The following is a 446,675-nucleotide window of genomic DNA, read 5'->3' on the forward strand; positions in this document are numbered from 1 at the left end:
AGCCTGTGATGTATGACAGACCACACAGATTGCCAGTGGAGTGAGCACAGGTGGCCCCTAGAAGTGCTTGCAAGTACAGCTTGTGTCATTAACCCTGGGAAGTGTTGCACTGATGTCTGTGCTGCTGAGAACCAACCTGCTGGTCTCAGAAGTCTTTAAAACCTCAGGACAATGGGTGCAAACCAGTTTTTGCCAAGATTTCCTCCAGTTTCATTACAGAATACTGCTTCTGTGCTAGGTAGCAAAGGGTCATTCACACCACCTCCCTGAGGCTGCCTTGGGCATCTCAGCAAAATGCTACTTACGAGCCCCCAAATTTGGAAGCCCAATCTTCCTCCGTAGTTATTGAAAAATGTTAAGGTCTTCTAGTTCATTGATGACAATGAAGTTAGAGACCCAAAGCTGACTGGGTTAAAAAACTCTTAAATCCCTAAATGACCTTCTGTGATGAGAAAGGTTGCCTTCTCTCACGTGGTCTGTGAAGGTGTGAAATATATAAAATGAAAGTTCAAAATTTTTCTTTTTTTCACTCTTTTTTAGGTGTTAGCATTTTAAATGGCAAGAAAACTTACTTCAGGGTAGTCACATAGCAGTGATTTTGGGGTCATGTAAGTAGACTATAATATTGTGCTGTTTTGGCTGGCTTGTACATATGATACTTTCAGAGGTTCTCAGTGAGCAAGAAGCGACAATGTGTGCTAGGAACTCAGACCAACATTTTGGCAGGCATGATTTAACATAGAGTTACAATAGAGAGAAATTTTTAACAGGAAATCTTTAACCTTTGAAAAAGCAGTCTTGGAACATTAGCTAATTTAGAAATGAAGGGGCAGAATCTTCCCTTAGTTTATTTTGAAAGCTTCAGTCTACATATATTTGCCAGTTTCTTCTGAAAAATACTTCTCAGGTGTAATAGCTGCCGAAGAATGGTGAGGTGGTGCACTGCTCTGGTGGTGATTCATTCATTGACAAACTGCCTGCTTTTGCCACTAGATTTATGTGGCCATTTAAAGAGAGAAAATTCAGGACCTGTAGACTAGACAAGAGCATCATAATGTGCTGTTTCTCCATCTAATGAAAATGTCACCTTCCCTGGTCACTGTTCCTTCTGCCCAAGAAATTCTGTGCTTTTGAAGGGCAGGTGTGTTTTATATAGGACAAAGCTAATGAAAAGGGCTCTGGTTTTTTTCCTCCTAATGGCGTATTTTTTGAGGTCTTATATTATCTGTCTACACGAGGTTCAACCCCACTCTGAAGACCAGACTTGTCCATCATCATTGATGGCCACACTAAGTGTCCATGTGTGGAACTCCCTTGAGAGGGACAGACCTGGAGGGGATCTGAGCATTCGTTCGCTCCCATGGTCTGGCTGTAAGGAGCACCAGTGAACTCAAGTCCAGTCCTCTTCAGATTTCAAATCCGATATCTTCCTGAGATGAACACAGACATCTTCAACTTAACTGTGTCAGAAGGCATAACGATACCATGGATGAGTCTGCACAAATCCTTGCAGCACAGGCACAATAGAATCACCTGAAGGTGGTTATTCAGGAACCAGGGACTGCAGTCTTAGAAAGGCTGCATCTCTGGACCCGAGGTCAGCAGTCCTTTTAATGGGGCCAATAATATCAGCTTAAAAAAGCAGCTAGAGCAATATAGATAAGCTATTTAGTAGAAACTATTATTAATAGACTTCTTCTGACAGCCAAACGGGGATGACACTTTTCACTGCTATATATTAAATGAGAGTTTTTCCCTTTTTCATGATGAGTTGGAATAGCGTTAGCAACCATGGCAAACGCATTTCCTGATTGCTTTTTCCTTTCTTTCTAACTTCAGAATACATCACTTCAGGGACTGAGTATCATTTACTGAATTGCTTCTCTTTGCCTCCCCCAGCCGCTGCCTGCTTTGTCAGCAGTCTGGGATCCAGCCGGTGACATTTTTCACTCCTTGTCTCAGAGGCACGCAGTGCTAAGTCCTGCCCAGATGCTCTTGCATGCCTTTCTGTAAAGTCTAATGATAGAGCTGTTCAACTGAGCGATATTCATAGCAAGAGGGGCAGGTCTTGAGAAAGAAAATCATACAAAAAGGAGGCTTGCCTCAGATGTTGAAAACGGTTGGGGAAGAACTTGATTTCAATTTAAAGGGCAGTTCTGCTTTGCCAGTTCTGAAGTGCAACGTGCGGTAATAAGAGATCATTATGCCACACAATAGCCTGAATATAGTCACTGAAACAGGGTGAAATTAAAAAAGGATTCTTCTTATAAGGTGTGATGTAATGATTTCTGTCATGCTTACAGCCATAAATGAAAATAGCAATTCATTACACACCAAAACTAAACAAATAGTTGAGGCTGCAGGTAGTACATAAGTAATAAAACCAAAGCCAATCTAAGGACCCAGAGGCTGAGTGCATTTTCTACTTTATTTATTAGTTTTGATCTAGACCAGAATAGACCAGACTAGAAATAACCATCCACCTGCTCTGAGCACCCTGCCAATTATTTCAATCTACAAAACCAAAATGCAGTATGAACAGCTTGCTGCTTCTAGCAAAGTGCACTCAGATATTCCTACTCCTCTTTTTCCACCAGTACTTCAATTCATTTCTCTCTCTCCCAGTGCCAGGTCACATAGATGAATATTGCAAGCACTGCTGAGAGATGCAATAGCGAAGTATTCTTTTCTTTTCCTCGTTTTTCAATGAAAAGTAGGGAACGTTGCCTAAAGTGCAATGAAAACACTTTGCAGTGTCTGGTTTTAGAAGCAGGCTTGTAAATTATTAGGCTTTTGTTCCTTGTTCTGACTTTTCTTAAGAGACAGCTTTTTCTCTTTCCTGTGCTTGCCTACTTTATGTAATATTTTGACCTATCAGCTTCCTCTCTTTGCTCCATTCTACCTTTTAACTTACTAAAACTTGAGAGGATGAGTAGAAATGTTTCTTTTACTAGGAGAAAGGTATATGAAAATCTGCCAGTGTTCTAGCTATTTAACCATCACGTCTTTATTTCTTTTAATCTCACTAGAGGTTAAATTCAAGACTAAATCATGTATTATTCTAAAATGATTAACACCTTAGCAGTCAACATTCTTAACAATAAATTTAACAGGTGTTGCTATTATTTAGATATAGACCAAGAAAACAGGTTGGTTTTCGCACACGCAAGAGCGATTCTGTGTTACAATAGTTGTGAAGCCATAGATGAAATCTTAGCACCCTGGCAATAAATGGCAGAACTTTCTAGAGTGCCAGTAACCTAGATTTTCAAACAAATTAAATGCCCAAATCCCTTCAAAAAACTCAAATCACTCACAGGCAATGTCATCTCATATACAGATGATTTTGGGTCTGTAAATCTGTTTACAAACTGCAAGGTAACCCCATGGCAGTGAGTGCAGAATTTAGCAAAGGACTGCCGAAAGAATTTAAGAGACTCAGATGCCTGTATCCAAGATTACTCCTTCCACTCATGCTACAAATATTATTGGTTCATGCCTCATCTGACTTCCCACAACTGGGTGTAAGGCTGCAGACACACATTCTTTTCTGGAGCATCTGTGCTGCTTAAGGAGGTTATGCCCCCATCCCACACCCATCTGTCTCCTCTCCCTCTTGCTCTCTCTTCAGTTTTCATGAGTCAGCTGGTATCCTCCAAGTCTTCCAGCTGTCTGTCCAAATCTCACTGCCATTAGCAATAGCTACTGGAGGCTGGGTCACAAAATAAGAAATGAGGAATTCTTTCACTGAAAGGGACAAACAAGATTTTCCTTTTTCTAATCAAAGAAAAAAAGTGGGAAGGATGAGATGTGTTTTTTTCAGCCCAAAGTCCAAGACGAAGGGTGGCTTTCTTGTTGGCTTCACCTTGTTGTTTCCTTCGTTTTCTGTATAACAGAAAAACCAGCATGGTGAATGTATGTTGCATTTGAGATCTGCTCCGAGTTCTGCTGCAGGGGAACCCACCCCTTCTCCAGTGGATGCACAGGATCCCCAGGGATTAGAGTCTCTGCATACCTTCCCTCTCCCTCCCACTCCAGTATGTATCCCTTAGGCTTTGGTACAATATACGTCATATAAGCTCTGAGCTGAAACTTGATGTACATATTTTTTTGCTGTTTCGTTTCAGGAGACATGTTAGCTTGGTGCATAAATAAATCTGAAGGTGACTACACCAGATGAAATATTAATAAAAACTCCTCCCTCCCAATTCTACCATATCTTTTGAGAGTCTTTGCATCTAGGCAAACCAGCTAAGTGACTTTCTGAGCTGCAGCAGATGCTGCCTCTTCCCTTCTGGTCCCTCCTAAGCCCCTGCTGTAACTCCCGAGGCCCAGCTGGCTGCTCCCAACCATCTTGGTCTCTGTGCGTGCTGCAGGCTCCTGGTGCCCTGCTGTGCACAGTTCCTTCCTGCTCGCCACGTGCTCTATTCCCTAAAACTTCTTTCTGGCCAGGTTTAGTTGCTCCCTCGGTTGGGAACAATGTTGCCCTTCCCAAAATGGCCACCTGACAATGGCAATCCCCTTTCAAAGGATCTTACTGCACAGACTGCACTGGGAATAAACAGGTGATAATCACTCGCAGGAAAACTGAAAACCTTTGCTTATTCAAAAGGTGTTGTAGAGCCTATTTAATATTAAAAAAAAAATATTTTAAAGCATAATTCAGATAGGGCTTTGATACACAACTTGCTTTATGTGTTTTATAAAAAGGCTGAAAAGTGCTTCTGCATTTCTAGACTGTTTCCTTCCATTGTTTTAGTAGCAGCAAACAGTGATGTGTTGCTCCCAAGTACCTTTGTTTGGATGCAAAACCATATTTGAAATGGCATCAAAACCTCCTTTAAATACCCTGGCAAATAAAAGTAGATAAAATCCAATTTATGAATGCAGATTCTAAAATTCCATATTCAGTGCCCTTTAAGTATTGCAATCCTATGCTCTTGAGATTCCTTACAGATATATTATCAGGCTTAGAACTGAGTAAAGGTGAACTTTATTAAATAAGTTCATTATAATGGTATTTCATAGATTTGGGCTTGCGATTAATGGATTGTAAATTTATATTTTAAGACTAGAAGAACATGATCATATAAATAGTCTTATTGAAGTTAACAGGGCTGTTCTTTGAAGAAAAATGCCATTCAGCAGAACACTTAAATGTATGCATAGCTCTAAGCATATGTTTAAGTTCAAATGAAGTCAATCTATTTGGTTGTAAGAGGGCTTGACTGTGCTTAGGTTCCTTGAAACATTTATATTAATGTATAGGGTGGCTGCTGCAGTAACCTTGGGATATCATTAATGTTTTAAAAACAATAGTCTTTCTCAGCACTGGTGACCACTAGGTAAAAGAACTACTATTAGCTGGCAGCCAGGTTAAGGCCTTAAAAACTCTGCCATCTGATATGTTTATTAAACTTCCGTATGTATTGTACAGATACAAAGAAGAGAATTTAACTGCATACTGGTTGCTGAAGACTAGTCCCTACTGCTAAGTTTGTAGATAAGAAAGTTGCCAGAGTGCAGTTCAAGAATGGTGGTAAGAAAGAGATTTGCTATTTCTAATGTTTCTGCCTAAATATTTGGAAAAAAAAAAAAGTGGATTTGCTCTGGAAGTCATTTGCCTTGGGTTATTTCAGACTCTCCCTTCCCTCTTAGACTGTAATACTACCTTATGGAAGAATGGGGAAGAAATCTCTGTGGTCATACTTCTCTGTAGTGAGCCCAGCACAGGATGATGAAGGAGCATTGCTGACACAGCAGCCACTTCACTGCATCTCCCTTACAGCAAAAAGCTGCACTGTATAAGGGCAGTTTGAAGGCAGAAGTTCATTTATTATATTTCTGTAACAAAGATGCCCAATGTCTTAATTACAAGAAACTGATACAGAAATAAGAGCAACATTCTACATTATTAAGCAAGGGTATAGAGGTTAAACATATTTTTTGCTCTATACACATAGGACACTGTATATACAAAGGAAACTTTTAAGTAAGCATTCCAAATCTAAATCTCAAGGTCCTTATCATAGGTAATCTATCAAGAAATGCAAAACAAACAGCACGCTTAATCCTCCTGCTTCTTAAGCGTATCTGTAGGTAACTTGTCAGCATAAAGCAATCACATGCTCCGCAGAGCATCATTTCGCTGATTGAGAGGAAATCATCCCATAATTTTTTTCTCCTTGATTTCCAAAATAATATTTACAAGACACTCAAACTCTTTATGTATCTGCAGCCACCACTCTCTCCAAAACTGAAGGATACTGCTACTGTCCCATTGGTGTCCATAGTTCAGTTCATACCTTAAATTGGCCCCAAACCTCCTGACTTTCCTGTAGTAAGGAGTTTCACTGACATCAAAGAGGTGTTATAGCTCCTTTGACTTTAGGATCCTTTTATCTAAAGTGAGAATAATGAATGAAAGAACAGGAGCAATGATGATTGTTCAAATCTGGCCCCTTTATATTTGAGCAAACCTTCCTGGACACCTGTCATGGTTTAACCCCAACCAGCAACTAAGCACCACGCAGCCACTCGCTCCCCAACCCCCAATGGGGTCGGGGAGAGAATTGGGGGAAAAAAAAGTGAAACTTGAGGGTTGAGATAAGAACAGTTTAATAGGACAGAAAGGAAGAAAATATTAATAACAACAATAAAATGACAATAATAATAATGAAAGGATTGGAAAATACAAAACAAGTGATGCACAATGCAATTGTTCACCACTCACTGACCGATGCCCAGTTAGTCCTCGAGCAGCAATCCACCCCCAGGCCAACTGCCCCCAGTTTTTATACTGGGCATGACGTGACATGGTATAGAGTACCCCTTTGGCCAGTTTAGGTCAGCTGTCCTGGCTGTGTCCCCTCCCAACTTCTTGTGCCCCTCCAGCCTTCTTGCTGGCTGGGCGTGAGAAGCTGAAAAATCCTTGACTTGGTACAAACATGACTGAGCAACAACTGAAAAGATCAGCGTGTTATCAACATCATTCTCATACTAAATCCAAAACGTAACGTTATACCAGCTACTAGAAAGAAAATTAACTCTATCCCAGCCAAACCCAAGGCAACATCCTTTCACATGGCTGAGATTTATCATACTTTTGGCAATGACTGGGTCTATTCATAAAACTAGAGAGAGGGAGGGAGTGTAAGCATATAATACAGGAGTCCTTCCTTGCCTTTTCTCATCTGTAGTCTGAACTCTGCTATATAACACTTGGTTGCTGTTGTCTTGAATAACAACATTCTCTTTTGCATAAATGGGCTGATAATCTGACATATTTTTAAGTTCTCTTCCACATAAATGCACAAAAGTAGCAGATTCATATCACCATGCTTCATGCTGGACATGAAACAGTGCAATTCAGAAGAAACTCAGTAGTGCCTCTTTTTTAAAGCTATGCATAGATATGCATGAATTGAAAATAGCAAAAGTCCCTATCTTCCTGTTGGTACTGAGATCCAGTACAATGGGTAAATGTTGATTAAATGTCAGATACACTACACTGGGCAGGGCTTTAATCAGTTGTTTCTATATATTCCAAAAAGAGAAGCATACTTTGAATTAAAAGCTCTGGGAAAAAATAAAAAAAGGCAGTAGTGCTCTCATCAATAGAATGTGGAGAAATACCAGAAGTCGCATTCAAACATTTTCAAGCTTTCGTATGGCAAAGCTATGCAGGGCTTACAAAAACTTAATATCAGAAATGTAAGCTTTTAACATTGCTATTCTGCTCCAGTGAATAGCCATAAATATGATATTTATGAAGTTTTGTGTTTGTCACTCAAGGATCCAATATAAAACCTATTAGGTTTATAGTTAGAGATATATTCTGTTCCCTTTTCCAAATTCCAGCCTGTACTCTGGAAATCAACGTGCAAACTTTGTCATGGGCTTTGACAATAAAGATGAAGGCTCTATACCAAATTAGGCCCAAATTAACACCTCCATAACTTCAGTTTCTTTAATGAATCTATACAAGACTAAAATTATTCAACAGCTTATATGATGATGGTGTAAAGGAGGTAACTTCCATTCCACTCTTACTTCTGATCTGGTTCTCAGGACCTGAGAACAAGCAAAATAATTTTAGTCATAATGGTCAGCAGAATAAGGCGACCAGTGTGAGAAAAGGACATAGGGCACAGAAAAAGGTGGTGCTCTTATATGTTCTTTTCCAGCTGGGATCACAGTTTGACTTGTAGTGGATACCCTTTTTTTCCCATACAGAAAATTCTCACTGAGCTGTAATAAGGGAGCTGGGAGCAAGTTATCATCTGGATATTAATGTTTGGTTGTACCTAGAAAAACAGAAAGTAGCTGTAGTCCACTAGCGGCTGACGAGTGAACCGAGCTGGCTGGTATTAATCCTTAAGATACACTGTGGTATGCAAAAATTAGACAAGTGTGACTTCCTTTCCTTTGATCAACAATATTGCATATACATCCTCACTACCGTCATAGTTCAGAGTTATTGTAGTGTAAATACTTTTCCAACAAAAAGATGTAGATACTTCTTTTGGAAGATCACCTAGCTTAATGTTTGTCGGTTCTCACCAGATCATTTGAACAACATTTTGGAATCAATCTATTGTTTTTTTTTAAATTAAAGTTTACAGAAATAATGTAAGGTTGGCCCTTGAGTCTTCTGAAAATTCTTACAAATTTCTTTTGTTTTCAGTTCTTCCTTGAATTAAAAATAAAGTTCCCATGAATAGAAATTTCCTCTGACAGTTGGTGTTGCGAGAAGCATTTCTCTAGTTGCAGCTTAGTGTGGATGTTAAGGAATAACAGAAACTTTTTAAATTATAGAACTAATTATCTACATGCAGCTGATCAAACACTTTGCACTTCTAGCTGTGAGCACAACTCACCACATCTGTTGGCCTCTCCCTGGGTAAGTCTACACTGCAGTTGCTGCTGTGAATGTTATGGAGTGGAGACACACCAAAGGCAGCATTAAACTAACAAGCCTTGGATTTGTTAGCATGACAGCACAAAGCTTGGTGGTGGCTTTTTGCCTGGAGTCTTACCCAGTCACTTGCTGGGTCTTGGAGCCAACGGAGAGTTTGGGGTTGCTGCAGAGCTGGGCAGCTGCATCTGCGCAACTGCTCTGGGCTGTAAAGGGCAGTACCGCTCTGTCCTTCACAATCTCTTTTTTTTTTTTTAAAGTTACTTTAGTTATACAGAAAGCTCACTGGAGCTACAGATTGCAGTGAATGTTCTTAGAGGACAAAGGGATGAGAGTGAATTGGCACAACATCAAATAGGGAAAGAGTCCAAGCAGGCTATGACGTAGTTTATCCCTCCATGAAAAAGTTGACCATCTCTGAGTTGTAGCTAAATGAATGAAGAAATTTGTTGAGTACATTGTATTGTGTCTATTATTTAATATTCAACATATCCTTTTCTCACTTAGATCATGAGGACTCATAGAGTTGCAGAATATAAGCACTATTAATGTACAATGCACTCATCCTTGCCTATCACATGGATGGACTGTATGAACAGTCTTTCTAAAAGACTGTATGAATATTCTTTCTGCAAACACAGAGATTTCCACATGCAGGAGTGGAAACACTGTCATCCACATGCCTTGGAAAACCCTCCACTCATATCTTCTGTACAGTCACTAACTTGTGCTGTATGTCCAGCTTTAACTATGCATAATAATAGTAATAGAAAGGCACATGATGTTCCGTTTCATGTTTATGTATAACAGTGCTAGAAAGCAGTATGATGCTCCATATTCTCTTCGCAAGCAGAAGTGAAGAAGCAGTTTGAATCCTTTTTGTTCAGACTCATGCCATTTTTCACCTTTCAGGATCAGCAATTGTCAGCCCATTGTTTAAAAATCCCTTGTACTGGTTCTGTTCATGGTGCCTAAAGAGCTTGCTTTCTCTGACTAACAAAAACCTTCTTTTTATTATTATTTTTTCCTCTACTGAATGAGAGAGTAAGGGCAAGCAATTTTTGATTTAACCTCCTGCTGCTAAGTTTTCAAATTTTAAAGTGTTAACAAAAGGGACTGCATGTTTCCACTGCTGAAAGCTCTGATTATACTATGGCGCAAGTTTATAAAAATCAAACACAGGCAGGGGATAGCAGGCTAGAGATATGTGACTCTCTTTAACTGCTTGCCTCCTGTAATAGGAATTGAACTTTTCTTGAGAAAGAGAGCTGTAAAAAGAGACTGTTTTACCAAGTCTTAGTCTGTATCCATTTTTGATAGATTTAGTTAACCTGCAAGGGAACAACAGTATTGACATATATCACTTTGAAAAATGCCAGCCGAATGAGATATTTTTGTTTCCTGGGTTACATGCTGAAGCCATGTCATTTGTTCTGATTTTTTTCTGTCCCTGTATTTTATGATTATATGTTCACTCTCTGAACTACCCCAGAGATATCGATTACATTTTTTTGGTGAGTGAACAGTATTTCAAACAGCCTACTTGAAACTCTCACTTCTGTTCCTATTTATGTAATTGTTTGGACTAGAAATATAATTAGATGAGTAAAATTATTATCCTAAAGAACCTCTGAACCTAGTAAATAATTTTTGGTGGGAAGACTTCTGGTTCCATAGTTTTCCTCAGATGACAGCACACATGAGAAAGAGTTGCCCCCAAAGGAGAAAACTAATGAGATAAGTTATAGTTGGGTGTTGCCTCAGTGGGTTTTTCCTACGAATTAATCACTGCCAGGTCCTGTGCCGTTTGAGTCTCCCTCCTGGAAGGATAATGAATATTAAGGAAAGGAACCTTTAGTTTTTCTGAGTCTTCAGTAAAACTATGGATACAGCTGCCTGCTGAGGCACCTCACGATGCAGACCCAGGTCTGGGATTTTAAGATTCAGATCTGTTAAGATTCAGAGCATGACCAGAAAATTAAAACGGTATGGACAATGTCACCACTGCTTTTACTTACAGCTTGTTTGGCAAGAAGAGTTTGGCTCAGGCTTGTCAAAGAAGTTTGATGTGAACAAAGCTTTTACAGCAGAATTGATCTCTTTTTCTTTCATTCTCTGTTCTATTTCTTACATGTATAGAGAGCGGACATCTGTGTCGGCAAAATCTGCTCTCATTGGGGTTTGCTGACACCTCATCAAATTTGTGTGCACGAGGCACAAGCACTTGCATGATTCATACTGGTTGTGGTTCAGGATGCTGATTTGAGCTTACTGCTCGATGCTCCCTTCCTGGGAAAGCCATCGCTTGTTATTTCGGAAGGGAGTTGATAGTGTTGATAGCAGCTTGGAGCAGCTTTGCTCCCAGGCCAGTGCCAGAAAACAGATGTGTGACGTGCCATATCCTTAACAGATGGACATACCATATGCCATTAAAAGTGGTTATCCAACTTTCTCTCACATTGTGGGTGAACAGCTCTTCTCTTTTGCATCAAAGCCTTAACAGGCAAAAAAAGTGTTAGTTCCTAGGGGAGGTAAGTAACTCAGAGGATTTCCCAGGTGTCTTCCAGAGTTTCTCAGTGCTGAACAGTTGTATGCCTTTCAAGGGGCTGTCTACCTGAGAGTTTGCTGTGCCCATATTCCCGGCTGTGGGAGGTATCTTCTCTGACTCACAGTCCTGGGATTACACTAATTCATGTCCAAGTCTGAACTAATTTACTTTGCTTTTCCTAAGGCAGGCTTGGAGCCTGGCTAACACGGTCACGGGGCATCTGAAATGACTTGGCATACGTGAGGAACAAGCTCCCATCTCCACAGAGCAGAGGCAGGGCTTATAGAAATAAACTTGGATGTATACCTGAACTCCAGCTTCATAAGGAAGGAGTAGAAAGTTGCACAATGGCCTAAGAACAGCTACACACAAAATTTATGTGCTGGTTAGATACCTAGGTTAGGTGGGGCACTTCCAGGCCATGCTCCATGAGTATATATCACTGTGTATAACTGCTATATATAACTGCTCCTGTGTTTTAGGCTCACACTTGGTTGTGGACCCATGACTGATGCTATGGCATTGTGTGGTTAAGTGGTTTGATGGACTACTGTATAGGTTGTTTTTGATATTCAGGAGGAAAAAATATTTTCATACCACTAGTCATTTGCGGCCTTAACAAGAAAGCTGAGATGATCCAGGTGTTATCAATTTAGGGTATGACTGTATCACATAAGCAGCTAAAACCACGTTGGTGAATAGCTGGTAAAAAGTATGCAATTATACTGAGAAACATAGCTTTTATAAAATAATTTGTGCTTGGAAGACTAGCCTCCTATGAGGAACATAGAGTTTTGCTGGAAATGTGCCAAAGCAAGACTGTTTCAAAGCTGACTAACCTATTGGTTTGGTTTCCCTCTCACTATAAATTTGGTTCATTCAGATAAATGACTGGGCTTTGGGCTGTTTGGTATTTTAGGTGGAGATGATACAAAATGGGAGTTGACAGGAAAAGATTTAGGGAAAGTCTTCATAGGGAAAGTCTTCTTAGACGCAAGCCAGCTCCTGAGGGTGGTTGTTTTTCTGTCCCAAGTTATTCGGAGTCCTGAAATGCAGAGGAGGATTACAATGAATAGTTCTGATTTGGAGAGTCTACAGCATAATGTGAGACAAAGGCCACAATAAAGCCTAAATAGATTGAATAATGCAGAATCAATACATGAATGGAAGTGTGTGACTGGGGTTGCTATGGCATCTCCCTTATTTAATAAAGGAATAAATAAAGGAATGGAAATCTCCATAAATGGTCTCAGCACAAATTAGAGCTGTTCCTAACAGCTCTAATAGATGCAATAGCATTTTTGAAAAATTTATTATCTTCGTCCATAAACAAGATTTTTTTTTTTTTTATCATGCTTAAAATGACTTTAATTTGTCTAAATTTATGCTGATTCCAGTTGAACTGTCCCTGAAGCTTCACTTGGGAGTAGGGAAGTTATGAATAGAGAGATCTGTACAAGTATTTTGTTCAAATGCCTTCTGCTGTTTTGTGCTGGAAGTGTAAGAGGCCAGGCATAAATACACCCCAAAATGCAGTTCCTTGGAGAATATGGAACCTAAATCTGCAAGAACTGCAAGAGTCCTTGATTTTATTACTTAACGTAGAAGGGACAGTAACAGGATTTACTCAGTGTGGCGGAACCGGGCTGAAGGCTGTTCTGGCAGCCTACCTGTGAATCCCAAACTGGCTCCCAGGCCAGGATGCCCCTGAGCTAGAAAACACACACTTAGATTCCAGATGGAGCTGCCAGACCACATCCTCACCTGTTTAAAATCAGGGTGTCCAAGGAATTAACAGGATTACACAATTTGGGTGTGGAGAGATGAAAGGGCAGGCAAGTTATATGCAATGAATAATTAATCTATGAAGTTAAGATCTGGTTTTGCTTGTCAAACATTGATTTTCTCATTTAGCCTTACTAGGATTTGATAATATCACACACATTTGAGTAGTTTTGCCTGATTTGTAATTTTCAGGGTAACTTGTTTAATTATGTGTCCTCAATAATATGGTATAGTTCTTCATCTTGAATAAGACAGTGCTGAAGCTGTGCATCACATCTTGTAGGTGTTCCGATATGTAATTTATTGACAACAAATATTTTCTCAGTAACATTTCTTATTGGTAAAATCCCAATTGTTCTAGCAAACATTTTCATGCAAATGAATACCAAAGGGGCATATTACGGCAAAAGTTAATATAAAGAAAATTTGGATGAAACTTCTTACAACGTTTTTTCTTCCATTTAAAGGTTGAGTGGAGGTTTCTTTGTGCTTGAGAATTAGTTACCCCTCAAGTGTATCACACCCCCCACATCTCCTACTGTTCCTGGAGAGCATGTCAACCTTTAAATGAATAGTTTAAAGCTAACTTAACTTTCCTGAGAAGCAGTCTAATGAATAGATGTAACTGATGCCCACTAGTTATCACATTCCAGAGTACTTGGTGAATAAATTATCTTTTTTCCTCCCAGCATGAAACAGTCCTAATTTGTGGAAATGCATTTGCTAGTCACAAATATCCCTCAAAAAAATGTATGCAAACAAACTAGTATTTATTATGTGCAAAAGGCCTTCACTCAAGTGAGTCACAGGCAAGTTTGTACTTCAACAACAAAAAGTAAATACCAAATGGCAAGTGATTAATGTTTGCTTAGGAGAAAATATCATTGTTTTCTTGCAAATCCAGGCATTTTTATGGGCCTACCAGTAACTTGAAAGTCTCCCACCTCATGCAGGTCAGGCAGCTGAAGAACATGTCTTTCCCCAGATTTTTGTGAAAAGAGAAAACAGCTTACAGGAATATTTAATAGTAGTTGAAAGTAACAGGTACAGACAAGCAAAATAAAAATCATTCAAATACCTCCATATCTCTTGCTGTTTGTCTCAGTTACAACACAGGATAATAGGGCAAATGCAAAAGAAAACGCCTGTGGGCTGTGGGCCCGTGTAGCATCCTGGTTACGAAGGGGACTGCACTTTCAGTAACTTAGAGTCAGTGAATTGCTGAAGTTAATTAAAAGTATAGATAATTTGCAACAAGAGGACGAATGGGGCTAGGAAAATTATTTGTCCACGTATTGATTGCAAGTGCATTTTTCAGATTCCTCATGATGTGATAAATCCCACAGGTGGTAAAAAAATTTGGGCGAGATCATTAGCTGAAAGCTCAGCACGATTTGCATTGAATTCAGAAGTGCTGAACGGTTTTGCTTACCACAGCTCTGCTCTCTATATCAGCAAAGAAAATTTGGCAGCTGAGTATTTTATTCTCAATAATAAACTATACTTGAAAATGTTTGTACTTACTCTATTCTGCGGATTTGCACAGATACACTTTTCTTTGGCATCATGTCACTTTTCAGCCAAAACGTATTTTGAAATTTAATGAGAAGCTAAAGGATGCTTATTACGTTATTAATTACTTTTCACTTATACATTAGGCTGCATTTTTGTCTTTTTACAAGATGATATTTAGACACCTTTTGGCCAAAAATATACAGTAGAAAAGGTTATAGCCACCCTGATTCACAATGGGATTTTACATGTGCCTCAGGTAGGAACAAATAAACAACTTTATTCACTATAATATCACTTCATGCAACTTTCTCTTGCTACTAGTTAGGCCTTAATATACTTAGAAGGTTGCTCTTCTAATTTGAACTGTGTGAGACTTTGGCTGGAGGCTACTTCTGTGTCCCAGTGATAAAAGAAGACATAAAACAACCCAGTGCCTGATCATTCTCCCTGGCTGTCAGTGAATCATGTTTAATAGCATCTCCATTGCAGTTTTGGCCAATTTGCTTGCAATGGCATCCTTTTCCATGGGCTTACTGCTCAGCAGGCCCTGAAGCAATCTATGAATAACTTCCCAACAGATGCTGTTTATGAATTGAAGCAAATGGCTTCCCTGTTTCTCTTTTTTCTCACTTCAATAATTTTCAGTTACATTACGATGAATATTTATAGTCCTATAGCAGTGCATAAAAATGGGAACAAGCAGACCTGTGCATTGTTTCATACGTGAGTGCTGTTCTAATGGGTTTTGGCTCAATGGTTTTAATAATGTTCTGTTGATGGACTGAAAAGAGAATGCAAATTATAGATCAGTCACTTCCATTCACTGTTTTAGCAGACTGGGCATTGATGGAAGACTATATTAGGAGCACGTATAGTGCACCTTATCTTCTGGAAATAATACACCCCCTAATACAAGCCTACAATACCTTTCTACTCAACTTTATTTCCTATGAGTAATCCCAACTAACTGCACCATTAAATGCAGGGTCTTACACTACTGCAGCTGGTCCTTACTGGGTGTATTGGGTTTGTATGGCAAGGTTTTGGTAGTGGGGGGGCTACAGGGGCGGCTTCTGTGAGAAGACGCCAGAAGCTTCCCCAATGTCCGACAGAGCCGATGCCAGCCGGCTTCAGGATGGACCCGCCGCTGGCCAAGGCTGAGCCCATCAGAGATGGTGGTAGCACCTCTGAGATAACGTATTTAAGAGAGGGGAAAAGAAACCCAGGGCAACACCAGCAGCTGTCAGAAGAGAGGATTGAGAATATGTGAGAGAAACAACCCTGCAGACCCCCAGGTCAGTGAAGAAGGAGGGAGAGGAGATGCTCCAGGTGCCAGAGCGAAGATTCCCCTGCAGCCCGTGGGGAAGACCACGGTGAGGCAGGCTGTCCCCCTGCAGCCCGGGGAGTCTGTTCCTGAAGGACTGCAGCCCGGGGAAGGGACCCACGCTGGAGCAGTTGTGACGGTCTGACAAATCATAGTCAATGTCTCAAACATTCGTTAAAGAACTTTGGTGGAGAAAACGGCCTCTGTAAAAACACTGGAGTTTTGTGAACAGGATGATGTGGCTGGAGGAGAGGGCCCCACAGAGGGTGGGACCACACTTCTCCAAAGCCACAATTCCTTATCTTAAGTGACCAGGAGAAGGAGCACAGCATACGCACCTGGAGGAGGAGGCTCCACGGAAGATGGGACTGTGCTTCTATCTTAAGCGGTCATGCCAGCAGGGAAAAAGAGGCAGGTCCGCAATGAACCGCCCCCAAAGCTCACCAACAGATTCCAGAGAACCCTGGGAATGGGACTACGCATGTCGAGACCATCGACTTACACACTATAGAAGAAGGGAGAACGAGTTCTCAGTGCACACCCTCCAGAACTGGATCTCTGCGCTGACTGGACCAACGCTGGACCCAGGACTGGTGAAACCCTTTTCTTCTCTCTTTCTTTCTTTCTTTCTTTCCTTCTTTCTTTCTTTCTTTCCGTCTTTCCTTCTTTCCTTCTTTCTTGCTCTCTTGCTCTCTTGCTCTCTCTCCCTCTTTTCCTTCTCCCTTTTCCACAGTCCCTACACCTCATCCATTTAAAGATAAACCGTTGACTAAGTCCGAGACTAGGAGTGGATCTAGCTGTCCCTGGGCTCCTCTTTGAGGAGTCCAGAAAGCAAGGGGGTCTGCTCTGAGCCTTGTGACTCAACGGGAGGGCTCTCCTTCTGATACATTTCGTGTTCCTTTTTCCATTTCTTTTTCTACACCTCCCTTCTCTTTTCAAACAGCAGCTTAATGACATTTTGCAAGGTTCATATTAATAAGTTCACTTGTACTTGGGCAAGGTTAGCTAGGTTGAATAAAAGTTGATTGTTGTTTGAACTCCCCTGGTGTCGTTTCACCTTAATTCTGACAAAGGAAATCCATGAACCTGAGTCGCTCCAAATTTGGGACACAACAGCAGTTCATGAAGAACTGCAGCCTGTGGGAAAGACTCACCGCTGGAGAATTTCATGGAGGACTGTCTCCCATGGGAGGGACCCCACGCTGGAGCAGGGGAGGAGTGAGGAGTCCTCCTCCCCTGAGGAGGAAGGAGCGGCAGAGACAACGTGTGATGAACTGACCCCAACCCCCATTCCCCATCCCCCTGTGCTGCCCGTGGGGAGCAGGGAGAGAATTTGGGAGTGAAGCTGTGCCCGGGAAGAAGGGAGGGGTTGGGGGAAGGTGTTTTAAGATTTGGTGTTATTTTCTCGTTATCCTACTCTGGTTTGATTAATAATAAATTAAACTAATTTCTCCAAATCAAGTCTGTTTTGCCCATGATGGTAATTGGTGAGCGATCTCTCCCTGTCCTTATCTCGACCCATGAGCTTTTCATTATATTTTCTCTCCCCTGTCCGGTTGAGGAGGGGGAGTGATAGAACGGCTTTGGTGGGCATGTGGTGTCCAGCCAGGGACAATGCCCCACACTGGGTTTATCAGACTCTGGCTAAAATGTCATGTGATTTACAATAAAATTAATGTTTAGTGGTAGAAGTAGCCAGTGTTACAAGTATGTCATTTCTATGAATTAAGTTGGAAAGTGCAAAGGAGAAACTGATTTGTGATCAGCCATCATTCTTTAAAAGAACAGCGCAAAATTCTTGTTCAATCCTAAAAAGGCCACTTTACAACATTTTATAATTCTGTAACAGTTCTTCAGTGTTGTTTTGCCAAGAAAAGTGGTTAGATTTACAACTTTAGATGTTTATTGAGTTTTTTTCCAAGGGAACTGTTCTTGGTGCTGCTTCATTCATCTCCAAATGTCTGATCTACTTGTCATTTCTATTAAACAATAGAGAGGCTAAAGAAATAATGCTTTTACTATCACAGTAATTCCAAGATTAATAAACCTCTCTGACTTACTAGATACACTTGTACAAACATATTGTCTATAAATATATACTAGATACAAAGCATGCATATTTAAACACAGAATGTCAAATTACTGCATTTTCCATTGCTCTATAATAAATTAATTTGTATGATAAAAACAATTAGAAATATGAATGACCACACACATTATTCACACTACACATCTTTAAAACAGCATTTTATTCCCCAGTACAGAAGTTGGAAACAGGAAACAATCTGAACAGTTTCTTGTATCCTAATATAATGGCACTCATGTGGATTACAGCTTTTAAAAATCCATTGTAAATAGGGCACTCTAAATAAATATGACTTGTGCCTGTGAAACTCAGATTGTGTGGTTTCATCACTTTTGGCTTCCCATAAATGAATAAAAAGCATATACCATGTTAACTTGTATTATCAATTGCTGTTTCAGGAAAGTAAACTGAGACATGCACTGTGTCCCAAGTTCTAGGCCATTAAGTAGCAAAATAATTCAATTACAGCTGTACCAACCTACACTTCTAGAAGCATTTCTTTAACATTCTGAAGTCTTTTCTAAAAGGCATGTATTGCAGAAGGTCAGCATTTCTAATTGACAGGATAATTTGAGATTTGAAAATGTGTATTTGTTCCATTTTCCATCAAATGAGAAACTTGATGAGTTGTCATGTTGGATTATTAAGGTGGCCAGAGTTGGACATGAGGGTTGGGTCTGGCTCCACACCCTGGGAGCCTCTGGGTGGTGGGTTGGGTGCAGACCTGTGGCTGTTCACAGAATTTGGCTCCAGCCTTTTCTCAACATCTCTTGACCCACTCTTCTTCTCTAGCCTGTGCCATCTGCTACAGTTTTTTGATATGTTCTTGGCACTTTTTTCCACTTCTTTTGCACCAGTAGAGTGCAATATACCGGTGTCTTTCTCACATCTTTGCTGATGGTTTTTCTGGTCTTCTCTAAGCAGTCCTGCGTACAGTATAGAATCATAAACAACTCCTTCCCTTGAGACCGGATTTAATCAAGAAAAGTACCAAAATGACAGTAATGGAAAGGCCTAATTTGAATTTTTTAGTATCTTTTAAGAATGAAAAATATGCATTAAAATGTTGACTAGATATTCACAAAAATGTCTTCTTCCTGTCAATCACACACAGTGCTTTTTTATTTAATTATTCCATATAATTTATCTTCACAGTTCCCTCTATAACTCATTTCCACAGCTCCTTGCTTCCTGGACAGGTTATTGATCTAATGTGTACAGAGAAGGTTTTTTTGAAGACAGTCTTTTAATAATAATCACCTATGCACAAAATCAAGGAGCTCTTTAATGTAAGCAGTAGTAGAAATTTGATCAATGTGAGCATTACAGCATTAGGCCTTAAATTAATTGTTTCAGCTTATACTTTAGGTAACTTTGACATCACTTCAGTATCTGGTCTTTTCAGAATTTTATCATGTAGGAAACGTTATCTTCATAAATCACTGTCAGCTAAGAAATTTGCTGCAAACATAAAATAAAGTAAGTAAGTGGTCTGAACAATTTTCCAGTGGACATTGGGGACTAAACTAGATGCTGGCCCTAGTTTCAGCCCCCATGATAATGATTTAATATCTCAAAAATACCCAGGGAAAGCAGTGAAAAAGCTCCACCCAAAAGAGTTGACAAAAAATTTATAATATGTTACAGAAGCTTCACTCATAAACAACCATTGGGATGCAGAGATTAACTATGCTTAATAGGAAGTTTGGGTCTATAGCTAAGAACTTTTTTCTTTAATTCACCATACAAATTCCTTCTGAGGAATATTGCTATCAGTTAAAAGGTTGGGGTTTTTTTAACCACTGGACTAAGATCAAAAGTGTAGACCCAATACTCCCTCCTTGTTAACCTCCATTAGGGATAAATAGATACTTTCTCAGATTACTCATAAAGAGTTGATTTTTTAAAAGAAACATCTGAAGTAACATCTAGACAGTGAACTGTAGGGGTGAAGCATGAACACATTTCGAATCACACTCTGGTCAGCTTCCTGGGAAATGGATATGCTTTCCAGGAGGAAAGGATACGTATATACACGTACATATATTCCTTCAAATGGGTTTAATGATTTGCATGTAGTTGTGAACAGTTTTCTGTACATTTAAACTATTCTAATGCTTTGTGTTTCTAATGAGTCGTTTGTTACTGTGGACCTTCAATTTACCACGTGCTGAGCAGGCTATAAATGCTTCTCCTATATAAATTATTAATAAAATCAACATCTTTTATCATTTTCTTGCCTGACACAAACTATGATGAGCTGAAAGTCCTACAAACGCTTTTAAGCGGTTGTCGTCGTCTTCCCCCCCCGCCCCAGTACACACAAAGAAAATATTTGCTTTTATACACCAGAGGAAGTGCTTTTTCTGTGGCTAGAGTGAATTTCCTCAGTCTTTCTATAGTGGATACTAATAAACAAAGTGGCTTTGTTATTACCTAACAAAAGGCTAACATGTTTTAGCTTTAAGAAACCATATCTTTTGTATTGTCCTTTTCATCTCAGACTTGTCTTCTGCTATAGTTAATTATTTTTCTCATGGACAAAATAAACCCCATTAGTACTAACAAGGGAGATTCAGATTAAGGGCTCACAGAGGCTTGGATCTTAATGTTAACGTTATTGTGTGAGCAGGAATTTATCAATTTGGGATTGAAAATTAATCAACAAAAATGTTTTAGGAGCATGATTCATAGTCAAACCAAAATACCAGAATGTTTATTTGATTCCATAGAAAAGACAGATGTCTTTATCTTAATTCTATGGGAATTGCACTGGAAAATGAAAAGGAGTGTGTCTTTAGCAAAGCTAAATTTGAACCATCACATGTGATAATTTCATTTCTTTTTTTTTTTTTCTTCTTTCTTTGCCTTTCTCAGTGTGACATGACACAGACAAAAATAGCAGGATAATATCACAGATGTTCCTTTACACCAATCACCGGTTATTGCTTATCCAAATGATGTTTTAATACAAACACACAACTGCTCCTTCTGTTTTATTGCTGTCAAAATTTTGTTTCAAATTTAATAAATGGAGAAGTGTGAGCAGATGTGTCATTGACTGTTTGCTTTCTTCACTGGGCTGCATGGCAAGCTAGAGGATGTTAGTCACATCTGCATTTTTAGAATATTTAATTCTGTGCCTTTTTCACCCAGCCTGGCACTCCTCAGTTGGCTGTTGGGGCCAGTGCAAATGGGCTGTGGCTGTGCAGCAGATCTGGAAATCTAGTGCAAGCTCAGAGCTATACAAACAGTCAGCACCCAGCGCTAGATCCTGGAACCTCAGGTACCTCTCTGGCTTCTTGGAGAGCATTGGGTAAGCTCACTTTCCCAGCCACAGATGGTCCCTGAAAACCTTATCGATGACTGCATTTATCCCAGGTTTTTCCCAGTCTTTGACATAGTTCCATAGCATCGCTAATTGCTGCACCGCTTTGGTTTCGGTCCCAGCTGTGGTCTGGTAGAGTCCGTGACAAGACCGGCTGCCAAAAACGAGTCAATGGGAGTCTGCAGCCTCTGGAATGTCTGGGTCATCAGAGAAAGGGCATTTCTTGTCAGGTGGAGGTGTTTCAGGGCACATTGCTGTATGGTGGGATTTGGACAGGAAAGTCAGCTAGATCCTAGCTAGCAAGGATCCCCTAATCTCTTGAAATGGATAGCTTATGATTCTGGGAACCAGGCAGAGAGAAATCCCAAGGAAGAAACTAAGTATCACAACAGCTGAGGCCATAAAACACTGTGAGATAAACATACTTTAAAAACATAAAGTGAAAAAATAGTCTCTCACTTACAGTTTTTATGTGATTTATGTCTTTAATTTATTTAAATCAGTGACCCATCAAATGCAGACACAAAATTAGAAATTCAGCAAAAATTTCAACTGCCATAAGGAAATACTGAGTTTTTATTTGCTTTCCTCCTGCAGCTGCCTCTCCATGTTACATGAATTTATCTCAAAAGGAAGCACAATGAGGAATCATCTTGCCAGAATATTATTGATCTGTGATTTGGGTACCAGGCTCAATATACTGTAGACACAGATGTGAAAGAGACAATTTATTCCCTCTCAACCCCAAATTTTTCAGAGAGTACTTCATTTCAGATACATAAATCTGTAAGCTTTTCATAGCGGTTTTCTGACCAAATATATGCCACTTATATTACTTATGGGATTTTTCAGTAAACCAAGAATGAGTCAGTATCCTTGTATTAATCAGATGGTCATGGTTTGAAAGCTGCTGATATCCGTGTCACATGGCCCAAAGGGATCCACACACAGCAAGTCTGGTCTGTAAGGCACTGAAGTGAAAGGTTTTCTTTTTTTTTTTTTTTTTTCCCCTTTCTTTTTTTTCCCCATTGGTTACAGTGGGATTTGGTTCAAGCTCAATAAGTTCAACAACAAGTACCGGATCTTCAGCTGGTGTAAATTTCACACATTTGCTTCAAAAGCAGACGCTGCCTTTCACGGTGGGAATTTTCCTGCTATCTTGGGTATACACAATTTGCAAGTGCTCAAGTTGGAGTGTCCGGCTCTATAACTGAAAAAGATACTGAGATTTTCCATGCTTTTCTGGTGGCCACCCTCTGAACAGTACTTTTCTCCTCCTTTTTATTGTCTTTGTTGTCGAGCAGTAAAGTGATTATTTGTACAGACATTTTCCAGAAATATGTGACCAAATTATGCCTGCAGTGTTTGAAAAAAACTTGGTCCATGTATCAGGAGAAGGCCAAAAATTCACAACCTGAGATTTTCTTTAGCCAGCTGTGCTTGATTTTCTTATAGGAAATCATAGTGTTTGTAACAATCTGGCCTTCCCTAGCAAGATAATCCATCTCTCTTTCAATATTTGCCAGGAAAGCTACACCAATATATCAATCATTAATTATAGAAAACCATGTCTGAGCACAGGAAAAAGGGAGAGTTTTAATTATCTCCAAGATACCAATTTCCTTTGTAGCCTCTGAGAAGTCAATCAACCTGCTTGCCCCTGCAGTAGCCACTTATTCAGAATACAGGTGCTGCAGGAAGGAAGGGCTGATGGGGCAGGGTGTGCGCATGGGCGCATGGCTTGAAGTAAGCACCTCTAATAAATGACTGCTCCAATAAAGAAGCAGTTCACTTTTGCAGGCTTGGAACTGTACAAGCACTACCTGGAAAAGCTCTTTTATCTTCCATAGAATGGAATTAGTTCAACTCACGAGCATATTTATTCCTTAGGAAGATATCTTTAGGATTAGGCTCTTTGAAGTGCAACAAAGACAAGTTGCACTTTCTAAAGGCTATGACATTATATGTAAAAGCTCTTTCTGAAGTTTGGCCATTTAAAATATTTTAAAAGTATTTTTTGTTAATAGATTGAGCCATAAAGATGAAATAATGGCATTCAAATATTTGTTCTTGTTCCACAATGATTACCTTATTACATTATCTATGTCAAGGAAAAGGTCTCACATTCGTGAAGGAAATTTTCTCCAAGCGATTCTTTGTAGCTCTGCTCAGCTCTGTGCAGAGATAGAGGCTTCTCGAAGGCCCAGCGAACTCTGCTCTGTGGCATTCTGTGATGGTCACAGAAATGTCTTCCTGAGCATGATAGGACAAGATAATAGAATGAAACTGTGATGATTTCTGCAAGATAAGGACCAGTAACTGCTATCTGTTGAACCCTACCATACTGTCCATCACGCGAGTGGTACCCTACTCTCCTGGCTGTATCTGTGCAATCTTGGTCTAGAGGTGTGTGCTATAGCTGCTAAGCATGGACCTTGGCAGGCCCACAATATTTCTCATAGGGAACCCATGCTGATAGCAATTGGAGACAGGAAGGGCATGCTGCTTTGTCAGTTATGCCAAAAGAGAACCCAGAAATATTTAACCTAGGTTCTAGCATGAGTTCGAGAATCTTTATGGGTGTAAGGTGGGATACTGGAAAACACTCTCTACCCTATCCTTATTCAGAGGGTGATCAAGCAGTGGCTTGCAAGTCCATTGCCCTGACCATAGTTTTTTTCTTTATTGTCTCAGAAGTTTTCGGAGTTTCCCCTCTGAACATGCACTATTCCCAAGCTTTCTGACCGCATGCTTCTGCTCCATTGCCTGGTGTCATGCTGCTGTGCTGACAGCTCCTTCTAGAGCTCTGATAGTGATGGATGACAAGCATGGCATGCAGCTGTGGTTCTGCAATTATAATAGCCAAGGTTAGATGCAGATTTAATCTGTACCAGGCATGGACACTCCCTGAATTTGTGTCTCATTAACAGGATCCCCTGATAGACAGCATATGCCAGTTTTTTCTGAGTCCTGGGAAGATAGATGATACCAGTATGACATCAGATCCATCATAATGCGAGAGGGATCCATGATATGTGATCTACTCTTGGTAAAATCAATCCTCACTCAAACTTTCTAAACCAATATAAACTAGTAGAATGATTTTATACTAGAACAGCTCTTTACATTTTCACTTGTGATGCTTTTGACTTAATACTAGGGCTTCAGAAGCTGAATTTACAGTACCATCAAACCACGGCTCCAAGAGGAGTCTATAATTCTCTTTCCAGTGTCATCTCTATTGACCTCAAAATGAGACTCGCTTTTGCCATACTCCGTGGATTATGGAGCCCTCTAATGTCAAGAAGCTGCACTGGGTGAAATGTGTCCTCCACAGCTCAGCTCCTCACCTTTGAGCAAGTTGTGGATCCTGGCAGGTTCATTCTACTGTGTTGAAACACAGGATAATATACTTTATGAACGGAAGACATGTATTATGTACTCTAACTCCACATACAGACCTCTAAATTGTGCTCCTGTTTGTACTCTGATAACTGCTGACTCCAGTGGTACTTAATCAGGCCAGAACTCAGCATTGTATCTTTAAGAAATTGATATTTTTCTTACTATAGATGTTTTTACAGCAGTGGTGACATACACCATTCCATTAAGTACTGATTGGAAAATGAGGTAAATAAGCACTCTGTGTTGCACAACAATTTTCTTCGCAGAATAGATACAAAGCAAATTTCTGGAAGAAGCCAGTAAGTTAAAGTTAGAAATTAAATCCTGCCAAACCCTTAAAGTTTGGAAAATAATGTGGTTATCAAAGAAACAAAAAAATATGAAGAGAGCCATGCCATTGAACCTCAAACATTGTCCAATTGCCAAAAGCAAAAGTAAGTTATATTAATAGTAGAGAGTAGAGCATGTAACAATGAGAAAATCTGTAATAATGGCTTTAAAATCCAGTCTAATTTTCCATGACCCTACATAAGCCTAGTAATACTCATTAGTGTCTACATTAATTTGTTAAACCTTCTCAGCATTGAGAAAACATGACTTCTTTCAATTTGGATTTGCTTGCATCTAAAACTTTCATATGCTGTAGCTTCCATGGGAGTGACAATAACTTATATTTGAGGATTAAGGAAACGTATTATATATTCCACATCTCAATAAGAGTAGCTAAATAGTGTAATCTACCACATTTCTAAAAGCAATCAAATAGACAGATCCCTGCCCTTTTAAGTAAGCAAGCTTGCCTGTAAGAGAAGCATTCTGAATTTCATAATTAAATGAAAAATTAGATGAACGCAAGTGAGGGTATGAGTTGATGCAGCTTGATTGTAACATGAATAGTTATTAATGATAACTGGGATAAACTGTCAGATATCATCCGTGTGTAAGCAGGTAGGCACGAACAAATGATTAATAAATGTGTCTTAAAGAAAAAGAATCCTTGGCCGAGACTTCGGTGAACTTGCAAGCTAGGAGAGTAGATACAGTAAAATACAGAAACGGGGCATTTGTTTTAATTTTGGGTATACTGTATTTGAATAAGGAACCCAGCATCACACAATGGCCTGTCCTGGAAACAGCGATGTTACGGATCTTAGAACTAAGTTGCAATGAAATGCCCCTTTTGGCTCAGAAGCCTATATTCACCCCTGACTAATTTCATTATGCTGCTCAAGCTGACATACCGATTAAAAGAAAGTCATTCCATTTACTGCTCCTTTTAATCATTAGGTAAACATAATACAGAGTGCTTGGTATGTTTGGTAAATATGAAGTAGATCAGTTATTACTCCTCAGGTGCTGATAGCGCTATCGTACCGGATTATCTCCTGTGTTATCAGCACCCCATTCTGCCATATAGCGACTGCTTGAAATCGCAACACTGTAAACAAGAGGCCTTTGGGTATTTGCTCTTCTCTCTTTCAAATATACATAATCACTCAGCAATACCAGGATGGTTAAATTACCCTTAGAGCCAAATGACTTTGAATTAGATTTCTCAACTACCTCAATCCCCCGTGTGCGACTGATACCTGTGGAACCGATACACAGGCATGTCTTCTCTGCTGGGGCCACGGTTTGCCACCCACTTACAGGCTAAGGTGGACGTACCACCCAAAGCCTCCTCAATAGCTCACGCTACTACGCACAGACTGCATACATACTTCTCCAAACGAAGGGGTGGCTGAGTCTGCCCACGCTGATGTTCATCTGATGGCTGTCGAAGAATCTGCTCCTGTGGCAATGCTGTCACCCCTTACTGAAGAGGCGCCTTTTCAACTTAGGTGTTTGCCTCTGTTTTCAAGCCAGATGAAGGCATTGCAACAGCAGGGTGGGATTTTGCAGAGCACTGATATAGATCTATCTCTTCTAAAGCAACGGGAGCTTTACTATTGCTTTCCACGGCAGTAGAATTAGAGTACAGCTTTCCAAACCTCTTCTGTGCAAAAAATGCAGAATGTATTTTAAAATTTAAGGAGGATGTAATGAGCTAAGCCGAGTTGAAGCAGTGGTGGGCCTCCTTCCTATTACCTCACTTTTGGCCACGGAGAACCACTCCTTTCCTTGCTTTTGCACTGGCACCATCCGACCTGAAAACCCAGGGAAAGCAGTGGACAGGGTGCACAGAGATGGAGGGGAAGGCACTATGGCACAGACAGTGGTTTTCCTCGGATGCAGCCGACCCTTTCCCTCAGATCCATAGAAGTATGGAGCCTTGCTATGCTGCCTTGCAGGGATACCACACAGGAGGATGTCTATATCCTACTAAAAAGGATGTTCTGTCATTCTGCAAGAAACAGCCTCCAAAAATCCCTTGGGAAGGAGTTTTGAAAAGCTCTAACTTTGCAAATTAATATTTTTTTCAGGCAGTTCCTGTCATATTTATTATTACAATTACTATTACTACTATTGGCATTTTTGCCCGTAGTTGCTCGTGCGTTTTCACAGAGCAAGGATAAAATTGGAACCCAATTAATTTTTCCAATCCTACTCTCACACCTCTGAAAACCAAAAAATTCTGAAGTTGTCACCAGTCTGCCTATTATTTTGTTTGCTGCTTCCCTTCTGAGCAGTGGCATCAAGATGAGCTTATATTTGATACCTTGTTGTCATTTCTCTTTGTTTTCTCTTTGCAAGACGCTGATAGCTCATTGCAAATTGGGGAAGGCTCCTGGCATGTCAGCTGTCTGGACAAACTGCAGGAGCAGGTTAGCTGGGAATAAAACCTCCCCGAGACGCAGGTTTAATACTGTTTGCATGGCTTTCCCTCTTCAGTTTGCAATCACACTGACTTCAAAGAAGTGTTTTACAAGTTCCTACATTCAGAGCATTGTAGAGAAAAGTATTTGTTCATTCTTCTCAGGAGCTACTCCCAGAAGCAGCCTTACAACAGTTGGTAAAGGGGAGGGAGGCATTTTATTGTTCCGATCCCCTTAAAGCAGCAACGCCTTGCAAGACTGCAGGACAGTTAGAGGTGCCGAGATTTTTTTTGCTGTCATCCTACCTGGCTTGTTTATTCCAGTTTCATACATCCTCACAACTGTGATTTTCCGTGAGCATAATTAACATTTTGCCTTCTGAATGCAATAAGATGCATTTGCTGTTCTGTCTAGAGGCTGAGCCAGGAAGCATTGTTTCTCACTTGATAACATTTTAATGTTTTGGGGAAAGACCAGTCTATTTGTTAAAATTTTGTCCAAATAACACTTCAGCCAAAACTGCTATAAGTCTTGTCACATGAATCTTTCCAACGGCCTTGGTTTAAGCATGAATTTTCTTCAGGGCCTGTTGTATTTACTTATTAGTTTGTTATTAAGGATGTTGCAGATTGAGAAAAATAAAGGCAAATAGGCAAACCTGCAGACTGCTGAGCTGAAAGACTCATGTCCTAATAACAACATGCAATGAGGATGAAAGTCTGGCCATGAACAATGACAAATCTCTCATTGTCTTCAGGAAGATCAGCATTTCTCCAGTGTCTCTCTTGTAAGAGCAGAGGTTCTCTTTCTTTGACTGAACCTTGTTTCTAATTAAGTCACTATCAACACTCCCCCTAATTTCAACTTCATTACAAACTTCATCTATTTTTTCCCTTCCACTAAAAAATTAGACTTCTCTAAAACAAACTGTGAATTCTACAGAAATATTCTGGTTTATACAAAATTGCCATTGAGTAACTAGGCACTTTTTGTCAAAACGACAGTAAGATTGTGGCACTGATTTTACACTGGTGCTGAGAAAATTTACCCTTCAGGCCTGTGTCTGAGTCCCCTGTTTGCTTGATTCATTGCAGATTTTTCTCTTATCAGGTGAGTAGTTTGACCATTTGATTTTATTGTTGGTTTCTTTCCAGATGCCAGGAGGACTGAGTATTTAAATATATATCTGAAGTTCAGCAGGAAATTGAAAATTGATTCTCTCCAGCAGTTATCTGAGATATGGTTCAAGTTCTTGCTTCAAGTTAGCCAGAGCAAAGAGCTAAAGCAGTCTCAGGGGGATGCCAGCTAGACAGATATTCTGGAGCGATTTCTGTGGCATCTTGGAAGAGAAATTCAGAAATTATGCATTTGTTTAAACAAGTCTCCTGTTTACTCTCTGCTCTACTAAATAAGCATGGAGGGTAAGAAGAGAACAAAAAGGATTTTTAATTACTTGCATAATATGCAGACACCTTTTGATGGAGACATAGGTGATGAATTGCCAAATATGTTGATGATCAGATTACGACTCCTTACGATTTTCTTTAGCTGTGCTGTGGGACGGCCAGAGGCTCTAGTCACAGCTCAGCCTACTGGCGCTTGATCTCATACATGTAGATATAAAGGAGGTGGCTCCTGCCCAAAGTATTAACCCGCAGACTGCAACAGGAGCCAACGGGTTGGACGGGAAAAAAAGACAGGAGGACACAAGATGACGGGTCATTGCTGGAGCTTGGCTATCCACAGAGACAGACATTTGGTGTGTGGATTGCTGTCCCTACATGCCCACATCCACTGCTCCCAACTGGTGTTGAAGACTCGTGGCCCGAGCTCTGCCATGGAACTGAATTTTCCCTCCTTTAGTTTTCCAAACAGTTCCCAAGGCTGCTGAGTACAGCTGAAGCAGAGGACTACACTCCAGTAGAGCTAAGTGCTTACTGTAAAAGTAAGTGGCATGACATAAAGTCATATTTTTACTAATGCGTCTATGAATTTGATATACTAACAGAGATATACTGGCTCAAAATGGTAACCTTTGTCATTCTGAGTCATATATAAATGAATGGTTAAACCAGCACTTGGGTGCAGAGTTCAGCGATGTTTTTCTCAGCAAAATCAATGAAACTAATCTTGGGTAAAATATTTGCAAGAATATAAACGTCACTTAGACACTTCTCTGCCTAAGCTTAAGCTTGCTTCAGCAGCACCTCCAGTGGTAGCCTATTAAATGTTACGTGGGCTCCAGAAGCTGTGATACGCAAGAGAGCTCAAACTCCCTTTTATGCTCTGGCAGGAGAGTAAGTGCAATAATGATTCACTATTATAGGCCAGTGTTAGTTCAATACGGATTGATTTGGTTCTGTATCTTTTTGTTTAAAATGCATTTCCACACAAATGGGTCTGGTATGTTCAAACTTCCTAAATAATAATTCCACCAAAATTCTGTAATAAATAAGTTACCCTCAAAAATCTACTGGAATTAAAAATAAATCAGCAGATTCTCTGTTCAGCAACAGCAATAAATCCTTCCTCTATCACAGCATACACTGTTTACATTTGCCTAGGGGCTCTAAAACATTATGAGATGAAATGATTTTCCTGTTCCTTGGTGTCTGGCTGCCATAGAATTTAAGTGTTTCATGAATTTAATTGTGAAGAGAACAGTTAAACATTTTTCAGCCCCCTGTGGGGAAATGGAAGGAGGAGCCAACTGGATATTATGCTGCTTGGAAAATGATTTGTATTTAAAATTTAGCTATGACTGTATCAGGTGAGATTCAGAAGGCCAGCAAATGACCCCAGGGCCGTTAAAGACCCATGCAAACTGTCAGAAGAAGGATTTGATATCATAAGTAGGGCCTAGCCCTCTGCTTGTGGTAGAATTTCATTCCAGGTTGCATAAATATCTTTATGCAACATTAAGCCAATTTTCAGCATTTTCCTGAAAATCTATTAGTTGCTTTCAGGCTCTCTGAAAGGTATCATATTTCATTGCATGACAATTCATCTGTCATACTTTGAAGAGAGAGTTTATATCTCTAGCAACTAAAAGCTTGTAAAAAGGCAGTTGCAATCTTTTGCTGAAGCATAGGTAGAAGAAACAAAAACTACTACTGTTGCTTAGATGTAAAAAGAAATCTTTTTTCAATGGAAAAGGTTGTTCTGGCTTACCTTGATTACTGAAATCAAAGAAAACATATAAGTTAAGTCTACCAAACCATTTTCGTACAGCTGAGGGAATGAGAGAGAGGATTGCTGTAGAGGCTGGAAAAAAAAGCAAAACTACTAGTTGCGTCTCCTTTAAACACACACCCCTTTATATTTTCATTTTCCAATCTCTGTTTTCTTTTCTTGGTCCTCTTTTATTCACTTTCATGCTTTCCAAGCAATATGGGAAGGATTTCTGTGCCATTGTGCATGCTTACTTATTCTGACTTCTCTGCTTGGTGCACAGCAGTCAGGGTGTGACATGAACAACAATTTGATGTACAGAGCCTACAATGCCTACAATGCCAGAAGAATCCAGTATTCTATTCAGAAGCAAATGAAAACAAAATCTTTGAAAACCTGAGAAGAAGGTGGGGTAGTAAAAGGGATATGTGGGAGAAGAGGAATATAAAAAAAGGATCAAAGCAGATAAATTTCAGCTGGCATGTGATAACATACTCCTCAGTTTCCTAGAGTTAAATTTGTAGCTTCCAATATATTTTAGTGATGGATCCCACATAGCAAACTTAACCTAAATTATCCCTTATAAATTTGTTTTCTAACCAAAAAAATAGAACTAAATATCATGTTATAAATTTTGCTAATGTGCTTGGTAGTGAAGCAAAATCAGCAGTAAGAAAGAGTACTGCTGACAATTTCAGTGAAGAACAAAATCAGTCAAGTATAATGTTCATCATTCCTTATTTACTATGATAATTAGATCCCAACATTCTCCACTGTGATGTGCATGGCTTGCTTTGTTCAAGATGTTACCCACATCATTTCTTTGGGAGTTTTTTCTTCTCTTGCCACCAACTTAATACACATTCTTTTATTATACGTGTGGTGGAAATGAGTGCTTCAAAAGTTCCTGACCGTCCCAGCACCTCTCTACGTGCATACCAGATGACACGGAGACAAATGAATCTGCTTCCAGAGACGCTACTGCACAAAGTATTGTTTTGGTTCATTAAAGCAAAAGACTGGATACGTGTTCAATAAATGTTCTTTATCACTGCAAGTTAGCAGTGGTGTGAACGGGTCTCCTGAACTTTGTAACTGCCGTCAGGGTTAAGACTGACAGAATCTGAGTGTTGGGACTTGGAAGAAATAAAAGAGTAAATCTGAAAACAGAACAGACTGGATACTGGAGCACTCCTGCATCTCTCTTAGGGTGGAACTGTGCATTAGCAGATGGCAGCCTAAAAACAATATGTGCTGAGAGAGCTCGAGATGTATGGCAAGATTTTCAACACCTACGCAAATGTTCAAAAGAGTATTGTCTGTCAGGGGTGGTGTAGGAATTTACAAGTTGCCTTTGTGTGGATTTCTGAAGCTATTATCTACATACGATCAGCTATGAGATGTTGGAGGCAAATTCGAGGCAAATTTTTACAAAATGGAATACGAGAACTAGTCACAATATTAATCCATATGTTTTGATGTGAGCATTATAAAACATATATAAACCAGCCCAGACCCTTCTTATTGGTAGAACATGTAGCTAGGTTGTTTGTGAGAGGCAGCAGAAAATTGCAACTGAAGAGCAAATCGTGATCTTGCCATCTGCCTGGAAGAAATTATTATATAGGGTTTGCTGTCAATCAACCAACCTGTTTTGAAGCAAAGGCAGAACAGTATATGATTTTTTTCCATGTTCGTTTCATGCACTAATTCCTTCCTCAGAAACTAACCATTTCCAGCACTAGTACAGCTGCAGCTCTCTGCCCAGCCCTGCAAACAAGTAGATGAGGTGTGGAAGAGACTGCGTAGAGCGTTTTTCTTAAACAATGACAAAGCCCATAGCTGTGAGGAGGAATTAAATCTTAAGGTATTGTGTTTGTTAAAGTGATGGCATCAGGGAAACGTTGACTGCTGTATATCACACATTCATGCTGAATCTCACTTTTTTTTTCGTTCCAGTGTGCCAACTTTCCCCAATCTCTCACTTCCACCCTTTAAGGGTGTCTTTTGTGTTGCTTCCTAATTTTGTTGGTTGTTTGGGTTTTTTTCATGAACATAACTGAAGTCAGAAATTGTCCCTGTCTGCCCGCTTTATCTTTTCAAGAATTCTGCTACAAACTCTAGGCTATAGTAGTGCACACTAGTGTATTTCATCCATAGTCAAATTTCCTCAGGTAGCACCTCTAATCTGAGGATCTCCAAGAATGCTAAAATAGGTGTGTGGAAGCCACATTGTGCCCTTGCAGAATCCAGGGCATTTTAGAAGTAATAAACTGAAGTATAATTTAAGATCATATAGTGAATCCATTATAAGATTTCATGCTGCAGGGGGCAAGTAGCAAAGAAACCTCTCAATTTGTTAATATTTCTTCCACGGCTGGCTTTCTTTGTGATAAAGTAGAAGCAAATACACGGGTTTGCAAATAAGCTATTTGGTCAATCCCCTAATGTAATATAAGAGCTGAGATTTCCTCTGTAGCCGGGGCCAATGCAGAGTTAGTAGACTTTAATGTGCTATTTTCAGGGTAGCACTTGGAGTTACTAAGACCAGAAGTGCAACGCTGCAGAGATGAATTAGCTCCTTGCATTTTCCTTTTGCAGAGGTACCAGCCAAAATTTTCTTTCCAAAATAAGATGTTTCTGAGCACAGGTGCTGGGTTGTGCCGTACCTGGGTGCCTGGAGACATTTCACAGCCAGGAGAGGCATTAAGCTCATAGCAGAGCTCCACGCAGTGTTTCCTAGCACACAGCACAACCATCCTGGCGTATTTCCCAAATCAGCCTCGTTGTACCTTGTCGCTGGGATTCACTCTAACCAAAAAATATTTTGCACCTGGTAGTTTTTTTGAGCCTTCAAACCAGCTCATCCCTGTACTAGGTTGTGGACCCTTTAAAGGCTCAGGTGGTTTGAGTTTATAAAAATTCCCAGCTGGGGGAAGGAGGTGAGAAGTGTGGGGTGGGGTGGTGGTGGTGGTGTCTGCTTTAGAAGGGGAGGAAGCAGCAGCCAGAAATCTATGGAAAGAAGTTTTTGAGTTAGAGGGAGAGAGAAACAAGAGTTAAACCTGCCTGGGAGCTCAGACCTGGTTTTTTGAAAGGTTGGTGCTTGGGAACTAGACTTTTGGGGCTGGTGGAGGGGGTTCCTGGTTGTGTTTGTGGTTTGGGCTTTGGGCTTTCCTGGTGTGTCGGGGAAGTTCTTTCTCCTCGCACTGATGGGAGGGGTTGGGGGTGGCCAGGAAAGGGTTGATGTATTTTTGAGCTTTGGTCTGTGTGGTAAGCTGTTTGCCATGGCTCCTGGCTGCTTTTTGTACTAGTTTCCCTATGCAGGGAGGAGGTGGGAGGCTGGCTGGGCCAGGGGGAGGCTCTGCCCAGTGCAGCTGGGAAGGAGGTGGGGTATCAAGCTAGGGGTGACTTGCTCCAATTTTATAGGGAGAAATTTGTTTCCTAGATTCCCTAGATTCCTCTATTTCTATGTCTGAAATATGTGAACTTTGGTAGAAAAGGCTTACTTCAGCTACTGTTGAAGCCTCTTTTACTTTTTTTTTTTTATTACCTGGAAATAATGGAGACCTGGTGTTTGTTAAGTTTAACTGAAAGTTTGGAATATAGCAAACCCAGAGGGAGTGAAGACAGCCCAGTGACCATGTCTGAACTCACCGTAGTGAATTTGCTTTCCAGAGTGTCTCAATTGCTTTGCTTCTATTTTATTTATGTTGTGAATGTTGAAAATGCTTGTACCTTCATGTAAAAATTGACTTTTCAGCGGCAAAAGTAAACACTAAACCTGTGCTTGAGGGCTGATATTTGACATACTGAAGCTGATAAATCAAATACTAAGTGTCCTCTCTGACTATAGATACACTAATTTTCAGTTCATGCATTCTGGCCTGTGATTCGTCTTCTCTAGATGAGTCTTGCATGTAGTGTGGTTTTAGCTGGCCCGGAAAGGCAACTGCAGACTGACAATAGTAATAGTTCATTATGAAACTAGGAATATTTTAGTAGTATTTCACGTAATGGGTTCAACTAGGCTAATACAAGAATGTCTGAGCTGAAGGCTCTTGAGTTTGTGTTATGCAGAACTTGACAATCAATGAGAGGAGGGGATTCTGGGTTTTCAGATCAGGATGATCTCTCCAGCTAATGCACGGCTGATAAAGGGTAACACTATCACTACTTGACAAGAGCACCGTGACCAGCATCACTCTAGGGCTGTTTTAAATTAGATTTCTTTGGTTTTTGGTATCTCTGAAGTGAAATTAAATAAACAGCTTGTCTCCATTATATGAAGGTTATGTTTACCTGCCATGATATCTGGAGCATAGTTATGTTTTTATGGTTATATTTTGAATATATTGAGTACTATTAAAACTTTGTTCCATGATGATGATATACTACACAGATAATTTATCTTGTTAATCCTTTGCAAGTACTGATCTTGTTGGCTAATGGCAAGTTATAGATAAGGGTTGAGAATTTTTTGTGCATTGTCCTACATGCTTTAAAAATAACTAGGACATAAACTTTTTGATATAAACTTCCTTGACAAATATAGGTGTTCGGGTTTTTTTCTTTCTTTCCTCACTTAGCCATGGAAAAAATGTAAGAAGCAGAGTCATTGCCAAACACAGTAATTGTGAAGAATAGACATCCCGTTAACAAGGAATAGCAGCACCTTTAAGGTAGGCTGGGAAAAATAACTGTGAAAAATCTTTCCTTTTGTGCTCTGCTCTCACTTCTCCCTGGTTTTGTCAATATTCAGACTTATTATTTATTTCCTCATTGTTTTCCAGTACAAGCTACTTATGGTGCTCTTGTGGTTTGGTGTGTTGTTTGTTTGATTGTTTGGTTTTTTCTTTCCTAATGGCTTTGGCTATGCCATCTTGCTGGTTGAATCTTCCCTGGACATTTGGGGGCGGGGGATGCCTGACAAAACTGCTGCTTCTGCCAAGCAAGGTTGGTGTGGCTGAGGTAGCAAGGAGAGAGGTATTGCAGTGATGTGGCATGAAATAAGTGGTTGGGAAGGAGCCACCAGGTTTCTGGGTAGCAAGAGGAGCTTCCCCATTGAGCGTGTTGTGCTGTTCCCTGGTTTTGCTGTGTCTTTGGCCGGTCCTCTGTACCGGCGTCGCTGCACCTGTGCTGGAAATGGAGCAAATTTCCTGGCACACTGTTCTTGAGGTGGGACGATAACTGTCTAAACCAGCCCTCAGGCTCCTAGGGGAAATGGTTTCCCTGCACATGTTGTCGTTCAGCTGTGCTTCTTCAGGCTTTTGGTGTGTATAGTCTTTGTGTTTGGCCAGCAGCGGCTGTGGTCACAGCCAGGCAAATCACCACATCTTTCTTTGATGCTTTTCCTTCATGAAAAATTGTGTGGGTTTCTAGCTGAGTGTTTCATGGTCAGCAGGGTTGCCTCTAGGAAAACCAGTGCGTCTTCTCTTCCCACTGGAAAAGCTAAAGGAGAAGAAATCTTGACAATATAGACTAAAGGATTTGGCACTGTTGTAAAAGACGTAGGAAGGAAAGGAAATGGGTTTGGTTCAGTCACTGAGGTTGGACCAGATGTCCTTCAAGAGAGGAAGAAAAGTGGTGGGGACTGAGAAAGGGAAGTCTCGGGGCAGGGAAGGTTTTTCTGGGAATATATTGTAAGGGCTAGAGAGGAAGTGGAGCACCACTGCGAGCAGCTGGCTGAGCACAGGCAACGTGCAGGTAGCCTTCTAGGAAGCCCGTAGACCTTGTGCTCTCCCTATACCAAAAGAATCTGCTTTAGTGTTTGTTCTCCCTGTTCCACGGGGGAAAGAAACCAAGAGCTAGAAACACACAGAGAGGCTTAGGGCCCTTCATGAGAATTGCTGCTTGACTTGTTTTAGTCTGGGCTTCATGGCTGCTGTTCAGGCTAGCGCATGTAGGCAGATCAATCTTCACACGCTCAGCTGCTTGTTTTCCATGTGGGCTGGTTTTCAATGGAAGACAAGCTGCGTGGAGAGGTCAGGGGGCCAAGCAAAACTTCTGCTCTGTTGGATTTAAAAATAAAAAAAACCCAACCAAAACCCAAAAAAGCCCAAAAAACAACTTCCATAAATGTTGCGGACATAAGAGAGACAGTAATTTGGCTTTCGGTAGAGGTAAGGTAAAACTTGCTCTTTGACTACACTTGGCTCACCTGGGGTGAGAACATGTGGGTACTGAAGAGCTGCAATGTGCACTGCCTGTTGCCCAGGCAGCAGCAAAGGCTGAGTTTGGGTCTAAACGAAAGAGCTTTGTAGGGTGGGTGGAAGCAGCTGGGAGAGGTGGAGAACAAAATCGGTGAAAAGCAAAGCTTCATTGTCCCAGGAGCACTAGTAGAACTAAAGAGCTTTGCATTGCAAAGGTGGTAAGCCTTCTTCAGACCCTGTAAAATACATGCCTGGGATTTGTTGTGTTAAATTTCTATGTGCAAAAAACGGGGCGGGGGGGGAGGAGGAGGAGAGAGAGAGGCAGAGGAGGCAGCATGCAGAAAGTAGAGGCCAGAGGCCCTTATTTGGGTGCAAGTACCAATCTGCTGTCTGCATGAGTCTGCCCAAGTTGCATATGTTCTCCTTTTCTATGTGCACAGAAAATTGTGATAAATAGAGGTTCAGGCAGTGAAGAGCATTTATTTTTATTTGCCTATTTTTGTCATTCACTTGGCATATCTAGATGAATGGTGGAACCAGGAGGAAAAGGCTATTGTCCTTGTGAATACATTCCTCGTGTGCGTGAGGCAGCCTGCCTCAAAGACAGTTTGCCTGCTGACCCCTTGCAACCTACCTTCGCTTTGGAAATATCATGCCGGTGTAATGGTCTGCTTTTGGCAGCCCTGCCAGGAACCCCATGGAGTCTTTCCGTCAGAGCTGTGGATAGGCGGTTTTCCATGCCCTCTGACCGGGATAGCTCAGGTCCTGGCCTCTGTCCTTTCTTCTGTTTGCTGTCAGGTATCGGAGGGGAGGTGGAAGGACCTCTTTTTGACATCTCGCTTCCTGGCAGCCAGGCACAGACCACATAACCCAAAGGCTGTTCTGCCCCTCTGCAGGGCCTGGATCCATCCCGCACCCGCGCTGGCGGGAGCTGCCAGGACGGTTGACATAATGTTTTGTCCCATCCCCCCTCTTTCTAGAGCTAAACTACTCTTTTGGAATTCCCTTTTCATGAGAAAGTATTTTGAAGTGTGCAGACTGTTCACTAGTGTCTTGTTTTTCCTTCCTATTTTCTCTTTCCAACGTGTCGGTGTTAGTAGCCCCACATTCAACACGTGGGCCCATGGGCACTTGTAAAGCATCATCCCCTTCTGTCAAAGCTAGTGACTCCTGAAGTGAGGAGGCTAAAGTAAAGCCCCAAAGCATCAGATGAAGATGACACTGTGCCTCGCTTAAAGCAGGGTGAGAGGAGCTGTTTCGTGTCTTGTTGGTCCACTGAAAGTTAAAATTGGCAGCAAAGACATCAAAGCAGGTGTGAGATTGTTTCTGCAAGATTTGCCAAGGACTCCTCTGTTCCTGTCTGATGCTGGGAGCCAGGGCAGGGAAGAGACTGCAAGCACAGGCTGTTTAATATTCTCTTCTGTCCCTCTGATCTGCCCCCTACCCTGCAGAAGCAACATGTCCCATGTTTCTGCAGAGCTTGTCCTGAGCAATAGCAGCATCTGTCAGGGGTTATGGTGGCATTAGCCTCATGGAGCTGGGAGTTAGCAGCGCTTGGCAGAGTGACAGTTCTGCTGTACCTTACATAAATCTGTATCTTGCATAAATCTGTCTCTGCCTACTCTGCCAAGGTGTGTGGTCACAATTTGTCTGATTCCTCCTGCTGTCCACAAGGCTTTTCAGTTTCCTAGAAGATTTTATTTGCTACTTGAGGCCCCTCTGCCTCCTTTCTTCACACCTCCCCTCTCCATACCCTTTCCCTCCTAGTTTCCTCACAAGTCCTGGAGGGAGCGTATCTTCTTAAGCAGGTGTTATTTTAAAATAAATTCCTATCACCTGCCCCTCTCAGGTGCTGAAAAAGCTCCCCATATTCCCATGGAAAGAGGGAAGGTCTTGAGTTTTCCTGTGGCTTTGGCAGCAAACTGCAGCAGTCCTTCACCCACTGTCTTCTGCCAGGGCTGCACCTGATCCCAGGTCATGGTTCCCTGCTCATCAGTACTTTGTGGTGCTTGGTGTGCCTTGGTTGCCTCTCATCAGCTTTCTTGGACACTTCTACACCCTTCTGAGGCCAGAAAGTAGCAGCAACTGCCCCAGTACTTGGCCGCCTTCCAGCGTCTAAGGAAATTCTTGGGGAAAACAAGAAAATCTTTATTAAACAGAACATTACATCCCCAAACCATACTTGTGCCATGTGTTCTCATACCAAACGCCTGAAAAAAGCGTTGACCTCTTGAAAGCATCTCTGATCATCACAAGGCTTGTCCTGAGCCGTCCTCTCCTCCCCGGCACTGCTCAGGGACCCGATGGGAGCCATGCTGCAATGGTGGCTGTGGTGTGGGGAGGGATCCGCTGCCAATGCTCTCCTGTGTCACTTTGTCATCCCCACACCCCCCGGTTGCTTTATTCTTTTGAGGTTGTAATGAAGAGCTCCTCTGAGCAGAGACCAGCATAATGTTCCTGTTGGTCTGCAGGGCCAATCTCTTAATATGTATTACCCACCAAAATACGGGGGCTCCACAGGAGCGGGTGGCCTGTCGAGTAAGCTCATCGTGCCTCTCGGTGAGAGTCTCCACTGAGATGTATGTCCTTGGGTGCTGAGAAGGAGGTACTTGAGAATAAGGGTACTTATTACTGGTTTTATTTACTATTGTTTGGTGTCTGGAGCTGGTAAGCGGTGAAGGTAGTACACTCCTCTACCACACGTTATCAAGGTGTGGGGGGGAAATCCCGTGTTGTGTTATAGCATGCACCCTGAGCTCTTAAAATGGAAGTTTCTCTTTTGTCTCCAAGCCTTCTTTCTTTTGTAGGCAGAAGTGAGAGCTGTAATGCTAAGTGAATGGTATGTATTAAATCTATACAATGGCTCTTTAAAAAAATAATTACATATGGTACAAGAGGGAGAGGAAACCACTCCATTCCTGTAAATGGCCACTTAAGATGTGGACAATAAATAAATAACTGTAATAAATAATCTGGTGTATCTGAGCTTCAGCATTTAGGAGGAATAAATCAGAGCTCTCTCGCTATTGTCTGCTGAGATGCATCGGAAATGGAGTTGGAAGGAAAGATTTCACTCAGAGTTGTGGCAAGGTGTTGGAAAGCCCATGGGAGTGTGTAGGAGTCTCCTGCTCTCCCGTGTGTTTTGTTACACTTTCCCTGCACCACTCCTCCCCGTTCACATGCATGTGCTGCTCTCCCGTGAAATGGAAGAGGCTCCCTTAAGTCTCACTTGCCTCTTGCAAGTAAGTGCAAGAACAACGCCTGGGGAATAAAGCCTCTGCCGGCAGAATTAACGCATCTCCCAGATTGCTCATTGGGTATTTAATCCTTCGTCTCTCCAACGGCTTTGCCTTTCCACCGGCGCTCTTCCACCCTCCTCTGCCCATTCATACCTGCTCCTCGCAGACGAAACCAGCTGCTCTTCTGCTCTCTGCAAAGTCCGAGTGCCGGTATTTAAATGCGGCTCTAGTTGCTAAGCCCCAGCAACTAGCAGAGTGCCTGGCTGGGGCTTGCAACCGAGAGCTGTGTCGCTTTAAGGCATGTGATACTTGCCCGAGCAGGGATGTATTGAAATAGGCTACGGTACTTACAGCATCGTATAGCAGTGTACGTACAGCTGCCTTACTCTGCACTGCCTGCGCTGGAGTGAGGCTGCTCTGTCGTTAAACATAAACTGCTCCTCGTCCTTAAGTATCCTGGAAGCTGCACATTATCTCAAGATCACTTCAAAGGTCTCATCAAGCAGAAGGTGATGCTAGGAGATGATTTAAAGGTGAAAATGAGAAGGTTTCCACCCCTCAAACCTTGGCCACTTTTCTGACGGCAGAGTCTGAGAGCTCAGATGTCTTCTTTACTCTGGGAACAGGATTTGTAACGAAAGAGATTTTTTTTTTTTTTCCTTTTAATCCTGATAAAGAAGATTATTGGGAAGCCATTAAAAATCCCTTATTGTGATACAGATGGATTTAAAAAAGTGTTAGATCTTTCCAATGAACACTAATAGAGTGCTCTGCTCTTGGTTGGATTACTCAGGTAAGGAGCTTCTTTAGGATTTAAGATTCAGAAACCAGCTCTGGAACTCATCAGATAATAACCGGAGGAATACTCACTGCTGTGTTTCTTTACTAATGATAAGATGATCTCTATGTAAAAGTGTGTGTGTGACAGCAGTTTGCTGAGAAACAAGTGCGTGAAGAAATCTTTGTAAGAGATGCTGGGTTTTGAGCAAAGGTACCTTGAAATAGTGTAGTCTGAGGCAGGCTTTTATAAAAAAAAAAAGAAAGACAGAAAAAGCAGGGAGCTAATAATAAAGCCTGAGGGGGTTAAGTAAGTCTGCTGTCCATGTGGCTCAGAATATGGTGTCGGAGGAAAGACACGGGAGCATTTAGCAGGCTGTAGAAGTTTAGCTTTGCTTTGCTGTTTGGCTAGGATTTTTAAAGTTCAGGCTAAATAACCTGAATACCTGAAATATCCCTATGTGAGAGTCACCTTTCCCTCTTACCTTGTTGTATAAAAAGCATGGGAGCACCAAATATGACAAGGAGGCATTAATTCCTGAAGACACAGGAAGCCTACTGGGAGCTCCCTGATCTGAGGGGATTGAATCTATTTTGCAAGATAAATAGGTCTAAAGAGAGGAGAAAAAGTACACTGTATGCTGCAGAGTAAACAGTCGGAAATGAAATTAATTATATGCTAAGCAGTGCATCAAACACTCTACAGAGAAAGGAAGAGCCTCATGCTGATCAAAATAATGTTTTGGTATTTTCTATTAATTATACTTGTCAGTTTATGTGGTTCTTTTCAACCAATTAGACTTAAAAAGCTTCCCAAAGACTGTGTGCTGCTTTAAAATCAGGGGAAAAAAAATTTATATGCTTATATTTTATTACCACTGTATTTTACTATTTTAATGTTGGTAATTTTCTTACTACAGAAATCCCCCTGACACAGACAGACTTTTTATTTTTTAATTTTTGTGTAAAGACATGATTATTCTATGTGAGTTTTAATTTTTCAAAGTCTTTCTTGCTCTGTGAAAATGATGTTCAGCTGATTGGATTATTAGATAGAAAACGGCATCATGTCATTGGCTGAATAAGGAGAGTGCCTGAAGTTTGATTAATTTGGCAATATGAAATGCAGCAGAAGGTGTTGTTAAGGGATCTGGACGATGTGTAGCGTAGCTGAGCCTTGCAAACCTCCCGATCCTCGCAGGCATTGAGAAAGAGCTGTTGAAGTTAAAAAGTCAGAGGAAAATTTCGCCAGTTAGTTACAATAATGAGTACAAGTATGAAAAACCACAGTTGTCTATGTTGGATGGCCAAGTATGCCAGCACTGGCAGACAAAGAAATTGCTCTTTTCCTTTACCATAGCAATCTTTTTAATATTTTGATACAATCTGCTTTGTGAAAAGATCAAATCTTCTATAAAATACGTCTGCAATTCAGTCTGGCCATACTTCAGTCCCTTTACGTGGACAGGTCAAACAAAAGGAAGCTGATTTCATCTGGGGATTAGAACATAATTCTGAGAACCAATTACTTTGTTTAGCAGACAGCATCGTGATTAAAAATTGATGCTCGCAAAAGTAAAAAACAATAAACTGTTACCTTCCGGGTCACTATTAGCCTTTCAGTCTTGGGGATAGAGTATTGTTGAAATGCATCTCGGTTATCTGAGGATGCTGTATGCTTATCTGTGATGTGTTTAAAGTAGTTTTGATTCTGTCTGGACATCATGTTTTTCTAGCTGGCCGTGTGATTTTCTCATTTTTATTTTTTTAACACCCTTGTAAATTTGGCTATGGACCAGTGTGGCAATATTTTCCAGACTTCTATTTACGTTGGTGGGTTTTTTTTGTCCTCAGATTATTAGAGTTTCATTTTTACCAGTGAATTATTAAAGTTATCCAGGCTCCTGTGTTGACATCCTGTTACCTCAGCTGTCCTTTTTGAACATGACCTTTGTTGTATGACCATTGTATCCTGCAGGGGGGAATAATAACCAAGAAACAAAAGACATTTAGCAAAAGGAGTAAAAAAGGGGGGGGGGGAAAGAAATTTTAAAAAATGTTGTAATGGAAGCTGACTGTTCTGTGTGCTGTAAGGCAATGGATAATAATGCCTGTCTAATATTTTGTTTAGAGAATGGCAGTGGTCTCTGCAATGTCCTGGGTCCTGTATTTGTGGATAAGTGCCTGTGCAATGCTGCTCTGTCAGGGGTCCCTCCATCACACTTTCCAGCAGCATCACCTGCACAGACCAGGTAGGACCGAGTTCAGCTGTGGGATGCTGTAAGATTGCAGGCGCTCTGCCTGTGCTCGTGTCTGTCTTGATAAATGAATGAATAATCATAAAATCCTTTTTATCATTTAACTTTTATGAGTTGCTTGCCTTTATATTGCACAGCAACTTTTTTGCTCGGTCTAAGACGTGTTGTGCTTTGCTAATCTGATGTTGGAATATTTATCCTCTAATGTCATCTTCTAACAACGTCCCAACACAGGAATTCCATTTCAGACAACCTCTCGGTTTCTCTGTCTCTTTCTCTTTCCTTATTTCTATCTCCTCCCCATTTTGTGCAGTTCTTGAGTGGGTGCATAACTCGGAAGGACACTTTCACAGCACAAGTTTGGATAACTTTGCAGTTATCTGACCCAAACTGGACACGGGTTTGTTACTTAAAATATTGGCACCAAATCTCACTCATAGTCACTAGAGTTTACTGGAGGTCAGGTGTTTGCCTTGGCATAAATGAGAGACACAGTTATTCTCAGGTTCTCGAGTTTACCTCTGAAAATTGATGGGGTTGCAAAAGTGCAGACCAGAGGAGAATTTGAGACTGTCTTTCAATGGGGTAAAATGCCTATAAACTCAGAATAAATCCCACAGGTTAGCAGCGGAGAATGCAGCTCACTTAGACTGTTGTGATCTACAGAGACTGCACATTGGTAGTTTTATCGCGTTTTTATTAATAGAAAGGGACCATGTAACTCTTTCAACTGTTAATTGCACTTTGAAGAGTGTGTCGTGTTAAAAATTGAGGAGTTGGCATATTCTAGCACGGTATTATCATCTGGTTAAAATTAGATGGGCCAAGAAAGTCGCTTGACAAATTTGGATCCAAAGAAAGGTGGGAGAGGTTTTAAGAGCTTTAGAAATGAAAGATGGATAATGTTAACTCGCAGTGATGAATCATTTAACAATGTGGCAGCTAGTACTTCAATGTTTTTGATCTAATGGCATACCTTCAAAGATGGACAGTCTTGAAGCGCAGGTCTTTAGCAACCTTAACGACTCCAAGTTTTCCCAACTACTTTTGTTGTCCAAAAGTCATAAGTATTGGCATTGTCTCGCTTTCTTGTAATAAAATATGCGTAGTATAGAGGAATAGACCAGCTCTTGGTAGCTATGTTAGAGCATCAGATTAACTAATGGTGTTAACTTTGCTAGGTGGCACTGGAAGTTTGAGAGTATTTGAAGTTTGAGTGGTGAGGTTCTTATTTGGGACTTGCAGAGAAATGAACAAAATATTTATTACAATGCAATTGTAAGTAATGCTGCAGGTTGGGTCTGTCCCCCAGTGAAGGAAATAAGAAAAAACAGCCCAGCTAAACAGATAGGTAAAAGGAAAATGTAATCTCATTTTGTAAAATCAGTTGAAACAAGTGACATTATGAGAAAAAATGAGAGCTGGGCAGATTCAGAGCTCTGCAACATTTGCCTAAGCTTGAAAAATCACCTTTTTTATGAAGCAAGAACAGCAAGACACTGAATGCATACCAAGTGTTGGGGAAATGTGAAAAATGACAAAATCTTTCACTCAGAGATGTGATACAGATAGAGTGAAGGTTTTACAGCTGCCTCATCACCTACTTAGAAACAGCCAAGCTTTCCCTCCTGTGAGCCTTTCTCAGGCAGCTTCTCCGCACCCTACGTGAATAAGATTGATGGTGTTCTGATCCCAGGCAGCCAATTTCAGTCTCTCAAGAAATAATCCACTACATTGACAGATGAGTGGAATTTGACATGATGTTCACCTCAGATTCAGATTGTGCTGCACCTGGGAAGTACCAGCTAGTGAACGTCCTTTAGGGAAACTGTTGGGGATTTTGGACAATTTCTGCTGTCACAACAGAAAATCAAGACTGTTTTTTATAAGGCCATGAATTTGCAGTCTGCCAACTGAATGTGAAAGGTTGTACATAAAAGGGATGGAAATATGTTAACTAGCAAACTGAGTGATTTTAATGTATTCAACTGCAGTCCCTGAGCACACCCTATTTTTCATATTTATAATATTAGGAATGCGTCATTTACTTTTAGTTAGTCACTGTGTAAGTAAGATTAAAATGTTCAGCCAAATAAAAGTGAATAAAAAAAATGGATGCAGATGAGGCAGTGCATAATTTCAGTAATTTAATATTTGGTATATGAAATTCAACTTATTGAATCATGGCAAATATAGCTGTAATCAATAGCATGCTCAGCATACCTTTTCCTTCAGTTCGTGATCTCCCATAGATAATGAGGTGCTCTAAAATAAAGAGACTTTTTGCCGCTCAACTCCATTGTGGGGCTACTTCTGGTACAAGATAATTAAAAAGGCAGGTTCCACCCCTCCTTGTGCTTCTCATACTTCATGAATAGAGTCCCACTGAGCACAGGAAGGTGGAGGTAAAAGATTAAATCCTCAGGGAGTGTATTTAAAATAATAAACTTGAACTGAACTCAGTGGATTAGCACAGTGAATATCCCCACCTGTATTACTGCGGTTAATCCAGTTTTGAAACACTGGAAACCAAGGACAATATATGAAACTTTCTTAAGCAACCGAATGGATTGAAATAGATTTCTACACACTATGTGCAATCACAAAAGTTTAAACCTTTCTTTCAGTGTGGTATAATTTTTCAGTTTTATAATTCAGGTACTGAATTATATTCAGTTAGATGACTTAGCAGAAGGTACGAACCTGAAAACAAATGTGATAAACCTCTTTATGTGACAGTACTTGGAATTGACTGTAGCTTTATTTTCTCTGAAATGTTGGCAGGCAGGCGGGCACAGATAGTAAGGGCAAAGTAAATACTGCTTGAATAGAAGATGGATAATGCCGTATTACTTGTACCTGTTCATGAATTCTTTATTGCCTCATTAACACAATGAAAAGTTTGAATGCTGCTGTTAAGCACCCTTAAGTATTGGTGGCTGTTCCTTTTGACTCTGATAGGTGAGGTGGGCAGGGTAGATTTTTTTCAGGCTGCTTTGCTGGGATCCGGAGGAGACCTTTGGAGTAAGCTAGCTGAACACCATTGCAGTCTATTTCCCCTTGGGTAATACACATGGCTTTCTGCAGTTTTTCTATGACTATATTTCATTTTCATGAAAATTACGTTAGGCAAAGGATGTATGAAAGCATTCACAGGAAATAACTTTATGTGGAAACAAATCTCCATTTTAAAATTTTTTTTTCAAGCATGCCATTTCTGTGTGATTTAATAAGAAACAGTGGTAATGAGAAGAATTCCACATTGGCTGTTTTAGGCTCTAAGATACACACAGTTGTAGAGCTGTTGAATTGGCCTGAGGATGAGAATGGACAGGTTGTGATTTGCAGTTAGCTGAGTGCCTGTGATAGTCCATTGATCATCTGATTGACAGGATTGACCCTGCCCAGAGGTAGGAAGTAGATGCTGGCATTTGGTAAGACAAGATGATATTAATGAAGTAAAGGGTCCAAGTTTAAAAAATAATCACCACCCTTTCAATCATGCAATTCTTAGCAAATTTGGCTTTGTTCCATAAATGAGGGATGTTTTGTGCCCAGTGAGGACCATTGGCTAGTTCTGAATCACAGTGGACAACACCGGCCACGTGTTGCTTAAAAATACAGGAAAGCACATTGGATTCACCTGTAAGTTTGTGTAAAATAATTAGGTTAGGGTTCTAGGTTAGGTTTGGATACGGTGTAAAGGTGCAAGGCAGACCCAAGCAGAAACATGTACCTGCTGTAGCAATGCTGACATCTGCAAATACGTTAATTAAAAATAAGCCTATTCAGAGGAAGAAATCATGGACTGAATTGAGGCTGGAATGGTATGTCTACTAAACATGAAGTACCTTTTATTGTGACAGTAGTTAATGATGTGCCCATTAAAAATCATCTGAAGAAGTGATTCTCTATACCTCATATTACGAGGAGGAAAATCAGTCTCAAAGCAATTCTATACAAACTAACAAGCAACATCAACCTAAGGATGCTCTCAGCATGTTTCTCAGTAGACAGCATTTTGCAGAAACTTGAGTCTGTGTCTCTGAGCAAAAAACTTCTTAGTTCTGATCTTGGCCTTCCTACTGATTTTTTTTTTTTATAGCCTTGGGGGAAACTGCATATTTTCACATTTCAAAAGGTCTGCTATTTTCATATGCCCCATATATGTGGCTATTCAGTTACAAAACAGACTGGGAAGCAGGTTGGTCTGAATCTTAACTCCTCAGGAAAGTGTAAATAAAATATGTCTTTACTTTGTAGAACAATTGAGATTTGGAAGATGAATTCAAGTGGATTTTTGCTCTTGGTATTGATAGAAGCAAGCGTAGGACTAGGTAGTTAATGTATAAATGTATACAGTTTCTACGATTAGCAAGAATTGTGTTTCATTAATCATACAGTGTGAATGCAAACAGTTGCCTTCAGTATACAACGTCCAGACTGCCATGTAACAACTTAGCTAGTATCCAGCAGATCATGTCATGGGCGTGAAAGCTGACAACTGGTGTCTCTTGCTGTGTTAATTAAAATGAACAAATTTATAAGCTCTAAGGCCTGATTCAGATACCATTTACACCAATAAATGCACAGGAAGCACCATATGAATCCTTGTTGTTCACAATCAGAAAAACCTGCTCATGACGAGCTATTCTAGTCACTCACTGGAAATCCTCTCTCGCAATACCTTTCTGTTATATATCCCTGGCCTTTGCAGTCTGTTCCTGAAAATGTGAAACTACCAACTGCTAAGCAAAAAAAATCCAGGTCGGAGGTACCTACTGTGTTCCTGGTCACATACAAAATATATTTGGATGTATGTGGATAAACATATATTAATATGTATTTTGTGTAGGCAGAGAACTGATGTAATGAAATCAACAGTTAAGGATGAGGTAAGATTACTAGCAGCATGATAGTGATGAATTGTCTACTGTGCTCGTGTGATGCACTTGTTTACAGCAGCAGACTATATCAGAAGTATTGCACCCTGTGATGTTTCTTTTTTTCCCCTGAAAAATCGAACCACCAAAAGAGAAACAATATGGCTACAGGGTGCGTTTGCAGCCAGAGAGTTAGCTATGGGTTTTTTTCTGGGGTCTGTAAGCTGTTACTTTAATGGACTCCTGCCTCCCAGGGAAAGGGAAAAGGTAGGTAGGTATTGCCAAGGAACAACCAGTACTCCGTGGAGGGTCAAAGGCAAGAGGATGCTCCTCTTTGCTGGAGAAGGGTGCGTAGCGGTGAGGCTCTCAGCTCGGTTGCAGGTGGAGGAAAGCTGTCACCAGTCATGCTGCTGAACGTGACGCCTTGTTACTCCTGATCCAGGGAGACGAAGCAACCTGAGGGGGAGCAGGTGTTGCAGCTTGATGGACTGTGAAGAACAGCGCGGCCAAGGTATGCGGTGGGGCACCGAGCAGACCGCGGTCCCTGGCGCAGCTCTGCGGGAGCCGCTGGAAATGCCGCTACGTTCCCTGCGATCTCCCCCGCCGCACACCTTGTGCGAAAGAGCCACGGCGAGGTGCTAACAGGGGTATTTGGAGAGAAAGGACGCGTACCTCTTGCCCGTGCCCTTTGCATCGGCAGCGTCTGTGCTCTGGTTTGGTCCCGGCCGCGCTCCTATCACCAGCCCGTGCCGCTTTGGCAATTGCTCGGGTCCTTCTGCAGGCAGCCACACAGGCAGGTGAAAAGCACGTCCCTTTTCTCGTGGAAGAAGCTGCTCTGGGGAAACGAGGACCAAAAAACTGCTGTTGCTGCGATGGCCCTGGCAGGCACCTTCTCCTCCCACGCCCATGTGCTGAGCCTCTGTCTCCAAGAGCAGCCTTGGGGCCTCGGTGAGTCACGAAGGGACCTTTTGGTGCGCTGCACTATTTGTAGCTTGCTGTCACGGTATTAAAGACTGTGAGAATTCATGCTATGGTGGTTAAGTCCCAAGGAAAATTTGGCACCTACAAATATAACCCCCAAAGGCGAACTACATTGCTCTGCGCTGAAGTATTTCTGCTGATAACATCAGAAACCTGCCTTTAATGATTAGCCTGCTTTAGTCCAAGGCTCATTTATATTTTAAAAGGCAATATCCAAGTGCATTTCCTCATAAGATAGATGTGTTTTCTCCCATTAAGTTTCATATTGTTTTATCCTATCCCACCTATAATCTTTGTATTTCCTTCTAAATGTTTTCTTTTCCACTCTGCTGTGAAATCAGCCTTTGCTGTGAGCAAGATTTATTTTCCTGATGGGATTCAGCATTTTTTTGCTCTTTTCAGTTGCTCTGTACAGGGCCGTTCTCTCCAGCTGAACTTATTTTTTTGCATGGGAGTGGTGCTGGAGGTTTCTTTTCATTGTGCTCCAGGCAGGGACCACGAGGACTGCAGCACAGTTGGACTCTAAATTTATGAGACTCAGTCAATGATGCACAATGGGGAATTGGGGGTGTAAATTAAGCTGAATGAAGCTCCAAAGCCCCATGTATGTCCCTGTGACTCATATTTCTGTGCTCTATTTAGAAGATCGTTATCTGACATCCCTCTCTCGCCTTCTGTATTCCTTTCAGAACAACGGTTTTCCCCTTTTCCTTCGCAGTGGGTGAAGAAACCAGTCCTGCCCTTCTTGAAAGGTCACTTCAATGACTGCAGGTGCAGGATCGCTGTTGCTATCGTACAATAATCAGTAATTATATCACAGTATTCCACTGTAATCCTTATTTCACTTTGAGAGAACAGCTTTGGGAACTGAATTGGTGGCAGGAACGGAGGACCTTGCTGGTTTTTGGATGATGTGAAAGTGATTCCTTGAGAATCACCAAGTGGAACACACGGACAGTCTGTTGTTACCTGCGACAGCTGAATTTCCTTCTGCCAGGGTGCTCTCGTTGTGGCGCCTTGTCCTTGAGCTACAAATAATCTGGGAGTAGTCCGCTCCATGCTAGCGGCTCTCACTGACAGTCACGTGTGCCGGGTGCTTTTTAAAATTGTTCATAAATATTTCTTCTATGAGCTGTGAAGTTTTATTTGTATATCATGCACCTTGCCTCTCGCTAAATGAATAGGCAATTAAAAAGCAGCTTAAATGGTGATCCTTGTCTCTTGATTATTAGGAGAGCTGCTGGTTCAAATCAAAATATGCATTTAATCCGTCCTCATGTGTGATACAAAACTCCTATTAGATTAATTTTGTTTTCTGTAGATGGCAAATCTGCATCGAGAGCCTTCATTGTGAATCTGCTAAATGCACTGAGCAAATATCCCTTCTGTAGTTAACTTGTGTGCAAGTGGAAGTTATATTGACAGAGAACTTGATTGGAAAACTCCTATGAACATACATGTTGGTTTATTGGAAAATGGGGAACTTGAAATTGTGACTTCCTATGATGTAAATAACAGCAGCAGCCAACAGGCTCTATAGATCAGCCCGAGTGCAGGCGAGAACCTCGGGATCCTAACTGCACACACTCTGATAAAACTTTATTATCTTTTTTTAGTGTCCTCATTAATGCTCTTCAATAATGCTGTTAAATATTTCTGGCAAGCAAAGCTTCAGTGTAATTTTACTGTATTGTTAAGGATTTATTAATTATAATCTTTTCTTGCAGAGTCTATTTATATTTGATCATGACATTAATTGGTTGCCAAAACAAACTAGAGTTAATTGTGTTTAATTAAGTGGTTGGGAGCAAGCAAGGATAGTTTATTTGGAAAATCTGTTTCATTGATTTATATGTTTATTTTTTAAAAGAACATTAATAAATGAAGGGAATCTATTGCTTAGCACCTTTTCCCCTATGTACTGTCCAATAATCATCAATAATACAGTTTTGACTTTGAACAGATTAAAGAGTGGAAAATCATCTGTATTATATATATATACGCCTATACAAAACTATTGGGAAGTAAATGTTCACATTCTGAATTTAAATAAAGCCTAAAACCAAGCAGAAATGAGGTCAAGTAACACCGAAACCAACAGTAAAGTACTGTTCAGGAAAATGCATTTCAGAGAAAAACTTAGCTTCACTTCAGATTTGGCTAAAGGTGCTTTGGATAAGGAAGGTATGGTAAAATATAGTAAAATATGACTAGATAAATATTTTATATAATAATTATAGTAATACAATATATAGTTATATTTCTATGATATAGTAATTTCTACATTTTCTATCATGCATTTCAAAATCAGCTAATTTTACAGTTCAGAAGCTTTTGAACACCCATGTATTTTATGTTTTAATGCTAAAACCAGAACTGAGTGGAGAGTTCTAAAGTCTTAATGTTTTTTTAAATCAGTTTCCTGAGTTGAAACTGTAATTTAAAAAAAAAAAAAAAAAAAACAAACCAAAAACCACAAACCAATCAAAAACAACCACATAGTTTGATATCTTTGTGCATTCCTTGTTTCTGCATTGATATTCCTTGTTGGGAAAAAAAAAAAACCCAAACAAAAACCCCTGCATAAGGTTTCTGTTATCCCAGCAGCTACTTAAAATAAGTCATCATCCTGATAAATGAATAAATCCTGCCTGCAAGCATATATTGAGATATGCCAGCAGCTGCCTCTTTCCCAAAAGAAAACAAGACCTCACAGACTTCAAATCCAATACCAGTGCAAACAGGAGAAAGGTCGTGTGTGTCCTTCTAGGTGGTATCAGCTCTTGTTTTGGTTTGCAGCAGCACTGAACTTAAAGGAGGTCTAATGTTTCCAGAAGCTGCCTTTTTCCCCCCCTCAAATCAACCTTCTTTGCTGTTTTAATAAAAGATATTTCCTTTAGCTTATGGATTTAAGAAAGATTTTTAGATATCAGCGCTACACTAATGCTGTTTGCTGTGAATATCATTAACTCATGAAGTTCCTCCTCTTGGTTACTTGCATGGGACGCTTTCAGATTTGGGTGGTCAGTCAGCCAGAAGTCTCTATTGTGTGTTAAAACAAAAATTCAAGGGATGAGTTGACGATAACAGAGGGGTTTTGAGTTTGTAATTGGTTTCAGTGTGCCAGGGCAGGATCTGACAGAGAATGATTGTTTCTAAGCCAGCTCCCACATCCATAGTATAATTATTTCTGTAGTAATATCATATTTTAGTGAAGCTTTAAAATGCAGCTTTTTTTTTTTCCCCTCCCAGGTAATTAGAAACTGTCTTTCCATGGCTGAAACCTCAGCACTTTCCTCATTAAGTCAGCTGCCTGGGTGGTGTTTATCTTAACCCTGTTTTGAGTTTCTCCAACAAATAGATGACTCCTTTAGTTCTAATTTAGTTTCTCTTCGTATTTCTATTATCTCTTTCTAGTTGGCAGGCAAGGAAATCAGATGTGAATCAAATGAAACCATTTGTCATGGATTAGTGCATGCAAATGCCTTGATGACAGCAATAGACAAAAGCCAGCAAGTGTCTGAATGCTAACTTTGGAAGAGAAAATTAGCGAGGCCAAACCACCAGGAACAGCAGTCCCTAAATGAGATTATTGAATGCCCAAGAGCAAGGCGGCACCCTTCCGTCCCCTCCTTTACCATTTTTTCTCTTGCTGAAATCTTAAGACTTTAGGGTAATACACAATGACCCTTGCAAGTGAAGTGTCCATGGGAGCTCCTGGCTTTCCCAGAGCTACTCAATGGCAGGACCCTTCCTCTGCCTATTAAAACCCATCTGCACCAAGAGCAGAGCAGAGGGATGGGACTCGTAGGTAGGCAAAAGTAGAGAAGACCATTAGTGATATTCCAGCGTGCATACCCTAGTTTGTCAGAGCACGCTGGGAATCAGAAGGGCTGCCAGGCAGGATATTAAGTGAGTCATGTCGAGGTGGAATATATCTTTCTCACTCTCTTGGTTGGAAATGTTTTGCATTTCCCTCTACCCCGAGGACAGAATTGGTAATTGTTTAATGCTGATCTCCTACTGTTGATAACACACCAAATTGAACAAGTTGACAGCAGTTACTAGATATTTATCTCATGCTTGTGATTGTTACTCCAGTTTCTTTATGAGCCTGGTTGGACGCTTCTGCATCCTAAAAGGTGTGAGCTCTGCTGAGTTCCCCACCCAAAGGATGCTGTGAGGGAGAGCTGACATACAGTTGTGGAAAGAGAATTTTGAGGTGCCCTGACTGGGAGCAGGCTGTAGACCCCAAGCATCCTGCACACATTTGCACATTTTATTTCCATCCCTCCCAAACCACCCTTAAGAGAGTGCTAGACACAGAGGTTGTAGTTTAGTGAAAGGACCACAATGTAGCCAGATTGCCTGCTGTCTTCTTTAGGTTTTCACTCCATTTCAGTCTCCCCCCTGCTTACTCTATTTCTAAATCTGTCTCCTTTCCTTTAAATCAGTTTCCTTTATTTTCTTTTAAATCTTTCTTTATGTAAGCTCTTATGGCTCTCACTTTTAAAAAAGGCTCTCTGAACCTTTTCCTCTTAAAAGTCAATGCACCTTGATGTGGTGTTTGAGCAACAAAATGCCACTTGATTTCATCCTAATTAGAACACCACCCATGTTTTTATGAAACAAACAGTTTCAACCATCACTAATTGGAAAGAATCAAAATGGAGCTCTTGAGCAAAAGATTTGAAATGCTAAAATACATTTTTCACTTTCTGATATTGACACCATATTTTAAGTGTTTTCTAATAAAAACTGGGGAAAATATAAATTATAACCATTTTTATCCATAGGAAAAATTATTTCTGTTGATCAGAATTTTCTGACGGGAAAAATTTCACAGGTACTTTGTGTCTGTCTCTGCAGCAGACTGTATGCAGGGCAATAAACTATCACTGTGGTTTCTAGGGTTTTTTTGTTTCCTCCCTCTGCCCTTATGCTTTTCTTTTATGTATTTGTACTGGAACCAGACCTTCATTCTTTATACTCCCAAAGTTGCTCCCTGCTTTGATGCTGTAGTGTAGCCAAGACACCTTTGTCGCAGTCGTCATGTTACCACAGTCGTTATGTTCCCACAGACACAAGCGTGTTGGGCAGACCAGGTGATGCAGGCCCCGGAGAGAAACCTTTTGACTGAGCAGGACCAGTTCTGAAAAATCACAGATTGGTTTGGGTTGGAAGGGACCTTATAGATTACCTAGTTCCAACCTGGCCTTGAACACTGCCAGGGATGGGGCAACCTATTCCAGTGTCTCACCACGCAGTGAAGAATTTCTTCCTGAACAAATGCTGGTGATAAAAACAAGTGCAAATTAAAGGGAAAGGGATTTCTGCTTTCAGTGTGAATCATTCAATGGTTTCCCCTAGTAAAAGAGTTCCTTGACTTTTTAGATTGTATTTGAGTTGGCTTTGAGCTGCCTGTTGCTGCACAGTGTTTTGTGACCATGTACCTTCCGCGAGCAGTGTGGTATCAAGCGGTTCTTTTGTACCAGTCGTACTCCTCTGAGGTTCAGGCTATGCAACTCCCTCCTAAACCCTGTTCTTATGTAAATTGAATTATTTGCTTATGGTCTTTTTTTGTTGTTGTTATTTTCTAGCCTATCAAAGGAAAAGGTGTAATCTATAGTGTCTAGAGGTGGAAACAAAATACGAAGCAGTATCGCATTTGTACTGAAGTCCTTCTGATGAGGAGTGTATGTCTTTAGTATTCTGCTCCGAGCATCTGAGGGGCTGCGCTCTTTAACAGTTGAGAAGAGATTATCCCTTAGTCATGACAGAATCTATGAATCAGTCTGTTAGGAGAAATTCATACAGAGGTTAAAACGCAAACCTGCTTTAAAATGTAACTATAGCAAAATAATTTTCTCTGTATAATACATGTGCATTGTATGAATTAGTACTTAAATTTTCAGAGGTCCTACTATAAGCTGCATCCTGTCTGCTTTTAAAGAAGTGTTTTAATGTCCACATTTCACATGGGAACCAGGCAAAGATATGAACAAAATTCAAATATGCCTTTGTCGGGAGGCATTATTCCATATTCTGATAGCACATACAGATCTGAGACCATCAATATTTGCTATGAAGAGAGTATAGTTTTATAGGACACCCAACCACCACCTGCCTCTCTGTCTGGTTCTTTTCTTTCTCTTTATGCCCAGCCAAGGGACAGTCGATACCCCTGTGCCGTCTGTCCACAGCATCCAGCGGTGGAATAGATCATCTGAGGAAACAGAGAGCTCTATCGTGACCACGTTTAGGGCAGCTGAGATGCAAATAAGTGAGGTTTCGTTATTCTGTTCCTCACATAGCCTCTTTAAGTGAGGCTGGTGGCTGCCAGACACTGTCCTCCCAGCTGATGCGCAGAGCAGACGTCCCGTCCCCGGTGCTCCGGCCTCGGCGTGGCTCGGCGTGCAAGTACAAGCGTTTCTGCGAGCCGGGTGATGGATCGTGGAGGCTCTTAGCTCCCTCTTTTCATGAAATAAGTGCTTTACTGTAAGCCAACTTCACGCCGGCTTAAACTTTCATGGTGGTTAAGCTATAATCTATCAGACTGCCCCAGCTGTGAGGTGTAAAGAGCCTTCACTTTCACTTACTGTTACTCAATTGACAAACAAGTTGTACCGTTGTAGTGAATTTTTCCCCTGCGTCCTTGCTCTCAGCTGAAACACAGGCTCAGCGCATGCAGACAGGCAGTGTGGTGTTTACTTCAAGTGTAGAACTTCCCACTTTTTACTTAATTGCTTCCTTTAAGAGATGAGAAGGTTGGGTTTGTCTTTGGACAAAAAGGCTTCCACTTTAAGCATATTTCTCACTTGAAGGCTATGCTTCTCACCAGAGCTTTGTGCCATGCTTCCAATCTTTCACAGGCAGCGTAACACTGATTCAACATAACTCAAAGAACATTTTTTGTTGTTTTTCTCATTTGTTTTTTTTTTTTTGGTAACATGTCTGACTTGCAAATCTTGTTAACTGCACGCTGTTATCTCAATACACTTGCAGGCCAGCTACAGCAGCATAAAAACTTGTGGCAAGATAAATCGTGTCTCAATTTTTTTTTTTATTAGGGAAGAAAAATTTAGACTATTTCATCTGCTATAATTGGAAAAAAACCCTTAATCTCTTGATTGCTTCTGAAGACACAGCTTGCTGTGGGGAAAGACTTACAAGATCAGTCCCAAAAGATGACTCTGGGGGCTCCTAGATGGAAACTCACCTGTGAACAATGTCTTGTTTGGTCCAGCCAAAGGCGTGGGGGGGATTCAGTAGGGCTAGGATGCTGTTAGGGTCCTGCATGTCCTGCCCCGATACCGGTCCATTTTTGGCTGCTGCTTTTAAGTTTTGAGCCAACTGCAGGAATTTTGCTGCTCACTCGCTGGAATCTAGAAGACCTCCAAGATGGGGAAAGATCTTCTCTGTTATTTACCTCTGTTCTGGCAACACAGAAGCTCAGAGGTTATACAGCTATTTACCAATATTGTTGTGCTTCCTGGCAGGACTTCATGGTGTCACAGAGGTATGGCAGGAATCCTGTATCCCAGTTCATATCAGGGCCACCTGGTTGGACTGGGGGGTTCTGGCAAGGGATCTTCTTCCACTGGCTCCTTTTCCACTCATGCAATGAAAAGGTGACTGAGCTTCAGCTGATGCCCACTGCCCAGCCCGCAGAGCGCAGCTAGAGGCTCTTCTTAGGCCTTGAGAATCAAACTAGGACTTGATTCCACCTGTATTGCTGAATTAATGTAAAAAATACTCATTTTAACCTCTTGTGGTTATAAGCTTTTACATGCTTGAGGAATTGTAGCAAGTTTTCTTTTCTGTTGTGACAATTGTTTGTTTATTTTTGTAGGTTGAAGGAATACAGGGTAACACTCTACATTTTGCAAAGCAGTGTTTCTTTTGTTGTGTGACTAAAGCAGTGTAAATAATTGAATTTTTTTCTTTGACAGCCAAAGCAAGATATGAAGTGTTGGTTTGGTGCAGTATTTATATTTTGAAATTAGTTTAGAACAATTTGATTGCTTTTCTTACTAACTGGAAAAGGAAAAAAAAAACCCAACAACAAAACCTGAACCAATTTGTTGTATTTCTAAACACTAAAAGAAAAAGGCCAGATTAAATTAATAAAAAACAAGTCTAGAGAAGGTACTGCTTCCTTCCTTACACAGATTTAAATCAGAGTATCTCTAATCAGAAGCTATGTTCTGCTGTAGGGTTTGACCCTTCATCTTTCTCCCAAAAGTACAGCTGTGTTGTTAAAATATTGCTGTGTCCTGGTTTTGACTGGGATAGAGTTAATTTTCTTTCTAGTAGCTGGTATAGTGTTATGTTTCGGATTTAGTATGAGAAGAATGTTAACGCACTGATGCCTTCAGTTGTTGCCAAGTAGTGTTTATACCAAGTCAAGGATTTTTCAGTTTCTCCTGCCCAGCCAGCAAGAAGGCTGGAGGGGCACAAGTAGTTGGGAGGGGACACAGCCAGGACAGCTGACCCCAACTGGCCAAAGGGGTATTCCATACTGTGTGACGTCATGCCCAGTATATAAACTGGGGGGAGCTGGCTGGAGGGGGGGGCACAGATCGCTGCTCAGGGACTAACTGGGCATCGGTTGGCAAGTGGTGAGCAATTGCATTGTGCATCACTTGTTTTGTATATTCTAATTCTTTTATTATTATTGCCATTTTATTATTATCATTATTAGTTTCTTTGTTTCTGTCCTATTAAACTGTCTTTACCTCAACCCGTGAGTCTATCCCACTTGCGTGGGGGAAAGGGAGCGAGCACCTGCGCGGTGCTTAGTTGCTGGCTGGGGTTAAGCCACGATATGCTGGTAGGGCAAGTAACTTCCAATACCTCTGGAGTTTCCAATTTTGAATAAATAATTAGGTAATCAGGAGAGCAGAGATGGGACATCAGGATTTTTCTCTCACTTGCTATGGGAGGGCAAAAAAAGGCAGTCCATTGCTCACAGTCTCCATGGCTAATGTAGTGGTTTACGTAAGGTTGGATGGGCTTTGAGACAGTCCCTACCCCTGCCAAAAAGTGAAGAGATGGAAGAGGCACTGCTAAAAAGCGAGGGCACAGCCCTGCTCTGAGCTGGTGGGGGCTCTCCTATGCTGGCAGCAGGCGCTAGTCATTGAGAACTAAATGCATGTGAAAAGGTTTTAACAAACAAATGATAAGTATTTTAAAAATAACTTGTTGCAAAGTTTAACCTCTGGGAAGGACATACTTTGGATGGTTTTCCTTTTCTTTCTTTCAGAAGAAAGCTGAATTGCTGCCTGCAAACTCTTGCTGTGGTGCAATAGGTGTAGATTTTCTGCCATTCTGCTGCTGTATTTGAACATAAGGCTTGAACTGTGGCTTCTCTCTCTCTCTCTCCTTGCATTTTGGAGGAGGCCAAGGCTGCACTCCAGCCACAGCAGAGCGCTTCTTGTTGGCCTCTGTTCATCCGTTCAGTAAGAAGCAGGAGCCCACAGGGAGGGAAGGCAAAGCTTTGACAAACTAATATTTGTCTGCAGTGCTATTGAAGTGTTTTGCTGACTTCAGTCTTCTCAAGATCTTTGCTAATTTAATGAGCCAATTTCACTCATCAAGGTGACAGTTACCCATGTCAGAGACTAATGCCCCTTCTCCTTTAATATATGTCTGTAGTAGTTATTTTGCTGTCCTTGAAGAAACGCAGACTGGAATATCACTTTATTTTGAGAGATGCTCCTAGGTTTTTTTAACTGAGGCTTAGTATTAGAAATGTGTTTCTTTATCTAAGTGATAGCATCTGCTTTTGTCATTTTTATGTAAACTCAGCTCTGCTTTGCAAAGCACCACTGTTCTGTTCCGGAGAAAATGTGATCATCTATCAGCAGCGAAGCTCTGTCTGTGTGCTCTAATATTAATCATTGAATCTGGCAGTTATTTAAACTGTATCTACTTGTGCCTTTTTCATGACAAGTTCTTGGGAGGGCGGGGTGGATTGTGGTGGGATTCATAAGTGGCCGTATTGGATTTTAAGTAAGACTATTTACAGTAAATGAATTAGGGTTTATGGGCCAGAGGAGAACTTTAGTGAAATATATGGACTCATCAAAAAAATAATTAAAAAAAAAAATAATCTGGTAGGAACATACCAGTTTTAGGAGGATCCAAATTTTGGTAAAACAGAATGAAAGAGGGGTTGAGATCTTATCAGTGTTGTGGTGATTTGGGCATTTCCCTGGAATCTGATTCAGATGAAGGACTTGAATCTCAATCTTTTACAGGGCTGCTGAGTTTGTCCGAATTTTCTCTTTCCTGGGAGAAAGTCTGATTCAACCTGTGAGCCACTAGTCCAGCACACAGGGAGCTGATGGCACAGCCTGGCAGCAGCATGGCATAAAGACTAAGTGTATTGGGTTTGCATGGCAAGGTTTTGGTAGCGGGAAGGCTATGCAGTTGGTTTCTGTGAGAAGCTGCTAGAAGCTTCCCAAGGGACCCACGTTGGAGCAGTCTGTTCCTGAAGGACTGCAGCCCATGGGAGGGACCCACGCTGGAGCAGTTCGTGAAGAACTGCAGCCCGTGGGAAGGGCTCACATTGGAGAATTTCGTGGAGGACTGTCTTCCGTGGGAGGGACCCCACGCTGGAGCAGGGGAGGAGTGAGGAGTCCTCCTCCCCTGAGGAGGAAGGAGCGGCAGAGACAACGTGTGATGAACTGACCCCAACCCCCATTCCCCATCCCCCTGTGCTGCCCGTGGGGAGCAGGGAGAGAATTTGGGAGTGAAGCTGTGCCCGGGAAGAAGGGAGGGGTGAGGGGAAGGTGTTTTAAGATTTGGTGTTATTTTCTCGTTATCCTACTCTGGTTTGATTAATAATAAATTAAACTAATTTCTCCAAATCAAGTCTGTTTTGCCCATGATGGTAATTGGTGAGCGATCTCTACCTGTCCTTATCTCGACCCATGAGCTTTTCATTATATTTTCTCTCCCTTGTCCATCTGACGATGGGAAGCGATAGAGCAGCTTAGGTGGGCACCTGGTGTCCAGCAAGGGTCAATCCACCACAGCAAGGACTGTTTTTCAGCAGCACAAAGCACAAATCTCTTTCCAAAGCCTTGTGACTTTTGTAAAAGTACCAGCCTCGTTCTGCATGATAACTTTTCATGTTGCTACCCAGCTCAGTGGACAATCTGTAGCTGTCAAATCTTGCAGAGCCCCAACTTTCTGCCAGCAGAAATAGAATGGGGTGTTAAAACACTTAGGATTGGTTTTGACGGCCCTTCATGTGGAATAGAAAATGTAGATTCATTTCATAGCTGACAAAGAGCTGGTTATTTATGTTTCTTAGAAAACAACTAAGAATGTCTAAGAATCTTTTTTTTTTTTACCATTATGGATGACATTCCTTGTATTTTCACATCGTTCTTTTTGAGTCATGACAAACTGAGATTAAACAACAAACAGCCCCTGGGATCTGTCATTTTTTTTTATTCCAATGATTTACATAGGATGGTACCCATAAATTATGGAGGCAGCTACTGGATACTGTGAATGAACAAGTATTTTATTTGTGATGTAGTTTTGAGAAACATCCTGTGAGTTGTATCTGCAGAAATTAATGGTGCCATCCCATAAAAAAAGCTGCTTAACATCTTCAGGACACTAAGCCGTGAGGTAAAGCTGCTAATTTTTTATTTATTTTTTACATAAACTCGTGAGTTCTAATGCTGGATTATACTGCTGTCTGCCCATCTCTTTTCTCATTGCTTTTACCATGTCATCTAAATGTACAAAGAACAAAAATCCACCTCTTGTAACAGGAAAAGGATGAAGATATACTATCTTTCTCTAGTGCTCTGACTACTTTGACATCTGTAATGTAACTACTTCTTAGTAAATAATTCACCCAGTTTTGGACACCCTCTTTTGTCTGAAACATCTTCCTCTTCTGTAATGGGAAGTTTTGGAAAGACTCTATAAGAAAAGGAGGCTTAATTTTGTTCTGCTGCAAAACCTCCTTATTTATGGCTGCTATTATTTTATGTATTTCCTTTCATTACTCCTTGAGGAGGATGGAGGAAGGTGGCAATGTATCATCTCCCAAAATGAGAATGTGTGGATACACATATGGCCAGACGTGTCTAACCTTTTTGTTCTCAGTGGTGCAGGCATATTTGCATACAAGCTTCTATATGTTACCTCACCTTGTAGTGCAGAGACCCATTTTTAGTGTACAGAGCTGGATTCTGCACTCACTTTCTTCACATGAACATTGTCCTTTACTCTTCCCTTATTTCTTGTCTTCTCAAAATAGTCCATAATGGGAATGTTCAAAGCAGCAAGGTCCTAGTCACTCTCATGGATAGCTAAATGCTAAATGTTTCCCATTAGTTGACCAGGTCTTGCAGTCAGTTATTCAAATAGTCAGGAGGGTTTGGGGTTTGGCTGTATTTCTGCTGGGTCTCGATGAAAACAGAAATGTTTTGAGTTTTGCTAATGCCGAGAGCATCTTTCCTCATTGTGCAAGTACCATCCTGGAATGAGATGCTTCCCCCAGGACCGTGGCTTGTCACAGGCCAAAGCAGCAGCAGAAATACCATTGTAAGGGGCAGCAGAAAATTCCTGCATTGCATTGCTTGGGGGAAATGAATGTTGCTGCCTTCTTCGGGCTTTGTTTCTGGTTTGTTTGTTGTTTTTTTTTTTTTCTCCCCATAGAGGGAGTTTCTGCAGCTTCCCTAATAGCAGTAAAGACATCTGTTTGCAGCTGCAGAAGCAAGATGTGTCAATAGCTGCCCTGGCCAGGGCAGCGGCAGCAGCAACGTCGCTGCAACGCAGGAAGCTCAGCACACGCTAATTTTCCGTGTTTCTTGTCCGTGCACCCCCCCCCAGGCCGGTCTGGCTTTGCCAGTCCTCAGGGCACAGCACTGTCAGGTTGACGTGGTGCTGGCGAGCTGTGGGCCAGGTGGAACCGACGTTGGTTGGACGTTGTCTTCTGCCATCGCAAGGCAAAGCCCCAGCTGACCTGGGGGAAGAAAAAGTGCCATCGCAGGTATAAGGCTTCGGTCGTTCTCTTTAGTTTCCATGTACTTGTGACCTGGGTTTTTCCATCATGTCAGAGAAAACCTTCAGAAATACCACTCCATAGACTGGAAATACTTATCAAATTCCCTGTTTTTCATCATTTGTGTAGTTAGATGCTTACCCCCGCACCCCCAAAAAGAAGATGCACCCTGCTAATTTTTTTTTCCCACTATTTCCCTTCTTTTCCCTTCCCACAGTTAGGCAGACCTCAGTACTTGCAAGGATTGTGTTTTCTAAATGAAGTACTTAAAATCATAAAGGATAAATGTATGAAACCTGGGAACAGTATCAATTTTCCTGCCTTTCTTCTTCTCTAGAAACATTTTTCTTATGGTTCCTGTAACAAATTCTAAACTAGATATATTGACTCAAGTGCAGAAAACGCCCAAAGTGTCATTAAGGTTGCCATGATTGTTCCTGTCAATATTTAATATTCAGGTAAGTGCAATTCATGCTGTAAACAAAGCGATGGGAAATTGGTGGAAGGTAGTGCTTGTATGTATACGCACCCATACCCTACTGTAAGCCAACTCGTTCCTGTTTTACATTCCCCACGTTCATAGGGATTTCTTTCATGAGGGTTTCAGGCACTATATGCTTCTGTATGTGTGGTGAGATTGAGAAGCTTCAAATCCATAAAATCAATCCACTTGGTGATCTTCTGGTAAATAACACCTGCGAGTTTATCGTTTGTTCAGCTTTGAGATAGATCATAATTTGGATTTACAGCCGTTTGCCAGCCTGACGGGCAGAGGGGTAAATATTCTCCCCTGCGGGAGCCTCCAGCCTGGCATTACCTGTGTTTTATGCTGGGAGCCCAGCAGCGAGGGGATGCTTATCATCTCCCTGGGGAGGGACCGGTACCCGGCTGCTCCGGCAGCTCCCGTGGCTGCCTGGCTGCCCTGTGTCACAGCTGCCTTTTGAGATGGGGTGTAAAGATCTGGTAGATAGTGGTGAGTAGGGATTTGAGGTAGTAACAGGTTTTCTTTACAATCAGCTTGCCAAACATTTTGGTTTCATCACATTTCTTCTGGCAGTGATAGATATATTAATTAGCTTTTTTATCGCATAATAGTCTATAGCCTTAAAATGTCAAATTGTGAGCACATTTGTACATTAGGTTTAACTATTAGTGCTTTTCCAGGAATTATATATAGATATGTATTATTTCTTTATTGGCAATATTAAATCATTGTAGTTGGAGAGCTATACATCTGTTCTTTATTCATTTTTCCCCTGCTGCCAGAAACATGCAGACATCCCAGCATCTCACCCAGCTGTCAGTATTTGAAGATGTTTTCTCTTTTTAAGTCTCTTATATAGTTATATAATATAGAGGAGTGGAGGATATAAAGGTTTCATCAGTATGCTTTTCTGTAACTTAATTTATATTTATTATTTTTTCAAGGAGGGAAACTTCCACGCCTATGAGGAGAAAAAGAGGTAGACTATGAAACATTGTTCTTAATGGCAGCAATGAAAGTGTCCCGTGATTTGGGATGTTAGAGCAAGTCTGCTGGGAAATGGATTAGTAGGCCAGAAGAGGGTATTGTGATCAAAGTGCATAGTAAATTAATTTACCTCACATTCCTGCAATTTATCACATAGATATCACCTCTACACATGAAAAGATACATGAGTATGGATACAATATTGCTCTAGTGCTTATATCTTATTCCAGAACTTAAATAATTTAACACTCCTGCTTTAACCTTATTGAAATATTAAAACCCTGCAATCCCTTAGATTTGCTTTTGTTAGAACTGTAACATTACATTTTCGTGTCATTATGACACTGGTTCGTAATTGCAGCACAGACAGGCCTTTGGCCATTTGAATAGAAAGCAAAACTGGGTTTGACTGGTAAATGCTAAGCAATTTCATCATTAACAAGGACACGCATTATAAAGAAGGAGGAATTACAGATTCACTGACATCAGGAGCCCTTTTTAAAAGAACTTTTTCATTTGCTCACCCTCGCAACTTTTGGCTTGCAGTCATTTCCCACCTATATAGCAGTTCTGAGTGATTTTTCAAGTTGTAGTAGTTATGCTTTACAATTAGACTTAGCTGGTAAACAGTTCATTAAAAATATCTACTTCAAAGCAAGATGAAACAAGTCTTTCAGAGGTTTTGATGAAGAATGGAACAAAGTAAAGATCCATCTATTTCTGAAAGGCCTCTAGGTTGGCTGCTGGTGCAGTGAAGTTGAGCGTGGGAAAATGCACAGTTCTGCCCTGGCCTGAATTACGGGGTTTAAGAGTTCTCGTTTGCTACTCATGGTCCAGGAGAGTGTCTTGACAAGGCTGCTCTGGTCCGTCCGTGCCTTTGACCAAAACCCCACCTTGTCCCTGAGCAATCTTTCCCATCAAAATCACTGCCAAGTGGCTGTCCTCCTCAAAAAGTTTGCACTGTACAGAATATCCTCTATCAGATTGCAAAAAGATTTCCTCAGAAAGAACTCCCAGTTAGCTGTAGTCACTGTGCCTAATTCAATGGAGCCGAGCTGATCCCTGCTGCTCGTGGAGCTGGCAAGCAGAGTGTTGCGGAGGAGAGGGCCTGCTCCTCTCCTGCCATCCCAAATCCTCTTTCAAAGGATTGCTTGGCTCCTGTCTGCAGAGCCACCAACTTCTTTAGCTGAAATCCCTTTATTGCCCAGGTTCTTCTAATTAATTACTTATCTCCGGGTCTTTTAAAAATTTGGTAATTGGTGTATGTAGCTGTCTGTTTCCCCTAAAGTCTGAAACCATTTTCTGTACATCTTATCTAAGTGTACGATCAGTTCAATTAATACTAATGACAATTTCTGAGACTCCCATGAATTGTTCATTTTCTGAAGAGAGGAAAGTTTTCTTCATGGTTATTTATGAGTAGAGGTCATGAATATCACTGTATTAATCTTTTTTGATTACTAACACCTGATAACTCAGATTGCTTCTTCCACAAGTATTTTTTGTTCAATTAATTTGCTTTTACTGCTGGATCTAACAAACATTCTGCTGTAGTAAATCAGCTGCTAATGAAACTACGTATTTTTAAATCAGTTCAGACTTCCTTGTGACTATGTTTCTTCTTGTTAGACTTCCATTTGAGGAAAAATATGTACCTGTAAACACTTCTGGAAAATTCAAGTAAAAAAATCCAATTACTCGGATATTTCAGTTTACTTGAAATTTCTGAAGTGAAATACTGTCACCTTTACATTTCTTGAGATTTTCACACCAACATGAATGGGTTTGACCATCCTTTGCATATTTTTTTTCTGTATTTTTTTAGCATAGCATTATTAGTGTTTCTTGGAGTTTTTTTCTGTGGGTTTTTTTTTTATTTTAATTAAGTTATAGGGCTCGGAGCCTTTACCTTCAGTATGAAAATACAACACGCACCAGACATCGGGGCGGATATGCTAAGGGTGCCCTTTGCATCTGGCAGTGATGCCAGATCAGCCCAGGCTCTAGCAGAATGGCCCCACAGAACAAGGCAGATTCGATCAGCTGAGATCAGCTGCAGGGAAGCGTGCGGGAGAACGATCTAAACCATGAGGGTGGCAATGTTTCCGAAAGCTCATTGAACGATGAGGTGGTGCAAACATTGGAACTCAGTCTCCAAAACTGGCAAGAAAAAGGTGATGGAAGAAGTTGCTACTTTCATACAGAGGGAGGAAATCTTTCCAAAACAGGCAGTTGGCTCTCAGTTGAGTTTTCATGATAGTGTTACTCCATCAGCAGAACGTACGCACCAAGTAAGACCACGCTGATTCAATGGCATTTTACAAAGCATTGCCCAAAAGATTTGGGGTAGGAGATAACTGTGTTCTACGGTTATATAAAAGTACCTTTAGACCCTCTTACAAAATGAGATTCGCTGATGGCTCATGTGAGGGATTTCAGGTGAGCTAAGTGATCCATCAGAGAAAGGAGTTAATGGTTAATCAACACACTTGATCTTAACAAGGACAAAATTAATCTCTTCCACTGAGGTAGAAGATTTGTCATGACAACTCTTGTTCAGGTCCACAACAGTGAGTGGTACGTAACTAGGTCTGCAGGTGACAAAAAAGTGTTTGGGTAGTCAAAAGAGAAGAAAGGTGTAGCAATCTTAAACAAGAGGAGGCCAAAGCTACAGAACCACTTTGCAATGTGTTATTCTAATCACAAATCAACAATATGCTGGGATTCAAAAAACAGATTAGACACATAGATGATTAATAAAAACATCTGTAGATATTCAGTTATGTTTTTTTAGGTTATAATCCTCATTTTAACAGTTATAAGCTCACTATTCACCTCTTGACTTCATGTCTCCAGTGCAAATCGTGGTTATGCCTGCACTAAAATCTGTGCCTGTCCATGACATCTGGCTCTTAAGTCTGATGCAATACAGCTAGAACAAATTTTTTCTCTTATCATGGCTAAAGCAGGACTCATCATTGTGTCGAATCTCAGTTTTCACTGTTGTCCACTGTGAATAATTCCATTCTGTCAGGAACACGAGTGTCATCTTCAGCTCCTCAGCTTGTGTCATCCTGGCCACCTCTGAATCACGCTGCATGAGCCATCTAAGATGCAATCATTCAAGATTATATGTGCAGCCAGAAGTCTTGTTAAGGCTCTTGTCTCGTGCTCTGATTTTTTTTTTTCCACTTTCATTTGTCTGTTCTTCATAAGTTTTATTATACTGTGCTAGTGTCTATTTGAAATGATGAGGCAAAGACTATCCTTAGCCTCTACCTTGTTTTCCCTCTGTCCTAGTATCCCCTTCGCTATTGTATCAAAGCTACTTGTTTTGATTCTTTTTAAATAGCCTTTTTGGTCTATTCCCAGGAGACTTATTTCCTGTTTATTGTGTTGTACGTGCTTTCATGTGTATCTCGCATTGTGCAGGTCTTCCTGTTGTTCATTCACATAGTGCTTTATGTACTCTTTCAAACTACGAAGACACTTTAGTGTTAGCTGCTGTTGGGTTACTGGATTAGATGTAGCAATTGGCCTGATATTATAGAATAACTTCTCTGTAACTGCAGAAAGAAAGACTTTCTTTAGCTAATAGATCTTCAAAGATCTGTACTTAGGATAACAGATAAATCATCATTCTTAGACTCGGGCAACCATGTCTGATCTACAAAGGCACCTCCTGGGACGTACCGGTTTAGGTACCCTAATGCAGGTTTGTACTTACTGTGATTTTCAGCCATGAGTTTTCAGGCGTCTAGTTGAAAAGATCCAGTTGCATAAGGATTTCATTTCAACAGGTCTTGGTCCTCTGAATATCCCCCTCTCATAAAAAGAAGATTCTAGACGTATCCACACAATGCAAAGAAAACAGAGATGTCCTAGTTGGAGCCTGTACTAGCTCCAGAGCCAACATAGCTGCAACAGGCCGTATTAGCTCGAACTGATTGCTGTGGTCATTTGGTAACCTGCTTCCCCAGCTGGGCTAGTTTCTGTGTTGCTCCAGCATCACACGTGTTGATTGCAAATCTACCTTCTGCACTCAGGTGTGCAGCGTAGACTAGTTTAAAGCTATTATATCAGTTTAGGTGCTTAGAAGACCGAAATTCAATATTTAAGAGTTTATCAAAGATTATCTTAATTACATGCATGCATTTTTGTGCTGTGTTTCTCAGATCTTGATAATAAACTAACAATTATCAACAACAATTATTTAAAGGTGTAGCTAAAATTTAATATCGATTAAATCACTTATGCATGTGAGTATGCATAATATGGAGTGCCCCGGTTTATTAATCTGAACCAAACTGTGCTGCTCTGAAAGAAGGAAGACGTTATTAAAGTGAAGTATATGCGTATAGCCAGGCTATTGCCTTACAAACTGTGGTGATAAACCTGAGGCTTAGGTTCTCTTGAAAATATCCCCTATAGAGAAGTGCATGCATTTGTTTATAATAAGTCAGAGACTTAGAACAGGATTTCTGCTGGCGTTTGTAGCCCGTACCCTGGCAGCAGTCAGCAAACACTTAATTAGCATCTAAACCCAATGTTAGGGCCTCAAGGGTGACCTTCAGTAGAGGGGAGCAATCAGACACTTTTAATTTCCTAATTACTGAGTGGGGCTAATGGATGCATGGCGACATCAATTCCACAAAAACTATTCTTGTTCCTCTTGGATTCCTCAGACTCCTTTGCTTTTATCGATTGCATCTCTGCCCTGAAAAATGTATAGGCAGCGTGAAAGAAAGCTATTTTGGCTTGAGGTGCTGCAAGATCAACACTGTCATGGTATACATAGTGATTTAAATGTGATATTCCAAAAAGAGGGCAAGATACTGTACCTCATCTCCACTGAAATAATAGTTATTAATAACTGTGTTCTGGTTTTAGGGAAATAAATGTGGAACAGGGAATTCCCTCAGAGTTGAGGGGTTTAAATTCCCCCAGTCAATAGTACACATAATACCATCAGTAATACTTATTGAACACAACTCTCCAAAAAGAAGCTAACATTTTTAAATGTCCACGGGTGCCCGCTACCTCGTAGCTCAGCGACTAGTTTACGCAGAGAGCGCGCTCACAAAGTGTCCCTTATTCACTGAGGACTGCCTACTAAACAAAGTGACTTAGGTCTGGTGTAGAGCAGGCAGGTCCTGGGTTTCAGACCTTGCTGCCAGCCGGTGCTACGGGTCAGTGACCTGGTGCTGGATTCAGAGGCCACACAACAAATTATTTCCTTTGCAGCACCGAGATACGGGGTCCTGCTTTCCCCTCTCTAGTTTTTCTGCACCTCTTGGTAGCATGGCTCCAGCTTGTGTAGTGACCTAGAACTAAGTAATTACTGTGGATAACAGTGTCATAGATTTACTGAAGTAAAATACTAGTAAGTGTGCTGTATAGTAACTATACCCCTTTAAAAAGTACTTGTCTAAATCAATTTGATATGTGATGTCTTTTAAGGTTTTTCACTAGTTTTGCATTATGAAGAATGGTAAATAACTGTTTTGTCTTTCCATGTCATCTGCTATTTTATATGCCTTCCTGTGTCTCTCCTCTTTATTTGTTCTTGCTGGAAATGAAGTGTTTAAATCTGTTCAGTGCCCTTGATTCCCTTTGGTCCTTTTGCTGGTATCTCTCTCTCCTGTTTTTCCCACTTTGCCTTTTTTAGGGTGGGTGTCTGAAGTTTTACCCTTTTATTTAGTTTGATTTAACTATATTCTTCCTCTACTGATTTTTTTCTAAGCTATTATTTTTCTAGCTTCCAAATTGTCTGACATTATGGCTGAACTATCTTTTTTTTCTTTTCCAACCTGACACTGTTTACTTTAGAAATATCTTGGAGAAGGTATAGCTGACTGTTATGACTTGAAGTGGAATTGCATCTGTTTCATTAACTCTTGTATAATTTAATGACCTTTCCCCCCTTTAAACAAAAAAATAAATCAATTGAAATGCAGTTCAGCAAATCAAAATAACAATTAATGTTGGCCTTCAAAGTGAAGCAGGGGGAGTTAATGCCGGTATTCCCTCCAGAGCCCCAATGCTATTTTTCTTCCTTTGATAATACCAACAAAGTGGAAGCAGCTTGGGCAGATTTGTGTGGGGAGGTGTAAAAATTGTGGGAGTGTGGAAATAGCAAAATAAATTTATCTTCATCCCACTACAGTGTGTCATTGCAGCTGTTTATTTCAGTAGTCGTTCCACATAAAATACCGAAGCAGAGCCAGCTTCTCCGCTGCCTCAAACTGGCTGCAGTATATGGGTATTTTCAGGTGATGGGCCAGTAAGCAAGAACAGGTCTGAATGCCGCCAGTATTGCTACGTGTGCCTTGGGCTAGATGCGGGTCCTGCTTCTGCATCAGTTGACAAAAAACCACTGCCAGGAACTGTGCCTGCGAACAGCAAAAACCGTGAAGCCCTCTGAGGAGCTTGAGGTTGCAGGATGATCTTGCCTCCCAGATTTGGAAACCAGCATCCCGCAATCTTTTTTTTCTTCCCTGTCCCCATTCCTCAGGGGAGCAGTGGGACAAATCCTGAAGAGGATTCCCCGGTTTCTCCGCTACCTTCTCCTGCTCCCCAGGAAAGTGTCGTAGCGAGTCGCTTATTTGAAAAACAAGGGGTGACCCTAGGAGTGTTGCTGCTGCTCTTGACTGTAGGTGGGGTGAGCTCCACCTCCCCCCAGTAAGCCAGCATTCCCTGCCTTTGCAGGGCTGTGTATTTTGGCTCCAATATAAATTAAAGGCATTATCTCTTCCACAAGCGTCCTATGGCACCCGTGAGTTGTTGCATTGGAAAGCGACCTCACCATCTGCTCCCACCTTCTCATCAGACCTGGCCAGAGACAAACTTTTCGCTGAGGTGTGACTCTGGGTAGAAAGGGGAAAAGAGACTTTGGACAATTAAATACAGATTCTTTGGTATTTATTAAAATATAGTAACTATCAAATTTAAATAGGAAAAATAGCTGTTGCAAATGCAAATTTTTTCTAAAGTTCAGCTACTGCTAAATGAGATTCTGGTGCTCCTATACTTAGAAATGCTTAACATAAATTATGACCTAATTAACATTTGCATGGTAATCTAGACTTCCTACAGCTTATTCTGCTAATTAACACATGACAAATGATCAAGAATTAATATTTCATTGAAACATAACTTGTCCAAGAAAGCCCATTAATGCTGTAGAGAACATTTCATTCCCTTACAGTTTTATACTTGAAAAGTGTTCTGTTACAGTTAAGACTATTATATAATTTTTGTCATTAAAATTACTTGTTATTAGAAAAATTACCGTAATAAGGATGACTGCAGGTCTTTCAATTTTTTCTCAGGTCTGCTTAAAAACAAACAAATACATGTCCTGACATGATCGATGGGGCTAATTAGGGTTTGGGGTAGTTTGGATTCTTCTGTAATACCCCACTGGACTTCAGTCGGCTTCAGACAGGTTGAAACAAGTGCAAAACCCATGTGCTGTTCTTCTGCTCTTGTTTATTTGTAACGTGGTAGTACCAAAGGGTAATACCCATTCTGTGTAATGCAGCGTTACGAACAGATCTGCAGGTTAGCTCCAAGCGGGCCAATATCAGCACAAGGCACAGCACAGTAGCATGCAGAGATACCAGCTTGGGTCCTTAGCTGCTGTTGCCGCATTCGCTCTACGTTTCACATTTTCCCCTTTTTAATGCTGCAAAATGTCCTTGTGCTTATCGCTGCCGCAGCGGGGCCAGCCTTCCAGCACCCTCAGCAGGACCCAGCTCCTTGTCCTCGCTTCTGCTGGGGAGACGGGCCACCTCTTTGCAGGATATGGAGTTCTGAGCACCCACTTAGAGTTTCTCATCTTAAATGGATGGCGAAATATGGCTAAACCAGAGAGCTTACTCTTCAGAAAAAATACTTTCTTTAGATCCACAGGAAAAGAGCCTGAAGATTTCAGTAAATGTGTATAGGCTAAGGATAATTAACACTTAAATAATAATTAACTGCTAACTCATATAACTGAGAAGCTGAAGTTTTAAATCAAGGTTGTAATTAGGGTTAGATGATCAATGCACCACAAAAATCCACTGAGCTAGTTCCTTGAGTTTAAAGTGATTGAGTGCTGGGCATTCTTACCATGTTTTTTCAAGCATTTCTACTTCTGAGCATTGCTTACCCAAAATTTGAATGCAGCTGTGTCTCCTTGGGCTGAAACAGTAAGTTTGATTACCCTTAAACCACCCAAAATTAAAAATAAGCAAATGAAAACAGGTTATTTTCTTCTGCCTGTATTCTTATGCAAATAATACCACTTAAGGCAATAGGTATCCTTTTGCAGGAATGTAAGCCCATCTTCATTGTTTGGTCATCAGACACATCTCTACAGACACCACTTGCTCCATTTATTTTAGTTAATATATCATCATTTGTTCACTAAGCAATAAATCCTTAGTGATTAATCAGTCAAAATGCCTATTGGTTTCAGAAGGAATCTCAACTGCTTGCACAATACAGGTTCTGCTCTCTAAGGAAAGAGCAGAAAACATGCACATATTAGACTAACATTTGCTTTGTTTTAAAGTCAAATTAATTTTGTCTTGCCTGGAGCTGAGAAGGAACTTAATCATATATAGAGAGTCTGTAATAAATCCTGCTTGACATATGGTATTTCCCTATGAGCTTCCAAAAAGGAGGGGGACGCAGCAGATACGTTGTTCAGGGACAAAGGCCTGGTATTTCTTGAGCACCAGTAGAACTCCGACATTTTGTATTTGCTTTTGTACTCTAGTTGTGTGTGCTTTTCTTGGAAAGAGCTCAGAACTCAATTTTGTTGCACATGGCTGCTTGGCAGTAGTCTCAGACGCAGGCGCAATGCAGAAACACGTATCTGAAAAATCTGCTTCATAGGCTGTCCAAGAGCTCTTCTCCAACGGATAATGTCAATGTCTAAGGTTTGAGCTTTACGGCTATCATTTTAGAATAAACTGAATAGTAATCTAATTCTAAATTCCCCATAACATTTTTAATTCAGCCCAGAGTGGTAAAGATATTTGGGTCCGTATGTTACCAGTTCTGAGATTGTGAGTATCTATCTTAACAGTTCAACATGCCTAAGTTTCTTCAAATTAAGAGCATGTTTCTCAGAAGTACGATCATGAGGAATCCTGACTGTTCAGGCTGGGGTGCCTGTTTTCTCCCCCACCAAATGAAAAACACAGTGCAAGAATATGGGGGGGGGGGGGGGGGGTTGGACAAAAGAATGACTAGGTTTGAATGGTGGCATTACATAGCATATCATCTCAACCATCAAGGACTGAAATACTGAGAAACTTTGTGCTGTCATTCTCCCGTTGCCTTCTTGGGAGAGGTGTTAGTGAGTACTGGGTGTAACCCGTTGTGTAATTAACCATTATTGCCTTAACATTGTAATGATCTGAGTGTTAGCAGAGTTGTATCTTTGAATTTCTTGTAAGGGTAACAGAAGAGTTTCTTTTGTCCAGAGGTGGGAGTGCAGATAGAAATTGTTAATATTGATCTGCCAACAGTGATATATTTTACAGCTGAGTCTGAAGCATATCATCCCTTTGAAGCTCTCTTTCTTGTTTAACTATTTTTCCTTTGTTCTAGTTATTTTTTATGTTCTGGCATTGATGCCCACAATGCTAAGAGAACGGAATGAAAAGCCCTTCAGAAATCTAGCAGTTTGTGCCTGTTTACATTCTTCTGTTCTACAGTAGATACTCAAACACACTTGACCCTGAAAAAAGGGTTCCTTTAAGGCTTTTGATTCACTGTGACACGTTACGTGTGTCCGTGTTAGGCAGGTGGCATCATGGTATTTGCCCTTTACCATAGAGCTGGAGAAAAGTAATAACACAAAATTTCATGTCGATTGCTTCAACTGTAGGCGGCCTTTCAGTGCTCCCCAAACCCTGATGTGCATAATTTCTGTCCCCTCCCCCAACTTCATGGGAAAAACTAGAAGGTTTCTACTACAGGACTTGTTTTTAATTCAAAAATATAGTACTGTGCTGTACATTTTCTTCAACTTACAAAGGAACTGACTCTTGAGTTCAGAGAAGCTTTGAGTCTGCTCTAAAACTGCAGATTTGCTACTGTTCCTGCAGGAGAATCCTGACTCCTTGAAATCCCGAGGTCTTCCTGGGATGTTGAATTCGCAACAGTCTCTGAACCTTCATGATTTGCAGATTTAAATGTTTTAGTGTTTCTCAAGAGGGAGTGTCACCTGCAACAGGACACACCTGGGATGGGCTGTCCTTCTGAGTTCCAGGCTGCCCTGGATGCAGGAACATGTCGATGTTGCTGGTATTCCAAAGGACCATAACATTCCCTATTTGGATGCTATGTTTTGGATAAATCCACATTTATCTAGGCTTGTGTTACATCATTTAATTGAAGCAATCTGATTCATGCAGCAGAGTGATACTGAAAGCCAGTCGCTCACTTTATAAAAAAGTAGTTTCATTTGAATTCAAAAGAAAACATCTTGAATGTCTTTGATCTATGACAAAAGGTCAAAAGTTTGAGATGGAGGAGATATTGCACGTCACCCATGGATCTGGGAATGGCAGAAATGTCAGTCAGGCTCCCGACTGTTTTGCAGTAAGAGCAATTTTATGTCTCCGGTGGTCCTACACCCTCCAAATGTAGAGTGCTCTCACACTTGTGTCCTTCAGCTTCTTTACTTCAGACTTCTGAAGGGTGACTGTAACTTGGCCTACTGACTGAAATGAATTGTGAATAATTAACTCTTGGCTTATATGGTTATTTTGACTGAAGCAGTCTCTGATCCATATAGGTTACTCAGATTTTTATTCCAGAGTTTGGGGATCGAGAATGTTGACACAATTTTATTTCTTTTACATAACAAACAACAATCTCTTGTCTCTGTGTTTTGTTATACCCTAGCTCCATTAGATCTGCAGGTAAAACCACAGCCCTAACTGCTTCAGAAAAGGCTTTACTTTTTTCCAGTTGTTTGAAGCAAATAACAGTTTGCAGATAAACAACAAGTCATTAACTGTGTTCTCTAAGAAACGCTGGTCAGTGCAGTAAGGAAGGAGCTGCTCTTCTAATTTGGCTGTCTCAATGCAATTAAATGCTGCTAGATTTGCCATAACAAACTGCTAAATTGTCACTGTCATCTACTGAGAGAGACACCTCAAGTTATTGAGGGCACTGTTCATTTCCTCCTCGCAGATAAGGGATCTGTCCGGCTGTCAAGTGTCAGTCGTCGTCAGGCGATGCTGCTATGTGCCCGGACTTCAGAGCGTGCAGGGCGGTTAGTGCTTGGATGGCATTTTTACTTATTCTTCTGCTTGGCTTTGCTGCTTTGGGGGTGCATTTGCGTTTTCAGCTTCCCAAAGAATGACTCCAGGTTGTAATGGGCGGGGGTAATTGCTCAGGGAAAGAGCAGAATGGGAGCAGCATTTAAATGGGTAAAAATCTGGGATATTTTTGAGAAAGGGCACAGCTCAGTTCCCTGGTCGTGGTGGATTTATTGGTTTGGGTCTGGCTGCATGAACTGGCAATCGCAAGGTGGTTTTGTTTTCTCCGCTCAAACTTGTGCTTTGTTCTGAATATCTCCATCTACACAGCCCATCGCAGTCACAGCAAAGGTTAAACTGAAAGAGAGAAAAAAGTGTCTTTTTTGTTGAGTTAGCAGCAAATTCATCATGGGATAGGCTTTTTTTCTGAGAATAGGAGCTGTACTACTTGAATTTAGTCTGTTGCTAGCATTGAACTCTATTACTCTAAGTCGTTTTACCTTTTTGCTTCTAGTTTTCCTTTTGAAATGGGAAAAGCCCACCAGAGGGTGTTTTCAGCATTAATTAGTTGGCATAATTTGAGATGCTGAAGAAACTCTTGACAGTTCAGACACTTTATTTTGGGCTACTGCCTCTCTTATTGATTGATGTTGCTTTTTCCTCACATACTAATTCAGTGTGGAAAAAACCCACCCCTTTTCCAGTTCGACGTTAGACTGACTCTTCTTTCTGTCTCCTTCCATCCAAAGCATCTGGAGCTCATGGAAGCAGCTGCCTGCATGCCAGGCCACTATCCAGTGAAAGTGGCTATGCACTGATGCACACATACATTTCTTTCTGATGTGTTTAGCTATATTGATGTTGGAAGGCAATATTTTGGCCACTGGAGCTGGTATTTACATTTAGAACTGAACTGTCAGTTTGCTGCTTGGTTTGGAGACGTGAAGTTGTCCGACCACAGACCCAGCGCGAGTGTCGGAAAGCCCTTCAGCTCGTAATGAACGCGAAGGGATTGCTTCCCAGTGAGTCATCCAGTCATATAATCAAAATGTTTATAGCGTCTGCAGCTTGGCAAGGCTGTCTGTGGTGCCCCAAACACAAATTCCATCAAACAGATTGTTGCAGAGCAGCGACGTGTATTAACTCTATTTATCAGATAATTAATTTTGGTAGCATAGAGAAGGGATGACCGTAATTTACAATGCAATTCAGGGCCACGTGGAAGAAAGAACAGTGCTGTAGTATTGTGGGCTGTAAACAGGAATATTAAGTATGTCTTAATATCTCAGTAAATATACTAAACACATTAGGTAACCTTCTAACCAGAAGGTCATCCTTATGGTAACAGGGGAGTCTGGTCCATGTTCTGCTTCTGGAGGAGGGGTGTAGCCTCTTTGCTAAAGAGTAGGGTTTGGTAGTTTTGGGTTTTTTTGTTTGGTTTGTTGGGGTGGGGTTTTTTTGGGGGGTGGGGTGGATTTTTTGGCATTTTAGTATAGCATAATCCTCAAGAAGAGCTATTACTGGTTCTCTGGCAGCAGTCATATTTTAATGTCTTTAAACAAGATGATGTTGATGGTCAGCAAAAATTTGAAAATTATTTTAAGCCACAAATACTGATTAGACTAGGAGATGTGGAATTAAATTGTCCCAGACAGGGCCTGAACCCTATAAATGTATAATCAGCCTCACTATTATTTCCTGGATGCATTTTGTTGTCAAGTGCCCTACCAGGGCCTGGCTAGATGACTTTACCTTTGTTTCCCTCTCTCCTTGCCAGGAGAGAAGGAGCAGACATCATCTGTGTCTCCTCCGGAGCGTATGGAGTGCTTCTGCCTTCTACCCCTTAGCAGCAGCGTGGATCCAAGGCGTGCAGTCAGGAAGCACATTTATCCCAGCTCTTTCTTTATTCCATTAGTATTGTCAGACCGAGTACTCCCATTTGACAAAATTTGTACAACATGCAAAGCTTCATCTAATTTTTTTCATTGCTGGGTGACTTGTATTTATCAATAGCTCAACAATTCTTGATATTACATTTTCTGCAGAGCAGGTAACATCTTTTTAAATTTATTCTTCCTTCTTACAGTTTTCCTCCATTTTCTAGCTAGAGGGGAGAGAACCAAAATGAGCATTCAGTTTTTTCAGTTCAGGATCCTTTTCGCTCCTGCAAGCAAAGCGCAGGTTGCACTGCAAGCACTAGATAAATGTCTCCTTTTACCTCATCACCAAGTGAACCGTTCTTGCTCACTTTTTTTCGCTGTTACAATGTGTTTGGTGTTGTTCCATTTGCAGCATTTGTAACAAGTTCCAGTCTGATGACCTCCCGCGATCCTCTCAGCAATGCTTGCAAGTGGTGCATTATTATAGCAGAAGAGAGAACGGGCAAAATTTCCTTTACTGCTGCAGGTCTCTTTTCAGAATAGCCAGTACCCTTGGAATATGCTGCATTGTTAGTTTGCCTTTTATTTTATCTTGGGTAGCTACGATCGGTTGCACTGACTGTTGCAAACAGCCGAGAGGAGGCAAGGCTTACGCTGGTGGGTGTTTTAGCACAGAGAAGCTGCCTGTGCTTTAAGACATGACCTGGGAAGGAGCAGCCGAGTGGGATGCTCCGGGCTGGGAAGGGCTGTGGCTCAGGTTCCCGCAGAGTCCCAGCTGGCTCTTGCCTCTTTTCCCCCGTGGATGCTGTGTGAGTGTCCACAGTCACTCTCTTCCAACAGGCTATCAGGACTTGAGCTGGTTAAAATGTGGGATTTTCATTTTTTATTTGAAAGTGCTTTTGTTTTCCTGGTGTTTTTTTTTGTTTGTTTGGTTTTTTTTTTAATATCCTATTTATTAATTTTGCAGGACTTTTTTACAAGGGAGTAGTGGTTCAATATTTCAACTCATCTTTCATGTTGTATCTTCTTTCATGTTGTTTTGAAAATAATTATTGCCTTGCATTGATCAAACCACAGTACCCTTTGTCTAGAGCAAAGTGTCTGCTTTGAGATGCAATGAAGGGTAAGTTTGACACTTGTACAAAAAATCATACATTAAGGAATGCCAATAGTAAAGTAGTGCAGGATGTTACTACTATCATGCTGGAGAATGTTTGAATAGTAAGAACCATGTAAAAAACCATCAAATTATTTGAATACTCCGCTTAACCCAAAATTTCATTTTAAAAAATACCTAATTGGAATACATTATAGTCCACAATATCTTTATTGAAGTCAATAGAATTTGTAGATTTTTTTTTTTTTTTTTTTTTTTTTTTTTTTTTGACAAAGATGGGCACTTGGATCTAAGACCCTACAATATTTCATAAGGGGGAAAAGGTCCTTCATGACACTCAGGTCTTTACTGGAAAATCCAAAAGATTGGTGCTAAACACACTTTTTATTCTTGCTACCTCTTTCTCAATCAGCCTCTATTGTGGGAGTAGAGGGAAGGAAGAGCTATTCTTTCCTAAAGCCCTTTCATGATGATCTGAAATCCAAGACACAATCAAGTCTTTACATACTAGAGTAGTGGGTGGTAGATGTCAACCTAAATAGATTAGATGAATTATTAATGTGCATATTTTTAAGATTGACAGTAGTCAGTTGAAGACAAGTCTATTTTGATCAGTAGCGTGCCTCCAGACACAGCACCAAATGGAGGGTCTGGGCTGGGCCCCCTCAGTTTAGAGAGAAGATGATTGAGGGGGCACAAGGACATGCCTGGCCAGATCACAACGGCAGGAGAAACAGCTAATGTGGAGCTGTTCACCACGGCCTTCAAAATTAGAGCTCTGGGCAGCCAGTGAATGAGCAGGAAACTGATTTTCAAAGGACATTTGTCCCCTTGACTCTCCCCAGTGCGGGGCTGTAGGTGCTGGGGAAGGACAAGATGGCACAACGTGGCGGAGGCTCCCACGCTCCCCCGAACAGCACCTAATTGCTGCTGTGGGAAAGGGAGTGCTGACCTGCAGGGCAATTCCTAAGCTAATATGTGGTCTTGAAAAAGTCCTCGATCTTTCCTTATTTCCCTGCCTTTTTTTGTGTATTCTGGGAAGGGAGAGGACCATATGAATTTGAGCTGAGAAAGTGTGCTTCGGCTGTTTTCTCAAGTCCTAGAAAAGTACCGATGTAATGACAAAGTGGAGGAGAAAAAATCCCATCCCAGCTTTCCAACTCTTCGTGTTTCATCTCTTGCTAACAACCACACAGACTCAGCTCTGGTCCAGACTGTTGCTTTTGAAGAACTGAATGAAATTTCAATGATATGGACAAATACTTCTGCAATTAGTTTGCAGTGTGCTTAGCTTGTTTCCAGGGTCACTTAATCTCAGATTATCCAATATAAAAGATTAATCTGTTTAGCTTTCAGTTCCTCTTGGTATCCTATGTCCAAGCTTTCTGCAAGGTATGCAGCTTTTTAGGGCGTAATACTATCATGGCAAATGCATGCATAATGTATTAAACCTATTCATAAGCAAATACTGGATGGTATTTACTAACATTTGCTTTGTATCTAAGCCAGTCTTTTCAACTCAATTTGTATTGATCTTTCAGCCTGATTTCTGCCTTTTCCATTAGGTTTTTTTGAACCACTGACCTTAATTTTGTCCTTCAGAGCTGTAAGAATGACCAAAGTGATACTATTAGATTGCTCTTTGGAAAGCCGATGGTGACAGTGGCAGCTTTCATTTCAGGTCCCCAGGAATCTTCAAGTGTGTGACTGATATTCCCATATTATTTTCATCTCTCAGGTGAATTAGAAAAAAAAAGAAAAAAAGAGCAGTTAATCCAAAAACTCTATCACCCCCAAAATGAGAAGTGTGTACAATGGAGTCATGTTAGTAGAGCAGACACCTCTGCTGCCTTTTAGAGCTTCTGATTTAAAATGATGTGGAAACAACAGCTTTACACTCTGATCAGAAACACAGAGGTTAAAATTTAATGTGATTGAACACTATCCCACTTGTAGGGTTGTCAGGAATTTTGCCTGCAGAATGAGAAGGGTCTCCTTGACAAGATCCCCCCCCCCCTAAATCCCAAGGCTGCATTTACTGTCTTAGAGGTGGGATTTTCCAACATTTGCATATGTTTTCCAGTTTGGCACTTGTGGCTTTGAGAACCATATGAAGTATTTCTGTGTGTGCAAAGGGTGCTGCTTAGCTACTATTAGATACCTTGCTGTGGTACAAGGCTTGAGTCAGAATTCCACGAAGTCTGAGTCACAAGAGGCAAAACGAACCCCTGAAAACAACCCCATTTTGGTCAAAGCAGCCAATCCTTTAGTTTGAAGCTGAAGGAAGTTCCTAGTTCTGTCCATCTCCAGCGGGATTGTGCTTTTGTCTGGATTTGCTGTATCAGGAGAGAGATGAATGCTTGGCAACATGTTTTGTGAGAACAGTAAAAACGCATCTTGGCTGGCGTATTGTATAATCTTAGATCTGCTCCGCAGGGAAGAGCAGGTCGAAAGGACCATCCTGGCAGCTTTTAGCTGAGTCTCTTACAATGTGGTTATCAGTTAACTGATGAAGAACCACACTTTGCAAGATGCAAGATATTTTTTATGAAGGGGTGATTACCTTCATTTTCCCCCGGGAGCCGAAAATGCTGAGCATCTCGTATGTTATGTTCAGTGCTTTACAGGACTGGCTCTGAAGGTGACATAAGTATATTAAGGTTAATTTTAGGGGTAAAGACCCACAGACAGGGCTAAAAAACCTGACACTGAGATGATAATCTCAGACCTGCAGCTGTCCTATGGCACCTGCTTGACTCCTTGGTCTTCTGTGGGAATTGGAAACAGGGCCACAGCTACAGACATGTATGTAGGTACTTAAAGATGCAGAGAGATGCTACCAAAAATCTCTCTGAATGACTGTCATGGCTTAACCCCAGCTGGTGACTAAGCACCACACAGGTGCTTGCTCGCTCCTCCCCACCTGGCAGGATGGGGGAGAGAATTGGGGGGGGGGGGGGGGAGGGGAGTAAAACTCATAGGTTGAGATAAAGACCATTTAATAAGGAAGGACAGAAAGGAAGAAGACAATAATGATAATAATAATAATAAAAGAATTGGAATATATAAACCAAGTGATGCACAATGCAATTGCTCACCACTGACTGACCGATGGCCCCCCCAGGCCAACTGCCCCTAGTTTATATACTGGATGTGACATCACACGGTATGGAATACCCCTTTGGCCAGTCTGGGTCAGCTGCCCTGGCTGTGTCCCCTCCCAAATTCTTGTGCCCCTCCGGCCTTCTTGCTGGCTGGGCATGAGAAGCTGAAAAATCCTTGACTTGGTATAAACACTACTTGGCAACAACTGAAAACAGCAGTGTGTTATCCACATACTTCTCATACTGAACCCAAAACATAGCACTGTACCAGCTACTAGAAAGAAAATTAACTCTATTCCAGCTGAAACCAGGACAATGTGTCTCGCTGTTAGTAAATGTTTTACTGTAGCAAATCTGACCTTTGAGTTGTGGCTCTTTTTTAAGCCTTTCCAAGCCTTGCCTAAAATAATTTGGTTTTGTGGTAGTGTTTTGAGTTAAATTTCTGAATTATGTTTTCTCTCTGTGGAAGGTTTTTGATATCTTTTTTTTAGATATTTTTTTTTTTTTTTAAATACACTGAATTATTTCCTGCCATTCTTGAGGTGTTATTTTCTTTGGAGCCTTGCAAGATCGACAGGCTTGTTGTCATTTGATAGATATGTGCAACTGTCAGTGCCGCTTGCTCATTCAGGGATGAAGAGACCTTTAATAACGATAAATGGTTAATAACATCAGCTTTTAATGTCTACTACCTGGAATTAAAAATCTCATGAAAGCTTTTACATACTTTCAAATTGTGGTCGTTTAGCGCCTTTGTACTTTTACATGTTAGAAATCTAGCAACTATCCCCTTCGTGCCTGTTAGACACAGAACCACATTTGTCTGATTTTGAAGTTATTAGTCAGAATGAAACCGCAAAGGTTGCTAGAGCTCTCCTAAGTATTTGCTCGAAGATTTATTTTCATTTATATTACTTGATGATTCTAATCTTTGTTTCAATTACAGTAACGTGTTGATAATATGATACCGGGGTATGGATATAAATCAAAACTTACGTATATGTAAATTTAATAGGTAGATCTACCTCTTTATCTGATGCAGAAATATTTCCGTGGGTATTAGTTGCATATACAGTCATACTCCTGGATAATTTGCAAAACCAATTAATGCATGGTATTACAATGCACATCTTTGGTCATCGTCTCTACAGTTTGTTCACGAACTTGTTTGTTGTGGAATAATGCCGGATAGTCTCAGCCTCTTATATTTGAGTTGCCATATTTAAATCAAGCTACCCTGAAAAGCTCTCTGGTATCTCTGTCAGCGTGGAACAGCGGGTGGAATCGGTCTGACCAGAGGTGTGAGATCGGTTGCTTCTGGATTCACTCTTGGATCTGTCGGAGGGCTGAGGTGCAGCATTCCATGGCCCTGCTGGATTAGCCGATGGGAACAGGCTTCCTCTTTCCCAGAATGAGAAGTCATTCCATCAGGCCCCAAAGAGTCATGTGTTACCTGCCCTAAAATAAACCACTAGTGTACGGGAAGTTTAGTGCAAAATTGTTTTCTGAAGTCTTTCGCATGGTGTCAGTGTAACTCTGGTGCTAATTAGACCCGGTATTTAGTTGAAGCAAAAGAGAAAATTACCACAGTCACCTTTGAACACTCAAAATGTTTTTCATGTTCAAGTATATTGCTTGTAGTAGTATGGATTAAGGTACTCTAAGGAGTTTGCAGACTTTTCTTTAGGATGACCTTCATAAGTTCCTTGGGAGTTTACTATCTGCAATGGAGACATGCCCAGTGAGTGCCAATTAAATATTTATACCACAACATAATATTGCATAGATACAGTGGTCACCATTAACATTTTAGAATTTGTTTACAGATGCTGCATTCTCACCACAGTTATTTGCTAATTCGGTCTTATGCAAAAACAAATGGTATCTCAGATAACTCTAACTGTTGGAGGAGATACTAAATTTTTAATTGTGAGCACTGTATATACATGTGGTGTGTATTGTTATTCTGAAATAATTAGGACCAAAAGCCCCAGCTGAGAATAGCAATCCATCATACAAACTCACATAGGAGTCTGGCCAAGTATCATTGCAATAGAAGAGAGCTGCCATTCAGAAGACCTTCGAAGATTGTTGGGTTAATGAAGGTATCTGCTAATTGAAGGTATACTGAGGGCATTCATTCACAGATTGCATCAGAGCATAGGACGTGAATTTAGGTAACAGCAGCGTTCCAGTCACGTTAAAACAGAAATAATGCAAGGTGGAAAAAGTTACTTTAAAGCTAGTAAGTAATGTGTCCTTACATAGTTTCTTCTTACTTTGGATTTGGAGTTAAATGCAATTTACAGTCCAGTGCTTGTAGTGGAAATGATGTTTCTTTTAAGTTGCAGTGATTTCTGTGCTTAAAGGGTACAGCTTTATAAAACACAACTTCTCTTTGAAATCTCTCTTGTCAAAACTAAACACTTCAGAAATTTTCGAACAAACATCAGATGAACTGGCTGTAATTGGCAGTAGCGTACTGAATATAAAGTACATTACTCTTGTAGGATTTGTTTCACTCTACATTAATTTCAAGATATTGGGTTATTCTGCACGTTGAAAACATTTGGTGGCAAGAAAAATAGGTGATGAATGAACGTGACAAGTGGCAAAAATTAAAATGTGCTAGTAAGCGTGTGTGTTCATCATACTACTGTGTAAACTTTATTTGGCTTGGATAGACTCAATTTGCACATATTTTGCTGAGCACTGAACAGATTCAAGATTTTGGCTATTTCCTGTCATGTATTCTGCCCAATGGAGAGATCATATCCAGCCTAGTGGTGTGTAACTTGTGGATATACAGGTCTCATCTATTTTGACTGTGTTTTAGTTCTCCCCCCAGCCACGAGCATGGGATCACTCACGGTATCTCCTCTTGAGTTTCTCCTTTGCCGATGGGAGTGCCTCCATCTCTTACAGTTGTGAGATGCTGTAAAGGTAAATGCCTGAAATGTTTTGATGTGCTCTCATACATGGGAACAAGAAACTTTGCGTATATCCTGCCCATATGTCTACCTGCAAAGGTACATGCCAGTTCAGTGTTAAGACTAAATTGCGTTTGGTTTAATAATTCGTATAGTGGCTGCTATTACCTCTGGCTATATGGCTTCCAGGTGATAGCTGGGCCACAGTGGAAGAGCTCAGGTCCATCTACGCTGCCCAGACAGGTATGTCCTTAGGTGGGCATAGGATATGGCAAGACTGGCAAAGGGAGATAGGATGTGGCTGACAAAGGGCTAAAAAAATCATAGTGGAGAGAAAAGCAAAATAAATCAAACCAACACACAGAGAAGCAAAAAGATGACATAGCACCCTAAAGGCAGGGAAATAAGAACTGAAATTAAATTAAATTGCTGTAAAATATTACACCTGGAATATTGCTACTATCTAGTCAAAGAAAGAAGCAGGGCTTCGAGGAAGGCCAGAACTGATATTGAAAATGAGAAACAAAAGGAAAAAAACCCACCACCTGCCTCCTGAAATGGAAAGCCATGGCATGAACACCTTCAAATATTTCCCTTGTAGTAATGAAGGGTGAGACAATCTGTCACCTCAAAATATAATTGAGAATATTTTTTTAATTTTTTTTTTTTTCTCTGAGAGGGGAAGGGGGGAAGTACCTGGGAGCAGTGTGGCGAATAAAATTAGTGCTCTGTACTGAAAAGCAAAATAGTTAGGGTTGTCTCTTGATTTCTCCTTCAGCTTGAAGTTAAATTAAACTTCAGATGCATTCATGTTTGGTGTGCATATGCATATGGGGTGGTTTGGGGTTGGTTGGTTGGTTTGTTTGTTTTGGGGTTTTGGGGTTTTTTTTTTAAGAGCTTACTAGCCAGGCTGTGCAATGTATTTCTACAAAGAGGGTGGCCCAGTAGAAATCACTGGTTAAAAAGCCTTTGTTGGCTGCATAGCAATCAGATTTGACTTGACAAACACATCAAGAATTGGAAAATAAACTTGGTGGTTCATCTTGGTGGCTGTTGGTTTTCTGCACCACAGCAACAACAAGCATGGAAGCTGCATTGACATGGGCACTGTACATCAGCCAGTGATGCACTGCATTGCAGTGGTTTTCTCTTTGGTGTCTGACAAATCCCAATTCACATCATAGGTTATGCAATGGGAGTGAAAATTTCCCCTCTTGTGCAAAGGACTGGTGTTGTGGTTTTGGTTTGGGGTTTTTTTGGTTTTGTTTTGTTTTTCTTACAGATCATTTTAGTTGAAAATAAGCATAGTATCTGTGTCCTAACTCCACTCCAAATAGTGAATGGTTGTAGCATTAACCCATATAAATATTGCTGGATAAGCAGTGGTCTTTCACAAATGATGCTTGTGTTCTCTTTTCACGAAGAAGTTCGCTCTCTGCGCCCTCACCCTTAGCTGCTCTTTTCCTCTGTTTGCAGCTCTCGGTGCCAGTCTTGCTTCAAAGAGCCCTTGAGGACAGGTACCTTCATGGAAGCACGCAGCCTCTAGTGAGGGCAGGCAGAGACCAGGGGTAGCGGGAGGATTCTTTCCAAATTGAAGGTGCTTTGTACATGATAGATGCAATTAAACTTTTTTTGAATATAGACCCTTTCTAACAGGACTGCAGGCCAGGTTCTAGATCCCTTCTCAGCCTTGCCACTGCTCTGCTCCCCAAGCAAGACCTGTTTTTCCCCCTCTTTCCTCCTGGATATGCAGTGCAAACAGAGCATGCATAAGCCACAAGCACTCTCTTTCCCAGCAGTATCTCTCCTTAGGGACAGACAAACATACCAGTGTGAAGAAACGCTACCCGTGTCACTGAAGGAACGTCCCAGGCCCCAAGGAAAGATGCAAACCTGGTAGCTGTGCATTTGCTGGCTTTAGTCTAGCTGACATGGGGAAGGAGTAGCATAAATTTCAGTGCTGTCTCCTCTGCTCCTGGTTATGCATTTTTGTTGCTGACCTGCATTACCATAGTGCCAGGGTGAAAGCTGTGCTCTGCCCCGGGTGTGGAAAGGCACCTTGGGAGAACAGGGCTCTCCGTAAGAGCCAGACTCGCTAAAGCTGAATGAATTTCCCTCCTGTGCAATTAATCGCTCCGCTCTCTGAGAATAATACAAATTATGTTCAGTTACGTTAAAACCCCTCCTCCTGACAGTGCTGTTTAGAAATAAGTCAGCTTCTGAAATCAATGTTTGAAGTCTTTGGTTGGGAAACCTGCCTTTTCTGAGTTCTTTTCTTGCTAGAAAACAATATCAAAAGCTGGCATCTTAACCTCCTAATTTGCTTCTAGTCAGCCAGATGATGAGTTTAGCTAAATTCTTTTTCCTCATAACTGGGAGCATAAGTTAACATCTACCTTTTCTCCCTACACAAAGCCAACACCACAGAAATACCTTCTGACTAGGTGTATGTACCTTAACAGTACAGCTTCTTAAATAATCTGTTATCTAAAAAGCAGAAAAGTCTGTTGCTTGTAGAGTTTCAGAATATTTAGTTTTAAAATGTTGAGCAGTAAGTATCTGGGGTTACAAGCTTCTGGAAGTTTTGTTTCAATAAAAGGAGTAGTTTTTGGAAAAATTGCAATGGAAAAGTGACACTTTTTTCAGCAGTTCTACTCTTGGGATGTATTTGGGATTGCCTTTGCTGTAGATGGTCACAAAATAAGTTTATACAGCTCAAAGTCAGACATGTCCTTCCCTGTACATCTGTCAGGAATGGGGCAGAAATGCTTCTCACAGTCAAATCACTCCAAACAAGCATGCCTGGAGCGGACAGGATTACAGGGATATTAGGAAGGGCAATCGGTTTAATACTGGTGCTATAAGAGAAGCCCAGCACTCGGGATCCCTTTCAGCTCAGAAGCTGAGTTTGTGGGGTTTGAATTTGGAAGGTTTCTCAGACTGCTCCTGCCTGGAAATCACTGACTGGTGACATGGAAGCCCAAAACAAGAGTAACTTTCATTTGTCAGAGCTCTGAAATGAGTTTATTTGTCCTCTCTTTACATTTCTGCGTGTTTTAGAGGGTTAGGGAGAGGCAGATACACAGCAGAATAATTAGTTTGCAGTGCATAAAGCATTCACATGGGGAAAGGAGGCAAATGAGCGCCTCAGGGAGGATGTGGGATGCACCTGAATTAGCCTGGGTGCCCGACGCGAGTGATAAAGCTGACCCCGGCCTGGCATAAGGGTATTAAACACTCATCGTCGCAGAGAGATCAGGTAGTCACACGGCAATTTGCTACAGTAAATCACCCGGTAAACGAGAAGCAAGCAGGTGAGCAGGATTTACACAGCGCTGGTATGTCATCCTTTTACACGAATAGGCACTTAAGACGTTTGGTGCGGTTATGTCTTGTTCCCCTGGGAGGCTGGAGTCATTTTTTTGTGGGGGTAGTTTAGTTCAGCTCTGAGGATGTTTGTCTGTACTCTTTATTTTATGGCAAAGCGAAAGCTGCCTGATCTACATTAGCCTGTCTTTGCTCGCTAGTGCTTGCTGTCGAGCTGCATGATACCTCTGTTTCCCCAGCAACTCCATTAATTCATTTAAATCTCTCTTAAAAAGTAACTTTTGCTGTCTACCTTAGGATAGGGAATTGTAGGGGAATTACAAAATCAATATACAAAACAAACCCAGCCTAAATTGAGAGAGATCGCTGCCAAAACAATGCGTGTTTGTGTTCCTTATCTAAGAGAGATTTACTTTTTGCATTGTTCGCTTTGTTCTTCCTACATCTATTTCTTTATCTATCACATCAAACATATGAAAAAATGCCGAAGCTACTGTGGTGTGAATTTATGCATGTATCTTGGTGTGTAATGGATCCCTGTTATTTTCTTCATCTAGCTATTTCTTAAAAGTAGATCCCAGTTGTTGTAATATATAAACTGTATGGTACTTTTACATGGATACTTAGGAAGTACAGAGAATACCTCGAAGAGGTGAATTCTTTATGGCTGGAGCCAGTGCTGGATGGAAGTACAATCCCAAAGTCCAGCCAGGATGATTTACCTAGTTAGAACCATTACATCAGAAATAGGGATGTCTGAATCTATTTTGTTAGTGATTAACTAGAGGATAACAATTGGAATTCAGGGAAACTGTGATATTTGATGGATGCACAGCTAAGTGCTCTGCCTTTGGCTCTAGTTTAGAAAACATTGGCATTGAGACGAGAAGAGTTTCCCTCATAGTGCTGAACTCCTACAGTCTGCCCAGTTTGATTCCTCAGCAGTCTAAATAAAACCCCCAGGACTCTGGCAGAGTCTTGAAATTTCTTTGGAACTCAGGAAAATATGAAAAATCATGGGCATTAGCCTTTAATCAATTGGCACAAACCCTTAATAATCAGATCCTTTCCAGACGGTGTGACAAAGCCTTTTGGGTTCCAAGAGCTCTTCCAGTCCAGACCTTCACGGTGGTTCAACCAGAACCAGGCTTTGAAGATGGGCGAGATGCCTTCTCCTGCTGAGCAGATCCCAGGCCTTGTGTTGTCCGTATTTGCTTCCCAGACACTGGAGAGCGGTGGCCAGGACAGTCCTCTCTGCCTCACACCCTGCCCCAGGACAAGTGCCATTTGCAAACTTTTCTAATGTCAGCCACCGCTGCTCTGCCTTTTACAGGTGCTTCCAAGGAAAGCAGTGCGGGATGGGCTGAACTGGCGGCCCTGACAGGGAAAGCTGGGCCATGTTGTCTCTGCATCCCCTGTCTGCTTCTAGGAGATGAAAATTAAACTCGCAGTAGTGTGTCAACCCTGAGAAAGTTGTGCACAAGCCTGTTGCCTATAGTCTGCATGGGGGCCAACTTCACCCTGCGTTTCTTCATAGCCCAAGGCTGTCAACTCTGCGATTTCCCTGAGCCTTGAGGATTCAAAGGAAAAATGAGATAAAGAAAACAGCTTTGATTTTTATATTTTTGCTACCACCACCGAACAGTACATAATTAGCCTTTCTTTTACATATTAAAGCTAGTGTGATGATGCAATATCCATTATAACTCTAAAAGCTTAATCTTAAACAGAGCAAAAAAAAAAAAAAAACAAAAAAAAAACCACCAAAAACCCAGAGGAGGATCATATGCCTGGAAATTAGCATAGGGTTTTTTCCTCTTTAGAGGAATGCCTGAGTGCATGGATGCTGGGAGGATGTGACTCATGCAGAATGAGAACGAGTTGTTCTTCAGCCTCTTGATATAGTGCCTGGGATATCAAATCAAGTCCAAGTCCTGATTTGAAACTCCCTTGGAGGACCAATTTTTAATTGGATATGAACTACTTTTAATGATGGAAGGATACCTCTTTTGGTGTTATATTTATGGGAAAAAATGAAAAAGCAATTTTATACAAGCAGTAACATACTCCAGGGCATGCAGTCATAATCAAGTAGACACATTTCCTGACTACTGGATTCACAGCTGAAGCGTAGCATATAGAGTATATAGGTTATGTCACATTTCACACAGGGCTCAGTCCTGTTTATGCTGCTATTGGTGTTTTATACAGACAGCTTTCCACCTCAGGACAAGAGTATTTTGCCATGTTTATCCTAAGGAAAGACTAGCTCTGCCTTGAATTTCCTTTGTTCTGTGCGTGTGAAGAATGGATAAGTAACTGGCCCTCAATTCTTTTCCCTGTTCATCAGACCCAAATTTTTAACATATAGGTTGCGATGCGCATTTCACTTCTGCATATGCTCATTACCTCCCTCGTTAGTACAGTGTGGAGGTCTTGGCACCACCCCATGATGTCATGTGTTCGTGACTTATTCCTTTGCAGCTCCTCTACTTAGTGGTCTTAACTACATAACGTTTTGGGTTAGTTTGTCTTCAGTGCCAAGGTGCAAGCTTTTAGAAGACGCCACCTTCCATCCTGTACTGCTTTAGAGTGCAGGCAAAGCAATCTTCCCACCCACCTCTTGTAATCAACATATAGAGTTTGTCAAATAACTCCTGGGTAACTGTTACTCTTTCTTAGAAATCAGATTGTGCTGTTGGGGTTTTTTCCCCCCCTCATATTAACCAGCTGAATAATGGCTTATACAAAACCAATATTTAGAAACCCCCCTTTTTCATTGGTCATGACAAGCATCAATTTGAATTGCGGAGCACTGCTTTTGAAAGGAAAAAAAGAACACTTGGCCTTTACCGTGTACTTTTTCCTTTTATTCAGAAATAATCAACAAACAACTACCTGGCTATTTAAATAACCTTTCATTCTAATAACTTCATTATTTATCTACCACAACCTCATTATTTAACATTAACAGAAGTGTTTTGCTTTGCAAAATCTCAGCGCTCTTTCTACCCGTTGCTGCTGTTCTATCTGACAACCCTCACACCAGCTGATTCTCTGTCTTTGTTTTTATGGTTTAAGAGAGTTTAATATTCTGCCCTATGCTTTCTGTGCCCTGGATGTCCTCACAGAGTTGTTACGGAGTAGCTAGGGCAGGCTACATTTATAATTTGCTTCTCGGTAATTTTCCTGTGAGGACAAGCCCTAAAACAATTATTTTTGAGCTAAAGGTCTCGGAAACTTCATTTGACTATCCAACAAGCAAAGACCCGATCTCAGGGTTGACTGCATCTGCGTCGTTCTTCTATTTTCTACAGGTTTTTGTAGCCACACATCCACAGCTGCACCTGAACACCTTTCAGTGTATATTATGCAAGATGGTTAATATCTGGTATGTATTTTTCTTCTCACCTGCTCCTTGGGAAGGGAAGTGTGAGCCGTAGCGTGCCCCGGTGTTTTTGTTCGGTTGCTTTATGCAATATGCACATTTCTCTGTATTTATTCAACTCAAGTGAATGTTCTTGAAAAGGAGATGGTTGAAGGGTCTGTAATTCCTGTTTCAAACTGGGAAAGCTCAGCATCCTGCACACATGAGCCTAATCCTCCTTACAGTGTTTTAGGTGGGGTTTTTTTCCACACAATGAATTCCTGAAACATGAGTTTCAATTGACACACACCATGTGCTGGTACGCGCTGCAGGAACAGCGAAGCTCAGTTGTGTCAGGAGAGAGCAGTGCTCTGCCTGCCAGTGCCTACTGGGTGGGCTCTCCAAAGCACAGTGGCCAGGTCAGAGAAGCATTCCATTGTTTATCCTGGTTATTTTGAGAAACTAGTTATAGTACCTTGCTGATACAGGTATTTCGCTTCTAGTCTAATTAGTTTGGTGGGCACTGGGTGCAATGGCTTCAGACCCTAATGTAGGTGGTCAGCTGGGATTTGGACAATCCAAGAAGGACTTTGAACCTTTCTGGGGATATTGCTGTAGGACAACGACGACTAACCTGATTTACTTAGAATGAAAGTTATTTTTGCAGCTTTCTGTCCTGGATGGGATTTCTCTGATCGGATCTTTATGTCCAGGACCCTTGTCCCACATGCAGACCTGACTAGGTAGGACCAGGCTGGGACTGGCGCCCTTATGTGCACCTTTGAGGGGGAAAGGGAGCAACCTTTGTGTATGCAGACACCTGGAGCCTTGGGTTTCATCAGTCTTATAACCACCGTGAAACTCTTCTGTAGAGAGTAGGACCCTCGAATCCTATTTCATCTTGGCCACAAAGGAAAATTTCTAACAAATTTCATTATTTCCTCACTGAGAGTTGAATAGACCTTGTGTTAATTGCAACAGTGCTTCAAATTTTCCATTAGTATATGCTGTATCATTCTTTCCTGTCAGTAATTCTTTATTCAGTCTGCCTCACTGCAGGAATATATTAAGAATCCTTATAGCCCAGATTTAGACATGCTTAGGCATGATGATTTTTCATTTATTGTTGTAGAATGAACATTGCGGAGCAAGCAGGAGGCTAACCGTTTAACACCAAGTGTCTTATTAATCAGCTTTTGTTTATTTAATTTAATAAGCAGCTTTTGATAGCTGTGAGAGTCTGCTTGTATATTTAATTTAAGCAGCACTTACTGCTTGGGTCTTTGGAACTTCAGCCTTCCTGATACTTTGCTACGGTATGGTGGCCTTTGGATCTCAGAAAGTTTGTTTCATCTTTTCTTCTTTTGAAAATACAGTAGGTGTTTTCTCATTAGGATGCCAGGGGGTCCACTTTCTTGGGCTGAAGATTTTATACTGCTTTCTCCTTAATTTTGGGAGGTATGCATATGCACACAAAAAGCCAGGCAACTGCTTGCCTTTGGGCATCAAAACCCAGAGAAACAAGTGCTAGAAACTCCTGGCATTGAATCCTGTCTGGTCCTTTGGGAAGTGATGGAACTTTCTTACCATCCTCTTTTCCTTCCTGACAAAAATGAGCATTATCGCATCTCTGCCTTGAATAAGTCCCAAACTATTTCAAAAACACTACTATATGAGGTGAGGACCAGAATCCACCTCTAAGACCACTCCCTTATAGTCCTCTAGTTGCATCAGTCCATGGGTTTTCTCATACATTTGTTCTTAGAACCATTTTAAATGCTTCCCAACATGCAGCATGCTGCATTCCTGTGCCTGGCACTGCAAGCCTTGTCTTCTTTGGGATTTAGGGTCCAAGAGGTGATTGTCACTCTGATCCCACTCCTCAAAATTCCCTGCGACAGAAATTAGAGACCTGTAGGGTAACAGGGCTCTGGGAAGCCCTTCTCTAGTTTTATTTGCATTTCAGGTAATCATTGCTTATTTATTAAGTAATTAATCTGATTTTATTTTTATGAACTAGAAGAATGCTGTGTGTTATGTATTTTCCATCAGTTCAATCATGTCATATTAACAGGATGGGTTTGCATGTACAGCCTGTAGTTCCAAGTGGCCTTGGGCAATTTTTTCATGGATCCAGTAGCTGAAGCTGGACCTTGCTGCATCTAGTGAAAACTCAAGAATTCTCCTTAATATCCAGTGCAAAGTGATTCAATAAGATCTTGATAAATTGAGGACAAAATATTACTGAAATAAATTCACATACATGTGAGTTCCACGATATTCTTTTTCAAGCCACAAAAGGGTATAAACCCCCTTCTGTTACCCATGATAGTCATACTTGTGCATTTTTGCAGCACTAGATTGACATGGAAACCATGTATTAAATTGACTGTATATATACCTAATTCTGTTCACAGTGCTGTGGGCTACGATACTGTGATTTGAAAGACTATTCAGGATTAAGTCTCTAACTTCACAACTCCTTGCATAAATTATTTACATACTGCGGGGGTGGGGTGGGAAAGGGAGTTTCAGAGAAATGGATAATTGTAGTTGTCTTAGTGAAACAGATATTCACAATATTAACGCTTAACTATTTGATAAACCCTTTGAAAAAAGGTACTGCCTGGTGCAAATGGCAGGTCCTAAGGCAATCTGAGAAACACAGAGATTGATACGCTACTGCAGAGTGCTACGTGTCCTTGGCTGCAGCCCCCGTTACGCCATTCTGATACCTAAACAGGAAGATAAGTGAGAGACAGTTATTCAGTGCTGAAAAGCTAAAAAAGCCACCTCAAACCAACACCACCCCCACCCCCACAAACTGTTACACAATTTGTTATATTGGCTACTAAAAAACCCCTACCACCCAAAATTCCATGCTTGGCAGAAAGCCAAGCGCATGGTCCAATTTGATTTTCAAAAGCATGGGTATAAAAGTAATTAACAAAGCAAGCTTTTAAACCCAATTTAAAAGGAAAGAGGGGAGAACAGTTCTGAAGCATATAAATCCATTTCTCTTTCAGTTTGTTCCCATGCTTTCATTGATTTTTAGGGGCTGTTGAGTAGTTCAGTTGTAGTCATTAGGGTCCTAATTCTCTTAGGTACTTATTAAGCAGTAAATTGCTTGCTTCTGCCAGTTCTTAGTAATTCATTGTCCTGAAATAAAAAGAGAAAGAGCAAAGATTGACATCTGAGTTGCTATTTTTCCTATTGTGTTATCTGGCAGAACAGTAAAATCAGCTTTTTATAACATTTTCCTTTCTCTGCCCTATAATTGGAATGTAAGACATCTCTAGTAATGATGGAAATGTCTCATCTAAATGGGAATAGTCAAGTGTTTGTTCCCATGATTTTTTTATCCTTCCAGGAACAGACGTTCATATAGGATTCTTGGTACCCAGCTCCCTCTATTTCCAGATTTCCAGGGAAAAAGACCACTGTGTTCAGGAGCAATGTAATGTTCCTTTATCCAGTAACAGTGGGACTTCGACACATGTTTCCAAATAGGATCTGAAACAAAGACCTTAAATGCTAATGTGGGAGACTCAGCTCTTCACTGTAAGTGGAAAGGGCTGTTACATGGAAGCAGTCATGGAAAGTTATTTTCATATGTCCATCAGCTACAAGAATGGGCCATCTCTTGCCTATTATGCTCGTAGGGCCTACATGGACACCTAAAACATATTTCTGCTGCAAATAATGTCAAAAGGTCCATAGGTTAATTAGAGCATTACAGTTCCTTGGGGAGGCATAAGCACGAAACCAAATGCTGCTGTGTGCATTAGACAGTAGCAGTAATGTTTTCGGCACAGATAATGCTGAAGTGGGAAGCTAGCCCACTGCCAAGCCTTGGGCACCTTGGCTTTCCTCCCCCAAAAATGGCCATCTGCAAATTAACCTGAGATGGCCCTGCACTCTAATGGAAGAGCTGATATGCAGGAGTATCAACAAGTGCTCTTTGACAGAAGAAATTCTTGATAAAAGATGTCAAAAATAGTCCCTGGAGAGGGGGGAGAAATCAAAAGCCCAGGCTGGAGGAGAAGTCAGCTTTGTTCAGTTGCAGGCGACACCAAGCTCTCCGCATGGGATAAAGGGCAAGAATTGATCTAGAAAAGAACTAGAGCCCGTTATCCTTTAGTGCCCTGAAGTGATGTTGGCATGAAGGAGCTATTAAAGGGCAGTGGAAGCAGAGGAAAAATGCTCCTTTTAAGTGAGAAATGAGTCATTTAAGGAATGAGTTGCTTTTATTTTTTTATTTAATTGCTTTTCTCGCTGTGTCTATTAGCTAGATATCAGCTCTGAGAAATGTGCTATTTGGGCTTCTGGGAATTTGTCGGCAGTATTTCAAGTTTGTTTGTCTATTGGTTTTATAGACTTGTCAGCAGAAAATCATGGAAGAATGCAAATCAGGAAATCTTTAATTGTGTGTAACTTATCAGTTCATTTCCATGCGTATTTCTCAATAATCTTATTTCCACAACACTAAATGCATGTATGCATTTTATTTTCATTGTGTTTATTCATTGAAAAGCTACGTTATAAACAGAAAAGTACTTTCCTAAATGCCATCGTGCTAGCATTCTAATGTCATGTCTCTGGCACTCTCAGTTATGCTAGTGAGAGCATTTACTACTGCCAGTTCGAAAAAATCAGTCGTAGGCTGCTGCTCCCTGCCTATTTCCTGCATTTGGGCTTTTTTTACACCTGATCTGTATAGGACTCCCATGAAAGCTTCACCCATTCTCTGTGCCTTTTGAGCCCATCCCTGCCATTGCTGAACACCTGCCGTGCAAAACTGCCATGTGGATCAAATTGTCTTATCTCCTCCGGTGATACCTCCAAAGTCACTCCCCAGTAGGACACCAAGTGCTGCTCCAGGCTTGGTCCTTCCCTCTTTGCTTTTCTTCTCATCCATCCTTTGCCTCTTTTATTTCTCTTACTCTTTAAATTGTTTTTCTCTGTCTCTTCTTTCAGACATCTCACTGCTGTTTCTTTCTCTTGTTTCCATCCCTTACCGTTCTCTTAAAGGCAAACCCTTGTGTTTCACCTACTCTGGCGCTCCCTCTCCCCTGATGGTTGCTCTCCCAGTGATAACCATCCTCTTTTCCTCACCCTCCTCCTCTCCTCCTTTTTTCTGGCACTCTAGTTTCTTTCCAGGGTGGTGGCTGACAAACAGGTTTACACCACTTTACCCAAACTAGACAAAATGAATGTGCAGCTATTTCTGTCCATAGCAGCTTATTTCAGTTTACATCAAAACTGCTCTTACACTTTACCAGGGGGGAAGCAGCACAGAAGAGACCTTTTCTTAATGCTGAAGAAGCCACCCAAGGTGTTTTGCTGGCTGATCCCTGGTGGCTCTTGGGTAACCACATGTGGGAGCACGTGGACAGGCTCCGAGGGCCGTGCTTCAGTTCACAGCCCCTCCGTTATCTGCTGCTTCTTCCACCGGTTTGTTTTCAGTTGAAAGAGGTACTTCCCTTCTGACTCAACCATCTGCCTTGCTCTCGCCACACTTTTTCTCTCCTGTCGGTAAACGGAGTTTGCACCATCTGGACGTTCCCCCTCTTAGTGGACAGAATTTGTAAATACTGTGAATGGGTTTTCTTGTTGGTTTCCTTATGATTTCCTTCTTTTAGGAAGAGCGTGGAATCGGCAGAGCAGCTGCCTCATGGATGTTAACTCAGTCACCCTCCTCAGTACCTCTCCTGCCCCAACTTTTCCACCTCGATTTGTGTGCTTGAGCTGGGATTGCTTCCCTGGTGTCTGTGCAAACATTACATTTTATAAAAATAGTAGTGAATAATGCTGTTAGTTCCTCCTCACTGTGGTTTGATTTCCTTTATCTTAAGCGTAGCTCATTAAGACTGTGGTTCATTTTTTTAATCTCTTATTAGCTATTAATATCCAGCTTAGATACCATCCTACCGCTGATTTTCTTTAACCTCAATGGCCCACTGCAGCTCCAATAGTGTCTTACTGAGTTTCTGGGTACTGCTGAGGGCTCATCTCCAACAGCAGCCAGGCCTTTAACACTCTACCATCATACAAATCAGCCTGATTTACCTGATTTTTATTGCTGTCGATGGAATGCAATGTCTTCGTTTGTAATGATAAAATACACATTTGTACCTCCACCCTCAGCTTTGCCTTGTCTAGCTCAAGCCAACGATGGTTATTTCTCACATCGCTCAGTTTGACATAGAGGGCAAGTGTTGCTTTGGCTATAACTGGTTGCGAAGAGAATATAGAAAACATCTATAGGACGTTTGCTCATTTGCAGAGGGATGGATTACCCCAGCCAGCCGACCACTTGCAGAGTCCAATGAATGAGCTTGATGCCTCCTTCAGCACTAAGTGTTTCTTGCTTCACTGAGCTGGTCTCCTAATCTAACTACACTGAGGGTTTTAAAATAAGTATCATTGCCTTCAGCTTAATTAATTAAAATTTTCTAATTGTGCTCTCTCTTTACTGTTGTACGAGGTAATAACTGGTGCTTTAATTGGGGTAATTCAAGAAAAAATAATCTGGTTCTTATTACTGGGTTGCGGGGTATTTTTGTTTATTTAAGGTTTCCCTCAATACAATACCCATAACGCTAGATTGCTTAAGACTGTGGGAAAGCATCTGCCACGTACAACCCAGGAAAGATGCTGAGAATCCCGGGTGATATGGCTGCTGGGTCAGGCCTGACTTCCTAACGGCCCTACAGCTGGTAATGTTGGATTTCACACCACTGCTGGGAACCCGTATACCCCACACTCCTTTAAGGATCACACTGCAGGATGAGGACCACGGGTGATTTAAGCCTGATCCCAATTTGTAATGACTTTATTGTTCCTCTGAAATAGCTATTGGAGAAGAGGAATAGGCCCATCGGGTGTGTTATGATCAGAGAGTGTATACCACAACCCAGTCCTTGCGTAGCCTCTTTAATAGAAGAAAACACAGCAGAAAGATCCATTTGAATGGTTTTAAGATCATCGTCTCTCTAAGTGTTGTCCTTATTTTCCAGAGGTGTTTCATAAATAGTAATTGCTGCTTTGGGAATAGGCCATTGAGAGTTTGCAGATATTTGGCAGCAGCTGGAGTCAAGGGGCTTAAGTCCTTTTCTATGTGGGGAAATTTACTGGTGTAATTACACCAGTATAATTATACAGCTCTAATTGTACCAGCATAAATACCCCATGTTTTCCAGTGTGAGGGTTACTTCCTTCTTGTTTATCGTGCTTCCGTCGGTTTGGGTAAAAGGGAGCCAACTTTGGCAGGTATGTTCACCCCTACCAGACCGCTGGAGCTCAGGCTGTGCCAGCCCCAGCCATCTGTCCACAGAGGTGACCCGTCACCTGCCATACCCACAGCCACGCAGATTTGTGTCCCAGCACCATCATACAATTAGGAAGGTTGCATTGCGTGGCCCAGTGGGTTTATTTTGTCCGTGGGCTGTGCTTCAGCCAGCTGTGCGGTAGCTGTTATCCCACTACTCTGCAGACTAATAGAAAGGAGCTATCTAGCAGGGACGTGTCTCTTTTGGTACCACAGATTCTGAAAAGGGATGGAGTGACATGTGATTTCAGTGAGATGGTATTACAGTGTACTATTGAACAACCAAGGCATGGGGGTCTTTTGAGAAATGTAAAAGCAGCGTGCTTAGTAAGTATTGCCTTCAGGGCTGGGAGGAGAATACTCCCAGAGTCAGAGCTTTGCCTTGAGGCTGGGTAAGTTAAAGACTAGAGGGAGTAATGCAGGTGAGAGGCAAATTAATTTGCTGGAATTTCTGTGCAAGGTGCAGTTAAAAGCATTAGGAGTCTTTCTGTGACCACTATTATTTGAAGAGAAAAAACCTCTAGTTTTGGAGTTACCTGTGTTCAGGACAAAGAAATGTTGCTTCTTTCTGCAAGTCAGCATCAATAGCCAGCTGGAACCTGCCTAAAAATGTTTCTCTTTGGATTTGCAATTATTATTTTTGATTAAATAAAAAAGAGGGACCTCATTTTGTTTTAAGTACACATTCTGCAATATTCCTGATAGTATGGGAAAGAGCATACTCTGCACTTAAAAATTACTGCTCATTAATTAGCTGCTTTGATCCTAAGACTGAAAACATCCCACCTGTGCTACAAAGTGGCTTGCAGAGTCTTCTTTAGAAAAAAGACTTTTGCTGAAAAAGCCTATCCTCTTTGCTGTGTTACGCAAACAAATCTTTTTTTTTCTTTCTTTTAGTAGGAGTGAAGTATGAGTTCTTTTTCTTTTCCCAGCTTGCTAAAAATGTGTGATAACTAGTTGACTTCAGTGGGAGTTTTGCATGGGTAAAAGCTGAAGGATCGATCCCCATATTGTATATGATTTTGCCCTAGTAATTATTCCTCAGTTGAACAGCTTCTCCATGGCAACTGCTTCAAATAAGTCTTGTATCTTCACCTATTTTTAAAAAAGGACTTACTAGGATGTATTTTTTAATTTTCTTTCACCCTAAAAAGCAAGACAGGAAAAGAATCAGACACAAGCAGAAACGTACAGGATTTGGCCAAAGACGTCCTTCTTCCACTTGTATCCCACCTTTTCTCTGTCCTAGCAGGGGAAAAAGAAAAAAAACATACACAGTTAGAAATAAATTCACTACCTTGTCTTTCCACATCCCCTTCCTGAGCCTCTGAGACATTATGATGCTGACTTGATCAATCATCCTGTATCCACCCTGACAGTTCCTTAACACAAACTTTCTTCTTCCCTCTCTTTTTCAGCCACAGTCTGCTTTCAATCTGGCAATTAATTGTCCTACTTCTCCCATCTTCACAATTGCATTCTTGTCAGATGGCTCAGATGAAGGTCAGGGCCTGTTAGCTGCTTGCTTTGTTTTGCACCCTCTTACTAAAAAGTAAATGGAGCAAAATATTCTGTGGCTGGATATTCTCTTTCATGTTGGACTCATCTCATGGATCATTGGTGATGCCTCCACATGCAGTTCTACTCCTAAAAAAAGGGACTTCTCTAATTTTTTGCCAGAGACTAGAAAACACATCTTTAGCCAGCAATACAATAGTCAGGAAAAACACCCAATTGCTTTAGACTTCATTTTCTATTTTTATTTTATTATGGCAACTGTGCTTTCTAACAAAACTCCAAAAGCAAAGGTTTCATAAGAAATTGTCTTCTCTTTAAAGTTTTCTGCTGTTGGAGGTCACTGTCTTTTTAAATAATACATTGTCCTGGTTTCAGCTGGAATAGAGTTAATTTTCTTTCTAGTAGCTGGTATAGTATTACGTTTTGGATTGAGTATGAGAATGATGTTGATAACACGCTGATGTTTTCAGTTGTTGCTCAGTCATGTTTGTACCAAGTCAAGGATTTTTCAGCTTCTCACGCCCAGCCAGTAAGAAGGCTGGAGGGGCACAAGAAGTTGGGAGGGGACACAGCCAGGACAGCTGACCCAGACTGGCCAAAGGGGTATTCCATACCATGGGACATCATGCCCAGTATATAAACCTGAAGGAGTTGGCCAGGAGGGGCAGATTGCTGCTCGGGGACTGGCTGAGCAGCGGTCAGTGGGTGGTGAGCAATTGCACTGTGCATCGCTTGTTTTGTATATTACAATTCTTTTGTTATTACTATTGTCATTTTATTATTGTTATCATTATTATTTTCTTCCTTTCTGTCCTTTTAAAGTGTTCTTATTTCAACCCACGAGTTTTACTTTTTTTTTCCCCTCAGTTCTCTCCCCCATCCCACTGGGTGCAGGGGGAGTGAGTGAATTGCTGTGTGGTGCTTAGTTGCTGGCTGGGGTTAAACCACGATACACATCCTTTTGGAAAGCCTTTTTTTCTTCATTCATTTCCAAATGTGGGGTTATTGTTGTAGGCTGGACATGCTATTTTGTGTTCAGTTCTTTATGCTATGCCACATTTTAATGGCTAATCGGGTAAAATGGGGCCCTCTCCTTTCTGGTGAACACATGAATATGGAAACTCTGGCAGAGAAGTTCACCTGTCCCGATGACATGATTTTTGAAACACTGCTGACTGCGTTTTGCTGGCAGGTTTTCACACATGGCTTTTTTAAACTGATATATAAGGCCATGTGACATTTGTTTCACCTGAAAACCAAAGCAATATGGCATACAAAAAATGTTATCTAATTGGTTTCAGCAGGACTACATCCCATGTGACAGCTATTTTGTCATTTTTAAGGTTGCCTCTGAAAGTTTTTGCAGGTTATGTCCAATTTTAAAAACACTGCTTGCTTTTGTGAAGATTGTCAAGTGCTGATGATTTTTAGCTCTTTTTTAGTAGATCCAGGATGACTGACACTGACCCTGAGTTTTGCCTTCTGTAGCTGCTCCCCCCTCTAGTTTTATGCTACTCTCATCCTTCCTGCGACGCACATTGCTTTTAGAGATCCAGTCTATATTATGACCCAATAAAGAGTTTTATCTGCAGAACTGAGATGGCAACAAACCGTGGCAGAAGGTGGGAAGAGTTTGCTGGAGGATGAGAACATAATAAACCAGATTTCTCATTTAACCTGATTTATCACTGTACCCTGAGCCACAATACTCATGCATGTCAGCAGGTGTTTCTCAGTTTTCTTCTTTTCTTTGCAACTCTCGGTCTCAAAAAGAGGGCTCATCACAAAGAGGGCTCATCAAGCAGCATCCGTAAGTTTGCTGGTACAGTATAAAGCATTGCCTTTTGCTGTTTTCTGACAGAGTGGTTAATAAAGCTAAACCAGCATTTTTTTCAGTCAAAATGTTGACAGCCATTTTGCAAATGCCGTCTTAGCTCTGACATCTTGGGAAACAGCTTAATAATTAATGTTACAGTGGAGATTTTAACTGTCTGCCAGTTCTGAGTATCACCAAAACAACACACAAACTCAGTAGATGTAGCAGCGATACCTCAGGTGGGCTGGACATCAGGCACTGAAGAGCAGCTGTCATGTTTGATACGGTGCCATCAGATGGAAGAATCTCTAACTGAATCTTAAGCAGGATGCCTCTATTAAGTTTTCATTACATGTATTTGGCTTGAACAGTTACAACACCAATTTGCTTGTCTTTTGTTGGCATTAAAAAATTAAGCCAGCAATTAAAAAATGAAATAAATATAACTAGCAGTGAAAAATCTAGGATTTTTTTTTTTTTTTTAATACGTCTTGGCTGTAATAGTGATTAAATGGTATACTGTCAGTCAGGTTGGGAGAATAATTTGACTCTAAAAAGCTGTGAGACAAAATTTCCTGTTGCCCTCGGTTCTGCACTACCTGTTTTGTCACTTAGTCTAATACCAGAGTAATTAATTCCAAAGAGCTATCTTTAGAAAACAAATAGTGCCAGCCTCCTGTTGAAAATTATAGGTATCACTTTACAGGAAGAATAAAAAATAAACAATCGTTTATATTTATCACAGAAATCTGGCCCTTTTTATTTAATTGAGAAATATCCAAATTCTCCAAGTACTCTTCAATTAGTGAATTCATACGTGTACTTAATGGGTAAAACTGGGTGTGATTTGGTACCATTCATCACTGATTGTACCAGTCTTTTGGCCAAGCAACCACAAATGACAGAAGGTTCTCTGCAACGTTAGCCTTATTATTAGACTTTTAGTAATAACAAAACAAAAACCCAGACCCTAACCTCTACAGCTTAACGTGCTTCTATGGACCAAAGTGAAATGCTTACGGGTGTCCTGGGGACCCCCAGAGAAAGGTGGGACAGCAGGCGGGATCCTCACCGCAGCCCGTGGAATGCCATTGCTGAGAGCGCAGGATTTCCACGGGCGATGCGTTTCAGCCAGGATCACTTTCCCCGCATGGCAAAGAAAAAAACCTTTTTTGCAGCAGCTATAAAATGATTGATGCTGTTGGGTTTTTATTACAGCTAGGTCTTAAAACATCCATTTATTCCATTCGTCCATCCCATGCAGATTTTAGACAAAGTGACATCTTCTCCATGAGTCTCCTGAGCTTGCTTCTCTCCCTGAGGCAGGGCTCCTTCAGTGCTTGTATTTTCCTCAGGACACCCATCTCTTTGCTTGTGTAAGTAGGATAGTGAATGAAGTATTCTTTGGTGGGGAATTCAGCAAGTTTATTGTTTCATTTATTGCTGGATTTGGATTTTGAGCAAAGAGTGAAGCAGAGGGACCGCATATTGAATGCTGAAGGGAAGAATAAATGTTGCACGGTCTGCATTGCTGGCTGAACTACGTACTGATTTGGGCAGGGTCCTGAGGAGCAGGGGGCATGGAGTTATGTACAACTCGTGCACAGGATTAATGCTGTAGGATTAGACCTGACAACAGATTGGATCCTGCTTTCTAAGGACTTGACTTTGCAACTTTAGCATTCTTCTCAGTCATTTTGTGTCATTATTGCTTATGAAAGAATATCTTTAGAGACCTTCCAGCAACTTTCCTTACATAAATCCTTGTAGTCAAAACCTTTTCTACCTAAACTAGGTCTTGTGCCCCACTGTATTACGGGAATTATATTTCCTGACCTCAGCTGACCCCAGGATGTGGCTATCCAAATGATGAAGAAATGATTGTGTGTCAAATCAAGAGGCAGGACACAAAGGAGAAGGAAAACAGGGCATAATTTCCACGGTTGGAGGCCGAAGGAGGAAAGGTTGTCACCCCTACCTTGCGCTCAGATAATAATATACACCACGTGTTCTGTAGGTTTCTGTAGGTTAGTTTTCCTTTTTTTCCCCTTAAAGCTGTTAATAATTGAAACATACAGCTTCTTGGAAGGTGGTATTATTTAAGATAACATGGCAAGTGCGTCTCTGTCAGTTGTTCAACTAGCAAGAGTTATCATAAACAAGGTGGCTAAAATAATTTTTGTACCATACCATGTCATCTGGCTGTCACAACATCTAGCAAACCAGGTCTCAGGTCTTTCCTCAGATCAGAGCATCCTAGCTCTTACTACAAATTAATGACATCAGGGCACCAGACTAGATGGGAAAAACGAATTTATCAGGAGTTCAGCTTACAATTTTGAGTCTTTAAAAAAAAAAAAAGTTAGAGCAGGGCTTTGTATGTGTTAATATCCTCTAAAGTTAAAAATGCCTGTTAAATGTGGTAAACCTAATACATGCTTCTGTCAAATTACATTTATGGCTAGGGAAGGTATATGAGTAGATTACAGCTTAATGGTTTTCTTAAGGTATGTTTGTTTACTCTCCATCACAATGTAACTGCAAAGTCTCTACTGTCTACATATGTTTTGTTATACTTGTATCCTATGCCCAGACTTAGGTAGCACATAAGTGAAATTCTGTCATTTATTAAGCAGTTAAAACTGATCCAAAACTGATCCTCATTTTCAAGTGTCTATTAGAATGCAAAAAAAGTCACGACATTTATCTTGCAGAATCATACTTTTGAGATATAAATGTACATGTAATATCCAGTAAGGAAATTTTAGTTGCTGGCTGGAGTTCCAGGTCATGCTGAATTTATGCTTGTGCAATCTTTTCTGAGGGAAAGAGCCTTTGCTTATATCTTTGAAGGGATGTGAGATAATGGACTTTTACAGTGAGACATTTGTACTTCCAGAAAAGCTTTTACTGACCAAGAGCAATGCCCAGGCACTCCCGTGGCTTGGATAAAATTAATTGGTGAAGAGGCATTCCACTTTTAGTGAAAATGAAAAAACAATGTTTTGATAACTTTCAGGACATCCTCCCTTCCTCAAAATGACCGTTTGAGCATGCTGAGGAAGGCATGCCATTATGTTGGTATGTTGAAATAAATCTCAGAGAAATATATTAGCAGGCAATGTAGTTGTGGCCGTGATTATAGATATGGAGGAGAAATCCATGAGGGGAATTCCACATGTATCTGTGCGTGCAAGTTAAACCTTTACAAAATAATAGCAAAAGGAATAGTGTATGCTGTGAAGTCAGAGTTGAAAAATAGTCCCGCAAGCTGCCTCCTTTTTAGTTAATGAAGACAGAGGAATCTTTGTAACATATAGAAAATCAGGACTCTGTAATGTGTTGATTATCCTCCCATTAAACATTATCCTGGACATAGAAATGGAATATAAGTTACCTTTATAGGGGAAATATTGACTAGACAGGCTGCTAACACAGAGATTGATTTTATTATTTAGGAAGGCAGAATATTAGGATACGTGAGTGTTTCTTTTTTTAACCAAGATGCTATGCTGTCAGTGGTGAAATATTACTGCAGGAGAGTTTTCTTTTTATACACAGTGGTAAGAAGTATGGCTTCCTTTCTCGGCACTTCAGCCACAGATGCTATCAGCTAGACCATCTGTGGTGACAGATTTGTGTTATATCACTTAGAAACTAAGCGAAGCTGGTAAAGCCTCCTACTACAGGATATAAGTAGCTCCTGCTAAGGCTGGGATGTATTACGGTTCTGTCTTTCTTCGGGGGGCAGAGGAGTGGGAGGATTGTGTGGATAGAGGCTCACAATAGCTTTCAATCACGTCCTCACCAAGTCTTGAAATGCTGGTGTGGATCTTCTGGGGCAATGTCCACACAAACCCCTTCCTCTCTGTCCCCACAGGGGATAGATCTGCACTCTTCTTGCTCACTGTGAGTCGCTAGCAAACTAACCGATCTGTGAAGGGGGACGCTAAATCTAACCTCAGAGCAAGTCTGTGTGGGTGGTACGTCCCAGGCTCTCGTGTGGCCCGTATCTCCTCTAGGGGAATGACTCTGCAGAAAGGACAATGTCTCCTCGAGGTTACATTGTCTTAAAGATGGTGACATTTTGGGTCATGGTGGGCTTCTTCCTGCCCAGTTGTAATTTTTTTCCTCCCCTAATCTCCAAAATGTTCTTAACTGGTGTTCTGGGATTTCCCAGAGGATGACAAGCTTTGATGAACATTGCTGTTAGCAAGTGACCATTGTGACCAAGAGCACCATTTGAGCACTGCTAGGACTGAAACCATTACACCACACAGGGAAAGCTGGCCACACCAGGAACAATTTTTCAGCTGTGAGTATGCAAGAAAGGGATGTCGATGGCACGTAGTGTTACACAGCATTTCTGTGCAGTGAGATGCGGTACAAATAGGTGTTTTGGTAAAAACATTGCAGAAAGCTTTGCTGAGCCAAGGATGGAAACCTTCAGTGTTCACATCTGTAACTGTCCAGTTGAAGATACTTGGAGATGTATTAGACTGGAAAGAGATTCTTTTCCTGTCTCTGTAAGCATAAAAGAAATGTGGTTTTAGACTGAGAAAGAATCTTTGCTGCTAAGATCACTGCAATATCCTTGTCCTACATTCAGAATCCGTGGGGCGTACTCAGATCCTAAATGAGCACAATAGGATTTAACAGTATGAAAGCTCTCCGAGTATCTTGTGCTGAGAATTAGAGGTTCCTGAGCCTATAGCGTTTTCCACTCATTCCTCATCTCAAATTCTAACAACAACAGAACTAACGGAGTTGAGCACCTTTATGGGAGTTGGCATTTCATGATCTTAAGTTCCCCACCTACAAAACAGAAGAGATCATCCATTTGGTTATGCAGAGAAGTGGCCATGACTTCTTTCAGTAATAGAACCCATAAAACAACCAAAAATAAAACTATGGCATTTTACAAAATCTAAGTGATAACAAACACCTACTTGTCAGTATAAATTTGCAAAATTGTCCTTCCGTTCTTTTAAAATAAATTCCTACTGATAATTTATACTTTAAATCCAGCAAAGAGACTTTCAAATGGATTATCTCAGGAAATTGTTTTTTATCTTTGTCTTTGGAAATTTAGGCTTGCTACATCTCACCCACAATAATTTTGCAGAGGGAAATCATAGCAGTGGTTTTCTGGGTATTGTTCCTGCACACAGCGCAGCCAGCTAAGATTTTCCAGTTGGTAAGACAAATACTGAAAGAGTCATAAAATGAACAGCTCTCTTTTGTGAAGTCAAGTATTTCCTGAAGGATAAATCAGTAATCAGTTAAGTCCCTAGTTGGAAGACACAGCTTACAGGCGGTAGCTTATTGGCATCTCAGGTGTTACTAGCCCTTTTCTTAATTTGTCTCCTTTTTATTCCTTCCTTTATCCTTCCTCCCTTCTTTCATCCCTCTGAGCATTTGGACCCTAGCTTTATGAAGACTTAGAATAATGCACCCAGAGTAGCTGCACTGATTGCAGTGGTTACTGCACATATGGCATCTGCGGTTGCCATACTGCCTCTGAGCAAAATTTCCACTCCAGTTTTCTTCTCCCTTCTTCAAAAGGTCCCAAGACACTACTGCAGGGTAGAGGGCATAAGAAGAGGTTGCTGAGCCTGTTTTTTAGACATAGTCACACAAAGGACATGCAAAGCAGGAGTCGTGCTCTGATTTCCCCATCTGGCTTGCCAGCTGGACCCCTGCAGAGCTGGCCCGGGCACGTGCCGTCAGGAAGGTAGGCAGGGAGCAAGTTTGCTGTCGAGCATGGCCCAACACTACCCCTAAGGAGACGGGTCTGGGTGTGAAGTTACGCAGCCTTCACACTGCTCCTCTGTGAGGCTCTACCACCAGCGCCCCGCAATCCCTACCTAAAGCACTCCTGTGTTACTCCTTCATGAACCCAGTCATCGCTGCGTGGAGTAGGAAACAACCTTGCCCTTGACCCAACACCCTGAAAACTGCCTCTGGATAACACTGGAAGAAGACAGACCTGGAAGCCTCAGATCCTGTCACCAACCTCTAGTCTATTTTAGGCACCAGCATCTCTCCAAAATCTGTTGGGACTTGGTGCTGAAATACTTTGGAGGATTTGAGTAAAACTGCTCAGTATAATAAAAAGATAAGATCAGCCAGTGCACCATCGAGAAATATTTGAAATTAATTCTTTTCCCTTTTTGATTTCCAGAAAATATTTTTTTGCTTTTAAAAGTGTGAACTGGCTATCATGCATTTTAAAGCAAAATGAAACCAGCAACGAAGACTGCTGCACTTAATTATTTTTTTTACATATCAAAAGTATTGCCTACAATGGATGTGTATTATTAAAAAAAGACAAGAAACTGTGATTGGTTTTACTTCAGGATCAGTGGTGTCCCTTTAACTAGGCTTTTTTCTTTATCAGGCATTTGTCAGGAGGGTTTGCCCTATGTGTATACGCATGGTAGGATTAAGCTAGGCTGAGACACAGCAGATTTAGTCATTTAACAGGTTTTCTTGTTTATCGGGGTTTTTTTTGCAGTCTTCAATATAATTAACTTGTTGCTTGCTGGCTTTCTGCCTTTCTGCCCCCCATGTGAAGCGAGGGATCTTTGTGGTGTCTTTGCAATACCTTGAAGCTCTAGAAACACACAACCATGAGAGAAAGTCAGGCTTCCTGGTCTATCCTTTTGGGGAGTCTTTCTATGAATACCTTCAGGTCCTGAGCACTTTCTTGACACCATCATCCCAAACCCTGCCTTCGCAGAGGTGCCCTGGTGTCTGTGTTTGGTTCTCTGGCCGTTAGAGGTGTGCAGCGTTGGGGGGGGGGGGGGGCGGGGGGAGTTGCAGGAGGTCTGATTTGTCTCCAAAACGCTGTTCTGTACTGAACACTTGACTGCCAGCATGCACACAAAGATATTTTCTCCCCAGTAATGCTTCATACAGCTGAAGTGATCGATACTTGAATCTAGCTGTCCCTGATCCCCATATCCAGCATGCTGTTGACTGGACAACGTATAGCCCTGGTAATATATTGCTATAGGGGGTGTTACAAACAATTAGAGAACCAGGGAGTCGAACCATGGGCTCTTGTCAATTGGAAGGCATCATCCAGTCTAGATGATGCCTGGGCATCGTCTAGTCCGAGCTCCTGCTCACAGCAGGGCAGGTAGAGCCGGCTTCTCAGGAGCTTCTCCAGTCAAGGTCTGAATAACACATGCTGTGTGAGGTCCTAATGAGGTCTGCGGGTGAAATTAAAATTAAATGTAGACAGGAGTTACTGTAATAGAAAAGGTCCTGCAAAAAAAGGAGATCATCACTATGCTGCGTGTAAAAGGGGAGACAGAAGAAAAGTAAAATCTTTGGCACAAGTTCTGCTCTCTGTTACGTCCTTGTCATGTCCTTGAAGCCAGAAAATCCACCCACTGGATAACTCGGGTCAGAACCTGGTTCTGCAGCAGAGACATGAAGATTCTTCTGTAAAGAAGAATACTTTATTAACAATATGTTTAAGTTATGTCAACTATCAACCATTCATGAACTTTTATTGACAGTTAAATAGAACCTGAATGATTTGGGTTTTTGGCTGTCATTCAGGGGTGCTTTTGCTTTCAGGTCTGTCTTAACCTGAAAGCATGTAATTTGTTTCATTTGTGGTGCTGCATAGGAAATGAACCTAGGTCTCTAGTGCTCAAAGGCAAATGCAGTAATCATCTGCATGACTTGATTCCTTATTCCGGTAATATGAAAATTGTCAATTATGGATGAATTATGGGCACTACTGATACCTGTAATTTGGTTCTGCAGTTTTGTAAACATATGCAGCTGCATTTAATTGTATTTTACTAGTCATGTAATTCATTAAGGTGCACCTGCAGTCACCTAAGATACAGATATTAATGAACTGAAAAGCCGTATTTCATTGTCTACTCTTTATATTGACATTTCTTACAAGTGTTTGTTTTTAATCACATATCTGTGTATCTGAGATGCTAATATTAAAAAAAAATTTAAATGATTGTGAAATAGACAGCATAACTAGCTGCTGTATTTTAACTTCCTGAAAATATTTGCTAAATAATTAATTTAAATAATTGTTTTTCCATGCAAAGCCCAAGACTGGAGGAAAGCTGTAGAATTGATTTTTGCAACAGTTATTGTGGCAAAGATGAATCATTAGATAACTGATTCCAGGGATGTGAGCTGCTGAAGCCCTTACTCTGTATTTCCACGCTTGAGTGGTGATGGATGTTGTTCAGCTCTGCCTGAATACAGTACCTTTACCTTTCATCTTCCAGTCCAATCTCTTGGTGAAGTTATCTTCCGATTTGGGAACACAATTTTAAAATATGCATTATATTTTGCACAAATATGTGTTTAATATGCACAGCCTGTTCCTCCTCTTCTGCTTCTAGATATTTCTATCATTTGGATTAAAACAAAAACCAAGTAGTTTTATTAGCCATATAACCAGTCCTTGGTTCAGTGCAATTTGCAGAATGTACAGGCAGAGCACTGAGAATCAGATCATAGAGTTCATACCCTGGATTTCTTGTTTTCCCTTCTTTCAGCATGTCTCATTTCGCCTATTAATTTGGGGGGGGGGGGGGAAGGTGTTATGGCAGAAGCCTATGGCTTCAGCAGATCTGGGGTAACCTCTGGCTTCATAGGTAATCATTGTAACTTTGCTGCACAGGATAAAGATGGAAAAGAAGGTGACACAGAGAGCTTCAGTTACTGTCTGCGTCCCTGGGAACATTGCTCCGTGGCTGCTGTCTGTACGGGAGTGCACGGAGAAGAGTGATGAGCCCATTATCTGCAAGCTGCTTAGGGGAAACTTAAACCTTTCTATCAGCACAGGAGACATACTATGATCTCCTCTCGGTGTTGGTCTCTGCCTGTTCCTGCTCTCTGTATTAGCTACCTCTTGTCTCTGATGAAGTAAAACAGTCAGGTGCCTTCTTCCCGTTGTTACTTTCGCCTTGAACAGAGCTTCAGTTTTGCTTTTTCCCTCTACCCTACTTCAAAGAATTGGCCCCAGTCAATCACACTGTTACACATATGAAAGAAGCTACATCGCTGAACTTAAATAGCATAGTAGCTAAACAGAATAAAACTACTGAGTCTGAGAAAGATGTACAGTTGCTTACCATAGGTTACAAATCTTGTAGTTCCCATCCCTGAATCAAAGGGTTTGTATTTCTTGAGAAAATACCTCTTTTCCTTGAAGAACCTGTTGGTTGGTTGAGATTCTTTCCTGGAAACAACATTAACTTGTTGTATATTACATTTTCAGTGAAATACTTTTTTGTCAGGAAAGTTTTCCCAGCTCTAGCTATTAGAATACACTTGCTGTCTCACATAAAGTTGGTCCTCTGCCCCGTAATGTAGGTCCTGGGACAAAAATAGAGCAAATCCCTTCCATACATCTCGACATTTTCAAGGATGTGTCAAATTTTTGTTGCAGGTTTAAGGGGAGGGGTGTTAATTCAGTATTCTAGAAGCTTCTGTGATCTGAGTGAGTATGATGACATTATGCTAAGAAATGTTTTCTGGCCTTGTCATGAGATTCTGTGATAGATGCTTTTGCAGGTGCAGTATTTGTCACAAAATGGACTAATCCCATCGCTCAGATGATGTACTTTGTGGCTTGGCACTATTTAACTGCACAGTGATGGTTATTGTAAGAGCAAGCTAAATATTCTTCAGCCTGTCTAGGATATTAAGTACTACCAAGAATCACACCTCCATTTCTGGAGGTGCTTTACAGATACAGTTTCTAGCTAGGAAAATGTCAAGCAAGAAGATGAATTGGAATCTGAATAGCAAGACTTGCATAAGGGGACACAGGCTTCTCAGAGGGAAGAAGCAGATACAAGGACAGATGCCTTCAATTAGAAGGAATTAAGGATTAATGTTGCAAATAACGTCCAAAAAAACATAGGAGTTGCTGGAATGAATAATCTGATTATGTCTGTCCTGACATCTGTGCAAGTGTTGGAGTGCCCAACAGTAGGAACATTTGCACGGGAACAATCAACGTACTCATGTTCTTCTTATGCTAGAGTCTGAAAACAGATTAAAAAGTTAATTGCACGTTTCTTCTGTTTCTTTGTTATGCTCATTAAGAACACTGCAGACAACTGAAGGAGAAAGTAAAGAAAGAAGAAAAAAGGAAGAGCCATTGTTGGGTTGAGGACTGGGAGATGAGGAAAGGAGGATGGGAATTTATTGTACATCAGATTAGGGATGGTATTATTCATTTGGCTAATACTGTTCAGAAAGCTGAGTTAATATGGCAACTTGGCTGTTTTATGATTGTGTTCTACTGACTGTATTGAAATGAGGTATTAAAGAACAACTGAAATGCAGAAAAAAATGTTAACAGTAGGCTACATTTTGAAATCACTCTATTCGAGCTGTTCTTTCCAAAGAAGTATAGAACAGATGAAGCATAATTCCATTAAATTAATGTGTCGTTTGAGTCGTTTTGAAGTCCTCTTTCTATGTAATAACAGGATTCGTAAGGATAATCAGGTACACAAATCCCACGGGTTGGTTCATCTACCAGGCCTTGCACTTTAGCCAGTGCCGGTTAGGGACATTTTCTTCCCTAGACTCAGATGAAATCTCCTCCAAAGCTCGGCTTCCACTGGCCTTTGGAGAAGTTCTTGGCACTACCGACATCTTATTCAGTTCACTGTGCGAGGGAACAAGATTTAGCCCTTGTCTCTGCCTATACACATCATTTGAAGTTTTCTTTAAATGAGATGCTCTTCTAAGCCACATAGGTACCTAAATTAGAGGTAAAATATCTCAGTCATTAAATGATTCCTTGTCTTGCTGCAAGTCATGCAGTGTCGGGGAATGGCTCAATTAGTTCTGAGTTTGCAAACCTATTGATTTTCCGCCTCTTTCCCCTCTGTCAAGCAATGGACACTAGTTATGACAGCACCTATCTCTTTTTATGAGAAAGTTCCATACACAGCAACAAACTTCAGAAATTAATGGCTTTATGGCAAACTCACAAACTTGTATGATTGCATTTACTTTGATCATTGATTTGTACACAGTCTGAAGTGTTAGAAGAGAGGAGAGGTGTATCCAACTCTCAGCTGACCAGTATGTGCCATATCTAATTGATTCTTTTGTGCCAAGTGGAAATCGAGTTTTCTTGGCTCAGAAAAAGGTACCTATTTCTGGAGTTTGCTACTATTTAAAACACTTCTCTTTATGCTCATAATTGCCACTGCTACATAGCATTGTCATTTGCTTTTTGCTGTTGGTTTCTAAGCACACTGAACTAATGAACTTTAGTTTATAACCTTAATGCCTGTTTGTATAATTGGTTCTTGCTACATTGAACGTTTACTCTTATATCTCAGGTCTTTTATTGCTGAACTCCACTCAAACACTTCAGTGATGTAGGCTTATCCAGGCAACAGAATTGCTTGATACACAATACGGGCAATTCAGTGTTTGGTTTCCTGCAACACATATCCAGGATAGTTACCCTAAACTCAGTTTGTCTTAAAACAAGGACAGAACTATGATTATTTTTGGCATCAATAGAAGGCCAAGGGGTACAAAAATAGAATATTTTTCTTTTTTTTTAACAATATTGGCATTTTCAGGATGCTACAAGCCATGCCTTTTGCTAACTTTTAGCTTCCTGCTCTCCGTTGATGATTTCTGAAAGGCTCTCAGACCAGAACTCACAGTATGAAGCCCACGACGGCTGTGTATTAAACATAGCTTTCATTTGAAAATAAGCATGGGATGGTTTGCAGTTTACTCGGTTTGTGGCTTCATCTGTCTAGAGAAGGTAGGAAGAGGGTATACAAACCATCCTCCATCCAGCAGCTTGCTTAAACCTCCACTCCCAGTGAGTAGACCAGGAGATGGTGGGTAACTCCAAGGGCTGGGTAACACCTTGGCTCAGCCCTCCTACTCAATGGGTCAAAATAGCTGAGGCAGCACCTGTGTGTGGGGAGGTAATAATTTAGTCCTGTTATAAGCTAGCGGTAAATCACTACCCTTTCCTTCCCACGGGGAGTAGGTGATCGTGATTCAGAGATGCGTCTCTGAGTCAGGTGGCCTCCCGGGGCTCATCGTGGGATGTCTGCTCCCAGTTTAGCGTGCTTCAATGCACAAGAGTCAACGCTCACCAAAACATTGCTGGAGGGGGCTAATCGCATCCAGTTTGAGAAGGTATCAGGAACTGCTTTCCCTTTTGGTTTCTTCTAACCAGTGTCCCATCAGCCCTTCGGTGATAAAGAAAGGTTTAACATCCTGAAGTTGAAATCTACATCGCCTTTTTCCAACTGTTTCTTTTCTGAAGAATGTATTATAACGTATAGGAATGTAATCATAGTAAAGACTGTACGCCTGCAGAGAACTTGTCTTCTCATGCCCGCATTTCAAAAGGCAGCACTACCAAAGATAAAGGAGGAATCTGAAATAATTGAGGTAACAGGAATTTTCTGACAAATGACTTTCCAAAGGAAAATATCTTTCTTCCCAAATCTGAAAATGCCCCTTGTGAAAAATGTCAGCTTAATGGAAATTAATGTGGAAAAGAAAATTGGAATTTTTCTCTGGTGTATCCCTGAAGGCTCTCCTGAAGGGCCATAATGTTACTGTCATTGCCTGTCTGCTGGAGGGAAGGGAATGTGCAAGAATTTTTCCCCAGGGCAAAAATTTCAGCCATGCTTAAATGGAGTTTTTATCTTTTTTTTTTTTGAAAACTCTTACTGGGGAGCACAGGGAATTATGTTTCTTTATAGTTTAGGGTGATTTTTTTTTTAATTATTATTATTATTTTTTTAATTTTTTTTTTAAGTAAGAGGAATCGCTACTTTCGGGGCAACTAAGCACCCCGGCCAAAACAGGAAAGTCTGGTCAACAGCTTTGTTCTGATTGTGTCAGGGGTTATTCTATTGTAACTCGCAGGTTTCCAAATTCTTTTTCCTGCTATAGGAGCGAATGTTCAAGCACGAGCAGAAATGCCATGGTTGCAGTACTGCAGTAGGAGCCTGCTGTGGGTGAAGAACTGTTTCCTCTGCACGTTGCTTTCTGATTAGGGTTGTTTCTTGACACAATCTATTTCTGAAGTATTTAAAAAAAGGTAATGACATACTCTTGTGTCTCACCAGTTCTGCTCCAAGACTAGCAAACAATCAGGAATAAGATGACACATTCAGAATCCACCCAAATATCCAAGAAATTTCTTCTTTCTCCTTTACTGGGTCCAGTTATTCACTGTTCCTAGACACTCAGCACCTGTCTCGCTCAAACGGGACAACAATACTGTTTCTTGTAAATACATTACTAGTGAACACTTTATTAGCTAAAATGAAAGTGTACTCACTTAGGCAGGAGTGAAAGTAAATGAAAGAATAGGAGACTCATGTTTTTGATATGCCTTAACACTAAGTGACTCAGACTCATATAAGGTACCTTTTAGTCCATTCTTTTGTGCACTCATGTCATGACAGATACTCATGTCTTGTTCTCTCTGTAAAGCAGCTGTAGTACTTGTGAAAGGCTGTCATCAGTGCCAGAGAGAGAGAAATGCTGCATGAAAAGTGGCAGTGGAAGTTTTCCTCCTCCACAAGTGTCCTTGCCTTGATTTTTTAGGAGCCGTCTAGTAGAATAAAAGTAGTACCTCAGCTATTAGGGCCATTCGCACAAAACTGACTATAAATATCTCTGCCAGCTCCAGGTATAGTGTAGTTTTTCACTGGAAGTGTTTGTTCAACCAGTATCTCCTGATCTTCCCCAAGAATTGTTGAGTAACGTCTCTGCAGAGGAAGGGCTGTTCTGCAGAGAAACACTTGCCCACAGAGCTGGAAATCTAGTGTCTCTTCCCATCACTCTTAAAGACTCTTGGTGAGAATTATGGTCACCCTCAACTCCTAGTGTCTCAAAAAGGATGGTTTGCACCTCCGGAATGAACTGATCGTTGATGGAGTAACTACTGTTGGCTATTGCTGGTGTCGATGTGGGGAACCGGTGGTGGTCCCACAGCTGTGCTGTTGCAAGACCGCTGATTTCCCAAGTGATTATGCAGGGGATCCATGCAACCCCCTTGCAGATGATTTGTCGGATGTTTCCAACTTTTCTTACCCAAGGAAATTATTTTTACACTCATCTTCGGTTACCTGTGAATGAATCCTGTAGTTCTAATCTTAGAATTCAGGTTGAACATTAGACTACCATTTCATGGTAATATAATTGTTTCATATGAGATCATTCCACTTCATAAAAGGTGCCTTCTGGTGGTCTGGAAATAATGTTATAAACCAGAAAGACCCCGGAAACACTAATGCATCACCATCTCTAGAATTGTGTTATCTAAAAAATACTCGAAGTGCCTTTCTGCTGTGCACTGTGCCCAGAATCAAAATGAGGAAAGACAAATTTTTAAGATAAATTGGTTTGTGAAAAATTTATGTGCACTTTACTAGTGCAGGCAGGATGTAATCTGTTTTGTATTGAATCTGCTTGAAAAAAAAACCACAATGATAATGAGATTTTTTAAAGGCACTTTTAAATTCATGCTGGCAAAAGACAAATAGTCATGACTTTTAATTTCTATAAACTTAACAGCTGGGGACAAAATAAAGCGTTATTAACTTAAGGGGTGTAAGGAAGTTGCTTTTGTTTCAAGGACGAAATAAGTTATTCTATTCTCAGTGTTATTCATCTAAGCTGTCTGTCTGATCTTTCTGCTGGTACAACCAGGCCAGTGAGTGGTTTTATTTATGCTGCTTTTACTGTTAGTAGTTGAGAGAAGAGGGGCCGCAAACAACTCCTGTGATGTCTGTGTTCCCCATCCTTGGTAATGCCTGTAAAAACACTGGTTATGAAGGAACGATGCTTCAGGGACAAGTTTCTCTGCTACTACATGGGATATTCCTTGTATTCAAAACATAAAATGTATTGCCAAATAGTGAGGAGCTTCTTAACCTCGTTTTATTGTTTGGAAAAATATTATTTGTCTCTTCTATCATGACTGCCATTAACGATAAAGATGTTTGTCCTTGTCAAACTGAGTTCTTGCACTAATTTTAATTGTGTAAAGTGCAATCTACTGTTATCAGAAGATAAATAACAGTTATTTTTCTTTATCACTCTATGTCTTATATTACAACTAAGAAGTAATCTGGTTGGGGTTTTTTCATTTTGATTATAAATTCAATGGTAATTAAAGGCCAGCCACAGTCTCTTGGTATTCTTATGTGCCTGCTGTTTCTTTTGCCTGTTGAATTCAATTCCATTTATATTAGTGATTTATTTTTTACTGTGAATATCTTTCTTTGCCACCTGCAGACTCCCGTATGTTCCCAGACTTCACCGTAGAAGTTGTAGAGTATATTGTGTTAATAGTAAACCACAAGTTCATGTTTACATACTGAAGGGTTTCCCTTGAGTCCCAAGTCTTTACTAACTGATTTGTCATAGAGGTGAAGGGCACAACCTCTGTGTTTAGGAAATCAATAGCAGTTGCCATTTCCATTAAGGAGCCTTGGCTGAAGTTGTTCTATCTTGCATATTACACTGCTGTCAGTATATGCTTTCGTTTGCTCATGGCCAGAAGCTAAAAATGGGGACGGACCAAAAAAGGTGGAGTTTTTTTTCTCAAATAAGCATATCCTTTCTGTACAATTGGGAAGGACTGATCTGAAGATGGCTTGAGCAAAGAGAGAATACAGAAAAACTAGTGTGAATAAATGTTATGAAAGGGTGTACTTACACATGCTCAGCTAAACCAAAACAGTGGCACAAAGTATAGTTTGACCTAGCATAGAAAGAATGAGCAGAAGTGCCCCTCCCAAAGAAAGACAGATCCCTCTGCGGGGAAGATTTCTTCGTACCTTACAGGGGGAGCAGACTAATACCTGTGTTCCGTAGTTGTGAAGTAGCATCTCATGGTATTCCTAGGCATCCTGAAGAATGACCAGTGTTTGAAATAACTGTAGATGGAGTAGCAGCAAAGAGCCACGTGCCAGTTTGGGAGCAAATGTATTGCTGCCATTGTTTAGCTACCAAATTATGGCTTCCCCCAAGGGCTGGCTTGAGCTACAGCCATTTATTGGTACCTGCGCTGCTATCCCTTTTCATTACCTCTGGTCATCAAGACACATTTTGTTGCTGCTTACCTTTGAAGTGCAGGAACGCACACGAGTGCACCAAGGGTGATGGTGTCATTACAAAATGAACTTACATTACCGTAAATTCTGGGGCAAAAGAGGACTGAAACCATAAACACTCCTGAAGTCAGCACGTGAAATTACAAAACACATCTTTCATGATTTCGGATTGGCACATCCCAGCTGGCACTAACCATTTCCTCTAGGCAAGAGTGTCATTTAAAAGAGATTAAACTGTGCGTGACAAGGATAAACTCCCCTTCTCGTCCCAGGGTGCTACTCAAAGCTTACCTGCCTAATACCAGTGTTCGTATCCTCTTCTCTCACTGTAACATCAACTCGATTAGACCCTGAGGTCTCCATGGTAGGACTAGAGAGATGCTCACTGGGTGGGGAGCACGGAGACTGCGGGATCCCAGTCCATGCTTGTCTAGAGCATCCAACACCCAGTTAATGACAGGAAAAGATTCGTCCCCCAAGGCAGCGCTAAATTCGCAACAACCGCAGGGGCGTGGAATTGGGCTAGGGGAAAATTAGCTAGCCCTGCTTGTGTTTTATCATATTTCCACCTGCAGGAGAGCCACCGTGCTATCGTTGGGTCTTATGCACTCTCCAGTGTATTTCGGATGCTCTACCTTTAAATACTGACCACCGGCAGAATGATGCCAGTGCTGAATGCTGTACTCACAGATAGGATAATGTGAGGGAAGATACATTTCTATTGAAATTATTAAAGGGGCATCTGATACCAGTGTTTCAGTTAAGGCTTATTAAACACTCTCCATTTTATCCTCCATTTTCGGGGATTTATAATTTTGCTATAAATATTCACTCAACCTTGAAACTTGGCATCCACAGTTTCATTCCAGAAGATATTTTTAAAGGTACAAAAGCAGAAATATCCCTATTCTGGCAATGGCTTAAATGGATATTAACTTTCAATCCTGCTGCACAGCACATTGGAAAGTAGAAAAAACTGCTAAAAATTACTGCTAAAAAAAAAAAAAAAAAAAAAAAGCCTTTGCAGAAATATAGCTTGGATTATACACTGAAATCTTGATCTCTTGAGTGTGATCTGGTACATTTTTTTGAGGGTTGTTGTCCAGTTTCAGAGCAAGCTGCTACAATGCAGATACCTCTGCACTGTGCTTCTTGCAGGGGCTGGAGCCACGTGCTCCTCCTGAGAAAGGCTCGTGCCCCGTGAAGGGAAAGTCTTTATAGATAGGGAGGATGCTCAAGCACAGGCAGTCCTGAAAGCAATATGAACTAACAATTTTAGCAAGTGAGCTTTAGCTTTGAGGCGTGGGAGGTCCCGTGCTACATGCGTGTCTGGGAGTTTTGTAAGATTGGCAACGGGCAGAGTTGCACTGAGTTTGAGTGCTCTGGAGAATTACTGGAAAAACTTTCTAATTGTCTAGTCTCGGAACAAATTGCTTAGGGACGTTGTAGGGTCTCCATCATCAGACCTCAAACTGGACTAGGTAGGCTAGGCATGTGTCTGTAACATCTCAGGTACAGTTAATTCTGCCTTAGGGCAGAGGGAGAGATGGACTCTCTCATGTGCCCTCTGGCCCATTTTTCACTCATTTTTCATCATAAAATTTGCTATATACTTCATCACTGGTACTGCTTATCCCTCTCTGCATTTCACCAGGGGAGTGCTTTACACTTGTCTTAAGTGGGTCCTTATTTCTTAGTGCAGAGCAAAGTTTTTTGTTCTCAGTAGAGGTCTCCATTTTTCTGTCCTTTTTACCTAACATGTCTGAGCCCGGTGTCTTCTTGATTTCATTGGCATTTAAACTGCTTGACATCTTTAGCCCTCAGGGATGCTCTGAGCTGTAAAGACTCCTTGCTGAAACTGCTTTTCTGGAGTTATAGGTGATGCACGATTGGTTGGCTGTTTCATGCGCTAAAGAAATCAAGCAGCGTGTAGCTTCTCCCATTAAAAATTAACGCTCTGCAGTAGGCAGTAAAGACCTTAAATGTTTTGTTGTTAAGGAGCAAATAATAGAAAGCCACCACCTTTTTGGTAGAGAATGAAGGATTCTTCAAGTTAGGAGCTTTCTCTTGTTATGTGGCTATCACTGCCTTGAATCTGAGGACTGGAGAACGATGTCCGGGAACGCGTGACCATGCATGTGGGTTGCTCGGATGTTATTCCACCGTTCATAATCACACTGCTTTTACCTGGAATGGCCAATGCGTGTATGCAGTATGTTAAGAGATGGATAAGTACCTATGTGATTTGATAGTACTTTGGGTATCCTTTCACATACTTTGTGTGCCTGTAAAACTTCACACAGCTGCAGATGGCTAATTTGAAAAGAGGCCTGTGGGAAATTTGGCATAGAGTGTGTTCACTAATGCAAATAACAATAATTCATGTGGGAAAGAGTGAAAGGATCATTTAAAATGCAACAGTGATTCCAAAACTTCCCAGACATCCGTGAACATCCCGGGTTAAGAGGCTAAGCTTGTGGTGGGGGAACTGGGGATTTGGTAATCGTCTGGGGTTATGTGAAGATGAATTGTGGGATGTCAATGTTCATGTCTATTTTACAGACTTAGTCTGCAACGGGAGATTTGCCTGGTGCATGGGGCTCTGTTGCCCTGTTGTAGCTGTCTCAAGCTGTTCTTCACTCTGCCAGAGAGCGATGACTTGAAGCCTGAGAAATGTCTGTAGAGTGGGATGCAGTGATTGGAGCAGACCTGTGGAAAGCAGGCACGTTTCTTCTGCCTGAAAGGGCATAATGTTTTTGGCAAGGACCACAGTGAAAGAAATGAAAAGGGGCATTCCATCCAGCCAACTGTCGCTGCTCACGTCCACCTCCCCTCCACCTATCCCGTACATCGGCCCTCTTTCTGTCGCAGCATCTAAATGCTAAATAGCAGAGCTGTTACATTTCTGTAACTATGCAGCACTCTTTTGTTACACTCCATGCTGTTGTTAGATGGGAAAGAAAAATAGTTACTTAGTAATTGAAGATTTAGGACATCTGTGAAGCAGGGCCCCGCAAATAAGAGGGAAAAAAAAAAGTTATAAGAATGAAGTGTTTGTCTGGAGAAGCTCTCTAGAGTAATATAAAATGAAGTCTATCTATTTAACAAGGTTGCAGCAGAGGGGTCCTTCAACTCATCTGGGATGTGACAGGGGCTTTACTGGGTATAAAAGCTGGTGCTCACAGTCTCTGTCTAATTGGGAGTAATTGCAGTAAACTAGTGGTATAATAAAGACTAGTTAGAGTAAATGCTACTGACAGTAACACATGTTAACAGTGACATAATGATTGTTGGGTATTGGCGAGTAATTGCTAGTTTTATTTTTAATTTTACAAAAGAAATTATCTATTGTCAACCACCCACTTGTCTGGCAAAATGCAAAGAGACATAGCTAAGAAAGACACCTGTATTCAGACTCCCCTGGTTGCTTTACCCATGTTGCACCGTGCACCTCTTCAAAGTATGTCCACAGCCTCCAACGCACATCCTTTATGGAAAGAAAAGAGCAATGTCACTTTGAGACAGATCCACAGGGTTTAGACCAACTTTCCATTTCCTCAGTTAATTACCAACATAATCTCTAGATAATCTCTTCTAAAGTCTATGAAGATTGGCTGCCTTTGAATTCAGAGGACACTTGGTCTTTTTGGATCGTAGCCATAGATTAAGCTTCTTCAAAGTGGAGATAGATGTACTTTCCTGCTGTTGATTGAAACATGCCACTGAACACTTCTGAAGCTGGATAACCCCTCCAGAAAAGCAAACAATTGCTGGCCTCCCTATGTCCTCCCAGCTCAGAGGTGCCAAATCCCATTATAACTCATTTCTGTGCAGCCAGTCAATCACGGCCTTGTTGTTCGGTTTGTAAGAGGATTTTCCAGTTATGCTAGCAATGTTTTGTCAATAGGAAATCACACATTATGAAAGAGCTACTTCCACCAAATTTGCAAATTTGAGACCATAATTGCATTTTTAGGCATTGTTATTGCATAACCCTAAAGAGGGGGATTTTCTAACTATGTTTTCTTAACTATCCTCATCATGACTAAGTTCTTACACCTCCCTTGAGGTGTAAGAAGGTCTCTCCCATCTGCAGGAGATGTACCACCATCATTTGTACACCTCTGCTATCCTCAGTCCCAGGCATTTTGGCATGTTCTGCAGAGAGCATCTGCCTACAAAAATGCTCACAAGGTTTGTCTGATGTCACCTCTGGGAGCTTTGAAGAAGATCAGAGAACTGTCAGAGGAAAATCAAACGTTTTCCTGGGAGAGGAGGCAAATTTATTCAAGTGAACAAATTTACCCTGTCCTGCATGCTTTCCTTCCGTATAACCCACACCACCTCTTCAATTCTGTGCAGGTATAGATTATCTACGGAGCCATTTGCCCACTGCATGCGTATGGCTGGGAGTGAAGACTCTCAGAAACCAACTTGGTTCCTTGTGAACCCCATAAAACGTTCATGCTTGTACTAGGCTATCCCTCAGTAGCCTCTAAGACCATTCCTGGCCCTGCCCTTCTGGCTATGTGCTTCTGATCTAATGGGCCCACTTAAAAATACTGGCATCTGGCAGCATAAATCCATTTTGTGTCACTGTTAGAGAATAAAAATACTAATTTTTAAAAAAACATTTAGTAATTTATGAGAATGCAAGAGAATCAAATGCTTAATATATGCTTTCCTGTAGGGCATAATTTTAAATTAAATTTTGCTTTTGAACAGGCTTTACGTTTCCAAACTATTTCACATTTAAAAAATGCAGATACCTGCATAGTCATGTTGGTGGGCTTTGTCTCTGGTTTAAGATCGGGTCTCTAGCAGCAAGTCTGTCATTTAATTTGCTGGTTTTTATTTACAAACTAAACCCTACCCTTATCTGAATGTAACTCAGTAAATGTCTGTGTGGTTTCAAAACAAGATATGACCCGTCGTTCAGATATCCATACACTCATTTCCCATGAGCTCAGAGGAAATCATTCCATCTCCCAGTGGACATCCAGCACCATTTTCTCTTGTACTTGAAATTTCTTCACTTATAAGTCTTGCATTTCTTCCCCGCCCCAGACACACAGTCGTTCCAGTTTCTGGTAACAAGTTTTTGATCAGGTTTTCTTTGTACTCAGCTTTTGAAAGCTCACCATTGGGGTAAATTTCCCTTTCATCTTCATGTAGCCTTCTCCTCCCCTTTTTCTCTGAAAACATCTTAAATAGGTAAGGAAGAAAGTTGCAGTGCAAACATAATTTGCTTGTTTAGTTTGAAATTGTAAATCCTCTTTTTTTTTTTCTTTTTAAATTCTGCCTACAGTGAAAGAAAAAAAAAATCCCCACAGGTTTTTTTTTATCTCATGACATTAAAATCTGGAAATTCTACTTATGAAGAATAAGACAGCTCTTTCGTTCACCAGCTGTATGTGTTTTTACAAATGTCAGTCTTAGTTTTGAATGAATGAATGCCTGAAAATACAACTGCATACTTAAATATGGTGCCATAAAAGCATCTGAAAAGACAGAGCTGGGGTTGACACTCTCTGGGTGGAGGGAAACCATTCACTTCTGAATGGTGGAGGGCAAGATTCACTTCTGCCCCATCTAGGCCTGATATTTTGAATGGTATCTGCAGAATACAACAGCTGAAGAGTTTGCTAATCAAATCCTGCTCTCTATCAAAATACTAAAGATGTTACTATGGCTAAAATGTTTATGGCTATGTGAAATGTAGAGATGTGGGTGAGAAATAGCTTTTAGAGAATGACAGTGATTTTGATTTAAGGCATAGGAAACTCAGACTTGGCTTTCTACTGTGAAATAAATAGAAAATGAAGTCAAATGCAATCTCTGAAGCCACTAACCTAACAGCCAGCAATTTGTGTGTTATGAAGGGTTGGAGAGGTTGACTCTGCATGCTGCCATGGGATGGAGCTGCGATCCCTCGGCCATGTCCAGCCAGCACAGCCCTGCCTGTGCACCCCAGCTCACTCCTGCAGTGCAGCTCTGGTTTCAGCTTGGCCAGTGCCTCGTCCAGCCCCACGGTGGAGACTGCTCCAGCATAACCTTCCTCTCCAAAATCCTTAGAAAAACTATAAACAGTCAGGTTACCCTGTGCTCGTGTCCCCTCTTCCCCGCCACTGCCATGGAGCACCAATTATCTGCAGGTTGGAAGAGTCTATATGAAACACTCTTTCAGTACCTTGCTGCCGGTAGTACCGTATTTGCTCTCTTCTTCTGCCGTGCTTTTTATTTTCCTAAGGTTTACGAACAGCATCCAAAAATCCTGTGAGCTGGACCTATTCTATTAAGGACTAGTCTTTCTGAGTCCAGAAAGAATAAAGGCTGTAGCAAGGGAAAGGGCTTTCAACTCAGCTCAGGCAGATGAGCTCTACTGGCACTGGTGCAGTCACGTAAAATGCCACTGGATAAAACCCTAATCCAGAGTAAGGTGTAAAGCCAGATGTTTCAGACAGGGATGTCAGCAGCCTTTTTGTTTTCTGAAATAAGGACTGTGAATAATCTTGAGGTTACCATCTCATGAGAATGTCATGAGTGGATTTACTAAGATTTTGGAAAGCAGTGAGTGTGGACAGAGGTATAAAAATAAATTTATTGTTTCTTTTGTTGAGCTTGTTAAATGTAAAACCTCCCTGCTCCTACCGGATTTGCTACACAAATCACAGTTTAAAATAGAGTGTATGATTTACATCTACATATGCATGCACGTGCGTGTGTATACTGAACACTTTAAAATATATGAATTACCTCCATTTGGGGGTTAATAAATTCTTAAGGGAGAAAGGACCCTCCTGAATTTCCAGATCAAACATGATCATTTCCTGTAACATTAAGAGGTGAGCCAGATCCCAGCTGGTGTAAACTGATATAGTCTCAGTGAAATGAAGAACGCAGCTCAGATCAGAATCAACTGAGAATTCAGCCTGTTTAATAAGCAAGTGTCAGAAATAAACTGTTTATCCATTTTACTGTTAGAGTATTTACTGTGGCAGGATATTTTCAGGCAGCAAAAATAAGCAGCTCCCAAACTTGCTAAAAATATAGAGAAGACTTGAGCACTGCTAAAAGGTATTATTTTTGCTGAATGCTGTTTATTACTTGTATAATTGGCATAAAACAGAAAGCAGTTCACGATAATGGTATTGTTCATACTTCTGTAATTAAGATTGTATCAGTATTTCAAGGGCATAATACCCAGTTAGAAAAATGCATGCAATTATAACATTAATTCCTTGGGAAGTAGATCTTTAGCCAGTTTTTATGGGGAAAACACTGCTTTGGTCAGTGACCAGGTAGAGGAGTCCAAAGAAAATGCTTCTGGGTTCCAGCGTGGCATCAGGTGTTTTGCATTCCTCACATAATTAAAGCCTAATGTGGAAGTGATGCCTTAACGGACTTAACTAGCAGAAATGCAAATATTAGACCGACTTAGTATGTTCCACTTTTACAATGTATTAATTGCTGTAAATATGCAAAGGTATGCAATTAAAAGAGCAAATGAGTATTTCTAATTAGGATGGAATGGTAGCACATTTCATCAAAGTAGGACACAGTGTGCTACTTAGCTGTGTATATGTTTTTGCCAATTAGTCAACAAGGAATTCTCGTATGAACAATTGAGCCTTATATAATTGGAAAACGACCACTGAAGCACCAAAGTCCAAAACCAACATTTACATTATCCTGTAACGCGATGGGGTACTTTTGGCCTTCTTTGCGTCTGGGGAAAGGGATAATTCGTTGACAAAACCTGCGCCCGCACGTGGGAAGGAGGCTTCATCCTCGGTGTCTGCGCGGCAGCGTGCGGATGGGGCCGCCCGGCAGAGATGTGGGGAGAGTCCTACTTATCGTCAGGCAGCGCAATGCACGTGGGACTGGGAAACCGGGACCCCCAGCAGCCCAGGTCCAGAGCTGCTTTCTAACCCCTTTGCATTTGTTCATTCAGATGCGTCTTTCAGCATGCCAAGTACCGTGGCAAGTGTCCACGGTACCCTGCAGTGTAACACTGAGGATTGCAGCCTGGCTTTCCTGGCAGTCCCAGCAGCGTGTTACAACTAGTTTATTCTCAGTGGCAGGATACCACACCAACACGTTACCAGCGCTTTCCTAGAAAGCATTTAGAAACAGGTCTGAGCTGGAAACAGAATGGAAATAGAACTTTTGGCTAAAATAATTTTGGTCTGATCTCCGTGGAGCTGTGTCTTTGTGGATGCACGTGTGGAAGGGGGACAATTCCATGGGATGGCCGTGCGTGGGATGTGCCAGGGCTGCACGGCTGCTTTCACAGCGGCAAGTGACCTGCTGGAAGGCTGAGTGAAATGAGCACCATGCCAGGGGTACAGCCGTCAGACACAGGTATCAAATCCATATGCTGAACCTCACGCAGCAGGGAAGCAAACCAATTTTGTGCGCAGTGAAGAATATCCCAGTGGACAGTCCACATTTTGAACGAGGGGACACCCAGAGCAGGTGGAGTTTCTCTCCGTTGATGCTATGCGATGCACGCTCTCCAATGGGAAGATTTGTGTTTGGTGATGAAAGTGAGCAAATGAAGTATTTGAAAACCTTAAGACTAGATCCCTTGTTTTTTTCTCAGGTATGGGAGTAGGATTCTGTTCTTGACTAACATCTTTGGGGGAAGCTATATGGAAAAGGATGCTAGTTTTGAAAGCCACGAATGTGTTGGTCAAGAGAAGAGTTTAGTCTGCCTGCCATGGGGTGCTAAAAATCTGAAACTGCTTTGAAAAGCCCTTGAAGGGGGAATGGAGCATGAGAAGGATGAGCAGAGGAGTGGTGGAGCACGCAGCAAAGACTCCAACCCAAGCGCTCGCTGGAGCTGCTCGGAACAAAAATGTGTCTCTAGTCTTTGTAATGCTTTGCAGGGTTTGGGGCTGCTCTTCCCTTGCTTTTGGATAAAATTTCCTTGTGTTTGTGAGAGTTTAGAATGTGTGTTGAGGATTCAGTAAGTTTAGGGGTTTCGTTCAGGGGAAGGAAAAGCCATTTCTCCTTTGTATAATAATACACATGCACTTAGAGACAGGCTGTACTTAAAGAACTGACTGACAGCCTCTGAGGCAGATGAAATAGAACATTCTGGGGTTGCAGAATAAAATAATATAATCCATACTGTACTGGGCAGCCTCCTGCCCTGAGCCCTGACCCCTCAACAGATATTCTTCCCATAACCTCCTGAAATATTCCCAGAGCCTCTTTCATGGTGGAAGGTAGCTTGCTTAGTGCTTCTCCTATGCTCTGAAGGCACTGGCCTGTAGCTATAAATAATTACTGACTACTCACACTGCCTAGCACAAAGTTCGGAATTGAACTTTCATTCAGATACCTCTGTGCCTGTTCGTGCTTGCTGTACGTGGTAAAAGTTGCATTTTCTACATCCAACCCCTTTGCTGCAAGTTAAAGTCATTCTGTCATCTAGTTGAGATGCTCAGACAGGGAATTAAGTTGGGGGCTTTTTTGGTGGTGTTTTTTTTTTTTTTCTTTCTTTCTTTCTTTCTTTCTTCTTTTCCTGAGGAAAGTTCCTAAAACCTTGTTCTTTCCTAAAGAAAGGAGGGACTTAGTTACCTAACTCCAGGTCATCGGCATGTGAGTGTTCAACTCCCTCGTGCTGCGTTGTGAACCACAACCAGAAGACTGAGGTCTGCCCTGGAGCTGCCTTTCGCACCTTTCCTCAGGAATTAGGGATGTCCCTTGGTACCCAGGTGAGGCAGCAGCGGGGATGAGCAGATGAAGGTGGGGAACATCTGCAGGTCTCTCTGTCCCGAAAGCCTCCAAGTCACGGCAGCTGCCCCAAAGTAGGACACTGCTCTTCATGCCATCTTTGCAGGAGATCAAGCCTGGGGTGGCCCAGCCATGAGGGATCCTCTCTGCTGGGCTTCGCTGGAAGCAGGGTCCCTCCAGGCTGGCCTCCACCAAGGGTGCACTAACTGATAGCACTTCTCTAAAAGCTTTTACATATGCCTATGGGACAGCACCTCTGTTTCCTCGTCAAAGACCAATTATGTACGGTAACGGCAACAAATGCCTCTTGCGTTGTTGGCTGAGTCTGATGTGTCGATAGCTGCGCTCACAGATGATGCTTCAGTGGAGCGAACCATCTTCTCCAGCTTTCAAGAGACCTCAAGGAATTTTGCATCTGGTTATTTGCATGCTGTTATTTTGACAGACCTCCTACCCAAAATGCTTTGCATCACTCAAGCTTGCCAGATATTGAGCTTCGTGTTTTGAGTGAGGGTAACTTTCCTGATGTATTGAAGGTGTTTAGTACTTTCATTTGACCTTAGCTTTAGCTTGCTCATATTTGTCACTGGAAAGAAAGGTGATTAGGAAGATATATGGCACTCTATACTGATTGTAGACAGCTGATATGCAGCACTGTCAGAGTGGGCAATTGCTGATAGAACTGTTTCAAGTTTAGTATAGTTTGGATCTCAGGCTCACATTTCTGTCAGCTCTATTTGAATATCTCCTAGCACAGTTTCAATATTTACTTCATGCAGAATAGAGAACATCTGGGATTTATGCGGCTGCTCACAGGAGTAAAAAAAAAAAAAAAAAAAAAAAGTAGTGATTCTGGGGCTTTGCCTACAAAAGCTTCAACATTCTGAGCAAAGTTAAATGGTGTTTGGCAGTGCTATAGTAGAAAATTAGAATGAAAATGGTATAAAGGCTCCTGTTAGTACCAAAAGAACTTGTATTTCTGCAGAATTTGGCATAGCAACATCATGCATTCCCAGAACTCTCCCTATGTATTCAAAAATAATGAAGTGAAAACAAATTGGGTTTGTGGAGTACATTATATGTGCCAGCAGGCTTGTTTGTGTGTGTCTGAGATAAATGTGTGTGTGCCTATGTGTATGTGGGGTAATTGTTATCTGCTAAGTGGTGTGTGATGCCTCTCCCTCCCCAAATTCACATCACCACTGTATGCTGCGAATAACAAAGAAATACTGGGTACTACCCCATATATGTGTCTACGCTCAGTTTCCATGTAAAGAGGGTAATACTAGCTAAGAATTAAGTGGTCTTCTCTTCCTGCTACTTTTGAGACATTTGGGAATATTTTTAATCCCTTTTGCTTTTAATTGCCGTTGTCCCTGCTTCATCCTCTCCCTTGTTGCCACTTAGTCCTTGCTGAATTGAAGAAATAGCTTTTACACAATGTTCTGTAACTATTGAGATCTTTGATTATAAAAGGTACATGCTGTTTCTGCTGCCTTCTGTAACTGTAATTTGCACAGGGAAGTAATGGTGAGGGTTGCGTTGAGGGGGTGGCCGGAGCCTTAGGAAACCCACTGACATGAAAGTGCTGTTCCACTTTGCACTGGGTGAGGATCTATGTCTCTTCTGTCCCCTCAAAGGTGGTTATTTTTGACAACAAAATAGGGCTTCCCTACAGCGTCAGGGCTTTGTTATCCCAGAGAAAGCCAGAATTTGAGGACAGCACAGTATCTTCCCAGATGTTTGGTGCTGTGATAATATACGCTCTATTGACAGCCTGCATTAGAGCTGAAGCTTTGCACTCAGTATATTAAGAGCCTAATGCGCTGCAGTAATTGCACAACAATTCCACTCTTGCACTGCTTTTCTTTATTTCATGAATGTGGATTCCTTACCTAGCTCAGAAAAAAAATTTAGCATTGGGCTATGCCTGAGCCAGCTAATCTGTGTCAGGTAAAGTTGATCAACGCAAGAGTTCTTGCAGAAAGTCACAGCACCTTGCTGCTAATTTGGAACCATTGATATTATGAATTTCCAAATTCTGCTATCTACACTGTCGCCCGTATATCTCATGAGTCAAAATTCAAGGTTCCACACATATGAAGTTTTCTCTACTTGTTTTACTATTCAATCCTATAAATTTTTCTAAGTAAATTTTGGCTTGTATACTAAATGTTTTTACAGCTACATAGTTGTCTTTTTATCCAGAATTCCTGTGTGTGTTACTGGCATGTGTCAAGGTCAGGGGCACTGCAGGTATGCAGCAACCCTTTAAATGTTGACAGTACAGTGTATGCACTGTCTATTTATCACTAACCCATAAAGCAAGTCCTGGACTTCACGAAATATCTGGAAAGCCAGTCATGTAGGAAAGTGCTAGATCTACCGCACGTGCACAGAGCATCTTGTTGTACATACACATTAGTATCGCTGTTTCCCAGGGGTGTCTCTGCATATGCCAGACATGCGTAGGGGAACGGTTGCAGAGCAAGATACTTGGTCCTCCAGGAAAGCTTGCTTGGAGCATGTGGCTTGTGGCTTTGTAGTGTGGGGAACCCCCATGCTGGGCCCTCTTTCAGAGTGGGCTTTCCTGAAGAAAGACCAGCCACATCTGAAAATGGACCGATCACCAGGAGGTGAGAAAGTGTTTATTGCTGTGTGGGGGGGAAAAACCCAAAAGTATGTAACTTACTAAGAAAAAAAATGTATAATCACAAAGGAAAATTACCTCTGCTCTGGAGCTTTCTATAAATGCATCATTATACTTGGGAGCTATCTAACATTTCTGTAATTGCTACGCCACTGTGTCTCGTATTGCAGTGGAGTAATTCTGCATGTGTAGGTGCATATAATATAAAGCGATAGTTTTATTAATCTCAAAGGAACATCAATTGTCTAAACTACATCTAAGCACTGGCATGTATCAGTTGAGTGTTGTCCCCTCCGCATAGTCCTCCCTCCTGCTTCCCTAATAACTGACACATACTTTTTTTTTTTTTGACATATTTCTGCATAAGCATAGTGGTAAGATGTACCTCCCTACATGAATCTTGGTTTGTACCAACTTCCATACTTGGATTTCAACATTAATTTTACCTCAAGATAGTTACAAGTTGTCACTGTAGGTATATTATTTCCATATCATTTTTGTGTGGATGTGGTGGTATTTATTCATACACAAATAAAGCCAATAAAGCACATATCTAGTGCATATTTTATTACTAATGTAACTTTTACAGCACTTTATTGTTAACATAAAATAATGGTACGCATATAATAAGCAAATGTTTCAGCATAATTCACTCTAAATGTTCAGCCAGCATGACCATCTCATATAATGTTTCCATTTATCAATCAATACGTTAACATGCGTTGATGCATCAGATGTAAATTATCATCTGAGGTATCTTTAACTCCTCAAAATGTCATCCATTGAACTGAGCTCATTCAAGTTCACCTTTTAACTTTTTCCCTGAGATGCTCACTGTCCATCAAATATGTCCAGGAGGTCAGAGGTTAATGAATCTTAATTGGACTTCATTATGTAGTAATATAGCACCTCGAGTACCTAATTATGCCCTGGTACTGAACAGCAATGCCATAATGTAAGGATGTAATGAACTAGAAGCCATGCATTACCATGCACTGTAGCACTTCATGACTTGTTATGGTTCTCTGCATTGCGTCCAGTGAGGTATAAAGCTTGGTGCATACTAATACAGTCGTATTTCAGTTTTGAGAAGTATTTAAAACACATTTGTAAGTATGAAGACTTCTGATTGATTGAATTATGCTGTAAGGCAAGCCCAGTGCTGTATAACTTCTATCATAACTATAATCTGTTGTTCTTCATTGCCTGTGATGCTAGAAGAGAAATTGTATTCCTTTGCTGCAGGTAGGGAAAAGCAAACTGGAAAAAAAAAATTAAAAAAAAATCCTTCACTCCCAAATTTTATGGTGTTAATTTGCCATGTATTAATTTTCACATATCATTTGAGAGCAAACAAAGAATTAAAGTAGTTTATCCAGTAATAAAATTGTTTTATTCAGAGTTGTAATTAGGCTATATTATTTTCAGATTCCCTTTGGAGGATTGGCCATGAGCAGAAAATGATTGCACCACTGTTTTGTATGTCAAAAAGTCTGCTTATATACTAGGTTTTAGCAAAAATGCATGTAAGGTACTAGTGAAGTTAGGAGGGCATTGCAGGATCAAAATACATGGAAACAGTAACATATTTTTGGTACGTTGCAACTACCAGTGTTTATATTTCTGTTTCCCAAAGTTTTATGTTCTGCATCAGCTGCATTTTGCCAACTCTTTAGCAGTTGTCATTTATACAATCACTTTGTGCTCTTATTGAAAACAGGAGCCAGGTATGATGTCTGGTTGCTAGCAACCATATTCTATGAATAAAAGTTGTAATAGAGAGCGTGCAAACAGCTCTTCACAGAGCTGTGTAAATAATTGATAGGTCTGTTTGCTAGCTTGGGTTTGGTGCTTGCTTTGGTTTTTGGCTTTTGGTTTAGGGTGGTGATTTTTTTAGTTTAGTCATTCTGGAGCAAAATATTTTTTTCTTAGCAAAAAAAATTAAGTGTGAATTTAGGTTACCCAAAATATTTTGTTTTAATAAAATGATGTTTTATATTTCTAAGGATTTTAAGCTTTTTAATCTATTTTTTTAATATTCTGACATTTTCTAGAATGATTAAACCAGATTTTAATTTGAACAACAACAACAAAAAAATCGAAATGTTTCATTTGGAAAATATTAAATGAGCACTTCACCTTTTAAAAAATAAACACCTCTTTTGCCCAAAGTCTTTATGGACTTCAACATAGAAAGGGAATTTTCTGTGCGTAAACTATTCACTTTTCAATTTTTCATTTCTTGGGTCATTTATTTTTCACAATTTTTTTCTTTTCACCTTCAGAGATACTTTTTTCAGGGGAAAACCCAACCATCTTCACTTCTAACATTATCTGTTTGGGCTAAATCTTGCTTAACAGTGTGTGTTGTCATTTGCAAAACCCAAACAAATTCAACCCAGAAGATGACAAACGGTACAGCCACTCTAAACATACATCACTGCAGAGAGAGATAACTCTAGTTTGGCTTCAGAAATGTGCTGATTTTTCCTGGTATTGCAAATGGCAGCTAATTTAAAATTGTTTCATAAATAAATGATTTTCAGTCAGCAAAAGAGCACCTTCATTTCTAAGCCGAAACTGGTAATTTTCTTGTGGACTTTCAGTTGTTAGGAAAGGAAACCTAGTTATACACTGCTGTCTGTACCATCAGGTATCCTGCTTTGAATCCAATAACCGAGTTCAACAGCCTCAAAAGGGTATTAAACATCAATATCCTTTCCTCAGCGAGAGCTAATCAGTTCCATCTCTCTAGCTTTTGGGATAAAATGAGACTGCCTGGTTGCTGCGAGGTTTATAATATTTATAGCTGCGTTTTATATTCTCCGTTTCCGTCTGCCTTTGTTTCCATCTCTCTCGTTTGCTTTATTTACATAGGATACGTGTAAGCTGGATATAACGCTACGAATTGCTTCAGGAAACCGACCTGTAGGATGTGTCTGCCTTAGGAAAGGCTTTGGCGGTTTCACTCAAGAACAGAGTGATGTATCTATTTTTATTCCTTATTTTCAGTTTATAAGAGCAGCCTGGGGCTAAATGACCACTGGGGGAGACTCTTTGGACACAGCAATGACCAAGTAGCGTTCATCTCTCTGGAAGTGCCCTGATCCCCTGGGATCGGGGGCTGCAGTGGGGGCAAAACTCTCCGGTATTCACAGGATTTGACACCCTCAGATGCTCATCGATGGTGGGCAATGCAGATGTCTGCTATCGCTACCCGTAAGCCGTGTCTACTTTTCTTCTTCCCGGGGTCTGTTCTGAATTCCATCCAGCAGTGAGCATTGCCGGGTAGCAAGCCTGCTTTTTGCTATGTTCTTACAGCCCGTAACGCAGCGGGACCCTGGTGCTGATTAGGCCGTCACAGCGCTCTTGTAATGACGTGTCTATTTTTCATTGCATCAGCCGATAACTTGATTCAGATAAACGATTACACGAAGAAAACAAAAACAAAACCAGAAGAAAAAACAGGCATATGTGGTGTATGAAAGCAAATTTCAGCCCCTGTTAATTTTCAGGCTGTTAAAAAACACTTTCCTAGAGCGTACCATCTTTGTCCGTAAAATGTGAAATATAATACAAATAACCAGTGGCAGTGAGGGATGTATTTGCTGTATGTTCAGGTAGGGTTCACCCGGTGGAGTTCTATCAATTCTGATAGATTTATGACAGTTCAATCAGAAGTACAACACTCATGTGCGTGTGCTCCATACCCGCAGGGACAATACAGATTTCAGGAAACACAATGAGCATTCCAGCAACAATCACAATTCAGGACAACAGTGTCTTCACTCTGGATATCAGTGGCAACATCTAATTATAAAGAAGAAAATGTCAATGCTTTCCCTTTATTACTAGCATTGTGGCTGCATTAAATCTAACTTTATTTGACAGGGACTACTCAAAATTATCTCCTACAGAAATGTGCTATCAGACAGCAAGAGTATATCTTTGTCAAAACAGCAAGTAGTAGCTGCTGTTAAGCAATTTTGCAAATATGGTACCTCCAGGCACATATACTATATTTCATTCTGCATTTACTGATATGACAATTAGCCTTCAGTGTCAAGATAGAAAAGATTATGGATGCAAATATGGCTATTTCTTTCCTTTCAGTTGATTGTAGCTGATCACAGCCAGATACTACTTCTCAGAGTGATAAGTTTAAATATGTTTTACTCTTTTCTTAAGGAAAAAAATGGAAATTGACAGCAGAGTACTTAACTGCTGAGATTCATGTGCTTACTTTATGTATATATGAAATGTAATTCAAGTGGCTGCAAACATTGACTAATCCAAGAATTCAAGCTTATTTGAGTTTTCTGTAGAGAAGCTTAGATTAGATCAAGTTGATGAGTTCTTTTGAGTTGCATATTACAATGTCATAAAAGACTATCTGAATTCACACCAAATGCAAGCTGGGCTCCTGTTCTCAGCACCGCCAAAGAATAGAATCGGGATTTGCATCTTCTCTTCACAGACAGCAAACCTTGGGCAGATTGTCTCACTCAGCAGCAAAATAACGTGAAAAGTCTTATTATGGAGTCAGTCCTTATACATGGATTTTATTAATGTCATTTTCTAAATATGAGCTATTCTTCAGTTTTACAGCCTGGAGGTGGCTTAAAAACTTGTCAGGGAAATTCAGTGACAAATTTGTCATAACAATATTCTGGAAAACTAGCTAGAATTATAAAAACATATAGTTAAAATCAGTCACTTCAGACTCATCGGCGATGCAGTTTGGCCCTGAAGTGCTCTGCCAAAGGATCGGCGCATTCTGAGCTTGACCTGGTGCTTCGGTTAAACCCAGTGGGCTTATTTCCAAGTGTGCCAGGGAAGGACAGAGCTCCATCTCTCTCTGCCCTCCTGCTTGTGATAATGGAGACAGCAGAAACTGTTGTGGAAAACAGGCAGTCTTCAGCACAGTCATTGTAATCAGAGACCTTTTCCTTTGTATCTACACCAAAGACCTAATTGCATTATTTTTTGCAGCTTATTACCTGAAAAAAAGGCGTAACAATGGAAGGAGCACATCTGATAGAGATGGAGTCAGGAGCTAAGTAAAGAGAACAATAAATGTTGCTGAGATTATGCTGTTGGCAAAAGAGCTGGATGCAGTTAAAAATCCAGCAGATCGGTTCAGTAAGATGAAATTCATTCAAGGATGCTAGGCAGTAATCAGAAAAATGTGTTCCAACCACAACAAAAACTGAAAAGAAAACACCGAGACGGCCACAGCAGGTGTACTGTATACTGCTGGCACCCGTGAGACCTGCCAGAGAACATTATAGACATGTGGCAGCAGAGCATTTGAGTATAAAAGGAGCATAAAGTTGCCTTGGCATTCACATCCAATTTAAAAGAAAAAGCACTGCTTGGATATCTAGAAAATATGTATCTTCCAAATATTTCATATGGAGATTGTGGTGCTTATGCTGTTCTAATCAAGAGGACATTCATGGAAGAAACCAGTAAACAGCAGGCTTGAACAAATGCTTTCCCAGCTCCCAAGTAGGAATTATTTTTAATCATAGGACATAAAGCATCCATTGGAGTAAACCCCTGATCAGTATCTTGCTGTCATGTGAGTTGTTTCATTGATTTCAGTGGAGCTATTAAAGATAAGCATGTGCTTAAGTGCTTGGCTGGGTTAAATGATAAAGAAGGTACGTTATTTTTGCAAAGATATCTGACAAAAACTGCACTCATTTGCAACTCCCATTTCATAGTTCCGTCCTTTAAGAAAACATTAATTCACTGAGAATAAGAAAGGAGTCATAGACCCAAAATGCACCAAAATAGAGTAAGACTGTTTTCCCTGCAGAGATTTCAACAATGTGCAATGACCTCCAACAACTTTAATTAAAGAGAAAATGCATACAGAAGAAAACACTACAAAGATATAGCTAGGGCTAATAATTTAGTTCAGCATCAAAAGTCAGTAAATCAGTGTGCTTCATGAAAAGCAACTGTCAGTCCTTGGCCAACAACTACAAAACATGCTGTGATGCACTGAAATATTAGGGGGAAAAAAAGAAACTTTTCCTGACTTCTTAAAACTGGGCACACAGTTCGTATTCCTTTTAACTACCTGAGGGAATTAATTAATGAGGAAAAAAAAAAAACACCACAAAACCAAAGTCCCCTGGGAAGTTAATTGCAGGTATCTGCTTTCCAGATCACCTGCTGCTTTGCCTGTTTTTATCCAGGACTGCCATCGTTAGCTGCTGCTGACCTCAGCCTGTTGAGACGGTTGTACAGACTCACACAAAATTCAAGATGCTGTAACCCTCCGTGGCATTCACCTGAGCTGGCTTTCCAGTGATTAATCCAGTGTAGCCGATTATCAGAGAGCAGCCACCTTTGCTTTCGCGTTAGCTGCAAACCTACAGAATTTCCACGTCCATTAACGGACACGGGGCTAACGGACTTAGAATCATAGAATGGTTTGGGTTAGAAGGGACCTTAAAGATCATCTAGTCCCAACCCCCCTGCCATGGGCAGGGACACCTTCCACCGGACCAGGCTGCTCAAAGCCCCATCCAACCTGGCCTTGAACCCTTCCAGGGATGGGGCAACCACAATCTCTCTGGACAACCTGTTCCAGTGTCTCACCACCTCTGCTACCGGGTTTCATTGTGTCTCTGCCCCTCCAGTTGCTTCTTTCATTGATTGCACATCAGTCGTCTTTAAAGGTACCTTCGGGGACTTCTTGCTTCCCCCGCAGAGGGATGGAAAGGCTCGAGCTGGGCGAGGGACACTGTGGGTGTTTAATCTTGACCTCTGCTTATCAGATCTTCTCAGGTGTTAGCCACAAAAAGCCACAGCAGCAGTACATCTTTCTTGACTTCATCTGCAGATGTTGTCTTCTGTTGTTGAGGTTTCTCATGGTGAGCAAACGTGTCATTCAAGAAAGCAGTAAGGCACGCAAATGTAGATTGCTTTGTAGGCTTTTCTCCAATTTTCAGGAAAAATCTATGGATTTTTTACCCTGAACTCTACTCTGTCTTTACATATTGATTGTTGGAAACTTCTCTGATGTCTAGTGATGATCAGGACATAGGACTCTGCCTGAGATGTCGAAAAGTCACACGAGTTCAAAGAAGTAAAGAAACAGCAGTCAGCAGCTCATGCGCCAGCATCTTTCCTGCCTTGGTCCTGTGCAAAGACTCCTGCAAGTGGAGAGAGAAATGTTTGTTTGAATAGAAGGGGATGAGTACTGCCAAATTAAGGAATTAAATTGTAAGTAACCAGGTTGGCCAAATTATCTATACTTAGTGCCTGAAAGTTACAGCTGAATTCAAGGCATGTTTGCTTGTCGGCAGCTCTCAGTTGGAGATACCCTTTTTAGGCATCGATGTAACAGATAGCATTGCTTGAGTGGTGTCAGCTGAAGTGATATTTCTCTTTCCTTCACGTAATAGAGACTGAAAGGGCCCTGAATTCCTGGATTTAGCTGTGTGAAAGTGTCAGGTATTAAGGAAGGAAAGGGACGATAGATGTAGGAACCAAAAGCACTACTAAATCAGCACGGTGTAATTTAAAGATCAGTTCATGCAGGATTGGAGCCTGCCCGTAGCAGACCTGTCTAGTCCAGGCTAAGCCAGGACACAAGTTTGAAGAAATACTATAAAAAACCATGGCTGAAGCTTGGGCTTTTACCTCTACGATGGCATTGCTTAGCTACAGACATACATGACTAAAAATGTTCTAGTATGAATTGGACTTGATCGGTTTTTTACAAGGACACTTAAAGTATGTAATTTTGGAAATATAGATGGCTTGATTACAGAAAAGTAGATGAAGAGACCTGTTAAGAACTAAAGCAGGTAACAGCACCAGCAAGACTTGCTGTACTCTTTGTTTTATTTGCAATGCAAGGTAAATTTATTTTGTTTTAATGTCTCCCTCCCATACAAAGCATTACTGCAAATACCATGGCTGAAATCGAATAACCAATTAAGTCCTTGAAGTATTTATTTGACCTTTTAACCTATGTGGGTAGATTAGAGTTTACAAAATACAACATCAAAGAAATACTTTTATTTCTTCTGAATAAACCACCAAATTGTGTTTTAATGTCAAATTTCAGTTCTAGTTCCAAGTGATTTAGTAGAAGTTTTACCAGTCTAAGGATTCAAAATTGAGCTCACTGATTGCAGACTCACTTCTCTGGTAGGCACAGTGATCTCAGAGAAAGTCTTCTGGCTGTTAGTGTGACATCTGTAATAGTACAACCATATTTCTTGTTGAAGCGTGTTTCATCTAAACTGTATCGTTTAGCAAATACAAAACGGTTTAGTAAGATACAGTAGATGGATGCTGAAATTGGCCTATTAAAGATGCTTTAACAAATGGTATAATGAAATTCTCTGCAGCTGAGACACCAAGCTTAATATGACTCAGAACAGATAAACTAAATAGTGACTAAGAGTAAAAGCACTTTATAGAAGATAATTATCATTTAAGTAAGGTACTTTGCAGTTGTGAGGAAATTCTGCAATACACTTCTCTTTCTGCTAGCATTAAAGGTAGTTTCCTGTCAGTAGTGACTCAATGTGGAGCAATTTGTTTCATAACTTGAGAGTTTAAAACGTAGTTTGGAGGTTTGCTAAAATGTCTCAGACTCTTCATTTTGTGATGCTTTGGAATAGGCTGTGTATTTATGAATGATTTTCCCATGAGCCTTTATTAACTAACAACCACAAGTCCCCCACATCTTCCAACACAAACTCCTGTGAGTAGTAGATCTTCTTGTTGTCTGCGTAATATTTTCATATGCTGCAAGAAGCTATGCTTTACAAACAGATACTCTGGTAAAATCCTGGCTGACTAATCAGCCGTATGATTTAAGGTCAGATTTCAAGTGCAGGTTGGAGCAATCCCTTTTTTTGAGTATGTATAATAGTTGGGTGAGTGTACTGGGTCTGTCTGGGTTATAAATATGTGTATGTGTTATAAATATGTATCTGTTCCCACTGTGTTGTAAGTATGATCTCAGTAGCCTTGTAGCCTCACCTTGATAGCTCTTTCAGAAACACGGAGACCATTGTCAATTCTGTATGAGCAAGGTTTAGATTTCCAGAATTAAATTTCTTCTAATTTTGCCAATTTTTCCTCTCTGATGTGTGTTCATATCAAGGAATCTGAAGTTATCCTCATGTATTAGCAACTCCTTAAGTTCACGTGTAGGTAATAGTCAACTAAAGGTTAAGGGAAAGGCTGTGTCTGGATCATACGTGATCAAGACCCAAAGCCCAGCCTAATCCCAAGCCAAATGAAGTGAGAGAGATGCCTCATGAGCTGTTCTTCACAGTCCTTTGAAGTCATTGTTTCCTCCTGGACAGGGCTTCTGGTAGGACAAGTTTCCCCAGATGAGGTGGAAGAGGTTGACACACATAAATGATTTTACCTGCTTAAGATGTGTTCTGAGATACATGAGTTCTGAATCACTTTTTAAGTAGGTGACTGACTTGATTAATTAGTTTTCTGTGATACGTGTTATTCATGAGCAGTTAGGAAGCCTTTCCACTCTATCACAGAGCACTTTTATTTTGCCAGACATTATTTCTGTTTAATATGCAATCTATTCAGCAACTGATTGTAATGCCCCATACAAGATTTTTATAAGTGTTGCTGTATGTTTTAGTAGTCAGTATAGTTATTGTAAGGTTTAATGTTCGAGGCACTTCTGAAACAAATGGCTTTTCAGTGTCCATATTATTTTATCATATCAGTAATAAGCTATTACATGAATATGGAACAAGTTTTATGTGACACAGCCGAGAAACAGGATTAATTTACCATACCATTACATTCTCGTTTTGTATTAGCAAGGGTGTGACTGAGAACCACTTCTAAAAAAACATTGTGCCATATATTGCTGTATGAGGAATGTCCTGATACGGAATTGCTGCAGTTATAAAGAGGATAAATGGAAATTTCCTTTTAGATTAAAATCCTTTCTTTACATATCTTTCTCTGTCTGTGATGCTGCAGAGGAGAGAGTGACCATGCTGCTTAGATATTGGCCAGGTGCCCCACAGAAGCCCTGCAGTAGCCCCTTGCACAGTTGATTTAATTTCTCTTGGGCCGAATCCCGTAGCAAGGTCACTCAGAGATCTCCTCTTACCCGCTGCTTTCCCATGCAACTGGTAGTTTTGTACCGCCTCCTGTAACGTCTTGCCTGTGGCTTTCCACCTCGAAAGGGCTCCACAGCTTGTGCAGTGAGTGTTTCAGGTTAGGATTAGATTTAGGGTTAGGCAAATGTTTTTCAGGGATTAAGTTATTCACACACAGAGGTCGGAGCTATCCCAAAACCTCCTCGCTGGGAGGTTAAACTCAAATCTGCTGAATAAAATATTTCAGGCTAAATCTTGCCCTCACCCAGGTGTCCACAAAACCTGCCCCAGCCTTCCCCCGTTTTCAGTTTGCATCGCGCCGTACCTCCAGAGCCAGCTGGGTCCCGGTTCGTGTTGGCACATCTGATCCGCCTGCCACACCGTAGTACTTTGCAGTTGTCTTCAGTGAATTTCATTTTCTCGATTTCACTTCGTTTCTCCAATTTATCAAGATCGTTTTTCTAAGCCTGCCCCTGAGAGACTTCCCCGCCTCTCCCAGGCTCTTGTCAAGTGCCTGTTTCAGCACTTTTCTAATTACTCACAGTGTAAAAAGCAGTACCGTCGCCACTGATAAAGAGCGGTAATCGTTACTTTGCAGCCTGTAGAATTTAACGAGTGTTGCACTTCTGCTCTAGAAAGCTATAAACGGGCTTAAAAATCTCGAGAAGGTGTTATAATTATTTATTTAAATGTAGCAGGTTTATCGATTCCTGTGGAATCCAATTGATTTCATCCCTGTTAAAACCCAGGTGACTAAAGAATGTAGACTCTTTGATAAATTAATAATTGAATGTAATAAATTATTAATCATGGCTCTTGTTCTGCCTTTGGTGACACAAGGTGCAAAGACCTCAATTTCCCCCCGCACCCTCATTTCATTCAATGAGCAGTTTCCACACCAAATTCAGGTCTATTATAAATCTAGCAGAGGAATAATATTAGATATGCTGTTGGTCCGTTTAGTTTGTAGAATGAACTAAGTATTTGCAGTGTTTAAGGCTTACTGAAGTTATTTCAGGGTTTTTTTAGCGTACATACCTTCTGGTTTTCAGCAGAAACTCTTGTATTCTGCAAGTCTGAGTTTCACTACATGCGCGCTACCATTGGGTGTGAAGATGTGCATTCATTCACCTCCAAATTACGCATAAAACTTACAAGCGTTCCAAAACAATCATTAAAATTATAGATCAGATATTTATGTGGCACAAATAGCTGTGTGAAAAAAAAAAAAAAAAAAAAAAGAGCCTGAAAATCAGGTCTTGAACATTGTGTAGGGCAGTAAGTGGAAGTCATCTGTGGTACAAGAAAAATTGGTTTAAGAAAGCCTTTCTTGTGTTACAGGAGAAATCGGCCAAATGCAGCGCACTCTGCTTTCATTTCAACATCAGCGTTTTCTCTGAAGACCCCATTTACTGCAGCTGCACGCATCACTTTTTCTCATGATCTTGACTTTTCTTCTTGTTGACCTAATGGGGAGAACTCAATATATTTTCCAGAAGATGAGATTACAGACAGCACTGAACAAATGATCGCTCCTTCTCTTACCCTGGCCTCAGGTGCCTGGTCCCTCACTGGCCCAGTGACCAGCAAAAGCTGCTGCTCGGTGTCATCTCCTTGCCTTAGGAAGTGGCAGCTCTCCTAAGTGTCCTTGATCTTGCCAAAGGATTTTTAAGTAGAACTAGCTCATTACTAAGGCTAGGGGTTTTAGGTTTGGGTTGGTTTGGTTTTTTCCCCCTGAATTATTTTAAACCAAGAAATTCTTTAAAAGGATTTATAACTTACCTTTAGAAATCCTCTTCATCGCTTTTTAGCCCTTTAGGATTTCATCAGGATTACTAACGGGATTTTTATCACTAGGGAAATATGGCTCCAGACATGGTATCTTAAAAAAATAAATCTGAAGCATAGACTGTCAATGAAGCAGCCAACACATTTATATTCTTCTCCAGAATACCTTGTCTTGTAAACCAGAGGATTCTTTAGCAAGGTGTTTTAATTTTTTATGTGTCAGAATAAAGCAAATTTCTGGCTGAGGAAAACCACCTGTATAGATGACAGCCTGACCATCATGGTTTACTATTTTGCTAACATGTATCTCCCTTATAGGTTTAACCATGTTTTCACTGTGTTTTGCTACAGCTGCATTCCTACTGATTCTGGTCTCATACTTAAACATATTCTTAAATCTAGCTCTGCTCAGCTATTCCCTTGGGATTACAGGCATGTACCTAAGTAAATCAAACAGCCTCTCAAGTGTTTTACTGCATCAAGGCCTCTCTTCTTGTGTATAGAGGATGAGTAAAGAAGGAATTAGGGACATTGGTTCTTGCTGTGTTAGATCCAAGAGGCACTGTAGGGTAAAAAACATTCTAATTTTCCCCTACGTTTATCTCTGGGCATACAGATCATGCAGTACTCAAGGGGTAAAAACTTGGGTGGGCTTGAATACAAAAGGGAACTGTACATATGACTTCAATGGCTTTTCTACACAGACTTCTTTGTCTTGACTTAAAAGTTGTTGTAATCAAACTACCTAGGAGGAGGATGATCAGCAGGTTTTTACGGTCACGCTTACTGCATATCCATTGTGAACTCCCTGAGCGAGCAATGGGGGCAGTTCACCAGCGGTATTTGTGTAGAAACCTGTCCGTGACCTTGTTATGTCTCCATGTTTTACCTAGTTTATCAATAGCTGGGGAATGGGAGCCAAATTAGGAAGAAAATGGGCCTGGGGAAATGTTGCATTGCAGAAGAAAGTGTGTTAACCTTCGATATGGTCTTCAGGGATGCAAGAGCTGAAACCCATGCAAAAGCAGATTTTACATCAAAAAATGCTTCCTGATGACCAGATTCCTTTCATTGTTTGTCAAATGAAGCAAGAAAGAAACACGTTTCCTTTCTTCTCCCCCTAAAACTGCCCTCACAGGGTATGAAGAAGAGCCCCATGTCTTCGGTAGGCTCTTTCTGCCTCCGTTCCCCCCAATGCCGACTGTTGATCTGGAGTAAAACTGAACTTCTGTCGTAGCAGAGCAGTTCCAGGTTGGAGCTGGAGCAGGCTCTTAAAACAGGAGGTAGCAGCTCTGTTTCTCAAAGTGTTTTTCCAAGTCTTGGTTTTGCCCAAGAGGTAGGCTCCTATGGTGGGCATCTGTGCTCCAGTTTCACTGAAGCCTGGCATGTTCTTCTTGTAAATTTGTCAAAACCATTTTCTAAATAGTTGCTTCATTGAGAAAAATCCTGTGGGTGTTTTTCTGTTTTTCTGTTTGTTTGTTTGTTTTGGGGGTTATTTTTTTCTGATCAATAAAGAGCATAGCTAATTGGTTAAAAAGTATGACACTGCAGAGGTTAGTGGGTCACATAAATCTTTTAGAGCTCATAACTCTGGTTTTTTATTTGAAAAAAAAAAAATATTTAAAATTGTGTGTCTGGGGATGTACTGTCAAGGTCATTTTAATTTCATGTCAACTATAATTATTTAAATGACCTCTAATCTGTTATATCCTAGAAAGTCTAAAATGCAATAATAGGAATGAAATCCTGTGAGTACAACCTTTCTAGCCACTTACAGGATTACCCTTACCAATTTTCCAGTGCTTTGAGAGGTGGGGACGGACAGACTTTCTGAGATATTTTCCTTTTTGGTTTCTAATAACTTTCTGGATCACTTAACAACAATTTTGGATTAATTAACAACAAATGCAAAATACAGAGATTCCTGGGAATGACAGAAAATCCAAGCAGTAAGAAACGTGATCCATCCAGAGCCAAGTGCCGAGGTCTTTGTCAAACTGTGACCATACGATGTCTGTGAGCTGCGTGCATGCTCATCTTCTGTTTACAGCAGTATTCAGGATGTTCACCAGCTCATCTTTATTTTTCTGAAGAGTATGAAGAGGTTTTGCAAAAAAAAAAAGTGCTCACAATAAAATACTATTAATTTTTAAACTGATGAGCACAATCCTCACAGCTGGTAGCTATTTACAGCAGAACTGATCTGTCTGCTTATATGTTTATAACAGGTCAGGTTGTGATTAATATCTGGGGGGCCAGGGAGGGCAGCTTGTCGCAGCAGGCACTTGCACCACAGAGTCCCTCGCGCAGAGTCCCTTCTCCCCCTGCTTCGCCCAGCCCAGGTCACCTTTCTCCCTCCATGAACTACACGTTCTGCTTCTGCACTGCTATATTATGTAAGTCAAAAATCATGCAATAGGATTAAATGTGTGTCATCTTTAAAGAGAAGTCTGTGTCAGGTAACTTTTATTTCCATCCTTGGCTTTGACCCTTCAGGCTTTAATCAGCTTTCATTTTCAAGCTCATCTTTGAACCCACAAAGGCTCTCTTGTCAAAGGCGAGATACTGTATCTAATCACTCGATTTGAAGAGCTGGGCTTTAAAATTAAAATACCAGATATTCAAGTTCACAATAAGGACAGGAAAAGTCACCCTTAAAACAGAATTTAGCAGGACTTCTTTCTTCCTCTCCCGCGCCGACCCTGAACCCGTGGTGCAGCCCGGCAGCCGCAGCCAGCTCCCGGCATCGCACCCGTCAGGGGTGGGCGCGTGGCAGCTCCTTTCCCACATCAAATTTCACAAATACCAAACTTGGCAGCCCGCCTCGCGCACGTGGTTCATTTTATCAGGGGAGCAAACAGTTTAATTGCTCAGATTCCAGGCCCCGACCTCAACTAACCTTAATTATTTAATTAGATATCAGCACAAGTCATCAAGCCTGTAGGTGAGGAGCGGAAAAAGCTTCTATTTTGAGGCCTGCTCTAGGACCTTCTCGTGTGCCTTTGCCAGAGGAGGGGAACGGGGAAAGTGCTTTCTATCGCTGTTAAAACAAGACCTGGCGTGGCTCAGGTGAGCAGCAGCAGCAGCGGGGCATGACTTTGGACTCTCCTCCAGTGCCCATCATACAGGAATTTGTGTGGCTCCCGCCACCTCGGGGAGGCTAATGCCCATGCCCAGGCTTATCTGCTGATCAGCTGAATTGATTTTTTAGAAGCTAAACACACATCAAGGCAGAAGGGCTGCAGCTGGCATGAGTGTCAGATACTATCTCTTGCAGCGGTCGGTGGTAGGCTGTCCAACAGAGCCTGGGTTGTTACAGGGCAGACTTAACCCCAGGTAGAAGATTGTAACTCCCTCTAGGCTCTCTGGAAAGTGAGGAGAGAAAGGTCCATCCAGAGGGCAATTCGAGATGGGGCTTAACTGGACAGAAGCCCTGCCTCTTGCTTACAAGTCCCTGAGCTGCCATCCTAGGAGCAGCAGCCTCTGCAAACGTTTAGACAGATGCCAAGAGGGAGGTGGAGCAGTTGCAGCAATTGTTCTCGTACAGCTTGGGGTGGCTGTAACTCAGCAGGACACAAGCTTGTTTGTCTGCAGGCTCAGATTTGGGAAACAGCAGCTTCCTTTGGGAAGGGAAACACAGCTCTCCTGAATAATTCATGTTTTTTCCTTAATTATTCAATAATTGTGTCCATTCTTTGGTATTGAGATCCCAGATAAAATGCCAACAGTATATTATGTCTCTAAATCTCATTTTCAGGAGTAGTTTAAGGCCAAATTTTCAAGGTTATAAAAGCATCTTAAGATAGAGATAGCAATTTTCAAGCCCAGTAATTAAGTCAGGCATCCAATTCCCTAGGAGCACAACCTCTGTAGGCATTTTGTAAATGTATCTTTTGGTGCCTAATGACCTTGGCATTTTTCTCAAGAACAGAGAACGGAGGGAGTTTGGATGACTTCCTATGGCTAAATTGCAGTGGAGGCTTTTGTTAAGTAGGAAATGCAAAAAAGGTCTTTTAGCATGTTTATTTTTGCTAGCTGCTCTCTTATGATACAGCAGAAAAGGCAGGTCCTGTAAAAAGCTGAAGTGACAACTGATCTTGTTATTTTGAGGGTGAAAAAATAAGTCATGCCATGTTTTTCTTCTAGTTCATTTAAAATTTTATGTCTGAGACTGTGGTACCAACTTTATGTGGCATCATTAGAATACATTTGCTTAAAATAACTTTACACTATTCATTTCTTAGAAAGTCTGAAATGCAACTAACAAATGCTAAATCTTTTAAGCCTAGTCTTCCCAGCTGCACAACACTACTACTTGTTTTGGCAGATCCCCAGCACGGCTGGGAGTCCTCTCTCTGCTTTCTGTCCTCAAAATGTTTTCTGGATCAGAGCTTTTGACAAGTGGAGAGTGTGGGAGTGTCATGTTTGACAGCTCCAAATCATTAGGAAGAAGCTGAACTGGAGTAAATCAGCATTCCTGCACTGACCGTGGTAGCGTTATCTTTGTTTTGGTTGTTGAGAGCCTGCTCAATTTAAGAAAAGATTAAATTTAGATGAATGCTTTAAAGTGTTAACTGAGGGGGGGGGGGGGGAAGGTTACATGAACAATATCTTTTGTAATGAAATATTGCTTTAGTTTACAGACTTATGCATGTGCATCTTTTATTTACTTTATAGTCAATTAAATTTATAACAAACTATAACAACTTAATAGAATGATTTAATAAATAATAGAAAGTAGTGGAATTTGTGATGCTTTGATTTCCATTTGACCGGAGTCTGAGCACCCCACTGCTACGCTCCAGCCTGATACCTGCCTTGTGCAGGAGGAAATCCTGTCCCCTCTCTGTCTTTTGGGGACAGGCAGGGAGCAGGGGAGCTTTTTGGGTTCCCCGGTCCAGCGTGGTGAGCTGCCTCAGTCCCAGGAGCAGCATGGCCATGTCAGTAGGCACTGCAAGCAGAGTTAATTCTGCTGGTTGGCCTCAGCTTGGGGATCAATGCGTTGGGTATTATCGATAATACAGACTTGCCCTAAGGCTCAAATCTTTAAATGTATTTAGGAAGCTAAATACGCAAGTGATTTCCTGATGGACTTGACGAAGATCACAGATGAGGACTGTGACCAAATGCTGTAACCATTTCTAGTCCCCAGAAAGAGAGCGAGCACTTTTGGAAATGGAAAAGTGTGTTGGACTATGTTAGGATTCTGGGAAGAGAAAAATATTTAATTTGCAGAACAAGAATTCACGTAACCGTGACATGAAGATTATCTAGCCCCTGCTGAGCATATGCTAACCGTACCCCACTCCAACTTCTGATACTGTAAACTTGTAGCTGATTACTTACAATTAAACTAAAGAACACTAATTATTTACAGAAATCATATGGTAAATAACTGTGCACGGCAAATATACTTGCTTGAATGATAATCTCCTTGTGGATAATTCACAAAGAGGAAAAATCTGATGCTTTATTTATGGCAATTTATTCAGTAGTGTGAAGTGATTTGCTAGTGAAATGCTGATTCTTGCCAGATATTTATAGAGCTGTGTCCAAACTTCTTAAATGCTTCAAGAAAGAGTCACGAAAACGTTCCATAGCATAGTTAGTGTTTGCGTGTAAAACTCTGGTAATGACTGCTTAGCAAGAAGGTTTGGCTCAAGGAAATCAGCCAATAGTCTACACTGGTATTAGATTTTCTTTACATAATTTTCAGAAGAGAACAGAACTGACTTGCTAACTTTAACTTGTATGTAGAAACTAGGGGAAAGCAAGTGAAATGACAAAAATAATTGCTTGCTAGGCTTTTACTCCAGAAGACCCTTTCACAAACATCAACTTTTGCAATAGGTTTTTATGGTGCCCAGATAAACAGCAGCAATTCCTGGTAGTTGAATTGCCCTGCATGTTGCTTGACAGCTGTCAGTCAATCACTGCTGAAATGTACTTCTTTGTTATATGTGTTTTATGAAAAAAATAGGAGACCATTCACACAACGTAAGTGGACTTCATTAGCATAATGACAATAATGTAGCACTTCTAGAGAAAAAAAAACAGTTTAAGGGAAGTTTAACCTGCCTTCCAGCCCAGCGTCTGCATGGAATGGAGTTTTCTAACCAAGGAATTGAATCTAATTTCCTAAATCTCTAGAGTGATAGTGGAAATAGTATATGAAATAGAGAAGCGATTACTTCATGTGGCTGGTTATTGCCATTTGAGTCTCAGCAGGACACCTGTGAGATGCATGCCAACAGGGGCTGGCTTCTGAGTTTGAGCACTTCACCTACTGTCTGACTTAGTCTTGATTAAGACGGTTATGGCTTTTGTGTCTGCCTTACTGCATACTCCTGGGAAGTTTGCTGAGGAGGCTTACTGTGACTCAGCATTTGTAATATACTTGCATGATTCAGTTAGTATTATCAGGATGTTCAGAATTAGTATTACAGCATGTGTGTTTTATAAGTTTTTTGTCACTAGCTAAGTCAGCAGTACTAAGGCAATAACAATACTGGTGATACCAAAACCATGGTCACTATGGTCAGTAACCATATAGTCTTCAACTTTAGAGATCCCTGAATTTCAGGTTGCGTGAATTAGTGTGTGATAAAGCTAGTTTTTTAAGGCTTTGAATACATTGACCGAACTGTTTGTGACTTTTTATATTGTAGTGAATACAGAGCTATGCTGATTTTTCCCAGCTAAAGACTGAAAACCTAGTCCCAGTGTTTTGAAATTGCTTTTCTGACTTTTTACAAGACTCCAAGGGGAAAAAAAGCCTGTGATGAGAAGCCCAGCTTTGAAAACGTAGCAGGATTCCTTTTCTGCGGTAGCTAGGGAACAGGCTTGCAAGTCAAGTTTACCCATATATGTGCATATATATGTGCACATTTGAAAGATGTGTATTTTGAAGATTTTAAATATATTTATATAATCACAAATACAAATTTGTGTGTATGTTATACATATAACTATATATATATAAAAAAATCAATTCATGCTAAACCATTTATAATTCTTAAATGAAGAACCAAAGTTTTCTTTCTTGCACGAGACATAACCTATACAGTGTGCCAAGCAAAACACCACAGTTTGTGTGCCAAGGTACTGGAATTTTTGCTGTTTTAAGGAAGTTAAATATAACTGATTTCATAAGATGTTGTTTAATGAAAATGCTTGCTTTCTTTCACACTGGTGCTGTTTATTTTTGTCAAACCCTGGCTGGTTTGTTAAATATCACTAAATGATATTTACAAGTTTGCAGTGCTCCCACGGACCAGGTGCAAAGATTTTTATGTATCTATCTATCTATCTACATATTACATATCTATATTCTTCATTATACATAATCAAAAGGAGAAATTAATGACAAATTTCCACTTACCCATCATCAGGCACATCACTGCAGTGCACAAATGTAATCTCATTTTATCTCTATTCAGTTTAATGCTCAGGGAAATGGGTTAGACATTACAGTCCAGAAGACTGAATATCAAGTAGTTGTCTATGAAAATGTCCAGCAGATTAAGGTTTACATACCTCTGTCACGAACTCATCCCTTTATTTTACCAGAAACTTCATCTCAATTCCCATACAAACGCACAGCTGCTGGTGTTTGAATTTCCTCCTCTTTGCAGCCCCAGCCATCTGGAAAAACCTGTGTGTGTATCTCTACTGCAATAACTCTCCATCTATTTTCAAATATCAGCCATAAAGATCTTCCTCCCCTTGCCCATAACCCTTCATTTCTCACCCCACCTGCAGCCACATTTTAAGTGTCAATTTTGCAATTGGACTTTCTAATTGCGGATTGCGCTTTGAGACGCGAGTTGCCGTCCCAGGCGTGGGAGTGGAGTACATGTTTGGGTGCCTGCCCGGGAAGCACCCAAGGGAAGGACCGCAGCCACCAAGGGAAGAGTCCCTTTGACTTGTTCATGATCTCGTTAACTTCAGCTGCTGTTGGTGGGACACTCAGCACTGTGGGTCCCATCAGTATCGCTGCAAACTTTGTGTCACAGATGGCTTTTGCAATTATTTGGGTGCTTCCTTTAAGTACATTTGAAGAAAACTGCATTTTCGGCCAATTCCTTTCCTTGTCCTGAATTATAGATAGCGAATCTAATTGTTCCCAAATTGCCAAGTAAACCTGTTTCTGAATTTTCTTGTAAACCCGATGATGACAGTTTAATTAATTACAGCATGGCATCAATCAAACACTAGTCTTGTACTATTTGGCATCTGAAAATATTTTGACTCTACCTGCATTTATTTCTTAGCAAGGTTACCATACATTATGGGATGTATACGGTGGCCACCTCAGAACACCTTAGAGCACATCAGTAACCAGTCTGCAAAGTCAGAGTCAATTTTTTCTGCTGAATTCTAAGGCATTTTGCATGATCCAAACAACAAGGTATCACATTCACCACATCAGTGGAAAAGTCTTAATTGTTGTGTGAAAGCGTAGTTGATATATCAAACACTGAAAATAAATTTATGACAGCAATTCTAATTTGAGCCATGTTCTTGAGTTCAGTCCACCTGAGCACAAAGACTGTTTGATTGATAGAAAAAAATGTGTGATCTATCTGTCTCTAGGGTGCCATCTTTTCCCATTGTCCCTTTGCGCTCTCAGTTCTGACACAATTGAAAACAAAGGGTCAGGCTACCACTCAAAACGGAATGATTTTATGCCACTTGCTAACGCTATTTCCTTGTAGGCTAGCCAAAATAGATGGAAGAGTTTGACATGCTTTCATGCCTCTAGAAATGTGGTATTGAAGACCATATTAGCATACACATATTTGCTCTGTCACTTTCTTCTAATGTACAGCTAACGTGTTCTAAAATTAGTCTGAAGCAGGTTTCTCACGGAGTAGGAATATGCTTATTTGGAAGATTTCTTACCTTGATTTCTGACATAGAATATCCGAGCTGTATTTTAGATTTAGTTATGAATAGATACAGCTTATTGATAGATAAATGATACCCCTGATGCTTTGCCTTCCTGTTATTTTGACATTTTGCTTGTAACTGGTGATTGTGAAACTTGAAAATTAGCAAGATGGAATTATCTGATACAAAGAGAATACATTGAATTTTGTGCTACTGAAGTGGAACAGAAATATATCTACAACCATTTTCCTATATTTTTTCCATAATCATTTCAGGTGGGTGTTTGTGTTTCAGAAACTGCAATTTATTCTGCATAGCTCCTTTCATCCAGAAGAAATGGACTACAAGGTGTTTTATAGACTGTGGTAATTTAACTTACAGCGGTAATATAGGCACAACATGGCAAACAGACCTTCTAACTGGCAGAGCAATTAATTCATGCTGAACATTAAGCACCTCAGTAGTCCCATGATGAAATCCACTTTGAGACTGCTGACAGGCCATTTTAATGTTAATCACATGCTTACAACCTTTGCCGTATCAAGGACTTAATTTACCAACACTTGGACGGGATGCAGCAAAAGAAGGAGAAAATGGGGAAGACGGTAAGAAATCATTTCCAGATGCACTACACTTCAAAAGTTACTGAAATGGTCACACTTTCAGAAATCTTATTGACACTTGACTATGCCAAGATGTTGTTATTTCCCACAAAACCAAAAAAAGATAGAAGAGTTCAACTAGGGAAAGGCAAAAGCTTACACATTCCATCCAGAAACTGTTCAGTGCAAAATTTGGCTCTATTTGACCTCGTTAAAAGCACTGATAAGAACAAGAACTTGCTCACTCTTCCCTTTATGGTAAGCAGTCACTCTTGTGGCATTAGTATGTTGAATCCTAATATTCTTGAGCTCATTCAGAATAGTCACATCCCAGCTGTTTCCCTGTAGCTCCACAGACAAATAAAATAAAAATGCAACCTGCTGTCAACACAGTGGAAAGGGTAAGAGTCAGCCTTTGCAGGGATGGGATTGTCACCAGTCAAGGGGAATGGAGGAATTCCCTAAAATATCTTTCATTTATCATAGGTAGGTAAGAAAATGTGTCCTTCAGTAAGTGTGATTGCTTACTGATGATGTTAAAACTGTAGCATGTTGAGTTCAGGACTTTGGTGAGCGAATGGAAAGAAATATGGTAAATCAGGATCAGATCTGATCCTCCTAGAATCACATGATGGGAAGATTTCAGGCAATGCGTGAGATTTGTGTATGATCAGTTGCTGCTGAGAGATTTCTGAATCCTTAAGAGATTTCAGTGATAGAAACAGCTTGGGATCTGTTTTGCATCCAATTGTATGTCTAAAGGGTGTTTCATAGATTTTTCCTATCTGGGCTGTAGATGACAGATTGTCTGCAATTTCAGAAAGACAAATTCAGTGGTCTTGGCAGTTTCTTACTCATTTCCTTTTTAATATAAATATATACATTTTAAAGATACATAAATTAATCTGTTAAAAAAACCACCTAACAATTCTTCTCTTATCTATATGAATACAAGTGCAATCTAAAAGAAATATCACACAAAATGAGGGATGGAGAGAAGATGTGTGCTGACTCTATTCTGACGGCAGTAAAACTTTTGCACAACACATCGAAACTTCTGTCACTAGAACTATTTTATTGCAGCTGGGAATAACAAGAACTGTAAGAACTAATCATTAGAGACAATAAAAACAATGTTTTTTCTCCGGATAGGTAAATCACATTTTGAGAGGTAATTGATAAACTAATGCTACACAGCCAGCTGTAAATAAACCATCCATCCCAAGGATGAAATATATACTTTCTTCAGTCACAATCCTAAACCTCCATCAGAGATCTAATTTCCTCCCTTTAGCAGGGGAAAATACAAGCCTTTATCAAACAGTAATCCTTTTAACAGAAATGCCAATTAAAGCTACCCTTTTCTTTATACTATATGGGTTCTTACCATCTGTCTTGCAACTCTGTGCTGTAAATAAGAAGGAAAATAAAGGATTCTCAGTTTATTATAGCTTTAACTGTAGGAAACAAAATTCAAGCATTCCCTTGATGTCAACAAATATCTCTCTTGGCACCCAGTGGAAACATGATTGTACTCTTGCACTTCTGCTTGAATTAATGAGTTTGAGCTTAGTGCTCAGGGTGCAGGGCTGAGAGCCGGAGGCTTGTAACCTATAAGCCAGGGCTGGAGAGACTTTTCTTTGCCGAGGGCAAACAGGCCTTTTAAACGTCTTTGGCAGACTGCACAGTAACACCTACCTGGAGTGGCAGCAGCTCTGAGAACACACAATAAAATTGTGGAACTGGGGGCTGCAAATTGTAATGTTGCACGGAAGTGCACCATGCTGTTATTAACAGCACTTTGCACCAGTGATTAGAGCTTCCTTGGAACAAATCAGTAATTTCTCATGAGCTACGTAAACACCATGACTTCTAACTTGAAAATGGGATGTCTTCTGTGCTTTTCTACGGAGTTGTACGTTGAGTCAGAGCAAGGTCCCGGCTCATTTCTCAGAGTATTACCTCTGTCTGTCTCTCCTTTCTCTATTGTGCCTAGATAAATGCCTATCCCACTGCTCAAAACCAGGAGATAGGATGACCAAGGCCATCCAAACTAATAGCAGTTTAAAAATTAAATGAGAGTCTTTACTTCTCAAAGCTGCAGCGTATTTTCAGAACAGTACCATGAAAATAATGCAATACTTTGTTAAGATGCTCAAGTCTTCTTTTCTTTAATGTGTAAGCCTATTTTAAGTATTCCGTGACCCCTTTTCTTTGATTTTTAGCAAAGATTTCGTAAGTTTATTTCCATATCCTGTGGGACTAGTGTCCTCACAAGCTTTTTCTGTTCTGGCAACAACCTGATCAATTGGCCAAGAGCAATTGTGTGCAGAAAAGCTGTAAGCCTCCAAATTTCCATGAACCATAAACTGTGATTAAAAATGGCATTAAATGATATTAAAACTGGGGTCTGGAGAGTTGGTTTTCTTTCTCACCATGTTAGTTCTGTTTCCCAGAAGTGCCCCTGTTGCCTGGCAGTGGCACACCGTAGTTAGTGGTGGTCCACGGTACGGTGTGGGAGTGAATGTGGTGGAAAGGACTTAATGGGTGACCCTTGTCTAGGCTGTGATATTAATATCATTTTTGATAGATGTATCCTATGGACTCACTGCAGTATGATGAATTCCGCAGCTTATTTTGGCACAGTTCCTATGAAATCGTTATAAATTTGCAAACATAGGGGCAGGGAGAGGAGGTTGCATTTGATTGTGTGATCAGGTGGAAAACTAAACATATAAAATTCCTCATTTCAAGTAAGACAAAATATCTTTTTTACCCCCAAATATCTTTTTTTTTAACCCTCTTTTAGATCCAGGAGAACAGAAAATAGGTGTTGCAACAGGCATTAGCCTGAATGACAAGGAAAAAAATATTTTTCCCTACCTACATATAACAGGAGAGACCCCAATGTGTTTATTCAGGATTTAATTAATAATATGTTTATCATTGTTATAAATCTTTAAAAAAATTCCTTTTTTTTTTGGCCTGATTTTTCCTGTTCTTTTAGCTTTGTCTCTGCTGGTCTCAGAGTTCTGCAGATTATTAATTCTGTTTCAGATACAACTTGTGTAGACCTAATCGTATGTTTCTACAAATTCTTTGTAAGTCAGCAGCTTCTCCTCTGGGCCTGGAGTGGCAATACCTTAATTCCCCTTTGTGTTCAGGAAGTACACCAAAAGGCTTGCTGGCAAACTACTTCCTATCCTTTTAATAACTCCTTTAACTCTCCCATCTCCAGTTTGATGGCTTGTGTTTTATTACAAAGTGAGCTTTCCTCTTAAAGATAATGATACCCTTTGGTTTCTAAGTACCTTGTAAATTGGTCCCAAGGTGTCTTACGACTTTGACTTGTTGAAACATCCGCCCTGTTCCTTGTACGGCTTCTCTCTTATGAAAGTATCCTTACCAAGTTTGTGGCAGTGATGGAGTTTCCATGTTATGCTCGTGACCGTGTCATTGCTTAATAATCTGCACATCTGCAACATCGAGACGTGTTTGCTGATATGTGTACACATGCAGAACTCCAATCAACATGTATAGCTAACACAGAGAAAAGTCTTATTAATGGAAAAGACATTATATGCAACATAGAAATTACTGCTGGAATTATTTGTTAGATGTTTCTCATTAAAAAATTCTAAGAAATGGGAGAAAAATAAGATATGCTATCCAACACGAGAAGCAATGTACTGAAATAAATGAGTCCTAGCTATCAGATCATAGTTGCTTTTCCAGAACAGCAGCCCAAATCTTGCAATAAGCCTGAGGAATATTGTATGTTTTTCAGACAAAACCAGCCTGAAATATCAGATCCACATTCTGGTATAATTGTGCTGCCTTGGAAGCCGGATGGTGTGTAAGGATCAGTGTCATATGTGATTCTAGGTGGTAATAAATGTTAGGATGTTCCCAAGCCAGAATCCATTAATATGTGTATCTAAAGAGAACGAAAACTGTGTTATATTTGTCTCAGGAGAATATATAAAGTCCTTCAGTTCCCTTTCCAGTAATATGTACTAATGCACTAATCATTCATGTAAAATGTGAACCAGAATTTCTCCATGACGAAATATTGTAGAATGCCTAAAAAGTGTGTCTTCCTATAGAAAATTTAAACCAACTCAGAAAAATTTCGAAAGAGCAGATATCTCCTTCTAAATGCTCTAACTTCTGCACAGGACACATAGGTTTTAATTCCATAAGAATTTCATAACAGTTGCTAGAGGTGTCAATTCAGACAAATGTAAACAGAAATTGGAAATCTTCTGGCAGAGTACCTGTTCTGGTGAGGCATGCTAGTCTTTTGGGCAAATTTCACCATACCTATTGGCACTCATAAATAGTAATTAATTAGAATAATTTACTATTTAACGAGGAAAGTGGTTTGCTTGTGAACACTTGCGTAATGAATATTAATAATACCATCCTGACATTTTGTCAGGTTTCCTCAGTACCCATTTCTGAATACTTTTCTCTCAATGATCCACTTGGCCTGTCATTCATGTGGTTTTTGAAATAAAACAATCCTCCTTATGCAAATACTCAGCGTACTTACTAAGGCCACTGCTTAAATAACTCTGCTGGAGTCACTCCATCTGTGAACTGCATGAGCCTATGTAAAATAATTCACTACACATGTAAAAAGAAAGGGAGAGACATACAGGAAAATTGCAGATAACCTCGGGGCTTAGCAGTAGGTCTACTACAATTAAATAAAAGATTTTCTGAAGGTGACCTTGCGGATGTTCATTTCTTACTCTTGTCAACAGTGGACCGTGATGACAAGGCGGGCAGAAGGTAGTAATGAGACAGTTTGATTGATCAGTGAATGTCAAATTAATTCAGCTGGAAGCTTGCCAGAGAAAAACACAAAACTGCATGGTGGAATAAATAGAAGAGTGGATTTGATACTTTGGCTAGAACAATGCCCTGAAACCATTGAAAAGATGGCTCAGGCATGGAAAGGTAAAAAATGAATTCTGTAATGAATTATTTGTCATTCAAAACAAACTTGGTTTTACAACAGGAGATAAAAACTATACACAAATCTTAGCAGCTTTGCTAAAAGGAGAAGCAATATATTAGAAAAATGTTAGCGGGACAGCTGACGAATATTCATTTCTCTTTAGGCAATCGGCAGATTCAGCCTCTTAGATTAAAATCAAAGGAACCAGTCTGGAGAATTCAGTAATTTAAATCATGAAGGAAGAAAAGCCTTTTTTTACTTTATTTTATATGTACAAGCACGTATCATTTTATAGAGCTTCTTGAGAATCAATCCTGAGAAGATTGGTCTATTAAATATATTTATTTGGATTTGATTGCAATCATTTATGAAATGTTTATGGTCTGCTGTATACACAGAGGGAAACCCTGGCCTATTGAGTCAATGGCAAAGCCTCCCTGACTTCACTAAGTGCCGGGTATTAGTGCTACACGTACAAGGAAAAATCGTCCCTACTGAAATCAGATTTTTATCTGATAATCAAATATAGTGGCTATTTTAAAACTTACTTAATTCAACCCATTTCACTCCTATTAGCAGGAAAACTAACATTCACTCCCTTTAACAATACTCTTCCTTGTGATAAACTATCCACGTAACTTATGCCTCCAAATAGTATGTTGCTACTGTTGGGCAGCTCCCTTTCCAACGTGGCTTGTGCATCCAGAAAACCTTCTTGCTCCTAACTGTACTGGTTTTGATGTAGCAGAGTTGGGAGGAAGAAAAGTGGTGGGATTATGGAGAGATCAGGGCAAGAGGTGGGAAAACCTCCAGCATAGCCCTGTCAGCTCTATCCTCCCACCCTGCTTTTCCCCACAGATGTTTTCTGTGGATGCCCATGCTGTTGTCAGGTGCTGTCTTTACAACCATCTTTCTTTAAAATCTGGCACAGTAGAGGTGAAGTCTATACCATAGAAATGCCAGCACACGAGTTATATTAGCTGCTGGTAGCCCGTAAGTACATCGCTGTGCATTGATAAATGTTCTTTTTCACAAATTAAGTAGCATTGTCCTATTTAGACTGTAAAGGTACTTATATCAGCTTTGTGATGTGAACATACGTCCTAGAGTGGGAATTTGCTACAGTTTCACACAGGATCGGTATTTATGCTGCGACTGCAAGACATACCTTTACCAGTGTAGAAAGGTATCTAACTGGGCTTCGTTATCAGCCCTTTATGCAGCTGCTCTTCTGCTGGAGGTAGAAGAATTTTTCTTCCAAGCGTAATGCTGGTGTTGAAAACTTGGAGAGTGCTATTATAACTAGGGTTAGTTCAATTGCTTAGTGTCTCTTGGGAATATTTGTGCCATCACACTTGGAAATTAATTTCTTTTGGCTATTCTGTGTTCCACTTGTGTTAATTTTCTATGAACATTACTACAGTATCAACAAAAATATTCATAGAATGACTGTTTCTAAACCAAAGCATATTTGCAAGGGCTACTCCTGGTGCTTGCTCATGTACTCATTCTGAAATCACAGAGTGATCTTGTATTGTTTGTAAGAAATTCTTGGTTTTTAAAATGCCTACTGAAAAGAGTAGCAGCTTAGATGAGCAATTTGCTCCAGTGTTAACAGAGTTTTAGGGCTGCAAATGTATTTGTTGAACACAAGGAAAGGCTGACGGTAGGCTTTTTTGTGCAGTCACAACTCCATCACCTTCGGTGTATGCACTATAAATCAGGCTTTGTATCTGGAGGGATAGAAGCAAATTCCTCAAGGTGAGCTGCTCGTGCTCCTGGCCATTTGCACCACGGGACTGGGCAAACCTGGAAGTTTGACATTGCAAAGGCTCAAACACCAGGCACTCATTCTGCACAGTCCAGAGGGACCGAAGGGAGAGTCCGCAGTGGTGGGACATGGGTTCTGTGGACTTCCCCCACAGGCCCCGCTCGGCAAATGCGCTGGTGCCAGCACACTTATTCTATCACAACAAGAGGACTGCTGTGAGCACATCTGGGCCTCACAGCACAGATTGGAGGGTGAATAGGAACAAGACATGGGAATTTTCTCACCAGCTTCAGTGGGAAACAAATTGAGGTGTTGTCTGTTTATGCATTTATCTGCAGTGATTAATTTTTGGGAGAGTCAGGGACAGCCAGCTGCCACTGAGCTACCTGTTCCTAGGCTCCAACTGTTCGATAACTTCCCAGCCGGAGAAGCCTTTGTCCTCACCTCATCTCTTTTTCGGTCATTCACATTATCACTCGATAAATATCTCATGACCTGATGCTCTGTTTTACCCAGACCTGCACCTCGGAGACCTCCCTGCAACTTCTGCCATCCCAACCCCAGGAATGTAATGCATCAATAAGAAAAAATAATGACTTGATGTGACATGAAGCGAGACCTGAAATACCCTTGATATTGTGTGTTAGGTACATTTCAAAACTTCACAAGCTATGGGTTTTAATGGGTTACTGCAGTTTATTGAAAAACTTTACTTTTTTCATCTGAGTAGAAATTTGTCACATTCAGAGGAACAATTAGTCAATCCGATAGACAACAGAGTCTCTTGATCTGATCTGCATAATTATACGATGCCTATTACATTCTTAGCTTATTCTTTTTCTGCAGCTATAAGTGTATCAAAATACTTGTTTGAGCATTACCTGCCCTTGATGAAAACTCCTATGTTTTTTTTAATACAGGTCAGCACACCCTGTTAGCCCAGTAAAATACCCTATGGATGAGAAACATCAATGCAAAACTTTAGGCACCCAGTTTGAACGCTGTGAGTTAGGACCCTGACCTCTGATGAGCAGAACCACCTTCAGCAGGTGCCAATTTCAACCATGAGGCAAAGCTCCCGAGTCATTTGGGTGCCTGAGCAAAGTGCTTAAACTGTGTATTCTCGACAAAGGGCCACAATTTTGAAGTGGTCTCTAAAACAGCACAGCCCACCTTTCCTCCGGGACCAGACATTTGCACATTGGTGAATCGCAACTTGTCTTAATTTTGGCACAGAAATGGTCTCTTGGTTTTAGTGATGCAGTTTCCTTACGTGTGCAGGGGAAAGCACTATCTTGCAGTTGTGCTTTCAAGGATTTTGCAGCAAAGTGATCCCTCGGAGCTTCTGATCTTTTAACTCTCAAGGCAGGTAACCTGCTGCTTTTCGAAGCAATCATATTGTTGGTCTGAATTTGCTCCTCCTGAAGTCTGTCATTGAATTCAATGGCAAGGACCTCAGCCCACCCACTGCCTTGAAATTCCACCTACTCTTTCCTGGAATAGTAATAACTGACTTGTTCTCCACTGTGATAATGCTATTTAACTCTCCAGTTCATTTACAATAATATTCTCCCCTAATATTTATTGTACATGTTGAAAACTTTTACTTGATCTTCATTTCCCGATAATGTCCATATGTCTATATGATAACATTTTGATTTTCCAGCTGATGTACATTTCTCAGTAATGCAGCACTTGAACGCGTAGCCACTGCTCTGAAATTTGAAGAGGTATCATAGGCCTGGAATGAACCTAAAAGTTTCTTTAAAAGCCTCTTTCATCTTTAAACAATTCACACAAAAAAAATCAAATCATTCCATTGATTAAAGATTATTTAGCGTGTTTGAATAGCTTTCCAAAAAAGCCACATTTCTGAAACTTAGTCACATTTCTGTAAGTCTGTGCTGGTGTTTCTGACGTGATTTTTATTAATGTTAAAGGAAGGGAAATGGTTTTGATTTTTCCCAAAGGAAATACCAGGTTTTAATGTGATGAAAGGACAACCATCGTTTGCCGAGATTTCCGTTGCTGTGACTCATTTGCTTGTCCTACTCTTTCAGTAATTAGCCTAGATGAGCTCTCTTTCTGCCAGTTGGCATTCCCAGAGCGTCTGAGGGGAATCCTGGTGCTTTCTGTTTGCATCAGTTGAAATGAGAAAGGTCCCGGGTCACTCCTGAACACAGACTTTGGCATCGTACCCCACTGTGCAATCAGCCCCGCTCGCAGGGCTTGCTGCCGTCGCTGCTCTGCGCTCTTCCCTCCCCTCCCGGCTAATTAAAGTGTCGAGCCCGAGCAGCTGGGGTTGGTAGCGGTGTGCTCATGCCAGGGATGTGGCATCTCAGAAGGGTCATCTTTGGGGAGGGAACATTTAAAACCATATGGGAGGAAAGCGCTACTTGGGAGATTTTTGACACCTTGGGTATCTAAATTGGCTCTTGGATAGGAGGGGAGATTGCTGCAGTGAGGTTTCCCCCTTCTTCCTATAATCCTTTGCCACAACATTTTGCAGTACAAAGCACTTTTTAAGTGCAGGGAGGGGGAAGGGAGGGAAGCGTTAAAGATAAGGATTATATTAAGGGAAGTGGCCAACTTTGGAGCCGAGCAGCGTGACAAGATTGAGGTAGAGGAGCAGAGACTGATTTTTGATGTGGGATAATTTAACTTAAGACCATGACTATCACTCACAGTTTTACACATTGTAATGAATGTAGGCATTCGGCAAGAACAGTTGGGGAGCATCTCATACATGAAAGCATGAATACGATATTAGGCTCTTCTAATTGCTGAATTTTTGGTGTCTCAGGCTCTTTTTTAATAATTTTAATTGTTGTTATTCTTTCTTAAGAAGCTATAAGGGTGCTTCTTAGCCCTACAGAGTGTGTTGGACATGGAAATATAGAAAACACTTTAATTGTTTCTATACTTCATGCTAGTAAATGATTTCTTGTGTATGAGAACAGCTTTTGTAGTGCATCTCCCTAATTAAGCTACTTCAAGCACCCTCCTAAGCACAGTGTATATGGGCCCAGAGTCAAAATCTGCTCAGAGCAGAGGAGGGATACCAGGGAGCAGATGACGGGTCTCAGACTCACAAACCCCATCTGCTCCAGCCTGGATTTCAATTCGAGCACTGAGAAAATGGTGATTTCTACCCATTATACACATTGTGACAGCTGAGTGTTTCCCTAGCTGGGGCCGTACTCTGTCTGGATGTGCTTGTTAGTGGTTGGGATGAGTGGGAAGAAATTGTGGTCCTTTTAGTATAATCCTACTTCACCGTCATATCTGTCTTCTCTTGGCAATGTCCGTTAGTCCCCAACAGCCTTTATGTGAGATGAGCGGATACTGCTCTCCCCAGACTTCCATGCTGACAATGAATTACAAGTGGTATGAAAATTTAGTCACAATACTGCAGGATTGTGGATATGTTTCTAAAGGAATTCTTTCATTAAAAGCAGAGAAAAAAGTGATAGCTTCACTGAATTCAAATGGAGATCTTTGATGTGTTGATATTCTTGGTAGGTTTCCGTCAAAAGCATAAGTTCAGCTGTAACTATTTTTGCCAAAAAAATATTTGAGCTGCAGTGTTGGGGAGACAGATACCAATCTTGGGACTGGGGGAAGATGCATTTATTGAGCAAATGTTCATAAAAAATTCAGTTCTAAATACAGTTGATATCTGGAAATACCGTGTTAACTGAAAAATGAAAAAAATAGAGAATCTGTTGTCCTTGCTTAAGTGAAATCAGGTGGCTGGTAGGATGCCCTTTTGTAGCTCGTTTGCTGACACTTGATACATTTTAACTCACCTGCAAAGGATTCTTGCCAAAAGAGGGGTTGTATTTGAGCAGCTCTGAAAGCAGTGCTGGTGATTTGAAATTGTAAAATTACTAAAAGAAAATCTTCCTGCTGGAAGAGTCAAGGACAAACCTGAAGTTAAAGGGAATCGAATCAGAATTTTTTTGTAAATTATATTCCCAAGCTACTTAAGAAGAAAGTTTTATGGATGTAAGGAAAAATAACTCCTTGAGGTTGATATCTACCTTTTCCGAGATAGCTGGTGAGTGCTTTTATTATGAATGTGTTTATGTTTTTATGACTTGTGAGGAGATTCAAAACTTTGATGTAGTTTAACAAAATAAAATCATAGCAGGAATGCTTGAGAAAGGTGCAGGGAGGCCACTGGGGAACTTTGTCAGCAGTGGTGGGGCTGCTGGAGAGCATCCCTGCACAGCTTGCACAAAGAGCAGCTTTGCTAGCAGTGAGACTTCCAAACGAACAACTCTTTCTGATCTCCAGAAGTCTTCTTTTGGATAGGGCTCCCAAGTGTTTCTTGGTAGAATTCCCCAACACATTGAAGCAGAAACATCTAGGTTTCTGATGGAGTTTATTCTGTCTCTAACTACTGACAGATTACTCTTGCCAGAGACACCTTACACCTGAGCTTGGAAAAAAAGCATACATCAAAATGTTCTTTTTATCTCTTTTTTTTTTTTCGTTTTATTTTTCATGCTTCAATAAAGTAAATGAAGGGTATTTACAGTAAAATAAATCACCAGGAGAAAATGCTTTCAGTGCCACAGTACCCAGTTCTCTACCATCAATATCCACAGGATGATATCCAGCTCTAAAATAAAAACATTAATGAAAAAGAGGATCTTAATAAAGGCAGCTTTTTCATATTTGGGGGGGGGGGGGCGGGGGGTCCAAGTTGCAGAGTTATTGCTTTGCAAAAGCCATTAGAAGGCTCCCGTAACTGCACTCTGTTGGAGAAGGATGTCATGTCTAAAAATGTTGTCACCTTCAGAATGCTGTGAAAGTCAGGGGCAAGTTATTTTAATAAGGCAGTGCTAAAAGATGTGGGTAGAATCACAATGGAAAAGCAACATTTTCCTTCATATGACTGATGCAGTAATCTCAGCTTCTCTGGGGAGATGCTAGGAATTCTGTGGATGGTGAGATTAGTGTATTACTAAAGCATTTAATAGCAAGAACAGCTACTGTGTTACCTCTAATACATTAATAATACTTAACATTTCTGAGTTGTATAGCCCCTTTCTTTACAGGTTTGTTGTACTATGCTTTCTTCACTGCAGTCGGCTCTCGCTGCCTTGAGAGATGGAGAAATAGGAAGGCTTTTTTAGGAAAGTGATTGGGGTGAGATTGGGGCTCCTGTGGGAAACGATGGAAGCTGCCAGGCTCATGCCTCAGAAAATGCCACTGAACAACAGTACAATTTTCATGAAGGAAGAGACTTTCTTGTTCGGGAGAGATGTTGCATAGTACGGGAAAAACCTGGTGGTGATTCCTGGAAGAAGGGTTAATAAGAGTTGTTTTGTAGCCAACATAAAATTCAGCTTGCATTGATGGCTTCTTCACTTGGAAGGCTCTTTCTTTCTGCAGGGGAAATCACAATAGGTGAGAGTGGGTATAAAGGAGATTTCTTACCTATTCCGCTCCGACTGACCCCTGGCCTCACAATTTATGCATTGTGCTCTTTTCCCTCCCTTGCTCCATTAGCTGCCCCTGCCAACTCTGAGGCCAGTAGTTAAACTGCTTCCAGGTTGGGTTTTTCACAGGCTTTGCTTTGAATTTTCATCTCACTCGTGGGGACTTCAATCCCAGATTCCCCGCGCTTACTTATTTATGCATAAAAGCCGCTTCTCAGCAAAAGCACAGACCTGGGCAGGAGGCACAGTGACATGTCTAATGTTTCCACTGTCTAATAGCAGGATTGCTGGAGGGGTCAAGCCAGCACAGCAGAAGCAACACGCTTCATACGGGGCCCGGGCGATGCAGAGGAGAGCTCTGCTCGGGCTTGGGTTTATTTGCAGTCTCCGATTAACGGCATCACCATCCCAAGCCTCCTGCTGTGTCGCGTCTTGCTTGCCTGTCTGCTCTCAGCCGAGACCCAAAGAGCGTCATGTACTCGCGCAACCTTGGTAATTATTGCGGCTACCTTGGCTCCTACCTCCCCAGCCAAGGCTGCCAATCTCTTTTCTACTACTGACCAGCCAGACTCGCCTTCTAAGTCCTCCTAATTGGCTTTTGGGGATAACTGAAGTTTACCTATTCTTCCCGGCCAATTTGCTAACAAGGCTCAGCTGCCTTTTCTGGGCCTTGACAGGCTGGAGAAGGATTTTCAGGACTTGGCTGAGCTCAGAGGCTTTCGAACAGCTGCCAGTAGTACCTGAGGGTTGCTGTTAGTGGCTTCATCTCTCCTGTGAGAGGCTTCTTGTGCTCTGCCCAAAATGGGGATTTTTCTCATTGCAAAAAGATGGGTGACTGCTCCTTCACCATCCCTTAAACATCCTCTTGCCCTTTCTTTCCCTTCTCACAAAACTATACAAGTGGTGTGTGCCAAAGAAAATAATGAACTTGTATGTGGTATTTTACTGCTACTTTCTATCCGTGTATACTATGTCAGATATATTGAAAGTAGTGGGATTTATAACACTATTATGGTTCTGATAGTTGGCCATATCTATGGCTAATCTTATTTTTTCTATGAGCTCCCATGTCCTTTGCTGCACTCTGATTTGATTTTTTTTTTTTAATGTAGTGATATTGGTCTCTAGGAGGCAATGTTCTGTCACAATTAGAGTTATTAGATGGCACTGTATATAAAAAGAGGCCAAAGTGACTTGATAGTTATTTCCTTTTTTTTTTTTAGCTATAGACTCATTAGAAGAGCCTCATCCACTTGTGGCAGGCAGGCTGGCCAGAGCATACCTCATTAGTGTTTAGTATGAGAAAAACCTGGCATGCAGCACCAAAGGTTAGTTACAGACGTATTTCATGACAGATCTAAAGCTCTCTATTTTAACACTTGCTCTAAAGTAAAGCTACTGAAGCATGGCTCTGTATTGCAGTACATTAAAATGCAATGATAATTACCCTCATTATGGAAACATCTCCTCACAGCTCTTGCAATAGTTGCTTCAGAAATGTATTAAGGGGGAGTACACTTGGGATGCAATCCACAAAAGTGGGGGGTGAAGGCTGGGAAAGCAAAAGTACATTTATGGACAGGAGAGGTGGTGAAGAGGTGTCCCTCCCTGACTGAATCCTACTGCAAACCGCTATCCCTCAGAAAAGCTCTAATTCAGCACTCGCCGGTCAGAGGTTTCCTGTAGTCCTCCCTGGAAACAGCACTCAGTGAGTGCCAGTGGTCCCAGTTTGTCTTATGCAGGTCTGGTACAGGATTGACCAATTCAATAGGTTTTGTATAGGCGTGTGCTTATCTGGTACTCCTTCACACAGAAGTTCTGCTTTTGCTAGTTTTGAGGGGACAAAGTGAAAGGTGTTTTAGCTGAAAACAGAACTCATTAAAAATTAGGTTTGTATTTCCAGACTGTCCAGGTACACAGGGTTAAAAATACTTCTTGTGTGTAACACGTTACCCACAGGATTTGGTTTGAAGAGCTGTATTAGCCTGGAGACAAAAGAGGGAAGCCTTAACTAGAAATAAAACAAGCAGGCTTTCAACCACCCTGAACTTGGTGGGATAGAGAAGAGGCCTTGCATAAGAAAACTCCTTGATCTACTAAGTTTCCACAACTACCACTGTCTGGAAAAGCCGTTGCGTTGAGTAAGAGAACAAAAATAGAATACATCTCGCCAGCCCAAGCAGTGGTAAGATTTTCTGCAATGTGTTTCTTAGCAGGGAACAGCAGTTTGATAAGGATCAACATCTGATCCTTACAATTCTGTGGAAAACTTTGCTGACGTATGTACGTCTTACAGTTTGTTGCTCGTTTGTAGCCTCCAGGAGGCATATAAGCAGAAAACCAGTCAGTTGGGTAATCGTGGTAATTAAAAGAGATGTAAACTTTCAAAGTAGCTGACACTTAGTCATTACGCCAAGCTGTCATGCTTGACTGAGCTAACGTTAATTCCGATATCCCATTATATCTAGCTGATATCAGTGTAAAAGATAGCTGCTGTGTTTCTTTAGCAACTTGCAGCTACAGTCATAAAAGTATTGATTGCAATGCACATTTGACAGATGTGAGATGTATTTAAGAGAAATTGTGCCATAGATATTCTTTTACTTAAACTGCTCAATGCCGTATGGATTCCAGATATATCCTCCTGGATTTCACTGGTAAAGTCCTGGGGAATCTGCCTGAGAGGTGTAAGATTGAGGAAACACCTTCTTTTGGCCTGTATTTTTAGTTTCTTAGCAGGGATCTCTTTGTTTTTTGTACCTGACTACAAAGGTGATGGAGAATGGGAGAAAAAGCCAACTTCACCATTTTCTTTGAGCCTTCACCACATGCTAACTTATAGTTATAGAAGTGAAGTCTTCTAATTGACTTCAGCAGGCTTTGATGGAGGGGCTGAGCACTGAACTTTTCTATTCTTTGGGAATTATCTACTGGCCTGGTTTTGGCTGGAATAAAGTTAATTTTCTTCATAGTAGCTAGTATGGGGCTACGTTCTGAATTTGTGCTGAAAACAGTGTTGATAATTCAGGGATGTTTTAGCTATTGCTGAGCGGTTCTTACCCAGAGCAAAGGGCTTTTCTGCTGCTCCCCCCACCCCACCAGCGAGGAGGCTGGGGGGGCACAAGGAGTTGGAGGGGACACAGCCGGGACAGCTGACCCCAACTGACCCGAGGGATATTCCAGACCATAGGGTGTCATGCTCAGCAGATAAACCTGGGGGACGAAGAAGGAAGGGGGAATACTGGGAGCGATGGCGTTTGTCTTCCCAAGTCCCCGTTAGGCGTGCTGGAGCCCTGCTGTCCTGGAGACGGCTGAACTCCTGCCTGCCCGTGGGGAGCGGGGAATGAATTCCTTGTTCTGCTTTGCTTGTGTGCACAGCTTTTGCTTTACCTATCAAACCGTCCTTACCTCAGCCCACCAGTTTTCTCACTTTTAGCCTTCTGATTTTCTCCCCCATCCCACTGCGAGGGAAGTGAGTGAGCGGCTGTGTGGTGCTTAGTTGCTGGTTGGGGTTAAACCACGACATCTACATATTTAAGAGTTATTTTATCTTGTCTTGCTTGCTGGCACCAAATTGATATCCCAGTAGTGAATTATTATTTTTAAGACCTTGTTAGATTTCATTAGATACTAAAACCCCAGCTAGTGGAAGCTGCTGGGAGCCATAAGGGAGTTGTGGAGAAGTTCTTGCTTGCAGGACATAAACTCTATGGAAGTGGCAAGTGGGGTGCTCACAACAGACTTTGATCTTACAGGTGGCTAGAGGACATGAAGCTTCCTTGTTCAAGTGTTAAATTATTTTTGTTTTCTTTTCCTCAGTATCCCACCCTTTCCTATCTTGTAAGTTAAAATAAGCTTTTATTAGACAATACATTCTCCCTTGCTTCATTTTTCCATGCAGTTTTGAATCACTCCATGTGCCCACACTGAAGCATGAGGAAAATGCTGGCATTTGTCTTAGGATAAGAAAATAGAAGAAAAGAAAAAGAAAAAAAGATTTTCATTTCCTTTAAAAAAATTAAAAATCCAGCAACTTGAAAAACCCACTAAGCCCAATTACTTTTATCTCTTTCTTTATAAATTATGTGTTAGCTTATAGCACGGCAGGAAAAAAATCAGGAGCAGGCCCACAAACTTGCATGAGAAGTGGGAATAGTGAAATGAAATGGCAAAAGAATTATTCATAGATTTATCTTTCTGTGTTTGGCAAAAAAATTGTGACTCTGAGGGCTTTCATAGAGACAGGCACGCTGGCATTATGAAAAAAAGGCCAAAGTTCAACTCTATCTAAAGATTCAAAAGCTGTCATCAGATCAATGTATGCCTTACAGTGTAGCTTGCAAAAATTGTTTCTCAGCTAATATCCTCAAGGACAAGATATAGTTTGATTTGGCTCTTCCAGGAGGTATTCTTGATTGCTTTGGAAAGCAATATTTTAAGATGGGGGTGAGGGAGGCTGGTGTGGAGTTTTATTTTTAAAGCTTTGCAGAGCACAACATCAATCAGCTATGAGGATGGAGACTCACTTTCTTTCTTTATAATATGAATCTTGAACCTTCTATTTTATGCCTAATTGGGAATTGTTTTAATGAGTTTATGAAAAGCAGTCTGCCTTCCAAAATATTTCAGGAGTTGTTTTCTTTTGGGTTAGTGCCTTTTTCTGTTTGTTGGTTTCTACACTGCAGTATAGAAGGATTTTGGACTTTTTTTTTCCTTTTTTTTGTCAACCTTTGCATTTGATTCATATGCAGATGGACCCTTAACACTGTGTAAATAAATTAGCTAACAAATCTTATCAAAAACCGTGTAGAAAGATGCTGGAGACAACAATCTAGTAGTTCAGTGTTCCTGTACTGAGGCATTGTGGAGACCAACAATTTACCTCTTTTTTTTTTTTTTTTTTTTTTTTTCTTCCCCCAAAGCTGATTGACACAGAAAATGAAAATGGTAAATAAACGTTCATGCTAGTTTATGTAAAGAGGTGCGCGGGCTTTTGGCGTGCATCCCACAGGTTACTTAATAAGATTTGTGCACAAGGCTCCCACGCAGTGCTTACCCCCTGATGGGCAAATATGCATGCTACATGGCTACTTTGAAATGCGGGAGCCTAAGAGGCCTAATACCTATTTCTTTATTCAGTCAGCAGTACAGCTATTACTACGGAAGAAAGGGCTCTTACATTTTGAGAAGCCCCAGTCTTTCTCCCCCAGCACTACCCTGGCAGCGATAGCTCCAATGAATCACATGCGAAGAATTACTGATGGAGAAGTACCTGCTTTAAAACTTCTCAGGAAAATGCTTACAGAGATGCTTTTGCACAGGAGACCCTACAAAGATCACTAAAGTAACAGGCAGGTGTTGCAGGTCGGAGTTTTCTTTATTTTGCTCTTGGTCTGGTGGCGGGGTTTGTCAGAAGGCAAATTCACGATGTGCTGGTAGTTGACTTCATTCATGAAGCGAAGTATTACAAGGGTCAGGGTCCTGGCTGACCTGTGCTTGGCTCAAAAAGGAAAGATCCTGTGAATTTAGTTTAAAGTGTTTTACAGCATAGTCTTGCAGGTGAAACTTAACCAGGGACAGGATTTGAGCACACGTAGCAATGGCTGCTGATAGCGGGGAGCTGTTTTCAGGGGCAGTGGCACACATTTTATTTCTAGATTTATCACCTTGAGTGCTTCTGCCAGTCCCTTCACTTGGTTTGCTCCCATAGCTGATGATTTTTATGTTTTTAAAAAAATAAATAAAGAATGATTTGGTTGTTCTGTATCAACTAGAGAAAGCCATTTTTTCTCCAATTGTTCTGGCTCGAAAGACATAATGGAAAATGTATCTCACAACCGGAGCGTCTGGAAGATCCATCCAGCGTACACAGCTGAACATCAGCACAGGGAATCGGAAAGAATAGGTCCTGTACAGCAATCCTGTTAACCAGTTAAGAACTGGTGGAGTGTTTCATCAGGACTCGGCAAGTCAAATTTGCAGACCTATCTTTTTTAATGTGAAAAGTAGAAATAGCATGCAACTTGAAGGAAATGGCAGGAGAAAATTCCTTTCTCTTCTCTTCATATGTGTTGGTATATAGCCTACATTGGCACAAACCGACATTGTTTTTCCCATCTCTATACTGAAGTGGATTTCACCTGCCTTTTGCTAAGATGTGGAAATTCCTAAATGTTCAAGGGTCTAAATTAGCACGGAAAACATGTCTGTGAGAAAATGAAGTGCATGTTTTTAGTGGCTCTGTTTCCTATAGGTACTTGAAATTGTATTTGTTTCACTTAGAAAAATTTTGAAATGTGTGCTCTATTCTGGCAGTGTTGCATATGAAGGGCACCCATGGAAGTGAGCTGGTTTCACTTCCAGTCCTGTCTTTGTCAAATTAACTCAGGCCGTAGTTTCCCCAGTCCCTGGAGCTGAGTTTCTGTCCCTCTATCACCAGGTTTGCCCCAGGCGTGAGCTCTCAGGAGTGTCAAGCCCATGGTGCTATTGGTAAAAGGAAAAACCAACTCGTTGTCTAGCTCAAAGATGATGAAAGTTACTGAGAAGAAGAAAATTTGCAACTTGGCGAGGTGGTTTTTTACAGCCAGTTCTCTGAGTACAGCTTTACCTTCTTGGTTTAAAGGATGTTTGTCCTCCAATACTTTTATCATTTAGGGAAAATAAAAAACCAGATTTTATAAAACTTAATAATTTGATATAATCGGCTACAAAAAAATGCAGCCTTAAAGACGTGAGAATCTTCTGTTTAGTGTCCTGTGCAATGATATTGGCCTGATATTGTTGTAATTGTTTATCACTCTTTAACATGATCGATACGGTAGCTAACCACAGCTCTCTCTTTCAATACCATTGATTGCAACAGCTCCGAGTGACCATCGCTTCATGTACATTACAGCTGTAGGAGCATATTAACATGACTTCTGAATGGCTGAGGAGATTTAGACTCAAAGGATGCTGTTCTTCGCTGATTTACAGCCCTTACAGTATTCCTGAGGCTACGCGGAATGTAAATCAATGGAGAAGTTGGCCTGGGTGATCAGCTATTCCATTACAGAGAAAAATTTCCATTTTGGTGTATTTACAGTATAATGCACTTAGCTCCTCTGGTGTTACCTCTAAAGTGAAGTAGGGGTGCAGTATTAGGTTTGAAAATTAAAAAGACCTATTTGTTCTTTGAACACTTTCACTTACAAAGTTATTACTTGCCTTTTTCGTAGTGATTCAGTCAGCACAAATACACAAACATCAGAAGGGAAGACCTGGCAAACTCCCTTTCATCTGACACCAGTTCACTGCGTGTACCTTACCTGTATACTCTGTGCTTTGCTTACTTGCACTTGGAGGATTATTCGCATGGGTGAGCTGTGAACCCTCCTGCCTAGATTGCTGTCCTTCAGCAGGAAGGTCCTGAGACAGACCAAGGACCCGTTAAGTTTGCATTCAGGAATTTCAATCTGCAGCTGGGCAAAGTGCTCTCAATGGATCTGTCTAGCGGCAGGGCCTTGCAAACAGCTGGTTTTATGGCAGTGCCCAGCCTGCGATACAGGCACTAGGGCAGGAGTTTGATGGTTGAAGATGACCGAAGTTACTTCATCTGCTCTGATCTGGGAGCAGATTCAACCTTTGCTTCCCCCAGGATCACAGAGCAGAGTTGTGTTCTTGCAGCTTAAAAGTTTATTCTGTGATTATATTCTTTTTATTTCTCAATGAGTATGAACAGTGGTAGTTAATCCCCTATCAAGATGAAGCTACCATTATGCTCTCTGTCAAGCCCTGACCGTTAACTGATGGTAGTTCTTCAGTTGTTTATTGACGACTGTTAGATTTCTCCTTAGCCTGTACACGATGCTTGTCTGGATTAGTGTGGGGGTCTATTAAATAATCTATTAACACTTCAGGTTATGGAAAGACCACCTTGAAACACTTTTAAATTATGTTTGTGGGAGTCAGTCCAGAAAAAAATGACTGTGAGAGTTTAGGAAAAAATGCTCCCCTCTCACTCTATCCAATATAATTGGTTTCTTTGCACCGGACAAACCAAAATAATCTGAATAATGTTGTGATGCCACCGGCTGACAGGCTGGTTGTGAAACAGGTTTGTGCACGCATGGCACTGCCGAGGCCTTCATTCGTACAGCCCACGTACCCTTCCCATTGGTATGACGCCATTCTTCCCCACGTGGCGATATAGCGTTCAACAAGTCTGCAGGTTTGTCCCTGCCAAACGTTACAGCACGTCCCCTCCCTGAGTGCTGGGAGATGCAGGTCTTCCACCACGCGCAGGTGATGGAAGCAGTAGCAGGGGGGAAGTGGTTTAGATTTTGTTGGTGCTGTTGGCACCAGTCTTCACTGATAATAAATAATGAAAAGTGGATTGACTTCTTTTTACTGCATGCCTTTTCAAAGCTAGGTCCATGTCAAAGTCAGAGCCATGGTACAGAGTGGCCCAGAGCATGAAAAAGCAGCTGTCCTACATAAAATAAGTTTTGTTTCTGTTTTTCTTTTCTTCACTCTTCTTACCTTCTGAAATCACTAATCACGGGCACAGAGACGAAAACTGCCCTTGGCCGTATCTATAGACTCCCACTGACTTGTAGTGAGAGATCGTACAGTGGGACCTGAGGCTAGAGCTTTTGCCTTAGTTTTATTTTTCATTCTGCAAAAAAACAAAGCAAGGGACTAGTTGGAGCTCAGAATTGGAAATTAAAGACAGCAAATAAATTATTTCTGTGCACCTACAACTTGAAAACAAGTTGTTTTCCTAATTCTTTGTGTTGGAGTCTCACATGCTGATTGCCTTATTAACAAGCTGACACAATCTCCACTGCTGAATAACTGAGAAAATTAGGATAGTGCTACATGTGTGTTGCTTGAAGGACATGCTTCAGTTGGGATTTCCTTCAGCATCTCATAATCGTGAAAACCAAATGGAACTGCTTTATATTTAGTGCTTTTGACAGTGTTTCTGACCTTTTGCACTTCCTCTCCCTTCTTGGATAAGGCACCTGCATTCTGGACTGATTTGCCATGCATGTAAATCACTCTAAGTGGTGAAATGACTTTTTCTTGATTTGACAGAGAGCACTAAGTATTGTGCTTTTGTTCCCTACCCTACTGAATATGAGTTGGGTAACTATACATACTGTGAGAGCTATTGTATCATGCTGTTAAAACCTAAGGAGCTTTTTATTGGACTTTCATGCTAAATAACTTTAAAGGTACTGCATAGTGTTTTTATATAAATTATAAATGCTTTAAAAATACCTCAGAAAAAATATTTTAATAGCAGAGTTTCCCACTGCGGAGTCTCATGCTTTCGATTATGACTATTTATCCCTTCCCCCACCAAAGATGGCCTGTTTCACGGGATTCAATTATAGCTATTTATTCAGCTTGAATAAAAGATTTCTTTAGATATTTGGTCCTGGAGCATTTATTTTTATTTTATGGGTTTGGTAGGAAACACCCACAGATACGATTTTTGCTGCAGTCCCCCAGATAATGGTTGTTTGAAACTTGGCATAAAGACCATCATAAAATAAAATCAGTGCAGTTTCAGAGAGGAACATGGAGTTTTCTGTGAGTTCGATCTTGCTCAGTTTTACTGGGAGCTGTGAAACTAATAGCTCGGGTATTCAGAATTGCATGAATGTCAGGTGCGCAGACCTGCAGCAGATCTGGAGGGTCAGGTTCTGCAGGTGATGTGTGGTTTTCCCACTGAAACTGAAATCCGGTGGCTGATGCATCTATTGAAGGCTCCCCTGTAAATTAGTAAGCTGTAGTAACAACATGCCCAACCAGTTGAACCCCTGTAAATTGTCTACAGTCTTTGTGGTGAACACAAGGTAACAAAATTTCTCCTAAATGCCCTCAGGTGTAAGAGAAGCTGCATTAGCTTGCACTTGCTGCAGGCAAAGAGCATGCACCTAGATAGTTAGTGCACTTCTGCTGGCCTGGTGTGACTTGTTAAGCCGCAGTAACTTGACCGTAAGTCTAAAATGCAAGTCACTGGTGCTCCTCAATGATAAAAGAAACGTCCCAGGGTCATGGAGCGTTTCCTATTTCCCTTTTACGTGGGGGATTTGCTTGCTACCCTTCTGCTAAGGATTGTTTCAAAACCGTCTCTGATAACTCCGAGGACAAGAGAAGCTGAAAACCTTCCTGCTCCAGGCAAAGGTGGCGACCGAGCCCTTCGCGGCGCGCGGCTCTGCGTGCAGATGAGGGCGAGCAGCGTTGCTTCTCACCGCGCTTGCAGGCACAAGGGGGGGCTTTGCAAGTAAGTTTCTGTATTGAGCTGCGCTGCCCGGGAGTGAACGTTTGTGTTGGCACTTCTGAAAATGGCAGGGAGAAAACCAGGTTGACAATGTGCACTTGGTGTACTTGTAGGTGATATATAACAGGCTGTGCTGTTAGGGGTAGCGCAGGGATGATGCTCTCCTGTAAGAGAGGCTACATGGGGCCAATGTTCAGTGTTGTCCCTCCTACACAGGTCTAAAGTACTGCCCATAGGGCAAAAGATACTTGTCTTTTTAACTTGATTATTTTACCTAGGCAATCTTTCTTCCTCTACTTTTCTGCTTTCCTAACTAACGCTGACTTCAAGATAATCCCTTGTACCCCTTCTAATGAATATATGGTCTTTCTTACAAAAGTCAATTTGTGTGCTGGAGTTGGGTATATTCAGTCAACTGTTGTCAGTAAGGGAGCATCAGCAAGGAAGGAGGATACTTTGATCCATCATTTCCAGTGTGGTCCACAGCCTCCAGGTGGAATTCAGCTGGTGGTGAAGCCAGATCGTTTCTATACTGCTGAGTTTCGTGGTGAGGCCAGTGGTGACTGGTGGTAAAACTGGAAGGCAGAGAAAGGCCTGCTCCCAAATATTTGCACATCACTGGCCTAGGTGGTCTTGTGAATTCAGCAATAAAGGAGACTTGTAAGGTATCTGGGCGTTTGATTCCAAATAAGGGTTTTCCTAGAATAGGTAGTTATCTTCTGTACATAACTCTTGTGACCATCAGCTGTGCGTGGCCTTACAATACACTGCAGATCAAAGTATTATTTTTGATGGCCTTGAAACTGCTGCCTGGAGTGAGATAATATTTGCAGATGATGCATTGTAACTGTTGACACGGGAAAATGTTTCCCAATCTAGTACAGCAAAAATAAATTAAAAAAGCAACCGCAGAACTTGCAAATGTAACAATCCGGCAAATATTATTTCTCTTTGCCTTCCTATTTATTCATACATTTGTAAATGCCAAAATGTCTTTTATCTGCCCTTTCTCAAGGGCAGTTCCCTAGTGTCATAGTAATTGAAAATTAAGAATTTACAGTATCGTAATTAAATTCTACCCTTTGAACTCTTGTAGACTGTAGCTGCATATTAACAACATCCCACTCAGATCATGAGTGGCAAGAAGTATTTTGAACACCAACTGCTGCAAGATAACATAACAAGCTCTGACAGCTCCCTAATTACCAGACTACCCACTAGTTAAAAAACTCTTTAATACTGTAGCAATTCTCTTCTTTGCAGATAAGTCAAAAGGTATAACTAATTTGTCCTTTAATTGATATCTATATTGCTATTTAAATAAAGGGCACATACTCCCCCAATATGCTTAAGCATTAATTTGTCACCTGTGAACTGAATTTGGAAAATAATTGGAATGACTGTAAGGGCTTCTTCTGTTGATTTTTATTGCTTTCACCAGGAATCTTTTACCTCCAATTTGATCACTAGTCATGTTAAATGATTGGCAAATCACGTAAAGTGATCCTAAGCAAAGCTGAAGTTCAACTGCTTCTGTACACGTAAAAGATTCCCACCATGCCGTGTCCCAGCGCTCGCGGCAGAGTTGCAAAATAATAAATAATTAGGCCTAAAACAAAAGTTGCAAAGCCATGATGCGGGCAGGCCTATCACCTGAGCAACAGCAGAGGGAAAAAAGTCCTGCCTGCAGTACGACACCCCCTTTTCTAGCCCAGCAAAATTATAGCGGTGGCTCCTTAGCAGCTTGCTCCCCGCACGAAGGAATGGGCCACGGCACTGCCGAGCTCAACTGCCCCAAACCCCACCGAAACTGGCCCAACATCTATTGCCAACTCTCTGCTTTTCCTGTTGGTGGCTGTAATTTGGGAAAAAAAAAAAAAAAAAAAAAAAAGAAAAGAGGTTCTGGTGGTTTGCCAGTTTGGAAGGAAGAGTGGGAAGGTGATGTGGAAGCTGCTGTAACTAGATTTTCAGCACAGATGCAGAAAGTGATTTGTGGAGGGCTCTGAAGGTGGAAGGGGGTATAAACAGGATGTCTTCCTCTTAGAGGCGTAGTTATTTCCAGAAGAGAGGAGGAAATCTGGAAGATGGGACCAGGACTGCTGTGCAGCCTCTCTGAAGGAGGCAGCTTGCAGAGATCAATACACGCGTCTGCCCGAAGAGCTGCTGGAGGAATGCGCATCTCTCCCAGGGCTATTAATGAATGTGCTGTGGGTTTCTGAACAACTTCTGGCTTTGTATTCTTCGTCACTTTGTGATCATGTCATGATTGAAGTCTTTCCTTAAATTGCAGCCAGAGGAGGTGGGAGACCACTAATGAGGCTATTTTTTGGGACATTCCTCATGCTGGGTAAATACCCCTCAGAGAATGTACTATAGGCAAAGAGTAAATGCTGGTTTCATTTCTGCTTTTCTCTTTTGTTCAATACCTGGCATGAATTGAATAGAAGTGTTGCCTTCAGTGCATGTAAATACAATGTGATATTTTGATGATGATGTCTAAGATTACCTACATTATTTAGGTAGCTAAAGACGCAGGCAAGCACTTCCGAGAGCATCCCTCTGTGCCTCGCTCCCATCAAAGCTCCGGCGAGAGCAGAGGTTTAAATGAACTCACAAGTCCCAGGTGCACCTTAGGTTGCCTCTGACTTTAAAGACACTCCATCCTTCTCCTTTGCTTTCATGATACAGAAAACAGACTCGACTGCTTCTATGAATCTTCTCCCTTCAACAATACTATATCCTTTGCATGCATTCTTTTAATGTATCACCACTGAATCCAAACTGCTTGCATTCAGTGGGTGAATGGCACAACAGAACTATGCTCTTACAGTACACATAGAGATCTGAGTTCTCTGAAGCACAGAAAAGGACTCAAAATGTTTCTCAAAACTTTTTTTTTTTTCATGCTTCAGTTTCTCAAAATGGCAGGGCAGAATGTTATCGATCTAGCTAAGAAAAGCTTTCCTATAGCATAAAAATAACAGGTTACCCAGAAGAAGAATATGGTGACCTGCTGTCCTGGTGAGTGAGCGAGAGGCTGCATGGTGCTTAGTTGCTGGCTGGGGTTAAACCATGACACCTGTATAAGAGTTATTCAAACGAATCATTACTTAAAACTTTAAATTATTTTGGCAATCATTTTTTCTTTGTAAGGAATTTCTGGGTCATGTTTTTAATTCTGGCCAAAACAGACTCTGAGCTGACTGCAACTCAGGACTGTAGCAGTGAGGAAAAATGTAATTGATAAGAAGAATGCCTGATGAGATAAAAAAAAAAAAAAAATAAAAATTAACAAGCTGCATTGCTAGTAAGAAATACTTTTGTATGCTTACTTTTCCACTGGAAAGAGATAGAAAATATCAGCACAATATAACAGGAGAAGAATGGTTGGCAATCTTTGAGATTTTGGTAGACACTCACTCCTGCTGAACAGCGAAAAGTCCCCAAAATTTGTTCATGAGTGAACCAAAAGCTGCAATATAGACCTGACGTAGATGACACATGGGGAGGAAGAGTGGACGCTCACTGAAGTAACAGACTTATGCGCATATTCTGGGATGAACGTTATCCCAAAGTGGCACTGAACATGTACAGTATATTGTATACAATGTATGCATGGGGCCAGTCCACTGGTCTGGTTACAGAAAATCTAATGAAAGTCAACTCCACGTCTCCTAAAAGAAGGAATATTTCTATATATTCCATGGCAGAAAGTTTATATTCATGTGGTTTTCCCACTATTTCTGTGTTTGCTTTGGACCCTTTCAAAGTCCCTTTCCTTCTATATGCCACTGTGGGTCATGCGAAATTCCTTATGTGAAAGATATGTTGTCTTAATGCTTTTTTGGGGTGACAAGTTGGTCATGGCCCATCAAAATAACTCTCATCAAAATAAAACCAGTAGAACCAGAGGGAGGGAGGGAAGTGAGGAGATACCACTGGTTTAATGAAAAACCCAATTCTCTCCGCTTTCATGGATACGACAACCTGGCTTTTTGTATCGACTGCTGAAATGTGCTGTAATTGTGTAAAAGGGACCTCTAGACAGAAATCTATTTTTTGTTCCTCTTCTCCTTTGTATTAAGTGAGCTCTTTTGTAATGTTACTTTTTATAGCCTATAATCATGGTAATTATGTTTTGTTGAATCTTTCACAGTAGTCTAACATTTAGTAACATTTATCTCACTGTGCTGGGACTTGAAATCTTCCCTGCCATCAGACGCTAATACAGTTAAATTATTGTGGCAATACGGGAGTTAGGCCTAAGTACAGTTGTTACTTGTTACCATTGTTACCTTTGGCAAATTACTTCTGGTTATTATGAGTAGCTGAAATCAGAAGGTCAGTGTTAAGCAAACCGTGAAGAAGATATGAGCAATAGATATGTTTAATATCCACGCAAAGCACATAGTTGTTGGGATCGCTAATGCATTGGTCAGCATCCAGCAATCAACAGGGCTTGCTTTCAGCATTGTGCTCATTGCAATGATTGTTTCTTGTTGAAGATCCCCTCGTGTGTTTTTTCAACAGAATGCACATGTGTCCAAAGCTAACTCAACCAGATAAATTCTCCTAAATGCTAATATTAGTATAGTCCTGCCAGCTTATTTCTATAAATGCTGGACTAGATAGCATCCTAGTACCATCAGATCAATATAAGGAGGTATCTCAAAGGAAAGAAGGCTGGAGAATTAATACAGTAGTTTCAGTAACATACTCTGGGAAAGGGAAATGCATATCCCTTTCTCTCCCTGTCATCTGCTCACTTGCTCTCCCACTTCATGACTGGTATTGCACTCTGTGCTGTAAACAATCACCATTAAACTCAATTGAGGTACTTCAAGACAACAGCAGAACTTATACCAACTGTTTATTTCTTGTTACGTTCCTCCAGCCTGGCCTGCTGTCGTCATTCCAAGGCAAGATCCTCAGCTGGCAAAAATCAGCTGAGTAAATTTGTGTCAGTTAGGATGCACCCCGTAATAAATGTACTTTTATAAAATGTCTATCAGGTTGTCAGGTGTTTGAGCTTGTTGTTCAAAAGTCACAGGTCCTGGATTGTCAGTGGGAGAGGCATGATCCACCGCAGATCATGTCTGCTACTCACAGCTCAGTAAGTTACAGCATGGACCTTAATGTTTTTATGTTCACATCAAACTGGAATAAGATCGATCAAATGACTGATATTTAACTAAAAGCGTTGCTGCTACTTCTTTTTCTCTTCCTTTTACAACCTTTTCTCAGCTGCTCATTAGCGAGGAAATGTAGTCGCTACAGTCTCTGCCCTAAGGCGAATCCTGTGATATACCCTGCGCACTTAACAGAGAGATATTGCTTCGGCAAGAGAGCAAAGCGAGAGATAATACTTCTGCCTTACACAGGATGACACAACAGTAGGTCAGAACGGGATAATTTTGAGCTTTTGTGGGGTTGGTGTAACGCAACTGAAAGCCCTTTGAAGTCATCTATCTGTATTTCCACGTGGACCCAAGAAGTCCATGGGGCACCCACGAGGGGTGGCCGAGGGGCAGCTCTTCTTCACCTCACCGAATAGTGCCGACTTGCACTCACAGCAGCACAAAAATTCACAGAAGGCTGACACGACATCTTGTGTAATTGTAAATGATATTTAAAGTACTGTAAAGGCAAACGGATTTCGGTGAAGGCAGGTTGCCATGGGTGGCATATACCGGGTCGTGAGTGTTTGAGAGTGAGAACCGGAGAGAAGGAGTGTCTCATCGCCTTTTGCAGCTCCTTCCAGGCATCGATTGGCATCTCTTTACCATGAGGTTCTTCCTCCTCCAGGTTTTTGTGAACTTGTCATCCTTTCTGTCTGGGGGTACCACCTCTTCTCCCCGAAGTTTTGGTTTCGACTTAGTGAGGAGAGGGAAGGGAAACTTCACCTTCCCTGAAGCTACCGTGGGGAGCCCAGGTATTTGTGACATGCTGGCAGCAAGATGATCTTTGCAGTGGAACCCTAAGTAAACGCAGCAGAGTGAGCCCTGAAATACAGTGTAACCATGGTAGATTTTTTTATTTTATTTTTTTTTGTAAGGACATTGTTCAGATGGCCTTGTTGCTGCTGCTTTCAAGAAGAGCCTGGTGGTGCCCTTGGGAAATACATCTTTCTTTCCCATAGAATAGCTACCTTGGCACAAAATCTCGCAGTGCTCTGTTCACCAATAGAGTCCCCATGCCTCCAAATTTTAAAAAAGAACAATGATATGTGCAGCATCTGATTGCAGAGCTTTGTGCTGCAACAAACTTGTAATATAAGAAAAGTCCTTATTGATTTGTAGTGCTATTAGAGTTTCTCTGCCCTCCCACCACTCTGCTTCAGTGCTTCTGACAAGCAATTGGCTCTCAGGTCCTGGAGTAGGAACGAGCAAGACAAATCCAATACAGGATTTGAGCATCAATGTAAGGCTTGGGCAAAATTCAGGTTCCTGCGTCTGAAATTGCAACTCTGAAAGCTTATCCAGCTCTCCACTTCTGGGAATACCTAAATGCTTTGCTTTAACAGCATGACTCAAGTGACTGGATAAAATGTGCCAGTAGTTCTGGAAGCAGTGTCCAGAATCCAGGGCTTCTACCTTCCCAGAGGTAGTGATCAGCTCTCTTGTTACCTCCATGTCATGGTTTAACCCCAGCCGGCAGCTCAGCCCCACGCAGCCGCTCGCTGACTCCCCACCGGTGGGATGGGGGAGAGAATCGAAAGGGTAAAAGTGAGAAAACTCATGGGTTGAGATAAAGACAGTTTAATAGGTAAAGCAAAAGACACACACACACAAGCAAAGCAAACCAAGACGTTCATTCCCCACTCCCCACGGGCAGGCAGGAGTTCAGCCATCTCCAGGACAGCAGGGCTCCAGCACACATAACAGGGACTTGGGAAGACAAATGCATCGCTCCAAACGTCCCCCCTTCCTTCTTCTTCCCCAGCTTTACATGCTGAGCGTGACCCCATATGGTCTGGAATATCCCTCGGGTCAGTTGGGGTCAGCTGTCCCGGCTGTGTCCCCTCCAACTCCTTGTGCCCCCCAGCCTCCTCGCCGGTGGGGTAGGGGGAGAAGCAGAACAGCCCTTGACTCTGGGTAAGCCCTGCTCAGCAATAACTGAAACATCCCTAAATTATCAACACTGTTTTCAGCACAAATCCAGAACGTAGCCCCATACTAGCTACTGTGAAGAAAATTAACTCTACCCCAGCCCAAACCAGCACGCTCCACTACCCAACAGCATGGGGTTGCTCTGACTATCATTTAATGACCAGGGTGCTCAGCAGAGGTGGATGATGAGGGCATCTGTGCCTCTGCTTTGCTGGTTGAATACTTTAGCTACAAAACTTCTGTGCAATAAAAAGGAAAGCTCCAGCACCATCAACTACATTTTAAAAGCTCAGGGACAGCTCAGAGCCCATGTTTTGAAAGAAAGGCTGTGGATGCATGTATTCAGAGAGTGTCCTGGGTGGGACCTTTCCACAAAAATGAGCTGGGAGTAGGGCATTTGGTGATTGGGGTTTAAGTCCCACATCTCACCCACTTCAGCTGATGGCTAGCTAGAGGAGGGTGCTGATTTCAGATGCTCTGTGCTCCAAGCATGGGATATTTCGTGCTCATTTCAAGGCACTGTGCAAGCGTAGGAGTTGTAGCACCAAAGTCCTTTACTAGACCTGCTCAGAAAATTAAAATATTCTTCTTGCAATTTATCTGTCCAAGAAATTCTGCTTCCTTTCCTGCTTTCTGGCTGTACTTTAAAAAAAAATCTGAAAAATGTTAACTATGTATGTATCTGTGAAGGACAAATGCAAGTTGTAGCATCAGCCATAATTATTTGTTTTGCTTGAAATGCCATTTTTAGCCAGTTTTGCACATTTTACAAATGTCTTCCATGCCAAATCATCCATGGAACGTACAAATCCTCTCAATTGTTAAATTCATTAACCTAACAAACTGTGGACTAAAAGCCACATTTAAAGCATGCGTCCTAAATAGTATTCTCATTATGTGGAATCAGATTAGTCCCTAATCAAATTTGACTTGGAGCTTGGAGCAAAAGGTAATGGAGTATGACCCCTGATGTAAAACAAGGATAGGTGAAGTAAGTATCTAGCACCATGATATTTCCATTTTGTGCTGTGCCAACTAATTCCATCCTTCCTGGGCATTTTCATCATTTTGTAAACAGATTTGTACTTGTTTAGCTCCTTACCTCAGCTTCTCACACACACATGACATCTGCTAAGATATTTACAGATATTCTTCTAGCAGCTTGATGGTTTTGCACATTCATGTCACTGATGTAACTTTAATAGCATGGACCAATAATAATTATCAAGTCTATTATTGTTGTGCCAACAGACCGAGCATTGATGGGACACCGTGGTTTGAGACACAGTAGAGACAGAATAGAAGAAAGGCTCTGCTTCAAAAAGTTTGCAGTATAAATAGAAAAGGCAGGAGGGGATAGAAGATGCAAAGAGAAGGGGGGGATGGATGGGAAGCCTAAATGGAGATAAATGTCACAGTCAATTGCTTCCATCCCAGAAAACTGTGGAGAGACTGGAAGAGACTCACAATAGAAAGGAGAGAAAGGACTGAGAAAGTCTGACCATAGTCCTATGGATAGTGGATTTTCTGATTTTCTCCAGGGATTTCTAAGCGTGTCTTTAAGACATTTCTTCAGGAAGATTTAGGAAAGCATATTTCCCCCATGAGTAATACTTCACCAGCCTGAGTTAGCCGGTATGAGCCCTTTTTGCCATTTGCCGAGCAGTTGGGACTCCAACGTGGGTTGTTCACACCTACCTGGTTTAAGGGGACTCCACAACAGTAGGAGAGGTGTGTTTTCCTCACCAGTCCCAGCCTGGGCTCATTAAGGTGACTCTGGCGTGTGGGGTGGCCATACGTACCTGCCCATTTTCCTTCCAGTTGAAACAAGAGCATTCAAGGGGCCGGCAAACAGCATCTACCATGAAGGGGTGTACACCAAACCCAGGAGGTGGGATGATGCAGTCTTAGGTCCCCTGGTTAACCCACTGGGATGTCCTATTTATTTCATGCAGGAATATTCAGTGTGTATTAAAAAAATCAACATCTGCCCTATGGCTATTTTAAAGTACCTATGTACAAAAGACTGGTTGTGTCGAGGTTTTCTACAGTTTTTTAAATATTTCCTTTTTGAAAACCTGTTTTTTTTCTTTTTCAAAAGATGCTTTCTTACAGCATCTTTTGAAACTGTCCCATTTCATGCACTGCCATAGGTAATTCTGTCGTTTGCCAAGTACCTGTTTGGTAATTAAAGCTGTAGCTGCTCATGTGATAAACGAATACCATATTCCAAAGTTGGTTTAGCTCTTTAGTTGTTTATCAGTAGTAAGAAGGAGGAATGGACTGGATCTACAAAGAAAAAAACCAAGAATAGTTAATAAATTTAAAAAACCCCCATCCTTCTGATATTCAGAAGCCCCAAAGAAGGAGTGTCAGCTTTTTGGAAAGCAAGAGACAAATACTTTTAGAAGTGTGGTCAAGGACATGAAGTGAGGTTACCGCAAAGCAATTTAGCAGATAAGAGTGTGTGCGAAGGTGCTGAGGTCATTGCAAGCCTGCTTGTGTGCTGTTACCGGGCTGATTTGTGATAGAGTTTTAGATACCTAGTATTTGTTGCTGTCCGTTTGCAGCATTTAATGCTCTGTCAAGGTCCTGCGTGCATTGTCCTGCAGTCGGGTAATATGCAGTTCCCTATTCTAGCTACTGACAGCAATCAACTTGACTGACAGTGTAAATGTCTGTTTATGAATTTGCAAGTGCTCGTGCTTTTTCTCTTTTTTTTAGTTTTTGTTATTTCATATAACGCTGATGACTTCAGTATAAATAAATGCCTCGAAAAACTCTTTGTTCTGGAGGCCGCTTCCCTTATTTAATCAGATCCGCAGCTGCAGCACAAGGTAATAGCTGCATCGTGTGATTCTAAAAACAATCTCAGTGTGACGTTTGGTGGGGTTGGGTGTGCCGCAGCCATCACAAAGCCATCGTTAGTAATCTGGTGCAGACAGCAGTTTTTGCTAATGAAAGGGTAAGGACTGAGTTAGTACAAATCACAGTGATTTTTCATAACTTGCACCTAACACTTTTTCTTTTTTCCCCACTGAATTAAAAAAGTAATCTATTTGCTCTTCCTCCTTACAGGTCTTTTCTTTTCTTCAATGTTCTGAAAAAAATTGGAGGTTAAAAAAAGCTCCTCAGACCAGACTCTTCAGAGAGATCCAGCAAATGAATGGGATAGCTGGCTCTCTTCTGATTCTCGTTTTTAAGCTACAGAAGTTTTAGGTTTTTAACTTCTTGGCCCTTTTAAGTAAATGGGAGTTTTGATTTTGACTTCAATAAGGTCTGTCTTTCTTCTTCTGGAAGAACATGTGGTTATATATTTTGAACTATATCAAAACCCTTCTGCTTGCTAAAATAAAAGAACTTGTTTCTGCCAGTTTAGCAATTACCCGTAACTAGTCTTTGTGGGAACTTCTGGAGTGCTATTTGGTGTCAGCATCTGGGCAAGAATTTGGCTCCAATAAATTGTTTCAAACTGAAAACCAGAACACAACATGAGTATGGAAAAATGGTAGGGATAGAAAATAGTAAAAAAACCTGAGCGAGCATACCTCAGTATCTACTCTGCAGCTCCTAACACAGCTCCTGAGCAAAATCCAGATCGCAGCTGGAATATCTAGTTCAGTTAACATATCTGCTTTGAGAAAACTCAATGGCTTTCATATCCCAAACCCCTGCGTCATTGGCCATAGAAATATGGTCTTTCCCACCCAAGTCCTCACCCAGCGCACAAGTTGTTGTTTAAATGCACGGAAATTCATGGGAATTAGTTATGTGCATTGCAAAGAAGGACACACAGCTCCAAATCCCGGCATCAGGGCCTGGAGGATGGCAGAGCAGGAGTGCTAATGTGATTTCATAACAAATACTTGGGTTTCAGCATATGCATAAGGCAGAAAAAACATCCCTGCAGGCTGACACGGGGTAAGGAACATGTCGTCAAAAAAGACAAGCTGCATTTTAAATACAGTTGGTCTATTATGAAGGCGCCTTCTCAGGAAATCTTTTGAACAAGAAAAGTAGAGTAAAGAAAGGCTTCTCTTCCCATTGTTATCCCTGTCTGAGGTGTTCAGCATCTTTTTTTACTGCTTTCTTTAGATAACTAAACTGATGCTACCTTTAGATCTGGGCACTACTTTATTGGACAACTAATAAATTAGTTGAAAAATAAGAGCTAGCTGGGGAGAAAAGAATTTGGGTCAAATCCTATAAATAGCTCCTGATGAAAAATATAGGAACAAGAGAGAATTCAAAACCATTTCATGGGAAATGCCAAAATGCTTTATTTCAGCGCTTTAATGATCCAACTTCTTAGCTTTTTGCTTCACATCAGCATTTTTTAGTTTAAATAAAAGGTCTTCATACTAAAAAAGGAAACAATCCTTTGTTCAGGAGTTAAATAAACCAAAAACATAATAAAATATTTTAGGTTAAATGAAGCATTTCAGATTGTGCCTATGCTAAATGCGGAGGTTTTGTTATTGTTGAAAGAACATATATATTTTGACCTAAACCAATTTCCTCCTCAATCTCGGGATTGGCTGGGAACCTGAAGAAGCTATTTTTTCTCTCTCCTTCTCCCTGTTCCTACATTCCTGAAGCACTACATTTCCCTAGCAGCTTTTCTGGAAGCCAATCTATCTATCTGTGACTAGCAAGAGAACTTCTTCTGCTGAGGTATTTTGCATACATGTTCTTTCTGAGGCAGACTGTTGCTGCAAAATACTTTGCAGAGCACTTTCCTTGGACATGCACTTAATGAGCAGTTATTCCATGTGTATTTTTGTTAAAGCTTTGATTATTACAGCAAATATAGGACTTAAATTCCTGTAAAGTTCTGTGAGCATTGGAAACATCTCCGTTGCCTTTGGACTGCAGACTTGGGAGTCAACCGATGTGCGTTTGCTAACCACCAAAGATCATGTTAGCACCGGTTAATCGGGATTACTGCAGAACCCCTGCAATCACATCCATATCTTTTCCAGCTAAGTTGGCTCCTGGCTGGAAAATACACCTTTAAAAGTTGCACTGACTCTTTCAATGATGTCCAAATGCTATAAAAGTTCAGTGCCACACTATAGTATCCTTATCTCTTGCAATAATGTTGAAAAATACTTCAGGACTGTGAAGGGCAAGGGGTTGCATAGGGAGAGAAGGCAAAAATTGAATGTTTTTGCTCAGGACGCAGCTGTTCAAGTGGGTGTCACATCTATTGCTTCATCTGCAATAGAGTGAGAAGCCAGGCAGCGCCTGTCCTCTCTTCTGCTCTATGTAACTTGCACTCTCTGCAAATGAAGAAGAAACAGTGCGTATCTAGAATCCTTCTTAAAGTCCTCTTCTTATGATGGCTGAGAGCAAGAGGAGGTAGCAAGGTGGTGGAAAGGAAGGCTAAATAACCAAAAAGAGGGCAGCTGCTATTGTCCTAGTTACTCACAATATTTGCCTTTTAAATTTCCCATACAACCTGGGACTTGAGCGTACTGGGGGATGTGATGCTGGGAAGCCGAAGTCACCTGGGGTCCAGCACCAAGCTCACAGCCAGCCCCACCAGGCTCAGGCTCACACCCAGAGGGTCCTGCGTAAAGATGAATTAGCCCCTAAACTCTAAGTGATGTCAATGACGCTCTCTCTGTTGTTCTTCTCTGGCATAGCTGAACAAGAAAGTGCAGCCCTAATCATACAGACGAGTGCTGGGGCTCTTCGGTGAGTCTTGCCTGTGTGTTCACATGCCTTCACAGCACAGGATTCCTTTTAGGTCAGTCTTTGCACCGTCTTACCATTTTTCTGTTTGGGAAGAGACGGCTCCATAGCTGAAACCAAATTTCTGCCTGCTCTTTGCTGCTCTGCTGTGATTGTGTGTGTAAGGAGGAAAAGAGAGGAGAGAAAATCTGAGTCTTGTGATGCTGTGGGGGAAGGAAATAGAGAAAGTGTTCGTGAGGAAAAAAAATTATTTGTGCGGATTTACTGTAAGTTAGAGTAAAACATTTCCTTAGATGTATGAATGTTATTATCTAGATCAAGAGTATTATATGGAAATATCATTTAAGTTTCATGCCCAAGTCCCAGTTTAACTTCCGCTAAGTCAATAGAAAAGATTGCAATGTGTTGAATGGAAGGGAGATGTAGGTCTATAAAAGAGGTTTTCTTTTCACAGGGGACATTGCTTTGCTATTTGTACTCTTTGTTTCTTAGGAACGTCTCTCAGAGGTACTCCCTCTTTCATTTCTCTCGTCAGAAACATGTGATTAATGATCTCTTTGTAAGCTTTATTATTCAATTCAGCTCACTAATCCAGTACACATGTGCATAGTTCTGAAAACCTGAATTGTCACCACATTCATCCAGGCTGGTATACGTAGACTTGCAACTATCCTGGAATCTGACAAATCAAATCGTTTTAATGAACCACAGCAAACAGTTCATGTTGAAACAGCTGTAAGCACAATATGCAAATCATGTTTACTGGTAGCTTATGCTCCAGAGAAATAATCTTTATATGACTGCTTTATTATTTACAGTAGTTCCAAAATTTAATTTTAGTCAACATTGACAGATGCCATCCATGTTAATACTTGGACTGCTATATATGGAAAATGCTAAACATATGCAGAGATCTCATGTTTGTGAGTTGATAATGTGGTTGACAAATGGGTTTAACAATATCCACTCATTTCTGAGCAGTTGGCTAAAATTCACCTGAGGTCTGTGGTAACAGAGTGAAGAGGAAGGTCAGAGGAATATGAATGAAGAAGAAATAAAGGAATGACTCCAGAGAGCAGTGGGTATAATAAAAGCATGACAGAGGATGATTAATTATATTTTAGAGTCAGATAATTCCCAGAGAATATGTGTGCATGATAAAACTTTCTAACCTTTCGAGTTGTAATTAAATGAGAGATACACTAATCTGACCAAGTAGAGACTATTCTGTTCCTAAAACAGCACTAATGCATATATTAAAAATGTGTTATTTTAAATAAGCAATCCTACCTGGTATGAATAAAGTCAGAGGCATTAAATGCAAAAGACAGAACTGAGAGTAAAAGAGCTAAATTAAAAGAAAATTAAAGGAGATTTTGAGGTAGGAATTACAATGTGTAAGATGCAAGGAACAGAAATAGTAGGAACAGCTATTGCTGGAAGATAAGGGTGAAACCCTGCAAAATTCTTCGCTACTTCTTATCCCGCATCCCTTGCTTTGAAGATGCCCATTTAAGTCTTACATACTTGCTGTCAATGAGTTTGGTGGCTCTATCAGAAGCAACACGGGTTTCAGTTCAGGTCTTGAGTGGCTGGCAGGTTGATTTAGACAAAAATTCTGAGAAGACTTGAGAGTGTAAACTAGTTCATACATATTCAGCAAAATCAAGCATGGATCATAAAGAGCACGGTTTCTTCTCTTCCACTGGTTATTCCAGTTCAAAAAGTATCTTAAACTATTTGTGGATCTTCACACTAGCAGAGCTACTCCTTTAGCTGAAATCTTAGAGCAGGTAAGTAGGAGCTGTTCTGGGTTGCATGGGGATGGACCTTCAGCTTGCAGTTATTTTCCATTTAACTCTATTCCTTAATAATAATTACTGAGGTGCTGGCATCTCAGGTACAAAACGCCAGTGCTTCAATTCTTAATTAACCCAAACGGAAGTGCTTAAGGACAACGAGCCTTGTCCCCCTATTTAGTAAACTTCACTTTGGAAGGAGTCAATATGTTCATTTATAGTTAATGCTACAAGAGATATTACAACCCTCGCTATCCTACCTTGCTTTTAATACAGGGGCTTTGTAAACCACATTTGCAGTGGGCTGGACTGGTCACTAAGAAGGTCTGTCTGGTTCCTGAAACACTCAGCTTGTTCCCAAGGGAAAGCTGGCTTCAACTTTCATGCTCTCTACTGCACTTCATGCTGAGTTTTGAAAGGGAAGACTACCAAATCGGGATCATGTTATTTCGAGAGGGATGTGCTGGTGATAGACTGGTCTTGGTCTGCCTTCATAAGAAACTGTTTATTGCCTTTCTCTCTCTCTGTTGGCTGAAAATGTGCAGGGAAAAGTGGCCATAGCAAATGACTCTGGGATTTCTGTTGTTGCTTTGCTCTGATCTGTTAGGAGTCCTTGAAAGAGCAGCACCCGAAGGAGCTCAGTAATCACACCCTTGTCCTCCAGCTCATCTTGGAGCCATCCGTTTCCCAGGCTGTTGGTTTCCTCTCTGCCCCCTCGCTCTTCCCTGTGTGTCTTGCTGCACGAGACACCAGCTGGGGACAACGATGGTCTTTATCTTCCTCTTTTTCAAGTTGTCTTGCTCATCTCCTGTACAGTGTTTTCCAGAAGCTCAAAGCTGTTCCACACGTGCTTTGTGGTTACGGCTGCAGGTCAGATAAATTAGAGATACTCCTAAGATATTTGTAAGAAGTGCAGAATGTTATTTTGGGGGTTTCTGCTTATCAGATGCTTGGATTACTTCATTAAGAAATCAAGGTGACTTCTGGTAGTAAATTTGCATAATGAATTAGGGACTCTTACCAAAAGAAGTAGTTGAAGAGTTACATTGGGTCTTCCATTGGTCTTCGAATTTAATATTAAAATACTATTTTGCTATTGACACTTTTTATAGCATATTAACATAGGAAGCATTTTATTGAGGTGATCGGTCACACCATAAAAAAAAACAACCACAAAACAAAAAACGAAAAACCCTGAACAGTTGGATTTGAGCAGGAAGATTTCCTTTTTAATAGATTTGGATGTATCACAGAAGCACTAGCATACAGCAAGCCTTTATATTCATGGTCTGCTTAACAGAAGCCTATCATTTGGCATTAAAATCTGAATCTGTGAAATGGTTAAGCACATGTTTAATCATAATGGATTGTGGACCCACTCATGTATAGCATACTAACATTTTTTCAGCTTTCTGAAGCACATTTTTCCTTAAGTTTTAAAATAATAATGCAGTGAATTATGCGGATTTCACCCTGATCTCACATTTTTAATGTTGCAGGCTTGATCAGCAAATTTTAAATCAAAGCATTTCCTGTGGCTTCTTAGATTAAAGTAAAAAAATGCAGCTCAGCTGTTTATATACAAACATGCAGCAGTTATAATGAAAGAATTACCCACAGTGCCAGTGTAACTATAGTAACCTGCATTCATAAAGATCTACATTTAGTGGTGGTTAAAGCCTAATACATATTTGTTTCACATAGACAATATCATTCTTGTAATAGAACGCAACAGCAAAAAAGGACCTATGGATGCAAACGTTAGTTAGGTGTGGAGTTTCCTATAAAGTAAACTCTGCCTTTGCTAATGGTGTGCACGTTCCCAGGCTGCTCCAAGCGTGTCAGAAGACAGTCATTCAAAGTGTTATTTCAGCACAAAGTCAGCCGAAAACCCAGTTCTCTAAGCCCTCATGCACAATCGTATCCATGGGCGGAGGTCCCGTTCCACACAGAGCACCACTGACTTCAGCAGGATGGTGTGGGACTGATGCTCGCGAAACTGTGGCAACTCCTGCATCTTCATACTGCTATAAATATGAAAAATCAGGTGTTTGACTGTGACAGAGCTGTTATTGATTCTAAGCGATGAAAAAGAAAATAGTAAAAAACAAACAGAAGGCAGATAGAGGAAATAAAATAACGAGTGCATATACACTGTAATCAAAAAGTGCTCTCTAGTTTTGATAGACTTTGTGATGATGCTCTGTTAAAGAGAGGTGGGGTTTTTTCAAGTCTATGGCTGATTGCAAGCAAAAATAACTACTGATCAATAGAAACCTCCATTGGGAGTGGAACATTAACTGGAAATGATCTTAGCAACACTATGTGGCTTATTGCCTTGCAAGTTTATGCAACTACTTCTTCATAGTTGTTTCAATTCTTCTTGTATGCAGGAAAGTCAGCACTGGCCTATATCTAGCTTTGTAGCTTGATAATTTCAGGGAATGTGAGGGTACAAAAGATGACTGTTTTCTCTATTTTGACTGCTCAAAAGCACTGTGGGTTTAGTTTTGCCCAAATATCCCTCACTGAGACTGCAAAGCATTCAGGACACTAACAGCCCGTGGTGGGCAGAGGACAGGAGAGAGGTGGGAGTCCAGGCACCTTATGAAGTGGGAGATACCTGGATGATCCCAGCAAGAAAGCCTCACCTCTGCTAAGGAGAAAGGCCCAACCATCCTGCAAGCCCTGCAGATCTGACACAAAGAAAAAAAAAATTATTCCCAGCCCCAAAGCTGGTAAGTGAGAAAAGCACAACAGGCAGAATCTATGAATGTATGTTCTCTGTGCCACCTCCTTCATTAGTCTATGGCTGCCCCTCTTCAGCAGCTGTGGCCCTCCACTGATCCTTCAGAGCACGATAGCAGAAACCCCTCAGATTTTATCTAGGCAGTTGTTTGCTTTACAGAAAGAAAGCAAAATAAGTACGACCAGGTTTATCTGAGATGAGTGGTTTCAAGCCTGGAAGTATCAAAGATTCTGACCAAAGATTCTCAGGGCTCGGAATTATTCTGAACCAGTGTTTGTTCCAGCCAAACTTAAAGCACACCGTGTTTTTTGCAAGACCCAGTCGTTATAATATTACATCATTAACGACTGCTGTCAGATTCATGTGTGCGTATCCCGTTGTCCCCAAAGGTTGGGTTCCTATTCACTAGTATGCGGAGGAAACGTTAGGGTATAAAATACGTAGATGAAAGGTTAAAATCAAGCACCTGTATTGTGGGTTAGCGCAGATTTTTAGCACTTTGTTGTCAACCTGTATGGTTAAAACAGTTTCTGTAGTGGGCTAGCATCTAAGTTCGTGGTTGCTGGTACCTTACCCACCCGCCTGGTCTGGCTGTTGTGGTACCCATTTACTGCTGCCTTGGCTGCCGACATCCCCTGATGCAAGGCGGCATTATCTGCGCCAAGAAGCTGTGTCCACGTTGTCTCTGTGACTTTGAAATAAAAAGCAATATAAAGCAGCTTGAAATTAGCTGCATTTTGTTATAGCTGAAAACAAGAACATAATTTCAAATGAACAGCACAGAGCTGTCAGATGCTATGTTCTTTACATCTAAAAGTTTAATGCGATTCATTGTACGTGGATGAAGAGAAAGGAGAGAAAGAAAGCGTGGGTACGTGGAGGGAAAGCTAAGGGCTGACAGGTGGAAGGGCCCAGTTCATTAGTGTATTTCCATCAGATCTGAAGTAAAACTGAGACAGTGAGTGAAGATGTAAATGGCTTATATAAATAGAAAGAGAATTGAAAATAGAAAAGTAGGCAACAGTACAGCTGGGATATAATATTCATAATGACATGTTCACAACATAGGACAAAAGTTTAAAATCTTGTTCCTAAATCAATAAAGAATAAAAAATGGGACTTTACTCCAGTCAAATAGCTCTTTGAATTTCAATTTCAAATGAAGTGAAAGCAGGTTGCCATGACTACTGAGTGTTATTGAATGTCTTCATATCTGTATAATTGCTGAGTATTTGTAGACAAACAGTTAAAATGCATCTTTTGCTTTCACTTGAAAACTTGGAAGCTAACTAGTTGTTAATGTGAGTCCCCTGGTGTCTTCGTGAATATTTGGCTCAACATTCAGCTACAATTATCTCTATCCAGACAAAAAGATAGCTATTCAAAGAGCCATCGTACATATATCAGACCTAAATGTCATTACGTGTTAACATACAGTATATCTTCATTTTACAGAGCTTTCCCCATCTAGATATATCAAGGGCTGCTAACATGGTTGACATGATTTTATGAATCTTGCCTTTGGGCTGTTTGATCTTTGTTTCCAAAACTTGATAGCTTTTCACAGAGAGGTAGATCTCTTCAGCACAGCTGCAGAGGTCCTGTGCATGGAGAGCTGACGGCTTTCTTGGGCTTGTCAGGGACCCAGCATGGGGCTATTTTATACTGTGTTTGCCAACAGCATCTCCCTTTATCTGGTAGGTGGGAGATCAGATCTAACAGGCATAGCTCATGATTATTTATTTTTTTTTGCATTTGTACTGAAGATTTCGATTAAACTGTTCACATGCCAAATGAGATGTGGAATTTCCACTGTCTTCATATATTATGCATATATACTCTACTCCATTTGCCTGCTAAATGCAGCACTTCCTACTGTCATAGAACTAATTGAAGTTTGGTGCCTGCATAAGTAAGAATTGGCCTCAGTGAGGCTAATTCAGATACCCAAACCTTTCAACAACATTACAAATCTCAATTTCTTATTAATTTGTAATCATCTGTAAGTCACCTGCACAGTTTGTACTTAGGCAAAGCATCCAACCTTGTCGTGGTTTAACCCCAGCCAGCAACTAAGCACCACGCAGCCGCTCGCACGCTTCTCCCCCACCCAGTGGGATGGGGGAGAGAATCGGAAGGAAAAAGGTAAAACTCATGGGTTGAGATAAGAACAGTTTAATAGGACAGAAAGGAAGAAAATAATAATGATAATTAACAAGAATAAAATGACAATAACAATAATCAAAGAATCGGAACGTACAAAACAGGTGATGCACAATGCAATTGCTCACCACTTGCCGACTGACGCCCAGTTAGTTCCCAAGCAGCGATCTGCGCCCCCTCCCAGGCGAGCTCCCCCCAGTTTACATACTGGTCATGATGTCACACGGTATGGAATATCCCTTTGGCCGGTTTGGGTCAGCTGTCCTGGCTGTGTCCTCTCCCAACCTCTTGTGCCCCTCCAGCCTTCTTGCTGGCTGGGCTTGAGAAGCTGAAAAATCCTTGACCTGCTATAAATACTACTTAGCAACAACTGAAAACATCGATGTGTTATCAACATTCTTCTCATACTAAATCCAAAACATAACACTGTACCCGCTACTGGAATGAAAATTAACTCTATGCCAGATGAAAACAGGACAAACCTTTTTTTTTCTTTTTTTTTTCTTTTCCTTTTTTTTTTTTTTTTCCTGTGGCATGCCTTTGAGAAGATCTGATCCTAAAACTGGAAGGAAAACATCTGGGGAAATATTCACTGGCTTTTCATCCAGTTTAGAAATAAAATTAAATGTTGAGAAAACCAAAAGCGCTGCTACTCCTGCCTCCCTTTTCTTTTAACTGCATCTAGAGTAGCACATACATGGGAGTATATAGGAGGAAGGTGGTCCAGAAAAACAGACTTCATGTTGTATTGAACAATTGGCTCTGTCACACAGGACCTCTACAAGAATCAAGAAAACACAGGGTAATAAGGGACAGTTCTGTAAGGTAGCAGGAGCTTTCAGCTCAAAGTTGTGCAAGTAAATCCATAAGTAATAAATGTATATGGAAAGCTAACTCAGAAGGAATGAGGAAAAAGCTGAAATATTCCACCAGTACTTGTCCTGTTCTAGAAACTTCTCATATGAAGTTTTTGAACCTGTACCTATGCGTTGCTCGCCAGCAGTAAACACAGTATAGTTCTTGGTAATTAGCTTTTATTAGCAAAATGGCAGAACTCCAAATCAGAGATCTCTTAAAAGTCCTGGCAGCACCTAACAGTACAGATTTGGAGCAAATTTTGCGGCTACTCCCTTGGTACACAACTAATTACCCTATCCCTAACATAGACTGTGCCCCAGTTCTGGGAAATAATTTAACCATATGCTGAAACCTAGAAGTGGTAAAATTGTTACCTACAGCTTGCTTTCTCTTAAATGAATAAATAAATAAATAAATGCTCAACTTAAAGCCAGAAAGCTTCTTTTATTTCCACTAGCTGCACTAGGATTGGTCCAGTTTATTTATTTATTCAGGACTTGAGGTCTATATATAAGTCAAGTTTACATTTTACGCTATTTACATATTTCAAATAGACTAATAGTAGAGAAGAAGTGCTGTATGAAGGTCTTCGGCCTTCCCACCAAAGATCATTATGCCTCTAAAGAGCACTTGGTTAGTCCTCTAATCACTTAGAAGTTTTCTGTCAAGCCATATTGGTCTCTGTTCAGGTTCCACTAGAGTTAAGGTTCTCTTTCTTGGAGTTTGCTTAATTGTATGAATGGGATTTCTTTTCCCTTGCACAGCCTTTGGAGAAAACTCCACACCTTCAGCCTCAGCATCAAATAGCTCAGTTGTCCTCAGCTGATACATATTTTATTGCTTCTTTGACTGTAATTCTCTGCTCTTCCTATTTTGCAACCTTTCATCTTTCATTGTTGAGCCCGCCCATACCTCTGGTGTGAGGCAAACAGTTCTTTTGAAGAAGAATAATTTATACAAATAATGTTCATGTTCATTTTTCCGTAGTTTCTTCACAGTCATGGATTTTCCCTCGCGACCCTGAAGAAAGCAGCTTGGGTAGCTCCATGTACAGCGTGCCTTTCACCTCACAAGCCCATGTCGCCCCCTTCTAGCTCTGAAGGCCACTGGAGTATTTTTGTTGGCCTGTTTTAGGCCAAGAGAAACTCAGTCCATTGTACTTGGAGCTGAGCTATGAAACTGTCTCCCTTCGGCACCAATATGTGCCAACACCAACATTTCATACGTGCAACTCAGGCATGACTGTGGAAAAGGAGTTTTTTCCCAATTACTGCCAAAAATTTCATAATACACCTTTCCCTTTTTCATAATAAATGCCCACTGCTTTATCATTTTAATGAGTACAATTTATGATATTTTGAAGGGGGGGTTGTATTATATATTGACCCCAGTGAATTAGGCAGAGATATAATTATATCAGATTCTAGACTTTATCTCCTATATATATGAATGCCTTTAACATCTGAACAATGGAAAAAAGGAAATAAGCTAAAAAAAGGAATACATGGAATTAATCCTTTCAAGGTTCATGGACTCAGCATTTCAAAGATATATGAAACTTCTCCTTTTTTTTACAGTTATTCCATTGACTCAAAGATTTTTAAGGTCAGAAAGTGTCACTAGAATTATCTATTCCATTCTCTTGTGTAATATAGGTCACAGGATTTCATCCAGCTGTTTCAGTGCTGAGCTTTGTAAACTCTGTTGAATAAGCATATTTACTGAGGCAGAAGTCAATGAACTGGAGAAATGAACTGAGTTCTCCCCTCTCAACCTGGCAAATCCCCTCCATCCTATTCCATTTTTACTCAAAATGACAATCATTTTATAAAAAAAATTATTTACATGCATAGAGATCATGTCACTTCTTTAGAACTGTTCTTTATAGTGAAGAAAATACATATGTTGCACTCCTCTGAATACACATGCACGTACACACACTACTCTCACGCTACTTTATCTATTTGGTAAAGCGTCTCTGAGAATAAATAGCATTAGTTTTGCAAACATTTGTAATCCCTCTGTCATGATCATTTCTACATCTATAATCCATTTGGTTTAGACAACGGAAACTCTTCAGAAACTTCATAAAAGCTTTATAGATCAAATTTACAAGGTGGAGAAAATTCTAACTTACAGGAGTAACACTGCTAGAACAAAGAAAAAATGTATGTGGACTGTGCTTATTTGTATAATTTTCTGGGAACAAGCCTTTGGTAAACTGTTTAGGACATCTGCAGCTCATCTGCCTGCTAGCCTGAAACACTGCTATAAAATACAAAGAGAAAGATTTTACTCTCTAATTATGTTGAGCTTCCAACACGGCAGAAAAAAACGTGTCCCTGTCGTGGTTTAACCCCAGCCAGCAGCTAAGCATCACCAGCCGCTCGCTCACTCTCCTCCCTGCCGCTGGTGGGATGGGGAGGAGAATCAGAAAAAAAGTAAAACTTGTGGGTTGAGATAAGAACAGTTTAATAATTGAAATAAAATAATAATAATAATAATGGAGATAACAAAAAGGGAGAGCAATAAAACCCAAGAAAACAAGTGATGCACAATGCAGTTGCTCACCACTCGCTGAGCGATGTCCATCCAGTCCCCGAGCAGCGATCGGCACCTCCCGGACAACTCCCCCCAGTTTATACACCGAGCATGATGTTCTGTGGTATGGAATATCCCTTGGGCCAGTTCGGGTCAGCTGTCCTGGCCATGCTCCCTCCCAGCTTCTTGTACACCTCCTCGCTGGCAGAGCATGGGAAACTGAAAAATCCTTGACCTGGGATAAGCACTACTTGGCAACAACTAAAACATCAGTGTGTTATCAATGTTACTCTATACCAAATCCAAAATACGGCACTGTACCAGTTACTAGGAAGAAAATTAACTCTATCCCAGCTGAAACTTTACCAAAAGTGCTCTGCTTATTACTAATCCTGTGCCCTGAGAGCTCCTACACACTTCTGAAAGCCTCACCGTGGTTCCCCAGGTGCCACGGATGGACACACATCCCCTGCGTGCCTGCTGGCTCCGAGAGCTGCCCAGGACGCCAATGGCCAACCTGATGCTTTACAAGAGGGCAAGGAAAACTTTGGAACCCAGGTGGAGTCCTTCCCAGCCCATCCTGGCTAGTCTGGGGGTTGAATGGTGTCAGGTGAGGAGCCTTTTCTGTAAGCAAACAGAGCAGAAACTCAAATGTGACCGTCCTGTGACCAGTACCATGCACACATGCTGCTACAGAAAAACATGCGAAGGAGCTTTGTTTAGTTCTGATGCAGAAAGGATCATAGGTAACTTGAAAAAATGCAATGTATCAGCCACACTGCCGAATGTATCAGTTGTGTATGGAGAAACTTGGGGGGGGGGGGGGGGGTGGGGGAAGAGAGAAAAGAGGAAATTTAGGCCCTGAACCTACGGCTATAGAAACTACTGGTAAAACTCTCATTTTCAGTCAGTCTAATACTCAGGAAAATGTCCGTACAGGTTCAAGTACCTGAAAAGCTTGAAAGCTTGTAAACGAGTTTGACCATAAATAAATAGGTACCGTACATTTCTCAAGCATATTATTACACCGTATTACGCTATAGCCCTATATGTACATTTGGGAGATGCGTTGTCCCTCCGATGCGCTCCAAAGGTTGAAACCGCCTCCCTGCTACGCGTCTGCTGCGGCGGCTCCTCCTGGAAATAGGGCTGGTTGCCACAGCGAGCAGGTGCGGTGTCAGTTTAAAGGAGCGATATTTGTGCCGCTGAACTGCAAGCGCGTTGCAAAGGCTGGCGGCATGCTCTGCATAGCGATCCAGAGCAGGCGGGAGCAGGTTTCTCGAACGGCTTTCCAATGTAATGGTGCGGTTCTCTATTTAACTGGCTGCAGTGGGCGAGGGGGGAACCAGATCGTTCCTTGGACACGCAGGCTGAAGTTTAGCTAATGCTGGGAAAGCTGACGTCAAGGCTAAGCACTATTTAAAAAAAATTTCTTCTCTTGTGTTAAGCATAAAATCTTGTTGAAAATAAGATTTTCCATGTCTTAATTGTAATACAGAAAGTGTCTTTTATTTTTCCTATGCTTGAGATAGCAAGGTAATTTCAGAACTGAAACTGATTGTCTCAGACATTCACGACTCAAATATTTAATCTAAAGGGTAAAATTCCCAGAGTACTTCTCTCATCATTCCTTAGTTCTATAGAGAATAAAAGCTTCAGCTTTATATGATCTGATATTATTTCCATTATTGGTATTATGCTGGAGGCAAATATCCTTCAAAAAGCAAAATCCACTTCCCCAGTGCTCAGTAAGTTGCACACCACAAAGGCCCAGTCTTTCCTGTGCACTGTGTTCTGGAGATGCCTTGTAATCTGCTGAGAATTTAATAACAATTATTTTACTTCTTGTAGTCAAAAGCCTTTAAGATGTAATATAAAATATTCATCTGAAATCTGATGTATCCAAATTTCAGGGGCTATTTAGGACTGCAGGATGAATTTTCCTGCTAAGTGAAGAGTTTAAGTGGTAGTATGCCTCTATGTATGTGTTCTTTGTACCTCTCCACATGGGTGTGCATGGACTTTCTTCGGCACCGTTCTGATTTTACTGGTCCAACATATGCAAAGGCCATGATAAGTAATAGCTTACTCTTAAGTAGTTCATACACTTTTGGAGCTCTGCCTCTGGAAACAGGAACAAAAGTAAGCATTTGCCAATGTGGTAAGCAGAGATGTCAGATTCATTTTTTCCAATAACCCCTCAAATTCTTTATCTCCTTAACAGACCTCAAAGATTTTCACATGATCTGAGTCCAATTGCTTCTATCCGAAAGTGGTAAGAGCTGCTAAATAAGAACTTCTAAACAGCATGCAGTGTAATATGACAAACTGTAAAATATTCTGCGATTGAAAACAGCGGGTAATATAATGCACCTTACTTGTAATACAGAAAGGACCTCTTAATGATATCAGACAAATTCCTCATGTCTTTCTTCAGTTCTTACTGAGTAGAAATCCCATTGACTTTATGACCTTCGTGGGGCTGCAGGATTATATCCACCCTGCCTGATACCATAACAACATGAATATGGATTGCTTTCTATATTTATTATAATACAAGGGAATATGCTTTGTAATTATGCGTAATGAGGTCTGTACGGCTATGAGATGTGTATGTCTGTGCATTAGCCACAGACATGCAGGCAGGAGATGGATACAATTTCTCTACTATCGATCATTTCTGAACATAAAATGAGATGGTATGGAAGATTGCTTACCGCGGTTACACAAAGCAGTTACTGCATCTACAAAAGGAACCTGTGCAAATAAGTGTTTGCATGAGTGAAGGAGTGAGGACTAGAATAAATACATGAGAATTCAGGGACACATGGGTGATAACTGTATAATGGTATGTACATGGAACAGCAAGATCAAAGATTAGACTGAAACACTGAAGTAGACAAAGTCTTTGCATCACTAAATCTTGTTGCTCTCTGTATCCAAAATACCTTTGAAAAACTTTATTTGCTGCATATAATTGTCAACAGTAATTTGTAGATGGCACAGTTGGGCTTTGATCAAACAAAGAAACAAGGGAATTGAAGACCACGGGTAAAGAATCATGACTCAGGACTGTGCAACAGACTGAGAAAAGAGAAATCACAACCTGTGCCAAAGAATGAGAGCACTAATGTGTGCTGAATCTGAATTTTCCATAGCAGTCCAAACCAGGAAAATGAGAAGAATTCAGGCCAGATGCTAAACAGTTGCACAAAAAAAAAAAAAAAAAAAAAAAAGTTCCCTTCTCTGTTATGGCACAGAAAGAGGGATTCATTTCATAATGGTTTGAATGATTACAATACAAATGTTTACACCTGAGCTCCAAGATCCCCTTGCAGTCAAAAGCTTTGCATGATCTAATGCGCAAAATGCTACTGCCAGGCAGCAGATGCCTGACAATGTTGATAATGTCATGTAGATAATACATGACAACCAAATAAGCTGCGTAAGTTTTATATATATTGACGTGCTAGAATGAAGACCTAAAAGACACTAATAAAGAAAAGAAACACCAAACTGTGTTAGAAAAGGGAATAATTTTGCAGGAGATGCTACAACTAGTTCATGGTGATGTTAACTTTGTGGACCAGATTTTAAATCATTGAAGCTGTATCAAGTAGACATATCAAGCAACATTAGCTGAGGTGATCCACATTAGTTATGGACCCATTTCAGGATTCTGATCCGGGTGTTTTCATATGGTAGAGAACAGAAAAATAATCCAATGAGTTATTAACCCTTATAAAGTTAATTAATATATTAGATCACCATTTCTACTATCTGGACGTATGTGAAATTGTATTCATTGGGTGAACCAGGATTATCATTTTATTGTAGAAAATGATCTATATATTCAATTTTTTACCTAACTTGCAAATAGCTAGTGAATGTCAGAATATACCAGATGATGTTAAGAAAGTTATTCAAGCAAAGATGGTTTAAAACACTTACTCGTGCCTGTGGTGTTTTTAGATGGAGTGTAGAAAACATCACTCAGTTTCCTCTTGTTTTCTGATAACAACAGCAGGTAAAGGCAGAGCAGTTGTTCGAATGTACCTCGAGCTATCTGCTAACTGCACGTATCTTTCAAGATAGTCAGGGACTCCTGAGGAAAATACAATTGAATTTTAAATTCTAAGCTAGCTGAACCTTTATGCATATATAGGTTTAAAAATTGGTATGCGTTTATACACATGTACACAGATTTTAGAGATATATTCACTCTGAGTATGTGCAAATACATCCTTAAATGTCATTATAATCTCCACTTAAGTACAGAATATGCCCCGCTTCAAAGTCAACATGTAACGTATCTCTCATTCTCCTTTATTTGTTTTTTTCAAAGAAGACTGTAGGAGTGAAGTTACACTCAGTCTCTGATTTTATAGGTGAAAATAGATAATATCATTTAGCATTAATTGATGACCCTTTCATTATCTTCTATTGCTCGGTCTTTTGAACAAACATAATAGAGCCTACTGTTGCATGAAAGTCATAATAATAATTGCTATTTGGTGACTTGAAATGAGTTTCCTCAGCTTTAGCAGAGCTGGTATTTCTCAAATGGTTATGTAGTTAAGTATTTTATTTTGCATTTATAGCAGCTACTTGCTGTATTATCTGGTTTTTCAAGGGACAAGGACTCTAGGAGACATCAGTATTCAGGAACAATTGTAGGATAGTGCAAAGATTAAAAAAGAATTAGAGGAACAGCAAGAAAGCAGCAGATAAATAATAAGAGGCATAGTCACTAAGAAAATGGGATTGCCACCTGTGATGGGAAGAATGATGACTAAACGTGCTCCATCTGCAAAAAAGACCCAACCCCACAAACAAAAGGGCTCATTCTGATTTTATTTGATGAATAGACTCTACAGTGGCTGACACCATGAAAATTATGTTGATGAATCTAAAATATCTAATTAGCGAAATTACAGAATAATCTCAAGAAGTTCCTGGGTATGGGATTGTATTAGTTGTGTGCATGTTGCCATTAAACACCTTCATATTTTGGGGAAGAGGCAACATCTCTTGACCCCCTGGACCATTTCAGAAGCTACTCATAAGGGAGTTTATGGGGCTAGAGAAGCAGCTCGCCCATGCTGGGAAACACTAAGGGCTAAAGAGGGTCCCAGCCCAGGCAGGAGGAGGTCTTGCAGGGAGATTTGAAGTTTGTAGGAAACCTTCCAGGCGATGCAGGGCATCAGTCACCTTTAGTGAGACAAGGCTCTTTATCGGGACTTAAAAAAATTGATGGAGTGAGCCCTATAGAAGCTATTATCAAGGTTCTTGTTTCTCTTAGTTAAGATATAATTATTATTTTATTATAAAAAAGACTATTTTTTGGATATGTTCTTGATGAGCTTTAATAGTCGTTTGCTTGAGCTGGAAAGCAGTGAGACTAACTGAAAAAGCATTCACCTTTTTAACGTTTTGCATTTTTGCCCAATGCTTGTAGTAAAAAAGGGAAAATTTCAGCCATACAAGCTAAGCGTGGGAATCCAAGAACCAAGTCCTTTCTGAAACTCTGTTTTCTTTCCAAAATAAAACAAGCTGCCAAATAACTTCCAGTCAATCTTGCTGTGGCAATAACCTTTCTCAAATAAATCGATGCACTGTTACTTTATTAACTCATCCAGGTAGAAAACTGTCTCCAGCCAGCCAAACAACTGCTCCTTTAAGAAAATACAATAAACGTAAGCATATAGCAGGGAGTTACTTGGCACTATGATGGCCACAGTAGATCACTAGGAAGAGGTGATACAGTTGTTCATAAAGCAGTTAGTGCTGGGTTAGCGTGGGATAGGCACTGCTAAAAATGCTTTTCCCTAGCAGTGGTCACCACTTGTAGTCGTTAGAGATGTGATGGAGCTCTTCAGGTAGGGATGAGTATGAGTGTACAATGTCAAAATGGGACGATTACCTAACATTATTCCTGATGAAAATTAGATGTTAGGGGTCAAATGAGAAAGTTTCCTGGTTGTTCATGATGTGTTAGTCAAAAAGCTTTGGGAATTATGGTTGTGTAATTTTGTCCAAATATGTAAATACATCATGCACGAGCAAGTGGTTTCAACATTTTATACCTGAGGCCTATACATTTTCTTAGGAAAACCATGTTCCTTTTGGAAGTATTTCAATTTTCTGCAATATTTTCAGCAGAGTCAAAAAAGCAAATGTTGTGATATACAGATAGTGTTCACTATTTTCACTCATGCTTTCAGTATTTTCGTAAGGGCTGTTGAAGGAAGTTGTGAAGGAGTTTGGATGCTGTATGGATGGACTTAGGACACTCTTTGACCGTGTTTTGTACATAATTGTCTGTAATGTTTAAGCTATTCCATAGTAAAGCTGGAGGACTGGAAAGAAAACATCCAAGTATATGAAGTGGTCACCTGAACACCTAAAATGCCTTTTCTGAGAACATGTACCTCATCAGGGACTGAACAGATTGCTGCCTGGTTAACTCCTGATTTTTACTTTGTTCCAGCTGTAAGTGATATGACTCATTAGTTATTGGATCTCAGTGGTATTATTGTCATGACCAATTCAAAACTTCCTTCGATAACAAGATGCCAACTTGCATAGTCACCTGATAAATATGGAGAGACAAAAGGGTCTGTGGATGGAAGAAATAGGGCAAAATTTTCTCCATTAGTTACTTGGTAGATTTGTCCTGTGATACAATGGCTTACTCAGCAGCTTGAGTGTTTGCTAAATTTTTACTACTAATATTGTTCTAGTTAGTTACTTTAAATACATTCTGTACAAATAAATACGACATAGGCAACTATTTAAATTCACAGTTTGGCATCATACTAAGAGACAAAGATGTTTAAAAGACTGATTTATGTGGAAATCTTACTGGTTTGTGATGAAAACCAAACCACTCTACTACACATTGGTATGTGGACAATATAATGAAAGAGGGAGAAAAAAGTTTTATCATACTTCAATGAAAATAATGTATTTACTTCCATAATCATTTCCATAGATTTAGACAATACTTTATACTTTTGAAATCAAATTATTAGAGGTTCATAAATCAACCGTGGTGCTGTTTCCGTTGTTCCTGTGGAACATTTTACTGATGGAGAGTAGAAATCCATCATGTAAAAGGAATCCACAAGTTGTGGGAGGAGGCATACCTTAATAGCAATATAGCAGTGATTTATTCATTTTACTCTTGCTTATAGTTAGAGTACGCACCAAATTTACTCCAGATTAAATATTAACGTAACTAAGAGTAAAACCTCATTGTCTGTTTTACTCAAGAAAAACTATCAGGGCATAATTCAATTGACATTTTATATTGCACTTAACGCTTCATATTAAAACGGAAGCTTCTGCAAAGGTCATAAGAATACTGTGGGTTTACTGAAGTTTTCAGGAAGCACTAATTCACACCATTTTGGGGGGTGCTTTAGAAGCAGTGAAGGGATGTAACGCTGCTTTTATTAGAGTAGTTTTTTGGGCTAGATGTCTTCAGCTTCAACAGCCAGACACAGTGATCTGGTGTTGCATGTTCTTTTGAACGTTTTATTTCACCCTTCTTTTCTCTTCCTTGAACTATTTTGCTAGAAAATGAAAACAATAAACCCATCCAATCTTGGAGGTTTAACACATATGGAAAGATACTTCTGTATGACAAAATTAACTAAGGAAAGACCTGGATTCCTGGGAGTGTGGTGGTTAAACTTCAGGGAACTTTTGATGATGTCCTAGTAATGGAATCATTTACAGCCCAGAACAGGGAAGAAAGGAACAATTCCACAAAATGAACTTTCAAATTCCACTTACCGTCTTGCATTTAGAGGTTGGAGTCCTTCACCAGTGTCCGGAAAAAGGCTGCACAGATAAGATGAAGGCAGATTAATTTCATGTAGTCCACACTCCATAAATAAGACAGTTTTCAGTTTAAATAATTGAGCAGATAGAGTGAGTCCTGTCCACATTTGCCAGTTTCTTCAGTGGGACCAGGATTTCACCTTGAGATTTTGTGTGGCACACAGGGACCAAATCTCCTGTCACCTTTACCACTATGAGCTGTCTTAATGAGTTAGGTTTCTTTTCAGCTACATTAATTCCTGAGAAACATCTTAGAAAGGTACTTTAGTGGATTTTGCTACATGTGCTCAGAATAGCTGGGGAAATTCAGAGTGAGTGAGAGCTGAGTCAGAGGTGGAAACGTCTATTTTCTTCAAGTTCCTGATGCTGCTCAATCTGAACTTCAGCTTTTTTTCTTTCTCCAGTCCTATTCTTCTGTATGTTATTGCCGTCTGATTAGTTAATTATTGCTATTGATTCTACTGTATTATCAGAGACAGCTTTTCCCTTCTCTTTTACCTGTGAATTATGTTTAGACGCCCAATAATTACTTTCGTAGCTAGGTATAGGAATGAAGAAATACCTCCTCAGTCCATACGCAACACCTAGCTTGAGACTGAGAAGTTGGAGGTGAGTTGAGTGCTACAGATATTTATTGGTTGTTGCTGTTCAGTCAAACTGATACGCATGTGACCTGCTGCAATCAAAGGAAAAATCAAAGTGGACAGGAGCTAGTTTGTGAAAAGGCCCAAGCATAAGGACATTAACCTGTTACCATATTTGAGAAAGGGAATCAACATCTGTCCACAGTCTTAAAGTATGTTTTAAATACCATATGCAAGGGTGATAGCGTTTTGCCTTTTCTTCGATCGCTCTTTGATGATTGGTATCAAGAACCAAGCAGTGTGGTAGAAAGACCTTGACATATCCCTTAGTGACATATAATACCTTGTAGGCATGGATGATATTCAGCAGAATTGGCTTTACTTTAATAAAATTCTAAAACTTCCACACAACCCCCCCCCCCCCCCCATCAAATATCTGCCCTCCACCACTTCGGATATAATACATAGCCTTCCAAAAACCGCCTCAATTCACAACTCTGCCTGAAATATTGTCACTCTGGCAGTTAAGTTTGTGAAGCTCATGGCAGTAACATTAAACCCAAAATATGCAGTACAGAGTGTTTAATATTGCTTAGCAAAACTGTAAGCGTAGCCTAGTGGAATTATAGATATGTGAGCATGTTTGTGCATGTATTTAATGAAGTGAGCTAAAAATATATTACGGAACATATTTTAATACTCTGAAAAAATATAGAAAAATGTACTGCTCATCACTAATGAACACAGATTTTCCGTAATAGACCCTATGAGAAAAACATGGAAAACCCTTTATATCCACACACAGAACACAGTCAGATGTGCTCAGCACTGACGGTTGCAGACCTGGATGGATGCTGATGTGCACAATTGCCCACCCGTGCATGCAGATCCAGAGTTTTTACAGGCTGACATGCACAATCACCACTAAAAAGTGTGTGTAGTTTGTGGTCCCTGCTGTAGTATGAAATTCCTTCACATTGCGTGCAGACCAGTCTTAAAACTAAGGCCACCTTATCTTCGTGTAGCCAACACAAAGTAAAGTGAAATAATGCTCATATAATTCCGTGCAAATTACGGAATTATCTTCAGTAATGCCTTTAATGTACTAACCCTACTTTCAAGTATTTCCAGAGGTACAGAGAAATATTTGTTACAGTTAGATATTATTTTTAATACTAATTAGCACTAAAAGATGTATTTACCATAAATTAAATTTACTAAAGGTTTGGGCAATGATCTGTCAAATCTGGAAAAGCATGGCATAAAAAAAATAATGTTATGAAGCACATGGAGAGACTTGACTTAGAAAGACTGGTACAGTTGACAGTCTTGGGTGATGGAGAACTTGACAAAGAGTTTCACAGGGACTAAGAAAACTAGAGGAATGGGTAGTATAAGGGCAGATGACTTTCAGTGTTGATAAAAGCAGGAAAAATAAAACAAAAACTCTGCACACAGAAGGAAAATCACAAAGGCTAATTTTAACCTTGGGGCATATTCTGCCTTTATAATCAATGGAGGGAGATGAGCATTTAAAATACCACTTAAACGATCATCTTTGGGCTAAAGCTAGTCCTTGTGGATGTCCCTCACAGCACCAGGCTCTAATTAAATCCTAACTACCCAATTCAAAGACCTGATTCGTCTCCTGAGCAGAACATCTGCTCACTGTGCACTATAGGTAACACGATCCAATGTGTGATCTGGTTAGCAACATTGTGCTCTGAAAATGAATAATGGATCCGTGAAGGATCATATAAGTGAAGAACTAGGGAAGGTGATGTTGTCAAGATGTAAACTGCACAGAGACAAGAGCACCCAGGGGAACGTGTGGTGAATTTTTTCTAGGGGTTAGCAGACACTGCAGGATAGCATAACAAGAGTTCAAGCCCAAGAGGATAGGAAGAAAATAGGGGAAAAAGGCCAAGAATTATTAGAAAGCAGAGCTAGAGTAGTCCCAGGGGTGAGTCACCGGGGGCCACCTACTGCTCTTGTAGTGCTGAGGGAAATATCACCTATCTGGTGAAATTGCAGAGGCTAATTCATTACGAAAGCATCGATTATTGGGAAAAACAGTGTCAAAGTGAAATAGGTGTGCCCAAACTGGTGACTACTAAAATGCTTGCTCCGGCACACTAAGCTAAAAATGAGGTGGGAAATACTGGATTGAATACTGAGTTCTTGAATGTCGTTATGAGAATTTAAGGTGCGTGGATTGACATCCCTCCTATCATCAAATCCAAAGCACCAGTGAAAACCAGAAGAGGAGCCACATAATAGGTTTGAGAGACAAGGAAATAACTTTATATTGGCAAAAATTGACGTGTTGGTGACCGCATACAGTAGAGAAAAACTCATGAAGATGCGTGAAATGGAACACAGAATAAGAGTTATATTTGCAGCTCTCTTAATGGATGGGTGCAGGTTCTCAAGTGATTTATGAAACTGATGTAGGGAACCAGGTCTAAAATATTTATTAATACCGTGTGTAAAGTATGTGAAATGCACGGTGTACCGGTAGTACAAGGGACATAAAATAACATGGATATTTTGCTAGATCATCTGTGCATCATGAATTTGCCTAGGATTAAAAATGCTTCTGAAGAAGTAGGAGCTCTTATTCCCCAGAATATAAGTATGTAAGCAGGCTGTATCATAATTGTCCCATTTATGGGCTTCTTTAATGTTCCTTTGAAGCCCTTTGTGTTTCATCTGTCAGAACGAGTGCAGAACAGGTGATAGACAATTGTTCTGATCTAGTTTGGCAGTACTTAAGTTCCCGGTTTGTATACATTTAAGGGCCATTTAGCAGTGAACCTGGGGCACTCTGAGGATTTCTCAGATGCATGGGAGATTCATCTTTAGCTTGAAGCCTAAGCACAAAGAAGTTTTGGAGGAGGCATGGCTAGTAACAGAAATCAAAGAATTGGGGAATGTGCATGACAACTTTGACATTTTCTTCCTTGTTCTGTCCTGTAGCAGTGACTCTGGACAAGGCTCTGCAAGGCAGGCTGTCAGATGATGAATGAAATAAATAAAACTTTGAGTGTGTACTTCTGATGTCATTTCATAGCACGAGTCTTCTTTTGAGAGAGCATGTCAAAACTGATGCGGTTTGAGTAGAAGGAGAATACAGGAGATGGAAGCATGAAGGAGTTTGTCTCTGGATAAGAACAAAAACAATGGAAATGCAAGCCTTGCAGAGGGATATGAAATTCCCAATATATGCTTTATGTTAGGAATACGTGTCCTAAATAACTTGGTGATACTTTGCAGTGGGTTATTATTTTCAGATGACTAGGAGAATGACCTGTGGGGCATTGGGACCATCTCTGGGAATCTAAAACCAACCATAGTGGGTCAGGCAAGAAATCCAGTATCTTGTCTCCAGTAGCAGTCATAGCACATGCTAAGGCAGAGTACGGGAGAGATAAATAAATACAGAGAGTTTCCCCCTAGACCTTCCTAGGTTTTTGTAGTTTGTGACTCAGGGATTGTATTTAGTAACCCTTGAAAGAGTTTTCTCCCAATTGCTTGTCCAACCACTTTGTGAACTCATGGAAAACTTCCAGTTCATGTGCCTTGTGTGAGAAAGTCTCTGTTATTTGTTTGAACCTTCAACTGCATAGTCTGTCATAACTCCTGGGTTTGCTACTGGAAGACACAGTGAAAATTCATATTTCCCTGACACTTAGGAGTATCCTGATTACTTGTCATTTCAAAGTGCACCTCCTGTTCAGAACACCTAGTAATAGTCTTTTCCAGAAATTCACTCCTATTTTGGTCAGAAACATTCAGATTTTGTACTTTAATATTAGCCACCGCCAGTTTAGTATTTACTTTTTACAGTTGGGCAAACTTAATCTCATATGGGGCTTTGGGGGTTGCTTCAAAGAGTTGGGGTTGGCTTTTTTTGCCCTCTTCTATTCACTTTATATTGCTATTTTACTGAGTTTTGTTAACAAATGTTTATTGGCTTCATTATGAATAAAGCAAGCACCTTCAAGAATAGCAAGTGATTTTGGAGGACTCATTTTGGGGCCAAAATTGAAGTTTCTGAAAGGTGCCTGGTTTTCAGCATATTTATCTTTAAGCTTTTCTAGCACTCAGATCTCTTAGCACATCTCCAACTAGACACTCAAAATCAGCAGCTACTGTGGAAAAACTGGATTCAGTTATTCTTTTAGCTAGCAGGGTCAGTGGAGAACTGTCTTGTTCATAGGAGTTAAGTGCTAACATTCTGTGCAGGCTGGGAGCTGCAGAATTGCTGTTATATGTCAGATCAGCTGTTCAGAGGACTGTCATGTGTACCAGATGTCCTTATATTTGTCATTTACTGTTCCTGAGGGACTAAATGTATGTTCCAAAGTTTTTTAAACACAGAATTATGAACATTCCCTTGAAGATATATGTGTAGTTTCTTTCAGCTTTTTTTTTTTTTTGTGTGAATTTTGAATGAAGCGTAAGCCCTTATTTTTACACTTCTCTAGCAGTAGCTTCCATACGAAAAATCTCAGATGTCTACAAATAAGAGAGAAGGCATTTTCTTTATTTAACTGCACTAATTTAAGAGAAATCACACCAGGATATGTTAGGTCCTTTTGCCAGTTAGCTTCATAAAAGCTGTTCCACCTCATGCAAAGGAGTAAGAAATGCACAACGCTATTGTGAATCGCACTACAGTGCGGTCTTCTCTGGGGTGGGACATGGTGACACACAGCCAACATGCGTGCAGTTCCAGGAGCGAAGAGATGAGTATATTCATCTGCAGTAAGAATTTAGGTGCAATGCGATTATCCAAGTCAGAATCCTGTCCCTTTTCTAATGGCTTATATTGGCATTCACCATCATAGTTGAGCATCTTCCATGAGGGAGCATTCCATAATGCTCCATGAGGAACATTAATACTGCTGTCTTCTTTGCCTCGTGGAAACAGGCTACTTGTATTGTGGTTTTCTTCATTTCAATTCTTATAGTATACAGAAGAGTGTGAGTGGTATCTGGTTTGGTTTAATGTTGGGGAACTGGGTAGAGAGGCTGACTCTTTTGTAACTGTGAATGTTCCTAAATCATCTGGCAATGAATTTTACGGTCTGATTAAGCTCTTCAAAGTTCGTGTTTGCTGTTGCACACACACCAAAGCCACCTATCAGGACGCAATGAGTGAAGCTATAATGGATGTCATGGCTTGATAAGCAGGTTAGCGAAGCCTAGTTCTGTGGAGGGCTTTCAAAAATCTGCAGGGTGGCAGCCAGTAACTAGACCTTGTGATCTTATGGGACTGGTACAAAGAGCAATGGATGATACTTCTCAGAAAATAATCTCGATGAGGTGGTGTCTGCTAGTTGTGAAGTACCTGGGGTTTTCTTAGGACACTGTTTCATTCTTATCCAAGGGAATTTGGCCGAAGCAGGAGATTTTATTTCATCTCTTGCTATTGACTTTTGCAATCTTGCATCTTTTGCAAAGATCATTGCCATCATCGTCTTTTGCCAAAATGACTTTTTTCTCTCTCTTTTTTTTTTTTTTTTTTTAAAAATCAACAGCAGAAAGTATCTGGGGAGTTTAGCTTAAACATTCACTTTAACTAAACCTGTATTTCTTCAAGAAGTTTCAGGGAAGTTTTACACTTTTCTTTTTTGCTTTGTTCCGGTGCCCAAGTGCTTGCTTACTCTCTCTCTCAAGGATCAGAAACAAAGCCATAAAGCCAAGAGCAGTTGACTGGAAAGCCCATATGTTAGATAACTGGCCAGAAGGGAGCAGAGCTATCATCAGGCCATCACGCTGATGACCATCTGATGAAATTCACAGCATGATAAAAAGAATTTCTCACTGAGTGAGGGTCAGTGAGTGAGCATCAACAGCTAAGAGTTTGTTTGTCTAGGGCATTGACCAGTGCATATTTTCAATCATCTTAAATATCATCCCTTTTGAAGCAGTTACAGTTAGTAATTTATTTAGGACACAAAACCTCTAACATAAACAAGGATTAATCTTGGAAGAAAACTAACAGAGACAACAGCTATGTGCCATTTCTTTTGTTTGTATAATTAATGTTCAACATTAAGTGTTCACTCGGCTGATACATGCATAGTACCAGCAAAGTAAATTCATTCAAATGCAAACAGTTTCTCTTGTATTGTTTTTGGAACTATACGGTACATTTGTTCAGCTCCCTGGTAATACTTTAAAAGCTAATTACTTTGAAAAGTAAACAAGTATGCAAATATACATCAAGAAGTGCCAATTGGTTGTTTTTGAGGTTTTGGGTTGAAAGAACCCAAGAAGAGAGAACCATGAGTTCGCCGAATTACTGACAGTGCTGTATTTTCTATTTTCCGTTGTAGCTCTCTGCAGTAGTTTTTTCTATTGTCAGTCTCTACAATACTTTCTTTATCCAACCTAGTTTAAAAGGAATTAGAATCAATGCTTCAAGATCGGGCAAATTTTCAGCTGAAACAAGTCCACAAAATAGTCATAGTGGGGAGGAGACCACAAATGCCCGGGAGACTTGGTCTGTTTGGAAAGCGACAAGCAGTGGAATATTTATGCACAAATTGAATAGACCTCACAGATAGCTTACATACATTGGCTGGGGATGATAGGTTTTTGATTGCTGCACTGAAAACACGAACGAACAAAGCAGGAAAGGAGAATGGGAAATTTGGGGCAGCTGTGTCCCATTGTGCCTCTTTCCAGCCCAGCTTTCTCTTCTGCTGCGCACTGAGCTGAAAAGCCTTGGGGTTAACGATTCCCTCCCTGACTCTGTCTCTGCTGCAGCTCAGGACCAGGAGCTCAAGTGTTACAAGCCAATGTGCTTTCTGCTCTATGGCCTCTGCACTGACACCATTATCTTAGATGTAAACGGGAAGGTACAGAAATTTGCACTTCAGTAGCTGCTAGTTACCCCAAACTTCTTAGTATTCAACTGTGCCAGTGAAACTTCTGTGCTCAAGTGCTCTCACCAGCCTTGCCTGGGTGGAAGAGACCATGAGCTCATCTTTGCTCCTTGCAGGTCATCGTCAGGAGGATGGGAACCCCAGTTGTTTCTGGGTGCCACACTGGTGGTACTCCGTGAGGCTGTTCCTTGAGCACAACCAGTGAGCAGGAGGACAAAATTTAAGCCTTCCAGATCTAGCCAGAGCCTTAGATTTTCAATGATAAAACTATACATGTAACACTTAAATATGGAATGGACAATGTCCAGTAACTTTTCAAAGGCTGATGGTGGTGGTGGTGGTAGTAGTAGTAGTAATAATAATAATAATAATAATAATTCATGACCTTGATGTAAGGAAGCTAGTGGTTCATGTTTTCAAGAGAGCAGTCAGATTATTAAATCCCTCACTCAAAACTTGTGCCTAGCAGCCCCAGCATCTTCTGACATGACAATTACTTAGGACCTAGTGCTATCTCACTGAGCTAGAACATTTCTCACAAGACCATCTCCTGGTCTGAGAAAGTTCTGCCATTAGATTTCTGTTCCAGTACCATTAATTCACTAGTCTGCCTCTCAGTATGATCCTGTGCTTTCATATCAACCCCTCACAATGGTCTTTAAGTCTAAAATTCAGGTGCCAGTATGGCTGAATAGTGTTTAATGTTGTGAAAAGAAGTAGCTGCTCCTGAAAGTCTTAACACACATATTTAGATATTGAAGAGGTGATTTGTCCCACAGAGAGAACTATGCTTTCTAAATAAGAGAAGGGCTATGATGCATGAGACTCTGAGAAGGTGATTGCAATATCAAAGGAGGAAATGGAGTAAATGAACTCTCCAATTATTGCAGTAACTTACCTGCTTGATAGAGTGTGTAAATTATTCTAATCTATTTAGATGAAATTTGTGTAAGCAAAAGTATTTCTCTAGATACACTAATTTATCAGAAAAAGATTTTTTTTAGATTTTTCTGTGGATTTCTTTTTGTGATGATTGAAGTAAGACCCACGTCCTAAAGCTATTATTGTAGCAACATGGATTTTCTGGCTGCATTACTTGTTCACAGATGGTTAGCCTTTGACATGGCAATGAGATTGTTCACTTCTGCAAGATGTTAGCACAGATCAATAAGAAAACTGTCTTACAGAGAGAACACCTGTTTGTCAACCAAGCCTGCCTTAAAGGTATTTCTGATATCACATTTTTGTTTGTTCAGTGGAAAGTCAGTAGTTTCCCTGGCTGCAGGGTTAAATTCCCTCTTTGTTAGTGTGCAGTTTGATAGCGGGAAGGAGAAGAGTCCCTTTGGAAAAAGAGGGAAACCCACATCTTTGCAGTGCTGGATATCTTAGCAGGTTGGGCTTAAAACTCTGTTCCCCTTACTCCATTTTGGGCCACAGAGGTCTTGCAAGTGCTAGTTTAGTTTTCTGCCAACCAAGAAATCACTTTCATCTTTCAAGTTTTAAAATAAATATTTGGAGACTGCTCTATCCAGGTTGTGGCTTATAGGAAACAGGGACTCTGCCCATTTACCAGTGATATTAAAATATGTGTTATGACAGATGTCACCAAAGTCCAAGACTCATAATAAAAAGGATCAGAAAAAATTGAAGGCCCAGGAAATAATGTGACTGGAACTAGAAAAATGTGAACTAATATATCTGGGGAAAAGAAGTATTCAAGTATTAATGCTGGAAAATTGCTAGCTGCTACAGTGGGGATGAAAAAAAAATAGGAAAGTGATGGCATTTTCTCAAAGAGCAGGAGGTAATAGTCTCTTTCCTTGTTGAGAACACTGCTGGAAAGCACAGAGCGCCATTTCAATTAGATATGGCATTCCTCTTCCACTCTCAGACTGTTGGCTAGATTTTCTATTACATAGCATCTGTCTCTGTTTCTATCTATCCCTTGTTTTTCATTCCTTGTCTATCTCCATAGTGCCTACGTGCCTAAGCAGTAATAGATAAATGCCTGTGTATCTGGTAGTTTATACACTGATGCTCAAATATTCTTGAAACTTGATTAACTTGTGTTGGTTGTTTATGTTTTAGTTAACAGTACTGAAGAGCAGACTAGAGATAAATGCTGGGTTGGGAAAATAGGGCAGATTTCCTCTCCGAAATGGATATAATAATACTCAGCAACTTAAGAGCACAAAATTTTTATCACTGTTAATAATAATGTTATTGTTATATAGTGGAATTTTGGAAACATCAGTACTAGTGATGCCAATGATGCAGAGAAGAGCTGTAGACATGATTAAGGTGATGGAGGCAAGCTTATGAAGAAAGATGAAGAGAAGCAGCAAATGCACAGCTTGTCTAAGTGGTGATAATGATGATGGGGGATGTGATGACCATCTAAAACATATCTGACATCTGTAGACATAGAACAGGGAATAGTTGTGTTCAGTTGGTCATAGCATTACAATTAGGGTTAATGAGGAAAACTGAGCAAAAGAAAACACAGAACATTTTTTTGCTGTTCAGCCCAATGGTAGATCACATTAAACGCTAGAATGGTATCTTCAAAGGATCCCCTGTTGCACCAGCAGAAGCCCAATTGCTTAAATAATGTGAAAATAAATTGAGCAAGATGCTCATGAGTGTGTGGAGGGAAACATTTTGATACTGGGAAAGGACTGGGCAAGATGACCTCTTCTGCTTCTAATTTCTAACACTCTATTAGAAAGACTTGGCAGAGATGCCCTATTTCTAGTTTGCAGGCATTTCTCATTTTTTTTATTTGTAATGAGAGCCCAGTTTATATTCAACATTTTCCAAAACTTTCAAGATTGGAAATTCAAGTAGCTGAACTAAGGGTTCAGAGTATTAGGGTGGTTTCTCTGGTGGGGCTGACCTGGAGCTGCATACCCTACATGCACATGAACCCCATGGGATGGCAGTTAAGCCTGAGCTATCTGAAGCAAAACATTTGGGGTTGAATGTAACGGGGTTTTTCCAACTAGCTCAGAAGTGGGCAAAGCTGGACGTGCATCAGGACAAGTCTAAGAAGAATCGCAGGCAAGAGAACCATTTGTGTGCAGTGCTGCAATTAGCACGGCGTCTGCAGCACAGCAGACTAGCTGCTTTTCCTTAGGAAGCTGCAGTACATGCATAAGGACACGTGCATATATCTTTTTTTCGTTTTGCGTGATTGCCTTGAAATACGTTGCTTGGTTTATTTTGGACTAAAAGTTAAGTTTTGGGGGTTTTTTAATGTAAAATGGCTCCTTTGTGGCCATAAGAGACATACTTCAAATAATTTCCTATTTCTTTCTCTGACTGGACTTCAGCTTTCAAAATACTTTCCCCTTTATGATAAGGATGTGAATACGACATAAATTTTCTTGGCTGTAGTACTGTGTGGGAAAGAAACTGGAAATCATTAGCTAAAAGTAGTTGAGTTATATGAATTATAACTCCCCCGACTCATAGGAATTTTATCTTGAATTGAAATGTATTGATGTTTGCCAATGAAATGTCAATGTTTTTCACCAAAAAAGGTTTTAGTTTAAAAAAAAAAAAAAAAATGTTTAAAAAGCAATTTTTAATTAAAAAAAAGACAATTCCAAATTCTCAGATATAGTATTTGGATGAATACTGATCATTACCAAGGGTAAACAAGAGAGAGAAAAATGCATTTTCTGCCTGGTCTTTTTGCTTCTCCTAACTGCAGAACTCCCTGCACACTGCTACTGTTTAACTAATAAAAAATAAATTAATATGAATTTCAAGCCAATGCTGTAATGTATCACACATTGCTTTCAAAGTAGGAAATTATTTGCTCACTAGGCTTCATGTATTTCCACTCAAGTATGCAGCCCTTTTTATTCATATTATAAGGGAACAGAGCGAACTGAATTGCACACGTATTCAAAGAAGTAGTACAAATCTGAACAGGAGCCAGATGATCAATTATTAGGAGGTAGTACTGCATTGTGTTGTTCACCAGGAGCTTCAAGAGAGAAAAGAAAGAAATTGTCAAAGACAGAAACATTCAATGCAGTTACAAAAAGGTAAAATAGAGAGAAAAGGCGGGGGGGGAACTAGAATATATCAGGCTTAGAATTGTATGATGAGAGCTGGAGCGGAAAGACGGAGCAAATCAAGGTGACAGGAAATAAAATATTGCTCATCAACAGAAACAGGGAGGAGAGAGACATCAAAACATGGAGACTCATGCAAAAAAAAGGCAGCTCAGTATAGTGACTGTAGGAAAATGGTTTAAAATAGTTTGGAAAAAGAGAAAATCAGTCAGACTTGTTTTGTGTGACATGAATGTTACTGAAACAAAACAAAAAGAAGAAAATAAGAGGAACCAAAAGTTAGCATGAAATAAATTCTTGCCACTGTCCTCTTCCTTGAAATTTTGATGAGGAGGAGGCAACCACCTCCCACTAAGGCTTCCCGTAGAAGTGGCCACAGTGAAGAGTTACATTTTGAGAACAGTAGGGTCTGAATCCCATGGCATCCTCTGCTTCCCTCCCTCTTCCTCAGATGTAGTTTGGTCCTGACCAGTAGTAAAGCAGCTTAATCCTGCTTAGGTCTGGATGAAATAGGTTATTCCGAGAGAGAATTTTAACTCGTTGATTTATAACAATACAGTTATAGTAGTCTGCAAATTAAAATATTGCTGTTCACATACCCAGTCTGTAACATTTACTGAAGTGTTTGACTGTGCTTGAAGCTAAATAAGGTTCAGTAATGTGTGTGCTATAAATTCCTTAGGCTGGAGACTACCAGGTTCTTCTGCTATGGATAATGTATGCGGTGTAAAACGCTTTCCATGCAAAAACCAACTGATTGCTTCTGTTCCTTTGGTTCCATCCTCTTTCTGTGCCATTGTACAGTCAGTTCCTGGCAAAGGCATCGTTTTCTACTCAAATATAGGACCAGCTGCTGGTGGTCACCGTGTGAATGACTCGAGGAATATATGGGGTGGGATAATGTGCACACTTGTCCACTGAAAAATGACTGAGAAATGATTGCTTGACATTGCTTAGCTGCAGTAGAGTATAGAATTTACTGCTGCTGCTCATGGCACACAGCACCTATACAGTGACATTTTCATCACATATGCTGTAACTTATGGTCTTTTGTTTTCCTTTTCATGGATTTTGTAACACGTGGTTGACTCCATTGGCGAAAACGTTACTGCCACTATAGCAAGACAACCCATCTGTAAGAGGTCCCATTTAAAACATCTACACTTTGATCCCACCCTCACATCTCAGTTTTATACATTGGCCAAATTCTTTTAGTCCCATTCCTCCTTGTTATTTTATTTATTGCTATTCTTTGGAAGATTAATGCAGCTTCTCCACTGGTTATAATTCTCTATATCAGTCTGTCTATAGTATCTCTGCAATCCTAGCTCTTCATCACTGTGCATTTTTTATGGATCACATTACTTTCACCGCCCCTTATCTAACTACTTCATAAAAACCACCTCACACATTTATAAAGCATGACAAGAGCATTACCATAAACTACGTTACTCTGTTCAATAAACACATCATAGACTCTCCATAGACTAATCACCTTAGTGGATAAAATTATCTGGGGATGAATTTATCTGCAGTGATCATATCAAAAGACAAACTGTATAGAACAGCATTGTTCTGCTTTTCCACAAGAGTTTAAGATCCCTGCATCATTTTGTCTTGACTGAAAGACGGGATTTTGAAGTTGGTTATTGCTGATCTTCTTTGTAATCAGTAGATTTATTTATGAATATTTAACAGAAATCCTAAAAGTGTCAGATTTTTGTGTATAACATGAAGCAATAAAGGTTATGTTATGAGTTTAATAAGCCATTTTGGGTCTCTTTTGAGGTTGATGGGAAAAGTGTAATATAGTTTCCCAATCTGGAGAGTAGGCTGAAGATAAAGTCATGTAATAAAAGAATTAGGCAGTTTTAGAGATCTGGGAACATCAAGGTGCTGAGGGAAAGCCTGTTGGGCGAGAGCGAGACTCTGGCAGGACCAAACAGTGCTCACATGGTTGACATAGAATAATTTCGAAATCCTTTCTTAGCAATGACTTCTCATGCACACTTCTATATTCATTTCTCATCAGCAGCTGTGCCTAAATCACATATTTCTTATCAGCCTAATTATCCCATCTGAAAAGAGACTTATCCTATCTTTCTTGCATTGTGTGTCTTTTCTAAGACTCATTTAACTTAATATCCATTCTCTGGATGCCTTGTGCTGGCAGCGTTTAGAAGAATAACATTTTGAGGCCCCAAGAACAATATTCTGTCGTTAGGTATTTTCAAGCCTAATTCCACTTTGAATTTTCACTGTGCTCTGGCAAGGAACTGGAGATGCCAGTATTGGAAATGTTCGTTTCTGTTCAGCAGCAGAAATGTTCATTTCTCCACAGCTGTGTTACCTAGAAAATTTGTTCTGGGTAAGAATTGTGCAGCTGCAAAGCAATGATCAGAATAGCACAGTGGGTCTTTTTAATCTCTAGTTTTATACTGCTGCCTGCAGTTTAAGTTATAGGAGGAGCACTGCTTGAATGCAGGCATATTAAATCTATTTTGCCCAAACTGTGGGTTTTTTTATACTCTCTGATATATCAAATATTAAATTTTCCAAGCCACCCAAGTGACTAAGGGCAAGATTTTTTAAAGATACTTCCAGATTTTATGCCTAACCTTACTAGGCCTGCATCATTTAGACCAAGAAATCCCATTTACAAGTGATATAGACCTTTAGGAGTGTCATATCTCACTGAAAGTCAATGAAATTTAGAGTCATAATGTCTATTACTTTTTGATATGGAACTTAAGCTACCTCTCAAAAATTACATTCTTCTCTTTCTGAATTTTCAAAGACCTGCCTCTTCATATACATCTCTTAATGGCATTCCAGAGCTGTAAATCCCACTAAAACATCTCATTTCTAACCACCATTTCTCAAAGTTTCTGTAAGTTGATCTCCCTTTGAAGTAAAAAAAAATCTCATTAAAAGACTGAAGAACCCCGCTAAGAGAACATTGGATTCTTGGCTGCCTCATGGGTTACATATCTGCTTTTTGTAGTTCATCAATACAAGAATGCTAATAGTACCTATTACAATTCACTTTCAATACTCCCTGTGACAAAAAAGCAATCAAACATACGGGGTATGCGTATGGTCCTCTGCAGGCAGCTCTGCCCGATTGCTTTCACTCTGCTGTCTGTCAGGGACAACATATACACCCAAAAGATGGGATTTTCTCATAAACTCTGAGACTTTTGTGTATGCGTATACTGTACACGTGCATGCCAAATCGTAATTAAAACTACCCATAACTCTGCTTCGATAGCAGCTACAAGGAAATTCCTCATCAGCATTCCTCTCCAGCCACTCTTGCCCTGTTGTCCTCTTGAATACTTCAGCCGACGCTGGTTATTGCACTGCCGTTTGAGATGCAATGTGCCAGAGGCAGTAACTGATACAAGACTGCCTTGCCTTGCTTTTCTGGATACCATTTTTCCTTTGATTCATCTTTAAGAGGTTTTTTTTTTTTTTTTTTTTTTTTAAATATGCATAAGAATAAGGTCCTGTGCAAATTTCTCAGGAGATCAATTTGCAAGGCTCTTTAGTAGAAAGACCTATTCTCTAGTGTGTATATTGGTTTGATATGGAAATCCATAAGCCTGCCCTAGATCCACCCACATCTCATACACTGATATTCTCTGAGTTTTCTTTGTGAATTCAAGAGTAGAATCCGTACCATTTCTCCTTTACAAAAAATACTTATTTTTAATTTCTGCGAATAAACCAGTTCTCGAGGATCAGAGTCTATTCCGGGCGAAAGTATAAGAATCTGTAAATCTCTTAGATAAAAAGCCTCCTGTGGCTGATGGCAGAGAGCATTAGTAGAAAATTGTAAAAGACTACAAATCCAGGTGCTAATTAGAGCTTTGCATATGCCTGTTTCCCCTATTATATTGAATGGAAAATAAAATAGAAAGGGGGGGGGGGGGGAAGAGTTAGTATTCAAATGAAATATTAACAATCTGCTGAACAAAATATTTTAAAGATATTATTTTCCTCTAAAAACTCTTTTGTTATGGATTTTTGTAGAAAAGTTTGATTTCGTGAAAATGGCCTTTTCTGTCAAAACTACTCTTAGAAAATGAGCTCATAGCACCGTAAATAACCAGAGATGCCTGTGCTGAATGCACATAGCTCCTCTTAGCTTATGATTTCTGACTCCAGAATCTATCAAAACTTTGCTTAGTATGAAATTAATTTCCAGGTGTAGCTGACCTGTTTTGTCCAGCAGTTCTTCTCCAGACTCTAACCATGTGTGCAATGGGTCAACACGAACCAAGACAATAATATTATTGGTCTTACTCAGAATAGGGTCGTTGTATATGGTGGTACAGGAATCGGGGCCTGAACCAAACAGGAATGCTGCACGACCCACCAGGACAGAGTCCCGTGGGCTCTCAGCTGAGCTGTGACCTCAATGAGTCCTCTTTTAATTGACCTAGACATCGGAAGAAGCTCAGTAGGAGTTTGAAATGAACCACAAGGTGCAAATCCACGGGAAACCAAATTTTGCTAGCCACACTCCTAGTGGAACTACTTGTTCTGGTCTTTTGTAAACAAATAGCGTTTTCTTCAGAGGAGGTACCCTGTGTCTCCAGAACCCTTTCATAGCAACAGCATTCGAGAAAATAATATCCCAACCTAAAACTTAACGACCCACAGCGGGAATCACTTACGTTGCTGCTGTTGCATAGAGTCTTCCCAAACTGAAAATAATATATATCCCACGTAATGAACAATGAAAATACTCAATATTAATGAAAATAGAAATATAAATTTAGGAAACAGACCACTGCAGTCTATTCTGATCCACTGGGCAAAAAAAAATCCAGTATATAACCAGGAGGCTTGCAGAGCATGTGCAGTGCGTTACAAATTCCCATGGTTACTGTAACTCCATATATAATGAGTAGCCCATTAATCCATTTGTATCAGTCATCATAATGGGAAAGAATTAAGTAGGGCTTAATTCTATCTTTTTATACTCGGGTCCATTTTTTGATGGTACCTTTGTGTTACTTAAAGTCCATGGGCCAGATTCAGCATTTTTGTAACTTCATCGGAACTGATGGCACTCTGGCAGCTGAGGTGCAGTTAGCCTTGACCTTATAAAACTCAGTAAAAACCCTAAGCCTTGTCTGATTGCTCTGCAGCCATTGTCTCTCTCTGTGCGCAGAAACGCATCCTGAAAACTTGATCCTTTTCCTTCTGAAGCAGATACAGAATGTCAGCTGATTATATGTAAAACAAAAATTGGAGTGTAATTGCACTGTGGCTATGAGGAGTGTTTTATTTGTTCACTTATGAAGTGGCTCATGGAGTAGCATGGGACTTTGTTTTTCCATCTGTTACATGTTCCCATCAGAAGCAAAAATGTTATTTTGCGAGTAACATAGTAGTGGTTTATTATTTCTTAAAGTAATGTAAAGTATAGTATTTTCCCCTGAGTGCAGTGTAGTCTGTAGTTCTGGCACATTAGCTGGCATAAACATTTTGATTAAAGCTTATGAATGTATTAATTACACCTGGGAAGTTTCCAAAGCTTATTGAAACTGCAAACTCTTCAAACTGCAGCCCCCAAACCTGAATTCTTTTCAGCAAATGTAAAAATGGCTATCACAGAGTTGTCTTTTCTTTCTGTGGGATTTATGTATAAAGACATGAGGTGGCAAGGGTGTAATTTTTTTTACCCGTTAGTTTCTGTAAGCACTTTTTCAGAAGGTGTTCAAGTGTCTGAAGAATTTTTACTGTCATGTTGTTAAACATTTGGTGGAAGTCTAAAGAACCTTAATTCTGTCTGAAGTTTTCTCTGATCTCCTAGGTCTAGCAACATCTGCATATACTTAAGCATTTATCAGAATAACGTATGGCTATATGACCCCAGACAGGATCATAACACTGGAACATAGACTGTCTAGCTGAAGCTGTATAAATAGAACTATCAAACCCAGTAACAGTCCTAATGAACTGTCTGGAAATGTCGATAAAACTGGTCCATGTGATTTCCTTTGCTCGTATTCCCATGGTGGATTGCTTATGGTGTGACACAGGGCAGAATTTGACCAGCAAAGCCTATGAAGTTGTTTGGGCATCACTAATTTTTTTGCAAGTAACACGAACAAGTTCTTACAACAACCTTCAACTGGATTAGGTTGCGCGGTGCATTGACGATGAGATAGAAGCAAATGTAACAGAGGATCTGAATTCTAAAATCACTGGGCGTATGACCCCAAAAAGAAAGGCATATCTTATCTATCAACCGTCTGTGCCTCCGCCAAACAACCCAAGAAGTCTCACCTAAGCGGTGCTTTGCTCATGCATTCATGCACACATGCATTCATTATGACTGACCTGCCCTAGGAAGGTCCATTAAGTGGAACTCATTTCAAGCACAGATGGTCCTGAATAGCTTAATGTCTGCCTGGTGGCCAGAATAAGTGAATTCTTGATGGCCTTAGACTTCTGATCACATACATGCAGCCAAGGAGGAAATGAAAACATGTTTATCATTTTGATAAACAACCTCTCTCATTGCTGCAGGATGCTCCATGTAACTCAGCGGAGTCAAATACTATTAAATTGTCATCACTGTCAAAGAGAGAACGTATAAGTTTTGCTACCTGACTCATAGTTAATGACTTCCACAATGTATAACACAAATCAGTACTGCTGTTTGCCTTTTTTATGTTTGTTTACTGATAAGTTCAGGCTTTGCTAGAATACAGAGGCAAGTTATAATTTTGAAGTGCAAAATATGCTTTTATTATTACCTCTCAGCTAGAGATATAAAACCAGAGAAGACTAGAAGATGGTTTTTTGGCTTCTGCCAGGCATGCACTCAGACCCTATAGGTGATTAGATATTTTAAATCACAGCCACACACAGGAAGCTCATGCTTACGATAAAATATTTAACTCTGCGGTGTGTAAACTCAAGGTGGCTTTACAACAGGGACAAAAATGAATATGATTTGAGCAGTTTAGTGTCCTCCAATTAGAATGAAACCATTTGCAGGAGTGACAAACAGTTGCCCCTCTTTTACAGTAAGAATGATGTGTAATTTCTACAATATTGTATTTTAAGCCTATGCAGAACAAAGTCTTCCAGGAGGCTGGGAAATATGAGCAGAGCCGTAATGCCACAGATAGTTGCCATCTTCAACAGCCCAGAACCCTTCCTGGCAGCCAATTCTGTCTCTCTTGCTTTGGTAGGCATCACACTGCCTTCGTGCAAAGTTGAGCGCATCCTGTGAACTGAGCGTTCGGAAAGGATCAGCCGTTTTTACTATCAAATCTTGCTAATGTTTGGTGTGAAGAGGGTGTAAGTCATGTTAGGACATTTTCATTCCCCACTGAAGCTTTCCTGATTTGCGAGTTTCCGTTCCTATTCCTATTTCTAATCTTTTTCTGTTTTTCTTGGGGCAGGAGGGAATTCAAAAAGCATAAGCTGTTTCTCTTACCAGGTGGATAAAGCAGCCACTTCATGAAATGTAACTGTCAACAAAACATTCAGAAGACACTTACTTAGAGGATTTTAGGGCCCTTTCCTCTCCTTTTAAGATCAATGGCAAATCCCCTATTGACTTGAATGACTTAGATGAGGCTGTTATTGTGGAAAAAAAAGCCAGAAGCTACCTTAGCTCAATAGACCATAAACTTCCAAAAAAAGACATTTCTGTTCTTCTTGACAAGGATTCAAAATTTTGCTGCACTCACAGCCTATCGTGTTAATAATTCACATTTTTTTAGGACTCCCAGCACTGTAACATCTTGCCAGGTTTTTCCATAATCTAGAAGAACCACTGAGAAAAAAAATCACTGGCTCAGTGATCAAGAATCCTCAGATATTGGTATTACAGCTTTTCTTAGCGCTCTCCCTCCGCCCCCCCCCTAAAAAAATGAAAGTTGGAAATAAAAAATAACAATCACAGAATAAAAAGTTACTTTACATATACATCTGATCATGTTAAATTTTTTTCAGTGGAAACCGCAGACTGATTCATCTTCCTCTCCCCACTCCAGCTTGTTTCCTCATTTGTACAGCTGAAACAGAGATTTAAGTTGAACCTCTGCCCTCCCCCCTCTAGTATATTTGTGGTTTATATATTTCTGTGAACAACATAATGAAGAGTCTGCTTTTTCAATGAGTTTTTTTCATAGCCTCACTGTGTCCATTTGTATTTGTCTGGGTACCTCTATCTATTCCTGTTTTGTATATGGCTTTTAAAAAGTCTAACATGTACATGCATGGTTGGTAAAATATATACCAGCAAAACACATTGCGTGCAATGCTATCCAGTAGTCATTCATAGGCTAGTCATGCTTTAATGGAAAAATCTAATCCCACATAACAAATTTTCCAGGAAAAAAGGGTGTGTAACATGCAGAACTTTCTCCATGTAAGATGGATTTTTTCTTCTGTGTCAGCACTAAGAAGGGTCTTTTTATTACTGTTGCTATTATTATTATTTGCATGACAGTTATAGACCATGAAGATAAAAGTTCCAATTAATGTACTTAACTGTCTAGTGGTAAAAAAAAGTGGTTTTTCATGGCTTTTATAGTTTCATTATATTTTGCCACTCCTAAACAGCTATACACTTTGAGTTAAATTCTTTATTGCTGCAGCAACTTGAGCTTCCACATAACAATTAAAGGTGTTATAAAGCTCATCCACCACAACCCATTATTTCAAATAGATAACCAAATAAGCAAGACTAGCTCATGTGGTTATTAGTAGTCATACAGCAAATTAATAGAGAAAATTAAGCATTTAGCTTATTCACAGATATTTACCACACAGTCTATGTAGTCTAAAATTAGAAATGCTTATTACTGCGTACATTATCTTTATTGTTGAGGTTGCAATCAATAAAATCACAAATCTTTCTTCTCTTAGGGCATGACCATAAGATGAATTAAACCAGTGAGAATCTTTTCATTGCTTTCAATACGATTTGGATGAGGGAACAGGGAGTTTATCTGAAGAATTACTTCATAGAAAAATACAAGCATTTGGGGCTGAGTTGATTGTCACAATTCCTCTTACTCCTAAGAGACACTTAAAAGACCATTTGTCAGATGATGGCTTTCTGAATTGTTGGGATCTCTCTTCTGTGGCACCTATTGGCTTTCAAAAAGCTTGTGTCAGCAGGCCAAATGTACCTAATAACTAATACATGAAACAGCATTTCTCTCCAGATGAGTTAAATATTTACTGCAGAGTTAGTCTTGTCTCATCCCTGCAAACTCATCAGTGCTTAACCCTATGACCACACAACCTGAATTCATTTACCCTAATGGACGTTCACAGGCTTTCGTCCACTGACTCAGCCTAGAAAGGCAGTGGTTTGAAAATTTAATATTATAGAACAATTCCACACTTTGTGGAGTCCCTGTTCATTGATAGCTGACGTACCACTTAAAACTGCAGGTACACCTTATGGCACACCACCACACGACCATAACGACATATAGTCAAGGAAGATTCCTCCCTGCCCACCTACCCCAGCGCTTCACTGCAGAAATGTCACGTATGTAGAATCACCAGGTAAGAGGGAGATGCCACTGGACCCCCAGACCTCTTCCAAAATCCCTTGTTCACAGCCAGACGTGGATCAGCATCTCCACACTGCTTATTCTCCAACCTGGCTGCAGGGTTACCGTAGTGTTCAAAAGCTCTCAAAAGTTGTTTCAAAACGAGTGAAAGGCAAAGACAGGAATAATGCTTTTTATGCTATAGTAAAAGCAATGTACAGTTAGCATTTCACAGTGGCATAAAGTAATAATGCTTTTCTAGAAAACCTTCTTACTCATCCTGCTCTTTAGTAGTCTGTGCATGATGTTTCATACTAAGTTTAAACAAATCCTGCCAAATTTATGCCGCAATTTCATAAAGAAGCCAAATATCTGTAGGGAGCAGACTGGCACTGTTAAATACTTGGTGATTATGAGCTAAATACAATCTGAACTGAGGAATCAAGAAATTACTTGGGCAGTACATTAGCCCACTGTGGTGTCTCATCTCCTCGCACTGCACTGCTAAGGTGAATGGGAATAACACACTTGACACTTTCTTTCTGGGCATAGCATATGCCGCAAACACCAAGTATTCATAAACCCTGAGCCACCATCTCTCTGTCTATCACTCCTTTGCATTCTCCACCTAATCAAACTATTGCAAATGTTCGTAAGGAACAGTTAGGGAGAAGACAAATTAAGGCTGGTGATCTTGCACACAACCGGAATGTTTCCTGCCTTAAAACTGCCAATTTAGTGAGTGGGGTAGCAAAGGGAAGTGCTGTTGGACCGTCCTGTAATTTGGAGAGGCCGATTGTCATTCCCTAAGGGCTGAGTGCTGTCATAGAATCAAATATTTGGAGAAAAAGGTTATTTCTAGATGGATTTCCTTAGCCCCTGTCCTTGCACGAGAGAGTATTTGGGGAAAGAAGCCTCCAATATGACTAGCATAACATGAGCCAACAGTTGTTGCACATTTACTGTAGCGTGTAACCTACGTTTCTTCAGGCCCGGACCCTGACGCACTCATTTTTAGGCCAAAAATTCTGCTGATGTCAGAGAAGCTTCTAATATAAGACAGGCAAGCTATATGTACTGTAAAGGGGCATTTATCTACATTTCCTATTAAAACTGAAGTATAGCAGCACCCGGCTTATTCAGGAACACGCATAATGGGAGAAATAGCGTTGTCATCCCACCTGTATAGAAGCCGTGCAGAGACGCAGACAGAAGCACGCCTGGGTGCTTTGATTAGCCACTGCTGCTCTTCCTAATCAGAGTGTCAATATTCTCTTTTTCTTTTTTTCTTTTTTTTTTCTTTTTTCTTTTTTGCCAGAAGGAGGAACGTGTGAAGTTATAGCAGCACACAGATGCTGTAATAAGAATCGAATTGAGGAAAGATCACAAACAGTAAAATGCTCCTGTCTACCTGGGAAAGTGGCTGGGACTACAAGAAACAGACCTTCCTGTGTTGATGGCAAGTAGCTCCTCCTGTATATATGTCTCTGTTTGTGTACCATCCAGTAAATAGCTTTAAATCTATAGATTATGCATAGGAACTTTGCTGTGTTCTCTATTTAACAAAAAGGAAAAATCTATAAGCATAAGCATACATTTACAGCACCTTGCCTGCTACTTTAGTGCATGGTTCTGTGCACTTGTGTCAAGTTAAGATTTATTCACAAAAATAAGAGTATAGCATTTGGTACAGGCTCTTAGATAAGAACAACAGATTCTGTGGCAGGATCAAGCCCTTAATAAATAACTGGACAAAATTATCCCTTGCGTCACTTCACAGGTCCCCTCGGTGCCACATTAGCTTTGATTCATAAATATTTCAAAGGACAACAGCCATTCATTTTGATTTAATTAGCCATTTGAAAAGTCAGTGGCAAAAAAGATAAATAAATGAATCGTGTAGCCTTGTCCTGTAACAAACATTACAGAGAGCTAGGAAAAAACCTTCTCTTTTGAAATCACTGGTGGTGTTTCTTGTCATGGGGATTTTTTTTGCTGAAGGAAAAACACCATGTTATTTGTGTGGGTTTCATATCAGGTCTAGATCCGTAGCGTGTATTTCTCTCTGGGCTCCCCTGCCACGGTTGCAAGGTGAAACCATGCAGTAACTGGGGAGAGAACTGTGGCTTGCAAGTGCTTAGCAAGACATAAATCGCCTAAGAAGACAGGGAGTAAGTGCTACTAATCCCATTAGTTACCCTTCCCAAACAAGCCGCTCCATGTTGCAGAATCCCTCTGTGCAGCAGCTTTGTGAAACGGAGTATCTCATAAAAATTCCTGGCTATTCTTCATGGCAAACATCTGGTGCCGTTGTTTATACCACCCCACAGCCCAAAGGTGTTTCAAAGACCCAGGGGTTGTTTTGGCTAGAGTCAAGGCGGGCTCTGCCCTGGGGTCTCCTCATCCTTCCCATGGCCGGACTTCCAGGGCTGACGGAGTAGCTGCAGGTTTTGGAAGCACCCAACGTTTTCTCTTTGGGTCTGTCGTTTGGCATTCAGCTTCCCCCCAGGGGAGTGAGAGGAGGGAGTTATACAAGCAAACGTTGCAAAAAAATGGTTTCTTCTGGGTACTTTTCCTCAATCACATGTTGCAAAGGCACTAGCAAGGGAGCAGGGGCTGGTTCAGTTGCAGCCCAAAGTTAGAGTGGAGTATCGGTGGGTGTTGCGGACCGGAGGATTGTGTAGACAAAGCTCTGAGATTTGCACATTCAACACCAAAAAGATGAGAGATGGGGGATGCCTTGGAGGGGTGAGAACCTCATGTTTTCTCAGCAAGTATTTGCGGTGTGTATATACCCGGGTTATATCTTAAAGATAGAAAGAAAATGTTTTATTATTTCAAAAACACTTTCAAATTTTTAAATTATGAGGCAGTATTTCATAGCTTGTTGGACTGGGAATGCAATTCAGCTTCTGAACTCGTGACTCAAAACACATTATGAATGCAGCTGTGAATGATTACATTTTAATCCACATTCTGTCATTCTGTTATTGCTTAATCACCTTGATAAAAAGAATCTTTTCTTTTTCTGTTAAGCACAATCATAAAACTGTAGGTGAAACCTACAGCTGGTCTTAACCAAAGATCAGCTGTACAAGCCTTGAAGAATTTCATGTTCTTCAGCAGGCTGTGAAAAACAGAGGCACTGGATAGAGCAGAGAGACACCATTAATTCAGATCTCATAATTCTGTTCACAGAAGAGGAGCTCAAAGAATGCTGTGTTAAGAAAAAAGTTGGGTGCAGGTGTGGACTGAAGCCTAATTGCTCTGTCAGGATTACAATAAAAAGAAATGTTATTGTCTGGAATTTTGAAAGGAGTAAGGATAAAACAATGGCTAATATAAAAGTGTAAAGCTAGTCCCATTGAAGTCACTGGTAAGACTCACAGTGACTTCAAAGTCAGCAAACGCGAACTACAAAGGAATGTCTTCCCCTTTCAAGTTTAGTTGTTGTAGTCAGCCCATAGCTTCTTTTGTAGATGGCTGGTGAACGGTTCAAAAGCCCAATATGCTGCTCGTAAAAAATAATAAAAGGGGCATTTTCTTTGGCCTTTGTTTTATCCCAGACTTTGCTTTGTGACTTTTGACATACTGACCTGTTTTAAGTCAAAACTTTGACCCATTTAGTGGTTCTGTTCTTGCTAAGGCAAACTCCCCAAACTTCCCATGGGAGTCCCATTGACGTCAATACTTTAACTCACACAAAGCTTTGGGATTTGCTGTTTCTTTTGTACATGAGGACATTTCAGAAGGTCATGTGTAACTTTTTACCTTCTTTACCTACCATATTGAAGGGATGAAGACCATTTAATCTCACACTGTATACGATTTCAAGCTTGCTTGGGTCCATTAGTTAAAAATCCATGGGTGTTCAGGTACAGCAGTACATTCACACCCGAACAGACTGATCACCTTTGAGAGGTGACAAGGACTGGGACATCCCACGTAAGCAGTTTGACTCCCATCTGTGGCTGGTTACTGCCTCGACCCATCTCCACCCGATGGCTATTTAGTAGCGTGTATAAAACAAACTGAACGTCAGCATTGCTCTGTTGATAGCATTGGCCAAACTGTGACTTAATGGGATCAGAATCGAGCTTTTGGTGTTTCTCAGTCCAAATTCATCAGAAAACACCTCATCATGGATGACGCTTTGCCAGTTTGAGTTCACGTTACAGAGAGGAGATTGCATTGCCTTCTACCAGCCATTGCTCCACGACACAACTGGGCTGCATGGGTAGGACTGTGTGGAGAGCTAGCTTTGTTTTCTGTCTAAGAGAGAATACAATTATACATAGCAGTCAGCTTAACCTTTTAAATAAGTATCAGGGGTGATAAATGGTCCTTTTGTCCTCTTGTTGTGAGAGCTCACCATGGGTAGCAGCCAACATAATACATAGGACTCACATATGCAGTCCTTGTCCTGAATGAGCTGAAATTCAGGCTGAGTATGTGTTATCTGTTCTATGAGGGGCAGGAGGTTGCCATGTATTCCCAAGCATCACTTTCTGCCACGTCCAGCAAACTTTTTCTTTGGGGCCTCATCTTAAAGAAGTATACTGAGGCCAGGCTGTGACAGCCTCAGAAGTTATAAATTATTCCTTGCCATTCATTCAGTAGACACTGTCCTAAAACCTGCCTCAGTCACCAATGAATTATGTAGTAGCAACAGTGAGAGCAAAACAAAAGCCAAATCTTGTCATGAAACAGAGATGCCAGTTTCTGTTTCTTTGCCTCTTCTGTTGCACATTTACTTCCATGACTCCCTTCACTACTTTGAGGTCTTTTTTTCTTTTTTTTTTTTTTTTTTTTTGAAGGATGGTTTCAAATGCTCCTTTCCCTCTCTACAATTTATCTTACATGCCACTTGGCAGTAGCACATACCATGGGCATCAGTCTGTTCAGCTCTCTGTCACAGCTGTTATTATTTTCTCCATTTGCCCAAATACCTCTCCACAGCAAGTCCCGAATGGATTTATTTCATTTGTGCTACAGCAGCTTGAGAGGGTCCCTTTTTCTGGGGAAAGCAGTGTCGAGCACGTCCAGGGCGTCCCCAGCCCCCTGTCTCCAGAGCAGAGGGGACCTGTGCAGCTTCGGGAGTCGCTGACCTACTCCCCAGCAAAGCCGTCGGACGCAGCGTGTGCCTTGGCTGGCTGAACGTACCCAGCAACTCCTCATCTACCGTCCTGCCCGCACACTTCAGGGGTGCCCAGGACCAGCAAAAGGCTTGAATTTGCAGCTCAGACTAGCACGCAGACCCCTCTAGCTCCACACTTTGATGGACCTGCTCTCTCTCCTTTTCCCGTTACTGCAGGCGCTTTTTGTGTGATGTGCAGGCTATTTCGGCAAGAGTTTCTTAGCCGTGCTTTTGAATTTGCACCTTCCCTCTCCAATATGCTTGCAAACAGCTTGTCTTCCCCATTTCAGAAGCCCACGAACTTTCCTCCCCCTGCAGTAGGCTCTGTGGGCCTGCGAGGTGTCAGCACAAATAGCTGGGATTTGTCCCCTTGCTAGCTGTCGCGTGGCTAGTACGATTTCTCCTGTGGGTTGAGGTTTTATTCCTTTGTCAACTGGTTTCTACTTTTGGTACTGTGGTTATCTAAGAGAGATGTTCCCAGTAACGTCCTCTGCTTCCTTACAGCAATGCCTCTTGCGTCCTCCTGGCAGGGTCAGTGGGCACACGATGGTTGTCCTTTCAGGTGTCAAGCCCAAATCCTTTGGAAAATCTGTTCACCTCTGTAAATAAAGATCAGTCAGTGGCTCCAAAATTTTAGTTGTTTTTTTTCTTAAGTTAATTTTCTGTTATTCCACATAAAACTAAAAGAATCCACTAAAAAAAACCCCACACCCACCATATATTTCTCTTTTTTTAAATAGATATTTGGTTTTTTAGAATTTTTTCACCATTCTCAGTGCATCTTTTACATTAAATGGGACCAAGATTTCTTCTATTGTTCATGCATAATGTGGAGGTATTCTTAATCTTGTTCATCACTTCGTCAGAGCTTTTTTCTACTGCCCCATCTTCCTTCTCAGTATGGAATACACTGAGCATAGTGAAACCCTAATGAAAAAATGTGACTTTTAAATACCTTTAAAATTGCTATTTGAACCTTTTCTAGATGTACGCAGCATATTCTCGAAATATTTAAATATTATTGAGGGATTTGCATTCACACTCCCCCCTGAAAAGCCATATAGCTTTTGCTTTTGCTTTCTTACAACCCGAGCTACTTTCTTCAAATAAATGGCTGTAGACTGCTCCAGGTTTGGTGGGTTTACCACACCTTGGCATCATAAGGGATTTCATAACTTCAAAATTATTGTGACAGTATCAAATGTAAAGGTTGTACCAACACTGTCATATTTGGGTCAGGGCTGTAATGTCCACCTCTCATTCTTCATTGACCTGATCTTCCTGCAAAATTGATGTCACCTTTCTGAATAGGCTAAGATTTTCTTCTGTGGCATGAATAAAGTTGGCTGTGTGAGCTAGAGAGCAAAAATCAGCAAGTGGCAGCAGTGAATTGATTAATACACTTATGTCTTCTATTTTGGTTGTTTATGGATTGTCTACAGATGACTTGCAGTTTTCTTCGGTTGCTTCCATTAGCAAAACAGTCTTGTGGTCACTTCATTTATTTTTTCTTTGTTTTGCTTTGTTGTTTGGGGTTTTTTTTAAGCAGTTCATTTTAGTACTCAGTATAAAAAACATGTCTGAGTGGATGTGAGAGTCTCCACCTTTTCTGCACTCTAGTTGAAAGCGTGTGAAAATTCTCGTATTTGGAAGTTTCCCATTCCCTGTAAGGATACACACTTTTACTTTCTGCTGCACTTTGCAGTGGCTGCTCACATTCCTTCCAGGATATCAGTAAACAGGACTGGTCACAAATAGTTAGCATGAAGAAGGTGGGAAGAGAGGCCAGTGAGTCTACAGGGTTACTGAGTAAATATTAACAGAAAAGCTCTGATAATATCCTAATACTTCATATGATTGCTATAAAAACATAATAGGAATACAACATATTTATAATTTTAATACTGTCACTTTTATACTGTGAATAATGTGCTTTGTACCATATCATTTATAGTGGTATTGAACGGTTCTGTACAGTCAGTAGGTGGTTACGTCTGTGTGTTCTTTTGAGGCCTTTGAATAATACATAATTTGTTCATCTATACTGAAGTTTACTGTGTTACAGTCAATGATGCTCTCAGACATGCGGGTTTTTTTAATGCTTGAATTTTTCTGTTCCCTTTTCTTCAGTCTTCTTCCAGTCTTTTTTAAACTCTTTCAGAAGCAACCTCAATATTTCTTGCACTGTTATCTGTGAAATTTTTTGGACCACAGAGTATGGAATAACAGAAAAGCACCTGCACTGGCTTTTGAAGTCAAAATGAACTTTCATGCAGGTTGCGCATGATGCCAGTGGTTTTAGGAAATGAGGTGATTTAACACTGGTCAAAACCAATGAGGAAAAAGGAAGGTGCTACTAAAATGCTATGCAGTATCTCTCCCTCTAAATTATTCCTGTGAGAAAGGTCTCTGCAAAGATCTGAGATGATGTGATTCCATGTTGTCTGCAACACAGGATTAGATGCATTGGATCTCAGGCAGCAGGACTAGTGTTCTAACTCTCCATGGTCTGCTGTTGTCCTATTTTACGCCAGTCATGCATCAGGGGAAAGGGAAATCACTTACTGATACAGAACAATAAAATGAAATTAATCCAGTATTTCCCTTTCTCCCAGGCTGGCTTCGGATCCCATCAAGTTTCAAATAATTCTGCAATACATGAAATACTAACATGCACGTACATACTTCAGATTTCTGTTAATTTGAGGATTATCCGTCACTAGCCACCATGTGGCCCCCTGTATTTACATCAGACTTTGTCAGGACAGCATTAACAAACTACACACAAGTCTCAATGTCCATTGGGAGCTCCGTGACTTTTAATGCCTCTCTGGGCCAGCACCGCACAACTCTCCAGTCATGCTACTGGATGGTTGGTACTGCATATCCTTATTTTTCCATGTGCAAGAGGGGAGCAGAGAGAGGACAGCTTTCATCACCACATGTCCCCTTTGCTGGCCTTTGCCCTCCCTCCTCTCACCCAGGACCTGCAAAGGAAAAGTTCATACCTGGTATGCCCACTCCTGGGGCAGACAGTAATTGCAGCCACGCTGTTGACATAAGCTAATTTATTTTATTTTTTTAAATTATGGATAAGATGCCTACAGAACAGAGGTGTAGCATATCCCCTCGCGGGTCCCTGAGCTGGTGCTCAGCCCACGCGTCCTCCCACAGCACCCGTGCTACCCCAGCTCGCATCGCCTAAGAGATGGGCGTGGGAAATACAGAAACTGCCTGGCTCTCCCTGGAGGCAGTGCAGGATTCGAGCCCTGTAGAGTCAAATGAAAGACTCCTATTGACTTTGGGTCAGGTCCTTAGTAAATGCTTTGTTAGATATAATCCTGTATCTATCAGCACTTACATCAAGTGAGAACGGTTCACAGTCACAAAGCCAATAGTTTTCTATTTATCTAATGCGTACTTTAGGTGGTATCACCAGAAAGCCTTTTTTTCCCCTACTCTGTGAAAATACTTTCAATCAATTCTTATTTCTTGAAGAAAGGGGGGAAAAAATGCTTTTTGAAATCCAAGGAGTCAGCTTCTCATCCCTCTAGCTGTGCTTCGGCCTAGATAAGAAGAGATCTCAGGGTCCCATATTATTAATGCACTGTCTATATGAATAACGAGCAGGCTTGGTGAATTATTCCACACTCCTGGGAAAATCTATAGCCCTGTCCTTCTGCAGCACCACTGGAACTGAGCAGGAGACTCGCATTTTTTTGATTTGGTGAATTCAGATGACTTCATTTGTAAAGAGGAAAAAAATGTATCTGTTCCCCACTGACACCCATTTAGTAAGCTAAAAAAAAAAGTTCACAGTATATCAAATACACTATTAAAAAAGGAGAGAGAAAGAGAGAAGCCTAACTGTGTACTGGCATATTCTAAGACTTTGCTTTTGTCCAGAAACACGTCTTCTTGAAACGCCCTTGCAGCCACCCTGAAATTGCAGCCAGATTCCGAGAGGTACTGACTTCAGGCGGAGCAAAAGCAAAACTGGCAGTGATGACGCAGAGCAATTAGTTCATTTACCAAGGCACAGCAGCTCTCATTACCAGTTTGCCTTCTCATCTGCAGGGCAGAGGCTGAACGGAGCGGAGGGGAGGTATACGCCTGACCCTCCTGATGGTGGGTGAGCTTTTGTGTCAGAGCACAGCAGCAGCTCCTGAACGCAGACCATGGGTGAGCAACCTGGGGAGAGCAGAACGGCCATGCTTCTCCCTGAAGAAATACATGTACAAACACGTATACATGTGTGTATACAGATAGATATAGATATATGTGCACATGCTGTAGAGTCATCCTGCCATGGGTGGTACATGAAAGCAGCCAGTGCTCTTCAGACACGTCTGCACGATGCCAGTGCTTAAGAGGGAGGATATTCAAGGGTCAAATTTGCAGCCAACCTGAGCCAAAGTCCGCAGCGAGGGCTGCCGAGCTAGGCGCTTCCCCATCTCTCAGCGAGGGCTGCATTGTTTGTGCCGCATGCAAACGTCCGCCAGGCATTAGGGAGAAGGAGACGGATGATCATGTCTTTCTGGTGTGAAGATGGTGCAGCTAATGAGATCGTCTGACTGTGGGTTTATGTGAGTACATCTTCATCTCAGCTATAATTCATCTCCCTACCTATGTCTTATATTTCTTTCTTTTCCAATTGACATTGCGGTTTCCTGCGTAGCAAAGCAACCACCCTTTTTAATATCAAGCCCATAGAACAGCTGACTAATCCACCCCTGATGAAGTACGGAGAGCTCACTTAAATCCCAATTTCCACAGGAAAAACATTTTCTTGTTCTACTTAAGAGGGGAAAAAAGCCATAAGTCATGGCACTATCTCCATCTGCGTGAGGGGTGGTCATTTTTCCAGGCTCCAGCTGACAGGTTTCAGGGCCGACACAGAGGGAGCAGAGCCCTCGCAGCCAACCAAGGTGCACAAGCAGCAGCCTTATGGTGAAATTAGAGAACAGCACGGCCACCTAGCAGTGTGAAGACACACAGGAACATATAATTACTTCACCTCCATACAGAGGAAAGTAACCTTTCTCTAAAATCGTTGCAATGAGCCCGCTAGAGGCTAAATGGAAAAACAGTAGGAGTTTTCTCCTCTTATAGATAGCATTAAGTGTTAATCACAGCACTGGAAAGAGACTGGTAAGGGGGTTTGGAGGCAGGGAACGCAGGCACGGAGGGCAGCCGGCCACGCTGGTGTGCCAGGCACCGCAGGGGAAGAGAAACACAAGCTGGGTGGGAAAAGCGAGCCTAGAGAAAATTCCCTTGCAGGGGTGAAGCCACAGGCAGGACCATGCAGGTGAGCCCCGGCAGGTCAGGTAGCATAAGGATTGGGCACGCTGCCTGGCAAGCACAGAGAAAAACCAAGAGAAGGGTTTTTTGCAGCTTTTGCATACACAGATCTACCTCGGTGAGCCCAGAGAAGCCCAGAAGAGGGGCAGCAGCCCCCTGCGACTTATCTGCAAATCTACAGATGGTAGATGTAGGGGCAAAACAAGCTTCAGCCATGCAAAGGGTGGCTCCTCTCACAACAAGCCAGCATCCAGCAGTGCTGAGGGAGAGATTTCCAAATGTCAGGAACTAGATGGAAAAAAACCTGTCTGAGAAGAGATCACAAGGCAGGGGTGAGCAGCGGTGTGTCAGAGACAAAAAGCTTTGCTTGGGGGGTAACACAGAAGTAGCTCAGAAGAGCAAGATCTGGGTATCGAGGAGGGACTTGTGTGCAAGACACTTGATGTATTTGTATCCGTCACAGCCACCGCAAGGTCTGTGGCTGCAGCAAGGCGGAGAGAGAAAGAGCTTTGCTACCATTCACCACATCTGTGTGGAGTGATGTTGCCAGCTGATACAGGACGTGTGGTGTCTCAGGAGTAAAAGGTTTAAACCTTTAAGCCGTGCCTTTAGACAAACACTGCGTTTATCTGTGCCTTGTGCGACGAAGCACACGTGCGTGATCCAGGCACAGCGTTCAAAATGCATTCGGAAAGCTGTTTGACACCCAGAGACAGATTTTCAGCTGGTGTAAACTGGCTCTTGAAATCCAGAGAGACCTGCTAGTTTGTGCCAAATGAGGACACGGTTTGTTGAGTTTAGGCAAATGAACAGAGTGGTGACTGGCTATTAATCCTTGCTCACAGTCTTCAGGGAATATATGGGACCAGCGTTCAGCTAATCAGTGGCCAAGAGGAGCTTAGAGAAGCGTTAAGGTCGGGTTAGCATCAGTGCTGAATCCCCTTACACAAAATCTTTGCGGTAATTCAGATGATAATCCGTCTCTGCCAGGAAAGACCATATTCCTATATGGCTAATTCTGCATAAACTCACGTCATATATCGTTACTGCATTGGATACTGTGTTTTCAGTGCAGCAGGGCTGTGCAATGCTGCTTGTCTACAGGTGTCTAATACAGTATAGAAAATACGTGATCTGAGTATTGCAGAGCATTAAGTCTTTTTTTCTTTTCTTTCAAAGCTACCTTCTATCTATAAACATGGAGCTAGTTCACAAGGCTTGAATGTGGTTTGTAGGATTAGGATTTGAACACAAAAGAAGTGGATGATTAAATAAAAATGGAAAATGCTGCTACATAGTGTGGTCTCTTTAAATTAAGAGAAGAAAACCTGGAGTTATCACACACTGAAATTTTAAAGAGACAATGAACAAACCTTTGTAAGAAGAATACACATTGTTAATCCTTTTACTGATGCAGTGAGTTCAAATAAGAGTCACTAATTTAGCACTGGAGTTGTCTGTTGTGTTGAACTACATGAATTAATCTGGCAACTGCAACTAGAGGCAGACAGGTCAACAAGTGTTTAATTGATTTCAGAGAATTGATTATCCAGAAAATTGATCACAGACACATTTCCAGTTCCTCCTCTCAGAATACAACCAGGTAGCTGTAGGACCAAACCCCTCAGCAGTTTGTCAGCCTGTAGTCTGTTTTGGGTGATTTTCATGCATTAACATTGCAGAATTGCCTTACATTTGGGAATCAAATAAGTACATTGCAAGGGAGGGATTTATTTCGAATCTTAGGCTTTGTGCTGAGGAAGTGTGCTATTCAGCACCTACATAGCCTGCAGATTTTGGAACAGGTCTCTATACGTAGGTGTCAGAAAGCAGTTTGCTAATCCAATATCTCAAAGAAAGCATTATTCCTTTTTGGGAGTTAAGTGTTTCCATAGACCATTCAGTTTACCACAATAACTGCTCAAGGTTAAGCAAGCACAAGCACTGATGTAGTATGGCAGAATTCAATAATATTTAAAAGTGCTGCCTCCCCCTTTTGAAACTATCATGCAAAAGACAGCAGTGTGGAAAGGAGCTGTGCTCTACAATTTAAGCATTCTGCCCTGTGTTGTCAGTATATAAAACCTATTCTGCAGGCAGATGGATTGCTTTTAATATGTGGTCTTGTGTAATCATTTCTTTTTGATTACAATTCCTAGGCAGCAAGCATACAGCCGAGTTTTCAAGAGGCATGTGCATGGTCAGTACATTTTTTATAATCCTCCTAATGTGCCCAGAACTCACAAACAGCAAGGTGAGACATCAGTACAAACCATCACTCAGGAAAGAAATTGAGAAGCAAATGACACTGTCCTAACTGAGGACAATGGCAAATTTCCCATTAACTCAAATGAGAGTAGAAAACATACCTTTGTATTGGTTTTATTACAGCAAAATGCCCTCTCTTTCCTTCAGACCCCTGCACGAAATACCATCAAATGCAGTTGTATGTAATATAGTTATGCAAATATCAAATGAACTCTATTTCCTTTGGAAATTTCCTTTCCTCCTCTTGAAAACTGCTAACTGGATGAACACATTTTAAAACAAGAGCACCTCTAGTCCCTGTTAAATAAAAAAACCAAAGCTCATTAGTGTAATGAACACTTGTATCACAGTAGTGAGATCGTTATCTGGGGACACAGACACCTATTGCTCTGGGCAGGACGGGGGAAAGGAGGGTGACCACTGCTTTGAACCACAGAGCACAGGAACGAAGCAGTAAAGGAGAAAATCCGTATAGTTTTTGACAGGTTGTATTTCCTCTGGGATTCAGCTCAGTAGCAAAGGCCCGGCCTCATTATTGCACTGATGCTATTCGTTTCTCTTGTTTGTCTGTGTATTGTGATGAATTTGGTTCATCAGAATGTCAGGCGGGGAATCGGGCGAGGAATTTGTGGCAGGGCTGGAGAAGCATAATGCTTCTCTCTAGCACAGTGACGGGTCCTTTCCTGGGATGGATGTGCAGTTCTGGCCACTCAGCTTCAAAAAAGGAGGTGAATTAACTTGCTGGCCCAGGTGTGGAGAAAGGCTTTGGCTGCTCAGGAGAATGGGCAGCCTCTTTTGAGAGGGAAAAGTTGTAGGGCAGCAAAGCAAAGCATGAAAGAGTGTGAATCTGCTGTCAGATCAATGCAGGGGCACCAGGAACAGAGAAAGGCTGAGAAAGGAGTGGAGGATTTAACAGATATAAACTCCCCATCATTAAATGGGGGTTGGAAATTGGAAGAAGAGTCCTAACTCTTAGAGGAGGTTGGCAACAGCTTCCCAGTAGGGATGCCAGCTAGTTTGGAAGACTTCTAGTGTCTTTTGCCATACCCACAAAAAGCAAAGAAATTAGTATTATTCGATAAAATAACGCTGCAGCTTACTGGTGAACAGTGGATGGACCACAGACTGATATAAGTCAAAAAAACCAGCTGTAGAGCAGACTCATAAGAATGCCTACGTGTGTTAGAGACACAACAAACTGCATATATGCTTTGTCTTTAATATAGCAAGAATTGATTCAATCTGGAAAAAAACCCAACCAACCAAACAAAACAACCAAACAAATCACTCAGGCAGCTGCACTTCATACCAACTAAAGGGTGAAGTCTGGGCTGTTGTGTGATTGCTTTTGAAATGCAATTTTTGAAAACAAAAATGTTTTGTCAATGTTGTGAATTTATTAATAAAAGAAGGGGGGTAAAATTGCCAAGCAGATATATGGAAAAGTTTCATCCCGTTTTGGAGTCTTTAGTTACAGTTTTACTTTATTTGATACGGTAATTTTTTTATTGTTTGGTTCACCAACATTGATATCTTTTTTTTATCCATTCATTTGCAATAACGTGTTGATAAATCAGTTTTAGTGGTGGAACCAATTAATTCTCCATTGTAAGTATTGACTTAGATTTTTTTAATCTGTACTATTTGTCGGAAATGGCAGTGCTGGACTTCCCTGGATGAGCGATAATGAGGCAATATTGCAGAACCCATTTCTATTACTCCTCTGAAATCGTGCTTGTAAGTTCTGTGTGGTCATTGCAAAAACCCCAGCATTTGCAAACATGAATTAAGTAAATTATAGCCTTGCTACCTGGCTTGCATTCTTCAAATGACCCTGGTGCCCACAAGTGGGGATTCTACCAAAATGTATCAGTTTGAGTTTGCAGATTTCCCAGCTGAGTTTGCTCATTAGCACACGGCAGGATGGAAACTAGGATCAGAAATGATCTGTGATTACAACGGATGTGGTCTAAGGCATCGTGTGTAGTCAGGTTTGGTAAATAAAATGAATGGGGCCGGTTTTGAAATTCCCCAAATTCAAATGTAATTACGTACCACCTAGATCTGTGTTTTACCGTTTACTGCCACTGAAAACCTTTTGAAAGCTGATACAATTTCCTAATAAAAGGAATAAATTGACAAACCGGGTTAGAAGCTTGTGCTCTGAACGTAGCAACCCTTATGCAAAGGCCTTTAGTGAAAACTCCAGCAAGTGTGCGCTGTATTGAATCAGTGTATTTCTGAAATAATCACGAACACTCATTTGTAACAAGCTCGGGTGAGACCCTTTCCATGTGAACCACTTTCGTTTTAAACTCATTATTTATGGTAAGCATAGCCACACTCTTCATGTATTTTGCATGTTCAATTTTCAAGCCAAAATATAGGAGCTGCATCAGCTTCAGTGCTCCCAGCAGGTAATCAGCCTCCTGCAATATCAAACCTTATGTCACCAACAGTAATAGGCTGAAATAGTCAGATCCTCATAAGGACTGTGCCTGCCCAGTTCCTATTAAAATTAATGGAGACTGGGCATCCATTCCCTCTAGGCAGCTTTGAAAATATCAGCCAAAATGTAGTTGTAAGTATTAACCTTTAGGAAGTTAGTGTTGGCAGCCTCCCACCGCTCTGTGCTAGTTTCCAAAATCAGGAGCTCTGATTAGGAGGAGCCCTGCACGAGAGCCTCCAGCTCCGGTTTGATGGGACCGTGTCCTCAGATGCTGCTGGTGGGGAGCAGCTGTGGGCAATTCACACCTTCAGGCTGTTTTGGCTGAGCAGATCCTGGGGAGTCAGAAGGCAAATGGTGAGGCTGCTCTGCCACTTGAACCAGGAGCAGCCTGAACCGAGCGGGATGGGTTTTTTTTTTTTTCTTGGTCTTCAGAGGTGATGAAGCCAGTCCCATAAAGGCCAGTATAGGCGGTATGAAAAGGCTACTCTGACGCTGAATACGAGGCAATATGGAAGTCTGGGGCAGAAACACCAAAAATATGACAGCCTAACTGTTAAAATAAACATGTTTGGTAGAGAAAAAAACCTGCCTGTGAATGCTTTTATATATTACAAGCTGTAAGGAACTTCTGCCCTGCTGATTTAACCTTCTTTAATTAGGGGGGTTTTCCCCTTTCCTATCTATGTTTGTAAAGAAATATAGTCTGGCATTTGAAAAGAAAAAGGGGATTAGAATTATTTATTATCGGATTACTATGAAACCAACAGAAATAGCAATAGAAGTTCATGTTTTTAAACAATCTCCAGGTCTCAGGTCTAACCCATACAGATGATGACCTGTGACAAAGTAGTGTTACAGGAATAAATTGGCTGTGGTTTAGACTGAAGGATTTCAACCCAGCTAATAAAATCTCCGTAGTGCCTACCTGAAATGTTACCACAGTAGCTGGAAAGCAAACTGTCCCCTTTTTAAATTTTTTCACCAAATAATTCTAAAATAACCAAAGTGTAATCAACACACTCGGTTAGCAGATTGTTCGTGGACACAAAATACATTCCTAAATCAAGTAAATTGCTAACTGTGAAGCATTTGCTAGTCTCTGCTTTACATGTATGAGATAAGAAGCAAATATAACGCACTGGTCTCTATTACTGACTGCAACTCAAAATGCAGAGCGATAAATGTGCTCTTTCAATTTCAATAGTACATCATTAGTAGAAATCCTGTAAGGACCACCTGGATCTTAATGACCTGTTACCCTGCATCTTCACCACCGCTGTGAGTGCCAGCTCTGGTTTTTTGGTGGCTACCTATGCCATTTTAGAAAGCACTAATTGCATTTTGCTGAATTTTGCTGCATTCTGGTGTTCTTGCTTTTTTAGTTTCCCTTCCTAAATATGACTGTCTAATAGTCACGGACCTGGAGGAAATGTGTAGCCAGGAACATTAGCAGAGCTGGCAGATCTCAGAAGAAGGAAAAGGACCAGCGAGAGCCCTTCCTGGCTCTGCTGAGTCCACAGGTTATGAGTGGAATTATGGGCAAGGTTTACTGCAGCATCCATGTGCTCAGGGTATGGATGGTGTGCTTGTTCTGCTAGCTTTTCCTGAAATATTAGGTCTTGCTAAATGTAGCTTTCTGTAGAATACAGATCAGCTACGTTAGTGTAGCGTCCCGCTTGTACAACATATTTTGGTTGTATCTACCCTTGTATTTGCTCATTTCGTGGCATACTACAATATGTCAAAAAATGTAGATGCTGCTGCTTCCTACCACATTTTTCAGCTAAAAATGACAGGTGCCTGGAATTATTACAGTATTATTTTTGTTTGGTTTTTTCACTAAGAAAACAACACCACAGATGCTGAGAGGTTCTTGCCAGGAGTGTTGCAGAGACCAAGGGGGCTATACTTGCACTCCGAAGTCTAACAAGGAACTGCAGTCTCCTAGTTTGTGCTGCAAAACAAAACAGGCAACCAGCAAGGGCAGGAGCGCAGGCTTCGTGTAGTGAAAAAAAGAAAAATTAGGCTGCGGGCGACACAGGAGTGAGGAGAGGTTACACTGCAAAGCGGGAGTAGACTTGCTGTGTTAGTTAATACTGGATACAGTAAATAACCTCAAACATTTGGAATTTTTTTTCTTTCTTAGAAACCTGAAACAGCGTGCAGTAACTAAATAAAGACGTACGCAGTTCAGATCACTGTTACTGTACCTGTGAAGGATGATATAAAACCATATAGCGTGGGGGGCGGAGAGGGGGCAGACCCACAGGGTCCTGTTTGACACTCAGTCTGAGGAAACCCTAAGGTCAAAGGAGATATTCCTACAGCCTACTTTCCATTCTCATCCAAAAATACTCTTCCTTCCAATTTCTCTTTGGTGTCAAAATAAATGAAAATGTTTCATAGTGATTAATGGTGTGCTGGCTACACAGTGAATGCCGGTAGGGATACAGCCAATCAGTGAAGAGGATATTTTCAGAAAACCTCATCATATTTTGTTTTGACTTTATGCTGACATGTTGAATTTTGGCAAAAAAGTGATGAAATTCAGCCAGTTAGATAGGCATGCATGTGTGCACGTAGACACACACGGGGAGAGAGAATCACTTGATGATTCTGCTCCTGGAAGGAGATACCTCTCCGGAGAAACGCTCTATTGCTTGACACATGCTGGACTGCTGGTCGCTATTTGCACCCGGATTGTGCTCTTCAAGGATTATGTCTGCAGGAGAGGACTGCGGGAGCATCCCTGGGGTCCCCAAGACCACCCAGTGTTGCGTGACACTGTGGGAACCAGCAGGTTGATGGGAGGTGGAGGCTTCCCTGCCCCCCACCCTCCCTCTGTGCTCCTCCTCGTGCGCCACCTTCGAGAATGAAAGGAGGCGACAAATGCCACCGCATCCCTGATTTCTTTAGGAAATCGGCTTAGTTATTCAAAAAATGCTTACAAGGTTTTGGAGAGAGGTCCAAAAAAACCTGCACCCTAATGCAAATCAACTCAGAACTTCTAGGTTATGATAGAGCTTGTTATACATAAAGTCTATACTGTATTTATTCACCTAGAGACCTTAACTATTATGTACAAAAAAGAATGACTGCAGCACAATATTGTTTCTTTCACCACCATTGATCTTTAGTTTCCCACTTCAGTTTTGCCCTCTATATTAAGGGTGGTTTATTTGTACTGCTGTGTATGTGAGATGTTTAAAACTTGCTTAAGATTTCGATTTCCAGAGGGTTCTGTGAGGCTGAGGTTGTAGCTTATCTAATATTTTGACAAAGTCCGAGGTCTGTGTTGTAAAAGTCAATTTAGTTTTAAGCTGTTGTTCTCACCACTACAGTGAATAATCCAATTTTTAATTATTTTATACGTTATTTATTATTTTTATGTATTATATGCTTAAAATTTAGTTGTTTGTCATGATTATAATTTTAGTGGAAGGGACACTGGAGGAACCAAGGCTTGCTGGAATAGATTGTTATCCAGTGTAATGTATTGATCAGGTCAGGCAGTAAATTAACAGGAGCAGAACACCATTAAATTTTGAACTTAATTGCCTTCTACTCTTAATTTCTATTGGATATAATCAATAGGTGCCAGAGGAAAGTTAAAAGAGTTATTTAGCAAGCCGCTATTTCCTGAAGCATAATGGAAAACTAGTGTTTCATCCTCTAGTTGATGCAAATAATTTGCAGTTCAAGTGTGGCCACTTAAGCATTTTATCAAAGACTCACTTTCAGTTCTGTCTTGATTAATCTTCATCCCTTCCAGGAAGAAATGTGATTTAGTGACGCGGTCTGTTTTGGTTTAGCCGCCCCTTTGGTCTTTGCACTTACGCTGGTGTTGCAGCAACGCCGTTTCCCTCCAGGATCTCTCCAGCCTGTATTCCTGTCTCTAGCCATGCGCACGCAGAGGGAGATATTCTCAGGCGAGTATCTTTTAATATCATTTCCTTTTTCAAGGAAATGCAGTGTTACAGCCAGTGGAAATGAAGACCATAGCCTTGGTCTTGACTTTTCTTCTTGGTTCCTCCACTAGCTTGTTTGGGCAAGTTACTCATCTCTCTTATTTTCCCTGCCAGCAAAACACTAACGTAATCAATCGCCTTCACCAAGGTCTAGTGTCAAGCTGATGTGTTGCACTCTCTTCTAGGACTCTCCGTGCTGATGAGACACCTTGTTCTGTTCTCCAGCCTACTTTTCAATTTGTTACTCCTTGTGTCTCACATTTCCCTCTACAGTAATATTTTAGATACTATTTTTTTACATGCTGTCGAATTTAAGTATTGCTTATCCTGCTGTAATCTAAAACCAGTTCCTTATAAATCAATATCTCAGCGCTATTATTATTTTTACACCTCTTTGAACACTCTTTCCATTACCTGGTCTTTTGCTAATAAAATGCTGCAAAGGAAACACCATATTTCAGGTGGCCCCCTGCCAAAGCTATATGCCCAGTATCACTGCCCTGTGGAATCACAGGGACATTAAAAAGCCATTGAATGGAGGATAGACATCTGATGCAAATTAGGGGATTATTGCAAACTTTGGTGGGCCTTGGAAGCTGTATTACTGAAGCAGCACACAGAATAAAACAGGCCAAGGTAATCACACCTCATATTTTACAATAGTGTCAGTTCTGTGCCAGTGGTGCTATTCCATATTTATAACTTTATATTGGCATAAGGCAATTCACATTCAAGCTAATGGGAGTTCTCCAGGAGTGTTGATTCAGGTTCTTGATGAGAAATGAGTATAGCCCCTTTTGCACATCTCTACAGCAGAAATGGCAGTTAGAGCAGAGAAGAGTCTACTTGAGATTTTATGAAGTGGTGCATAATGATGCACCAAATGGACAGACCTTCATAGAAGTCTCATTTTCTAAGAGAGCTGACCTGTACTCCTTCTGAAAACCAAGTATCTTCAGGGAGTGGCAAGTTACCCACCTCAAAATAGAGTCAACACATTCAGTGAGCCTTCCTCTGAAATCTTGACCTACCTCTGTCCGCAATTCTCTCCATTAAGAAATGCGGATAACGGGTATTTTACTGTGAGCACATTTGATTTTATTCAAGTCCAGTATATTTTAAAAAACAGTGCTTGCTGTCTATGCAAATTCAAAAACTGCCAAATCATCAAAAGAGCTGAGTATGAATTTACCTCTTTAACAATTATTCCTTGTCACATTATTATGTTTAACAGGGAATTCATCACAGGGGAGAAGAAAAAAATACAGCCTCTTGACAGTTACAAGGAATTAACTGTGCTTACAATAATATATTTTCCCAGGGAAGGCTGGCGGGCAGAGTTTGACAGTGCTGAAGCCGTACCACATACAGTGACGTCCTGTGACCGTCATTGGCCTGGACTTAACCTTTGCAGAGGGAAGGCTTGTTCGTCTGGGTTACAGACTAGCACGAATTGTGCAAGGCTCGCGGTCCCAGCTCCCAGGAGAGGCTGAAATTCTCCTGTTGTGGTCATTCCACAGCATCACCGGTCTTCATATTATGAGGAGACAGAAGGGTTGGTGTTGTGCCTATGGTATATTTAGGGAAGGGAATCACAAAGCCCAGGTGCCCACGGAAGCCTATGGTCAAGAAGGGAATTGGACGTGGGGCTGCTTGAACATCTCTGGCCAGGGTGGTGTCAGCAATTATAATAGCATTCCCCATGTTGCATGAAGAGCTTCTCCTTGTCTTTCACATTTCTGCCAAGAAAAGGATAAAAGGAGATTTTTCTCTGTGTCGCTGAGGAGAATCCCCTTTTCATTCAAATGAATTATGCTGTCTTCAAGGCGCCAGATTAATCTGTCTGTGATATCCCTTGTGTATTGTTTCTAGACTAACACATATCTGTTTCTTCTTTCATGATCAACTGGTAAAAATGAAAGCTAACTCACATGGTAGTCTTTCGCTGCTACCCACTGCCGTGAAAAACTACACAGGAATGATTCAGCCCCACTGAAGAAGAGGTACAAACAGACTGCTCGCTAAGCAAGCAAAGATTTGCTGCGCATTGGGGTAAAGTTTCACCCTTGAGTTGCCTTGTAAGAAGCCTCTGGAGGAGGTGCTTCAAGCATCTGACACGGTTCCCTGGAAGAGCAGCAAAGAGAGGCAGCTGAGACGGTATTTTGATGCTGTGCCTGATCCTCTCTTGAGCCTTCCCTGGCTGCTTCTGAGCCTCTTGAAAGGGAAGTAGCTGCCTATGCTACGCAGCAGCCTAGGTCCAATCCAAACTTCTACGTGAGAGAGACATTTGCAATGATCCCCGACTGTTTTGGAATGAGATGTGGATAATAAGTCAACATTTATGTTAAGGTTGATGACGAGTACCGTTTGGCTCAGTTAAAGGTCCTTCTCTGGCTTGCTGTCATCTTAAAAAAACCTTGTGAACTATAGATTATTGCATTATAGGTATACACAGCAGGAAAGGCAGACAAGGTAGGAAGTCCCAGAGACACACATGAATTAGGATTAAATGGAGCAAACTAATTCTCAATCAGATCTAGTCACCACTAAAACGAAGAAGATAGAAGGAGACAGAATCAAAATTAGCGAGATAACAGATTGCATTTCTGGTTAGGAAGAAGTTCTCCATTATGAAATGCTGGTGGATTTGATGTTCAATTCTACCCTTATTTGTCATGCACATTGTAAAGCATATTTGCAGTCATCACCTTCTAGTTGAATTAGGGCAGTGAGTTTTTGTTTTTCTTGGAGTACTTTGTTTTATAGCTTAGAGCCTTGGCAGAAGTCCATCTACGGTAATATATGAGTCACATCGTTGTCAGACTGGGGACTGCAATTGTTGCTGTTCTGTCTGTACTCTGCTGTGTTTGTGAAAGGATCAGGATCGGAGCTGTGAGGTTTTTCTCGTGATCCCTAAATCCAGAAGCGTATTTGCACCATTTTTATCCCTAGAAAGTTATCCACTCCTTACAACTTGCTTTCCTGAGAAAGAGTCAGATAAGACATATTGGAAAGCAGGCTTATTTTGTGTATGCCAGTAGATAAGAAGTTATACCAGACAGTAACTCTAGTTATGACTCCCAAAACCCACCACACAACAACAACAACAACAACAACAACAAACCCCCCAAATCCGAAAAAAATGAAAGAAAGAAAGAAACCCGCCAAAAAACCCCAGCTCTTTGGAGGCTTCGCAAGATAGTTCTGAGAGTTCCAGGTAAAGACAAAATATTCTTTGTGTAACCGTTCAAACTGAATGTGTTGACTCTATGCATAAAGTGTTTTCAGCTCCATCTTGTCATTCAGTCTAAAGAGTGTTTCAGTGGCGCATGGGTGGAGTTTCCCAAAACATCGGTACCGGCAGATATAAGATGGCTTCAGCTGAAGGGAAGCTTCAGCTTCTGGGGGAAGCTTTACCAAGTTTCACAGCCAGCAGAACTAACAAATTATGGCTGCAGGAAAACTGTGTACCACGCTGCAAGTGGAAAGTTCTTTATGCGTCACTGGAAATACAATACAGGTGTGAAACCCCGCCACTTATATGCACACATCTTCCAACAGTTTCAGAAAAATCAGGAGCTTTCCAGATCTTTGTCCTGAATGATAAGCAAGTGCATTTTATAAAGATATGCTCAACATCCCTACAAATAACAATTTCTCTTTTTGCCTTTGCAAGCAATCATCAGAAGGTGAACACTTCTTCACTTCCTCATTCCTATCCTTCATCTACCCACATAGCCAGAACAGCATGCATGTAAAAATGCATAAAAATTTCAGCCTTGCAATTTAAATGTCAAGCCTTCAATCTTAATCCAGTACATTTAGGCCCTCTTTTGCATACAGTATGGCTGACTTCTTACAAACCTAGTTTTCTTAAAAATGGCAGAAGATACATCCGTGGCTTTTTCTGATAGTCCCATTTGTTACTTTGCCCTTGCAGAACAAAAACTTAATGCAGCACGATATGCTGAGAGATCGGCCACAGACAATCCCTTTGGGATATTAAATAGTTATATTGGTTTTGTGGAGCTGATCTGACTCCCCTTTGCTTCACTAGAGTCTCATTGAAATGCTGCTGGGATTTAGCTTCACTGCGATGTAACCAGGCATCTCTGCATGGGGAGATGATGTTGCAAAGGTGTGTCCCTATTGTCCGTCTCTTTCAGTGCCCTGAAAAAAAAGAAAAGATGTCACAGAAGTATATAGGTGTATATATATGTAATCCATTTCACAGCTCTCTGGTTGTCTAGATATTTTTTTTCTCCCATCCCTCAGGTATGTATTGAGAGAAGCTGTTTGCAGTCATGCTGAGTGATGATTTAGGGGGGTGTTGCAGACTGCTGAAGAAAGACCCAGAACCCACGACACGCTAGGCTGCACTAAAGAAGTTGCAGACATAGCCTGCTCCTCTCTCTTCAGCGCAAACCAGTATTTAGGACCTCACTTTCAAAGACTGAGGGCTTCCTGTGAGTCATTTAAATTCTATATTTGGGCACCTAAATTACTTGCCCTCAGTGGTTTTCAAAATTGAAAATTACAATTTAAAACAAAAAGCACTAACAACTGTACAATTTGCTTTCTCAGACTTGTTCCATTTGAAAGTAATAACAAATACAATGACTTAAAAAAATAAGTTTACATAAGTTGCTAGCTTTTCAAAAAATTCCTTCCAAGCAGTAGTAATAAACGTACATGTGTACATTGAAAGCTCTCTCTTGGGTACGGGTTTTTTAGCATTAGGAAAAACTTATTTTTATTGCTATATAAAATGTTACAGCCATTCCTAAAGTATTCACGAGTGCCTTTTTATTCCACTGCCCACAGAAAGTGGAAGGAAACTTGCCACTAACCTCTCTCACCAGCAAAGAGGACACAAACATAACCCAGTATTTCCACTGGAGGATAGTGGATATTTTTACCACTTCTGCCCATGTCCTTCAGAGCAGCTTGTACAATTCATAGTGATCCAGGGAAAGGAATATACTTTCCCTTCCACTTTGGCAGGGCTTTACTGTGTTAAGGCAGAGCTTGGAAACTGCTTTGAGATCCCTGCAGTGGAGGTGCTAAAAAGACAGAGGAAACTACTATGGCATGATGATGCACTGACTTTGCTGAAGCAAGAGCCTCCCCGTTACTACAAAAGCCTTTGGAGGTCAAAAGCTGCCCTAGTTTGACTATTTCTACTTGCTTTTTAATGAACAAATGCTGACACGGTGTGAATAATTCATTTATATTAAGATACAAAATCTTGAAGCGCATCAGCCACTACAGACGCTTCTTTGCAGAAGTCGTTCTGCATTTCTCTGGCCGGGATTGGTGTTCCCTGCGAGGCAGAGCTGGAAAGTCTCCCCATGGGCTCCCAACGCCGAATTGAAGTCTTGAATGCTCCCTGGCCACGAGTCGAGCCCCTGAATGCACAGCGACTGAATATTCATTTTGCCCATTCTTCAAAAAAATACTTACAATTTAAGGTACAAGAATAGCTCCATTCATAAGCCGCTATGTGAGACAAGCGTCTGTCACCAGCGCCATAACTACATTTCTTAATAAGAAGCGAACAAAGCTGATGTATTACCACGTGTAAAGAATAATGAAAAAAAAGATACCCAGAGAGAGAAATTACCTTTTTGTCACAAAGTGATGTGGGTTGATTATAAGCATACGTATTATTTCTCTTTGTTGTTCACTTCATTGTGCAGTCCGGGAGAGTAAGGAAGCGGTGCGCACCTGCTGCATGGCTGGATGATATTAGGGTTTCAACATTCGGAACAGCAGATACTTAGGGTAAAACTTTCCCCTGATTTGAGCTGAACTATTCATCACACACATAGCTGTCATTAATCTTACATGCAGAGCCAAGCTTCTCATATTTCAAAATCTTTGGAGAGGCAGCTTTTTAATCTATATTTGGTTCTTCTTTTTTCCCCCTCTGAGATTGATTTCTCTTTGCATATAATGCTGTAGTAGTTTCAATTTAAACAGAACCCTGAAATAAAAGAGTTGAATATGAAACCTTAGGAGAGAGAAAGGAAACGATTATCTTGAAATTCCTTTTTTGGGGGAAGGTAAAAAACTTCAATGACAGCACCGCTGACTGACAAAATTGACATGAATTTTAACTTCTGTTTCAAGCAATGCATTATCTTAGTGACAACAAGAGGGCACATACTCCTGGATGGGGCCATAAATTCAATTAATCTCAATAGTAATTCTCAAAGCAATTCACTTTAATGGAATGCAGCACCTTGAAGTACCTAAATTCCAGCAGCTGAAGCTGGTTAAAGATGAGAGGCAGGCGCAGAAGCTGCCCAGCAGCCCCTGGTAGGTCGTTCTGCCTCCTTCTATCTCCTCTCTGCCACACCAGTTTGGGCAAAAGGCAGATCTGCTGGAGCTGCTCCTGCGAGACCAGACAGGCGACTGGAGGAAAAGGACAAGGAAAGGAAAATGTCAGGGGAAACGGGGAAAAAAGGCAGAATGGATGTGAGGGCAGCAAATGGCAGGGGGTAAGGTTTAAACTTATTCTCAAAAATGTATGAACTATGACAGCTGCGGGTTATAAAGTATCTCTATCAAAAGTTTCTGGTGACCAAGAGCAAAATTTCTAAACGGTTTGCACATCTCTCTGGGCTCTTGAGATAATAATATAGCTGTCTGTTCCTTATTTTGTAGGTCATTTATACAGCTCATAATCTAAACCCTTCTCGCTGATAATACTCAAAAAGAATGTTACTGGAATCCCAAACTCCTTGTCATTTTGCAGAGCTGAATCTGGACACGTAACATTATAAATTCAGCAATGTGTGTCACTATGGGAACTGTTTCTCCTGCCAGGCAGCATTGGGAATGAACTGGGAACTGGCTGTTTAGCCACTTGTGTGTATGTGTGTGAGCGTGTCTGCTAGGCACACACGTACGTAAACATTCAAATGCAGATATGTAAATTTTACCATTAAGTGTTTGCATGTCTTTGCTGCACCATTTCTTCTTATTTTGCTTCATTTAGCATAGATTATCTCTGTAAGTCTGGCAACTAGTCAATTACTGAATTCCTTTTCAAAGGAAGGTAAAGGGAGATTACAAAATTCATCAAACTAGCATAAATCACCATATCTTCCCCACCTGAGGATCTGACCCTCTAACGGTAGTTTCTTTCTTCTTTATAAGGTAATTATTCTATTAAAATTAATGGTAAAATGAATACTGCTGTGACTGAATTACATGGGATAAGCGTGAAATACTGTGATCTGTTCTGCTATGAATTAGTAATTATAGTGTGCCCGGTGAAATTTGCATACTTTCCTCTCCTTCCCTGCTATCCACCTTGGTTTAGTTGCTAAAGCTCTCTCCAGGGTTGGAGCTGGAGGTTGCTAGTGGTTTACACCAGCACGGCAAAGAGGAGGTGTTTGCAAAACGTAGTACCCCTGAGTTTTAGGATAGCAGAAGTTGTTACAGGATAAGCATGGATTTGTTTGGTGTTTGAAATATCTGTGATCGCCTTTCTAAATGCGGTGGAGAAGGGCGTTTGTTCTTATATAGATGAGGTGAGAATAAAAGAGGGGAAAAAAAATATCTGTTTCCTCTCCACCTGCTATTTCTGCATGAAAAGTTTGGCTTCGTGATATGACTTTAAGTTCACGCTGCCTGGAGCAGTGAAAGCAGTTGGTATCTCAAAGGGACGGCTCTCAGAATAAGGGAGATCCAGTACTCATACCCAGGACCTGCAATAGCTTCTGTTTCGGAAAGAGCCGCGTGCACCTGCTCGTGCTTAGGCGGGTCATGGAAAGTTTAAAGTTAACCTCGAAGAGGATAAACGATACCGGGGTGAAAGGCAAACTTTCCCACACGCATATTGAGAGACATGCCTTGAGCCAGCAATAGCAATTACTTATTAACTAGAGGACGGCAGGAAATAATAGTTTTTTCAGTGCTATATGGACGTAGGGCAGAAGTCAAACATCAGGTCCAGGCTAGTTTCGGAGGAGGAGAGCAAGCCTGCCCAGCACCAGCAGGGAAGTTTTGCCCTGCAGCCTGTACAGCCCTGCTACGCCAGGGTACGTGCTCAGCTCAGCACGGCCAGCTTTTCACCTCGGCGTAAGCTAAATGCGCCACAACCTGATAGAAAGGGATGGACGGGAGAAAACTGAGATAGAGCGAGCTGCTCCCCTTTGGCCCGCGGTAGCCTGAATCTGACATCCTTGCAAGTGTCCTACGAGAGCCATGTGCTCAGCTTGGCTTCGGAGGCAGAGGGAGGAAATCACTGCTGCCCAGGCAGCCTGGGAAAGCCCCAGCTGGCTGGATTCCTGTGAAATAATTGCTTTTGTTAATAGGATTTTATTTTTATTAACCATACTAGGAGGGTCGCAGGTTGGTTTAGATAGCTTATGCTTGATTGAATAATGACCTGCTGTAGTGATAAATGCAAACTTGTCCCAGTGAACAAAACACTGGTTTTGCTTTCCTGAGAATAGTGTAGCATGCAGCTACAATTGCTCAAAAAAAAAAAAAAAAAAGGAGACTTATGTTGACATAGTTAATTAAGATAATATATTTTCTTTCTTTGGATAAACCTTGATCTTGACAATCCCCAAGCTAATGGAAGGTCATTCTTTTTTCCTTTCTAAAATAGTCTGTGCAGTGCATAGCTTAACCAGCTCAATAGAAACACTTTTTCACTCCAAGAAAGCAACCTTAGACAACTTGCATCTAAAGTTTATATGACCTTTTTACAAGCCATTATTTTTAATTCATGTGGTCTATCTGTGTTTCCTAGCATCTGAACAGTCCTTCCTGCAAATTACATTCTTTTTGTGAATATAAACAGTTTATTAAAACTCTTGTATTAATTATTTAAATGAGTTTATAAATATTTGAGGAAGCCCATGCAAAAGGCACTCACAATAAATTCTCATATTCTACCTTCATTGAAAGTTAAATTACAAAACTCTGAAGACTGCCTGCTGTAATAAAGCCATTTCTGCTGCCTGTCATCACAAGGTCTAGGGTAAGAGCATTATATCTAGGTAGCAGCAAAAAAAAAAAAAAAAAAATCTGGCACCTAAAGTTTAAAGAGAAATAACATTTCTGTCTTAGAGCATTTGTACTAAACATGACACACAATCAAGTATGTGACCATTTAATTACTGATGCTCAATGTCTTCTGGGAGGGGCCATCGGTTTCCAGCCTTGACTTTGCGATCACAGGTGTGGAGATTGAATTAATGAGCAGAAGGGCAGAGAGAGGTACTAAGGAGAAGCCTGGAGCAAGTGAAACAAGAAATCACTCACACAGATCAATTGATTGAATGAGAAGTCAGCTACTGTAAGTAGTGCTGGAAAGAATATCAATCCTACAACTCTATGGCAGATCAACCTGAACAGTGCAAGGGGATCTCATATACGAGAGGACAGCCAAAAAACAAAATTAAATAAAAAATGGCAGCAGCAGGATAGCAAAAATATCTCTGGATAAAATTCTCTGGAAATTCTGTCCTGTGTTCAAGGACCGTCTTGAGGTGGACACGTGGATTTCTTGAGAACTTGGTAGTCAGTTTGTGGTTGTGAGAGAGAGACCAGGAGATGCTCCTGCTGTAAAGCCTCAGACTGTGAACTCATGACGGTTGATAAAACCGAAGCACTTGTGAAGATAGACTTGCATCTATGAGGAATGACAGTTCAGATTAGCTCCACGTATCCAGCCTTTACAGTTTTCCCAACATCTGCCCACTCACCTGCTTCGCTGCTTCATCCATCTTCTCTTCCATTGGCGATCGCTGCTAAAGCAGAAAATCAGAAATCTTACTAGCCTGAGGACTGCAACATAATGCCCAGAATTGGGGGATTCGGTAGCCAATTATCATTCTTATTTGATTAACTTTCCACTTCCAAGTATTTGTGGAGGTGACGATTTAGAAAGAAACCCCAGCTATTTCAACCTTGTGCTGTTTTAAAGTGCTTTAAAAAGATGAACAAGGAGTATTATAAAATTTCATCTAAACCAACTTTCTGTTCAGTTTGCTAGTAACTATAGCAATTCGCAGTATCTTTGTTTAGCTATTCATCTTTGGAGGGCTTCTGCTTGCATACATTTTGCAACTGGCAGAGTTGAACATATTCTGCAAAGCGTTTTACGCTAATTCATGATTGGATTTGTAAAAGAGCTTGCGCTGGGCATGCTCAGGCTCCCTTTACATTCATTTTGTATGAACGTTAATGAGATCAAGTAGAACAAGGACAGATGTTTGTGAAAAATAAGATGTTAAACTCCTATCGGTAGCGATGATTGTGGTTGCCCCATCCCTGGCAGTGTTGAAGGCCAGGTTGGATGGGGCTTTGAGCAACGCGGTCTGGTGGAAGGTGTCCCTGCCCACGGCAGGGGGGTTGGAACTAGGTGGTCTTTAAGGTCCCTTCCAACCCAAACCCTTCTGTGATTCTATGAGAATGGAGCTTATGGCTTCATAGCTAAGAATCATCTGCCCAGAGTGTGAATGAGATTTCTGGAGTATCTGGAGTCTAAGACTCCCAGCTCCTTCCATCTGGTTATTTTTTCAAGAGCACATCTTGTGCATTACATAGGAAATAATGATCCTTGTATAAATTCAGGATTATTCCCTCTAAGGACAGCAGACTAAGGTCATCATATAAATTATTTGTAGAAACAACTTACCTAGAATTGCAATCCAGGGACTATTCCAAGGTAAAAAAGAGGGAAAACACCACTGTAAATGGTAGTGAATTTTCATCTTTTAAAATAATACAACTCGGAGTTAAATTGAATGAAGGTAAAAAGACATGAGCTGTGCCAATACCAACATGGCCATGAAATTTCAAGTGCCCATTAACAGACTTCTCAGCTCTGTAAAATGTTTCAGAGTAAATAAGCATTATGAGCACTGAAGGAAAACATCATTTCAAAGAAAAGCTTGTCAGTTAAGGTCAGTTTAATATCCACTCATGAATTTCACTCTTTTTAAGTCTTGCTGATAAGCTTTTATAATTGAGTTACTTCTCTTATTCCATGCATATTGAAGCAGTAATTAAGCTATGATATGAGATACAAAGTATCGTGTGCTCAATTCATCAATTTTTGTTCAGTCTCGCAGTTCTTGTTCTGATTGCACTGGCATTGTTGCACTGAAATATCTCCAAATCTATCATGTCAAGATTATGCATGATGTAATTTGTAATAGTAGCTAGGGATTTGTTTACAAAAAACAAATGTTCCTTTAATCTTTAAAACAAAATTAGACTTGTCTTACATCACAGAACAAAGAGATTTGAATGAATACAACACTTTTAATAAATCAGTAATTATCTTGTGGAGTGGCAGTTGGCTCATTTAACTTAACCTTTGAAAACAGCTTCCTCTACACAGATTTTAAACTGTGCCCTTCCGAGATAAATTTTGAGAGCTGGACTGTGGAGATTTAAGTGCTCTATAGGTGTACTATTTATACCACAGCATTCCCCCATTCATGGGAGAGAATTTGGGCCATATTGTCTTTTCACAGCAGAGGTAATTGCAAGTTAACCAAACTACCTCCTAAAGAAACTTGCCTTTTGGTACCGCTGTGCGTGAAGTGGCAAACCACGTGCAAGTTCATAGTACCATTGTTAGGACGGTAAAATCTCCCTTAGTTTATAATTTTAGATTGAATCATCCCTCTGATGAGAGCACAGGGCACCTGACCCTAGTTTGCAGCGTGAGTTGGTTGGTTGGTGGGGCTTTAAATAACACTCCACCAGGTGTAAATCAGTCTGCCATAAACATATTTCTGTAGTTACTATGGTCTGAAAATAGCTGGTGGATATAGACAAGAGCAAAGGGCTGCTCCCATCCTTTCCCAGAGCACCCTGGGTCATCCATGGGTCACACTCAGAGGGCTTTGACCCACATCCCTTTACTCTGAAAATCAGCCGGCCACGTCCCAACAGGCAACTGATGAACGCTGTTGTTCTTCTGCATACGTGTCCATTGGATAATAGATGTGTGCCTATTTTGTTAGGCTGCAGGACCCAATAGGCAGAACATTTCGGTGGGGAAGAGAACGTACCAAGAGTGTATTATGGTACATTAGGCCAAGCACAGGTGAACTTCAACTACTTGAAAAGTGTTTTAATCGCCAACCATGGACCAGTTAGGCAACATTACTGCTACTAGACAAGACAAAGACATGTGATGGTGGATGTTTTGGTCGTAAGTATGACCACACCAGCAAGTGCTTACACTGGTGGGACTGGGGAGAACAAGAAGGTCCCTCCAGAGCCACGTCCTGCCACCGTGGCAATGCCAGCAAACAGCTGCTCGCACCCAACCCCATCCTCACGTGGTGCGGTCAGCTTGTCTGAAAGGATGATACCTCAAGCAAAGGTTCTCCTATAAAATTGCAAACCTGAGTCGCTAAAGTGACGGCCAAAATCTGTATTTAATCACACATCTCGGTGTATTGCTGAATCTGCCAATACTACTCAACCCAGCAAGAGTCTCAGACCAGTGGTGATATTCAGACCCTTTTAGGACATTAGATTCTTATAATAAGCTCAAAATTTAGGAGTGTTTCAATTCAGGAACTTTCCAGCTCTGATTATTATCCTGTCTCCATCCTTCTCAATAGAAGAATAGCAGATGGCTTCATGTACTTCACACCTCTTAGCAGTCTCTTTTTCCAAAAATTCCTTGATATACAGATTTTATGAGAAACATCACCCTTTTACTGCTCGCGCTAATCTCTGATCACTGTGCTTTCAGTTCTTTTGTCACTTCTTTTGTCCTCACATGCTTTCTTCAGCAGCAAGTACCCACCTGACAGCCCTCACTATTACAGAGAGATGCTTGGAACCCCAGTTGTATCTCTCATCATTTTCCAAGCTTAGAGATTCAGCCTTAGGTCTTCAACACAGAGAACTTAATACTTTTCACAGAGAAAAACAGTGACAATATAATAGTTTGCATTTGAAAAAAAAAAAAAAAAAACACCCAAACCCAAACCAAAAAACATTTTCCTCTGGAAAAACATATCCAAAGCTAAAAAAAGGGTGGTTTTCATTGACTAATAACACATAATTACATTATGTGTTATTAATTTCTGTAGAGTCAATGGAAGGATTTTCCATATTTATTTATTTACAGGAATCTTCTCTGAGGACTGGGAACAAGAGACAAATACTACACAATTTATACCCAAGCAGTACACCAGAATTTAATTTCATAACTGATAACTATCCAATATATTATGCATGCTTTGTTATGCCTTATAAATGCATTACGGTTATATAATTTATTCATTTTCAGTGTTCTTTCATAGAGTGCCTTGCTGCTAAGCTATGTTTCTGGCACTTCATTCAGTCAAAATTTCATAATAGACTTTCACCCTTCAGAGCCCATCTTGCAGCTTTTCCCTTCCACCTCACTAAACCCAGCCCCCTGCAGCACAGGGGATTCACATTTGAGCAAACCGCAACTTTTACAGCCACCAGATTTGGTCTGAAGCTTGCAAAAACTAAGGAGGATATTTTTTTTTTTTTTTCCTGTTTCTTCAGTAACTGTTGGATCAGATCCTAAACACAGATCATTGGTTTCTAATGTGAAAACAGGCAATAATTTTTCCTCTTGGGTGCTCACTTCCACCGTCACGAGGGACAAAGTCATAGCAGTTATATCTTTGGTTCAACGCAGTCATTTCCCAGCAATGCTGGTTGTGTGAGCAAACATCTCTACAGCAGCATCAGATAGATAATGATATAGATATATAGATACGACTTAGGGTCCCTGCAGCCACCGGAGGACTAGGATTGCGAGGCCACCCTCAAACCTCTGTGTCCCTCCTTTAGCCTCATCTCACAGCCTGGCACTTCTCTCTCTGCATGTCAACTCATTCATTTACTTTATTAATGAATTATTATTAATGAAAAATTAACATTGCACGGAGACATTTTTCTTGTTTGATGGCACACCAGTCCTCAACCCTGGTCTGAAACATGTGTGTGAATATTTATAAGCAGCTTCCTATTGTCTTTCCAAAAAAGTATAATTATGCTGCAGTTTGTTGGCATTTCATTAAATATATAACAATAAGATTAAGCTTTCACTAGGCTATCTAGAAGTAGTTCAAACAGGGTGTAAATAACAATGCTACACTGCACAAATATTTTATCAGCCTGCTCTCAGCTTCGTTCTGCAGTGAGGGATGGATTCAGTTCTGAACTTCAGTTATAAATAGCAGCAGTGGGTCTCCCTAACCTACAAAAGATCAATTTTCCCCATACAGGTTGGGAGGGGTTCCTTGGTCACCTGCATTCATTTCAGCTCCCTCCCTGCATGTAAGCATTTCATGTTTTCATTAGTCTCATTAGCACTCATTAGTGTCAGCAGGTTGCTTCCAAATGACCCACTGTCTTTGCAGTGAGGTTATGTCAAACACCAATACACTCACACGCATAAAACTATAAATAAAGGTGGGCAGCTTGACACTTGCCTTAGATGTATGTTGCTGTGCATGAACTCAAGAATTTCCAAGAAAAATTGTAAGGCTGTGTCCCAGCGCTCCAGAAGGTCATAGAATACACTATGCACTTTTGGGGAGACAAGTTTATCATACTTGGTTTATTTTATCATTTCATGTCCTCTCTCTATACTACAGGTATCTGCAAAAACCTGTTTTGTTGAGGCTTGCTCTGCCTTTCTTTGTAGAAATCAAGTTTCCAGATAGATAATGCAGTGAAGGTTCAGCTATAATATCAACTATGATCCACAACTGTCAGAGAAAAAATGTCAAGCATTGGTCATGCCTGAGCTCAGTGGAATGTAGAATAATTAAAAAAAAGCCAACGACGCCTTTTGAGTACGGTGTTAGCAAATGACAACAGGGGTTGAGAGCCAGCTGCCAAGCACAATTCAGCTGACCTGGGACCTGCTGAGCTCTCTGGGAAGGAGAGCTACAACCCACTGCCCTCCAAGCCTGACAGCTTCTGGTGGCTTCATTTTTTTATTGCCTTGAAATCTGAGACTTTGAAAAGATCTCACAAGTTGAACTGTAGGGCCCCCCAAAAATTTTGATTGCTTTTCATTAGCCTGTACTCAGTGCTGCTGAGATTGCGGAGATCTACCTGACTCAGAAGATAATGATGCAAATTCTACAGTTCTCCTTAAAATCTGGATGTTTTAATCTGTGTAGCTAGCTAACGAAACAGAGGTTTTTAGCCCTGAACAGCTGTGCACACTTTTTTACGTACTCAGAGGACTTGAGTACTGTCATTTTTAATGCACTCATGGAAGTGAAGATGCACGTTCATTCACCATGAAGGTGCCACCCATGAGAAATCATGGTCCTACTTCAGTTAGGGATGCCCCTCAGCCATATGTCTAAGCAACATTTGTTTCCAAAGGTGCAAAGAGAGGGACATGGAAAAATGACAAAGCTGCAGCGTTTGACCCTCCCAGGCCGAACAGCATTGAGGGCTAGAAATTCCTTTGCAAGATCTAACTTATTTGGTATGAAATCTGCTCTTTAGCAGACCATCTCTATTCAGCTGAAAGTCAGGCATGTGCTTAAAAACCTTCTGGCAGCACACAGACTTCATATAATTTTAATGTTATTATTTATTATCGTAGTACCTAGGAAACCCAGGCTCAATCCAAGACACTATTCTTCTAGTTGTACAAATGCAGGAGAAGGTCACTCCCAAATTGCCGCAATACAGCGTTGAAGCTCAACAGGTCAGTAAAGACAGAGGGGAACGTACAAGGAAACGAGGCAAAAAGAACTCATCCTCTTAAGTAAATAAAATTACAGATGGAAAATTGGTATGGCAAGAAGATGATTTACCTGTAGTAATAAAGTCAGAAGCAGAGCTGGGATTAAACAAGCCTCGAGAGTTTTGGATTCTCAGGACATTAGCCAACACCATCTCTATTAGTCATATTGTTATGAGGGAAGTATGCAACATGCTTATGTAATTTTTCCCCATTTACTTAACAGTATGCAAACTGTTAGAAAATGGCAATGTAAGTGGGTTTTTTCACTAGTGAGTCTTCTCATGCTGTCGAATTAGCACCCTTTTTGCTGGTTTATGCAGATCTTAAATGGAAATTGTTCGTGGATTCTTTGCGTCTAATCTGCCCTTTCATATTTTATGGGTATATTTTAGTGCAGCCTACAGGGTTGTTCAGACACGTATTACACTCTTAAAAATATCCAACTCTGGCTGCTGAATATATTGCAAAGAAAAATCAAGAATTCTGTATGGAAAAAAATATAAACCCCTTCAGTTCTTTCTAAAGCTTCTGCCAGTGAATTAATAAAACATTGTTCAAAAACCAGGAGAATATTACAAGAATCAGAAAGTTCTAAAAGAAAAAAATTTAATATGATGATCTTTTTTTAATGTTTACTACAATTAAAAAATATTAAATTAACTCAGCAAGACTGGATCTGAGGCAATTAGGAGATATGAGACATCACTTGCCAGGCTGATTGCACTGTGCTTGTATTTTAAACTGGAGAAATGTCAGTTTTCCCAGACTTATGAGAGGTCTGTTATCAAAATCTGCAAAGTATTACTCTGCGTGAGCATTAGATTGATGCTTCTAAAATTGAGTAAGATTGAATTAAAGGAGATAGTTTGACAGACTCCCTGTAGGAAACATCCTGTATTTCTCCTAGACAGCATTATTCAACCTGAAATCTTTTGTTTCAGATTTGTATTCTTTAACTTATCAGACTACTGCTTTACAACTCCCAGAGTAAATGGTATCTCAGTCTGTTTATGAAATATATAACCCTTCATATGACACTTTCTTTCACTCCAGTTTTCTCACCCTTCTAGAAAGTGTGTTCCAACTCCTGTAATTCATTCTGTACCCCACGACATCCCAATAAAGTAAGAGAAACTACATTTCCCATTCAATTCTCTGAGATTATTTTTTTTTAATAAGGAATAGGTGAGCACAGGGTTACAGACTCTCCTATTCTAGTTTATAAAAAACCAACCAAACAAAACACAACAAAACAACCTGAAAAATTTTACCTACCTCTGTGCTATTGCCATTGCCAAAAGTCTTCATCAGTGCAAGAGTCTCTCACGGGGAGTTTGAACTTTCCTTTAATCTAATCCATTTAGAAAACGACTCACAATTTATTGAATAAAGTGGAGAAAATTGATATCTTTTCATTAAGCTGACAAAGTCTTTTTCACTACTGGCATCTGTGAAATGTGTTCTCTATTTAAATTTTATTTATATCAATCTTCTCGGGTGGAAACTAGATTAAAATGGAATGCTTTATACTTACAGTAAAAACTTTCCCATCCTGCAACCAGTGTCATACCGGTTTTGAAAACAAACTCTGTTTCTTATTCCTTGGAGTAACGTGATACTTATGATCAGGAGAAAGTGCAATCTAATATCTCTATTTCTTTGTATTCTATTTCTATATAAACAAAATGTGTACACTTTATCACAGGCAAAAAGAGATAGCTGCTGTGGCTTTATAATGGCGAATGCAGAAGTAATCTTGGAACATTTTAATACATAGCATGTTCCCTATAAACTGTTGAAAAATGCATGATGATGCTTTGCTCTGTTTTCATATTTCAGGGTCTTCCATAAACATGAATTAAAGTTATATATTACTCTGTGAGTATTGTCATATTGTTACATTGTTAAATATAATGTCTTTATACTTACTGTCATATATAGTTTGTCATATTGTTAAAGCAATTTCCTAAATACAAATGCAGAAAAGTTAAAGAATTCTATCTGCAAAAACAAGTCCATGCATTTTTTATATGCACTGGAGTAGCAAACATGACACAAGCAAGTGCCTGCGAGTCCCTGGGCCGCGCGTGCACATTTTCTCCCAGTCCCCCCTCTGCCTGTGTCCTGTTCAGCACCTGTAAAGGGCAGTTAGTCGCCCCTTGGAACAAGTGAGTAGCTTCAGTTTAATGCAAGAACTTGAAGACTGAGAAATGTGAAACACAACAAGTGCAGGAGTTTCAACAAGGAAGTTTTAATCAAATGGATTGTGTATTTTTTTCCAAATATTGCTTGGTTCAAGAGGAAGATGATGGAATGGTTAGTGTTTCCATGCTAATTTGATCTCAGTTTAGGTGTAGATATTTGAAAGTGTTTAGTGCATTTTTACTGTCCCATAATAGAATAACTTGTTACTGCAATTCAAGGGGAAAACATCCCCAGCCAGCTCTCTTCATGCGTCAAACCGTTGTGCTCCAGACGATGCACAAGAACAAGTCAAAAAGCAGTCGCTGCCCTTATGCAACCTACAAAGGCTCTTAGGAACTTTGCAGGCTGAAGCCCGCTGAATTCAAAGCTGGAAGCTCCCTGCAGCCACCTAAGGCTTTGGGCATTACGGTTGGGAACGAATGCATTTTAAAACGCAATAGAATTGTGTAAACACTAGCAAATAGAAGCTATTCTATTGCTCTTTCCCTGTATTCAATCTGATGCCCAGATCTCTTATCTGTAGTTTATTTCTCTGTTTGGTACACGTGATCAGCAAATGCCATTTCAACCAAATGCTTTTTTGTCTGTTAATCCATGCAGACAAAATACATCAAATACATAAATATTTTGATCAAAAAATTTCTGTGGCTTCGCAAACAAAGATTTTAAAAAACAGTGTGAATTGGACTGGAAAAAAAAAAAAAAACTCAAGAATTTTCTGAAGAAAGTTGCTTTCCTACCCAGCTGCATTACTTACATGCTTGGAGTTTAATGTTGTCATAAAAGAGGCATTTTCTTGAAAAGAGCTTAGATATAAGTAATCCCTTATTTACACTAGCAGGAGCTGGGGAACAAAAAAACCCCAAAACAAAACATAAACAAAGCAGGAGTAGTCAAGGCTCTTTTATATCATATCCTTTTTCTTTCCCCATGGCTGAGGGTATCTGTCTCAGTCAGATCAGCCTTGCATGAGAAAAACTCCATGCTTCATGTATTCCCCAGACAGTGAGAAGAACACAAAGAAAACCACTCCAAAACATTACAGGCATCTAATTCAGCATGATGTGAGCACTCGCAGCCTGTGATGCGTGGTGACTAACGGCAGTCTGTAATTCTTATCCAGAATTAGCAGTTCGGGTCACTGAGAAGCTCAGGTTCCTTGGGATCTGGGAGATCTTGAATGCAAACCACCCCGAGGGGAAGCATCTTAACTTTAACAATTCTCTCTCTCGCACGATGGCTTCGGCACGTCTCAGGCAACATAACCTAAAGGTAAAGAAGCTGCATTGTATTCCCCAGGGAAGTTTTTCCCCTCCTTCCCCATACAGGTGTGCCTAATCTCAAACGCAGCAAACTCTGATTCATTTTAAAGCTCTTTTCCTGCCTCTTTGAACAGAGCTGGAGGTGTAAAACTTTGAAATCAAGTAGACCTCAAAGGATCAGCAGTGCCCAAGAAGGACAACTGGTCCTAAAGATTAAAAGGCTCTTAATAGAAGAGAAAAACCTATAAACACAAGACTCAAAGCAAATAATTTTCATTGGTCTCTGGACACCCCTGCCACAGCGTGGTGCTGAGGACTAGACCACAGCCAGCTTTGTAGTGCTTCAGACTTACAAAGGAATTTTTGCCCACTTACCTATTAGAGACAAATAGGAGCTTTTTGTCTGCAAATGGCTTTAGTTTGCCCCTTTATAAAAGGAGCCTTGTTTCCAGCCTAGCTACAGTGGGTAAGGACAGGTGAGGGTACTCACTGGTGGACCCTCGTGGGCTACCTTATGATTGTAACTGCACCGTGATCACAAATCTATATATATATGTACGAAAACCTGCACGCTATTACATGAATCAGTTGACATTAAGGTTCAGCACTGACTTTGCATTTGATTATTTTTCAGGCTCAATATCCAAACACTTGGGCTGTATTTAACAGCATCAATAAGTAGTTAGATCATTTTAATCGCTACGAACAGCATTGCTTCTCCGTGCTGCCTCTCAGTCTGTATTCATCTCCTATCTCTGTTTTACATTGTAAACTCCCTCGGCCAGGGTGTTCAGTTTTGTGGCTTTTAGTACCTAGCACCATAGGATCCTTCTCCGTGGTTACTAAATGCTACGGCGCTGCTAATAGTAAATAATTATGATCATCGCTTTTGATTCCATACCATGGGATTCTTCTCACGTATTCTGAAGATGCTCTGCTCTGATGATTGCTGTGAAGGCCAGTATTTAGCAGGATATGGTTTTTCAGTTTGCCCATTGCACAATCTATTATTAGAGCGCGGATTCAGCCCCGGTGCCTTTTCATGCATAGCAAAGAGAGAGATCTCTTTTCTCCACTGTTAGCAACATTAATGATACCCTTCTGAAAATGATGTGCGAATAGCATCATTAAACTGCTTTGCAAGTGCAGGTGTAAAGGGTTTTTTTCTGTGTTGTACGTATGGAGAAATGATACATTACATGATAAAAATTAAGTATAAGCTGTGAGAAGAAGCAGGAAAGACAACACAGAGAGCTAGATGATCATTCTAGGGCCCGTCCAACTGAACTATTCTCTTCTATTCTACCCTACTCTATTCTAAGCTTGGCTCACTCGCTCCAACTTATGCAACTCTTCTTCCAGACCAAAGGAGCTTTCAAACCCAAGGCGTTTCTCCCTGCATTTCAAGTAAACTTAGCAGATGAAAACCACATCCCAGTGGGACGCTTATTCAGCAAGTCTGCTGGTATAATCACACACCAAGTGAAGGCCTGTTTTAGAGATGCTAACATGGGCTCCTGAATTGCAGTAGCTTCCCGTTAGAGTTAATTACCTGGCCCAGAAATACTGCTTCTCATTCTGGTTTATTTTGCACTAAAGTGGGCTATACTTGGATGCACTCCAGCACGGCCCACCGAATATCTTGACCATATGCCGCTCAGATCAACCATGTACCTCAACAAATGGCAGGACCTGGTTTGTCCAGCTTTTCTGAGGATCAAAGATCTCACCTTTCTAAAGGAAGTCTTAATTGCACTTTAAAGTAAGTGAAAAAGAAATTTAATGAATGTATACTTGACCTTCTTTACAGGATTTCCCACTCTATATGAACCATTTTTATTTCCCAGAGTTTACTACCAGCTTTACGTAAAAAACCAGCTTCCTTTCTGGGCACGTGACATACCTTTGTGTTCTTTTAACCAATCTACATTATTTCTCCCTGTTACATTCTTATCTAAACAATACGGTATTCGGCTTAGTTTGGGTGCAAGTGTGTGTACCTAAGTCTCCCATTTGTAAATGTACATTTATAGTATTACCCGTGTGTGTGTTGTTTGTTAGTCTGCGGCAAAGGAAGCTGCATCAGAAAGTCAGGGGAATCATTAAGGAGAAGAGGTAATTACGTGAGGCTGCCAGGAGAGTTCAAAGTGGCTGAGGGTTGACCATGTTGGCAGTGGTTCATTTTTCATGGACCACACCGGAAAACAAAATGCTAAATTGGAACAGTCCTATGAGAAGTTAGTTTTCCTCTCAGAACTAGATCAAAAGGGGAACTCTTCCTAGTAAATTAGGATTGGAGCAATAAAGTCAGCTGCTTAGGTGGGACAACAACAGGTCCGGTAAGAGAGCGTGATGGGTATAACTCTGTGTAGATAATGCTGATGATACACAACTCTAAAGCCGTGGTCACCTCGTGCCCACCTCTCCTAACCTGAAAACAAGAACGCAGTTCAGGTGTTATTGAAAATGCTGGAGTCCCTCTTTTGCCCCTTGCTGACTCTCTCTTCTACAGTCTCCTGCCCTCTGTGCCACACAGAGCCTCCTCTTGCGTGATGAAATGGAATAGCGATACCCAGATTTTAGTCTAGGAGTATCTATGGGATTGGCGCGTTTATTTTTCAGTTTGGTTTGGTCACACGTTAGAGACTAGAGACAAAGGAGCTTCATCTGTGTAGCTGTGAATTAAGGGGATGGACATTAGTAGCAGCTGCAGATATGTCTTTGGGTGTTAGGATTTTGTGAGCATAAACAGATTACAACTAGATAAAAAGTATATCAAGACTTTAATTATAAACTCTGAAATGTCCTTAAATCAATGCAGGCACAACAGGGCATTTTCCAGAGCTGAATGTTGTGATACAAGGTGGTCTGCTGCTTCAAAGGCCTTTTATGGGCTTGAAGCAGCTGTGGGGGGGGGATATGAATGGGTTAAGCACCTCTATTTGAGTGAGTGTGCGAGAAGCTTTGGCGGTTAGGCTTCATGAGTGCAACCATTAAATTAATTCTTGCGAGGGAAAACAAACGACAGACAGAGCTGCTCATGCACCCACTAGTCGCAATTTGCAAGGTTAGCTAAAGTTTATCAAAATCCCCAGGCAAAAAATGTCATTAAGATACAGTTAAGGTTATAGACAGATACCAATTCCCAGGCAAGAAACTTCATTAAGGTACACTCAAGGTTGTAAATAGATGTGCCAATTAAATTCAAACAACAAGATCCAAACACTATCATTATTTACAACATTAAATATTTGGAAATTAAAAGTTACTGCTAGAGATAATATAGTTTCTATGAAATTTATAATCATGTTTCAACAAACTGAACTTCTGCTGCTGTTCAGTATTACCTTACCTTCTATTTCTAGTCGTGATGCTCCCTGCCATGGGATACTGGGAAAGCTAAAAGTCTACATGGGCTCAAAAAATTCTGCACAGCTTTGTGGAAGAAAAAGCCAGCTGTAGCTATTGAAAGCAAAGCAGACACTGTTTATTCTGGGCTACCCTGAGCCACAAGTCCTGAAGACCTGGAGAACATTCTGAGGAAAATCTCCTTCGACTTGCCTTGGTCTTACGTATGTCCGTAAAGATCAGATTGGCCACTCACGAGGACAGGCTGTTAGGGTGGATGGTCCATGGTCTGAAGCAGTATGGCTGCCATCACAGCATTCCCCGCAGTCACAGCACGGTAGTAGATCTCGTGTATGAGGAAGCCACGGCAAATAACTCCCTGTCTTAGAGAATATAGGTTGCAAAACAAGTAATTAAATGCGAAATCCTTGCAACTAAATTTCAACTGGAGGGTTTAGAAGGGACACTCTGCCTCTTAAATGCAGTGTTAGACCTTTGAGATATTATTTAATTAGATTTTTCATTATAACATAGTTGTGAACATTGTCTTTTCTCTTTTAGCTTCAATAGTGATTGGGAAATGGTGGTGTGAGATGGAGCCCTGCCTAGAAGGAGAGGAATGTAAGACGTTGCCTGATAATTCTGGATGGATGTGTGCGACTGGCAATAAAATCAAGACCACCAGAGTAAGTCATCTTTCTGTCTATACCCAGGAGGTCTTAACAGGAAAGGGAGTCGCTAATGATTGCTCACCCATATCTTTTCCGTCATCATGTCTGCTGTAAAAGTCTTAAAAGAACACCGCATACCTCCCCAGCCACCCAGTGCTTCTGGCCGTAATTCAGTGAAAATTCAGATGGATTCAGGCCGGTCAGCTGGGTCCAGGCTTGATAACCGGCAGGTTGGAGCTGCTGAATGGCCACATCACTTTCTTACAGACATTGTCACCTCAGAAAAAAAACTAGTGCACATCACCGAGTCCCTTTCTGGTGGCTAAAGGGAAGAATATTAGACCAAAGAGATCTTCTGGATCCTACGGCCATTCTTTGGCTGTTCCAGGTCACATCTGTATTAGCAGCCTGTACAGGTGCTTTGTAGCATGAAACGGTGCCGAGGACTCAACTCACTACCTGCATTTCAGATCTTACTTCAGAGCAGCTCCAGCCCCATGCACCAATTGCTGACATACCCTTGCACCAGTTACTGACATGTTCTTGAGATGCTGAAGATTCAGGTAACACAGGCCAACAGGTGACAACTTTCAGCACGCATAGCTAGGAAAATGCAGAGATACGGCTGCAAAGAGAAAGAGTGTGAATGAACTGGCTAAACTTCTCCCACTATGAGATTACCTTTGGGGAAAAAAGTGTTTTTCAAAAATAGATTCTAGCTTTTGTTTTGCGTTGTGCAATTGTCTCACAACCATTTTCTTCAAACTGCCACCTATACCAGTATTCAACAATTTTAACTAAATTATTTTCATACCAAGATTGAATTTTTTTCCAAGAAAATTACATGGTTGTCAACTCAAATTATTTTTTATAAATGAATAAATTTTGGGTTTTAGTGAAGTGGAAAATAACTTTTCAAACCTGCTAAATGAAAAAAAAGCAAATTTTCAAGAATTTTTTCCCTGTTCATTAAGAAGTTCTACGTACTCATAGCCAGCTACTAATTTGCAGGAACATGAAGCTTAGTGTCATGATTTCCTGATTTCTTCCTTTTTCTACAGTCCTAACTCTAGTCATTTTTCATATCTTCTAGGCCTTTTGTCAAAGGAAGAGATTTTACCCCAACTGATCCCCATGCCATCTGAATTCTTTCCCTCCATATGATTTACCCCAGGATGAATGATTTGTATGGCAATCCTAGTTTCTCGAACGGTGCCTTCTGGCATGGCTAATCTCACCACCGCATTAAATTACTAGGATACCTACTAATTTAGGAGGTTTTTTTTCAGAAGGCAGTAAGTGGCCCCTGAAAACAGGACACATATTATCTCTCTGGCATCTCCCAGAGCAAAGGAGAAAGCATGGAGGGAACTGTGATTCATTGACTCAATTTCTTCCTGCAGTGTTGTTGCTGCAAACCACTCTATGCTCACAATTGATCTCTCCTCACTGAAACACCACTGGAAGTTTGTGCCCTAATGTATGTGCCTTGCAGTGCAATTAAAAAAAAAAAAAAAAAAAGAAACAACAAACTTACTACGTGTCCTTTTCGGTGAGGCAACATTCTTCTCACTGAAATGGGGAATTAAAATGGAAGAAAGTGATATTAAAGAAGTAATAAGCAACTTGAAGAAGTTATACTTTTGTTAAATTACAATAATTCAGTACTTCTGCAGTCTGTCTGCAAATTGTATAATTTAGGAATTGCATTTGCTTTTCTTTGTGAAATTGTCCTGCTCTTAACTCCCCCAACCCTCATCACATAAACTAGTTTTAGGCGATAGCCTGCATCTAGAAGTGATTGCTAGAAATTTAGCAGCTTCATTAATATGCAGATGTATGGTCCAATCTACTCAGTATGCATTATTGTATTTCATTTAAATTAAATACTTACAGAGTGAGTGCTCATAACTGAAAAAATATTTCTTCATTTACCCACAGGAGTTATTTTAATTAGCTTGTGAGGGTAGTACCTTATGGTGCTGCTTCCAGTAGAATTTTGCTTTGTGGCTTTAAAGTATCATTATAGAACCAAAGTGACAAAGGCAACATGACATGATGTGCTTAGCAACTGTCTCTTGCATTTTCTAAGCAAAAATTCTACTTCGTAATCCCTGAAACTTTGCTTGAATCCGTACTGCTGTGTTAAGTCTAGCAGCATAAATATAAAGTAATAGAAGCAATCAGATCCTGAAACAGGCATTTTTTTCTTTGTTTTGTCATTTCAGATAGCATCAGAGAAAGAGATTACACTATAATCCGTACTGACCCCAATCCAGGCTGCAAGATTGGGCCACGTGTGTCTAATTTATGTAGTTAAGGAAGTTAAGAAAGCAGAAGAAACGAGAGAAATCAGTCAACACACTTGATATATCTGTGGTGATTAGCCAAAAAGCTAGAGCAAGTCACCATAGGCTGTAAACTGTAAACTGTTTTAATGAAGGCTTTTCCTTACACTAAATACATTTACGTTAGGCAGCTGCTGTCCTGACAAGGCAAACGTTCTCATTTATGACTCACAGGATTAAAATACCTATTAGTGTATTCTTCAAGGCCCACAGTAAATCACATATAAGCATGTGTGTATGTGTGTATACGTATATATGCAAATACATATATATGTAGTTTTACAGTGTAGTGTATTACTTCATGGTTGGTTCTTAGATGTGATTAATACTGATTAGTGTCAGAAGAAGGTGGACAACAGATCCAGTGAAGGCTTTGCCAGCACATCCTCCGTTCCTTCCTTTTCACGCATTTATTCCTGCGTTTAGTCCTTTAGCGTAGCTCACTAATTATTTTGCTAAAGCCAAAGATATAAAGCTCACAGCCTCCGTAAATCGATTTGTTTTCTATTTATGATCAGAGCAAGTGACAAACACTGGACAGAAATCATTTTGTAATTCAATTTTTTAAGCAGTTTCAATGCTTTTTTAAAACCCTATTCACTCTTTTTTTTAAGAACATAAATTTCAATGCTTTCCTTAAAAATGTGGGGGCTCTTGGAGCTGTACCAGGACCTGGCTGGAGATCACATCACCACATCTTCGTAGAGCAGCCGGCACCAGGGGAAATGCAAGAGCCCGGTCCCAGTCTGGATGCTGGGAGATGGTGCACATAAATGCCTGTGAGAACCAGGGCTGCTGAAAAAACATTCATCCCATGTTTTATCACCTCCCATCCGAGTGAGGGAGTCACTCACAAGCTCTTGGCATCGGGTTGGTGTCTACGCACCACTTGCTGTGCACCGTTCGCAGGGCCCCGAGGAGCGCAGCGCCCTTCTCCAGGGCTTTCTGCCCAGGCTTATGTGCACACTGCATTGCAAAATGCCCATTTTTTTGTAATCCACGCTAATAACACCCGGCTTTCACGTGCAAGCCCTCTGAATACTTCAACAAGCTGGTTTTCTGCTGATACTGTGGAGGATGGAAATTAAAGCACTGAGCACCTGGGGACTGGCAGAACAGCTCAGCTCGAAGCATCTCTGCAGCTTCACAGCCTGAGTCCTCCACTTCAGCCCACCCACCCCCCAGTTTCCAAAGTAACTCTTGGTTTACCACACATTTTGCCGTCAGAGAAATGCAGGCCATTTTACGGTGCCCCAAGTGACCCGAGCATCACGTTTCTTAGCAGCCGCTGCTCATCTCACGCTGCAGCAAGTAGCACCTGAGGTGCCCACAGTCCCTTGTCGTTCCCTGCTCCTCCACCAACCTCACAAATTCTTGAGGCGGTATACAAATGAGAAAGGAGTGTATTCATCCCCAAGAGAGAAAAACCCAGCAGGGTCACTTGTCAGTGGCAAACCAGGAGAGGAGAGAATAGGAACTGGGAGAAGGAAGAAAATGATAAATGAACGCAGAGTTTTATTTTCTTTTTTTTAAGCTGTCCAACTAGGTTAATATGTCAGATGATTTCCTGATTAAGTTTTTCTTTAGAGCAGTGAAGAAACCCCTCTATTTTTGTGATAACAGTCGCTGTAATTAAGAGGTCAGTTCAGAGCAGTAGAGCACAAGATAGTAAATATCTCTTGCTATAAGACTTACTGCTGCATTTCATCATATCACCTAGTGCTTAGCTAATAATTTGTAGCCCTGATTTAATGCCCAAGCCTGCTCGTATTCAAGTCAATTTGAGTTTCATTGCTGACCTAGTCGTCTAGCAAAGGGTTGGACCCCTTGTGCCATTCATCTGTGTGTATCAGTGAGGGAAAGAAACAAAAGCCTCACCTCGAGAGAGCTATTTTTGCTTCTGGTCGGTCGTTCTTATTTCAGCATCCTAAAAAAACCTCTGGGCGGTGGTGTTTCCTCTTCAAGCCATTAGTGCACTCACTCAGATCAATTGCGGTGTTAGTCGTAAAGAACGACGGGTTTATGGTCTGTTGCAGGCTGTGTTATCTCACCCGGGGTGAGTAGATGAAGTCGGTCAGACTTCCCGGTCTGTTATATAGCTGGTGGCTCCTATCCTGCCCCTCTTTGGGTAAGTGGGGGTCCAAATGAACCTGAAAGATGGATCCATCTGCATATCCTTGTCCGGCAGAAGCTCCTAGCATCGCTCTGGGAAGGGGAGGGTGGAAGGCTGGGGTGAGCATGGCCCCATGCCCAAAGCTGTCCTGGCATCTCCTGCACCACCACCCAGGTGATGGATGCACGTCCAGCATCTCCCAAGGCACAGGCAGGAGCTCGCTCGGGGTCTGCCTCTTGCCCATCCTTAAATCCCTGCAAAGAGACAGGAATCCCCCCCCCAAAAAAAAATGCAATTTAAACTCAGCTATATCATGAGCAGGGGCAAAGTGCCATGAAGCCTGGGTCTTTCCTTCCTCCCATAACATATTTTATATAGCTGACTTTCGCACTTTCTTACTGCAGATCCACCCGAGGACCTAACAGAGCGCCGTCTGCATGGAGACAGTGAAAGCCCTGCTGATTTATGAGGACAAAGTATTGAAAGTTTAAAACCATCTCAGCATTTACAAGCCAAATGGATTTCTTATTTGCACTTTGACTGTTTACCAGAAAACAACGCTGGCTTTACTGTGTGAAAGAAAATATTCAGTGGAAATAATGCCCCTGCTTTTTGACAGCTGAAAATAAAAATGAAGAAAATGGTTCCTTTGGTAAAGTTTCCGAGATTGCGAAGTACAAACAACAGTATAAGTTTGGATCTACAATTTACTTTATATCAGTAAAGTATATATATATATATATATAGAAATATATATATATTAATATATGATATTTTGAAATAAAAGCCTCACTCTTCAAGAAATTGATTAGTACCACACTTTGCTGCAGCTGCTGTGATTTTTTTTTTTTTCTTTTTTGTAATGGTCTGGAAGATCCCTACCTGTTTCAGAGAGAAATGTGGCAGTGAAGAGGCAAAGCAAACCTGCTTCGGTACAAGGACGCCTAAGAGCTACACGAATCCTACTGACGCGGCGTCCAGAGCTTCCTGTTCCCTTCGGCAGAATTTCGAGGGCATTTGTTGTTCCACTTTGTGTTCTGGAGGCTTTTCCCCTTGTGCAATACTAGCATGCTGGCTTTGCTTCATTAACCATACTTGATTGATATATAACAATGATAATTCTATCCTCTTCCAAGAAAATATTTTTAGAGCTGTTAGATATTCCATGAAGAAAAGATGGACAACTACTGAGTGAAGTACAGTATGTATTAAAAGTTTATTTGGCAGAGTTTGGTAGACTGTGAGCTCCCTTCTTATTAAAGATGTACTGTACGTACAATGTCTTCAGACTTTGTATAGCTCGTAGAAACTGCAGTAAAAACCCAGTAACCAACTCCAAAGCTTTGCGTTGTTGGCTCGCTAATTCTTTGAAACAACAACAAAGCTATTTCTTTCCAGCCTAACATGCCAGCGGGCTTTCACATACGGTTTGGTTTTTTCACAAGCCCATTTGCAATTGGTGAACAAGCATTTCAGCTTAAACGAATGCCTCTGTGGACACCTCGCACGCTCAGGCACACCCACACGCAAGGGGCTGCTTGGCTGTGTGCTCTTATCCCACAGCACACGCGGGAAAACAACCTAAATTTAAGCTTCCCTCGTTGCAGGCCAGGCTAATTCTCACTGAGAGCATTTGTCACCAGCTAAAAGCATCCATGTGTGCAATTGCATGGCACAGCAAGCGCACAACAGTTTGTGGTAAGCAAACCGCGCCTGAGCCCTGCTCTCGTTTCAGGAATAGTTTCTTTCAGTTTAATTTTAATCGGTTTCTTACTAAGGTGAACTCAGCTGAGATGAGATGCTCTTCAGCAAGAATGCGTCCACAGAGACATTGATCTACTCACTGCGAGCGGTTTGAATTCACATTTCTAGCTAAGCTGTTGCTGTTCACCATGCAGCCTGGCCCTTGCATTGCTGAAGATCAAATCTGAGGGCTGAAATGTGCAAGCCTAGTTCACATTCCCAGGCACTTTTGTGAGCAGTCCAATTAATTTCAGGGGGTTTATTCATGTGGAAAAGTATCTTGCTGTCACGCATAAGTCTGCGCAATCTACCCTTCAGTATGCCTAATGCTACCGAATCAAAGAGGAATAGGGAATTGTAGAACTTGTTCTATCCAGTCCAGCTTTGTTTCTTTAATATTTCCAATTTCCTTTCAGCCTGCTTACCTGTCTCTCGCAGGACCCCTTTGGCCATGCTGATCACTTTTAATCCAATGCAGAGGAAGTGCTGCACTTCCCGACCTAGAGTTGGTCAAAATTCTCCCACTAATTTTCTTTCTCCTTCAGGGCAACCACTTCAATCCCTGATGCTTCAAGAGGCAGAAATTTGTCACTGTAATTACACCGTATATTAAAGCAGCTACATGACGTGTCACGCCATACTCCACGCCGGCTTTCCGTGCTGGGCCTTGCCTGATGCTCACAGTGGAAATGAGTACGTTGGTTCCAAGCACTTTTATTATTTCCCCTCACAAAAGAGATGAGAGTGAAAAGCATCCAGGCAAGAAGCTTGTTTTTCTTCTGTGCGCGCACGGAAAGACTAAACAGAAGCATGAGCCTCACCACCAGTTGTAGGTCCTAGCAAATGGAGACCAGCCTCACTGGTGGCCCAACTGGACAGACCACGTATTTTCTGGCCACAGCCACCTGCCTAAACCACAGAAGATACCTGGACCCATGTCTATGTTTTAGTTATGGTCTGCCATGGCCATGTATCTCTAGTCCCATCATCTCAGTTCGGAGAGGACCACTGCCTGTCCAGTTACCCACGGATAGGTGTGCTCCCAAAATGCGGTCATCAGACCAGCTGCAGGCTCACCCGGCACGAGTAAAGAGAATATATAAATAAATAAATTTTTAAAAAATCATAGTAAATCAAAATAAATCCTTAGCTTTTCTTAATGTTCCTAGAACACCATTTTAAAAACCCCGGGACCCTTTAGAGCTAGGAAGCCCTTTGTGGACTAGGAGACAGACCCTGCCACCAGGAGATAAGCTGATTAAAAGCCAGGATACGTTATCATCCCTTTACCAGTAGGAACTGAGGCATACCAAGCTAAATGGCCACTCAAAATCACATTGGAGGGCTATGGAAAATCGAGCAGAAATTGAACTTCAGTTTCCTTATTCCCAGTCTACTGATACTGTGTAAGATGACCCAAACACAGCAAACTAATCCATGGCTTCTTGTATCCTTTGCCAAAGTCTGAGGTATCACCACTGAGAGGTATTTACTCCATAGCGGTGTATCTGACATGGCTCAGACTGTGAGTAGATAACAACGCTTATGTCTGTGTCTATGAAATATGCCTGCCGAGATTGGGAAATATTAGACTTGCTAAAATATAAGAAGGAAATGTTGTCATTACCACAGCAAAGTTTCTTAGAGATGTTTATGAATTTTTCTTTGCCAGTAGGCAGCCTCAAATATCACCACACCAAATTCAGTAAACATCTGCGTCTCTTTGAAGTTGCTGCAAAATCTGCTCACGAAGTGCAACACTGAGAAATTGCTGTTTTAATTAAAATGTTTTAGAGGGGAATTAAGGCCTTTGCAAAAATAATGACTAATAAAACGTGAAGTCAAACTAAGAGCCGGGTGCAGCTAACCTTCATTGTTCCAGTGAACCAAATTGAAAACAGTAATAAAAAAATTCAACTAGCCTGGAGTCACAATGATCATGTATTTCAGTGATATGCACAGCAACAGAGTTTATAGCGGGAAAATGTCAGAGCTGCTTACCTTGGCCAATGGGAACCCAATGCGTTTCAGTGCTGGAGTGAATGGGTCCAATATCCTCATGAGAAAGTGAGGACTCATGCCATTCTCTGCACAAGGTTAAAAGGTATTTGCATCAACAGAAAAGAAAGTTAAAGTTCCTGCTTTCTGGCAGAAGTCTAGACAGAGACATGTCAGGGAAAAAAGAAAAATATTTGTAAATGCATCGAAGATAGATTTATGTCAGTGTTTCTTCTTCAGATGTGTGAAACCAAGTTATGTAAATCTAAAATGTACAAGTTGGAAAAAAATACTGAAAAAAAAAAAGGGGGGGGCTACCATCTGCCTGTTGATTCAGAAAATCTAGAATATGTGCTTCTGTCCAAAAATCTCTGGTAATAAAGAGCTCAGTGTGGTATGACTTGATATTGGTTTGAATATGCTACATGCTGTATTTGAAGAAAAAAAGACCCATGGAGAAAGTCCACTCCTATGGCCAACAATTACGAACAGCATGATGTGCACCCCAACTTGGCATTACGCAGAGAAAGGACCATGACAAATTACAGAAGGTGATAGAGTTTATGATGAGCGATGCTCTTATCAAACCTATTGATTGACAATTAACAGAATTTGCAGATACTTTCAGTGGTGTGTTGCTTGTCTGTTTTCCTATTATGATTAGTTACATTCCTAATTCTCCTCATTTGCCACTTTTCTGTTTCACTGTATGGTCCAAATATAATTACAGCTCATAGAGAAGTTGTGGTTTAGATAAACATACCTTGGCTTGGAAAGCACATCCATTTCATCTGAAGGTGGCAGTCTTTGTTTCTTCTTCAGCAGCAGGATGAATATTGTGGCCTAAAATGAGCTTCTCTTTTATCAGTACCTCAGCCACATCCCAGTAAGCAGGGTTTAGAGCTTGCCTGACAAAAAAAAATGGGTCATGCTTCTTTGCTTGGTATTCTAGTTTTTGTCAGAGAAAAATAGAAACACATTCCACAAATAAGCTTTCAGGTAGACAGAAGAAGATGTGTGTACAGGGCAGCTGGTTTAAGGCTGTCAACACTTTTTCTAGTTCACCGGTTTGAATTCAGATCATAGGCCTGACACATATTTATGGTTTCTTCTCTGAAATGGTCACACAGTCAAAACACTTAACTTCACAAATATTTATACTTTATAAAACTATGCTGCTCTGAGGAAAAGAAACTGAATCCTCTGCTTTGCAGGTAGGAAACTGAGACTCATAAGACTTGAGACCTGCCCAAGGTTATGTTAAAAAAACTGCAGCAGAGCCAGCAGTAGAACTGAGGACTCCTGGATTTTAAGGCATCATTGCAGATGGTTCATCTACATTTCGCACCAGTGAAATGTCACTGACAGCAGACCCCGGCTTTTAGCTCGGGTCACGGAGAGCAAAATTAGGGTGCCTGCAGTCAAGTGTGGACAATCTTCTGCAAGCACCAACTGCTCAGATCTTGTTTACCTCCCTTCAGCTGGGCTTTTCAAACCACTGATGCATGGAAGACCATCACTAGACCTACTCCAGCGTCTTCTGCTCCCACAGGGACACAGTCCTGCCCCAGTTTGGTTGCATGGTTCCTTAGCAGAAGTTGCTTTGAGCCTCTCAGATCAGAGCAGAGATGGAAAAAGGCACAGAAATGGAAACAGGTGTAGCCAACAGTCCTTTTGGAGGTCACGATTTCTCAGATATGCCCAGCTGATAGAATGATTTTCATGTAAAAGGTGACTTTGAGCAGAAAAACACACATTCCATCACACCAGAAAGTGCCTGAACCAGCCAACAAGAAGCATTTGCTCTCACCTGAAAAACATGAGCACCACTACCGGGGAGAGGATGCTACACAGGGTAACTAAGTCATGTGGGGAAAAAAAAAGAATCACTTTATTTTTGACAAATACTCACCTGTGGGCACACTTGGCAGATCTTTGATAAAACCTTTTGCTGTTTTTTGACAACTACCTCTCAATCCTGAGTGCAGCTCAGAAATGTACAGAGGTCTTTCCCACGACAGGCCTGGATATGACATCTTTTCATCCAACATTCATTGTCGGATTATTTTTGTTTTCCCACCATGCGGCAATATGGTCAAATTTGTATGACATATGACCAGAAACAATATACATGTTTGAGCATTGGGTTACTGACCCACTTCCCATTATTTCTCATCTGTTTTCCTTGTCAGATGGCTGTCCTTGATTCAGTTAGAAATGAGGGCTAGAGGCCCACCTAGATTTGAAGCACACTACCCATAACCTAAAATATTGCTCAGGGGAATATGCAATTTCTTCCTCCCACCTACCATTCCTCTTGATTTCCTCTTTAATTTCATTTTCATTTCATCTCATCCCCTCTCTTTCATACCACTTAATTATTTTCATCCATCTCTGTTAGTCTTTTATCACCACTACTGCCCCATAGACTAAAGGAAAGCAGCTGTGCTGTCAAGACCCAATTCAGGGAGCTGTTCACCCCAACAGCAGTGATTTATGTGATCTTCTTTCTTTTCCTTTTTCCTGCATACTTTGGAAGGCGAGATCTCAACCTCACTGCAGCTGCTCTGCCAGCAGCTCCCCATATTTCACAACCCACCCCAGCAATCCCCATCTCAGGGCCACAGGGTCCATCAGCTCAGGTGTGCCCTAGCATACAAAGCAGATGCTACTGGTACTTGATTTGCAGCAGAGGAGTTAATTGCCAGCTCCTCACCTTCACTGAACCCGTCTTGTTTGTTGCTTCTCCTACAGCCTCGTCCACCTTGACCAGAACCGACAACCCGGCACACCGACTGTTGTGGGCTTGCCATTAGTCTATGCCTCTGCAAGGGGAAAATTTATCACTATCGATTTGATCAGCCTTTTCTTGGACCTGAAATAGAGAGTGAAAAACAGGCCAGGTTGCTGTTAAATGCACAATATGGGATCCAAGCACAAACATGTTAGGTTTTTTCTGGGCTATTTTTTTCCTGATGCTCTTTCAGTTATGTTTTCTTCCTGAAAGACTCTGCTATCTAGTCTTGTAGAGTCTACACGGTATCTCATGTCAAGCAGTCCAGAGTTTTTACAAATCTGGCACCAAGTCCCTAAAGCCCTACTAGTATCTCACAGACACTGATGTAAAGCAGAGCAACATTTAGGAAACGTTACAGGCTGAAGACAATGGTCTCTTTGTCCTTCCTCTGCTTCAAAAAAAATCTTTCCTGAAAGTATTTTTGAAACTAAACATCCACCTTCAAAGCATTCTGCAACATGAAGAACCTCAGTACTGAATGAATGCTGAAGATAGATAGCTAAAAATCCTAAAAGACAAAATGCACTTGGCTCTTGAATTCAAGCCCTTAGTCAAATATTCGACTAGCTTTGCTTCTGGAACAGTAACCGATGGGTCACCTTGAGACCCACTTAAGTCTTAGTAATGAACGTAGGCAGGGAAGGAGGCCTATCATAAAAGCATCACTCCCTCTCAGCGCTACCTCTAGGCAGTCTCCTGCTTTTCTTTAATTCTGCCAATAGCAAGTTTAGCATTTACCACTGAGTGCCTACCGCCGGAGGGGCTGCACTGGGTCCACTGTAAGGAGATTTGCATCTCCACCCATTTCCACTGATCTAAGGCTAGCCTGAATTTGTCTGATGGGTACGTGTGATAATGGCACTTATGACTTTGCAACATAGTGCAACAGTCCAAATAAAGCTTTCCTACTCAGGAAGGCACACAACCTCATTATAATTACCTGCTCTTTTAGCAGAGTTTGGTGGCATAGATGTTCAAAGCTGCTCAAGAGGAATGATTAGGCTATGATGCTTTTCCTTAAGCAGCTTGGCTATTTTCCCCATTCTGTTTGGCCACCAGCCTCTCAAAGACACAGAAGCTAAGTAGCAACTGCTAGTGAAACATAGAAGTGTCACAGTCTGGCTGTGCACCTTCAAGGGGCAGCTTCAATGAATCCTTCATTCACTTGCCTTCATTTTCTTCTGACCTTGACTTCCAAGAGCTGATGGGCTCAAAAAAGCACAAACAATGACCAGATGGAAAAAAAAAAAGGTGGAAAATCACAGTATCCCTAGTTGGAATGCCCTTGTACTGCTTTCTCCTGAGCTGACAGAGGAGAACGGGAAGACTCAGAAAGGCAAGGGCAGGGGGGAATTCTGGCACCCAAAGCCCTAAAACTGTTACAAGCCTACAGTGGCCTTTTCTGCCCAGCTGTGCTGAAATGTGATTATTATAAGAATATCATGTTCTCTGTTAGCTTTTCTACTCTCTCAGCGCCTGATTTCTAAATATTATTACAGTCTGTCTCCTTTTCAGCCCATCTCCACCCTGCCTTTGTCCTAGGCAGAGAAAATGATATTCTGCTTACACAAAAGCCTATTCTTTTACTTGACATACAAAACAAGACAGATGATAAGAGCCCATTGGTCTTATTCAGCAAAAATAATCTCATCCCTTGCTTCACTGTGGGATTATAAACAGTATTGCGACCTACCTCCAGAACTGAAACACCTTTTTTATATCCCATCTTTTTCTTTTTAATGTCAGACAACTTTGATTTGTTTACAGCTCTAGCTCCTGTAACTCATTTCTAATTCTCTGATTTGAGCAGAATTGAATGGAGATTTCAAAATGGTGGGCCCAATCCTACCATTTTTCGTGACAGATGTTGCGTCCATATAGCCTGCAACTTCCACCTTGCAATGCTTTTTCCAGCAGCATCTTGTTAGAGTCAACAGCATCCCTGAACAACAGAAAATGAAACAGCCAATTCTGAATTGATAGTCCAGGCATTCACATATATCTTACAAATTAAAATACATGTTAGATGGTTTAATATTTAATGCTAGTCTTTATCCTCTAGTCACTGACCTCAACGGAGGATACAGCAAAATTTCACCAACACCCAGCAGGGTTAGGAGAAAGATAGGGACAGGAGCAAAATGGGAAAGTTACCTGCATATATAGATTTACCTGCTGCGTAGAAAGGTTCTCCAGACTGAAGTTACTGAATTCACCCCGGAGGACTGAACAGTAAGGGTTGACAGGTATTTTCTGCCCAAGTGCATAAGTTTCCTTCATAAGTGGATTTGACCCACAGTATTTGCTGCTTAATGTTGCCTTGCAGCCCCACTGTTGAGTTAAAAATGTCTTTTTTTCCCCCACATAATTATTTGTATTGTGGCTTTTGGGATTGCTCATTACATATGATCTATGAGACCGTGGAGTTAAAGACAGTCCTTAAATGCTCTCAGATCTGCCACAGTGGCTTTTCTCAACAATAACATCTCGACTGTGCATCTAGCAGCAACCTACAAAATCTACTTATGATGGGATCACAATACATCCCTTTCTCCACCACAGAATAAAGCTGCGATGGAAAATAAGGACGACAAGATTTTTTTACAGTCACTGTTGTTCAAGATCTTGGGGGCAAAATAAGGAAGAGCAGCCCAAAACTTTAAAAATGGTTTAGGACATCATAGTTGTCATTGATTTCTAGTCCATATGGTCCTCCCTTAATACTGCACACATCTACCTGGGCACTACAGTAACTCTACCTTGCAGCTATACTATTTGAAGCCCTGACACTTGCAAAGGAGACCCAAAAGCCAACCACACCACATGAAGTGAGTGTAGACCGGGGCAGCGTGCTGCTGTCTTCAGTTACCTTTTCCTTATGCTCCCGACAGAATTTGACCAGAACAGCTATGGGAGAGTTGTTTTCCACAAATTGCTGTGAGACATGAAAGTCATCTTATCCCTGAATAATTGAGGCACTCGCCTCTACCAACAGCCAGTTGCTTTCTGTAGTCCTCATTAACCCACAGCAGCCCTATTTAAACTGATCTAATTAGTCCCTTGCAATCAAAGGCAGTGGCTTGGGTAGAAGGATTTAAAAATGGGAGTTCACAACAGGAAAAGTTCTTGATCAGGTTATTATCATTTTTTCAAATCAAACCCAAAGTTTGCATAATGACGGTTTCTGGGAAGATATGGTCTATTACATAGGAAAACCAGTTGTTCATCACTAATTGACTCCATTCTTCTCAGACACTTTTCACAGACACCTAGAATCAAGATTTCTGAGCACATACAAGCCTAGCATTAAGTTAAATGAAAATTGAAGAACTGACCTGAAAGCAAAGATTACTAACCTTAACTTTCAATTTATCGGAACCTTGCCATGATTTAAACACAGGCTGCTCTGCTGAAATACGGACAGTTTCTACCTGTGGCTCTCTATTTTCTTCACTGCTCCACAATGCACAGGGTAAACTGAGTGTACAACAGTACCCATGCAAAATACCCCACATGCCTCAGTGGTAACTTTCCTTCCCAATTAGCACTAAGATGCCCTGAGACACAGGTGAGCCCATCAAACGTAACCCAGCATCCACCAGTATGAACGATATTGGATATTCAGTTTCAGGTTTATGCAGCATAGAGGCAAAACAGACTCATAACAGGAGCAAATTGATATTAAAACTAGTGTCTGGACAGCAGAAGATCCACATCTCACAGATGACTTACATATAAAGAGATTATATACAATGGCTATGCTGATCATTTCCTTAGGTTTTAGAGAAACGAGCAACTTTAGCTTTACAGACTTCATGGTTGCTTGATCTCACTACAGTAAACAGCTCCATATTTTTCCTTTTCATGTTTTATCCTGAAGCAACAGAGCATTACATTAATTGACTTGTCTTATTAATTCAATAAGCTGCTTCCAAGATGAAATGCTTAGCTATGCTTGCTTGTTTTTGGCACTTTTTGGTTGTTGGAAGAAAAGCTTTAAGGCTAGAATTGCTCTGATGTTTTCCACAGTTCACTGAATAATTTTATGCACTACTGAAGATTTGCCACATTTGGAATTACTGCAAACTGCTACTTTTTCATCATATTATAATTTAATTCACACTTTTAGTATGATAAGAAAACATTTAACAGTTTGCATATTAGAGAAGTGTATTTGTTCTGCCATAAAGTTGTGGTTAAGAATTCATTATAGGTCACTCCTTTCTAGGATTTATAATTTGGACATAAGATGCATTTAGAAGATTAAAGATGACATAGAAGCCACCCCATTCAAATGAATTATATGCAAGAAAATTCAGGGAGAAAAAATTGACCTTGCTGTAAATATGTAGCAAAAATAATTTACTGCAAACTTGAATAAGATTGAGAATTTTTTACTACTTCAGCAAGTTATTGGTGAGGAGGTGAACATATTTTAAACTTTAAGAAACTTGAAATCCAATAAAGATATCCAACATTCTTTAAGGGGAAAAATACTCATGTAACTATGTGGGTTCTTAGATTTCAACTTCTTTAGGAAACGTGAACTCTGGGCTTGCCTTTTAACTGGTAAAAAAGCTGATTTCTTTGCCTGTGAACTGGGTGAGAATGAAATTTCTTTTTTTTTCACTGAGCTTGTTCTTTTTCGAGAAGGCTGGCCAGGGCTTGTCAATGCTCTTACCTTTGAAAACTCACCTTCTATCCATTGCCCGACTCTAGTCTGTGCCCCTACGGTCTGTTTTGAAGCAAGGTAGAGCATGGTCGTGCCTGCTCAGCACGTGCCACGCACCTTGGAGCGACACAGGCATCGTTCAGCTTGTTGCTACCTCCCTTCAGCAGCCATTGCCAGTGTCCCTCGACCTCTCCGTGTCCCTTGGAGCGTTCTGTCACACCGTAAGCTATTGCCCTAGGGGTAAAAACTCTTCCCATTTTATTTCTTGGCTTTGTAGCAGAAGCTCACGGTGAAGCCTCTAAGGTGAGGTCTCTGCAGGGTAACCGTGAATATTCTCCCTCTGCCTTCAGGCTGCAAGGGGCTGTGAGCACCTCCAGCCTCTCTGATGAGGAAAGGGGGTGAGCGAGCCCTCGTCAGCGATTGCTTCTCAACCTGTAGGTAGTACAACCGCCTAAATCCCTGCTCCGCTGCGTGGCATTCACCAGAGCCGCTTACAGAGCTCCTGGTGATAGTGCTGCATTTAGCTGCTTCAGGGGTGATGCCTGGGCTGGGCTGCTGCAGGGAGCAAGGGCTGGACACAAACAGAGTGAAAACCAGAATGCTGCAAAAAGGAGTCAGTCCCTGGAGAACCAGGTTAGTTGTTCCTGCACCTAGGGGTAGGGAGGCATGTCTGCAAAAACTATTCTTCACGCTCTCCCTCATCTGCAGCAAGCAAAATTTTCAGTCCCCTAGCAATAAGTCTGGCAGATTTGTGCTCAGAGGTAATGCCAGCGGCCGGAGCAGTGACTCCCGCCAGCCCTGGCATGGGTTGGTGCCATGGGCGACAAACCTGCTTCTCACCACAGGGCCAGTTGCGATGGCTGCTGCAGCAAACCCAATCTAGTAATCGCAAGGCTTTGAGTCAAAGTAAAGACTTTGCCTGCAGTGAGGTCCTGTTTTTAAAGGAAGGTAATTGATCAGGTTTCTGGCCTTAAGAAAAGAAATCAAAACGTAGTTTATGCTCAGAATGACCTGTAGGTGTTTGCACAACAATTAATACCCACAGTTATGGTAATGCAGCTGGACACATGGCAATAGATCTTTTCCTTGAAACATTTTACCCTTACAGCCACTACCTCTGACTCTTCATTATGTGTCCCCATACTCTTTGCATTTCAAAATTATCATACTAAGCAAAGCTCAATGCACTGTTTAAATGAGTAAGGAACATCTGGTAAGCTGAGACTGCTGGGACTCCACGGACAGATAAAGTTGTAGCACTTTTCCTCTGTATATGGAAATGCATCGTAAATTAAATCTACAAATCGTCTGAAAAGGCACAGGTCAGAAAGGAGGTAGAGAAACGCCATCATTTGTGCCAAGGTCAAATTCCATGCAGCTTCGCTTGAAGTCAGTGCATTTCCATACATTCAGTCACAAAGCACTGTAGTGTTTACTCATTATTTTGCTTTTTAATGGTTTTCTAAAGGTGTTTGTGACATCATATTTTGGCCTTCACAAAATATGTGCCAAATATACTATAAAACTGACAAATCTTGTGAGTATGAAAATATTTCCTTCCCAAGCCCTTTTTTTTTTTTTCTTTCGTTTGCTTTAAAGAACTGTAGGATAATACTGAAATCTCAACCTGGAGCTGCCCAAGACTGAACCACTGCCTGCTGATCCACCTTAGTTTAAAAAAAAAAAAAAAAAAAGAACAAGTTGTGCAGTAGGCCATCTGCCATGAAACATAAATGTCTTGTAACAGCAATGAGCCAAGAGCCATGAACCACTTAGCCTGAGGGAGAAGATGTTTCAGCAGGGTAAGCAGCAAGGAAAGCCTCAAAGAGACGGGCGACGCTCCCTTTCAGCTCCAGCTGCCGCAGCGTTGAAGGCCAGCTCTCCACAGCCCGCTCAATTCCTGCACAGCCTGATGGCTCCTGCTGCGTCACCTCTTCACCTTTGCTTTCATGCAGAGAGATTGAACCCTTGGGAAGACAAGAGTCGCTTTTGTCAGTGTTACTCTGCGGTCAAACATCCTCCATATCCCACTGTGCCAGGGGATGATGTTACCGTACCTGGAGGTTGTCACCACCTCCCCGCCAAAGATGATCTGCGTCCCTGACGTGCTGGCGTTCCTCTGGCACAATTTGTCTGACGGATTAGGGGGTACTCTTATGTTAGTAGACCTGAGGTCTTTGCAGGAGGAGGAGAGGGCGTTACAAGTTGGTGGGACTATAATATTTTGCAGACCAGAGCTGCATCTGGAAAGCAGAGATGCCATAAACGTGCCAGTCAGCACTGATACCTATCCTACTGCTGTTATTCCCATCGCACATGAGACCATGTGTTTACAGAACATTCGCGCACATTTTGGCTTTTGCCTTTGTATCGCGAAGGGGCAAAAGGCATCTGGGAGAGCGCAGCCTACATCTCTGCAAGAGGTTTTACCACCGTTTTCTGCCAAACCCCCAAAACAGCCTTTATTCCATCTACATCTGTACGTCAGGAATCGCTCTAGCACACCTTACAACCACAACGCAAATGTCAAATGGGATTAATATGAACCAGTAGGACATTTCAAACTGTTTACTCTGGAACTGAGCTAATAACAAAAGACAAGCAGCTTTCAACACAAGGTAGGGTTATCTCAGGTCACAACAGCTAATTAAGAACATTTTAAAATCCCAAAGGGAAAATTTAAGAAAATGCCTTCCAGAAAAATCCCTGCTCTTGTTCCATTTCAGGAACAAGCAGGAGGAACATGACACCTTTGTCTTGTTAGTGTAATAATGGTACTAAGTATACGGGAAGATTGAGTGCTAATTGTTTATTGGGTGATCAGTGTTATTCCCAGGTGGATGCAAAGGAAGAGGTTGAAAGGGGATAAACGATCCTTTGACTTTCTCCTTTCAAGAAATGGTTTAAAGAGAGGCATGAATAAAAGGAGTGGCAGGACTGAATCTGCAGATGGCTCCGGTGTCAGGGACCATTTATCTGAAAGCCAATAAAAATGTGACAGTCTACTGTATTCCCAGGCCATTTAACTTCATCTTGATGACTGTTTTGAGATAAGACAATAATCAATTTAGAAGGGCACACATCCTTTTAGCACAGCAGTGGGCACCAGGAGAGCAGCACTGCCATTCTGGCACACGTTTTCGGGCAGCTGCCTGCCCGGTGCTCCTGCTCCTCCTCTACCTGCCAGGCATTTCCCCAGGTAATAACACCCAGCGGTTCTGCTGTGTCCTCTCTCCTCCTGCCCCAGCCTCTTCCCCCCGCACTGTCCCCACATGAGGCGAGTCAATCTGGCCCATCCCTTTCTGGACCTGCCGGTGCCATCCGTCTCTGCACCAGCACCTCACTGCCCACTGTGCAAAGAAATTCCCTTGAAAAATCAGTCTCCTGCTCATTCTCTGGGTGCCCCTAGCCCTAATTTTGAATGACATGATGAACAGCTCCGTACTGGCCGGATCTCCCACTCTCATGATTCCGTAGCCCAGGGCCATGTCTCCCTCAGTCGTCTTCTCTCCAAAGTGAGGGCTGCCAGCCCAGCCCCTCAATTTGCTGCTGTGTCTGGGGACATATTCGTTTTAAGCCACCAGCCTAAAATTCACCTAAGGATAATCCTCAGCTTTGTGCCTGCAGATTTCGCAGCTCCTACCCTGTCTCAGGAGACCCTTTACCTCTCTGAAGAAGATGCAGCCCTGGAGCCTCTTCTTTACCTACCCAACATGCAGATCTGTCATATGGATCAACAAAGTTTCCATCCCTTTGAGCAGGGCTCCATGCAGCCGAGGAGAAAGGAGGGCAAAGATGCACCGTATCGGGACAAAACACATCTTCTAGCTCAGGAAGGTCTGACACTCATTTTGTACCAGCTGAGGGCTGCAAAGGATGGTAGAGAATCACTCTGGCAGTTCCCTTATATGAGATTATCAGACATACATAGCTGCTATTAATGGATGCCCAAGGGCAAAGTGACTGGTATTAACCTACCTACCCTCTCAATGCCATGGAAAGAAGTCCATCCTTTGTATATTCCTAGGACAAGGAAATGAAGCTAGAAACAAAGTGCTTAAAAACCTGCATTTGTCAGACTGATCCTGTTTAATTAAACAGGAAATTGCAGGGCAACTAAATCAATCTTTACAAAGAAAAGCTGTTTGTCTGTTTACAGAAGAGAAACTTGTGGTGATTTATCTTAAAGAATGTAATTGCCTAATGATTAATAGTGAGCAGGGATAGGCAGAGGGAGGAAATGAGCAACAGGAGTAACTTCTCTCGGTGTGCATTTGAAGCATGGCAGAGCTATATGGCCCTGCCACAGTAAGTATTAAACAACCAAGAATTTCCTGGTTTATACCAGGATACTGCTGTTCTTCTAGTTTATTCTGTTGATACGGAAGTTATCACCATTGGAGAAATCCAGATATGCTGGTAGATCTTTGGGTATTTGGGTCCAGATATACATTTGGTTTTTTCCTTCTTCTCATGATAATACAAAAAAGTCAGATTTTTCACCTTCACAGTTCCGATCTGGGCCCACGGCCTTTTTACTGCAGTAAAAAAAAATAGGTGTTGCCTGCCTGGGCTTAAGACTTATTTTGCTTTGCCAGAGTTCAGGGCAGATTTGGAGCTGCTGCAACACATGGTGAGTAGATAAGGCTCTCAAAGACAGAACAGATCTAATGTGCTGGTCTGCAGGCAGCCTTTGTCTGTCCGCAGGCTACCTATGGCTGTCTATAGGCAACCTACAGCTGTTTGCAGGCTACCTATAGCTGCCTATGCTATGGCAGTGTACCAGGGACTGGAACATGCAGGTGTATGTATACACACATCTCTGCATATGCATAATGGCGCTGGATAGCCTTAACTCTGGATATATTTTCCTTATCAGAGAGACACTATGAAGAAGCCAGAAACAGCACTTATTTTTCCTAAAAATAGATAGGAATTAATACTTGAGGGACACTTGGCCTTCAGATAAATCTATCATCTTGCTTAAAAGGACAGCCTGTGCTTTCCATAACACGATCAGGGTCTTCTTGCAGCCATTCATCTCAGGATATCCTCAAAAATATAGATCACTGGTGACAAGATAGACAAATGAGCATGTCAGGGTTATTTTTTCATTATATTTATTTACTTGTGCACTGAAGTATTCCAGCCTGACAAAAGCAGTGTGAGTAGACAGTGGGGTGATTTGATTGTCCAGAGAACAGCTAGTTCATGGATAGTTTCTAATAAAGCTGCCTTATTATGCCACTAATACAGCACAACTTTCCATTTTAGGAATCTTCACTATCTCACAAGGTCTCTTCATAAATTGCCATTCAGTTCTGTCATTGTCTATCAATCAATCAGGTTTGTGGTTTCCAGGAATGGAGTGTTGAATGATATGACAGCTTCCATTAAAAATAAGGGTTATTTTCACAGTCCGAGTCACAGACTCGGGGCCCTTCCCTCTCTAAAACATGTCTAGACCATGTCAACACAAGTCAATATTTAACCTGAGTTGGGGAGTTTCAGCATCACCATGTTTCAGAGGTGCCCAAGACTCAGCACACCTCAGGAGCGCAGTGGTTTGAGGTGAGCTGCTGGCACTTACCTGCCCAGCCGGAGGAACAGGAGATGGATCTGCCTTGTCCCGTAGCTCTGACATGGTTAGGTCTCCCCTAGGGAGCATGTCCCAGGGCTGACCCACCGCGACAGGTTGAACGTATGGCCCGTTTCCTTAGGCGTTGCTGTCGTCCTCCATCCTCCTGCTGAAGCTGAGCTGTGGTGCAATGAGGAACACAGGCAAAAAAGCGTAACCACGCAAGATGCTGACTTTGTAAGCTGAAGTGCCTTTACAGGAAGTCTTGAAATTTCCATGTATATTTTCAGGAAAAACGTAAATTTCCCATGAGCTGAGAAAAGAGCCTGGTGGCCCCTTCCTCCCTAGGTTGAAAAGTCAGGCTTCGTCTTGCGTACTTCCTTTTCCTGACCCCATTGATTTTCTGTCTTAACTCCACAGTGTCCCAGCAGGCCAGTGAGCTGGTGGCCTCCCAACCCCTTTTCTGCAACCTGAAATGGAAAACAGTGTGCTTTATGGCTATATGGTACCTAAATGAGCACCGTAGTGGAGTGAAGTCTCCTAAGTATCTCTTCAGTCCCATCCTTGGGGGTTGCATCCTGGTCCTGAATCCTGCCCTGGCTGCAGGACACTTGTGATAGAGGGAGGAATTGAACCCAGATTAACTGCATTTCAGTGCAGGACCTCAACCGCTAAATACCGCTTTCCATTCCAAAGCATATCCGCGCACAGCTTTCCAAGAGATAAATTAGATTTGCTGTTCACTACTGATGGCTGGCAGGGCTGAGAAATGTGGATTTCTCACACAGACCATAACAGATACCATGACTGCAGAGTCCTGGTAGGACAATAAGACATCCCCCCCACCTCCAGGATTGCATTCGATCATCTATCAAAGTAATACCCTTGAATTTAAATAGGAAACAGATGTTGCCAGTACCTTCTGCAGGGAAGGCCAAAGGAGGGACTGCTGACTTGTCAGAGGAGCAGCATGCCCTTGGCTGCTGAGCACATAGCAGGGCTTCGCGAACAGCGCTGGGAAGAGGGCTCTGCTCAATTGTATGCACATAATTCAGACTAAAACCACGCAACCGCTCTTTTGTGGGACTGACCGAACGACTTGAGAGTTTGACGAGTCGTGATTCAGTTCAAGGGCATCTGACAAGGTCAGTAACAGCGTCCTCTGCGGCCACATACAGAAATCCCATCGCAGCCAAACACAGAAGTGCCATCCATGCTATCCCTCTCTCCTCACCAAGCGGATTAACAGATGGAAAAGATTTCTATTTACTTGGAACCAGTAGAGATGAGAATAAGACAGTAACCTTTTAATGACCCATAGCTTTTTGATTGCTTATGATGAAATGCAGGCAGAGGTCTCACAAACCAGTTAGCCCTGATTAGTGAAACCTCATGGTTTAAATAAATGAGGAATATTTATTATTACTCTCAGGTGGCTTGCACTGAGATGGAAGTTTGAAAGACTAGTAATGCCTCTGAAAGAGTTGTCTGAAATTTGGCCAGCATGTAAGATGGCTAGTATTACAAGTGTTTCACTATTTTGCTGTTGTAGCTGAACCAAAGCAACCTACTGATCGTTTTTTCAGCTCAGTTGTGTTTCATCTGCACCTCCAGCAGGACAACTCTGATCCTGAGAGTTAATGCTCTTTCCCTAGGAAAGTGCTTTGCTAGCATTTCAGTCCCCTACATTAAAGCACACGTTATTCTCTCAGCTACAGCTTTTTTCCCCATTTCCTTTAAATGACTCAAGGAAAATCTGCTCTCAGTCTGTTGCAGAAAGGAACCCATCTGGTTTTAACCCATAACCTTTTTGTGCTTTACTGACCTAAAAGGCTGTTGCCTATAAGGTAGACTCACATTTTAGATCATCTATCTCCATAATTTAGGGAGGGTCATAAAACATTGTCCAAGCATATCCACTCTCTTTTCCCATAGATCATTTACTGATTATTTATAGGCAGCATCCTAGCTACCTGTTTGATGAGTGCTTTCATTTCTATGCCTCTGTATGAAGTTACGCAGCTATCCACAGATTGCGGTATAATTTCCCTACTAAATCCTAACCCTTGTAATTACTCAATCCTAAATACTTGCATTTCTTCCTCTGTAGGTTCCAAAAATATCTAGCACATGAGGATCTCACAGCCACCCTCACTGATCCCCTGCTACCACTTAATTGAATTATAACACCATAAATAATCTGGAGGCTATCTCAGAGGCACCCCATACAATTTTCAAGGATGCTGCCTGGTGGGTGACCTATTTGGAGAGGTGCAGACAGGTTTCTCAGGATTTTCTTCAAGCTGATTATCTCCATATTCCCTGATGGGCCTTTGCTGCAAAAGCATTACACACAAAAAAAAAAAGTGCTAAACTATTTAATTTATTAACAGCTAGTCCCAAACCAAATTCCCAGGGTGGAGTAATACTGAGCAGATAAACCTAAACTTCTGGAATTGAGAATGCCAGGACAGCAAAGTGTTTTAAGATGGGGATCTGAATTTTGCAGCTAAAGACCGTCTTCAGGCAGCGAGTGGATTATGGAGACCAAATGCAGAAGGCGCTTATTGCCAAGTACCTTCTGGCATCCACAGACATAATCTCCCAAAAAAGAAGATTTCCACCACAAAGAGATGCTTCACAAATACATCCAGAAACACTGTTGCTCATCTGAATTAAAACTTCCAAGGGCAATAAGGCTAATCTACTGGCAGCGGTGAGTCTACACTTCAGGTAGATGGAGTGTGCTTGTGCTATATGGTAGCCCCACATCCACTCAGCAGAAGGCATTCAGAAAATTGCTCTTCTCTTTGTTTGCCCAGCTGCTGTACGGATGCCTCCCACACTTGTAAGACAATAGATGCGATAACAGAGCAGTCCACCATCCCTGCAGCGTACCCACAAGTGCTATTCTATTAAGGAGAGCTCTGCAGAGTGGATCTACACAATATGTATCTCCTTTTGTTATCAGCCTGTGCAAATGAGTGTCTTCTGCTGTCCCAGAAAGACCCGGCCCGTGGTCCTGAAGAAACCTTTTCCCCTGTGTTTGATCCCCAAGAAGCACACGCTGCTCTCCTGCCAGGCGGGCCAGTGCGGCAAGCCCACTGGCACGGAGCGTGACCGTGTGTCGTTCAGAAGCAGAAGGCCGTGCACTTTGAAGCACGACAACCATTTCATAGTCTGACTGCCTTACCCTGACTGCCTTACCCTTCTCCTTTCCTTTGTTCTCCCCCAGGTTCAGACAACTCGGTATATTCTGAGCCCGCTTTTGTTAAAATAAACCATGTACCTATTTTTCCTACGCTGGTTTCTGGAGGAATGCGCTCAGTCATAGGAGCCCAGCACTTGCCGGAGTGCCGTGGCCGATCCTTTCTGTGCCAGCATCTCTGGTCAACTGATGCCTCTCAACCCCTTGCAGCTCCAGCCCCAACTTCTGCTCCCTCCCTCTGCATTTTTCAGTACTTTTGGTATTGTTAAAATTGAAAGAGGAATGGCAAACAGTATTGCAGCTGTTGTCTTCATTAAACTGGAAAGTCTGGCAGCTTCATCAGTGTTTGTAGAACTGAAAGGCTGGAGACCTGACACCACAGTGGGTAAACAAATCCCATAGTAGGGAAGTGGGAACTTAAAAAAAACCACCAGCACCACCAAACAGCACCAAACCTTTGGTCAGTCACTCCTGCGTTCTTGGCAGCGGCGTCTACCGAAAGCTTTCACAGGAAGGCAAGCTATCTGCTGCAAGAGATTCCTGCTCTCACCCGCTACGCGTCAGCCCTGATACATTCAGCACAGGATGAACATGCCCCCCCAGCTAGTTTACTCACCCGTAATAATTGGGAGTATTGGTGGTCAAGGTCTGATGCTTGGGTGTTCAAAGATATCAACAATTCTGTGCCACAGCTGAGAACTGGCACTAATCTGGAGTAGCAAGCAATGAAAGAGTAGGCAGACAGATGGGCAGGGTCAGCATTCCCATGGGAACTTGCCTGGGCAGATGTGTGAGCATCACAAGGCACCTCTGAAAGAGAAGAGGTGGTCTCGTAAGCCAAGAACAGGGCTGAGTGTTTCCAACCTTTGCTAAAGATTTCCTCCAGCACATCACTTAACTTCCTTTTTAACATTGTCCTGGTTTTGGCTGGGGTAGAGTTAATTTTCCTTCTAGTAGCTGGTACAGTGCTATGTTTTGGATTTAGGATGAGAAGAATGTTGATAACACACTGATGTTTTCAGTTGTTGCCAAGTAGTGTTTAGTCTAAAGTCAAGGATTTTCCAGCTTCTCGCGCCCAGCCAGCAAGAAGGCTGGAGGGGCACAAGAGGTTGGGAGGGGACACAGCCAGGGCAGCTGACCCAGACTGGCCAACAGGGTATTCCATACCATGGGATGTCATGCCCAGTATATAAACTGGGAGGGGAGTTGGCCTTCCCTGGGATCGCTGCTCAGGAACTAACTGGGCATCAGTCAGCAAGTGGTGAGCAATTGCATTGTGCATCACTTGTTTTGTATATTCCAATCCTTTTATTATTATTGTCATTTTATTATTGTTATTATTATCATTATTAGTTTCTTTCTTTCCATTCTATTAAACTGTCTTACCTCAGCCCATGAGTTTTACCTTTTTCCTTCTGATTCTCTCCCTCATCCCACTGGGGGAGGGGGGATGTGAGCAAGTGGCCGCGTGGTGCTTAGTTGCTGGCTGCAGTTAAACCTCGACAAACATTAACAGTCTTTTTAGTCTCCTCTTTCCCCGTGATTAGTATGTAAACGCTTCCCACCTGCCTTTCGGTGAGGCTGGGGAGGGGGATCCCCGGAGCACGGGGCACACACCGGGCTGCGGCTCACCGGGGCTGCAGCCAACGTGAGGCTGGGGGTGGCGTGGCCCCTGTGTGGGAGCCACATGCCATGTCCACTACCAGAAACTCTCCCCAAACGGTAAAAATTAGGAGAAAAGTGGGCTAGTGAAGCTGCATTAAAACCTCTGTGTGAGCACACAGCGAGCACTGAAATTGGCCCAATAGTGTAAACATTAGCGTGCATGCTCTTAGTCTGTAAATAAACTTAACCTGGCCAGTGAAGGCTAAATAAAATCAAATTACATTTCTTTGCCTCTGCTTGAAAGCATTCATATAATCACCAGCTATCCGTTAGCCTGCAATAACTTGTCTCACTTCCAATGGGACCAAACCAAACCAAATAAGACAACCTGTATCCTGAGTGCATTCATACTGGGCGCTAATTCAGTTTAACACATCTACTGAGATTTTACACATTTGATAATAGACGAGAACAGCTTGTGAATGGTTACAGAGCGGGTTAGAAAGCTTTCTGGCTTAGTGCTGTTTCTCAGGGAGACTGTCCAACACGATTGCAGTGCTTTGACTACTTGACCATACAACCTGGTGGGACAGGTCCGCGTGCTCCACCTGCCACCACGTTCCTCCAGCCGCTTCCACTTGCATTGCTCCAACCTGTCCTCCACGTACATGGCACCGCACTTTGCAGCGGGAAGGGATGCTCCTCGGCTTGCGGAGACGTGGTGGCTCTTGCTGCCGTAACACGTAGCTGAGGGTTTAGGTTTCTTTTTCTTCTTTCTCCCTGGCCCCACGGCTGCTCCTCTTGCGTGTGCAAGTGGCAACACGTGTGTGTGCTGCCAGAGGATCACAGAGGTGTTGAGACCCGATGTTTCCCCAGCCTCTCTGTTGCTCTGCGCATGTGTTTTTGTGTATCCAGAAGCTGTTGCAGCCTGATGTATTAATATATGATCCCTACACTGGGAAGCAGCTAGGTCTCCCCTCCCGCTGCTCGTAGAGCACCTTTACATCTTCCCTGCTTCCCAAGGAGGGGTTGGGGAAAAAAAGCCAAACCCCAGGCAGGGTTCTGCTCTTTTTTGCCTTTTTTATCATGCACAGCTCTCTGCACGTGAGGTCTCACAAGGGGTGTGAGCCAAGCCTCATCCTCACCCCAACCTTCAATTAAGGGAAAACCGAGCAGGGAGCCTCGGCAAGCACCAGCACCGCACCAAAGCCCGGAGCTGTCAGTGCGGCTGTCTGCAGCAAGCTCCCAGGAGCTAGCTACTAATGCTAAGAAAACAAGGGCAAAGAAACCCAAAACAACCCCCTGAGCCCGGATTTCTGATTAAATAACACTAAAGTGGCTAAACTGCTGCATGCAAAGGCACCCGGAAGGTGGGCAGAGAGTCTGCGCCGGGAAGCCCCAGCTGGAGCGTGGCTGCGAGAGCATCCTTCACTCTCGGCCAGGAGAAGAGGAGCTCCCGCAGGAACAACTATTTGGGGGCAGAGAAGGCAACCAAGTACAGAACAACTCAGAAGGAGACAGGGCCTGGAGCAACAATACCCAACGCTCATCCTCACCAGCAGCTAATGGGCTCCTGCTCGTCTGTTTGACCAACTTTCTGCTAACTCCCCCCAGAAGTTTTACCCTGCCCACGGGGAGAGCCTGAGCCTCTGTCCACCGAGCACGAGACGGCCGTGGGCAGCTAAACCCAGACCTGAGCTACGTCCTTCAGAGCCAACGGCAGGTGCAGCCTGGCATTTTCAGTTCCAAACATATTTTTTTTTTGTAAGAAAGGACCAAGTAAGCAGCAATTTAGGCTACTTTATCTACTCCAGTGTTACCGTGTCGGGTATCTAGTTAACCTCAATACCATAGCAGGGTTTACAACAGACCAAAATCTTCTTTCCAAAGTTTCAGGGACTCCTGGGGTGCAGCTGAGGCTCAATATAGGGCTGACCTACACAGAGAGGAGAAGACATTCTCAAGTGCAGATTCCACCTATTTAATTATCACCTACCCCAGTGTGGAGCCCTGCGATGGAAGGGAGGGACAGGAGGATTCACGGTGCTCTGGGTACCTGGCTGGCTTTACCTCCTTGGGGCAGTGAAATTCCAGCGCTGCCTCTGTGCTCTGCATCAGCGAATTCCCAATGGCAACGGGGTCAGACCCGTCTGTCCCGTAAAGGAGAATTAAAACCAGGTTACCAATAAAAAAAGCAGTCACCCTGTTAAAGAAAGTAAGTAAACACCCTCCACTGAGTGATTGATGCGTTGGAAAGTTACAGAGCTTAATGAAGAGCGCTATGAGCTGCTGGCATTATTACATTTGCTGTGACCTTAAAGAAGAATAGTTCCAGTTGTCTCCAGAGTACAGCGTTGTATGTTCTTGGATTTCTAATACTAGCGGGAGCACAAAATCCAGCACTGATTAAAATCATAGAAGCTTTTGCTTCTACACCAAGAAAAGAGTGAGAATGGATTGTATTACAGACATTTTGACAGAAAAAATATTTGCTTTCTCGGGGGGAGATATAACGTGTCAGTCATCTAGTCAAATAGCAGACAGGCTCGCTTCCACTCAAACACAGTTTCAGTGAAGTCTGGTTTTACTCTATTACACGTTTCACAGTGCGTGAGCCCAGGCTCTGTGCAAACACCTCCAAGAACTCCCTTTGCAGATCCTCCCGGTGCAAATGGAATCGGCTGGCCAGGGGAGGGCGGGCAGGATTGCAATTAAAAAAGAGGCCGCGGAGGCAGAGGTGGTCCAGGAAGAGTACGTCCACGATGACGAGTTGATGAACATGCGATGAGGCTGCCGCGTTGTGGCCGTGGTGCCTGCGGAGCTGTGGACCAGCAGGGGCTGCAGAGGATGCCCTCGATGGGTTTTCCTTTCCACCTTGGTACCATGTCCACACCGTCCCACAGGGAAGAAAGGGGATTGCTAAGAGCCTCCCGTAGCCCCAGCCCTTCAAGCACCCCCAGCCCAGTTCCCTGACACATATCTCATTTCATAACTACCAAAAGGTGTTGGTTTGTGGCTCAAAATACCAGAAAAACTGTCTGTGCAGCCATGCCTAAGTGAACGTGGGTTACGCTTACATCAGGTTACTTAACCTCCCTGGTCTAAGAACATTTAGCAATGGGATTGCTGTGAAAATAAAACAAATTCAACAAAACCAGCTTCAGAGACAGCAGCGAATTTCAACCGCATTTTCGTTTCTGTAGAGAGGCTGATGGTGGGTATTGTGCCATCTAATGTCAGTATTCAACAATACATGACTAATTATACCAGAAATGAAACAAAGTCAATACATTTCCGACTTCATTGGCTTCCAGTTGGGGCTTTATTAAACAAACAAAAAAAACCAAAAAAAATGAGGTCTGTCTGTTTGAGATTGAACTAGAAGATTTAAATGCACATTTTCAGACTTTATACCATTCTTTCATATTTAATCTTTCTTTTTTTCAAGTGTGGTTATAAGCCTTCAAGTGATCTGAATGTCTTGCTCTTAAGATACTCATTTATTTTGGAAGGTATATGGGAAGATTTCAGGAAAGAAAGTTAGGTACACCTGCTTTCTCTAAAGTGCATGAGAAGACAAATACAACGTTTTAATTAAAGGCATTTATAGAACAACATCTGACAAAGCAGATTTCTCCTGTTGTTGAGAAAACAATGGTGGTTTTCCCTCTTTTGTTATATTACCTAGAAAATGAATAATTTCCATTATCCATTGTTTTTAATAAAATGTTTGTGTTTTTATCAATATGAAATGTCAGATTGAACCACATAGCTGTTTGCTTTGGAGCAACCATAATACTACCCACGGCTCTATTGAAAGGACCAAAGAACATAATAACAGTGTTAACTATAATTAGATTATTTTCCAGAGAGTTCAAAAGAGTCATAGTAGAGCAAGAATTTTCATAAGGAAACAGAAAGAGTTACTTTGCTGAAACCCTCAAATACCTCTGCACAAAATAGTTTTGGAGAATTAACTCCCCTTTGTGTCTGGGCTTTAATTACTGTCTTTTTTTTCCTTGGTAATGCATGGATTCCAATTATCACATTTTAACAATGGCATAGATGACTCAGTAGGCAAATGTGGTTTCCGACTGTGGTATTAGCTTATCCCACTACTACTCTGAACCTCCTGGGGCCGCACGTAGTACAACTACTCTTGAGGACCACCCATTACCTTCTGCATGGCCCAGCAGCACCAGATGCCGATTTCCTCCGGAGAAAAATTTCCTTTCTGTGCCACGCATGGCATCCTTCCCAGCACCATTCAGGAGTCAGCATTTCACTCCTACCCTGAAAACGGATGGCATAACACTCTTGCTAAAACAGTTCTCTGTTAGCACAATGCTACAGGGTTAAAAACATTTAATCAGACATTGCAAGGCTGCATCTTCCTGACACAAAACAGGCAGGCCATCACATGAAATCATATCACCGATTTTACCAGTTATTTCTGAGCAAGCAGGTGATCATGGCTTAAATTACTTTTACTCCAGAAAGCCTCTGTAATTGTTTGCTGTCTTTTTCCACACCTGAGGTCTGTGTCCTAATGGATGTTTCATGGACGACTCATCTGGCATCTGAATCAGAGACTGAAGCCTTTATTGAACTGTTTGGTAGGAAGTCAGTTCTGATCATCATTGTATCTGACAAGTTTTAAGAAATTCCAGATAAACAGAAGTTGATAAACTACTTGCTGTTATACACCTGGCACTTTTGGATTTACGGGATTTATAGTGGCTGTTTCATCTCCAGTTTCCTGGAAAATAAAAGAAACTTAAGGAAATCTTGAAAAGCAAGCAACTTCAACAATAACTTAAAGGACACTACACAGCTCAATGGCCATTTTGCTATGGAAGTGATACCCTTTCTTGTGAATTATATTGATTTCCAGTCAGAAAGACCTTTTCATTTCCAAGGATCCCTAAAGTACACCAAGTGCTGCCTATGGGAAAGCCCATCACTGTGGTTCTGCACAGCTGGTCTGGAAAGCAAGAAATGAACACTGGTGTACTCCATCTCACAGCTACCTGGACATTGTAGCTGAATCAAACAACTCTTCAATATTAGCCTGGGTCTCTAAATAAATTTCTTTTAAGTTCTGCTGAGTCCCCACGTCTTTCCATTCTCCATGAACACTGAAGGGATCAAGCTCACACTTTAGATGCTTGCAGGAAGAGAATTTTAAGTGAGAAAGCACTAGCTATTGAGCCACGGAGTTGTGCATCCAGCTGGGTGGCTCCAGAGGTTAATTGCAGTCAAAAGAAGGAAGAGGAAATTTCAAATGCTTTCAGTCAAACCAGAAGATAAAACTATGTCTAAACCAGGAATTAATTTGAGAAACTCATCAACATATCATACACTCTTGGCCTCCAGCATAGGTAAGTGTAGTCTTGTCAGGTCTCTGGGGAAAAGGCTGCACCTGCCCATGGGTTGGTACAATATCCCTACTAGGCTGTTAAGTACTGCACACCATCAACTACTAAAAGACCTCTCAGTTCTCTCTGTTCAAAGAACTGGGGAAATTGATAACAAACCTGGTTAGTAAGGGCCCTTGTTTTGGAAAATGTGTTCAATAGTTTCTACTGACTTATTTTCATATATCAGCCTAGAGATGACACCCCTCAAAGCAGAGGAACCCGCTCTGAGCCATTGGACCAGCCCTGAGCTGAAGAATGCCACTTTATTGAATTATTATGGTCGATTTTACCCATATCCCAGGCTGTTCTTGAAGGTCTTCCATTCACAGTGGACAAGGCCCAAATTAGCTTACTTTGCAAGACTTGCGTCCAAGTTTCTGTGGCTGCAGATATGTGAATATATTTGCTTCAGAGAGAGCTGAGACCAGCAGGAACTGTAATGATGCTACCACTGGCAGCAAGCTAGATTTCATGTATCAGCACTGGGACTTCACAGACAGTAGCACTGGCTGTGGAAATTGGATTAGTAGCTCCTACTAAACAGAGCTTAAGCCATTATAAAGTCAGTGGGAGGTTCTGATTGATCTTGGTGGGCTTTGGATCAAATCCCACAAAGGATATGACTGAACTAGACAGTGTTACTGCAACATGTTGTTCCTAGAAGATTCCTTTGCCCATGACAAGCGGGTTGTTAGTGAACAGCTTTCTAACGTAGAGCCTGGGCTACTGGGGGGATTGGTTGGCTGGTTTTTGAAAGCAGTTTCTTGAGTCATTGGCTGTTGAAGAAAGTGCCGGACAGGGAGCAGACAGTCTGGTCTAGTCCAATTTTCTTTTTGCTGTGATCTAGTCAAGGCTGGGTGTTATTAATCACATTTGCTTACAGTTGTTCCCCCTGCCCCCCTTAAAGTCTCTGGGTGAGAGAGCTGGAGGGCTTTTCTGAGCACTTCCTAGGCAAGTTCTCCTCTCTGCTCCTTCTGCCCTCCCTGTAAAAAGCAGAGCGTGATGCCACTTGAGATGCACGAATGGAACCTGCCACCTAAACCTTGGGACAGCTACTTCTTTTTGGAAAAAGGAATAAATACAGTGAATACATAAACTTGAACCTTGACTTTCCTTTTCCAAACCTGTAATTAAAGTGGGGGAAAAAAATGGCTTAGGGGCACCAGAAACCCTCACTCCCAGCACTATGCAGGAAAAGAAAGAAAGACATGGTCCAAAGCCTGCCATTAAACGTTTCTCATGATTACTTGTTGTTAGGAGGGAGCTGCAGCTATGCTAATACAGTGTGCTCACCACAAAAAAACCTGTAATTGGGACAAGGCAGCCGCAAAGCTTCCCGCAGCTGGCAGGAATTGCGACTGTTCTCTTTGGTTTTAATCATGGCTTTTACAGCAGATCAGTAACAGCAACAATTAGCCTTTTAGATTGGTCTCAGAAATTACCATTTTTAAAATATGGTGACTCTGCAGGCACAAACCCAAAAGCTCTGAGCTCTGCATAAAATGAGCAGCCGTACGCTCTGGCTTGTTTGTCACCCGTTTGGTTCCTCCTTTGTTTCTGCTGAATTGTGGTTCTGAAAAGCAGACAGGAACTTGCACAGATACTCAAAAGGAAATATCCTTAGTCACCTCCTTTTCCTCAAGAAACCTACCCTGCAAGACAGCTTCTGCTCTGAACGACTGTCTGGCACTCCAGCTGTGCAAGGAGAAAAAGGAGGCACAACCACGTGGTTACACAGACTAATGCCCAACAAGATTACTGGTTCTTAGTCAGCAGAATGACTTTGAATCTTACCTAGCAGGGAAGGATGGAAGCACGGCCTTTTGGCATAGAGACACGAAAGAACAAAGAAGAGAAAGAAACAGGAAAATTTTCGATCCAACAAAGGACCCAGAAGATTCACATCCCTGGGGAGAATATAAAAAGCAGTATAGGAATAAGAACAAGCGCCTCATCAGAGCAGATGGTGTTGTGCCATGGGTTGCTTTTGAGAGGGTGCTTCGGTGCATCTCTGGAAATGGCAGCGAGGTCTCAGCCCGGCTTCCGAGGCTGGCAGGAGCTCCTTTTGCTCATACCTGCCTCTGCTAAGCCACTCGGAAATTTTTGCCTGCGCAGCAAGGTTACTCAGTGACCCTAACGTCCTTTGTGAACCCTCTGTATTATCCCCACAAGTCCTGGCACACAAAGCTGGGTATACCCATATAAAAACTTTTCCTACTCTGTGTGGCACGATGTATGCTTCTGGGAGGGTTTTTTGAAAAAGAGCCTTTTCAAGTAGAGATCTGGCCTTTGTGCCTCGGGGCTTAATTCTCTGATGCTAGGACTTCTTTGTACCACTCTGGCTTACAGAGTCTTTAAAGTACAAGTGTAAGTGCACTTCGGTGTATCTACGTGTCAGGTGGTAACAGAATGTTTCTTGCCTACCTCAAAGAGCAACGGAGTGGTGCTATCAACCAACATTTCCACCGGGCTTTGATATCTCTCAGAAAAGCACTTTAACGTTGACACTCATTGCTCAGTCGCGTTGAAGTCTGCTGCAAATCCCACGTGAGCTTCACAGCATTGCGTCCCTGCCAGACTGTTGTGCCAGCTGCTGTCCGACTTCTTTAGTCCCAAAACTTATTGACCTGTCTCAAAGCTGCACATGCCCCAGGCAGCAAAGGGTTTAGAAACAAAACGTAGCAACGGAGTCTCTCTGGCAGAGGTGAGTAGACCATAGACTGCTGTATGATGTCCTATTTCTATGAAAACAACAGAAGGACCGTGTACGCTGTACCAAGTTTTCCAACCAATGCAATTATAAAATGGCCAAATAATAAATTCTGTATATACTGGAAATGATGAAAGACACCGCTCCATATCTAGCTGATTTAACCAAAATGATTATGACATTTCATTGCTTTATTTCTGTCACAAAATTGTTGGGAAATTTAGAAAGTCATCATTTTTCAATATCATAATTTGTCTTTCTCTATATGCACTATAGACCTAGGAAGAAAAGAATAGAAGCTGCAATTACAGGAGGCTTTCAAAGAAGCAAAGGAAAATCAGCTTTATGGAGCAATCCTGCATGATTAATAATATGTGGAGCTTAGGCTGAGCCTTTCATCCCAATGGGCTCCATGTACATGTGGACAGAAGTGCAAAGTACCCGTTTTTTACTTCAAGCCTGTCATTCACGATGTACGTTCAATCAAACGGCATTGAAAGGTGGAAGTGCTGATTTTGTCCATGATGACTGATAATGGGTTTAACACCTCCCTGGGAAAGTGCAATAGGAATTGGCAGGAATATAAACCTTACATTTTCTGAGGTCATATTTTGCTTTTAAAATGGGATTTTTTGCTGCTGTAAATACGGTGAATGCTGAGCCAGAGCCATCATTAAGACTTGCATGTTCCACATTTTACATTACTACACATGCCTACATCAAAGTCTGCACATAACAGACACAGCAGGAGTCTGATAAACCAAATGCTTTTGAATGCGGTTACTAGTTTAATGCTGGGCTTTCATTTATTCCTACCTTATGAAGTTATTCATTGAGGCAACGCACATTAACAGTAAACCAAAAGGTACCTTAGCCAATCAGGATGTGGCAAGGAGAAATGCTATTGTAATAACTATGAATGATTCCTATTGTAAATAGCCGTGACTCCACATAGGAAAGCAAAGGCGAATGTGTTTATTTCGCACGCCAAAATGGGCAGTATTTCCATTCCATAACTTTCAGGGGCCAGGAAGCATATTCTTTTTTATGTACCTACAGTAATTGACACTAGGATGGAGCACAAGCAAATGACTTAGTGCTTATGTTTGCCTCGTACAGCTGACCCACCTCCTCCGTACTCACTGTTTTCTAAATGTCACATTTGAGGCAAGCATCCTCTTCATTGCTTAATCTTTCACTCTGTGTCTTTCTGCTTGTCCAGTGGTATCTCCTAGTAATGCAAGCACCGAGCATTAATGGAAGTGTTTTAATAGCAAATTCAGGAAAACTTGCCTATAACAAGAGCAGAGCCTTATTCAAAGCTGGATGATTCTGATGGATTTGCGGTAAATGTGCTCACAATGTATCAAGTGGTTGTAACCTTGATTTTCTCTTTCTATAACATTCAGTAAAATGCAATTACATTAATTCAAAATCTCTGTCCTTGGGAAAATAGCAAGCTTTTTCCCCTCTTTCCCATCCCAAAATGGGATGGAAGACATCTTGAAAAACTGAATTTTTGAACATATAGTTTCAATCTCTTGTCAGGAACAAAATACTGTAGGTTGGTGCAACAGCTACCCTCGTTGCCTCACAGGAGGTAAAGTTTCGTGTCTCCTGTAAAGGCCAGCATGCCCAGCCAGGTTATGTTTCTCTGTGTTGCACAGAGGACGTGGCTCTCACCACACACAGACTGCAGTGTTTTGTGGGAAATGATCTCGGTTTTATTGGGGGTCTCTAACACCCGCATCGTAATTCCCCATGACTCACCCAGGAAGTCCTCCGGGCTGGAGGCTGATCTGCCACAAACCCAACTGTTTCACCTGGAATTCTCCATCCCCTAAAGAAATCACCTGGGTTGGGATGCGGGTTGTTTCTTTCAAGAAATGGTTCTCTGGAAACCACATGTACCTAAAGATGAAACAGGCATCAAAGCATTTAATTAGCAGTTTATACTAAACCAAAAACTCTTTACCCTTCAGGAAAATAAAAATGGAGATAGAAATGTTCTAGAGTGTTTCACACACTGTGAAGAATGCTAGCACAAAGACGTGTAACTTTGTGGCTGTCCTTTAGCTCATAAAGATCTCATAAGCATGTTTTCTTTATCACAATTTGGGTTTTACACACACTTGTTGTCTAAACTTTTCAAAGTTATTTTCCAAAAAAGCCTTTTTTTTCCCCAGAAATAACTGATTAAAAATTGAACATCTTGTGAAAAATTCAAGAAAAACTGTCCCTTATAATGAAAACTTTAATTGATATCTGCTTGAATATGTTATCAGATTCATTATTGAAATTCTATTTTTGCTAAGCATCTTTATTAAAAAAATTCAGGGTTTCATTAAAAGAAATGTGACAGGTCTGAATGCCTTGAGATGAAAACTATTTTGCTTAATGAATTGTGTGGCATTCAAGCCAATCTCATTGTCTGCCACTCTATCTAATAATGCTGTGTGATATAGATAGTTACTCACATCTACACTAACGTAACATTTGACACCACTATTCTTGCAATCACTATATTAGCAAGCAATGCAACTGAATTTCCCTAGATCTCAGGATGAGGTTTATGGATTTGCCCAAGGGGTTAGTACAGATGATAGAACCAAATCAACCAACCTACTCATAAGTTTAACTTTTTACAGGGAGCAATACTTGATTACACTATATCAACTCTGAAGAAAAATCTAGCAAAGTTGTCCTAGCCTGAATGCAGAACCTGCTTTATTAATGGAGTGTATTTAACTTACTGGTTGAATGAAAGGAAATGTTTCAGAAAAATAACTTGAAAAAAAAGACAATTCTCTATTTCTGCCCGAGATGCTCTATAACTTCTAGAAGGTGTCCTGCTAATTGCAAAAACCATGATGCATTCAAGTCATAAATCAGCATTTCCTGAGACGGCCAAAATAGCCTTTAAAATTCCTTGCGGTAAGACTGCTTTATTACAGCACTGAAACCACAGTTTCTCAAGAGCAGCTCCCTATTCAATGCAAATATCTCTGCCAAGATTTGATAAGACAAACAGGGAGGCCGGGGCAGGAAAGAGGGAAATGATGAAAGAAAACTTTGCTGCAAATTAGTTACAAAATGGTTTTAAGCTATCTTGTTTCAAGTGTCTTTCGCCTCCGCAGCATTTTGCAGTAAGTCTTCCAGGAGGGCTGGATTATGCTAACGAATGATCAGCCTTGACTCATTCCTTATTCAGGCGATCTCTCAATGGCAGCTTTCCCCAGCAAGAGACAGGGAGGGACCTTTAGGATTTCACAAAACGCTGCTTGAAACAGCAAGCAGGACCTGACCGCTGAGCAATTTGCAGACGATAGCTCTCTTTCCAGGGATCTGTCTTCGTCCCTGCTATGTTTCGCCTCATTCTTTCTGTCCTGTCCCAGATTTATGTCCCTTTTTCTTTCCTATCTTAGTCAGCCTCTCCCTCCTGCATATCATCTCCCTGCAACGTCTTCCCAATTGGGAGGAAAAAGTCATTACTCTGTAGCTCTCACTGATGCTCACACTGACATGCTCCATCACTTGAAGGGTTTTTTCAGGATGATGATTTCCAGCCCTACTGAAATTGAGTAAAAATTAACATGTAAAAACCCCAGAATCTGTGGTCTGTTGATCTGACCCCAGGCAAAACATGGCTCTAGCTGTGGCTGTTTTACATCTAATCACAGCAGAAGAACAGCTTCCAACCGGTCTTATTTGTAGTTTTTTATCTCACTGTCCAGCTAAGTCAATCAATTGCTACAAACTGTGTTGTGCTGCAGGGTAAAGAATAATAGAGAGATAGTCAGCCAAACTGTACAAAAATTCTTCCTACTGCTGTGTATATATGTTGAAACAGCAGCTTGGCCCCTGCTTGCCAGGTAATGCCACTGGTCCTTGATATGAGTGTTACAGCTCTTCCGCTTTCAGGAAAAAATAAAAAGAGTCATCATTCAACCTCAGGAAGCATCCATGGAATAATTACTCCCTTCAAAACAATTATATCTGCAAAAAGCTCCTTTTCCTCAGAGGGAAAATCCTTGTGGAGACTGTTCCCAATTAAGGTTTAATATATGCCTCTATTTCTTCAGGAAAAGGGTTGTTCTGGTTCCCATTGGAACTACTTGGAAACTTTAATGGTCTTTGAACCAAGCCCAGTGACGATGCATCTTCATTAGCGATAGGAGTGCTCCCTTGTTTCAGGTTTTTCTGCGGTTTGGATGCTTATCCATCACACTGCGGTGTGCTGGGGATGAGAAATTGGACACAAACTTGCACAAAGAACTGAGATTTCCTACCGACCTGGCCACTCCTCGTGCCTTCTTCAAGGACTGCACGAAGGATGGTATTTTTGGTAACATTTGCTCTGGTGACGTTGCTGGGACGAGTCCCTGCCTCCAGCTTCAGCACGGCTGGGAAACGGGGTTGGGCAGCTCAGCACTGGTGCTGGACATACCCCAAGGTCCCCAGCTGCCAACTGACACCCTCTGGGCCATCCGTGGAGGAGCAGGACATATTCTCTTGAGTTGTTATGCCCACTCCTGCCCTGCAGTGGCCCTCAATTTGGGGGGCTGGAAGCTAGCAAGGCAGGGGAAGGAAATGAATAATTATGCAACCATCTTTCTTGCTTTGTACCTCTGCAAAACAGCTTCAGAGTGACTTCCATTTCAGCTGCCCCACAGCGACTACATCTAAGGTTCCTGGGAGGAGCAGGGTTCTGGGGTTTTTTTAATGGAATAATTGTTTAATTTCTGTGCCATATTAAGCAAACAAACTGCCAGACTGCTAGCCCAGGGGCTCTCTGCAGGGTCCCTCTTACCAAATGCCTGGCAAGGGAGAGGAGGGATTCCCTCTGATTCCTATGGGCTCTTTAATCAAGTCTTCCATGCTTCCATCACCCTGCTTATGTTTTCCTGTATATCCCATTACTTTTCTCAACAAACTGGGTGCAGTTCCTAATATCGATTGCCATTCTTCTTTCTCTCACACACAGACACACTTCTCTCCCTCTCTCTTTCATCACACAGTCTTCAATCTTTTCTCTTACCCTGTTTTAGGTATTGTACCAGCTTTTCTTTATATTATCCCATTGCTGTTCAGTAAATGACTCTTCTCAATCGAATCTGTGCTACAAAATCTTTGCAATGTGCTGCTTACCTGAAGCTCCCTCTAATTCTTCCAGTGTTGTGCTTTCCAAAGCTTTGCTTTCTCATTACGGCTGCCTGTGCAGCATTTCATGCTGTTCCCTTACAGGATTTCTCTTCTTAGCTCCTCCAGCAGTGTAGGGTTTCATTCTAAAATATCCATGGTTCTTGGTATTCAGGTGCCTGTAGCACTTTGGAACAATGAGGGAAACAAAGACAGTTGCCAGTTGCAGACAGCGACCCAGGACAAGGTGGTTGTGCCAGCCTGTGAATTACCAGGGCATCTAAATGTTGTTAAAAACAATAATAAATGCTCTCTCATCGAATGTAGTACTCAAAAAACTATTAGATTTGAATCAAACGCAGTACGCAATGGCTCCCATTCATCTTAAGGCGTGTTAATTCTGGTTCCTGATATTGGTAAAACTGAGATGAATGGGAACTAGGGCACTACTGGCAGAGTTAGCTCTTGACTACTGATCATTCTTAGAGAAGCTCAGACTCTAATGCCTACCAACCAAGTGTTTTTTAAAGGAAAGCCTGTGCCTTGGTGTAATAGAGGTGTTAACTTTTTTATTATAAATATGTAGAATTAAGCCCCCATTTTCCTACAGTCTTAAAACCTGTTTTGACAGGTGCTTCTATCCAATATTCTATACTACTTACCTGGCAGGGGGGACACCATGATCAGTCAGGTGGTTTTCGCAGGGCAAGGCTCATCCCCTGCTCTCCGTTTATGCCGGTTTTTATATTGGATTTTTTTGCAGTTGGACTAGATGATATTTGTAGGTCCAACTGAACCACTTCTATTCTATTCTATTCTATCCTATCCTATTCTAATGCTAATAGATGAGGAGATACACCCATCTCAACACAAAACATTGCATCTGACCCCAAACGCCCAACCCAGACTTGTCACGCACCTTCAGGGACTCTCTTACCTCCACATAGCCCCCCGGCTGATTTCATCCCTAGCGGCTTTGGGCTTTGGGTCTGTAGCCTGTTCTGAAAAACATGTTGGAGGAGGAGGCATGGTGGAACATTTACTCTTTGGGATCCAGGTGAAATAAACTGAAGAGCAACCTGGCAAAAATAACGCTGAGGCTGCTTGGACCATGGTGTGCAGAAGCACAAGAGGCTCGGGCGGAGGGGTACGATCCCACCCTGGATCCCACATGACATCCCACCCAGCTCTACCGGGGTGGAATCCCACCCAGCTCTACCAGCTTACACCCCTGGGGCAGTGGAGCTTACACAAAAGTGTGCAGCACTCTGAGGAGTCATTTCCAGAGCCGCCGAGTTTCTCTTTGCTCAAAGGAAGCAATACTGTGGACCGCAAACCAGTAGTTGGGTTTTACGATATTTATATTGCTTATCAAATTTCTGAACTCTGTGAGAAATACGAGAAACGCATGTGAGATTTCCTTGTGAATATACGATGAGGTTGTTCCATTCAGGGCAGCTGAGCTGCTTATCAAATAAATGAATAAAACAAAGTATTCCTTCTTAATGTGAAACTTACATCTTTAATAAACATCAGCTTCATGTTCTCATGAGAATCCTATTATACAACTTCCTTCATTGATTCATGTATTAATATCATTTTGTATTATGCTACTACATAATTGATGATACGGAAGTGTTTTCATATAACAGCTCCTTCACTGCATAATATAACCCACTTATCATATTTTCAGCTCAAAATTCAGAAAGTTCATGGATGCATTATACGCTGGAATGAACAAATTAACTGTATAAAAGTACAGTATATCATTTGTAAATTGCATGCAAACCAGAGTAAATATACAATGGTAAATGCTGACTTTGATATAGCTCAGGTTGAAAGGCATAAATCAGCTAATAGAAAAAAAAAAAATTTAAGAGCTCAGAGAAATGGAAAAATCCCCCGCAGAAAACAAGACCCAATCTAGTGATTTGGGTGTAACGTGTAGCCTACATGGCTATGATTAGCACATAGATTAGCCATTCAGGGACAAGACTCTCCTACAGAAAAACAGTCCTGTCTCACAGTACCACTCACTATAAGCAGAAGCAGCAGGTGAAATCCCTGAAGGGATTTAATTTTCTTTTGGTTTTAGGGTGGTTTTTTTGTTTGTTTTATTTTGCCTGCAGTTGCATAAGAGGATTCAGCAATACTTCAATATCTGATATGGTGAGATTACAAAAGGCTCAGGTGCCTGCTCTATTTTATAAAATCTGTTTAAAACTAAGCTCAGAAAGACAGACGAGGAAACCTTCCTGCCGAACACCGTACCGGGGCAGATCATACTCTGGAGCCTTGTGACTAGTGATTCCCTGTGTTGACTTACAAGGTTTTCATCCTGTGGAGCCAATTTTACAGATGCTCAGGCAAAACCATTAATACTGGAGAGCTCTTATGAATATATTCACCAATGGAAAAAATGATGGTTTGCAGGAGGAACACACATGCAACTTCAGTCTTATGCAAACGCAGCGGGGTTTCATTTTTGTGCTGCTGCTGTAGCACCAGCCATTTGCCCCAGCCTAGCAATGGGACCGTGTGAGATCCCACTACCTACCGTGGACTTGTGTCAGCACAGAACTGGCTCCAAGTTTTCAGACGCTGTTCAATTACCTGTTACATCCACCATGCTGCTACACAGCTAAATAACTCTAAGCTTTAATTGAACTTCAGAAAATAAGCGAGGAAAACCATTTTCTTAAAGATACCGACTAGCTGTGACCATTCCATTCAAATTCATGGTTTCTGCATCATCACACTTCAATGTTCCTTGAATGTCAAAGCGTTGTACCAGTGTTATACCGTGAAGTTAGAGCTATTGATACTACAAATGTACACTGTGCTCTCAAGCTTGCTTTTGGCCAGAGTCAGTCTTTGCTTCTGTTACCTATTCTGGCTCTGCTTCTCAAGGTTATGTCAGTGCCCAACACCAACTGCTCCAAAGATGCTGTCTGTGAGACTCAGAGCCTGTCTTCTTCTCTGGGAAGGACCTCGTTGATACTCTTACAACCACTGCCATACAGCCAAGGAGTTCAACTGTGTCATAAAGCACTACGTACAATTCATCCTCTCTCTCCTTGCATTGCACCATCATACAATTTCCTACCCACTAATAATGTCCATCCTGTACTCAGAAAAGTGATTATTAAATATTCATGTCTGAGGAATAGATGCTTCATCCACAGATCTGCCCACACATACCATCAAGTACAGTAGTTCCACTAATCTTCTTTATTCTTTCTCCCTTGTACAGTATAATTTAAAGCAGACTCAAAATATGAGTTAACGCTTCTTGTTTCATTACCTTCTCCCCAGCTTGAAAATTTATTATGTATTCCAGCTGGTTTGATGAGGGTCAGATGCATATGGGATGCTTCAGCTTCATAGGCTGCATTTCATTTCAAATAAGGCACAGTCATAAGGCACAAGTCTTAGATGTCTCGAATAGAGTGTAGCCGCCCCTGCCCAGCAACGACAGTGACAAAAGTCACATTGGCCTCAATAATACAAGATAAGAGCCCAAACAGTGCCCTATTTCCTATTACTCATAAATGTTCCTACACCTATATTCATTGAACTGCAAATACTGAAAATGCATCTATTGTTCATTTGGCTGTTTTCTTACAGTACTTCAATCTCAGGTGCATTTATGACAACAACCTATGACTGTGGGAGATTCTTTTGTCATCTGACTTGATCAAAGTCACAAAGATCTTTCAACCAAGGAGAATAGCTAGTATTTCTGCTTGTCCTTTTTGATGAGCAGATTACTAACAGAAAACACATTTCTTCCAGACACCATCACCTTTTGCCTAACTAGCATTGCATGTGTTAATTTACCTGTGAAAGCTTGAAAACCTACACGTTAGCAGGAAGAAATGCAAATACTTTCCATATGTTGAACCATTAAAAAAATATTGCTGTTGAATCTCCTGGCTCTTCCCCCTCCACCACAATACTGGCTCATCACTTCCCTACTGCTAGAAATGGGCCTCAAGACCCTGGGCTACCTTCCAGCTCCCTTGGGCAAGTGACAAGCCACGCTACTTGACCTTTTATCTCCCTCTCCTCAAAATGACCTGTCACTTCCCGACCCTCTGGTTCCTCTGGGCAGTAAACAAGTCTTGCTCCAGGAGCAGTGTGATCCATTATTAATCCTGCATCACTATGTCTGGGACTTTCAGTCCAAGACAGAAATAAAAAGACTGCAGCACAAGCAGACTAGGACTGCAATCAGAGCAGGGTTTGTAATTTAATAGAGCTACCTGGAGTAATGCTATAATCTCAAACAGCCGTCATAAGTTGTTCAGAGAGAGATTCCCTAAATCCTCAAATCAGCTACAAATATATAGTTGCATTACTAGCATGGATTTAAATGCCTTTGAAGTCAATAGAGAGATTCTTATGGATTTTTTACAGGCTCATGTGTTTTTATATATATATGTGTGTATATATATATATATATAAAACCCACATATAAATATATATCAATCTCCCTAGGGTTTAATCTGGCTTGAGAGTCACTGAAGAACTCACAGCTGAGACCCTAAGGAAAGGCACAGTCTGGAAGCTCTCTGTCTGTAGGACTTTGTTATAATGTCTTTTGAACAGAGGTTTTATTCTATTAACCACCATTTTTCTTCTATTCTCCTTTTTGGCAAGGCAAGAGTTGTCTCTATTCTGTAATGTAGACATCACCGTCTCAGAGCATGTTCCCAAGGAGGCCAATTTAAAGACTGACAAGAAAATCACCCGTTCTATTTGGACAGAGAGAAAATTATATTTTTCCAGCTGGAAAGAAAAAAAAAAAAAAAAAGAAAAAAACCTAAATCCTGCTGTGTAATCTCGATGCCGTTTGCTGGACAAATCGAGGAAAGCTTGAGGTTTTGCCAACCTGAGGATCACAATTATGGGAAAAGCTTACTGAACTTTATTTGCTTGTACCATTGCACTAATTTTCCCCAAACTCTATTTTTTCCTTCCTTCAACCAAGGCCAGTTGGATGCTCATAGTGACCTGCACAGGTCCGCCCGCATCCCCACCGCTACCAGTGCCACTGAAGCTGGGCTGGGTCACCCATTTATTTTTCATTCCCGTTCTTATCTCGCCCATCTTGCTTCCTTCCCATCTTCCTTCTCACAGTCTCCCATTACCATAGTCACCTCCTCTTCCACCTTATGTTGAGCAATGTTCCTCCTCCTGCCTTTTCTCAGCCTCTGCTGCAGGGGCCCAAGGGATGACGCTGGGTCAGTGCATTTCAGCATCACCGGTAGCTTTAAACAGGTGAGTTCGGAGGTAACGACAGCAACAATCCTGACAGTCAAAAACACCATCGAGTGAGATCAGGTAAGAGACCGAAAGACAGAGTTTTTCAACCCGTTTCCACCGGAGGGCTCGACAGAGCAGCTCCAAGAAGACAAAGGGAAATGAGGCGAGAGACAGGTTAAAAATAAATGCAGGTATCCTTCAGAGGGCACAGATCAGATCAAAAGCCTCTGACATTTTAACTTAACCGATGGCTGCAAAGGCAATGGCAAATCAGAGAGCAACTTGCTGCTGTAGGAGGGGAAAGTGCTTTGGTGAGGAAAAATCCATATTTTTTTGATTCAGGAAAAAGGAAGGTATTTTTATATAATTTTGTCTGATATTGATTTGGGGATGGGGGATAAAAAATAAATAAAAAGCCCATTTTGCAGGCTAAGGGCTGTCACTCACCTCAGCGGTCCTGTCAGTACCTGGTAGCAAACCTTTTCATAGGGATCCAGTACGGGCTCAGCACATCAAGTCTTGCTGCCGATGCTCAGTGATGGCCAAACCTGCCCTCCAATATCTCATGGAAAGCCACAGCATCAGCCTGGGCTCAGCCTGCCATGGCTGCAGGCTCTAAATGAGCTCTTCCTGGGGATCACACAAGGCTTAACACCTAGAACCAAGTGCCATTGCCATCTGAACATAGAGAGAAGTTAATATAAAAATATAGCTGAAAACCCAAGTGCATTTCTTTTTACAATTTTGCTCTACATGTCTTTGTTTCAAAGCAGGAGGGGAAAAAAAACCTAACAGAAACTGCAAATGTAGACCAAGAATGAAAGGCTAAGTGAGGTGCATGTAGTGGATGAGTAAAGCATGGGTAAGGAGTAAGAAGCCTCCAGCCTCTCTAAATGTCTTTCTATTGCTAATTAAAACACCGTGCAGAATTTCCCATGGGAGGAATCATGGAAATTCAGCCTTGTGGTGTGAGCCTGAGAGAGAGGCGGGATGCAACCACTTCCCTCTGAGATGAAATTCTCTCCTACGCTTCTTTCCACCGTCCTGTCTCACCTCAGCTTCCCACACCGCCTCACCACACTGCTGCCCATCCCAGAGCCAAAAACCAAACAAGCTGAGCAGAGAACTGCCCCTGTACCCCTAGACTTCACCAACCAGGGCTATAAGCATGTGAAGGCCGTTAATTCAGGATAAGGCAATTTGGGGACACATGATGGGAAAACTGTGGGTGATTTACTCCTCTCCATGGTAAATTTACCTCGAATGTACCGAGGCTCAGTTTGGGCTACAATTAAGTGCCTGCCAGTGGCCACAGGGCAATTTGTCCCAGGGGTATATCATGTGCTTGGTTTCTGCAGCCCAGGTCCGGAGCAGAGGGCACCTTTGCAGCCCTCTCCCCAAAATCCTGGCCCATTGCAGAGCCCCCCTGCCACAGCCCCTCTTCCAGCTGGCCTCCACCGCCCTGCTCACCACCCAATTGCAATACGAAAATCTCAACCTCCGCACTTGCTGGAATAATCTTGTGTCATGTTCACAGAGATCAGACAGGATTTATTTCTAGATGAAACTCGGCTGATAATATAAAGCAAGTTATTAATCCACTCAGGCTGGCCATCTAACACCCAAAGCCTGTTACTTTTGCTGGCTGGAAGGAGGTATTTGATTGAATCAAGAGGGATTTGTTTAGCTCTGTCTTCTTGTTTAAGTTAGAAGCTGCTTAAAATTTGTAGCTGGGGTTTCTGCCCCTGCATCTACCACCCGACTGTTGGCTCTTCATTACCGCCGACTGAACCTGCGAACTGAGGCTTTGTAGTAAAAATAGGAACAAAAGTCAGGATTCATGTTCTCTCTGCTACATTTTCCTTTAGTATCAAGATGCCAGGACTAGAAATAAGACCAACTCTGATTATTCATGGCATTTTTTTTTTGTCTTGAATATTCATTAAATATCTCTTCCTTTCAGGCTATGAACTCAGCTTCCCTGGCCCTCCCGTGGTTATGGCTCACCAGCTCTCCATCTCCCTCTCTCCCACCCTAAGACTCAAGCCGATACCCCAGTACCTCTCTTGGTTGCCCCATCTTTCAGCCTCCCCCCACCAGAGCCCCGTTCCCAGCCGTGGCACGTCCCCACGTCCCCTCCACGGTCCCTGAGGGAGAGCTCTGTGCCCACGGCACCCTGCCATGGGCCGGGTGAGACGCAAAGCAACCCCCCCTTCAGCTTTTACCACTGCTCCTGGTCATGAAAAAGCTGCGTGTTGGGAAATTTAGGGTGCACAGGATGCTTTGAAGATCGGGGGAGTTTTGAGCAGTTGTGTTTATGTACCTCTGTGCTGAAAAACTCTGATTTCTCCATAGCCGTGGTTTAGATCTGTCAAAACTCTGTGTTTAGCTGCTGTTTTAACCAGCAGGGACTGGATTTTCTCTCTTTTTCTGTCAGAGGGTTTGATGAGAGAACTGGTATCAAGAGGATCAGCCAGAGAGTGATGATAATGCTTTTAGCATCTGAGCCAAAGCCCACTGCCTTTAGTGAAAGCCTTTCCATTGCCTTCCGTGGGGTTTGATCAGCCCTACACGTTGCCACAGGACAGGCTTTGCTTTGAACACGTCTTCAGAGTTAGACACCAAAGTTTCCAAAGGCCACCGTGTGATCCGGTCACAGAAGTCTCCAAACGAGCAGGGGGATGAGAGAGAAGAGAATAAGATTATTATTTTTTTCCCTACACTTCCACTTCCTTAAACACCTTTCTTATTGTCCCTCCCATTACATTTCTTTTTCAAGTATTCCCTAACATCTCATAAGAATCCGAAAAGAAAAAGGTATCGACTCATTTTTAAGGGAGAGCTGTAAACCCCAAACATCTTATACTAATAAACAAATAAAAATGAGGGGAGTGAAGAAAGTAAACACAAAAAGATGATTAAATATTTTGAGATGTTGACAGAAAGGCATTAGTTTAACTCCTCTCTCACATAGTCTGAAATCAGCTAAATGTAAGTAATGCAATTCTCCCCGTCTCTATTTATTGCATTATGCATAAACTCTGCTATCCTGGGAGATGAGCAGATCTTGACATGCTGTGACAAGCTGCCAAAGTTTCTGCAAACAGGAGGTTCCTGAGCAGCCACAATAAATGAGGACAGCCCACACGTGCTCCTAATGAAGCGAGCGTGGTGCCGTGCAGAGCGCCCGCAATCTGCCTCCCTTGTCACCCGCGCGAGGCGCTCCAGAAATAAATGAACAAATGGCGTACGGAAATGCCTGGCAATGGGAGCAGCGCTCGGGCTCCTGCACTGGTAACTAATGGGAACTTCTACATCTCGTAACAGTCATTGTTGCTGCTTTAAATCAGAAATTAAATGAGCAGTCACAGATCTGAGCCTGTGACCATCCAAGGGTTTAAACAAACATACTCGTTCAGATGCTGTTTGACACCATGTATTTGGGGGGAGGTGAGACCACAGTCTCTCATTTCCTTCCTAGGCTCTCTGCCTCGTTACGCACTAAAAGCTGGAAGTTAATTAGCTGCTTGCACAAAATGGAGGAGGGATGAGGGAAGGTGTGACGGAGCCAGGTGGCTGTCATGGGGAACCATCTCTTTGCGTAAATACTGGTATCCATTCACAGGCTCCAGAAAACCTTGTCCCTGAGAAAATATATGCCAGATGCAAAGCACGTGGTACGTGCTCTGCTCCTCTGCAGCGGTTTCCCCTCTGCAACCCCTGGTTAATTATAACTTTGAGGAATAGCAGCCTATAATCACGTACATGGAAACTCATTTCTCTTTAAATGAAACCTGGCTAACAGTTGCTTTTTACTGGAACAATTTTCAAATAAACAAGCTCTGAAACTTAAAAGGAATCTTAAACTCCATTAAATAATACAGTTCCTTCACAGGAATTTCTCCTGGGAAGGGATGTCTTCTATTCAAGTGCCATGTTATGACAAGCATGACAGACTTGATAGCGATCTGTTCCAACTCATGACATTGCTTAAATTAGGTTAGATAGAATCTGTACAGGCTTTCTAAGGAAAGCTCCTCTGGGCGAAAGCACTATTATTTTTGTTAATGGCTGTGAATTATGATTTTCTTCTCCTAGGAGTCATAAACTATGTTGCTACACAGTAGTACATCATGTAATGTATGTAATACATGATTCCTTAGTAGGGGAGGAAACTATTACATTTGCATACATTAGAGCCAGAGTTGTAATCAGAATGTGTTTTCCCACTTCCTTCATTGAATATTTATGGATTTCTTTCCCACTTTCCCTTCTGCTGCACATGTCTCCTGCTTGACCTGGTGTCTTGCTCTATCTTATTCAAACTTTGGAAGGCTACATGTTTATGGCACGTTCCTGTTGCTTTGCAAACACCAAGTGACTGGGCTTTCTTTCAGATTGCTTCCTAAGCCTCACACACGCTCCCATGCATATGCAGCCGCAGCCTCAGCCATGTGAAAAGACAGATGGAGGCAGAAAGCAACTGAACTCCATCGCTGTGGGCTCACGAGCACATCAGGGCACTAGACAGCAGCTGATGACACCAAGGACACTTGCAGGTAAACAAGGGGATTTTTAAGGTTGCAGCAACACCTGAGCAAGCTCGAAAATGCCACAGCCAGCGAGTGACACTTCATACCTTCCAGGGCGGCCAGACCAGGGCTACGAGAGGACAAACCAGCCCATTCTCCTGTTTCAGTCCTCTCATAGCATAACATGTCAGCACCGCCATTAGCAGCAGGGTAGAAAGGCACAGGGCGATGCTTTCAGCGTCGTGCCGCTGTCTTCAGTGCATTCCATACAGTTGTTTCTGAGGGCTCAGATCTTCAAAGGTGCTCTTGGGCTCCTAAGTCACTAAGGCTTTATGCAGAAAAGCTACTCAGCAGTCTGCCAGGTAAATGTATTCTTCCGCACCTTTGCTCATATCTTGAATTTAAAAAAAGCCAGTCAAGAGCAAACCCAGACCATTAAGAGATAGGCTTAAAGGGTTTGTTCTGAGCTTACGTGAACGCACCTATTGCCCCATCAATAAAAAGCAAGCTGAGCAAAGACTGACACCCATTCGTAACTTGCGAAGAGGAGCTGGAGGCAACTTGGGCAACTTGGACAAAGAGAAGCAGCAAGTACACTGGTTTTGATGCCACACATGAGCACAGAAACAAAGGAGCGAAGCTGGAAGACTCTCAGAAGGCAATATAACGCCAGGGCAAATTAACACTCTTGACTTCAGAAGAAATTCCTTTTGAATGCTATAAAGCAGGAAAAAGTATTTATAGTTTCAAGAAATGCTCTTGGATCTCAAGTACACAAACCCACACCTAGCCCATTTTGCTAATTACAGTATCCTCAACCTGTGTTACAGCACGTCTCCAGTCTCCTCTCCTGATAACGTTTGTACAAGTCTCTGGAGTTAAAGACAAAATGAGCGGTCAAGCGAGACATCTCCCACTGGTTCCTGAAGCCTTGCTGAAGAACTCAGACGCTGACAAAAGCAACCAGTTATGGATATGCTCCCACGTACGCTGATGCTGATCAAAATAAAGCAGACCTGCTCAATGTCCATCAGACTGGCAAAGGCTCAGCCAGGTTAAGAGGAGGTTTCGCATTCGTGTGTCAAAGGCTTACAGTAATAACAGGCTGCACATTCAGAACTGAGTTATTGTTGGTGCAGGGACATTAGAGAGAAACCAAGAGCATTTCTTACTGACTCAAACCAATTTAAACTCAGGTTTCCAGAGTGACACGCTGTTATTTGTTAGCTGAGAGATCATTCAAGGCAAACTTCAACCTTGCAGGCAGCCTATGGGTAGCACAGCATGCAGCAACGGGCAGGGGCTTGCGTTTGCAGACAGCGGGAGCTGAGAGCACTGCACGGTTGTAGGCCACTGTCACCGAAGGGACACATAAAGATCTGTGTTTTGCTATATAGAAATATTCTCTATCGCAGAGCAGATTTATTGCTAGGCTGCCAGGAAAGAGCTGCCTTTGCTCCTTTCCATTAGAGAGAGGGTGGTTACAATGTGAGATTTCTGAGTGCGCGCGGAGGAGAAGGAGATGGCATTACATGGTACTCCAAGGGTTTTAACGCATGACCAATGATGTTCTTAGAGCTAAAAGAGGTTTAGGTGCCTAAAAATGCAGAGAAGCACATGGGCCCAGATCCTTCAGGAAGAAAGATTTTCCTGGATAGGGCTAAGTGGGATGTCCATGTCCTCCCAGTCAAGGGAAATGCAATGACAGGAGCACAGCACCTCTCTGCTTTGGTGCTTTCTGCATCTTAAAGATGCAGAAATGCCTTTGCAGAACTGGTCTTTGTGCTAAAGAACAGTTACAAAACTAAAAGGGGGGGGCGGGAAGGATAAATAGGACCATCGGGACAGGCACAAAACAAACAGTAGCAGGTGGTTTTACTTTCTACATTTGAATTTGTGACAAGTTGACATTAAAAAAAGGAAAACAATATGAAAAGCATCTTGAAATAACTTTGGCACCTCTCCTTCCATCCTTCCACATGGGACACTAGCCACAATGATCTAGTAACTACATTATAGTCATTTACTATCCTGGGATGGACAGACACCATCACTCTGCTCCTACCTTCAACCTGGAAAGATCATTAATGTAAAGCAAACAAGGATGTAACATACTTTAAACCACTGTTCAAACTCACAGTCCCTAAAGGAGGAGGTGTAACATACCATTGCACAGACATGTGTCCTGAATACCCACTCGGTTCAGGACACGTCATTACAATTGCAACGTGTGGGGAAGTTTGTGATTGTATTGTATCAAGATTTTTCAGCTGATAAACAGCAGACTTCAGCCTGCAGTGCTGTTAATCTAGCATCTTTATGAAAACAACATTTATTTTCAAAGAGAACTGGATATTTATGGCTGATAAGTGTTATTTGATCATTTTCACGAAATTAAATTTAAGTTCGTACTGCATGCTCTCCAAACTACTCTATAAAATCACACTTAAAGCAAAAATGATATAAATCATAGATAAACTGATACAATCCTCGCTCCTTAAAAGTACTGCATGGGTATTATTTAACCATGATGTATGCAAATCAAATGCAAATTAAATAGCAGTGGGTGTGGTGTATATGCAAATTTCACACCCTACCCAGTCCCAATTTCCCCTTCATGAACTGCCTACAGCTATAACTCTCAGAATTTATGAGCTGCTCAGCTACTAATACAATCTTTGTCATTGTAATAAGGCAAAAAGGATGGAAAGTGATACAAAGTCAACCTACTGCCATAGTCCCCGTTCCTCTTCAGGGCTTTGCCCACCCAAAAAAGCGCTATCTTGAAGATGGACAGGCAAGGTATAGCAAGGTGTGGGTACTTGTGAAAAAGAAAAAAAAAAAAAAAAATATATATACACAGATGACCTGAAGCTTTCTGTGTTATCTGGCAGAGAGCTGAGACACTGAGGGCTGGGGTTCTACATGGAAGATGGCATGAAATAACAGCTGCCCCGCTGCTCCTTCTGGCAGCTCATGGGTACAGACCTCCAGCTGCTGTATGTCTCAGACCCGCTGCTCCAACCTACATCTCTCTCATTTCCATCAGATGTAGCCCACTTTTCTGCAGCAAAACCCGCTTTCATCAGCATCTCCCCACGGTTTCAATGCAATCTCTTTGTTTTCTGTCAATAATGATGTGAAATGACAAATTCCGCAAAGAATTCTGTCACACCTCTACGCAGAGGGGATAGTTTTTATGTTGCCAAGATGTAAATGTCTGGATTTAATGTTTATAAAAGCAGATCCCAGTTATTTGGACAGAAAGTATTCCCCGTTTCAAACCAAGTTAAAGTTTTGGGAAGTCTTCGTGCCTAAGGTGTGACGTGGCTGTAGAAACTACCTGTGCTTGGGGCACACTCATTATGCAGGGGTCAAGTTTTTTCTGGAGGAAACATCATAGTCATCCTCCTGGCTGACCTGCCTGTCACTGACACAGGACATCCAGCACTGAAGGAGACGTGCCCACAGCTTGAGCTGAGCCCTATAGATGGGTGTACTTCAAGCCCAAGCCTCTCCAACACTGGTCCCAGTGGGAAATTTTCTATACGCTAGTCTGACAAAGCATTACAAGCATTCTCCTCCATCTTCTCCTGACAGTTGAAGGCCCCCTCCCGCCTTTGATTTCCTTTGAAATTTTCCTTTGAATCATTTATTTGAGCATTCCCGCAAAGGCTGTGAGGACTTCCACCCCATGACAGTCTCACTGCCTTTTCCTTGAGATTTTGCAAAAAGCCTTCCAGGGGCTTCATTTCCCTCCAGGGCCCTCACCAGGGAACCAAGACATCAGATTTTTTTGCAAGAGACCTGATAACACAGGAGCTGCCTCCCAGACCTGGCAGAGTCAGATTTAACAGAGTTGTTCCTCCATCCTGGCATGTAAAGGGGTTTCCTTCACAGTTTCAAGAGCAATAGGATAAAGCAGCCCCAGAGACTCTCCTTCACTTTCCTCTTTTCTATCTCTCATAACATAAAAGGAATTTGACTAGTTTTCACTCCTGTATTGGACTCATTGCATTTGTCATCAGGACCTTTCCCTGAGGACATACCTATAGACACACTTTTTTTCTGAAAACAGTACCCCATCCCCACCCACAGCAAATCTGAAGAGCAAACACTGGTATTTATTAAAAGAAGGGGGGCACCATCCAGCCCCTCTCAGCACAAACACAAAACTCACTTCAGCAATAGCCTTTGGAGTTCAGCCCCCCCACAAAGAGCAGTGACCACTCCAGACAGAGCAGGAGGAGGGGAAAAAAAGAGAAACGGAGGTTTTCCTAACCCCACTGAGTGAGGACTTGGGGAAAGGGTGGACAAAAACACCCAAGACAGATCACTAAGCCTGTCTGGTCCAGAGGTCCACGAGGATGCCCAGCTGTAGCCCACCATTGACAGTTATGGTAACTGAGCGTATTTGCTAAGTGCAATTAAATTTTCTATTTTTATTAAACATTTGCTAGCCACACAGCCTGTCGTAGCCATGTAGAAGGGACATTTACTATGGAGAACAGAGGCAGGCTTTGGCAAACAGAGGGGTAAATAATTAATTTTGGTTCTGAGTAAGCAGCTTCATAAGGCACAAAGGAGAGCCTGCTTTTTACTTCAAACTCAGGAAAGGCAAATCTTGTGTTCCTGGAGACTGGGAAAGCTGCCTTTTCCTCTGTGAACTCCTTTTGGAGATAGCACAGTTTCTCTGAGTCCAGAGTAGCCTGGAAATCTCTGCACCAGAAAATGTATTTGAAGAGGAAATCACAATGTGCGTGAAGCCCCATCTACTGCAAATAGAACATTCTAATTTGTGACTGCAGACCTCGGAGTAACACGATCAAAGGCAGTGTCTGATAGCACAGTATTTGTGACTTGTTCCTGTCTGTTCTGTTCCCAGCTAATTATCCCTTCCTTAAGCGAATGGAAAATAGTTTAATCTGTTTTTTGCAAAGCTCATTCCATCAAATTAGTCAGCAAGGTACACGGCACTTTCACTGCTGGTAAAACTTATAGCTGGGGACTACTGAAGACAGTAAAGCCATCTCTCAGTGTAATATTTTCTATTTGACAAACAGTTCCTCCGAGGGGGGAGGAACAAAATGTGCAGGAAAACGCCCAGCATACACCACCTTCATCTGGCACACGAATCACTTGGCTTCCTCCCATCCACCTTCAGGTGCAAAGGATGGTGGCGAGCATTCAGCATACCCACAAGAAAAAACCCAAAAACCCACTGCACCTTTTCTTCTCCCCAGTCCGCTTTCTGCCCGCAGGAGCATGGGATTTCCCAGCATTGATGGTTACAGCTCGCCAAGACTGCTGTCATACGGGATGTTATCCTCAGCCTTTCCAACACTTTGTAACTATGCTCGCTCATACTAGGGATTGTGTAGCTCCGGTGAAAATCAGACAGGTTCGCAAAGATAGAGAGAGCACGCAGCTTTTGGATTAGCAGGGTTATCCACCATTTAGGAGTGGTTTAGCCTATTCTTATCCTTGGAAGATACCAAGAAGGAGCGGCTCCTACCCAAGGAGTGGTCTCCTTGGAGTATTAGCAGTTCTGCACTTTGGGAACCCTCATTAGCAGTCAGCGCTTTTTTTATCGGCTGCTGTTAGGCTGCACCTGTGCTTTGGTCTCATGAGTCCAGCAAAGTAATAATCCACCTGACATCTCCTCAGTCTGCTGTACATTTTATGGTTTTATAGCTTATTCCTCTCTAACGTCAATATATACATGCACTTCATGTGGGCTGACCTTGAGAGGCAAAAGCTACTGTTAGATAACTATACCCACAAATCCAGCTCAGTCTTCGTGGTCCATTGATCCCTCTCCGTATCGAGCCTAACCCAGGTCCTGCTGAAATTTGTGGGAAACCTCTGGCCCTAGATGTATTTCTCTTTATCCTGTTCTTCATGTTTCTCTGACCAAGTAAACTGTAGTGTTACTAAGCTTTTCTTATAAAAACAATCTTTCCTTATTTGGAAATAAATTTAAAGCAGTGAATTACAGAAGACAGATCCACAGAGGGGCTGAAAAATGTTACCTAGCCTATTGCCTCAACCCCAACAGAGGACCATATCTACACTTAAACTACTCATAAAAGGTCTTGTTTAAGCTATTCTGAGAATTTCCTGGAGTGAATCCTGACAGACTTGTATTTAGACATGATTTTTTTATTATTTGCAAGGTTTGGTCCTTGCACAGGTTTTTATACAAATTTTGGCTCCATGGAGTGAATCAAATTAAAGATCATTATTATTGGGAGGGTCAGGGGGTGGTGTATGCATTAAGCCAGGGTGTAAAATACGTAAGACACTGTCAAAACAAATTTGGAGTCTCTTTGTCTGCACTTTCCAGTCTGAAAAAATTCCAAACTATACAATGTAAAACACACAAAGTTGGAAAGTATCCTATGGGGAGAAATAATGAATAAAACAATTTGATGCCTTTCCAATCTGACAAAACAAAGAAACATTCTGAGCAGCGGTTCTTGGGGATAAAAATCATTCAGCTTTTCATTATATGTGTTAATTTATGCTTTACATATTTTAAAAACCAGTAAATTTGTAACTTGAAAACCTGCTATTACATCTTACTGAGTGTCACTCATGCAATACGCAGAGAAGCACTGGTAGATCTAAGCACCAAGGACGGTGCATTTGCAGTTACTACCAGCATTTGCTAGTTTAGCGTAGGATGGTGCTTTGCTGAATAATTTTTCTTCCTAACCACATGTTGTGGTTTAACCCCAGCCAGCAATTAAGCACCATGCAGCCACTCGCTCACTCCCCCCCTGCAGTGGGATGGGGGAGAGAATCGGGGTGGGGGGGGGGGGAAGGTAAAACTCATGGGTTGAGATAAAGACACTTTAACAGGACAGAAAAGGAAGGAATAATAATAATAATTAATAATAATAGAATATACAAAACAAGTGATGCACGATGTAATTGCTCACCAACCCCTGACCAATGCCCAGCCAACCCCTGAGCTGTGGTGCCCCCCAGCCACCTCCCCCCAGTTTATATACTGGGCATGATGTCACATGGTATGGAATATCCTTTTGGCTCGTTTGGGTCAGCTGTCCTGGCTGTGTCGCCTCCCAACTTCTTTTGCACTCCCAGCCTCCACCAGCAGGGCAGTATGAAAAGCTGAAAACTCCTTGAATTAGTATAAACACCACTTCGCAACAACTAAAACATCACTGTGTTATCAACATTATTCTCACCCTAAATCCAAAACGTAGCATTATAACAACTACTAAGAAGAAAATTAACTTCATTCCGGCTGAAACCAGGACACACAGATGGCCATCTCCTTCCCAACCACAGCTCTGGCCTTGGTGACATCAGTGGGAGGAAGGTCTTGGGGCATTTGGCTGTCACCTCACAAGAACATCCAATCCTTTGAGGTATATTTTAGTTGGTTAAACCAGTTGCACCCAGCTAAGGAACAAATGCAAACCTCCTTATATAGACTCCAGTAGAGCAGAGACAAGCCAGCCCCTCCAGGGCTCAGGAACGGAAAGCCATCAGGATGAAGTTTCTGGAATACCATTGCCCTAAACCTTCTCAATCTGCAAAAAATATTTCTTCCAACCACGCCATATGCTGAATCAGTTCTGAAGCCAGTTGCTCATTCTGCGACTCCATTAAACAAAAGAGAAGAAGGGGAGGGATGGGGGGTGGGTCGGGGAAGCCTAATGCTCTAGCAGCTGACTGCACAACCAGATGCCAATAAAACCAGTCAGACTAGACAGGATTTCAGTTTGGTTGTTGCATTTCGTCGTGATTGCATCACTGAGACATGAGTCAATGATGGTTTTGACTCTTGAAAAGCTAGCTCTTTCACCTTTACTCCTTCTCATCAAAAAGTCTGAATTCACACTCCAGGATATATTTTAGTATGTATCAGGCAAATGAAGAGGAGAGGTTAGCTGGTTTTCAGTTTCAGACACAGAAAACATTCCTTCATTGAACAAGCAGAATTAAAAATAAAAATAAAAATAAATTTAAAAAAAAAAACACCAAAAAACCAGACAACAAGCTGGAAAATAAGATGATCAACAGCATATACTCCTCTAAATAGAAAGCCTTCTGACTATGTCAAAGAAATTACAGATCAGTTGCCTATCACCATGTGGAAACTTCCTATAGAGACATTCAGCTATAGAAAAATGCATAAACTCATTCCTGTTTTGAAAAGCATGTTATTATCTGGATTTTCTTATAAGGCAGTCATATTTTGCATCACATTTTCAATACAAAATCAGAAATCTTATATTCCGGAAGCACTACTAATATAGCACACCATTGTAATAATTACCAACTAATGTGAACAAAGATCAGAGGTTAAACTATACACCAGCAGGGTTGAGAACATCTGAAACTGGTTTGCCTTGCAAAGAAGCCTCAACCTGTCCTAGGCAAGCAAACTAGCCAGAGAGAAATTAATTACATATTATCTGCTACTGTTTAGGTAGACTCACCCCATCTATTCCCTTCATACCTACCAAGAAGGTCACTCTATGAATCTGTAAGCTGGCAAAACAAATAGTTGTGGAGAAGTGTCAGCTTATTAATCATGTACATATGGCTCTTCCTGGAAAAGAAACTTTCACCTACAAGCAAACTGATGTTTATGTTTCTCTGCTCCAGCTAAGTTCAGCCCACCACACATGCCAGATCATCACAAGTTCTGGGGGGAAAAAAAAAAATAAAAAATTACAGTCATTATGTGTGAAAGAGATTGATGACTTTCCTGCCTGATAAAAGTCACTGAAGAATAAAAATGCCTTTCTATAAACAGAAGTAAACAATACCTTTTTCAAAAAAAAGCCAGGATTCAAAATAAATATTCAAAAAAGCAAGTCTTCAAAGCACTTCATTCAACAATAGTTTCTCTGAGCTTTTCAAAAGCTGATCTTTGACCTTGAAGATTCTTACACACGTTCTTCTGTTACCACCCCCCTCCTACCTGCCAACAGTATCGTGTTGGCCAACATCCTGTATATCGCACAGAGGGATATAGCCCATGAAACAACACAGACAGCTCTGGCGACACCCAAAGATGTTCTTGTGGTCACCACCACCCTCACCCTTCTGAATTAGTCTGCAGCCTTCGATACAAAGATTGAAGGAACTATTAACAACAATCTGTACCAGAAGCAGGCAGTTCATCCTCAACATAGTTGCTGTCACTGGTGTCCAGCAAACCTAAAAGTGGAGACAGGTTCTGTTCTCCCTTCCTGGGACAGCCCATAGGCATCCACATAATCCTTCCTTCCCTCCATTAATTATGCAAGATGATTGGGAGAGATGGAGAGGTGCTGCAGGCTCGGTTACCAGCAGTCTTTGGATGACAGGCAGTGTCCTCATTCTCCATAGATACAACCATTGGCACCAACAGCACACCAGAACACCTCCAGGAAAATAGCTCTTGGAGAGGAGCAGATGGCTTGAACTGAATCCAAGCAAGGCTGAAGTGAATGAATCCAAGCACAGCCAAAATGCAAGATGAGAAGGATTTCTTTAAACAGCTCATGGAAACCTCTCCCCCTCTGTGGAAAAGCACGCTGCCCACATTTGTCAAAGCTGTGCCTTGGGTCTGACACCTTGCAAAGTCTGGCTGCTTAGGTGGCATCAGTAATCCATGAATTTGTCACCTCTGGGCTGGATTATAACAACTCAACGTGTTTTGAAGTACAGTGTGGGAACTGTACACCAGCTCCAGCTGGTTGGGAATGGGGACCAACTGCTTTTTCTATGGCTTATGTTGCCAAAGGCGTATCTGGTTTGTGCTCAAGTCTTTCCCATAGCTCCCAGTCAGCATCTAATACCAATTTAAGGCCCTGGTCCCATTTTTCAAAGCAATTACTGTCTCAAGACCCAACAACATCAAAATCTGAATTTTCATCCATGAACCCCCCATGGCAACCGTGCTCCTTTGAGAGGTCTTAAAGCTCAGAACAAAGCATTTAGGAGATCTGTGAATAAAACAGGCCCTTTTTATTAATAGCTATGGAGTATTTTTCTAGTGGAGATCAGGCAGATCCACATGCTGGTACACTACATGCATAATTTCTCTAAGTTGGATTTACTTCTTAACTTGAATGCACAACTCGCATAACGGTTTTATTCCAAAATTCTTCCCAACTTCCTCTCCATCTAAACTGTCATGAGTTCCTACCGCCTTTGTGAAGAACTGAAAGGGGCTCTACGAAGTCGATTAGAGACTTAATGCTCCCACTGAACTTGCCCACAACGTACAGATGCTCCAGCAGCTTAATGCCCTTAGAGAAAGTAAGGAAAAGCAAAAGCTTGAAGCATGTGCTGAACACTATTTAGGCTGTGCTTCAATCCATCCTTGACAATTTTTTTTGATCCTACACCGTATCAGAGAGGAAGTTAAAAAGGATTTTCGTTTGGTATACACCTACCTTCTCGCATTCAGAGGTTTTGCAGCTTTCTCATGTGAATTCTTTTGTTCATTCCTCTTATGAATTACAAGTACATTTGGGAAGTTCGTTATTTGCTCGTCCTCCAGCTCAGCCACCTTGACGAGCATTCAGGGCGATGTTATCCTGCCTGGTGTATCGGCACGCAGGAAGACTGATTCACCTCCAGTATTGACTAGTGGAAGTACTAGGTTTATTTGCATTGAAATAAGTTCGGGTTTCCAGCTCCCCATATTTTTAAGAATTACAAAGGGACAGTCTTTTTCAGATGGACATGATCATAGACATGGCATGTGTGTTAAGCTGACTTCAAAATGCAGTTTCTTCAGGAACTGCATTTTTTCACAAGGCTGCTTTCACTAGCCTCAACCATTCTCCTCTTATTTTGTTCTCCTTCCCAGAACATCCCTCTCCCACTGAACTTTCTCAGCATCGAGCCTTGCTAGTGGTAGATGCAATTATCTTGCTGTTCCCACCAACATCCACAGCATCGGTTGTTAAAAATGCACTTGGAGTAGCACAGGCAACCCTTCACATTCATCATATTCTGCCCTTACACAGACAAGATTAAAGACCTTTCAGTAATTAAAGACGGAAGGATGTCATTGAAAGGTGCAGGGTAGCTTGGGAAGGTGAGTTATCCAAGTGACACATCTATGATTCTCTTGTCTCTTCTGACCCCTTCTTCTGAAGGCTACTGTTTGTAAATCAAGATTAATGAGAATAACAGCACTTAAATGCACCTGATCATAAATCTGGGAGAGTTAGTACACTCTCTGACAAGATTAATTTATTTTATATCTGACACTGTCTGCGTAATGCTCTGTGCTCAATTTATTACCATCTCAGACCTGAAAGTGGAACATGGATTTACTTGCAGTGGAACTTTCACTTTTTGCAGTGTTTCGTTTACAACTCTACATCCATTTTTATCCCTCTTGAGGTTATTTTCATTATGAAAAAAACTTTTTTCTTTTCATGTAATTCCAATATAATTATATGTAAAACAACATATTAGCAAAAAGCTGCTGAAGAGTGCTGTTAGTTAGATCATGGGGACAACAGGCTGGGAATTTTTTGAGGAAACATATCAGAAAATGCCATTTCACCCAAATCAAAACATTCTGTAGATAAAGGATTGTTCAAAAATTTGTTATTTAGGAAAAAAAAAATTATCTAACCTACTTTTTTAATATACTTTTTTACTTCAGACTCCATTTCATATAGATCCGCTTTCTTCCTTTGAAATTTATGAAGATCAGCAACTACTTCTTTTAAATTTAAAAAAGTCTGAACTCAAACTGCAGTAATTGCAATTCACTGAAATGTATTTTTTCAACTGAAGCAGTTCCACCTACTGAAATTCCCCCAGCTGATGATCCCCACCTGGGATCAGCATCAGACACTGCAGAGAAAATTCTTTTGTGCAATGGCTGCACCAGTGACAATGACAATATGGTGTAAATACATAACAACAGTAATACAATCCAAGGAATCCCACGTAGCTGAAGCAGCATGGAGCAAGGAGAAATGGGATTCAGTCCTGTTGAAGGAACTCCTCACTGGTTGCTTCCTCCCCATTCGCTTCTCCTGGAGCCATTCCTGTCTCACTCCTGTGGCCCCAGTGAGCTCCCCCAGCATGATGGGGAAAGAAAGGGCTAGTGGTACCTCTCCTCCCGTGGCCTGTCCCTCATTCCAGGACTGTAATTTCACAATCATGTGTGCCAGACAAAGAGCTCCCATCCCCTCCTGAATCAAAATCGGGGCTAGAGAGTAATCGGCAGAGGCCCCCAGTTTTATTCCTCTGGAGAGCAACATACGGGCATAGATTGTCCATCTTTCAAAATGCTCCTCTAATTCACATCATAATTCCATCGGCCTCTGGGCTGACATATGCCATGAGAAGTACACGCATGATAGAAGCTAATTTCTCTCCCAAGACTCACCCCTGTTCACAGTTCCCATCTTTACATGATTTGATTCTCCTTTGCACACAGCCATCCTCTCACCAGTTCCTGCCCTCTGCCACAGCATTTCCTAAAGTCAGCACCCTACCAAAAGTTTACTTCTCATTATCTTTCTTGCTCTTCAGTACCACTGTCACCTCCTCCCACCACACCATATGTTCCTCATCTCTTCCCTGCTGAGCAGTCTCTGGTCTCCGAAATCTGACAGCTGAAATGACCTCCCCCTCCTCGGCCCCCAGTTCTGTCTCAGCAGAAGTCAGTGACTGCGGTTGGTGTGCTCTGCTCTCCTCGGGAACCGGATCCACACCTGCGAATGAGAGTAAAAGCATGTCCTCACTCCCAGCCTTGATCTACCCCATCTCCTGATCCTGTGGGCTTTGGGGGACACGGAGGCCTCGTTATTTGGCTATGGAGCACTTAGGCAGTGCCTCGCATCTGACTGAGATCGCTGCGTGCTTTCGGAACAGAGATAGTTAAACCTGCTCCCCATTTTACTCGTGATCAGCCGTTTCTAAAGCCTTTTTGTCACCAAAGGCTTCTAACACAGCAAGAACTCTCAAAGAGATTCTCAAGACACAAGGTCAGAACCTTGCCCATAAACAAACTGGTTACTCCCTGTTCGTGCTCCAGCTCTGCAGCCAGGACTAATATAAAGCAAAGTCAAATTTTCTAATCTTCCATGGTATAAAACACCCAGCAATCAGAGGCTTATTAGCAGATAATGATTTACTTTCTAACCACCAGCTATTTGCAAAGATCATCCACTCTCCCTGTCTGAAGTACCGTCAGGGTTTCTCCATAAGTCTACTCCATTTATCATTAGGGGGATTTACACTGTAAACAGGACAGCTGCATTACTAAGTCTAATTATACCCTGAGAAGACAAAGCACCGTGTGCCTACACATTGCACTGGAATTAGAAGTCCAGGTAGAACTGAAGAGAGGCTTTTAATTAAACAATGTCAGTTACCTTTCACAGAAAGCCTACGATTTAATTTAAGCGCACACACAAGAACAGTAGGTCAAGCACCTTCCCCATCTTGTGAACTTCAGGCCTAGTGATTGCCAAACACAACACAATCATTTCTGCCCACCTGCCTCACATTTCTGTTTAGAAGCACTTCATCCTTTTTTTGGCTTTCTTTCCTTTAATTAGGAGTAAGGAAAAGGTTGTAGTGACTTCATAGCATGTCAGATTTAATCTGCATAAGACCCCACCACATGTTGGGGGAGGGTGTGGCAGGAGTTTTTAATAAAGGATTACAGAATGCACCTGCTGTGGCTGAAATATTGTGAGCTTTTTCTAAGCTCTGGGAGGCCTGCATTAGGTCAGGTTTGACTTGAACATTTATTACTTATCAACCTTTGGTGTTGGGATGGAGTCTGAGGCACGGGGATGATGCCAGCTGATTTAAATTGCCAAAAAAAGTGATCAGGTTGTTTGCACAAAACCAGATAAGTGTTTGTCTTAATGGCTGTTTCAAAGATGGGCAGAATTCCTTTGCCCCAGACAACACATTTTTTTTGTTCCCAGATGTCATCAGATAATGACTTTTACGCCAACAAGTTAATTGCAAAAGCAAAGCAATGCAAACACATACTGAACTATAGTCAAGTATTTTCTACAATTGCTTTAAATTTAATATAATGAACAGAGCTTTTTGCGAAGGAAGATTGCAGATGCCATGGAAAATAAATGTTGTTTCTGAGTGTACTCATCACCCCGCCAAATGATTTGCCAATTCTCCCCTTCACTTGCACCACTTTTACAGTTCATTGCTTTCAAATTTCACAGGATGTGGGACATGAGGGTCAATCATTTTCTCCATCTGAAGGATTTCAACCCAAAACTCACCAGAATACACCTTTGCCATTCGGTGTAGGTATAGGATGAACAGCCTCACTCCAACCAGCTGAAGCAGCTCCACATTGCATAGGCAGATCCTGGATTACTGAGGCAGATGGAGACAGCACCTGCACACTCTCCTACGGTTTGAGAAGTCTCCCGCTCACACTACTGTTCCATTTTCTGGTTTTGAGGTCATTTTAACTAAGAAAAGCTCACCGTAGACCAATATTGGCATGTGCAGCTATACAGCCCGGTTCAGCAGCTCTTAGAAACACCAAGCAGCAGCCAGCAGAAGAGCAGTTAAACAGACCACTTCACCTGAGTGTTCTCAGCAGCAGGGCTGCAGAGCTGGACCTTGCATCAGTCCAAGTATGTCTCGGAAACAACCACCTTTGGACTGTTAGACGTCTCCTTTTGAATAAATCACTTGTCAGTTCATTGCTCACAGCTGCCAGCGTGTACTAGACTATTTACTGCATCCAAGCCATTTCCATTCTAATGGTACACAATAGAAGAGAAAGACATACTGAAAATACACAGAGCAGTGACAAGTGTTAATAGGGCTGCTATCCTGCTTTAAAGCAATTCTATTAACACATTATACTGCAGCTGAGGGTAATTATTTCCAAGGGAAATGTTTTTTGTGACCATGACCCATGGTAGGCTCTCATAATGGTGATTAAATTCACATGTGACTAATATACATAAGACATTAAATGAAGTTCGAGGATTTATTAAGATTTGCAGAGACATCTGCAGGGCCAAAGACGACAGTCTCCTTGGGTTGCAGAAACAAAAAACAAAGTAAGAAAAGTTTGTGTTGCCCTATAAAGCTAAATAAATTTCAGATTTTCAGTAATATGTCTTAAAGTAACACCTCTGCAAATCTAACATTTTATTTAGCAAAGAAATGAAAATAAAAGCGTTGTTGCTCATAATATGTAATAAAATACTACGTTTTGCCTTCAGTTAACACAACTTCAACCTACCACTGAATATGAAGGTAATTTAGAAACACGGGGGAGGAGGGTAAAAGAAATAAGGAGCATTTAGATTCACTGCTGCTCATCTGGCATGGGCTGTCTCTTCCTTACTGCAACCTGATGTCAGCACAACGTTGTACATTCAGTACTTCCCCGCCATGCAAATAAGCAAAGTACTGGTGAATACGGGATAGTCCTTGTCCCTTTGCAGCATCCAACCGGCTAAGCCAGTGCTGGAGACTGATTAAAGCCAGCAGCTGATCACTCTGCCATTGGAAAATCTCCACCTCCGTCTCCCTCCTGACACTGGGCTCACTGTTATACGCCAGTCTGCCTGCCTTCAGCATGCATTTACCACTGATCCAAATCAGTCCCAACAGGGACTATAAACCGCGCAAACAGCAAACGTGATAAGGCAAGTTATGCTGTGCCATGCACACTGCAGCATTAAAACATAAAACCTTTCCAGCTTCATAAAAGGAAATAAGGAAATCCTTTTATGGATTTCCACAGTGGCTTGATGTGATCTCTACAGTCACAGATAAATGAGAGCAGGATCAGCAAGCTAACAGCTTCACATACGCTCTTAGGATGGCTGTGTTTTGTCAGTATGGCATCTGGTTGCAGCTGTGGAGCAGTTGGCAAACCTTAAGCCCATCCTTTATGGAAAACCATGCTGCAGCACCTGGTTTGGTAAGAACCAAATGCTGTTATGAAGAGCTTCCCCCAGTGCACAATACCAGAAATGTTCCTGAAAAACAAAATATGCTATATTGAAAGGAAACAGCTCTCATCTAATTCTGTCTATGCAACAGTAGTGCAGGAGGCTTTAAGGAATATCTCTCCGTTGCCTTTTGAATGTGTGTTTATACACATTTGGATATAAGAAAGGGAAAGGAAAGGAAATCAGAAGTGAGGAAAATTTGGATCTACATCATGGGTTGAATGGGTATAGATGTAGCTTTTGCCATGCAGCCAAGTTTTCCACTGCATATCCTGTAATGCCTCATGGTAGCTGCACACAGTCAATATTTGATAGACAAGTTGGCAAAGCTTCTTATATCTTACATTACCTACTTACTACACAGCAGACTGAGAGTTGTACGCAGGCGGGCTACAGGAATCCACGCTAGGCAAACACTATGGTCTGGCTTCTCCCTTGAACCTGTGCCTCAGGGACAGAATGGGAACAGCCTTGGCTTCTTAGCCCTCACTGTCATAAGCAATAAAGCAGAGAGGGATGCAATTGCTTTCAGACATTGACTGAAAACCTTCGGGCTCCATCGTTCATGCAGAATTTCTATTGATAAGCATGCACAGTAGGATATCTGCTGCATTTAAAAGACTATGCATTTAATTCAACCATCTTGTCATTTTTTTATGTAAGTCTGCAACTGTATCTCAAATACAACTTCCATTGCAGGACTCTGAGTAACAGCAGAACCAAATTCAACATTTCTCTCAAGCACGTGACCCTCTCTCCTAGTCTCCTGCTTGGCCACTCCCTGAAATCAGCTGAGAGCTGATCCCCATGATGCAGATCAGGACATTTAGGGACTTGACAGAAAGAAAAATTTATAAAGAATTGACTGTTATTCATCAAATATTGATTTTTCCTAGATTTGAGGATATAATGAATCACACCCCAAGAAGTACTGTGGTGGTAGAAAGCATTAAGAAAGGAAAGAATTTAGTTTATAATTTCAGAGCCTACTTACTCATTTATATAGCTTCTTATCAAGCAGGGACAACATCTTTGGTTGGCTCAATAAAGTTACTCCTTCATTAAAAAAAAACCTCTGGACTCTCCAAAGCAATCCTTGAATTGAGAATCTCCTAAGGTATAAGAAAATATTGTTGGAGAGTACAGGAAACGTTCCTGCCTCAGAGTTTGTCTGACAGAACATAATTCTACATACCTATGGATCACCAGATCAATGACCCAGGAATGGAACTCTGTTGAAATATTCTTGACATGGTGAACATTAATGGCTTGGAATAGCCCTATAGGGTCTAACCCATCAATGCACCTGCAGCAATTCAGCAGACTGTAGCATCTCTAAAATTGCCATCAGTCCATTAAACCATAGGCCTACAAATGTACATCTCTCTAAAGGAGGAGCAAAGTCCCATTTGATTTGACAGACTGAAGTAGCCTCATCAGAACTATTAACTAAAATATCTTCAGAGGTCCTTATGGGGGCTTTAGATCGTGTTGAAAACCCCACTCCTTTAACATGCCATGACTACAGAACTCCAGCGGGATGCTTGAAAGGCTAAACCAAGGTCTCATTCATGAAATCATGTCAACGCAACACAGCACAACCTCCGCACACAGCCCAGCCAGCCTTCCCAATTCATGACCATCAGGCCCTTTTCCCAAAGGGAGGATGTCCAAAAGGGACTGAACTTGTCACATCATTGCTCAATGCCAGTGCCTTGCTTTGATGTGGTGGGCAGCTGGTTTGGATGTGGCCAAGCCTGTTTCCTGAGCCAAGAGGAAAGACCAACAGCTACAACTTACCATTTTCACTCAGTTCAAGCCCATCGATTTCTGCAACTTCTCCTTTTTCCCCCGTGTGATGTTCTTGGTGGATGGAGCAGAGGGGCAAAGCTTGGGAAAGGATTGACCAGACCCGTGAGCAGTCACTGTGCTGAACTCACCTTGGTGTGCTGGGGGCCACAGCAGTTGCACTATAAAGATTTCTGTCTCAGGAGTCAGTCACTTAACCCCTGCTGATTCACAGCTCTCCATTCCTCATCATTGCTTGACAGGAAAGGAACCAGGGTGAAGGTCTTTATGACCTTCATGGAAGACAACCTGTTGTGGTGAGGAAGATAACCTGGCAGTTGAGTAAATGGAGAAAGAGCAAGGGCACAAGGGAGAAAAGAAACAACAAGGACAATCAGAGCTATACCCAACCCACATTTTGAGGGTTTTTCTGCAAAAATATTTACAGATGTTTGGATAGAAGCTTTCTAAAATGAAAGGTAGAATATTGATACATTCATCATAGATAAACATGGTGTACCTCAAATGCAGCTCTGTGAGCAGAGTCCTGAAAGATATTACAAACAGCTCAAAAATTTTCCTCTTGCATAAACTCCAGCAGTCCAGATCTGTTTCATTGCTAGGCTTAGGCTTAATTTTCAATCATAAAAAGAAAAGAAAAAGGAAAAAAAAAAAAGCTTTTGCTAAAAGAATGCAAATATCCATGTGCTTCATAAAAGAAAGTTCCTTTTTTGCCATGATTACCCCAATCTAATTAAAAACTATGCTTGTCACATCTTGGAAAATTAACTGTCTTCACACAGGGCAAGTGCTATCATTTGGAGAGGTCACGATAAATTACTTATAAACAAAAAAAAAATTAATTCCTGCTCTAAGTACCAAAGTCTTTACAAACCTAATTAAAGAGCAAAAATCAGCGTCCTGAAGTGACTCTGAGATGCTTCCCACTTGCAGAGTAGAAGTCTGTGTATTTAAGGAAGCAACTCAACACATTTGGGAAAGAGACAGAAAGCACAAAATGAATAATATAAAAGATGAGAGACAGGATTTTATGCAAATGCATTATGAATATCAATACACCCCAACACTAGAACAGTGAGTGCATCATTATCGTGGAAACCAGGGGATTGGCTTTGTTGTCATTCAATGCCAAAAATCAATGCTTAGTATCCTTTTCTCATGACACTGTTACAATTCATAAATTATTAACCAGAGTCTTTTGTAAAAAGTTCCTGTTTACAAGGTTACTCTGTAAGTTAAAATGTTTGTTTCCCCTTAGATCTTTACTGTAAAGCATCTGTGGGTAGATTTACATGATGAAGTTGATAGATTTGTATTTTGACAGTACATCTGTCATCTTCGCTTCACGTGTCAAGAGGTCAGGTGTGCACTTGGTGTTATCAGGTGGCTCATTAGTGTCCTGTGGGATATACTACCTTGTCTGCTTTACTTTAAGTGACAAAAAAATGTTCTTTTTAGCCCTTGCTGCAAAAATTCACATCCCCTTTGCAATTGTTTGTATTTTCCTACTATCAGAAGATTGGAACGAACACATAGCCCACGTACAGAGAAAATGTCCAGGGGGACAGCACCATGTGGAGAGAAAGCTCAATTCCTTCACGCACCCCCCAATCAATCTGGGCTGCTAAGGGTGCAGAGTACCACCATGGCTTCTCCTTTACAGGACCTGAAATACATATTTAGCCAGTCAGCACAGTCACATTACAACTTGCACAGTCTCTGTCAAATAAATGGGCATTAACCACTGTCAACAAGCCATCAGCTCACTGCTAATCACTGTTACACACTTATGCTCTCTATAGGGGTAGGGTCTAATCCATAGGCTGTGAAAGCCATGGTCTAAAGTAGAATGAGTTAGCTTTCCCATTACTTTGCAAAAACTGTGTAAAAATTTTCAAAAGTAGCATACCATTTCTGTACTCTTCCTCCAATAATCTGCATGGATTTGCTAATAACTCCTGCTGCCTGTGGGCACATCTTCGAAAGACAGATGAGAGAATACCATTGTGCATGCCTTTGGACCTGTGTGAACTCATCAACTCCAGGAGTTTCATATGAATCCAAGTGACAGCAGAGTTTAGTCCTGTGAATACCAGTGCTGTTTTACAAAGCACCTATTTTATTTTGTTGGGACTTAGAGTAATGCATTTTACATTGATTTTACCACTGTAGTAGATTACTTTGTGGGCCACTTAATTTAAAGGGTAAGCAAACAGCTGACAGTTTTGCTTGCAAATCACTCGTTCTAGTGAATTTTAAGCAATAAGCATATTTGTCGAAAAATGCACTAAAGAAAAAAATTATCATGTTTCTGTAAACGAGAAAATCATTCAACACATGAGCTTGGGTAGATCTGCATACTACTATGCAGCAGAAAAAACAGATTCTGTACCTAATTTTTTGTTATCTTTTAGGCTACTTTTTCACTTTTGCAATGTTCATCCTGTGTTTCTCCTGGTGGCTGATGGATGGCATTGTAGATGTTCCTTTAAGGTGCATGAAAACTGTTTTTCCATTTATTGTGGCTCTTTGAGGTCTCAGGCATATGAAGGCTACAGGTCAACTGTCCTTGAAAAGTCTATTGACTAACCTTTTATGTAAAAAATATGGAGTATCATGAGGTAGAGTTCTCTTACCAGTGTTGTTACTCTTCTGGCTACCTGGAGAGATCATCTGTGGGATTGGACAAACCTTGTCCCTCTTAGCTTTCTCTTCATGTCTGAACCAAACTTTCCCTCTACTCAGAAGACTCAGCAAGAAGTTTCCTGACTGGAAGGCATTTCTGTGAAAAACCTCCTGATGATTCAAATTTTAAAAAATTATATGTGGAGAAAGTGCATCCACCCACAATCTTGAATTGCAGAGAACACAAATAAGGACTTCGTAGCCAAGAGCCATGAGTGGGATTACCAAACCTTCACTCGGTGCATACATTAAAGAGCAGAAGGGATACTAGATTCTTACGATTTATACATTTTTGTGTAAATGCCCTTACCAATCTGTGCAACCTTATGTCAGTATAGATTGTCATGAAGTGAAACATAACTCCAGCGAGTGGACAAAATATTTGTGTTCTTTTTCCTCTGCTGAGAAGTCTTTCAATGACTAAATACCAAGATATAAGTGGAAAGAGTCAGTTCTGAAAAATTTCACTTACAAAGATCAAAACCTTTTATACCCTAAATGAAGAAGTCACTGCTAGTGCTGGATTGTCCAATGTCCCTAAATAACCACTACTTGGCAGCTACAATGCAGGTTATCACTGAGGCAGACAGCTATATATGAGAGAGTTAACATATCTTTTAAAGTTACTGCCTCCCAGCTGCAACCTTCATAGTAGTTTAAGCTATCTCACTTCATATCTCCATAGACCGCAAGTATGTCTGGTACCTGCATTTCAGTTAAAGGCCAGTATCTTGTTAAGATGCACTGCTTAATCACGTCTGATCTGACCATGCCCTTAGATACCTTCCAAAATTAAAAACTTACATTGGCTAGAAGAGAATTATAAGTCTCTGAACTTCAGTCTCAGAAAGGTGAACAACGACTGAATACATAACTTTCTTTCTTCATTGTATGGTATGGGCAAGAAGAGTGAAGCCAGAGTTGACTTTCCACTTAGTATCCCTCATGCCTGCACCTTTTACAAGGCATTACATCTCAAAAGAGCAGAAAGCCATATTCATTTCCAGGCCCCATCCTGGGCTGGTAAAATCCAACAGTGGCATTTCATGGGCTTGAGCCTCCAGGTTCAGTGTAGCCTGTAGTAATTTTTCTGGCAAAATTTCATTGGCTATCTATCATGTTGTATAAATGATCGTAATGAACGAATTTTTTACCTATGCTACCAAAACTGCTCTTTTCTTGAGTGCACGTAATTTCTATTGGTATTAATGGGAATGTCACACACACACAGAGAAGGGTAGAATGGCCCCTGAAGTGTTCTAACAGCAATATTAATTTCTCCTGGTGGGTGACTTTGTCCTCATAACAATAATAAAGCTACATTACTTTATAAAATGCAAAAGGTCTCTTGAAGGTTGGTACAGGCTGTTATTCTAACCTATTACCTTTGTGAATTTTCATCCAAATGAGAAAAATCTGGCAACTGAGACATACCCATCCAAGGTTCTAGACTTTAAAGCACAAGCTGAAAACACTGCCTGGGCACTTTTTTTTTTTTTTTAAAGAATAACTCTTTAACAAGCAAAAGACACAAAGAAAGTCAATGGGAGATATGCTGCTTATTCATCAAGGCAAAGTCATCATTTGGAAAAAAACTCCAACTTTTATCACTGTCTAGAATATCCTGCTTTTGCAAAGGGGATCTAGTTGCTCAACTAAACCTTAAGGTAACCGAAGTGGAAAATAGTACATACTCCACATTTTCAGGTGTAGGAGTCTCATTTCCATGCAGTGAGAATCCCTGCAGCCATAACCTTCAAAGAAACATCCTCATGAACTCAACATAACCAGCATATTCCAAATTCCAAGGCAAGCAGATCCATTCTGAGTCTGCCCAGAATTATTACCACAATGCAGTGCTTGGGGACACTGTGCTGCAAAAAGCAGTTCTTTAAATGACATTACTGCAGTTTAGAGGCATTTATTTATCCTAAATAGTTAAAAGTTTGTTACAGTATCATCTATATTTCAATAGATACAGAAGCATCTATTGTTATGACAGAAGTCTTAACTGTTCTCTTACCTCAGGGTCTGTTCAGTCTGGAAGCAAATTGTTAGTCTTCAAAGACATTTCCTATTGTTGTAGGTTTGTTATGAACTAACCCTTGAGAAAATTTACAGCAAATGTAAAAATTTTATTCACTCTCTTTAGGTACAAATTCTAACACAAATCCTTGAAGATAAGAGGTAAATAGAAAATGGAATAAAATCTATTATGGATTTAACAGAGTTGTAGGATGCAAGAGAAACCTTGCAGGGATTTCTATTAAGATAATTTACTTTCTAGATAAAGAAAATTCCATGTATCTAGTTTAAACTATATATCAAAGCATTTATTTTGATACCACAGATATTTCCTTATCTAATTGGAGAAGATAAGGATGGCGGTAAGGAAATGGCTAAAGAGTGAACAATGGCACTTTCTGTTCAAAACGAGATAGGATGGAGTTCCTCACTAGTCAGTCTTGGTAGTGTTCAACCATGGCCTTGCAAAGAGGCACATGGAAAACCTCAGCACAGGGAACAGGCAGCACCTCATGACCTCAGCCTGGGAGAGTAACAGTGGGTGACATTCAGCAGCACAAACTTCAAGGCCACTCTCCGAGGTAGAATTGGTAGGAACATATGCTATCAGCAAGGAGGCATGAGCTGAAAAAAGCAAGCCTAGAATATTAGTCAAACACTTGCCGACTGTGAATTGCTAGTGTGATGCAGCTATGAAAAAGGCAAAAACAACACAGGCTGTAGAAAATGAAGTTATGTGCAGTAGAGATGGGGAAGTGCTAATGACACTCTGGAACACTGGCAATGGCAGATGTCAAATAAAGTGCATAATTCTGGTAATCCTTGTTCAAAAAAATATTCACCTAAATTGCAAGGGGTGCAAGGAGGGCGATAAAGATAGGCAGAGAAAAAAAGGGGATGAAGAGGCCGTGGTTATTTTATGCCTACTGAAATGTCACCTGGGTAAAGGAAAATACATCAGGGTCATCCTACTGAGGGGAGAAAAGAACACAGTTAAGAAGCAAGATATAGGTACAATCAGGACATGAATCAGCATATTAGAATAATATCTCATCAGAGAAGTGAGTGTCTGCAACAATCTTTGTTAGAAATTGTATGGCAAAACATTGTCACTTTAAGACCAAGAGGATTACTTTCTGAACCAGACTAGGAGACATTGCCTGCCCAAACAAAAGCCTGGACATGATGACCCACAGGTTTTAGCCCCATAGAAGCTTAACAGTGGGATGCAAACTGAGGTTTCTAAGAGATTGCAAGTATGCTGCTTACAAAAACCACCCTTCTAGAACAAGTAGATAAACATAAACTAAGTAATTTCCATAGAGAACACACTAGAAATCTGGGATGCTGATCTCTTCTACTAACAGAGCTGCTGGCAAAGACTTTAATTTTGCTATTGCTCAGCAGAAGGGCAATGCTGGTGTCAGATGCCAGACAACAGCATTAGAAGAAGCAGCAATCCTCCAAAAAGAGACAGGCATATATTACAGCATTTGTGCAATGAGTCAGAAAAAGCTGTAAATCAACCCAAGATCCTCTGGAACAAAGCTGCTTCAGAAATATAAAATCTCTGTCATGGGCTGAGGATCTAGGAAGGCAAGTAATTCATTTGGGCTATATTTCATAATCCCATGTTATCAAACTTATGTTGTAGTTTCCCCTTTTCTCAGGGGCAGCGAAAGCACCTTCCAGGTAGAAATTGCAAGGCATGTAATATGATGTACCTCTTTGTGGTAAGTATATTACAATGCCTTAAATGGGAAAGACTTAATTAGACATAAGAAGTTTTGGTTCTGTGCTCGATTCTGCCACAAATCCAGCGTAAGACCACTGGCAAGTAACTTATTTTCCTTGTATTTACCTTCAAAAAAGAGAAAAATAATAACTTTTCTCTAAAACTCTTGTTTGTCCACTTAGAACATTTCCACAATTCTTTTTACTATGCCTTTGTAGAGCACTTTCCTAAATAAATAAATAAATAAATACCAGTTATGGTTCAACATTATACAAATAGTAAGTGAAAATTATCTTCTGTGATGACACTGTTGAATACATATGCACAGAAACAGTAGAAATAGTAAAGGTAATCTTAAAATTTAATCAGAAAATCAAAACAATGGAAAAATATTAGGAACGTAGAGCTCATTAGGGCAAGCAGAGTCTATTAACTGTTCAGCTGTCCAAGCACAGAGCAGAAAATCTCTTGTTTACTTATCACCAAGTACAAAGACCACTATGATCCCAGCTGTAATCAAATACATAATTGAAAGTGAACTAAACCAGAGAAATCAAAACTAAAAATCACAGGGCCAGATCTTTCCTCCACTGACTTCAATGGAATTACCTGGCTGAACACTCCCACTCACTCCCGCAAATCAAAAGCTAACAATTATTACTCTGAACAGCTTCACACTGCTGATGGTATCTTTCCCATAAACTAGAAAGCTTATGCACGATGACCTAAATTAGTACAAGACACTTGATTTTTTTTTTTTTTTTTTTTTTTTTTTTGGGTTTCTGTCTATATAAAAATTAGATGTTACACTGTTACCCTAATATTTACATAAAGCGTAACAATGAATTCAGTAGCTGGGTCAGCAGCAGTTCATCTGCATGATAGCCATCTGCATCGTTGCATTTCAGTCTGTTTCAATGCATCTTAAGTCACAAAATAATGTAATGGGGAACAGACTGGCTACAGCTTCACCTCTACTTACTGTTCTATTTATGAAGACTGATGACAAAAAACTGTAACAGGCAAATAAGAAAAACAGTATGAAATGCATCTAGAATAATATGGAACAATTATGTGTCACAAAATGTAACCACTTGGAAATTCAGTCTGTCAAGGAACTGGACATTTAATTATTATAATCATTCTAAACATGAACTAATTGAAACTGAAGATTCACTTTTATCTAGAATTTTGCTTATGAATTTTAAGTATGTTACCTATTAGGATATAACCAAAGCTATGAAAATCCAAACAAATTACTCTCCTTCCAGTAAGCCTTTACTTATGTAGTACAAGCATGCTCTCCTTTTTTTGAGGCATCTTGAATGAATATTTCTAGCTAATGGCTAAATTCTTTTCCATATCTAGATTCAAAGAGGCAAGGAATATGTGTACTTTGCTATTCCCCTAGAGAATGGATTTATTTTAGGACAAGAAAAACTATGTCTACTTTCAAATTTTGTCTCTTCCTCACGCTTTCCTGCCATCACTTATGAATGTAAAAGTTAAACTACCTAGAACTATATAAGGAAATAAATCTAATTGCACAGATATAACCAAAGTATGCCCAACAATAATTGCTACTGATTTATAAGTTCCATCTTTTCACCTTCATACAACCTTGAGAGTTACTAAACCACAGTTGAAAATACACTAAGACGTAATTTACTAACACTGTCCTGCCAACTCACTTAACATTGGGATCAGCTTTCTATTTTTATGTTGTACTGTATGTGAGAAGTACCTCAGACAAATCCATAGAATCATAGAATCATTTAGGTTGGAAAAGACCTTTAAGGTCCTTTGTATTGGTTCTAACATAATAATTTTCTTTCTATGACCCCCTAGGTTACATTCATAATCTAAACTCGTTTAAAACAATTTTACGTATCTTAGTGTCATTAAGAAAGTCTTATCCTTGATACACCACAGAAGTTCAGGTGTATGCTTCCACAGATTTATGCCTAGTGTCAGATCCTTGGCAATCCAAGGTGCATTTCAGGTAGAATCAAATCTTCTTGCTTTTTCTTCTGAAATTAAAATGTACCATTCTGTAGAGCAAAATCCAGGTTCAGGAACTGCAGCCACAGTTGAAAGGAGAAGTAGTGTCCTTTTTGCTGACTAATTTTGCAAGTTCAAAGAACTAAGTCAATAGCATCATCACAAAAAAGGGTCTCTGTGTAACAGCCAAGCAACAGTTGCACATGCCTTTGTTCTTGTAGTGACCCACAGGTTTATTCTTTGCTACCGTGTTACCTATAAAAGAAGAGGAAAGAGTTACCCACACAGAATAGATCAAACAAGGATGATAGCACATGCTTTGTTGCTGCAAAGGAACTGTACACACAAATACATCATGAACGACCTTGCCCTGGCCACACCTATATACCTTGCAGAGAAACAGAACCTATATGTAACTGTTAATTACACCATTATTCAATAGCATAAGGGATATTTGCACATAAAGAAATGGCCATTCACTATTAAATTTGTCACCAACGTATCATGGAAATCTTCTTCTACTTTATTTTGCTTAGCATCATTTTCCACACCAATGCTTACAGCAGAAGTGTACCACTTACATCCCAAAAGACCATTTCATGCAAACTGCTACCCATTCCCAGCAGTCCATCTTATGGAAGGGAACCAGGGATCAGACAGAACATGGTCTGCAGAGGGGATGAATTGTTCTTGCAGCAGAAGCAACTCCCAGATAGCACTTCTCCCATGGGACCCCACAGTCTCTTCCCTTTAAAACCATATGCACACTCAGGTGCTTCAGGGATGTATGTGCGAGCCTTAATGCACACACACAGTGCACAAACCCAGTGAGGTTTGGCTACACGGTGAGGAGGGGTCATGTCAGAGTTCCCATCCTGGAAATGGATGAGAATAGGCAGCCTGCAAGGAAAGCTTTGTCAGCTCTGCTCTGTAGTGTCTAGACGTGTTACAAAACTAAACAGACACTCAGCATAGAGAAGTTTTTATTTTCTTCCCTGAGGTAACTGATGTAAGATATGAGCTCTTCAGCTTTTCATGTTTTAACTGTCCCACCCAGCTACTAACTATCCGTCTAAATACTGAATAGCATCAGGAGTCTCCTGTGTTTCATATACTTCAAGTTACTCTAATATTTTCACAAAATGAAAAGACAGAGGACTTAAAATTGATTAAATGGCATTTCCTCTTTCAGCGTATAATTAACCTGTGGAAGTCATTGTCCCAACTAGCACTGATCCCAGGGTCTTAGAAAGCTTCAAAAATTTATTAGAAATTTAAATGGTAATGAGATCATCTTTGGTACATAACATAGAAAAAAAAATTAATATGGAATGGAATTAAACTCTTGTGTTTTAGACATAAGCCAACTATTAAATTGGAAGAATTTCATGTATATGTACATTTTCTATAATTGTCCACATGGGGTTTGCTGTGTCTTTCTGATTTAAGTATCCCAGCACCGAGACACACAGGCTGCTGTATGGTTTGGACTACTCATCTGACAGTTCATACAGTCCTCTTTGTGTAAAGTTTTAATAATGCACTTCATATATATTTTGTTGATTGAGCTGAGTGTGGACAAGTATTTTGTTCATTTTTTAAAGAAAAAAATAAGTTATATCATACTTTCCTTCTCCCTACAACAAGGGAAATTTTCTTTCCATTCTATTTTCCTTCCAGTTCAATATTGCCTGGGCCACAAGCTTCTCTTCAGAGTCTGGAGTAACCACTACTGGCTGTATTTGTGCAACAACTGTATCTTGGTAGACAGAGAAAACCACAAGACAGGCAAAATACCTACAGAGGAAATATGGATGCCAGGACAGATTCTGTAGCACAGCTTTTGCTGTCTAGCAAGCAGACATCTGCATGTAAGTTTGTCATCCAGAGCTTCCTTAAGGTACAGGAGAGAGAAAGTAGTACTTGTGGGAACACTCTTGTGGATGGGCACAGTCATGCTGTGAGACCACCCATTTCTCCCCACATGACTTTGGAGAATCCTGAACAATGCAGCTTGGTTGGAAACATGCCTGCAGCTGGGCACAATGAATCCCACCCACCAAACCTTGGACAAATCATGTCTTTTCTTACTTGGACCAATACAGACGACAAATTTCATTATTTCACACCGAGTCTCAGAAGGTACAATACTAAAAGCTAACTACTGGAGTACAACAACTCAGTGCTTTTAGAAATGTCACTACTATTGAGGATATAGCTATGTTAAAGCTCAGCCTCCAAAAGTAACTCTTTAGGATTCATTTACTAACAGAGGTAAATGCATGGAAGAAGCTTTTATGGGTCAAACCCAAAGTATTTAAAAGCATGAAAGTAAGTATGTCCCTGAAGTATCCACACATAAAACACATGCAGCAAAAAATGGAAGAATTTCTAGCACAGAGTAATTAAAAAGGGAGGGACCGAGATACCTTTTTAAGGGATCTGCCCTTTAAGGCAGTCTGCCTGTTCCCTTCTCTAACATAGCCAATCACTACTTAAAGGTTAGGACTTTCTTGTGTCATTGTCAGTAATACAGTAGAATGATTCACATCTGAGCACAAGTGCCAGTTGTTTGCTGATCCTTTCAATTAAATGCCCCTCAAAGAAATCTCCTATGGTGATAAAAATCAATGCAAAATGCATTACTCCACCTCCCAGCAAAGTAGAGGAAGAGTTTAATGAAACAACATTTGCACTCATATTGCTATACTCTGCCCTCTGTTAGACCCACACAAACGCACTGGAGTTGATGAATTTGCACAGGTCTAATTGCAGGCAGGATGATTTGTCCCACTCTAGCTTTATAAAGACATCCCTAAACTCATCAGAATGCATTACCATATTCTGTAGTTTGCTGGTTGCAATATTTGTCATGGATAATAAAATAAATGATCCATGCCAAATTTGCCCTTCTATTAGTAAACTCCCACTGACTCAGGCTGCCTCTTTTCACTGTTAAAGAGCAAGAGTCATGAACACAGGCTATATGACTCGTGGTCAGTTGACCTCGATGAACTAAAAGGCAACTGTTCATAGGAAGGAAGAGACAGCTGCATGAAAGAAGACTTGATGCCCCAGGCCTTCAGTCATCAATGCCAACATAAAGTCCTTTCTTCTACCCTTCATCCCTCTAGTATCTATTGAAGGCATCAAGGATATTTAAGACTGGCTTACTCTTTTCCAGTAAGGTCCTTTTGGTATAAATTGCCAGCTCTCTTCTGGTATGTCCAGAGACAAAGTTGTTTTATTCAATATCTAGAACTCCTACTTCACCAGTCTCACCCTTCAGTGTGATGCTACAACACTACCCCTTATCTATATATGAGTAGTTAAAAGTCAGTGCCTGTGAAAAAAATAAAAGGCTAAGGGTAATCTATATCTTGCAGTAACTGACTGCCAGTTACCCATACTGCTTTTAGGATGTGCAGGTCAACTTTAGGTTTAGTATCCAACACAGGAGAACAGCAGGACCTAGGCATTCTATAGACTACATCTTTGGCATTTGATAAATAACATTGGTTTGTCATAATTCCTCTGTTCTTAGAAACAGGAATAGGGTTTTTCAGACTGGTTGGTTTGGTCAGATTTTTCTAATGAGCCCGCCACTGTGCAATGTCTGTAGCTGGGCTTTACACCACCAGCATCACACCAGAGCTGTCCAAACCATCTAATTTTCTCTCTTTCATCCAGAAATTAGTACAGTTTTCACTCCTTAGAACAGCCATTATTAAACAACATTTGGTGTCAGTATTTGCTTATTAACTCAGACTGTAACTTAATCAACAACATTCATTCCTAACTAGAAGAGGCTGTAAAGGGAAAAGCTAAGCATATGTCTTTCCTTGCTATTGCCTGCTAAAGACTCCTGGTTTATGATATATTTAGATATGCAGTTTGCTATGACTTGTTGAACTTCAATGCACTGAGCTCATTTTAGATTGTTAAGCAGACAGAGGACATGATATTTTCTCTCTGCTGGCCATTAATTAAGAAATAGGATGGCAGAGCAAAGGGTTTTTTTTAAAAAACAGGCCATCTGCAGGATGGCCTGTAATTAGAAATGATCTGAACCAGCCTGATTTCCAGTGGTGCTCAGTGTCCCACAGTTCCCACTGACGTCAGTGCAGGTTGTCAACAGCTCCCAAGACAGGCTGCTACTTTCAAAAGCTAAAAGGACTTTCTAGTAGCTCAGGAATCTAAATTTAGGTGACACTGGTAAAGACTCCGGATCCATGTACTCATCTGAAAATTGAAGAATTGATCCTGGAACATGATTATCCCTCTAGCACTGGTCACAACAGAATAGTTTCTTTGCTCACTAAAGACTGAAGCAGGGCCTTCTTCAGTTTGACTCCAGCACCCAATAACTTAAGTAGGCCAGCAGTGAAGGGCCAGTTCTGACCCAACATTTCCCTCTCTGAGAACAATTGCATTAATCACTGCTTTCCAAAACATTGAGGAGTCCAGTACTGGTGCTCACACCCACAGATGCAATGCAATAAGTGCTATCAGCAGACTGCCACCTTTAAATATAGGCGATCTCTGTACTTGCCTTTGTGGTTTTGACTTTATTTCCACTGCTGCAAGACCAACCTGAATAGTCTGGTAGTACTTTACAGTCCTCTCCATCCAAACAGGGGTTCATATGACACCACCACTTCTGTAGGACAATGGAAGCTAGAAAAAGAGAGAGGAAAGAGAAACAATCTTTTTTTTATTACTGTTGGTTTTAGTAGGGAAGTTGTGTGATGTTCAATTGTTTGATTTCAAAAGGTAGAACAAACAGTTACTGTTTTTAATAGCTAATCACACTGATTTTGTTTGAGCTAAAAATGTGATTAAAAAACTTCACCAGCACACAGAAGGGTAAATGCTATACGCAAATGGTGAAGACAGGCAAGCACCGCCAGAGATTGACTCCAACATTTGAACTGACCTCTGGAAATATCTTTCCATCTCCACTGACTACAAAGATGACCTGCCTCCTTCATACATGCTTCAGTCAAGTACCTGCTGTAATGCAGAATGGAACTAAGGCTTCTTGTTTAACCCGGATATGCATATGTGAGACTGGATGAAGAAATTGCAGTTCCTCCCTTCACTGGATGAGAAAATAGAACTGCACAGAAATGTAAGCATGTGAGGTCTGTCACCAAATAGTGCAGATAAGAATGTGGAAACTACTGGAAAGCATTAGATTATTAACTAAAAATCTACTTGCAGTTACACTGCCAGTTTTGCAGTATGTTTTGGAAGATTACAGCAGTACACCTTAACTGTGAAAACTTATTAATTTTCTACCCTTAAGCCAATTTCCATTAATAAGACCATGCTTGTTATTTTTACAAGTGTAGTCATGACTTTATACTGCTGTTAACAACAGATATATTTTTCCCACAAACAGCTGCAAACATCTGCATGCATTTCTCAGTTCTGCGTTGTACATGGGATTCATCAAATCCCAGAAAATTATTATGAAATCTATCAGTTGACAATCTTACATAATCTAAATTGGATTTCAAAATAAAATATAGCTTAAAATGTTGATTTAGTTAGTCTGCATTATGCCACTATGTGCACAAAATAGTGAACTGCGTGCTTTAAAGGATACCACATCCAAAAGAGATGAACAAAAATAATTTAGTTTACTTCTTATAAAGCCCTTTTTTCCCTTTTAATTTCAAGGTAGATTCGTACTTTTGCAGCCTTCAAATTAGGGTGACAAGCAGGCAAGCTGACATCAGGATATTGCTGAAATGTTCATTCAATTATTTTTGTTTTGCACTTTCACTCTAAGCCTACATGAAAAGCACTATGAAAAATACACTTCTGGAACACCAGTTTGGCTTTTATAAACTATTCTTTCAATCTCATAAAATTATAAAATAAATGAATGATTCCTTTCACCAGTCATTTGGATCTTAGATCATTTGCATTGATGCTGATTGATGTTGACAAAACGGGTGAAACTTGACAGTGCTTCCTAGGAGGTGAGGGATCTTTTCCACTCTAGACATATGGTCCAGCCATCAATTTTATCTATATTATCTCTGCTACTTTCTAAATTTGTTTCAATTTCTATATGACATGTATTTCAGGTAAACACAAGCAAGTTTAAAAGACCAGATTCCAGAAGACTGAGGGCATGTGCAGAGGTCCCTAAGCAAGCAGGAGATCCTGGTAGCAAGCTAGCTGTGTTTTCAGAGCTCTGCTTCCAAGCCAGCAAGTCCTCCTGGGACACCTGGCTACCTCATTACACAGCTCTGCACAGTTGTGAGTGTGGATGCAGTGACATGCTGAGGCTTCGGCTGCACTCTGACATGGGAACATCTTTCGTATATTTAGTGCTACCCTAATAATGTAAGTTCAACTTCAGACCTTGAAAACCACCTTTCGCTCACCTGTCTCCTGCAGGTACCTAGCATCCCTTGTGCCTCAGTTACTCTAATAACTCCTTAGATCCAAGCATTTTGGTATTGGTTTGGGTGCAATATACTTTGAGGCCACAGAAAATGCACCAAACATGGCAGTCTTCATTTATCTGTACAACCTGCATCAACCTACTCCTACCACTTGATTCAAAAAACAAACAAACAAAAAAAAAGCATTAGTTGACTGGCCAAAAGTGCAGCACAGGAGTGGGTTAACACAGCATTCTTGACCAATGATGCACACACAACCTCCCAGTCCATGTGGAACTGAAGATAGTGAAACTGGCCCATCATCTCCAGCAGTACCATCTTCTATTAAAACATGTGAACGGGAAATGTTGCTAAGTCAATCTGTAACTCAAACAAGATCTACAAGCTCTTCAACAGATGGCATATTTCACCTTCTATTTATCTCTTGTTTAGACGCTTCCACAGAAAGTGACTCCTACCCTTCTGTTGACTGATTTCTATTCTGTGCAGATACCTCTCCTCAGAGTAATGGCAACACTTTGAAATAGCTAATACAGATCTCATTCCATTAGCTTCCAGCAAATCCTCAATTCTTTGCTGTAGGAATCCACTAATTCTTACATCCATTTTATGTCCGATTTCTTTATAGTTGTAATGTCTACTCTGCTGATCTGTATGTCCTAACTGGCTGTAGCTGTTTGTGTCAAACACACCCCTGAGATTAGCCCATTAAAATTCTCCATCAGAGCCTTAGGCTTACCTTCATAGCTATAGTTCTTTAACTATCATCCCTGTGACTATGTGACTCACTGGAGGATATAAAGGCTTCCTCTTCTTTTCAGATTGAGGCACTTTTGGAGAGGTTTCAACAGATGACTTTTCTAAGAAATGAGAGCAGCTATGTCAGTCTCATACAAAACCACTCTCATGAAGGGAAAGGAGATGGCTTTAGTTTGACATCAGCCAGATGATTTGCTGGAAATCAGCCAGAAACCAGCCAGAAATTCTGCCAGAAATAAATCTTCTGCTGACATTGCTCCCTAGATGATGTGACTCCATGGAAACAGTAGGTTCATAGAAAGCAAAGCCAAAAAGTGTCAATACATGATCTCATCTTGCCTCACGAATTCACTGTGTTGTGCCCCCAGTTGTGTTTGGCTACACAGTGTCTTCCAAGCCAATCTGGAACAGGTGAAGAAAGAAACTTCTCCCATTGTAATTTTTTCTGACAATTAAACAATCTCAGCATGAAACACACAGCCGTAGTTTTCTTCCTCTCCCCACCTCTTCTGTTGTGCTTTCTTCTCCTACATTACAGCACCTGTTAGCAATCATCATTTTCCCCATGTGAAGGTATTAAAAGTGCTGCAATCCAGTAACTTTTCAATCTTCTGCCTGATAAGCTGAGCTGATTGGACTTCTTCAGTTTCTCACCATAATGCATTTGTCTTTATTAACGCAGTTATCTCAAGCAGGTTCCACTTCCTGTGAGTAGGACTACGCCATGTGACTGCCTTGGGCTTGTCGTTAATTACTCTTTTGCACCACCGGATGAATCCCATACATGTTTTTGTCAGGGGAGATTCTATATTTGCTTTTGGGTCAGTGCTGGAAATGTTGCAGAGTGTCAGGTGGAGAGCTAAGCACTGTGAAATCCCGGTAGGTATGTGCCATTTGACTACTACTTCCTACTGATGACTCTGGGGAAAGATGTGGTTTTGAGGTATGCTAGCTAGCTGACACTAAGCAGTGCACACAATGGCATATGGTACAAAATTAAATAGCTTACAAAAAGTAAGACTTAAATCCTCAAATGTATTTAGTAACCAAATCTTTAGTTGAATAAATTATACATTATCTTCCAAGGTAACTTGGAAAACCTGGGCTTACATGTATTAAACCCAGAAACTATCTGTATTAGTCGTGAAAATTCCTCAGCAAATGAAATCAGTTGTGTCTGGCAAATCTCTTTTTTGAAAGCCACATAAACTCTTGTGATCTGTACTCCAGGAATTCCTTGCTAATTGAATACCGTATCACCTTTTCAGTTACTTGCACAGGATTGAGATCTGCCTCAATCTAGAGGCATCTAGACCATGCTGCCTAAGCATCTAGACCATGCATCTAGACCATGCTGCCTACCCTCTCAAAATTGGCACAATACTAGTGCTTTTCTAGAATACCCCAAGTGTTCTGAAATACATTTTGAATTACAACTGACCAGAGATCTATCAGACAGCTTGTTAGGACTCTAAACTACCCAGGGTCAGAATTTAAAAAAAAAAAAAAAAAATTAATCCCAGTAGATGTTGGTTAGCACCTTCTTTAGTTAACAGTAAGTCAGAAAGTACTTCCCCATCCTGTTACTTACCAAAAGGAGGACTGTGATCCTGATCCGCCTCAGCATTAACAACATCAACATTTCACACATTATGGGCCAATATTTTTTTTTAAGGATTCCTGTGTGTTCTACTTAAACAAGCAAATTCATACTGTCTTTAGTCTGGACAAATACAGATTTCTTTCCTACTCCACTGGATTAAGCTCTATTCCATATAAATTTTCAGTACACTATTCATACTACTGTATATTTCCTTTTATTCTTTGAATACTGACACAGCATTAGCATCCTTTTGAATTCTCAAGTATTCTGAAATCCATTCAAAAACAGTGGGAGGGAAATCTTCTCAGCTATTTCTTCTTTTATCTATTTCTTATGTATTGATTTTTTGTTTTCTTGCTTCTATATGCTCTCTTCCCTTCAGTCTGTAACCCCAATGGGCTTTCAGCCAAAACCGTCTTTTTTCTTCATTGCCGCTCTTTGGCCCTACAGAAAATTCTTAAACAATTCTTTAGTCCCAGTCACATTTTTTCCAATCTGAGTGTTTCCTCCTCATAAATTCTAGGGCTAATAGAATTGCCTGGATGGAAGATGATTTGGCTAGTGATGATTTACTTAGAGGCATTTAATGCACTTAGCTAAGATAGCTACTCTACAGACAAAAGTTATTGATGTTTTATCTTCTTGGCAGTAGCTGTTAGACAAGCTAGAGGTACTTACTCAAAGATGTTTATTTCCATAAAGAAAATAGGTATAAACAAAATCTCATGACTACTTTAAATGTAATTTAGTCATTGACAGAAGAATGAGTTGACCTTTGCTAAGCAAAATTTTCTATAGCTGCAATCAAGTAGTATAGCTACAACTGAAGGCAGGGTATACAGGCTGTGTAGTATGTCCTTTCTGCATATTTAAATACTTTCTTTCATATGCTCTGCTTTCTTCTGAGTTTAGTGACTTAACTTATTTACAGCAACATTTCTCAAAGCATCAGATGGGCCTGTGCTTGGAAGCTCAAATAACCCCCAGGAAAATGAGGTGTGCACGTGTACAGAAAAACTAGCCTTGTTTTATTTGTTTGCCAATGCTTGTCAACAGCTTTCACAACTACGTTCAAATACACAAATGACAGAGTTTCTTGTTAGATGCATCCAAAATACAATTATCTAAGTAAGTAAGTGTTTTATCATGGGCAAAGGATAAAAAATATCCTGATCCAAAGAGTTCTTGCCCTGTACTCTTATCCAGGCTATGACAAGTGACTTTACTGTGCTTGTAAAAATACTAGGAAGATCTCAGTCTATTAACAAACATTGATTTTCACCTTCATATCCTTCTTTTTAAATGAAGTACTTTGACTTCTACTACCGATATTTAAAGTTTCTGAGATGAAAGACACTGTAGAAATACAAAGCACTCTATAAATGTCATTTAGGCCCCACAACACAGTATTACTGTAGAACATGGAAAAGGACTGATCTGTAGCAATCAAGGCACTTAAGACTTTCACTTTATGTATTTTCTAAATTTAACTAGCTTTTACTTTCCTTTCTGCACCACTTCAACACCTTTTCCTTGGAACTCACCTGGATATCTATCATTTCTTCTGTAACACAAGTACTTAGTCTCCTCCTTAGCACATACCATGAGAAAAAAATGTCACTTCTATGTGCAGGTGTATGCCTGAAAGTAATCATGCAAACAGCCATTCTGACTTGGCTCAAACAGGAGGCCTTCCCAAAATTTTGGTAGCTGTGAATATTGGTACACGTATTCACTACCTCTTTGAGCAGGGCTTAGCCTTAACATACAGTGCTGCTCCAATAAACTGCCGCTTTAAGTCTGACCTTGTGTAAAATTCTTTAGCATCTGTCAACCTATTTCAAAATGTAAATATCCAGCTGGTCTATGACTGTATCCTAAAAAACATGATGATGGGCTTTATAAGCCTATTTCATGGCCTATATATACAAAAGGGCACAATGCCCAATACTCATCAGCAAGGAGCTCTGTGTGATGAACTAGGCTCTAACCCCACCCAAATTAACAAACAAGCTGTCACTCAAACCCGGTGGGATTTAGGTCATGAAACCCATATGCTGCAAGACTGAGAAAACTAAGGAAAAATACCCAACTAAATTAAAAACCTGTAAAATACTAAGACCAGATGTATAAATTTCAAATAAGAAAGACTTATTTTAACTTTAATTTTTAATTAAAAAAAAAAAATCCAAATAGGTTATGTCAGAAAGCTGCTCAAGTGTCAAGTTTGAGTCCAGAACAGAAAGGTAAGTACAGTTTGTCTAGACATTGCTAAAGTCCCAGACCTTTGCAGTCTTCCACATTCTGTGAAAATCTATTTCTTGCTGTAGTCTTAATTTCTCATGGAACATCTACAATCTATGACCATGTAGATACGCTTGTCTGACCTACAGAAAAGCTAGAATCAAACTCCTTGCTTCCTGGGTTGTTAACACTAAAAGAGAAATCAGACCTTCAATTTCAAAATAGCAAGAAGAAACAGACTTCTGTAAAATCATCATGCAGATCTCAACAAAATCAATTGTAATTATTTAATTATATAATCATCCATTTGTTTGTTCAAGAAAACATAATTACATTCCAATAGCTTTATAAAGGCTGCTACTCTGCATAGAACATTAAATATGATCCCATTTACTCCAATGGTCTTTTTGGTCCTGACCAAGAACAGCTGAAACACACAAACCCTGAAAAGTTCACAGGCAATGTGGACGTAAGAAAGACTGATTTCACCCTATTTACTATTGTTTTCCAATATGACTTGCAGAGTTATTTTCCTTTTGAGTATATGTAAAGAGGCTAAAATCCAAACAGAACATATTTTCTAAATCCAAATAAAACATACTTAATCATATCTGCTATAAAAACTACTAAGCACTAAGCTACTTTTACTGAGAATTCCAATAGGTAAAAGCATCTCTCTGTGTATGATTAAAAATCGTGTAGCCTGACACAACAGCTGGGTGGTACTTTCTGGACACATACTCAATCAATGTGAACTACATTGTTTTCTTATTTTGTCCAAACACAGTTTAGCATATAAGTAATTTGAGAGAGGTCAGTCACTGGAACAGGCTCCCCAGGGAAGTGGTCACAGCACCAAGGCTGTCAGAGTCCAAGGAGCATGTGGATGACACTCTTAGTCATATGATTTAGTTTTAAGTAGTCCTGTAAGGAGTAGGGAGTTGAATTCTATTATCCTTATGGGTCCCTTCCAACTTGAGATATTCTATGATTGGAGGTAGGAACTGCAGGTACCAAGCACCACGTGCATGCCGTGCATGATCAACAGCACAAGGCAATTGCTGCCCTGATGTAAATGATAACTACTACTGGATAAGGTCTGGAGTTCAAGGAAAATACTTTAAGACTACTACAAGCCAATTGCTCTATAATTTTTTTTCTTTTGGTTAGAAAAGTAACTCTGTGCTTTGGGCATGTCCTTCCCCTTAAGCTCAGGGCAAAATATAGGCAAATTAAACAGCTCTGCATTCAGTAAAAAAGAAAATGAAATGTCTGTATCAGACTGAAATATGCAAATTCAAGACACAAACTGTTTCTGGCTTCCACGGTGTAGAAGCCTACTAAAGGATATGTATAGAGTGGGAGAAAACACATCTAATCCTGAGGCTAAGGAAAGATAGTTATAGTTTCCATGCTACAGCAACTGACTGTAGTCCCAGATGCTTGCAAAAATAAGCGAAGCATGCTAAAGCATTACCTTAAGGCGTAAGGGGATTCAAAGGCTTCCACTTCAGAAAGTGGAAAAATCTTACATTCATCATACTTCGTCATATTTAATTTCAACTATACTTGAAGAAAAAACAGCTACTAAATTCTTTCAGCAATGTATTGGTTTTGACTGGGATAGAGTTAATTTTCTTCATAGTAGCTCGTATGGGGCTATATTCTGGATTTGTGCTGGAAACAATGTTGATAATACGGGGATGTTTTAGTTATTGCTGAGCTGGGCTTACCCACAGTCAAGGCCTTTTCTGCTTCTCCCACAACCCAGCCAGCAAGGAGGCTGGGGGTGCACAAGAAGTTGGGAGGGGGCACAGCCAGGACAGCTGACCCCAACTGACCCATCGGATATTCCAGACCATAGGACGTCATGCTCAGCAGATAAATCTGGGGGAAGAAGGAGGCAGCAGGGGACGTTCGGAGCAATGGCGTTTGTCTGCCCAAGTACCTGTTACGCGTGATGGAGCCCTGCTGTCCTGGAGATGGCCAAATACCTGCCTGCCAATGGGAAGCAGTGAATGAATTCCTTGGTTTGCTTTGCTTGGGTGCACGGCTTTTGCTTTACCTATTAAACTGTCCTTATCTCAGCCCAAGTGTTTCCTCATTTTTACTCCTCCAGTTCTCTTCCCCATCCCACCGCGGGTGGAGTGAGTGAGCGTCGGTGTGGTGCCGAGTTGCTGGCTGGGGTTAAACCATGACAAGCAACTCTTTGCATTGACTGAATTAAGCTTCTATAGTATCGTGCATTTATATCTTTCTATCATAGAATGACAGTGTCACCTTTGCAATCCTTAAGCAAGTTTAAAACAATGCCTGACTTTTATTATCTGTTGTATGTAAAAGTATTTCTGCTGTTTGACGTGTCACCTAAAAATACAGACGGTACTTCTGATTTGACAGGAAAACTACTTAACAAATTGCACAGCTAAAGTTGATTGTGTTCCTGAATTACAAGGCATGAAAAGACTAAGCATCTAAAAGGAAAAAAAAAAACAACAAACAAAAAAAAAAAACAAACAAAAAACACCATCACAAACCTACTTTCTTAAATAAGAGATTCTCAAAACAGATAATAGGTGAAAAAAATCAGACATTGCAGGTATTTAGTTTTATGTTTAAAATTAAATAGCTCTGAATGTTAGATTAAAAATTGGATTTTGAAGCTTTTGTTTTATATTTAAGTTGAAATGGTTGCAATTTTGTATGAAAAAGAATGAAAACAGAAGGGTCTTGCTTATGAATTAATGCAATGGGAGTTCTGTTAACTATTAGACTTTTTCTAGGAAAAAAGTCTGTCTTGGAGTAACTGTTTACTAAGTCAACAAGAGCAGCAGCCTCTCCAGGGAATAGACTCTGCTGGTGGAAAAGGAAGAAGGGTAACGCACAGTTTCTGAACTGCCAGTGAGCCAGAGGGAAAATGGGGGGGTGAGGTGCAGAGTGAACCTCAGTGAGGCAAGTTTTATATAGCCTCAGAACGCCTGGTCAACATTACAATCAAGGTAAATTGATTATATACACTAAAGCTAAAATCTTAATTTCAAATGAGTTATACTACTAAAAGTATAAGGATGGCAACTTTGAGCTCTGTGAGGATTTCAACATCTACCTAGGAAGGTGATGGACTAAGGCAACTGTACCACATTTTTCCTTCATCAGGTAGGTGTCCTAGCTCAGACACTGTGCCCTGTGCAGCAGTACGCTTGCTCTGCTCTCCAAACTCTAATGTATTTGGGGTTACAACACATGAAACTGAATAGACATGAGGCATCATTGTAGCACTGGTGTCCAGCATAAGAGCCCATTAGGCACATAAAACAGTGAAGCATTCATCTAGAGAACAGCTCTCAAAATCAGACGTCCCAGCACTATCTGCATGCCCAGTCTCAGGGCTGCATTTATTATCCAGTGAATTTTTAGCCAAGCTACTAAGTCTAAAGACAATTGGAAGAGTTAATATCATAAGCTTGAATTTCTTGGCTTATGGTGTTTTCAGACTAGTTTTAAAGAGGAATTCTTGTGTGAAAAAATTAAGAAGTTTTATTGGCACAGACATGAAATGGACGGGTACATATATTAAGAGGATTAATTACACCCAGATTTATGCACAGACTCATTATCATCAATGCACAGAGATGTTTCCAAAATTAACAAAAGGAAGGATTATGCTTTTGAGGCAGTGGGAAGTCAAACAATCAAGGAGACTGAACTTCTTAAACAATCTTAATGAACCATGAGTGAGCAGGAGACTGCTTACCTTCCACGCATGAGGGCTGAGCCCTTGTCGTACCAGCCACCTGCCCTGGGAAGCAGGAACACTTGACTGTTTGCGATCGTTCTTCAATCCGGTTCTTATTGCAGCAACGATGCACTGCCACAACTTCGCATGTCCCTTGCTTGACTTGGTGTTGGCCTAATAATTGCAGAGATAAGTGATGGAGAGCAAAACAAAACATCAGTGCATGAAGAAAAAGACAGTTCGTACAGTCCTACAAGATACTGAATCTCTCGAACACCAGTTTAAATTCCAAGAAGAAGAAAAGGCAAAGCGTCTTGTAGGATCTCGCTTATTCCCTGAGTATATCCTATTCTTACTAATAAAGATTAATTCATCATAACAAGTCAATTTTTCAGTCTATCTTTCCTGGCCCTTACAAAGCCACAGGGAAAGGAGATTGGAGTAGTCAATTAGATGGATTAGACAAGAAGACATGCAGAGACACAGCACACTCCTCCTTCCTTTGGCTTCCTGTCTTGCATTAGGTTTTATACTTAATTCTTTCCCTTCATAAATGGACACAATGGACAGGATAATACTTAATACAAGGGAGACTTATCTTAAATAGTAGGGAAAATTTCTAATATAACAAAATTTGAACACTGCTTGCTATGCCTATCATTGCAGGTAGGCTAAAAACAAGGTAGGCTGAAAAGCTGTCATAGATAGTCAAGTGTTGTCAAAAAAAACCCAAAACAAACAAACAAACAAAAAACCACAACAACAATAACAAAAAAACCACAACAACTATATGGATTTCTCAAGTTCCCTCACAGACTGTTTTGAAGAAACCTGTCATAAATATTCTATCCTATTTCTTTCCTCACAATTCACTGTCCCCTATTCTGAGTTTATTTTTCCCTTCCTTTCCTCGCTCCTGCCTTCACATCTTAGCTCCACTGCTCCTTTCACCTGACCATTTTCCTCCACTGCCAAACTTACATTCTGCCCTGCTTAAAACCCTTTCTTTGAAACCCCACCTCACAAAACCCCCCTCCTCTTTGCATAAGTCATTTCCATGCCCTCACTTCCCTGAACAGCCTTCAAGTGCTTCATCTTGCATTTGTCTCGTCTTATTTAGAGTAGAGCCTTGGATGGCTCTTATCTGTGTTTGTAAAGCACCTTGTAAATTAACAGCACTACAGAACAGGGTGAGTTTTTTAATAAGTGAGCTTGACAGAGGGACAACGCTGAGAATAATAAAAATATTCACCCTCAAAGCAGTACAGGCTCCTTATACAAAAGAGACTACAGTACAGATACTGGTGTAGGTAATATCAAAGGCACAGCAGACTGAAGAAAGGAAGGTGAAAGGGAGAGCCCTCTTCAGAAGCAGACAATCCTCCAAGTGGCAAGCCTGGAGGATTGTCCTGTTTCCTACTCACTCCATATTTGCCCTGTTTTGTTTTGATTTGTTTTTTACAGTATCTGTTACTAATACCAGACACAGGATTTTGAGATAGAGAACACCTTGGTCTGATGCAATATGACCAAGCTTACATCCTTATAGATGAAATTTTATTGAGTGATTAAGATCACTGTACTTTTGGGCCAGAAATTTTTATGAGTTAATCAATTGGGGAATCTTAACCTTGAAAAGAGTTAGCAATGCAATTTAGGCTTCTAAGGGGGCTTTGTTTTCCAAAACAAAAGGAGAGCATTCAAATATATATATGTGAATAACTTTTTTAAAGGTTGGCTTGTCAACGTTCCTTTGCTGTGTAAGTTTTGGTTTCACAAGTATTTCAAGCACAGCTAAAGGGCTGCCTGACTTTTGTTGCCAAATTTGTATTCACAACAACCTCAATGGACAAGAAACTATGTATATGCAATCCTGGAAAGGAAATTTAGTCTTCTATTTGTGTACTCAACATGTAAAAAGAAATTATATATACAGAGATGTTTTTCAGGTTTTTTGCAGGGAAAAAAGCTACACTGTACTTTTAAGCAAAATATGCTACAGCAGAAAAATGCATAAGGTATTTTACAGAAAGTTGGAAAACTGTTGAAGACAGCATAGAAGTATCTTACATAGCTGCTGTAATAAGTTTATTGGCAGACTGTGAATTTTCATGCAAGTACCTAACACCCATATCATAATAAACATGAAAAAAAAAAAAATGAAAACAGCTACCAGCTTGTGGGACAGTAGCTTCTCTGAAAGTCAATATGGAAAATAACAATACAAATAGAGAAATTTAATTGCCTACGCCACTTCATTCCAAAATATTGTTCTACAAAACACCTAACACGACAACGTATGGAGATAATAAGCAGATGGCCAGGGGTTCTGACAGAAAAGATTTTGTAAAATGAGGTTGTTAATTTAAGCGAGTATATTTATTTATTTATTAGATTTACAGCCTGAGTCAGAACTCGTTGGAGCAAACAAGGAAAATGTCCATTGTTTCCCACAGCGCTTACAGTGATGGTCCTGCATTCACTGGAGTCCACAACAAAATTTCTATTGACTTCAGGAGAGCAAGGTCACAGTCTGGACTGCCTCTTGAGAGGGAAATTTTATAAGGGAGGGAAAAAAAGCAAAAATTTGGAACAGCTCAGGCCACATACTTGAGTTTGCCATGTATCTCATCTGAAAGACCAAGCAGCCAGGTCTTCTTTCTAATTAAAGTCATTATTCACCAGATATCAGATGCCAAGATAAGAGTAGAAGCCATTTTTTCAGAAGGTACATCATAAGGATGGACTAGATCCAGCCCCAACAATCAATATGTAGCTGAAAGAATGTCTATTTTCAAGCTCAAATTCTGCTTCCTTTAGGTGAACAGTCCTGTTAAGTCAATACCAAAATAAATCAAACAGGTTGGCCCTGAGCATACAGCCCAAAAAAAACTGGGGGTCAATTTCAATTATCTTGTTTGAATTTTTAAGCAGCGACAGTGCTTCTCTGAAGTGCCAGGAGTCAACAGGTACAGAGATGTTTGCAGAAGGCAAAATTGAGTTACCTCATGAATGCATCCTTTTGTTTAGTAGCTGTTTTACTGAACACTTATTCATGCTTCACAGCTACACAAGCAGGTAAGAGAAGGTGTCCCCTCTTCATCTGCTGGCAGGGGTAGGATGCTAAGGTTTGAAAGTACTGCTGCTATGCAAAGGAAGACGGCGTTCTCCTCCCTTGTCCCTAGCACGCAGCTCTTATGGCGTATAACAGTGAGAGGTACTAAAAAGCCAGAGACATCTGCATGCATCATTTGCATTAATTGGATTGCCCTTGTAATAGTCTTTCCCCTCCTACGTGTTCACATCCATATTTCCTCCTGCTTGTTCACGCACATCTTAACACTTTTTATTCTGTTGAACACCATATGCATTTCTTCTTAATATTCAGACACATCTGTGAACAGGTGCTGAACAAATGCTAAGTGTTAACATGCTAACTTTCTGTCCCCTTTTTGTCAGTGTTCAGCAATCTAGAGGAGAAGCACTCAGTTTGCAGAGTGGCTTTCAGATATAAGAAAACTCACAGAGTATCTTTAAAACTAACCATCAGCTCAGTCCATTCTCTGCCTAGACCTACTGAAACCTGTTGTATCTACATTCAGGTGCCCAAAGGCAGCAAAAAGAAAGAATATAAGAATACGATCCAGCACATTTTAATCTCCGTCTTGCACTAGATAAACCTTCATCTCGGATATAAAGAACATTTAAGGTACAGTGGAGAGCATAATGACAGAAAAACCAAGAACAGCCTTAAAATATTTTATAATCAATGGATTCTCAGGAAGCCAAGACATTACAGGAGCAGGGACTGAAGAATTTTTAAAGTGTGAAGATCACAGTAAGTGAATTCTACGCCAGACACATCATGAAAGCCATTTCAGGGAGAGCTGCAATAGGAGATAGGGAGAAAGCCAGGCTGTGGAGAGCAAAGCCCCTTTGGGCTCACTTATAAAAAGCCCATAAATTCATAGCTCTTCACCTGTAAACCTATTCAGATCTGCAACTTAAGGGCTGTCAATATTTGCAGTTGAAATTCAGTTACATTTTCACATTTAAATAAGAAAACTCTCTAAGGAGAGATACATTTTATCAGCAACAGGACCAGAGAAAGGTTGCTGCTGTAGAACACCTTCTGCATACCGAAGAGGGGATGTCTGCCAGCCAGGCACTGTGGAAGAGAGAGGATTAATGTTGAAAACTATGGTGCTGTGGGTTACCTCTGATCAGAAGTTTGGAACGTGTTGCTCTCCATATCCCAATTTATTTACAGCTTAGCTTCCCTAAAAATACCAACATTATTCAAGTTCACTAAGGACACTTTCCCTAGCTCTCTACACAGGGCACAGACATAACAGGATAGGGCTCACTATTGGAAGCAACCTCCACAACACTCCCTGCTATGAATTTTGCTGCCTTTCATAACAAGATACCTATGGATAATAAAAGCCTTCAGGTGCCCATGTCCAGAATGCCTCCTAATAACCTCAAGGACTGGCCACATGAAGGCGCAGTGACCATGTCTTTGTTATCTGTGGGCTTTCCAGCCCAGAAGATGGTAGACTGTGTAGAGCTGCTACGCAGCCTTCACAGTTTTCAGAGATGGCAGTCATCATCTCTGAAGACCAAGAGGGTACAAACTAGGAAGTTATTAGGCTTCCACATTACAAGCCAGCACAAGTGTTGTGAGTAGAGTTGACTGAATAATCACCACTGAATTGTTTATTCTCAGTTTAATACATTTTTTCAACTAACATATTTGACAAGACCATATTTTCACTTTCTTCATAGAAGTCAGGGGGCAGATATGCAATTAATGCTTCTAAAACTCTTTGAAATCCTCAAATGAAAAGAGGGAAATACAATTATTGTTAATAAAATATCAAACATCACAGTGATGTACTTCAAAACTACAAGGAAAATATCAAAGAAAGAGGAAGGCTTTCAGAAAGTTGCTAGCCAATTCTGTCCACATCCATTTCATCTCTGTGACTAATTCTAATCACTCCCAAGGAGTACTCTTTCAATGGAATATACATGCAGGCACCATGCTCTTATCAGAAATCCTGAATAACCCTCCTTTTTTTTTCTAATTTCTTAGCTAAGAAACATATGGAAAAGACACATTTAAAGGGAGTTTTTATCACTGTTTCATAAGCTGCCCTCTTTGACAAAGAAAGCAACTAGTACTGTGGAGAAGAGCACATCTAGACAGTAGGACAACGTGACCCTAGCTCAGCACATTCTTCAGTAAGCCTCAAAACCAGCAATCTTGGTCTGCACAAAAACAACTGCATCATTTATTTAAAGGGCAAGAGGATGTCTGTCAATAGGGAGATGAATGGCTTTGGAACCTAATATTGCAGACAACGGTAAGAGAAACAAATGAGTTTAGAAGTCAGCACTGGTGCTATTTGGAAGAGGAAAGCACTCTAAAAAGCTTGGTGCCGGTTCATCATCTGCTCTGCCTTCATCTCATGCTGGCTTTTGTTTACAAATATATGAACACACAGAAGCACACACCAAGAGGCAAATATTCTTAGAAAAACACATATATTAAAGGAAATAACATTTTCTATTTTTCACATTTTTTTAACAAACATATTTATGAGAACCTCTTCAGCTCAAGGGGTGTTTTCTGGGGGGAAAGGGGAGAAGGGCTCTTTCTAAAGATGACACCTCTTCTGAAGAGAAGCAGCAAAAAGTCACTTTAAAATTAACACACCATCTTCTAGGCTGAGAATTTCACTGGAGCTTTTCTCTACTATCATTCCATCAGCCACTGGATTTTTTTCTTAATAATTTCACACTCATGTCAAGGTCCTGACTTAGATGCTCTCTTTCCTCAAGGATATACAATATTTATATATATACTTTCTCATAAATTGACTCTGTATATACAATTCAGTCCAGTTTCACTTGTAAAGTTTTACCTTTTCAGTTGTTGGCAGTAAGGGACTGTTCAGAGATGGTACAGAACTGCCACAAAAGGCCAGTTCAACTGCTCTACGGATAAATAGACAAGAAATATCTTCCCATAATCACCTACCCATGATAACAGGCAAAGTAAGATGTAGCACACACAGTAAAAAAAAAAAAAGGGGGGGGGGCAAGGAATCCAGTTTACTATCCATTAGTCTCACATTCCTCAAATACATAGTGGTATTGTGATTACTAATGCTAACATCTGTAACAAAGCAAGCAAGCAAAGATACAATGATCTCCCCGATGAAGGAATTGAGGTTGATGCTCACACATTGTGCAGGTTTCCAACCAAAGAGTTTCTCACAGCCCATAAAGTTAAAGCCTTTGTTCCAATCAAGACATTTGTGCTTCATCAGTTGTGGAAACCAGTAGTATGGCATGTGCAAAATCACAATCAGCATTTCAACTGGATAACCAGGGAACCAGCACTGAACCTCTTTAACTTATTTTGGGCAAGAAGTGACAACCTGAGGGAAACAGCAACTCTCAAAACGAGCCACCAATTTGAGAGGAACCCTAGGGGTACAGGAGATCTAGATGTGTATTTGAAAAAAAGGTGAGTGACCTCAAACCCTGATAATGAGACCCAAAAAGTTAATGAAATCAAAAGCATAACCTTTCAGTGCAGGTGGAGGAACATGCTGACACAGCTGGAGTGAATCATGTAATACAGTGAATTCTTTGCCGAGTGTCAGAGGTCACATCCATATGGAGATTAAAGTCCCCTGGAATAAGTAGCATAGGTGACCTTAGATCAGACACAAGCACTGCGACTTCTCCAAGGAATGAAGCATTAAATCTGAGTGGTCGATAAATCAAAACAGCCAAGACCAAAGGAGGTGCTGCAAATAGGGGAAGGAGGAGGGAACAGTTGCTGCAAATGAAAAGAAAGGTGGATGAAGAGTGACCTGGAAGCAAAAACAAATTAAAACATGAGCCCCTCTACCTGCTGGAGTGCCAATCTGAAGTTAATCAATAAGGACTGCCTTTCAGCCAGGCAGTAATGTTCATCCTGGTTCAAGCACACATATCACTTGTACAAATGAAATATAAGCATAAAACTTCATAAAGTACCTCGGAGTAAAGTGGTGCTAATCATTTCCTGCGGTAAACTTTCTACTGTGTGGCTATTTTAGGTGAGGCAGAGAAGAAAATACAAGGGAAAGATCTGGTTTTCCATCATAACTTGCAGCAAATGAGCAACATTGTGCTCTGTAATATAGAAGTATTTCCCACATGTCCCATTAACATTCACTCTTGCTATTACATGCGGACCACTCTTTTTCTCTCATTTGTTCCTTCCTTCACAAATTTGTCATGAGAGAAAGGGAAAAAGAATGAAACTAGTTCCCTAGAGAGATTTCTGCTTGCCTGAAGAAAGCAGGCACACACACACATGTATAGGCCAGGCTTACAATTATTCACCAGTTTGTAAGCAAAAATTAAATTTTCCACCCCAATTGTGAGGGCTGATGGCCTCTAAAAACAGGGTCACTCTTGCCATAGGAAAGCAAAAGTAGCACATCTGGGACTGCAAATTGGGAAGGACTATCCCGTCCACATCCATAACTAACTCTTCATCAGTGGCAGAAGCCATCCTGACCAAGACATCATTAATGCAGCCCTAGCAAGCACCAGGGCCCAGGTGAGCTCACTGTCCCTAGCAGCCTGCTGTCATTTGCAGATGCTTACCACACCCAAACTCAGAACTGTACTTGTACAACTTATTACTTCACTTCTGTGGCATGCCAGAAGTTCCTTTAATATATCATAAACTTTAAGAAGGAAAAGAAAATAAAGAAAAACTCTTAAGTCTGCCTCATGTATGCAACAAAATAAATTTTGAGGATTAGGCCTTGTGCCCTTCTGAGCATTCCTCCATCACCTGAAATATCAAATGACCATTTGGAGCTTAGCTAAGTAAAACAAAGATTTGTAATATACTAAATACCAGAGGTACTTTTAACACAGTTCAGGGTCATTCATCAGATGAGAATGATATTTGTTTAGAGAATATGAAACAGCAATTGTCATCTAAGTCATTAGGCTCTGCAGATTAAGTAAACGGCAGTTGCCAGAAAACAAAGTAGATTTTTGGGAAAGAGACATTTTCTTCATTTCAAGTGAAAATAGAATCTTTATTCTCATGTCCAGGTATAAAGGGTAAAACTGAGGAGGGGAACCAAGGAAATTTGTACTCTGTTCCATTTCAGTACTAGAAACAGTTCACATTTACAAGGTAAACAGAACTTCTGCTTTTCTGGGTTTTATTTTTTAAATGCAAAGGTGCATTTCCCTCCTTAAATGAAATTACTTTTATGGGACTGTAAAGTAATAGGACTGTGCCTGAATTTGGCAGCTAGAGGTAGGCAAATGAATAATTAATTATTAGTTAACCCTCATCTAAGAATCTGCTTAAGAAAGATCTAGACATAACTGTTGTCATTAAATGGTGTGGTTTATGAAAGTTTTTCTGGTTGTCCTGTTTGACAGCCTTAATTTAAAAGACTGACTTTGGCAGTGAATCTCTCCTTCCATTAAGTGCTTTGTGTTTATTAAAATCATGTAGCAGTATCTGTTGCTACTAGAAGAATTGCCTTTTGCAAAAAAAAAAAAAACAGGACCAGTGGGTAAGACTGCAAATTTGAATGATACATTTCATTGCTGAAGTGAGATGAAATTTTCATGCGATAGGCAAATCAGGCAAATGGAATTTTGAGGAACGTTACAAGCAATCAGATCAGTTAATGCACTGGGCACCAGGCCATCCACTCCTCAGCTGGTCTTTAATCCCTGGAAAAGCCCCTATGTCTTGATCACCACTGATTAATTATTTTCAGAGTTTGCCTCGTTTTATATCAGGTTTTATATAGCTGTAATGGTTATCTTGGGTTTATTCCGATGGAATGGACAAGGAAATCATCGCAGCAGTCCAAGTATAAGATCCAGCTGCCAGTTAAGCAATAACAGGTCATAAAACTAAATTGCACAAATGCATTTTTAATTCTGAGTGGCATGAGGACTTTCAAATGGTTTCAGCATGTGCAGACTGTACCCAACCTGGCTGAACAGCAAATTGAACTTAAGCTATTTTAACTATTATATCCATAAGTGCAAAGCATAAGTGAGGTTTCCAGAATGCCAACAGACTTTTTTTAGTCAGTATCATTGAATGATAGGGTTTTTTCTTACATGGAAAAAAATAACCCTGTGGAGTGCCCACCATTTTATGCCACACACTGTAACAGTGAAGGAGACAACAATAAAATACACTCAAGATGAAATAAAATGAGAATCAGAACCTGATAACAATTCTCATAGGCCCATGTTATGACTCATGACTGCTAACAATAAAATAATCATTAAAAAGAAAGTCAGAATTCAGAACTTGGGAGGGTCTGTACATTTCCTATTTCATACTCATGACTCTTTTTCAAAGCTTCACCATTAATACTCCTTTTTCTTTTCAAGGTTCTGCAGATCTCTTGAGCCTCTCAGCTTTCACTTTTTAATCTTCTTTACCTAAGAATAAAGGCGCAAATCTAAAATTTTCACATTTTAGTTGCAGGCTGTAACGCAAGAAGATCCCAGAGAGGTGCAGTTCAGAGAGCCAAATCTGGAGATCTGTGCTCAATAAGTAGGTGCATGCACAAATGGGTGCTGCCAGAACACACACCCTATGCTGATCTTTCACATTATTTTCTCCATGTTATTTATATTATTAACCCTATGATCTTATGCAGCAAAAGGCCTTTTTGCAGTCAGTATACTGGTTGTTCTACCCAAATTTGGCTTTTTCATTTGGCAGCTACCAACAATAAAGGTATTTCACCCAGGCTTACAGTGTGAGTTGCTATGAAAAAGCTATATGAATCAGTAAAAATGGAGTGTTAACAGACCCTTCTGAGAACTGGAAGAACTAGAGGTTAACACATTCTTTTCCTGTTCCACAGATCCCCTTCCAAGCACCCAAGAACCCAACCCTTCATCCATTCTTATTAAAATGAACAGTCCTTGACAACAATTAGGTAGATTTTCCATTTTAATTAAGCCATTCAGCTCAAAGCAAAAAATTAAAATATAACTTTAAAATGGTACAGAAGCTACTGTATCCTGTAACCTGTGCAACAGGAACAAACTGGAGAGTAACATCAAAAGCCTCCCTCCACATCATGTCTTAGCTTTGACAGAAAGAGACTACAACTCTGGGAAAGTCCGACAGTCTAATCCTTGAATCATATTCAAGCTTCACTGCCATCACTCAAAGGACTCAGAAGGCTCTTGACTTCTGTAGATTATTGTATTTGGAAGGGGGTTTTCTACCATGAGATGGAAATTTGCTCCCTGATAACTGAGCGCATTACTTTTAAGATGTAGCAGCTGCAATAACAGCACCTGCCTACACCTGTATGTAGCAAGGCAGTCACTGGCTTAGTCCCAGGACACTTGACAAAGTGCATTTGGATTGGAGGCTCAAAGGAGGTAGAATTGAAGGGGAAGTCTCAAATTCCCAAGGGTTTTTAAATGCCCAGTTCTTATGTTGGCAACGAAATATATTGAAGTCAATGGAAAGGAGATGTTTAAATAGCAGGAAGACACTTGGATATCTTTCTAGATCTTGGCCAAAAAAACCCCAGATCAGGCAGAAAAGGAGACATACTTCTTTCACTACAGAAGAGAGGGGTTGCCCTTTTTAGCAGGAACACTTGTCACAACTGAGCAAGTTACAGAAACAATGTAGTGAAATTGTCTTCCTAAAGTATCCCAGCTAGCTTGTCAGATTTGACAAACTTTTATTCTTACCAGAAAACAACAGGCTTCCTCACCTGGTGAATTGTCCCTTGGCCCTAATGAGACGATCAGTAAATGCAGAGATGAATTAGAATAGTCATTAAGGAGGCAGAGCATAAAAAATGAGCCACAGGAAAGGTCAGAGCAACGAGGGTGAATGAAGAAGAGCACGTGCCCTGTCACAACCACTGCAGATGTGAAGGAAACAACCAGGGGAGGGAAGCAGATGTTCCTGTTAAAGCTGGGCAAATTTGACGGCTGCTTTCAAGGGTAATGGAGCAGCCATAGGTGGCAGGAGAGGGCATGCCATTAACTTACACAATGCTGGTTAGACTCCCCCAAGAGCCATTGACTTTAAAAGCAACGCTCCACCATCTCCCCTGTCTGAATAAGATTAAAGGTGACCTGGTACAGTTGTCATTAGTTCCACTACCTTTCCACAAAGATGGTACTCTAATTAGCTTTTTCCTCTTGCAGTGTGCACATTACAAAGGGAAAACTTTTAAAATGTTTCATGTGATCATAGCTCAAAAAAAAAAAAAAGTCAAATCAACAGTTACACTGCTTATTTTTCTTACCTTCAAAAACTGTGTTGACTTTAACTCATTAGAAAACAGTTTCTGCTAGTGTGGTTGGCTTTTCTTGATCTCAAAACATGCATTGCCTCCCTTGCAAGATAAATTGTCAGAATGGTAACTAGCTTTGAAAATCCACAGACATCATCAGATTATTTGTAGTGTCCTTCTGGTACTTCCTTTAACTCAGTGTCCCACCAGGAACAGGGTGGGAAGGACCAACAGGCATTGCTCGTGATAACTGTTCTACGGAGCAGTAGCAGCTTCATAAAGGCAGATTCCTCTGCAAGAGCCCTTGCTTGAAGTTCCCAAGAACCCAAGAAAAGGTCAGTTTTATCTGTAGTGAATCACAACAGCAGGAGTCAGTGACAACTGCATTAGTGCCACTGTTGATAATGAGCTGTGAATTCCTTCATAGTCTATACAACACACTTGCACACTGGCTGGATAGGCCATGGAAAAAGACTTCTCTCCCACCCATGCCTGTTCAACCCCTGTTATTTTCAGAGCTTCCTAGGACTCTGTGTGTTGTTGGCATGCCTCCCTCACACTGTTCTTCGACTAGCCTCCCCTTTAAACATGAACTACTGTACTGCCTCCCAATGCTGACATTCCTCCTGTGCCCACACCAGAGGACTTACGTCTGACAGCATCATCGCTGCCCAGCAGGTAGTTCTCAGCAGCAGTGAAACTGGCCAGAATCACATTAATCTTACCCAGTTGGCTCAATACAAGAAAACAACAGAAATTCTGTCTCCTAGCTAGATAAGAGGGAAGGAGACAGCCAGAAAGAAAACCACAGCCACAGCAATTTTTCTTAGGTGGATATGTACTTACTAACAACCCTGAGGTCTCCAACTAATTTTACACTAACCACCTGTCTGATGGCACTTCCAAACACTGCCAAGCAGATCTGGATTAGAAACAACGACCTTGAGGTGAAAGGCTCTGTATCTCATTACTAATCCATGGAGGCTTCCTGTTCTCATGTGATTGCATCGTGTAATTATTTACAAGTGCCTCTTTCGAGCACAAAAAATTACAAGACTTTCTTTATAGTGACTATACACCTTTGGAGCATGCAAACCTGACCATTTGAGATTAAGCAATCTAATTAACGTATTTGTTTCTGCACTAACACTTCCGTGAAAAGAACTCAATTGCCAGCACACTGACAGTCCTGGCTAGTCCAGTTTAATTCTACCTTGGCAAACAGAACATTTAAGGAACATAATTCACTCACCTGGATTGCCATGCTGTAACTTCTTTAATGAAATAGTCTGAATTTTGTAGTGTAAAAATACCTACATTTCTGCATTAATAAAAATCTGAGGTTTGCTTTAAAAATATTACAAAATTTTATTGTTAGGAAACAGGCATGGCATTATTCAGCATAAAAATGCTGACAAAGAAATGGCTTTTCTAAAGCCTTTTTGTCACTTTATATATGATTTATTGCCTGCAAGCTTCCTGTTTAAATACTTCTAACCAAGTCATTTACTTTTTTACTCATGTATTACATACAAAATAAGAGGAAATCTTAACTGAGGTGTCCGAGAAGTTGCTTCTGAGAACGTAAAAATGGCAGTGCAGAAGTTAAGGCAAAATTTCCTTTTATTTTTGGGCAAAGGTTAAGGGAGGAATACTTAAAAGATTCTAGAATAAGTATAAAATAGTTACTGGGTTTAAAACAATAAAATATAGCAAAAGATACATTCTGCTGTGAATCACTGGCTGTGATAAGGAAGGATGCACCTAGGATGAATATTTTTATTCATTCTGAAACTGGTGGCAGATGGCCTGAGGTTACCATAAATATGTACAGTTTGGAAGTGGCCTTAGCTGAGAAAGTATCTGTCTTCAACAACATAACCCCAAAAGATTTCACTTATAAACAGAAAAGCAGGTTTTCCACTATCAAGTTCTGAGCATCCTGTGCTCTGAGAAGGTGAAAAATAATGATCTATCTTTAATCACAGCAACTCAAATCTACATAGCAAGCTAGACCAATGAGCTAGCAGTCAACATTCAGAATTTAATCTGGTGATGTATAGAGTATGCCTAACTCCAAGTTACACAAAGTGTTGATTTACAAGCCTCAGCACCAGAGTGACTTAGAGCTTCAGATATGGCCTTTAAAAAACATCTGACACTTCATTTAAAATATCCTACTTTTACTGAAGGAAATTTGACATGGAAGTTCACTAAACAGTTCCTAGACATGGGGTAGCTAAATGACACATTTCAGCGTCACCTTTTCCTCGGGGACTATTTTAACTCTAACACATCTTGGGGACAAAGCCTGAACAACCAAACAATCACAATGATGTAGGCAAATATGATTCCCTCAAGTACCATGACAGGTCCAAGGAAGACAACATCCACAAAGAGAGTCCCTGAGCCATGTGTTCTGCATTGGTTGGGGATGGTACACTTGAAGTGTGATACTTCTTACAAGGACTTCTCTGTTGCCTCTTCACAGAGCCCACTCAGGCCACAGCACACTGTGATTTGGTGATTCCAGCTGGCAGACAATTCCCAGCAGAAAAACTCAGAAAAGTTTTTGAGTATGGCTTCCAAACTGACTGCAACAGTTAGGCACCTGAAGGACAGAATCACTGTATTTAGTAGAAATTCCACTCCCTTCCTGAGCTTTAGGTACAAGTACCTTAAATATCAAGTACCTTAAATATCAATAGTAAAAATCTCACATCACAACGCCCCCTTGTTAGCTACAAAGGCTGCCCTTTTTCCCTCCTCTTCAAATCTATTCAGACTGTGAGCTGGGGTGGATTTGTTTCCAAGGTGCCCTGGCTTCACATTCATTCTTTAACACAGGCTAGGCATTGAGAGCACTGGACGGCCACCTAAAGGTATCTTTTACAATAAAATGAGCAATGGGGTGTGTCAAAAGAAGAACTCAGCTACCCTCCTACTGAGAACTATTCCATTTTTCAGTTTGTACTCATTAAATTTTGCTAACTATTAGACATGAAATCAGACATGTTATTTGGCAACAAACTTGACAGCTACTTTCAACGGACTAGAAAAAACAGCATCATTTATCTCCTGCAGGAATGCATTTTGCACTCTGAAATTAAAAGGTGCAGTCTCTTGAAAATCATAACTTGTTTTTTCCTTTTTATTTATTTATTTAATATAATTGACATTTTATCAGGAACTTTGGTAATATATTTTTATTAAAAAAACCACTGAAATTCAGTAAGAGGGAATAGATTTCTATTTCTTTTAATGTTCCTGTCAGTTAAAACCAGGGGGATTTTTTTTCAAATGAACTTTTTACATCAAATTTCAGTAAAAATTCCAGTAGAGAAGAGGAAAAGTCTGTTAATCTAGACCCCATAAAGTCTGAAAATACTACAGTGAAAGAACAGACATATTTGTGCATGAAGTGTCTTGTCAAAATTGGGACTACCTTCTTTAAAAGAATTTCTCACATGTCCTTCCTAATATTAGCAAGAGTAGTGTTATGACTGATCATGATTCACTGCTTAAAGAACAGGTAAGTTTCAGATGAGAGGTGGATGGCAATTACTGGGTTGAATAGATCCTATATTAGAGATTCAACGTGCTGCCAATCCAACACATTATCCTTTGTCAGCTTTTAAGTAATTTTATGCATTTGGATAGAGGTAGATTACTAGATAGTTTATGTTTCAAGGCACACAGACAAGATATGGAGGCTTACTGTTAGAAGTGGAAAACATCTTTGTCTGCAAGATTCTGTAAATGGCTTGCCCAGATACCTTCACACTACAAAGTTGATGCTTTTACTGAAGCTGAACAGGGAGTCTTTCTCTCAGCTGCCACCTCAGACCATAGAACAACACAGAAAGTGCTGAATTAAAATCTTTAAAGAAGAGCCTATAGCAAGGAGTGACCAGTTTCCAGCTACCGGCAGAGAGAAAACAAACACATAGTCTAGCATCTTTTAGTAAGCAATCAGTCCTTGGGTGTAAAAGTAAATACAATGTGGCTTATGTCTTATCTTCACCAGCACTGAACCAAGACAGGCAATTAGGCAAAATGAGAATGGACTCAGTGAAACAATTTGTTATTTGTTTACTATACAGTATCATCTAATAGAGACTCCACAGAAACAAAATCCCTTCCTGGAGGTCTTTGCTTTGCTTATAAGTCATTACCCTAGAGACAAGAGATATCACTGATGCTATTTTAATCCACTAAGCTGCCTTTGCTCAGCTGTATGGCAAGTCTTATAAAACTCTGCTGTGTACAAAGCAAATTCTTTCTTCTCCTGGCAAGAAGACCTTTAACTTGAAGGTTTGAATCTATAGCAAGTCAGACTATGGCAAAATGACTAGTCATAATAGTAGTGCAGGATAATGCCTTATATTTTCAAATTTTAGGTTTTGCTGTACTATATTAGTACACATCCAGCAGTCCTTGTCACCAGTAATTACTATCTCACAGCAACTACACAAAAGTACTTGCCAATTAACTAATTTCATTTTGACAGTTTTGGAAACAGAAGAGAAGAAATATTGATGTCTCCAAACCACAGGCAGCAGCTGACACACATCTTCTTTCTATCCGAAGGAGCTGCTGTCAAATGAATTGCTTAAAAAGGTATTTGAGGTGTTTCTATAGAATACAGCAAGGATGCATTGCAGAGCCTTCTGCAAATATTAATTCTTGGGCTACTATTAAAATCAGTACAAATGAAAAATACTCCTTGGTGGCAAGAAATGACAACTTGAGAAAAGTACAATTTATAGATGGCCAGTATTTTAAAGACTAAAAGAATTTTGAGAATAACAATTGCCTCTAAAAATTAAAGCAAATCTTGACTTTTTCAGCAATATGCACTAAATATTTAATAAGGGATCCTGGAGCTCAGAAAGGTTTAAGACACTGTGTTAGGATATTGAACTAATAAGCTCCTCCAGTAAGCCTCTAAATACATATAGTTAAACACTACCTAGTTTATTTTAATTATTTAACACAGAGACTGAAGGAGGTTAATGTGACCCAGAGGACTTGTTTATGATGAAAACTATTGCTTCTCCTTACTCAAAAATCTGCATGCTGAGCTGCATCATAGCACAGAGTTACAAGGGAGCAATAAGGAATGGAGGTTTACAGCTGCTTGCTAACGTCCAAATGATAGCATTTATACCAGGGCAGTGACTGCAAGAAGGCACAGGTAATAAAAAAGTCAGGCCCATTGACTTTGTCAACATCACTGGAAAAACTAATATGTGTAAGTTAGGCGCATAGTTGAGAACACCTTCGATGATGAGGGATATTGCTAGTTTCCAAAACTTAGTTTTAGAAATATAAAAATCCCCATCATTTACCATTCAGCTCAGAAACATAACTGTTATTTGTCCTTCTCTCTCTTCAGACCATGGATGACAACACTTTGATCTCCAGCCTTGTCCTCCGGCTAAGACAATGAAGAAAGCAGCCTTCACTAAGACACTGAAAACAATGAAAAAACCCAAAGCACTTCAAAAAACCCAAAGGCTAGTTATTAAACAATAGGGGGAGAAAACCACTTTTGCAATCTTCCACATCCAATCAAAAAGAGATAAATTAGGGAAAAGTAACCATTCATGGCCCCACCACAGGGGGGTGGAATAATCCAGCTTTAAGCAATACCAGCTAAGGCCCAGTGTATTCACCTGGACATCTCTTCCTTAGAAAGACTAAAAGCTAGTCTTGCTTAAGTAAAAAAGGGCTTGAGTTTCATTTTTAACTGAGTATCTGGTTTATCAAAAGAAGTCTTGTTCAAAAACATTTGTTTTCATTTATCCTCAGGAATGCAAGCACAAGATGAGGCCTATCATAGAATGGTTTGGGTTGGAAGGGACCTTAAAGACCACCTAGTTCCAACCCCCCTGCCATGGGCAGGGACACCTTCCACTAGACCAGGTTGCTCAAAGCCCCATCCAACCTGGCTTTGAACACTTCCAGGGATGGGATATCCACAGCTTCTCTGGGAAACGTGTTCCAGTGCCTCACCACCCTCACAGCAAAGAATTTCTTCCTTACATCTAATCTAAATCTACCCTCTCTCAGTTTAAAACCATTACCCCTTGTGCTATCACTACACTCCTGATAAAAGTCCCTCCCCATCTTTCCTGTAGGCCCCCTTTAAGTACTGGCAGGCTGCTATAAGGTGTCCCCAGAGCCTTCTCTTCTCCAGGCTGAACAACCCCAACTCTCTCAGCCTATCCTCATAGGCAAGGTGCTCCAGCCCCCTGATCATCTTCATGGCCCTCCTCTGGACTCGCTCTAACAGGTCCATGTCTTTCTCATGCTGGGGGCCCCAGAGCTGAACACAGTACTCCAGGTGACATCTTACAAGAGCAGAGCAGAGGGGCAGAATCACCTCCCTCAACCTGCTGGCCACACTTCTTTTGATGCAGCCCAGGATGTGATTGTCTTTCTGGGCTGCAAACACGCATTGCTGGCTCATATTCAGTTTTTCATCCACTAATACCCCAAGTCCTTCTCTGCAGGGCTGCTCTCAATCCACTCATCACCCAGCCTGTATTTGTGCTTGGGATTGCCCTGACCCATGTGCAGGACCTTGCACTTGGCCTTGTGGAACTTCACAAGGTTTGCACGGGCTTACCTCTCCAGCCTGTCAAGGTCCCTCTGGATGGCATCCCTTCCCTCCAGCCTGTCGACCGCACCACACAGCTTGGTGTCATCGGCAAACTTGCTGAGGGTGCACTCAATCCTACTGTCCATATCACCAGCAAAGATGTTAAACAACACCAGTCCCAATACTGACCCCTGCGACTTGGGCGGTGTGGCTGGAGCACTTGCCAGTGAAGACTGAGGCAAAAAAGTCATTGCGTAGCTCAGCTTTCTCTATATCCTAGGTAGCCAGGTCTCCTGCTTCCTTCCAGAGGGAAGGCCCACATGGTCCTTAGTCTTCCTTTTATCACTGACATACCTATAGAAGCTTTTCTTGTTGACCTTGATGTCCCTGGACAGATTTAATTCTGTCAGGGCTTTAGCTTTCCTAACCTGATCCCTGGCTGCTCAGACAATTTCTCTGTATTCCTCCCAGGCTACCTGTCTTGCTTCCACCCTCTGTAGGCTTCCTTTTTGTTTTTGAGTTTGTCCAGGAGCTCCTAGTTCATCCATGAAGGCTTCCTGGTGTTTTTGCCTGATTTCCTCTTTTTTGGGATGCATCACTCCTGAGCTTGGAGGAGGTGATCCTTGAATATTAACCAGCTTTCCTGGGCCCCTCTTCCCTCCAGGGCTGTATCCCATGGAACTCTACCAAGCAGATCCCTGAAGAGGCCAAAGTCCACTCTCCTGAAGTCCAGGAGGGTAGCGAGCTTGCTGTGCGCCCTCCTTGCTGCCCTAAGGATCTTGAACTCCACCATTTCATGGTCAATGCAGCCAAGGCTACCCTTGAGCTTCACATTCCACACCAGCCCCTCCCTGTTGGTGAGAACAAGGTCTAGCATAGCACCTCTCCGTGCTGGCTTCTCCTTCATTTGGAGAAGGAAGTTATCATCAATGCATTCCAAGAACCTCCTGGATGGTTTATGCCCTGCTGTGTTGTCTCTCCAACAGATACCAGGGTGGCTGAAGTCTCCCATGAGGACCAGGGCTTGTGAACATGAGGCTGCTCCTGTCTATAGAAGGCCTCATCTGCTCAGTCTTCCTGGTCAGGTGGCCTGTAGCAGACCCCCACCTGTCCCTGCCCTCCCTTTAATCCTGACCCACGGCTCTCGGCTGGCTCCTCATCCATCCCCAGGCAGAGCTCCATGCGCTCCAGCTGGTCATTGACATAAAGAGTGACACCCCCCTCCCTGTGTCCCCTGCCTGTCTGTCCTGCGTTCCTTCTCATACATGGAATGCAAAACTGTAAGTCTCACGCACAGTATGATGTGCCAACAAAAAACTACAGTTTAGCTCTGCAACATCTCTGACTATTTCAGAGCAATGTTCAGAGTCATCATTTTGATTCTACAAACTAGTATTTATACAACAAAGGTTGCTAAAGACTAAGGAAAAAGCCACTGAGAGCAGAAGTCGTGGGACAGACATCAGTTGGCAAAAGGAAGGCTTTGGAGTTCACTGCGCTAATGGCATTATATGCATTCAGAAGGGAACAAATAATAGAAATTTTGCATATGCGTTTCCTAGAAACAAAGAATCTGCTGTGCTAGAGCAAGCCTACCAGCAGATCCATGTATGAACGCAGCTTTGCGTTGCTCTACTGTTGAAGCTCTTCTGACTTAAAACTGCAGAATCCTGCCCAAAGGCACGATAAACACTGTTATTTCAGCTTCTCAAGAGACCAGCGCTGGCACCTCAACCCTTTACCTTTTCAGTCTCTCTCACACCACCATCACCTGCAGTTATAAACATGGATGACCATGACTGTGCTTTGTTTCTAACTCAGTGCTCTGACTGAGTGAAAGGTGTAACATTTTTAAACACTTTCTGAGATCTGGGTGCCTAAATTCCACAGCTATTCGATTTCCAGCATTTAAATAAGTTGGGGGTTGTGTTTTGGGGCTTTACCTTTCAGAAAAACAAAACTTCATGAAAATTACTGATCTCACAGTGAAAAAGCATCCTGATTTTAAAACAAAGCTGAGGTAAAATTATTCCAAAACCTCCAAGTAACATCAACATCGTCTTCAAACACCTAAAATCTCAGCGGAAGGGCAATCAGTGGGGCAGAAACAAAGAGGGAAGCTTATTCGTACAAAAAGAACGTTTAAAAATAATTAGTGATTCAGATGTTCTATCAGAGTAAACCCAGAAGGTACCAGAGTCTTTTTTACCCCCAGTCCTGAATAAAAATAGCACACTTAAGTCTTAATTTTGTTGGCTTATTTTTCCTTTTCTGCAAGATTTTCATTACTGCTTTCCTTTAAAGCTCTCCCAAGACTCAGTTATATGCCCGGAGAGCTTTTAAAGGAAAAGAGCTTACTTGCCTGGCATCTCTTTCCATCCTCTCTTAGCTCTAATTACAAGGTAAAGATTAAAAAGACAAATTAGTTTTATCATTGAATCCTTGGCCTTTTGGAAAGGAAAAAAAAGAAGAAACAAAACCCAAAACAAAACAAAAATCAGTGGAGCTTCCAACCTCAGGTAAAATGTTGAAGTCAGCAGCTTGTACTGGAAGGGGGCGGGAGAAAAAATGAAATCCAATTTACAAAAAAATTTCACTACAAAGCTTACATGCCTTGGGGCAGTCTTGCTTGAGTACAAAGTTGTACGGCATGCAGGTGACATAATTAGGTCACTGGGGGCAAGGCTTCTTAGAATTATTACATAAAGAAATCCATAAAATTTCTCAAATTAGACTTTCTCTAGGTTTCAAGGAGGTTCAAAAGAGCAACTTTGAAAGAAACCTGGAGTAAGTCCTTCCTGGCAACACATAGCATTGCAGTTATATGGTCTGGCTAACTAAATGGTTACTTTCCATAATTTTTCCGTTCTCAGCTTGCAATTATTCATGGGATCCTGCTAAATACATTCTATAACTTTTGCACTGAACATGAAACAAGATTAGAGAGATGCAATGGGCAAGCTGCCATTGGTGTTTCCCTGTCATTTCAGGTTGAGGCATGACATTGCTCGTATAATGAAAGTGGCTAATAAAAGTTAGACTTTGCAGATAGGATTTTCAGAAGTGTCTAAAAGGTGACCCAGGAGCTTTGAAAGCAATGACCTTTCCTGCTCAGTGTTTGTTGCTACTAACTCAAATGGATGATATCTAATTATCAAAATCTAATGGAAGAGAAATCAATTGTGAGTTGGACACTCACATGTGAGAATGGCAATGGTTGTGCTGGGAGGGATGGACCCCAGTGTTGGGATCACAGGCCACACTGACACAACAGCTACAGATCACAGCCATCAGCAGCTGCCAGTGTATGCATTCACTGCATTTTTCAATGTTCCTGTTCCTCTATCACTGCAGGCTAGATGGAATTGTCCCACAAACAACCTTACATCTGGCCCATTTCACAGTGGCAATGCCATGAAAAACAGCATTCAAATCATCACTATCTTCTCCCACCAGGAAAAAACAATTTTTCCTGGCATTAAACAAGCCAAATCTCATTTCAGAGGTAACCATCGCTTCCTGAGGTGACTGTAAGAAATAATCCATCATTGATCGTGCTGGTCCACTAAGTTGCATCCATGACAACATGTCTGTTGTCTGTCTCCATCTTACATCACTGCCATGGCTTCCATTCTCATCCACTTCACAGTGCTCAGGCATCTTCTGTGCCCCTTAACTACAAGGCAAGCACTGGTTCCAGCGTAGAGGTGTAAATCAGCAAGCTGCCAGGACACACAGGGCAGGTAACCCTCACAATTACACTGTAGCTTTTCCTTAGTGGGGGCAATAATGTACCTCACTTCTGTTTTTCTTCAAATTGCTAGAAACCCTACCATTTTTAAGATCTTAGTTCGGTTGGATTTGGCCCAGCAGTTTCAAATAATAATTGGGGAGTCAGTGATTGTTAGAGGGACTGTAAAATTACATATGGCCTGCTCCTTTAGGAACTTTAAGTCCTTCAGGGTTAAGACGTGTTTGAAATGCAAGCTATACCCGTGGTTCCCCTTTTGGAAAGGGCTGTGAATTAAACAGTCTCACTGAACACAGTAAGACTCAGCCATCTCTTCTTGTCTATAACAGTCTCAGTTCCATTTACTCTGAAGCATTTCATAATTAATTCAGAACATGATGGACTATTGGATTGACAAGTATCACAATACACAAGAGCAAACTGAAATGGAACAGACTAACTAAAGAGAAGAAAGAAACAACTTGCTCAGGACAAAAACCAAAGCATTGCTCTTGCCACCCGTAGCTAATCCCAATACTTGGAACAAGACACCAACGTAGGGATCTACTTAACAGCTGCCTTTTTACACAACCATTACAACTACATAAATCATCTCTTGATTATACTGTATCACTTCCTAATGAATGTACAGGAGAGAATCCCAGCACACATCTATGCTGTGCCCTTAAAACTCCCAAATTCCCTTTAAACTCCCCAATTTCTTATGGATTATTTCATGTGTCTGCCAGCTAGAGATGTTCTGTCCTCTCTGTGGATCTTCCATCATCTGTCACCTGGGGCATACACAGCACCACTCCCAAACAGTCAATCACAGAGCTAGGTTAATAATACCAACCAGTTACCTTCTCTAAATGACACAATTAACCCTAATTAAGATATCTTTCTATTTCTAAAAAATCCTTCTTCAAAGCGATTTTTCCTTTAGGCTTTTAAACCAACCAAATCAATTCAACAGCTGGGACAGTCCCATAAGTCAAACAGCCGCAATTTCCATAGCGCAGCATCAGATAATACCTTCAGCCAGTGCACATGGCTTGTGTTGATAAGTTTCAAACAGGTTTGTGTCACTATATCTGCAAGCGAGTTCACAAGGAGGTGAACAAGTTGCCAAAATCTTGTTTCATTCTGAGATTAAGGACCATAACAGAGGTCAAGCCTGTACTGGCTCCAAGCTTGCATTTTTCCCCACATAGTAATTTTCCTTACTTTATTATCTCCACATTCCTGCCTAGCACCATCACTAGGACCTGTGGCTGGGATTAAGTCTCTTCTACATATCCAAAAGGTACTGTGGAATTACTGTTAACAGTCCAGTCACCGGGTGTCACTGCTACAGCAATTATAGGCCCTGCTGCTCTTGGAAAACAGTCTGTGTTTTTATCTCTTATTTCCTGCTTGCAACAAACAGTACTATCTTTATTCTACCCACTTAATATCATATTCACCCCCTAGTAAATCAACTATTTCCTCTTAAACTTAGAACCACCTCCAAAGAAAGCAGATGTGATATTTTCCAAAATATATCTTGCAGTCATTTCACCTACAGTATTTATTAGTTAGTCAAGAACAATTGAAAAAAAAAAAAAATATATCACCCCTCAATATTTAGCTGCAACAGACCAGAAGTCAAAAAAATAAAAAAAGCTCTTGTTCTGTTGACTGAAGTTCAGTCTCTACCTAGATACCCAAAAAGGTTATCATCATCAGAATTTTAATTTTTGTGGAACTTTCTCATACTGCAGAGAGAACCTTAACTGTACAAATCTCTTTTCTCTTACTGTACAGACTTGGCACACTAATAGCTGAAAAATACAGCACTGACACTGAGGTGAACTGCCCACACTTTCATCCTAATGGATTGTTAGCCTCAGAGGCGAGCTAGATCCCATTAAAATGCTGGCACACATATAAGGTATTGTAGGTCTGAGCACTCAGCATAAAATCGTGACATTTAGTTAAGAAACATGTTATGTTATAAAGGTACAATGCTACACAAGATGTTGTTACAAATTTTAAGTAACATAATTTACATTTTAAATAGACTCAAGAATTCAGATACTGCTTCAAGTAACATGAGGAATGTGGGATTGCTCAAGGTCAAATTTAATTACAAAGCCTGCTAAGATGAGGACCATTTTTAAGCAGTGGGAAATTAAGTTATTTGTCCGTGCTATCTGGCAGTAAATACCTGCCTGTTTTAATTGCTGTTGATATAGCCTAATAAAAATTGGAAGGGAAACACTCATGCTCACTTTCAGTTCCCTTTCCAGGCAAAGTTCTACCTGATGTTCAGCAAGCTGAGCTGGTCATTGCTGCAGTCTGACCCACACCAGGTACACAGGCACATCACCTGCTCACTGGCTCACTCAGCCCCCCTGGCTCTTTTAAGATCTACTACAGCAATACGCATTCTGGGACACTGTGAGAAGAAGAAACTGAAGACCAAGCTGTGCCTCTCCTGGATACACAAAGCCAAATAACAGAAGACTAACTAGGGAGAAAGTCGCATGAAAGCTGGGAGAGTATTTTCTAACTTGGACAGTCCCACTACTTATGCAGACAAAAAAAGGAATATATGGATGTGTTCTGCTGCTGCCATCCAGTGGGGAGGTTGAGTAGAAAGCACTTGAGTAAAGATCGATGGCTAACAAGGGCTGAGTCTGAGTCACTGTCAGATTGATGCTTATTCTGCACCTTGCTGTCAATGCCATCCAAGACAAAAGTTTTCAAAGAAAGTAAAATAAAACAGATGTTGAATAAGAAACCGTTGTAACAGTCTGCTGCTTCTGCGCATGGACAAATGAAGCACTCTTGTTCCAGCTCATTCCTGGCACTGCCTGTGAAATCACTCTACAGACTTGATCTGCTTTGATCCTGCAGCTGTTTAGCTGTTTTAAGATGCTGGAGCTGACAGAGGGATGGTTACATAGAGCTTTGTAACATGCAGGATCTCAGCTTATATCATCACAAATTTCAAGTCTTCAAATCTACAGATTTCATTGCAGTTACAATGGAAGTTGTACTACCTCACATATACACATTTGAAAAATCCTACTGGCTGCTAATCTGCAGTGATAGGTATCTAAATTTCTTGTTAAATCTGGCTTTAAAAGCCTATATCTGCCTTGTGTCAGCACTTGGGAGCTCAGAATATAGATGTCTAGAGCAAAATGAGACTCTGATACTCTGCTATCTACTTAGCATCCCCTCATAGATAACAGAGGGCCTCAGAATTGGTAAATGATAGCATAACATTTTCATTATCAACATCATTACTTGTGGATGATGAAGCAGAGGCAGTGACAACAATTTAAAGCCAACTCAAATTGTCAGGGTACAGTCTACAGGGCAATTTATGAAGAAGATAAATTTCTGATGCTAATAGGACTCTACAGCAAGACATCAATAGGCAAGAACTCCTCCAGCAAATCAAGGAGAATGGGAGGGAAGGAGAGGAAAGTACACTGACCTGGGACTAGGAGAGAGGAAAAGACAAAGCTCTCCTCAGCAGCCTAGCTGTGCAATCAGCACTCTGCTTTGTGAGACTGTGAGGTGCTGCTGAGACTGACTCTTTTTTCTCTATGTCCATGTTTTTCATACCTTCATAATTCTTCCTGTAAAATTACTACAAGCAACATAAAATTACCATTTAATCCACAGCATCAAATCCCACTACACAGAGCTCTCCCAAATAGCAGTAGTGGTATAGCAGTCAACAAAGGGGATGATGCTTTCTTTTCAGTGTATGAGAGGAAGTAGGTGAACCATGGCCCAATAAACACCTTTTACCAGTACAGACATTCAACTACACCATCAGCAGAATGGAAGAATCTTAATTCACATTCCGTCTGTTTTGACTACTGAGGACTTATCCACATCAGTCTAACTCTTTGATTATCTTGGGATTTGTATAGCGGTTGGAAACACTGACATACGTTGTCTTCCTTGTAGAGTCAACCTTCCTGAAAAGCAGGGATAAAATCAGAACCCCTCTACTCTCCAGCAACTCCTGGGTGCTATAAATAATATTCTACTGGAGTCACAGGCAAAACTTAGAGCTGCTCTGTGATTACTTGCTATACATTGCTCCAGGTACCAAGTCAGCTTTCCACAGAGAATCTGCAAGTATATCTGCCCTTATTTTCTGCCATATGTTCAGCTCAGCTCTGTGTGATCAAGACACCAAGCCCAGGACCCTCTCAGTGCTTAATTTCAGATGGATTAATTTAAGATAGTTACGTTTTGTCAGTAAACAGATGTCCTTGATTTGCCTCTATACCAAAACACAAAAAGCCCATTTACCTTTTAAAAAAACCCTAACTGTAGCATTAAAGCCTGGGTAATTCACACACCCATACAAACATTGCATAGACAAGACTTGCATAGCACATAACATGAAGAATATTCTAAGCCTTTGCAAATTTCTGCTTAACCATGTTTTAAACTTTAACACTTGTTTGGATACAGGACAGCAGAACTAACTGAAAATGTACAATATATTATTTAATCTCTGATTCCAGTCAAGAGGGTATGTAATCATTAGCACAGACCTATTTATCTCCTCCTTATTTCATCATTCAATAATTTAAATGTGATTTTTGAATTTCAATTGGCTTATCAAGTCCTCAACAACATGATGAGATCCTGTCTCCACTGAAAGTGATTTCTGCTTTTCTTCTTCCTTGAAGACTGTCATGTCCTGTTCACTCTATCAATCAGCCTGACATTATCTTCCTTTCACAGAACAGATAGCTTAAGTCATCAGATTTATGCAAAAAATAACAAGTAGCTCTCATTGCCCCAGAGAGCACTTTGCAATTGGATGTTGTTCTTTATACACGCTCTTACTGAAGCACAGTGTTTATCCTTGTGTATTTCATGCTACATTTTATATTCATCAATTCTTTGCTTAATGCTTTATTTACAGGATGTCATAACATCAATGACTTTTAAAAAAAATACTACTTATTGATTTTCAAACAGATACAGAAAAAAGGTAGAGGAAATGGAAAGATGGGGTATTTAAGAAATCCATTAACACAAAACGGAATTAACATCAGAAGTACATACTCATATGCTAGTGTAACTCAACCGTTAAAACACAGGCCTCTAAACATACCACAGCACCCAGATAACTCCAGTGACCAGCATCTGCCTTTCATGCTTCTCACCCTGTGTGGTATCTCCGGTATAGATCAAAAGTACCTTTGCTTCCATTTAAGCCTGTAATCTCATTCTTCAACTAAGCAGTCACTCCAACTTTACAGGGAAAGGAAGGCATCTCACTAAAACCAGCTTATGGTTTTGCAGGAACCAGCAGAATGTTACACGTCTTGGTTCTGTCTTAGGACTTGATCGTATTTTTAAGGTTTCTACCACCAAGGTTGGCCAAATGGTGGTGGGGAATGGTACTGCTCTCATCCCTGGAGAAACTCAGAGGTCTGCATGCCCTGAAGAGTGATACTATCAAGCAGGCATTTCAATGGGACAGTGCTAGAGTGCAGTTGGCACCTCTTAAGATGGATGCTACCTGAACCAACACACTGCTGGAGGACTGAAGTGTAATAGGGGCCCTGGCATTCTGGCTTTCTACGTAGTGAATGGAGAGACAGTCTTGGCACCTGTCACAGTCACTGCATCTCTCACAGGGGATCTGAGCAGGGCACAAAAATGCTTCCTCCCCCCACTTCTCCTCCTCAGTCAGCTAGCATTGTTTGTGATTTAGCAAGGAGTGATCATGACATTACTGAAGGGGTGGCCATACCCTTCTCTGCTGGAGGTCAATACATACTGCCTCTCAACTCCCGTTACCTTAGTGTTTGTTACCTGTGCTTTGCACTGACTGCTGTATGAAATGAGTATCAGCCTACTAACATGTTAATATAAGAGCAGTGGCAATTAACAATATCCATTGCCTCATTACAACCATCTGCCAAGGCTGCCACAAAACAGACATTTTTCCATTGTTTGTCCCCTGACTGAATTTATCATTCCACAACATGCAGTTTTAACTTGGTCAAGGAATGACCTTGCTAATACTGTTTATTATCTAATAGATCTCAGCCTGAAAGCCCATGTCATAGTCCATTAAAAAAAAAAAAAAAAATACAGTGAGAAAAATTTAGTAACTGTAAGAACAAAGTATTTAGCATTCAATGCAAAACGTTAATAATAATTTTAAAATGCCATTTCTTTGCATGGCTTTTTAACCAGCTCAGCTAATGGACTCTGGACTAGGAAATACTGGAAATAAGTCTGGGAAGGCAGCTTACTGGTCAGTTGTCAGTTTTGATAGGCGTATACCTTTGCAGTAGCTGGCCAGCACACTGCAACAATAATATTTAAGTACTGCTCTGTGTTGTTTGCATAAATAGTAGCCCAGTCGCCAAGTCTCAGGGAAGGCAATCTAAATATAACCTCTGGCACTGTTCTGCAACTGAGTCCAATTTGTTCCCAAGACCTGGAAGCATTCACCATGCACACATGTGTGTTTCAGCCCCCCATCTGTTAAATGAGAATAATCACACTTCATTTGTAAAGCACTTCATGTTCTACTGACAAACACCTTGTATTGCTTTGATTTCAGCTAGTCTGGCTGCCAGAGTAGAGTCACTCCAGCACATCACTGTTTATTTAGACTGAAGCACTTGGGGCAAAGACCCTTCTCTTTTGTTGAGAGGCAATACAGGGAGAATGCTGGATCACCTTTATCCCTCTGGTAAACTCGTCATTCCACAGCCATAGTTCTTTTTAATGCTGTTTTGACACAGTTCTTGCTACAGCTGAAAGAAAAATGGAAATGATTTTGCAAAAAAACCCTACTCAGGCCTTGGTTCTGATCCAGAATTCAGTTAATCCAAATCCCTTGGTACCAGGGAAGGGTCAGGAAAAAGCTTTCCATAGTCACTGTTGGATTAGATTTGCTACCCCAGAAGAGGACATGTTTTCAGAGTGAACTCTCTTTTCTCTCTAGCTTGGCACAAACTACCATGTGATACAGTCTGATAAAAGGATGTTTCTTTACATTAGCATAGCAGACTTATTTGTCAGTTGTAGACTAATTATCTTGGCTCCTTGTTTGGGGACTGTGGCATCCCTTGCAGGAAATTGCATTTTGCTGAGGGCAGCAGTTTTACTCAATTTATAAAGAATGTCGACCCGAAGTTGTGGATTTTTTGTATTTCCAGTAAAAATAGTGTATGGTGGGGAGAGAAAAATAGCACACCTGCCACAGTATTTCCAAATAACCTGTCAAACTAGTGCTTTTTCCTATATAGTTCAAAGAACAAAAAAAAATGAGCATAGGTCTGATAGTAAAATCCACTATGTTGTTCCTTCCTCATTCCTGAAACCTTGAAAATAGAACAAAATCTGAAAAATTAAGACAATGCAAGTAAATTATTAAACTGTATTATGAGTGGGCACTCCCGAAAAACCAGACAACTCATTTGGACACACCATCGAGCAAGTGTCAGGCCTAAAACGCAACTTCCAGTGCAATCAGGCTTCTTTTTTCTTTTTAAGCAAGATGCATTTAGAAACACCGAAAATAAAAATATCAGTTACGTTTTAATTCCTCAGTGACCCAACAGTGCTAACTCCAACAGGGTCCACCTACAGAACAGTGGGGACCTCTTTCTACATTCAAACTGGTTTAGATGAGAAATTTCGGTTTATTTAGTTTGGGGTTTTTTTTTGGTTTGGTTTGGGTTTTTTCAGTTGGAGGAATACCAGCATCTGCTGAAAGAATTCAATAGACAGAAATCACTGGCATATCCACAATTTGGGCCAGGCATTCATGTTGCTAGGGTGATTTATGCCAACTGAGATAATTTGTACTTTTTTCAAATTATACTCTGACTTGATTTTCATACTTTAAGCAAATTATATTTTCTAAAGACAATCTAAGAATACTTAGGAGTAGCAACAAACATCAGTGACAATATACAGTCTAAGATCTTCCTGTTTGATCTGCTCTGAAGAGGGCATCTCCTCAAAATGGTAAATTATAAGAGGACAGGCACCATTCCTTTGGGTGACCAGTTATTTATTGTGCCTCATTTAAAAAAAAAAAAATGGGGAGGAGGGACACAGAGCATTTGCCCAATTATTGCTTATTCACAAAATGCAGTATATACTTTTTATTATATCACCAGACTGTGCAAATGACATCATTGGGGCGGGGGAGCAATATGTCAGAAAGCCTTGATACTTTCAAATTGTATGGCACGTAGAATAGTGTAAAAGAGTTGTAGATACGTATTTATAGGGAAAACAGATAATTCCATGCTCTTTTTCAAGAGATCTTGTCTTTTGTTGTGTTGTGCATTGGATTAGAAAGAGCACTGGATCCAGCCTGGTACCTTACAAAGGTCATAGCTATGAATGAGGGACTTCCATGCTGTTCTCTCCCCTTTTGCACTGTTTGCTGCTGAAGGACACTTGTGCTCTAACCAAGTAGGCTAATGCCACCTTAAAGCCCTTGAATTCCCTCACCTTCATGTCCTGTCCAGTGACAATCCAGGGCCAGCACAAAGGAGGAAGGTCTGCATGCTTACTATCAACTTTTATATCCTGCTATGTAGAAGGAAATATCCCAAGGAAAAAGGAAGCTACAGAAGAAAGGATATACAGAGCACAAGAGATACTCTAAGTTTTTCACCCAACCTGAAAATAAGATGCATGGGAAAGAGTACCTTGATATATTAAATTTTTGCTTTACAATTGCTTACAATTTTACTTTTGATATCAGGCATCAACAGCCAACATGAAACTAAAATCGGCTACATGCAATACCCTACAAAAACCTCTTAACGCAATCATGATCTGTTACACACAGATCCTGCTGTTCCACCCCAGTATAACACATCAAGCTAATTTGCAACAATTTGTCTCTGCGCAAAAAAGACAGTGAAAGAAACCTGTTTATTCCGAAATGCTCGCTGCAACTTACAATGCTACTTTAAGGAAACACTGGTGTAAAACTAATGGAAGAACTGATATCAGGAAGATGCAAGCATTAAATAACGCTAAGAGAAATCCTGCCTCACACTTGTCTGGTCATTATTTCTCTAAACAACAACATAAATCAAAAGAATAGTGACCATCACTGGACTGCAAGGCATATGGATGCTGTCCATCAGGAACACAAAAGTAGAAATAAATAAAGAAAAATATAAATAAATAAAGGCAGGCCAAACACTAAGCAATACAAATGTTGATCCTAGAATTTTCCACTCATAACTTCTGTCATTTGCAGGGTATTGTTAAGATTGCCACCCTGGAAAATAATGAATGTCAGGTGTAGTCTCCACTCCTGTGCTGATGAATAGCATCGCCAGACTGATGAGGAGAGATTACCCTGCTGAACCCTACAAGACATCTTTAGTCTTCTGATTTAGAATCCATTGTCCTCTACCAGTTGTCACTCTCCTGAAGGAATGCAAGAATGCTGCCAAACACTGAAAAACAGGAAGCTGCAGCAAAGGGCTATCAGCAGCAATCTGGAGGTGCTCCGCCAACAAAACACTTAAATGTTAGTAAAAAAAAAAATAAAATTCCATCTCCAGGTTCTTCCATTATTAATTAAACATTTTCTGGTTTCCAAGAAAAAAAAATGCTTGCTCAAACATGTCCTTGAAACCAGAGAAATCAACACCATAAACTTTCAAACTAACATCAAGGGGCAGCTCTCTGGCAGTGAAAAATACCATGCTTGGCATGAGATCAGAGCTGAGGACTTCTTCATGCAGTCTGAGTAGACTAGGAACGGGTGGAGCATGTTTGATGCTACAGCCAAGTATGACAACTAATTTCCTGCTCTTAAATACAGGGTGAATATTCTGTACCCACCTACAGCCAAACCCATGGGCAAATGGAAGCCAGTATGGACGGTGACCATGTCCTAGCCTGCTTCTGAATCAGCCTTCACTTGGCAGCATAGACAAAAATAGACAAGAAGTCTAAATCACCAAATCAACAGAAACTGCTATCCATTTCCATGGACTTTTATTCAAGCCTGTACAGTCACTCATTTGGGATGAAACTTTCCAGTAGCACAAAGCCTTACAATTACATTAAAATTGGACTTTAAGTTTGGGACAGTCTCTGTGCTGCTATTACAATTAATGTAATTGCAAGGCTGTGGCAACGCAGCCCATGCAGTAAGCACAGACATGTCGATCAATAGCAGAACAGGCCCTAAAGCAATTTCCATCCCTCAAAATGGCAGTGATTTTGCAAAACCCTGAATGATGAATTCTGTAAGAATGACTGGCTTAAGCGTTAATAAAATCATAACTATGAAGTCTAACTTTTCTGCTGGGACCAAAAACCATCTGACATATCCGGAGCAGGCTGGAAACTAAATCACAGAAGAATCACAAACTCCCACTTCAGTAGGGTCAGGACTTCATCTAAGGCAGGTCTTTTAATCATTTCAGAGCAAGAAATTCAATGCAAGTCCTTTACATTTCAATCTATTGCCTTCATCACTCAAGCATCCATCCTCCCAAGGACTCAGCATGTTGACCTCCACATAAACCCAGAGCAGAGCTCCCAGGTAGAACATGTTCCACTTTTTGTTGCAACACTTCACCCAAATGAACACTGAGGACAAGATGCTTTCCATCCTATTTGTGGATTTTCACTTATCCAACCATTTCTTTCTCCCCACATCAGCACAAGCCTATCGACTTGCAATATAATATTTTTTTATAATACAAGTTGTATGTTTGGGAGAAGTAGATTTAAAAAAGACAAAGGGCAAAGAAAGCTTTCTTGCTTAGAATTTTGGTCAATGGAATGTGAAGATTATCATTTATTGCAGATAGCAGCTATATAAAAAATGATGCTGTCAATGTAAAATGAATAAAATAAAGACAGTATTTTCACAAGCTTTCCCCAATGGCTTTAAAATAAGGTCACTTTGAGATTGCAGGAAAGAGCTTGGTTTCAACCTCCTGCTACACAGATTGATACACTGGACTTGGCTTTTTCTGTGTTAAATGAGACTACATCTTCTTTTTGTTATAGAACTCCCACTTCCCCCCCCCCCCCCCCCCGCCTTTTTTGAAACATGATGAAATATGATACACAAAACCTACACATTCACCAGTTTGTCTGTAATTTCCCCACCCCCACCCCCGACTCCCTGGAATACACAAATGTTTTCATATGCAATCACATTCCATGTAGTTAAGGTGCATGTATGTGGAAAACTATAACAATTACATTCCACGCAGTTAAAGTGCACATTCATGGAATACCAGAAGCTATGTTTTACCCTATAAAAGACTAGACTAACACTGAATTGCCCCTTACTGGTAACATAGCACTGTGCATCCAAATTGAAGTTGTTGTCAAAATCTGTCATATAAATAATGATGGAAACTTTTAATGTAAGGGGGGGGGGAAAGGAAAACAAGAAGCATTTCTTCCTCTTTTTTCTTCTCAAAAATAAATACACTAGCAAACTTCACGCAGTGAACTCTGCTCCTTTTTTTTCTTAAAGGGAACCTATTGCTCAAGTGAATTGCTTTCCCTACTGTAATACTTGAAGAGATTACAGCAAGGGCTGTATATTGTAGCCACCCTATATTTAGAAGCTGGATAATAAAACACATAAATAACACACTGAATAAAACATTAAGACATAAAAGGAGTTGAGTAGAACAAAGAGCTAAAGCTTATTGTGCACTAACCATGTCTGACCCGTTGAAATACAAAAGAACTCATAATTCTAATTAGTAAAATGCACCATTATGATTTAAATCACGAGAAAGCAAGCGTGATTCCTGTCTGCAGCTATGTGCTGAAGCCCCTTCTTGCAGCCTTGCAGGGCCCTCTGCTGGAACTGGGAACTGTGCCCGTAGCAATCCAACAGCCACAGAAGGAAGAATGATGCTCCAACTCAAAAACAAGGAGAGAGCAAGAAGCCTGGGTTTTCCTGTTTTCTTTGAAAGCAGCAATATTTCTAATACTAAGCTGCATTTTTCAGACATGCAGCCTTCACTTGAGTAGATGAAGTCCTGGAGCCTATGTAAGGGAGGAATTTTTCCTCTGACTCCAATGGAGACAGGATTCTGTCCACAAAGTCCTTAAAGTTGTGAAAACCTGCAATTGATGTGGAAAAATCCAGTCTGCTACGAGACCACCTGAAACCAAACACATGATCAAGAGGTATCAACAGGTCTGAATTTCAGCTGACAGTGACATTTCACATTCAAAGTTTAAAAAAAAGCAGGCTCAGAGGCTCCTGCAGACCAAAACAATGTCTGATACATGCCTCAGCACATGAATTGCTATTTTGTGCATAAAGGAGCAGCATTCTGCTGGGATGTTCCCAGTATCATTTATGCCCACCTGCCACGCAGCCCCCCGAGTCCAGTCCAACAGCATCACTGAATCCCTTATTCATCCTTCAGATGAACTGCGATGTTCATTTCTTCTTCACCCGATACCCACTTCACTGATAACCACCCAACACTGACAACTTATCAAGGTTTTACCTATCATAGACTGCTATTCCTCCCTCGCTACCTAATAGAGGAAAATGAAGCATGTACTTTCCCAGCGTGTTAGAGTGGTCGCTAGGTTTGGGGGGAGATTCTTCCACTTCTCTGGGGTACTGACTTTTCTTTGCTGTTTGGGACACAGAAAAGAACTACTAAGCATCGAGTTCAACACACGCCCTCTGTACTGCATTCAGCAGGTCTTGTTTGCTGTCCATCGAGGGCAGATCTTTGACTCAGGTCCATGTATGTACAATACTTGCCACTATCAAATTACAGGAGGTCTGTTTCTGTGACAAACAAGTGACATTGACCATCCCACTGATAGGTTAGACCAGCACCTCTTCATAGAGCAACCAAAGAAGGACAAAAAGAGACAGACAGGTTCTGAAAAAGTCTGCTTTCCATGAGCCATAGCAAGGGCAGAAAGGGAGCAGCAGTGAGGAGAGCTTTTGCCTTCCGCGTCAAGCACACTGCTGCATTGTTCACTCAGAGTGCTCCTACGCAAGCCGAGCCTTTCCATACATCTGTGTCTCCCTGTTCAGGCATCAATCAGAAGAAAACAAAGGAGAACGCTTTTGAAATCCCAGAAAATTATCTCGGGTCCCAGCTCAGGCCCTGCTCAGCAGAGTCTACAGAAGCACCTTGTCTTTCACATGTGATGGAAATCACTGGTACACTGAAAACCAGCTAGGACAGCATTCTGGTTGCTGGAGATCACATCTAAGATGCCAGGCAGCAAATTACAGATTTTCAGTTGCATTTCACTAAGCAAAAATGTAGAGTTTACAACAGCTCAGGCTGGTGATAATTCCCTCCTGAACCCACTTCCCAATACCTATGGTCATGCGTATTTGCTTGCCACTGCCATTTTTAACAAGACTTCTCCTATTTAACCTCTGATAACCCTGTAAAGAAAACTGTCTGCAGTGCAACAAGGAATAAACTCCATGAAAAAAAGTTGCTACTTATTCCTCTGGTTGGCTAAAAGACTAAGGTGTCCCAGTGCACTCAAACACAGGGATTTATCCCTATGATTTGCATCATCCTGCAGGTGTGGTAAGCAAGCAAACCCTTAGGGCTGCCACTGAAGTCTTCACTTGAAATCACAAAGAAAAGAGAAAATGTGAACTGAGTGAGACAATTCAGAGACAAATTGGGCCCTGCTTTAAGCTACTGATGTTCATTAAATATATGCATTCTGGGTATATTAATAATAATGGACTTTCCAAAAAATCTAGACCCTTCAGCAAGCAGGAGGCTACAAGCATTTCAAGTGAACATCATCACATAAAAATAAAACACAGCAGTCTCAAAAAAAGCCAAGCTCCACTAGTATTTCATAACAGAAACTGCTCAGCTGGCTATACCAATTAATGGTCTGCAAGTCCAGCCCCCACGTGAGGTGACCTGAGGAAGTGTCTTTTCAGTGCTTCATCTTTTGTGGATCCTGACTTATAGCAGTGAAGTGGAAACAAATCTTTTCTGGTACTAAATGTATGTTGCTTCATTCAGCACAGCATGGAATTGATAGTTATATCAGTACCAGTTAGGCAGTCTGGGAGCCTGAAATACTGCCCAATTTCAAATAGCTATAGTAAGGTTGGTGCTTATGCTTCCCTCAGCTATTGTCAGTGCAAAAGACAAACTCTTCAGAAGGCTAATTCAGAGCAACAAAGTCAGATGAATATTCTGACATGTCTTCTCTACATAGATGTAAAGGGAGCCTACTGAAATAATCTGCATAAGCAGCATCTTCAGTGATCTAATGGTAATGAGAAGGAACATTTCTCCTCTACCTTTTGCCTAGTTAACTCTGCCAGTCAAAGCAATTACAGTGTTTGAATGAAAAATAGGCTGTGGCCTCCAAGCTGGGCTCAAGATCCAAACTGCTTCAAAGCGATGGCAGGACTGGCTTGCTGGATTGAACAGTCTCTTTCTCCACTAACAGTTTTTGATGGTGGTGAATATTTTGCAGAACAAAAGAAAGAATCAGGTCTGTCTTACACTTTATTACAGTGAAGAGGCCCTTTTTGTCAAAGGGATTGCTCAATGGCATTCTCTCCCACTTTTCAGAAACAGGATGCTTATTGGGTCCTTAAAGATCTAGTCTCTGTTCCTGTCTGAATATTGCAGAGACAGCTGTCGAATGTCATTCTTTCAGGCACCATCTAACATGACCAGAGTCAATAACTGTCTTTTCCCAGATTAGGATCCTTAAAATGGCAGTATTTTGAAAAGAAAAAAAGTCAATCCCCACTTTTCATCTTAAATTCTACTGTCTGCTCTTGGTTAATAAACTTCTTTAGCTTTAATGAGTAAGCATTTTTTTCAAAAGTGACTAGTGATGTCAAGTACATAGCTTGAAACACACTGATTTTCAGGAGCAGACACATGATGTTCTTAAAAACCAGCTCCTCCTAACGTATCCCAGGCTAGGCACCTCATGCCTCATAAACAGCATGCATTTCCCACCTTCGTACATACCTGTCTGATTACAGCTGCTTAACCTAAGGGACATCAGACAAAGCCTTTGCCAAATACAAAGCTGGAATCCATCCCTCTAATGTGCTTCAGGACATTTTACTTTGAAAAATGTTAAAATTTTTGCAGTCAATAGACAATGTTATCTCAAACACCATCCAAGAACATGCTAATTTGTATTAAACAAATGAGGCTAATTATTTGCTTTCCACAAAACTGGCCACATTAAAAGCTCTAAATTATTTGCTTTCCTGATGAACAAGGTGTTGTCTTGCTCACATACTAGGTTCCATCACAGATCTGATCATACCTTACAAGGTCAATCTAGGTGTTGTATCAAACAGCAAAGATAAGATGAGGCTGGGAAACACAGGCCCCTTGAGGAGAGCTCCCCAAGCCCTCTAAATGCTCTATGGTGCCATATGTCGGACACAGGGAGCTGGAGAATCAAAAATGGGGTGACTGTTTCATCTGCTACATGGAATCACAAAGTGGGATGGTGGTCACTTCAGTGTAGACATAAGAGAAACTCATGTCTGGGGAAGAATATGATACCACAGTCTTAAAAGCTACATGAAGGCTCCAGCTTCAAGGGTATCATCTGAAAAAGAGCTCCATAATCTGACCAATCTATTAATGAAAAGCAGAACCTTTCTTTAGCCTACCAGAGAAAGCACAGTACACAAATCTGCTTAACAGTCAAGCAGCTTGATTGTGTTTTACAGTACCTCTTTGATATGGGGGAAAGAATTCTTGGTGTCAGTTAAAAGTATGCAGTCAAGTATTCTGAAATGTTATGTTAAAAAGGTTGTCATAATTTACATAACACATAGTGAGTGTTCATCATACGAGCCCACAACACAGGATCCCTACTGCCTTATTACAGGTATTTCCCTTAGGTACACATGCAAAGTGCATCTTTAAAAGACAAAAATAACATTCCTTTTTACAAGAGTCTTCCCTGAATGACAAAAGCTGCAGAAGGCTGTTCTCCAGGTTTTGCTGCATAGTCAGCTCTGAAATGCTCTGCTAAACAGCAGTTGTTTACAGGAAAGGTCAAGAGGGCCTAATTAACTTGTCTTTGTACATAGACCCCCTTCCTCATTGAAGTGATTCAACTAGTTTCCATAACAGCTACCTGCAAAATGGTAATACAGACTATCCTCTAACACTGTATTCACTAGAATCACATTATGGGCTTCTGCTGCAACATGTCAGTTATTCTCCATAACCTGTGACTGCATGTTATGGCAAACACATACAAGTGCGGCACAGCACCAGGGAGTGTAGAGCAGGTGACTGGGTAGGGCAAGGAGGTGATTTGTGTAGCTCTTAGATACACACACTGCTGATGTGCATAGATAGAGCAGCTATATGCAGGTCACAGTCAGTCCTTCTTGCCAGGACTGAAGAGATTTTGATGAGCACATGAGGAGCCTTCAGCTCCTACCTAGACAATCACCAGAAGCAGCCAGGAAAGAGATCAATAGGTCGTCTCATCTGGAGGATGGAGCCTCTAACAAAGGCATCCTAGCACTGAGCTGAAGTGGATGCTAACATTAGACTCAGACCCACAATAGTCTGGCTCAGAGCTAAGAATATTACATATGGATTTAAGGCATTACACCTAATTTAAGAATGAGACTACATCACAAATAGCAACACTTGCAGAAATCCCCAAGCCAGCATGAAGCTAACCATGGTACTGAGAATGCAGTCATCTCACCATGGTCTTGCAGCCACGCTTTTGACCTCTCCTAAAAAGCAGAGCTCACAGGTGGTATTTTGTTAACTTACCTCTCTCTCTTCTGGGATCAAAGGTGACATAGGGCTAACTCACCTATTCAGTTTTAGGACTTGCACTGGTATCTTTGCATTAGCATTAGTACATCTCTATTTCTTTCTGCTTTCAAGCTGATGCGTCTGCATGATCCTAGCACAGAGGTGTTGCTTCAAAGATCCAGTCTGGTATCTCTTCATGAAGCCAACACATCTTGTTCTGAGCAATTTTTTTTTATTTATAATAAATATGATACTACATTCTGCCTGGTAGATATACTCTACTACAATAGTGCATCCTCTTAAATGCAATATCTTTCTGTTTGCCTCACTATGCAAGTTAGGAAAAGAAGGATCATACAAGCTGAACTAAACCACAGTTCAGTATTTCTGTTACTTAGTGAAAGAACTGGCTAACATAAGTCTGAGGGCTTTGATCTATTGCCCACCAAAGCCAATGATACTGTTGTAAAGTCTCTTGATAACAACTGGATTAAGAGAGAGAAGATAAAGATATATTTCAGAATATCTTTGGATAAGGATAAAGCAAAATGACACAAACAAATCCCAAAGTCCTAGCAGTCATGAAGTCAGTCCAAAAACTGTCTGGTGAGCTTCAGTACATAAAATTACTAGACAAAAACCATGACAATTTACAATAACTCATTTTTTTCTTGTTGTTGTTGTATTTTTAACCCATTGCACTGATTGTAACATGCTGTCAACAGCCTCATCAATTATCCATTGCTAAAAAGTGAGCTCTAACATTCTGCAAGTGTTATTAATTGGTCTCAGTAGCATATAATGAGTTTAAAAGCTCCTACCTGTGTGCCCCCGGGGATGGTGGCTAGAGGCGGACAACAATTTACAGCAGACCATTAACACATAGACCAGAAAGAGCCAGTCAGATAGCAGCATTGATTTGGCACAGAATCTCATCCTGGAGGCAGAAAAGGAAGCAGTTGAGTGAAAGAACAATGTGAGTAGGGAATAACATAAAAATGATGCGGGGAAGGAGAAGCTGAAAAGATGCTGAAGAATAACTAATATGGCTTATTACAAGGCAACACTGACAAAATCACATTCATGGTTTAGTTGGGATCAATTCTTTGGCAAGCATGTTTTATAATTAGAAGCAATGCAATGGCTATCACACATCATATTACCTGCAAGCACATATTTATAGTAGCACATTATGAGTGCAATACACTTCTATGAATTGGAGATAAGTGATGGGGGGTTTTTTGGATTAAGAACCCTCCACACTCAAATTTAAATATACATATTTATAAGTTGTGCTACTATTTTTAAACTGCACCTGCCTCAAAATCATAGAAGCATCACAAAAAAATGTCCTTTTTACTTAATACTTCTCAGGACATACTTGCTAAAGCTACCAAGTCCCATGTAGCCATGCACATGAATTGGCTGGCTCTCCCAAGCACACAGCATCGGCTAGCTTTCCTGGAGATCAATAGGTTTGCTGAGGGTTAAACACTCATGAAACCAGTACCTCAGTCAAATACACGAGGACTCGCCGCTTTGCCAGGGTGTTAGAAACTGCATTTCAGAAAACTTTTGTTCTAAAGGAGGCAGATGTTGTTAGTCTTATCCATGTTAGTGTTAGAACTAAGACCACAAATCCTCAGTAATTTTGCTGCAAATATCTACAATTAAATCCCTCAATAGCTTATGTTATGCCATTCATCATATAGAAAGGTAATCTAATCATTTTCTTAAACTCAGTTATGATGATTTATTACTCATGCTATACATAAATGGGCATTATGCAGTTGAACCCTTAGACACAACGTTCCACACTTTCAGCAAATGCTGTAAGCAGGAATACATCAAATTAATTAAAGGCAATTTATAGATTTGCATAAATTGAACTAAATATTGCTTTCATAGCAGTGACGTTAGTCTGCAGTTAATCAGCACGCTGGGATTTGGGCAAGCCTGTCATAAGCATGTTTATTTGCTCCAAAAAGTCCTTTGGGAACTTCTTTCCCCTGCAGATTACAGTTCTGATTCTTTCAAGTATTTTCTAACTAATTTGTTTATCTGTATATCTTTAAAATACCTGAGACTATTCAGCTAATCCAATACTCCAGTGCTGAATAGACTGGTGGTTTAAAAAATCCCACGTATGCCTTAGCTCTACTGCAAAGCCGGGTGAAGCACTTGGATCCTGTTTTAAATTTGATAACCATCTACAAACGAAACCAAAACAGATGCCATGTTTTCTCATTTAAAAGTGCTTACATAATTTTCCCTTTCACACATCACAAAACAATTTTCTTCTCTCATTGTGTATGAATGGGAATGTTGATAAAGCCCAAACAAATCACAAATGCACTTGTTAATGTCAAAAGTTAAGAGACCAAAAGCCTGTTGTATGTATTTTAGCAACAAACACTATTTTACACTTGAGAAAAAAATACATTGGTGAAAAACTCAGCACCTTCAGCTGTCCTGTAGACTTTACTCTAGCCTACAAACTTTTTTAAAAAGCTACACAAATACGACTCACCATGTCTACAGATTTAAGAAAAAGAAAAATTACATGTAAAAAAAACATATTTTAAGGACTGATTTAGCAAAAAGGTAGCTTTCCTTGCTTTAAGAAGGTGCTCTGTTTTGAGCCCAGTATGTTGCCATCCCAAATGCAAATTGACCAGTACAGGAAGAAATACACTGAGGCTTTTTGGCAGCAACATATAGGAGTCTTCTGCAAGCATGAATCAGTCCCAGAAGATAAAGATGTCACTAGTCCTTGCCTACCCCACAAGTATCCTCTTATGGAGTACTCCGAGGCTAATTCAGAGCAGCTACACTTCAGCTAATAAGCATGGACCTAATTCACCTCTTGCACCCAGCTGAAACACATAATGCTACTGCAGCTAATGGAATTGAGTCACTGTGAAACCAGCATAAATGTTATTGTTGTTGATCCAATATTAGTCTAAGGAAACTGCCCAATAAGCTCTGAAATCAACCTACCACTTCAGATTTCAGTCACCCAAATCTTCTGCAGGTAACTGAACCTCATTTTCTTGAGGAGAGAGCTGAATTTAACCTTAGTTTTCTTGCTCTCTCCATGAGAAACACGTGACTTACACCTCAAGCACAAGTTACCAATAAATAGGAAGTCATCATCTGCACATCTTGCAATACTATCCCTTTTATGTTTTGTTGCTCTAAATGCAATAGAGCATTTAGAGTGCTCTCTAGAGCTCATAATGAAGACAGGGACGTTCCTTCAGGATTCCCGAGATGTGACTGAAAGCAGGATTTAACCCTTGGAATTCAAAACCACAGATCAGACATTTTAAGCATGCCCCTTCTGGTGTGAGTTGATGGAAGGGACAGGTATTTAGTCCCAAATCATGCACTGCATGCTGAACAGCTGCTATTTCAGCATGTAAGTGAACCCAGCTGTTCCCACCATTCCCAGTGCAGGAGCAAAGCTGGGCTCAGTGGAAACAGTTGTGTGCTGACCTAATTTCAAAAACTTTCCCAGATTATGACTCTGACTCTTCTGAAGCCGTTGCCCTGATGTTAGACAGGGAATGTGAAACCAGGTTTCATCAGGTTAACAGGATAACCTTACACCTTTGTAAGTATATTCAAGTCCAGGAATAAGTGTATCAGTACAACGCATCAACTTAGTTATAACCAAACTGAAAGGCTGTTAAAAGCATCCAGTACCGTTAAAATGATACAACATTTGCACACTTTAGTCTGCTTTGCAGGTAGACAGGACACAAGTCTTCAGCCCACTAATAAAAGAAATACAGGAGGATCTTTAAAAAGGCAGACAAAAAATGAAATTTGGCAGACAGATGCAGCAAGGGGTACACAGCCCTTCAGCATCAGTGGGCTGCTGCTTTCAGAAATGTCAAGCCTTCATTCTCTGTTGGATTCAAGTGGATATTGTTGCTAACCAGAACAGCAAATCTTCAGTGTCATTTGAAAGATAAAAAGTGTTCTTACCTTGGGGACTTTGCAAGACTTTTGTTCCAGTCAAACACAATTATTTCAGTGTGTTTTTCATAGTTATTCCAGATTCCCATTTGCAGCAGCAAATAAGCCTTTCTGCATTTCAGAATTTTTCCTTCGCTTTGGGGACCTAGAAAGCAAGCCATAGTACACTGCAATTAACGTCTGGAATGGTGTTGTGAAATAGATCTTCGTTACCAAAATTATTGTTTCACAGTGCCATCTACAGTACAATCCAAGGCAAAAGGCAGCAGTCACATTGCTCTTTTCACTTGTTTCCAACAACACAGAGAAACTGTGATAAGGCAGCTCTGAAATATCATTACATTAACTAAAGGCAGAGTTCGCTATACTAGAAATTACAAACATAATGTGCACAGCTCACTGTGTCCTTATAATCCCGTGTCCTCTTGCCACCCAACCACTGTGAAAACTGTAAGGTCTAAGACACCACCATAGTGCAAACAGATTTCCACATGATTATGTGAAAACTCCAATAGTTTCAACCAGAGATTATTAAAAACAGGGGGGAAATCCTTCACTGTCTTCATAAAGATTTGGCCAAGGCCCTTGGAGTCTGGCTTCCTCAGGAGCAGAGGGTCTGTAAGGTCATATCAATAGGATCATGTCTGTGTGATCAATGCATTATAGCACCTTCTTTTGTCTCTACTTGCTGCCAGCATCACATCTCACACCCAGTCCAACTATACCCAAACCCTACACTTTGAAATCACCATATGGAGACACTTTTGCAGCAGTACTGACACACATTCCACAGAATAATGAGCTCAAATACTCCATTTCATAGACGTTAGAGTCTCTTTGCTTTTATTGTTTATATTTGTTCTCTCACTTATATCCCTGGGCTCAACTTGACCTTCTGCTATTGAAAACACGACACAGTGCAATTTGTGAGAGTAATAATAATGTGGTCTTCACTTACGGAGTGATCACAATAACCTTTTCTCATCTTCTTCCACCACTCTTTTCACTCTACTCTTCCTTTGATCAATTAGAGATTTGCTTTTAAGAAACACAAAATTACACTATCACATTGGAGGGCAGTCACAAAAGCACCTAGGCAGACACCTCTCAGATGCTTAGGACAGGAAAGCCCCTGGCTCAATACACTCAGCTCCTTTCTGTTCAGAACTCCAGGAGAAAACAGAGTAATTGCTGGAATTAAAGAGGTACCAGGCCAGCAATCTATAATTAATCACATTTTACTCTGTCTTTGCTTTCCAATGTGGAGAGTTTCAGAGTGAGCCAAAATCACAACGCAGCAGTTCTAATCAAACCAAATGTGGGCAAAGAGATGTCTTAAGACAAAGCACTACCATCCTGTATTAATCCTTTCTTCCACAAATACACATAAAACAAAAAAATATCAGTGTGCCTCAAAAGGCCTATTGAGAAAAAGCAAACAAACAGGCTCTTCAATATAATATTGAATGACTGAAATGGTTGTGTGGTACATTTTTACCCATTTCATAATAGGACAGATAGATAAATGTATTCTTACAGTGCTCTTGTAGAAATCAATATTGCAATATACTAACTCAGGTTTTAGTGTTCATCTGTTCCATAATTTTTATTAGAGAGGAAAAAAAAAACCTGTGTAGGTGCATCTACAGGTAAATACTAACTTTAGTGTAACCTGTTCTGTAAACACATGCTAAACATTGGTAAAAGATAAGGCAGTATTGATTATGCCCACTTATTCTAATTAAATGGATACAGCAAAAGTGGCAGATGATACAGCCACCAGCATACCTTGGGGCTTTCTGATGCTTTCCAGGCAGCAATATTTCTTAAGAAAATAGGGTTGTTTGAGGGGAGTGTAAGGCAAACTCCTACAGTGCAATCTTAGGTCTGACATTCAGCTGTTTTACGTCAATGAAGATCAAAACAGAAGCAAGAAGCTCACCTGGTTAATAACAGTAAAAGAAATTTCCAGGCTTCTTATGGCGCAACCATGTTTTATATGTATTTTGTGATCGGTGGTTATATTCCTGGTCCCTGCCTCATCCCAGGGTGCAGTGTTACTTCGGAAAGCAGAGCTACTTATTTGCAGGCTGCAGAAACAAACAAATCACTCCTGACCTTCTGCACCAGGAGCTCTGCTGGGACAGGGTGGCCTGCGAGGGCAGCTGCTCCCATGAGCAGGCACCAGCCCTCCCACTGGCCACCTGCGAGCAAACTGAGCGCCACTTCAAACAAAATAAAAATCAGCATCACCTCCCAAGAGGCGCCAACATGTCTGACAACAACTGGAATTTTGTGGATGAAGTCCTTAACTTCAATGCAGCAGGGTTAATTTACACAAGAGGGATTTGAACAGAAGTTACCCCAGGAAAGCAATCTTATGAAGAAAGGAGTCGTTTTTATACAACAAGCTCTAGCCAGGAGGCAACTGAGCCCCCATCTCTATCTCTAGCAAAGCTATACAAAAGAAAAGGAGGAAGGGGGAAAGCGGATGGGCTCTGCTCTCAGTATTTATGCATGGACTGGCCATGAGCAACTCCTGCTTTGCAGGTTAGTCACCCCGGAGGCTACACAACTCTCCTGTGTCAGCATTTAGGGCATCCACATGCCCAAACTAAGACTCTGGGTTCTGGTATCTAAAGGGAATTGCAATGGCCAGACCTGCTGCGTCTCGGTCCCAGCACAGTCTGTCTCTGTGCCTCTGCACTCCAGTACAACGGGCATAAATAGCATTTCCCTATGCCAGAGAAGCGTTTCAAGAACAGAAACAATAAAGGTTCTAAAGTTATTTGAAAATTGTATGGGCACTGTATAATTCCTTTGACAGATGGAATAAGATAGCATTTTAAATTAGGTACTTTTCCTAACAATATTTACATGTTGTAAAATACTTCTTACGGCTACTTTCTGTAAAGAATAAATTACTAAACCACTTTATGCCATCTTTTATAATAAGCTATTAAATAATTTACAAAACCTCCATCCATTAAATATTTAAAAGGCCTTAATTTCTCCATTCTCAATAATTCCTCACTTAAAATAAAGATAGTGCATCCCTTAAAAGACTCCTCTTCTGTACAGCAATTGGTAAGAAGGAAACAAGTACGGGTGCCACACTCTTCACAGGGCGATTTGCCAGCCAGGGAGTTTAACCCCACCGTCAGCCCTGTTAACGCCTATGTCCTACTGAATAAAGAACTGAGACGAAACAGGGCAACATCTGCCCTGCCCTGCATTCTTAGGAGAGGAAAAAAAAGATTAATACATCACCTGTATTTGAAAACTGCTGCTATTCAAGTTTGAGGGGAAATGGAGACAAAAACCAAGAAAAGAGCTAGAGCAAACACCTGCTTGGCCAGTTCCACCTGTTATACAGCAGCTCACTAACACAGACCGCCCATTTCAGGGCTAAGCGACTATAAACAGGACATATATTCCACAATTTCCCTCCAAAGACCCCTTTCTCCCACAGAAGCAGCTAGCCTCAGGCCCCACCACTCGGAGGGCAGGCGCTGCCCCTCAGGAGAGGGCCGACACTTCAAAGGTGACACTCCTCGGCCCTGCCCGGCAGCCCACGGCAGTTTTAGGGCTGCGAGCGGGGAAATGGGTTTTGTCCATGCGGAATAACTTTATTTTTGCCGGTCCTAAAGCGCGGTGGAGGGGAGACGGGGCGGCGGGGCGGCCCTCGCCTCCCTGAGGGCGGCCGGCGGCCCTGCGGCGTGGCCATGCTGCCCCCTGGCGGCCGCTCGGCGGCTCCGCCGGCTCCCGCCAACTCCCGCCCCGGCGTCTGCGAGCTCTCCCCGGCCTAGGCCGCATGCATAATTTAGCGGCGGGGTATTAAACACTTCCAACTTTTGTCGTTACTCGGAAATCTCATTCAGTCTCAGCCGTACAACGTGCACCAATGGCTCCGCCGGACCCCGCTCGTTGTTCCCCGCCGGAGCCGCCCTGGGGCCCTCAGAGAGATCCCCTCAGAGGGATCCCCTCAGAGGGATCCCCTCAGCGGCCCTCACCTGCCGCAAAGCTTCCAGTTTGTGAGCGCTCCTTTGTGCAGGAATGAACTGGCCGTGCCAATTAAGTTTCGTCATTAATCATATTAAGGTGTCGCTGTCAGAGGATTCCTCCGCTCACCATCCTCTGGAGCGCGGGCACCCGCAGGAGGAGGCCCTGGGGCTGGCGGGCTCCCCGCGCCCTCTCACAGGCCGTGTGCCCCGTCTCCTCAAGGTGCCCTGCAAGCCCACAGAAATGGGCCAGACAGAGGGAAATAACACAGTTTAGATTCTGAATTTAGTCCCTCGACCCTCACCCAGAAATCCCTGCAGCAGGCCAAGTAACTTTAGCTCGATCTGAAGACTTCAGGTGGCAGTAAATTCACCACAGCTAAGTAATTCCAACAGTTAATTAACCTCACTTTGAACGCTGCACCTGATTTCTGATCTGAATTTGTCCAGCTTCGGCTTCTAGGCATCTGATCTCATTAGGTCTCTCGCTGGCAGATGAAGGTGCCCTCCGCTCTCCGGCGTCGCTGCCCGCACTGGCTGCTCGCAGCCCGCTGTCATGTCCCCGACTTTCCCATACGTGGGATGGAGGAAGCCTCTCCTGGGAAGGCGCTGCTCTCAAATCCGTCATGCAGCTCTTTGCATCGCTGCCAATTTTTTAACATCGGTTATCTTGAAGTGAACCTTAGAAGATGCAGTAACCAGAGATGATCTTTATCAATACCACAAACAGAGGTAACAAACCTTCCAGCTTCTATTTTGTGTTCCTTTCTGATACATCCTCCTTGTCTACCCAGCTGGTGCATCACATGGGGACAAGTAAGGTGCTTAAAGGTCTCAGTTCTGCCCATCGTTACTCACACCAAGTAACAGTGACACCAGGTAGGAAGGCACTATGCAAACTGAGGAAGGACACAAAGTTAAGCACGTAGTAACATAAGACTATTCTCACAGTGCAAGAAAGAAAAACTTTTATTGAGCCCAGTTCCTCTACCCTTTACTCCCAGAGTCAACATCAACTTTTCTGCTTCATTTACTCTCCCACAGGTATCACTGAGAGGGGCCTGATCACATCAAGCTTCACAGCATAAAGCAAACTGAAGTGAGCAGGCTCTTCAGACAGGAAGAAAGTTAGCTAAATGAGGTAGCACCAAACTGCAAGGGTGTTTCCTCACTTTTAAGCCAGGCACGTAGCCTAAAATCCACGGGGGGGGGGGCTGCAGCACTTTCCAGCACCTCTCAGACCCCAGCAGACTCCCAACACACTTCACCTGCAATTTTTTAAGTGCTTTTTGATGACATCACTTTCAATTTATGACATCAGTCTCTGCTGGCAGCCACTCAGTCTGTAACCACTAGTCAGCCCTCTCCACACGAATATTTAAAAATCTCACTTAACAGCAACTAGGGGAGGTGGGGAGGAAACAAACACAATGCCAATGAGAGCTAAAGGAAATAAAACCCACAGCCTCCTAAGAAGGGAGTACTGAACCACTATTATATCCGCATGGCATGAGGCATCAACCACACCAGCAGACAGACCATCCACACACAGACAGACATCCTATGTGCCATGTGTTTTGGGGGAAATGTGTCTGTCTTCCCCAGTACTTGGCATTCTTTAGGGTATATCTGTCTTCACTGTCTCCTTTAGAGATGACAACAAACCTTCCATCCGTTGTGGGCATGTTAAGAGGATGTGCTGGGAGGACTGCAAAAATATGCCTAAGCCACCCTAATTCTCTGCCCCAGTCACCGTAGGCTTCTTCAGTTAATTGTGCCAAAGTGAAAATAGTGAGTTGGGTGGATGTTCTGTTGGAAAGCCTTTTTCAGTTGGACTCATTTTAAGTGAGAATTTGTGACCTCCAAGTTTAATCCAGTGGAGGTCAGATCACAAAGTAGCAGTAACAGCAGCGCACAGAATCAGAAAACAAATTCAAGCAAGGGACTGAAGCTGAGAACTAAAGGACCGCCAGAAGAGCTCAAGTTCACACAGTGTAAGGAGGAGTTTGAAATCGAGACTGTTGCCTCCTCTACTGAGGCAGAACAAGTCAGGTGTCTACTCAGAAACTAATGCAATGCAAACTACAGGGGCTAGTTCAGGTCCCCTCCAGGCAAGGGAACAGTAGCTTCTTCATGTGCGCTAACTCCAGTGTATACTCCAGGGACTTCTGATTACCACAGCTCACAGCTTTCAAGTGTATTTACGTGGCAAGAAGTAGTCATCTTGCAAATGAAGCATATGAGTTATGCTGACCCAAGTAACTGATCACCTGCAGTTCAAAAGTATAATCTCTATGTGTGAGAGGATCACCTAAATTAAATAGTATCTCATTTAGAAAATTAATTTTTAGGAAAAATTTTAGGACCTGCTCTCTCAATTCAAACTGAGTCCACTTCTTGCCTCCAGGAAAAATTCCACCCAGACCAACAGGACTGCCCAGAGAGTAAAGTACAGCTATTCTAGCAGTAAAGTAGAGGTAGAATAGACCCTTTTCTCCATACAGCATTATTTATTATTCATCACCATCCTACAAAGAACTCTTCTGCCAAAGTAAACTCCTGAAGAGGTAAGTATCGCCTCAAGGTTTCATTTTTAAGGTTGCACAAACAGACTTCCCAACTTGGACAGCCAACATAGTATATCTCCTTATTACAGCCCAGCGTTTCAACTACATTTATCAGAGAGAATTTTTCATTGTGATTATCGAGGTTCTTTCAGTCCCTCACTAGAGCTCAAAATCTTCCCTACCCCCTAGTGTATGGCCTACTTAAGAGATGGGCAGACTTGCAGGCACTGCGTTCAAGGAAGCACAGGAATTGCTTCAACCCTGTTCAAAGAGGAGGCAGAGCAGAGACAGTGCCCCGCTCCACTCCCAACTGACCTCCAAGAAGCAGAGCAGTACTCATGTAAAGCAGGCAGCACACCAAAAAGTGTGGAGAGAAACGTCTTTGAAAGAAATCTCTGCAGCACGATGTTTCAGACATGGCAAATATGCATTTTCCCCTGCTGTAAACTTTGCCTGCCAGGTAGGAAAGCATTAAAGTTGTTGCGCAGATTATCTCAAGCAATAAGACACTGTTTTCTATACCCTGAATTGATGGAGAATTTCATTTCTCCCATGGAAGGAAAAGATAACTGACCTGCTATAGAGCAGGTCGCTCACCTTTCTTCCCACTCACCAGGTGAGTGGTAGGTTATTTTGCAGAGATCGCTTGGGGGAGGGAACGAAGGGATGGAGGAGAGGACCTCATGTCAGTTTGTGCCTCTGGATAATTCACTGGGAGGTCCCAAACCTGTTCTGCATGCTTGTTGGCGAGCCCAGAGCTCACATGCAACTAGATGATCACTGACTATAGGTGACCATTCAAATTAAGAATAAGAGGCAATCCCAAGGAAATAACATGAAAATTAAGAGATTCGGCAAATGCGAGCAGTAGAGCAAGCTTGAAGTAGCTGTGTTTGTTTAGGCAAGAAAAGAGTTTATTGGAGACATGCTGTCTCCTTGAAGAGGTTTGCTTTAAAGAAGGGCATGATTTAAAGAAGTGGTTCTCTGTAGCTACTGCAAAGAGCATAAAAATAAATAGTCTTGCAAAGGTAATTTGGTAGGTGCATGAGGGGAAACTTTCTATATCTAAGTGTGGGAGATTAGTGGTGCAAGCTGCTCAAAAAATTCATGGAGACTGCTTTGATGGAGGTTTTTTCAAAATTGGCTGACCGCCTATGGGACGTTCAAGGCTCCCTTCTCCATCCATAGGGTTGGATTACATGTTTGCTCAGGGTCTGTAACAGGACTACATCTCTTTTATGCCTTGGAGCAAAAAAAGCACTGGAATATAAATGTGAGGTAAATAGTCGATGTTCACAGTGTCATCCTCAGTACCCTGACCACAGACAGTCATCAAGTCAGAGGTTAGCGGAGGAGAATTGTGGCAGAAAGAAACTGAAAATACCTCCTACACGTATTGATTTTTTTTCATGCGGACAGGGTCAGCTTGTGTTATATTTAGATATCTTTCTGGTGGTTCTCAGGGTCCTTATACAATCAAATTTGGTTCTTTCTGATTCTACTGCATCAGAATACTGTATTCTCTTATTATTCCCCAAAACACCTCATTCACAGTAAATAGTTACAGCATGTCCACTCATTATTCCCTAAGCTGTATTAGGCCCTGACTGCAACAGGGACTGTCCATTTCCGTGTCACCAGTGTAATCTGGTCTCTGCTTTTGTTTCAATTCATGAAACATTCCAAGAGGAAAGCTAGTTTTGCTTTTAGAACACAAACATGCTTTATGAACTGTGGATGCACATTGGCTGATGAAGAATCCCAACTGTCTGGGTATATGGGATAATTGTTCCACTTGGGACTCATTAGCTAATTGTTAAAGATTCTAAGGAAAAGCATTTCATAAATACAGCACTAAATTTCCAGAAGCGTAATTATGGGCTGAACGCACATTTTTAGCACCTTTGTTATCAACTACATAAGCCAATAGCAAAATATCTTGTTGTGTGCTATCTCTGTTCTCTTTGTCAGTCTCGGGGTAGTACGTAGGATAACTACTAGCAAATTGAAAGGTAACATTTTTGATATTCCCATTTTTGTACAAAGATAACACTGTTATCTTGGGATTGGTTGAAAATTCTGCCCCAAGCATATAAAATCTCTTGTGGCAATAGTGAAGAACAAAATTTGCAGAGGAGGGGAGAGGCACAGACCAAAGAGCTATAATCCAGCTTCTTGATCTTGTTTTGTCACTTGACTTCCATGCTATGGGACAACCTTTTTACTCAGTGTTAGAAAACATTGTTTGCTTATCAGAGCCTACTCCTCAAGATATTTTTAAAAAATCATCACTCTACTGAGTAGGAAAATTCCAGAACCACGTACCTGACCCATCATTTCAGGAACTGTTACTAAAGAAAAAAAAAAAGGGGGGGGGGGGGGGGGGAGTGTAATATCATTCCTCATTTTCTGTAATTGAATGACAGAGGCAAAATACTGCTAATAAGCTAGCAAGGCATTTGTATGGCATGAAGACTTGGAGTTGGGTCAATAAACAATTGCACTTTAAAGGAGAACCCAATCTTGTTCGGTCTTGATCCTAGTTAAATGGACAAAAGCATATTCAGAACCAATCTCAAAGTTCTATTTGTTTTTCTATGGTTTGGCAACCTCATGCTGGTTAGAAGTACTGACCATCACACGGAGTGCACCTGCATTGTACACAGCCCTGTCTGAGCTAGGGATAACTTAATTCCTATTCCAACACTGATGACACTGGTCTTGAGTCCTGAACTCTGATCTCTGCTCAACATTGTACCATGGAGAAGTATCTGTTTGTCTGGAGCTAACTGGAGCACCGCAGTCACAGTATAGGCATGGCACAGTTGGGTTATCTTTCACCGAGTTTGAGAAACCTGGGTGAGGCTGTAGCTATACACTGTTTGTATTGTGCTCTTCAGGTACCAGGAGTCATACAAGGTTTTCTAATTCCTGACAGCAGCCTACTACTGAGTCAAGAAGAAGAATGATCGGAGATATATATCTGTTAATTATCTCCCGAGCCATTGGTCCTGTGGCCCTGGAATCAATATTATATTGCCAGAAGAAAAAGCAAATTTAGAAAGTGGACAGATCTCAGAAAGATGTATCATTTTTGATGTGTAAGCAGCATGCCCTGGCTGGTTTGGTTGCCCTGGCAGACCACTGACATGTACATGGTGTGACTCTACCTCTCTCCTGCAGGCCCTTGTCTTTCTCCTTGTAACCAGAAAATTCCAAATTCCAATATGAATATATAAATAAGGTAACACTCTTTCTCAGGTATTTTCGTTTCCAGCAGTACCAGCTACTGCATGCCCTGATGCAAGAGAATTTCAGGAGTCCCATAAATTCCATTTTGTCTCGTCACCTCTAGAAGGGATTTCCTTCATCCTTTCCTCTCCCAGCCCAATCCTTCAGACCTCTTTCCCTGTCCGTTCTCAGCCCTCTGTTTCTTGTTTGCATAGCATCTCTCCCTGCCTCCTCTGGGAAGTCCACCTGCTTGGCAGCAGCATGTGTGTGAGCATCAAGAGAACGGCTGGCAGACAGGGAAAGAGATCCCACCTGAGTCACATATTGATCAATGGTGAAAAAAGGTCTCCTTGTTTAGAGCAGGTTAATCATCTGCTGGCTGCTGTTTTCATACCTTCACAGGCGTGAGAAAGCCAGATAGACCCCTGGCTACTGTTGCAATGAAAAAGGAGCAAACCTCCAAAGGTGCTGAGGGATTGCTAAGTCCTAAACACCTTCTTGTCCCTGCACTATCAAGACAGGACAGCAACAGCCACAACAAGCTGATACTGCTCTTCAGAAACAGCAAGAGAAGGTGTTAGCACGGTATTTCCCCCTCAAGCACCTGAATTGTCAGAGGGTCCTCCTTCCAGTACCTATCACAGCTGAAGTAACATGTTTCCATGCAGGAGCCTCATCAGTTACTCTGACTGAAGTAAGACCACAGCCAAACTTTGAATGAGTAACAGCATGTCTTCTTCATGGCTAAAGCTAGAAACTTTCTTCTTTATTTGTTTAAAAAAAAATAAAAAATCTTTTCACAAAGCTCAGAGAAGGCTGAACTTTAGGCTTTCAGTTCCCAATCTGCCTAGGATGGATTTTTGTCTTTCTGTTGTCCCTTCATTCATTCACAAGCCACTTCATGATAATGTAACCATATGCATGATTGATGGGAGGAGCTGAGGGGAGAGTAAGTGGCATAATTTTGATTATGCTTTGAAATGCTCAGGGTTGGAAATGAAGTATGAGATTCCCCCCACTTTCCCTGCCTCACTAGAAGGCAATTATGATTGCCTTAAAGATGTGAGATCTGTTGAAAGTAATGAATTGTTGATTGTTTGTTTATTTTCAGGGTAGACAAGAATCAGCTTTTAATCAGCTTTTCATCACCGCTAGAGAGCTATTAACTCTCTTAAAAATAATTAGAAAACAGAAAATAAAAATCTCCTCCAATTATTTTCATCCAGGAAACTAGGACTTTATGAAAAGAAATCTCAAGATTCATAGCAAAAAGTTAACTTGGTGGCACATTCAGTTCACTCTTAACAATGAGATATTGTTTGCCAGAGAGGTGGGGGGAAAAAATATGAAAAACTGGCCCATACTTAATATTTTTCCACAAAGCCTGCCACAGATAGTCACCCACCAAGCTAAGTGCTGATTGACTTATTATCCACCTTGTCACAGCCAGCACTGCCCTGCTCTTCCCCTTCCAAATCTCCCTCTGCAGATTTTCCCTACCTTCTGTTTTCTAGAGCACTGTCCTTTTACCACTGCCTGCAGGTTGAGTCCCATATTGGCAGTTGTTTCCCCTCACCTCCTCCAGATACAATTTGTCTGCACTCATGCTTACGATGGCAGAGCTAAAGAAAACAACCGACATTTCTGTTTCTGTGGATTGTGCTTCCTGAGCTTGTGTGATGTTATGGATATTGGCATCTGAATAAGAACCAATATTTTCAACCACCTTGGGTGGACACTCAGCTACTTGTGCTGAATTTTTTTATTTATTTTTTTTTTTAAAGAAACAGATTGCAGGAGTCTTCCATTTCTCTGATCTCTGACTATTCACAGAATCTTGTCTTTCAGATCCCCACAATATGCATTTTTCCATTTTTGAGTAAATGAACTGTGAATACTGTCCTGGGGAAACAGTACTCTAACCTAACTACATAAGAGCCATCTCCAAATTTTAATCATATTAGAATTAAAAGCATGTATGAAATCTCTCAGCAGATACCGCCTTTCTGTGATTTCAGATAGACAACTAAACAGAGACCCTTCATCTCACATACAACTTTCCAGAAGTTTTCCCCACCAATAATCCCATGAAAATACACCCTCAACATGCCTCATTTACTTCCACCCTATTACCACATACACCTTTACTAGTACGCTGGTTGTAACTCAAATGCAGTCATCTTTCCAGGAAAACAAGATCAATCATAAGCACTTTGCTAGACCCTGAGACAACTGCTGTTGTTCTGTTGTGCTGTTGTTGAACTGCTGTTCAACAGGTATTTGCCTTTTGGGGTGGTGACCAGGCAATGTCCTGTGTGTGCTCCAAAGGTGCAGTTAAGTAGCACGCAGCCCTTTTGCTAAGAAGACTGGGAGACAGAGACATGCTTTGTTGTTATCACATTGCAGGGAACCTGTCCTCAAAGCCAAGAAGGGATGCCCTTCTTGATGGTAGGCATTAGTCAAATACAAGTACTCAGATCCAGTAAGAGCTAACTGAACAAAAATGTAATGGGCTGTAAAAATCAGATCAGACTGGATTATGGATTCTAAGGGACGACTAACTAAAGAGTGTGTGAGGGTCTGAGCTAATTAAGTACTCCCCCACCAGCACCCCAGTGGCTGCATTTTTTTTTATTATTTTTTCAATTGCCCATTGGAGATGAATTGTGATTCACTTTTAAAAGGAATTCTTCTTGTAAATCGATCAGTTAGACCCATTTGACCTACTAGTGTCTCTTTAAAGATTGATGAACTGGAACACAAAAGTGAAACTCTCTCACTTTAACTGTTCCCATCTGAGTTTCCTGCACTGTGAGATACATTTTTAAAGAGGCCTATGGAGTGGTTGCATCATTGATTCAAATTCTAGGGTTATTGCACAAAGCATTCCCATAGCCTGGCAATAGGCAAGACAGCCACACAAACTGAAAGGAGGCCATTAGCAAAGACAGTCACAGGACTGGTTTAGATTAAAAACTGCTGTTATTAAAAACGTGCTACATCTCAGGGACCACAGCAGGAATTTGTTAAGCCTTTTACTTTAATACTGGTCACTAATTAAATGCAAAACAGCAACACTAATTAAGAAAAAATAAGGGGGGATATGGAAGAATCACTTACTGGATTTATATTTTCCCCTCTCCAAGCGAAACCCCTTTCTCGCAAATGACAAGCGTTTTGGCCAAGATTAGCAAGAGAGGCTGCAAGTAACCGAACCGTCACTCACCAGAGGGTACCACTGCATCCAAAAAGAAAGATACAGACTTTCAATTTAGAGCTGCGTCTTGCACTGTTTCAGGCAAACCCCACTTGTGTTCACATAGCTATCTCCTGCCCATTTAGTCTAATACTTTGTTTTTCATCCAGGGATGAAGTCCTGCCCACCTCTATCCTCCCCTAAAATTCACAGAAAATGGTTAAAATTCCCTTCTCTGCTGACAGATACTGTTTGGTGAGCACCCAAAGGAGATTTTTTGAGAGAGTGCAAGCACCCTTATTTTACCCTCCTTGTCCTTTTTCTTTTTCTAAGATGATGGCTTTGAGCCAATAGAATAAATACTTGGGTATTTGTCTGTTCAGCTTCATTCAGATTGTACGATTTTGAGGAGGCATTTGTGAGCATGAAGTGTTTTATAGCATCTGTATGTCAGAAAGACAGCATAACTCGCTTGGTATACTGACACTACTGCGTAAAACAGAATAAGTGGCCAGTCTAGGGTGTGGTTTATCATTTTAAGTTATTTTTGCACTCCAGCCAAAGATGGTTTCTTAAACCATGATTTTGTCCTTTTTAATTTGACTACTCAAACGTACAAGAATTCCCAATTATTTCTCTGCTTATAATAGCACCATCCAACTTATTACCTGAGAACCGCAGTATTGCATAAATAATCTATTGCCTTTCTAACCTGAAGGTCTCAACATCTGGTCTTCAAGAATATGAAAAATTTCTAATTTAATAATGGAATATTCCTATGATAGTCACCCTAACTGGGAAGTAATACTTTCAGAAGCTTCCAGTTCTCCACTCAGGAGGATTTAGGGTCAAATTGATCAGTCAACGACAGTGCGTCCTCTTCCAACAGAGACCCAGAAGTGCAGGGAGAGATCAAGTGCAGGCTGGCTGTCGCACGAAGAGCCAAGACCCACCTGTTATTTGTCAGCATTCAGGCTAGGAGCAAAAGCGCTGCACTGAGGAGATAGCAGGTTGTCATTGTTGCCCTCTGCTTGGATCTACGCTAAGTTAGCAGAGCTCTCTGAATACCATGCTCAAGTCTGGCTTAAGCTCCATTGCAACAGTCTAGACACAGCCGTAGGTTATCTGGGCTCCCTTGGAGCTTTCATCCATCAGAGACCTCTGGCCCACCTGTCTCCTGAGACGCATGTCCCAAAGCACAGAAACACAGCCATGCCCTGTCTCTCTGTGTGTTGTACAGTGTTGAGCAAAAACATTTCAGAGTGAAAGCAAAAATCCAGAAGTTGATCCCTTTGTACAGAAGACCAATAACAGTATCTCTGCTATGACTGGGTAAGTTTCAGCTGAATTCACACAAGGAGCAGTATTTTTTTTTTTAAACATCTCTAAGAAAGATCTGCTGAGCACCATGTAATAAAAATAAAGACAGACCAGACTTGACAGGTTTGCAGTTAATTTTCCTTGGCTCTTATTTACATCTTTGATTCTGGCAGTCTTCCTCTTCTGAATGAGAAACACTGGCTCCCATTCGTTACTCCTAACATAGCACAATCCATAATGTGGCAGGTGTTTGCTACTCATTTCACTGACACAAGTATTATGTTTAATCAAAAGCTGAAGCCAGACAAAATGAATAAAACAAGATAAAACAAAGTAAAGCCTGAAGCACCAGTCTATCCTCCTCAATGCTTCACAGTTGGCAAGGCGTTGCTGGGAAGAATCTCAAAGAGTAAAATTTGTGTGCCCAAATCACACACTGTTGTCAAACCATCCCGTGGAAGCTCTATAGAGACATCCTAACAGACTTCTCAGCTCATGTCCTATCTACCAACCAATTCCTTACCAGAGATTTTTTGAAGCATCTCCAATCCCTTCCCATTTTAACTATGGCCTACCTACAACATACCGCTCTTTCTCATCACCCAACTGAATTACTGCAAACAGGACAGCCATGAGGCTAGCATTAGCAGAAGGCAAAATCTGAAAATCTTTGTGAACCAGCTGTTGTCTTAACCTAGAAAGCTAATGGAGATGTCTAGAAAAGATAGGAATAACTAACCTTCAAAACAACCATTGGACAATGCATTTGCAACAGAAAGGCAGTGACCCAAGGACCTGAAGCAGAAGCTCAGCCATGCTTGTCAGACAATATATTTGTAGCTGCACTGAGTTTTGAGAAAATATATTCTGAAAAACAGGATCTTCAAGTCTGAAAACCAGCATGACTTGGGAGTCACTTAGAATTTAAGCATGAGAATCGTGAAAGCCTTATTCAAGTCACAGTACTATACACATAATTATTCCCACCAGGGAATCCACAAGTGGAACTTGTGTGGGTGCTTGCTCTATTACGCGAGACCAAAAAAAACCCAAAAAGTTTGCGACACAGAGCAGCCCTTCCAGCAGAAGGCTGTTTATCTCCTCCTTTAATAAGATCAACTACCATGTCTTAATAGAGCAGCTCCTCCTCTATACTGTGTGCCCTGACGAGATCTACAGGATATCAAAAGGAACATTGGATGAAAGACAGAGGCTCCGAGATGTCCTTTTTTCCTCATGTATAATTTGTAAAGCTAGTCAAAAAAACAGCAAGCAATTTAGCCTGGAATTTTGCCGGCTCTGATATTCATAGCACATGTGATCAAAGAGCAGAATTTGCCAGTCACTGGAAAAACAATCAGGCTCGTAACTTGACTTCCACCACTGAAGACAAAGCCTGTAAACATTACTATTGATCAGAGTGGGACTATTTTCATCAGGCTGCATTGCACCGGACATTAAACATCTGAAGAGTCAAGGCCTACGTAAGCTGAAGTTGGGGCAGACAGTTCCAAGAATTTAACATTCCCAATAGATGAGCAATTTTCAAAAGAATGAGCAACTGAAGGCACTATGTAATCACACTGGAAATTAAAGAAAAGGATATCATAACTGGATTTTATGTAATACTCCAGGTTATGTTACAGAATATTGACATCTACAACAAATTAAACCAGCTAATTCATCTTACTACTTCCACTGATAATTTTTTAATTAAGTCACTTATCTTTATCTACATATTTAAGAATGTAGATCTTTCATTATTCATCTCTTAAAGAAAATCAATGTTGTCCTGATTTGCTACAGCTCAAACAAGCAAGCAGTATTAGCTAAGATAAGACAGCCTAATAGAAAAATAATTCATTAACTTTATTAACAAGCCCTAAGAAAATGCTATTGAGCACATTTTCGTACTCCTAGAAGTCTGAACTATGAACCAAAAGCTTAATGGTGTTCAGTATGACTAAAATATACATAATGGATTCTTTTAGAAAGAGCTTATAAATAGAAAAGGAAAAGGGAGAAAACAATTAAAAACTATTAGAAGACTTCAATGAAATATTTGAGAGAGTTCATCCCTAATACTGAATTATGTTATAAAAACCACTATCAAAAAGCTTCATAGTCCATAATGAATTAAGAGACTGGAAGTTAATCTGTAGCACTGGTTAGATGCAAGTGTCTAAACGCCTATCCACTATACAGTTTTGAAATATTTGCACATCAAAACAGACTCTGGTTTTACACTTGGGATTCTAAAGCTTTATAAAAGACACTGAGAAAAGAATAAACTTTGAATCTCAATTTCTTGAGGAAGCAGACTTTTTCTAGTCATCTTAAGTGTCCTTTTCTTCTCAGGGTGACCTTAACTTTCAGATTTGTAAAATGGTTTCCTCTTGTGTTCAGTCCTACTGTGTAATAAATTTTAAAAATGACTATTTATCTTCTTTAATATATTAGTCATATGTAGCAGGAGAAGCCTCTGTGGGAATTTTTGCTATCGAGTTTGCTCAAGCTTAAGTCAATGCTGATTTAGAAAATATAACTTACGCTTAGTAACAAACAATCATGAATATATTTATTGGAATAACATCTTTCCATTCTCCTCCAGCAGCGTGTTTAGTTTATCAGTTGCAATACTATATATCGATATATATTTACAGTGACCAAGGCAATTTGAAAGTAATGCTTTTATGTTGCCCATCTTATTACACTTTTACAAGCCTGAATCACTGGCATTTGGAAAACAAATAGGTCTGATGGTTCTGAAAAACATAAATGAAATGCAAATTAACCAGGCAGATATAAGTTATATTTATTTCAGAAAAAGTGGGAATCAGTGCATTGCTCAAAAACTGCCTGTTGCAAAAGTTGTATTTAAGCAAGTTTAAATATTTTTAGATTTTGCCTTGCTAATCATGACCTCAGCTGCTTGCACCATGTAATGACAATAATGAATAAACATGCTGTGCTTATGAAGAACTAGAACCTAACAAGCTGATCAATTGTTAATTCTATAAAGTGACTAAAACGTGTCTCTACTATCAATAAGTAAATCAGCTTCTATTTGCCGTACTAATGCACCTTGTACATATCCTCCAGCTATCCTGCCCTTCTCTATAATAATGTAATTATCAGTTTGGTCATATTTAAGTACAACCTGAATGAGATTTAATATTATTTTTGTCTTGAGGGTGGAAAAATAGAAGGGAAAAGTGTTTGGATATTTAAAGAGACACACTACGTTTGTTTGGAGGATGCAGATTTTCCATTTGCCCTCCAATTAGTTATACACAATTATTCATTTGACAGCCAATTATTTTACAGTATTATTCTTAAATCTTACAGACTATTATCAGACAGACATTCCAGAGAAGGTGGCCTTTTTATTATGAAAGCCCTCTTGCTCTAAGCCTCTGTAACAAAGAATTTAAACAAAAGACAACAACGCTCATTAACTGTAAGAGAAGATGTTACTTCTGCAAAAAAAAAGCATTTAAAACAAGACCAGTTTGGCTTTATTCAGTCTTTATTTTTCCTCTTAGTCAAGGAAAACAGGGAAGGTGTATCAAGTTTTCAGCCATAATACAATTATATATATTCCAAATATGCTAATTACAAATAGCTGCCAGTCTCCACTACATTTCCAAGCCAGATTTAACAGTAATAGTTTACTCATTACTGAAGATTCTGTTCAAGAAGAAGAATGTGTAACAAACACATACAAAAAAACAAGAGTTTTGCTGAAAATATCTGTTTTCCTTCTCATTCCTTCAGCCGTCTGCAAAGAAGCTGAGGGAATGCAGCTACCCATACATCTACTCGACAACACAACTCATCTCAGTCTGGGGTGCAAGTAGAGAGCAAGCATAACCTGAAGCGTGTCGTAGGTGAATGATGCACATCGGCAGAGTAAGTAATTGTATTTAAAGTTGCTGCACCTTTTTCAGAGTTATAAGCAGCAATTATTCTTAAAGGTTTAGGGCTTCCATGTCTATTCTATTGTTAAACCGAAATATATATCACAAAAATACATTAGAAACATCTACAGGAAGGAAATGTTCTGGAGTGAAATGCTATTAATATGTGGATAAGCTCAATACCAATTAATTTCTAACACTTACCTAACCAAATGAACCTATTAATTTCTGAGGTGGAAGGTTACACTAATTCTGCCAGAAATTGCACCACTTCACCTCAGATCCATCCCTCCATGTCAATTTGATGTAGAAAAGGAGGGGAATCCTTTTTAACCAGTACTTTCTTAAATTAAGGGAATCCGTGCAGGTTTTTAAAAGTAACTTTTTCTAATAAAATTTTGTTCTTTTAATGGTCCCTGAACAGAAACAGATCTCTCATTAAACAAAAGCAGAATGAATCATTTTAGCAGCACTCCAAAAATATGGGGATAATTTAGTACTAAAATAATTATTTTGCTTTTTCCCCCTTCAGCCCTGGTTAAGCCTATACATCGTATAACCGTTAAGTATTTCCATAGGTAAACTGTTACTCCAGTACCTTTCAGCTAAACAAGCCAATGTCAAATACTCTCGGATATTCTTCCAAACAATGGATATTAACTCAAAGGTTCAGAGACACTGTTTAACTGAGTAATGTAACAGGAATACACAACTACAACAATCTTTCTATATTCCACAAAATTACTAATCCTTTTTTGAGATTCAATGGCCTATTTTATGTGGAAGTCCACTCACTGCTGTAGATGTGTGTTTGGGGAAAATTTTATAGCACTTGACTTCTAACCGTGGTGCTTCACAGTCATTAAGCTGACAGTGCTCAGTACAAATAGTAATGCAGTCAACGGGAGCCCACCAGACAGTCAGGATCAGTCTTTTACAGCTACCTGTATTCATGCTGGGCCAATACCAGTGAAATCCATAAAACACTCATGGAGTGAGGCACAGCTGCATATATACAAAGAGGAAAACGTTTAGCCTCGTAACAACAATGCCAGCTGACCAACATTAAATTCACTGGCTCACTGCATCCCTGTTTTCCTTGGGGAGGAAGCAGTGCTGTGGACCCAGAGCCGGGTTTCGGAGCAGACTAGCCGCAACAGCCTTCTCTCTTCTCAGCTGTATGAGTGTGGCTGACGAGAATCCCTTTCCCTGTGTGCTCGACAAGGCAAAATCCAGGGAGCGTATCTGAGCAGTACGGGGGAAGGCTCACCTGGTTCCCCCCAGGAGCTGATGTACATTGTGCGCAGGTGGCAGTGGAAGAGAGCTGTGGGGCATCGTGAAGATTTCCTTCACAGTCTGCCGCTTTTTCTAGGAACAGGACAAACGGATATCCTGACTACAGCCCTGGCATTGCCACAGTCCCTGGCAATGGCCAGAAGAGGAGATAAGAGCAATGGAGAAGAGATGATCCCTGCTTCCTTCCTAGTAACCCTATCTGCTGAGTATTTGCCAGGAAACTGGAAGAAAACCAGCAAGAGTTGTGGGCTGCCTGAATGCCCAGAGAAGGGACCATCACCAGTAACTATAGCTTCTCTATTTCCTTTTCAGAATTATAGGGAACAAAAAGTCCCAAAGACTAATTTAAGCAGGGCATATTATCCCCACGGCTTGTGTCCGAAAGCATACTTCCATTAAAGACCTCAACCACATCTGTTTAATAATTTAAACAAAACAACAAGTTTCATTTAGGAGTCTAAGTTAAATAAATTTTGCTAGGAAATTGTAATACAGATGCATTATATTCATTTCTGAAATAAGGCATTTCTCTTCCTGTCTCCAAAATTATTAGCATGTTACAGTGGCTTAAATTAAAAAAGAAACATTTATTTTATCACCCTGGTATCAGCTCACTGCAATATAACATTTTGAAACAGGAAAATATCACAGCTTAGCATCATAAATTCAATACTGCAACAAGATAAATCCTTCCTATTAATGTAAACCGCTGTACTTCACAATATATCTACATCTGCAATGCACTTCTATTTGCTGATCAGACTATCATAAACATACATAATTCTCATTGAATAATGGAAGCAGCAGAGAAATCCGAGGGTAACTATGTTCTCTAGACTAAAACAGCCACAGCCTGGTCCTTCAAACAGATTCACTCATGCAGGGATGTTCCCGCTTGTATATGACAACATGAAATACCATCGTCCCCACAACTGGAATCTAGATAACACAGCAAATGACATCAAAGTATAGTCACTCCTTAATTACACATGCACAGAATGTATGCTAGAAGCTTTATTAACTTGCGATATATATAAGTCCCAGAGATGCACATATGAAAGACTGGGTACCCTATCAATTAAGAATTTCCAAATTTCTCACTGAACACCTGAGGTGATACTGAAAGGACTCATAAAAAAAAGAAGCTTGTTTAATTTTCTTGAAAAGGAAAATCACTAACCGTCCACTGCTGCCTACAACAACTAAATTTTCTCCTTTTCCCCTTTACACTGAGATTAACACTCTGAAACTTGCACCAAATGGGAATTGACACACAGTTTAGGAAAGCAAACACATGAATTAATAACCTGAATTATGCAAATATGAACCTGAGATTTGCAATTTGTTTTAAAAAGCTAAAAGAACTCATGTTAACTGGTTTATCCGTGTTCAGTCATTATTCAAATGTTTCTGGTTTAGTTAGCAGTTTCCTGCAGGCTAGGAAAAAAGCCTTCAAATGCTTTAAGAGCTAAAGAATCACAGTTCTGCTATCTCCTTTTAAAGGGTTAGTTGCTTCCAGAACCAGCAAGTCCAGGCTGACTCCAGTTATACTGTGTCCTTCAGTTCAGAAGGATGTAATGCATGGCTGAGTCGTCCTCTGCAAGTAGCTGGTTGGAGAACAGAAAGGGGCAAGAGCTCTGCATCAAGGGTTGGGGACTAAGTTCTTTAACCAGACCTTTACTGTCATGTAACACTGCGTCTGGGATTGCTGCCCCTTAATACATTTATCCTTGCTTGTTATAACTCGCAGCACTCGTAACACAACTGTTATTTTAAAGGAAGGAGAGAGAAAACTTGTACTGATGCTGTGCAGAGGGAAGTATCCTCTGAGGAGGAAGGCCTGACCCCACCAGAGTTGTTATTCCATAGATGTTCCCTGTAAAGTGTAACCGAAATTGAAACACAACAGAAGGGGCAATAAAAACAACGGGTCACCTTTTGAGTCACTGAGATACCTGATACTACTTTCCTTCGTTTAAGCTTTACTCTGGCAGTTGTACCAAGTCCAAGAAAATCAGCCTTTCAGCTCACAGCCTTTCCAAAATAATTGCTGGAAAAAAATAAAATAAAGCAAAATTGGTGAAATCCACAGTCCTTTGTTCCTCCTCATAAGCCTCTTTAGAATAGCAAAGAGGCTTCAGTGACACAGACCAGCAGAAATCCCCATAGCTTGCAAGTATTCAGGATGCTTTGCCACTGCAAAGCAGCTCACATCGCACTGCCTAACCTCAGGTGAAAGTGTGCTGTGATCTTCTGATCTGCAGGGTTGGCACTGGCTTCAAAACAACCGCTTGCATGATGGTTTTCAAATTTTTCAAAGGGAAAAAGAGATGCTGAGGGAGTTCTCCTACTAGACCTTGAGAGGGGGCAAGGAGTCCCAGGGCCATAAACTGTGAGAGTGAGACAAGGAAATCCAATACCTTGAATGAAAAGTATATATATATATATATATAGGAGAGCTCTTTATTCTGAATATGCTTCCAAAACCCAGGACAAAACGGCATACTTAAGACTTTCCTCGGGAGACTGGAATAAGGCTTAGCACTCCAAGGTATCTTATTGCTCCATATTCATATTGACAGTGAGTTAAAAAAAGAATGAAAGATTTGTCTAAGAGTGTTACTAAAGATTGATATTCCAAACAAAACAGGTTTTTGCACCCACAAATCCAAGTTTAATTCTAGATTAAGAGCTTAATTTTTCATTGGCCAACAGAGTTAGGTGGCATTGCAAGAGTGCAGCAATTTCAGGATCGCATAAGAAACTTTATTTTACATGAACCTGAGAATGAACTACTTTCCATCAAATATTTTACTGTTTACCTCTTAAATGTACATTTTTTTCTAACGCTAGAGGAGTACTGGCCAAATTCTGCCCTTTTCACTCAAAGCCCAGTCCTTAATTGGGCAGCTTGCCTGAGAGAGGACAGCAGGTGTTGGCCTTAGATTAATAAAGGATTGGCATGGGGAGATCAGGAGCTGCTCCACACAAGTACCACCAACCGGTTGCCAATTCAGATCTAAACTAGAGCGCTCACATCTGGAAGGCAATACCAGGTAACGCCTGCACAGTGAAATGTATAACCAGGAGAACTGGTGGATTTAATCTAGTTCTTAGGAATTTACATAAACCTCAGTGAAGTCAATGGGAATCTTTTTATGCAATTTAAATCATATCCCAGAATTACCAGAACTGGAGCAGCCTTTCTAGGCAGCCAAGGAAAGGGGCCATAGAATAAGTGGCATGGACCCAGACTATCTCTGCACCCTGGCAAGGCAGAAAGCTCTTCAGTATTGGACTGAAATCTATCACCAAGCCTCTTGTATTATTTTGCCTGTGCTTTTCTTCAATAATTAGGAGCTTTTAGCTATCGGAGTACATCAAACCTGTACCTTCCACAAGCACTGAAGTCACTTAGAAAAATGATAGCAAACATCAATGTGAAACTAGAAGGGAAAAAAAAAAGAAATCTGCTACAGCATCATCTAAACATAAGATAGTAAGTAATAGCATTAAAAAAAAAAAAATCTATTTCACACAGATGAAAATCATTACAGTTCTCCAGAGACCCTCTCTCTCTGCAGTAACCTGTGTCATTTCCTAGCTAGTAAAAATGTGCCACAGGATATCAAAAGACGGAAACGTTCTTCTAATTTTAATATTCCTCTAATCCAATAATGGCTTGTTTACTGCTTTCTAATTTAAAGGTAATTCATTAGATGTGTCCTGTCACGTCTTATTGGCAATGAAGGCGTAAGAATCATACGCACCTCTGAGGAATGTCAGTTTTTGTACTGCTAATATTCTATGTGGTTCCCTCAGTGTAAATGTCTATCGATGCAATGGCACTGCTAAGGGAGCACATGTGTGTACGTACATATAAATTACAAACAAAAATATTAAAAGACTTCAGGGATGAACTCTGGACCCAACAGTTTACATTCAACACTAAGAACTCTAGCAAAGAGAAAGTATTTAAGCTAATATAAGTGATTTGTGTGCAAATATTTGTGATAGTGATACAAAGGGTCTCACACAGCCGGCAGGGAAGCCCACGACTGACCTGCGGGGGACTTGAATGAGCCTGCTGCAAAACGATGAAGGTTAAGGAAACATTAGACAGAAGAGGCAGCCTGAACTCAGAAATGCACAGTTCAGGAGCCAGACCATGCTTGGCAACATCTGTTGTGATTCTGCAAAAACTACCCAAGACAGCCGAGTTTTTGAGTAACCCTACAGCAATATAACGGGAACTGAGGCCAAGGGCTTCAAACCTGCTAGACCTTGGCAGCGCGGGCGCACCGAGGTCCTGGGCTGAAGGCAAGAGCGCAGCAGGAGCCATTAGCGCAGCGGGGGAACACGCGCTTTTGTGCCTCGCCAGCTCTGGCAGCATCCATCCACCTGGCTGCACAGTTTCCCTCCTCACTCCCCCGACACGGAGTCTGTGCCTACCTCCACGTGAGCAGCTCTACTCCAAGCAATAAGGCAAAGGAGGCAATTTACTACAGGTAAACCCACTGTGTGCTAAAACATGTTGTTCAGGCAGCTTTCCTGCCACAAGGGCTGAGAACTCTTTGGCTGTTATATTCTGCCAGCAACCAGCTCAGTCACATCATCTCTCTCTATCCCAGGGAGCTAATATGTCCATTTTCAATAATCTCTTCCCAAGAAGTGAAACCTTTGATCAGCCAGACTGACCGCACGCATGTGGCTATTTAATGAACCATGCCCATCTCGGAGGAGGACGCAAGACTGAGAAAGACAATGAAACCGTGCTAGGAAACCTCCCTATTTGTCCAAACTTGTGTTATCCTTGGGAGCACGGCAGGATCACCACATCAGTTTGGAAGACAGTTTGGGTCAGTACGTGTCCAAAACCACCACCTCATTGGCTGTCGATGATGTCATGCCCATGCATTAGTCCCCAGTGACTGCAGGTTTAACATCACGCATATCACCACATCATCTACATAACGACAATGAACGCGAGTCTTAGAGGAAATTACTGGAGCAGAGAATAAAACAACTTGTTGAAAGAAGGAAAGTCGCATCTCTTAAGTGATTATTTCAGCTTTTTTTTGGTCAAAGTGAAGTTGGTGGGGTCAGGAAATAACACATGCCTCACTGGAAGGAGTGGGTATTGTTATAGCCCTATTTTAAAGAAAGTAAATCTTCAAGATCTGCCACTCAAAAAGGTAAAAGTGCCAGTGGCAAGAAACCAACAGATCTGGGAAACAGAAGTATCTCAGGAGCTATAAAACTGGTAGCTGAAATTAAGAACATTTTTAAAAAGGAAAAAAATGAAAAAGTAAGAGCAATACCTACAAGCTCGCCTGTTTGCTAGTGACACCCTCATCTCTAGAACAACTATGGCAGGAGATGAATTACACACGCACACACTAGTGCATAGATACGTTTAACTCAAACACTTGAAGCATTACGGACCGACACTCCCGCTCCCAAGGCCAGAGCTTGCCCAGCCCGCAGGGTTTCGCTGAAGACCTGCTTCAAAGCGCAAATATCCCAGACACTTGCCGGCAACGTTGGGGGGGGGTAAGAGGGGTGCTGTGCCCGCTGCCTCCCGGCCGGGGCAACCCGCCAGACCCAGATGGCCACTTCGGGCAGAGCTCAGTCCCTCTAACCCACCGGCGCTCCTGATAATTGCGCTCTTAAATACAAGTTACATCGCGGATTAAGCCACGCTTCTCCCAGCCCAGCTGCCTCCCCTGCCCCCCCCCCCCCCCCACCCTCCAGCCCGGCCGGGACGCGCAGCGCCGAGCACCGAGCCCGGGCAGCCGGCGGGGATCCCCGGCTGGGCAGCCCGATCCCTCACCCCCCGGTCCCAGCTCCGTTTCCCCGGGTCCCGCTTTACCTGGCCTCCGTCTCGTCCGAGGAGAGGCTGCTCCGAAAAGCGGTGGAGACAGGGGCAGGCGTGCGGGGAAGGAGGAGGGTGGGAATCAGCCACGGGAGAGCGGGGAGCGCACCCCGGCGTTCAGGCTGCCGGGAGGATGCTCCGCACGGACTCCCGCACGTAGCGGCGCATCGCCCGAAGTGGCTTTGGAGCTCCCCTCCCACTCCTCCTCTTCGGAGACGGGGGGGCGGGGGGGGGGGGGAGGAAGAACGGTGTTACGGCTCTGCTCTCTCGCCCACCTCCGCGGGGCTCCCCGCTCCCTCCCTTCACTCCCCAACCCCCCCAGTACCTGACTCCACCGCTCACGTTAAGCTGGTTTGGGAGAAGTGCCCTCTCCTCCCTCCGCTCCGGGCGGCGAGGATGCTGCGGGGGAAGATCGGCGCTGCCTTCCGGAGACGGAGCTGCACGCCCGGCTCAGCACGGGCTTTTAACTGCCTAGCGGAGCCCTGACCTTATTTCAGCATCCGAGTGGTCGCTGCTCAGCCTGAGGGGAGAGAAAGGAGACGTTTCTCCGGGGCCGGAGTTCGCAGCATCTTCTGGAGACAGCCGCAACTTGAGAAGGGTGCAGAGGGTCAGAGCCACGGCCTCTCTTCGCTTCTTACCGCATGTCTGATCGCTGCTGCCCCGTACTCCGCAGTCCTATGCGTTATCAATAAATCATCGCCTTCGGAAATAGTTTAAATGGAAAAAAAGTGAAAGATGGTGCTTCGCTGGCTACAAAGCCAGGGTCACTTCGACAGGCTTTCCAGCAGCCACTGGGAAAAGGAGTCTGCTTCTTGCTCTGCCACTGACTTTCCGTACAACCCTTGTCACCTCACTTAACACCCTCAGTTTCTCCTGTAAGCCCTGGTGCCTGCTTAAACGGTGATGTCCAAATATGTGCTTCAGTGGGAGTCAGGCATTTAAATATCTGTAGGAATTTGTCCCATTTCTGTGAGAGAGGGCAGTGTCTCACCGTAAGTGACCGTAGAGCTCAGTGCAACGGTAGGCTGATCTTGGCTACATTCCCTAAACGCTGTTGTGATACAAATCATCATCGTCCTGGACAAACATTCCTTGAATTGGAAGAACCACTGAAAATATGCCTTGTGGAATGGGGTGGGATACTTTTATCACAGGAGATCACTCATCAGCAACTGATGTGGAATTGCATATTGCCTCTCAAGTTGTCCATGTGCAACTTTTCTAGTGCACATGTGAAAAACAGTAAAAATCTCAGTAGCTTTCACACCACAGTTCATTGTAAATTAATAATACAGTAGCAGACTCTCACGTCTTGGATAAATTCATTTAGCTGGAAAGAAAGGGTCCCAACCCCCAGCCTTAGCTCTCCCTCATCTCATGTTAGCATAACTCAGCTGTGCTCTTTTAATCAACAGGAGCTACAATACAGTCAAAATAGGAGGGAACAAGCCCACAGCATCAGATCACATTTCTCCATCTCCTTCCTTACATGTGGAGCTACCACCTTCTTGCCTGCTGCTCCTGACACTTAACACCCCTCCAGACCTCTAGAGAGCCTAGAAAAGGGGACAGAGAAAAGGCAGAGAAGGGAAGGAGCTCCAAGCTTGCACAAAGGATTGTGAGAAGCAGAGCTGGGGAAAAGGGAGAGAACTGGATCTACTGGTGGGAAAGGCGAAGATTTAGAGGACAGGAGACACAAATCAGCAGGAAAAAGGTCTGGTCTTGCTGCCTGGGGAACAATTTGTTGAAAGCAGGCTAGCCAGGACATCAGACAGGGATTACGTAGGATCAACACTCCCCGGAACGTGTGGATGGAGCAGTTCGCCTGCTGTGGGTGCTCTTACAACCGGGCTGCTGAGCCGTGGGAGACAGGAGTTCACAGCTCTCCCTGACCTGGTGCTATCCTGCGCTCACCTTTCCCTCCCCAACCACCTCTGCCTCCGACCCATCTCTTAGACTCAGTTTTCCCATCCAGACAATGGAGACAGCTACATTTCTTGCACGGGGTTGCTGTCAAAATGAATTAAGTGATGTCCAAAGAGTACTTTGAAATGCAGATATTATGCTCGCTGGTTTTAATGCCTCCAAAGCGGTCTCCAGATATCTCTAAATCCTCGAGATATCCCTGATCAATTCCTGTTTTACAGATGAGGAAGCCGAGCAGAGGGACGGATGCTTTAGTCCATCTCTTTTATGTTGGGTTCTGCAGGTCCCCCTGACCTTGCCATGGCTCAGGCTCCCAGTTGCTGGCCCACAGTGACCGAGTCGCATCCAAAGCCACATTTTGCTGATGACACGGAACAAGCATCATACATGCAGTGCCTCCACACCTGATTACTAACCCCCTAAAAAGCTATTTTCTTTGACAATTTAATGCCTAGGTTTGAGCTCCCGCAACCTGGTGTTACACACCTATTTCTGGCATCCGCTGTGCCCTGCAGGACCAACCCCCCCCCCCGCCCCCAAGAAAGTGCGGGCATTATGGGGCTGAACTAAATCTCCCCTTGTATTTTCCTTGCCTTCGTAGGTGTACTGGGAAAGAGCAGGACACAGGAGCTTCTAGTCCCCAGGCCTGTGATCAAATTATCTCTCCCTCTGTCACACATCCTAATCATCACAGCTGGCGGTCATGCCAACAATATTAACGCTGCTGAGTAGCTTTCAGTTTTGCAATTAGCAAGGTTTTCTGCTTCCCTCAAATAAAAAATAGGCTTGTACTACTTAACACTGCATAAATGATACAGATATATTCCAGGCCCATGTTACTGTCTTGTTGAGATGAACCAACATTGTAAGTGCTGTAGATATTTTAAATCTTTTGAAGATTACAATGGTTACAAAGCTCATTATTTCTAAACGTGTTTATCCTTCCTCTTTTTTGTTTGCAAAATTAGGCAATGTGCAGTTTAAATAAACAACAATTGTACTATTAAACATTGATTAAAGAAAAGGGTTCCATTTAAATTATTAAGTGGTAAGATAAAAAGCATCCCTTCTCTTTTGTACGCTACTTTATTCAGAAGTCAAACTTCTGTAGTCTCACTGAATGCTAATGAGTAGCGTAATAATGCACAAGGGCAAGAGGGGGCTGAGTAATTAAAAACAGAGGCCAGAAATCAAAGGGCTTGAAATATACTTACCAAAATAATTCAATTATACATTAGAAACCTGGGATAATCAAGACACATCCCACAGTTTCATCCATCATTATGCCCCAATTTAATATCTATACTGGTTTGCTGTACACAGGAAGCAGCAACTGGGACTTTCATGTGCAATGCCTCAGCTGAAGAGACAAAGGCAACGTGCACTCAGGTCCCGTTCTCATCATGCCGCACCTTGAAAATGGCTTCACTTGACTGAGTATATTCTCAGATATCTGATTTAGGGAGCTATTTTTAGCCACAAGCTATTTCTGTATTGGTTGTATATTCCTTTTCTCCGTAGCGTTGCAATTAATTACTACAAACCTCCACACCCACCATTTTATCTTCCCTGTGAATCCATCTCCCACCTTTCTCCTTGGCTTCACCTCTTCTCGCAGCTTCAGGCTTTCCTGGTTATCTACAAAACCTCCGCCAAGCAAAGCAGCAGGTAGGTTCATTCAGCAAACCATGGCATCGTAAGCCTCTGAGGTTTTCACACAAGTCAAGCTGGGTCAAAAATTCCTGATGTAGCTTTGCAATGTCACCACTCTTACGGGCGAAGGAGTCCCAACACAACTTCTAGGCTCCAGGATGGCAAAGGAGGGGACTGTGCATTTCAAGGAAAGTCCAGTGCCACGTGATAAAACAAGGAAAAAAAAAAAGAGCCAGTCTGATCTTGTTCAGTGATTTTGGAGATCAACGGAGGATTTACATGATTTTGCCTTGTACAGTCTTGATGCAATACGCAAAGATCAAACCGAGTCTCATTGGCACTGATAACAGCTTCACGGAGGGAACTACAAGTGATGCGTTGGCACGAACTGTGGAAAAAACAGAAAAAGTGAACAGAAGTTTCCAGCTGACAAAGGATAGCAGTGTTGTTCAAGAAGTTTGCAGATGCACAAGTTGTTACCTCCTCACAGGCACATAATTAAATTCCAAAGGTTGAAAACAACTAATTTCAGAAAAAAAAAAATCAGGAATTTCAGCAAAACTAACACTCAGTTGCGTACCAGCTTCCTGAGGAATCAGACAGAGTCTGATTGGCTTATTAGAATTTTTAACAGTTTAAGCATAGAGACTATAAGTTGTCTCTAATGAGCAAAGAAGTCAAACAAAATACTGCTGTGCTTCACAAGCTGAGAGGAGCCTGTAGGCCAGCACAGGTCGCAACATTAGATGGTAAAAAAGGGAAAGAAGAATCTCAGGTCAACTTTTCCAAAACTATGGGTCTTAATTAAAATGAAGGTTATGCCTTCAGCAGATGGGTGCCATTTAGTACAGTCCCAGCTATTACTGAGATTTGCTGCATCTTCAGTTTAGAACAAAACAAAACGCTGCATGAGGAAGAGCGAGCGAGCATGCTTCAGCCAGTTTATGACAGGAGCTAATGTGGATGTCTCAAACTTTCCCCAACCCTATCAGCTACATCTTCTTCAATCAGAAATAAAGCTCGTTTTGAGGTGATTCAGTTTCCCCAAAAGACGACGTACATTCACTTATTAAAAAGGAGATCATTAAGACAAACAAACCAGCCCGTAATGTGAGCTGGAGCAGTGTTTGCCAAAGGGGGAGAGGGAAATGTACAAGTTAAAAGAGAAATAATTTCAACATACAGTGAAGCAGAGAGCAAAATACCTGCTTTTTCCCCCATTTTTCTAATGAGGAATTCATTTTTAGGAGAGAAGACACTAACATACATGTCACTTGGTTTTGCAGCGCAATTGACTGAAAGAGGGGAGCTATGTCTAGGGACAGAGCCTGAGCTACACAGGAGCCCCGCTGCTCAATATTCATTTCCCAAGTTTGGTGATGAAATACTCTAATAGATATCTTAGCGACATCCTTTTCTGAGAAACAGTCTGGGGCGGTAATTGTAACAGGACAAGTCAGCTGTAATGAATATCTTTCCTCGGTGCAGATGGGGCCTCACTTTACTCAGGTGCGTAGCTTCTTCCACTTCCTAAGACTACATGGAGACAAGAGCAAGTAGCTCTGGCCTCTTATCTTACCTGCCTTAAACAAAATAGTGTCAATCAATAAATGAAGTTCATTTTTTTTAAATATACAATTACATGAAATAGATTATAGAAGTGACAAAACCCAGAACAACTCTACAAAAACAGCGCTGGGCTCTGATTTCTATCAGTTTGAGATCAAAGTAGTGTAGTTGCTCATTTACAGCTCAAAGCTGCATTATTTTCTCTAACTCAGGCTGTATTGCTAGTCGACTGAACTCTGTAAAGCAGAATTATCAAGCCATCTTGATATTCCTTCCACAGTAAATAACGATTGACAAAGGAGGGGGAAAATCTCCCTTCCCCTCCCTCTTTCAATTCATTAAGTTCAACTGTGATAACCAGTGAGGCATACAGGAAAGGGTTAGGTATCTCTGCCTCTGAATATTTAATTCAGGACTAAATGTAATGCACAGCATCCTTATACCCTTGGGAGTTCAGCAGCCAATATGCCAATGAATATATCCTGACAATAGTGATATTTTCTGCACTTTGGAGGCATGAGTGACATTTGCTCACCACATATGTTACATCGGATGCTGAGGTCTACACTTGTGAGAAATTAATCAGAATCCATCTGTTTCCTTCTCATCCTGGACAATTTCATTACAACTTAACCAAAGATTATAGGATTCCCATGTCTGCGTCCCCAGCTCCCAGCCCAGTCTTGGTGTTTCCATACTGAACGATTAAAGCTGCTTAGTTTAAGTAAGGTCAGAAACAATCTTCCTTCCTGTAGGGAAAGGCATAATGCTCATGAGCAGGGTCCAAAATCTGCTTTAAATTACATGTAGGTAAATCCAGAATATCCCTACTGAACCAAAAAGGGTTTAGATTTATCATGGAGCAGGATCTGGACCTTGATCTTCCGACGCATATTTCTGGTGGCTGATTTCGATTGGCATCAGGCTGGAGATGGCACAAAGTCAGCCTCTCTCCAGGTCCTCTGTTACGTTTGCAATTACCTGTCCAGGTGGTGAGCAAAGGGATGGCTCAGCCTTCCCGCGGGGCTGGGAGATACTGTGCTACTGTTGGGAAAAGAAAGCGCTCTGTCTTAAAATACTCCCTGTACTTACACATGCAGCTTAGCAAATTCTTTGCTTATTTCTTATTTACTAGTACCTCTTTAATTTGATGTAATAGCAACGGAGAACTGGACATAAAGATTGCTTGGACTCAGTTGATCTATAAAGCTATATATTGCACAATGATGGATATATTTGCTTAAAAGTGGGGTTTTCTAAGAGTTCTCTGGATGAGGCACAAATAGCACAAAAAAACCCAGAAGCATAAATATCAGTGGGAATCTGGTACCCAATTGCTAGGTAACAGTTGCAGCCAAGCCTGCTAACGTGAGGTTTCCTGAATGATAAGAAGCCAAAGCTATGAACCAAAAAAGCCAGGTTTCTCTTACAGAAACTATCGACAGAGAGACACCAAATGGGAGGCTGGGAAAAGCCCCGTCATAAGGGAAACGTGCTCCCGCAATAAGGAGGGGCTCAGAGGCAGCCGTAGCACCCGGGCTCTGTGCGTCAGGGAGGAGAAACGTGGGATACAAAGGGATGAAGACTGCAGGCCGGCTGCCGCTGCACCCAGGGACAGCAGCATCTCCTGTACCTGCCACCGACCCAAAGCCTTTCGGCCGCTTCCCCGTGAGTGCTTTTGCTGCTCGGCCTGAGCGAAGGAGGGTACTTGGAGCCGTGCGGTTTTCCACCAGCTTCAGCAGGATCGCTCACCTCTTCCAGTTGTGGCTGGTCCCACGGTGCGGCTTGAGGTCCAGCCCCGAGCCCGTGAGATGGCAGAAAGAAGGTGCTGGTCCCGCTGAGCATCGAGGTGCTGGACAGGAGCAGCAGGACCCCAACAGGTTTAGGTTAACGTGGTTGCCCTAAACTAGGCGAACATCCCCCGGCACTGCATCTTCACAGGGACCGGCCCCAAAACCTGAGCACGCTGGCAGTGGAAGAGGGAGGCAATCAAGCAAAGCTGTGCAGGACCAGCTAGAAAGAGTGGCTATAAGGAATAGGTTGTAGCAACAAGATTTGTCTGCAAACAAAGAAATTCATCCGATAGTGGGGAGGTGGAAGCTGAAGGCAGGTGAGAGCTGCAAAGCCAAATGCCATTCAGCCAGCCTGAGATGGGAAACCGGGTGAAGCTCCCTGACCCTGTTCGGAGCCGTGCTGCCTTCCTCACTTCTCAGAGGTATTATTCCAGCTGACTTGCAGATACCTGATAGTTATTTTTGAAATGAAGGTGCATTCAGATCAGGCTGTCACAGGCTGTCTTTTCAATCGTGAGTTACTCGATCAGATGCTTTTTTGCTGTAACATAATCACATGATACTAGGGCTTTAAACAGGACCTATATTCTAGCTCCAGTGCTGGCTTCTTCTTTGCCAGAAAGATATTGACACATTGGGAGATAGCTATAAAAGAAAAGAAAGATCTTGCATAAATTAACTTATGCTATTTATAGACATGGAGAGCAGTCTATCCATGGGACCATCTGCTAATCTATGTCCCATGGCAATTAAAGTCAACATTTCACCATATCTTCTCCATCAAGGGCTGAGATTATGCACCGTACTCTTTTTTTTTATATAACACTGACCTTACATCTGTGCTGTTTAGTGTCGCTTTCCAACTTTCCGTAACACTTCCCATACCCCGTCTTTGAGGGCCCGCTACAAGAAAGGAAAAACTCAAACTCTTTATTTTTATTACTATGAGGTCAAGAGGCCGGTAGATGACAAAGGCTCTATTTATTTCAATGATTCTCAAGAACTTTTCTGTTTTAATAATAAGAAAACAGACATCATGCACTAAATTAATGGATTTATACATGAGATACAGAGCAGACTTCATGCAGTTAAACCTTTTCAGTGCTTCTTGCTATAAACATCCCACATACATTTTCAGAAGTGACTTACGATTTTGGACACTATGTTTTTAAGCATCCGACCCAAGATTTCCAAAATTATCAAAAACCCGTGAGCAGACCTCTCACCATCTCATTTTCTTCAAGGAAAGCTGGAAGCCTAGAAAGTATGGCATCCAAATATTTTCTTTCAAAAACATGTAAAGACAAATACCAACTGTATTTAATGTATAGCTTGTCCATTTAATAGATACTAGAGAATTTTCTGAAGTTACTTAAAAGCTCAAGTCCTACTGCCTTGTTCTGTATCTTTTTATACACAACACATTTTTATTACTCTATGTAACTTTAATAATTTATACTGGCACCATCAATTTAGCAATTGCATTCACTACATTTAGCAACAGGAGTTACTATAAAAGCAAGGAAGAAAATACAGAAGATTCGATTAGCAGGAAGATTTGCCAGAAAGTCAGCCTTAGAGCAGGACTGAAGGACTCTTGCTCAGGTGAAAGATATTATTTTACAGAAATAATAACGCAGGAATTTCATGGACACTAATATGTTTGGTTAATTAAAAAAAAATAAATTAAAGGCTTTCTTAGCTAGCATGTCAGTCAGTCACACAAGTAACACCTCAAGCAGTGCTCTACCTCTGTCATAGCTGATACTACAAAAAGCTTCTTTTTTCCAGATATGTGGGGATGTATGTGAGAGGGGGAGAAAGAAGTAGAAATGTTAAGCAGTGACAAAAATAAACATTATCCATTTTAGTCTAAAACTTGTTGCAGTCACAAGACATTTAGAAGTTACATGAGAACAGAGCTTTGCAAAATTTATGCTGCCTGAGCCGCTCTGTATGGGAACGATCCTCTCCCAGACCTCCCTTCCTCTTCCAGCCTTCCCAAAACTTTCCTCTCTCTGGTTTCCACTTTCCAACACAGGATACAAAAATTCTGAGAACGAAGGTGCTGAGGATGAGCTTTACAACCATGACTGTCTTCCCAAAGGTCTAAAAGCTGCTCAAGGCCTAAAGGTTATTATGCAAAGTCCTAGAGGAGAAAAAATGGTGTAAAACCTTCCCTCAGCATCTAAAAAGATATAACAGACCATTACTGACTACGGATATAACATATACGAAGTATACCAGGGTATAGAGGTAAGTATTTGTGGAGAGGTTTTAAAGCCATTGTTGTCCATTTTTGCACATTAAAACCCACAAAGAAATTTATTTAGAGCATTAAATCATTTCATTTCTCTCTGGCTAGTTTTTTAACTATTAAAATATTCATCATGCACTCCAAGAATCTTGATGCCAAGTATTTATTTTATTTTTTACAACCTTTTAAATAGCTTCTTTAAAATATCTTCAGGTGTACATATTGCTCTTTAAAAAAACCCACTGAAAATAAAAGCTTATTGTAAAACACCAAAGAGAGAAATGAGACATCAGGTACTGCTGAAACAAGAGATCTGCCCATCAGCAGAGGCTTCTGACCACAGTACAACAAAGGGGTTGATTCCATGAAATTCAGTGCTTGGGGTAAACAGAAAGAGCACTTTTTTCAAAGTTGAAAGTTTTCAAAGTGAAAGTTCTTGGGGCTTCACGTAAGTAGATGTCACTTTCTATTGCCAAGAAGGCTGGGGAGGAGGGGGGAAAGCTTCTACAAAGGGGATATGTGTGTCAAATCCTCCCTTTTAGATTTCCCTTCAGATGGACACCTTTTTGTAAGGCGGATGGTTGCAACCGAGAAAAATCATTATTTTCTGCTTTAAAATCTCCTCCTCGTCTTGTTACCCTCTTTGACTGACGGGATACCCCTGGCCCTGAAATGACGCTCTCTTGGCTCGCAGGCAGGGTGCTGGACACGGCGCTGGTCCTGCTGCTCTCCCCCCCTGCGCCGCCTACCCTAAACCAAATCTGTGCCTCCGACTGCCTCGAGCACGGCCAAGCGGAGAGCCGCACGTAACTCCTACTCTACGTAGCCTGACGTAGCGGGTACTGATCGGCCCAAGCTGCATTTGTCAGAGACAATTACAGAGCTGCTTCAGCCGAGGTGAATATCATATGGGGATGCATAAGGTGCCGTCCCTGCAGCCGGCTGGCCTCGGGCACTTGTCACACAGGGCAGGAGGGGCCACATGCCAGCAACGGGGATCTCTTACCCGCAGTGCCATGGGATGAAGGGCACAGACGCCACAGTCGTCGTGAGCGGTAATAGCTGGGTCTGTAGCTCACGAGCTCAGCCCAGCGCTGGTTTCCTGGCCAAAAGGTCAGCAGCACCATGGAGACTCAGCCCGCCTCGTCCTGTAGCTTTCAGTAGGGTGGCAGATGAAGCATCTTCTGCCTGGAAAGACACTTTGGATGGAGCCTCTGACAGAGACCGAGGCCAGGGCTGGCTCGGGTGCCTTCACACCCCGGTGATGTGGCTGCTCCTCACCCTGCAGCCTCCTCAGCTGGAGATGCTGAATGTGATCAAATACAGTTTGGCAGCTGTAAAGCTCAGTTACAAACTGCCTGGGAAGAGATTACCTTCAGTTTCAAGAACATTTCTTTTAATCCGAAGAGAAGCAGGCACCTCCCCTCTCCTCCCCGTGAAGCCTCTGCTCTATGCACGGAGCCAACCTCGTTCTCGAACACCAGAATTTAAACCATTACATTCCTCTCTATATTCCTCTATATTCCCACAACTTCTTCCACAGGGAAAAAAATTATTTTAACTGTCCTTCCTTCTGTTTCTTCTCACAGAGGAAGGAGTCAAAGAGTGAGGCACAAACCTGAAAAACGATACCAAACTTTCACCGACTGCTTTGGCATCTCCTCCAAGAGGTCTCTGGCTACCATAGCTCCTTGATGGGCAATGGTAGGCAGCACCTTCAGGTGATTTCATACAGAATTTGTGCCATTGCTTCTCTGTCCAAAGGCATTTCATTCTGCATCTATATAAATGTAGAAAGCAGAAGAGGCTGTTTACCACCTATAGTCTCCAAGGAGTAAGGGATGTGCTTGTACATAGTTATTCCACCTGTTTTGTTTTCTCTCCCAGATGCTGAAATTCATGAAAAAAGGCAAGTAAGACTGCATTTGTAGACACTGACTACATTATTACTGAACACAGAACTTAACACTGAATGTCTGGGTCATTTAAAAGGTGACAGGCATTTGTGAGAAAGTGCATTTAGTTTATTTATGGACAACAGAGACACACACTGAATTCACTATATCATAGGCTTTCCCGAGTAAAATGGTCCAGTCAAGGTTAAGTGAAAACGTCTCACAACTGGGGAGGAAGCTTGTTCTTTTTCAGCAAATTGCTGGTTATATAGCATATTAGGTATCATTAATGGATTAAATATCTTTTACTGAAACATGACCTGCTATTTCCACAAACAATTCTTTTACCTCTACCACATTTATTTCCTACAAACTCTTTGATTTTCATTTAATGTCTATCTAAAAGGCTAAAGACCCAGGCACTCCACTCAGCTGCATTGACATTATCTTTTAATTAGCAGAGGTCACTTAATGCTTTTAGTACAATCAACAGTTGCTTTCTTTCCGTGATCAACTACAAGAGCATCACACTTAATGCAGACTGATTAAAACTTGAAAATCCTTTAGCATAAAAGTATTTCAGGACAAATATAATCAAGTTACTGCATGTAGATCATTTTCCTTGACAGGTTTGATTGCCACTCCATTCGCATGTGACTGATGACCACTGCGCAGTGCCGTTTTATGGAAAACACCCTAATTTGTGCAGCACCACCAGGTTGCAGGAAGAGCAATTCGGGATCTGTGGGTAAACGGCCTTTCTTCTTGTACCGTGGGTCTCACCAGAGGACTGACAAAGTTGTGGGTGACATTAGTCCCTAGGGCTATCTCCAGATGCATGTGTGTGTTTGACACCCTTTAAGTGCTTCCGAAGCCTTGTCTCAGAAGAAGGAAAACTACAATTAGGGTTCACATGCGATTGGTAAGTGATAAATAAAGCTCAGACTGGAGAGACGTACACAGCTCACTGCTCAGCATTGCAGCTGAATGCACATATGAAAAAAGTGACCAGTCGTATAATGTCTTGCAATTATAAATCAGTTTCCTCATACACAGATGAAGCTGGGATCCTTGCCTGATTTCAGTGGAGAAAGACCTACTGGGTGTTTGGTGGTGAGAGATTTGTCCGAACTGAATGAGGTTTTTGGGAGGAGGGACCATGTTCCGTTCAAGAGAGCGGAAGGTCTTCTCACTCCAGAGTCACCTGCCCTTTGAAGAGACAGATTTCAAAAGCTAAAGGCAAACATATGGGGCTACTGTCTCCAATAGCTAATAGTTTTGTTAATCCTTATCCTTTTGACCCAAGCACAAAGAAAATTATTCCAGGAAACCAATGGTAAGAACTCCTTTATAATCCCTGTATTATATTATATCTGCTACTGAGTTTGCAAAGTCAGTAAAATGAGAAAAGCTCTTCCTATGCCTGTTACAAATTAATGAAGGCTTCTTAGTCTTGGTAGCTTTTTATTGCTACGCAAGAAGCATGTGTCAGAAAACATATGGCAAACAACAAAACCAGGATGAACCGGACCAAAAAAAATAGAGCAAGCATTTCTATTTAAAAAACAATTACATAAAGCTCCCTTGGAATGGCCATATACATCCACGAACCAGCCGTTTTCATCTCTTCTGCTGCATTTAGGTTATGAAAGGATTTAGCTTCCCAAGAAAAGAATTTGAGACATAAGGAATACAGGACAATTGTAAATTAAACAGCATGACTCTGGTAACATCTGCAATAGATTGGGTGCCCTAAACACAGTACAGGAGATAACAGTCGTCTTTTCTACCGTTTGGTAAATAATTTCTCCTACCTCAAGGGTCATTACACCTTCAGCTCTTTCTGTCATTTGTGATTACACTGAGGGGCTGAAGAATAAAGTCTCTACAGGTGCTTATGGTGGAAGTGAGCAGCTATAAATAACATCCCCACATTCGGCTGCACCGGACAAGAAACCTCATTCGCGTCCTGACTTTCCTTCATTAGACGCCAACTTTCAGCCCTACAGATCTCAGCATCTCCCGACATCGAATTTGGCAGGCAGTCGCTAAGCAGCAATAGGAGCCATTAGGGAAAGGGTTTTCTGCTTTTCTACATCCCAAAAGCTCCATAGTCCTCTCCCAAGAGAAATGGGGAGTTGCGGTGGGGCGAAAATCCCACCAAAAGTGGCAGGTTCCCAAACCGGTGAATCGTCAGAAAAATCTTCCTCTCCAGCCCTAAAGTTTGAACTCATTAGGCGAGGGACATCAGCAGCAGAGAGCGGATCCCCAGTGCGGGGGTAACACTCACACGTCCTTTCCCACGCTGCCGCTGGGTGTTCGCTCCAGCAAAGCGGAGCACGAGGTTCCCTCTAAATTGCCCAGCCGGGAGCTGCTCGCAGTTTGCTGCCCTGGGAGCGGCACTCTACGGCTCTATTGCAGACTGACATGTGTTAAAATAAACCTGGAAGTCTGTGGCTGGAGACTGTGTTTCTATACTGGGGAAAAGATTTAAGCCCGGGGCCGGCGCAGTGGCGTTCTCCTTGCTGGTCCTCGGACAGATGCCTTCCTACTAAAGTACCGGGACAAAGAGTTCAAGCATGAGGCTGTGAGGGAATCTTATTGTATGGGTCCTGTTTTTTTGGAGAGTGCCAAAAAGAAGGTCACCTTAACTAAAGAGAAGGGGGGAAAACCCCAGCGAGATTTAGTGTACAAAGGTATTAAAGCCAAAAAAGCAGGGGAGAGGGTGAGGGGCCACTTCGATCAGGCAGGCAGAGCTAGACACGTAAGTGGTGCACAGAGATCTCATGGGACAAGGTTAGGACAGAAGTGACAGCTGGTCTGAAGAAATAGCATTTTAAGATCCAAAACCCTGACAGGAAAACCCACCCGTGCGGCCGATAGAGAAGTTCGATAAAAATGGGCAGGCAGAAAAAGGACACTAGGTACATAAATACATGCTTATTCAATAAAGCAAGAAATGGAATGGCAAAATTGAGCAAACAAGGCTGCCCGGTGATGGGAGACAGCCTGATTTATTTGCCTTGCTGAAACACGGTAACGTGGAAAACACAGCAGGGAAGCTGTGTTGTCTCAGTAGGAATTATTCAGCAAAGGAGGGTTAGGTCATGGCTAGAGCACCAGAAAGAGCCTCTGGAAGCCAAGTTTCCAAAGGAAGAAAAATCACACAGACGATGCATAATTGATGCAGATGTACAAGGAGCGTTGTACGCTCCGGGGATCAAGAAGAAAATTATTTGTTTTTAAAAATCAACAAAGAGTTAATAATAAAGCAGTAGTGACTTCTAATTACCTGTATACAACTGATTACAGCCCATGCCACAGTGACAAGCTGTTTCTTAGCAACTCGGAGGTGGCTTTTGGAAGAGCTCCTTCCAGGGAGAGAAACTCCCATCTCCTGGGCTCCAAAGTTTAGCAGCAAACTCTGCCTGGACCATTAGGTTTTAGTGGCTGCAGTACATTGTAGCAATGTAATTTACCTCCCATAAGAAGAGATCACACTAAAAAAAAAAAAAAAAAAAAGAAAGAAAGAAAAAAAAAAAAGAAAAAAACCTATTTGTGGACAGGAATCAAGCAGTCCTGTAAATGAGGATATTCAAACTGCAGATTTGGCATTGGGGATGCCCAGGCGTTTCTGGCAGAAGAGGGGTGCAGCATCGCCTGAGCCAGCAGCACAGAGGAAAGTGCAGACTGTCAGGGCCAGATGGTTTCAGCCAAGAGGTCTGCAAGGAGAGACCACTTGAGCTGCTAGTGCGGAGATCTCTTCCCATTAACCTCAGGTGTCTCCCTTTTCTGAGAAATGCTCAAGACAAATCCATTTTCCAGCCACGACTTTTTTTTTTCCTTGCGCAAAGACGATTATTTTGAGAAGTCATTAAAAGTTACATGGACCTAGGTGAACAAAATATTTCTGTAGAGGAAAACTGCACCTTTCCACAAGCTAATCTGCAAAATAATAATGGAAACTCACATATAAGTCATATGACCTTTGAAAATGTCTTGGACAAAGGCACTGCCAAGGGTCTGTTGATGAGCTGAAGTATCCAAGAGAGAGGGAGTATTGTCATGGCTCAAGAACTAGTTAGGAGATGGGCATAGCTGGTTAAATTTTAAAAGGATCAAAAGACCTCCATCACCATTGATGTTTAATAAATTAATAAGCTAGAAAAGCACACAAATAATAAATGTCACACACTAGAGAGAAGCTAGAAAACTCCAGGGGTTCAGGAATCTGCATGAACAGACATACAGAAAAATAAACCCAGACCACGATGCAGCCCTACTGCTCAGTAGACACGAGTCTTTTAATTCATTGGAAACTGCTTCCAATAATAATTAATAGTGAAAAAGAACAAAATGAAATGGAACTGCCTACAACAGCCCTGCCAAAACTTTTCTCTGTGAAGTGCTGGCTGGCAGAAGTGCCACCGTGTAAAATGACATCAGCCCCCACCTCTGATGCAATCTTGGTGCCACAGAAGTCCCAGGAGGGGCGAGTTGTGGATTTCAGTTTGGGCAGTGCCAGCACCCACCTTCCATCTCAGACGGATGGCAAAAGTCAAAAGTGTAACCAAAAAAAACACCAAAGAGAAGCAGTCCAGGTCTGGTTAACTCCAAGAGGAGACGAGTAACAGAATATACTGGGGGTAAATTGACACCTGCCCCCAGGGAGAGAAACTTGGGCATCTCTTCTTAGTAAAGCGGGGGGGGGGGGGGGGGGGGGGGGGGAGGAGAAAAGAAAAGAAAAAAAGACTTAAAAAAAGGAGAACTTGGATGACAGGAATTTAAAGCGATGCAAAGATAAGCTGGGGGACAAAAAAGCCGCAGGGAACGTGCTGTACCTACTTCACAACATGTTGATGCCCAGCAAGATTTTGCCCACAGTGGGATTTGCACAAGCATCTACACAGGATCCGCAATCACATTCCTTTTCATCCTTCTTCATTTAAATGTCCTAAGCACAAAATTTGATAAGCAAGTTGCTGTATTACCGCATTTAGGAGAAACCTCTCTCTTACAGCAGTGCTCTGCCACAGCATTGCAATGCATATATTCTCATGAAAGACGCTTTAATAAACTGCTCTATTAAAAATAATCTCCCTACAGAAGAGTATCGACTGTGTAAATCTGATATTAGAAAGTTGTTAGAAAGCAAATATGAGAACAAGTAAACACGGTTTCAGGAGGGGACAAAACCCAGAAAGCCATAGAAATAAGCAAAATTGTTTAGTATTTGCAAAACATAAGGCAAAAATTTTTAGCTGGGTACTGAGTCAGTGGGATCTGGGATGTTCTCAACCGAGTCTCTTCTGCTGAGATCAAGCTTCTGCCATGCAGACAGGGTTTGTACGTTCTCCTATTGTCTCCAAAGTGACAACAGCATCCTCAATTGATGTCATTGCATGAAGCAAATATTAAATGCTTTCAAATCTGATCAATAAAATACAATTTACATTAAATAACCAGAAAGCTGTCAATTTTGGTTTTTAATCCTAGACTATCTCATGAGGTCCTGACTTGAAAGGTAAACATTAAGGTTATTAAGTAAGTAAAGATTGATTTATTACATACCATTCAGAAATGTTTTCTTTGAAGCATGCATTAAAAGGTCAAATATTCCTAACTTTTTCTCTGGGTGTAATGTTAAAAACGCTGAGTAGATAATATCCAGGGCAGTTTTGCAACCAAGGGCATTAGAAGAAGGTTTGGAGTATCTGTGTTCCTCTTAATTTACTTAACCTTTTTTTCTTTTTCTTTTTTTTTAATGAAGTGTTTTACTATTCTGCATTGAACTACCTACCTAGTTGTCTTTTGTTAGGGAAAAGCAGTGCTACGAACCACACCGACGCCTTCCGGACTCACCGTTCCCGGATGCAGACCGGCCTTGCAGACGTTACACACAGAAACCGGGCGGGAGGGGATGGCACGTTTGGCAGCGATTCAAGCACCATACCCAGGGAGCAAACAGATTGCTTACAAGAATTCAAATCAAAGCATCGCTCAGCCTTCAAAACACACTGATGCATTTTTCAGCTGCAATTGTTCCTGTTGACCCTTATCCAACTTTGTAATTCGTGACAAGGCATGGAATACTTTGTACTCCAAGTGCACCTCCATCAAAGGGATCCCCTGCGTTTCACCAACGCTAACTCAGCCGCTGCTGCAGGACGGGACGTACCAGGACTCCAGGTCCCAGCAGGAGCGGCGTTTCCACCCGGCTGTCTGGGTACCGCGAGCCGCGGTGCCCCGTTCCCCCCACCCTACCTCAAGTGCCACCGAGCCACTTTCGCACTCAGAAGAGCTCCCAAGCTCCAAAGCAAGACATATTCAAGCATCACTTCAGCACATTCTCGAGTGCTTTTCTGGAGCTCTAGCACTCGAATTCTGGCTGCCCAACTCCTTTTGCCACGAAGCCGTCTGCTCCTCACCAAGCGGGAGAGCCGATGCGGGCGCAGGAGGCGAGGACAGAGGGACCAGAGCATCCCACCCTGTCCCTTGCCTGCTGGAAAGCTGCTGACACAGATACACGAATAACTGATAATATTAAGCTACTGGGGAGGAGGGCGTCTTGTAAAGCAGAACGCAGGCTGCTTAAATAATGAATTAAGAGGCATCAAAGAATGCGTATGTAAAAGGACAGAGAGGGAAGGTCTGATATTTTAGACCATGCTAGACCACAATGAATAAATTATAAGAAAGGCTGAACACTTTACTAAGTATAAAGATGTCTAGCAAAAGATAAGTTCCTATACTTCTCATCCCCCACTGGGTCCCAAATGAAGAGAGAGCTGAGGGCTCAGCTGGTCCATGAGGATTTTCCGTGTTCATTTTCATCTGGACTGAGGCGTCTTTCTTTGACAGCACCCGTCCAGTCTTTAAGCCTTGGATCCTTTTCCACCAGAGACAAGCTTGCTTATTTTTCTGACGCTGCTGAAGTTCTCCCAGTCATAACAAACTAAGAACACCCAGTCAGTTTGACAAAGATGAAGTGATAGGTGGGAGGCATATTTCATTACGCTATCAAGGCTTTGGCGTGGTAATTGGTGAAGAAACAATTCAGAGCTGTCAGCTTGATACACGCGCCTTTTCACTGACTGATGTGCCGAGTCCTTGATGGGGTAATGAATGATGTCCAACGGCGGTCACCGCCACGCTCGCACCCTCTTTACCCAGCACCCTCGCCAAGCCCTGACCGGCACGACCATCCCTCCCCATCACGGACACGGCCCCTCAGCCGCCTCCAGCACCTCCCGAGGGCCAGGGCAGGTTCCTGCACCTCACGCGTAACCATGACGAGGATTTTAATTATCTGCAAGATGCAAAAAATCAAATGCCCAACAGGGATAACCCCTGCTGCGTCCCCCAGAGCTGCACACACAGTACGCTACACGTTCAGGACCTGTTCGTGTTCCTCATCGGACACGGACCCATGGATGAGAGCGAAGAGATGCCAACTTGTAGCAGTCGGGTATTGAGCTTCACTGTCCATGGCAGCCTTCCTCTTTCCACAGGGTCTGCCCTACCCTGCACCACGGGAAGGAAAATGATAGTTTCCAGGTTTCATCACATATGCCCATAGGGGGACTTCAAAGCGCCCTATTTCAAACCCCAAAGTTAACCATGGATGTATTGCTCTTGCATCATGGAAAGGGAGGGCGTCTGCCTTCTACCAATACTTCCGTCGTATTACAAAATTCACCTGCTTTCCATCCTTCTTGCATGGCAATTCAAATAATTACTACCCTGTATTAACATTTAAAGCTTATTTTTATTTTGCTCAGCTGTTGAAAGCTGCAGGTCAGACAGCAGGCAAAGAAATCAACTCCACCGGCTTTAATCAACGAGCAGGGGCAACGCAGGACACTGCATCCCTCCCTGGGGCAGCCAGCGGCCTGTGTCAGCTCAAAAGTTTTCAAAGCTGCAAAGGAGAGTCCATCAAGTCCATTTTTAATAACCAACTGTGGGATGAGTTTGGAAAAGGTGTAATCTGCAAAGCTCAAATATTTTTCTTTAAAAACAAATGTCCTCATGGTAATTGGTTTTTTTAAACAGAAGAACAACTCCACCATTTTCCAGTATTTTCTTACTATTTTCCAAGTGTCAGCAGTCTACGTTTTCAGCGACACCAGATGCATACGCACATATGCACACACACCCCGGTGAACTAAATGGGAGAAGTAATTAGGTAGTGGAAGGTGCACAATATATTGCAAGACTGGGTAATGTGTTGCATAAGTGAAAATCAAGACTTTGCAGCAGAACAGGAATTGCATTAACTGCTAAAAAGTAACAGTTTGGCACAAAATGTTTTTACAAGAAAATGAGAAACAACATTTTGCTACAAAAGATTAACGGAAAATTATTTTCCAACACCAACTAAGTTGCTTAAAGAAAAACTGAAGAAAAATATTCTGATATTATAGCATCTGAATAATCCTACACTAAAACCTGAAATCTCTATGGATTAATTTTTTTCCAGGCATTTCCTTCTACAGGCCGGAAAGGGGGGGGGGGGGGGGGGGAACAAATCATCATCTGGAGGAGCCGTTGCTTTATTGTACTCCTCGGTGAGCTGACTGTATTTGAAAGCAGATTCCCTATGAACAGCCAAGGCAACGTTGGAAAGGGCTCTAGTGCCACCTACTGCACTCTGCTAAAATAGGTAGCAAATGCTGTCCTAGAAGCCTTAGCTGGAAATGGGATGTCCACTCCAAGGCAAAAGACATTTCCAGCCGACAGAGACCACCGGGACAAGCAGGAGGCAACTTGGCCAACGCTGCGACCCTACAGCACTGCGCCGAATGCGAGCGCGCTCTTCGCAAAAGCTGAGAAGACCAACGAGACCTACTGAAATAGAACCTACAGGTACCTCACTGACCGCAAACGCGTGACCGGACAATGCAGATTTAAAGTTCTGAACTGATGATATCCAGCAACTAATAAAATAAACCCAAATTCTAAGTCATGGGGTAGCTGAGCTTTAGGCAACTGATTTCTCACCCTCCACTCAAAGGCTTTATACATTTATACAGTTACATTATGTAACTATGTTGTTTCAAATACTTTTCTAAGGGCCAAAGCCAGACCCATTTTCAAAAAAAAAAAAAAAAAAAAAAAAGAGTGAAAGAAAATAATCAATGCCATGTTAGAGATTATGCATATTCGAGACCCCCACCTGGCCGGGGGTGCTGCTCCCCTCCTCACCTGGCTCACACCCAGGGGAATTCAAGTCCTTTCGTTTGTCCCTCCCGTACCTCCTTGCAGGTTACGACAGTAACGTTTTCAGTACCCTCATTCTTGGCTCTGTCCCAATGGAGTTTCTACACACTTCACTTGATTTATAATTGGCATTCGCAGAGGTCTTCTGAGCCTCAGGCTTGGGAATGACTCTCTGCCCATTTTACCCATCTCCAGCCTTTACACTTACTCATTCCTCCATCGTCCTCAGCCCTCTCATTCCCTCTGCGCATCTCCCTCCCCACCTCCACAAAATGCTTTTATCAGCTGCACTATTTGAGGTACCCCTACCGTACACTGCTCATTTCCACCAACACAGAAGCCACTAAAACTTCAGACCTGGGCTCACCAAGACTGACTCAGTCATTTTATTCCAGCTCTAGGTTTCTTTTCTAGAAAGGTCACCCCAGCCACAACCAAGACCCGTCTACCTGCTTCGAGGTACTGCCACACCAGATG

General features: G+C 41.2%; 2 protein-coding genes across 7 annotated transcripts; one reads left to right on the top strand and one right to left on the bottom strand.

Moving 5' to 3' along the window:
- Positions 1-40,603: 40,603 nt before the first annotated feature.
- TAFA1 (TAFA chemokine like family member 1) lies at positions 40,604-273,036 on the top strand. The gene is made up of 5 exons (XM_049826872.1): positions 40,604-41,016; positions 43,132-43,252; positions 226,865-227,005; positions 267,797-267,921; positions 272,772-273,036. Exons 2-5 carry the CDS (start codon positions 43,135-43,137, stop codon positions 272,787-272,789), a joined length of 402 nt encoding a protein of 133 aa, XP_049682829.1. The 5' UTR covers positions 40,604-41,016; positions 43,132-43,134; the 3' UTR covers positions 272,790-273,036.
- Positions 273,037-341,629: 68,593 nt separating this feature from the next.
- On the bottom strand, positions 341,630-436,351 carry TAFA4 (TAFA chemokine like family member 4). 6 transcript variants are annotated; one of them, XM_049826869.1, is made up of 9 exons: positions 436,091-436,351; positions 429,369-429,853; positions 426,525-426,586; positions 426,212-426,406; positions 400,490-400,625; positions 397,318-397,433; positions 358,040-358,195; positions 347,851-347,934; positions 341,630-343,512 (listed from the first exon to the last, which is right to left on the bottom strand). In XM_049826869.1, the coding sequence occupies exons 5-9, from the start codon at positions 400,567-400,569 to the stop codon at positions 343,400-343,402; spliced, it is 549 nt and encodes a 182-aa protein (XP_049682826.1). In that variant the 5' UTR covers positions 400,570-400,625; positions 426,212-426,406; positions 426,525-426,586; positions 429,369-429,853; positions 436,091-436,351; the 3' UTR covers positions 341,630-343,399. The 6 variants fall into 6 exon arrangements, with proteins under 6 accessions (XP_049682826.1, XP_049682828.1, XP_049682823.1 ...); XM_049826871.1 differs by having other exon boundaries at positions 347,810-347,934; positions 426,212-426,586; XM_049826866.1 differs by lacking the exons at positions 426,212-426,406; positions 426,525-426,586.
- Between the last annotated feature and the right edge of the window lie 10,324 nt (positions 436,352-446,675).

Source organism: Accipiter gentilis, chromosome 23 (genome assembly GCF_929443795.1).
Source record: "Accipiter gentilis chromosome 23, bAccGen1.1, whole genome shotgun sequence".
Classification (NCBI taxonomy): domain Eukaryota; kingdom Metazoa; phylum Chordata; class Aves; order Accipitriformes; family Accipitridae; genus Astur; species Astur gentilis.

Bases quoted from the DNA above. Each gene is read 5' to 3' on its own strand.
- TAFA1 (XM_049826872.1), top strand. From the start codon at position 43,135: ATGGCAGTGGTCTCTGCAATGTCCTGGGTCCTGTATTTGTGGATAAGT. The intron at 43,253-226,864 runs GTAGGACCGAGT...CTTTTTTGCCAG, and splicing joins GCATCACCTGCACAGACCAG to AAGGAGGAACGTGTGAAGTT. The intron at 227,006-267,796 runs GCAAGTAGCTCC...TTTCTCTTTTAG, and splicing joins CAGACCTTCCTGTGTTGATG to CTTCAATAGTGATTGGGAAA.
- TAFA4 (XM_049826866.1), bottom strand. From the start codon at position 400,569: ATGGGAATCTGGAATAACTATGAAAAACACACTGAAATAATTGTGTTT. The intron at 358,196-397,317 runs GTAGGAGCTTTT...TGCAATTATTAG, and splicing joins CCATCCCCGGGGGCACACAG to GCCAACACCAAGTCAAGCAA. The intron at 343,513-347,850 runs GTTGGTCTTGCA...CTTCTTTTATAG, and splicing joins AGTACTACCAGACTATTCAG to GTAACACGGTAGCAAAGAAT.